This window comes from Micromys minutus, assembly GCF_963924665.1.
Source record: "Micromys minutus genome assembly, chromosome: 1".
NCBI lineage: Eukaryota > Metazoa > Chordata > Mammalia > Rodentia > Muridae > Micromys > Micromys minutus.
In genome coordinates this window covers 64,386,011-64,903,891 of record NC_137969.1, presented here as the reverse complement: position 1 = coordinate 64,903,891, position 517,881 = coordinate 64,386,011, and the positions used below count along the sequence as shown (strand labels likewise).

General features: G+C 45.0%; 2 protein-coding genes across 2 annotated transcripts in view; one reads left to right on the top strand and one right to left on the bottom strand.

Annotated features, from left to right (window-relative positions):
• Positions 1–43,558: 43,558 nt before the first annotated feature.
• KIF26B (kinesin family member 26B) lies at positions 43,559–432,774 on the top strand (the record flags this gene model as incomplete). The annotated part of the gene is made up of 15 exons (XM_080922693.1): positions 43,559–43,645; positions 44,424–44,825; positions 195,462–195,995; positions 231,395–231,561; positions 331,685–331,868; positions 372,650–372,856; positions 377,019–377,112; positions 378,209–378,471; positions 381,972–382,155; positions 391,403–391,562; positions 415,770–415,932; positions 416,837–420,248; positions 429,046–429,248; positions 429,651–429,801; positions 432,626–432,774. The coding sequence occupies exons 1-15, from the start codon at positions 43,583–43,585 to the stop codon at positions 432,772–432,774; spliced, it is 6,336 nt and encodes a 2,111-aa protein (XP_080778819.1). The 5' UTR covers positions 43,559–43,582.
• Positions 432,775–458,110: 25,336 nt separating this feature from the next.
• The window catches only part of SMYD3 (SET and MYND domain containing 3), a 522,821-nt gene continuing 463,050 nt past the window's right edge, over positions 458,111–517,881 (bottom strand). Inside the window, exons 11-12 of the mRNA XM_080922774.1 lie at positions 473,172–473,280; positions 458,111–458,402 (exon numbers count right to left, since the gene is read on the bottom strand). Of these exons, the coding sequence (XP_080778900.1) occupies positions 458,301–458,402; positions 473,172–473,280 (211 nt within the window). The 3' untranslated portion in view covers positions 458,111–458,300. The remainder of the gene's footprint in view (positions 458,403–473,171; positions 473,281–517,881) is intronic.

The window sequence follows — 517,881 nt, the reverse complement described above, 5'->3', positions numbered from 1 at the left end:
AGATACCTCATTCTCTTGCTGCAAGGAAAGGCTCATGTAGTGAAGAAGATGCCTTAACATTGGATTCCTGATCTGACCCAGAATTTTTAAAAATATTTATTTATTTTTATTATATATACAGTGTTCTATTTGCACGTATGTCTGCATGTCAGAAGAGGGCACCAGATCTCATCATAGATGGTTATGAGCCACCATGTGGTTGATGGGTTTTGAACTCAGGACCTTCGGAAGAGCAGCCAGTGCTCTTAATTTCTGAGCCATCTTTCTACCCCTGCCCCCCATGCCTAGAAATTTTTAAAATAATTTTTGTGAATATTCTTTGTATTTACATTTCAAATTTTATCCCCTTTCCCACCACTCCTATCCCCCCTCTACCTCCCCTTGCTTCCATGAAGATGCTCCCACTCCCAACCTCAGTGCCTTGGCATTCCTCTATACTGGAAAGACACACCTTCACTGGACCAAAGGTCTCTTCTCCCATTGATGCCAGGCAGTGCTATTCACTGCTACATATGTAACGGGAGCCATGGGTCTCTCCATGTGTGCCCATCTAGAATTTTAAGAGTTCAGGTTGGTGTTTCACTCTACACCTTGTCTCCAGGGCATTTGGTTGGCTTTTGAAGCTGTAATTTTTGTTTTCAGCATCATTTTTTTTAAAGGTCACCAAGGAATGCAACACAAGACACCAAAGGAAGTATGTTGTAGAATAAACAAAGACCCATGTTTGCCAGGGGAGTGCTGTTGTCACTGTGCCAGGGGTTGGATGTAGGGACTGGGCCAGGCTAGTTCTACCTATAAGTTACACCTACGCTCAACAATTCCCTTTATTCTTTGGATGGGCATTTTACTTCTTAACCTACCCCCTTGCCCCACCTATAAATAGAACCACAATGCTATTTTTCTGAATAGAAGAGCACTGGGCTCTGTGCGGAAAGTTTAATTTTCTTAGGACATCCTAGTCCGCTGGCTTCTTCAGAATAGGGCTAGCTATGTTCTCACACTTCTAGGCTAGAGAGGCTGCATGACTCAGAGCCTGTGTGTTTGGGGGTCACACTCCAATCCCACTTTACCCATGATTCTTTTGGGACCAGGCACCTGACTTGCTCTGCATGGCACCCTAGAAATGAGAGAGCCCAGGCTGAGACTTCTCCTTTTCAGGGATTAATGTGTCTGGTGCTTGAGAGAGCCAAAAGAACTGTCTGAGATGGCAGCTAATTGGCAGTGTGACTGGTTATCAAGAATGGGTCTGTTTCTACGGACCAGAATGTCTGGATTATTCTCTTTTCTGTCTGCCGCCTTTCCTTTCCTTTTCTAACCCTTCCACATAAGAAAGCACCCTTTAAAGAGGCGTTTCCTCAGAGACCATCACCATGTGCTACAGTGTAAATAAACAGCCTCTTGGTCATGTACACTCAGACCTGTTTCAGACTCAGGTTGTCTCTAGTATTTCTGAAAGTACTGCTGCCAAGCTCTTGCTTCAGGAGCTCCTGGGTGGAGGGTGTTAGTAAGGAACTATGCAGTGGAGAATGATCAGATAGATCCTCAGAACAATTTCTGGAGGTGTAGCCCTCATCTTCATTTGTAATGGACACTGAGGGAGAGGCTTAGGCACACTTAAATGCAAGAACCTCTATCCTGGGAAGTATTACACACATAGATGGGATATGGAATTGCCCTCTGCCCTTCTAGAGTATGTAACTGGCACTCACACTAATATTGCTGAGCTTCTGCATCTTCGTGTGGGAAGGGGAAAAATTACTATGTAGGGCTGGTGTGATGATGGATATCGTAAAACGAATTCTTTAAAAGCTATAATGGATGGAGACAGTTATTTATAGAAAACCAGCTAGGCAGGCAGAGAGGGGGTGGAGTGGAGATGGAGACCTGCTCCCTGGGTACAAATATCCAGAGTGTGGGAAAGTAGGGAGCTGAAGGAAAATTCATCTGTGGGATGAGGGTGGTGCTGATGGAGAGATACCAAGAGGTTTGCTGTCATTGCACTATGAAGGATCAGCTGTTATGTTTGTGTTAAGGACTTGAAAGTAGGAGGATTTAGGAGGCTCACCCTCCCTCCCTCTCTCCCTCCTTCCCTCCATTTCTGCATTGCTATCAACCACAGTACATTTATAGAAGTCTGAGTCATTCACCTAATCTAATGAAAAAAGATATCCATTTGGGGCTGGGACTGGGATGCAGCTCAGCTGGTGGAGTGCTTACCTAGCATTCTAAGTCCTGGATTCCATCCCTAGCCCTGTGTAAACTAGGCATGGTGAAACATGCTTCCAATCCCAGTTCTTGGGGTTGCAGGGAGCTTTAAGATCAGAAGTTTATGGACATCTTTGGCTATGTAGTGATTTTTAGGCCAGCCTGGGATACAAAAGACCCTTTTAAAAAAAACAAACAAACAAACTTTTTTCCCTATGGGATATTGTTTGTATTTACATTTCAGGTATTATCCCCTTTACCCTAATCCCATCCCTCCTCCCCCTCCCATTGCCTCTATGAAGGTGCTCCCTCTCCCAACCACTCTCTCCCTTCTCAGCTCATTGGCATTCCCCCACACTGGGAGAATGAGCCTTCACTGGACTAAAGGTCTCTCTTCCCATTGATGCCAGACAATGCTATCCTTTGCTGCATATGCACCTGGAGCCATGGGTCTCTCCATGTGAACTCATTGGTTGGTGTTTTAGTCCCTGGGATTAGTGGTGGGTTTGGTTAGTTGAAAATTTTGTTCTCCCATGGGGTTGCAGACCCTTTCCGCTCCTTCAGTCCTTTCTCTAGCTCCTTCATTGGGGTCCCCATGTTCAGTCCAATGGTTAGCTGTAAGCATCCTCCTCTGTATCAGTATGGCTCTGGCAGAGCCTCTGAGGAGGTATTCATATCAGGTTCTCGCCAGTAAGCACTACTTGGCATCAGCAATAGTGCTTGGGTTTAGTGGCTGCATATGGGGTGGATCCCCAGGTGAGGCAGTCTCTAGATGATCTTTTCTCCAATTCCTGCTCCTCTATTTGTCCCTGTATATCCTCCCATAAGTGTTTTGTTTTCCTTTCTAAGAAGGACTGAGGCATTCACCTTCTGGCCTTCCTTCTCTCCGAGCTTCATAAGTTCTGTGAATTGTTTCTTGGGTATTCAGAGCTTTTTGGGCTAGTATCCACTTATCAGTGAGTGCATACCATGAGTGTTCTTTTGTGACTAGGTTACTTCACTCAGGTGATATTTTCTAGTTCCATCCATTTGCCTAGGAATTTCATGAAGTCATTGTTTTTAATAGCTGAGTAGCACCCCATTGTGTAAATGTACCACATTTTCTGTATCCATTCCTCTGTTGAAGGACGTCTGGGTTCTTTCTAGCTTCTGGCTATTATAAATAAGGCTGCTATGAACATGGTTGAACATGTGTCCTCCTTAGATGTTGGAGCTTTTTTGGGGTATATGCCCTGGAGTGGTATAGGTGGGTCCTCAGGTAGTACTATGTCCAAATTTCTGAGGAACCGCCAGACTGATTTCCAGAGTGGCTATACCAGTTTACAATCCCACCAACAGTGGAGAAGTGTTCCTCTTTCTCTGCATCCTCGCCAGCATCTGCTGTCACCTGAGTTTTTGATCTTAGCCATTCTGACTGGTGTGAGGTGGAATTTTAGGGTTGTTTTGATTTGCATTTCCCTGATGAATAGCGATGTTGAACATTTCTTTAGGTGCTTCTCAGCCATTTGATATTCTTCAGTTGAGAATTGTTTAGCTCTGCCCCCCATTTTTAATAGGATTATTTGATATAAGTGACCTTCCTAACTCAAGAGAATATAAGGACATAAAATCAGGATATTATATGATTGTCTGGTCCAAATGGTAAATCTGTCATGTTGTTTCTTAGGTTTTCAACTAGTCAGTAAGAAATTGTGAAAAGATTTATTTCTGTTTGTGAAATTTAAGTATGAGTTAAGTATTGCATCCCTACCATGCAGCTTTAAAGCATGCCACAGTTTGTGTTTTCGTTCTCAGTGCTTGGGGTCTAAATGTCTTGCTAGCTATCATAGCTGCAGTGCTGGACTGGGCCTGCTCGGGGCCGATGCTCCCGTGAGCAAAGTCAATGATTGTGGAGGCAAATCTGTTTCTGATAGTCTTCTTGATCCAAGATTTTTCAGTTCCTTTTATCACTTATTAAATATGATCACACTGTTTAGTATTAATCTTGTGTCACAGCTGGCAAAGAGCTCACAGGAGTGAGCTGTCCCCCTGGGCTGTCCTACCGGTTCACCATACCACTTTCTTGAAGCTTACTTGTGCTGACAGTATCACTTTTACCTTCCGTTCAAAGTTACTTTGTGAGAGTCTTAATTACAAATTTATTTAATTACCAATTTATGCAGGTTCTTTTTATCAAAACTAGATAAGCTCTGTAAATTCTCCACTTATCTAGACACCACAGGTTTAGCAGTTATATATCGGTAAGCAAGGTAACGAATGAACGGCTATGGACCCCATGGAGCCCCCATAGACCACCGCACGCCTTCCCTGAATGTGCATCTCTGACCCATCAGCCCTGTGTAACTGTCAGCGAGACCTGATTCTGACATATGAAGTATATAAATGGGGACAGTCTGGTGTTCCCCTGCAGGTTGGCACGTGCCACCTTTTAGACTTTCTTGAGGAATAGCTCTTTGGGAGAAACAGTGTGAAGTTTAAAATGCTCTATAGATGGCTGCAGTATTAACACTTGGCTCTGTAACTTCTTCAGAATATTATTGTGGACCTTGAACCCGAGGAAAGACAGATGAGGAGAGGAAGGGCTGTGCACAGAGCTTCAAGCTTTCACATGCAATGGACTAGGTGGGGGCAGACTGGAGTCACAGGGCTCTGTAGGGCAGAGCAATAGGAAACAAGGAGTGTCACAGCCACCATTTACATGGAGCTGCCTGTCCTGTGCAGGGTGAGGCCACCCCTGTTTCTCAGTATCTGTCAGATGGTGGGCCTCACCTGAGGATATCATCACCGACTACATTCAACTGAAGGAAGAAATGCTTTGGTTAAAAAAAAATCAGAGTCTTTGTGGGGAAGAGAAATAATAAACACAGCTATTTGCTACAGACCCAAACTACAGTGTATTATTTAATCTGTTAGAAATTAATACACTGTGGTCTTTCCATGTTCATGTATACTCACCTAAAACATACGTTTTCTTTTTGAGACAGTCCCTGTGTAACCCAAGCTAGCCTGGAACTTGCGATTCTCCTGCCTCAGCCTCCCAAGATCTCAGATTATAGGTATGCACACTATACCTACCCTCACCTCAACCCCTTTAAAGTTAAATCCTGCCATTACTGGAGCTTTGTAAAGACTCATGACATTGTACTAAAGCATCCAATTGGATTGCTCCAAGAGGCATCACATTTCAACCTCACTGCTTCCTCAAACAAGGACTCCTCTGATCACTGGGAAATAGGATCTCACAAGGCATGTTTTCAGCAGAATCTAAATTCACAAGAGCATCTTCTTTCAGAACAGTTACTACCAGGAGGCAGTTAGTGGAAAGAAAGCCCTGTGGCACATAAATTTTACAAAAACTCATGAAAGGAAATGGGAAGTGTAGAATGCATATGAAAATATTGAAGCCAAGAAGGGTCCTGAAAGGCTGAGCAGAGCGAGGGGCCAGATGGCCATCTGCTCAATCAACAGCTCGCAGGGTGGCAAGTCTCCTCATGGAACCCATTTGCTCACTCACTGAACATTCACTGAATTCCCACAGCATGGCAGATGCTGTGCTAGGCTCCACGGACACACAGGCCCTGTCCTTGAGCGACTGCAGACGTGGGGAGAGGCCGTAGGACAGACACACCAGGCAATAGTTATTTGTTTACAACATTAACAAAGGCTTTGGGGTTGGAGCAGTCAGCAGTCAACTTTGCCTGTGGCATGAAGGGCTTCCTGAGGGAAGTGACATATGAGCCACAAGTGTTCCCTCCCTGTGCTCATGTTGGCAATACTACCAATTCCGGACGGGATGGGAATATTCTATAACGAGATAGCTGGAGGTTAGGGCTAAAAGAGTTATTGTATGATTTAGGGTAAAGAATGGATCTTCCTTTGAATTCCAGCTGTTCCAGATACAGGTTATGTGACCTGATGAAAATCCCATGATTCACCGGTGTCTATCCCCAGCAATAAAATGTTAGAATCACATTTGCCTTGGAGCATTAAATGTCTTCATGCGGGACTTAGGAAGAGATACCAGTCATCACAGTTGCTCAGTACAAATCTGCTAAATAAATAAATGGAAACATTTTTATATTTGGTAGTTATTTTTTAATTATATGATATCAGGTACAGGTATAGTATTTCTTAGAAGTAAGGTTTTCTTAAACTTCATGAACTTGGAACTCTATGAAAAAGGCATTTGTGTCATTCAATGCATATTTAATAATACTCTGTGCTAAGAACTGTTCCCATACACAAAGTGCCTGACCTTATGGAACTTAAATTCAGTTCAGGAGTCAGGTTACATGTAAATCAATATATATCACATGAGGGCAAACAATATGGAAAAAATAAAATGAGTGGCTAGAGAGAAAAGGTATTGTTTTAGCTAGAACAAGACCAGGAACCCTATTATTTCCTGTGAAGAAGACATTAAGAGCCTGAAGAAACATCACAGAGGTCACCCTGGCTGTGGTACCCAAGTAGAGAGAGAAATAAGAGGGTAAGATGGAGAGGCAAGCAGAATCCCGAGGACAAAATGGTCAGGTATCCAGGGAAAGACCTTCGTATGTGCTCTGGATAGTACTGAGTCAGCACAAGCAAGATGGTATCTCAGGTATTGGAGAAGTAGGATTTGGAAGGTGGGATAAAAAGGATTTCCTGATGTGTTGGACTCAGTGGGGAAAGAGTAGATGAAGGATGGCTCTAGCATTTGACAGAGCAGCTAAGGCTTTTGGGGAAATCAAGAGTATGCTTTGGGTGAGTGAATGTGGAGAGGCTAACTGATCACACAGGCTGGTGAAGGATCAGCGTGCAGATAACACTCTACAGCAAAGAAGGTCTGAGCCGTTATAGACAGAGGAGAGCTTGGTACAAGAAATACAGTGAGCACATGACCTGGGTCCCACTGGACCACACCCCCAGGCCCACTCAGTCCTCCATTACCTACTCTTCCTTCTCAGCAGTTCTGATGTCCTCGTCTGAGTGAGCTCACCTGGATGAGAAGGCACTGCACTTACGGCTCTTAGACTACGGTGAGAGCACAGTGGAGTCAGGGTGGATACCACTCCACTCTCCCAACCCCTGTAGCCAATCTGGTTTTCATTTATCTGTCTGTCTGGTTATATATGCACACTGTAGCAGTCATCAGACACACCAGAAGAGGGCATCAGATCCCATTACTCATGGTTGTCAGCTACCATGTGGTTGCTGGGAATTGAACTCAGGACCACTGAGCCATCTCTTCAGCCCCGCTTCTGGTTTTCTTATGGGCTCTGGGTTAGAGTGGCAGTCCCTCTGAGATGAAAGCACAAGTCTTTTTCCAAGGTCTTTCTGCCTCCAGCCCAGGGACCCCACCTCCTCTCCTCAGACACACAGCTTCTGTCAGGAACAAAGGCTGTTGAAAACTGCTTATTCTTCTATGGTTTCCTGATAAGTTTTGGTTCTTCAAGATCCAAAACACAGTTTACCTTCATGAATGGGCAGTGAGGAGAGGCAAAGGAGAGAACTGCTTCCCCTCCCTAACAGAAGTAAGAATAGAACACTAAAATAACTGAATTATCCTGCCAGAGAAGATCTCCCCTTTATAGAGGATTTTATGAAATGTTTTATTATGCTGAGTTGGTAGACAACAGTGCAGTGGGCCCCACATATCTTCACCTTTCCAGTGACTTAACTCAACGCCAGCTCTGACTCCATTTCAATAATGTCACCCCTTCATTATATTAAAACAAAGACATTGTTTGATTCTGCCCATAACTTTTCAGTAGGTATATTAAAAACCCAGCACATTTAAAATATAGTAAATCTTTAAAATAATCACTGTACTCAGTCCCCTTTCTCACTGATAACATACTTGACAAGAAGTAACTTAAGGGAGGTAAGACTCATTGTGGCCGTTGTTTAAGATGACACTGCATCGTGGCTGCAAAGGCATGAGAATGTGACATAGGAAGCAATGCATCTCAGCACATCAGGAAGCAGACAGACTGAGGTAGAAATGGGCTGGTCTCAAACCCATAAGGCCCAGTGTCCAGCAAGATACCTTCCCTGAAGGTACTTCCCAAGCAAAGCCACCAGCAGGGAACCGAGTGTTCTCATACATGAGCCTACGGAGAACATTTTACAATTAAGCCATGGTGACCACAACACTGTGGTCACTCTTAATAAATGTTATCAGCTATCCAGCTAGTGTTGAAGTGATCGTTTTCCCCATTAATGTTGAGCACACACACACACACACACACACACACACACAAACACACACACACACACACTTGAAGTAAGAGACACTATTACATTTGATTGTTTTTAAGTCACCTTTAACACATAGTTCTCATTTCCAACTCCTTTGTTTTTTTATTTTATTTTATTTTATTTTTTTTTAAGATTTCATGACATGTCCATGTTCAAACAGCCTGGGGTTTGCTGGTGGCATCTGCATGGCATATGCAGTTGAACATATCATATTCCCCTGATCTGTCTTCAGTAAGTTGGCAGTTGCCGAAGGGCTTGATCTAACGTGAGGTTGACTTTCTCTGGGTGCAGGATTACCTTATAATCTTGTACTAAGCAGTGGAATCAATGACTCAATCCCAGTGTCAGGAGGATTTATAATTTTGTTTTAAATCCCATTTGTTGGGCAAGCATCAACAACACAAACACAAAACTAAGGAAGTAAACCCAATAGGGTTTTAAAAACAAAACCATTAGGGTGGTGTGGCTTCTTCTGGGGAGACCTGAGCAAATTCAGATTGGAAGCTGATGGCAGATCAAAGTGGTGTTTCTGCCCACATCTAACTTGGTGAGTTTATCAGGGTTACTCAGAGGAGTAGGGACTGCGTCACCGAACAGCCTACCACACAAGCCTGGGTGAGGACTCTTGACAGCCTCATCCCTGGAGCTCCTTGCAGGAGTCACAGGAAGTTTCTGCTAGGCAGGCAGGGGAGACTCTACTCCAGCATCTGTTTACAGTTTGTATAGCATTGGGGAGGGAGCCTTATGGACCTTAGAAGTTTCCGGCTTTATTGTTGGTTGTTTGTTTCCAGTTGTGAATTTTTGACTTCCAGGTCTTACGAACCTCCCTTTTCCCTCCAGGAGGGAAGGTTGCAGTTCTGGAAACGGCTAAACAGGAAGCAGGAAAGAGAAAGTTTACATGACTCATGACTGACCAGCCAGATTACTCTCCACATAAGGGAAGCAGCAGGCCAGTTGTCAGAGGGCAAGGCTTGTTGACTTCAAGTCAGTGTGCTAGAGAGAGGACCGGAAGTGCACTGTGCTAGAGAGAGGACCGGAAGTGCGTTGCAGTTAGGAGCGCAGGAAGATTGAGGAGTCTGGATCTGCTGGGCTTCCATAGAATTGCTTGGTACCAGAATGGACCCTTTGAGAAGAGGAGAGGAGAGGAGGGCGAAGAGTGGATACTAAGAAGTTTCTTAGAAAGTATGTTAGCTTTCATCTCAGTGGTAGTAACAATTGGAGACAAATCAGCCTAAAAAAACTGCTATGGAGGGTGTAGACCTGATTGGCTGGTGCCATTGCCCTGGAACCTATGGCACATTAGCAGGCCACAGCAGGAACATGTTGGGAAGCGTGACTGAAAGCAGACGCAGAGGCTGGGTCAGTACCCCAATGCCATTCAAAGGCAAGACTCCAGTGCCCTAAAGACCTCGCAATTGGCTTCTGCTTCTCCAAGGCTCTGTCACCCCTCGGCAGTGCTGCGCTAGGCATCAAGCTTTTTAACAGCCTACAGCTCGTAGGGGATACTAATGCTTTAAATTAAAAATGACAATTGTAGGAGCTGGAGAGACAGCTCCGATGTTAAGAGCACTGACTGTCCTTCCAGAGGTCCTGAGTTCAATTCCCAGCAACCACATGGTGGTTCACAACCATGTGTAATGGGATCTGATACCCTCTTCTATTGCATCTGAAGACAGTGACAGTGTACTCATATACATTAAATAAATAATACGTTAAAAAAGATAATTGTAGAAGAAGGCAAATTCTTGCTCTAAATGGTGGAAGCATGGGCCTGTGGAGTGAGGGTGGACTCAGAGAGCCGAGTAAAATGAGGCAGAGAATCTAGACCGAACACACAACTGGACAGCTCCCAGCCGGCACCAAGTTTCTTTTCTGGACAGTGGATGCTTTCCTGACAGTAAGGTGGGGTTGAAGGTGGAAGGCCTATGGGTGAAGTACAAACATGCTTATGTTACTATGGAAATACCTCTGCAGGGCAGTGATCATTAGTTTAGGTGATGAAAACAAGGCTTTTTGCTAAGCTTCAATCCAAAAAAAAAAAAGGTAAGACGACATGAATGCCTCCATCAGCGCGTTGATCTATGGCTGAGTGCCCTTGATCTCGGCTCTCTTCGCCTCCAGCCTCACGTTGCAGATTATTTTGAAAACCAATTCTAGACATTACTTCATTTTTGTCTGTGAGAGCTGAGAGATGCCTTGGCTATATGGGGAGCTCCTTCCCTTTCTCTAACTGACTTGAAGCTGTCAGAGCTAGAATTCTTCAGCGTCCCCTGAAATACACTGTTCCAGGGCCCACCACTGTCTTCGAAGTGTGCTCTTTCAGTTGCTTTATTCCAGTCAGGATCCAAATGGGGTCAGCCATTGCGCTATGTGCCTTCACTCCGGGACTCTTCCCTCACCGTTGCTGCTCTGTTTCCTACTCTGAAGTGGAAACTTAAGGGTTCTTTGGGAAATCAGTTGGATGGTGTTTTTTGCTGGTGTAAACACGTGAAGGAGCCTTTTGTTAAGCACACAGGTGTGAAAGGTTATGGCTGACTCATGAAGGAACGTTTCGATGAAGCAGACACTGGAGAGAGGATGTTCTGCTAAAGCAAGCACGTGAAAGGACGTGTGGTGAAGGGTTCCTTGCTAACAACACACATGTATTGGTGTGCCTTACATTGCATAGCTGAGCTGCATTTGTCAAGTCTCTGCAAATTCTGGGCTGATTGGATGCACATGCTGAGGCAAGGCATGAGGAGGACACATGACATTTGGAGGGTATAAATAAGACTCCATGAAGTGACAGGGACAGAGCTTGACTTGCTGGTACAGCTCGCTGTGCAATGCTTGTGGGTCTCCAGTCTTCTCTGATCTTTGTTCTCATGAGAGAGGCACGGCCGAGAACTTCTCCTGGTGCTCTTATTGGTCCCTTCTGCTGACTTGAACCAAGTCTGAGGCCTGGCAGACACCACTAGGTTGTGTCACCACTGTTGCTAACCCAACTCTACCAAACTGGACTGCTGGTGTATCGAGTGGATGGAGCTGCCGCTGCCTGCTGACTTATGACAACACAGACAGGAGTTGCTCTAAAGAACCTTTCTAAACAGGTCCACTTTCTCTCTATCCGTTCTTTCCACTACCTCTGGTGGGTGCTGGGATACCAGGAAGGTTAAAGTGTTTAAGAACTATTATTAAAAATAGGGTTTGAAAAAAAATTAAAGTTTCATTAGTCTTTGATGTAGAAGAATCTTCTGCAGTTTTGGAATTATCTGGTTACCCTTTTGTGGTATTAAGATGCCCAGCTGTTCCCTGTGTTTCTGTAAACCAACTCATACCTTGGGATTTGATCAACCCAAAGTCAGTTTATTTTTGTTCTCATTTTTTAAAAATACATTAACTTTATGGATTTTATTAAATTATTTTCCTCCAGGAGGATGGGCCAGTGTATGTGGACTGTCTCTTTGTGACTACTCAGCCCCAGGTGTGGCCAGCTTGATCTAGCCAATGCAGTGTCTCCATCCACGTGCCACCTTATGCTGCCATAACAGAGGTGGCCGACCTTTTGACATCAAGACATAGTGTTATGATCTACCAATATATTTATAGCTAGTGAGCCACAGGTTGGGCGTGCCAGCTGGCATAGACATTTTATGAGGAGCTTCATTGATAGTTTTTTCTTGGATATTCTCTGTATTTACATTTCAGATGTTATCCACTTTCCCCCTTTCATTGCCTCCATGAAGATGCTCCGTCTCCCAAGCACCCTTTCCTCCCTCAACATGTTGGCATTTCCCTACACCAGGAGAATGAGCCTTCACTGGACCAAAGGCCTCTCCTCCCATTGATGCCAGACAATGCTGTCCTCTGCTGCATATGCAACTGGGGCTATGGGTCTCTCCATGTGTGCTTATTGGTTGGTGTTTTAGTCCCTGGGAGCTGTGGTGGGTTTGGTTAGTTGACAATTTTGTTCTTCCCATAGGGTTTCAGACCCTCACTGATAGTTTTAAGAAGGGCTTATGACACCCAGTGGAATTCCTTTTTCATTCAAATAATTGTTTTTATTATTATTATTTTACTTATTTACTCTACATTCCATTCACTGCTCCCTCCCAGTCACTCCCTCCCACAATTCTCCCATCCCTCCTCCCCTTCTCCTTTGAGTGGGTAGGGTCCCCTGAGTATCTCCCTACCCACAGTGGAATTCTTTAGTAAAAATAATTTTCCAGTCTCAACTACTTGATTATTTTTGTTTCTCTTCTTTTCTTTTTCTTTCTTTTTTTTTTTGAGACAAGGCTTTGCTATGTAGTTCTGGATGGTCTGATGGAACTCTCTATAGACTACGCTGGCCTATGAGCCACTGTACCCAATTTAATTTAGAATATTTCTTTTTAAAAATCATGCATTTTAGTTTGACAGTTGTATGTTGATATTGTCTACGTGTCTTGATACTGACATCATCAGTGCCCCTTATAAATTCCCATTTGGTCATATGCTACCAAAGTCACTCTTAGTGACCTTCTTACCTCACTGTGTTGTGAATCACAGTGTTTGAATTAACGGTTACATGGCTATTTCTGGCACAGCACCTCTGTATTCTTAATGTGTGGAAGCCAAGTGTTTGCACTCAATTTAATGAAATGCTTGAAAATTGATAACAAGTTTCAAACCTCATGGGGATATAAGAAAACAAAAACTTAGTATAACCTCACAAGACACAGTATAGCAAGAGTTTATAATTTGGAATAATTTTTTTCCTAAACAGGTTAAATAATCAAATTAATACATATATATTCTGATATTACATGTTTAATGATATGTAGCATACATATAACATAGTATTTTGAGTTTACAAATTTTGCTTACATGTTAAAATATATATTTAAAAATAAAATTGCCCAGCTGGGAGTGATGGCACATACCTTTAATCCCAGCACTCGTGAAGATGAAGCAGGTGAATTTGAGTTCCAGGCCAGTTTGGTCTACAGAATGATTACCAGGACAGCCAGGGCCCCACAGAGAAACCCTGTCTAGAAAAACCAACCAACCAACCAACCAACCAACTAACCAATCAACCAACCAACCAAAATAAATGAATAAATGAAAATAACAAGGAAAACAACTGCTTGCACAAATTATATGTGCTAAAATTACAATTTCTGTATCCTTCTAAATGGTTTAAAAAGCTTGCCATTGAATTCAGATTTGTAACCCAGACAGAAGTCTGAGTTTGATTCCTGCACTACCAGAGTGAATCAGGTAGTTTCTTCTTGGTCTTTGTCTTAGTCACTTTTCTGTCACAGTGATACAACACCCTGACGAAGGCAGCTTATAAAAGCAAGCATTTAATCTGGTGTATGGATTCAGAGGGCTAGAATCTGTGAAGGCAGAACAAAGGAACATCTGAGAGCACACAGCTTGATCCACAACCACGAAGCAGAAAGAAAGTGCTGGGAATGGCAAGAGTCCTTTAAACCTCGAAGCTGTCTCCTGGTCACACACCTCCTCCAACAAAGCCACAGCCCCTAATCCTACCCAAACAATTCCACTAACTGGAGGCCAAGTATTCAAATATGCGAGCCTACGGGGGTCATTCTCATTCAAACAACTGCAGTCTTTATATTTTGATTTCATATTTTGAGACAGCTTCAAGAGATCAGCCTCCCTGAGGGCTGGGATTGCAATTGTGTGCCACTGACTGAAGATTTTCTTAATCGGCAATGTAATTCATCTGATATATGGAACAGAAGCATTTCTAAACATCTCCTCTCTATTGCCCCCAAAAGGCTAGCATCTCCCTACATGGCCAGCATCTAGGGCTTCTGGTCATGCATGTACCCCACCAGGCAGTGGCAGGTCAGGGGTGGGCACCATTGCAGACATGGGTGGAGACCATGTATCCCAAAAGTACAACTTAGTACAGTTGATGACCGTAGCCTCCATGTTGGAGAAGTTGATGGGGGTAGGTAACATTCTGGTCTCTTTCATTCTTCTCCTTTAGCAAGCCCTGAGCCCACCCAAACTTCCCAGTCACAGCTGAAGATACACAAGGGGACTCTTGTCTGCAAATTGGGTACCTGCTGACTCCACACTGCCCTCTGATGGCTCTCTTCTGAAAGTGTCCTGTGGTCTGCCCACCACCATTGACCCATGATCTCTGTCCTGTACCCTTCCCAGAATTCCAAAGCAGCTCTCCTCCAGTGCTTTATCTCCTACTGGCTCTCTTTGGCCTTCTGTCAGACAGTCCTAGGTGTACTGTATATTTGCCTTTATCCATGTGTGCATAGAGCATAGTCTTCGTGGATCCTACCCTATCTTTTAAAACCGCCTTCCCTTCTTGTACTGATTTTCCCTTTTGTGTCTATTCTTTTGCTACTTTATGGAATTCCTCTCTGCTTCAGAGCTTCCTACAGCCTAACTTTTTCTACTGACATTGCTGCAAGGTCACCAGTGAAGGACCTATCACCCTTCCATGCTGAAAGCTGTCCTTAGGTCCAGAAACCTGTTTTCTGTTTTTTTTTTTATCTCTTGCCTTGTAACTCACTCTCCTCTTATAGCACTGTCCTTAGGATTCCAGCCTCAACTCTATTTCCTACCCCAGTAGCCCCATGAATCCCAATAACTCATCAATGTGTGTGCGCTAAGGACCCAACGATCTAAACCCAGGAGCCAGCATTCTTCAGCTAAAGCAGCGTTCTGCTGACTCACAGACAATGCACTCCTCTCTCTCAGCTTTTTTTTGAATGGCCCCAGTCAGGCACAGCAGATACCCAGGAGCTGCCTCTGTGGTTTCTGGGTCCATCTTTCCCCTTATTCCCTTGAGTCAAATGACTGCAGGTCTCATCATCTTGTCTCCTTCCTTGAAGATCGCCATGCCCGTTCCATCTTTCTCGACGCACTGCCATGTTCAACCCACCATCTGCATGCTTTTTGAATGATCTCAAGCAGATGCTTGTGACATGCGTCTTAGTATGGATTCTTTTTCTCAAAGCAGGTCATGTTGGTTAGCCTTTTATCCTTGGGACAAAAATACATGGAATAAGCCATTTAAGAGGAAGGAAGATTGATTGATTCATTTGGGCCTATGGTTTCTGCGGTGCAGTCCATGTTCACTAGGCTCCATTGCGTTTGAGCCCATATATGGTGCAGTAGAACATCATGGCAGGGGGCAAGCACACCACGGAGCAGGGAAGTAAGAGGAAAGGGAAGCTCTTCAGGAAGGGAGGAAATCTTGATGGGAACCTCTTTTAGTTCCTGTGGGATGTTCTTTGCTTCAGGTTTGCACCAATGAGGCAGTGATGTCATTTCTGTTCTAACTCTCATCAGGCTCTGGGATGGAAGGGGTTAATTCTACAGCGATCCATTCCCCTTTGGACAAATGTGGATGCTTTTTAACATCTTTAAGCAGTGGAGGTCAAGCCAAACTCAACAGGTGAGGCCCCAGAAATGATGAAGTGGACGGAGGGTGATATTCTCCTTGCCCTCACACCCATTAAACTTCAGAGACCCCATTCCGCCCACAGCTTACCTACCTTACTCGCCTCCCTTGTTTTGCAGTATGTATTCCTGAAGACATGTACCCTCATACGTTTACACTTGTGTGTTCCTTGCACCGATCTTCTCTCTTAGGCCAGCTGATAACACCGACTATGCTGGCTAGTTTTATGTCAAATTGACAAAAGCTAGAGTAATCTGAGAGGAGGAAGCCTAAACTGAGAAAATGCCCCCATAAGACCCAGCTGTAGGCAAGCCTTTGGGGCGTTTCCTTAATTAGTGATTGATGTGGGAGACCCAGTCCATTTGGGGTGGGACCACCCCTGGTAGCAGACTGAGCAAGTCTTGTTTGGCAAGCCATTGCGCAGCACCTCTCCATAGCCTCTACATCAGCTTCTGCCTCCAGGTGCCAGCCCTATTTGAGTTTCTGTCCTGACTTTCTTCAGTGATGATTTGGAATTGTGAGCCAAATATACCCTTTCCTCCCCAAGTCACTTTGGTCATAGTGTTTTATCACAGCAATGATGACCCTGAGTAGGACATTAGCTATGTGTATTAAGTGCTTGTTACAGACAATGACATTCAATGTGATGGAATCTTTATAATAGCATATGAGTTGACTAAAATGATCATCTCTACGCCACAAGAAAGGACACCGAGGCTCTTTCAGGTGAAGTAAAAACTTAGTGAGAGAGGGCACAAATCTAACTAGTGGGAAGGCCATGTCTTGACACTCAGGTCTGGCTACATGGCTGATGATGCCTATTAGGAGTCAGTACCTCAGATAACTAATACTTCTCCCACCACAGCAGCAGCCTGTCCCCTTGCCTTTCAACGGAGGAAGCATTGCCCCCTCTGTCCTACATAGGTGGCCTTACTTCTTATACTTATGCCTTCTATAGCTGGTGTATCTGGCAACCTATCTACTGTTTCATATGGCTTCTCCTTCAACTGTGAGCCCCCCTTTCTCTCACCCCAACCATCTGGACCATTGCTTAATTTGGAGTAAAGCCTCCCTTAACATCTGAAATTAGGCTTAGTTGAGTGAATATAAAAATTGGACTTTGTTTCTATACAATACACATAAACAGTGAAGGATCACTTCTTAAATAAGGAAGGTTTCAATTTTGATATTTTTAGGGATATTGGACCAGGTGGGAAAGAAACAGGAAACTGTGCTAAGCACCTTGGGAAATGAGAACATTGAAGAAATCCTTGTTTCCTGGAAAACAAACAGGAGGAGGAGTAGGAGGACCATGTCAATGCATTCAGATAGGAAAATGACTTTCCAGGAACCACTGAAAAGAGGGGTAGCAATAATACCTAGGAGTCATCAAGCATGCGTTATGTGCCAAACAGCATACTAGGCTTTTCTCCTTTGTTATCTGATTTAATCCCCACAAAACGCTTGTAATTAGTCACCGTTACGTTTCCCAGCCTACAGTTGAAAATGCTGACACTACAGGACTAAGGGCATGGGACTAAGAGGTGATGAACTGTAGATCCCAAGTCAGAGAGTTCGTCCTGACTCCAGGGTCCAAGTGTGCTGTTTGTCACTGTTGGCAGAACACCCATAGGTATACCAAGATATTATCTGTGGTGTTTCACTAGCATTTCAGAAGTGAGTTGAGTTTTGTTCTGTTGAGTTTTACTTTTCATTGACCATGAAGTTGGTGGTGCTTGAACTCTTCTGCCTGCTTGTCCCATGAAAAGAGCTGTTTTTATGTCTTCAAATTGATGAAAGAGAGATGTGATCTATTAACCCATTGATTTCAATGCTTCACATAAGCATTGGGGTAGGAAAAGTGTTCCTGAAACTTCCAGAGTCTCTGTCCACAAAGGGTGTGCATGAGCTGTGAAGTGCAGTTGGAAACCTACACAGATGGGCTCAGCTTTCTCTACCTCAGTCCTTTGCTAACTGTGTTCCATACACCTCCTTCCATCTTGCAGTAATCTCACACATTTATTTGTCCCTTGGCAGGCTCCCTCCCTGAGCGTGGTGCACCAAACTGTGGAGTGGGATCAGGGACCAATCCATCCTCAGGCTAGTGAGGAGGAGAGAAGTACTGATGTGCCAGCACCATACCTATGGCCAGCATCAGGGTGAGTGATGGCAAAGTGCTGTGGACCAGCATACTATTCCTGGCCTCACTGCTGGGACAGAATACCTGACAGAAACACAGGAGGAAGGCTCATTTGGGCCCGCAGTTTTAGAACACATCATGGTGAGAGGTCAGAGCAGAGCAGGTCAGGTCAGGTGAAAGGCATGCCAATGCCTCTGTGTAGCAGTCGAATCTTGCAGCAATGGGCAAGACACTCCTCTAATGACCCACATCTACCAGGGATGCCACTTAAGGGTTCTATGGTCCCCTAAATCAGCACCATTAGCTTTTTGCATGCATTCAGATTAGAACAGGCACATAAGCCAAAGGAACTGGAATGTGACCTGGGCTGTAGAGCAACAGTGAGATTTTCCCAAACAGCTGCCCTGCGTAATATTTTATGGCACGATTGTATCATATTTTATTCTCTGAGTCCCTCTTAAGGAACACTGAGGTTTCAGTCTTTCACAAGTTCTGAATTAAATAGCAGTGGTTGAGCTGTTTTAGGTAGAGCATCTGTGTGTGTGTGGGGGGGGGGCACATCACTGTAGGAATCTGGCCGAGGCTTCTTCAAACAGACGCAGAGTTCAAAGTCATAAATTCTCCCTGGCAAGGAGAAAGTGTCTGTGTTTCTTCTATATATTTTGTACCATAAATTTAAAAACTTTTTATTTATATTTTCCTAAGGCTTTCAGTCACCTTGAATATCTGGTTAAAACCTTTCTTTTGTCTTGAACTATATATATGGAGATTAATTCTGTCGAAGTGGCAGAAAAGCTGGTCTTGTAGAAGTGTTTGTCAACTAGATGCCTGGGAAGAGCTGTGTAATAAAACCTTGGCTCTGCAGCTCCCAGCGGGGAGCTGATAGTGCCAGGGTATTTTCCCCCTACTTCTCTTCTTGAGGCTAATACTTACAAAGCCTGCAAAGATTTTTATATGACATTCAGAAATATCAATATAAAAGCTGTTAAGCCCTGGAAAAAAATTTCTTCTTTATTTTTTTCCACTGATATCGAGACACTCCTAAAGGTAGTCAGGGCTGGGCAGTTTTTGCAGATTGTCACTGTGCCTGGCATATATAAGTAGGTGACAGAGAAATTAAAGTACAGCCACCTGGTTGGTTTTTTTTTCCCCTCCATGTTGGTGATGGAACCCATTGTCCTGTGCATGCAACTTGAGCAACATGCCAACCCCTCACTTAGTTTAAAATATACTCAAGTGGGGGAGGGTGACCACCAGGCTGGGCACAGCTACTCAGACCAGCAAGTCTAACTGTGAGAGGGCCCTGCCCTGTCTGCTCCACACCACCATCACACCGGCTTCTGAGAGACCCCGCAGTCAGACATAACGAGATAAGAGAAAAAGATGAAGGGATCTAGGTCTGGCCATGGCACTTAGAAACCATGGCCGAGGCTGAAGCTGCAGGGCAACCTCTTCTAGGAAGAGGTTGGCAGTGCTGATTGTTTGTTATTGTTTTGGCATTTTTGAGACAGGGCTTCTCTGTGTAGCCCTGGGCTGTCCTGGAACTCACTCTGTAGATCAGGCTAGCCTTGAACTCAGAAGTCCACCTGCCTCTGTGTCCCAAGTGCTGGGACTAAAGGGATGTTCTCCCATACTTGACCCTTATTAATGCTTGTTTTGAGAGCCATTTGGGATTGAATCTGGAGCCTCATGCATGGTAGCATCTGCTCTACCCATAAGCTGTACCCCTTTATGAATGGTAAATGTAGGAGAGAGAAGGCCAAGAAGTGTCTGTGAGCAGGTGGTGAGGATGCCCGAAGGTCTTTAAAGTTCACCCCTGCAGCATCCTCTGAAGAGCAGTGAGAACCCCAGATACAACCTTCTAAGCCTTTAGCAACCAATGAGAACCCTGGAATATGCCTCAGGCACCTACAGCCCAGTGGCAAAGACTTGTAGGCAGAGACCAACTCGTGCCTCTGGCTATTACTGGCAGTTTGAGAATTCCAGATGGCAAGATCAATAATGAAAAAAAGAACCATGGGTAGCTTTAAAATTTATTATAATAAGTATTTATGATTAACAAGCAAAAAAAAAAAAAAGCCAAACCTTTTGCTGAGGTGTAGAGATATTTCAGTAAAATAGCATATTGCTTCTGCTGATTGTGACAGTGATAAACCAACACAAATCTGAGTGGAACTTTTAAGGTGAGCTGGCCCCAGATTCCTTTTCCAGAAGGTAATAATGAAAAATTGGGGAGCTTATTTCTTTGTCACAGTCTGGTCAGCAGATCCCATATGTTCAGCCCATCTATGTCTAAGTGTCTGCCATGATCTGGGCCAGTATCTGCCTAGCCTTGTGTTTGTGTGGGCTTTTGCCATGCTGTGGGTGGCATTTGGGGCTTCCTACTCGTGATCTGCCACTGAGCTACCCCAGCCTTACATAATATCCCCTTGTGCCATATTGTATTCTACCATTCACATTTAAAGAAATACTGGCATTACTTTCAACATTTCAGAAATTGTGAATTAAATTACATGGGACACTCAGTCCAGATCTAACCAGAACTTGGCCTCTTCTGTACATTCTTTTGTACTGGTGTTTTTTTCCCCCCCTGATTCCTGTTTCATTGTATCTGAAGTGTCTGGTTTTGGTGTGTCTCTGGTTGTACCTAAGACTGAATGTGCTTGTCTAGCAATCTCAGTCACCTCCATGACACGTGTGACAACACCTGCCTGAGTGAGGTAAGCCACTGATAAGTGGATATTAGCTAAAAAAAAATACAGAACAGCTAGGATACAACCCACAGACCATAAGATGTGTAAGAAGCAGGAAGGTCCAAGTGAGGATGCTTCAGTCTCACTTAGAAGGGGAAAGGAAATAATTACGGGAGGCAGAGGGAGGAAAGAACCCAGGTGGGAGAGGGGAAGGGGAGAAGAAAAGGGGAACAGAATCAGGTATGGGGGGGGGCAGGAGAGAAGCCCAGAAGGCCAGAAGAATGAATAAAAATATAGAGCCTTGGGGGTGGGGTGGGAAGTGGGGAAACCCTATAGAAAGTACCAGAGACTTGGGAGGTGAGAGACTCTCAGGACTCACCTTAGCCTAAATGCCCAACAATGGGGAGAGGAACTCAAAGAGTTTATCTCCAGTAGATGGTCAGGGCCTCAAGTGGAGGGACGGGATTACCAACCACAGTTAAAATTTCTGACCCAGAATTGTTTCTGTCTAAAAGAACTGCAGGGACAAAAATGCAGATGAGACTGAAGGAAAGGTGGTCCAGTGACCTGCCCAAGTCCAGATCTCATGATGTGCTTCCAGACAGGAGCCTGGAATGGCTGTTCTCTGAGAGGTCCTACCAGCAGCTGACTGAGACAGGCACAGATGCTTACACTCAACCATTGGACTGAAGTCAGGGACCCCTATGGTTGAATCAGGGGAAGGATTGAAGAAGCTGAAGGGGAGGGTGACCCCATAGGAAGACCAGCAGTTTCAATTAACCTGGACTCCTGGGAGCTCCCAGAGACCACCAACCAGGAGCATACACAGGCTGGTCTGAGGCCCCGGGCACAAGTATAGCAGAGCACTGGCCTCAGTGAGAGAAGACACTCCTAATCCTTGAGAGACTTGAGGCCTCAGGGAAGGGGGGTGCCTGGTGGTGGTGGGGAGCACCATCTCAGAGGCAAGGGGGAGGAGCAATGGAACATGGGACGGGGACTAGGAGTGGGGGCAATGGCTGGAATGTAAATAAAATAATCACACACACACACACACACACACACACACACACACACACACACACACACACACACGGGAGTGTTGGTAGGAATGATGTCAAACCACATCAAATGTAAGTTTGTCAAGCGTAGACTTCTGCTCCCAAAATATTTAAAGCAACTATAATTTAGAATTAATCTTGTCAATTGAATTTTCTTACTTATTTATTATGTGGAGTTGTATGCCCGAGTGTTCGTGCACCACCTGCATTCATTGCCAAAAAAAGTGTGTTGGATCTCACGGAGCTGTGAGCCACCAGTCCTAGATTCTGGGAACCAACCCTGGGTCCCCTGGGAGATCAGCAAGTGCTCTCAACCACAGAGCTATCTCTGCAGCCTCCAACATTTTTCTTTAGTACTGGAAAACTGCATGTTTTATTAGTTAAGGGACAACTATTTTTAGCATATTTTCAGGAAGTTTTGATGGAATAGAGAAACAGCTGTATTTTGTGCAGCGTTTGTACTTCTAGACTTTATGAGCCACACATGTAATCTTTGTTACTGCAAGTAAGAGGAAGCTTCTCTTGCTAAGGAGGAATTCATGGGTTTCCATGTGACTGAACAGAGGACAGCGTTTTGGACACAGTTTGATCTAGGGTAATAGGTCATCAGTATCCAACCCTTGCTTCTGTTAGTTTGGGCCGGCTCCATTTTTAGATAGTTTCTTCCCTCATGTTATCAGCATGGCTGTGGGTGAAGCTTAGTGGAAGAGCACTTACCTTGCATGCATGAGAATTGGGCTTCATTCCAAGGAAGTAATACCCTCCTTCCAAACATACACACACACATACACACACACATGCACGCATGCCCATACATACACCAAACACAAACACACACTTGTGCACACACACAAACACATAGGCATGTATGCATGTATATACACACAAAACAAAAAAACACACAAATACACATATATGCACACACACAAATAACTCATATATGCACAAACACACACAAACTCTCTATTTCTCTCCCTCTCTCTCTCTCTCTCTCTCTCTCTCTCTCTCTCTCTCTCTCTCACACACACACACACACACACACACACACACACACACTGTTTAGCTGGGCTTGATGACACATACCTGTAATCCTAGCACTTGGGAGAAAGAGATTGGAGAGTGTTCTAAGTCTGAAGCCAGCCAGCCTCAGAGTACTTAGTAAGACCCTGTCTCAGAAACCCAAACAAAACAAAACGAAACAAAGCTAAGTAGACTCAGATGTGGGAAATCAGTTCCTTAACTCTCCCTTGCAGAGATCCACCTTGATTTCATCTCTAGTCCTGAATCAGTGTTCTTGGACTGTATTGTTATTTGAAGGGCTAAGTACATCTTGGATCAACACCAAGGCACTTAGGCCTGATGCAGATTCCCACCCCATAACTAAAGGCAGTTGGTCTTCCACAGGAATGCCCCAGAGTGAGGGAGAGATGCAAGTCTCAACATGCTGTGCAGAAATGAACAGAGATTTTCCATAGCTCCCATGCCTGTAAGAGGGGGGCACCCACTCCAGCCTTCTTACCTCCAACTCTAATGAGCTTCACAGAAGTATCCTTCTTCATCTAATCTGTACTTCCTTAGTTTCTTTTTGTCTTGTTTGTTTCTCTGAGACAGGGTATCACTATACAGCTCTGGATGTCCTGTAACTCACTTTGGAAATCATGCTTGGCTCAGACGCTCACATAGATCAGAAATCTGCCTGCCTTTGTTTCCCTAGTTCTGGGATTAAAGGCCTGCACCACTCTGACTGATGGCCTCCTTAATTCTTGTTCTTCGCTGCACCTTGCCAAATCCGACTGTTCTCTCCACATTTCCTCACACAAGCAAAGACACTTTTTGTACTTAATTTGCTTTGAAGTGCTCAACCCTGGACACCCACATGTCTGTTGTCTCTGTGCAGGTTTGCCTGCACTGGGTATTTCCAATATAACAGAAATCTCAGAGTGTGTGGCCTTTGTGTCTGGCTTCTTATGTTTAGGATGAAGTTTTCAACTTCATCAACGTTGTGATATGCTCAAAAGGACTCCAGTTTTGAGCAGTCAAAATCCACCTATTTGTGGTGACATCATCTTAAATACGTAGGTTTTGCAGGACTTTGATCAAAAGTTGTTCACATTTGTTCTTTCTGTATGTCTGCAGGTAGCAAACACATAGGCCGGAAGAGAGAACCTGGAGCCGGAGTTACAGGAGGCTGTAAGCTACAAGACATGGGTACTGGGACCTTGAAGGAAAGCAGTAGGTGTTCATAACTATTGGGCTGTCTCTCCAGTGCTGGGATCTAAGTGTACATGCGCTACTACATCTGGCTTTTTTTAAACATGGGTTTTGGGGATCAAACTTGTTCCCCTCATGTTTTACTAGGAGGTACTTTAGACTGAGCCACTTCTTCAGCCACATTGTGGCATATTTTTAAATGAATGTATGTTATTTGTATAAACCTATGGGGTTTATTATAACATTTACACATATACATAATATACGTTGATCATATTCAACCTCTATGACCAACTCTCTTTTTCCCTCTTCTGTTGGTATCTTACGCTGTTCAAGTAGCCCCCCTCTACTTTCATGTCTTTTTAAATGTAGATTATGAAACTGGGAGAAAACATACACTATCTTTTTTTAAGTATGGTTTATTTCCACCAACACAGTGATCTCTTGGTCCATCTCTTTTCCTGCAATGACATAATTTTTCTTCTTTACAGCTGACTATAACTCCAGTGTGTGTGTGTTTGTGTGTGTGTGTGATATTATATTTTCTTTATTCATTCATCTGTTGTTGGGTCTGATTTCATATCTTAGCTATTGTGAATAATACATGTCTTAGTCAGGGTTTCTATTCCTGCACAAATCATCATGACCAAGAAGCAAATTGGGGAGAAAAGGGTTTATTCAGCTTACACTTCCACATTGCTGTTCATCACCAAAAGAAGTCAGGACTGGATCCCAAGTAGGTCAGGAAGCAGGAGCTGTTGCAGAGCCCATAGAGGAATGTTGCTTACTGGCTTGCTTCCCATGGCTTGTTCAGCCTGCTTTCTTATAGAACCCAGGACCACCAGCCCAGGGATGGCACCACCCACAATGGGCTGGGCCCTCCCCCCTTGATTTCTAGTTGAGAAAATGCCTTACAGCTGGATCTCATGGAGGCATTTCCTAAACTGAGGCTCCTTTCTCTGTAATAACTCCAGCTTGTGTCAAGTTGACACAAAACCAGCCAGCACAGTACATCATCAATCAACATCAATATGTTCAATATTGATTGAACATCAATGTTCAATAGAACATCAATAAAACCTGATGGTCCATGTCTTTGTGGTGTGCTGACTTAGATTCCTTTCAGTATGTATCCAGGAGTGCTCTGTCTGAGTTGTGTAGGGTTGTTAAAGGCTTGGTCTTAGGCTTATCGGGCTGAAGGGACTTAAGAAGTGGGCTGTTCGGAGGAAGTTCAGTTGTTCTGGGGAAGTACCCTTGGAGGGGATATGGAGATGCTGGCCCCTTTCATTTTCCCTCCTTGGCTTCCTAGATGACAGTGAAGGTACAGATGGGCTCCATCACGTGCTCCCTGGCAACTGTGATGCACTCACACTGGAAACCTAAGAGGCCTAAAGACAAACCTTTAAAACGGAGCCAGCTAAACCTTTCTTTATAAGCTGAGTATATGTTTTCAAGGGAACACTGACACAGCAACACACTTAAACTTAGGGCTTTATACAGATAACAGAGCGATTCTTTTATCGTCTCAGCCTCATACCATTGGTGTCTGTATAAGAAGGGAGACTGGACAACAACACACATAGGAGGAAGATGATATGAAGTGATACAAAGGAAAACAGCTATCTACAAGGCAGGAAGTGGGGCCTCAAACAGCTCCTTCCCTCCCAGACCTCAGAAGAACCATCCCCGCTGGATCTGGACCTTGGATGATCTTGACCTTCCAACTTCCAGAAACATTACAGTAAGTAGCTGTTCCATAAGCCACCTCTTCTGCGGTACTTTATAGCAGCAGCCCAGGCAAATGGAGGCAGAGTCATTCAGAGAGTTACTGGGGTCACACATGCTGCAGCACACCTGGAGTCCTAGCTGCCTGGAAGGCTGTGGCGGGATGTTCATTTGAACATAGGAGCTGGACTAACCTGAACAATGGGCAGGTTAAGAAAGAGAGATCTGACATACATTTCAGAAGGCGTTTGTTAGCTACGGAATGGGACCTGGACTGAATTCGAAGAGCCAGCTGTGCACACACAGACACCATGGTAGCTGGGTACTGGGAAATGCTCAGATGTGGGGAACAGTTTGAGTAGAACCCCTGGGATTTCTTGATGTGGTAGAGGAAAGAAAAGGAAGGCAAAGATGACTCCTGATGCTGGAACCGTAAGTGGAAGGACAGAAGCACCATGGGAGGGGACGCACGCAACAGCTTGCAGGGGTGGCTTTCAAGGTTTAGCATCAGGAGTTGGGAAATAAGTTAATGATGTGGTAAGTTCAAGATGCCCATTTAGCAGAAAGGTGGACACAGGGTGGGGCAGTACTCAGGGCTAGAGCTAGGAATCTGGGATCACCAGCAGATGCTCCAACCATGAGATAGGTAAAGCCACTAAGGGGTGGAGAATAGATGGGAAAGTAGCCGACAGACCAACCTGCAGTTTTCTTTCTGACATGGACAGGAAGACGGGGAACAATAAAGGCTAAAGATAAGGTGATGGGGGAAGGAGAAGCTAGAAGAGGGGTCCAGGGGTCCAGGGAGGGACAAGCAGGAGGGATGGAAGGTGACTAGCCATGTCAAAGAGAACCAACATCTAGCCCCCCAGTGCTGGCCCCATGTACAACAGCCCAGCAAGCGAGAGAGCATTCTTATTTTTATAAATGTCATCACTGTGAGGAGGGAGTAAGGTGTGTGACAAACGCTAAGCCTTCATGCTCCGTCACACAGAGTAAAGAGCTGATTCTCAAACGGTAAATCATGAAACTGCTGGTTAAGCACATACGGCTCAGAAGAGCAGATCCTAAAGGGCCAAGCAGCTGCCTGGATGAGAGGCCTGGCGGAGGGCGCGCAGTCAGGACAGGGGATTTCAGAAGCGAGTCTTTGCTTTTTAAACTGTCATATATGTGGTTCTTTTGTGAAGAACATTTAAGGGACACTGAGAGGACTTCTGTGCATGGGCTCACACCTCAGGGGAGGCGGTTTGCAGTGTTGGGGAGGCCAGCGTGTCTGCTGGTCCTCTGTTCAAGGACCCCTGCTTTAGTGCAGGTTGACTCAGTCTTTTATTCCTGCCGCGGTTTGTCATGCTGGGGAGTGAATTACAGGTCTTCCATGTGGTAGAGAAGCATTTTGTTACTGAGCTACAGTCCTCTAGCCCACCCCAACCCACCTTTTTTTTAACTTTTAACTTTTGAGACAGGGTACCACTAGGATGTCCAGGCTGTCCTTGAACTTGTAAGAATCCTGCCTGAGCCTAAGGCATTTTATTCTTACCCACTAGGCTCTTTGCCGGCTCAGTGACAGGAGCCCAGCCCTGAGCGGGCTAGGAATGACCCAGCCTCTGGGGGAAGGAAGTAATTAGATTCCTTTCTCCTGGGCTGTCTCTTCTGCTTACTCTCTGTGGCTGGAGTAGGGTAGCAAATGAGCTGCCACAGCCCTACTGGCTCCTACCTCCTCACCGTCTCCCAGTGGGAGGTCCTCCGTAACACCCAGACTCCGAGAAGACCAAGCAACCTTCCTGCATCAGTAAATGAGAGCTCTCGGGAGATGAACAGAAATGCAGGTAGGAAATGACTGAAATGACTGGGTAGCCGGAGAGATGATGACCTGCGTGAGAAAAAAGATTCTGGGGAGGGCGGGGTGAAGGGGTCTGAGACTTGGTAATGACATGATGCGGAGCTGTTTGCTTTTTCCTTTTTCCTGGCTTTTACTCCAAATGAGCGGTTCTGGCTGTCACACAGGGCAGGGCAAAGTATAAATCCAGCATTCTTAATGGAGGCTCCCAGGGTGGAGGGGGTAAGGGAGTCCAGAGATTCCCTGGTGTGATGAAGAGAGGCTGGATAGGGAAGGGGAAAAGCAGAAGATATGGATGGGAGGAGAGACAAGCAGTAGTCAGTAACTGAGGTTCTGCTGTGCCAGAGAAATGTTAGTCAGGAGCAGATCTGATGCAACTCACAGCAGGGTCTTTATTCTATTCAAGCTAGCTCAGCCACTCCCCCCAATGCATCACCGTCACACAGGATGGTTATAGAGGTAGGGGAGCCCAGAATGTCTATCAGAGCAACGGAATGTCTACTAAGCGGCAAGCAGGGCGTATGTGTGCAAGCATTTAATTGGAAAGCTACTGTGGCCTTTAATATAATTGGCTGGTGCTGGGAGTCAGATCATGAACTTAACTTCTGTTCCCCTCTGCTTTGGTGGTCATTAGGCAGGAGGTGGGTTTGTAACCTGGGGGTACAGGTTTGTTGGGGGAATAACGTGGAGACACTGGTCTTGTTGAGGGTGTAACCTGGAAATGCTGGTCTTGTTGGGGACTAGCCTAAAGACTGGAGCTAGGCTCGGGTTTTTATTTGGGGGGGGGGCAACTTAGAAACTAATGCTGGGTACCAGCCTATAAGTTTACCTGAGTTCAAACTTAGGTCAGGTTCTCTAAAATGGAGTGTGAATTTAAAAGATTTGGCATCTCAGTGCCAAAAATAGGGACAGGACAGGTGTGGGGAGGGGAGTTGGACAGGTCACAGGTTTGGCCATATTTTGTGAGGTGTTGTAACAGGTCAACATGTCAGCATTCCACAGCTTCCAGAGGAGATGCCCATGAGCTTGATATCTTAAGAGTAAACAAACTTTCTATCTCACAATCTAGATCCAGAAATTCAAGCCTCGGGTATCAGCAGGGCCACGATGCTTCTGGAGTCTGGGGAGGATCCCTCCTACCTCTTCTGGTTCCTATGGCTCCAGGCATTCCTTGGCGCGTGCCAGGGTGCACTGGACTATTTGTGTGTTTTCCCATCTGGTTGTTTTCTGTTTTCCTTCCTTTGGAGGAAGGAGGAGGCGTATCCAGAGCTCCTTTCCATTGGGCAGTAGAGGTATCAATCTTTCTCTGGTTCCAATGACGCCTGAGCCTCACTGAGAGCCAAAAGCTCCAAGCCCACTAAGAGCCGGGAAGTGGTGGGGCTCAGAAGGCATGGACAAACATACTGAAAGTGGGACATCACAGGGGCTGACGTGCTAACTCAGCTTTCCACAGGACAGTCGACTCTCCAGCTCAGACTCTGGATCCTGAGAAAATACTCACTTCTTCACTTCTCTCTCTCTCTCTCTCTCTCTTTCTCTCTCTCTCTCTCTCTCCTCATCTGGTTTGCCACATTCTACCTGCAAGTGACCAGCCAACACAGCTGAACCCAGAAGAGAGTATGCTATATAGAGTAAGCCAGTCACAGAATAACAAATACTTTATGATTCCACTTCTCTGGGGTGACTATGATAAAGCTGCCTGGGGTCTTGGTTCCAAAAGAAAGGCAGGCAGAGAGAAGTGGTGTGTGTGTGAGAGTGTGAGAGAGGGGGACGTGGAGAGGGAGGGAGGGAGAGAGAGAGAGAGAGAGAGAGAGAGAGAGAGAGAGAGAGAGAGAGAGAGAGAGAGAGAGAGAGAGATCTGGACTGTGATAAATACCCTGACTCATAGGGTTTATTCTGGATCACAGTACAAGTTACAGCCCATCAAGGCAGAGTGATGAATCCAATGGTAGCTTGAAGCAGCTGTCCAACTTACATCCACAGTCAGGAAGAAGAGCAAGAAACATGCTTAGCTGGGTTTCTCTAGTTATACAGTCCTGGATTCTGGCTAGGGACTGCCATCGCCCATGGTGGGTAGGTCTTCTTACCTCAACTAATGCAATCAAGACAACTTCCCACAGAACTCCTTCCCCAGATTCTTCTCTCAGGTGATTCCAATCTCTGTCAACTTGACAGTGAATTAGAACACCTTGCTTTTTTTTTTTTTTTTTTTTTTTTAATGAGGTTGGGCACATTATTTAACCTTTTTGGGGTTGGAGCTCTCTCATAGCTGGAAGTAAAGCAACTATGCGAACTTTACCCAAGAGAGAGTAGAGGTGGGGACATTGCAGTCAATTAGCATACATCAGTAGGAAAGCCCATCTGCTGAACACTGATGTTGGGCCCTGGCAGAGAGCTGAATGCTGTGCTAGAAAAGCCCCTAGGTAGCAACTGCCAAAGCTGACTCTGAAATCATCTTCCTCACTGTCTGAGGCAAGCCCAGCACTGTCTTATAAACAGTCACTATTTCCATCTTGAACACTTGCCTACATGGTCTTTAATTAAGTCTATTGCTCCTAACTTTACCCCCTCCCACTAAATGCATCTCTGTTTTTGCTCTCACCTCAAGAAACGAACTCAGTGATGCCCTTTTAGTCAGAGTTGTAAGACTTACTACAGATTCTAGAGTCTACATGCTTTATTCTTTATTTTGTGTGAGCACACATGCATCTGTGGAGACCAGATGATCACTCTCAAGAGCAATCCACTTTGTTTTATCAAAACAGGGTCTCTGTTTAGCTTGAGGCTTGCCTACTAGACTAGGCTAGCTCACTGGGGCACACTGGAGATCCATTTTCCCCTGCTTCCCCCAGCTCTGGGATTGCAAGCACATGCCACCATGCCTGGGTTTTTATATGGACTCTGGGGATTAAATACAAGTCCCCAAGCTTGCGTGGCAAGCATTTCACCAACTGAAACGATGAATGTCACCAGCCCCAATTCGTCACCTATAAGCCAACTCTTTCAAGTGTTTAAATTTCTGTGATCGCAGACCGAGCTTACCAGTGGGCTGTATATGATGTTCACATCAGAACGTACTATTATTGTAGGTTAAGTCTCAGCTAAATGATTTTACACAGAAATATGAACAAAATATGTCATTGGCTGAGAGTGACTCAGTGGCAGAATTTTTGCCGAGCACACGCGAGGCTTTGGGTTCTGCCTCCCACTACTACCCCCTTTCAGATGTCTGTATTAAGATACGGAAACTTTCTCCACCTCACAAGAGACACACAATGAGCACTAGGGACTTAGAAGGTCATTGAGGCGGCCTCTGATAGGGGAATACATGGTCTCACCCATGAGGTGTGGTAGCCACTAAATGGTCACATCAACTCTAAAACTGGAGTGTTCTAATTCACAGTCACTGTGTGTTCTAGCATTGCATGGTGGCTGTTGACTTCTTCTTAAAAGAATCACTACAGTTAAAAGAGGAAGAAGGCCATCAGGCAGATGTGTGGACAGCCATACTGGCTACATGTTAAGGATGTTAAGGGTGACCTTGAACTCAGTTCCAAAGCAATGGACAAGAGGTGAGGAAAGTCTTCTAGGAAGTGACCTGCTTTAAAGGAGCAACAATTTATGGTAATTCTGAGCCTACTATTTAATTTCAAAAATCACTTGAAGTGCCAGGGTAGGGGGATACCTAGAGGGGACGCCACCTGCTCAGAGGAGAAGGGGAGGGGGAATGGCTGTGGGAGGGGAGACTGGGAGGGGGGCAGTGAGCAGGATGTAAAGTGAATAAGCAAAAAATAAAATTTAAATAAAAATCACACTATGTATTCAGTTATTTATTTGTGTATGTGTAAACATAGGCATGCATGATCCTGCGCTTGTGTGGAGGTCAGAGGATAACTTGTAAAAGCCCGTTCTCTCCTGCCTTGTGGGCAACAGGATCAAACTCGGGACGTCGGGCTTGCTAACAAAGAGCCTTTGCCCACGGAGCCATGCTGGTGCTCTTTAGGGAGAACCATTTTCTAAATGTTCGCTAAAAGACAGGGAGTTCGAAAGCAGCTTTTAGGCATGTGCTTTGGCCCACTTCCTTGCTTTTGGCTTTCTTATCCTTTGGGCTTAGTTTTCACACTTAAATTCCTAGTGAGGGGATGGTGTGAAAGCTTCTAGAGCTGCTCCAAAGCTGGGGTCCAATGGATGGACAAGGAGAGGGAGAGGGAGAGGGAGAGGGAGAGGGAGAGGGAGAGGGAGAGGGAGAGGGAGAGGGAGAGAGAGAGGGAGAGGGAGAGGGAGAGGGAGAGAGAGAGGGAGAGGGAGAGGGAGAGGGAGAGGGAGAGGGAGAGAGCGCTAAGCCCAGAGCCAATGTTGGCTGCAGGCTTCATTCTGCCCCAGGCCTTGTGTTAGAACCGTGGATCTGGGTCCAGGTACCTGCGTTCATTTCGGCTGAGATCCCCTAAAATTCACCATGGGAAACTTTTACCAAAGTAAGTCTTGTTGGCTTATAATGAAGTCTTGTAGCTGCCTGAAAGTGAGCTCATGCTGAACACCTGGGGCTGTCACCCTCTTCCCCCTTCTCCTCCACCCTCACCCTCTTCTTCCCACCTTCTCTCCTCTTCTCTCTTCCCTCTCTGCCTCCTTCTCCTGTTTCTTCTCTTCTCAGTATATGTCCGCTGTTCTGTGGAGGCTGTGTGGGAGAACACAACTGAGTGAAGGCCGTGGGGGCTTCTTCCCACACCCCCTTCAGCTGTTCCTGACCTCGGTTTCGGGACCTAGGGGGCAGTTAGCGATGATTCCATGATTCCACATCTCACCCTGCTGCCTGCGGTTCCCTGGAGACTCGGTTGCCTGGCTAACACGCAGCAGGACCGCGGTTCTCCTGGGACCAGGTTTCTTCATCCTCAGTGTGGGAATGGGATGTTTCCTCCCTCACAGGTGGCTGCAAGGAATTATAAACCAATAAAGTGATTGCTTAGCATATGGCTGAATGGCAAGGGTAATATAAATGCTTAATTTCATTTATTTAATAGTAGTTCAGTTGCTGGAAAACTCTAACTTCAGTTTCTTGACACTTATCTGTGCTATTGTTTTAAAACGAAATTTTAAATTTAAATCCTGTGGACCCCCCCCCCCCCCCAGATACAGGGTTTAATTACATAGTCTTGGATGTCCTGTAACTGGCTATGTACACCAGGCTGGCCTTGGGTTTGAAGAGATCTGTATGCCTCTGCTTCTGCCTCTGCCTCCCAAGTGCTAGGATTACAGGCAGTCCCCACCATGCCTGGCTTACTGCGAACTTTTCAATATTGCAAAAGTAATAAGAAGGACTAGAACGCGATTCACTTCTGCCTTTTCAAAGAAACCGTGTAATGGGCCAGCATGCACACACATATTCACACTTGCACACACATGAATATGCTCACATTCACACTCACATGTGTGTTCTCACACACAGTCTACATAAATAAGTGTGAAAATAAAGAAACTCATAAGAATTGCTATTGTTGCCCTACCCAGGGACACCAAGTAAGTTATTCCACCTTTTTTCTTTCCCGACTGGATGGATGTCTTTCATTGATGCATGCATACAACAATCACTTACTTTTTCTACTCACCTGTTTCCTTCCTCTATCCCTTGCTCCACCCATCCCTCCACCCACCTACCATTCATTCCTCCACCCACCTCTCAACTCATCCATCCATCCATTCATCCATCCATCCACCCACCTAACCATCCACCCATCCATCCATCATCCACCCAACACCCACCCACCTATCCGTCCACCCATCCATCCACCCATCCACCCATCCATCCACCCATCCATTCATCCACCCATCCACCCACCCACATATCCATCCATCCATCCATCCGTCCGTCCGTCCGTCCGTCCGTCCGTCCATCCATCCATCCATCCATCCACCCATCCACCCATCCACATATCGATCCATCCATCCATCCATCCATGCACTCATCCACCCATTCATTCCTACACATCCAGTTTTAATTCATAGGTAGAAGGTGTCACATGAGAGTTGCTCAGAACTGCTGACTTTCTAGTGCAGTTTGAACAGAGAAGATTTGCGGGGTGGTGGAGATATCATGGCAGACTGAGGTGTGACAGCAGATGTCTGTGACCCTGAGATAAGTGAGAAGTGACAATAGGTGCATTAGCACATATCTGCAATGATGGGTACCACAGGCCCTGCTTCTGCTGTTTCTTGGTTCAGGGAACACACATTGAAGGGTATGAGCAACATCAGCCCTGTTTACAAACACTGGCCTTGATCCTAAGCCCTGCTTGGAACAATTCCTAGGCTCCTACCTTTTCTTCAAGTCCCTCTAGGTCCCTAGCAGCCCTAGGTGGTTTCCTCCTCTTCCTTGTCCATCCATTGGACCCCAGCTTTGGAGCAGCTCTAGAAGCTGTCTGCAGCCTCCTGCCTGTGTCTCTCTGCCCACCACCCTATGGCTGCCTCTCCTGGTTCTCATTTCCACAGCCCCAGCTGCCACTCCTGCACCCGAGACTCATGTGGCTGATTTGGAGGCTGCTGCCCCTCCTCCTGGCCACAACAAGCTTACCCTGCAATTCGTTATAGAAATCACAACTTTTAAATTAACCACAAATTCTCAGGTTTATTTTTTAAAGAGACTCTTCTATTCTTACCAGAAACCAGCCAGTGTCTTCACACCCTTCCCAGAACTGGGGCTCTGGGGAAGATCCCCGTGAAGACAGCATTCATGGGACTGGGACTGGACACTGGAGTTCCCGAAATGACCACGCAGCTCAGTTCTGACACGGTTGCTTCAGAGGAACAAACAGCTGTCTCATTATCTTCCCTCAGTGAAGCACACCACGCCTCCCCTCTGCCATTTTCATCTCTCTTACTCATTTTAAGAATCTGGGAATCATTTGGACTCCTCCAAGTCCCTCCACTCATCTCTTTCATCTGATGGAGTGCTGATGACTCTTAAATTGTCCTGTATTCTTTATTCTTTTCCCTCTCCCATCTCATCAGAATCAACAAGAGTAGCAACATCAGCACCAACCCCCACCCCTGGAGTTCTTCAGCTCTGTGTACGTGTAAAAGCCACTCTCATTCATGTATACATGGTAACATTTTCCTCGGTCAATCTCTGCTCCTATCCCAGTCCCAGGAAACTCCTACATGACTTCGGCCTTTGTAATTTTGCCCTCTCAGAACATTTCATGCCAACGGAATCACACAATACATGACATCCTCCTTCTGGTTTCATTCACTTAGCTTGACAATGGTTATGGTTTGCCAGTGTTGTAGGATATATTCACTTTAATTGCCATATAATACTCCATCGTACTCTATGTCTGTCTGTCTGTTTACCAGGTGAGGGCACTGCTTCTGTTTCTGTGTTTTGCTATTTATGAATGACGATACTTAGAACTTTTTGTGGGCAAATCCCTGTAGAGACAAACAACTTTAATCTGCGATGAAGCAGATACTCAGGGGGAACTGACGAACATAGAGTAATTTTACATCTAACTTCTTGCAAACCGCCAAACTGTTTTCCAAGATGGCTGTGATGTCGATTTCTCTTCTGTACTGGCTGGTTTGTGTCAACTTCACACAAGCTGGAGTTATCACAGAGAAAGGAGACTCAGTTGAGGAAATGCCTCTGTGAGATCCAGCTGTAAGGCATTTTCTCAATTAGTGATCAATTGGGGGAGGGCCCAGCCCATTGTGGGTGGTGCCATCCCTGGGCTGGTGGTCCTGGCTTCTGTAAGAAAGCAAGCTGAGCAAACCATAGGAAGCAAGTCAGTAAGCAGCACCCTCCATGGCCTCTGCATCAGCTCCTGCCTCCAGGTTCCTGCCCTGTGTGAGTTCCTGTCCTGACTCCCTTTGGCAATGAACATCGATGTGGAAGTGTGAGCCGAATAAACCCTTTCCTCCCCAAGGTGTTTCACCGAACCAATAGAAACCGTAATTAAGACATCACCAAACTGTACAAACGTTCTCATCTGTTCACATTCTTACCAACAGTGCTGATGACTGTCTCTTGGATTATGGTTGCTCCAGTGTGAAACCTACCTCACTGTGATGCTGGCTTCTCATGATCCAAGTGGTAACTATGCTGACTGTCATTCCACACGTTTAGGGGCTCATCTTTAGGTTAGGTTGTTTTCTAATCACTGAATAGTAACCTCTCTCCTCTCAACATTTCATTTCTGACTGATTCTCACTTCAAATTGCCTTTTAAAACACTACCAGCTCAAAGGGACAAGTGTCCTCAGCAGAGACTCACTTATTCAAAACCCCTCAAAGTTTTCCACTGCCTCCAGTTAAAAATTATAGACTTAAATACAGGGTGCATCTTATCCTTATATACTCCCATTGGCTTATAGCTCATCTTATATACTTCCATTGGGCTGTGTCTCAGCTTATATACTCCCATTGGCCTGTGGCTCAGCTTATATACTCCCATTGGCCTGTGGCTCAGCTTATATACTCCTATTGGCCTGTGGCTCAGCTGGGTCTCTCTTTCATTTTCTTCTGGGTGTTGGTTTTTTGTCTGAAGTCTTCCCTTTGCATTTCTTAATCCTCGAGTTTGCAAGCCCCAGCTCAAAGCCACCATACCCATCAGTTTTTGGTGACCCCTCCACGAGGAATGTCACTTCCTCTGATGTCCTACATCTTATATGAGAATGTTTCCAGACTTGTCCTAGATGAGGGTGTTCTGGTCTGTCAGCTGCACAGTGTGCTGCTTTTATTTGTATCTTGAGCTTCTACAGCTTTTCTGTTTCCTTTGCCCTCTCCCTCCCTCCAACCCTCCCTCTCCCTCCTGCTTTCTTCCTTCCAACATGGCCTCAAGCTCACCATGTAGCCAAGGATAACCGCAACTTCTGATCCTCCCAACTTCACCTTGCAAGTGCAGACATCACAAGCGTGTCCGGCCATATCCTACCCACGCTGACTTAAGGTGACTTTTCCTCCTTGGTCACTGTAAATGATGACACATGGGATGCTGTGATATGTTTTCAAAGCAGATAAGTTCTGTGATCCTCGGTGGCACAGCCCAGGGCTGTCAGATCCTGAGGTTGGCAGGCTGACTTTCAACCTCACTGCCTGTTACTCTTTAAGTGACAGCTCTTCATCTGACAACAAGAAGAACTACTGTATTTACATGGCATTTGCTCATACACCTTCTTCCCCTCCATCTTTGTCTTCTGAGTTGGCAATTTCAGACTAAGGTCAAGCCTGGGGATCAGGCTGAGAGCAGAGCTCACAGGTAGGATAATTGCTTAGCTTGAACAAACCTATGTTCCATCCCCAGTGCTGGGGGGGGGGGAGATTTGGAACTTAGCACACAAGGAATTTCTAAGGATAAAGTAATTAACCGTTGAAACAGTATTCTAAGAGTAGAAAGCCTTCTTAGGCTCTTCCACTACAGTAGTGACCAAACTCACAAATTAAAATCATCAGCTTGGCAGCCCACACGCATGATCATATGGTCCCAGAACACCAGTAGATCATATGCAAATATTGTCTGCATATTCATCAAGATGCCACATGGACAGCGTAAGCTGCTTTAATTATCTTTCAAGGAGAAACCCAGCCGCCTCTGGCACACGCACTCTGCTGGCTCCGTCGGCATGTTGCTGCCCGGACTGACATGGAAATTAGTTCAAAGGAAAGATATTAAAAAGGAGTGGAATCTGTTATTTTGTGTTCTGTGTAGCAATTAGGAATTGCCAGGCTGATTTGAGGGAACTTTTATTTTTGACTTGTACTTTTAGGCTTTCCAACACACAATGGCATGATATATGTTGGCTATGAATTTTATGAATCATTCATATTTGAGATCTAAACAAAGAGAAGGCTAAATTGAATGCTGTGAAATATGGATGTGCCATGAAGCATTCCTGAGGAAGTTTATGCGCCTTTAATAATTAAGTAACAAGCAAGGCGGATCCCAGACCCTCTCCTCACTTCTTTGCATTTTTGTGATCACAGAGGGACCAGAGACCCTGCTTCTCACCCAATGGTGTCAATGGGCTCAATGAACCACTGTTCATAGAAGACATGTGCTGTCACAAGCCTATATGTGATTACCTTTAATTCCTAACATAAATGCAAGCTAAACCTTGAAGAAATACTACCAACATCCTCGAATGTGAGGAAGTGAGAAACGCCCCATCAATATAGCCTGCCCCTCTTTGCAAAGATTTAGCTGTGTCACTGGGAATCTTTAGTTTAAGAGAAAATGAAACTATAGCCACTCTCTCCTAGTCTCCCCTTTAAACTGTGTAACGGCCTCAGCCGGGGTGTGGCTCATCGATGGGGCCTTGGGTGTCACCGGAGATGAGGGTGGGGAAAGAATCCCAGAGGCTGGGTATGCTGAAGAAGCCCTTGACAATAGAATTAGGGAGAAAGCACCTTAGATTTAAAAAAAAAATCAAAATTTCTAACAAAAATGACTACAAAATTGACCAAGAGCTCCAAGCACAAACCAGTTCAAAGCTTGGGAATGACAAACAGCAGGCAGACAAACAGCTGGCAGACAAACAGCTGGTAGACAAACAGCAGGCAGACAAACAGCAGGCAGACAAACAGCTGGCAGACAAACAGCTGGCAGACAAACAGCTGGCAGACAAACAGCTGGTAGACAAACAGCAGGCAGACAAACAGCAGGCAGACAAACAGCTGGCAGACAAACAGCTGGCAGACAAACAGCAGGCAGACAAACAGCAGGCAGACAAACAGCTGGCAGACAAACAGCTGGTAGACAAACAGCTGGTAGACAAACAGCTGGCAGACAAACAGCTGGTAGACAAACAGCTGGTAGACAAACAGCTGGCAGACAAACAGCAGGCAGACAAACAGCAGGCAGACAAACAGCAGGCAGACAAACAGCAGGCAGACAAACAGCTGGCAGACAAACAGCAGGCAGACACTGGGGCACTCGGTCCCTGAGTCCAGTGACTTTACTGTAGAGAAAACCACTCTTCATGGTTTGAGATTGTACCTGCTGGTGTTGGTGGACGGAAAAGGAGCAGGGCCGGCCACAGGCTACCTGAAGACTGCAGTAAGTTTTGTCCTAATCTTTAACGGGCATCCTGGAACTTTGAGACAGAGAAGATCTCCAAGAAGTCCAGGAAGGAGACACGAAGACGGTGAGAGCGTGAACAGCTCTTCAGCCTGCATAGGGAAGCTCCTCAGTCTCAAGTGCAACATACGTGGAAAACTTGTAGTACTTTCTGTTGAAACCCCAGAAGAGCCACATCTTAGGTATGAAAAACAAGTATCAGGACAATTTTATTAGTTGTAAGGGAAACAACTCAATAGAACTGCCCTTACAAAGGAAGTGGTAAAATGAAATTAGTCTAGGTTAAAGAGTTTAAAATGGAATATATGAACACAGACACAGACCCGCACACACACACACAGGAAATGTTCACCGGAGTGGTTGTAGAAGTTAGGTCTGGTTCTACCTCCCAGCACCATGCTCCCAGAAATAAGACTCAGACTCAAAATACGTTCATAAATACCTTGGTCATACAGTTAGGCTTTTCTCTGAGTAGAATCATAACTTAAGATAACTCATTTCTTCTAACGTACATTCTGCTATGTGGCTGGTGTGCTCAGGTACCAAGCGTCAGGTTTCTCACCTCTTCCAGAGTGAATCTCCCACCTGGCTCTATCCCAGAATCCTTCCTGCCTCCCAGATGCCCCACCTTCTATCTCCTGCGTAACCTACAGGAGATCAGATTTATTATTGACAGGCACTACATTCATACAGACACGAGATATTCTCTCTACAAGTGGTTAAACACCCGAAGCAAGAGCCAGTGAACATATAAGGGACCACTGGGAATGATTCCGTCTGTAGGACACGGGTAAAATGCCTAAAGTGAGCCACAGTAACCCAAGAGCATGATGGCAACATACACGGTATCGGAGCCCCAGCAGGGCAGAAAGACACAGAAAGTGGCGGTGAAACAATTTGAATAAGTAATGGGTGAAAATGTCCCAAACTTGGTGAAAATTTGTATGGATCAACTTTGTGGCCAGTTGAATGAGAACTGTCCTCCATACACTCACGTATTTAAAACACCTGATCCGCGGTTCATGCAGCCGTTTGGGAAGGTTATAAACGTCTTAGAGGGTGGAGCCTTGCTGGAGGAAGGGCATCACTGGGGAGGGAGGGTTCGAGGCTTTGTAGGCTGACCTCACTTCCTTTCACTCTCTCTGCTTCCTGAGTGGAAATGGAACCTGGTCTATCGGCTGTTCACGCTGCCATGCCCTCCCCACGATGGTGGACTCTATTTCTCAGAAACTAAAGGCCAAAACCACCGCTCTCTTCTTTCTAAAGTTGCTTTGGTCAGGCTATTTTGTCATAGCAACAGAAAAGTAATGAATAAAAAATTTTAGGTTCTAGAAATTCGCCAACTCTAAGCAGCCTGAACACAGACCCGCCCCCAGAAGTGTCGTAGTCAAACTCCTGAGATAGAAAAATGGGAAGAGAAGGTCCCCCCGGGGGGGGGGGGGCAACACATGACAGACGAAGGAACACCCATGACAATGACAGGCCACCTCTACCCAGGAAGAAGGCAGAGAAGACATTCTTAAAGCAGCCGCCACCAAGAATTCTACATCCAGTTAGGTGAATCCTTAAACAGATTCTGCAGATAAGCAGGATCCGAGAGTCTGTTGGCAGGAGGAGAGGCTGGAGAGATGGTCAGACGTTACAAGCAGTTGTCACTCTTGCAGAGGACCTGGGTTCAGTTCCCAGCATCCACACGACAGCTCCAGACCTGGTAGCCATCTTCTGGCTTCTGCAGACACTAGGTGTGCATATAATGCCTTTGCGCATGTGCACATTCACACACACACACACACACACACACACACACACACACAAAACACTTACACCTAAAATGAAAACAAGTAAATCTTTGAAAAGGAAATAAAGATTGGAGGAAGGAAAAAAGGGAGGGAGGGAGGGAGGCAGGCAGGCTAAAGAGAGTTCTGTAGGCTAAAAAAAATTCAGTTGGAATCTTGGTTCTACAGGGGAAAAATCCAGACGTGCAAAAAAAAAAAAAAAAAAAAATGGATCAATACATGAACAAAACCACATTTTTCATAATCCCACAGAGAGACAGATTGTTTAAAACATAATTTAAAAGATCATATTGAGATTTTTTTTTTACCACATGGATTTAAATCATTAGCTCAAAGGATAGAAGTAATGTATACTTTGGCCTGCTCAAAGTATACATTTTAGTGAAGTCTGCCACGCTACCTCTGAACAGCCCAGGCCAAGTCAAAGATGCATATGAGAGACATTAGAGCTAGGAACTCAGTCAAAGGACCAGAGACTATGAAGGCATTATTCAATTAACAAGAAAGGCAAGCAGGAGGGGAGGAATGTAAGACAGCAAAATAGAAAACAGATCCATGCAAACAGCAACAGGAAACCTCAAACCATGTCGAACCAAATACAAAAGACGGGCAGATTCTCCAGACCAAAAAGGAAAAAAAAAAAAAAATCAAGATCAGTCAAAACTGATTTGTGGTGATGAAAGTCAGCAGTGATTACTAATTGTTAATGGGAAGGGGGGCTTTTTTCAGTGAGTAAAATTTACATCTAAATTTGGTAGTGGACTATACAAGATTGCAATAAATATACATACATATTTGATTATGTATGTATGCGTTTATTTATAGAAACTCATGGAATTTTACACTTAAAATTTATGCATGTCACTGTATGTAGATTTTACATCAGTTCTCTTGAGGAGCCACCAGCTATAAAATTTCACCAACAGAGGGCGCTCCAAGCCCATCAAACGCGGGGACCGCAGATACTTTGAGATGCACATCAGATCCCTGGGCTCATCATTCTTCCGGACGAATCTCGCAGGTCCGCGATGGCTCTCCCCCTTCGACACCCCACCTTCCCCACTTTGGGCTTCACGGGCCCGTCCATTTCACCTGGCCACATGCTGCTTTGAGGCTGATAAGCCGCGCGTAGCTAATGGCGACGATATTTTCTGCGGCACCTAGGCAGAATACAGATGCGGCTGCAGCCGGCGTGGGGTGCCTGGAGGCTACCCGTCACCCTAAGGTCTTCGGCAGATATAATCGCGTTGAAATTGGAAGTCGGAACGTAATGGAAACTTCCACAGTGTTCTCAACATCTTCATTTTGACCTTCTCGCCTCGCTTAGGAGGCTATGAAATATCCCGGGTGGACGGGCTGCAGAGGGCGCTGGGCGGGGATGGCGGTGCCCGGGAGGCGCCGTAGGTTCCCACAGAAAGACAGGATGGGGGGCGTTGCCCCGGGTTCCAGCACCCCAATTGTAGACTTCTGCCCCCTCCTTCCTCATGCATATGTCGAAGGAAGACAGCGACTAGGGAAGCTCGAAATGTCTTCCTGCCCCCCGCCTAGCCCCGGGCCAGGTCTTTCCGGGGTACCCAGATGCCATTACACCACACGTGATCTTTGCGCCCGGCTGGTCCTGCAGGAGGCGTCTCGCAGGGTGTTAATTAAAGGTCACAACAAAATAGACCTGCCGGCTCACCAGAAGAAATGTCCTCCCGGGAAATGAAAAATGACACCCCGGAGCAGCCACGTGTGGAGCCCGGCGTACGCCGGCTTCCTGCGCTCCGGGGCGCTGCGCGGGGTGGGGGACCGGAATCAGACAGCGGGCGACAGCTGGGTGCTCTGGAGGTCCCATAGGTCCGTGCTGCCAGGCAATCGTGCAAGGGAGCGAGGGGACAGATCCCGGTCCCCGAGCAGCTCGCGCCACACCCCCCTCTCCAGGCCCGCGCAGTCCTCCCGCGCGTGTGCGGCGCGGCCAATCCCTCAGTTTCCCCAGTCTGGTAGCTGTAGGATGGGTCCCGGGCTCACCTGTGTGGGTCTCGGGAGGTTTCCCCATCACTAACAGGGGCTTGGGCCGGTGGGCGGGCGGGGGCTCAAGGCTCCGGGTGCTCAAATCGGGGTCCGGGGGAGGAGGGTCCCCTGGCCCGCTGGGGCTAGGAGGGCGAATCAAGGCAAGGTTTGCCAGGCAGGTCTGGGAGAACAAAGGGCGGGGGGTTGGCCCCGGCCTGTTTGCGGACTTGTTTGTGACTCAATCCGTTTGCTCGGCTTTTCAAAGGCAGACCTGCACGCCTTGCCAGGAAGAGACCAGCTCCCGGGGAGGGGGGCGGGGAGGCCGGGGCGCTGCGTTCCGGCACAGCTCGGCCGGCTCGGAGCTACAGGCTCGCGTGGTGGGTAGCACCGGAGCCCCCGGCCGCGGGCCCCTCGCCAGCAACTTCCCCGCCCGGAGTCAGATTTACGACCCCACCCCCGCCCCGGCTGCGCCTGGCGATGCCAGGCCCGAGCGCCGCGCCGTAAATGGATCGCGGCGGGCGAGGCGGCGGCGGCCGGGCGGGCTCCGAGGCGGCGGGGCCGAGGTTCCCTAGGCTCCGCGCTGCGCCCGGACGCACACAGGCGTCCTGACCGCGGGCTGCTCTCCGGCCCAGCACAGCCGCCCTCTCCCTGCCCTGCGCGCAACTGTCAGGAGAAAACGGGACGGCGCATATTGGCTCGGCGACACACCGAGGCTCCTCCCCGAGTCTGGATCCTTATATTTTGGGAGAATTTCTTTGAACTCAGTTAGCGAGCTCGGGGAAGGAGGCAAGTTCCCACCGCCGGCTCGGCTCGGCGAGGGCTCGCCCACCTTCCCTGCAGCCGCCCTGCGTCCTCGCCGCCTTCCTCCTCCTTCTCGGCCCCGCTAGAGGAGAACGCGCTGGCCGGGTGGAGGAAAATGCTAGCGATCTGGATGTGACCGCGAAGAGAGGACGCGTGGCTGGAGGAGGCAGCGAGATGAGAAGACCCATTATTTGAGAACCACCAGCCCCTCCAACCTTCCTGCAAATTGGGGCTATCACTTTTGGGGTCCATTTGCTTCTATTCTTCCCAACCCTCCCCCCATTAAGAAATCTTGACTTGAGGACCAACCCCTACCACGAGGGGGGACGCCTTCTGGGTTGGCAGACCTTTTGGATGTAGCCTTGTGGAAACATTTAGACCCTTTCCTCTGGAAGAGACACCATGAATTCGGTAGCTGGAAATAAAGAGAGGCTTGCGGTCTCCACCAGGGGCAAGAAATACGGGGTAAGTTGTGGCGGTGTCCACGCGGAGACACGTTCCCTGGGACTCATCTGGGCCGGTGTCCTCTGCTTCCCGGGAGCCGGCGGCAGATGCAGGTTCTCCTGCTCCCGGGTGCACCGGCGTCTCCACGGCCGGAGGGGCCGTGCGCGCGTGGAGGCGGGTCTGCAGCTCGCCTGGCTACGGGAATGTCTTCGGCCCCCTGGTTCCTCCCTTTTCTTCACACCCTTAACTTTTGCAGTATTTTGGGACTTGCAGGCAGAGTTTAGCCGAGGGAAAGCGTTTCCCAGGAATTCCTCTGTGGTCCCCTCGGATCACTGCCCCGGAGCGGGGAACCCCTTTGATTTACCTGCGGGACCTGAGTGTGTGTGTGTGTGTGTGTGTGCCCCCAATGAGTAAACATCCAGAACTCAGTGACCCATACCTGGGATAGGGTGTTCTAGTACCGTGTACCTAGGCCCTTGCTGGGGTGGATACCGGGTTTGAAAGAGTGGGGCACTGGATTTCTCGGTGTTTTCGCAGAAGCTGCAGGATCTCCACACCCCGCAAGCTCTTCTGCTGACCCCAGGAGGGATGGAGGGGGACCTGAGCGCGGTTGCTCTGGCGAGGGTGCGTGAGACAGGACTCCCTTAAGAATTGATCACTAGAAGGATGGAGATAGATGGAGGGCAGGTTCGCATCAGTGCGAGCAGGACCGCGGCCATTCCCTCTCCCCGCCTTAGCCCTCCGTAGTGTAGGGGACCGGTGGCCCTGCAGGGCCTGACGCCGCGTGTCTTTTCCGCAGGTGAATGAAATGTGCTCGCCCACCAAACCCTCAGCGCCCTTCTCTCCGGAGAGCTGGTACCGCAAGGCTTATGAGGAGTCGCGTGCCGGGAGCCGGCCCACCCCGGAGGGAGCAGGATCTGCGCTGGGCTCGTCCGGTACTCCGTCCCCGGGCTCGGGCACTTCGTCCCCGAGCTCCTTCACTGGCTCTCCAGGACCCGCGTCTCCGGGCATCGGTACTAGCTCGCCCGGTTCCCTGGGCGGCTCGCCAGGCTTCGGCACCGGCTCCCCTGGCTCGGGCAGCGGCGGCGGCTCCTCCCCCGGCTCCGACCGCGGCGTCTGGTGCGAGAACTGTAACGCTCGCTTGGTGGAGCTGAAGAGGCAGGCTCTCAAGCTGCTGCTGCCGGGACCCCTCCCGGGCAAGGTGAGCAACTGCGGGGTGATCTGCGGAAACTGCGCCCCACCTTAGGATGCTGCCTTGGGGCGTCCGGGTGTAAGGCCCCTAGCTGAGCACCCGACCTCACTGCGCACCGGGATGCTCCCAGAGGGGTTAGCCTTACGGTTCTCCTTACCCTGTCTGCGATTCTGCAGCAGCAAGCCAAAGGGGGCAGTAACAGCCAGCTGCTGGGAGTTGCAGGTTCCAATGGCTTATTTGTAGCTCTACCTTTCCTGCATCACAGAAACACATTTTCCAAAGCCAGCATTTCTCTCTTAACACTCCATGTGTCTATGTGAGGAAGATTAAGAGGTGGCTCGCTGTAAGAGCTGGCCTGCTCCTGGGCTTATTTAATAAGCACATTGGTTCCTCCATAGCAACGTGGTTTGACCGGCCTGGAGCCCCCAGAGCGGAACACAATGCAGTTGTGTTTGCGCAGTTGGGTCCAAGTACTATCACACGATAATATTTACTCTTCTGCTTCAAAGAGTTTTTTTTTTTTTTTTTTTTTTTTTTTAATCAGTGGTTCGAGGGAAACATCAAGAAAACTGCATTGCTGTGGAGGTTGCCGACACTGCTCAGTGGCATTTTTCTGGTTTATTTCTATGTGACTTTTGAAATGAAATATTGTGATTTCGTATAGCGGGGCTTAGGAGTAACCACATCTGCCTGCGTCTTATACTTATCCACATACACAGACACGGGTGTCTTGTATACCAGGGTTCAGTGACACAGACAGACTGCTGTAAAATTTAAAACGTGAAAAGTCTCCACCGGGAGAATTGGTTTTATAAATCTAGAACTTATCTCGAGAATAATTAACTCTGGGTTATTGTCAATTTGGCATTTCTGTCGTTCCTTCATTAATCTTCCAGGACGTCCCAAGAGTAAATCTCAGGGCGAGGAGCCTTTCTCAGTTTTGCATGCTATGCGGTTCTGATTTAACACCTTTCCCCAAACAAAGACTTATTTTATTTTATTTTTCCATTAATATTCCTTGATTTCCCAAAGCACATCCCCTGAGACAGCAGATGCTCGTATACACTGTCCTTGTCTGCTGAGAGTTTGTCTTTGGATGGATCCACAGTCCGTTGTGAATTCCCATCCAGGTTGAGTGTTGCAAAGAAGGGGCTGTAGACTGGCTCGAGGGAGGACAGACTTGTGAGATCCTGGTGCTTGAGATATGACAGTGGCTGATGTCTGTAATCCTAGTAAGTCACAGGCCACCAAAATTCTTTCAGAACATTGAGGTCACATGCTCATGGGGGTGGGGGGTGGTTCACGTTGTTTGAACGGTCCTCTTGTGCAAGAGTAAAGGAGCACCAACTCTTATCCTTAAAAGGGAAGGGGTGAAGGAACACAGACAGGAAGAAACAAAGGTTGAAGTTTAACTGCACGCTTGGTGATTTATGGGGTCGTGCGAGAGACGGGAGCCTTTGTTTTTGTTGAAGCCACCTGGAAAATTCATTTCACACTGCTTGGAAGGCAGTGCAATATATGTTCAGATTTTATTTATTGGCTGAAATGACGTGAAACTGATCGTATTGTAGAGGGAGGTGTGGCTCCAGATGCAGCCAAGTCTTGGCTGTGCCAAGTCTCAGTTGCTCTACCATCCAGGGGCATCTAGAGGAGAGATGGGAGTCATGGGATGGTCACTGACTGAGTGCACATTAGAACAGCATACACAGCAGCCAGAGTTGTGTCAAGACATTAGCATTAGGTACAAGGGAGCTTGCAGGGTTAAGCCAGGAATAGGAATGCTAATGTAAGTGAGGTATGGAGCCTTAGTGAACCAACCACTGATTGTCTTTGGGAACCATAACTTTAGGGATTGTGTAAATGTTAAGTATTGTCACCCTCTAATTAGATACAATTTCTATAACATCTTCAATATTTGCAGCATTTTAGTCAAACAAATGCCATTTTCTCTGGTGCCTTGTTCATGCTGGGTTCTGTCCACTGGAGACAAGACATTTCTTATCAGCGGTAGCTTTATGAGCAAACTATGTAAGTGCTGATTTAGAGGCAGAACCTCTGTAGCCTGCAGGCCCTGAAAGAGTTAAATTTCAGCAGAACAAGGGATGTCATTGTGACCCCAACATGTAATTCACCCCAGAGAACAAGAGTCTGGGAAGATAAAGAATGTTTTTGAGGGGTAATTAGCAAAAACCATTTTCATAATTCACTTAAGAATTATGAAATATGCTTAACCATATTTGGGGAATATTTTCACAGATAGAGAATTAAATCGCATTAGGTAGCAATGAAAAGCCTTCTGCACAGCCACTTAGAAGTCAGAGGCAAAAAGAGCATGTCCTGAAATCCATCACTTGAGAATGTGTTTGGCTTTGGTTCTTTTTGCAGCACTGATTTATTTTGCAATCTTAGTGAGTCAGTTTCACATTTTAATATAAGAAATGTTTATATTAATTCTTAAGAAATTTGTCCTATTTTTTAACTTTCTCATCAACACAACTACGAAGACACAGTCGTTCAGATGGCTGGAGTGTCTGTCACAAGGCAAGGTTCGAAAAGTGCCTCCATTCTTGTGAGATATAAAACCGACATTTATCTGGTGGACAATATCTCAGATGCTTATGGTTTACAGTCAGGGTGTTGGAAGGTACTTCTCACAGCCACATTCTAATCTGATGGTTTACAGAGTCAGGGTGTTGGAGGGTACTTCTCACAGCCACATTCTAATCTGATGGTTTATAGAGTCAGGGTGTTGGAAGGTACTTCTCACAGCCACATTCTAATCTGATGGTTTACAGAGTCAGGGTGTTGGAGGGTACTTCTCACAGCCACATTCTAATCTGATGGTTTACAGAGTCAGGGTGTTGGAAGGTACTTCTCACAGCCACATTCTAATCTGATGAGCTCACTTCTTCATCCTCTTGACGTGCTCATCGCTGGTAGCAAGCTCTGTAGAGTTCCCCTCCATTTATTTTGGGGACATCTGGGTGAGGTGATGTGAAGTATTAGTCTCTGCAGGGGCATCTGATTGACCTCTCAAAATGAAGACTGCCTCTGGTACCCCAAAAGTTGCCACCTGAGTCCGCGTGCCCTTGAGAGGGTATGGCATCTGTAAGACTGGGCTCTGGGCTTCTGGGTAGACCAGTCGTGTGACCGTTGCAGGATAGGGCTTCATGTTAGACCATTGTGAGACTTGGATGTGGCTGTAACCCGGTAAATGATGATAAAACATGGACACAGCAAGAAGTGTAGAGAGAAAGAGGGTAATGATAATAACTCAGTTATCTAGAGAGGGAATCAAGAGGAGAGGCAGACTCAGCAGCCGTAAACCAGATTGTTGCAGGTTATATCAACCCCAAGAGTGAAAACTCTTCTCTGAATTCATCCTCCCAGGAGCAACTTACTTGGGCAAAGAGATGCGCCATCCTGGTGTCAGGCCATAAACCCTTCTGATTGACTTTTACTGCCTCAGTAAGAAAGGGATTGCCAGTTTATGTTCTTCCTTCTCTTCAGTGTTGGTGAAATGGGAGTGCTTGATAAAACAGAAGAGTGGGGTTGTGGGAAAGTGTTGGGACTTTCGGTGAGGATTGTCCTTTTTCCCCACTGTCATGTTTCACTGTGTAAATATAAAACATTTCGTGGTGAGCATGCCTTTCCCGTTTTTATAGACAGTCCAGGCACTGAGCCAGAAAGAGCGGCCAAGAAATGAACCTCTCCTGTTTTGAGCTAACCTAGATCATTCCGATAGCTGTGACAGGACTTTTGAATTGACTGTGGAAAGCCTACGACACATCGGCCCAAAGAAATTCCCTGGAGAAATCAGGAATGCTCCAGGTTGGGCAAAGGTTATCTGAACCAGCTCTTTTCCGTATCAACAAAGGAAAATCTCTTATGCAAAAGAAAGGTCCAGAACTATGGTCCCATCTGATTTTCTTCCCTCAGTCACATATTCTGAGTCCATCTATGCCCCAGAAATATCAGCAAGATTAGCTAGACATCCTGAGAAGGGTGACCCAGGAATGACAGGGATAAAAGAGAAGAATGTGTGCCGGGTTAAAAACACCAAACGTGGGCTCTAAATAGCCAGAGCCCAAGGAAGTCTAGACTTGGGGAGATATAAATAAATATTTCTGTATTTTGCCATTTCCAAAAGAGGAAGGAATATGAAAAACAACTCCATTAAAAAGTAACCCCCTAAAACCTTTATAGTATTCTGTATAGATAAACTAGACTTTACATTTGAAATATTTACTAATTATGAAGGAATTCCTGTCAGCTTTCCCTAACACATCTTTAAAAAGCACCTTCAGAATCCTTTTTATTTTGCAAGTATTTACAAAACATTTCCTTACTGGGAGAATTGCAGGGGGGCTGGAGCCATGACTCCATGTTTAAGAGTACCGGGTGCTCTTCCAGAGGACAGGGGTTCCATTTCCAGCTCCCTCATGGTGGCTCACAGCTGTCTTTAACTCCAATTCCAGGGGCTTCAACCCCCTTCTGGCCTCTGGAGGTACAAAGCATGCAAGTGGTACACAGATATACATGCAAACCTTTTGTTTTTTATTTTCAAACGTGTACAGTGAAATGTGATCACATTTACCTTCCATTACCTGAAGCGCCTTTCTTCTCCCCAACACAGTCCCATCCCAAATTCATGCACTCTTTTACTTTTTAACAACTACTCAGTCCAGTCACTGCTGTCCATATGTGCATGGGTGTGGGGTCATCCACAGGAGCATGGAGAACCTACCAGAGGCCACATTCTTGAAGGAGAGTAAGGAATGATTTCCGCTTCTCCAGCAATATCCACTGACAATGGCTCCACACTGGGCAGAGCTTTGAGATCATCTACCCCAATTGACGCCTGAATTTTGCCAGCCTTGGTTTTTTGTAGGTCCCGTGCAGGTCACGGCTGCTCTGAGTTCCAGGTTGTGACAGCCATGGTATTTCCAGAAGACAGGATTTTTCAGCGCCCCTCCTTGTCCTCCGGAGTAGCAATGGGGAAGTGCAGCATTTATCCCTTTAAGACCCTCTGAGCCATCTCCAGAGTTTATTAAACATTCCCAGTGGAGCCAGGTGGAGCACAGTTGCTTCCTCAACAAAATTTCATTTTGCCAGACTTTTAAGAGTAGAACCAACATGTTCAGTTTTGGGAGTGACTTAATTCATTTGAAAGACTTCCCGAATAGTAATCGTTCCCCTCACCCCCCCCCCACTCATTCTAAACAAGATTATTGCATTACAGGTGTGATTTTTAAATGGCTGAGGCTGGTAGTTTGTCAGGGTTTGGAATGATTAAGTCAATTAAAATTTAGGTGAGTTGCTCTTTGGCATTAAGTCACAGGCCATATCAATCGTCAGCTAATAACACGATGGTGACAGCAATGATGGATGACTGATACAGACCATACCAATCGTCAGCTAATAACATGATGGTGAGAGCAATGATGAATGATGGATCTCTGTGTGCCAAGCAGTGTGCCAAGATTGACAGACAGTCTCATAGCAAAATGAAGATACTCGTGATTTCTTTGTCTTGGAGTTATAGGTACTTATTGTGGTTATTATAGTCAGCCACACATACGTCTATACACACATACACACATAACACAGAGAGAATGGGGACTCTAAGCTCACTTTCCCCCTACAGCCCTTGGGAATCACTGTTAGAATAGCCAGTGTGGGAAATCCCTTGAAGATGTTATCTGCCTTGCAGATGGCAGCTTCATCCTTGGGGACCAGTAGAGGTCCTGAGGAGCCATTTCAGTTGGAGTATAATGAGTTTGGAGAAGCAATGTCTCCTCTTCCTTTTGCTGATCTGCTGAGGCTCTATCCTGACCCAAGGAAAGGAGCCTGTAGCTGGGTACTCAGGGTCACGTGGATATGTGGCCCATTAGCCTTCTCAGCCACTCTGTGCCCAGAGATTACAAGCTGAGTGGTGTAGTTCTCCCTTCCCTTCAGTATTGTTATACTGTTGTCTGCTCACAGGCACCCTTCCTTTCCTTAGAACCTGTTGAGTGGTCCCGTTGGGTTTGAGGAACTCCTCCTCGAATGGGGCGCTCTTTTGGATGTTCTCACTTCCGAGCACCAGTTTGATGGAACCCATCATGACGTCTGCTGGCAGAGGTGCCGACGGATGGGGCACATCTGTGTTCCACAGTTACATTTGGAATGTTTATCAAAATACCATCATGCCAGTGTATATACATCATGCTTCTCAAGAAACCTCTCTGGAGAAAAGTGGCCATTGAATTCTGAGTAGAAAGGCATCTATCAGAGGGACTTTCTTTACTTCCTTAATTAACGCTTATTCTTCTTGTTTTTGAAAAAGTGTTTCATTTAGCCCAGGCTAGCCTTGAACTCACTGTGTAGCTAGGGTCTATCCCTACCAAACACATTGCAAAACTTCTTTAAAAATAATTTTTTAAAAAATAATTAAAATGGTGTAGTACCGGCACACAGAAAACAAAAATATTCAATAGAAAATGAAATACAGGAATGGACCGAATACAACTGAAAACTTGGTCTGTGAGCATCTTACACCAGTGGTCGGGAAATGGATGTTTTATTAAAAGGTTTGGGGAAAAACCGAATAGCTCAATACTTTAGAAAACAAGAAATTGATCTACACAGTTCATTAAATACCCAGAAGTTCTCCCATGGGCCAGAGAGCTAATACTAAATATTGCACAACAGTGAGCTTATGCGGCACTCTAGCCTTTGCAAGCAAACATCCCTCAGATGCCTCCATTAGGCTCAGTGCTTGGTGCTATGTCCGTGTGTGGGAGAGGGTGAGGGTCAGAGGTAAAGGTCAATGTGGGGTATCTTCCTTAGCATCTTTCTGACCTAACTTTTGAGCCTGGGTCTCTCATTCCAAAACTCACCAGTTCTGCTGGACTGACAATGGCCAGCAAACCCCAAGGATCTGCCTCTGCCTGCCCAGGCCTGAGATTCTAGGCCCTCGCCTGCTACTGTGCCTGGATGCTTTACATGGGTGCTAGGATCAAACTCAGCTCCTGATCCTTGCAGGTCAGCATTTCACTGACTGAACCATGACCCTTGTTTCTCTTTATATTTTTCTTTTAAACTGGGGAACAGGTATCATACTCTACCAAGACATTATTATTATTATTATTATTATTATTATTATTGAAGATGCCAGTCTTTATTTTTAAGGTTTATTTATTTTATGTATGATTGTATGAGTACAGTGTCGCTGTCTTTAGACACACCAGAAGAGGGCATCATATCCCATTACAGATGGTTGTGAGCCACCATGTGGTTGCTGGGATCTGAACTCAGGACCTTTGGGAGAGCAGTCAGAGCTCTTAACTGCTGAGCCATCTCTCCAGCCCCATTATTATTATTATTTAATGTCTGAGTACTCTATCTTCATGTACACATGCATGCCTGAAGAGGTCATTAGATCACAATGTAGATAGTTTTGAGCCACCATGTGGTTGCTGGCAATTGAACTCCGGACCTTTGAAAGAGCAGCCAGTGGCCTTAACCCCCGAGCCATCTCTGCATTTCTACCAAGTACTTTTAATGCAAATTATTATCATTAATTTCCTGGTGGTGAGCGCTCCTTGAATTCCTGCTATAAAGCCTAGTCAGTCATACTGCATTAAAAAAATGCCACTGGATTCAATTTGATAATACATTATTTATTGTTTTTTTCCTTTGATAGTCATGTACCAATGATAACTTCTGATTCTCATTCATGTACTAGTGTAGTATTATATCATATTATAAATAAAATATGAAAAGTATTAAAATTCCTGCCTGGAGCAATACATAGTTTGCTCTTAGAGACAGACGCTGTGAGAGTCACACTGCGGCATATTAAGAGCAGCAATTGAAGTGCACAGGAAGCTTAGGGGATGGGTAGGAAATGACGTTAGGAAGATGGGTTCCAGGTAGAGGGAAGGGAGTGGGGTGGTTATGTGTGCCAAGTATACTGAAGGACATAAGTAATGTATTGTTATCCCCTCCTCTTTGTGTGTGTGTGTGTGTGTGTGTGTGTGTGTGTGTGTGTGTGTGTGTGTACGTACTAGACTAAAATGGCATTAGGGAGGGAATAGGGAGCCTTGTGAGAAAAGAGTCAGGACTTTCTCTGTAGCAATGGGCGGATACTGGAAGGTATCCAGGAAGGGACTGAAATATCAGTCGTGCATTGTGAGAGAGGGTGTCTTGCGACAGTGTTCTGAAGTCCCATTAGGGGGTCCCTCACAGTGGGGCGAGTGACATTATGCAGACTGAATTGAAGTAATAGTAATGTGAATGAGACGTTAAGGAAGATGTGACAGATTCTATGAGAAATCTGTCATATATGGGTGCTGATCTAAGAACAGGAAGTATTCATTCTCCATGCATCAGATAAAGAACAAAATAAAGATTTTCCTATTGGGGGTAGGAGTAGCTATGTGTAACAGAACTAGCTGGAGTTGTTTAGAGCTTGAGGTTAAAACCTCCAGTGGGTCCAGCTGGGGCCTTTAGAGACCAGCTGGGATCTCCAGGGTGGGTTTGAATGTAGAGACATAGATCTTAGAGTTGTCACAAAGAAAATGGCAGTAGAATACAGCATGCGCTCTGTGTAAGTAAGGTGGGCACATTAGCAATCTGAGCATGAACAATAAGCAATGGACCTGAAGGGACAGAAAGCCCAAGGCATTAGGAAGACAGTCCAGGTCAGAAAAGAGGGAGACATAAAAGTCGGGGAGAGCATATGGTGTCATGGAAATCAAACAGTAAGAGTTTTGGGGACCAGAATGATGGTAAGCCCTGAACTTGGAAGAAATCAAGGTGGTAAGGACTCAGGTGTCCATAGAGTTGGCTACTAGGGGGTTATGGGTAATCTTGGCTTGAACAGTTTCTGACATCTTAGAGAAAATTAGTGAATGTCAGTGTGTCCAATGGTGGATGGAGAACTGAGATACTTGAGGCACCTCCACTGTGAGGTTATGAGGGGCGCCATTTCTGATGCTCTTACACATTAAAACGAAGACCCACAACCAGCAGACTTGGACACAAAACCAGTCTTATATAGTTGTAACCAAGGGCAAGCTAGATGGGTTTTTTGAACTTGGTAATTTTGTTCAATAGTGTATTGATAGGACCCCACCTCAGCTTGTAGCTGTGTGGCTTGTGTGTGTGTAGCTTGTGTGGCTGTGACATAAATTTGAGCCATCACTTTGTGTTCTTGTACGCCAGTGACTTTCCAGGAAGAGTTGAATACAAAGAAAACCAATCTCCTTGCTCCACCCCCCCATCCTCTCCTTCTGTCGTTAATGGCCCTGACACCAACATGGAAAACAGAGAAACAGCTCTGGAGCCATTCAACCCTTCTCCCATCCCTTCATCTCCAAGTCAAGGTTACCTCCTATTCTTCAGCCTGTAGGCATCCACCTCCCTCAGAACAGTTCAGGTGCTCAGTTGGCTGAAGGTGGTTACTCCTTTCAGCCCAGTTGCCAGGAGTCTTTGTCAGAGATGGAAATTCCTCCAGAGAGCCCCCCTCCCCAGGAGGGATAGAGGAGTGGTTTTTGGCGTTTGGGGCCTGGTGAATGAGGGGAAAGTGATTTCCTTCGGTGACTGTGTCTGTCGATCTGCCCAGCACCAGGATTCCCACTTATCTGCTTTCCAGCCCAGTTTTATCTTTGCTCAGACAGTTTTCGTGGCAATTTCGCTGATTCTGTCTCATTGATTCCAGCCAGACCCAGTGAAGACGGCTGGAAATAGAGACGGCACCCTCCCCTGCTCGGCTGTGTTTCCACACTGGTAGCAGCTGTGAGTCGGAGCAGACAGGGGAGGCAGGGCGCGTGTAAACTGTAATATAAAGGGGCGCGCTCTGAATGTTGCACACAGCGAGGCCCTGGTGAGCAAGCGTCTGCCAGGACTGTCTCCGAGGCTGTCGGGGGCATCACGAACTAAGTCCTGGCTCTTGTTATTTCCATTCTTCATTCCTGATTGGTGGTCGGTACTGCTGCCAACCACCAAGATTTAGGAAGCCGCTTTATCTCCCTCACATAGCACGCTTCTCAGATCTTTGACGGTCCTTATGCACAAATTTCTGCTCTTCAAACTATAGATTTTTCTTTCTAAAGCTTAATGATTCTTTTATTTTAGTTGAGTGATGTCTGAGATTTGTCATTGCTTAATGGAAGACTTTCCTTTTGCTAGGCGAACGCAGTAGCTGAGGGTGTTGAGGGGTGCACGCGGTGTAGCCCTGTTCTTTAATCAGCTGTGATGAGCAGCTTTGCACTCTTAAGAAAGGCTGTCCATTGATGTCCAATGGCTGCCTTTGAGGTATATTAATGCTCTCCTCCCCTGACTCCATGGATGGGGTGACTTTACGGAGCAATGAGAAACTTCTTTGGTGACTGACAAGAGGCCAAACTGAAAAGGGCAGCAGCCAAGAGCTGTTGGCCGGTTGAACTGAAAGGTTATTCAGAGAATAAGCCATGGAATTCGGGGCCCCACTGCCAATCACTGATGTTCAAGAAAAATAACCTGCTGGCTCAGTTGGGTGTTTGGAGCAAGTGTTGTAAGTCCCGGAGGTCGGTACAGTCCCAGATAGTTAGGTGACTCGGATGGTCTGGTCATGAAGGGTGGCTTCCAGCAGAGTTAGCATGAGAATTTTAGGAATAGTTCGATGTCTCTCTGCTTCTCTGCCTCCCAGTCTCTATAGCCTCTCTCTGCCTCTCTTTTCTTTGCTTTCTTCCTCTTCTTCCTCCTCCTCTTTTTTCTTTTCTTCCTCCCTTTGCTGTTGGGCATCCAATCCATGACCTCTGAATGCTGGACAAATTTCTCCCACAGACTGAGAATGAGAGTCCGCAGAATTCTCTCTTGAGACCAGGAGTGTCTGCAAATTCCTCTCTCACATCCCAGAAGGATAGCCCGGCACGTGTTAGATGGAGTTTTGGTTAAGCCAAGAGCCTGAAGCTGCTTAGCAGGCTGCCATGCTGTGGGACTCCGGTGATGGAGCCATAGACTGATATGGTCCGTCTGTCTCTTTCTCTACCGGGCATGAGGCCTGGGCCTCGTGTATGCTGAGTGCACACTCTGTCACGGAGCTTGTCCCCAGACCCGTTGTGCATGTTTTTGTTGTTTGTCTTTATTGTTTGTATTTTATGTAGCCCTGAGTGGCTCGGAGCTTGCTATATAGACCAGGGCTGATGATCTTCCTGCTACTGCGTCTGGTTACAGAATGTGCCGCCATACTCAACCCCATGTTTTAGTAAATCGATTTCCTGTATCCTCTGAGCTTGTAAGCAAAATAAATGTAGACAATCAAAAGAACAGTTGATTTTAAGAGACCAGTTTGGTAAGGATTATTTTAGGGCAAGTACAGCCTTCTGGATTGAGAAAAGGCTGCTTATCACTTATATTGAGAATATCTGTTCTATTGATTAGGGTATAGTAATAATGTGGGGGAGAGCTTTTTCTCTCTTGGTAATTCGGGAATCAACATGAGGACTCTAAACACTGGAATCATCATTAAATTAAAAGCTCTTTAGCCCAGGACTCCCCACTGCCTTGATTCCCCTTCTTCCATGAGCATCTTCAAGTGTCTAGACACATCACCACGGTTAGGCCAATATTCACGTATTTACAACCTGCACATCCAGGTCTTGCCATTAAGGCTCCTGTCACATTTAATGCTGCACCCTGGGGAAAGGACAGTGAAGCCAGTTGCCTGCTGGTCATTAACATCGATTCAGTTACCAACAATTCAGCTTTTCTCATTTCTTTAAACAACCTACTTCTGGGGGACTCTCTTGCTAACTCTTATTTCAAATACAACATTCTGGGGTTTTCATCCAGGTACAACGAAGGGGGCCTAATATTAAAAAGAAAGCTGCATTTGGCTTTTGTGAGCCCAAGGCATGCTGGGAGCTTGAAGTAGAGTTGAGAATGTCCCAGGGGAGCAGGAGCTGGGCAGATACCCCTTGTCACTCCTTATCTTTCCATGGTGTTCTCTGCGTGCCTATAAGTACAGCATTGGCAGAACATCCAGGGACAGACCCTTGCTCAGTGTTCTGACCTATGTATAAGTGACCCTCCTTATTCCTTTGGCTGATTCTGCCCATAGCTGCGGGATGCTCAGTTATTCTTCTTTGCCTCTAAATTTATTGATGCAATTAGGTCTGCAGTTCCCAGGGTGCTCTGTGACAGGTATATATGTGGCACATCCTTGTGTGTAGTGTGTGCCTATGTATACGTATTTGGTATGTGCATATGTGTTTGCTGTATATGTGTACATGGTTGTGTATGTAAGATATGTGTGTCCTATGTGACATATGTGTATGATGTGTGTGGTGTATATGTGAGATGTGTGTGTCTGTGATGTATGTGGCATGGATCTGAGCTAAATATACATGTGTGTGTGTGTGGGAAGTGTATGTGAGTTGTGTGTGATTGGGTGGCTGCAGTGTATGTAGTATGGATGTGAGATGTGTGTGTGTGTGTGTGTGTGTGTGTATGTGGTATATATGATGTGGATATAAGTTATGTGTGCAGTATGTATGGATGGATGTGAGAGTGTGTATGTGTGTGTGTATGTGGTATGTGTGTGCCTGTGTGTGCCTGTGTGCTTTCAGAGCCCTGAACGGAGCATGGAGGTCGATGACTCAGTAGACATCCTGTCTCAGGTTTCAGATATCATTAGGCTGAAGGTTTTATTGGAGGTCAAGGCAGCTAATAAAGTGAGCTGTGCAGTTAGGAGAGCATTCATCCGAGGACGGCCATCCCACAGGCGGAGGGAGGAAGCTAGTGGCAGCTGCAGGTTGGCCTGTGATGGCTTTATGAGCATTTTTATTTATTTATTTATTTATTTGTAGCCAGGGTGGTAAACTCAATACAAAGGCCTGGTTTTAATATGTCTGATTGGGCCTTCTGCTTCCTGCATGGGGCATCCATTGGGGAACAGAAACCAAGGTTGCGGACTTTGTGTGGGAGTTAATTTATCTTTTTATAGGGTGCTTGTACTTTCCAGTGATTCCAATTATACCCTTTATGGTGGCTGAGAAGGGAGATGGCGGAAGCTTGGTGGAGGCTTAGGAAACTCACATGGCCATGTGGAGGCCCACAGGCTTCTGAGTTCCAAGGTAGCTTACCCAGAATTTATTTCTGCTGATATTTTACCCACCCATGTCTGTCTCCTGACCTGCACCCATGCATGTCACTAGCAATTCATCAGCGTCTTGCTCCCTTCTCCGAGGCAGAGCAGGGTGTCTGTGTGCTGGCTCTCTGGGGTCTCTGAGGAGTCATTTGCCGACATGTTCTTGGTTTTGCTGAATCGTCTGCTTGCGAAGGGATGCAGGGATCCCACCGGAGGCTTGAAGAAATGACTCCTGGATATCCCAAAGAACAAACCTGTCATCACTGGTTAGAAAGGTGGGGGCAAGGACAGTTTCCTCAGGCTGCATAGTGGAGTGTGTGAGCTGGGTGGCTGGACAGACACGTTTTCTTCAGTTCTCAGAACGCCTAAGGTCCAGCCCCTCATGGAGCCTTACTTGCTCATGGCTGCTCTCTGCTTCATACTCTTTTCCCTTCTTCTGTGTCCTTTCCCATGGCAGAAAAGACTGGCTTGCTGTTTAGAGTCTCCTTTATGAGGGCCTGTATTCCCTCTGTGAGAAAGTGGTGGTTTGAATAAGAATGGCCCCCATTGGCTCATATACATGAATGCTTAGTCATCAGGGAGTGGCACCGATTGAGAAGGATTAGGAGGTGTGGCCATGTTGGAGGAAGTGTGCCACTGGGGGTGGGTGGGGTGGGCTTTGAGTTTTCAAAAAGCCAAGCCAGGTCTAGGGTCACTTTCTCTTTTTGTTGCCTTCAGATCAAGAAATAGCTCTCACCTACTTCTCCAGCATCATATTTTTCTGTGTGCTGCCATTTTCCCTATGTGATGACAATGGACTATGCCCCCGAAACTGCAATCAAGCCTCCAGTGAAATGTATTCTTTCATAACAGTTGCCTTGGTCATGGTGTCTCTTCACAGCACTAGAACAATGACTAAGAGGGAGAGCTTCACCACCTTCTTGACATAATCTTTATGCTTCTGCCGTCATTTGAGGGATGGGGATGGTTTCATTTCTGTGCATGACTTTTGGGGAAACAGGAAAACTCAGCCTGCTGCATCCAGCAGAAGTTACCCGTTGAGGCACAGACCCCTCAGGGTGACTGTAACCATTTTCTTTGCATTGTCTCTGTCCCATGTGATATGATAACCATGGTTCCCACAGATTCCCAAGGCATTTCTGATCCTAGGTCATGCTTTTTAAACTCAGTTCCACAATGGGAAGCTGTCCCTCTCTACTGCACAGGCAGACCAGACCTCCCTTACACTCATACTTAAAGAAAGAAGGGAATGAGCTCTGGGGAATGAGGCGAGTTTTAGAGGGGTTGCCTCCTGTGTGTGAGGCCTAGGTTCAATCCCCAACATCATACAGAGAGGGGCCACAGTTCAGTTACAGCAGATGTCCCCCTGTACCCCAAACTCCATTTACCATAGTGTCTGTACTCAGCCCCTGCCAGGCTGTGAAGAATTACGCAACACTGCGTCTTTCTCACCAGCACCAGGTCCGACACACAACATTTAAACTGTGGAGGTCCAAAAAAAAAAAAAAAAAAAAACACAAGCCTGGTGGCTCCCTGGACAGAAAGACAATTGCCCCACAGGCCCTGAAGGGAAGAGAATGGGGTCCATGTGTTGGTATGATCATGGACTTCTCAAACCTTTTTTAAATCTTTCTTACACAGCGTCACTATGTTATGTCACTTTGAACCAACCCGTTACATTTCTGGTGTTGGATACTCTTGGACTCTTGTTATTTTAGCCACTGATGTTTCATAACCACAGGGCAATGGGCTCAGAGCTGCCTTCGAGGTTGTGATAGAGTGACTTGCCTGGTGACTGTGTAGAGAAGCTCCTGGATTAGAGAGCCACCACCTACAGAAAATGAACTTTATGTTTCTAAGACATGGCAATTTGGGGCAGGAGTTTGGATGCTAAGATTTAACGAGTGCCTACTATGTGCCAGACAAAATATACTCAGAAGCAACCACTAATGCCTCTGACAAGTAAGGGAACAGAAGTGAGAGCAGTGGAGGCCTTCTCTGAGTGTATAAAGCTGGAAAGACTCAGCCTGGACATCAGCTTCAGAAAGCATGTCCTCGACCAGAGGAGAGGTGTTCCTGGGCAGTGCTTGACCATGCAACCGCAGGTCATGGAAGTGAGCATTCTGGCACATCTGCGTACATTAGGACAAAGCTCTTACTGGTGCCCTGTAAGGCAGGCATGTCGCTGTTCCTGCTTGACAGATGAGGAAACTCAGCAAAGTCAGATGCCAAGATCAATATGTGGCAGGAGACAGGACGTGCGCTGGGTGGTCCTGCATATACCCTTCACCCACTGCTTGATACCTTTTTTGACCCCCATCACAGTCCTTGGAGAGGAGGAGGGGCATTTCAGATAGGAACCAGGGAAGCACCTGGAGAGGGATATAAGATCACTCTGTCTTTAAAAAAAAATCTGTTTACCTTCTGGGTAGAGTTTGACAGCTCTGCATCTGTCCTGGGACCCTAGGACACCAGTTACAGTGGTCCTACAGTACCACGCAAGCGTTTCATGTTTGCCTGTAACAGTGTGAAGCGCTTCATGCAGGCAGCCCCTATCACTGAGTAAACACAAGGGCTGGCAAACAGGTCTGTGTGAGCCTAGCACGTTAAATGGCTCCCTGAGTAACAGTCACTAATACATTGCTATAATTACATTGCACATTTTACTGTAAACTCCAAAAAATGATTTATTAAACTCTTGGGTCCTTGACAGCAATATGTTCAATGGCAGAGTAACTTTTAAAAATTTGCCAGCACATTCTGTGCATATGACTTTTTTGGAGTCCAACCAAATGGGCCTTTTAAAAGCTCTAGTTAGTTAATACACCTTATATTTACGCAGCTGGTTTCCAGGTTACCCCACTGGGAGGTGGCTACTCCCCTTCTTTGTTTTACCCAACACCCCTTAAAGAATTATCAAGGCTGGTCATAGAGAGTGGTTTGTTTTAATTTTTTTTTGTACTAGACCCAAGAAAGAAAAAGAAGTGTGTGTGTGTGTGTGTGTGTGTGTGTGTGTGTGTGTGTAGAAACGTTTCCTTCACCTGGATCCAGTCACTATTGAGGGCTCTAGATCCTAGAACAGTATACCCCATGAGTCAGGTTAGAGCTTAAGACCCCTGCCTGCTCTCTGGATTGATGCCCGCCCATCTTTCTCTATAGAAGAGCCCTTCTAAACTTGTGGGGTTTTGTGGGTTGTCGACACGCCCACCTTTCTGGTGTCTGACTCTTCCCAGGTATAACATTAACTGTGTTCACGTGGCTGTGTGCTTCACACCGGACAGAAACAGCTCAAAGGAGGAAAGGCAGGGTTTGGCTCCCAGTTTCAGTCTTTCACATGAGAAAGACATGGAAGCCTTCATGGAGGTGGAGCACAGGGTAAGAGACTGGGATGGGAGAGTGAGCCAGACCAGCAGCAAGAAGCTAACCTTTAAGTCCACTCTCAGTGACTGATTTCCATCATCTGGGCTCTGCCTCCTAAACCTTCATACCCTTCATCACGGCCCAAGCTGGGGCCTGAGTGTTCACAACATGAGCCCTCTTAAGGGGGCATTCTCAGTTCAAACCACAGAGACAAGAGCCCTGCTGTTATGTGACATATCCCAGGCTCTGCCCACAGAAGCAAAACTGTCATCCGACTGCCCAGATCCCTTGCTTTCCTTACAAAATCTCTTCAAACTGTTCTGCTCTGTGGCTCTTCCCAACTCCTGGCTGAGACCTCCCACCAGGGTGTAAAGCTGGAACAGGGACTTTTGTTCGAAGCTGGAGATCAGTTGGCACAGTGGCTGCTTTCCTGTGTTGCCAAGGTCGCCTGGATGCAAAGTTGTGACCCTGAGGTGAAAGCCTTCATATTCCTTTACACCTGTAGCCTGCAGCACCCTCCTCCCCAGTGTATCCCACAGAGAAAAAAAGTTAAGCATGGTGGCACACAGGGAGGCAGCAGCCAGAAGTAGCCATGAGAAAATCTTCCCAGAGATGCTCTCATGAAGTGCATATCTGTGTAGACTCTGATGTCGGCATCAGTGTTGTAGTCATGTGGTCCTAGGATAGGGCTAAACTCAGTTTTATACAGAGACACACTGCAGGTTTCCCTTTGTGTAGCACAGAGCTAAGGGAAGACCCGTTTTACCCTCTTTGTGAAAAGATGAAAAAAATCTTTCTTGCATGTGTTAGCTCCTTCAAATGAGAGTGAAAGTTAGAAATGAGGCTCTTAGTTAAAGCTTACCTCTTTTCTAGATCTTGAGGTTCAGTGTTCAGCCTTGCCCATTCTGGGGGTCCGCTGGAACCGTACTATGAGCATGATTATGGCGGATTGCTCAGGTGAGCCAGTATACTGAGCATAGAGGCCTGAACAGGGACTGTGGAAGAGGGGAGGGGAGGGAGCCAGGGTTGAAATACATACATACATACATACATACATACATACATATGTGTGTGTGTGTGTGTGTGTGTGTGTGTGTGTGTGTGTGTGTGTGATATAGAAGGCGACTTTCACTACAGATCCTACAGTCAAGTTTAGATTACAATATAAAGCAATTATTTGCTGTGACTTAGTAGGAAGCACTTTGCTGGGAACATGGATGAAAACCATGGGTTCCACCCCAGCACAAGAAGGGAAGGGAAGGAAGGAGTACAAACAAGGACAACAAATTAGACATAATTTTGAGGTGAGATGTAGAGTCACCCAAATGCAGCCATGATTAAAACAACTGAGAGGCCATAGCCTGTGTTCTGAGATCTCCTTTATTTTATTAACGTTTATTAAAAAGGCTCTTTACGACAGCTCCCCCTGTGCTGGGTCAGAAGGGGAGAGCCGTAGCTCCGTAGAATGGCTTTGTTCACCATTTCGCTCTGAGACATTGGAACTCAAGGTTCTTCCCTCTTCCCTGAGAGATATTGGCGTTCTTCGTCAGTGTAGAAATGGTGTCAGGACCCTGGAGCACACACTTGAACTTGGAAGCAGAATATCACAGTTGTGGAAGGGAACCAAAGATGTTCTGGAAAGATGTGGCCTTGTGGCCTAACATGGGATTTTTTTTCCCTCTCTCTGCATCCTGGAGTTTAGTGGACATTTTGCCCTTGGCAGTGAGTCTGAGACCCGAAAGGTTAGGGGGCTCGGACTGTTCCAAGAGCCGAGGCACTGTGCTCTTGTGTTAGTCCCCTCTAAACCATCAGACAGGTTTGGGAGCCCTTCCCCAACTGCCCCCCCTGAGAATAAAGGCTTTCAGGACATGGGGGGTGCCTCCTGCAGTTTGGGGCTTCAGTTTCAGCAGAAGGGGTGTGGTTGATAGGGTGGGCTGGCAGGAGAGAGGTCTCTGACCTTCAAGTAATTCCTTCTGTGATTTTTACAGTTGGTTTACTTCTGAAGATAATCTGCCATGCAACATTTAACATCTGGTACTTTACTGAGTGGGACTTGCCATCAAATTCTTTACAGGAAGACACTCAGAGGGTGGCCAGTCTCTCTCTCTCCAAGACAACTAGTGTTATTGATCCTTAATTCATTTTAGGATAACACTTATCTATCTCTTGGTGAATGTTGCCAAGGGGTCTTAGAAGTCCCTTTAGGGAATGGCTTGCACAACTCTAGACTTCAGAAGGACACAGGCTTGGCGGGACAGTTTCATCTGACAGTTGCACAGGGTGCACACTGGTGAATGTCCCAACCAAAGATGCTCACGGAGCAGAGGTGACTTGAGCAGTGAGTCTGTGTGAGCAAAGTATCAACGTGGCCTTTAATTACCCCACTTTACATGAAATGAAGCAGGTGGGGGGCAGTGCCTTTTGGTTTTGAATTTCCTGGTTCTTGGGATGTATGTTTTCCCTCCCCCCAGTGATGGATAATGGAGCTGGCAGTCTAGGCCTGTTTCTGATTAGCAAAATGACCCTTAAATGAGAGTAGGGGAAAAATGCCCCCCTGAGCCTCTGGGGCCCTGGTTTTTCCCATACAAGTTTAATGGCCCCGGGTCCTTGTGATTTAAGCTGAGAAAATGAAAGACTCAGTGTGTGTGTGTGTGTGTGTGTGTGTGTGTGTGTGTGTGTACTGGTTTTGTTTGGAGGGAGGTAAAGGGGTTGCAGGAACCCTGGCCAGATCAGAAGGGCTGGCTTCCTTAAGGGAGGAATGGTATAAAGGTTGTGTGGACCTGCTGGCAGGGACCACTAGGAGAATATTACATCAGTCAGTTCTCACCTGCTTTTTTCCAAAAAGAAGGTATAGGCTGGGGGGTGGCATAACACATGTATTTCTCAGTGTTCCCAGAGGCTGAGGCAGGAGGACTATTAAGTTCAAGACTTGCCTGGGCTACAGCAAGATCCTGTCTCAAAAGAGAATTAGAGAGAGGGAAAGAAGACCTGAATCCTCCATTGACAATCAAGTCGGGAGACTTACTCCAGCAATTCTAGATTCATTCTGGAAATGTCCAGGCACTGGGCTGGAAGGACAGAGTTTCAAACAAAGAAGTACGGAGTTCTGAGGGCCTAGGGCTTATGGTTTTGGGACTGTGTCATCAAACTCGGTGTCCTAAGACCGAGTTGTTCAGAGCCTTGTCCATGAGCAGGTTCTTGGTTTACACTTTTAGGCATTTGCCTGGGGGGTATTTATGCTAACTCTGCATGTTGTTTATGTATGTTTACATGTATGTAGACCGAAGGTCAACCATGAATGTTCCTCAGGTGACATTTCTCTTATTTTGAGGTACTACAACCTGCTGACCTGTAGGCTGGAGAGCCAGTAAGTCCCTGGGATCCCCCTGCCTCTGCATAGAACCCCTTTCTCTTCAGAGCTGGGATCACAGACAGATATCACCACCGTCAACTTTTTTAAAAACAATTTTTGAACTCAGGTTGCTATACATGCAAGGCCAGCCCTTTCTTTACTCATCGAGCCATCGCACCAGCTTAGCTTTCATCTTTTTAATTGTCATAGCATACAGCTCTTGTGACCTGACCCTTTGTAAGCCTCCCGTCATGTGACATTAAACACCGTCATAGTCCGTGACTGTATCCACTATCCGTCTCTAGGGGTTTGTCATCTTCCCCCACCGAAGACTCCACTCCCATTAAACAATGACTTCCTCAGCTCCCCCTATTCCCAGATAATTTAAAACGAAACATCATTGGGACAGTTAGTGGATTACACTGGAGAGAAGGACCTGAGTGAGCTCACGGAGCCATCTGACTGCACCCTAGTGGGTGAGCTCCTAAAACGTTGTGTTACACGCTGTAGGTATGGAACCAAACGAAACACAGACTTTGGTTTCAAGGGTGGCATTAGAAAGTCCCCATCTGTGTGACGGTGGGCTACAGCATCAGTGTGGGCAGGAAAACGGGTGCCTAAAGTAGCCTCAGAAAGACCAAGGTGATGCTTCACGGGAGTGGCTGGGGATGAACAGCCTGTCTGACATCAGAGGGGTGGGGCACGGAGTCCTGCAACTGCAAAAGACAGAGAGCAGGTGACATGGGGGCTTTGGGCCTGGCCCAAGACCTGGGCTGCATGTATGAGGAATATATAGTGGAGCTCAGAGCTGTCCTCGGTCACCACTGGCAGCCGCAGAAATTGGAGGAGGGGGCTTTCTCAGTCACAGACTGCTTGGCTCCATCGGGACTTTTGTCTTCCCATGAGCTATTTTGAGGTCAGAACCATGAAGACCTGTGTTCTAAAGTCAACACTTCATCACTGTGATAAAATGCCTGAGAATATCAGCTTCATGGTGAAAGCTGATTTCAGCCTTGGGTCTCAGGAATTGCAGGTAATGGTTGGCTGGCCCTGTTGCTCTAGCTTTGGGAGACTGGGATGAGATGTCACTTTGTGGTGGGAGTATATGGTGGAGTGGCAGTGCTCTCTTCTTGGTGCCTATGGGGGAGGGAGAGAGAGACACACACACACAGAGAGAGAATATGAAGGAATATCTGGGTCTTCAATGAGAGAAAATATGAAGGAATATCTGGGTTTTCAATATTCTCTCCTAGGGAAGGCTCTGCCACTTCCAAATAGCAACGGGCTGAGGACCAGTTTTTCAACACACTGGCCTTCAGCTATAGCTCCAGTGTGGGAAAAACATTCTCTCTTCCTGGACGAACATTCAGTGAGAGACTGGATGCTGCTGACAGGAACAGCTGGGAGATGGGCACTGCGGGCCAGAGCGGCCATTTTCTTACCCTGGCTCCCTGACAGCTACCTGTTAGCACTCTTTCCTCAGAGCTGCCCGTGCTCCAGCCCCCACCTCTTTAAGATGGGGGAGGGAACGTCCTTCAGGGGCTAAGAGAGGCAGTCTCTGCTGCGAGACTTGAGCTGGTGTCCGTGTTCTGTGTGCGGTGGCTGTCACTGAGGTCTTTAGTTCCTAAACTGTGACCCTTGCTGAACGTGACCCAGGACTTGAAGAGAGGATTTGTGACCGCTTTTTAAACTGCTCCCATCTGCTCACACAGTTCGCAAAGCTAGCTTAATTTTTCTGCCTGCAGCAGGTATGTGTTCGTGGGCCCATGGTCACCATGGAAATGACAAGAGAAAATTCTGGACGACGTCGAACCTCAGGAAGAGTCACACACACATACTGGCCTCTGGCCAGAGTGGGACCACACTGGGGGTCAGTGGGGTATGGAGGGCAGCCGACTGGATCTTTCCCCACTCCAGCCTTTGAATGACCCTGTTGGTTTCAGAGAGGCCTGGGAGCTTCCATGAGAAATCTCTCGGAGCCCTCAGCCATTTTTCTGCATTAAAATTTCTTCCCTTTATCTTTTTCACATATGAATTTAAGCCTCCTTTCTCCCCTTTAAATCACCTTTGTGCTGTTTAACCTCTTTATTCTGATTCCCCTTCTGCCTCCTTTTGTAGTAGTTTTTAACTAATGGGTCACTGGGATAAGATCGCCCCGCCTTCCTGTGTCTCCCCCTCCCCACGCCCCTCCCTTCCCCCCTCATCTCAAGAGCACCAATTAGCTTTCACCCCAGAAGGCGGCTGCTCCGTTGCTTGGTAGCCCCCCGGGGGGGGGGAGGGGGAAGGGGGCGCAGAGAAGGAATTGGGCTAGACTCTTTTCATTTGAAAATAGGTTATCGATTAGTACGGCTGCCAGTTTATTACAGGGGCTCTAGATCACATTATGGTGCAAATTTTTAAAGATTGTATTACATTCACTCAGGAGAATAAAGGAGTGAAAGATGTAGTCAAGTATGGGTGGTTGCAGCATAAGAAAATGGATTGTTTCTTCTAACCCATTATTTCCCAGGTAAAAAGAAATGTGTCTGCCCTGAAGCATGTTCTGAAGTAATGCCTGTCTGTTCTTCTCTCTGAACTGGGTTGGTTGTATATGAAGCTAGTAATACTTGACTGTGGGTATGTTTGCAACAACAGAGTCCTTCTAGTCTGTTTTTGTGGGACACCAGAGAAAGGAGGGACCCTGAGGGGACTGAGGAGGAGATGTTGGCCATCCTGGGCTGACCAAGGTTCATTTGTGGGGACAGATGTGTGTGCGGGTTTGACACTGGGAAGGTAGGGATTGGAGGTCACCCTTCTTTCTTTTCCTGGTGGCTTTATTGAGATTTGATCGAGATGTTATAGAATGCACCTCCTTAAGTGAGTAGTTCAGTACATTTCCATAGATTTGTGGTCGCCGACAATCTCATCGGTAAGCTACTTTCTGCCGCTTCAGATCTCACTGTTGGTCTCTTGGGTCTGGTTTCCTTCACTTGCTATGCTGTTTGCTGTTTTCGAGGCTCAGTGTGTTGTCATTCTTATCTATCAGGATCTCATTTCCTTTACCAGCCAGTCATTGTGCTTGGTTTCCTATCCATCTGTCCATGTTAGAACGACGCTGCCATCAGCATTCTGCATTAAGTCTTGGCGAGTCCATGGGTCTTTTTACCTCTGATGGGTGCCCACGAGTGGGATTGCAGGCTGGCGCAGCAGTTCATGTTCAACGCTTCCAGAGACTTCGCAACTGTTTGCTGGAGTGTCCACCCCGTTTCACATCCTCCTGGTCCTTACACTCAGCTCTTTGACACTAGTGGGTGGGAAGGGCCTCAGAATGTGGTATTTTGGTTTTGATTTCTCAGGTGACAGTGAGGTTTAGCATCTTTCTGTATGCTAAGATCATTCATGCTTTCTCTGGAAATAAAATGAAAGTAAGGCTTCAAAGCCCTCATCCTATTTAAAACTGGGTTGTTTTATTGTTGTTGCTGTTGTAACATTCGTCGAATAAAGGCTCCTTGTCAGATGTCATTGACGGTGTCTTCTCATGGTCCATGGTTCATCTTACTGCTTTCTGGATGATGTCTTTGAACTTCAGAGGTTTTATTTTTGATAAAGTCCAATTTATTAATTTTTTTGATCACCGTGATTTTGGTGTCACATCTAAATACATCATTATTTGAACTGAATAAAGCATTAGAGGCCATGTAAGCTGCCAGTTTTACCCTCATGAGTCCCAACATTGTCTCATGATAAGTAAATCCAGAATTAAATTAAAAATATCATCATCTAACCCAAGGTCAGGAGAATTTATTTGTCTAAGAGTTTTGTAGTCTTGGCTTCAGCTTGTGTGTGTGTGTGCACTCGAATGTGCAGGTGAGCAAGTGGGGGGGGGGGGAGGAGAGAGAATGTGTGTTGTGAGTGTATGTGGAGGCCAGAAACAACTTTCGGCGTCATCCCTTATGTGCCCAGCTTCTCTCTTTCTCCCCCGTCTCTGCTCTCCATTCTCTTGGCACATCCTGAGGCTAATTGGCCATTGAGCCTTGGGGGTCACTCTATTTCCCCAAATCAGAGCTATGATTATAAGTGCAAGCAGCCATGGTCAGCTTTATTTCATGTGGGTTCTGGGGACTGAGCTTGGGTCCTCCTGTTTGCAAGGCATACACTTTACTGACCAAGCCATTCAGCTTCAACTTTTTTCAAGATTCATTCTGAATTAAGATAATCTTTTCCCCTTCTTAAAAAACAAAAGCAAAAAATGAAACCGACCAACCAATCAGCCAACCAAACCAAACCAAACCAAACCAAACCAAACCAAACCAAACCAAACCAAACCAAACACAAACAGGAACCTAAAACAACCCAGGCTGATTCAGAATTCAAGAAATGAGAGTTAGAGTGAGCAGTGGACGTTTTCTGTTCTGTTCTGTGGTTTTTGAAACAACACGCAGAGTGGCCACCACACACCAAATTAGGGTCAAGATCCAAACAACGAATGGAATGGCCCATGAGCTGTCAAGGACCTGCGTCTCCTGCGGTGGGAGGAACATCACAGAGGTGGCTCCAGGACAGGATGCTGACACACATCAAGAGAGAGCTTGGCCTTTTACCAGCATCAGAGACAACCGAGCAAATGAGCCATCAGGGAGGCCCGGCGGCCTGGCAAAATTAAGTCATGATGGCCAAGGCAGGCTGCCAAGCCAGCCGTCAGAGGGGCAGACAGAGTGATCACAGTTTTGGTGGTGGCTGTCATGTAGTTGTTTGATAAAGCTCTGGCTTTGTCTTAAAATCCAGTCTTTCTTTCAGCAGACTTTATTTTATACCCTATATCCGATCTTCTGACGTGGGTATAGAACTCTCTCAGGTCCATCTTTTAAGACCCTCAAGAAACAGGCACAAGTCATTAGACAAGATGAGGCAGGAGGCTCAGTTTAACTGAAACCTAATTTGTGTCAGATACAGTCATTGGGAGGGATGACCTCATAGAATATCCCCGCCCCCCTCTCTTGGGTGGAATGACCTCATGGAATATCCCCACTCCCCACTCTTGAGGCATTGATCACCAAAGCAAATCAAGTGGCAACCTGGCAAAGAGGAACCTAAATACTTTGTAAGTTGAGTTTCCAGCTTGGTCCCAGGACATGTTGAGCACGTTGCCAGGGACAGCTCAGCTCTATGGCAAACTGATTGACAGAAGATAGTGAGTCTTGGGTTGACTTCGGGTTGTTGTTGATGTTTGTACCCTGACATACACAGCAATAGCTCTACACACAGGCACACACTGTGCCTGCTGATCTCTCTGGGGAAGTGGCTTCCTGTTAACTACCGTCAGCTGTTTGACTCTAAAACCTTGAGATAAAAATATTTTTGATCTCTTCTGCATAAAAAAAGAGTCAATGTGTTAGAAATCTTAGTTCATGCAGTAACTTAAATGTGGAGTGTCTGTTCTCATTACAAAATTCAGGTTGAGTAGTTAGCTGAATATCCCTTTACTAAACTGCTGTGACCAAGATTGTCTTAGATTTTAGATTTTGTTTTTAGACTTTGAATTGTTTTGTATGCACATGCACACGGACATGAATGATATGAATGGAAATGGGGCCCATGTTAGCTTTCTGTTACTGTCATACAATAACTGACACAACCAACTTTAAGAGAAGAAAGGTTTGGTTTAGTTTGCAGCTTCCAAGGTCACAGCTCATGATTGAGAAGTCCTGTCAATTTGGGCCCATGCTGGGGTGGTGTGCTGTGGTGGGTACTCATGGGAAGACTGTTCATGGTTGGGATACCAAAGAGAGATAGCAAGAGAGTACACAGCCCCTTTCGGAGGAATACTTTCAGTGGCTTGAGCTCTCTTTCTGGGTCCTACTTCTTACATTCTATTACTCCTCAGTAGCTCTGTAGGTTAGGACCCCAACCTTTACCACACATGACTTTGGGTGATGGTCCAGGTCCAGAGTCAAGAAGACTCATGTTCATTCCCTAATGTAAAATGTAATCAGTCTACACCCAAGAGTTCCTAAGGCCTCACCCATTTCAGCTCAAAGGCCCACATTCGAAATACTCTCTGAGACTCAAGATACAGTCAGCCGAGTTCCTGTGAAAGCACACAATCACAAACAATCCTCAGTTCTAACACACAATGACATGTTTCCCATTCAAAAAGACAGGAACAAGAAAATGGCAAAGTGGGGCAGGGTGAGACCGAAGGAAGACTGAAAGCCCTGGTGACCATTAAGTTCCATGGCTCTGTGCTCAGCACCCAGGGCACGATGATGTTATGATATAAAGTTCCAAGTGCTTGGGCCCCTTCTCTGTGACCCTGCTAACTGCAGCCCATGTGACCTTGCCCTTGGGATTGCACTGCACCCTAACAAATCTTTCCTGGGTATCTCTCATTCCCTAGGGTCTCTACTGTGGTTTCTGCTCCATTCTCATACTTTGATATCACCTCCCAGGGGCTACCTGCCAAGATCCTAACCCTTACTTTGAAATCCCAGAGGAAGCCTCCATGACTTCCATCTTCATCCCTGCAAAGCCTGCATCACAAGGAGGATGCCAGGATTTGCTTCTGTATAGGATTCAGCTTGGAGCAGGGCTGTGATAACCATGGAGGCTTGGGCAGAGGAACGTAGCAAAGGATTCTCACCAGGTTGCCCCAGGGACACTCCTCCCAATGCAAAACCTTTGAAATGAAGTTTGTAATAGGTGGACTGTTCCTGTTGTCTTAATACAAAGGACTGACCTTTTGTTTTTGTTTGGAAACAGGTTCTCATGTAGCTCAGGCTGGCCCCAAACTCCCTATGTAACCCAGGTTGACCTTGAACTTTTGATTCCAAGAGCTGAAACCCCATAGCATGCATGTCCCATCACGTGCTATGTGTGGACGTTACCGAGTGTGGCAACATGTCTCAGTGTTCAAAAGGTTTCAGGTTTTGGAGTATTTTGACTTTCAGATTTCTAGGTTACAGAGTCTCATCCTATGATTTGCTTACCCTTTGCAGTACACTGAATCTTTGGTCCTGGGTTAGGAAGGATCAAGGGTGTGGACTTTGTTAGAGGTTTATCACTGGACAGGGGCTTTGAGATGTCAAAAGCCTACATCATTCTCAGTTAGCTTTGCCTCTCTCTTCCATGTGCTTGTGGCTCAGATGTAAGCTCTCAGGTACTTCTCCAACACCATGCCTGCCTTCCTACCCATGTTCCCTGTCAGGATGCTTATGGGCTTACTGAGACAGTGAGCAAGCTCCCAAAAGAAATGCCTTCATTTATAAGATGTCCTAGTCATGTTTTTTGTTTGTTTTTTATTTTTTAACAGCAATAGAACAGTAAGCAAGATACACTTTGAGATGAATCAGGAATTCTTTATCACATATGAGATGCAGGAAACCTTCTCTCTCTGGGGCACAGACTGTAATCAGGACTGTTCCTAGCTACAGTGGCTGCTGGTGGCTTCCTTCTAAGATGGTTGGTGGAAGTTTGCTGTCTTTGCAGCTCATAGACCATTCATTTCAATACCTCTCTAGGTTTTCAGTCTGCCAAGAGATTTCAGTTTGCAATCCAAGATGTTCAAACCTATAGTTTTTCAGAGCTGAACTTTTTATTGCTTCTCTGAGATTATGTTAATTGTTCAGCTCAAAATGTGTTCACCCCACGCTATTAAGGCTCCATTGCATGTGTGTGGGTGGTAGAGATACTGAGTCAGATGTGATTCCAGATCCTGAGACTATCAAATAAGGAACGAAGGTGGACAGAATCCAATGATGCACATAGTGCTACTAAGGGAAGCTAGCACCAGATAGGAGGCTGTTTAATCACTCTGAAGGGTTGTCTTGGTCTCAGGCAACAGGTGTCATTCTCTCTCCTGTCTCTTCCCCGAAGTGGGGTTGGGAAGGACAAGTGCTGAAGAATCCAGGGGAGGGTTTAGAACAGTAGAAGACAGATGTGGCTGGAGAAGCAAGGTGAGGTGACCGGAAGGGGAGCCAGTATAGGGAGAAGGAAAATATCCCCTCCCCCTCTCTGTCTCCTTTCTTTCTTCTTTCCTCCTTCTCCCTCCTTTCCCCCCTACTTCTAAGTCCCAAACTGTTTTCTACTTCCACGATTGCATTTTGTTTAATTGCTTGGTTTAGGGAATCCTTAGGAAAAGTATATTTTTTTAATCTTTTGGACACAAGCGTCTGCATTTATGTCTGTATCCCATGCATGCAGTCCTCCAAGAGGTCAGAAGAGGAAGCCAGATGCCCTGGTGCCAGGGTTACAGAAGGTTTTATGCTACCATGTAGGGACTGGGAACTGAGCTCAGGTCCTGCGTATGAACCCCTGAGCTGCGTCTCCAGCCTAGGAAAGACATTTCGAACCTTCCCTTTGTGTTTTCCAAATCAGGGGCGCACTGGTGCAAACTGTAAAGCTGAGAGACCTGCACATTGCTGACATCACACCAAGGTTGCAGCTCTGGGGAAATGGTGTGGCGACTGCTCCAATGGCAGTCTATGGAGTCATCATTTGACGTGAATTCCATGAAAGGGAAGACTGGAACAGACACATGAGTAACCATGGCTACAGGCTTAGTCACAGGGCCAAAGGCCTTTCCACAGGTGGATGAACAAACAGTGTGTTGCATGCTCACAGTTGAGATAATCCCTTAGAAAAGAGAGGAAATTCAAATACATTCTAATATAGATGACATTTGAAGACATTATTTTTTTCTAATTTTTATTTTATGTGTGAGGTGTTTTGTCTACATGTATGTCTGTGCCACATGTGTGCAGTACCCACAGAAACCAGAAGAGGGCATCAGATTCCCTGGATCTGTAACAAATTGATCTGTGATCTAAGTGCTGGGAATTGAACCCAGGTCTTCTAAAGAGTGGCTAGAGCTCTTAACCACTGAGCCATCTCTCAGCCTCCTGAAGATTTTGTTCTAAGTGAAGAATCCAGTCACAAAAGGACACACTTTGCATGATTCTACTTTAGTGAGATACAGTAAGCCACAAAACTCAGAACTAGGGGGTGGAGATTGCTGAGTGTGGGGAGAGGGGCATGAGTTCTTGTTAACAGTGTCTTCTGGAGAAAGAAGTGTTAGAGATGGTGGTAGCGTTGGTTGTGTAGTAATGTGAATGTTCTCAATCATGCTGAACCGTACACTTAAAAAGTCAAGATAGCCAATGCTGTACAGATTTTGCCATAATAAAAATTACAACATTTACCTTGAACTAAATTTTTTTCCTTTTTAAATCCTATTGCATAGGATATTTGAGTCTCTCCATATCAATAGAGAGCTAACACTGTTTTTCTTTAGGAGAACATTAGAAACATCATATTTTCTTAGCCAAACCATCCTGCTAACATTTCCACAATGAAACACTAGACTGTGATCCAGTTGCTGTGTTGTTAGGCACAGAGGAGCTGTGTCTACAAAAGGTTTCACACTGACAGACTCCTTCTGGTTGAACCTAGACACACCCAGGGCTACAGTCCTCCTGTGAGGGTGGTAGGGATGGCCACCAAAGTTGTCTTTCTTAGGTAGCCCCTGACTGAGAAGTAAATCTCTCCCTGCCTGATTCATAGCTGAGGAATGAAAACTGTCCCCCTTCTGTCTGTGGCAAGAAGAGGACTGTCCTCTGTGGAGGACATGCTCTCGAGGGTGTTAATGGAATGCTGAGGTGGCCTGGGAGAATGTCCCATTGAGGGGACAGCCTGCTGGGTGCTTCAATTGCACAGTCTCAGCTACCAAAGCCCTTCTCCTTTGGAATCAGGTGTTATCAAAGATAGGCCTTTTGGTTTGTAATCCTAAGACTTGAGGCTCACCAGGGTGCTCTGTGATCTGGATTGGAGGTTGCAGGGCTGTAGCCTCTTGGGTGTTCATGAACACAACCTGTAATTGTTACACACTTTACAGGAGACAGTTTGAGATTTCTGGGGAGTGGCTGGGGGAGAATAACAACTCCTGACTCCCATAAACCCAGTTTTCTCCCATAAAGATGATGTCTTTCCCCCAAGCTGTCTGTAAGTGCTGTTCTGATGATTGTTCAGACATCTGCTAAAGTCTCGCATCTTTATAAGGCTTTTTTGATTTGGGGAAAAAATATTTTTGCCTTATGCTCACAATGCCTCAGTTTCCTAATAAAGAAAAATGTGTGTGTGTATCATTCTCTCATTTATTATTGTTATTTGGTGTGTGTGTGTGTGTGTGTGTATGTGTATGTATGTCTGTGTCTGTGTGTGTGTATAAATGTGAATGAAGATGGACTTGCTTGTACATATGTCTGTGTGGGCTGTAGGTGGAGGCTGGCTGTTTTTGCTGCTGCCAATCTTACTTTTTGACGCAGGTCTCTCCCTCCCCTCCTACCCCCTGCACCTAGTGATTATCAATTTGACTGGACTAGCTGGTCAGGAAGGCCCTGGCATCTGCAGTGGCTGCCCCTCAGCACTAATGTAAGTTGTTTGCTGCTGCGCCAGACACGGTGCTGGAGAGCTGAACTCAGGGCTTCCTCCTTGCTCACCTTGCATGTCTCCCTGACCTGTCTCCTCAGCCCTCATTGGTTGAGTTGCAATTTGACTTTTTTTTTTCTCTGAGATAGGGTTTCTCTGTGTAGCCCTGGCTGTCCTGGAACTCTCTCTATAAACCAGGCTGGCCTCAAACTCAGAGATCCACCTGCCTTTGCCTTCCAAGTGCTGGGTTTAAAGGTGTGTATCACCACCACTTGGCTGCAATTTGACTTTTTATGTGATCAGGTGACACCAAGATTTGGAAGTTGAGAAAACCATGTCATCTTCCAATATGAATAGGAAGGAAAAAAAAATCCTGTAACCAAATCGTCATAAGAAGCGACTGAGTCAGGTAACACTGGAAGACAACACTCACTGGAAGACAACACTCACTGGAAGACAACACAACACTCACTGGAAGACAATACTCACTGGAAGACAACACTCACTGGAAGACAACACTCACTGGAAGACTACACTCACTGGAAGACAACACTCACTGGAAGACAACACAACACTCACTGGAAGACAATACTCACTGGAAGACAACACTCACTGGAAGACAACACTCACTGGAAGACAACACTCACTGGAAGACTACACTCACTGGAAGACAACACAACACTCACTGGAAGACAACACTCACTGGAAGACTACACTCACTGGAAGACAACACTCACTGGAAGACAACACAACACTCACTGGAAGACAATACTCACTGGAAGACAACACTCACTGGAAGACAACACTCACTGGAAGACTACACTCACTGGAAGACAACACTCACTGGAAGACAACACTCACTGGAAGACTACACTCACTGGAAGACAACACTCACTGGAAGACAACACTCACTGGAAGACAACACTCACTGGAAGACTACACTCACTGGAAGACTACGACTGTTGCCAGGGGAAGAAGTTAGGTCAACTCAGTTGTGTTAGAATATGGGTCACAAACTGATTGGCCATGGTGGGGCTGGCTGCAGGAGATGTGAACTCAAGAATTTATCAAGACCTTAAAATTCCAAGGAAAAACTAGCCTCGTGACTGTAGGTGTCTGTAGATGTAGTGCAGACATTCATTTTGAGTGGTTCATATGGCTTCCCCGGCAGTTGATGGCCATTGTCTTTCTTGATCCATGCCGCCGTCTCTGGCTCAGGACCCAGGCAGCACTGGGTGATAAATATTTTGACTGTTGTTCATGTTACAGGTGCTCCTTAGCTGTTTTACATGTTCCCAACTCTGATACTAAGAGTGAAGGAACAATTGTTAGGTTTTCACTGCAGTGTTATTCAGAGTTAGGAGAAGGAAGGGGGTATCACACATTTAGTTTGAGAAAAATGCTTATATAAGCTGTTATCATTCTGCACAGCCAAATGAAGACATAGTGTCTTCAAATTACAGCTATACAACTTGTTTCTGGTGATTCAGGAAATGCCCATTGTATAATTAATGCCAGGTATGCGGGGTGGACGGCAGGATCCAACACTGAGAGCTGAGTGTTTCCTGGTGCAGACTATCTGAAACTTTATAGGAAAGAAAAGCCTCGAATATTTCTAAAAAATTTTAGAAGTACCCGACAGGTAGTCCATTCTAGCAAAGTCACTTCTAAAGTTGTCATGAAGGGCATGCCTTGTTTAAAAATCGTTGGGAATTATTCCATTTCACAAAGGTTCAGATCTTATATATCCTTTCTAGAATTTTTCTCTTGCTGGCTTTTGTCTTGTTCTTTTGAGATTGTGTCTCAAGTAGCCTAGAATGGACTTAAACTCAGAACATAGCCAAGGATAACCTTAAACCTTCATCATCCTATCTCTGACTCTTAAGTACTGGGATTAGACACGAGCTACCATACCCAGTCCTTTCAGAAATAAGTCTACTTGTAAGCCATCCACTGAGAAGTTCAGTGTTTAAGCCCCGTGTGCCCTTATGTGCTCATCTTAACTGATGCATTTACAAAGTACGTATATTGTCTTCTGGAAGTGAGGGGAGGCCTGAAGACATTGCTAGTGCACATTAGCTGTCAGCTGCTGTAATGAAAGACTCCAGACAATGAGCTTGTGGGGTCAACTTACTTTGTCTCACATTTCTTCATCAGTTGAACTGGTTGCTTTCGGCCTGGGCTAAAGCACCACATCATGTCAGGAACAGTAGCAGAGCTACCATGAACCAGGAAGCAAAGAGGGAAAGGAAGGGGCTGGGGACCTATGTGTTTCTTTTGAGACATGCCCCCAATGACCTAAGGATCTGCCAGTAGGTCCCATTCCCTAAATGTTCTACCTGCACCAAAAGACCACCCTGGGGCTAAGGCTTTAATACACAGGCCTTTGGGTGACATTCAATATCCATACTGTATAGCAAGGGACCTGCATCTCCCCTATGCCTCAGGAAGAGATAAATAAATGGCTTCTGAAGAGATGTCCTCAGACCCAAAGTTTTGAAGCATAGTTAACTTACTTTGGGAAAGGGTCTTATACTATGACTCAAGGCTGACTTTGAACTTGCAAACTTCCTGCTTCAGCTTCCTGAGTGGTGGAACAGTAAGCATGGGCCACCATTCCCAGCTCTACTTTAGTTGACAGCAACAACAACAACAACTACTACTACTATTACTACTACCACTACTTCCTCCTCCTTTTCTTCCTTCTCTTCTTTCTCGATTTATTTTTGAAACAGTATCTTTTTTTTTTTTTTGTAGTCCTGGCTCTCTTGGAAGTTTTTAAGTAGATCAGGCTGGTCTCAAACCTCCCAGAGATGTGCCTTCCTCTCTAGTTGACTTCTTAATGGCCCTCTGTTCCCAGAGCTTCCAGTAGGATACAGCGTCTGTTTCAATTGCTGTTTTAATAAGACAACTTAAAGTTTAGTTTTCAAATCATCTTTCTAAATCCTACAGCTCTTGGGATATATTTGCAGATTACATATATTAATAGCATATATTAAAACCTCATAATGAGCCCTGCCGTATGCTGAGCACGTTGTATGTAGGATGTTATTCAATATGGCAAGCCAGGAATGGAGGTGCTGTTGTTACATCCATTTTAGGGATAAAGTAGAGCATGGAGAAGACCAGGAAGGGGTGGGGGGCAAGGATGCTCCTTTCCAGCATCTTGTATTAGTCACTTCTCTGTTGTAATCAGACACCTGATGGGAAGCAGCTTGAGGAAGGAAGCTGGCTGTGTGTCCATCTTGCTGGCAGGAGCATGAGGCAGCTGGTCACCAGGCATCTATAGTCAGGAGAAGCAGAGAGAGATGACTGTTGGTGCCCGGCTTACTTTCTTCTTATTTAGTCCAGGACTTATTGCTACCTCATGTAGGCAGGACTAACTATCTCAGTTAAGGTACTCAAGTATCCCTCACAGCCACGCCCAGAGGCTCACCTCCGTGGAGGTCTTAGGGCCTGTCAATATTAACCACAGCGCTGAGTATCCCAGCTCCAGTTCCTCTCCTAGTGAACCTACCTTGCCACGGTGTGCTTGGAAACAATCCACAGAAACACAGACTAAGGAAACATCGATAGGGAACAGAGGTTCAGAACCGAGACCCTGCTGAGTCCACTGATTCTTCAAGGAGCTCGAAATGACATTTGTCCTTGAAATTTTCTTTTTACTTTCAGTTCAAGATCCATAATTTATTATTCTGGCTATTTTTTTTGAGACAGAACCTTGCTCTGTAGCCCTGGCCCTGAACTTGCTGCTGTGTAGTTAGCCCCCAATTAGAGGAATTCCATCTCTGCCTCCCGAGCGCATGCTCCTGGGATCCAGCTAAAGCCTTGACCTCCCCTTCTAGCTGAGTCTGTGTTGAGAGGCCAGTTCCTCTTCACATTGACAAACACGTTTTCAGATTTGCCCTTGTTTGGAAGTGTCTTGGAGTTTCCTTTCACCTGGTTTGATGTAGGCGAGTGATGAGTAGCCAGGCAGGGAGTGAGAGAGCTGCAAGGGGTTCAGATTGTGTAGACTCTCGGACCACAGCGAGGCTGCAGACTCAGTGCCAGGACACAGAGGGCTGCTCTCCTTCACATTTTAGAATCTGATATTTAGTGTGAGAATCTGATAATAGTGTTAACAAGATCTGACAGATTCAAATGGCAACTTTGGCTCTGGCTTCCAGAAAGATGGCAAAAAAAAAAAAAAAAAAAAAAGAAGAAGAAGAAGAAGTATGCTTGGGATCAAGTATTGGTGTTTTCTGAAGGGTTTCAAAGGGTGTTTATAGTAGTCTCCTCATTTTGTGGGGGTTGCCCCCTTCTTTCTCCCTCCCTTCCTCTCTCTAAATGACCCCCTCTGTGTGTGTGTGTGTGTGTGTGTGTCTGTAGAGGCTTGTATATTTTAACAGTTGTTTGACCAAAGTAATTATATATTACAAATATAATATATAAGGCTCCTGAGGTGTTTAGTATATGGAGAAAGGTTGTAAAGAGCTTTATTTTGTAAAGGCAACTAACTACATAGGAGACCTTAGTAATTTTTTTATGGGCTCTGCTAGGATTTTATGTAGGAACCAGTGGTCCTGTGGTGACCGAAGGGGTTTTCTTTAGAAAGCAACCATGGTGTCCTTAAATGGTTTTTCTTGAGATATGGTACACTACCCTCCTCCCATTCCAGGCGGATCATCTCTTGTATGTGGAAACTATAACATGCTTTGTAACACTGTGGCCTACTCTGTACCACTGTAGCCCACTCTGTAACACCGTAGCCCATTTTGTAACACTGTAGTCTGCTCTATAACACTGTGGCCTGCTCTATAGCACTGTAGCCCACTCTGTAACACTGTAGTCTGCTCTGTAACACTGTGGCCTGCTCTGTAGCACTGTAGCCCACTTTGTAACACTGTAGTCTGCGCTGTAACACTGTAGCCCACTCTGTAACACCGTAGTCTGTTCTGTAACACTGTAGCCCACTCTGTAACACTGTAGTCTGCTCTGTAGCACTGTAGCCCACTTTGTAACACTGTAGTCTGCTCTGTAACACTGTAGCCCACTTTGTAGCACTGTAGTCTGCTCTGTAACACTGTGGCCTATTCTGTAGCACTGTAGACCACTTTGTAACACTGCAGCCCACTCTATAACACTGTAGTCTGCTCTGTAACACTGTAGCCCACTTTGTAACATTGTAGTCTGCTCTGTAGCACTGTAGCCCACTTTGTAACACTGTAGCCCGCTCTATAACACTGTAGTCTGCTCTGTAACACTTTAACCCACTTTGTAACACTGTAGTCTGCTCTGGAGCACTGTAACTTTTGCTGTACCACTAGCCTTCACTGTACCACTGTAGTCTTCTCTGTAACACTGCAGAATGCTTCCCCACTATGTCGATGGGGAATGTCCATGGTGGCAGGCCATCTTGGTCCCAGCTGGCTTCATAGGTTATGCCATGTGCATTAGTCTTTGAACTGCTTGTTGCTTTAATTTCTTTCTGAAAATGGGTCAATGCCTTTCTAATTCTAGGAATGCAGGATTCTTTTAGGTGTCTGGCAAGGGACATCTATGTTCGTACTTCCTGAATCTAGCTTTGGTCCTCCATAAATCTGAGCAAGTCTTCTTGTCCCATTGGGCTTCTTTTCAGTGTGGGAGAAGGAGAAAAGGCTATGTAGAATCTGGGGCAAAAACCTTGCCATGCTGGTTTGTGGGAAATGGGAGGATGTGAGTTCTTGACTGGGACCCGATTTGTTTTCTAGATCTTTCATGATGTCTCCCCATGAGCAGAGAATTGCAGAACTTGTTTCTGACATTTTCCATCTGGTTTATGGCTTTATGTGCTTTGATTAGGTATGATGATACAATGATGAGATACTGTCTCCTTAGGAAGCTCTTGTCTAATGAAATGGTCACTTTATGCTCAGCAAGATTCCACATGTAGTGGTCCTCCTGTTTCCTTAGCTACTCTGAGGCTGGTCCTGAAGATTCCCATATTACAATGGCTCAGATGTGAACCTGTCTCTCAGTCTGTAGCTGGCCTAACAGGTCTAAGTCTATTTTCTTCCCATTAGTGGTGGTTCTCATCCTCCTTTCCCAAACACACCTTCCATGTGTGGGACGGGCTTTGGCAATTTTTAGAGTCTCTTTCTGGAATCTCTTGGAAGACTTAGGGAAACAGATTGCTGGCCCTACCCTCAGAAGCTGATGTCTACTGGGGCACGGTGTCTAATCTGGCCATGGTGGTGCTACTCTAAGGTTCCAGGAAACTTGCCAAGAATGCAGCTTCTGCCTTCTGCTTTCCTATTTATTTTTCACTCCTCCTGTCTTCTGCATGCTAGGTTATTTTTCTCCGTCATTTAAGGTCTTTCTTCCTTCCCTGGCCATCCCCCCCTTTAGGTGTTATTCCTGTAATGGTGGCTCTGTATACCCCCTACCTTGGCTGACCACAGCCCTGCTATTTTTTTCTTTCATCAAAGTCTGTCTTATTATTCCTTCTATTTAGGAAAAACAACCTAAAGGAGCAGGGATAAATCTCAGTTGGTAGAATGCTTGCTGTGCACGCACTTGGATCCAGCCCTGTGTAATTCGGGTAGTGCATGCCTATGACCCCAGGATTTCAGAGGTAAAGGCTGAACAGTTTGACATTCTATCTAGTTCATATTCAGCTACATAGAGAGCTCGAGGCCAGCCTGTCTACATGAGATCTTGTCTCCAAAAATAGGGCTGGCCAGAAGGTAGCCCTGTGTGATTTTCCTTAGGATCTGTCCCCTTGTATTTTCCTGGCCTGAAACTCACCAGGGAGCCTACGCTCCATGTTTAGTGATCCGCCTCACCTCACTTCCCCCATGTCCCGCTATGATTTTTCTCCTTTTCTTTTTCATATCCAGACGTGTTTAATGTGTGTGCATGTGTGTATATGTGCATGTGTGCATGCATATGAATGGTGTGTTTGTGTGTGTTTAGGCCCGAGGTTGATACTAGAAATTTTCCTTAGACACTCTTGCACTTTATACTTTGAGGCAGAGCCATCCAGTCAAACCAGAGCTCGCTAATTCATCTAGCCTCCTGAGATAGCTTACTTTGGAGAGCCCTTGCCTCTTCCACTTTCCGAGGCTAGAATTATAGGCAGTCCACCGTGCACCCCCATGCTCCACATGGGCTCTTGTGGATCTGAACCGTGGTTCTCTTGCTTGTGTGGCAAGTGTTTTATCCACGGAGTCATCTCCCAGCCACCCCCCCCACCTTTGAAAATGTGTGTTCTGGAGATTAAGCACATGTTCTTGTGCTTACATGGTAACTACTTGACCAACATGGCTCTTTTTCTATCTCCAAGGAATCTTTTAATTTAGAGACGTATAAGGATGGAAATGGAGCTCGGTGGAAGAGGACTGATCTGCTTAGCAGGCACAGCTCTCCTTGCCTGAGTCAAGAGTCAAGAAGGGAGAGAGAGAGAGAGAGAGAGAGAGGGAGAGAGAGAGAGAGAGAGAGAGAGAGAGAGAGAGAGAGAGAGAGAAGTGTATTTATGTGACTGAGTAACATATGCTCAGAGTAAACAGGTAAGGTCAAGGCCACAGGGAAAGTACCGCTGGGGAAGTATGTTTATATAAGTTAAAGGGATATGTAGGAATATTTTGACATTTTAATCCCCCCAAAGTAAATGCACAGTGTGGGAGATGACAAATATGCAGGACACCAATGAGGGCGTTTCTGTGACCTCGGAGCTCTTAGCACACTCACACAGACCTGCATTTCACACACGACTCCATGTGTGCAGTGCCCAGTGGTTTCCAGCCCACCCCTGCACCTTCCTAACTGGATGGCTTTAGCCAATCCAAGGGCAGAAAAGACCATGGAATGAGGTTGCGGGGGCAGGGAGAGCACAGCTTAGGGGTTGAGTATTTTCCCAGCAGGCACAAGACCCTGGGGTACCATCCCCAGTACAGAGAGAACAGAACAGAACAAAGAAAACAAGTTGAAGCAACAACAACGGCAAATGACCAACAGAGTCCCAGCCTCCGATCCTTCTTTCTTCCCTCCATTCAAAGTTCAAAGCGGAGGCTTCTTCCGGGCTCCTTCACTGTGTGCTGAGGCAGCTATACGATGGCGAGCAGATGGCAAGCCGGGCAGATCTGGTTTCTGAGTGGGTTGACTCACTGAGACTTTAGCCAGTCCGATCTATGCAGCGAGTTCAGATCCGAGTCCAGCCACTCACTACGCTGTGAGTCCTTGAAAAAGGTTCCCGTGTCTCAGAGCCTCAGTTTTCTCCCCACAGAACAGGAATGATCAAAGTCTTTACCTCAGTGGCTATTGTTGGATTTAAAGTAAGTAATTCGTGCAGGGTAATTAAAGCAAGCCTGACACTTAGCTAAGTCTCCAGTGATGTTAGTCACTTAGAACCAGGGTGGGGACAGGAATTAAATAAATTACAAATAAACATGGGAACGAGCATTAAATAAATCACAGACCAGCATGAAGTCACACAGTGCAGTGAGCTGTCTTAGGGATAAAGGATCCTGTGAGTGGATAAAATGGGGGCTTCTGAAGTAGACAGAGAGACCATGTGGGCAGCTGGTGGTGCGAAGAGACCTCGCAGCAGCCCAGGGTTGAGATGGGGAAATGCCTGAGTCCACTTGAGGCTTCAGGACAAGCAGAACCCAAGGGCGTTTAAGCATGTTGCACTCATTGTAGGGATGGGGCCTCCAGCACAGAAAGGTTTCGAGGGATGACAAGGCTGCCAGTGAGGCTAGTGACCAGGCGATGGCAAGAGTGTATCTCTGCCGTTCCTGCACCAGGAGGACATCTTTTGTGTGCAAACTTCTCTTCCCCACACTCATCTCCCCCTCTCTCTGCTGTCCTCTCCTTCCTTCCTTCTCTCCCTTTCATTTCCTGGTAGGTTCTCACTGTGTAGCCCAGGCTGGCCTGGCTTCTCTAGTGCTGACATCACAGGCCTGGGATTGGATTCCAAACTTCATCAGTTCAAGTTTCCCTCGGGTGGCATTCACATGTCACTTATGCTCGAAGGCAGAGTGGCAAGCAAGTCTTCATGCCAAGAGGGCAAAGTGCTAGTGCACATGCTGTGTCCCCGGCACACGTGTGCATATGGTGCCTCCCTCCTGTAAGGTAGTGAGGTCTCAGGTATATGTTAGGTGGTAGGAAGTACAGAATAGGGGAAAATTCATGCTCCATTTTGTTATAGATTAAGATAATTGGAACCATGTGTTTCTTTATTTATTGTCCATTCATGCATCATACATCCACACAGCCATCTCTTTACCTAGCCATCAACCCATTTTTTAATTCATCCAATATCTATCCATCTGTCTGTCCGTCTGTCCATCCATCTGCCTGTCTGTCCATCCACCATCTTCTTTCCCCACTCTCACACATCCATTTATCTACCCATTCTTCCACCCACCCATCCATACAATCACTTAAGCACTCATTCATTTGTTATTTATGCAACCCAAAAGTGTTTTTCAGGGAGCACAGTGAGCCAAGCATTTTCACCATGGGCAGCCAGTCCAATAAACCCAGCCCCGTGCCCTCGTGCAGGTTGTGGTCTGTTGGCCTGTCAGTGATAAATCAATAGGAATTTATGTGTCTGCACTTGATATATGATGTTAATGTGCTATGGGATTCGAAAAAAGCCCACAGGGAATGCGAGGTGATGTTGATCTCAGAAGACTGCTTCTTCACTAGCTTGTTTATTTTTAATTTCCAAGACGGGGCCTAGGATATTCCCACATCTCATTTCTCCCCTGAACCTCATTCTCACAGATGCTCACTGAAGGACAGGGAGACTATACATGCAATGAGGAGCTGGGGTTCAGAAACCGGTTTTTATTTCCTCCTTGGTCTCTTGAGTCCGGTTGATCTTGTCTAGAGCCCTGATAATCTCCTAGACAAAATATTTAAATCTCCTGCAGCTCGAGCGGCTTTGAGGCAGGAATATTGTGGCTGAAATCCTAAATATTTTGGAATATCATTAATGGGAGGGTTACACAGCAGATGCGGTTCGCAGCCTCTGTCCCCAGAGAGTGTTAGAATCTTTGTGTTTGGAAGTGTACGTGAATAGTCATCAGTTTCTCCAGCCTCCTAATTCTGTATTTCCTTGTCCTTTGAGGCTGACTCCTACTTTCCTCCATCTGCCTTTGGTTATCCTCATTTTTTTTGTCTTTGTCTTCAGAAAAGGATAAAAAATGTGTTAGTGTTAAGGAGGGACAGAGGAAGGGATTGTTACCAGGACTTTTACTGTTACTGTTATGTTTTCTGGGCAGGGGGGCACTGACAGCCTTTTCCCAGAGACTGAGCCTTCATGCCTAAGAAACAACCCTTGTAACTGTTGAATTTCAGATGCAGGCTAATTAGTGGGTAACGGGTTTTCCCAAACATTCTGCATCACAATAGAAACATGGAAACAGGAGTAACTGTAGCTCTGTGGTGAGCTTCAACTCTGGTTGTTTTCTAGAAGCGATGAAAGCCCTTGTTTGACCTGCTGGAGTTTCCTCTTTTTCTTGTTTTGTGTAAAACACAGCAAGATTTTTTTCCCTTCAAAACTCTGTGAGCTTTGGCTCATGGGTCTAACTCTCCCGTGTGGATGAGGAAACCTTCAGTGTCTATGTTGTCTCTCCCCTCCTGCTTCTGAACTACTGCAAGATAAACAAGCTGATGGCCAAGTTGGCTCTATTTTGAATTTAGTTAACAATTATTATTGTGTGTATCTATGTGTGCATGAAAGGTACATGTGAACCCACATATGTGTGTCACACATGTAGGTCAGGGAACAATTTTGTGCAGTCAGCAGTTTTGAAGGGATCTCTCCTTTTACCTTTATCCAGGTTGCGGGGTTCTTTAATTATTACTGTTGTCCTCTTCATTGTCTTCTCAGGTAGACAGCCTCCTTTAGCAAGCACCTTTGCCTGCTGAGCTGTCTTCCATTTTGCAATAACACAATTACAGTTGTGTGGGAATAAGCAGGCTCTGTGTGCGTGTGTGTGTGTGTGTGTGTGTGTGTATGCGCATGTGTGCTCTCCCAGGAGTGGTGTGACCAACTTCTGCCTGCCTAGGTTCTTGGGGACCCTCTCAGGTCCAGGAAGGTGTTGCTGGGGAATCTAAAGTCTCTGTGTTTCCAGATTCACCACATTTGCTTCCCAACCTTCAGTCCTGCACAACTTCTGCGACCTCTGTCATTCTGCATTCAGAGAGGCTATCAGCCATCTGGATAATTGCTCCTTTATAACTGGACAACCAGGCAGTGGATAAAACGACAACGAATGACTTGTAATTCTAGGGTTTAGATCTTCGCTGTAACATAGAATCTGCTTTCCACTTCCTCGTGTTCACAACCTGGAGAAATCAAAGCTAACCGTCAGCCAAGTCACTGCCCACCACCCACTCCCCACCCTCAGAGGGAAACAAGCTTCCCTTTTAAGGGCCTGTGGGGGCACGGGAGACATTTCTAATTTTACCATGCTTCTCTAAGAATTTTTTTTAATGGGGGAAGGGTAAGTTTTCACCCCCAGCTATTCCTCACCACAGGAGTCTGATTGTATCTGAGGAGACAGCCCTGGCTTCAAGCTTCAGGGTCCTCTATTTCCTGTTGGGGTTTTAAAGTTGCCCTTGTTCAGGTTGACTCCATTTTATAAGTCAGCCTGCATGTTGGAAGGCAGGAGGCCTGTTAGTCTGTGTTATGACTTTGGGGCATACGAATCACAGGGCAGCTTTCTTTGCCATAGCCAAGCAGACATGTGTCCTCAATTATCCCACTTGGAAGGACTGGGCCCTTTGTACCACCCCTCCCCCGAGCCCTTCCGTCCAGGCCTCCCGCTGCCATGACCACGTTCAGACAGACCTTGGGGATACGGCTGTAGGAAAGTTGGAATCTATGTGCCAGACCCTTTACAACACTAGCCTCTGTCCTTACTCCTGCTTGGGTATCCTCAGAATCAACTAAGCTGTTTGGGGAAAAGATCACAACATGTATGAACCCTGGAGGACACAGGCCAAGGGTTAGAAAAAAACGGTGGACATTAGAGATGGACAGACATAAGATCTTTTCCTGGTCTAGTTGTCACATCTCGGGAAAGGTCACTGAATTATCCTGCCTACAATCTGTCCTCTCTAGCTGTCATTTTGGGGATGGTACCTAGAATTTAATGTATACTTGGCAAGGGCTCTAATATTCCTATTTATTAGTTTTTTTTCTTTTTTTTCACTTATTTAATTTTGAGACAGGGTCTTATGTAGCCCAGGCTGGCTCCAACCATTATGTAGCTGAAGATGACCTTAAATTATTAATCCTCTTGCCTCCACCTCTCAAGCACTGGGCTTACAGGCCTGGCTTTCTACTTTATTTTAAGACGAAATTTCATTAAGTTGCTCAGGCTGCCCTTGAATTTGTGATCCTTCTGCCTCTGCCTCCGGGAAACAGCCAGCTAAATGATTAACATTTCTGAATCCCAATCTCTCCACGTGGGAGTGAGTTGCAGCTGTAAGGAGATGATTTGGGCTCCATAAGAAACTAGATGTATGGACAGTTTCTGTGTCGGGGCTTCTCTGAGTGACTTCAGAGTCTTGGGTGTTTATTACGGTACTCATTTCTCCTCCTTGCCTCTCTCTGTAAGGATGCTCACCCAGCCACCTTGCCAATCCTCCCAAATGTTTCAAGATGAGCAAGCAGAGTGGCCCTTCTTTCCAAAAAGGCCCCAACCCTGTGGATTTCACCTTAGCAGATAGATTGCTGGGTATATGCTAGAGGTACACATATTACATTATACAATCTCTGAAGTTACCACCAAGTCAGCATTTGTCCCTGATTAACTTTTATGTTGAGCCGAGAAGTGAGTTTCCTTCTTTCATCATGGGGTTTTATGATACTGCTTGGGCTGCCAGGGTCCCTGGCTTACGTTTCCTTTCCCTCAGCTTTCACGAGGTTTGTTTTGCTTTATAGTTTTATCCAAACCTGCCTGGCCTCCTTGTTTTGGGTGTTTTGTGAGGGAGAGTATGGGAAGAGGGAGCTGATCACCTTATGGAGTTCAGGAACAAAGAAAGACAAGAGAGAGAGGGTGGGTATGCCTCGCTCAAGCCAATTTCCTCCTGAAGATTTCTCCGTTTCTCCATAGGCGGGGGACAAAGCTCTGGAGCGTTGGGGCAGTCTGGGTCCACACTGTGATTATTCCTCTCAGCTCAGAGAGGCACATCTCCATAGTATGGAACAAATTGTATCTCAGCTGACAGGTTTTCCCTAAGTTTAAATTGGTTTAGAATTTCTTGAAAGCCCCTGTCCAAATTCTCCTCTGAAGCTGTATGGCAGACTCAGATGAGCCCTGGGTGGGAGGGGGGGGAGTCAAAGAGCAAATCTACGCTTCTAAAACACAGAGGCTACCTGGACTTTCCTCTCCAACGGAATCTGAAACTGTAACGAAATACACCTATGTTTTAAGGTTCTGGAAATATCCCTTTATAGCTCATGTCAGCTTCAGAACCTATTCAAAGAAACAGGTCTCTTAAAGGACTCAGGGTTTAGCTCTCCCATCCCCCACCCCCAAGCTGCATTCTTTGTGCCCTTCCTTAACTGCTCATTTATGAGTCCTGATTGGAGCCATAAAAGAGCATCTGTGTGTTCTCAGCATCCGTGTGCTACCTCCCAGCAAAGCCTCCTTCACGCACTACAGTCTGTGCACACCAGGGTACCAGATTCCATTAAAGGCACCATTAGTATACTTTATTGTTGTTTTTAGGTGCAGTTTCTTCCCAGTGCTCGCTGGAATAACTTCTGGAATTCAGAGTAGCATCATCGAGGTGTGCAGAAGGTAAATAGATCCTTAATCCACAGGGAAAAAAAATTGACCAGGGTGGAGAAATGATGCCTCCATATTGGCTCTTCTCATAAGGATCCAGGGACACTGCAGGAAGTGTACACTGACAATCAAAACGTGTAGCACCCATGACCATAGGAATGCTGTGAGGGTGACATTTCCACGGTAATGACGGAGCTGCCACATTCCCCTGAGAAAGCAAAACAGTCAAACCATTGCTGGGGTGCCACCGTGTCTCTTCAAGACTCCCCTCTGAGTTCAGTTCAGAGCAAACAACAAATTCTTCCTAGGGAAGCTGTTCTGCTTGGGAAATTTCCTGTGCTCAGAGACCAGGCAAGGCACCCTGACTTTTCCTCTGTGGCTTCACGCTGTAGGGTCCCTCATATAAGCTCATATGTGGTGCTTTAAAATACTCCCCAAGATCCAGTAAAGGCTGAAAGTGTAACTCAGACAAAAATCTTTCACTCCCGTGGGAAACAGTGTGGCAGCTGGTTACAGAGATCAGAAATGGGACTTGGTGCTTGGAGTCCCGGGACCTGCCCCCAGAACGGTGCCCCCGGAACGGTGCTCAGTTCCTCCAGTGTTTCCGGCTTCCCCAGTCCGTCATTTTTCTTCAAAGGATGAGGTGTTTGAGTGAGGTGTCCTGAGCTGATTTTCCCAGGAGTCGGCAAAGGGACGGAGCGGGACTCCACAATTGATGAAGTCCAGTGTGTTTGCTCTACACTGTAATTTGTTCTCAACTTTGAAGGAACAACCTCAGGCTTCTGAGTAGCCCGAGGCACATCTGCACAAAGCTACGTGGGCAGTTTTTGATCTGGGGCACCAGCCTCAATGGCTGCTTTGAGGAATACAGTGCAACACTGTTGAGGGAGACCAGGGGAGCCCTACTACACACAGTAGCCGGACATGGCCATCATGCCACTGTGAGCTGCAGATGTGTGCCTCAGGTCAGGCTGCAGATTCCCACAAACCTACCCCAGGCTACTCCTGCTTTGTTTTGCTTTCCCTTTAAGAAAATCAAATATGTATTTAAATAAAGACTTTTAAAGACTAGAAAACTCAGAGTCTATGTCAACTCCTTTGCAGGTTCTTTTCTTTTCTTTTTTCCCCCTCTTTTCTTCCTGTTAAATTCCTCACAGCCACTTTGCTGTGGCTAACTCTTGCCACTGAACAGATTCTAAGAGACTGGTTTTCAATGCACCAAGGCGAACTGATAGATTAGGTCGCTGATACCACAACAGACCATAGTTGGCTGAGTTAAGGTTAGCCGTGGTCCGAGTCACATTTGGACTGTCCGTATAGAACGTTTTCTTGTTTTCTATCATACATGCCTTCTGTCTTCCTTCACTTATCAAGACATTGGTGTGTAACAGGTGACATTTCAGTAAGCAAAGATTTCCCTCTTTGTAAAAGTAATTTATGCCCATGGAGAGACAGGAAAATATAAGAAACTGAGAATGTGAGAATTTCCCTTCACACCTTGTATACATGAAATGGGATTCAGAGTCTAGATGACTTCCACAGGTCGAGATATGGAAAGCCTGACTGAGCACGGTGGAGTGCAGTGTGCATTGTCAGTACCATCCCAAGCTCTCAGAGGACGGCTGTGACCCCCAAGCTGAGGATGGTCCTCAGTGTAGACAGTATAGTGTTGATAAATATGACTGGCTGAATGACTGAATGAATGACTGACTGACTGAATGAATGGATGATTGATTGACTGACTGAGCGATTGACTGACTGAATGATTGAATGACTGACTTATTGAGTGAATGATTGAATGAGTGACTGAATGACTGACTGAATGATTGACTGAGTGAATGAATGATTGACTAAATGACTGATTGACTGACTGAATGAATGAATGACTGAATGATTGACTACTGACTGAATGCATGAATGACTGGATGAACAAATGATGCAAATAGGAAAGGTCGTGTGGACTTGAGGCAGGACTTCCCTGAGAAAACTTGATAGAATACATTCTTCAGTTTCTTACTAGAATATTGAGCTATTGGTAGGTAGGTTTACCGAGGGATGTGAAGCGTGGCCGCTACAGCAGGATGGAGTATCAGAGGAGAGAGCAGCCCTTCTGTTTGCTTTGTGACTGCAAAACTGACGAGCAGCCCACGTGGAAGTGATTTGTGCGGCCATGCTCTCCCCTGGACAGTCACTCACTGGTTTTTGGCAGGCTCTTTTTCCCAGCGGATTATTCTCTATTAGCTAATCAAGGGCTTCTGGTCTCGAAATCTCAGCCTCTTCCCGTTCTCTCCCTCATGTGCCAGGGAATTTTTCTTGGCATTTGAAACCAAAACTATAGATTGGCTGTGGGAATTCAACTTGGCTGGGGGTAAAATAACCAATGATTGTACATAATTGCAGAAAACAATTTCGAATCTTATTAATGAGGTGTTCTAAACAACATCTTTAGCCCGTTGTCTCATTCAGCAGCCGATTCACCAAGGTTCAGTGTGCTGGGATTTACAGTCCTCTTCCCCCATGACAGCTCTGGGCTCTTGGGCTTTATAATCAACAAAGCTGGTCATTTTCAGAGGTGTTTTCCAAGGCTATAAAATAAGCAGGCTTGTTGGCGAGCCACACGCCTTCAGCTCCAGCCGGCCATGGGTTGCCTTTAGGTCAGGTTTACTTTCCATCCAGAGGCGTGGGAAGTCCTAGGGTTAGAGATGCCAAGGGCAGGTCCCTATTGGCTGGGAATATCTCCTTTGCCTTTGATTTCCTTCCTGCCACCCAGGCCCCAACATCTCTCTAGCAGGCTAAGTTGTGGAGTACAGAGCAGGGAGGGCTTCTGGGGAGAAGCAGATGCAAGCCTGGCAGTAGAAACCGATGAAGTGGCTGTAAGATGCTGTCTTTCAGTGCAACCTGAGAACAGGGCACGTGGAGGTCAGCATGTGGACCACGGAGGCTGCGGCTAGCCTACTTTCTATTTCCTAGAATGCCTGTTGCTACTCAGTGTGGCTTCCTGCCTAGTACTGATTTGCTGTCTGTCCCACTGTCTGTTCTGTCAGGCACTAACTTCTCTATGGGTATTGACTGGGTGCTGCTGTTATTTGACCATCAGAGTATAAGCCCCCTGGGGTCAAGGACCTTACTGTCTTGGCTCAGTCCTTGTATCTCCTGTGAAGCCTAGAATATACTAGACACTTAGAAAATGCTAACAAGGGCTGGAAAGATGCCTCAGTGGTTAGGAGCACTGTCTGCTCTTCCAGAGGTTCTGAGTTCAAATCTCAGAAACCATATGGTGACTCATAAGCATCTGTAATGAGATTTGATGCCTCTTCTGGTGTGTCTGAAGACAGCTACAGTGAACTTATAATAAAAAAAATACATCTTAAAAAATGTAAACAAATGGATTAATAGAGGAAGGTGCCTAACAGGTTTCAGGTCTTGTGATAAAATACTTGAGACTCCCAACTTTAAAAGAGGGACGGTTTACATTGGCCTCTAGGTTTGGAAGCTTCAGTCTCTGCATCTTGATCTGCTGCTTGGGATCCATAGGAAGTAATTGCTCACCCCATAATGCTGAAGAAATAAAGCAAAAAGAAGAAGTTGCATTAATTAACACTGGTCCTGAAGGGGCTTGTATTCAATGAACTAACTTCTTTCACTAGGCTCCCACCTCTTCTTTTTTTGTCTTTTCAACAACCCGTCTTTTTGGCAACAGTATCTCTTACATGCCAGTTTTGCCTCATGCTTGCTGCATGGGCTTCATGTTGGGAACTCAGGCTGAGGGATGCACTCGGGACACAGGGGCCTTTGCAGGATACATACATCAGAGAGGACAGTGCAGAGACACATAGAGCTGAGGGGGAATAGAAAGTAACCAGAGCACTGGTGGGTCACAGAGAGAATTGGGAGGCTTAGGCAGAGCAGGTGACCACTTTGCCCAGCCAGAGCCAGGAGGCCCTCATGGAGAAACTGGCTGGAAAGAAGCCAAGATTCTGGCAGGTAGAGAGGAGAGAGGTTGATGTTCCAGGGGTGAGCTTTGACTATATTCTTATGAGGAACATTGCAAGGAAACTGTGGCGTGAGAAAAAATTGTGGCACAGGCAAGGGGGTTGTGTGTATAAAAGTAACTTTTATTTGCCAGGTGTCATTGTTGTCTCTGAGACTTACTTTTGAATAAGGTCACCCCTTCTAGTTCTTTCTGAATTCTGGGTGGCTGGTTTAACTTAGCTGTTCTGGTTCAAACTCCTTCTTGAGCTGACTGATTCAAACTGGCTTCTCTTGGCTTCTCATTGAATTGCTGTGCTTGGTCTTAAACTAACTCTTTCTGTCTTCACCTGCAACCTTATCTGTAAAACTTTCCTGGTAAAACTGCTTTTCTCTCTTCCTACTCTATTAAGTTGCCTCTCTTTCCTGTACTGTTCTCGTGAGAGTTGGGCATATCTTATCTCTGACTCATTCTGTCAAATCTTTCTCTGATTCATCACTTTGTCTACCCCTCAATTAGATGCTACTTTCAAACATGACTGCTTCCTCTACAAACTAACTGTACAATTCATTGGGACTAAAGGCATGTACTAAACGTGCATTTGTGCATTCTAGTCAGAAGGATTAAAGCTGTGGTGTTCTAGCAGGATCACACAGACCTAGAAGGTCTTTGGATGTGATCCCTTTTCAGAGCACCCATGTTGCTGGATTAAAATTCCTCTGCAGGCTTGGCTAGAGGAGGAGGGAACACAGGTTGGAAGCAGACATGAGGTCCAAAAAGTGCTTTGTTGCCTGGCAGTGAGAAGCCATTAAAGACAGGTGGATGCCAGGCAATGTGGAGATTCCCATGGTGATGTTGGCTAGGTATCAGTGAAGATGAGCAGCTGGGTGATTCTAGCCCAAGTGTGGGGTCATAGGGCACAGACAAGATGAAAGGAGATAGAAATACTTCTGTTTCATGTGGTCCTTAAGCAGTATTTGGGATAGCCTGGATGCCTCAGGAAGGAGGACAGTCCCTTCAAATGGTTGGAGGGTCCTTTGGTCACTTCTGAAGAAAAATCTAGTTTTCTCTGGGGTTTCACCTTCTCTCTCAGTAGAGTTCAGTGTGATTTCATTGTAGCTGACATGGTAGTGCTAAGGGTCCTCTTGAAGCAAAAACTGGTGGAAAAGTATGTTTTCAGAGCCAGGCATTGTGGCCATACATAATCACAGCGTTTGGGAAGCAGAAGAAACAGGAGTTCAAGGTCATTCTGACCTATAGGCAGCCTGAGCTTCATGAGGCACCATCTCAAATAACTAAGGGGGGGTATGGGTTATTCCAAGACGAGAGACTGGCTTTCTGTGCCTGGAGTTCCAGCATTCCTTGATGGAAGAGCTTACCCAGTTGCTGGCACAGGGGCAGCCAATGTTCTGAGCCCCTTCCTTCACCACCTGGCTCTCTGTGTGGAGCATCTGGGGGTCTGTAGCTTGAGTGTGTCCCTGCAAAACTTACATGTTGGAAATGGAACCCCTAAATTCCTATTTTGAAGGTGTTTGGAGCTTCAAAACTGAGGTCAGATGAGTTCATTAGGGTGGGGTCCCTTATGATGCTGGTGACTCTAGAAGAGATCTGATCTAATGTGTTGGCTCTGTTTCACTGTGTGATACCCTCCCTAGGTTATGATGCCCCCACCAGAATGCCAGCTTCCATAGCTGTGACTCAGAAACCTTTTGTTCTTTATAAATCACAGAGTTTCAGGTATTTGGTTATAGCCACAGAAAATGGACTATAGCCTAGGTCTCTACATGCTTTTTGTTTTCTTCCCCAAAGGAAGCTCCTAGTCATAGGAAATTATTTGCTGATACATTTACCCTTCCCTTTTTTCCACAAAAGAATGTTCTTTTCTTCTTGGGACACCACAGTTATGCTACTTTTTCCAGTCCAGAAATACATCCCAAAGAAGCATGGCAGCTTTTATGCTCACACTAAGGGAATGTCTGAGCAGCCTTTGTGTCTGCAAGTGTGTGTCCCAGTGGTGAGTTTGAAGAGAAAGCCTCATCAACTGTTGCTAAATGGAGTATTCCCCCGTGAATAAAGCTCAGTTTACAGCCAAGCCAGACTCTGCCTTGTCTGGGCGTGGACTTGAGGCTTTTCCAAAGGATCCCCAAGATATCTTTCTAAGCTCTTGTGTGGCCCAAGGTGCTCCCAGTAAGTCATAGCAGAAAGCTGCTCTCCGATACACCCCAGTTATCTGCCACCCAAAGAGTGGGGTCGTCCTTGTTACCACCACAGCTGTCTAATTTCCTAGACAATTTTTGTGTGTTTATACAAATGTCTGCATGTGGATGTACATACATGTGTGTATACGTGTGTATGTGGAGCCAGGTCAATGCCGAGAGCCTTCCTTCATCACACTCCACAGCACTGTTTGAGATAAGATTTTTCACTGGACCTGGAGCTCATTGATTTGAAGGGGCTGGCTGTCAAAGATTCCCAAATGGTCCTGCTTTGAAAACTCAAGGCAGCTGAAGATGCTTGTTCATGGTCGGTTGGTCAGCCAAGGTGCCTGCCTTCAGATCCAGGGTCACCTCAAGTTAGGCTCCTGGCTAGGACTCTTCCTGGTGTACCCATTCATATATGTTATTCTGGGCCTTGTTTCCTGACAGAGCCTCTGGGTGTGGTGCCATTGTGTATGCAGTTCCTCCACACATTTCTCATGTCCCCCTTCCCCCTGTTTCCCAAAGACTCTGCAATTCCATACTTTTATAAAGAAAATTGAATCTTCTCTGGCCCTTGTCTTCTACTATCGTCACACAAAGAAAGACTTCTTATCAGGGCCATTTGGTTCCTTCTTGGGAACATTCCTGTCCCCTCTCAGTTATTGAGAAAACCAAGTGAATTCGTTGACACCACATTGAGTTGAGCATGTAGGCGTCCACTTGGCATGCACCCACAAAGTGGGCTGAGGTGAGGGGGCTGGAGAACTGGACCAATAAGAAGCTATTACCTTCAGCACAGTGCTTTGGTCCTGCAACAGGGCTACTTATCCACGCCTAATGGGAAACTTAATATTGACTGTCAGCTTGACAGGTTCTAGAATCACTTAGCAGGTGATCTTCTGTGAGGATTGCTTCTAGATTATGCTATTTGAGATGAAAAGACCGACCCTAAATATGGGTGTACGGTTCCCCTGTGTTAAAACGGATTTAAAAGTAAAGTGAACTAAATACAAGCATTCACTTCTGCTTTGTGATGGTGGACGCGTGTGCCTGGCTGCCTCACACTCTGTCGTGGCTTGCCTGCTGTGAGGGGCATATGTACCCTTTGTCTGTGAACCAGCATAAACCTTTCCCTCCTTAAGCGTTCTTTTATAATTGTGTGTATGTAAGTAGGTCTGTTTGCATATATGTGCACTTGAGTGCTGATGCCCTTGGAAGTCAGAAGAGGGCGTCTGATCCCCTAGATTTGTACTTGTAAGTAGTTGTGCACTGCTCCATGGGGATGCTGGGAACTGAACTCCGGTCCTCTGTAAGAGCAGTGTATACGGTTAACCACTGAGCTGTCTCTCCAGCCCATGTTTTAAGCTATTTATTTATTTATTGTCAAGTGATTTATCGGTGAGAAAATAACCCAGCATTCCCGGGACAGCTTGCCTGTGGTGTTCTAAGCAGTTGGGGGACAGGGCTGGCCTCTACTTCTACCTGTCTAGCAATTAATTCCTCGGTTCTCACAGAAACATAGCTCCACAGTCTCACACAGAGACGTATTTTCTTTAGCTTAATTTTTGTAGTTCTAGGGGTTAGATTCAGCCTTTGTAGATGCTTTGCTCCTGAGCTGCAGTGCTGACCCTGTTCATCTCCACTGTTAACTTTAGGGCCTGGGGATCCAGAGATTCGCTGGTGTCCAATGAAAGCCATGGAAACTGGAGTCAGATGTTCCTCCCCTAGCAGGATACTTACTACCTCCCAACTTAGCTGCTAACTGGGATGTGCGGAAGACCTTCAACCCCTCCCCCCACGCATCATTTGCTCTTTTCCAACATCCTCATATAGACAGATATTGTGCTGCTTGAATTCTGAGTGAGATGCAAATGTGAACTTCCCTGCCTGCTCCCCCTCAGACACAGCCTTGTCGCGAACCTTGTAGAGAGTCAGGCTGATGTTTCTGTCCGCACTGGTGCAGGGTGGAAGTCTCACTCAGCTCGTGCAAATCCTACCACTTTCTCCTTAGACTCAGAGCCGACAGCATGCACTCTGACGCGGCTCTCTGTGGCATCGGCATGAGAGGGTGTGCTGTGGTGGCAGGTGAGTCTGTCATGTGCCCATCCTCCTCCGTCCTGCTCTTGTCTGTCACAGGCCACGCTTTAGAGCAGCACTATCCAGTTAATGGGTATTTAATACCCACGGATCGAATAAGGTTGTCTTGCAGCTGGAATTTTCCATGACTGTAATTACCAAAAGATTCTAGTTGTTGCTCGTGGGTGTCTTCCTGGAGCTGCCACAGAATAAGAAGCTGACCTAGTTCCTCTGTAGCTCAACTTAATAAACAGCCTTAACCCATTTTTAGGTCTATTGACGGATGCCCTTCGGGTTAGTGCGGCTTTCCATGGTGGGGGTAGAGATCAGATGTGGTAGGGTGCTCTTTTCTCCCCAGTTAAGCTCAGTCATGTTTTGGTTCACAGTAATTTAGGTCAATTCCAGCTTTTAAAAAATGAACCTCGGTAGGAAGAGGAAATTAACCAGACCTAAGGGGGCCTGGTTACCATAATTAGCCTCCAGAGAACGATTCTCGGGCTATAAAGTTGGGACAGGGCCCCATGGCCACTTCAAGCCATCACCTCAGGTGGAGACCACTGTGGCTTTTCCTGCTTCCTGACAGGTATGGTGACCATCAATGATTGGGGATGTGCTCTTGGGTGTGTGAGCACTTGGCTGGTATGTGGGAAACCCTGAGGAAAAAAAATAAAAAAGATGTGTGCTACAACCCTGAAGTCCTCCTGTTTCTCCTACCCTTCTGGTGTCTCCCCTGCCAGAATAGGCCATGTCCTCTTTTTTCTTGGGAAGAGGGCCAACGACTTTAACCCTCCACAGGACACAGGTGTCAGGCATAACTCAAGCAGGGACGCAGGGCTTTAGATGGGAAGACACATGGCAAAGACAGGGCACCGGGATGAAGGTGTGGGCAGCCCAGCATGTGATCTAAGGAGCACAAGTGGTCCTTGAGTCACACACATTTCTATTGTCATTAAGAAGCCTTTCTGAAGTATGGATATGAACGCGGGCCTTGTTTCCTGTTCTACTACCACACAAGCAAGCAGCCTTGTGTTCTGTCAGCACAGTCATCAGCCTTCATGAACAGCACTGTGCATTCCCTGTCCTGAAAAACTGGACCCTCTCAGACTGTGAGCCAGCCAACCCCCCCCCCCCCGCCGCATTGTTTTTGTCACATGTTCTGTGACAGCAAAATCAACAGCAACAAATCCACCACCCTTTTTATGATGTTTCATTTCTGAAGGGACCAGTAGCCGAGCTGATCAGGGAAACCTGTTCCTTGCAGAAGATGGACAGACATATAGCATGGACAGACATATCCATCCAACATGCAAGATTCAACACCCAAGGTTGTGATGGTGGGAAGTTGACACATGGAGGCTCGCTGAACTCAGAGGTCATCCCAAACTTCTTTCATCTTTGAGGCCATATGTAGTCTAGATTTTTTGATATTGATGTAGAGGACAATTTATTCTAATACGTTTTTACATGAAAACAATTTAGGAAAATGAACATTTTAATTTGCTTTATTTTGCCACGCCCCTTTTTTGGGTCTGACTTACCTCACTGTTCTGTTTGTCACTCTGCCTTCCTTTTATTCTTTTCTTAAATTTACGACATAGAGCGTTAACCCAGTTTTCCAGAACTATCCAGACTCCTTCAGCACTTGCAATGGACTGTAATGTTATTTGCATGCTGAAGTTTGATTTAAGTCAACAACTACTTTCTAAATTGCCAATCATGTCCTTTCACTGGACCAGGTCCTCAGAATTGAGTGATAGGTGGTAATACGGATGCTTTCCTTGGAAGCCCAGATCTTTGGGGGGATGGGGAGTAGAGCCAGGTATAAAACTCCACAAAAAGGAAGGATGTGGTGGAGGAAGCTAGAGCAAGAGCTGCACAGTGAAATGAGGACACGTGGAGTTTAAAGAGTGGGGACACATCTACAGAGTACAGTGGGCACATGTGAGTAACCCCAACACCAGGAAGCAGATGTGGTGGGAGCCAGAATCCCCGCCAGCCTGGGCTACGGAGTGAAACTTGATCAAAACCCAAACCATTAGCAAGACAGGAAGGATCATGATGGGTGGGTGAGATAAGAAAGGCCTCGAGAATGAGGGGACTTGGAGTCGGACCACTGAGATTTTCCCGGGCTTCCTACTCCTTTTGGTTTAATCTCCGTGTGCACATGAATATGCAGGAACATGTGGGGGCCAGAGCTCAGTGGTAGGTGTTCTCCATCTTACTGTTTTCAAATAAGGTCTCACGGAATCAGGAGCTCACCAATATGACTAGATTGGCTGGCCAGTAAGATCCAGGAATCTTCCTGTCTCTGCCTCCCCAGCACTCAGATTACAGATGCTCACCACCATGCCCAACTTTCTATGTGTTGCTGGGGATCTAAACTCAGGTCCTCATGCTTAAGCGGCAAGAACTTTACTGATAGGCCCATCCCCCTTGTCTCTTGAATCTTTTCTGATGGCCACCCAGTAGGCTTCCCTTTTACCTTTATCACAAGGTAAAAATGAGAATGCCCATGAGAAAACAAAGTACGTAACAGTGGCTTGAGATTGCTTATGTATGACGATTAGTTTTCTCTCACTGTAACCAGTGCCTGAGGAAATCTATAAGAAGACAAGCTAAATAGTCTCACTGTTTTGGAGGTTTCAGACCATGGTTGACTGGCTTTGTTGACACACATCAAGGTTGTTTATCATTAGCTGTGTGTAACAGGGGAGACCTGGCCATCTCATGGGAAGTAAAGGGAAGAAGCAGGGTCCCAGCATCTCCTACAAGGTCACACTTGAGTGACTGGCTTCCTCCCTCTGGGTCCCAACTCCTAGAGCTTCTACCACACTCCCAAGAACATGGTGGGGTAGCTGAGTACAATAAAGACCCTCAGAGGAACTTGAGGGTTGTGACCTCAGAGATCCTGTGGCATCTTGCTTGTTTTTTTCCCAAGGAGATAGAGCAAGCAGCGTGCTTGGAGTTCTTTCTGTGATTTGAAAATGTGCCCTGTACATTTTCTTTAGAAAGATAGGATTTTGGCTTGAACGAATCTCCCAATATTTCCCATGAAAGGAGTCCAGCCCCAACCTCATAATGATGTCACCCTTTTCTCCTTCCTTGTTCCCCCTCTTTGCAGTGCTGAGGATGGAACTCAGCCTCTGAACTATGATTTCATTGGAATGACTGACCCAAAAAGAAAAGAAAAATGAACTACAAACCACCCCATACTGTGTCAACATTTCCTGAAGACAAACAGGCCAGTCTTTAAATGGTGCTCAGCAGTAGATGGACATGTGCTGGTTAGGCACCTCCCTCCTATGTTCCTGAACAAGGTCCCACACTACCCCCACTATCTCCTCAGTGGTACCCAGAAACAAAAGGCAATTCAAACCATAGAATATTACTTTTCTCACCACAGCACCAAACTATTAAAAAATAAAACTGTCCCTCAAGGCAAAACATTTCATTTATTTTCTTTTGAATGACTAACTTGTTTATTAAGATGAACGGAGTGGCTACATCTAGATGGAGCACAGGCAAGAGAAATTGATTTATCGTATGCTTTTGGAAAGCAGGCTTTGTGTTCTCTGGAATTATCTTTGGATTTTAAATGAAGAAAAGCCATTTTGTTTTGTTTTTCCGAGAAATTGGTGTGGCTGGGCTCTGCCTCGGATGACTCTGCCTCAGGTAGGTCTGTCTTGAGTAGTTTCCCGTGTGACCTTGAGTCTTAGGGCAGATCATCCTCCTGAGCAGTGACAAGGTATCCCTTTGAGGCAGACTACCTTCCTTCTTATGCTTCACTTTTTATTGTTTAATAAAAAAAAATTCCCCTGTTGTCTCATTTCATTTTTGAGACCTACCTTGTCAGACTGTAGCTGTGTTCCCCCCAGGTTCCCAGAACCACCTTTGTGTTTTCCTGGTCCAGCCTGGAAGGAGCTCACGGGAAGGGTACTTGTGTCACCAGGAAATTTCTATTGCTGCCCTTTCCTCAGAAGACACAGGATGTGTCCACAAGTGCCTCTGATCAAAGCCCTAACATGGTAGAGCTTGAAAGAAGAAAAATGTATAAACATCTGAAACACCAAGAGACCCTGCCCATTCTGATAAACCCCACCTACTCCAATAAAACCCCACCCACTCTGATAAACTCCTCCCACTGTCATAAACCACACCCACTCTAGAGTGGCATAGGTCTATCCACTCTAGAATACATGGAAACCTTGTGATTTCCTTATAGACTCCAGATGCCAAATGACACCTGCCTTCCTTTAGGTGGTCAGTTCTATTTAGCGTTCCACACACACATTATTTCTGTCTTTGGGTGGTTGTCTGTTAAAGATCATTAGCCGCATTTTTTTTAGATGAGGAAATTAAAGCTTGCTCAAGGACATGGATTGAGCAGTAAATGCTATCAGCCAGCTGTGCACTCTCTTGTTTGGTCATTACCACCCTGTCAGTTGGCTTTAACATTTCCTCTAATTTTATAATGTGAGCTAGGAGAAAAGGGGAATGCATGAGCCACCAGATACTGGTCCATAGGCAGAACATCATCTTTTCTTTTATACAGAGTCTCACATTGCACAGGATGGATAGTGTTAGGACCATAGGCATGCACCAACATGCCTGGTGTGTGGTGCTGGGCATTGAACCCAGGACTCCGTGCATGCTGGGAAAGCACTCTCTTAGCTGAGTGCAGCCCAAGACCTAATGCACCATCATTCTTAACAAGTCCCAATATAGTGATGATATGTGGTTCGCTTTTCTTTATCCCTTCTACGTGATGCCTTCTGATTATGAAGACCCTTTGTAGCAGGCAGAAGGTAGAGGTCCTGGTAGAAAACACAGATATCAAAGTCTGGGACTCCCAGGGGTGGTCTATTGGCTCCTATCTTATGAGCAATGAGATCCAGATCCCTGGTGGGATGGATCAGGTCTGTGGCTTTTTACTGGATCAAGTTAGAATTGCCACACCAGTGCAGTTCCATCCCCTGGGTCTGGTTTGCACAGGATGAGCAAGCATAGCATCAGAAGCTATCCTCCCGAAGGAACAGGATGGAACTCAGGTGAAGAACCAAGGAGCTCCATCTGTTCTTCCTCCTTGGTTCCCTCTCCCCATGTAAGGCATGGAAGAACAGGTAAGAGGAAGGAGTTCATTGGAAGCGTTGGAAATGGGGCCTGATGGTGTTTTGCTCCATCCTTTATCCACCTCTGGCAGAAAAGAATCAAGTGTTCCCTTTACCCTGACCCACCCCCAGCCAGCATAGTGACTCTGGAGCTCTGTAGGGAATCGACGTGCACAGCACAGCATTAAATCTCCAAGTGGACTGATTAGGACCAGAGAGGCTTCTCTCCGAATTTCACATGTGCATTCTGGCTCAGAACTTTTGCTCATTTGTTTAGTTGCTGATCTGAGAATGGAACTCAGTGTGGTGTATGTGTTAAGCAAGAGTTCCGGTACTGGACCACGTCTCTAGCCCTCTAGGCAAGAATGCTGATGGACAAGTATGTACATTGTTCCTTGCCATGGGCATGCATTGTAATTCCAAACCTGTGAATTAATAAACTAGGTGAGTCTCTAAAAAGGGAATTTGGGACAGAACGAACCATTGAGAATGCTTGGCTCTTAAGTCCTGCTCTTTTTTTATACATGATGTCTGAAATCCTGCAGAGCACCCATCAGTGACTCTGCTAGGCTGTCCTGCTGGCATGGCTGTGCCTATGACACCCAGGCACCCATCAGCGACTCTGCTAGGCTGTCCTGCTGGCATGGCTGTGCCTATGACACCCAGCCAGAGGGGAACATCTGCTCATGCTGCCCCCTGGAAGCAGATCTCTCTGCCCTTGAGATCTTCATCCATCTGAGAGGAACCCACAGAAGCTAGAGTCCTGTGTGTATCCCCCGGGGTAGGGGACGCTTTTGGGGCAATGTACCCTTTCTGAGTTCTAGGACTGGCTGATGTCTGGTGCTGTTTCCTGTGGAAGGATTGCTGAGAGGGCGTGCCCTGAGGCAAAGGCCACTGCCCATTTCTTCCAGGAGAGTTTGTGGTGTCTCCTAGCAACATGCTGATAATTTCACACTGAAGACTGATGGGCAGGGCTAGGGATGTGTCTTAATTAGTAGCATGCTAGGACAAAGGAGGACCTGGTTTCAGTGCCTGGTTACAATCCCAAGACTTGGGAGGTACCAGTAGGAGGATCCGAAGTTCAAGGTAATTTTTAGCTACAGAGTGAGTCCAAGGTTAGCCTGGACTATAGAAGACTCTGTTTCAATTAACTAACCAGCCAACCAATCAAAGAATCAATAAAAATACTGGAGGCAGTGAGCGAGAAGGGGGATGGGAATAGAAAAGAAAAGAGACGAGTAGGCTATTGCCCTCCTGCTTGAGAATTAGTCATCTGTTCCTTATTCAGAGGAACAACTGTGAGAACCAGAAGCATTGAATGGCTTTTGAGATCATCTGAGAACACTCACAATTATTCTCACAGAGACCCTGTAGGGTGTGCGTGTGTGCGTGTGTATGTGCATGCTGTGGTGTGTGTTTATATATGTGTGTGTGTATGTGTGTATGTTGTGGGGTGTGTGTGTATGTGTGTGTATGTATGTGTACGCTGTAGTATGTGTGTATGTTGTGGTGTGTGTATGCTGTAGTGTGTGTGTAGGTTGTGGGGTGGGTGTGTGTGTATGCATATGTGTGTGTGCATGTGTGTGTATGCTGTGGTGTGTATGTGTGTATATGTATGTGTATGCTGTAGTGTGTGTGTGTTTGTGTATGTTGTGTGTGTTTGTGTATGTTGTGGTGTGTGTGTATGTTGTGAGGTGTGTGTATGTGTGTATGTGTATGCTGTAGTGTGTGTGTTTGTGTATGTTGTGTGTGTTTGTGTATGTTGTGGTGTTTGTGTATGTTGTGGGGGGTGTGTATGTATGTGTATGCTGTGGTGTGTGTGTCAGAGAGAGAGAGAGAGAGAGAGAGAGAGAGAGAGAGAGAGAGAATTTAAGTTCTATTGCTGTGAAGAGACACCATTACCACAGGAACTCTTTTAAAGGAAAACAGTTAATTGGGTTTGGCTTACTGTTTCAGGGATTTAGTCCATTATCATTATGGTGGGAAACGTGACTGCACAGACAGACACGGTGCTGGAGAGGTAGTTGAGAGTTCTATATCTGGATCATAGGTAACAGGAACACGAAGTGGCACTAGACCTGACTTGACCATTTGAAACCCTAAAGTCCACCCCTATTGGCACTCTTCCTCCAACAAGACCACACCCACTTCAACCAGGCCACACCTCCTAATCCTTGTCAAGTAGTGCCACTCTCCAAACATTCACAAACATTCACATATATTATCCTATGGGGATCAAACTCCAACAGTGTGTGTAAGTGTATCTGGATAGGGTGCTCAGAGCCTCACGGTTGGTTTCTGATGGTTCTCTCTTTCTACTTCCCTCCCTCCCTCCCTTCTCCTCTCTCTTTCTCTCTCTGTCTCTGTCTCTCTTCCCCTCTCTCTTCTTACTTTTTTGAGACAGAGCCCTCCATGTTCGCCAGTTAGACATACTGACCAGTGAGCTCTAGGAATCCTCCTGTCAGCTTCTGCCCTGGCACAGAGTAACAGATTTACGCTCCTCTGCACAGCTTGTATGAGTGCGGGGCACCTGAGCTCAGGCCCTCAGGCTTCTGCAGGAAGCACTTTGCCGTGCCTACTGTGGGAATCTTAAGGAGCCAGTTAGTTCTGACTCCATTTTTTTCTGAGGCTCAGAGAGGTGAACTGATATAGCTGTTAGAGGCAGGTCTATAGCCCTCCTACCCATGTGCCTTCAGACTGGCAAACCTCACTTTCCAGAAGCACAGGACTGGAGTGGTGGTCGGTGAAAAATGAGGTGTGAGGTGGTTTCAGAACATTGGTCATTTGTAGTGATGGCAGGACGCCAAGAAGAGAATCCTACTGAGGGGTGGCCTAGATGGTCTGCAGCATCTTCCCTCCCTCCCTCCGTTCCTCCGTTCCTCCCTTTCTTTCCCTCTCTTCTTTCCCTCCCCTCCCTCCTCCCTTCTCCTTCCTTCCTCCCCTCCCTCCCTCCCCCTCCCTCTTTCTCCCTCCCTCCTCCTCCTCCTCCTCCTCTCTCTCTCTCTCTCTCTCTCTTCTCTCTCTCTCTCTCTCTCTCTCTCTCTCTCTCTCTCTCTCTCTCTCTCTCTCTCTCTCTCTCTCTCTGTGTGTGTGTGTGTGTAGGGGGTGGTGGCCGAGGCTGAGATGTGTTCTCTGATCCATGAAATTCTACCTCTTTCCAACAGAGGCTAAATTCATTTGCAGCTGGTTTCCCTTAACTCCTCCTAACGCCAGCATTGTTCCAGAAAACCACAGAATTTCAAAACAGAATAGAAATCATGACAGTATGGGTGTGCACTCAGGGGCCTAGGTGGGTGTGGGGGACCTCCAGCCTTAGCAGTTTTGTCCACCGCGGGTGAGAATTTTCACACTGCTTCACCATCCTCCTCTGTCTGCCGATGCTCAGCTTTAAGCCTGGGAAAATGGAGATCTGGATGAAACAGTCCTCAGGGGACCACAGTGTCCATAAAAGCCAAACATCAGCCCAAGGCAGCCCCATTTGGTGTGACCTCTGATGACTGGCCGGCTCTCAGTTGGTGTCAGAGAAAGCACATGGTGGTAATTAAGTCCCAAAGAGACACTGGGAGAATTATGCTAGTGAGAAATTGATTTTTTTTCCTCTTTAAAAAAAATGCAGTTTGTCTCTATCCAAATATTTCTGAAACAGCAGGCACAGCGACACAAGGAGGGGTCGGCATCACTGAAGGAGTGGGGTCAAGCCAAAGAGGGAGAAGGGACCATGGAGGCAAGGGACAACATCCCTGGAGACTTTCTCACGAGCACTGACAGTGTGATTGGAGGAGGCCAGTGAGTGGGGTCGGCTCTCCTCTGAGGCTGAGGAGAAGGAGTCTTTCCCCTCATTCCCCTCATTCCCCTCATTCTTCCCACTGTCCTGCTTTGTGCTCTGTGTTTGCATTTGGCTTTTCACACGTGATGAGCCCAGGCAACCAACCCAGTTTTGCAATGCTCATTAGATTCAACTCTGGGTTTTCAAGGGAATGCTAAATAATGATTTTCAGATCGCTTGAAATGTAAGGGAACAAGAATCTCTGGGTTCTTAGTCTGCAAACGGATCAAAATTGATTAATTCAGACGCATACTTAAAGAGCTTTTTATTTTTATTTTTGAGGTAGCCTAGGCTGTCCTCACACTCACTGCATAGCTGAAAATGGCTTGAACCTTTTTTATTTAACTCCTATGTGTGTGTGCGTGTGTGATTGCGCACGTACGTGTTCACAGGCTGCATGTGTACAGGTGCCTGTGGAGGCCAGAGGAGGCATCAGATCCCCCAGAGCTAGAGTTACAGGCAGTTGTCAGTCTCCCAATGTAGGTGCTGGGTTCTGAACTCAGGTCTTCCGGGAAAGGAGCAAGTGTCCTTAACCGCTGATCATGCAGCGGTCTAGCTCTGGCCAGGAATGTGGTGAATGCTGCAAATGCTTAAAATAAGTAGCAGTTCCTCCAAGTGCCAAGAGTCCAGGGTGGTCAATATGCTTGTCTACACTGGAAGTGAGTGGTAAAGGCTTAGACCCATTTGGTGCCAGTTAGTGAGGGGAGAGAGATCAATGATTACAACCAATATTGCAGGGACAGTGCTGCAGGGTCATATCCAGAAAGGACACAGCTCCTGGAAGAAAGGGAAACTACTAGAAACTATTAGAACTAACAGTTCTGGAAGAAATAGAGGGAAATGAAGGTTAACTTTTCTCTGCTCTATAGGAATCCTTATCCAAACCCAATGGCAAGGGAAGAGGGAAGAGTAATCTGTGAGCGTGACTGATAAATAATAAAATTCCAGAATGTTTGCACCAACCCAACTATAAGACTTTGAAAGGGTACAGACCAGGGCTGGAGAGATTGCTCAAAGACCACTGCACAACAAACAGTAGCAGTCACGTGATTAGGAAACGCTGCATTTGTTCATCGTATGTAATTTCAAAGACAGACATTGATGATGGCGCCTTTGATTATTGAGGTATTCATATCATTTGGAAGGTTTTAATGCTTGTTTGTAGTGCTTTTCTTTCCCTGTGAAAGTTAATCATGGTGTCAGATTGTAAGCATCTTAAGCGTGTGTTCACAGAGTTTTGGCCCAGGCATACACCTGTGCTGCCTAGGCCCTGTCAGGTACAGAACATTACCACACATACCCTCACCAGACACAAGGATTGGTCTAACTTTTTCCCACCACAGATATCTGTTCTAGGACTGCACATAAATAGAATCCTAATATAAATTGTTCCATAGTATCCCTAGAGATTGGGTCTAGTAGGCTATGCTTCTCAGGGATCCATTCCCTTATATAAAATGTATATATATATATATATATATATATATATATATATATATATATATACACACACACACACACACACCACACATATATGTGTGTATATACATATTCACAGTATGACTTACAATACCAAATACATGTGTGATAGATAGATGGATGGATAGATAGATAGATAGATAGGTAGATAGGTAGATAGGTAGCTAGGTAGTTAGGTTATGTACCTGTGAGAGGGTGCCCAGGAAGGCTAGAGGAATTAGATCCCCAGGCACGGGACACTCAGGTCTTCAGGAGAGCAATATGGGCTCTAAGCTGCTGAGCCATCTTCCCAACCTCATGATAAGAGATCTCCAAGTAATCCTTACACTGTTTTGTCCAGGGAATGACAGCAAAGAAATCTCTCCATGTTCAATGCTCTCATTTTGCTTTTATTTCAAATATTCCCAAAGGTTGCAGCAGGGTTTGATGAATCTGTGGCTAGCGAACCCACAGGGACCAGAACTGAATGTCTTCCCTTTTGTTGAGCTTGCTAATGAACACAGCAAGACAGGCCTCACAGGGTGCTCTGTGTGTCTCTGGGTGTCATCAAAGCCTGCTAAAGGAGTAACAGTTGTTTTCATAATAATATGGATTGCCTTGTCCCCTAGCTCCCCCCCCCCCCCGTGCTGACATCAGAGTTGATGGCCTGAATGCAATTGTTGCTCCAACTGTTGCTGCTGCGGGAAGGAAGGGACAGTGACACCCCGTCTGTTTTATTCTGTGCTAATGGTCACTTGTAGGAAAATGAGCCAGGGTCAGTAAGTGTCCATTTTAAATCTCAGCCCCTCAGAACAGTGCTCTGGCACTAACAGATGTGATTTTAAAGGTATTACGTAAGGCATGCTTGCACAAACATTTGCACGATCTGCTTAGCTTGGAACCACTGGTGACATATGCAAGGTCATATTCTTACATGGGTGAAGGTTCCACTCCAACCATAACATGGCTACAATGAGTTTTTATGTAACAAAGCACAAACGTTTATTGATACGGTTTCTAGTTTTACATTGCAACCCACTTTTAGGGAACCACCAATTGTGGACTTTTGGTTTGTACCAAAAGCCAACAGCCATCATTATCTAGATGCTATTAACATAGCCCATCGTTTTCCAATTACATATCTGTATGGTGCTGTTTACACTTGTCGCCCACAAGAATTTAGCGCAGCAGTGTGTGCAGGGGGAATGTGAGATCACTTAAAAGATTTGCAAAAGTCTTTACAAAGAGACATCATTATGCTTCTTCATTGTCTTTTTTTAAAACTTGGTGAAATAGTTAATTTTCTAAAAAAAATGTTAATTTGTAGTGAATAAATTAATGCATACTTTCACAATTTCCATTTAACCCTCTATTATAAAATATAATACATGCTAGAAAATCTTGTGGGTTCTCAATACTTTAGAATATAGAGAGGTCCCAAGACCATTGAATTTGAGCATTGCTGATTTGCATATCCCATTGAAGGCATGTCCATGTTAGTTTGAATATCACAACTTCACTGTTGTTAATTGTGGGTTGTGTTCTGTCCTGCACATTTATCATAGTTGTTCATTTTTCTCTTAATGGACATCTGGGCTGCTTCAAGATCTGGAGTACTATGAATAAAATCATGTCCAGTCTTATACAAATGTTTGTTGAATAGGCTTTTCTTTCTGAAAGGTAAATAATGAGGGGATAAATTGGATTAGTCAGGTTGTAAGTGTTCAGCGTTACCATGTAAGAAATTCCTGGGGGGTTTACCATCTAACCAAGTTGTTTGCCGCTTTACATTTCTGCACAGGGTGTGGGGGCGAGAGCGTTTTTTAATGACATTAAACCAGAAGCATACACACGCATGTGCACACATGCACCCCTGTTCTCATCTGCGTGACTCTAGAATTTGTAGGGTTACAATAACACTGTAAAACTGGAGGCTGAGGGTGTAGCCTAGCAGTGCAAGACTTTGGGTTCCAACCCCAGAGCCACAAACAGAGCAAAGCAAAAGAAATCACAAGGGGAGCAAGAGTGTGATCCACACAAGTTGGGGATGGTGGTGTCAGTGGACAGGAAGCGTTGCAGCACTCTGTGTTCTGCCTTCCGAAGGCCAACTAATGCTCCGTGGGAGGGACAAAGGCAATTTCTCTTTCCAATAGAAAATACTCAGAGTATCCCACCCCCATGGCTGCCTGTGTGGCCACAGGTGCCCATTCTCCTGACCCTGCAGACTGCAGGAGGGCTGATGGGAGCCTGCTTTGAATGTTCATGCTGGTTGCATCTGAGCCCAGGAACGAGCCCATTGCTCCTACAGTGTAATAGTTCCCATTGGGAATAAGCAGATGCTTTTTTGTCTGGTTACCCTTACCCAACTGATTTATGGATCTCTTGCTAGGGGTTCAGTCCCCCAGAGCCCAGGACTATGCAGGTGGCCGAGGTGAGAATAACTCACTGAGCTGGCGTCTGAGGCAATGTTCCCTTCCCAGTTCTCAGGATGGAATTCAAGCCCCAGTTTATTTACCCTTAGCAAACACAACTATTCTTATTATTTTAGGACATTGGATAAGAAGGCCCATAAAAAGGAGGACATAAAACAGCTTTTACCGACAAACATTATGCTGATTTATCTGTGAGCGGGAGCTGAGCCATATGGTCTAGATTCTCTTAAAACATACATGGGATTCAGGATTAAGGGAACAGGCACTAGGCAAATTCATTTTGCATTTCAGGAAACGGAACAAGGGTGTTCGGTAGTCCATGGTGGCTGAGTCCTTGCTGTGTGCAAGAAACCAAGTTTAGTGACTCATTCACGACTTCACCTAGGTCTCCCAGCCCTGAAGCAGACTGCCAGCACTATGTGCTGAGCCATGAGTCACACGAGGAACTTGGGAAGAGCTAGAATCCAGGCTTCGTCCCACAGTGACAGGTTTCCCCTCCTAAAACTCCAGATCATGAAAGATAGGAGCATAAAATGGGATGAATGTGCATCTTGCAGATCAGCTGATCAGCTTAGGTTGCTGAGTCCCACATCACATTTTTTGTTGGCTGGAGCCCAGGCCACTGAACACTGTAGGGTCAGGGTTTCGCCATGGTTGCTTGCGACTTTCAACTGGGCATCGCTGCAGAACCACGTGCTGCCAGTTTCTCTGCTATGACGTCATTTCATTCATGGGTTGAAGCTTCTGAAACATCCTGAAGATGCTCTTCGGGCTGCTCAGTGACCGTGAAGGTGGCTCAAGGAAACCCTGCGTGCTTCTGCTTTCCTTCGGCTCCTCCCAGACCTCTGAGTCTCTGTCACTACGTTACCAAATGACTCTTGCTTTGAATGGGTTTCGGGGAATAACAGCAGGCTGGGTGCTCAAACCCAAACATGGCACGGGTTTCTGATTGAACTGAACCATGGACCAGTCACAGACAGGAGAGGCATCTTATTGACGGTTCACCAATACATTAAAAAAAAATTCTCAGGGTGGGAGATGGCTGGTCACGCAAATTTGGAATTGGAGTTTGGAAGGTGTGGTGACCTGCCCATAATCCCAGCACCTGGGCAGAGTCAGAGAATTCCTGGGACAAGCCAGCTAGGCAAGCCAAACTTGTAAAATAGCCTAACTTGAATAAACCCAAGTGCAAATCTATTTTGAAAGAAGTCTTTATGTCTTTGAAATTAATTGGACACAGTTGTCCAATTGGATGTGTCCAATTAATTCTTAGCAAGTAAGAGTATTTGCAGTATTTAACAGCAGCAAAGTCGAGTCAGACGCACAAGATGTTTGTACCACTAGAAGCTGGGTTTATAAAGCAAGGAGGGACCACAGGAGCAGCAAGTGGGATATTGAAAGGCCGTGCCTCACTGGAATGTGTGTGTGCATGTGCATGTGAGTGTGCGTGTTACTATGATCAAAGCTAGATGCTTGTACGTGTTAAACAAGAGCTTTTACCACTGAGCCACGTCCCCCACAGGCTTATCATAGGGCTTTCTAAGAAGAGGAATATTATGTTTGGTAAATCTTAATGAGAGATAACTTCCAAGTACATTTGGGTTTCTAGCTCTTACAGATATAAGGTATATCTTCTGGTACTAATGACACATGCTCATAATTTAGTTGAGTTTCATTTGGGACGTTGACGGACACTTCCCTCCTTTGGCTCTTTAGACTTGGTGGCCCCTTCCCCTTCTCGAGTCCTGTGGGCTGTCTGGAATTGATCTTGGCAATTCCTCTTTCTCACTGAACTCTGCAAATAAACCTTAGGTTTGTGCTCAACCCAGCACAACTGCCAAGCCATCGCTTGTCTGTCTGTATTAGTTGGTAAGTGGAAACACGTTTGCCTTTCTTACTCTAATTGTTTGGGTCTGTGGCCTTATTACGAGTTATCTTCATCTCATTTGTGGAGTGTAAAGGCATTACAAACACAGTGTCTCAACAAGAGCAGCGTGCCCCTTAGTAATTGACAAACTGGAGTCACTGGGTATTGTGGGTTGTCCTGGAGCTGTTTGTATTTTGATGCTAATTCCACTTCCCCAAGAAGGGCTGCCTAGATATACTCAGGTGACTTCATCGGAACCTTCTTCCCATTTTAATTTGTAAAATAAAGGCAAGAGCCAGTGATTGGGCAGGTGAGGGGAAGGTGGAGCTGGAGGGTTGGAGAGGGGGGACTGAGAGAAGAGGAGAAAGGAAAATAGAGCAGAAGCAGTGGCCTGGAGAAACCACAAGTTCTAAGAGATCTCACAGCAGGGGGACAGAGTAGTGTAGTGATAGATCTGCCCAATCTAGGCACACAGCTTGTATTTTATTAACTGAGTTGTGTTTTCATTGCACAGGCTTATTTGGGACGGAGAGGTTACTACAATGGGGACATTCAAGTAGTCAATGCACAGTCCTGTCATTTGAGACTCACAGATCCCAGTGTGCTCTGCAGAAGAGTGCACCAGCTTGGCCAGGGGGCTGCTTAAGCTGTAGTGTCTCTTGGGCTGTGGTGGACGGATCTGCTTTGGGGACTGGCAGGTGATTTGGCCTCCTGGCTTGGGGAGCCTCAGTCTCCAAGGGGGTTTTCCCGGGAAGGGGTGTGGCATGAGAGTGCACCAATGTATTCAGCTGTCATTCCCTTGGATTGACTAGGAGGCTTTTGTGGTGTGAGCTCAGTGGGGGAGATCCTTCCTCAGCTCTTGCAACACAGGCCTGCCATTAATGGTTTCTCAGAGAATGAGTGTTTGCTGTGCCTCCCTCAGGAGTCCTGGGCCCTTAACCAATCTGCTGGATACTGGGTGGCCCAGAAGCCAGCTCTGTAGGAGGCCCCGGCCTCCCAAGTCTTTCTGAAGGTGGTATCTGAGTTCTTTCCCACACTCCAGTTTGGTGACACAGCCAACTGGTACTGGTGGACACTGTCCCTGGAGTCCCCCATGTCATACTCTTTTGGGCCAGGTGCCCATGGAGGGACAGCACTGGCCTTTCTTTGCAGTTGATGTATTCAGAAAAATATCTGTAGATGTTCTGTTTAAAGGAATTATGTCATGTCTCAAGATTATACTTCACAGGGCCCTAGGTAAGGGCATGTGACCTTTACCAAGTGAAATTTGTGATGGCTCAATAGGATACGGCATTTAGTGTTATAAACGAGCTCAAAGCACAGTCAAGAGTCACAGAGTACTGAATGACTCCAGGCTGTAAAGCTTATTAGAGACAACTGGGGTACAGTTTCAAAGACCTTCAGCTGTCCCATGCTAAAGGGAAGCCATTTTTATTCTTAAACATTGGACTTTTGTTTTCTTATACACTGAATTTTAAGACGGAGGAGTGAGATGGTCTGCCGTCTGGGTGGGTTCCGAGTAGATGGGATAAGAAACAGTCACCTTCTCAGTAAGCTCCCAGCACACCAGGCTGCCTTTGTCATCTACATTTTGGTGAACAAGGTCTGTATGGGAATAATGCTAAGTGCCGATTCCTCTCTTGGTCCGGACACTCGGCAGCTGGGGGGCTCCAGCAAAGCAGCCTCAGCCTCATCCAGCATGAGTGTTTTTACTGGTGAAATGAAAATGAAATGTTTCACACACTACAGACGTGTGCAAATGAAAGGATATTACATAGCAGCTGGCGTGTGTCTTCACCATAGCCGATACTCCATAGATAGTATAATCATTATATCATATATGTATATATGTATCATTCATATGTATATATGGATGATGGTCACATGTGACTGTATAGAATTTTGAGGTTTTATGCTTGGGTTCAAATCCAGGGCTTCATACAGGCAGACTGCACTCTCCTGAGCTTCACCCACAGTCCAGAACCCACAGTATTTTCATCATTGGAAAGAACCATGAGACAACAAGATCCTTTCTAAACTTGTGATGTTAGCAGTCAGCTCTCAGTCAAATTTGTCTCAGGAAGTAGAACTTCGGTGTGGTCAGGTGTCTTACAGAACATACAGTGTCTTACAAAACAATTAGACTTTCTTCTGCACTATCTCATACTCCAGTTCTCTCTACTCTCCTATGTAGGAAGTCTGCTGGCTTGTTTGCTCTCTGATGTACTCTACAGCTTTGTTAGACAGCCCAGACCCACCTGCCTAAGGGTGGTTCTGTCCACAGTGGGATAGGTCCGTAACACATCAAACAGCAATCAAGACAGTCTCCCACAAATACGGCCAGAAGTCAGCAGATCCAGGTAATTCAGATGCCCTCCCTGGTGACTCGACTGTGTTAGGTTGACAGTAAAAAAGTAGCAAGCACAACACCTAAGGAGGAATCCTGGGTTCTTACAGTGCACAGTCGGAGACCTTGATAGTGGCTGCACAGCTTCATGATGTAGTTTGGTGGCCTGAGGAGATAGTGTTCTGTCTTGTGTTCCTGAGGCAGCACTGGGGACTGATATTAAGAATGGAATGAATGGAGCAGCTTTGGGGGCAGCAGGCAGGCCACACCCTTGTGGGTAGGTATGTATCAGCAATAAACAGCATCCCCATGGCACTTGCTTTGGGGAATTGGCTTTGGTGGCTCACATTTGCTTGTGGCATGTTCTCAGACCACATCCTTCGGCTCACTTGGAGGCTCATCCCTAACCCAGCCAGCCACTCCAGATGGCAGGAGCCAGTTTCCTGTGACTCCTGGACTCTCTGTACTTTCCCCGGAGATGGACATGCCTTTCTTTGTTCAGAAAGCAAAGCAAAAGTTGCCACATTACTAGATTTTAAAAAGTATCATGCCTCTTACAGTTGTGTGGGTGGGGGGGTGGGTGGTGGTGGTGGTGGTGATTTGTGTGTGTGTCATTTGTTCATGGTCCATGCATGTGAACATGTTCTCTGTGTGTACATATATGTGTGGGTATGTAGGCACATGTGTGCACATGCAAATGAAAGTCAAAGGTCAACAGCAATGTATTACCCAATCACTCTCCACCTTACATTTTTAGCAGCAATTCTCACTGAGCTTAGAGCTTACTGATTGCTGGCCAGCAAGCTCTAGAGCTCCTCCTGTCTTCTGCCTCCCCAGTGCTGGGATTGCAAGATTGTACTGCCAGGCCTGACTTCTTATGTGGATGCTAGGGACCCATAATCAGGCCCTCAGCCTTGCATGTCACCGATTTTAGTAACTGAGCCACCTCCCCAGCCCTATTCTTATTTTTATCATTTATTTTAATTTTCTGTGTATGTTCCTAGGGTTGAAATTCAACTCTTGTGTTTACTACACCTTCTCCAGTAGCTACCCAGTGGTTGGTGTTCCTGGTAGATTTAGATTTATAGCTACGCACTGACTCTAAACACATATACTTTGCCAAGCCATTAAAGAGTTAAATGCAAACAATGAAGTGTACATGCCATTCTGGAGTTGGTATTGTTCTTCCATATGTGGTAATGAAATATATTCCAGTTGCTATATATGTTTGTGCACATTTGCACATGCAGACCACTAACACACATAAACAATAGGACAAAGCCTAAAATACCTCTATTAAAGTTTAAAGATCCTAATTCATTGTGTAAGTATGTGGCTTATATACGTCTGTTGACTGATATTAAGAATGGCTGCCTTTGTTACCTAGGATGCCTTTGTGTGCATTCCTATGTGTCTTCTTTTGTGTCTACATGGAAATTCTTTGTGGTACAGTAGCAGAGTGTGTGGTACCAAGCCATAGACTCTACATGTTTTCAACTTTCTCTTTGTTGCCAAATTGCTCTCCCAAAAGGTGGTTCTAATGGATGCTCACCCTGTTTCTGCTGTGCCAGTGCTTGTTCTTGTCAAATTTGTAGTATTTGCCAATCAAGTGGGAGTGTTCTGATAACGTACTGTGTGGATCGCCTTCTCTTGACCTCTTCTGAGATAAATATTGGTTGCAGATACATCCAGGGTTCTCCCTTTGGTGAGCTGTCTGTTTATACACTTTGCATATTCTGTCTGGTAGGTGCAGGTCTTATGATTATCTAGAGTTCCTTCACACATTCTACATAACCATTGTCTTTGTTGCACCATCTTTTTTGGCCTTGTTGAAAGAGTCTTTGTTGTACCAAAGCTTTATACTTTAATAAAGGTATTTATTTTGTCCATCATTTTAAAGATATTTTATTATTCTTAATTATGTGTAGGTGTGTGTGTGTGTGTGTGTTGTGTCTGCATGTGCAAATGTGCACATGAGTGCAGATGTTCTTGGGAGATCAGAAACACTGGATCCCCTGAAGCAGGAGCTACAGGCAGTTGTAAGACACCTGATGCCAGGAACCTAACTTTGGTTTTCTGGAGAAGCAACAACTGCTGAGCCATCTCCTCAGCCCCTTCAAGTCTATTGTTTTGTATTGATTTTTCTTGTTATACTCTTTCAGCTAGGATCTCCAGTACCATATTAATTGGAGTTATGATGGTTCTGAATATTCATAAACTTCTGTTAGTTTATTAAAAATGTTGTTTGGTTTGCAGTTGTACTGAGTAAGACTTTGTGAGAGTAAGAAACTTTCAATTTCACCTCACTAGTATTTCATAACTTTTATGAATGGAAGTCAAATGTTTTCTCTGTATTTATCAAGTTGATAATTTTTGTTCTTAATATTAATGAGGAAGCAACATAAGCAGACTTCCTAATGTTATACTGTTCATTTGCTCTTTGTACTGAAGATATTTTGAGGTGGGTCATGGTAGTACATTCCTGGGATTCAAGTTGTGAGTTTGAGGCAGATTTATGAGCTCAGGGCCAACCTGCAGAAAGTCCCAAGAAAGCAAATCCAAAACCATGTAAGTTTTATTTAGATGTGTCCTAGTTTGCTTTTTATTGATGTGATAAACCATGACCAAGAGCAACTTGGGGAGAAATGAGTTTATTTTACCTTACAGGTCACAATCCATCATTGGGCCAAGGCAGACACTCAAGGCAGGATCTCAAGGCAGGGAATTCAAGGCAGGAACTGCAGCATTTTAATATCAGTTTGACTGTCCTGAAACTTGCTCTATAGACCAGGTTGGCCTCAAACTCACAGGTTTACCTGCCTCTGTCTCCTGAGTACCAGAATTAAAGGCATGTGCTAACACACCTGGCTCAAAAAGACTGCTCTTAAAGTCACTTGCTTTATGCATTTGCTTATTTTTGAGGTTGTCAGTTAGGTTGAGGAGACTGGCAGCCTCCCAAGAACAAAGGCTTTCATTTGCATCTAAGAAGTTAACTTGTGTAACATACACAGCAAAGTTAGTACCAGGGATCAGAGCAGAGTCACCCCAATTTCTACTGACATTGTGTTCAAGTCTGATCAGATGCTGGTCACTTCCCAGAAAGCTGAGATTTCCTCATACTTGACAGGTCAAGGGTAAAGGTCGCCATGAAAATGAACAATGCAGGGGGTTTTCCTTTTTGCTAAAGGAAGAGTTGACACATTCTTTTGGAATGCTGGCTTACTCTGAAACACATCCTGACTGGACAGATGAGCTCAGAGATTTGGACCTGAGTGAGTTCTGTTAAAAGATATTTGCACATATTTCTAAAGACACACAAAGATGGCAGGATCGCAGTTCTGGGGGACAGGAACTGGAGAGGACATGCACAGGATGTAACATTCTGTGGAACTATTCTTGATGTCCATTGTCAGGCTCCTTACTGTCCACGTGTCCTCTCAGGTGCTCTGTAGGTAAAGCATGGGGAGCTGCCTCTCTCAAATTTGTCACATCAATTCCAGGTTTTGAATCTAGACCCTCCAAAAGTTTTGCTTCTGTGCCTGTTTTTAACAACAACTAAAGACTATCTCCTCCTCTTTTCATGTCCCTCCTTTCCTCTCTCCCCTCCTCTTCTACCTCCTTCTTTGCTTTCTCCACCTTTTCAGTACTGGTAATTGGATCAATCTATTCATGCATGCTAGGCACATACTCAACCACTAAGCCAGACTCTTGTTCCCATTGACATATTGTATAAATGGTCCAAACATCCCCTGCCCCCATCTCTGTTCCCACCTGCCCAAATTATTTTGTTCAGCTTTCCTGCAGTCTTTGGAGCAGTCTCTAGGATTTCTCATTGAGTTTTCTGATTGTAACAGTGTGAAACTCTTTCACACTGCATTCAAACACATGATTAGGCTTGTGAGTTCTTATTTTAAAAGGTGGTCCCCAGGCCCAAGGATGTGACTCAGTGGTAGAACATGTTTTCAGTGTGTTCAAGTCTCTGACCTCAGTCCTCAGTGATGATGATGATGATGATGATTAGTAATAATAATGGAAGAGTAGGCTCTCCATGGTCTTTATCTGCTATTTCTCAGAAACACACTGAACCCCTACACATCACACATGTACCTTCAGCTCAGTCTGACTATATACCCTGTCACCATCCACTGCCCACATCTGAGTGACCAACCTCATGATTCTGGGCCTGAAACAGCACTGCCTCTCTTAGGAACAGCAATTTGTCTTCTGTTGAGATCTCTTTATTCCAACAGTTTAAAAAGAAAAGGCCTGGAAGGCAGTTACAGATCTCATATCTAGAGCTTTATGGAGCAGATTATATCTTCAGAAGTATCGCCGTCTTTGTCTTCCTAGCAGATAGTAATTTTGAAATTGTTAGACACGTACCTGCTGGCAAAGGGAAAATTAGTTTTCTCCAATGGACTGTCAAAGGATATCTCAGCCCCATGCCAAGAAGTGGCTGGCCAATATAAAATAGTGCGTGTGTGTTTGCTCTGGCTTTTTTTTTTGTTTATTTTATTGGGTTTGTGTGTGTGTGTGTGTGTGTGTGTGTGTGTGTGTGTGTGTGTGTATGAGAGAGAGAAAGAGAGAGAGAGGGAGAGAGATTACAAAGTTAGGTTGGAAGGCATTAGAGGGGTAGTTGTGGGAAGAGTTATGGAAGGGAGAAACCCATGATCAAAATATATTGTATGAGAAACTATTTGAGTTAAGATAAAAAAGAAAATTTTAGCTACAGAGATTTCACACTGCCCCTTTGTTCATGAAACGCTGACCTGGTGAATGGTCAAGGTCCTTCCTTTAAGAGCCACTAAAAGCCACATGAAGGGGGAGATTTTGCTTCTTTCCCTTCTTGATGTCCTGCTAGGCACTCTCTCCTCCCTGTCTCATTTTTCTAGACAGCCTGCAGGACTGGAAATGCATCTTCCCAGATATACAGCCTTAGCAAACAGGCATGAAACCAACACGCACCGTCTCAGGACACTTGGAGGCAGACTGGGAATGTTAGAGTCTGAAGGGAACTTTGTCTCCCACTGGTTCAGCCAAGGAAAGAATCCGGGTTGTGTTTTAATGGGCAGTGGTCCTGACGTCAGCCTCTCCCACTTTCGGTACCTTCGGGAAGTTGTTTGGCTTATAATAGCACTTGTATGGGAATGACAGATTATCTCTCTGGAGAGCAGATTGGGGAGCCTCTGTACTACTTCAGTACACTTTTCAGAGAGTGGGGAGACTCTGGCAGAGCTCCCCTTTCAGTGTCCCTGGAATTCTCATTCTTTTTGAGTTTCTCTCTAGGGGTACATTGTCCAAGTGTGAGAGAAACGGGCTTCCTGGTGCCTGGAATTATGTCAGTGAAGGTTGGTAGACGCTGAGAGGAGAAACAGGTGTCTCTGGAAGTGAGTGAAGATACCCACTTCCCCTTGACCTGGTGGTTCCAGGGAGATTGACAGGGCGCACTGTTCTAGATGGTTCTGCGTCTACCACCTTTTTCCCTTTGCCGTCTCCCCACCATGATCATGACCCATGGTGTTTATTGAGCACCCATCCACAAAGTCCCAGCATCTACGGCTTCCACACAGAGCCGGTCTTCCACCCTTGGAAGCATGGCCACATATGAGAAATCAACAACCCATTCAGATACCCGTTCTGCTGAGGCATAGCTTCCAAGACCAACTATGTCCATGTTGGGGGAGTCTGTGCATTTTGAGAGCTGAAGCTGGGGCTCCGTCTGAACCTAAACTGCTAAACCAGCTTCCTGTGCTCCCCCATGGGCAAACCGTGGTGTTGGCTTTGGATCAGGATCAAAGCTCTTTCTCCACGAACCCAGAGAAAAGAGCCAGCGAACAGACGGGAGCCATAAAATAGAAGCTACAGTGAAAGTTTGTCTGATGCGATTAGCAGCTGGCAACCCGCCAGATTCCACCTGCTCTCTTTTGGCGCTGTGGTGTCTCGTTCCAAGCGTCTTCTCATGGCATCTGACCTGGGGCCTTAGGTAACAATACGCTGGTATGTGCCAAGGATAACAGTGGCACAGCAGCTTCAGGAGCAGGCCAGGAGGGACAGCATGAGATCAGAGCAAGCAGGGCCTGTGGGTGGGGGCGATGACAAGTGACCACACTGCACAGGCCAAGGGTGCCGGCTGCTGACTCACCCTGAGTCTGGGAGGTTACCTAACCTGTCTGTGCTCCTGTTTCCCTCTGAGTGAACCCACTTTCCCATTTGGCACTCTGCTTAGCCAACTGGCAGGAAAGCAAAGTCATGACACCTGGGAGTCACAGGTGCCCTGCGTGTTATGCAACAGGTAAGCACCCATCATGTTGCTGTGACAGTCCCTGGGTGCAGAACCTGCTCAGCCCGAGGATGAGGGCGACACATGGAGTGACTGAATCTGTAGTGGGTCGTGAGACCTCAGGCCGTGCCAACATAACTGTATGGGGTACTAACACTGTGCAATTGCCCTGAGCCACATTCTGCTTGCTACTGAAAGAAGATATGCTGGAGAGGGTAATTTTTCTTAGGATACTTTCCTGGTTTTGTTTTGCTTTTTGAAATCTGGATTTGTACATGCTGGAGAGTATTTTATTTCTGAGCCATAACCCCAACCCCTCAGCTCACTTTTGCTGTTTGCCTGTCGGGTTGTGTCACTGCCTGTCTGATTGGTGTAAAGCCGGACACGAAACTTCAAAAGTCCTCTCTCTCACACCAGTGGACTGCCACCTTCATCTCCCTCCAGACAGTGAGGGCCAGTGCCCCATCACCAGCATGTTAGTTCCGGGCACGGTTGCTGGGGTCTGCTCCTGTGAATGTAAATACCCTGGCCAGGTCAGTAGCAGTCACAAAGCTCAAGAAATTGAGCATGTTTGAATTGTAAAAATGGGGGATGGGTCTAACAGGAGCATGGGGGTAGGAAGAGGGGGCTCCCTACCTCTTATCCCTGGGAACATGTCATTAAATTTCCTTCTGTACTGAGAAATATTTGTCCTTTGAGTACTAACCAAGGACCAGAGGTTTCAGAGGGGCTTTCCTGTTGGCTGCTCTTGAAGGGTGGCCGAGCTGAGGTGGGCTGTGTCGGGGTAGAAGGCTGAAGATCCAAAGGGTGGTGAGGTGTGAAGCAGGGTACGTTCTTGCTGGGGTTCTTTATGAGACAGCAGATCCTCCCCCCGGACTCTGCCTGCTTCTCCTTCAATGCTCCCCATGCAAGGCTTTAAGAGCTCAGCCTGCAGACCCGAGAGGACTTGACCTTGCAAAAGAACAGGATAGGATCTGGTCTAGTGCATCTCAGAGGTGAGGATGCTCAGGGCAGGGGTTGGGGCTTTACCAGCTTTTGTGGTCACTTTCTGTGTGCCCCAACATAAGTCTCCTCACCTCTCTGTCATTCCTGAAACAGTCTGCTTAGTCCAAATGGGTTGGTGATACTGGGCATTCTCCGTGGCTTTGAGTGTTTCATCATGAGGCTGTGCCCCATGCTCACTCACAACCGGCAGGAATTCCCTTCCTTTGAGTGGTAGGACGAGGAAGGCTTTTCATGCACAATGGCTTTCTTTTGCTAAGTGAAAATGTCACGAGAGTGTATGGATCTTAATCTTCTCCCCCTGTATTGGGTCTGTGTGGACTGAGTGTGTAGCCCGGACTCTTACCTTTCCTTTGCACACAGCCCCACAGAACAGTGAACATGGTTCTCTGTAGATGTGCACTGATGACTGCTTGGCCAGTGGAGGTAGCTGGAGATGTCCACTCTGGACATTTTTGGGGGGTGGTTCATGACATACAAAGTCTAAGGTCTGGACTCAAGATCTGGCATTAATAACACCTCTCATGGCTGTAGCTTTTCTCATGCGCCTCTGGTCAATGAGAAGTGCTGTGAACATGTTTGAAATATCCCGTCTGCATGGGGTGGGGGTGGGGGGCACGTGGCTACTGCAGGTGGGTCCTGGTGTTAGGGCTGATTCCTGTGATGACAGGCAGATTGGGTGTGCTTGTGCACTTGTCTTTGGGGATTCTCATTTTCCTCTGTAACATGCACACCCGAGTTACTGTTGGAGGGAACAGAGGGGCAGCCACCAATCAAAGCAAGTATCCGGCTGATTGAAGAAAAGACCAGGGACGGCTGAGGTGATACCTTGAAGTCAGCTCTGTATGTGATTTGATTTCCCTGGTGATGGCTACTTGTTTAACATGGTAGTTAGTTCCTAAGAGACAATGATGTAGAAAAGGTCTTCTAGACATCTGCCTGTGGTTTACTTTTTAATTTCTTTCCCAGGTAGAGTCTCCAGTGGGAGGGGCTCACTTTCGGCGGGGGGGATCTCCCAGGAGTCTGTCTCTGGCAGTAGAACACAATGTTTAAAAGAAAGAAAGGCATTTCATGGGAGATTCAGCTCGCACGCACCAACGTTCAGTGTTTAGTTAGGAGAGCATTCTCTTTATCCTCCTTGTGTAACTGGCCATCCTCACCTATGGGTTCCACACTCATGAGTTCAAGAGACCACCAGAGGAAAATACTTGAAAAACTAATTACATATGTAGTGAACATATACAGGCCAGTAGTCCCCAGACAACTATACATGTAGAAGTTACATGATATTAGGTATTGTAAGTACTCCAGAGAGGGCTTAAAGTGTATGAGCACATGTGTGTAGGTCATGTGAAACATTTTACATGAGGAGATTGAGAATCTATGTGGAATTCGAGATCCATGGTTCCTGTGATCAGTTATGATTCTCTCTCTTTTGTTATGTTGGCATTACCTAGATTGTCTAAGCGGATCGTACAAGTCACATGCCTCTCAAAGGGAAAAGGAAGTCTTAATAGTCTGCTGGACCTCTTAACTCTGAACCCCTGAGGGCACTACTGCAAGTGACTTGGTGGGGAATAACCTGTATTTTATCATCCTCATCCTCACTGAGAGGCAGAATGTGAAGGACCACTGAGTGCGTGTGTGTTTGTGTGTGTGTTTGTGTGTGTCCTTAGAACCATATGTAGTTCATAGTAAAAATGTTTAAGTATTCATTGTTCTTGTTACTATTATTTTTGGGGTGTTCCTTAAAATTATTTTCCATTTCATTGTGTGTCAGATGTTTTGACTGTATTGTGCACCACACGCCTGCAGTGCCTGAGAAGGCCAGATAAGGATGTTGGATGTCCCGGAACTGGGGTTACAGATAGTTATACACCATCATGTATGTTCTGGAAATTGAACCCTGGTCTTCTGCAAGAGCAGCCAGCGCTCATACCTGCTGAGCCAGCTCTCCAGCCCCCCTTTGGGTGTTTTTGCTCTCATGGCCATTGTATGCTGGTAGTCAGTGGCTCATGGCAGGGAGAAATGTGACAAGTGACCTTTACTGTTCTCATTGGGGTTGGGGGATGGGATCCCTATCAGTGTGGATGCAGGGACTTCAGGTATCCTTACTCAGCACACACTGTGTTTTCCAAGCTGGTTATTATCACTAACTGTACTTTTTCACTCAGACCTGGTACCTGAAGCCATGCTGCATCACGGCTGCTGTATTTGTGTCTGGGGTTTGCACTGTAACACATCCCCTTCCCTCTACCATAGCAATGTTAGTGCCTTGGATGAGCTGATAAAGTTTAGTGAGATATACATACTTGGATATATGTCATGAACTCCGATATACATCAATAATCCAGATAAATCACTCAGAAATATATCCCAAACTCTCCAATGAGGTGTGTGGAGGCATCTCAAGCATCATTTGAAAGCTCTGAAGGCTGATCTTGGTTGTCAACTTGACACATCTGGGAAGAGGAGACCTCAGTTGATAAATTGGTTTTGTTAAATCAGCCTGTTGGCATGTCTGGAGCATTTTCTTGAGCTAATCAATGTGAGAGGGCACAGACCACTGTAGGTGGCACTATTCCTGGTCAGATGAGAAAGATAGCCGAGCAGGCATAAGAGCAAGCCAGTAAGCAACATTCTTCTGTGTTCTCTGCTTAAGTTCCAGCCTTGGCTTCCCTTGATGATAGACAAGACTCTACCATGACAACTGCTTTCCTTCTCCAAGTTGCTTTTGGTCATGGTGTTTATCACAACAGAAGCAAACGCTGACAAATTAGGTTAATTAGGTGTAGAGATAGGAAAATGAAAGATGATTGATTTCACTTTTTTCCCACTCTCAGGAACTTGGGTCAGTTGATCCAGAAGTTCAAGGATCCCTAGAATCCTTAGACCTCTTGGGAGACATGCCAGTTTTTTTTTTTTTGAGTAACAATTCTCATAGACTATTTTCTGAGAACTAAGTATCAGCCATCCAGCCTTGGTGTATTCTCTCAGAATCATTTGGGGACAAAAGAAAAGAAAATTTACTCACTCAACAGATGTCAAAACATGGAATAACTGGTAGAGCTGAATGAGTGAGCTCACCAGTTCTGTCATCTGTGACCAGTCTGCCTGCCTGTCTGTCTGTCTTGAATTCATGCTTGCTCCCCTTCTTGTCAGTGTCCCCCCCCCCCCGTATTTAGATGACTAAACTCACAGATGGTGGGTCTGTGTTTTTATGCCAACTGATTAAAGAACTGTTAAGGCAGATTTAGTCCTCTAAAGACAAACACATGCGCGATGGGGATTTGGGGCCAAACTTTGCAAGACACAATAGTGACAATAGTGTATTATTTCTTTCTTGAAAATATATTCCATGACCGACTTGGTTACAAAACAGCAGTGTCCAGCATTAATATTGTGATGTCTGTCTCCACAGAACTCGAAGCTGCTGACCACATTTTAATAATAATACTTATCCTTGTAGCTTTTTCTTTGCCTTTCTCCCATCATGACTGGTATCCTTTGAGTGACTGTGTCGTTAAATCAAGGGACTAGACACAGGGGTGGGCATAGTAGTGGCTTTTATTTATCATACCTGTGATTTGCAGCTAAACAGTTACAGTTTTTTTTCACACCTTATTATATCTTTGTTTTCTTGAGGGGAACTGGAGAGCCGAAGCTCATCCTGATTGTATGAGTGTTACTCAAAGAAAATGGAAACTTTTGGTTTGAGTCTCACGCCAGCTGGTTCCAGATTTTGTTCGTGTGTGTGTGTGTGTGTGTGTGTGTGTGTGTGTACTTTACACTATCAGCAATTTAAAAAAGGAATGAGTCCCAGATGAATCCAACCAAAGATAAGTAAAAATGCAATGGAGAAAGTTACAAAAGAATTTAAAAAGATAGGAAAACCTGTTTAAAAAAGTTGAGAAAATGATCTAAAGAGTTTGCACAATTTTGATGAAAATCAGAATTGGACTTTGGGAAGGGAATTATATACAGTCAAATTTATATGACAGTAGAGAGGGTGACATAAAGCTATTAGCACTTTTCAGTGCTGTGATATTGTCACAGACTGACTGGAGTCAGAACCCATGGAAAGAGGGTTGGCTTAGCACAGATGGCTTTGGGGACATCTAAGAGAAGGAAGGCATATTCAATAAATAGTGCAGAGACAACAGGGAAGCCATACTGAAGAGCAGCAATGAATGAGCCAGGTCACCGCCTAAAATAAACACAAGAAGTTGATTGCAGTTAGACTGAACACTTAAGAGTGAAAGGCAATTCATAAACAGTTTAGGGAAAAATGTGGGAAGATATTTTTATGGCCACGTTTAGAAGACACAAATCTCTTGAACCTGTGAGGCTAATGAGGTTAACTGCATTAGAGTATCAGTTCATCCAAAGAGCATTTCAAGTTGAAAACAAACCCCACAAACTCAAAAAAAGCAAGAGTATAGGTTTTTATCTGTGGCTTTTATGATGTTAAAATTTTCTCAGGGCTGGAGAGGTGGCTCAGTGGTTAAGAGCATTGACTGCTTTTCCAGAGGTCCTGAGTTCAATTCTCAGCAACCACAGAGTGGCTCACAACCATCTGTAATGGGATCTGGTGCCCTCTTCTGGTGTGAAGGTGTGCATGAAGACAGACCATTGCATATACACAATAAATCTTTAAAAAATAATTTTCTCTGGTTCTTACATTGTATCACTTTCATGAATGGTTATTGAATTCAGTCAAATACTTGTCTGTATATGTTGAGGCGATTGTGTGAATTTTTAATCTTTCACTCTGATAATATGTTCTATTGCATGGATTCCTTTTGTATATTAAACCATCCTTGCATCCAAAGGCTAAATTCTACTTGGTCATGTTGTGTGGTCTTTTCAATGTGCAGAAATGAATTCTATTTTCTGTTATTTGAGGAATCTTTGTATCTATATTTACTAGGGACATTGGCCTATATTTCTTTTTCTTGTGTTTTGTTTGTCTGGCTTTGTTATCAGGGTAATGCTGGACAAGAATGAGTCTGGAAGTGATCTACTTTCTTATTTATTTGGGGGAGAGTTTGAGAAAGACTGGCATCAATTCTTTTGTAAACTTTTGCTAGAAGTCTCCAAGGAAGCCATCTGGCCCCAGGCTTTTCTTTGTTAGGAGGTTCATATTTACTATAAATATCTTTAAACACATTTAAGCTAGAATTAAAATGACCCACCTGCTACTGTTGAAGCGTGGTTGACTGGGAATTGCTTATATGTTGTTGACCTTCATCTGAGCTACTGGTTGGCTTTGTTTCTTTGGGAAAATTCTCCTATTCTTGGTTGTCATTTTCTCTTTTCTAGTACTTTGATCAGAGGCTACCATCTTACTCCCTTCTGGCGTGCAAAGTGTCTGCTGAAAGTCCCCTGGCAGTCTCGCAATGGCTCTCTTGGATGTGAAATGTTGCCTTTCTCTTCCTGCTTTCAAAATTCTCTTTGTCTTTCAACAACGTGATCATATTGTGTCTTGGTGCGAACCTCTTTGAGGTTATCTTTCTTGTATCCGGGTGTTCATTTCCTTTCTCCAAGTTGAGGAGCTGGCTGACATTATTTCTTAGAAATTTCTGCCTGTTTCTCTCTGTCTACTGGTTTGTCCAACCTTTTGAAATCACAAAGCATTATCATTTACCAAGTTCATGGTCAAGGATTATGCGATTGAATTACACAAATAATCTCAAGAAAACTCGTAAAGTTTTAAGTAAGATAATTTTCTGTTGGGCTGTGTTTATAGCAGCTTGGACATCCCTGGCTCCTCGGGGACTCTCAAACATGTGTGGGAGTGTGCTGTGTCAGTTGATTGTGTTCTGCAATGCCATAGACTTTTTCTCTTTTTGTGCTTCTCAGATTGGATAATTCTCAGTGTTCTATCTTTGGGTTTGTTGATTCATGCTTCTGTTTGGTCAAGGGCAAGTCTACTGTTGAATCTACATAGCCAATGTTTTAGTTTCGTTATTATATTCTTCAACCCAGAATGTTTATTTGATTATTTTCAAAATAGTCTCTCTTTGTTAATAGTTTTACTTTGTTCATGTATGTTTTCCAAGCATGTTGGTGTCTTTGTGATGGTTGTTTTTGGATTTGTTGCTAGGTAATTAATACATCTCTATTGCTTTAGAGTTATCTTCTAGAATTGTATTTTAATCATTTGATAGGACTTTATTTCCATGCGTATACATGTTGATCTCTGTGTGTAGTGTGATATGTATGTGTGTGTGTGTTGAATTATTGTAAAATTAGCTACCATTCCTAGTTTCTATAGTCTAGATTCACACAGGAAAATCTTTACCAGCCAGCTCTTCCAGAATTCCTGGGGACCGCTGGTGCCTCTTCTGTAGGTATGTCTTCTCTGGACTTACCTTTATACATCTCCAATTTAAGCCGCTCACTAAGTTCCCTGTTCCAGTTGCTCTCTCTGGTGAGCTTAACTACAGGTTTTCTGGAGCTTCTTGACAGTGTAACTCTCTTTTGTCATCAGTGGCCTTCAGGTTTCCATAGTATCGTGGGTCTTGTCAGCAACCTGAGACAGGAGGACAGAAACCGGCTCCCCAGACACCCCCCTAAAAAGCTAGCCTGCAGGATGCATACTGAGGCTCTTCCCGATGGAGAAGTGCAACAGATGAATGCTGGGAATTCTCCTACCAGCTTTGATGAAGCTGATTCTGCACTTTCCATGGAGTGCAGAAGCTTCCTTAATTTGTTTCTGGATTCATCAGAAAAGGAAGTCATTCATACATTATTAGGTCTGTGTCTGTGTGGGAATTTGCCTTCTTGCAAGAGTACCTCACAGGAAGTCTCTACAAGTTTAAATGAGCTAACATTCTTGAAAGGACCCCAGGATGAGTGTTCTTTTGAGAGACATAAAAGCAGAAGATACAGAAAAGGCTGTGGGAAATGGAAGTGATAAGTCTTTTAGCCTAGAATTGTTGGTGACTCTCAGATGCCAGAAAGAAGGCAGGAGATGGATTCTCCCTCAGAGCCTCCGGAAGTAACCATCTTTCTTATGACCCTGATTTCACACTTCTGGCCTCTAACAGTGAGAGGGTATGCAGTTGTGCTCTGTAAGTAAGCAGGCTTTGTGGTCATTTGCTATAGTAACCCTGGAAAAGCAACACAGCAGGGAAGGATTATAGGAGGTTTCACTGGGAGGACTATGAATCTTTGCTTAGCTGCTAGCCTACCTTCTCTTTGTTCCCAGGAGCCTGCCTGTGTCTGGGGCTTTCATCTGTGCAGTTATTTTGGTTGAGATCTCTATTTGTGAGTTCTAAAACTGTTCTTTGACTTCCCTCAGATGCTGTGGCAGCCCCCACCCCCTCCATAAATAAATGTAATGAATGCTTTTAAAAACGTTCTGTCACATAATCAATCGAAAAGAAACCCTCAGAGGTCTATGTTGGCTTCGCTCTGGCCATTTCTTCTTTCTTACACTACTCCCTGTCTTGATGGTCTTTCTTGGTTGATTTTGTGTGACATGCAGCATTGCAGCTTCTATAGTCTCAGTGAGGCTCCGACACTGCTTTGGGGAATGGGGAAGAGGTTTGCCTCAGAACCACGGTGAGATAGAAACCCAAAGAACCCCCAACTTCTCAGATAAAAGCCCCCCGGGAAATTGTGACTGCCCTCTGCCATGCCCACGAATCTCCATCCTAGATTCTTGGCCCCCTCTAGTGAGCAGCATCTAACTGGTCCTAGGTTGGCATCTCATGCCTATCAAGGGCTCTTGGCAAAGCACAGAGGGAAAGAGAAGTGGGGAGGAGTGGGGTGAAATTCCTAAATATGGGGCAAGGGGAAAGTGAGCAGGCAGTACAATTATTTTGAAAGGATTAGAGGAGGAGGCAGTGCACTTAAAAAAGGAAATGTCGCACCTGCATTAGAGCGCTGTAATTTCCCCAAGTATCACCATAGAAATCACACTTTCAGACTCTCCGCCATGCATAAATTCGAGGAGAACAATTTGCCTGCATTGTTCCCTCTGTGTGGTCAGCATCCTCTGTGCTTTAGTCAGCGGGACTCGGTTCAGACTTTATTATCTGTGCTGTTGAGTGTTCGTTTCTGTGCCCTGATTTCGCTGCCAAAATGTTCTCTTTTCAAGCCACAGACATCATTAAGTCCACTTTTTATTGCACGTCACTTATCATTTCCCAAGTTCCTTTATTTCATTACTTTGCATTCAGAATTTCAGGCCCAAATCAACAGCCTTGACACAAAGGCAGGCCCTCTGTTTGGCACTGACAATTCGTTTTCTAAATCAGAGGTCTCTCTCTCTGTCTCTGTCTGTCTGTCTGTCTGTCTCTCTTTCTTAGTTCAGTGTGGGAAATAGTGTGCCTATGAGGTCTTAATTGACTTGAGGAAAAGATGAATATGAGAAGTGGGGGTGGGGCTGAGCCTGGTGGCCCTTGTCTGTCATCTTCACATGTGGCAGAGGCAGGAGGACCATGAGTTTGAGTCTGTAGTCTGGGTTACATGGGGAAACCCCGTTTTAAAACAAAGCAAGACAAACAAAAGTGTGTGTGCTCGTGAACTCCTGCCTGCGCGGACTTGGCCAGGCTGGCGCTGCCTTTCCGTCTCCAAGCACAAGCTGCCATGACTAATGTTGTTGTGTGAGTTTGGAGGCTTGAATGGAGTTCCTCGTGCTTAAGTTGCTTCCCTGGCAGGCATTTTACCGACTGATCCATTTCCCTAGTCCACTTAGGTACCTTTACCTAGGTGTGTCTGAGGCTCTTTTCTTTGCCAACGCGTGCCCCAGAGAACGTAGGTGGTGACTTGGGACTTCACTGTCACCTACTCTGTCCCCTAACCCTGTTTCCTCATTGCATTTTGGGTTATGTCAATTATTCCCATCACACTATTGCAGGTATAAAAAAAATGAATGAGCAAAAAAAAAAAAAAAAAAAAAAAACATAGCTAGAAAAATCCATTGACAGAGTCAACCTTCATGACCCAAATGGATTCCTTTTATTGTGTGTTCCTGCCATTGCTGTCTTTTTGATGGTGAATATTCCCAAAAGGGACTTTCCTGTTTTCTAGAGATTCATCTGTTCTCAGGACTTCTATTCCCACCTGAAGCCATCATATTCCATGCCGTGTGTCACAGCCATTTTCACAGCAATGTGATTTCACATGCAACAGATTGAGACTTCTGCAGAGAGTCAGCAGTGTGAGGAGTCCAAGCCCTAAGGACAGGGACTGGCTTCCTTCTAATCTGCTTAGCAGCCAACAGGACATGGGGAAATGAACAGCCTAAAGGGTTGAGGACAATCTAGTATCATTTAATGACCTGTTCTCAGTGCCTCTAGAACATAATTTTAATTGGGATTTTTTTTTTTTTTTTGTAGGTGACACTGAAGAACACAAAGCCATTTTCCTTGGAAAAGGGGATGTCCAAGTATAATGTATAGGAATATGTTTAGCAGGGAACTGGGATTGGGCTCATGGAAGATATAGTCTTTCCTTACTCTCTCTCTCTCTCTCTCTCTCTCTCTCTCTCTCTCTCTCTGTGTGTGTGTGTGTGTGTGTGTGTGTGTGAGAGAGAGAGAGAGAGAGAGAGAGAGAGAGAGAGAGAGAGAGAGAGAGAGCAGGGAGTGGGGTGGGGTGGAAGAGAAAGAAAGATGTAGAGACACAGAGATAAAGATACAGAAGACAGAGAGAGATAGATACACACACACACACACACACACACAGGGTGGGGGAGGGAGGGAGGGAGGGAGGGAGAGAGAGAAGGCCTATAGAATTATCACATTTTAGATAGCAGGGTTCTGAACACATTTATTTCAAATGTGTGATTTCTGGTTTCTGTATGTTGTAGAGGGAAAGCCATGAAAACAGAGAATTACATTCATAGTGTAATTAAAATTGGTGGCAGCAACAGAGACTAGAGAGATGGCTGCTGTTCTGAAGGACCCGGGTTCAGTTTCCAACTTCCACATTGTGGCTCACAAATGTCTGTTATTCCAGTCTCAGGGATCCAATGCCCTCTTCTGCCCTCTTCTTTGCCAGGTACACATGTGGTGCACACACATTCATGGAGACAAAGCACTCATACATAAAACAAAAATAAATAGAATCTTTAAAAAATTGGCAGCAAAAAGAACAGCCCAAAGGCCTTGGATCCTTGCCAAGAGACTCATACGGTCCACGCAAACCTAATACTTAGGTTTCGATTAAGTGTTATTAAAAAGGGGAGTTTTTATGGGAGAGAGAGAAAAAAGTTAATCCAAATAGCTCAACAGTATTTTTCATAACTCCTTCGTATATCACACAGGCAAATGACATGACAGGCTCCAACTGACTTGCTTCCTGCTGACATGTGTGCTACCTTGTTTGTGGGACTTGAGGTTTGAATTTGAGACATTCCCCACAGTCTTGTATATGGGATGCTTAAGCTTCAGCTCGTGCCTGTGGTGAATAACTATGGGGCCTCTAGGTGGTGGGGTCTAGCTGGCTGCAGCAGACTACTGGGGGTGGAGGACAACTTTGGAGGGTTTAACTCAGGACCCTGGTTTCTGTTTTGCTGTGCCCTTGCCCCCACTCTCCTCCTGGCATGAACTGAGCCCCTCCACCTGCTCTTCCTACTGTGATAGGCTGATTCTCTGAAATATGAGCGCAAATAAAGCTTCCCTTCTGAAATAGTTTTCTTTCCTCATAGAGACATGAAAGTTACAAATACCCTGACTTAGAGATAGGGGGACTAGTGTCCTTGGATACAGTAAATGTCAGAAAATAAGGGCTTTCTTTTAAGTCACTGGCTACTAATTGATCAAGTCAGCCTCACTCAGAAGGTGTGATGAGATTGGATATTTTCCCTTGAGTCTTAGATGCAGTTATTGGATGAGCTTAGAAAACATTTTCTGTCCCTGGAGTAGAAGACTATCATTGAAGAAATTACTGGCAAGTTATAGGAATTAAGAAAAAAAGGGGGGCTCTGTAGAACCTTTCTATTACCCTAGTCCATGATTATTATTATTATTATTGTGATTTTATACTTAGCAAGTGTATGGGCTTGAAAAAAATGATCCAATAAACATTTATTAGTAGCTCTTCTTTGCCTGATAGCAGAAAATTAGAAGGAGCCAGATGCACCCACTTTAATTAATTGGAGTAATCAGGAGTGCTCGGCAACATCAAGGGTGAAAATTGCTACCTTCAATTGTGGCTTGTGGCTCAAATGAGTTTCTGTAGTCTTGAAGACTTTGTTCCCCTTGAATAACCTTTCCATGATTCTGGGGTCTTCCTTCCTTCCTTCCTCTCCCTCCCTCCCCCTCCCCCTTCTTTTGTTGCTGTTGCTGTTTTAAGGAGGACAGTATTCAATTTAAGCGCTTGTATGAAGTGATAGGCTCCAAATTGGCAGTTTCTCTGAAGGAGCGTCGAGAGGTTTATTCCCTGGGTTCTTCTTGGTTTATCTGAAAGAACAGCAAAGATCAGAGGAATAGAAAGAAATATGATGGTAACAATGAGCGTTGGCCACTTGTAGACTGCAAGCATTGCAGATGTGTCATTTACCACCCCGAGTGTCACATCCTTTCTCTGAGAACCCTTCCCAAACTGTACCAAAGACCCTTAGGCTGTCTTACCCAGTATGTTAGAATCGCCTATATATTCTCTACATCCTTCTTTACTTGGAAACAGGGACTGTGTCTTGTTATTTTTATATCTTCAGCATATAGTATGGAGCCCAGCATTCAGTTAGGCTTAGGGAGAGCCTGAGTGAGTGAGTGAATGACTGGGAGTAGTGAGTCTTGCTTGATGGTGGGCTTCTGCACACTTCTTCAGTTCACCTGGTGTATCAGCTAGCTATTGCTGCATGACAAATACTCCAGTCTGTGTTAACAGATCAGTTATTTAGTCGTGTTTCTGCAAACTGGACTAGCAGTTGTAGCTCGCTCAGCTTCATAGTTCTGATTTCAGCATCAGCAGCTTCTAGAGCAGTAGAGGGATACAGTGAGGTAACCTGGCCTCAGCTGGGTGGTCTCCTTTACTTTTCATGTGCTATATTTGCATCTTCCAGAAGGCTAGCCTGGACTCGTAGATGTGTCAGGAGCAGGGTTTCCAAAAGCCAAGCAGAAGTCTGCACGCATGGTCTGCGGCCCACGTTCACAACTGCCCTAGTGTCACACTACAAAGGGGCTTGCACAGTTCTGCAGTCTATCATTTTGGTGGCTTGCAAGTGGACTAGAGCATGTGAGCTCTTTGAAAACAGCAAGTATCACAGTTAACCAGAAACCCCAAATCCCCTTCAAAGAAGGGAAACACGGTGCCGTTCAGCTCAGGCTGAGCCAGAGGCTCCCCAGAGATGAAGGAAGACCATGAAAGGGGTTTGAGACTAAGAGGAGAAGTGAGCCGATTTCCTTTAAGAACCTGAATTGTGGAGAGAATAGATTCTGAGGTCCTGTGAGGCCAGATGGGAAACTTCCTTCAGTTTCTGCCATTAAAACCCAACCCTTAGTAGGAGTGAGAGAGAAACTTTACCATTCAGCAGATGTCACACCAAAGTGTTAGCAGTGACTTGGTGTGACATTTGTTCAGAGAGACCATCAATGTGCTGCTTTACTTGGCTTCAGGGCCTGAGAGCACTTTGGGCATGGTGATTCCTGAGTGCCTGGGACAAAAGGGAGAAGAGAGGCCATCACTGCCAGCTGCCTGGGGGACATCTCACCTTTTGACCTGGGAGGTCCTATTGGGTAGGGGTCTCTTATGTTGTTGCTTAATTCCCAGACAGGACTTGGATGTGGTCCTCTCATGTGGAGAGGCTTTGGTTCCTCTGGGTTCACTTGCTACAGCTTCTGCCTCACCCACCCAGTCCCCTGCAATGTTGCTTTCAAAATGGGGTGCCTGGTGTTCAGGGTACAGGAGAGAGAGTCACTGGAACCATCTTTAAGGATCATTGTTTCAAGCTTTGCTTGGAAATGACTTGAGGAATCATTTATGGAGCCAACCAACTGGTGTCTACAAAGCTGCTTTCCTTCCTGCTTCTACCCTTCATTCTCAGAGTCACAGAGGCAGTGTGGTCCCTGGCCAGCTTCTTCCTAATGTAAAATTCACATCTCTTTCTGGCCAACAGTTCATTAACGTATCGGGCCAAGCATACCCAGACACTGGCTGGCTCCAGAAATTTCAACATCCGGGGTTCCTTGAAAGCCTGGATCTGTTTATCAGTTGTGTTCAATATTAGGTTACTTGCAGAATGGAGTCATTATCTTCAATGTTTAATAACTGTGCCACCAACATAACATAATCAAATCTTAGAAATGTAATTTAGAGAAGCTTTAGACTCAAGCCTTTTATGAGAGTGTTTTTAATCTTTTATGATCTTGTCCCCAAGGCTGAGAAAAATCTTGTTTTTTCTCTCTATCTTCTACTTGATTTGTCTCCTTTATTTTGCTGCCAATTTTCTTGGCCAGGTCCAGATTGGCCTGTTTCACTGGTACCAACATGTGACGAGCTGACTTGCTTGGGCTACTGAGCTGGGGCTGTATTGTAGGAGCAAGAGGTCAGAGCAACAGCCGGGTGCTGTAGGGCTGGAGTCTTGCACGGTGAAGACTTGCTTTAGTAAAGAGAACAGGGGTTTGTGTGAGTGTTTGCTCTTGACTTAAATGAACAAAAAAGACTCCAGGACTGCCAGCATTCAACCCTGACAGCCTACATTTTGTCCAGGTGGAAGTCAGCTTACAGCAGGTAACTCATTTGTAAGGGAGAGGAAATCCAGGGGAAAGATTGGCAATACAGAGAAGCCCCCACCTACATTTTCCTGCTTAGGAAATTTTGTGTAGTGCAGTTCAGTCCCCTTGATTTGTATTCTTAGAAGTGGCCGGATGAATAAGTCTTTGACTTTTTTATTTTTTTATTTTTTTTTTTGCGATCAAACTCCGATTTCCCTTGGGCAGAATCCCTTTGAGAAATAAGGCAGTCAGAATGTTTTGAGTTCTTCCTTTCAGGAACATAGACCATAATGGTGGCCCTGTTTTATATCCTGAGGGGCTGTGGACAGGAAGTCTATGGCAAGGTTCATAAAACACTTGGAGTTTTCTTGGAGAAAGGAGCCATAGAAATGGAAAGGTTTTGTCTGTGTTAGAGACCTCCCACAGTCTCTGGGCTCTCATTTCAACCCAGGTCATAAAGGAAAGGATCTGCTACAAGTCCCCTTCCCTCCCCTCTCCCCCTCGGTCTGTTACTCGGGGGAGAACCAAAGCATTGGGGCCTATCCCCAAGACTCCTTTCAGGGTACGAACCATTCTGCTTGTTCTCTTTGAAGGCACAAGGTAGCTTCCCTCTCTGAAATCTGCGGTGACCCCTTCTTGTGTTTTATGGCTTTATCTGATGACTTGCTCACCCACATCAGGAGAAGAGATTTGGAGGGCTGAAGTCATAAAGAGTTGAAGTTTAGAAAGAAATGTTGATAACGAGGCCGAGTGTAGGTTTCTTAGCGGCATGAGTTTTTGAATGTCGTGATATTTTTGTAAGCTTTGTCTTATTTCCTTCAGCTCATGGAGGAAGGTGGAAGAGAGAAGGATCCCAAAGTAGAATGTAAATTTTGAAGTCTTGGTGTGTTTAAACCTTTGGTTTAGAGTGGAAACTACCCCTTTCCAAATATCAACTACAACATTATACGTTCTAGGGAGATGTGTATACACACCATTGGTTTAACACTTTTAACTCTGACTTAATTGGACACTTAAAACAAATGGTTGATTTGGCCAGCTTCTTAATTGAGTTTTAACAAAACCAAACCAACTACTGCTTGAATCAACTGGCTGTTTGTGTGCTAAAGGCCCAGGCAGGGCCAATGAAGTCAAATGGCTCAGTGATAAACGCTGATGATCAGGCTGAAGGAAGACCTGAGACCTCTACATCGCTCCATAGCTTGCCGAGGAGAAAATGAAGTCACTGGCTCCCCCTTCTAAGTCTCATCCCCCACTTTCAACAATATTTTCCATCCATGTTGAAAAGCACATGGAAGATGTCGCCTTTGGACTCCGTAATGACCCCGTAGCAGGGGATGATGGAGTGAGCTCCAGAGTGACCTGGATGTTTGACATGACCCTATTTAGTGGCTTTAAAAACTTGTTTGTGGAAACACTGTTTTTCTGTGACTTTAAGTTTTCAAAGGATATATTCCTTAAGTATATTTATTTATTACACTTTTGTATTTATGTGTGTGTGTGTGTGTGTGTGTGTGTGTGTGTGTGTGTGTGTGTGTGGTGTTTTCTCTTTCCACCATGTGGGTCCCAGGGCTCAATCTCAAGTCATAAGGCTTACAAAAGATAGCTTTTCCTGCAGAGAACTGTCTGGCCAGCCCTCTCTGAGTGTAGTCAGGAAGACAGTTTCATCTAGTTTTGTCTGAGAAACTGGTTTTTATTTCACTGTGAGAGGACATTGACTGGCCGATGGCCTTAGCAAACATAGAACATGTTTTGAAAGTTTGGACTCTTCTGGGATAGCTCTGTCCAAGACTAAACATCTGGGAAGACTTCCCTGTCCCTCTATGACTCATCTATGTAGCCATGTCCAGCATGATGTCCCCCCCTCCAGTGGTATCCAAGTATTCAGGGTCTGACTTTTTACTGGCCCAAGACACATGCATTGATTTCTTAGATTGGGTTCTGTTTGCTGGTCTGACCTTTCTATAGTTTAGGAAAAGAAGCTTCTGGGTCTTGACTGTCAGCTATGTCATCATGCTCCCTACCACTCCTGCCTTGGGCTGGGAAACTGAGCTAAAGTCCAGAGAACCAGGGATCCCTGGCCGTTTATCTATTATATATGATGTTCCAGGAGCCAGGGCCTCCTCTCCTCATCCACAAACATTCTTTCTGCAGAAATCCTTTGTTGAAGGATTACTTCTACAGTGAATCTATTTCATGTGTTTAACAGGGGTGATGTGTGTGTGTGTGTGTGTGTGTGTGTGTGTGTGTGCACACGTAGGTCAGAAAGCCATATCAGGTGTCCTCCTCAGTCACTCTGTAGACAAACAGGACCAGAGCTCAGAGATTAAACTAGGCTGACTGGCCAGTGCGTGTGAGCATCTGCCCGTGCCAGGAGTACAGTAGAGTATCACCCCTATGCTTGGCCTTGTCTATGGTGCTAGGGTTCTAAACTAAGGTTCTGTGCTTACTCAGCATGCATGTCACCGTGTGAGACTTTCCCAGGCCTCTGATGTTGACACCCTTCACTAACAACTTCCAAACTCAGCTGGCAGGCCCACTCAGTGAGATAGTGAGGAGCCTGAGCTGCCAGCACAAGGTCTCATGGCTAGAGGTGGGTCTGTACTGTGTGGGTCACAGAGACTTTTACCTGGAGGTCCTTCCCTGGAGCATTTCAACAGGGGAACCTGCGCTTTCAGTCTTGAATGCTATCATGACAGGGACCAACACTTTTTTAGCACAGACAGCCTTGTTTTCCTGGCCTAGCTTCTGGCTTCCATGTTGCCTTCTTTAGGAATATGCCTAAGAAGAGGCTTGTGTAGGATCCCATCCCGAGGAGCTCAATAAAGACTCAGCGAATATTTCTATGGCCTGTGTGTGTGTTACTTCCCAGTCACTGCTCAGAGCACGCATGCGTTGTATTGTGATTTCATGCATGGTTTGTCTTCTTAGAAATGTTAGCCATGCATAGCTGGGTGGTGGTGGTGCACACCTTTAATCCCAGCACTCAGGAGGAAGAGGCAGGCAGATTTCTGTGAATTTGAGTCCAACCTGGGCTACACAGTGAGTTCAAGGGCAGCCAAGGCTACCCAAAGAAATCATGTAACAAAAAAAAAAAAAAAAAAACAAAAACAAAAACAAAACAAAAAAAAAAACTGAAAAAGAAAGGCAAGAAAGAAATTTTAGAATAGCAGGTATTCCTTTTATGTGTGTACAAGGAAGCATACAGTTGGCTTACATTAATATTTTCATTAGAAAGAAAATGAAATAAGTTCAGAGATACTGAATGACATCATTCAAGTCACAAACACAGCAATGAAGCCGAGACAGGATTTGCGGGTTCTTGTCTTCTGACTTCATGGTCATTATTCCTTTGTTTTATTTTATTTTATTTCATTCCTTTCATTTTAGATAGGCCCTGGTGTTGCACTGGGATGACGAGCACGGGCCTTGCCAGCAGCACGCATTACCAGTCTTCCCACCACCATGCACTGTCATTTTCGCTGGCTGATAAAATAGGTGTTGCTTTCAAATATTAGACTCGCCACAGCAATAGCAGCAGCAGCAGCAGCAGCAGCAGCAGCAGCAGTAACAAATCTTCAAAATGGGAGCTTTTGAACAGCTGTGGGATAATTTGCATTAGAAGAACACTACTCCCAAGTTACTCCTTTTTCAAACATGAATCTCTGCCTTATGGCATCGTTCCTCTTAGTGAGAACGGTTAAGTGAGAAGGGTCAAGTGAGTCTCTGGTTCCTGCTCTGATGAACATCGCTCCATAGCTGGGAGGTGGGACAGTCACCACTGAGGTGGTGACTTCTGGTGACCTGGGGACATTAGTGCCGAAATGTTCACCTCACCTTCATTTACTATGTAAAAACTAGTCTCCGTAGACCATTGACAGGTGAGTGGTTAAACAGCATGCACCAGGTACATAGAAAAGAAAGTCACTCAGTGTTTTTAAAAGAAGGTAATTCTGATGCCTGTGGTGTGGGTGAACCTCTAAGGCCTTGGTCAAACAAGCCAGACACAAAAGAATAAACAGCACGATTCCACTTAGAGGAGTGAGACTCCTTTGTAAAGGTAGTCTGGCATAGAGGTCATGGGTCTGGGAGGTGCAGGGTGAGTGGTTAGCGTTTGAAGTTGGGAAGACAAAAATGTCTGCTGTGGTTCTTGGTGGTGGTTAAAGGACATTAACCACATGAATATTACTGAGCTGTGTGCTCTAAAATGAAGATATTGGCAAATTTTATGGCATGTGACTTTTTGTCTCACATATCCGCGTTAGTTTATAGAATCGAGCACTGTCAGCTGTGCCTATAAAAACTGAGCAGAGATGGAAATGCTCACAAGCACAGGGCCCTTGGAAAGCAGAGGCCTTCCCTGTGGTACCCACTGGGGTCAGAGCCAGAAGCAGTTGGGACTGCACAGATGTCCTGTGTCCTTCTAGTTGCCTCCTTCCCTGGTGCTCGGTGCTGGGGCAGTCCTGGTGAGGGTGAACACTGTCCAGGACGGGGTGACTCTTTCACAGTTGATCGGTAGGGAGAAGCACTTTTCTCTCAGAGCAATGAGAACATGGATACTGAAAGGCTGCCTCTGATTGACGCCCCACTCCATCCAGCAGGCCAGATGGCATTTTATGTGGTTTTTCACAACTGTGATTTTGTATGGCTTATGAAACCTGTTTGTGCTCCTCCCAGCTCCCTGCCTCGCCTGCCTTTGAGCTTAGCTTTCATGGCTGTGGCATCGTGTGAATGGCCACAGTGTCCCTTTCCTTTCCTTTTTATTTCTGCAGCAGAGCCAACCCCACCTTCGGTCCTTAATGCCTGCCCAGACACTAGCATAGGAAAGTCTGGGTTTTCATTTTTTTAACTTTTTTTTTTTTTTTTTTTTTTTTTTTACTTTTATGCAGCAGGGCTGGTCCTGTAAATGGTGATCCTTTTGTGCATATGTTCAGTTCTGATTTTTTGACCCTTTGAGTTAGGATCATCCATTCGATGCCTTTCAATATGAGGTTCTGATGCTAGACTGGTTTTCCTTCTCCGTCTGGCATCCTCTCATCCCATGAAATTTTCAAAAGGAATCAAATTAATTTTATGTATAATTCAAGAAAAGTTTCACCAGCAAGACTGTAATGAAAAGAAATATAGATAGACTTATAAAAGGATTTCCAAACTGCACTTTCTATAAAAAGAAAAACTTCCAGGGGTTGGAAGATACTTAGACAGTAAAGAATTTGCAGTGTGAGCATGAAGAGCCCGGCTCAATTCCCATGGACCCATGGGGTGGAGGGAAGCTGGGTTGTTCCATGTGTGTTTGTAAAGCCATTGCTGGAGAGAAAGGCTGATCTCTGGATGTCCGAACTAGCCATATTCATGAGCTCCAGGTTCAGTGAGACCTTATCTCAAAGTATAGGCAGACAGAGATTGAGAAAGATTCCCAGTATTGCATGCTTACATACATGGATCTATCTGAACACACACACACACACACACACACACACACACACACACACACACACGCACGCACGCACGCACGCACGCACGCGCACACACACACTCATTCTCCTTTAAGGAAAAAAAATGTTTTAAGAGGATCTTGTTTATTCCAGGTTGACCTTGAACTTGCTAGGTGGCTGAGGCTGACTTTGAACTTTGGATCCTTCTGCTCAGCTGCCTGAGTGCTGGGATATCAGGTTTTATGTAGTGCTGGGGACCAAACGCAGGCTTCCCACATGCTAGAAATGAGCTACATTAACTGAGCCACATCCCTACCCTCTCACAGTCTTTGCACCAGATCTGTGGACAAGCTGAGCAGCTGTGTCATGGGGGAAACGGAGGCACAGAGAAGTTGAGTGATGAGAGCAAGGCTGCCCAGCAGACTTTGGGTAATGCCAGATCTGAGACTATATCTTCTGGATCCACCTCCAGAACAGTTGTTATCACCCCAATATGCCTTCTGGAAAGAGACAGTTCAGTCTAGTGTGAACAGTTCCGGCATCACCCATTGCTTTGAGTGGCACATGGGGCCATTGTCCTTCCCTAGGTATGTCATAGCGACCATTTAGACTTTATAAAAATCTCTTTTATGTTTTTAGTAACAAGGGTCTTTATGTAGTCCTGTGTGTGTGTATGCACACATATGTGGGTGTGTGTGTATAAATGGGGATGCATGTGTATATGGAGATCAATATCAGGTATTATTCTTTAGATACCATCCACCTCTTTTTTTTTCAATTTATTAATTTAGTTGCTTTTGATGTGTATGAGTGTTTTATCTACAAGTATGTATGTATGTATGTATGTATGTATGTATGTATGTATAAATGTATATCACATGCAAGTCTGGTACAGACAGGTAAGAAGAGGGTGTCAGATTTCCAATTCACTGGAGTTACAGATGTTTGTGAGCTTTCATGTGGGTGCTGGGTACTGAGCCTGGGTCCTCTGCAAGAGCAGCTGGTGCTCTTTTCTGCCGTCTCTCTGGTCCCCCACTTTGTTTTGTTTTGTTTGAGGAAGAGGCTCTCAGTCTGGGATTGCTGATTGTCTGCCTCCCCAGCACTGGTGATACCACGAGAACCACTATGCAGGCCCCTGGGTGGGTGCTGGGGATTGACCTCTGGCCCCATGCTTGTGTAGAACTACTCTACTGGCCGTGCTGACTGTGTGGTGCACGTGGTACATTTTAATGATCGGGCAAAGCGAGGCAGAGACCTTGAGGAGAGACTGAGTAGACTTGGTTGTGTAGTGCTTGCATACCTGCGGTGACCCTCAGGACTGCAGTCCTCAAGGGACTGGGATCACCGCAGATGTTGTGAAGGATATTTCTGTGATGGCCCCCAGAGACTCCCAGAAGATTAGGTGACAATGTATTGTCCTGCAGTGCTAGACTTCTGGCGTGGCTCTTGAATGGCTGTGTCTACTTACCTTCCTATTTCTGCAGCGTTGCCCACTGTTCATCATCACAGGAACTCAGTAGCTGCTGCTTGGACTTGGGAAGACTTTCATATTGGTGCGGTGCAGGTCTATTTAAGATTTCAGACCTAATCCTAGTTTTATATATATATATATATATATATATATATATATATATATATATATATATATATATATATGTATGTATATATATATATATTTGTATATATTTGGGGATGTATGTGTGCAAGAGTGATGCATTTGTGTGCTGTGTGAGCATGTGAGTGTGAGCTTCTCTGTGCTAGACAGAGAAGACACCGAGGACCCTTCTCCTTTCCCTTAGTTGGGGTCTCTCTCACTGAGCTCACTGAATTGCTAGGCTGGTGGCCAGCATGCCCCTGTGAGCCTCCTGTCTGCCTGCCCCCCAGGGCTGGGGTCACAGAGCACCAGGTCATATTCAGTGTTTTATATGTGTGCTGGCATCCAAACTCAGATTGTCACATTTGCTCAGCAAGAACCCTTACCCGTGAGGCATCTCTCTCTAGCCCATACCCCTACCTTTCCAGGAGGTTTTCCTGTCTTTCAATCAGGGTCATTGGCCAGGCACCTACCCGCCTTCCATTGGCAGAGCTGCACCGGAACTTAACTCGTATGGGCATATCCACAGGGAGGGCTGAGCTGTGGCCTCTCTCCATGTTCCTCCAGGCTGCTCCTTGCTGCCCATCCTGCAGTGCATGCAGAATGGAGGCTGGCTCCCAGCTGCTGTGGGTTTTTGCAATGATCCGTCCTGGAGCTGAGCTTCAGCGTGGATCATTCTGTTTCCTGTCGGAATCAATTTTCCGTCCAACTCTCATTTCCTATTGTGTGTTCTTCTGGGGTCAGCATAGCTTTGTTGGACAAAAGCGGGGCTTTCTCTCTTGGACATGGTCCCGGCTTCTCTTCAGCTGTGTATTTGTCTAAGCAACAGCAGGGCACACAGAGTATGACCACCCAGCCACTTTGGCTGTCCCTCCTGGTTGTGCTTCAGGGTTTGGATGCAGGCTGGATGGAATCCCTTACCCTGCATCTTTTAGCTCGGAGGCTCTCTTCTGCCCTGAGAGCATCTGAGCGCTCTTCAGCAGAGGTGAAATATTACATCACTGTTACTGCCTCCATTGTTTGCTGCTCAAATGAATTTGGCTGAGGACTCAACAGTCTGTGTGTGAACCACAGAACTGGATCAGGTCGCAGAGAAATTCCTATCTGTTCTCCGCCTTCCAGTGTCGCATTACAATGGCAACCCTGACCCCCTTCCACAGCACTGAGCTGCTCTGAACACAGACACCAAGGAGAATCACCGCTGTCACTGCAACCCAAGTGTCCTTGGGGTCCACCTATGTAAACATGTGAGGGTTTCCCAAGATCCCAGGGAATTTTGTTATTTCTTTCAGAACATGGAGAACTAATGTGACAATAGAGATGGGACACGTTCATTACAGGATGAAAAGGATGATGGGATAAACCAGGACATGGTGTGACCTAGACTCATTTCTTCTAACATGACAATGACCTTGAGCAGGCTTTCTTTGATGTTCCTGAATTCCCTTATCTGTAGGAGCCGTCCTGACATTGAACTCAGCATATCAACTTATATTTATTTATAGAATCTTAGCAGAATTTATCTAGATTTTTCTTTAATTGTTTGCATCTGGATAATTCTTGCTTGCCTACCCAAAGAATGACCATTGGGTAGTCACAGTTTCTTATTTTAAGTTAAGGTACTGTGAAGAGCATGTGACATTCACTAAGATCAAGGCTAGAAGAAACTTCTCTTGTAGAGAAAGCATTAATAAAATGGAGTTACTGGAATTTGAGCCACATTGGACCCTCTGCCCTCTTTACCAAGTGGCCAGGCAATTAGAATTGTCACATGATCCTTATTATGACACCATTGGGAGGGCTGCATGGTGGAGGTCCTCAGACAGATATAGTCACTTCCCCTAACAAATATGACACTTTTCCAGTTAATGGATGCTAGAAAGTTCTCCAACTCTGCTGCTTCCAACTTCAAAGAAGGACCCTGGAGGGGTGGGGAAGCTAGCAGAGCTAGCAGAGCCACAGGGTCACCTTTCATGGGGCTCAAACAACGAGTCTTTCCATCCAGGGATAAAGGAACTACACACAGGAGCTGCATGTTTTCCAGTTGCTGTAATTTCATCTCTGGTGCTGTGCTAACATATTCTAATTAAAAGCACTTTAGGGGGGAAAGGGTTCTGATTCCAAGTTACAGCTCATCACTGAGGGGACGTTGAGGCAGGAACCCTAAGCAGTTGATCACATCACCTCCACAGTCAAGAGCAAAGAGAAACAATGTGTAGAAGTTAGGTCCAGGTTCTTCTTCCCAGCCCCAGGCTCCCAGAAGTAAGACTCAGACTCAAAATGTATTTACAAATACCTTGGCTATGTAGCCAGGCTCTTCTCTGTCTAGACCATAATTAGTGTAATGCATTTATTCTTATTCTACCATGCGGCTGACTGCCTGTGCTCAGGAACCAAGTGTCTGTCTCATCACATCTCCCGGGAGAATTTCCTGTGTCTGGCTCTATCCTAGAATGTTTTCTTCCTCCCTGATGTCCCACCTTCTCTTCTACCCTTTCCTATAGGCCAAGGGTTCTTAAATTGATAGGAGATGACGCATCCGTACAATACACAAGATACCCTTTCTACAACACACATCCATGCTCCCAACTTGTTCATTAGACTCACTAGCATCCTCATGCGGTTCAGCCCCTGAATTCTTACCTGTATTCAGGAAAGTGGGGTGGTTTCTCACCTCAATTAACAATAGAGACATTTCCCCCAAAGGTATCCCCACAGGCGTGTGTGTGTGTGTGTGTGTGTGTGTGTGCACATACAGGTGTACATGCATGTGAGTGTGTGTATAGGTCTGAGTCTGGAGTTCTGCTTTACACCTTATTTATTGAGGCAGGGTCTCTCCATGGAACCCATGGTTTTCTGACATGGCTAGTCTTGCCAGCTAGCTTGCTCTAGGAATCCCCTGTCTCAGCATGCTGTTAGGATTAAAGGTAGGCTGCCACACCCATTCAGCATTTATGTGAGTTCTGGGGAATCCAAACTCATCCTCAAGCTTATTGTGAGCTCAGAAAATGTTTGCACCTTCTCCCCACCTCCCCACTTAGTGTCTAACATTTTGAAAGTCAAATCACATTTGCCACATCCAGTTCCCGCTCTTATCATGAGCAGTTGCTCGAGACTGCCTTGCCCAGTATGGCTGACAACTTACTGGTTACCAAGCCAACCACAAGTCAATAAGCTCTTTTGTAAAACTTCATGAGTTCTCAAAAAAAAAAAAAAAAAAAATCATCTTGGCACTGTGGGTTTTCTTTCTACTCTGTGAAGACTTCCCTTTGGCACTCCTTAACAGGGTCATGGTGAGCTTCTGGTGCAATGGTACAGTCATGTGTGTACTTAGAACCGCTCTTGTGGATACCCTATGAATTATAAATGCTAACTGCTGCTGTTTCCTGGGGCATGGTGCTTTCTCATGTTTATGCCCCTGTCTTCTTTCCTGTTGGTTTTATTCTTTCCTTAAACATAGGCATCTCTCACACTTTCCTTTCTCTTAAACTGTGCTCGCTGTGGCTTAGCTATTCAGCCAATCTTTAGATGCAGTTTTCAACCCTCTCACCAGCACAGGGGCACGACCACTGCCAGGGTGTGTGGGACATTTGCTTTGGGTTCACAAGGCCATGCACTTTCTCCAAGTTACAAAGAAGAGTTGTATAATTGCCCTTGGTTTTACACCCCGCCTCTCTTCCCTCCCCATCCCCGTCCTGTCGGGTGGCTTTGGAGTAATTATGAGCACTTTTGATTTCCTATTGAGTGGAAGTTTTGGGTTGGGGAACATTAAGTTTCCTTTCATGGAGTGTGACATGTAGATCTCAGCTGTTCCTGTGGCTTAAATGCTCCCTCAGGCCCTGTGCAGAATGGCCTCCTCCTGATCACCAAGCGAGCCCCTCTAGAAGGGTGGCAGGCATTACACTACACTACAAACACATCCTGTGATGTCCCCAGTGGAAATCTAACCCAGAAACAGATCCATGGATGAGTAGCTGAACAAAATGTAGCACACATTGGAATATTATTGACAATAAAATGAAATTAAGTATGTGTTCATTCATAAAGCACCAGGCACAAAAGAGTGAACTTATGATTCCAGTGGTGTAGAATCTAGAAACGACCCATCTAGAGCCATGAAGTAGATTGGTGGTTGGTGGGCATATTTGGGAAGAGCCAACACATGGATCTGGAGTTTCTTGTAGGGAAAATGTAAATGCTTTGAAATTGACAATGGTTGTGCAGCCCTATAAATATACTCACAAGAACACTGTGTCTGAACTCTAAAAATCTGCTCATTGCCTCTGACATACAAGACTAAGAACCCAGCTTTCTCTTCCTGTGGCCGGGGCCTTCGTTTCTTCATCCGTAGATTCATAAACCTGGTACATCAGTCAGAAGTCAAATCCTGATGCCATTGGTTCATCTTCTCCCAAAGGCACGAGTCCCCTTTACGTGGACTGCTGTGTGTTGTCTTGATCACTTTATTTTTTCATCTGTGTGGGATTGAGGCCATGTCAAGAAGGAAGCATGTATGGATGTGTGAGCATCCCACAGAAGCACCTGGCCTAGCCTACTTGATGAGGACACAATAAGTTTCTGTCACCTGACAGGACGGCTGGATTGGATTTGATTAGGGATGATCCCAGGTACCCCACCACCTTTACCTGCCTCCTTCACAGGGGTCATCAGAAAGCAATTAGAGAGCAATGTATAAAGACATTTTTTAAAAACTCTCAAAACCGCACAGGGCATTATCATTTGTAACCGTGGTAACTATTCAAATTAGTGTCAATTAATTCCTGGCAGCACCCTTCAGATTTCTTATCTTTGACATTAGTTTGTCAGGATGAGGTAATGTGCTTTTTCTAGGCACCTCTGCCTTTGAAGAGATTGGCAGTGTTTCCTGGTTGTAAACAAAACTGTCATACATGGGCCCGTGACAGAGAGGGATGAGGAGGCCAGAAGTCTGTGCAAACACTTGAATCCCTTTCAGCCATGAGGAGCTGTGATCTGGCGAGTAAATTAAGCTTCCTACTTTGCCCCTTTGCAGCTCTGCCAATGAATAGGGCTGAAGAAGCCTAGTCAGAGGTGCTGGGCCCCTGAGATCCAGTTTGCTTCAGGCCAAATCTTCTCTAGAAATATTTGATTCAAGCTGATTTTTTCTTTAATTAAAAAAAACTTAAGTGAGATTTTTACATATGAATACTATGTTTATATAATTCTCCTGCCCTCCCTCCAATTACTCCTGCATCCCCATCCCTATTCAATTTCATGCTTCTTATTCTTTGATTATTATTGTTTTATGTGTATATGTACACATTTATACATACAACCTGCTGAGATCATTTAGTACAGCTCATATGTGTTCAGATATGACCTCTTAGGATCTATTAGGATAGATAGGATGGTTATCTATCAAGGGTGCTCATCTCTAGAGCAGCTTGGTCTTCCCTCTCTCGGCATTCATGACTTGCTTGTAGCTCTCTTCTAGGAGTAAAATCTTGTGAGAATTCTCCCATCCACTTTGGCGGGCCAATTGGTATGTTATTTTTAAAGTTTTGTTTCGACAAACATTGCTGAGATTTCCTAGGTGAAGCTTCCATGTTGTACACAAAGACCTCGTCTTGCAGCTGATGTCCATCATTGCTCTCTTGCTCTCAGAATCTTTCTGCTTGATTTCTGGGTGCATGAGTCCTGGGTGTAGGGTTTATATTATAGATGTATCAGGACTGGGCATCCCATGGTCAGGTGTTCTCTGTATTTTGACTGGTCATGACTCTTGGCTGCTGCTGCTGCTGCTAATGGAGAAAAAGAGAAGCTACACTTACCTTTGGGAATGAGGATAAATCTTTAGAATGCAATTAGAAATTATAATGGTTTCTGGAGGTGGCAGTAGTAGGTTTTTTTGAATTCTTCAGGTAAGCATATTAATAATATTAAAAATATTTAGCTATCTTGAAATGTAGGATGATGCTTACTTCCCACATCAAACAAATGCTGCCTCCTCCATCTGTTTGGATCTTCCTTCCTTCCTTCCTTCCTCCCTTCCTCCCTCCCTCCCTCCTTCCCTCCCTCCCTCCCTCCCTCCCTCCCTCCCTCCTTCCCTTCCTTCCTTCCTTCCTTCCTTCCTTCCTTCCATTCCATTCCAAAAGCAGTGTAGTGAATTACCTTCCTCCTATCCTATGTGTCACCCCTGCTCCTGAAAGTGGCAATTAACTTCTTCCAGAAATCTCTAGCTGGTTAGTCTGTGAGCTGAGCTCTGAGGCTGACATGCTTCTGGGCTACTCTTCAGAGCCTTTCATCTGACTTGCCTATGTTGCATCCCATTGCACAGAAATCTTCACCTAGTCTACTTAGATCAGCCCCTGGGCTGGGGAAGTAATATAGACTTGGTGGGTTGTTTGTCTCCAAATTCCTGGCATTTTGGAAGGAAGGTGGAAGGCTCTGTGGTCTCCTTGAGCTATATGGAATATATTTTCATATGAAAACTTGGAATTTCCATATGGAAAGTTTCAATATAGAAACTTGACCAACACAGTGTTCAAATAATTCATTTTCAAATAAACTTGCCTCATCACAATATCAACCTGTGTATATATATGCAAACCCTTGTGTTTGCATGTGCACATATCTATGCAAATGTCCAAAAAGGCCAGGAAAGGGTGTTGTATTCCTTGAAGTGGTTGTGAGCCACTATATTTGGGTGTTAGGAACTGAACTCCAGTGCTCTGCAAGGCAATGTGTACTTTGATGGCTGAGCCATCTCTCTGGTTCTAAATCTCCTTCTCCTTCCCTATGTAATCCATGCTATTAGTTTTAGTTCTTAGGAGAACTGGAACTCAAATACACTATTTGGGTTCAAAGGCTTTCTAATCATTGTCTTTGAGTGGTGGGAGGCTTTGGTAGGACTCTTAACCTATTAGCCTTAAGTAATCATATGGTATATTCACTTTACACATAGTAGTTCACTTAAGCCTCATAACAATATTCTACAGGAAGTTAGTGGTCAGCTTTGTTTAAGGCCGAATAGTTAGAAAATGATGCAATGTTTTCAAGGCCCAGATCTGAATAAAGCAGATCATCCACTGAGTCTTATTATGAAGAAATAAGGTAGATATACACTTTGGGAGATAATCCAGACATAGCTTTCTTTTGTACCAAAGAATTCTCTCTCTCTCTGATGCTTGTGGGGGGAGGTGTGGGTGTGCGTGGAGGTTGACAAGCATGTGTGAGGTGGAGGCTGTTTACATGTCACATGCAGGCTGTGGCTGACCCAAAGGGATGGGGAGCAAGCTCACAGGAAGAAGAATATCTGCAGGAGCCTCTGAGATGTGTGGGAATCCATGAGGAGAGGAGGGGGACTGCCTGCAAGGCGGCTGCAAATGAACTGCTCATTTTCCCACAGCCTCTTGCAATTTACACATTACTCTCTGGGAATCACTCAAAGCTTGTGTATCAGAGTGGGGTGGATGGAAGCTCCATTGTTTGACACTCCTCCGGTTTTTCCTCACTGCGCCTGTTTCCATACACACCTCAGGAATTTCTACTGAGCGGTTGTCTAAAGACCAACGTGCAGCCAGAAAGGGAGTGGAGAACTGGGGTCCTGAGACATACAGGCGTTCTTAGAGAGCACACTGGAAGCCAAGAGCTAGACTGACTTTACAGCAGCTTGGAGTTATCCTTCCCACCCCCCACCCCACTTCCCTCCGTCCAGCCTCAGCTCAGCAGATGCTGATGTAACATGGAGTGGCCCTCAGAGGGTCTGGAGGTTCTCATGATGACAGTGCAAAGGCATGTGCTTAATAAAGCCATCGGTGCTGTTTAGACTGGTGACCCTTGTGGCATTCTTTCCTCCCCCTTAACCATGTCCCAAACAACTCTTTGTGGGTGCCCCTCTTGCCTGCTATATTGGAGAATCACTGTAATGCAGAATCAACCAAGCTGGACTGACTTTGAGTTACAGATATATAACATTTGGATTAAAGGTCTCCTTGGGAGGCTATAATTTGGTCCACCTTCATAGAACCTAGTTTCTGAATAGCAGGCTGGCCTGAGGGCAGGACGGGGCTATGGGGGAAGTGTAGGAGCTGGAACCTGAGTTCCCATCCACCCACTCCCTGGGCTGTTGCTTCCCGCCAGGTAAATATTGTTTAGGTATTCAGATTAGGATTAAAGCGACAAGACAGAACTTGTACCAAGGATGCAACTGTTGGCCCATGTGAGCTGGTTGGAGTTAAAGAATATATTTTAATTTGTTTAGCTCTCTGGGGAAATTATCTGAACCTGCATGTGCTAATCAACTTTCACAGGCGCTTTCAAGGAACCCAAAACGAGTCAAGCAACAAAATGAGATTTTTAATCTACATAAATACAGAAATCTTCCCCCCCCCCCCTTAAGAAGGAGATTAAAAAATTCTAATTCATTCCTCCCTCCTGTCCCCAGGACTCTGCCATTAGCAGCTACTGGAAAAATGATCGTAGCTTTTAAATCTTCCACAGGTTCTCCCCTTTTGTGTAATTTCATATTGGGGCTGTGGCAAGTATCTCTCTTCCCCCCCCCCCCCCAACACACAAACACACACACAAACACACACACACAGGGCAGGGAGAGATAGATAGATAGATAGATAGATAGATAGATAGATACATAGATAGATAGATAGATAGATAGAGAGAGAGAGAGAGAGAGAGAGAGAGAGAGAGAGAGAGAGAGAGCCTTTAGAGGAGAAAGCAGTTCTTGCAGGATTGATAGATTTGTTCAAGTTCCTGTGCCTAAGGGGTTAACAGTCACCACTAGGACCCACTTGTTGCAGGAACTGGTTCAACCCTGTCTGCTCTCTCATTGCCTCTGTGGTAGGAGGGTGGTCAGGATCTGCAGGAGAGTGGAGTTCTAGGCCAGGTGGATTTACGTTGCCACCTCTCCTATCAGACAGGATAAACCAGGTTCAATTATGGCCACTCATTAATGCCAGATCTACAGGGGTCCCCATGTATGCAAGGCAAATGCTCTATCTTTGGTGCATGTGTGTATGTGTGCATTACATGTGTTCATGTGTACATGCACATGTGAATGGAGTCCAGAGGTCACTATGGCCAGGTGGTTTCCTTGATCATTGCCCCCCCTCTTTTTCTTTAGACAGGGTTTTTTACTAAACCAGAAACTCATATTATTTTGGCCAGATGGTCGGCTAGCAAGCTCCAGGATCTTTCTGTCCTTTGTCCCCTTCCTCATCCCCATTGTTGGGTTACAGACATGCCTTGGCTTTTCTCTGTGCTAGGAATCCATGTTCAGGTCCACGTACTGGTTCAGCAGACATGTGACTGACTAAACCATCTTCCCAGAATTCCCTCCCCTTTTAGGTTAGCAAGTGATGAAATTGTAGTTGTAACATACATAGATGGATGTAGGACTGAACATGTATCCTGAAGGGCTTTTGCTTTCTTAGCGATCAAAATCAGACATACGAGGAGCAGGACCGAATAGTTAAATTTTCTTATCAATGAATAGTGTAGCAAGTATTCTAACTGCTAGGATAGAAGCACAGAAGATCGTTTAACTGGTTTTAATAACACGACATTCGATATGAAGTCACTATATAAGTGTATAGATGGATAACACTGCCTTTAAAAAGTACATCAAGATAAGCAAGACATGAAGATAGCAGGTTCCCAATAAATACATGAAAATTTTAAAAGGAAATGTTTCTTTCCTAAGTCATTTGAAGAAGGAAAGCTACAATCTTAGACACTGTTCATGCTTATAAGGTGGATGTTTGTCACAGAAGCCACCCTAACTATCTGGCTTCCTCTTTTGGGGAAGGAGGAGAGACAGAGGGAAGCTCTTCCCTGTAAGATCTTTCCTTTTCAAAATATATTTTATTAAATTTATTTATTTATTTCCTTTACAACCCAATATCAGCCCTTCCTCTTCCCCCAGTAGCTCTTCACACAGGTCCTCCCCCATTCCCCTTTCTTCTTCTCTTTTGAGATGGGGAACTTCTCTCTGGTGTCAAACCCCTTCCCCCACCCCACTAGTAAGGTCTTGCACAGGACCTGAGAACTCCTGGCTAAGGTTTGTTTAGTTGATGACTGAACTGACAAATGGGCCAATGGGGCTGAGAAAAATTTAGTGCTGGGCCAGTATGAGGTGACAGTCTCTCTTCTGTCCCAGCTGGGCTGTGTGCTTTGGATAAGATACTTATTTCTGAGCTTGAGCCACAGGTCTGCTCTCAATATCGATGCCCTCATCAATTGTCTTATATCCCGATAGACTTTTAGAAGCAGGAGAAATGTCTTTTATTTTCGCATTAAGTGGTTTTCCATCTCCTTCTCTCAAGGTTTCAGTTTATTTGCCAGTACGTAGTCAATGATAATGTGCCAGGAGGCTCCTGGGTCTGTCATCTTTATTGGCTGTTCCAGTTCGAGATGAGTGTCCCATTGTCCGATGGTGACAATGGTTACACAATATGGAACTGTATGAGGTGCCAGTGAAATGCATACTTAAAATAGCCCAAATGGACAGTTCTGTATATGTTACAGAAAATAGATTTTTCACTAAAAAGTATACCATTAACTCCAAAAATGTAAACAGAATACTATCTGAATTAAGCTCTCAAAATCAATAAACTGCATAGTTCAGTGTCACCTTACCACCTGCTCCAGGCCACCAGACCAGAACAGCTTCTAGGTTGTTGTTTCTGATATAGTACTTAAGTATGGGCCAAAGTATGATTTGAAAGGGTATTGACAAACCAAACACAATTTGACTACCCCTACCACAAAGTCTGTGCTCCCGGTCTCTTATGTTTCCTTTAAGAGCCCTGGCTGGGGCTCCAGCGGCCAGTGATGGATGCCCTAGTCAGGAGCACATATTGGAGCTGTTGTGGTGATCTACGATTCCTGCATTTCAGGGCTGATTCGAATTTTCTGTTCTCCCCAACCAAGATTTTGCTGCTCTGTTGCTTTGAGCCTTGCTGTTCAACGAGAGAAAAATGAAACTAGAAATGAGCTCGAAAGCACACGCATTGTGCTCAATTCTGCATTGTTAAAAGGCCTGAAGAGCCAGGCCTTAATTTTCTCGTCTGTAATACGGAGAGTTGAGCTGAGGACCCTGCCTGCTATAGATTCTGAGATTCTATCTAACAAATGGCAGCCTTAACAGGATCTAAGATCCCTTACATTTTTCCCACCTGACAAGCCCAGAGGGCTCATTGTCTGTGGCTTTTCTCTGGGCTGTTGGTATCCTCCAGGGCTGATTGATCTGTTTATTCTTAGCTTGAGGCCGGAGCTGGAAGGAAGGCAGTTTGTTTTGGGCACTGCTGAGAAAAACAGACTAATCACCTAAATAGCACCTGGGGGAGTGATAGCTCTAGACCAAATGAAATGAAAAGAGTCAGGTGCTTTTTGGGGGTGTGTGGAGGAAGGAGGAACTGGAAATGGTACGGAGAAACCTTTAAGGTACAGCCAGTAACCAGCTGTCAGTTGGGTCAGCAAAGGAATTTGGTTTCTTCACTTGTCTAAAGGAAGACCTCAGCATACTGGGGCTGACTCTCCCCCACACAGCCCCTGGTTCCTGGTGCTGACTTGGGTTCTGTTTGGGGCAAGTGTGCTGGGCAGGGGCCCATAAAAAGCCTCAGATCTCAGCTTTCTCGCCAACAAGTTGAAGATTTACAGATGAACTCAGACTTAAAACTAGAATACTTTGGTGAAGTACATGACTATTCAGTTTCCTCTGAAACTTCTAAGCAAGTGTCCCCCATTCAGGGTCACACTGCTTGGTCTCCAGGCTGGGCCTGCATCAAACCTGTCTCCAGAGGTATCTTTACTTACAAGTACAGTGGAACCAATTTCTTGATTTCTGCCAGCTCAGATGGTCTCTGTCTCCAGGATTAAGAACTTGGAACAGGTCTGAGAGATCCCTGGGTATTAAGATTTAACTCTGGGCCAGATCAGCAAATATTTATTGAGTACACACAAAAGACAGGGCCTGAATCATTAATCAATCTTGTCATTGGCTGGGGAAAAGGTACTATAATGAATGGCCAGCAAATACAGGTGTGAATTCCACTTAGCCTCTCCAAGGCAGGGAACAGGAATGGTAGAGTTCAGCCAGTACTAATGGGAAAATCCTTCAGGGAGCTTGACCCACCAACTCAAGGTATTTCCAGGGGTTCTGCACCACCTGGTGAGTTTTGAGCTTTTTTTGCTCCATAATCTCTGCAGGGGTAGACCAGGACTATAATTATCTCAGAGCTGAGGGATGAGATTTTCCAGCTCTGGTCCTGTGTGGAGGCAGCAGGGAGGTTTCTGTGACTCCTCAGGGTCATAAGGCCAAGCCAGAAAAGCGGCGAGGATGAGCTCAGGAGAGTCTGGCATATGCATTAGAGCCCCGGGTGAAAACTCTGTAAACGTTACATGACTTAGTTCCCCTGCCTGTTGGGTGTCTGTCATCCTTGAGATTTCCTGGGGCCAGAAGAGGTCACCACGAGGTAGTGTGACAACACCTAGCCAAGCAAGGTAAAGAATTTCTCAGTAATGAGGATCAGCCTGAACCAAGGCTGACCAGAAAATTAATGGATTCAGTTTTACCCCAAGGAGGAGGGAGAAGCTTTGTAAGCGGAAAGGAGAGACTGTCTTGGTCATGGCTCTCTTGGGATTATGTAGGAACTGTCGCTCTTCTTCCCTGTTAGCACCTTTGGCTTAATGGGAAAATCTAAGATTCCAAAAGCATCATGCATTTGGGGAAGGGGTTTGGGATTTAACAGGCTGGGGAGAAACTTGGTCTAAAATGTAACTCACAGGCTCTTTAAGATGGAGAACACATTCTGAGGTGCCAGGAGGTTTGGGGAGAGAATGAAGCTTTGCCTTTGCAGTCAGAAGACAACAGAGTCCCACTCATCTCCTCAGAGAGAAGTCATGTGCTAAGGTCCCGGAAAAGAGGTCAGTTGACAGGAAGTTGAAGGCTGTGGTGTTGATACTCTAGGTCAAGTGTCCTCTCCCAGGACAGAACACACAGGTGATGGTTCACACTCTTAACACCTTTGTGATGGAAAAACCACTCTCCTACTAAGGAGGTGGACTCAGGGAGACAAAGCACAGCACAGCCATGAATGGTCCTCTTCTTTTTGTTTCCCTCCCAGGAATCTAATCCAGCCAGATCACCATGACCACTTTGCTTCCCTTAACTCATGACCCCTGAATAGTCAGCAAAAGTGGAACACTGGCCAAACACCACCAAAGCTTTAGAATAACATCCACTTACGTATAGGCCTCCCGAGACCCGAGTCCTCATTCATCCATCTACTGGACTCTCCAGCTTCCAGACTTTCCCCAGCTGTCACTGTTTAGCATAAGGAACAGCCTGCAGAAGAGTGGGTGACGGTATGGCAAGCTGCCGGGCTGTGTCTTGCTCAGCATTGCTCATGCAATCTCTCGCCACTGGCCACACGCCAGGCCTGCCAAACAGCCATGAAGGTGACATGTCACCAAGTGAGTTTTAAAATAAAATCGTGGTTGAGGTCACTCAATATTTGACTACATATTCTGTGCTTGGCAGAGTAATTATTATAGAAAATGATTCTTCTTCTTTGTCTTCTTCTTCCTCCTCCTCTTCCTGCTCCCTCTTCTCCTCCTCTTCCTCCTTCTCCTCTTCTTTGTCGTCAGAAGAAAAGATCGGTGGAATGTTTTCCCGTCCCTGGATTATTCTAAGTATCCAGCACTGTCTGAGCTCCTGTTCGTGCATCCTCGTCTTTTTGTCTCCATCCTTCCCGGAAAAATGTACCTACAAATCACCAGGAATGAACCTTTCAGAAAATGGCAGACCATTTTCTGGGGTTTTGTTTGTGTGAGTGCTGGGTCTCATTATGTACAGATACGGTCCTGGACTTTTTCTACAGAGGGGCAGGAGAAGAACAGCTTGTAACTGAGCGAGCAGCCCCGTGGCCTCCAGCATCTGTACTTTCAAGTGTCTTGAGGGTCAGGCTCATGAGCCTGTGAAGCTTTCTTGTGGTAGCTTAGGTGTGGCTCCCGCAAGAGGCAGCACTTTCAGAGCCTGGAAAGGCTACCTGATATTGTCACTCTGTCTTCTGTTCACATTCCTTAGAGCATGTGTTTGTTCCTAACACTAAGAAGACACTGTTTGTAGATGTAAGCAGGAGCTGAGCGTGTTTAGGAATTAATGTTTATAGAGTACGGATGCAGATGGTTGTATTTGGTGGGCAACCCTCTGAGGTCCAGGAAGCTCAGAGCAGCCGTGATGTGATGCTCACTGTACCACAGACTGTGCCCAGTGTCCTGGGGAGGTTGGCTAAAGCCCAGGACCCCAGAGTCCTGGTCCAGGGCTCTTTCTACAACACTTCTCTATAACTTTTGTTGCACAGAAGTTTAGGTTTATACAAAAAAATCTGAGCAAAACCCAAAATGAATCTCAAAATTTCTCCCTTTCTCCTCACCTCCCCCATTATCAACAGCCTGTATTTGTGTGGTACGTCTGTTATGACCAGTAACAACCACCATCAATACATTAATATTAACTGCAGCTCATAGCTGACATTAGTGCTTATGCCTTGCGTTGTGAAGTCTGTGGGGTGGACATATGTATAGTGTCATGTATCATGCATGCAGTGAGGTACCGTGTGCTGAACCCCTCTGCCATTTGGTATATGTATGTGTCATACAAAGGAATTTCATCATTCTAAAAATCCTATTCAGTTGTTTCAACACAAGTCCAGCTCCTTGGTATCTGATATTCTACTATGCCCTCTGAGGGAACCTGTATGCATATGTGCATGCATTCACATGCATGTGCACACATGCTCATAAATAATAAAATACATATTTAAAGGATACTTTCAGTGCTAGTATAGTAGCACACGTTGTCTGTCTTGTAATGTGTGGCTATCAGAAGAGAACCTCACCTATAGTGACTGAGGAAAGAGCTTGCCAAGCTACGAACAGAAAATAACAGTGGGGTCTTTCTTGTCCCCATCAGAGTCTACCAACTCTAGCCACGATGGCCAATCTTCTGAAAAGAAAATGGGAAAATCCTTAGCAACCATCTAACCCATTCAAGGCTAAACTTCTGACCACCGAAGCAATCCTTCCTCGTGCGCTTCAGCATTATTTTAAAATTCACTGTAACCACTAGGAGTGTATAATGTAGCTATATACATGTAGATATAATATGATGTAAATATAATCCCCTAGTTATAAGAGGATTCAAGAAAGTAGGCTAACACCTCATCTTTTCGCTCCAAATCCAGGACAAGAACAACTCAACCACAAAGATCCTATGGGAGGCAGATCAGCACACCATCGTTGTGTGTTTGAAGGACTAGATCGGTGGGTGGAAGAAACTGCATTCTGCAGGTCAGGAGACAAAGAATACATGTAGTAACTGACATTTACTAATGCACACTTCCTCGGCGTATTTAGTGATAGTGTTTTCTGTTGTTCGGCAGGTAGATGCTTATAATGACTAGAAACTCCCAAGGTAACCAATGTGAACATAAGCATTTAAAACATTTGTAATTTTCAACTTGAGCCAAGGACTATGTTCAGGAAATGACCCAGGATCAGAGAGCCAAGAACCCACTGATAATTGATGCTCTCTCTTGCTATGTATCAGGTATGGCTTAAGGATCATTTCATCGGCGCCTCTGATTACAGCATCATGAACTTCGGATCAGTGCAGGGAATCTTTGCACAGCTTCCTGTGTGTTGGACCAGCAGGGTGGATGTGTGGTACAAGTTATGAGACACATTGCTGTCACAGGCTTGAGCAGTCGCTCCCAGTCTTAGAACTGTCTGGAGGCTGGGGCATCTGTTGCTCATCCCTTTCTTTTTCATAGTTAACCAGAGACAAAAACAAAGTTTTAAAATAATGTAAGTGCATTGCAAGCAAGATTCCATGCTTAGCTGAGCTGGAGCAAAGACTACCTCTTCCCTCTTAGAAAACAAACTGTTGCAAAAAAAAAAAAAAAAAAAAAAAAAAAAAAAAAATGAAGAGGGCCAGATGAGATCTTGTGAGTTTGATTTCCCAGGGAAGGAGGCATGCACGTTTAGCTGGCTTGCAATAAATCTAGCTGATGTTTTCCAAAGGTAAACAGAACGCCATCAAGTGGTAGAGTTTATCTCCTGACTTCATTTTTATTGCCCCAACTATGTTCTGTTTAGAAAGCAAACAAACCGTTAGAATAACCCAGCACAAATGCCAAGACATGATTTAGTAGGTTGGTTATTTAATGATCATTAGCAGAGACCTAGCATTGGTGGACAGTGGTGAATTTGTTTTGCCTCTTTCAAATTCAGTGAAATAGCCTTTATTTCTTCCCACCCAGGTAGTTACCCCTGGCACAGCCCACAGATTCAAATTCCAACGGCTGTCAGGTTTATCCCAGAGCCATCAAACATAGGTTCTGGGACATTTTCTTTTTCAGTTCCTGGGGCCCTGCAGTGCTTGGCAACGTTGACTTTTAGGGAGAGGCCAAAAAAAGCCTCAATGTGTGCCAAGACGTTGGCTGTGGGCTTGGCACCAAGAAGGTCAGCTCGTGGGGATGGGGGTCAATTGGCTTCTAGGGCACACTTCCCACAGAGGCGATTCAGGAGAGTTGTTTGGTATGCATGGATTTAGTGGGTTTTCCTATATTTCCAGAATTATATTCAGGATTGAAAAAAATATATCCTGTAGTCTCAAAAAGTATTCAAGAACTAGAAGGTGACTTTGAAATTATCTTTGGCCAATTTCAGTCTGATTTCTCTCTTTGCAGATCCAGAACAGGCCTCAGGAGGTCCCATAATTTTCAGAAACCTCACCTTGCTTTCCTGGTCACCCTCAGTCTTCATTTTTTCTCTAACCCTTTCCCCTGTCTTTCTCCTTTCTTTATACATTGGTTACACTCTGAAGGAAAAACACATTGAGACCAGCAATAGAAGCAAATTTGTGAGCTCTATAGCCTTAGATAGTAGGAGCTGGGAGGGTGAGTGCTTCTCCAAGAAGCAGGCTGCAGGATACTGTCCCACATTGCTGGATTCCCCTCTCCAGCCTTGGGCCAACCCAGGTGAACCTTTATCCTTTTGCAGCTTCCTTTACCCTTTCAGTGATTCTGCCTCTGGTTAGGACTTGTCATATTTCTACCTTCATTCCTGCCTTTCCCCGTTTGTGCCCTACATTATATTAAACACACTTGAGGGTTTGAATGGGAGACCTTGGAAGCAAGCCTTCGTTATTCTGTTTGGTTATCAAGTTGGCTGTCTTACTTTTGTTTCCTGTCTCACCTGGTTTCCGCCCTTGGGTTTTGTTTGTTTGTTTGTTTGCTGGTATTGTTTGTTTGTTTGTTTGGTCTGTCCTCTCCTCCCAACTCCTTGCTATGAGCCATCTCTAGAAATCATCACTTGACAGAGGGCACGGAAAGAGATTCTGACTCCCAACTGTTGGTATCAGGAAAAGTCCTTCACCTCCGAACCCAGCGATGACCTCACCCATAGGCAACAGAAAGCCGTGCATCTGTTCCCATGGTAATCGTCATACATTCCCAGCGGCCACAGGGTTTACCTCCCACCTTTACCTGTGAGACTTTACGTCACAGTCTAAATAAAAAGTAGAATCTCCCTGACCTTTGCCCCTTCTCTCTCTTTCTCCCTCTTTGTTTCCGCCACCCCCTTCTCCCACAATAAACCTCTCACATGGAACTGCATTAGCCTGGTGTGGTCTGTTCGGATATGAGCTGCGATTCTATCACAACACCAATACCATGTGCTGAGAAAGGACCATCTTCCCATTATTGGGACAATTCCCTTGCATTACACATCTCTTAGACTTCTGTGTGGTTCTGCCTCACCAGGACCTCAGGGGGCTCTGGGGCCTGGGAGAGTCAAGAGCCACTGTCTTGTAACACTGATCATGAGGGAGTCTAGCCACTGATTTCTTCCACATCAACATAAACATGCTTTAAGCCTTTTTTAAAAATCAAATCCTTCCTTGCACTTTAGGACTTTAAAACTATGTAGAAAAATGAGCACGTATGCTTTTCTCAAGGACAATACTTTCTTCAGAAACATGGGTCTTATCAGACATCAAGAGCATGCGACTCCTAGGAAGCAGTCATGGTCTTTCCTGGGAATGGAGGGATATCTTTATCTTAGACATGCCAAAGAGCACTTAGGGGAGAGTGGCAGGGAGGAGACTATCTGGACCCTGTCAGGGCCTGTCAGGAGTGTGACAGGTGAGAGCTGCAGGGGTCCTCCTGTGAGAAACCCTGATGACAGAGCTATGTTTAGCTAAAGAGACTGAAGGGGAGGGGCCTTGCTTGGGGCTGGGGACCTTAGTTGGTCACTCTTTTGTCATCTGGTACATGACATAATGGAAGAGTCAGTTACACATTTGGGATGCTCTTCAGGCCCAGCGACTGTAAACACTCAGGGATTCTGCCAGGATGCCTTTGCAGAGGATTCCTGCAAACCCTGGTGTCCTTTGCATAGCTCAGTCTGTTTCTCTGGTGATCTTCATTGCTTCTTTTCAGTGCTACAGGTCAAGCTTGGGGGCCCAGAGTGCTCTGCCCCGAGTCCCTCATTTCTTATGTTTATGTTGTATACCTGTGTGGCAGGGTGGATATATGTGAGTGTGTATGCCTGGATGTAGAACCTGGGGGAGAATGTGGAATGTGTATCTCTTGTTGCTCCCTTCTTTGTTCTTGAGATGGGGTCTCTCACTGAAACCGGAAGCTTCAGTTTTCTATCTAAGCTGAGTGGCCAATGAGCCTAGGCAATCCTCCTGTCTCTGCTCCTTGCTCTCTTTGAGATGGGTTTATAGGTTCCAGCAGCCATGTTCAGTTTTTGCGGGTTCTGGGAATCTGAACCCAGGTCCTCATGATTACAGTAAACACCGTTACCACCCACTAACTATCCCCTTGAGTCCTTTCTATTTATTTTTGTTTCTGAGCACACACCTCTAGCAGAGGTCAAGGTCTAGAGTTAGCAATTGCATTTATAATGGGTTAGACTTTCTTTGTTGTTAGTTACCTGGACACCTGTGTGAGAGATGACTTGAATGCCAACATCTGCTATCAGGCACATCTGCCCAAATGCATGCTCTTGTCTGTGGTGTGACTTGCACATTGACTTGCATGGCCAGGTGATTGGTGACTGGGGCCTGACAGGAGGCTCCTAGCAGAGACTGTGGCTGTGGTGCCTGACATCACTGCTTTATAAAGCTCTAGCCCCCGTGAGCATGAAAGGGCACATCACTCATTGACTGCAACATCTGGTCTCCAACTGGGCATCTATGACAGGGATGGGCACCGGGTTTAGACAAGTACTGTTGTCTCTCACTGGAAGCTGTAAAGACATAACAGGATACACATGATCATGGTGGGCCCTGTGTCTTCACTGTAGCTCTGGGTGCAGATGTACACCCTGAGCTGAAGTGTGCGTACTTAATATAGTCCACTAGCATGCAATTTCCACTGATTTCTTGTCGTTTTGTAGTTCCGTGCAAAAGGCACTGAGTTGTGGATGAAAATGGGGGCCACATGGCTATCACTGAACACACCAGCTGAATTCACCGGCTCTGGGAATTTTAGTAGTTCTACCATTTCTGTGTTTTCTCTTTTTCTGGAGGCCAGAGAGGGATGAGAGATGTCCTGAGAGAATGCTCCCGATGATGTGGCAATCAGGGTTCCCCCCACTCCCAACTGGCTTCATCTCAGGATGGGCTTCATTTTTATTTTCAGGCTTCAAGGAAGCCGCTGCTTTTCGGGCTGTCAACATGTCACCTGTCAGTAACACCGTCAGAGTGATAAGGCAGCATTAGTGCATGGAAGAGAGGGACAGGTGATATGCATACTGTCTCCCCCGCCTGCAGTCCCTCGTCTCCCCACTCCTTCCTCTCTCTCCTGTGGAATCTGAAACACGGACAAAGCACCGGAATGACATGAACTGGGAGAGAGGCTAGAGCCCCAGTGAGATCACCTCTGTGGTAGGAAACAGTCCAGCTCTTTCTCTTCTTCCTTTCCAGGGGCTAAGGTGGGAGGCCAGATAACAGCGTCCCTGTGGGGTGCATCTGTTCACCACTCCTTCCCTACCCTGCTCTGAGTCCAGTCCAACTCCCAACTCCTTCCCATTCATACATGTTCATCAGACAATATCATAGCAGGCACAAATTGGCTGGATATGCACATGATCGGTAAGATTGAAGAGGAGGTTACCATAACTGTTTCCGTCAGTTTTCAGAGTGAATGGCGCTCTAAAGGACCTGAGGCTCCCTGTAGAATTGTCCCCTTTTAGAGCGCAGCCCCAGGGCTGGGCATAGAAGAGAAAGGAGACATGGAGGGGGTCCATCTTTTTATGGGCAGGACCCCTTCTGTGGAGTGGTTGCTGGGCAACAGAATGTTTTCACATGAAACTCCTCCCAGTGATTCTGGGCAGACTTCACTGGGCCAGCAAGCTGGCCCGAGGCCCATGTCAGGTGGCCACATGTCACCTCAAGGATAGGCAGCATCGATGTCTTTGGGGTGGGGATGGGGAGAATGTTCACGTTGGATGAGGATTGGATTTGTTCACTGGTTCCCTTAATAATTTCAAACTGAGTCATCATGAAAGACATGGTCACCAAGGAGTCTGGAGGAACCCCAGAGAAGCAGAGTGGACAGAGAAAAGAGGGTGAAGGGATTCCAGGTACAAGGGTAACCCTGGTGTTGATATGCTGGTACTCAGCAGGACTCCTCAGAGCTGCACTGAAGAGACTCCATGCTGAAGCAACAGAAGGGCCAAGGCATGAAGGGTGGCAGAGTAGCTATGAAACTCACACCTTTCTTCTTTGTGCTGACGAGAAAGGGGAGCCTGGGGTTGTTTTCATGGTAAAGTGCGGAGCAAAGATATGTCTCATATCCAGTTTCAGCAAGATGCAAAGACACTCAAGGGACACCCACTGTGTTCAGTCATTGAAGGCCCCCAAAGATGAGTGACAAGAAGGCATTGCAAACCAGCTTTTAGGATGAGCAGAAACAAGCTGAGAATTACAGCACTCCTCATACCCTTTCTCGATGTGGAAACTGAAAGACCAAAACTCTGAAGACTGCCCAAGAAAACTGCCCATAAGTCAAGACTATGAGAGAAAGCACAGGCATGTTAGCATTGTGTAGAAGTGATGACAGCTTAGGCAAAAAAACAAACAAAAAATGGTGGAAAGGTTTGTTATTGCTCAAGGTCTCAGGTTTCAGTCCATGGCCACCTGGTTCCATTGCTTTGAGCTCGTGGTGGAATAGTACATCATGGTGAGAACCCTTAACAGAAGACGCCTGCTCATCTCAGGGTTCCGAGTAGCAAAGAGAGAGAAGGGAACAGAGTCTCAATGTCCTTTGTGGAGGCATACTCCCAGTGACCTTTCTTCCATGAATCCCTATCTAATGAAGGTTCTGCCATCTCTCAGTAATACCAAGCTGAGGACCAAGCCATTATCATGAGGGCCTTTGGGAGATATTCAGACATAAACCATAACAACAATTATGAGATTTGGTTAAGAAAAACTAGGGATTCACAGTGACCCACACAATGAATCCATCAAGGCGCTAACTGAACCCACCAACTGTGACATCTGTAAGAGAGACAGGGTTTCCAGAGAGCCCCAGGCTGTCCCCTTAACTGACGGCCACAAAGGAAGGGTGTTTTCCCCCTCATGGAACACCAAGTGATTAGTTGTAAGGCTTTATGTCAACAAAACCGTAGCTATAATAAAGAGGTAGACACCCACTGTGTAGTAATCACTGCATATTATTGTTACGAAATGGGAAGTGATAAAATAATGCAGAAAATGTGATAAAGTTTACACTTTGAGTGTGTGATGCCAGGATAAGGCAGGAACGTAACAAACAAACAAACAAACAAACATAAATGCTGAAGCTGGAGAGATGATTCATGGGTAATGCACTTGCTTAGCAAGATTGATGACCTTAGTCAGGAGTCCCAGCACACATCAAAGCCAGATGCTGTGACGTGTACACACCTCAGTACCAGAGAGGCAGACATGGGAAGCTCTGATAACTTGCTGGTTAGCTTGTCTACCTCCCTACGAAGCCTAATGACCTGAGTTCAATGTCCACAACACATGAGAGCCAGTTCCTGCAAGCCGTTCCCTCTAAGCTCCACACTTGTGCTGTGGGGCGACCCTGCACAAGTAAATAAATATGTACCAAAAATATGACCTGAAGTAAATAAATGTAGTACCAAGCTTTTGAAAAGTCAGGCAAGAGTGATGCAGGAAGGTGCACCTTCTGTTGACTTCTGGTCTCTCCACGTGCACTCAGGCTGGCACATGAGGAAGAGTGTATCTACACACACATTCACAGGGACCCACTTACCACACACATGCACATACACTGGAGAAGAGATTCGAGGGGTTTGGAGGTAAGATTTTTGTTCTTGGACTATAGTACACTTACAGTGTTAGATCAATCTATTGGACAATCTGAAATTAGCCAGGGATTGGTTCTTGTATGAAAAATATGTCTAAATGCTCTTTGAGCTATTATCAGTCCCCTCTGAAAGATGACTAAAGGTGAGACAGTGAGAGGGCTCACTGGATGCAAGCCTGACCACATGAATGTGACCCCTAAGATTTCACATGGTAAAGGAGAGAACCAACTTAGGAAAGTTGTCCTCTGACCTCTACACTGGTGCCAAAGCATATACCACATCAATCAAGCAACCAATCAAAATGTAATTGAAACTTTTAAAGTGACATAACACACTCCCATCTCTCAAGGTTCAGATGAGCAATGGGTTGGAGTGGGCTTTCTGTCTGTTCATGAATGCTCGCTCCTCAAATCAAGACTGTAGTTGAAATGCTGTTGTAAATTTTGTTTAGCCTCAAAGGTCATAGGTGAATACTTCCCTTTTATTTTGTCCAAACAAATTCTATACTGAAGAAGCCTCTGCCTATTCTAATTGTCCTTCACCTGGTCAGCTTCCAGCCCTATCCCTGTCTTTTTCTCATCTTCCTCTCAACGAACCTGTTCAAGACCCCACTGCTAACATGCATTGTCCTGGCATCGGCCCATCCAGCAGTTGTACTGGTGACAAGGTGCTCCCTGGTGAGTGCTTCTGATCATACACAGTTGGCTAGTTTTGCTGGCTCTGAGCAGGAACTTGCTATTGTTCATGGTTCATCATTTTCTTATTCTTTCTTTATCACACTAAGGCTCCTCTACACAGGTTCTGACTTTGTTGGTCCAGGACTAGAGTCTGTAGGGCAGTGGGCCTCTCCGTAGGCTCTCCTGGAGACTCCGAATGCACCGGGTATGGATCTAGCCAAGCCAAACTGGGTGGGATCAGAGAAAAGCTAGGGTAGTGTGCCAACATACAAACAACTTCCTGGGAACCAAGAGGTGTACTTGGAAGCAATGATCAGACCTCAGTGAGAACTAAGAAGGAAGCAATATAGGTGAAAAGCAAGAAGCAACACAATGTCCGAATCAATGTAGCACAGGCTCTCCCAACAGACAAGGCGTGCCCTCGTTCAAATCAACATTTGTCACAGGCAAAGTGGAAACAACCAAGTGTCCCCCAGAGGATTCAACTAAGGAAGGCATGGAACCTAACATGCAGTTCAAAGACATTGAACTTAGTTTAATAACTTGAACCCATAAAGTATGAACACGGTGGTCCTTCTTGTAGGAGATACCTGGAGTAGGGAGATCTTGGCAGATCCAAAGTAGCATGGTGGTTATCATGAGTCAGGGAAGAGAAGAAGGAAGAGCCATTGTTAAATAAATCCAGGGATGGAGTTTGGTAGAATGGGAGAATTTGGAAGGTGGGTGGTGTTGCAGGATGTACAACATAAACATGCTTAACACCACTGAACGACAGTCAGAATGTAAAACTTTGTGTTATTTATGTTTTAACAACCCAGATGGTTGGGACTCCTTATAGTTTGCTATAGATTCTTAACATCTAACTTCTCCAGATCTTTTATTACCCCTATAAATATATAGGGAGTGGGGGACTTATTTGGGGGCTTAATAGGGAGTAGAAGAGTGCAGAGGCCTTCGGTTACCCAAATAGTACATATGTGCATGCATATGTGTGTGCACATGCTTATGCATGTGTGTTGTGTGCATGTGTCTGTGGTGGCTAGTTGTTTTTCCTTTGCAGAGGAAATGGTAGACACTCCTCTGAGCATCTTGTATTGTGTCAAAGCAGTTCTCACATCCACAGATGTGTTCCCCAGCCATCCTCACTTCTACTGACTCAACTTGGGCTTTGCTCACCCCTCACACCGGGAAGGCTGTTAAACTGTTCTTTCCTGGCTGTAACTCAGGTTGTTCAGTCCTTGTAGCCTTGCTGATAAGTGTCAGGGTAATTGCCCTTCATTTCTTTGTCTTCAAAACATTGCCACCTGGGTCTTTACTGCCCTCAAAGCAGATGTCTTGTGCAAAGAGTCAAATTCCTCCAGTTAGTCCCTTTTTGGGCAACAACAGGTAGGTGAGAAACCCTAGGGTGACAGGCGGGTGCAGCCTTGCAGCCAACTGCCCAATAGTGACTTCCATCTGGGCTTCAGCCAGGCCCATTAGGAGGTGTGGGCAATGAGCTTTCGTACAGGAAAAGGGTTCCCCTCTTTTGTAAACTCACACTCTTCTTTCTATTTTCTGGCCCTGTAATTGCCTGTCGTCCACAGTCCTTTCTGGAAAATGGTCCTCCTAATGGGCCTGGCAGACAATAGAGAAATAGACTGACTCAGTGAACTTTAGATCTACTTGAACTGGAGTTCAGGCTGAAGACCCTGTGCCCCAGGCCAAACTCCCCCTTCTCTGTTTGGAATAATCTACAGCATATCGGGAGTTTTGAGGAAGAATGATAAAAGAAATGAGCTAATAGTACAGACCAAGGGGGCAAACACAGAGGCTTGACCAGAATCTTCGGGGTCTTTCTGCTGAAGGGTTGTTTTTTCATATGGGGCAGGAGCCCCCTGGAATGAGGGAATTAGATAAAATAGGGTAGGCCAGAGAGGCTTCTCTGTGTACACAGAGGCAAGACAGGGGTGTGTGAGAGGAATTATAGTAATATTTTTAGGGCTATAGCTGGCTTACTGGGAAGGGGCTTGGCTCTCTAAGACTCAGATCGTCTACTCTGGGAGAGACTGAGGCAGAGACAGGAGGAAATTCAGTGAGAAGCAACTTCAAAGGCCTTATGTTTCCTGAGCCTCAGTGCCAGTTTTAGTCACACTGAAGGTAATGTTTTCTGAGCATCTGCTGTGAGTCTGCCTCTGCCAAGTAACACTGCCAAGATGATGTTGCCACCATCCCATTTGTGTGGATGAGGAAGGTGCAAAGATGCTAACTGAGCCGCTAGACTGCATTCCTGCCTGATGAAGCCGGGCTGTAGGACAAAAGAGCTGGAACTAATCTGAGCTTCCAGAGTATTCCTAGGATTTCAATTACCTTTAAAAATAAGTAGAGACACAAATGGGCCTGGAAACAGTGAGGGGTCCCTGCCTTCCTTTTGCCCAGCTGGCTTACTGTCCATTTTACATTGGAACTTGGCTACCCACTTAGTCTTCCGTGCTAGCAACCATTGGCTCTGTGACCTTGCATAAGATGTAGTGGGCTTCCTTGGCATTCCTCTGTGGTCAGTTCCTATTTTAGACTTTTACTTCACACACACACACACACACACACACACACACACACACACACACACACACACACACGCCTCCCAGCCCCCTTACCCAACAGGTGAAACCAACAATCTGATTAGTCTGAGGAATTGGCATCTGTAGAGTCCTGGGATGAAGCACAAGAGTCTCAGGGGCTGGATCATGAGGAAGGAGTCTTGAGAAGGGAGCCAGAGTGCAACTCTCCATCCAACCTTCCCTGGAGGGGAAGAGCTCTCTCCACAGGGAGAGCTGCCCATCAGCCTCTTGGGCTTTGTTCTGTACAGATATTCTCTGGAGACCATGCATCTACCATTCCCAAAACTAGGAGAGAGGAGACAGGACTCCCTAGGGACCAAAGACATTTGTATGTTGTATCTAGGGACACACAGCAAGCACTGATCATGGCTATTTGTGTGCCTTTCTGTTTCATGGCAGATCTGGCTTCATTGTGAATGCTACCATATTATTGGTTTGCTCTGGGAGGACCGTAGTATTGCCTGCTCACAAATGGGTGCTCATGACCAGAGGCACTGGAGGGAAAATGTTGTAGCCCTCTCTATACAGTGGCAGTTTTGTGGGCGCTACTTCTTGAGGTCTATGAGGCTCCACTGAGTTGAGTCATTTCTTCTTCTGCCCTAAGCACCTTCTAGAGTTCAGTACTCTGGTTCTTTTCTCTCTGGAACACTGCTGATAGCTTGTGAGTGCTTATATTTTCTTTTTCCCAAAAGCTCGGGGACTGCGAGCCCAACTTCATTCACCAGGAAAGAGGGTGCTTTGTTAATTAGTCTACTTAAAATGAATCTGAAACCAGGGCTAGGATTCTTGTTCAGTCACCTCTCAGATCACAAAGATTTATAGCATTATTAACAGTTGAAAACACAGTTTTAAAGCATCCAAGTCCAAGGTGACCACTTTGAACATGCTCACCCCCCCACCCTACCCCCAGCAGTCTGCTAGCCCCCTTGCCTTCTGGGGCTTAGGGAGGAAAGAGGCAGGAAATGAGAAACAAAGAAAATTGGAGTGAGTGATTGGGACTTCGACTTATTAAGTAGAACCGTTTGGGGGGGGGCAGTGCAGTGAGAAGGGCAGCCTTAGAAGTTTTGTAACCTGTCATTTAACCTGGTGACCTGAAAGTACTTAGAAAGAGGGGTTTGTGTGTGTGTGTGTGTGTGTGTGTGTGTGTGTGTGTTTGCACGCGTGTTTGCCTTCCTAACAACTGTGATTACTAATTTGCTGTGTTTACCAATTTAGATCCATTTCTCCTTCAGGGCAAAAATGATTAGACGGATCTAAATGTGCATTTGTGATGATGTCAGCACTGTGTTGGCTGCTTTGTTTGTTTGCAGCTTACTTTCTAATCTTTGTGTTCATTGATGTGTTTCAAGTACTTAGATCAGTGACTGATATTTAAGAATTCAATATTTACCAAAGGAGAAAATGACTATGTCTGTATAGGTGCATACATGCCCACAAAGTGGTCTCTTGCACATATATAAATTTTAGTGTGTGTGCATGTGCATGCACTAGTGTGTGCTCATGTGGAAGCCAGAAGAGGATGTTGGGTATCCTTTATTGCTCACCTTATTTTTGAGATAGGGTCCTTACTGAAGCTAAAGCTCTCTCTCTCTCTCTCTTTTGGCCAGGCTAGCTGGCCAGTGAGCTTCTCATATCTGCCTGCATTCTTCCAGAAATGGTAGGGTTCAGGCACGCATGGGCCATGCCCCACCTTTTCATACAGGCTGAGGAACTGAACTCAGGTCCTCTTGCTTTTGTAGCAAGTTGTCTTACCCACTGAGCGATCTCTTCATTGATGGATTAACAGTAGGTGTGCATAGTAAACAAGGAATTAGACCACAGTACAGAAATCCATGAGGTAGTTCTGTAGAAATGACAAGTCCCACACTTGTGTTTCTTAATCTGTCACCATTCACAGATTAAGAAAATTGGTCACTTTAGGGGTTTTTTTTGTCTCAAAGCAGGTCAGATATGACATATTAAAGATGGAAACAATCAATCAGACAAACCAACAAGGCAGATGTTAACAGCTTCATGGGAAGAGCAAAGACAAAAGGCAGACATGAACCCTCAAAGGATGGCCAACTGGATCTGCTTGTTTCAGGGAAAACAGCCATTGGCGCTTTCCTGTGTCTTTGGAAACTCTCATGTGGCACAGTGAACACCAAATCACCTAAAGTTTAAATTCTAGTCTATGACTTACCAGATGAGGCCGCATCAGGAAGGTTCCTCAGGTTCTTAAGTGACTTCATTACTTCTTGAAGAGTGTAGACTTCCATTACACATAGCAGGAGGCAGAGAGCAATGGCTGTGGTCCTAGAGACCAAACCCAGCTCACTTCCTGTTTTTATAAATTAGTTTTAATAGAAGAGACTGCACTCCCTGATTCACATATTCACTGTGGCAACTTTCTCTTTCCTGCTAGCAGAGTCCTGTAACTAAAACAGAAACTACAGTCAGTCAAGCAGAGTGTTTGCTGACTGGTCCTATAGGACTAAAGATGGCTAGTTCTTCAGATAGAACATTCATGTAGCTGGGTGCCACTTGAATGTCAGCTTCTACCTCCATGTGCATTTCATTCATCTGCATGTATGGCCAAGTATCCCGTGTGCACATGTGTACACACAGTTCCGTCGGGTAGCAAGCACAGATAAATGCTGGGCATCACATTCCTCACTTCTGAAACAGCTCTGAAGGAGTCTGGGCAAAATTAGTTATCATTCTTCCTGTGTTGCTCTGCTGATGACAGGGGTGGCATGTCGTGACCTCCAAAAAAGACATTCTGGAGGAACTCTGGTTCCCTTGGAGACATCAGTGCACAGGTACCATCCTGCAGTCACTTCTTAAGGGTGACCGTATCAATTGTAGCCAAAGCTTACATTTACACAAGATGGATGGCCTTGCGTCTTGATTCAGTGTGAGGGATTTGGTGAGCATGTAGCTCAGACGACACAGGGTCCTGTGGGATTTTTTTAAATGGTCCCAGAAGTTGACTGAGAAGGTGAAGAATATTGTTTGCTTTATCAGATAGAATGTTCCCCCCCCCCCAGGTTATTTTTGTGGTCTTCTTCATAGAAAGCTTCATCAGCCAGGGCCTCTGTGCTGACTTGACCTATGCTAATATGGTCAGTGCCATTCCATGTCAGGTTTTAACCGCTCTGGCTTCAATATACTCTGTAATGCCAGATTCACTCTTCGCTGTATTCTTTGAATTTCAAGGAACGGAAGCTATCCCTCATCATGGAAAGCAGGCTTTGGAGACTATTAATTAATGGAGCGAAGCATCTATTAACATCAAAGTAAGCATTAAGACATAACTTGGACTTAGGGTGGAGAAGGAAATGCCTTTAAAGCTTAAGTGTTAGAATATTTTTTGTCTGTATGAGTGTCCATGTGTTGTGTCTGTACGGTGTCTGTGGAAGCCAGGAGAGGGCATGGGTCCCTTAGAACTGAAGTTACAGGTGGTTGTGAGCCTCCATGTTGGTGTTTGGAATCAAATCCAGGTCATTTGGAAGAATGCCTGTGCTCTTAGCCACTGAGCCACCTCTCTAGTCTCAACTCCTTGTTTTTTGAGATGCAGTTCATATGCCACAAAAATTGGCATTTTGCCATTTACAGTTGCAGAGTCTTTTTTTTTTTTAAACGAAAGAAGATTGGTCCATTTTGAGGAATTTTATGTTGACATTTGCCAGTTGCTATTTGTGCCACAGACTTGCTGAGCACGGATTACGACAGTCCAAGTCCCTTGAGTTTTTCTGATATGTGCACTTGTTCCAGCCAGTGGGCAAGGTCAGGATATCAAGACCCAATGCCTAGGCCTCTATTAGGAGCGCAGCCTCTGGGGGTGGCCAACCTCTCTCCTTCTGGGATTCTTTTCCCTCCAGTCTGGCTGAGGGTTGGAGGAGTCTTCCCTTCTTTCATATTGCTCTTGTCAGTGAACTGGGGGGATGACAAAACGTCTCAGCACAGTGTGTTCTAGAATGTCCACACCATGCAGCCTCTCCATCAGTCTATATACCTCCTTGTCCAGAATAAGTCTATGCAAATGAGCCTTCCTTGGGTCACTTGTTGGCTCCCAAGAGCCATTACAATCCCACCACCTATAAGGTGAGTTATAATAGTGTATAGAAAAGAAACAGGTAAGGTCCTGCCCCCATAGAGTTTATAGTCAATGAATAGAAGACATTTAGCATCTGACTGTGCAATCAGTCTGTAGACACCATTGTGGTGTGTAAACCAGAAGATATATTTTGAGCTATTGACATGTGGCTGCCTTGGTCTAAAGGTGAGAAATTTCTCTGATGGTGTAATGTACCAATCAAGAAGTGAAAGATCCATGGAAAAGGCAGGTGCATATAAAGGCAGAAGTCTGTTTAGTGAGAGGAGACGCGTGCCAGGGGAGGAGAGAGGGATGGCAATGGCTATGCCACAGAGAAGCAGCGGAAATCTCAGAGTTCTAAAACACCGCTCCCGTCACACACACTGGATAGAAGAACGCTATTGTAGAGCAGGGAGATTTGTGCAGTTATGGAGGAGACAGGAGGTGGTGTTGTCAGCCTAGAATGAGGACACCAGTGGATGCACACTGTGGATTTTAGATATACTCAGGAGGTGGGATGGGCAAGACTCACTATTCTTCACTGACTTACTTATTTCATTCCGAGTCTTGTTTGTCAGTTTTCCAGTGTTGTAACAAATACCCGAGATAATAAACTAATAAAGATGGAAGGTCTGTAGGAGCTCACAAATTTGGAGGTGGCGGTTTGTGGTCTGATGGTCCCATTGCTTTGGGGTCTGCTGTGAAACATCGCATCATTGTGGGGTTGTGTAGCTGAGGAGGCAGCTTAGTACCGCATGGCTGTGCATCAAAGAGGGCTCCCGTGTTCCTCTCAGGTCACAGCCCATGATCTAAGTGACTCTACAAGGCCTTGCTCCCTAAAAGATGCACCATCTTCTAGTAGTACTAGTCCTTTAACACATGGGCCCTTGGAGGGCGCTCCAGACTAACTGTATCGGTGTCTCTCTTTCCTCTCCAGTGTCTTAGGTGTTCTTGTTTTACTCTTTGGCCAGATATATGCTAAAACCCATTGATGCTCCCAGAGTTGAGTGGGGATTTTGTTTGGGGTCCTTCAGAGTTAGAGACTCCTGTAAGGCAGATTTCTCTAGTACACTTATGCTGACTAGTTAACTTGACAAAGTTAGTTCTCTGGGAAGAGGGACCATCAATAGAGGAATACTTCTATCAGATTGCTCCATGGGCAAATCTATATGTAGAGCATTTTCTTGTTTGATGATTGATGGGGGAGGGCCCAACCTATTTCGGGTGGTACCACTCCTGGTCAGGGAGTCCTGAGTAAGCAAGCCATGAGGAGCAAGCAAGCAAAGAGCATTTCTCCACAGCCTCTGCTTCAGTTCCTGCTTCGGCTGCCTTGGAAGGTAGACTGTAACCTGTAAGTCAAATAAATCATTTCATTCCTGCCTGAGTAGGTTTTTGTATTGTTTTATCACAGCAACAAAAAGCAAATTAGGATAAACATTCATATGTGTATATATATATATATATATATGTATATATATTCTATAAACTGTATACATACATATATTCTATAATATATGATTGCATATTGATATATATTCTGTAAACTTTAGATGAAAAGCTGAGGGGTTAAAAGAAGCAACTTTTAGAGAAGGTGAAATTTTGGGATTGCAGAAAAACAAAACCACAGGACAGGGACAAAAACACTTACCAACATACTGGTTGAGAGGGTGCTCTTTTTTTGCATTTTGTTTTAATTTTATCTCAATCTTTTTTACATATTTTATTATTTGTATTAGTGGACTTTAGTATATTTCCATACGTCCATATTTATATTTTTCTTTTTTATTTATTCTTTAATCTCTTTTTTTACAGTCCAGGCTTTATTGTGCGCCCCCCAGTTTCCATATCCCATAACTCCCCCCTGCTCCCATCTACAAGGTGTCCCCACCCCCTCACCCCACCAGACCTTCCCATTTCCTGGGGCCCCAAGTCTCTTGAGGGTTAGGTGCATCTTTTCTCACTGAGGTCAGACCCACAGTCCTCTGCTGTCTATGTGTTGGGGCCTCGTATCAGCTGGTGTAGGCAGCCTGGTCGGTGATCCAGTGTCTGAGAAAACCTGGGGGTCCAGGTTAGTGAGACTGCTGGTCCTCCTACAGGATCACCCTCCTCCTCAGCTTCTTCTAGTTTTTTCCCTAATTCAACCAGAGGGGTCAGCAGCTTCTGTCCATTGGTTGGGTGCAAATATCTGCATCTGACTCTTTCAGCTGCTCGTTGGTCCTTCTAGAGGGCAGTCATGATAGAACCTAGTAAAGAATTTGGGGACATCTTACACTAGCAACTTAACAGTGCACCTGAGAGCTCTAGAACAAAAAGAAGCAAACACACCCAAGAGGGAATAGATGGCAGAAAATTGTCAAATTTCTAGCCAAAATCACCCAAATAGAAATAAAAGAATCAACAAAACCAAAAGCTGGTGCTTTGAGAGAACCAACAAGACAGATAATCCCCTAGCCAACGGAAGGGCCCAGAGACAGGATCCAAATTAACCACATATAATATATCCTGGCCAAATCTAGTGTCTTTTGGAGCATTGGATAGCATGAGAATCACTTACTAACCTGATGGGTGTGTTGAGTGGACCAGGCGGTAGAAGGGGGAACACAGTCTCTGGTACTTAAGCCGTGAAGCCTTTTATTACTTTGCACTTTGAGCTCCTTCTCTCCAGAGTGTTTCAAGCTACAGATGTTTTACCATGCGGATGTTGATTTTTTTTTGATATATATATATATATATATATATATTTATTTTTGACTTTGGTTCTAGATTTCCAAATCCTCTGATGACAAACCGAGTTGAAAATGAGCCTTTGTTTTCAGTTGAATGATGAACAGGAAATTTGTACTTGGGAGACCACACTAGGTGACCACACTAGGTGGCCAGTGAGGAAAATGGCCCCTTGATGTTTGACTGTCAGCATTTTCTTCAGAGCCCTGGGTGGACAGAGAGGCTAAATATGATCTCTCTTTGTGTGAGCAATAGAACACACCTCTGACTGTGTAAGGTTTTCACACATTTAACCAAATAAGTGGCTTCCTGCCTCTTGTGGGCTTTTCTTTTAAAGCCAGCAACCATCACACTAAGATGGCAAAATTCAAGAGTCCTCAGCAACACAGTCAGTGTGCTGGCTTCCTAAGTCTAAGGACCCTGAGAAAAACAGAGCTAGCCCTCTGGATGTTTGTTCTTGCAAAAATTATGTTGTCGCCTAAGGGCTGTTGGTACAGCTCTGTGCAGAGCCCCAGCACTCCATGTCCAGGGCCCAAACAAGTGAGCATGCTGTTTAATTAAAAGTACTTGTGCTGTACTTTAAAACTAGAGGAGTAATATGGATGGAGAAGGAATGAGGTCTCTTGTCTCCTCCCAAAGACAAGCACTTAGTCTATGGTTTTCCTAGGTCCTTTGTGCTTCTGATATATATAATTTTCCTGAAACAACTCAAACCAACTCCTCTCTGCTTCCCCCCACTCTATCCCCTCAAGGACTCTAGGCAGGGTGAAGTAAGCAATCTAGTTTCTCTGCTGCTCATTCCAAGTTGTCAGGATTAGAACTCAGTACTGCAAGCAGCTAACTGAACTTGGGGCTAGCCAAGGCCTTTTTAAGAAGCTGGAGTCATGAGCAGAGGGGACATTGAGGGAGGAGCCAACTTAAAGGACTTGGAGAACAGCAATCAGAGATGAAACATTTAGATTAATGTGTCTCTGAGAAAGAAACAACCAAAAATACATGTCCCAGGTGTCTGACTGAAACCCAGCTTTCTTGGGGATCTTGAGTGTCTTAGGGACTTGGTGTGATGCCCTGCAGAAGATGTGACTATATTTGTGTGGAGATCACCTTGAAGCTTAAGACAGGAGCAAGTTAATATCTGTAAATCACAAGAACTGTTTATAATACTTAACAGTTTGCCTCTGACCCATCTCCTCTATGGGAAGTGACCTCCATCTTACCTTTGAGTGGAGCATGGAAGATGGTCCCATAAGATTCAGTGAATGATTCAAGTCTGTGCCCAAATCAGTGCAGTGGAAACTAATGTGAAATAAGCAAAGAGTGTTTTGTGTGTGTGTGTGTGTGTGTGTGTGTGTGTGTGTAGTATAGATACATGTTTGTGTGCATATATGTAGTACACACATGGACCACACTAGAAGTTGGTAGTGGGCAACTTTCTCTGTCTCTTTCCACCTGTATTTCTGAGACATGGTCTCCCTGAACCCGGAGCTCATCAACCTACCTAGAGTGGCTGACTGATAAGCTCCAGGCACCTGTCTGTCTGTCTGTCTGTCTGTCTGTCTGTCTGTCTGTACCTCCCCAGGGCTGGGGTCACAGAGGTATGCTGCTTCTCATGCCTTTTAACTGGGGCCTGGGAGATCTGAACTTAAGGTCTCATGTTTGAATGTTGAGCACTTTATCAATGGAGCCATCTTTATCAACAGGCCCCTCCTCCAACCTTAATCTTTATATTTCCCCTCTCCACAGTAGGCTATCTGTAGAGTGGATGTTGTCCTTACTACTGACAAACACAAATTCTTTCCTTAGAATGAATACCCCATTCATCAACACCAGGGACCCAGCTGACAACTCCTGTCTGCATGTGACAGTTTTGATGGGTCAGAACAACAACAACAAAAAATCTGAGTCAAATAAGATTTGGGCATGAGACACTGACTTACAACTCAGGGCACTAGCCTTCCAGCAGTGAAGGAGAACGGGTGGACGTGTGGTTTGGACACAGGTAGTGAATCCCAAACACAAGGAAACAAACAGGAAGCTTTGTTCTGCTAACACAGCTGTCACAGAGGGTACCAGAGCTACAACAAGACCCAGAAGGCAGTGTATGGCCATTGGGTGCTGAGGGGTTCCTTGGTAGAGTTTCTGCATATTCTTGGGATCCAGCTATGGCCCTGGTTCTGGCCGGCTCACCTTTCTGTCCCTCCCATTTTTATCTGTCTCTGCTGCCTCCTGTGTAGAGTTATTTGAAAACAAACATCCCCATCACCTGTTAATGTCAGTCCAGTAAGTATCAAGTGTAGGCCTGAGGATAGCGAACTGATTCCCAGTGAATAAAAATCTTTCAGGATCCAGACAACTTGAGGTTTGCTGGGATGACAATGTTCCGTTCGTGGCTTTTTATAAAGTTCATGTCTGTGTTGCTTCACACAAGACTAAAAAGGGGGTTCTGCCTCTTTCATACACATTCCCAACTCCACTGAAAGCATTGGTGACTAGAGATGCTTCATCATGCCTCTTAAAACATGGAGATGGTTTTGTGTGTGTGTGTGTGTGTGTTTGTGTGTGTGCACATGCACGCACACACACATGTATTTATCTAATAGTTACAGTAAGCTTTGTGCTCTCTTGGGCTTTCAGCTCAGTGTGCTGGTTAGTTCTCATTGTTAACCTGATACAATTTAAAGTCATCTGGGAAGGGGGAGCCTCAACTGCAGAATTCTCTAGATCAGATTGATCCCTGGGCACATCTGTGGGGGAATTGTTTGGACTGTTAGTTGATGGAGGAGTACCCTACCCACTGTGGGTGGTCCTGCTCCTATGCAGTGGTCCTGGGCTACATAAGAAAGCCAGCTGAACTAACCAGAGAGTGAGCCATTTCTCCATGGCTTCTGTTTGGGTTCTTGCCCTTATTTCCCCCAGTGATGGATTGTGTGACCGGGAAGTGTAAGTCAAACAAACCCTTCCCCCTCTAAGGTGTTCTTGGTGGACATGTTTTATCACCGGAAGAGGGAACATAAACTAGAATATTCAGCCTCTAACCATGGACATATATCTGAATGTCGTGTGTTGGCTGTTGACTGGAGGGAAAAGAGGCTCAAAGAAATTGCCTTAGTTTTGCTTTTTTTACAGTAAAGATGGAGCGAGGAGTCCATGGGCCTCACCCTGTGTGCACCCTGTCTTCAGCTTGTGTGGAGATGGAACCCAGATCCCCTTCCTGCTGGGGACCCCTCTGCTCCCTCCTGCCACCTCTTAGCCTCCACTGACAGTTGTCTGGGAAATGTCAGGACTCAGCACGGCAAGCCTTTCATCCCTGCCTGTGCCTCTTGTCACAGGAAGCTGGAGGTTGGGTCGGTTGTCATCTGCTCTCTACAGCCCAACTGCTCATGGTGACAGTGTGGAATTCACATTCCATTACCAGAGAAAGTCTCAGTGCCTTTGGCCTTTCTTCTGCGAGAGCCTTTCATCTTCACGTTGTAACTTCTCAGATCGCATCTGTTTTCTCTGTGCCCTTGACCACTGAGTCTGGTGTCTGTTCTTCCTTGCTGTTTCCCACTGTTCTTTTTTTTCCCCCTCAGCTAAAGGAACAGAGAGAATGGCTCTTGATAAGAACTGGATTTATTTGGAAGCAAGCAGATCAGCACCTGTCTTTTGATTGGAGTGAAACAAATGTTAAATTAACTTTCAAGTTAAAGAAAAATTAATAAAAGCTCTCTTTTAAAAAGTGTATATATCATCATCATCATCATCATCATCATCATCATCATCATTTTGTGTGTGTGTGTGTGTGTGTGTTCTAAGCCAGTTGGAGGAGTCATGATCTTCAGCCTTTTCCTCTACCCTCACTCCATGTTGCTCCGCCCTATTGCAGTAAATATTAAATATAGTGCCTTATGTCTTTATTGGCACCCGTGGTCTCGGTCCGTGGATGCCGCTCTAGTGTGGAGCTGTGCGGACATGGACTCTGTCACTTGGTCCACGACGCCCCCTTCACACAATTCCCTTCCCATTTCATGCCTTTATTATTGACTTCCTCAATCATGCCTCCGTCCCAGATTTTGTCCCTGATTCTGCCTTAATAGCTTATCGGTCCATCTTGCTGCTATAATGTAACATTACAATCCTGCTGACTGATAGACAACAAGTGTACTTTTTCTGAGGTCTGAAGACTGGGAAGTTGAAGATCAAGGTACTGGCAGATTTTTATCCTGCTGGTATATGTCATCTCCTTCCTGTGTCTGCCCATGCTGGAAGGGTGCAGGAGCTCTCTGGGGCCTGTGCTAGAAAGGTTAGTCCTAGTGCCCTTCGGTCCTGACCATTTTGCAAAGGTCCAAGACCATAGTGCCACCATCAGAATGTCAACTGAATGGTGGGGACATTCCTTGTACTGCAGCAGTCCCGTGGAGCTTCTTCCCGTTGGCATTAGGATAGCCCCTTCCTCCAGCGATGGCTTCACCCACAGGTGACAGGAACCTGGCGGCACATCCACCTCCATGGAAACAGCCAAAGCATTCCCAGAAGACATCAGTTCAAAATCCCACCTCCACCTGGGAGCAAGTGACATCACTACCCCTACAAAAGACCGAAATCCCTCCTCCTCTCCTCTCTCTCTCTTTTTCTCTTCTCGTCCCTTGACCCTGACCCCTGTCCTGTCCCTGTTCTATTAAACCTCTCCACATGGACCCGTGTTCATTTGCTGTGGTTTGTCCAGGCATGGGCTGAGAAATCTTTTAACAACATTTCCCACCCTTTTCTTCTTTATTTGCTCCACCGTAGCCAAGCTGGCTTCTTGCTGTTCCTAAACACAAGGACTGCCTTGGGTCAGGTCCTTAGAATGTACTCACTGCTGGCATGCTGTGCTTCCTCAACATGATGGTTGTAGCTCACAGTGACTCCTTTCAGGTCTCTGCTCAAGCATCCCGTTGCAGAGAGGCCGCCTGTTCTCCCTTCTGAGACAGTCCCCTCACCCTGGTTCCAAATGCCCCCTTCCTCTGGGCTGCTTTATTATTTCCCATGTGTCACGTGGGCTGGACCATCTTTGCTTGTTATTTCCATGGTAGCATGGCTCGGCCTTGTTTGTTGACCCATTACCATTTCTAGGGGCTCGATACATTCATTTTCATAGGGTTGCATGCGTTTATCAACACAGGAATGCACAGCCATATGCTTCCAAAACTCCATGAGCTGAGTTAGGTTTAATTTTTTTTCTTTGATCATAAATTTATTCCCGTTTAAAGACTGAATAAAATAATGAATATGTAAGTGGATAATATTTTCTCCCTATTATGTTTTCAGACAGACACACACACACAAATGTACCTAAACCTGTAATAAAAGATTCCAGAAGATTTTATAACATGTTTTTTAGTTGATGGTGGTTGTAAATAGGAATGGTTTAAATAAAATTAACAAGCTATGGTCTGGCTAAAGGGCCACCATATTTTGAAGAGGAAAACATCAATAATCTTACTTTACTACTTCCCCAAACCCTTGAAATACATAGAACTCATTAATGTTGAAGCATTTAATAGAAATAAAAGAAAAACAACAAAAATTCACTGTGATCATAAATGCCAAGAGTTTAAAGGTTTTTTTAAAAAATAATGCCTCAATAATATTGGATTAATGAATTAGCTTCTCAGAAAAATGGCCAGACTCAGTTAACAATAAATTGGGTTCTACTATTTGCAGGAGCAGTAACTAAAATTCTGCTTGTAAATAGTACTGGGGAAAGATCTGGAATGAATCAAGTCACTGTCCCAGCTGGGCTGTGTGTTTAGCTCTCAAATGCAGGAGAATTAATATTGAATATAACTGTATTTGAAGCTTAAGAACACAAAAATTGAAGTCCTTTGAGAATAAGCTTTTGTGAAAATTCAGCAGGGAACTACATGAGAAAGCACTTTTTAGAGACAGACTCCCAAAGGCTTTGTCTAGGAACAGTTTTAAAGTCTTGTGGGCCACCTCTTGGCCCTGCCATTGTGAGTAGACAGTCTCAAGTACAGTTTGTATATAATTGTCACAATCTTTTCCCTACAGATAGGGGATGCAGGCAGTGCTTGTGAAGTCAGCTGGCCTGGTGCTGCTGGGTCAGTGGGTACACTAAGTTCAGGTCAGGTACAACTCAGCAGGTCCAGAGGTATGTATTGTCTGCCTGAAAACATTCCCCGGACTGCAGAGTCACTGAGTGTAAGATCTTGCCAAATTGAAGCTTTTCTTTGTGGAGGAGATTCCTGGAGAGTCCCAAGCATCTCTGGATAGACAAGAGGTCAAGAAGACAAGGCCACTGAGGGTTGAGGATCCTTTTGTGGCTGCACAGCTAAGAGACACTTTAGCCCACTCAGACCGTCGAAACTGTGAGTAGTCTATAAGAAGGTGGTAATTACACTGCCAGGCCTACCACCTTCCTGTTCATGGTTACACCAATGTGCACTTCCTAGAATCATCAAAGCCCAGACAAGGGTTCCCCAAACTTTCTTCCAGATGTAAATGTCCTGGTGCTCTGTGGATGTTCTATTGTTCTGCATGCCACAGGACACTCAGGCTTGCTTCTCAGAACCACTCAGGTCTGGGGAAAACTTCTGGTTGTGCAGGCATCTGTTTAATGGGAACATCTCATCTAGTCCGCAGCTTTGGGCTGGACCAAGATTCCAGGACAACCATTCAGTTCTACCTAGATGCAAAGACTCTGGGCAACCATCTCTAAGCCGTCTATTCTCTTGGCTTGCCTCTTAAGAGGGCTCTTAGCAGACATTTGGATGGCAGAAGACTGTTGGTTAGTCTTTCTGAAAAGTTCCATTTGTCTGCCTGGCCACCTCATCAGGAAAGGAAGAGGCCAAGGAAGTGACTTGTCACAGTGTTTTGTGAGTATGGGCATAGTATTCTAATGTGGGCACTAATAAAGACCAGGCAGAGCATAAGCAGTGGTGGTTCTTGTCTGTTTAGACCCATCTGTTGTGATACTTAGCTTAAAGCACAGCTCTGGCCAGAGGAAGGGTCAGCAAATGGAGAGGGACATTGTGCCAGGCTTGGCACGTCATACTTGAATCCTTACCTGGGTGGCCCTCTTTGTGCTTCTATGTCACCTGGTCTGATACTTCGGCCTTGAACCATTAGCTACAAACTGAGCCATGCACTGATAGGGCCTGGCTTACATCCCTGCTATGCTTTCTTACATATTAAACACAGGAAAACCGTGGCATCTATAAGAATGACATGCTGTGTTTGCAGGGCTCATCATATAGTCCTTTTGTGTCTGTGATTCTATTACATCTTCATGTAACTACCCAGGGAGGAGAAGTCTACTTGCCTGTTTGATAAGGGGAGTCAGACATTAAAAAAACCTGAGTGATGTGGATGCTGGGGAGGTAGTTCAGTAGTTACAGTGCTTGCTGCAGGAGTCTGAGGGCTAGGCTTCAGATCCTTAGAAATCCATGTAAATGCTGGGTGCTATGATGCCTTACATGTAATTCCAGCCTCAAAAGACAAAGACAGAGGATCCCTGGATAAACTGGCCAATGAGAATGAGATTGTTTCATTGAATAAGATTTAAGAGCAGTTGAGGATGATTCTTGACAGCAACCTCAGCCTTCCACATGCATGCCCACACATGTATACATGTAAGCTCACATACATGTAGACATGTATGTCCACAAATATGTCATAACATGGACATACACTGGTGCACACTATATACACACACGCGTGCACACACACACACACACACACAAACTTGAAAAAAATGGGAAAAAGAGATTAATGATTTGTCATAGTGATCAAACTAGAAATAGCAAAGCTTAAACCTTAAGCTAAAACCTGGGTGTTCAGGATGAAGTCCAGAGCTATTTACTGAGTCCTCCACATGTAAAGGGCAGACTGCTTTCTCTCTTGAATCTTTAATGGTATTGTGCTTTGCAATATCCATGAATTTCAGGACCACATTAGCTTTCTAACATGTACCAAAGGAATTCGCAAGTGGATTTAAATAAGAAAGGAATGAATGATGCTCTTGAATGAGAGGTGTGAGTGAATATTCGGAATGAATGAGTGACTGACTAGACAACTCTGATGGAGCACCACCAGTGCTCAGGTCAAAAAGTTCTGCACTATAAAATGCTCTTGTACATGTTAGGACTGCGACCATGCCCAGATGTCACGCCTAAGCGTTTCCTTTCTTCTGATAGATGCTGAAGGCAGACGTGCTGAGTCAACTTCACACCAAGATTCTCAAATGGTATTGATAAATCCATAACCAAAAGTCAAAATCAAGACCTATTCAAGAAGGTCCTGTCTGGTATAATCCTCCCTCCTCTCTTTTCTGCCTTTACAGTTCCCTAGAAAATACTCAGGGAAGAGTTTTGCGCTAGATTTTCATTCTAGATTTTTCACTAGACTACACGTATCACTTTATAAATATTTTACAGCTCCCCCTTTCAAGATCAAGCTGAACATGTGACAGAGGCAGGCAAGGAAGAAGCATGACTTTTCTCCCTGTGTTTGAGAACCTTAACTTTCTGTCAGACCTTTCCCCAAAAGCTTATTGTAGAAGGCAGGAAGGTCACTGAGTCCTGGGAATTTGACTGGTGGAATGCAGGAATGAAGAAATGACAGGTATCAGACATTAGAAATCTGGCATTGAGTGGGCTCTGCTTGCTTTGATGGGAGGCACCTACCATACAACCCAGATACTCTCTGTGTTAGTTACAGCACACAAGGAGGGGGGGCTAAGCTAGTCTCAGCGGGAGGTCTCTGTAGAGCAGTCTCAGGCTGCAGTCATCTGTCCAGGAGGAGGAAGCTGTGGCTGCTAGCTTTTGCACATTGCTCAATTGTTCATTAGTACAGACTTTGCCATTTCCATGGATCTGAGAAATTCGGGTCGTTGCCCATGTCCCTGTCAGCAATACACTTGGGACTTCATCTTCTCCCCACAGAGGGTAAGGAAAGTGTTTCTCAGGATTTATATATTCCTTCCTCCTCAAATAAGTAATCATGAGTTTGGTGATGAAGGATCTCATAAATAGGTCTAGAAGTTGTTGGAGTACAGGTGTCTTGCGCCAGACTTTGATGGAATGTTCTAAGCTCTGTTCCAGGGTGTGCTGAGCCATTTCTAGTGTATCAAGAATGGAGATGTAAACAGTCAGTGAGGGCTAGGGATGGATGAATGGGTAAGGTGATTTCTAGTAACCATGTAAAAGCTGTGTGCTGTTTATAATCACTGCCTCTGGGGAGGTGGAGCTCATTGGCCAGCCAGTCTAGCCAAATCGATGAGCATCAGGTTTAGTGAGAGCAGAAAGACACTGAGGAGGGTACCACTGGTCCCTATATCCTACATGCATGGGGCACTTGCTCATATAAACATAGTGTGACATGCACACGCACACGTGTGGCTCAGCTCTGACCTCTAAGGGTCTCCTCTAACCTTGGGCATTTAGGTCAGAGTCTTTGTGCATTCCCTCAAAAAAATCCAAACCAGCACAGGCCTGGTAAATGGTCTGGGCTACGTAAATGTGGCTGTTTTGTTTTGTTTCTTTCGAAAGAACAAAGTAATTCTCAGTCTTTTCTGTAATTGCACCAAATTACATCTTCAGATGACTTTGTCTTCTTGTGGCACTGTTTTTTTTTTTTTTTTTTTTCCTCCAGAAGGGAAACTGCACAGTTACCATGATGTGAAGTCTGACCAGAGGTTTGAAATTATTTTATACACAAACCCACCTCAGTTGTCCCTACTGTTACCCTGGCCAAGCGACATATGTAAATAATAGGCTCCAGAAGCAGTCCCTCATTTTTAAGTGACCAAGAACTGGGACCACAAGTCCTTTCCACTGCAAGCTTGCCTAGAAGCAGCTGGTGGCTCTCTGAGCCATGACACTGTCGCCAGGAAGGGAATTGTCTTTAATGCCAGTGAAGGAAGGATGGAGGCTGGGACAAGTGGTTCAGGATGTGACTTCTACCAGCATATGGGGTTTTAATAGTCAGAGGGATGTCGCACACCCTCCAGAACCAGCTCCACTGTTGCTTCAGCTGGAGCAGGGCATCAAGGCAAATGAGCCATTTAGAGTGTTTTATGTCCAAGGGAAACCAAGGATGAAGAAGCCAGGCTGTGTGTCTGGGTATAAAATACTGGGCCTCCTTAACCTTGCAAGAGACTTTCCTCCACTGAGAGTCATGAGGAGGGATCCTGTGAAGGTCAGAGGTCAGGGCTTTTGACTTGACATAATGTTATTTGGGAATAGGTAATTAGTTGTTAAGGTGGGAGAGGAATGCATTCTGAGCTCTGTAAGATACTTAACAACATGCTTGCCTCTACCCACTAGATGTCACTACCTTCTCCTGGACAGAAAACAAAACCCAGCAACTGAATAGTTTTTAAATGTCCTGTTGTCAGAATGGTAGTGTCTGCCACCATTGGCAGCCAGAGGGGACCGAGGGAGGGAGCCTTGTGGTGTCATTCTGCCTTTAGCCTTTGGACTGTGCTCCAAGAACCCCTTGTCATATCTGGATTAGTCTTTGTAAAGAGTGATCACCTAGCACTAAGCTTTTCGCAGGACACAGAGTCTCAGAACAGGGGTTTCTCATCTACTTCTGTCAGGGCTTAGCTAAGATCATACATGAACCAATGAGGCACCGAGCCTCCTTATGTCTGCCTCCCTTTCCTCCTCTTCCTCTGTGACCTCCTGGAGGGATCATTAGCTCTTGGGTTCCAGAGCCTCTCTCCCAAGATTCCACCATGTGCCTAGTGTGCATCTAAGGGAGGGCAAAGGCTGACTGCTGAGGGGTTTCTCAGGCAGGGGCTGTGGTGAAGCAGCGTGTTGGCAAAGGTGACTAAACCCTCCTGTACTGTCAGGACACTGACATGTCCCAGCCTGGATACCATTTTGAGAACAGACTCCAGGGGGCAAGAATAGAGGTTACCACTGAGACGAAACATCATGGCATGCTTTCTGCCTCCTGGGAATTGGCTGTGATTGTGGAGATAGAACACGCACCACTCTCATAAGGAAGTGTTTGCTAAGTCCCATGACTCAGAACAGACTGATGCTGTGTCCTGGCACAAATGAGCAAGTGTGTGTGTGTGTGTGTGTGTGTGTGTGTGTGTGTGCGCGCGCTCACGCGCGCGCGCGAGCGCACGTGCTCTCGCACGAGCATGCATTTAGAATGTATACTTCAGCACATTTGGACATACCCACATAGCCACAAAGGCATCCCCAATGACAATGAACAAGCTGTTTAACCTCCAAAAGTATACTATGATTTCAAGTGCAGGGAAGAATATGTTACCAGGCCAGGGACCTCAGTAGAGACATAGAGGTGGTGTATTAAGGAAGAGAGATATAAGGACTTCTGGGGCACAGAGGGGTCATGCTGGCCCTACAGGAAGATCCCCTGAGCTTCCAGGTCAGGTTCCAACAGTCAGCTTAAGCAGGTAGGTGAGGCCTGGAGTGCCCAGCCACAAGCATTCAGTTCTGCCCTGGAATATGGTTGGAGCAGAACTTTTTAGCATTTTATTCTTTAAATTTCCATTACTACATTTTAGGAATTTTACATTTTTGTAGTAAATCCAGGAAAATGTCGCTGAGTACATTGGCTCAGTGTTTCATACATGTAAAATCAGAGGAAGGGAGTTTCATAGACAGATTTTCAACAGCCCCACACAGCTAGAACTTCTCACAGAGTGGGTGCACTTCCATTGCACCTGGTGGTGCTGCCCTGCACAGAATCATGCTTGTAACGTTGATGGATTTCAGTAACTGGAAATCAAAAATCTAAGTAAAGTTCAGCATTCAGGTGCTTTTTCAATATTACTCATAAGTGTGTGTGTGTGTGTGTGTGTGTGTACGAGCATGCTTGAGCACATATGTGTGGGCATGTACACATACACACACAGATGAAATTGACTCTGCATGTGTATATAGGGCCAGAGGTCAATGTTGGGTATCCTCTGTAACTCTGCCTCATTTTTGAGACAATGTCTTTACTTTATGAGTTTACCATTTTGTTTAGACTGGCTAGCCAGAGAGTCCCCTGGCATCCACACGTCTAGGTGCCTCAAGAACCAGGGTTACAGATGAGAGCCGCTGCTCCTGGTTCTCCCGTGGGTGCTGGGCATCTATCTGAACGTGGGTCCTCATTCTTGTACAAGGAAGCACTATGCTACTGAGTCATCTACCTGTTCCACCTTTTGAAGAGAGTGGTAAGAACCACTTTTTGGTTGACCAATTTCAGTGAAAAGCATAGGTTCAGCTTCCACGGAAGCTAACAACTCTCAGATTAGTTGAACCTTTAAAACAGAGAAGAAACTAGGAGCCATTCAGGGAGCAGCCCAAGAAATCCAACTTAAGTTGTCAATTTCTCTAGCTATAGAGGTGGGTACCTGAGGTTTTATATGTGTGTGTGCATGTGTATATACATTACATATATGCATACACATATGTAATTTTCCCTCTTTGTAGTTATAAGAACAGTGCTTCCTTCTACTGGATAAAGTAAGATGTAAAGTAAGCAACACCCTTATCACCACCACTACCACCTCCGCCATGATCTGAAGCCTACACTAGGTTCAGTGTTGGCTATGGAGAGTGACCACAATGAACGTGCTACAGGGGCTTATCCGACACTAGTAAGAACTGTTGTCACCTAGTTAGCAAGTCAAGGACTGTGCTAAAATGTTTCATGTTTCATATACATCACATTTTATCCTTTCCAAAATAAAATAGGTGTGATCATAAGTTCATGATCTTATACTGAGAGAATTAAAGTGTTCATAGTTTTTTTTTTTTTTTTTAACATTGGCTCCTGGTCATGGGTACTGAGCCAGGGCCCGAGCCTCCCACACGCCAGCCAAAGTTTTGGAAAGAATCTATGGGACGAAAACTAGTTGGGAATCCTGTCAGCTAGACAGAATATCCCCCAGTGATTATGATGAGAAATACCTTGCCTAGCTTTTGAGTAATTCATGAACTTCTAAAATCATTCTTTGAGGGTGTGGGAGATGGTTCAGTGGCTTGCTATACAAGTTTGAGGACTGGAGTTTGGATCCACAACATATCCATGAGTGACAACAGGTATGGTATCCTGCCTGTATCCAGTGCTTGGGAGGTGGAGATCAGTAGAGCAAACTGGCTAATAGGTGAGCTCCAGGTTCAGACAGGCTCCAGAAGATGCTGAGATCAACCTCTACCTACACACATGCACACGTATGTGCATGGCTACTATTCACCTGTGCCCATGCACATGTGACCACACACCCACATAGACCACAGACACACACATGCAGTAACGGTAACAATAATAGACTTCTCTCTTTTCTTTTAAAGAAGGAAGGCCTTTTTGTTATTATTCTTCAGTAACTTTAAATATGATTTCCTCAATGTCTCTTACGTGACATGGTGGTGAATTATCTGTAATCCTTACAACTCTATAATCTGGGTGATATTTTTCACTTAGCATTTGACAGAGTCAAGGATCAGATGAGATGGGAGTTGCAGGTTCAGGCAGCTCCTGATATATAATGTGTAGGATGGTCAAGGAAGATGAACAAGGTCATCATCAGCTTTGCGCCTGTCACCTGGCTCCTAGGAGCCAGGGCAGAGCATCTTTCTATGCATGCACCTTTCTTCTGCCCTTTTGTGGTCACTTCATATTTCTGATAGAACGGCTCCATTTGTTTCTTTGACTTTCTCAGTGTGTGTTTCTCGACCCTTGGTAGCATCGTCTCAGTTCTAGTGACAAGGGAGGGAACATGATGTCCTTTGGTGAAAGAAGCAGCACATGTCTGTCTGTCTGTCTGTCTGTCTGTCTGTCTGAGCAGAGAGCTCTTGTTTACATTTTCCTTGTCCTGTTAATTGCTTTGCTACCTGCCCTTGGAACAGTCATTCCCACTGAAGCCACACACTGGTGCTTGGGAGGCTCACATCTCTGCAGTGGTCCAGAGCAGAGTGGCACAATCATGACATCTCAGCCTAATTTAGTTTCTTATGTAAAACAACTTTGGTCTGACATTTAACATTTCTCCCTTCAGTGGTATTTCTCCCCCTTTTGTCTCTCTCAGCTCATTACCTAGCATGTCTTTATACCTTTACATTTTTTCCCTCTGTCTCTCACACATGCCAGGATTCACATCCATGGGCACAGAAATATGTGATCTTCATTACTGAGGAAGTGCCACTGGCTCACAAAACAGACTAACAATGGTGACAAATCCTGGGTCCAGGAAAGGCAGCCAGAAGTTTCTATTGAAGTTGTACATTAATGAAGTACAGCTGTGAGCAGCCTCTCTCAAGCAGGCTTCTTGCTGTGGAGAATGTGTCCCCTGCCAATCAGAGGGTCCCTCCCAGGGACTTCATTCAGTTCATACGTTGCATCAGAAAGAATAACAGAGCCCTGGAGGCTGGGTACCCTTCCTGCAAAGAACAGCATTACATCATGACTTTGTCCAACACTCTAATTCGTTCCTGGCTCATCTCCAAAGGTAGGCACAGACATCATCTGTGGCCTGGGATTTCCAGGAATAAAGAATACAGACTTGACTTTTCTCTGTTAGTTCTTGCTGAGTAGATCCGACAACACAAATAGGGGAAAGGACATTCTGGCCAGTGTCTTCTTTAGATCCTAATCCTCACCTCCATCAAGCCTCTGCTTTAAACATGTCCCCCATCAATGACATGGAAACTCAGGGAAGCTCAAAAGCCATAAAAGGCAGATGCTTCTCAGAAGAATAAATGTTTGAAGAGGCAGAGCACTTGGACATCCATTGTTTAAACTGCCCTTGCTCACAAAGCTGAGCAAGTCATGGCAGCCTTCTCTTGAAGTAGAAACTCCACTTCTCTGAGAGACACCGTGTGCACGTATTTGGAATCTGATGGGGATGGGCTCTTATCCTTGGGTCTACTTGACCTAAAGCTGGCCATCTATTGATTCACAAACTTTCAATTTTGCAATTTGCCTTCAGAAGACTCATTAAAGAGCACTGGTATGGGGTGGGAGGAGGACAATCAGCAGGAAAGGTGACAGAGTGGGAATGCAGACCCTGGGGGGGGGGGAGTGGAGGGATGGGAGTGGTCTCTCCAGAGTGTGAAGGCAAATCCCCTTGATCTGAGAAGCTGCCCCCTGTGCAAAATGAAACATTTTATGCTCAGGACTCCAGCTTCTTTTCCAAGCCTCAAGGGACAGTTGTTTATGGAGTTGTTTATTTAGGAAACAAAGTGGCAAGAAACTGCCTTTGAAGAACAGCTTAAATCTCTTGCAGCCTGTCGCTAGAGGCCCCTAGAGTAAGAAACCAGGAGCGAACATCACCAGGAATTTGTACAACACATGCTGGATGCTGACTCCAGCTGTTGCCTTCATCACAGACCTAGAGGCTTCAGAGGAACACACGCAAAGCACTCTTTTGGCTAAAATAATACACAGAATCACCTTGCCCTCAACAGTGGCATCAGCATTTATTGCTAAGCAACCTATCCCGAGGAGGCTGAAACACAGAACAAAAAGCAACCAGGAGCATCCATAAATACCACCATTTGCCTAGCCAGGCTTTTCTTGCCTGAGCCCTGCAGATTCCGCAGCCCTCATTACCAGTCCCTCCTCATCCATTGGAAACCGCTACCACCTGCTTGCAGAGGGCCCCCACCTCGGTGAACCACAAACCAAAAGACTGGTCCAGAATTTCTCAGCTGTTATGATGATTAGAGAGTAATGGTTTAAGTCCATGTTATGAAAATGACACTCTCTTAGAAATTTAGGAAAGAGATGAAAAGATTAGCAGAGGCCTGAGAATCTATTCTGATAGCAAGGCAGAAACAGTACAAAGAGGTTGGCCACATGAGGCTCTTTAGTCAGGCACAATGGTTATGACTGGGAACTGCTCTGAGCCTGAGATTCAGATGCTTCAGCATCCCTTCAGCCAGCTGGCTGTCAGGATAGCACACACTGGAGATGACCAAGTTAAAATTAGAAAAGTACCAGGATCTCATGGTTCATCGACTTCACGGTCAGTGGGCTACTGCTTTTAGCTCTTTGGCTCTCTAGTGAGGCAGTGGTGGGGAACCCATGTCAGAGTAAAACTGTTCATTTCCCCACCAGGAAATGATAGGGGTGGGAAGGGGCCACAGTCCCTTTCAAAGGCCTCCTCAGATATCCTAAGGACCTCTCATTAGGTCATTAAAGGCCATAGCAACGTTCTTACTTAGCTCATGAGACTTTGGGGGGAACATTTGAGATGCATATTAGTAGAGACCCATTTATAAAAAGCAAATGAGTGATGGTCATTGAATGAATTTACTACTCAACTGCTTTGGCCTAGAGTGCATCCCTGTCATTCATTCGTCCATTCATTCACTCATTCATTCATCTCACAAGTAGTTCTTGTGAGATTACTGTGTAATAGGTAGTGTGCTAAACATTGGAGTTCTTAAAGTCAAAGGAGTGGTTTCTCTTATGTAGCCGAGAGTCCAGTGGAGGAGTAACTGTATAATTAAACATGACCACAGACCAATAGTCACTTAGGCCTTGGGACTGAAGTTTGAAAAGGGAGGGATGATACCATCAGATGTGCATTTTATTACAACCATGGTAGAGGTAGAGGGAAGTCAAAGCTAAGTGTGAGGAGACTGTGTGACCATGTGAAGTTGGGATGCTGAATGCATTAACGTGGCTGGGGGCATCAGAGGGAACACTAGCCTGGTCCTCAGCATGGAGGCAGCATCACAAAGGGGAGGGGTAGGGCGAGGCTTTCTAGAATTTTCTGTTTAGCAAGTTTGGTGATTGGAAAAGCAGACAAAGACGATTCTAGATTTCTACCCTGAGCAGGGTAGCTAATTATGTTATTTGCTTAGATAGTGATTACGGGGGTGAAGGAAGATTTAGGGACAAAGGGATTTAGTGTGAAGTTGTCAGTTTGAAGGATGGTTTTGAAGGGGTATGATTGTGGAGGACAACCAGAGAGGGACAGAAAAATGGAATTCCTAGACACCATGGTAATAACGAGGATGGTCACTGAGGCCAGAGGCGTGGGTGTAATTACCTGTGGGAATGATGCCTCCCAGATGTATGACCCAGTCTAAGGGAGTCATCAGACTAAGAGGGAACCCAGTGGGTGATAGCGGGAGAAGCATTTTCCTGAAATTGCCCTAGAACAAGAAGCAAAGCAATAATGGCTCCTGACAGCCACACTATGGAGTTCTCTTTGTTCCTTTGAAGTCATTACTAACTGTGACAGTTTAGATGCGTAAACGTTAACTTCACTACCCCCATCTTTCTGAGGACCATCACCAGGTACTCAAACATCTTTTCAAATGCCTCTTTATGTGAGAGATGAGACAAAAATAATTTTTGCCTGTTTTCTTTGATAGATGAGAGTACTTTGAGAGTGAAAATTTAGGCTGAAATCTTGCATAGGTGCCAATGGCTCGTTTTCATATGTGCTGAAGTAAAAATGAATGTGTTAATATAAAGGTTCTGCTTCTGTGTGGTTTATGCTGCCTCAACTTAACTACTTCCTGAGGTCACTGGGTGGGTCAGAGTGGAACAGCACAAGTATCTCAATGCCCACAAGCACGGCAGATGTCAGGTTAGATGGCTGGCTCTCTGTCTCCGGCTTTGCCAATGTAGTGGTTCCTCTTAAGTTCCTCTTCTGGGACCTTCAGTCCTCTCTGTGTGCACATCAGGAAAGGCCAGCAAGTGTGTGCTGTCCATGGCTAGGAATGCCTCCTGCCCCATTTGCTTCCATCTTCAATTGACACTGTCAATTGACCTCTCTGTCTTAGCACGTGCAGAACACAATGTCCACTTGTCTCTTTGACATCTTCGGTCATACTAAAACATTTATAGTATTCAGAAAAGCCCTAGGAAGACATGTTGGTTCCCATATATGTTTCTTTACTTGTTGAAACCTAAGGATGATATGAACTATTTAGGACTTTTGAGTCAAGGACTTTTTAAGTAAAGGGACATCTTTTGGCTATCAGCCAGGAACCGGTGACTCATTATTAGCCTTCCTCCTTTGGAGATAGCGCTGGGTTGCCATCAACGTCTTGGCTGCCTTAGCCAACATGTTGGAGGTAGGCCCAGCTGTGGCATTAGTAGGTTTGTTGGCTCTCTTAGGCCTGGTGTAGGTTGTGTGTAGAAAGAAGTGTTGAGGAGCTAGAGCTCTCAAAGATGGCTTGTAACTCAAAGGACTACAGAGTCCCATAGTGTGCCTGTGTTGATGGATCCTGGCGTCACCCCAGATTAGATGAGAGGGGCAGGAGAAAGATGTGGCATTTGATAATCTAGGAGCATGAAGGCTTACTGGATGTGACCTCCGAAGCTCCCCAGCTTGGTGTGCTGTTGGGCACTTTAGAAGCATATCAATTTGTTAAATATTGGAAATTGAGTTATAAATAGCAACAGGCTGAATAAAGAAGGGATCAATTCAGGGGAGGGCAGTAAAAATCAAAGACGGGGTGAAAGAGTTCTCAGAACCAGGGCTGCTGCTCATGAACTATGAAGGGTAGATGTGTCTCTGTGTTGGCCAAATTCAGAATCAAAACCTAGCACTCCAAATCCAAAATACCATGAAGTGTGCACATGACTTTTCGTTGTAGCCACAGCCTTACTATATTTCTTCCTTACAATTGAGTTAACAACAGTAATATTTTAGACAGCTCTTATGCAGCCAGGATGGTCTGGAACTCTCTATCTGAGAGTGATCTTGGCCATCTGATCCTCCCACTTCCACTTCCCAAGTCCTGAAACAGAAGGCTTCCATTACCACATCAGTTTTATATGGTGCCCAGGATCAAACCCATGGATTTGAGCATTCTGGCCAAGCACCCTACCAATTGAACTACAGTCCCAACCCAGCAAAGCATTTAAAATAAGCAATTAAACCGAGGCTTCTTGAAGCCCAGTAGATTATTGGTGACTGGAAAGCATATGTTGTTGGCTGTTGATTCTGTTAAATTGCCCTTCTCAAGAACATGTGGCCATATATACTTTCTCAGATTATATTAAATTATACAGTGGAATGTGGGAATGACCAAGACAATGGTGGAATGACCTAAGGGGAAAAAATACCTTATTTAAAATAAGATTCTCAAGTGGCATTTATTGATGGGACATTTTTTTTTTTTTTTTGGTACATATGGGAGGGTGCATAAATGCTTTTTGAATGAAATGAACTTTTCCTATAAAACTGAGAAAAACACTCAGATGTGCTCTTTGACTCTTGAGGTGAATGATCATAGAGAAGTAAGTGGTCAAGATGTCCACAGTACAGCACAGTTTGCGTCCTTTTGGATCTGCTTTTGTGGTAAACTGAGGGGACAGTCTGCTCTAGAATGGCCCCCTCAGGGGTTCTCTCAGGTCCTACATACTCTTAAGGACTGTTTGGGCAAAGCAGCTGCCACCGAGGATGACCCCACAGTGAGCCTTGTCTGGTTTGCGTGGCTTTTCCAGGCAGAACCCACCCATCACTGACCTCCTATTGCTCCAGACACTTTATAGGTTGCCTTGAATTTCTGCCTCCTGAGCCTTCCTCGCCGCTGCTCTGTGAAGAGGCCTCTTGATTTATTAATCAATTAATCAGAAGCCAGGAGCTTCTCTGGGTAGTTAAACAGGGAAAACAAAATGCTGGGACCCGTCATCCAGACAGATTGTGATTAGGAACGAACCTCCCACTGACCGATCCTCCTGCCCACCATGGCTGCCCCAAGCTAACTTCCAGACATGCCACTCTGTCCAGATGGGCCTCAGAGCCATAAAACTGACGCTGCTTCTTTCTGAAGGGTGATTCTTTTTTTTTTTTTTTTTTTTTTTTTTTGGCATCCTAAAGGAAAATGATTCCAAAGATGAGCCTCATTCATTAATCACAATAATTATTAAACCTTGCAAACTCTGCCAGGCCCAAAACATGCTGTGGTGGGTCTGTTCATCTGTGCATGAACAGCATTGTCCTATCCTTCATCCCCCCAAAATGAAGTCCTGGGACTGGAAAGATATTGCAGCAAGGGCAGGACACAGTGGCTGCCGACTGAGGACAGGTTCAGTGTGCTCCAAGGGCACACAGAACTCCTGAGGTCACAAGGGACAGAACTGGGAACTATTTTAACACTCATTCACATCACCGGGGCTGTTTCTTCATGTAATCTCATTTTGTGGAAATTAAAGCAAATGAACGAGAGACAGAGTCCCCATTACCCTCACTTCTCTTTCGGATATGACCTCAGAGCATGAGACACAGGAGTGGGGGTTGAGACAGAGGCCTCAGGTGATAGCCCAGGCTAACCCGAAACTTCATAGCAATCCTCTCAGCTCCTCTAGTGCTGCCATTTTCAGGATGAGCCACTACACCTGGCTGACGATTTCTCAGTAGTAGTTTCAGGGAAAACTTGTGGGGGAAGCTTCTTAGACCGGTCAGAAAATAAGAAAGGCAATCCAGAACATGGGTCCTCAGAAGGCCAGGGACAGGTCTGAATTTGCTGGCAGAGATGTGCTGGCTGCTGAAGTAGGCTGGATCCTGGACCTAGAATTTATTGTTTCGTTAGTACTAACATTAGTACACATGCTGCTGAGGCCAAAGTTTGGCAGAATAGGATCTCTGTTCCCAGTCACAAGTGACACTTCTGTCCCTTGGCAGTTCTCTGCTGTTGAGAACGAGGTGCTCACCCCACCATGCTGGCCTAGGGAGGAAGCAGATTGTCTGTAATTATTGAGTGGTTGTAGGAGAGTCTAAAATGTTCCCCACCGACTGAGCAGAACACCCAGAGAGTGTGTTCTGTTTAGTATCTTTAAGGTTTTCAGCACCTAACATTTGCCATCTAATGCTTCTCCTGTTCTGGCATCTTCCCGGTGATGTCAATCAAACAGTCAGACATCTGAACTACATTCACCAGGATTGAGTTACAAATCGCTCTTTTTTTTTTTTTTTTTCCTGCTTGTGTGTTCTGTAGGACCCTGCTTTCTCTGCCGTGATTCACGACAAACTCCAGGTCCCTAACACCATCAGGAAGTCGTGGAATGACCGAGACAACCGATGTGACATTTGTGCCACACACCTGAACCAGCTGAAGCAGGAAGCTATCCAAATGGTGCTGACCTTGGAGCAGGCCGCTGTCAGCGAACACTATGATGCCTCTCCGGGATCACCCCCTCCAATCTCTAGCATCCCCACACTGGTGGGGTCCCGCCACATGGGTGGGCTCCAGCAGTCCAGGGAGTGGGCCTTTGTGCCTGCCCCCTATGCCACCTCTACCTACACAGGCCTCGTCAACAAACACAGTGGCAAACCCAACACCCTTGGCGTCAGCAACGGAGCAGAAAAGAAGAGTGGATCTCCAACCCACCAGGCCAAGGTCAGCCTCCAGATGGCCACCAGTCCCAGCAATGGAAACACCCTCAGCTCGGTGGCCATTCAGGCTCACCAGTATCTGGACGGCACCTGGTCCCTTTCGAGAACCAATGGGGTTACCCTGTACCCCTACCAGGTAAGCATCCCTATGAGCAGGGAAGTGAAGTGTTTTCTTCCCCGATACTGAAATGAGCACATATTCCAGATCTCCCTCTAGAAGTAAGAGTCAAGGCAGAGGTAGTCTGGATCTTCTTTCTCCTTCTGGAATCTCCCAGCTCAGCACCTCACGCTTCCATGTAACCCCACAGGGCTCTTACCAAGGAGCTCCAACCAAACCTGCTTGCTTGGAGAGAGCCTCTGTCAAGTCCCAACCCTAACCTCTTCTTGCTTAGCTAATATGTCCCTAATAGGTCTTGTTAGTTCGGACAATATGAAGAGCTTCCTAGCCACTGGATTTACTGTGTAGTGTAGTGGCTAAGAGCAAAGACCTAAAAATGCTTGAACTGGGACAATCCCCTGACCTGTACACTTGCTAGCAAAATGACTTCGCATAGAGGGGTTACTCGGTCTCAGGCTCAGATCTCTCACTTTGGAACCAATCCAATAGTAGAAGGATTAAACAAAGGTATGTTTATAAGGCACATAGTATATTGTCTGATATATCATCTGGTATTGTGCCTGATAAAAGGAGATTTAGAAATTAAGACAAATAGGTAAGACCATTTTGACACTGAGACTACAGTAGCTCCCTAAAATTAGTTTTTTTTTTAAAAAATCAATTGATGAGTTAGTCAGGGCATCACTAATAATTTAGACAAAGTTTATTGTTGATGTATTGTTTATAGATGAAGTTCTGTGTTAGTATCCCGTTGTCACTATCTGTGCCTTCTGAAAGGGTTGGAGAAGAACCTCTTGTACCAAGGGGGACATTTATTGTTTTGTACTTGGGTTTTGTTCAATATGTTAAAACTGGTCACAGGAAGCTTTCCCACTTGGCTTTCTCCTTCTTCCTGCCCCCCCCCCCCTTTAGGTACTGAAATGAGCACAGGTCTCTGTATGCAAAAGTAAGAGGAGGTCTCAAGTATGAAGGAAAATAATAGTTCTGATCTAAACATGGTAGTGCATAACTCTCAACATGAGAAAGACCAGCTTAGTTTCAGGCCAGCTTAGATGACAGAGAGAGCTCAAAGCCAGCCTGAAGTACACAGTGAAGCCTTGGTCTCAGAAACAGCAAAAACCCCCAAACACAAACTAAACCAACCAAGCCAACAGATGAGAAAAATCATTAGTCCTGATTTTTCCCAGGGAGCTTTCTATTGGATAAGGCTCACAGTCAACTTGTGTTCTCTGTCCTCTGTGTCTTGACTGTCATTGATATGGAAAGGTGGCCGTAGTCATGGGGTGTTAGGAGTGTCACTGGTATATGAGATAATCCTGAATACCTCAGGTCATTTTTCAGACAATGCTGTGTCTTATGGAAGAGAAGCCTTCCCTTATCATATGGGGACCCAGGCTTCCTTCATCAATGGTGTCCCTGTCCTTCAGGGGTCTCAAGGTCCTCTGCTATGCCTTCTGTAACCAGCCAAGAAGTGTTGTGTGTGTGTGTGTTTGACTGTGTGTAAGTGTGTATGTGTGTGTATGTTTGACTGTGTGTGTATGTTTGAGTATATGTGAGTGTGTGTGTGTCTGTGTGTCTGTGTGTGTGTGTGTATATGTGTGTGTGTGTGTGTGTTGTGTGTGTGTGTGTGTGTGTGTGTGTGTGTGTTGGCTCCCATCCTGGGTTTGAGGCCTAGCCTGGGTATACAGTGCATCTATTCATACTCCACTGTCAGGAATCCAGTGCCTTATCTTCACTTTCCTGCAGGAAAAACTGGGAAAGCCAACCTGCCTGTGTGCCCAAAAGAAAAACAAACCAGTTGTTTTGTGACCTGAGACGAAAATACAGGGACACATAAAATAAACTCAACAAGTCTGATCAAATGTGAATGCAGTATAGTTCCCCCAAATACTTTTATTTAACTGTGCAGTGGTCCTGCAAGGCAAGGAAGATATAGATCTTATTTTTGTAATCAAGAAACATGATGCTCAGAGAAAGTGAGAAACCTGTGACTGCACAGCCACACACAGACCAACGCTAGCTTTCTCCTCACCTGGGAACCCATTTCTCAAGTGTGTTGCATTCAGTCTTTCTAGTTTGACCTTGTCTCAAAATAGGAAGGGGGAAGAGGGAAGAGGATGCTGCTATTGTAGGCTCATGTCAGAGGGACCCTGGTTTCAATCTCCACCACTACACATTGGAGTGGGTGATGAAGGGGAGAGGGAGAGAGGATCACATCTCAGGGATGGAGATGTGTGAGAGGAAATCTACTGCAGAAGAACCATTTTTAAAGCCCATTGTTATAGAGTAAGCACTGTGCTATTTGCTGGAGAGGGCTGCCTCCTTAGGCTAAAAACCCAGGTTCTCGTCCTGTGATCTTCACAGTGAGGGAGAAGCCAGGCACATTACACATGATGAGGTTGGAAGGTAAGTTCAAAAGTGGGGTGGAGCTTGGCCATTCTGAGACTGAGGAGCAATGGGAATTCAGCTCTTGTTTTGTCCTAAAATCAGACTCAAAGATGATGTGGACAAATTCCCATCTTGAAATTGTCCTAGATGTTTTACTGGCAATGTCAGAGATGACCAACTCATGCATTTTCCCCTGAGTAATGATTTAAAGGGACCGGAGGAAATCTCTCTGGGATAAAGAGATTTGGGGTCTGGCTGTGAATCAGCGTCCCACGTGTTCTATCACCCTGATGCCCTGAGGCCTGGGCTCCGGGTCTGGCAGACTGAGTGTCTCCTGTTGTGAACATCTCCCTGCAGTAAATACTCTGTAGTCCCTGGTCTAGCAGTTTGTCAGAGATGGCTGACCGCTCTGAAAGCCAGCTGCGGTTTCCCTGCTCCCCCATACTCCCACGTCCCTCTGTGGGGCACATTTCCTCTGGCTTGGAGCCAGAGTGCTCCTTGCTCAGGGAAGCATCTAGAGTTTAATGAGTTGTGAGGTAAGGCTCCACTCCCGGGAACCTGAGCCGGTGGGGATATTAGATAAAGAAGGGGAGGCTGTCCTTCTGAACCTCAGATGCAGTAAGGATGACAAAGATGAGGCCAGCCTTCCAGCCGGGAGCCTATAACCTTTGTGAAGTTACTGCCTCACAAGAGGAAAGAAAAAAGAAAGAATGACTTAGGAGGCAATGAGATTACTTTAGAAATGATAAATCACAAATGCAACTTCTCGTGAAATATCTTTGAGAGTTGATTTCAGAGAGCACAGAGAGAGATGTTGTTTCAAAGCCTGACCTTCTATTGGCTGGCTGACACTCTGTAATGTAAATATGCACAAAGTGGAACGTGTCTGTGGACGGTCATTTGGCCATGTGAATTTTGACACTAAAAGGACACGAGTATATCAGCCCTCCTGATTTTTCTATAGATTAATTATCTCCCTTTGAAGGGCAGCTGTTTAGGCCTGATTAACTCTCACAGGGGTAAATGGCAACAGGAAAACTGGTGGTCTCAGGTAGCTGGCATTAAAATCCATTTCTGTGGGTTGGCATCTGGCTCCTGCACCAAAGGAGTGGGGGTCTGATCAAGACACATCCTTGGTTCAGAGTATCACCTACTATGGCGTTACACAGGTCACAGTTTCTAGATGGATGAAAGGCAGTTCTTTATCTTTATAAGTGTTCCTCCCCATAAACTCTGAACACAGGAAAAAGAATGTATTTGTGTATTGGGACACTTATAGTTTATCTCTTAAGGATGTGAAATCTAGGCTGAAGGTCCAAAGGAATGGTCATATTCTATGAATGGTAGGTGGGTCTTGGTCAGAAAGGAGCTCCCAGACTGTATCAGGAGGCTTAAACAATGCTTTAAGTCTGGTCATGAGTTTTGTGTAGTTGGCTAATGAAGGGCCCTGAGAGGTGTTCACGTCTGGGTCAGTCTGTGGTTGTGGAACCCTGATTAGGATTTTGTGGGCTCCATGAAGGATCTTGAAATTGTCTGGGATTATCCAAGTGGTCTCAATGGAACCCCCAGTGTCTTGGTAAGAGTGAGGAATAGAACCAGAGAGCGAGAGCTAGGAAGACGCCATGCTCCTGGCCTTGGCCTTGGAGAAGGGGCCATAGGGCAAGGAGGACAGACTTCGGTAGAAGCTGGAAGGTGAGGAGGCAGGCTTTCTCTCAGAGTCTCCAAAGGAACCAGTTCTTCAGGCCTCCCCTGACTTCTCTAGCCCATTAAGATAATGGATCAGCGCTGGTTGTTCCAGTGGCTTTAAGGAAACATTTGGTAACTGACAGCCTGAGAAGGTTAGTGAGAGGAGGTTTGCAGCCCTGGGAGCTGATGAAGCACATGGACTTCTCATCCCACACAGGCAACTACCTCACCCTCTGGGTGGCCAGCACACCAGCAAGTGGGGTTATTTCCTTTGGCTGCCTCCACAGAATGAGAGGCTGTTCATGCTGCCCTGCTGCTTTCCAGCTGTCTCCAATTCCCCTATTGTTACAGTCATAATAACAGGCGAGACACAGCCGCTCTCCACTGGCATCCAGGGATGACCATTGTGTAAGTCTGTCAGAGTGTTGAAATGGCAGAAACCATCCCGGGTTGGGGGCAGAGACTTAGCTGATACACGGGGATGTTTCTCTTTTCTATCAGGTCTTTGGAACCAAAAGGACAGGGTCTTGTAGGACTGCTTCAGAAAGGAGTGCTCACCTTTTCTGGTAACTTGGGGATTAAATGTATCTGAAAGACCTTTGGGAATTGTGGACCTAAAACATAAAAAGTGTTGGCTCACATCAGTTTTTTATGAGTAAATTGAAGACAGCCCCTGGAGATCTGAAACAGAGGACTGGACTGTTTGCTTTTTTGAAAGTGGAGTTTTCAACTTTTGACTACACACTAGAATCTCCTGGGAGATTAAAAAGAAATTCTCAAAGTCTAGATCACACCCAGGTTCCAACAAAATGAGAATGTCTGAGGGTGAGACCCAGGTCCTGCTTTGAATTGATGAGGTCAAGAACCCTAGCCTTGAGGAATGATTCGTCTGCTGCTGGCCTCATAGCTTCCTGAAGGCACCAGTGAATTCATGTAGGGTAGCACACTGTGACAACATGCCTGAGACAAGTGACTTAGAAGGGAGAAAGGGGGTAGGGGATTTCTCATCGTACAAACACGAGGACTTGGGTCTCCTGAATGCATGCGCAGTTGGGCACGCAGTGTTTGCCTATAATCCTGCTACAGTGAGGTGGGAGCTAGAGACAAAAGATCCCTGGAAGTGTGCAGGCCAGCTAGCCTGCTGCATAGAGCGGCACACAGAGACCCTGTCTCAAATAAGATGGAAAATGGAGTCTGACATCTAGGCTGTCTCATGACTTCCACATGTGTGGTATGGCTTGCACATGTTCATACTCAGATGTACATTTGCACAGAAACACACATACACACACACACACACACACACACACACACACATGCACAGAGAGAGAGAGAGAGAGAGAGAGAGAGAGAGAGAGAGAGAGAGAGAGAGAGAGAGAGAGAGTTCGGCCCCTGGTTGCTCAACCTTGTGGCCTTACTGTACTCAGGCAATGACTGCTCAGCTCATGATGTTCAGAGGGAGCAAAGAACAGAAGAGGAACATGTATGTGTGTATGGGGTTGGGGATGTGTCCCAAGGTCATCCTCGAGGGCATGGTCTCAGTGACTTAACCTCTCTCTGGGCTCTACCTCTTAAAGTCTTTGCCACCTCCCCAGCAGTGCTACAATGAAGACCAAATGACTTCTGGGGGAAGAGCAGTGTATTAACTTCTTAGAGTTGCTTGGAAGCATAATGTTTATCTCTCAGTTCCAGGGGCTTAGAGCCTGAAGCTAGGGGGAGCAGAAAGCTTTCGTTACCTCTTCTAGACCCTGTTGCTTCCAGGCCTTTGCCAGTTTGTGCTATAGTGCCCGATCTCTGCCTGATTCCACACGGTCTTGTGCCCCGCGTTCTCTCTGCTGTAGAGAAAGACTGAATTTGGAGTCCTCCTCAATCTAGTGTGCTCTCTTCTCAACCCTTAACTAACTGTATCTGCTAACTCTATTCCCAAATATGGTCATATTCTGAGGTGTCACATGGACATAGATTTGGGACAAATTCTATGTAATGGTTGACAGAGACAGGTGAAAAGGGAAGCTAGGGTGAGGAAGTGAAGTCGCCACAGGCTCTTTCCCAGGTACACACAGCTGGGTTCCCACTCTGTGGGTAGGAGAGAAACAAAGAGAGCAAAGATTAAAAAAGACAAAGCCATGAGAGGGAGGAAGGTGACTTAGCCACACACACCCTTATGAGCCAAGAGGACTCCAGAGCAGACAAACACAAAGTGGGCAGCCAACGTGTGTGTGGGGGGGGGTCAGTAGGAACACACTGCCCCTTCCCACCCAGTGCAAGCCCCTTGCAGTCATATCTGCTCCCACAGAACTTCTACAGCCTTGGGGAGATGAGATAGCGGTTCTACACTGACAATCACAGAAGGGGTCCTGCTCTATTTCCATCGTCCTGGTAGACACATGGAATTAACTTGGTTAGAACAACTTGTGGTTTTTTTTCTTCTTTAAAAATATTTCCATATTCTAGAAAGAGGCTGGAAAAAATAATAAGGAAGATGCCTTGTCTGCCTCACCACCCATGTGAGTGGGTAGGATGGGGGTGGGCCAATGGACAGAAGGTGTTTTGGATTCTGAGCATTGCCACACTTTGAGGACTGTGGTCAGAGTGGAGACTGGGAACAAGCACACAGACTCTGCATCTCTTCTTCCAGCCATCACTCCAGGATGTCTCCAGTGACAAAGCTTTCGCTTCTTTATGGAGTCAAGGTGTCTGTTGTCCACAGTGGGCTGGCTAAGTGAGACGACCACAGCTGTGGTTTCTTTTAAGGTCTCCACGGGTGCTAAAGCATCACAGATTTCCTCCAAGAGTCCCACGGTGAAGGATGAGAAGCTGGGGTCATGCTAGACTCATTATATCCACACAGAAGCCTACCCCCTTCCCCTCAGCCCTACCTGCTATGGGGCCTCCATGGGGGACTTCTAACTGTCAAGAGTTTGTACCTTCTCCTTGGTAAAGTTGCAGTTGTCGTAGGGATAATATGAGATGAGGTCCCTTGATTTGGCCCAGGGTGTAGCACCCAGGAGCCTCTATGATGCTTATTGAAACTGGAAGGCCACCTTCCTTCAGGTAGGTCACAGGCTGAACTGAATAGACCCAGTGTGGCCCTTTCAGTAAGGAACTCACTATAGCTGAAGAAACAACACCCAGACCATCAAGTTGGTATGGAAGCCACAGCCCTCTGCACAGAAACCAGCTGTCCTCAGAGCATGTCACATCTCAAACAAGAATCTCATATTTTAAGTAGAAATGATCGTCTTCTGCCATTGGTGGACAACCCGATAAAATACTGGAAGACTCCTTGGCCAACTTTCTCCCATGTTTGGAGGCTTTTTAAGGAGGAGGGAAAACATATATAGACTAGAATCATTTAAACTCCTTGTGGTGTTATAGAGGAGGCAGATTTAAAATAATCCAAAAGAGTAAATGCCCTATCATTTGGAGGCCAGTGTTGAAAGAACCAGGCTTCAGATATGCTTTACGAATATCATATTGAAAATACACTCAGAGACAGAATGTTTGAGCCCTTCCTTCCTGTTTTCCTAATTAGTCACTGATTTTAATATCTTTGCTTTCTCACTTATTTACAATTTAATAAACTATAAATTTTCTTTTTAACAGAACTCACAATGTAGAATTTTCAATAAACTGGAGAACTTACAGTTTCCTCCCCAGAGAACCAGCCCTGGACATATCCAATCATGATGCTACTGTACTAACAGTCTTTGGTGTGACAAATTAGCCTGGCTCTGTCTTAGAAAGTTATTTGTGAGGATTACTAATGAGTGTATTTCATATGCTTAAGTCACTCCCAGGGAGTAATTTGGGTGTATATTAGGCACCATTTTGGGGATTGTGAAGACTATTTAGTGTTTTAACTCTAGGACCCATGGCCTTAGAGAATTAACCCATCCTGTACATAGCTCCCTGGAGGCCTTGGGAATAATGGAGAGACTAGGGGAGGAACCTTATTAATAGCAGCCAGGTCTGCACTGATGCCACATCTAGAACTTGCCTAGTGACAAGACCAATCTGAGCCAGCTTGGTAGCTTCCATCATTGTGGCAGGCCTAGCTCCCATGGTAGATGCAGCAGAAAGGAATAGATGGAAGGGAGAAACAGAATAAGTCCATTTGCCTGTTCCCATACTCTTGGTTACAGCCAATCTCAGGAACTAAGCATGGCCTCTGAGTTAGAGGTAGCATGACCCAGATACAGATGTGTCAACTTACCTGCCCGAGGTTGCCTAGCTAGGACTCAGACTTGGCAGAGATGGACAGATGTGGGTCTCCTATATTCTTGTTTATGCTTGCCTCTACCTCTGCTATGAAAGAAGGAGGTCGCTTCTGTGAGTTGACCAGACAGATGACCCAAGCCACCTGAAGCACACGCTGTTGTAAGAGTTCTTTCGGATGATTCTCTATGCAACTAGAAGGTTTTACTTGTGTCGCTTTGTACACAAGGATGGACATAAATGCTTTGTATTGACATGGATTCCTCATTGCAAGGTGGGGAGGCTTGTGGGGACAAAGGGTGAGGCAGACTTGGGCCCAAAAAACTGAGGAAGGCCTTGTAAGCAATGCTGCCATCTAGTGAGGTGAACGTTAGTTAACCTAAGAGCTGGACTTAGTGGGATCATGTCAAAAAAAAAAAAAAAAAAAAAAAAAAAAAAAGTTTTCCTAGGGAAGGTGTGAGGAAGCAGAACTCTTTCATTATTAACTGGGAGACCAGGATTTGACAGAGTGGCGTATATTTAAATTGACTTTTCCAACTTAAGTCTTTAGGGGAAAGACTTGTTGCTAGAATCTTCTGAAGGAGACAGATCTGTTTGATACAGTATTCTGGCTTGCTTATCTATGAACCAAACAATATTTGTGATACACAGGAGGATCATATACTCAAGACTCCTCAAACCATTGTCAGCAAATATTTAACTGAGACCCCATTTCAAAATGCAAATGGGGTGGGCAGGGAAGAGGATGCTGGTATTGTAGGCTTATGCCAGAGGGACCCTGGCTTCAATTCCCATCACCACATGTTGGAGTGGGTGGTAAGGATAACAGGAAGAGGGGATACATTTCTTTACAAACTTTGATATGTTTCATGTTAGGATTCAGCTGGGTCCAGAGACACTGGTTTTGTCTGGCTGAAAGCATGAGGAAGCCCCATGCAAAATTGTTCCTATTTAGATGGTTAGCCTTTGGCTTTGGTTTTCCTCTTCTCTCTTGCTTTGCCTTGAAGTCTGCAGCCATAATAGCTACAAGAGGTACTGGCCTAGGATGATAATGGTCTTATATTCCCTCCCCTCACTGTCACTAGTATCTCTGAAGGTGAGCCAGCAATATGTAAAAGAGCCTTTAATGAAAACCAGTAAATTTTCTTATTTATTAGAAAATTATATGAAAGATTTGGCCCAAAAGAAAATAGGAAGCCAAGCAGGCTCCTGACTCAAACACTGCTACTCCCTTTGGTTCTACAAAGCAGCTGTAAAGTACATGGGAAATGAGCCATCATGACATGGAGGGCTAACTGGTATAGAGTCAATAAATATTTCCCAAGGAATGTAAGTTGCTCGTATAATCCCCTTGTAAACAGTATAGACAGATTGTGCTTGACCCCAGACCATGAAGCAAATCTGGAGCAAGGGTTCAAGGAGACAGATAAGAGCAGATGTAAACATGGGCTGTCAGCATGAGATTTGGGTGTTGGGAACAGGAGAAGATGCAGAGGAGAAAGCAAAACACTTAAAAAGAGCAAGCCACGGACTTTATCTTTGGTACTGTGTGTGAGGCTCCTAGTAGCTAGGTAACATGAAGTGCAGGTAGCTGTGACTCAGTGGGTTCAGGGGAGAGTGTCACTTGTGCAAATGCCAAGAGAGAAGAACCAATTGTGGATTTGGGAGGGTAATAGTCACAGAGGCTTATGGGTATTGCAGATGTTTAAGAAGAAGCCAGAGACCTTGAGGATTAATCATGTGAGGGACAAGGAGGAGCGAGATGAAGACAGGGCCCCAGCCCCATTTCTGCTGGGTGTGGAAAAGGTGTGGAAAAGACACTGAGCCATTCACAAGTGCAGAGAGGACAGAAACTCAGACCGGTGGGCAAGAGCTCTTGTTTATTCTGGGACCCTTTGGTCTCTAGAAAGATATGCCTGAGGGTCTAGTTAGGAGTGAGGATTTATTGTGTGCTGAAGGCACAGAGGAGCCTAGGCATACAAGGTTACATTGTAAAGATGGTTCTGGAATTCACGTCTTTCTAGGTGGGTAAGAAGGGTCACAAAGAGCTCCGGAAAGCAAGCATTCTAAATCTGTTATCTGCACTGTACTGCAAGTCACCCCACACAGGTACCTACCCCTAAGAAGTGCTGTCAGTATTCTCCCACCGTACCATATAGGCTTGCACATCCATCCATCCATCCATCCATCCATCCATCCATCCATCCATCCATCCATCCATCCATTCATCCATCTGGCAAGCATTCGTTGGCTCAGTTACAGTGGGGTCACAAAAGGTTGCCTTCAGACAGTGGAGAAAGGCAAACACTGCTTCACGTGTGTCTTGGTGTGGGAAATCAGTGAGAGAAAAGGGGAGTTCTGAGTTTTGTGTGTGCGTGTTTGCTTGCATTCATACCTGTGGTCTTTCAGGGACAGCAGAGTTATTTCTTGCTCCTTACAGTGAGCAGAGACCATAACCTAGACCCTGCCTGATTGCAGCTTGTAGGACCAGTCTTCCAGAATCCTTGCTGCCCAGCTCAGTTGCTCCTGTGGCAAACTTTGACCCCTGATGAGATGGATTATGCTGGCCTTCCCCCCCCCACCCCACACTTGCTGTGTCATCAGTAAACACAGCAAAGGCCTGACTCCAGGATCCCACCTGCATTGTCTTCCTGGAAATGATCTCTGTCTTAAAGCCATCTATTGATAAGATAGGCACTGAACTGGGCCAGCTACCTGTGGTAAGCTCATTACTTATTTGTGAGTCTCTTATGCTGGGAGAAGAAAACTGTTTTTTTTTTTTTTTTTTTTTTGATAATCTAACTCAGCATGTTTTCTCCTTTAGTGTTTCAGACCCACAGCATCCCAAGTGTTGGGGTCTGAGCACACAAAGATGAGTCAAGACTGAGACCCTGCCTTCAGGAGTCTTGGCTCACTAGGCTCTGTGATGGGGTTCAGTGTCAATGGACAGAGTACACTATGATATTATAGAGCCCGGTGTGAATTCCACAGGACAATCTGGAAAATGGGCTTTTAGTACTGGTTATCTACCTGCCATGTTTTAAGTGACTTTGTGGATAAAAGCAGTAATCCTGAAAGAAGTCATCACTGTGGTCTTGAGACTGAAGTTTCCAGTCAGGACTCTAGTCTACCTTTAAAGCTATGTTCTGCCTCCCTTACCTGTATGCAATTGGATGACTGAGGAAGCTGGGGGATTTGGCGGGATGGGAGAGCATCCTGGGGAAGTCTTACACTTTCTCTATTGCCCCTTTACCATCTTTGGCATCAAACAAGCCCCAAGTGCTTGGCTTCCCCACCAACACTTATCTAATACGATTTTGGTTTGGAGAGCTAGGCTGTAATTCAAAGGTCCTGGGATTCCATTTGCTCTCCTTAAATTATCAAAATGTTTTCCAACCAGAAAATTTGCATAATCATTTTTTAAAATCTTGTATAGATAATTTTTTGATTGGGTAGAAGTTGGATAAAGAGCTCACATTGAAAATACGTTTCTCTGGTGAAGACCAAAGGGGAGGAAGGTACTTTTAATTGTTGAAGAAGCAACGAGCTCCTCCTCCAACTGCTCACTCACATTGATGTCACAGGCCTGATTTGCCCAGAATTGCTCTTTTTCTCCCTTCATCTTGCACATATGATGCTGTTTGCATTCATCACGCTGTTTGAAAACTGCCAAGATAATGACTATGGTAATTAATCTGGCCCCATAGCTTTTTCCCACAAACAGGAGCCTGGCGGGTGTAGCTGGTTCCTTCCACCTCTGCTTCTAGCTGTCCCAGAGGGAAGGGAAGCTGAGTCACTGTGGGAAGATGATGCCTGTGGGGTAGGGGTGCTGCTGCCCTCTGTCCTGGGATGGAGCTGACCTTGCAACTCTCTTCTCTCAAGAAGGAATTTCAAATAAGACAGAATTCCAACTAGGAATAATGCCTCTTCTAGTCTACATGTTCGGATGCGCAAAGATAGCCAATCAGCAAGTTGTTTTGAGCCTCGGACATGCCCGAAATATATTTGAGGTAGTCACTGTGATGCATTTACCCATGGGCCTATCCCACATGACTGACTCTGGGACCATGAGCACTGGTTTAACAAAAAAAAAGGCAGTGTTCTGGGGCCAGGGTGCCCCCTTTAAAGTCAGTGCCACAGAAAAATCACTTTCTCTTCATGTATTTTCTCCCACCCTTTCCCTCCCCCCTCCCTCTTCCTCCCCTCCCCCTCCCTCTTCCTCCCCTCCCCCTCCCTTTTCCTCCCCTCCCCCTCCCTCTTCCTCCCCTCCCCCTCCCTTTTCCTCCCCTCCCCCTCCCTTCCTCTCTCCCCCTCCCTCTCTCCCTTCCCCCCCCTCTCCTGCTTAGTAACTTGTGGGTGTGCACTGTGTCCACTCATAGAAAAGTCCATTTGTCACACATATTCACATGTGCACATGTGTGTATTGTGCACATTCAAAGGCCTCCAGCAGAACAGGAGTGAGTTTCTAGTCATTCACCATCATCACCAGACTTAGCTGGTAGAGGACCAGGGCTTACAGGACATCAACCTTCAACTGACCTTGGGTGTCAAGCTCATGTTGACTCTTGCCCAGCTGTTCTAGCCCTTGGGACAGCCGAGGAAGTGAATTTTGTCTTGGGAATGTTTGTCACTTAGGAAATTTACATTTAAAAACATTTTTCTATTAGTGTTTAAAACTAAAGCTGTACATGTACATAATTCATAGTGACATTATTTGAGAAACCTTGAGGTGCAAGACAGCCTCCCCCCACTGGGAGTACAGCAGTCATTTCCTGCTTTCTCGAGATTTCTTAAATATTTATCTCCTTGGCATGATGCTCTTCTGCGACTCTTCTTGACTTGCTTAGATTTTGGTTTCTTAAGACTTCTGTCACTAGGTTTATGATGTCAAAGCTACTGCCATGGACTTGGAGCTGTGGCTCCGAGGTAGAGTGCTTGCCTAGCATATACAAGGAGTTGAGTTACAGCCCCAGCAATGCAAAAATAAACAGCAGTAACAACCAAACCCCAACCCAGCCCCTCTGTTTTCCCAGCATTCTTAGACACTGCCTGCCCTTTTTGCTGTGTTGACATTTGTTCTGCTGCTGCAGAGGAAACAGAGGGTAAAGTTCCTGAATTTTATTTTTTAACGCATGAATCATAGCAGTAATTATGCCAGTCAGGATATTATTCAGCACACATGTGGAATATGTTCTTTAACATTTACTTACTCATTCTCTATGTGTGTGTGTGTCTGTGTATCCGTGCTCCTACATGCATGCATGCATACATGTAACTCATGATGTGCATGTGGAAGTCAGAGGACAAGTTGCAGAAATGGGTCTTCTCATTCCATTCCATTCCATTCGTCCTGGGGATTGAACTCATGTCTTCAAGCTTGGCTTCAAGTTCCTTTTCTCACTGAGCCCTCTCAGTAGCCCTGAGATTATCTCTTTTTTAAAAAAGATTAATTAGTTTATTTTATTTATGTGCATACACTAGAGCTGACTTCAGACACAGAAGAGGCATTGAATATTGTTACAGATGGCTGTGAGCCACCATGTGGTGGCTGGGATTTGAATTCAGGACCTCTGGAACAGCAGTCAGTGCTCTTAACCACTGAGCCATCTCTCTAGCCCCAGGGTTTATCTTTTGAAAGCATAATTCTAATGAGTCATGTCCTCAATGAAAGAATTAAGAGAATTAATTTTGTCCAATCTGTAAAGGCCTGTTGACTTGCAGCAGCTGGGTGGCATGGGACAGTTGTCTAAAGGAAAGGCACACACACTTGCCATCTTGGCTATATTCTTTTTCTTTTTGTCCTAGAATTAATTTTTTCCTACAAGAATACCAGACAGATAAATTTTAATTACTCAAAACTAGGGATTTTAAAGAGGGTTTCTCAAATGTCCTTTGGAACATTTAAAGGAAAGCAGTGAACAGGATTGTTTTGTTAATCATAAAATGTGAACTTTCCGTTGAAAGATTAAAGTTTAGAAACTTGATTCCATCACCACGAGAGCCTAGATACTTCTTAAAAGCTTTCTTTGTGAAGCTTCGTGGCGATAGCAACAGATGTGACTTATTGATGCTACATATTGTAATGTGCCAATCTCTGGAAGCTGTTTATAACTCAGTAAGCCAATATTGTGCAAGCAATCCATGTGTTAGGTTACAGACCTTGTAACATAAGATCCAATTGAAGTGAACATATGAACCTTTGAAATCTAATGGATTTTAGTACACTAGAGTACTTAGTTCCTTTTTATGGGTTTTAGTACACTAGAGTACTTAGTTCCTTTTTATGGGTTTTAGTACACTAGAGTACTTAGTTCCTTTTTATGGGTTTTAGTACACTAGAGTACTTAGTTCCTTTTTAAATCTATTTATTTTTATTTATGTATTAAATAAAAACAACATAAGTTTATTTATGAATTTATTTTATTTATCATGTGTGGATGCCTGCTTGTCTGTGTGTGTATCACACTTGTGCAGTGCTCTCAGAAGCTAGAAGAGGCTAGAAGATTCTCTGCAATTCGAGTTGCAGGCAATTCTAAGATGCCCAATATGTGTGCTAGGAACTGAAGCTGGGTCCTTTACCAGAGTGGCGAGTTCTTTTCATGGTTGAGCCATTTCTCCCAACCCCAAGCGCACAGTTTCTTGACACAGATCCGGAATGCTCATTTCAGTAAACCTTTAAGAAACTGCCACTTGATGAACTTCAGTGTGTAACATCAAAGAAGGCTGTCAGAGGTGACATTACAGGCTGGCAAGATATTTCCTCACTTTCTAAGCAGTGGGATGGATTTTCTTTATGTATTTAAAATGAAACAACACATCTGAAGCTAGGCCACTCAATCAGAGCACCACAAGCAACACATCAAAGAAACTCATGCAGTTGAAGAGCTATGCAGTTGGTATGATGCTTCCCATGGGAACATGAGAACCTGGTTTTGATCCTTAGAAGGTTGTACGTGGTGTTGTGTATTTGTAACCTTGGTGCAAGAAGCAGAGACAGGCTGATCCCTGGGGCTTGCTGGCCAGCTAGTCTAGCCTACTTTGTATGTTCCTTGCCAATGAGAGACCCTGTCTCGAAAACAAGGTGGAACTAGGACACCAGAGAGTGACCTTTGGTCTCCATATGCATGTATGCACATATGTACATCAGCATGAAAATTGCATCCGTGTGTATACACACAAAGCCAAACTTATATAATTGTAATAATAAGAAACAATTCTTCAAACTTTACTTGTTCATCAATACCACCCTGTCTTTACCTATAGCTCCAGTCGTATAGACTGCAAAAGTTAGCAGTTTGATTCTTAGCACCAACCTCAAGTGCCAATAATGTAACATTATGTTCAGAGGTAACCAGATCTAGGGATGTATTTATGTCAGAAATAAAGTCACTATCAGAGAGTTTTAAAAAGGCTCAGATTTCCCAGAATGATTTGGGGGGCAGGTTGGTTCAGGGTTCTATTCTGGGATCTTGATTCATTTGAGTTGGTTCATGTATGTTCTTTTCTTCCCAGGAATGGCTCTGTAATAAAATTAATATAAATGGCAAATTCAGTTGTGCTAGAGAAGATAGAATATAAGGCCAATGAGGGCACTTCTCCATCTTGAGGAGTAAACCAGGTACCAGGCAGACTTCCTGTGGTCCTTCCTATGTGAACCAGCTTTACCTTTCTGTAACCAAATACCTGGCATGGCCAAGGTAAAATGGGAAGGTTTTAATGAATGGTCATGCAAACCCATGGTTAACTTTACAATGAGTTAGCTCCTCGTAGCCAGGAGCACACTGTGAGGTAAGCTGCTTACCTCATGATGGCAAGGAAGCCACGCAGAAAGACAAGAGGGGCAAGGGTTTCCAACTGGCCAGCAACTGAACTTCTCATCCTCTCTACTGGGACTCAGAAAAGTAAAGAACCAAAAATAAATAAATAAAGTGGAGTGTTAAACTGAAGGATTAAGTTGCTTGAAAACGCATGGGATTTCTGGGCACATGATGAAGGAAGGCAATAAAAATGCTTTCCCAAACTAGTCCCTTTACTGTGTGACCCAGTTATGTGACCCTCTGTAAAGTGAAAATGGCTGTGGGTGGTCTGATGGTTTGGATTTGGGTGGCCCAGGGAATGGCACTATTAGGAGGTATGGCCTTGTTGTAGTAGGTAGGTCATTGTGTGAGCTTGACACCCTTATCTTAATTGCCTGGAAGTCAGTCTTCCACTAGCAGCCTTCAGATGAAGGTTTAGACCTCTCCACTCCTCCTGTACCATGCCTGCTTTGACACTGCCATGCTCTCACCTTGATGATAATGGACTGAACCTCTGAACCTGTAAGCCAGCCCCAATTAAATATTGCCCTTTTAAGAGTTGCCTTGGTCATGGTGTCTGTTCACAGCAGTAAAGCAGTAACAAATACAAAGGGCCAAAGGGTAGGCAACAGGACTTGACAGGGTCCGAGGTCATCTCCTCAGGGAGGGTCCCGTCAACACCCAGAGCAACTATATGGTTGGTTTAACCATTAGCAGAAACTCTGGGGTCTTCTTATGGCTCTGGGCTGCTCCTGGGCCTTGTAATGTGAGCTCTTGATAAAGCAGTGAGTCAGTGAGTTGTGAGCCCTTGCCAGAACTGAACCAAACCAAAAGCAACAGTTTACCTTTTATATTAGAGCCCAGGTCTTGATTTCAAAATTAGGCAGAGAGAACAGCGTATTATCCTGTACTACTTTGAGATAAAATGGGACTGGGAAGAATTTTTCCATCTTTGTATCCTCTTTTAAGGGAAGTCAAGGTGTATACATGGGTACATACATAGGAAATTTGTACATGCAACCGTTTTATTTCCTGGAGATAACTTGTAAGTGACCTAAAAGTTACAAGGATGCAAGAGGCACAAAGGTTGCTCTCATTCCCTCTACTTCCCTAATTATCAGCTACTTTTTTTTCTCAGTTTTTCTGAGTAGGAGGTAGACATCATGACTCTTCATACCTAAGTAATGCCTATTTCTGAGGAAATGACCTTTGGCTTATATAGGGAGAATATACTTATTGCCTTTGGTAAAATTAACATAGATGCCTACCTTTATGTAATGGTTACTTCTAGCCTTTCAGCTAAGATCAGGTACAGCTACTGCCTGCTCTTACCAATTTAATGTGATAGATCATCCACATTCCAGTTGTCCCCCCATGTTCTTTGTGGCTCTGCTTTTCTTCTCCATTTAGAATAGTGATTTCTAACCTTCTGAATACTATGGCCCTAGGATAAAGTTCTGCATACTGAGGAGACCTCCGGCCATAATTATTTTCGCTGCTACTTCCTAACTGTAAGACTGCTTCTGTTATGAGTTATAATGCACATATCTGTGCTTTCTGACGACCTTAGGTGACCCTTGTGAAAGAGTTGTTTGATCCCCTAAGGGGATTGTGCAACCAAGAGGTTGAGAACCATTGCTATAGACCATGCATTAGGATGAGATGCACTAATTGTTGTGTTTTGTTTTTGTTTAGATCTTTAAGCAGTAACGTTGTCATAGTCATTGGTCAATTGAGCACTGTACTAAATTGTTAGCCAGGCACACTTTTTCTCACAGGGCACATCTTGTTCACAGCCAGCTTTTTAGTCACTTCAAAGCTAAGGTGCTGTTCTCTTGAGTCTGAGACCTCTCCTAAAGCCAGGTGTGGTGACGCATGCCTTTAATCCCAGCACTTAGATGTCTGTGAGTTCGAGGCCAGCCTGGTCTATAAAGTGCATTTCAGGACAGCCAGGGATATACAGAGAAACCCTGTTTTGAAACAAAACAAAACACTACTCCTATTCTTCTGTAAGTATTCTGTTACCGTTTTGTCTGCAGTGCTTGGATTAGAACCCACAACCTTGCTTTTTCCCTAGGCAAGCACCATGCCACCAAACCATGCTTCAGGGATTAGATAGAATTTTGGAGACAGGTTATTCAGTACCTAGGTTGTCCTAGAACTTGTGAGCCTCCTGCTTCCTGAGTGCTGGGATTGACAGGTGTGCACCATAAACTCAGATTCGTTTGTGCAGAGTGCTTTCTCTTGTGTGTGAGGAGCTCGGGGTATGCATTTTCCCATGCTTATGGCTAAAACACAAAAGCACCAGCCTCTATGAGATCCTTCATGTTTGTCTATTACAAAACTGACCCACTGTCAGGGTTTCCTTACTCCAAAAGGAGGGAAAAAAAACCCATTTTATATCTTTGTTTTATATCCAGACTTATGAATTCAGCAACAGATTTTATTTATTTGAGGCTCCTCTAGGCATTTTTATGCTTCTGATGAGTCCAGGGCAGTAACTCGGATGATAATTGAGCATTTCTATGCAGGCAGTGCTTTATCTGCCTCAATCAAAAGGGACATTCAGCAGTTCTGGTCCCTGCCGGTCCAAACAACCTGCTTAACATGCATCAACATGCATTATTAATTACAATAGCACATCAATAAAGCACCCACCAAACACAATACACACTAGAATTATTGAGGTGATTTTTAGATAGATGGTGATGCTCAACACAAGAAACCGATTAAACTGCTGACGGTTAACAAAAGCCAGAGCTGTGGTGCCGACTGTCCCTAACTTTCACACTGGATCTCCTCGTTTTCAAAACTCCCCTTATAAATGGCTTCCTCAGTGACTAAGTGGCAGGAGACTGACACAAACTGACTTCTTTCTTTCTTTCTTTCCTTTTTTCTTTCTTTCTTTCTTTCTTTCTTTCTTTCTTTCTTTCTTTCTTTCTTTCTGGAAAAGGTTGCAGACATTCATTGCAAAAGTTCTTTGAAGAGAAAGTGAAATGTAAGAAGAAATGGGTTGTCATTTTACAAGAGCACTATTTTCTGTGGAAGGGACTTCAGTGTTGTCTGAATTTGCAAGGCTACCGGGGTCTGGAAGGCTGGTGGAGGGACTGGGTGGCTAGGCTTTTTAATCTACTTCTGGTCTTTCAGGCTTCCTCTCATCTTTGCATCCCTGGTTAGAGAAGCCAGTAAACAAAATGAGACTTTTAAAAAGACTTGGAATTTTAGTGATTTCTGGTCTTGAAGTGTTCTAAGCTCACAGTTTTAACCTAAGTGAGTTCTGCTCACAGTGTTATAAAGTCATCAGATGGGGTGTGCAGTGAGGAAGAGCTCAGTGGTGGAGCACTTCTCTTCAGTGGTGGAGCACTTCTCTTCAGTGGTGGAGCACTTCTCTTCAGTGGTGGAGCACTTCTCTTCAGGGGTGGAGCACTTCTCTTCAGGGGTGGAGCACTTCTCTTCAGGGGTGGAGCACTTCTCTTCAGTGGTGGAGCACTTCGCTTCAGGGGTGGAGCACTTCTCTTCAGGGGTGGAGCACTTCTCTTCAGGGGTGGAACACTTCTCTTCAGGGGTGGAGCACTTCTCTGGCACTTGCTTATATTCTTATTAACTATAAACAGTGATGTCTTTAAAAATATTCTTCTTTTAGATTCCATTATTTTATTTTTATGTGTATGAGTGTTTTGCTTGAATGTTTGTACATGCACCACTTGTGTGGAGGTTAGAAGTGGGTGTCGGATCATTTGGAACTGAAGTTATGAATGGCTGTGAACCGTGTGAGTGTTGAGAAACAAGCCCAGGTCCTCCGGAAGAATGAGCACTCTCAGCTACCGAGTCATCGCTCCTGTTCCTTAGACATGTGATGCTCAATATGGTGGCCAATAGCCATATGTAGGTACTGACATCTGAAGTGGGGCTGGCTAGTCAAAAGTGCTCTGTGCTTTACGTGATAACCACTTGTCAGGTTTCAGAGACTTAGTCCCTGGAAAAGTTTTGTTTGTTTTGCTTTTAAATATGATTATATATTGAATGCATATTGGATATCACGGGTGAGAGATAAGGTCACTGAAATTGATTTCATCTCTTTCTTTTGTGCGTTTAAGTCTGGTTACTGCTGTTCAACACTGCAGCAGATGCATTTGTGGTACCTCTGTCTTTCTGTCAGAAAGCTCCACTCTGGGATGGAAGAACATTTAATGCAGAAGAAGGAGTTTGTACCACACACAAACTGAACAGGATAGCAGGCGACCCATTTTGATGGTTGTTGGATTCTGGTCCCATTAAGACTCCTTTGATCAAACTTATTGTCAATTTGCCCTCAGTCTTTGATTGAAAGGATCACTGAATATTTTTTATTTGCCTAAAAAAGCACATTTGTAGCAGGTCTTCATGTTGGTCCCCAACAACTGGAGTGGGGGCTGTCTCTGACTCTGTTACCTGCCATTGGATCCTCCTTTCTTAAACGAACTGTCTAGTGGGGCCTCAGTAGGAGAGGATGTGCTTAGTCCTGCTGGGACTTGATATCTTTTGGCAGGATGGTACCCAAGGGGGCATACCCTCCTCGGAGAAAGGGAAGGGGAAATGGGGGAGGGATTTGTAAGGGTGGGACTTAGGCTTCGATCAGAGGTAAAGTGAATGAATAGATTAATTAATGAAAAAAAAAACAATTACAGGACAACTCCATCCTCATTTCAAAACTGACTTATTTTAATAGCTTTTGTGGAAAAAAAAAAACCACACACATTCTATTCATAAGGATGGGAGGCCTGATTCTCTGAATTCTTAGGAGGGTAACGAATTGGGAAAATTATCCAGAAACTTGTGAAAGAATCTGTCTGGTCCCACAGAGAGGCATGCAGGGGGACTTAAGGGCCCTTAGAAGTCTCAGACCAGCCGTCTGCCTCTGTGTTCACACCTTCCTTCCAATAAATGAAGCCATTGGGGAAGATAAAATATTTATTCCTAAGTGTCTATAACTGAATTTATGGCTATAACTTGCTGGATATTATTGCCTGTGTAAACCCATGTAACTGTGCACGTAAAACATGTTTTTATTAGTTCCTACATAAAATTTTTATGATAATGGTGAACAAAGGAGCAATTTAGTTTAGCAGAGTTTGTTCTTATTACTCTAGCTTCCAATAGACAAGCAACAGTGCAAACAGCAGCAGTCTGTAGGGGAGAGGGATGGGCTCACACTCCTGGCAGTGGGCTGTGAAGGTGGAGAGGCCCCCCCAGACACCCCTTGGGCCTCAGAGGGGTGAGGCTGGGGAGGGCAGCCATTAAATTTCTGCAGGTTGTTGTGGGACATCCCCACTCCTCATTGGTAGCTGTGCAGCATTCAGATTCAGCTTCTGAAAAGGCTTCATAATTGCTACTGAAAGAACTCCCACATACTGTATTTCAACCAGAGAATTACAGAGAGAAAAGGGTTCAAGTGGCTTATTGTGGGTCATCTCCCACTCTGGGATTTAAACAAAGCACGCACAGAACAAAGTTCCTTTAGCCCTGGTGCCTTCATCTGAGTCTCCCCTGTCTGCAGGGTTTGGCAGGCTTTCTGGACTGAGAGCCCACGCCTTTCATTCCCACTACCGTCTTTTCATGCTTGACCCCAAGAATGCGGCAAAGGATCCCTGTGGTGACCTGGATTGGAGGGAAGTTCGTCTAGAATTTGAAAAGAAAGCATCTTCCATAAATACAGTCAGTTCCTTCCTAATGACTAGTTGAAAATTGCTAGGCCATAATCTCAAGCAAACACAGTTCCATGTGGAAATGGACTGGGTAATGGTGAGATGTATTTTAAATTGCATGAATTTAGGAACAGAAGACAAAGGATTATTGTGGGCATGTAATGCCGGAGGCTATCCTAGAAATCAACTGAGAAACTGGGCCAGCACGGTACATGCTGAGTTCATTCTAGGATATGAGATCTCTCTGAAACATGAACAGTTGAAGGAGAGCTATAGACCTGTTATGGTCTAGATTCTAGACACTGTAAGTTCTTAAATGTTGGAAGACTCATAGTCAAAGTCAGGACAGTGCTTGCCTATAATGTGGAGAACCTTGTGTCCAGTACCCAGCATCTAATAGTACAGTGGTGGCACACACCTCCCATCCAAACACTTGGGAAGTAGAGATTATCCTTGGTCACACAGAGTGAGGCTGGAGGCTGACCTGGGATGAAGGAAAGAGAGAGAAAGAGGGAGGGAGGGAGAGAGACAGAAAGACAGAGAGATAGAGAGACAGAGAGAGACAGAGGGATCTGGGAGCTAGCTCAGCCAATAAAGTACATGCCTTGCTCAAAAACATGAGAACCCGAGTGTGACCCCCTAGAATTCACATTAAAAACAAAGCCAGCCAAGCAGGGTAGACGTGTGAAATCCCAGTGCTGGGTAGGCAGAGATGGGCAGAAGCCCAGGCTTGCTTGTCTGTCAGTCTAACTTACTTGGCAAACTCCAGGCCAGTGAGAGACCCTGTCTCAAACAGACCGGCAAAAGCAAAGTGGGTGGCTCCTGAGGAATGACATCCAAGGTTGCCCTCTGTTTCTATGTCTAGACTTGCATGTGTACACAAGCACACACATACACACAAGACAACAGCACTGCCAACTCACAGCTCTGAGAAGCACCTGGTTCCTCTCCCTGTTTTGGTAGGTGTAAGTAACATCATGGTAGACAGATGGCCATGTGTCTCATTCTTAGAAGTCTATAGGGCAGTGGTTCTCAACCATCCTAATTCTGTGACCCTTTAATACAGTCCCTCATATCATGGTGACCCCCCCAACCATAACATTATTTTCATTGCTACTTCATAACTGCCATTTTGCTTCTGTTATGAACCATAGTGTAAATGCCTGTGTTTTCCAAAGGTCTTAGGTGACCCTGGTGAAAGGGGGTTGAACATCACTGTTGGGGGGGTGGCATCTGCCTCATCAGCACAGTAACTGAGAGATTGGGCTCATTGAGGGACTACTCTATTAGGTCCTTTATTCTCTATGTTCCCATAGTAGACCTGTTTACTGACTCTCAGATATATCTTTGTGTGTTTTGGAGCTATTTCAGAGTGTTCTTGCCCCTCTCCCGCCATGGACTTACATCCTGCACAAAGAATATCTTAGGTGTGCTCATGTGTGTGCATGTATAGATGTGTACATGTGTGTGCGCCATGTGTGTGTGTGCACCTTTTTGCTTTGGTCCCATCCTTTGCTTTGGCCAAAATGTGCAAAATATTTAACTATAAAATGGACACATCTGTTGCTTTATTCTTGCACAACTTCTGTGATTCTGTTAGTGATAAACACTCTAGAAATTTAAACAGCTCAGTTTTCAACACTTTTGTCAAGAAGACTGAGTAGGGTAATAAAGCTTACTCCACAGGGTTCATTGACGTGACCTTCCAAAGCGAAGATGTTGCTGTCCTCTGGGGAAAGGTGACTACAAGCAGGGGTATCTTTGTCTGCACGGAAAATCGCAGCCTTTGGCACAGGTTTCTTTCTGAGATGGCCTGGTTGATTCTAGAACTTGGATGTGAGAACTGAGACCTGTTTGTATGGTTATCCCACATACATGAAAACAGCACAGCCTCTGCCATTGCTTTCTGTTAAGGATGGGGTCATGGTTTCCAGGTTGGCATGGGAGTGAGATGATCGCTTTAGTTGAGATGTTGTTGCTTTCTCAGAAAAGATTGTTAAAAAAAAATAACTCTGTTTGGGGCTGACTGCAGCAAGACTGAGTTTCAAATGCAGTGTAGTCTTTTAACTCCGGAGCGGCTGAATAGCTTTTCAAGTGTGCATGAAAGGCAAGAATCCCCAAAGATCAGCTGTTTTAAATAGCACACTCCAGGGACCCAAGGCTTATTAACAAAAGGGTAGATATGGCAGAGATGAACCCCCAGGTCCAACTCTGAGAATCAAATGTGCTGGCTGGGCTCCCTGAGGTGTTGGGGAATGCCAATCTTGTTGGCTCTGGTTGGTTAGCTGTGGGAGTCTACTTAGATATGGTCACAATGTCAGTTGGTCTTGACTCTGACCCATATACAAGTGGAAAACACAGCTGAGCTTGGGAAAAACCATAGCATACACAATAGCACAGAAAAAGCCACGTCTTCAATGAGCAGGGAAGAAATCTGAGCAGAACCCTCTATTGAAAAAACCAGGACACTAGATGGAATATTGCAGCCTCAACGGAGAAAAGCAGAATATTTAAAAATACAATGAGATTATACTCATTTCCAGTCCTGGCTCACACAGAAAACCTCCTTGACAATTTTATGTGGACAGGAGAATTTGAGATATTGGATAGATTTCAAAAAAAATCTGAAAAAGAAAAAAATAACTTTGCCATTTTGTTTTACAAGTCATGAGGTTTAGGATTTAAAAAAATGCTTAAAAACTATATTTTAGTGTTTGATATGCGAATTCAGAATTAAGGAAGGAGAGAGAGTGAGCATTGCTGAACTTCCAAAGTGTTCTCAAGGTTACCTTTCTCAGAGAACAATAAAGCGATGGCATTTATAAATATATTTAGATAATAATCTAGGCCTGCTGGATGGACCAGTTTAGAAGGCATCGAAGGCCAAAGGTTGTAAGTCCAGCAACAAGGATCTATTTGATTAGGATCAGCAACCTAGAGCTTCACAGCCGACAGCTCTGACTTGTAGCAATGGTGTGACAGACACAGCAAGTGACCCTAAACTTAGAGGGAAAGAGATTGAGTGACCATCCTTCAGCTGGCCTTTTTGTATGCAGGGTTGTGGGGGACAGGTTTAATGGATTGGTTTTGAGTTTTAAGCCATTTTTGAGAATGAAAGTGTCTGAGGGTTTCTCTAGTTAATATTCCTTTTAGCATGTCTCTGATTTGGACAGTTAGGATGTGTCAAAGTTAATTGGTTGTCCTGAGGTCCTACAACTGCTATTTTGTGTAGAACCGAACCCTGGCTTTAAAGCTCACCCACAGACACCATTCGCCTCTCTCTCCGTGTTTCAGAGATTTTCAATTATGTTTTTAGCTTTGCTCTCTTATGGCAGATTTCTTGACAGGTGTCAATAGATACATAAAACTTGGTCTAGTGTATATCTAGAGCTTTTTTCGGCTTTCTTGCCTTTTTTTCTTTTTCTTTCTTTTTTTTCTTTTTTTCTTTTTTTTCTTTTTTTTTTTTTTTTGGATTATGCAGAATTTGCCATTTCTGCAGTTGGTAAACAGAAACTATGAGATGAAGTCAGAACCGGAACCACGTAAGGCAGTGAGTGCATCATGGGACGGCAGTTGACTGCAAGTCAGCCTTTGTTCACCCCTCACCCCTCATGGTTTCAATGCTAGTGGGTGATGTTATTGCTGGTGTCTTCATAGACGTATTCGTAAGGTTTCACATAAAGGCCACTGAAAGGCTGAGTAAGAACAAACGTAAGGATGTCATTATATTTTTAAGTGTTCTCTCTTTGTGTTTCATTATGGCTTAGGTCACGAGGCACATTCAGCCACATTATGTCACTCCATCCCAGATGGACCAGCTCTCCTTACTGTGGAAACTGGGGCTAGATAAAGAAACTGACATATTCAAATCTTCCTATTTTATTCCAACTGAACCAGCGCCACAATAGTTCTTAGTCAATACAGAATTTACTGAGGGTCCGGTGCCTGCCACACCCTTTCCCAGACACTAGGATGACATTCTATTTGGTCCAGCCTGCCTCTGGCTTTTTTCTGGCTATGTTGTGGGCTAATCTGAGCAGAACAGTACTAATCATGCAATCTAGAGTGAGCTCTAGTGCCGTTGCCTTGAAGAACCTCCAACAAAGAGAACACTTTCCCAGGCTGACCTGAGTCCTAGAGATTTATGCTGTTATGGTGTCTGTATCTAGTCTCCAGTAACTGCATGTCTTATCTCCACATCTTCTACAGGCTCTTCTGTCTACCATCCCCAGTATTCATAGGAGTGTTCGTACACTCGAGGGCTGCATGCATGCATGCCTGACATTGTTTTCTTATATGCAGGCTGCAAAGTTGTTTTTGAATTGAACTTGCTAATCATTCTTCAGACGTTGGTGCATTACTTACAGATGAGTATTGTCTACCCTAAAAAAAGTTTTTAGCTTGCTCTTCCCCCTTCTTTGTGTGGTGACATGTGTGTGTATATATGTGAACATGTGTGTGTATGACATCGTATGTGCATGTGTGCTAAGTATAAGAAAGTAGGCTGTTTTTCTGTTCCAGCTTATGATGCACCATTGGTCTCTTGCACCAAGCATTAGCTCAGATTTAGACAAAGAGCAGTGACAGACTCTGGATGTCTTCTTAGAGATACATCGTGATGACCTCTATAGACAAGGAAACATGGCCGATTAAACATAAATGGAAAAGGCCATGATCTGTATTAGAATTAAACGCTACAGCAGTTCCAGCTAATCTAATGTACAGTCTCTTAATGTTGTTATATTTACCCTCGGCAGCCTAACTAACAAACACAGCCATTTTGCAAGACTTACACAGGGCCAGTATTCAGACATCTAGATCTGCCCAGCCTTTGTTTCCAAGGCCAGGGTTATTTATTTATTTATTTATTTATTTATTTATTTATTTATTTATTATTTAGGTGGGAGGACAATGACTCAGTTCCTAAAATGGGCCTCTGGCTTGCTGTGCTTATATGTCTTCTAGCACTTCAGGTCTCTGAGTTAAGGTGAAGAGCATGTCTTGTAGAAGGGAAACTGAGGGAGGGTGGGGAGAACTGCCTCTGGCCTGATTTCCTCTTTCCTGGCTTTTGAGTTCTCACGGTCCTTGATCCCATTTTCTGATACCTCCTGCTCTAGCTGTGGCTGCAGCATGCCAGCCAACATCAAGCTGAAGGAGAGAGACACTCCCTGTCTTCCCTCTTCATTTTTCATCCCTTATGCTCAGAAAATATCATCTCAAAGATAGAGTGTGACCAAGGCCAATGGCATTCCTTGCTTCAGGGTTTTCCCATGTGGCAGAGTTGGTACCCTTATTGATACCAGTGATGTTTACAGGATTAAACATGGTGCTCTTAGGCTGGAGCGAGAGCTTAGCAGTTAGGAGCACTGGCTGCTTCCTCAGAGGATCCAAGTTTAACTCCCAGCATCCACATGGAGTCATTGTCTGTAACTCACATTCCAGAGATCTCCGGGCTCTCTTTTGGACTCTGTTGTAGGCACTGGGCACACACAAGGTGCACAGACATAAATGCAGGCATGTGAGAATTAGCACATACATAAAATAATTAAAAAACAAAGCTAAACTCTTTACTGCTGATGCTCAGCAGTGGTCATGGTAGTGACGGTGCTATCTGAGGATGCCTGATGCCCCCTTTTTATGTCTGCTAGACTCCTCACTTTGTATGACATTAATATATCACTGAGGGTACCCTGAGACACATGACTGCAGGTTAGACATTAAAGCATTATGATTTAGCATGCCTGCAAGATGAACAAACATATGTATGAGATCCTGTCTTCATGGGAAGGTCTTATCCTTTGCCTTAAGAATCCTTTGAAAAGGCACCAAACTGCATATGTTGAAAATATGAAACTTAAGATTCCAAACTATCAACAGAGCAGGCCCTGTGCTTTATCATGCTTCCAGGGGTCCTTCATGAAGCAGGCAGGTGGCCCTGCCCTTTTGCCTTCTGGCAACACGAAGAAGAAAAGCAAACAGTTCCCAGGTGCTGAGGGGCCAGATGGAAGCCCTGATAACGGCTATCTTGACTGAGCCTCCTCCTCCGTTTGCAGTCTCCTCACACAGGAAGACTGTGAAGGAGGTAAAGCTATAAATTAAGGGGAAGAAAAAGCTGCCCTCGCAGGCTTCGTGTGTCTCCAGTTGTGGAATTCTCTGTTACAAGAGGTCACTGAGTCATATGCTGTGGATGGATAATTTTATGGCCGCTAATAAAATTTATAGCCAAAGCAAGCTAAGATAATAAGGGTAATCAAAATGTCCAGCCCTGAGATGGGAGATTCCCATCTTGGCCTGCTGGGGTGGCTGGGCACTGGACAACACAGGGAAGAACTTATCTGTGGGACTCAAGGCCACTGGAACCCAGAGGTAATTTGTGTGCATTGGAGCTCGGGGACAGGGCCAGGCCTGGGGCATGCTTCAAATGAAGTATCGAGTGATTAAGTTCTGTGGACAGCATCCTATAAACATTGAGAAACGAATTGCTATATTTGAATGTCCTGAAGTGAACTCTAAGCCTAAGAAATGATCTGACCCAGCTGAGTTTAGAACCCCGCCTTCTGAGAAGAAGTTAGCACTCAGGAGTGAAATCTGCGGGATGGGGAACGGGGAGGACGGTGGTATTTTTCTTATATAAGGGGAGATGGTCTGACCGTTTTAATCAGACAGCTAAGTCAAAAGTTTTTTTCTGCCCTGTGCTCTCAGCCTGTAGCCTTGATTTTCTTCCCATTTCCCTCCACTAAGGGCTCAGTCTGGACATATCTCTATAGGCTTCAGGAATGGGCTAGAAGGGGGAGGCATCTTGTTATTTTTTTTTAATCTGATCATCTTATAAAACATGATTGTACAGAGGCACATCAAATTCACCAGAGGTCAGAACCTCCTGTATTCTTGGCAGTCTTCTTTGACTCTGGTCCACAAGTGATAGCCCAGATGACCATTTTTGAATGAGAGAGCAAGGCGTGGTCCTTGGGGGGAGGTTGAAAGAAGTGGACTCTTTGGCATTATGGGATGCATTTTACTGTGATAAAATAGACATATGCCAAAATCAAGAGTAACATCTGAACTACTTTTTGGTCCATATCAAGTGTGCACCATGTGGTGATCACTGTGCAGTGTTTCTCATCCAAGACAGAAATTATGAACCCAGAAGACACTAATCTGGGTCCTCTTGCCTTAGTTCCTGGCACCCCCACTCTACCTCTTATCTCTGCAGCTGACTACCTCGGATAATTAGGGTACAGAAAAGAGTACAAAGTGTTTTTTACAGACTGTGGAAGGGTCACGTGACCATGCTACTGTATTGCCTAACTCCTAGAGGTAGATGCCTTTCTGACCCCCATGGTCAGCTGTCTGCTGTCCAGATCCTACCCTGAAGTCTCTACACATCTGTTCCATGTTGCTCATCTTTCAGTTGAGGCTGCTGTTTGATCTTCTCGATGGCAAGTTCATTCCCCTACTTTATCCTTCATTACAGCTAGTTTAACCCTGGCTGGTTCTGGTGGTCCAAAACCTGAGCGGTAACCATTGCACAGACGTGTCCAGATGTACAAATGTCCAATGTTACAAATGAGCTGTAATCCACCTTCATTCAGACGGATGTGAACAGATCAGGGATTGTGCTAACTCTGATCAAGAGTATGTATTCAGCACCTACTGTTGACAAAAAACAACAAAAGACACTGTCCCAAAATAGCCAGGTACTGATTAAGAAAAAGTGTTATTAGAGGCCATTTTTCTGGGACATGGGGGGCAGTTATCATGTCAGCAAATATAGTTAACTGAAGATTGAATAGGAAGAAATTGATGTCTGAACCTCCACACACAGAATAGATGGTGTTTGGAGCTCCCTGATGAGTTGTTGTAGTCAAAGGGAGGTGGCTTTCTGCGTCAAGAATGCCATCTAAGATAAACTCCATGCTGATACCCACTGATACTTCTGAATAGCTCTGAGCAATTCTTTCAGGGGGAAAGTTAAGGCCAGTGGCTTACAGAGCCTTTGTTCTGAGTCTGCACTCAAGAGCATAAGCCAATTTAAGAGTCTTGGTGTCTTTGGGATCATGTACTGGGTGCCTTGTGCTGAGAGATATCTGTATCAAAATTCCAGTGTGATCTAAAGACATGTGCCTATGCTCAGGTCAACAAAGAGGGGAGCAGTGTGTAGCCTGTGCAAATCAGCCGCACAGCAGTCAGGGCACATGGCTTCTTACCTTCAGGAAGGACTTGACACACGCATGAGCATGTGTGTCACTTTCACACACACACACACACATGTGCACACATGCACCTTCTCACACTCCTCAGTCATGTTTCTCTCACTGTAACCCTGTGTCTGACTTTCACACACACACACACACACACACACACACACACACATACACACACACACACACGTGTTCACACATGCACCTTCTCACACTCCTCAGTCATGTTTCTCTCACTGTAACCCTGTGTCTGACTTTCACACACACACACACACACACACACGTGTGCATACATGCACATTCTCCTCACACTCCTCAGTCATGTTTCTCTGTAACCCTGTGTCTCAGTTTCACCACCCTCTCCTTGTCCCCGTGGAAAATGGCCGGGTTTGAGAAGTGGACACTCTATTAAGCAGCGCCGTGGCCCTGTGTAACTGAGCTGGAGACCTAGATGTGGGCTTTAATCAGAACCAACCCGGACCTGACCCCTGGTGAACAACCAGTTCTCCTGAGCTTGTGATTCCAAGTGGCCTCCAGCTCTGAGTTTGCTATAGGAACCATGGTGTAGACAGTGAAGGTTTTCTACTAGATTGTAGGTTTCGATGAGAAACAGCCATTTTGTGGTTTTGGATCTGAGTTTTCTCAGGAACAATTGCGTATTTTCCACAGTGTGGTGGGAGAAGAAGTGAATGTGAGACTGTTCGCAAAATCAAGGTACATGGAACCTTTCAAACCAGGCATCTGGTTCAGCTCTGGGCGGTGATGCTAAGGCATCAGGAGGTTCTTTATGGATGGAGCAGTGGGGGAGGTCAGAGCTGGAGGCAGAGTTGGGAGCAAACCAGGGATCCCAGAGCTGCAGGGGCAGAGCTGGAGTAAGTTAGTCCAAGGGCAGAATGTATTAAGAAACTGCAATGGAGTTCCCCACGGTGTTGTCCCAGGCTGGGTTTATTTACTTCCTACCTGCTTTCTCCTGGAGAGTACTAACCTCTCTGACCTTTCATTTCCTTCTAGGTGATGTGGGTACATTTTCTTAGGATTCCGTTTCTGGACTACCCTCAGGACTGTGGGCATCCACTACTACCCATTCATGTCCTTCTCCCATCTGACCTGGAAGCCACAGGCAGGAGTGCTGGATAGTGGAGGGGGAGGGACAGGTCTCCAGGTCTCAGGGCCACAGTAGTTAAGGCCATATTGAGGACCATCACACAAAAACATCCTTGATTATAGTTAGCAGGAGAGGGGCCCTTCCTACAAGTGGCAGGTCCTGTTAGGGCCACCTCTCTGACACAAACTAAGAAGCCTGGGGCAGAATGCTGCTTACAAAACACAGATTCCTCAGGGACACCATGGGGTGTCACTGTGGAGAGAGAGAAGGAAAGGGGGATCCTCACTAATGGCCAATGGGTAAGAGGATGGAAACCAGGGATCCCAGTGGCTCCTTCCTTCAGAATCCTGTTGGAAATGTCCTAACCTCTGGAGGCCTCCATAGCCCAGCCTGGTGCTGCGCCGCTCACCCTACAACATGAGAACAGTGGCTCCTTCCAACCCCTAAGCCTTTATTTCATCTGGAGATTTCTCACAAATCTGGAAGCCTCTCTATTAGCCCATTAGAGATAGTGTGCATACACACACACACATATGCACACTCACAACACACACATGTATAAGCATACACACTCATAACTCACACACTCTTACACACATACATACACACACTCTCACACACAGACTCACACATACACACACTCTCATAACACACATAAACACTCACACACATTACATTATGTGGTTGGCTTTATTCTGAGACAGGATATGTTCTGGGCCCATTGCACATTTCTAATCTATGTCGAGTTTTCTGGCTTGATTCCTTCCCATGAAGGGGTGCATTTAGCACAGCTCACTTTCTGTAAGTCCCCAGATCTACTAGATCCTCAGTTTGTTCAACACATGTTGGTAACAGGAGCCAGATGGACCGAGGAAGGAAGACAGAATGGCTTCAGAGCCTGCATTTTCACTGTGCTGTGTGACCTTGGTCGAATCATGTGTCTCCCTCACAGCTCTTTCCTGATCTGGGAGCTCAGAGCAAGCGTCAAGCCATCTAGACAGTATCAGGTTGTCAGTCTCCTGTGGGCCTGGGGGATGGATAGGGCTCATCAGTCTTAGAGGGCTAGCAGATAATGGTGTTGCATTCAGTATTTTCAGCCTTTCTGTTAAAAGTGTACAGCTCTGGGAAGGGCTATCTCCAGTTTAGAGCCAAAGGAGAAATGTGTGTTGGACAGATCTTTCCTAACTTAGTCTTAGCCAATGGGCATGTCTTTGCCCTTTTGACTCCTGAGGTAATTCACTCATGACTGGTGGTATTGTCTCGGTGGTAATTGTTAAGGCTGAAGGGAGTAGTTCTTAATAGTTAGTGACTTGGTGACATTCAAGATAGCCCCTCGGTGGAGAAGTTACAGGCTGAGCCCCAGCACTCGGAGCCCGACTTCTAGCACAGGGTGGATGAGGGCTGGCTCATCTCATAAGCAGGCTCCCTTCTCATAATCACCTGGAGACAATATGATTTCGATTGTTGAGTTAAAATAACCACGGCTTCTGAGAGGATGCTTGGCTCCTCTGACTTTCAGAATGACAAAGATGTAGCTGGACAGAGCCCAGAAGTTGAACACAGTTGGCTCTCCTGTTTACTGTCAGCCAGGGACACCTGTACAAATGGCAAAGAAAGTAAGTAGTGAAGACAGCTGAGACACAAAGATGTGTTAGTATGTGTGTCTGCTGAGGTACCCGGCACAGTTATGCACTAAGAGCAATGGAAGGGACTCAGTGGTAGAGCACTTGCCTGGTGCATAGGCAGATGCACCCAGCAAAATAATGAAATCTGGAAAAGAACCATATTTGCTTGTTTAAAGAACTGTAGACAAGATTTAATCGGGTAGATGTGAGCAGCAAAAAATAAAACAGTCGGGATCCATGCCACAAATGTGCTTTTGTTATCTCTGTTTGGTTGGGTATATCCACCTTGATATTCATGGTTGATAAGCCAGCCCTGGTCCATTATCCGGTAATGTGTAACTTGCTGAGCATAACCCAACATATAGACATGGAAGTGCTGTTTAAAGACTAAAAAGAAACAAAATACATTTTAAAAGAAATAAAACAAAGAGAAAGAAAATCTCCACAGAGGATTGGGTAAAGACTACTCAGTGATGTCACCGTGGTGGGGGTGGTGTCACTGATACCACACTCATTTGCTGACTTCTCTCAGATGTCCCTGTGAGTGAAAACCAGGTGTGTGCCCTCACTGTGGCTTTTGATGGAGTCGAGGTGCCATGGATTTTTGAGTTTGGTTTTGTTCTTGGGTGTTGGCCAGAACAAAAGAGCATCATAAACTACCTGTGACTTTAGCATTACTTGCCAGTGGGGACAACAGTGCGTGTGAGCGTCTCCTCATTGTCCCCTCTGGGACAGTGGCAGCCGTTGGTGGTATAGGCAGTCCATAGAAGTGACCTGTACCTGGGAAGAGTTAGTGGCCCCCATGGAATACAGGCCTTCTTTGTGCTGCCACCGCCCCTGCTGCTGTGACAGGGTCACATTTGTTTCTTGGGTGTGGAATGAGAGGAAGAAGGTGTAGGTTGGCATAATCTCCACTGAACAATGCTGAACTTCCCAAGTTGCAGCAGGAGGTTTCAGCAAAGTCTCAAGTCGATGGTATGCAGAGCACACGGCTGCTCTGCTAAAACAGAGGTGCAAATGCTGTACATCCTTGGTGTTAGCCTAGGCTCCCTCATTTCCCTATGGCCAGCTACCCTGCTCAGCAGCCAATGGGAAAGGCTCCTTCCCTGGCTTTTATTACACATGTCTTTTACAAACCATAGGAACATGTTCCACTTATCCCATAAGAGAAGCAAGCCAAAGATCTTTCTGTTTAACTAAAGTCATTCTTCTTTTTGTTTATGTCAGCGCATGGTTTCCCTTTTAGACTTAGAGTTTTAAAGTAACCATGCAGCACACTTGGGTTTTTATGCCATTAAACACCATATTATGTCAGAGGAACACAAGTGTGTCTCCATACCACACCCTCATTTTCCCCAGAGGTGTGGGTCCTTAGCAGATTATGGGACGCAAACACAGTAGACTATCTACGGGGACTCCCACTATAAAAATAATCACTGGAAATAAAAAAGAGACAGTCTCGGCTACATAGTGAGTCCAAGGGCAGTCTACGCTACAAGAGACCTGTTCTCAAACAAACAAAAATGCAAAAACCGTGTGCTCTAGATTTTCTTTTTCTCTTGCTGTAATAAAATGTCAATTAAGGAGCGAAGGAAAGGTTTTTATTTTGCCACAACATCCCAGGTTATAGTCTGTCATAGCAGGGAAGTTAAGGTAGCCAGGACCGGAAACAGCTAGTCACAGCACAGCCCAGTAACAGATGCTTGCGTGCCTGTCTACTTGCTCAGTTCACAGTTCTCGATTTTATACAGTTGGGCCCAGCCTATGAAATGTCACCTACATTCAGGGTGGGCCTCCCCATATCAATTAGCCCAAGTAAGCAAAGTCCCTGACAGTCATGGTGCCCACAGGACAACCTGATCTAAGCAACAGGTTATACCAAGTCGGCCGTTAAAACCAACCATCATCCCAGACTAATACTTTAGCTGGACGTGAAGGCACATTCCACTTGGGAGGTAGAAACAGGAGGACTGAGAATTCAAGGCTAATCTTGCTACATTCCTAGTTCTAGGCTGGCCTAAACCCTGCCTCAAAAACAAACAAGCAATAATTCAACAAAAAACCAAACCAAACAACCAACCAAACAAACCAAAAAACCTCTACAAAACAACAACAGCAAAACCAAAACAAATGAAAAGAAACAAAGCAGAAATTGTCCTGTTAATGGGTCAGAAGGAAAATGAAGTCTAACATGTTCTGAACCCTTCATGAAAAACCAGTAGTATCACATGCTAACTGTACCTGCTTTCATCTGCATCTGCAATCTGCCTGTCTTTCTCCAGCCAACCCCAACCACTGCCCCCGTGTTCTTCATTAGCAAGCTTGCTTGTGCCTTCAGAATGCACCTCTGCCTGTCCCCCGCTTTGTGAGCACTTTCCCCGTGAGAAGCCAGCATTAGTTCATGTCACAGTACTGATCCTGGGTTATGAAGTGCATGTGGCTAATAGGTGGTCCTTTCTCCTCTCCAAGAATGGAAAATGTAGGTGTAATGCAACCTATAATGTCAGGAGTTATTTTACTACATTATTTTAAATGGAAACAGGAAGTGACCTAGCTAACATGGGGGGAAATGGTCATAGAAATCCTCTGTGCCCCCAGGTAATCGAGTGTGGGTGGGATTAAACCGACCCCCATCTTCAGACAGCAACCTGCTGGCAATGGGCAGACATTCTGTGAGCCACAGGTAATGAGCTCCATGTCATTTTCTTTGTCAGATCTCCCAGCTGATGACAGAGACCGGCCGTGAGGGACTGACAGAGTCAGCGCTCAACCGCTACAATGCTGACAAGCCTGCAGCCAGCAGTGTCCCAGCCCCACAGGGTTCCTGTGTGGCCAGTGAGACCTCCACGGGGACCTCGGTGGCCGCTTCCTTCTTCGCACGGTAAGAGATGCTTGGATCTTTGGTTCTTTGGGGGCACAGTAGCTGGTGTGCATCCTATGTGGGCAAGATCAGCTGAAACCATAAGAAGGCATTCAATACCATTCTTAGATAAGTTGGTTTTCTGAAAGCAAGATTTTCAAACTAGGCACTGTTGACAGTGTGAGCCAGGGACCACTGTGTGGAGGGGACTGTCCTGTGTGTTATATTGTGTTTAGCAGGGTCTTTGACCTCTGTCTACATGTCCATGCACCCTTCTTCCTACTGGAATAGTCAGATGTACCCTGGGTTGAGAACCACTGTTGTAAGAATATATGGCTCTAAAGATGGCCCTCCTCATCTTTAGATGTAGGATGTAAGGGGTACAGACCTGCTCTCACACTTATCTACTCATGAACCTGCCAAAAAATAAAAATAAAAAGACTATTAAAGAGATGCTAGGTGTATTCCTTCTTGACACACTAGAGGACACATAGCTAGTCAAACACTAAATGTAAGGCTAATCTTAGAGAGCTTAAAGCCATGAGAACCAAAAATGAAAGGTATTTGAACTATGTTGTCAGAGCAATTTTAGCAGCAAGGCAGAGACAGGGGAGGAGACAAAGGACAGCTGAGTGGCACGGCAGGGTTGTCTAATTCAACCTTAGGATTTTATGAGCAAGGAAACTGGGGACCAGGACGGGTCGTCGGAGTTAACTCATAACAGAGACAGAAATAGCAGGGAGTTGATGTGTCTATTCTTCTGCTCAGAATTTATGCTTTACTCGATACTTGTCGCTAAACCTTAGAAAATTTTTCTCTACAATTCTCAGACTCCAGAGTCAACAGGATCCTGAATAAATAGCACAGGGAATGAAGTCAGAGGGCTTGCATGCCTCAGTTTCCACATCTACAAAATGAGGATATGGTCTGGTTTGGAGATTAAAATTAGGTGATGTTAAATTATCAAGAACCTTACAGATGTTTAATTTCATGTGGGCCTGGCCAGTATTTCATGTAACTTTGCTTTTTCCTGCCAACAGTGGCTGGCAGGACACGAATGTAAGAAGGGCTCTGACTGAGGAAGGGAACAAGCCAGAGGAGGAAGAGAGGGTCCTGGGAGAAAGCACCATCCATCATAGGTGTCAGAAAGGGTTATTGTGTTTATTCTCCTCTGAACATTTGCGCTGGTTTAGATATGGGAAAAGAAGCAACTTATATGAATGCTGGTCACCTAGCAGGGACCATCATAGCCCCACCTGCATGTGACTCTCTCTGAAACTTGGACCACTGAGCAAGAAACCCAAGCTCACTGGGATGTTATATCTCTGCTTCTAAAGCAGGAATGAAGAGGTTTTTAACATTTAGGAGGAACACTAATAGCACCTGTAGCTAAAAGGTATGAGCTTGCCTTTAAAGCCTTATAGTGTACAAAGGGATAGAGTACCATGAACAAAAAAAAAAAAAAAAAAAGCACATAAGCATACTCTCTGCTCATCCCTTACCCATCACCCTGGCTTATCATTGGGTATTGTTTCCTACCAGCAAGTAAAGTAGCACATGAAAACCCCGCCTGTGATGGACAGGTACCTACAGCAGAGAGAGAGAGAGAGAGAGAGAGAGAGAGAGAGAGAGAGAGAGGCATAATCAGGGATGCATCACTTCTTTGGGTCCCAGAGGTCCATGAAGTATTTATACATTTCTGAGATTGTTCAGAAACTCGAGGCCCATTGTCTTAGCCTTCTCATGTTCATGTAACTCCATGTTTAAGACTGAGTGATTAATAAGGAACAAGAGATTATTTCTTTTGTTCTAGAGATTGAGAAACCCAAGACCAGGGTACCAGCTCCTGTGTATGCTGCTGTTTTCTTCCAGCATGGCATCTTGTTGGTTTGTCCTTATGAGGTGGAAGACATTAGGGCAAGAGAGACCAAGTTTTTCTGAGCTTCAGGTCTAGTGGCCTTCTGAAGGTCCAGCCTCATAAGACCAAAGCAGTTAGGACTGAGCTTCAACTTGAGTTTTGGAGAGGACACATTCAGACGATTGCAATTGCTGAATCTAAGAATAATAAAAGGAATTGTCTCTTTCTTTAGATAACAAGACTTGCAGTTGTTGCCTATACTTCAAAATTCTAGTCTACTGTTCTTGTGGGGAAAGAAACTTTAAAAAATAATAACAGTTCAGGTTACAAGTGTAGCTTGTTTTATGGCTGGCTGTTCACTTAGCTTGTGTGAAGCCCGGGAGTGGTCTTCAGCACTGCATAAATAGAGCATGATGGCATTCCACCTGTAATGTCAGTACTTAGGTGACAGAGACTTAAAGGTTTAAGGTTACATAGTGAGCTAGAGGTCAGCTTCTCTGTCTCAAAGAGAGCTAAAAGTGATGACAGTATATTTAAAGAAGAAACTGTCACATCTATCCTCAGATCGATTAGTAATGCGTTGCTACTGAGCATGAAGGCCATTTCAAATGTGTGAATCGTTTAGCATAAGTTTCACATCGCTGAGAAGAGATGATGCGGTAGGTAGGCTACGGTTAGATTTCCCCTTGTGCTGACTGTTCACTAATTATGTACTTTGCTTTCTATCATTAAAAAGTACACAAAACCCAGTGGAGGGGACCCTGTCATTGAAGGTTGAGGCAATGGAAATTTCACTGTTATTTGAAAAGCAATGAGTAGATCTTGTATTATGTGTGGAATTGTCTCAAACCTTGGAAAAAGAAAATAAATCCTTTACACTGCCTCATAGCTTCACAGTGAGTTTTCAATTCCCAAATAATCCGAAGAAGCATCAACAGCTGTGGGGGTTTCCCCTTCAGTCTCTGTCCCTCCTGTCCCCTTCCTTATGTTTGAAGATCCAGTTGCATTATTTTTTTTTCTGTTGATTAAAAATATGTCTGCCCTGGGTTTGAATTTTCTGGATAAATGCTAGTGTTTAATATAGTGTTGCCCACTGGTTACTAATTTTGGTTGTCAACTTGACTGGATTGTGAAGTACCTAGAAGATTTGTAGAACCCACTTGTCTGAGAGGGCCATTTCCAGAGACAAGAAGACCATGAAAATACTTATATCATAGGTGGATCAGTCAATACTTCAATAAATTCACAGACAGTATGATGTTATAATATGGGGAAAGGTAGGAGGGGGAGACTGAGTTGGAAGAAGCTGACACTGTGGCCATGTCTTTGCAGTCTGTATGCATCTGGGTTCCTTCCTGTTCTTCCTCTCCTCCCCCCCTGCTTCCTGTCCACCAGTAACTGAAAGATCGTTCACATGCTGCTGCTGTCATGTTCTGTCAAGAGTACAGGGAGAAGTCTCCATGGACTGAGCCCTCTGAAATATGAGCCGAGATAAATCCCACCTCCCTTGAGTGGCAGAGGATTTTGGTCACAATGATAAGTGATTGACACATCTTATGTTTATTTCGTGGGATCCATATGCTCTGCCTTCTCACTTGCCATCCATCCTGTCCTGTTCTTTCATGAGGTTGCTGTCATACTTATGATGTCCTCTCATCATCCTCCCATGGGGCCAGGTCTTAGTGTCACCTGTGAACACACACGTCCAAACTTGTTCTTTTCCTAGGGACATTACTAATACTGGCTCTGTCTAATCCTCCCCTGCTAGCTCTTCCATCTTTGTCTTAGGTGGCTTCTCTATTAACTGGCAGTTTTCTCAGTCTCTTGAACGTGTCCCTGGCTGTTGTATGACTGATTTGACCAGTAGCACCTGAAGCTGGAGATTGCCATTGCAATAAAACCAGGTCCCAGGGGTCAAGGGTCAACTGATTTTAGGAGGCTGAATCTTGATACTTAGCACTCTGTTGGAACCAAGCTCCCCTCTGTTCAGCCCCAGTGGCTACATGCAGCGGTAGCTACAATTTCCCCATCCTTGTTGCTATTAAATCTACCATCTTGCTGTTAGCCAAATAAAAATAGCTCCTGGTTGCACTGGCCCAAGAAAAGGCTTTGCACATCTGATCTCGGATAAAGGAGGCTTTCTCCCATCCCTGGGTATTTTACACATTATAGTGGTAGTTGGCTGTGTGCTCTGAGTTTATTAAGCCCAAGAAGGATGAGGAAGATCACGGGACTGCCCCTAGTTGGTCCCCTTGTTCTCCATCAGACACAGTTTCCTGCAGGGACACTTGTGAAACACATCAACAACCATTACTGAGAAAAGCCACCTGAATACCACAATTGGTCTCAAGAGATGCAGGAGGAGAAAAATGGAGCCAAGTATACACAAGATTCATCTCTCCATTGCTGACTTATACTGTAGAGATAAGGGCTTCATTTCTGCCTCTGGCTTAGCTGACTGGAGCAGCTAATTTCCAGGATAGTGTTTATTATTAGATTTATACCTCAAAAGATATTTTTAAAGGCACCCTAAAACCTAAAAACATACAAGTGAGAGCTTTGTAAGAACCTTTATGAGTTCATATTGTAGAAATTCTCTGCTGGTAAAATTTTGTTACTATTTCCCTAGTTCCTTGCGTTTCTTTAGCAGCGTGATACTTACTTTGCCTGCTCACTCTGGCAGGTCTCCTGTGGATGGACAGTCCTCGCCACCCTCCCATCTCACCACTCCACTGTTCTCCATGCCTGACTATTCCACAGCTTCACATGGAAGCAGGGCCACTGTGGAGCTTCCTGTGCGATACTGGTTAAAGCCAATATGCACAGTTGTGTCGTGGGACAGGGACAGGGTACCCAATTGTGAGTGGGCTTTAAGGGCCAAAACACTGTAGGCTCATGAGGACACTCCTCAAAGCCTCCAGTGGGGGTGTCTTTTTCCTAACTACTGCAGGTGGAGCCTTGACTCCAGATGCTCCAACCATCTTATCCCCTTCTTTGACAGCTAAGCAGAGCCAGGCAAAGATCACTGTAGGCCAAACCATTGCCTTGTGGATCTGGCTTATGTGTTCCTGACAGGCTTAGGTTTACTCTTCTTAGAAAAGGTTCTGAGCACTTCTTGGAAAAGAAAGAAGTGTTGCTCATACATATGGATGAGGTGAACGCTTAGGAGTCCTAGTTGTATGAATATAGTTCCACTTAAACTCACCTCAGTGGCAGTGTGAAAGGAAGACTTTAAGAAGGAGCCAAGTGAGTTTCTAGTGCCTTTGGATTTCAGAGGCCCCAGGAAACAGTATCAGGTGTAGATTGCCCCAAGAAATACCCCCTGATTGCCCCGAGAGATGGCAAAAGCATTGCAAACAAGTGGCTGCATTTAGTGCCTACACTGTGGAGCCCTGTGTTAAATGGACTTTGAAGGAGAGTTGGATCAGCAATTAAGAGCACTTTTTGCTCTACCTGGGTTTGAGTCTCAGCATCTATATAATGGCTCACAACTGTCTAAAGCTCTAGTCTTAGGGGATCCAATGCTCTCTTCTGACCTTGGGAGCAGCAGACACAAATGTACACAGACATATGAGCAGTTAGAACATTCATGTATGCAAAGCAAATTATATAAGCCTAAAACTAATAAAAAAATTCAAAGACATTCTCTACATACCAGACAGCTGCTGTACCATCCCAAGCATCCATATAGACTTTTGTACGGGCTTAGGTAGAGCAGAACAGAATCAGTGCCAGTGGTTTGGGCACAGACTAGTGTGAGTGGGCAACCCTGCACCTATAAGTGCATCCACAACTACTCCCACTATGACAGCATGTGCAGTATGCATTTCTCCTAAACAGGGGCTGTGTCCAACTGCCATCTTGCTGAGGTGTGTGTGAGCTATTAGCTCACAATGTCTGGGACCATTTGGAACAAACTCCTGGCCATGCCTTGGTGAGAACGTTTGAAGGTGAAGCCATCACCCACAGTATCCCAGGGATCCTTGTTAACTGCTCTCTGCATCTGTGGTTCTAGTTATTGGCGTCTTTTTACTGGTGTTGGTGATAGGCTAGGAAGGACACTGAACAAAGCAAATAAGAGGATGGACTAGCTCAAGGCTTAACCCCCAGCCCCAAGCTAGACAGTTGACTTGACCTCTCCGGCTTTTGATTTTCTATTGTTCCTGGATATCATCCTGTCTGATTCACAGGGTCATGCTGAAGGTTAAGATAAGATGTGATCATCTGAGTCTTGGAGATGATATTAACACAGGACTTCTCTCAGAAGGATTGAGTCCTGTCCTGGGTGGAAAACTCAGTGACTCTCTCATCCTGCCCCTTGCCCCATGGTACCTGCCTTTATAAGGTCTTTGTAATCCTGCCTGATGGCTACCCTCTGTAGCCATTGTAAATAAAGATCTGCCTTCATGCCTCAGAAGGGAAGCCATCAGGGAGAGCAGATCAGCAGTCTTTAAAATCCAAAGAGAGTCAGACCCTTTGGCATGGCAATGAGCTCACCAAAGACTGTCCAGGAGAAGAGAACCCATGGCTTCAGTTAGTCTAATAAGTAACTCTACATTTTCGAAGGTCTTTTCCCATCTGTTGATTGAGACGGGGTCTTACTTTGAGGCTCAGATTGATTTTGAACTTAGTACACAGTTCAGGCTGGCCTTGAACTTAGCATCCTTCTACCTCTACTTTCCAAGTGTATCCATTGTGTTTCATTCCTTAGGTTTTATATGCCTGTCTCCCCTGCCTAGCACTGGGAGGACAACCAAGTACCACCATGTGGGCTTCAAGGAACAGAGCTCAAGTCCCCATATTTACATGGAAGAGGAGCTGTGTCCTCAGCACCAACCCCCAATCCCTGTCCTGGATCTTGATTTTATAATTCAGAAAAGTTGGTTGATAATAAAAGATAGTAGGTAGGAAGGAGGAACATTTAAGAATTCTGTCACTATTGGGCTCTTGGGAGGTTGAAGTAGGAGGATCAAAAGATCAAGGCCAACCTTAGCTACATTTCAAGCTCAAGGCTACATGACTGAGGAAAAAAACAAAACTTCTGTTACCCTAGAGCCCATTGGTGAGTCACTCTGCAGATGCCACAAGTCAGAATTGTCATGACATTGATATTGAAAACCAAATAAGCATTAAGTTAAGTCAAAGTGAAAGGTAGATGGAAGGTACTCCTTTGCTTATGGATTGACTTTGGGGGTGACATACGGCAGGCTGAAAAGGAATTAATTTGGGGGTGGCATATGGTGGTCTGAAAAAGGAGTGGAAGCATATAGAAGAGGAAGAGGGATGAGGGGGAGGTCCACCTCTGCTACCAGCCTGCTGCAGTATGCTTGCAACTAGTTTTTGATCATCCATATTTACTTATTTGGAAATCATGGCAGCTTCCATGATCTGAGGCATTCCCAAGTTCCACACACCATCTTCACCATCACATCTTTAGCTTCAAAAGTCCCCCATCTACTGGCTATAATACCATACCATCATAGACATGGAAACCATTGCAGGGAATAATGAGGTAAATTGGCCAAGGTCACACAGCTAGTGTGTAGGGAGTGAGCCCAGAGCCTCTGAACCAGAATGTTGGCCCCCAAATGCAGAGACAATATTTGTCTCTGTTCTTAGCTGAAGACCCCAGGAGTAAAATGAACACCTGAGAAATGTTTGTTGAATAAATCAGTGACTGTTCTCTGCCACCATGATGTTTTTTGAGATAGTGGGAGATCTATGTAAAATGTCAACATAAAGAATGGATACCAGAGCTGGGGAGGTAGCTCAGTTTATAAAGTGCTTGCTTTGACCTAAGTTCAAATCCCTAGTGCCTGAAACACTGGGCATGGAAGTGTGTACTTGTAACCCTAGTGCTGGGTTAATGTCAGGCAGATTCCAGGGGCTTACTGGCCAGCAAGTCTAGCTGTGATTGTGAGCTCCAGGTCCGCTGACAGGCCTTGTCTCTAAGAATAAGGTGGGGACGAGATTGGGGAAAAAACATTTTGGCTTCTAAGCAAGTTCACACAAGCAAGTGTTTCTGTACAACAGACACACATGCACACACATATACATAAACAAAAACACACAAATGCATACATAAACATGTGTATACTCATACACACTCATATATATGTGCACACAGATACACACACGGAAAGACAGACACATACAGCAGACACACAGACAGACACTCACACATACATACACACACACACACAAATATATATACAGACACATACATGCACACACAGACACATAGACACACAGACAGACATATATACACAGAGACATACACAGATGTATATACACTCATACATGCAAACATACAACTACACAGAGAGATAATACACATATATACATATAAACACAACAATAATAGTAGTAAACACATGCCAAGCCTACCTAAACTCTGTGTGTGTCTGGGGAATGGTGGGCTTGTGATCAGCAGATCTTTATTCTAACTTTCATTAGTTACTAAAGTAATGCTTTCAATACCACAGAGAAAAAGCCAGAGATCTTTAGGGGCCTTGTAGTCTTTGTATTCCCAGTCCACCCACCTTCCCAAGCTCCCTCTAGCTTGTGCTGGTTTGGTCACTAACCTGGCTCCCTTGGGGAAGTCCCCACAGGGTCCTCCTCCTAAGCTTTGTCCTATCACTTCCTGCTGTGCCTTCCTTTATGACTGGGGGTGCAGCTTCCCCAGCCTAAGGTCACTATGCAAATGCTCTTTCCCTGTGAAGCTGATGAAGGTACAGCCTTACTGGCCTTTCTGTTTCCGGGGGGTCTCACCCTGCACCACTATTCCTATAAAGGGATTTGTGTATTAAAATCATTTGAATCTTGGGAGTCTCCACGTTGTCCTCTGCTGAGGTGCTTAGGCGTTTGCTACCTAGGCCAAACTTTCTAAGAGGTGTATGGTTCCTTTTGTTGAAGGAAATCTTGTTGAGGGAATTTGCATCTTCTCCTGGTATGAAAGAGGCAGGCCAGGAACCTGAGTGTCTTATAAAGCTCAGTTACCTGACTGTCCCCATGAGGGTTGTGTAAAGGGCCAGGGAGGGATGCATCCTGGGACAGTACGGGAGACTTACCATGGTGGAGGTCTTCTGAGTCACCTGAGGAGTGCAGCCGATTGGGGCTCTCTGTCTTCCTCCTTCAGTAAGCCTCCTAGCTTTCTGATCCTTCCTCTGATTGATTATTTTAATTCTAAAGCTGTCTTAGTGAAGTATGTAAAGCATTTGGGGATAGAATCATGGGGAAGGCATTAGAGAAACTAAAGATGTATTATTCTTCCTGGCGCTGGGTAGAGGCCGAGTGTGCTGATGAATGGTGTTGTGGAGGGAAACAGATCCATCCAGGGCGCCGTGTGTTTGCGCCTCACCGAGGAAGTGGGGAAGCACAGATGATGGACCATCAGGTATGATGTTCTGCTTTGAAATAAATCACACGAAGGCACAGAGAGACCTGTTTGGTATCTTTGCTTCCTCTTCTGCAATGGCAGTTGCATTGTCTTGCTTGTCTTTCTTCCAGCTCAGGACTCTGGCAAACACTCCTACAACTTCTACCTTGGGGCAGCCTCATTTCCACCCTGCAGGATTATGCTCTGCGACAGCTGGAGAATCAATGTGATTCTCAAACTAACAACACAAACTAAAACAACAACAAAACCCCCCAAAACTATGGGGTTGTGCTTAGGAGATAATTTATTGTGAGCCTGATCCCTCAATTGTGGGGAAGATTGGCGATATTGATAGAGATAATCCAGATGGATGGCAGGTGGGAGATTTTCCATTGTAGGTTTCCACATGGTTCAGCCCAGCAGTGGCTACTTCTGATACATGTTCATCATTTCTTTTAAGCCACAGGACTGGGTGGGATGTCCACTGGACCTCGATGCTCATGAAGCACACTGAAATTTGGAAAAGAGGAGTTCAGGAGCCTAGAAATAATGGCCTGTGTCATTTTCTTGGCATGCTCCAGAAACAAAGCCTACCTAGGCTATGGTCTGTCCTTCTAAAGCCGAGCAAGGGAAAGAGAAGGCCTTGGCAGGGACAATGAATGGACTTGTCCCCAGGCCTGTGTCGAAAAGAGAGATAATCAACAGGAGGCAAGCCCCTGTGGGTAAAAGAAAATGATGAAATATAAGCCATTACTCAGAACCCATTTCTGCTCTTTTAGATACTTCAGAGAAATAAATGTGGTTCATCTTTCTCAAGAAAATTTTCATACATTATAGTTGTCTTTCCCGGTCTCAACCTGAGGTGGCAAGGTAGCATTTGTGGGGAAAAGAAGACTGTTTTGAAACCTGGTTATTCAGAATTTTACAGTTATTGTCTAGGGTTGAAAGAAAACTTCAGCTGCCATATCTATACGGTGAACACCTGGGTGTTTAAAGTTCTCATTTCTACCACTAAAAAGCTCTAAGAATCAGGGTGGATTCTGGAAAGAACTTGGCGACAGGGACTCAAAGATTTCCTGTGTCTAAGAGTCTAAGCTGACCATACCCAGCCTGCTGTGGAGTTCTCTTCTCTGCTGTGACCCTGCCACATCCTTTCTCTCAGAGGCCTTTCAGGAGCTCATGAGAAGACCTAACACACACACACACACACACACACACACACACACACACACACACACACACACTTTTCTACTCAATTCTTTTATATAAAATTTTATATTTCTCATGAGTTAATTAATGTCTGTGGCAATGTCTGAGAGTTTCCATTGACTACTGAGCCGTAGTAGTTGCTCACAGTGTGGTCTAGTTTTTCAAGTCAGGGAGGAATGGGGTGGGGTTAAAGGGATGGGTAATGACTTGGAAGTAGCTCCCAGACAAGACTAGCAGGGGCCAGTTTACATAAACCCATTCCTTTGTTTCAGCTCTAGAATAACTCTGATGAAAGGTCCTTCGCTACTTAGGTTTTCTAACTAGACTGAAACATCCAAGGGATGTTTCTAAGGGAACCCTATAAAATCCTGTGAGTATATATATATAATCCATCTACCCATCTGTTCATCTGTCTGTCTGTCTGTCCAGCCAGCAAGCCATCCATCCATCCATCCACCCATCCATCCATCCATCCATCCATCCATCCATTCATCCATCCATCCATCCACCCACCCACCCACTCCACTCATCCACTCACCCACCCACCCATCCATCCAGTTATCCTTTACCTATCTATCCAGCATCTACTATTGGTAGCACACACAATACTATACTAGATAGTATACTAAGATAGAAATAGGACAGCCAATTCCATTAAGGAGATCTCAGCCCAAATGAGGACAGCTAGAAACAATATACACATTCAGGACAGCATTCACAAACACATCTGCTGTTACCTTATCCAATCCTTCAGGGTGCTTAGAAGCTAAAGGTGTTTTTCCAAAACTCAATATTGTCAAAAATTATCTTCTTCTGTTATTTGCTTACTGGCCTGATACCCAGATCTCCTTCCTGAATGTACTCTCCATAGAGACAGGTTGAATGTCTAGCTCACTCTATCTTTACTTGGTCCATTTCCAGCGAAAAGCCTGAGCTCCTGGCAGCCACAAACAGAGCATCTGGGGAGCGCATCTCAGGATGGCTGTGGTGCTTGCCATGGAGGCTGCCAGCTTCCTCCCATCCACTGGAGAAGTCAGTCTTTCACTTCAGAAGCAGAGTCTCCTGAGCACTGTGGAGCACATCTGCATGGTTATTGTACCCCGAGGCTGCAGGCCTGCCTTCTAGACCCTGCTTCCTTAAAACTAGTTTTTTGCTCCAACTGTGTCCTTTTGGTGGTTTCTGGTTCCTTTGTTCTCTGTGTCCACTAAAGACTACCCTGTGGACAGAGGTCATCTGCCTTCTTTTCAAGCCTGCAAGGCAGCTAGGGCTGATCCCTTCAAATAGTGTCGCAGTCCCCTCAATTGACAGTAGTGACACTAAGAAGGACCATGTCACCTGGAAACACAGACATCTGCCAGTGGTCTCAGAGAAGTGTCTACCCACAGCAGCCTTTCCTCTGGAGGAATGGCAGACGTCTGTAATAGTAGGAGCTGGCACTCTAGGCTGCAGGGCTGGAGTTAGGTGTATGTAGCTTAGTGGTAGAGGGCTTTCCTAGTTTGTGCAAAGCCCTGGGTTCCATCCCTAGTCCAGCAAAAATACCACTACTTATTAGTAAAGTTGGCTCTGGCTTTGTGCTAAAGTACTGGCCTACTGTGTGCAAAGCCTCGAATGTCCAGCCCTGCAAGTGATATGTTCTTGCTGTTATTATTTTGTGTTGGTCAATTTCCTAGAGTCAGTTCCAAGTCCCCAAGTTTCAGAAAGAAGCAGACAGCATTTGATATGGCCCATCACTCCCCTACCGAAGCCTGAGGAGGTCACTCCTGACTTTGCTTCTTAGAGGTCACTCTCAATGTTGAGGTGACACCTGCTGGCCCTCAGGTAAAATTTGTCTCAAACCTTCTGTGCTTAACCTGACTTCTATACCTCGTTCCTGACATCCTTGCTTTGACAGTGTAGTCCAACGCTCAAGTCTTTTGAGCACATTGTTCATCTCCTGTTACACACTCCTTGAGAGGGTGAGCACTTGGTTTTAGCTTTTATAGTAAAGACAGAGAACTAGATACCATGACTCTTTCTGCCTCTCTGTATTCTGATTGCCAACCGCAGCCCCGGATACCTGTTGTTGGATTTACTACTTTGCATGTTCGCTGTTTCCGCTCAACATAGGCACGTGAGGAGGCCTGATTTATGGAGCTATGTGGTTGGGGGGTGGAAGCAGGGGAGCAAAGGGCTGTTCCAGCTGCAGTAAATTTAAGCGTCACTGGTATTTTTTTACACATCTGGAGGGGTTCCTGACGAGTGTATTGCTATAGGAGCTCGTAAATTAAAAACAACAAGAGTATTTCCTTTACACCCGGAGCTTCAAAATTACCACCCGCCACATTCTGTGACGGCCCTTTCACAAAAGAGGCATTGGGTGAAAGCCTAAGTATGGTCTCTGGCCATAGCTCTAAATACAAGTAACCATTCACTCCAGGGTTTTTGACCTTTGCTTTAAAAAAAAAAATACTGCAGGATAAGGAAAGTCGTTACATGAAGCACAGACTAGCAATTCAATCTGCTTTTATTCTCCATCTCTCTCTCCCTCCTTCCTCTTTTATGATACTTTGTCCTTCTCTATTTCTGCTTGGGAGTTTTACATAAAATTTAAAACAGGTCTAAGAGCAGCAGAAACAAAGCCCAGGGACTGTCTTCTTCATTCTCCAGTATCAGCAATAAATTCCACTGTGTTTGCAGACAATAAGACCTCAGTGGGCTGCTGCTGGCACTTTGATTGGCTCCTTGGATGTCTTAGCACCTGTGCACCAGAGCTGACCTTGGAGAAGTGTTTCCTCCCCTTCCTAAGGAATTCTCTGTCTCCTGGGCCCACTGTGCTGTGCTCTGCCCTCAGGTGCAAAACTGAGCCGGTCCACAGGACACAGACACAACTTAATTTTTACTTTTTTCTCTTGTCCTTTCAGAACTATGTTGACATTTCTGGGAAAATGCATAATGCTTTAGATTCTCAGCAAGCCCTGTTATACCCAACGTGATCAGACTAGAATTTACCACCATGCCACCAGCCGGCATTACTGGAGAGACACAACTGTGTATGCTAAGACTTGTGAATGGATGTTGATAAAGAATAAGTCATAAAAGTCAAAAACCTGGAAGCCTTGCAAACATTCTCCAATAGATAAGTAAATAAGCAAACCGTGAGATGTTTTATACAGAAGGATGCTCTTCAAATACTCAGACTGTTGCTACTTGTGGTAATTTGTATGGATCTCAGAATAATTATATGACTGAGAAAAGCCAGGCTCCCTACTAAAACCAGAGGACTCCTTATTATGTGATTTTTATCTGTTATAGAATTATAAACAACATAAACTAAGTTAGTGACACAAAGTGCTTCCGGGTATGGTAGCCACTTCTTTCAGTGCTGAGGAGCAGCTCTATTTAAGTCCCATGGCCAGGCGATCTAGCCAAAATAGCGGGCTCCAAGTTCAGTGAGAAATCCTGTCTCAAGAAACAAAGTGAAGAGCCAGAGAGGCAGTGCTGCTGGCATCAATGTCTGACCTTCACATGGACCATTATGGGCAAATACAAACATGTGCAGATATGCACACACACATACACACACACACACACACACACACTGAAAAAGTATTGGAGAAAATTGTCTTTGAGTGAACAAAAGTTTGGAACAAACTGTCATTTCCTTAGGAAGGAAAGTACAAATACCAAGAATCCCAAGGAAGGCATGGAATTGACTCAATTACACATTCCCCAAACAATTCAGGGGAAAATGTACAAATTCGGAGTTATATTCTTTTAGAAATAAAAAATCATCAATGTTGAATAGCCTGGAAGTAATGAATAGAGGAGATTACATAAGAAAGGAGAAACAGCTAAGGTAAATTAAGTGTGTGTGAGAGTGTGCATGTGCACGTGTACGAGGGCACATTCACATGTGTATGCATTTTCATCTACACAGGGGCCATGCATGCACTTGTCGGGTAACTTTATGTATGTGGATGCATGTAGAGTCAGGGGTGACCTCAGATATTATTTCTCATGAGCCTTCTACCTTTTGTTTGAGACAAGGCTGCTCATAGGCCTGGAACTTTGCCAAGTAGACTAGCTAGTTGGCCAGCATACTATTACAAGGATGTACCATATTGTCTATCTTTATAACTGGGTTCTGGGGATCCTTGGGCAAGTACTTTACTGTCTGAGCATTTCCCCAGCCTCTAATCACTTTTTGGGGGTAGTTGCCCTTGAGATATTTCTCAGCTGAGGAGATGAACTAAAGAATGAGTCACTAGAATTTCATTCAAACATTATGACCAGCAAGCTTTGTTGGACATTAGCATGAAGAGTATTGAAAGAAAAAGTAAAGAAGAAAAGCATCATCTTACTCTGGGCAAAATAAAAATTGAACCTAGAAGACTGTGGTGGTTTGAATGCAAATGGCGCTATAGGCTCATATGTTTGAACACTTGGTTGATGGAACTGTTTGAGAGGGATTAGGAGGTGTGACCTTATTGGAAAAAATGTGTCAATGGCTGGGACTTGAGGTTTCAAGAGCCCATGTTATTCCCAATTATCTCTCTCTGTTTTTTGTCTGCGGTTGTGTATAAGATTACAGCTCATCTGCTACTCCTGTTCCAGTGCCATGACTGCTTGCTTGTCTGATGACATGTTCCCCACTATGATAATCATGGACTCATCCTCTGAAACGATAAGCCCCAAAGAAACTCTTCATTCAATAAGTTGTCTTGGTCATGGTGTTCTGTCACAGCACTTGAAAGGCAACTAAGGCAAAGATCTTAAGTATTATCAAAAAGATTGCCTTGAAACATACATTACAGTGGTGGGTGCAGCAAGCATATGCCTAGCATGCCCCAGGCCCTGGGTTCAGTCACCAAGACTGAAAAAATAACTAAAGTTACAAAGGAAGTAAAAGAAAAAAAAACCATCAAGGAGTGTGAATTGGAAAACTAAAAACTCATGCTAAAAATTCTACAAGAGATATGACTGATTAGAACTTCGTGATTGTAGAGAGTAAGATGTTGCGGATAGAGAGTCACATTATCTTATTCTATCTTTAACCTTCTTCATGGTCGCTTATTCTCTATGCCTGTATCGGACATCCTGATGGAGTTTAACATGAAAAAAAAAGAAAGAAAGAAAAGAAAAGAGGCAGCAACAATAAAAAACCTTGTGAACCACTCACCAGCTTCCACGTCCACCAACCCAGCTGCTGAGAACAGCGTCTAAGATCTATGCCAGACACATCCCTGCTCTGCTGTTCACTGCTGACCTGAGATCCCCAACAAAGTATTTGGAAAACACCTTGATTTATGACTCTTTGTTCTTTAAAAACCATGAAACCATCTCCACGTTGGAGTGTGTTATTTGGGCTGTGTTCTTGGGCTATGATTCAGCAAGTGACTCTCCCATTCCCTTTGAGATGAGAGCTACACCAGGTACAGGAGTCAGAGAACAGGCAGTTAAACTAGCACCTCAGCCTGGATGACAATCTAGGGAGAGCTGAGTAGCTCATTTGACAGTTGGATAGATTATTCAGTAAATCTTGGGTTTATCTCTTAAGCCCAGAAGAAGCTTCACTTGGAAAAAACAAAAAGCGAGCAGTTTTTCACACCTTAAGACACAGCAGCAACTGTGAATATAAATGTGTAGGTTCAGTTGAATTTATAAAGAGCAGGCTGATAGGCTGCTACTAGACAAAGAGAGGGCAATTTGGGAGCAAGTCCCCGGTTGAGTCCATGAGTGGTCACAGTATGACATGGTGTCTTAGGAAGAGAGTGACTTCTCAGCCAAGTGCACTAGGACTCCAGTCTATTATGATGGCAATCCTTGTTTTGTCCTGGTATCTTTTATAGCATTTACAAAATGGCCACATTATATCCTGGACATTTTTCTCAAGCAACAAATCATTTGAGGTAAATGCTTGAAGCTGGTTTAAAACAGATGAGAATTGAGAAACACCTTGGGCTTGTCATACTTACCCTGAGTCCTCTCAGGAGACAGGGCAGTGGGTACGTTGGTGAACTGTAAACTCTAACTTCTCAGGATTCAGCAATGAATGTCAGTATGGCATATGTCCGGAAGCTCCTGCAGAACCTGGATTGTTTCATGGCCCGGAGGAGTTGAGACTAGTCGGTGACAATAAAAATCAATGTAGTCATCCCCTAAAGACAGATAACAGCCTGACATTGCTTGACGGCTTCCTGTATAGTCCCAAAGTGCTACTCTGGTCTGCAAACCCCAGCCACCTGCATGGCCAGAGCCCAGAGAACAAGATAGTAACTCCCACTGCATGTGAGAGGACCAAGGGCCAGGGAGACGATTGCGGCCTGTGTACATCACCAGGAAGTAGTACCAGCTTCATGGTGGGAAGTGAAGAGACAAGGAAGCCTGGAGGCCTCTCAGCACAGGAACAGAAGGTCTGTGTTGGAAAAGAATAGTTGAGAGAAAAAGGAAAACATTTTTTCCCCAGATGTCTGCACCTCGGCCACAAATAAGCCTCTTTGTCTGTGGCTGGCATCTTGTTTGATGTGATCCGGTAGTTTTCTGGTGCTCTGTGACCATCAAAGGAGTGGTGGCGGGGATTTTCCTTCTTTCTTGCCCTGCCCCATGTCATCTACTAGCTCCCTGGGCACAAAGGTTCTAGTCCAGTCAGCTAACCCGTGTGTGACTCCAACAGTAACGAGCAACAGAGAGCCTCTGGAGAGGGACAGGAGTAGGACATTCCTACATTTTTATGTTGAGATTGATAACCAAAGCTAACCATGGCAGCAGAAGGTGAGCAACACATTAAACAGAGAGGAAAGGATAATAAAATGTCGCCTGCTGTTTAACAATCGCTGGGTGGGAACGTTCCTGGAACCATGCAGCTGCTGCACTTGATGGCTCATAAAGACCCAGTAACGTCCGTCAAGGGCCTTTTTTCTTGGTGAGGCACCATTTTTTTCCCATGCAGTTATGATAGCATCTGGTTCCTGTCCTTAGAAGTACAGGGAGTCCGCAGGCTCGGGTAGTGGCTGCCAGGGGAAGAGCCAGACTGCACAGGCATCTGGCTCCTTGGATGGGTTTGGGGGTCGCTTCTGACCGGAAGGGGCATTATCATAAAAATGCAAATTAGGATTCAGTGGGAAGCCACTGTCACCTGCTGTGTGCCAGGAAGACACTGGGTAGTTTAGCTCATGCATCCCCTCAACTGTGAGATTGCCTTGCTCACCCCTGAAAAGCTGTGCTCTGGAGAACTGTCACAGGCTGGTGAAGGGACATTGCTAGGCCACTCTACACTGTTGACAAATGGCAGGTTGAGTCCTGTAGATTTATGCTAAGGCAATATATGATTGGACATGAGAGAGGTAGGCGGAAAAAGGTTGGGGAGCAGAAGTGGAGGCAGGAGGCGGAGAGGAAAAGGGGGGGGAATCTAGATGGGGCGGGAGAAAAAAGATCTAGACCCAGGTGGTCTTAATTGGCAATAGGTAGATATGAATATTTTAATAGATTCTATAGGTCTTTTTTATCTCATATAGAAGGACAGTTTGTATTTTTGTCCATTGGACATAATCTTATTGTGTAGAGGGTTTGTGGATTGAGAATTTAATATATATACCTGCTTGAAAAGCTTCTGGGCTTTGAAGTCATATTTGTGCCAGGCAATGGAGAAATAGAACATGCCAGGGTGGCTGTATCCACCCAGGACAGAAGCAACAGGGGTGGTGGGGTGAACTGTGCCCGAGTTCTTAAAGGTGGCCTGGAGTGCCAAGTGGTGTGGGGACCAAATGTGTGTGCTCAGCTTCGCACTAGAGTGCGTCCGTGGAGTGAGACCGCAGGGGCCTGTAAAAGGTTAAACCATCCATTTAATAATACCTCAACAGAGTCCCAAGCCTGGTGACCTTCTGTGTCATCTGGCTTTGAAGATGGAGGATACATGTGATATCGAAAAAATCAGTCTGTGTTTGCTTCGCCTACCTGGATCTCCGTGCCTAGATGCGTTGGAAGGAGGATGTTTTTCCTGAATACTGGACATCACTGATGGGAGTGCTTAGCACGTGCTGGTTTTCACTGGGTTCCCCAGACATGCATCCAAAAGTAAGGATGTCTGTGGAATAGGAATGTGGTCCCCAGGGAGTGAGAGAGAACATGAAGCAGGAAATAGAAGAAGGAGGAGGAGGAAGAGGAGGAGGAGGAGGAGGAGGAGGAGGAAGAGGAGGAGGAGGAGGAGGAAGAGAAGGAGGAGGAAGAGGAGGAGGAGGAAGAGGAGGAGGAGGAGGAGGAGGAGGAGGAGGAGGAGGAGGAGGAAGCCAAAGACTAAGACAGTTCCAGCCAACTCTTGTAGTGGGTGGCCTCTGCTCCAGCCTGACCCAACTTGGGAACCTTCAGGGGTATCTAGAGTTGTCCTGACCTGGGGCCAGACATTGGGTGCTTGCTGCCTCCTCCTGCTTGTTAAGCTCTATGGCTGCCATGGAAAGGAGGAGGAGGAAGTCATAAATCCATCTCTCAGGGCAGACTAGCCTTCTGCAGCCCAGGGCAGGCTTTGAAAAAAAGGTATAGAAAGAAAAAGTATGTCTGAGAGGGAAATACAGGGGTCTGGTCTGGGCAAGGGCACCATTACCTACCTCTGCCTGTCCTTGTCACCTGGCCAACAGAAGAGCAGGCTAAGAAACAGCCTGCAGTGTAGTTGAACCAATTTACACTTATCCCTGCCTAGCTTACCAATGGACTAGAGTCAGACTGTAGCTATTTTATTTAGTTTTGACAATTGTTGGGGGGGGGGGGTAACTGGCCAATCTGCTGGCCTGGTTACTTCCCTCAGATTGGGAAGTTCATATACCAATCTCAGCTGTATACCCCAAATACTGGCCGTGTGTACATGGTCCGTCTCCTCTCATAGTGGCTTCCTCCTCCCTCTGTAATCCCCAGTTACAGACAAGGTCACTCAAAACTCCCTCTAATCCCTCAGTAACTGGCTGTGCCATTTTAATTTAACCAAGGGTTTAAAATTAAGGAACAAGCTCTGCAGAATAAAAGCTGGTAAAAGTGAGAATTTATTCTTAGGGGTACAGAATTTAGCATTACAGTACATATTTAACAAACCAAAGGTCAACCCTGAGATTTCCACCAACCCATGTCTATCCACAAAAAGAGTGTTGGTTTTCCTGGATTCCAAGAATTTAGGTATCTCAGCTTCAAACCAAGTCAGGATGCAGTAGTTCATTTTATGTCATATGTTATGATAATATACCGACTTCCACTTCTTGAGAATGGAAGGAAATTATCTCTAGACAGACTTCCATGTTTTGTTAGTAAGTGGAAAACCAAAAAAGGAAAAAGGAAAAGCAAGGGCTTGCCCAGGACAGGGCCTTTCTCTCTGAACTCACGCTGTGAGTTGAAGCGCTGCAGACGGCAGACTTCAAACACACTTTTCTTCAGAGCCAATAGCATCAGGCAGCAGAATTCTAGAGCATGTGACTCCATAGAAACATTTTCAGTGAAAGCAGATCTGTCCTGTTTAAAAAAAACCAATGTTGACTTTATTATGGTGCATGGGCCTGGGCAAGATATAAACACCACACCCCTCTGTAATTTGCAGCAGAGTATGGCCTGTCCTTGGCTTATTACATATTGTCTTGTCTATCACCAGGCAGGGCAGCATGTGATGTGGTTTTAATGCCATGGCTTAGCAGAGGCAAGAACAGATAGTTGTTTCCTGGAACTGGTGGGTGGAGTGTGGGGTGTCTTCCAGTGTCCTCAGCCTGGACAGTACAATGGAAGAAGTCTTCATAACAAATTAAAACAGTATAAAATATTAAGATATTTCTTAATAACAATGGAATTGCATCTTTTTAAGTGTTTTTGTCCTGTAGAGTATGGTCCTAAGGTCCTGACAGATCTAAAGCTATGACAGCAGAATTGTTTCCCAATAATAGCAATAGAAGTGGGAAGAACACAGACACAGAGCTGTCATGGACCTGTGACCCTGACACTGGGATACACCCAGATGGACGCTTCATTTTCTTATGCATATTTGGAGTTTTCCATACCAACATGTAAAACAGATCATAAGCCTAGTTTGCACTCAGAGGTCCCTTCAGAAGACCGTCTTTCCTGTTTTCTCTGGGCCTATAATGTTTCTGCCATAGAGCTTGGATCCTGGTGTTACTATACAAATACCTGGGGTTAATTGATAAACGACACACTTATTTCTTATAGATCTGGATTCTGGGAAGTCTAGGTCCAGCGGTCCATATCTGGTGAAGACCTTATGCGTTTCTGTATCACAGCATCCCTTGAGCTAGGGCTGGGAGCAGGCAGAGGGCATGGGATGCTCCTGTTATCAGGAAACCATGCTCAGAATAGCTAACACAGCTTAGTCCCGCAATAACAGTGTTAGTGTATTTACTAGGGCAGAGCTCTGGTGACATGATTACCCCTTAATGGCCCCAAGTACTATTGCTTTGAATTGATTCTCCAATATGGTAGAGGGACTTGGGGAGCACATTCAGATCCTCCCAGATAACTCCCAGACTGTTGCCCCCAATTCTGCTACCTTCCTAGAACCCCACTCTTCCAGTCTTAAAACTCCCCAACTTACAACCATAGAGCATCACAATCCCACGAGGCTTCCCCACTGACTTCTTGCAACATTACGTGTGATATGAGAGACAGAGCTCACTTAGCAGGACAGCATTTGTTTCCACTGCTCTGACTCATCACACTGTCTTGCATACTGTCTTTGGGTACACATGCTTCTCAGAAGGTGACTGAGTTTTCTAGTGCTACTTAAGAGAAGAAAACGGAAGGGAGCAAAAGGTAAGAAGTGAAGATTGAGTGTCAGTGCATCCTTGGATGTAGACTATCCTTATGAGGGGACTAGACAGGAAATGGATTCAGAAAGGCACCATGACTGTAGCCATAGAGTCCTAATTCCCAAGGGGGATTTTATCCATGAAGCTCACCTCCTTTTGGTAATTATGAAGGTTCTGGGGGTTAAATAGGAAGAATCTATTGTAACTGCTTTACTTGATGAGCTAAAAAAAAAAAAAAAAAAACTAAGAGCAAGCAAAAAAAAAAAAAAAAAAAAAAAAACAAAACAAAAAACCAATCCCCCAAAACTATCATCTAGAAACACACACATATATATATATATATATATATATATATATATATATATATATATATATATATATATATATAATTTCATGGAAAATTCTCCCTGGAGAAGTGTCTGATAGAACTGAAGGCTTTGCTCTCTTCCAGTTTGCAGAGAATTAACTCCAGCCCCTCTCATTTCTTACTCGCAAATTGCTACTGTTGTTCCTGTAGAGTGCCCACAGATGGTGCACCGGGTCCTGGAAGAGAAAAGAAAGTATGTTATTCAGGGAAGAAAATGAAGTCTTCTCTCACATTTGGAGACTGAATTTTTTATTTTTATCCCGTGGTCTCTTTGATAAGGCCATCTTCCACAAACTCTATAGACCCCTAGGATATAGTTAGATTGACTGACTATTGTCAGTCTATTGATTATTGTCAATACTATAGATCGATTGACAATGGCAGAGTGGTACTCTACTTTTCAGATGTCACTCCAGCTTCATTCAGCCTTAGCTTTGCCTGTTTGCTCGTCACTGTGAGGAGGGCGAGGCTTAATGGTTTCCTTGCTGACCGACTGCTGTGCTGCGAACTGTTAGGCAGTTCCCGCGTTCTATGTTCACTGCAGAAAAAAATCACTCAAGACGTTAATGCTGAGGAGATCACGGGTGATATTCTAGTTTTAACCTTTCAGATTAAGTCAGCACCACTGCCTTTTTGCTTTGCTTTGTTTGTTTAGAGCATCTATGGAGTGAATAAGAATGGAGTACCAGGGGGAGGAATCAGAGTTCTTACTAAAGGTCTGAATGCTTACACCTGTCCCCAAATTCCTGTGTTGGAGGCTTAACCCCCAATGCTGTAGCACCCAGACACAATGCCTGTAGGAAGTCATTAGACCAGGAGGCTTCTACTCACAGCAGCAGGACTGGTACCCTTCTAAAAGAGCCCTGAGGGAGTCTGTATGGTCTATCGTGAGGATGTGTAGAAGGTCCAAACATCCATGGGCTTTGAGCTTGCTGGTGTGTTGATCTCTTGTCTTTCCAGTCTCTAGAACAGTGAGAAAAGGTTTCTGTTCCTTGTAAGTGACTTGGTTTAAAGCATTCTGCTATAGCATCTTATAGACTAAGACAGAGACTTATCATGTTAGGAAGGCATTAAGATAGGTCTTGAGAGGTATGGTTGATGCTCAAAGGACTGGTGGAGACTTTAGAGTTTTCTTTAGTATAAATGTCATAAGAACATCTCGTGACTCTTAGTTTGGCCTGGAATTTAATAGCTGTAATTTAGTTGTAGGCTTGGAGTCACAACCTAAAGTTAAAGTAGAGTTTTATATTAAATGGAGTTATGTTGAATTTTAATATATTATGCTAAATAGTTATATATATATATATATATATATATATATATACCTGTAGAGCCCAGATTTGTGGTTAGGCCTTTAGCTAGACTTGAAAGCTTGTGATATTTTGTTTTGGTTCTGTTTTCTTGTAGGCCAGACTGACTTTTCACAGTACAGCTAAGATTATTTTAAAATCTCAATTTCCTACCTTGAACCCACTAGCCACAAGCACTGACAGTAAGCATGCATAAGACAACACGCGAACTCTAGATGCATCTTATAGTAGGTAAACTTCCTCAGTGTGAACAAATCCCTCCTGCCAACAAATCCCAAATATTGGGGTTATAGGCATGTGCCAACACATTTGGCTAGCCTTGTGATGCTTAAAGCCTCTAGCAATGAGTAGCCATCACACCGTTGGAGCAGTACAGAACATAGCCAGGGCTCTCCTGGGACAAAGAACATGCCAGGCCCCCAAACAAGAGTCTGTTGAGAACATCTGAACCACAGGACTGATCCTGCATTGCTGCGTCCGGACTGTGAGGCCAGAGCAGCAGTGTGTGGTTCTGAAGCAGAAGGAACACAGCAGCAGATACTCTGCATTGCTGCCAGAAAGGGGCTAGCATCTGCGGCTGCCATCAGCCATGAGGGATCATGCTCGGGAGGAGTTCTACATCCCTGCAGGCTGATGTCATACTGAGGTGATTTACACAGGTTGAGCGCAGTGGAGTGGAACAAAAAAGGGAACCCCCCAGAAATTTCTAAAAATCAAGGAGAGCTATTTACCAGGCCAGAGACTAGCTGGGCACACCCCAACAGAAAATGCATTTCCCCAATAATTTTGTTGCACAGGGTCTTTGAATTGCTCAGCGATGCCTTTCACTGCCAGGAGACCTTTCTCTTTTCAGACCCAGTTCTCATGACTAGGTCTGGAGGCTCTAAGGCCCCAGATGAATCCCCTCCTCTCTGGCTGACATCCATTTCCATCTTGTGCTGTCCACCAGAATTGCTGGGGACAGGGACGCGGATGCACTCAGCGCTAGCTAGTCCAAAGCTCTTTACACTGAACATAAAGGGAGGCAGAAATGATGACTTTCCCATCTCAGGCTGGATTGTGGGGTTTTGCAGTGAAGATCCTGTTAAAACCTTGAGTTGATAAGGAGATAAAATAGCCTTGATATGTGTCTGTTGAAGGAAACACACATTTTCAGTGACAATTCGCACTGAGGAAGTTTACCCACTGTAAGATGCATCTAGAGTTCACGTGTTATCTTATGTGCGCTGTCAGTGCTCTCGGCTAATGGGTTCATTGCAAAGTGGGGTTACCATACCTGGAATCCATTTTTATTCTCTTATGTAGAAAAGATGTCTAGCTGCAGTGGTTGTATTGTTACTGATGAGATAGAGAAATATATCAGGATGGTCTAATGGGTGTGTGTTTTGCCTTGCCCAATACCAACAGTGCAGTATGAGACACAGCTGGTGTGTGTCAGGAAAGACAGGGACAGACTTCTCTTTCTCTGTTGGACCACTCTGGGCCACCAGTTGCTCCCATAGTTGGTATTTCGGATGGATATTTTCTCTCACTATTTTTATGGTTCCATCTGTAAGTTGCTTTCCCTAGCTAGCTTCAGAGGCACTTGTGTGGCTCCTTCCACATCCTTGGCTTTGCGAGGCTGAAGGAGCATGCTTGCCCCCACCCTGGTGTCTGACTTAGGAGGGTTTCATGCTTGCTTTGGGTATTCTGAAGAGCAGAATTCACTATTCTCACTGAAACGGTTCCTGTAAAACAGCACAGTGTCCAGAGGATGCAGCGATGGGGTAGAGGCAGGGGCACTGAGACACCCTACTGCTGCCACTGTTCCAGCTTGGTGTCTGTGCTTGAGTTGATTTACTCACTGGGAAAATAAGGAGATCTGAGCTAATCCTGACACTGGCTCTGAGAAACTTGGAAGGATAGCACACCTTCCTGAGTGATGTGGAGGAGAACAAGTATTACAAAATAATAAAACCCGAAGCAACATTATGTGGGATATTAAGTTTGAATGGAACTTTAAGGTAAAGCATGGGGCTCCTAAGCAATTGTTCTGCTAGATTTGGACTGCTTGGGTAGGATTCCCTGTCACGTTGTCTGGATTGTCATGTGTTCTGGTGAAAAAGAATGCTTTTTGTGTGTTTACAGAGAAAAGCATTTTGATTTGTTTAAAACTATTCTTTCCAGTTTTTCTACTTACTACCTTACTAATTTTTGCTTTTATACTGTTTTTTTTCTTTACTATATTTTCTTTTGGTTTATATTGTTCTTTTCTATAACATTTAGAACCTGAGATTGAATACATCTTTTAAATTGCCATAAATATTTAGGCTATGAATTTTTTTTTATTATTGACTATATTGATTGTAGTTTATAGGTTCTCATATATGGTGCTTCAATAGCATTTTGGTAATATTCTCCTTTTCACTTAATATCATTTATATTTTAAAAATTAAAAAAGAACATTTCCAAGGGAAAAGGCTCCTGTCTCCCAGTGCTAGGGCCTCATTCATGTGGAGCACATTTTCTTTCACTGAGTTGTTATAGATTCAGCCAAGAAGAGCCTTTCTGTTATTTTACCTTAAATTATTTTTAGTTAAATTGCATTGTGATCAGATAATAATGTGTCAATTTATTTAATTATTTATGTGTATGTACACAATGCATGTATTTCTGTGTGTGCATAATTGTGCAATGCATGATGTGTGTATGAGGGGTGTATGTGTGTGTGTGTGTGTGTGTGTGTGTGTGTGTGTGTGTGTGCACACGTAGGCACCATAAAGCCTATGTGGAGATCAGAGAACAACCTCAGAAATCAGTCTTTATGACATCCCAAGCTTGTGACGGGGTCTCTTGGTGGTTTCCTCTGGGTTTGCTAGGCTCTCTGGCTTGTGAGCTTCCAGGAGTTCTTGTCTCTGCCCACCACCTCTCTCTAGGAACACTGGGATCACAGTCGCACCTCCATGTCCACCTTTTGCATGGGTTCTGAGGCAGATCAAAACCCTCACACATATGCAGTGAACGCTTTCACTCCAGGAGCAATCTCCTTGGCTTCATGTTTTTATTATTATTATTATTATTATTATTAATTATTATTATTTTACGTAATTAGCATGTGCAGGCTTTCTCTGTGATCTAATGAGTGGTAAAATAGTATGAATTACAGTACAGAACACTCATGCTCTGTCATCTGGTTGCAAAGTTTGATGTAGATTTAGACCTCTTTATTTTAAAAGACCGTATTTATCATGGTCGGCTACATAAAATAAATTTTATGACATTGAGAGTTTTAAGTGTACAGCTCAGTGTCATTAGTTACATTCACAGTGCCTTACAGCTGCCATTGCTGTCTGCTTCCAAAACGTTCATCACTGCCAATGAACACTTTGTAACCAATGAGCGACAAGTCTCCATCCCCCTATTGACCTCTGGCTTATCTTCTGTCTCTAGGATTTGCCTATTCTGGACTTGTCATGTAAGCAGAGTCAAATAGTATTTGTCCCTTTCATGTCTGGCTTCTTTGGCTATGTTGACACAATGTTCTTAAGGTTTGCCAATGCGATGGTATGTTAGAATTCAATCTCTCTTCATGCCTAAAGAATGCTCCCATGTGTGGGCACGCCACACTTTGTTTATCCATCCTTCTGCTCCTGGACCTTTGGGTTAATTTCTCCTCTGGTACCATTGCTGAAGAAAGTGTGATGGACATTAGCTGGTAAAGCATCTCTTTGGGTCTCCGTGTCAACTTCTTTTTGCATAGGCACCTCTGGATGGAATTGCTGAGCTTCATGGCAGGCAGCTGCACACTTAGCTTTTTAAGGAACTGCACCGAGTACTACTGATTTCCATGGCAACCACACAACTTTGCGTTTCCCCCAGCAATTCATGAGGGCTCCTGGTTGTTTGTTTTTGCTTTTCCAGCCTCACTATTTGTTTTTCTTTTAAAAATTACAATAATTCTAGTGGGTGTGAGATTGTATACCATGTGTGTTTCATTGTCTCTCTCTCTAATAGTTAATGATGTTGATCAGCCCTTCAGGTATGTGTTGAATACTTGATTATCTTCATTGGAAAATAGTGTCAATTCAAATCCCTGTTCTATTTTCTAAACTGTCTTTTGCTGTTGAGTTTAGGGTCTCTGTAGAAACTCTGACTATTAAGCCTGATTTGCAGATGCTTTGACTGTTCTTTAGGTTGTCTTTTATTTTTCTTTTGGTAATCTTTTGGGAGCACAAAAGCTTTTACTTTTGATGAAGTTCAATGATCTGCCTTTTTTAAAAGAAAGATTTATTAATTTATATGTGTGAGTACACTGTCGCTGTCTTCAGACACACCAGAAGAGGGCATCAGATCCCATTACAGATGGTTGTGAACCACCATGTGGTTGCTGGGAATTGAACTCAGGACCTCTGGAAGAGGGGTCAGTGCTCTAACCACTGAGCCACCTCTCCAGCCTCGATCTACTCTTTTCTGGTTGTTATTGCTCATGCCTAGAACGTCCTACCTAAGAATCCATGCCAAGTCCTATATCACATGATTCGATCTATATTTTTTTCAAAAGTTTCATAGTCTCAGCTTTATATTTGGTTATCATTCTGAGTGAATTTTTGTACATGGTATGAGGTAGGGAATTAGCTGCATTCTTTTGCATATACAAAGCCAGCACACCAGAAAATCGTTTATTGATCTTGATATACTCGTGTCTCTTGCAGCCATACTAGAATATATGATAAAAGGAAAAATCAGTAATGGTGATTGTATCTTCAGATGAGATTTCATACTAAATATCACATGGAATGACATGTTTACTGAGTTTTTTTTTTTTTTACACTTCTTTGAGTTGTAAGTGTAAGACAGATGCCTGGCCCTTCCATTCTAGCCCTAGCCCTGGGGCAAAGGCTCTGGCTATAATTTTTTTTTCTCTATTTATCTTCCCAGCTTCTTTGGTTTTTCTTTTTCTTTCACTCCAACCCTTTTGAAGCAGCTACTATATATCCCATTTAAAATGTAAGAGCTACAATTTTGCTATGAAATGTGGCTCTCAGGGTTGCAATATCTTTTATCTTGTTGAAGTTTTTGGGGATGGATTTTACTTTGCTAAAAGGATCATAGACTACAGGTGAAAACCGGAGGCCCTGCTCACTCTCTAGTTTACATTTGATGAGTATGAAGCTCATCAACTTTGGCAACAGTCAAAACTGTTATGGTCACAAAGTTAAAAACACATCGCTACACTTCTTAGTTCTGACTCAGTCACAGCCTCTGTGTACTCCAGTGTAGGGAGCAGTAACATTTTCAAATTGTGCAAATATCCTCAACATATTCAAGCAGGGATGGCCACAAAGCCAGCCAAGAGCTCACATGGTCACTGGGAAAAAGATGCTACCTGCTAGGATTTGGGGTAACCTTTGGCTGAATGCATCTCATAGATTTGAATGATGTAAGTTGGAGGAAAGCCATTTGGCTGAAGGAGGAGGATTCAACTTTTTCCCCATAATTTGAGATGTTTTTAATAAGATCCTGGACTCCTTTTTACTACTGTAAATTCTAGGAGTGAAGGTGGTATTTCATTACTCTATAAAATATAGTCTCTTTACTGTTTGCTCCTGTAACTCTTGCTACAATTCCGTACCCTAGTTCCCTAATTCAACATTCACTGAGGATGCTTGAAACCCTCGACATTATTTCCTATACACACATAATAATTTAATTTATAAATTAAGCATAGCGAGAACATACTAATAATTGATAATTGCATATGTGTATTTATATAAATATTACAGTATACTACAATAAAAGTTCCATGAATGTGATCTCTTTCTCAAAGTATCTTGCTAAATGGTACTCACCCTTCTCTTGTGTGATAATAATCTAATGCCCACACGATGAGAAAAGGAAGTCAGTGCTGCAGGCCTTATGGGAATCGTGCAGAGAAGGGTTATGTGGGACAGAAAGACAGTTCATAGCCCAGAAAGAATGATGGGAAATGACATGAGATTTTATCATGCTGCTCAGAGCAGGATGCAATTTAAAACTTATATACAGTGTACTTCTGGAGTTTTCTATTTACTATTCAAGAGCTGCAGGTGATCATGGGGTGCGACCCTGGATTAAGGGACTACATTAACCAGGCTGTGTGCAGTGCTTGGGCTACTGTCTTAGTTTTCCTCTTTCCTGTTCCTGTGTCTGTGTTTGAGCATTTAGGGGCATGTAGTGGAAGAATGGTGGGAATCAAATCCCGGCTGGGCTTTGGCCTTACCTGCCCCTTCCCAGTGCAACCCTGCTTCTCGCTGCACGCCGACTTCCATGAATGGAGAAGAGAAAAGCACATGTTGGCCCAGAAGGTCTCCTTCCTTTGTCTCCCTCTGAGGTGCTCAAAGGCATCAATAATAGTGTGGGAAAGCCCTGGCTGAACAGAACCTTGCAGTTCCCTTGATACCGTCCACTGGGAACTTCCCACAATGCATTTGAAAGCGTCCTGTCAGCCAACTGCTGCTTCAGGTAAACTTGGAGGAAAACCTCTGAGGAGTCCTCAGTGGAAAAGCCCTGCCCTGCCTCAGAAACTGCTCCAGTTCTCAGCCACTCCTCTGCAGGAGAGAAGCACTCCTCTGGTTTTGATTTATGTTTCCCTCACCTTTCTGTCCTTAGGACCTTGGAAATTCTCAGCGGGGCTTGGCTTTTAACAAGCATCAATGCCAGGTAGTTCACATTCCCTTGGTAAAGACAAAGTCCCTGCATTATGAATCACTTAACTATGACTTCCATTTGAGTTTAAGAAAACAATAGATGCTGGATATTTAGGTTCCTCTACTTGTTTCTGATGCTCTGAGCCAAGGCTGGCCTCCAAATCATGTAGCCCAGGTTGGCCATAGGTGGTTTTCTTTTTTTTTTTTTTTAATGTTTTTATTTTTAAGAGCTGGCATTGCAGTTCTTGTCCATCAGCCTGCTACCATGGAGCCCTTTGTCCCCCTTCTGCTTACGTTGCCTGCCCTAGGTTTGCTCCGGATCATATTTACACTAATTCCTATCTCTCAACAGTGCCTGTTGGTTGATTAATTGAGAGGAATTAGTCTTGAGCCACTGGTTGATTTTAATTGATTAAAATTAGTCCCGAGCCATCAGAGAAGAAGACCACGGGGCCTCAGCATGTATGGCCGCAGTACAGGCAAATGCTTGAAGTGAGGTGCCCAGAAGAGACTTTGCTTTAGATGGAGAGGATCCGGACACAGGGGAAGTGAAGAGGACAGATATTGTTGACAAGATAGTGTTCTGCATGAAGCGGAGACTGAATATTGGCCAGAATACTGTGGTTAGGCAGATCTATCCCAACAGTACCTCAGTGGCTACAAGCCTTGGTGTGTTTAGCTCACAGCAGCCCACTGGGGGTAACAGCCACCCAGTGCTGGTATGACCTTCACGTCACTTCTCCATAAGAGACTTGAGCACCTGTAGATTAGGAGTATCCACGGGGTTCTGGAAACCCATGGTGTGTGGAGGGGCGACAGCATACATCTTTTACAGCATTCAATTTCTCTGCCCAAGCAGACTATTCTCAGCTATTTTTTTCCCCTTGAACGCTTGCCCATGTCATTTTATATGAACTAAAAAACAAATCCATATGAGCCTGCTGGTTATTCCATTACATGATAACATCTTATTTAATGAATACCCTGTTGTATATTTAAGTCATTTGCTATGATAAATGCTCTTTCTCTGAATATCCTTGCATGAGACTCCCTGTGCACATCTGTTCACTGTCTTCACCTTCATTTTTCTAGCAGGAAAATCTTTGGGGCTGCTGATATCGTTAGGCCAAATTCTGCCCATGTGCTGAGTACCCCATCCCCTGGACTTGTACCAAGACTGACTGTTACCTTTGCTTTTAGATAGCTTAAAATTGTATAACATTTGAAAATTTCCCCAAGCTTCCTTTGGTTAGTAGTTTCTGCTAAAGTTTTTTTTTCTTTCATTCTCCTCCCCTTGGAGTATTTGGGATTTTCCTAGTTTTGAAAGAACTCCAATATTATGTTATTTTTAAAGTATGAACTGAGTTAGCCAAAATATATTAATTTTTGATGAAGCTGCAATGGCCAGACTCCTTTTATAATGTAACCCCATCATCATTTCCCAACCCTGGCTTGGGGTTGTGCATACTCAAATAAATGCTACATAAATGCTTTTTAATGAGAGAATGATCCATTATCTAAATATGCCATTGATGTACAATTAGTGAAGTAACACGAGAATCTTTTTTTTTTTTTTTTGACCATTAGGAGTTATAATAAGGAAAACTTTTATAATGAATTGTCCTAGGAAAGGAAGCTACAAAATAAACATCACATCTGTGACCGTAGATTGGTAGGTCAACACAGAGAATGAATGTTCTCAACCAAAGCAAAAGCACACACTGAGGGTACTGTACACTCCTGCAACCTCAGAACACAGGAGGCCAAAACAGAGATCATGAATCTGAGGCTGAGGCTGCAGATTGAGACTCTACCTCAAAAATAGACCAACAAACAAACAAACAACAAAAACAATAATACAGCTCAGATTTTTTTCAAGTCAATCAGTATTTTATACATACAAACTGTGACCTGGAGAAGAAATGTTGTAATGTGTCCACTTCTTGCTTTGTTTAAGGAAATAAAGCAGCAGTATGATCAAAGCCTCTGCAGACCTTTATTTATCGCTCTCGTCTTCCCCTCCAGAAGTGCATGGTTTAAACACCTGGTATACATGCTTCTCTGAGCAACCTGAAGCATCATGTCACACTTTTGGAGCTTTTACAAATGTTACCATCGGTGTTTCTGTTGCAACATTACTAATTCTGCGTCACGCTTCTGGGATTGAAGCATTTTAATAATGTGGGGTCTGATCTCTTCTATGGAAATATCACAACTTATTTATCCGCTCTGTTCCTCGCCATCGTAATAGTTTGTGTTTGCGCGCACTGTGGATGTGGTCATCACCTCCCTTTGTGCGCATGTGCAAACCTTCAAAGGTAGTGATGAGATTCTCCCGACTTTGGGATATGTGCCTTCTCCTTTTTTAGAAGCTGCCAAATTGCTTTTTTTTTTTTTTTTTTTTTTTTTTTGTGGCTTAAGGTCATATAGAAATACTTGAATTTTCCCTGAGAAAGTTTTGCAAAAATTATGCCAGTTATTATTTTTGAGAGCTGGCGGGCCAGAATCGCTCCAAGGGCGAACATTCCTGCCGGCATCTCTTCTGCTTTGGGAAATGGATGAAAGCCCTGAGGATCTTGCCCAGGCTTAATAAGCAAGCGGCAGAGACCTAATCAACCGTCCAACTTATCTCTTAGCAGCCGTCCAAATTCCAGGTGGTAGCAAAAGATGTGAAGACGGCAGCCAAAGACTCTGAAGTGGGGACGAGCCTTACTTAGGTGGGTGCTGCTGTTCCACACTCCGAAACCATAGTCCGTTCCAGGTTCCATAGGCTAGGTGTTTGGTTCCATCCTTTTCTAAATTGTTTCTCTGTGGAGGTTCCTTGTTCATATCTTCGCTCAATTTCAACATTTCTTTTAGCCTCGGACAGGCGACTTGCCACAGAAAGGTCAAATAAATTTTTTAGGAGCAATAATGGTTGCAACTTGTACACGTGGATTTTAATTGCAACGCTTTAATCCCCATTCTAGGTGCCAAACTTTTAGGATTAATTTGTTGCATGTGTCGCTAACTCGGCACTCCATCTTCGGGGCGGATTCATTGCCCGGGGGCTCTCATTTGCTAATGAGTAATTGTTGCAATTTTCAGAGAAAATGCTACTGGTACAATCATGTTTGAGCATTCATCAAATATGACGTGAGCCCAGCTAGGAGAAACGTTAACGTCCTTAGCCTGCAAATAAAAGCCAAGCATTCGTCTCCCGAACGGTAATTTCCCTAGGCCTGTCACCTCCATTATCATTTGGAGCAATGGCAAACTGTTGGTAGCTGCATAGGTGTGTAGGCGGTGCCTGTTGGAAGGAGCGGGTTTTAACACTGGTCTTAGCCTTGTTCCTATAGCCTCTTGTCACTCAGGCCCATTTGGAAGTAGGCAGGGGTGGAAGAGGAAGCCACTTCGGCAGGCACAAACCTCTGTGTGCTCACATCACAGACGGCACTGACACGCTAATTACAGCCTTAGTTGGAACATTTCCTCTTTCTGCATTTTTGTTTGCAAACACCCAATTATTTCCATCTTGTGGTTTGGAGCCAAAAAAATAAAAAATATAAAAAGGAAAGCCAAGGGAGTTGATCAATAGTTTCTGTAAGTCCTGCTGTCTACCTGTCTCCGCTGTTGTGGTTTTTCTTCCCAGCAGGTTGACTTTGGAACTCTGCTTGCTTTTGTAATTAGTTATTGTTTTAGATTCATTTATTATTAATGTGTGTGTGAAAGTGTGTGGGTGTTTTACCTGTATACAGTGTGCATGCAGTAGCCACAGAAGCCAGATGAGGGCGCCAACCCTCCTGGAACTTGTATTAGAGTTGTGAGCTGCCATGTGGTTGCTGGGACCCAATGTTGGGCCTTCTGTAAAAGCATCTAGTGCTTTTAACCACTAAGCCATCTTTCATCCCCTAGTTATCATTTTAATCTAATTTGTCTGTGGACCAGTGGTTGAGATGCCATAGCGACATCAAGGAGTTCAGTCTTGCCTATTGTGGAATATAGAAATAGCACCTTGTGCCTGTCTAGACTGTGCTGAAATGATGCTCCATGCACTTGTGGCATGTTTCTGCACATGGGATTGCTGCTTCCTCTGGGACCACGTAGCCTACTGAGCAGTGTGAGGCCTGGACATAGAGGATCTTGGGATTGATGAGTCAATGAAGGAACGAATGGGAACTTTGTGGTTACCTGAACTAGAAGAACTAATTCTTAAGTCAAAACCAAGCTACATTCTGGAGCAGAAATTTAAAAAAAAAAATGTTTGAAGAGTGAAATAAAAATCTCATGCTGGTGAGGATAAGTCTCTTCATTTGCCTGTTTTGCCTTTGTTTCCGGTGATTGTAGGGTCATGTGAATTAGTTAGATTGATAGCCTAGACAGACCTGCCATCTCAAGAGACAGACCTGCCGTTCCAAGTACTTGGTAGGCAGAGGAACAATTTCTGTGAGTTCAAGGTCAATCTGGTTTAGAGTGAGTTTGAAGCCAGCCAGGGCTACAGAGCAAGGTTCTGTTTTACACAAAATAAGACAACAACGCCTCCCTCAACAAAAGACCCAAACAGAAAAGATAAAAGCAATAGCCAACAAACCAATAAAACAGAATATTTAAAATTGTCACCTACTCTGGAGTCTTTGAGAGCTTCCTATTCATTTCTTTTATGAGTTTCTGAGTGTGGGGTTTTGTTTGTTCAGTTTTGATTCCTTTCCCTCCCCTGGTTCTGGGGATTCAACCTAGAGACTCACACAGGGGCTCAGCTCCTGAGCTCTGTCATAGTCTGTTAGCTTTTAAATTTAGGCAGGTTGGTTTTTGCACAGCAAGCTGGATCTGCTTGCAGCCCCTCGATAAAGGTCCAGATTTCCCATCACCGCTTCTGGAACAGGCTGTTCCTTCTCTGTTGCTGTATGTTTTGGCACCTTTGTTAAGAATCAGTTGGCTGTAGATGCTAGGTGCCTGTCAGCGGATGGATGGACAAAGAATGTGGGGCTCTCTGTGTACAATGCAGTGCCATCCAACCATAAAGAAAAATACAATTCTGTCATTTTTGGCAAAACAGGTGGAGCTGGAGGACACTGTGCTAAGCAAAGTGGGACAAAGAAAATGACAAGCACCCCTACATCCCATCTCATACCCAGAGCAACATGCTTCAACCTGACTGTCAAGCGGTGGGGTGGGGTGGGGTGGTCAAAGGAGCTTTGCCCCTTTCAGCGCATGTGGTATTGATGAAACGAAATAGACTAGACTCCCATTATGTGTGCACTTAACAAATTTTAATCAAAAAGGATGTGAATTCATAAGTTCATGACAGGACGAGAGATGGGAGAATGCTTGTACAGTCTGGGGATCTGGTTGCAAGGCTGCTCCTGATTCTATGGTGGCACAAAAGGACAGCGCAAAGCTCGGGCACGTGGAGTATGAAGTCTGTGGCTAACGTCTCTTCCTCTTTCCCTACTATTTTTTTTTTTCACCCACTTGTAGTCTATGGAAGAATAAGAAAATCCAGAAAGGCCTTAGGGTATCTCAAGGACAACCCAGCCCCACTTTCGGAAGTAGAATCTCATTATAGCACTGAGGGGTGACACAGCATACATTCTAAATTGACCTTTTGGTTCTGCCTTCTCCGAGGTCTTCTGAATCTCACAACCAGCCAGAGCAGCTTCTCTAAGCTTAGCTTCACTAAGTACAGAGGGGCCCAGTGGTAGTGGATGGATGCCATGTGAAATGAATTGGGTCAAATGACTGCTTAGATGCCTAATGCCTTCTGCCCATGCTCTGCTAGTCGGACCCTGTAGGAAGAAAGCCTACCCCTTCCAATGCCCTAGAAGGTGGCTCTTGGTATGTGCAGAAACATGTTCTTGCTCTTGGTGCAGCTATTGCTAGCCTAACTCTAGGGTTACCTCAGCTTGTGTGGATTGAGTCAAGGTATGAATGGAAGTGGCAGGTTGAGCGACTGATCTGTGGCCTGTTCATTAGCCTGACTCAGTTTCAGGAAACTAGCAGCAGATGAACGTGAGATTTCATTGTGCATTAGCACCCCAGAGACAAATCCATGCCTTCTCTTTTCGAGTCAAGGATATTATGTCACAAGCTTCACTGTTTAAGATTTTCCATGAATGATTCTTTTATGAGTCACTGTGAAATACATTTTGCCATTGCAGAGACTGAAAAAGTAAAGTGTACTGTCCTCTCTCTTTGGAAAATGTGGACCTTACTGATAAGTAGTCATGCCATCCTTACCTTCCTAGTCTTCCCTCAAACCTCCCTGTTCCTTTATGTATCAGTCAGCTTTCTGTTGCTGTAACAAAAGTCCCTGTTATAAAAAAGGAGAGGGTGGGGGGAAGGGTATAACATTTAAAATGTAAATACAGAGAATAGCCAATAAAATTAAAAGAAAAAAAAGGAGAGGAAAGGCAACCTTCTTGCTCCCACAATATAGAACTGCTATATTCTGTTACATCTTCACAGCTTGATGAATGATAGTTTTTAAAACATGAGTCAAAATGGACCACTCTTCCTCCTGATTTGTTTGTGTCAGAGAAAGCTAGCACATTGGCCCCTAGTCTCAAATTTTACTTTTTACATACCTTCTATTAGAATGTCTGAGTTTTCCTTTCATCTCTCTTAGTCAGTATCTTATTTATGTGAAGAAACAGACACCATGACCAAGACAACTCTTCAAAACCAAAGCATTTAATTGGAGACTTGCTTACAATTTTAGAGGTTAGTCCATTATCATCATGATGGGGGACACGGCAGCAAACAGGCAGACACGGTGCTGGAGAGGTAACTGAAGTTCTACATCCTGATACAAACACAGGCAGAGAGAGGAGGAGCAGGAGTCCGAGACTAGAGTGGGCTTGCCAAACCTCAGAGCCCACCTCCAGTGACACACTTCCTTCGGCAGGACCACACCTATTCCAATACAGCCCCAATTCTCAATCCTTCCAAAGCGGTGCCACTTTCTGATGACTAAGCATCTAAATATATGGGCATATGAGGTTCATTGCTTTTTAGACCATCACAATCTACAAAGACAAGAACTCCATGAAAGAAGGATTTTGCTGACTCTGGTTCTTGCTCTACACCTACACTTCGACTTCGACATGTACACAAGATAGAATTCTTTGGCACCCCTTCCCCAAACCTGCGCATTTATGCTATGTCTCCTCCCAAGTTAACTCCAAGCCTCAGCTCTTTAAAAGCCATCCTATCACCACTAAGGCAGTGTTAACACTGTGCAATATGTTTTGCATAGAGGATTACAGATAACAAACATAATTGACACAGCCTAGTGCTAGAGGATTCCCAGAAAAAGGAACTGGGGTTGACAGCAAGATCCCAAACCACAGTCTAGACCTTCCAGCTCCGCGGAGATGTCACCTGCCCAGAGTGCTTCCTGGATGCTGCCATTTCCAACATTAGCAGGCACCTGAAAAGTTTTGAAGGCTACCTGTAAATCCCTGAGCCACGGGTACTGCCATCTATTCTCCAGACCCACCTCCCTTCTCACTCCTGGCCTCCCTTCTCTCCTCCAACCCACTCAGAATGAACACCAGTAGCCCAAGATACCTATACTGATCTAGCTGCCATCGTCTGGAGAATCTGTTTGACCCCAAACCCAGCACAGAGGTTGAGGGTAGATGGCAGAGACTGGAGGCAACTGGGAGCAACTTAGATCACTGAGCAGGCAGAGGAGGGAGGGGTGGAGAGGTAGGGTGCTGACACCCTCTAGTGTGGAGTATGAGAGAGGCAGAACTCTGGTTCCCGGGACACATGAGCTCCTCTGGAAAAGACACAGGTTGCTTGGAACAAGAAATATTGGGCTCCCTGTCAGACCCAGAGAACGCAGAGGTTACATGGCATCTTTGGACAGCCAGCTGCACTGGCAGGAAAAATACAGAGTGCAACTTTCCTGTTGCACTCTGAGCATAGCATGATTGTTCCCGACGGAGGGTGCTTACCCCCAGGGCTTGCTCCTCTGCAGTCACCCTTCCTTTCTGTGGAGTTGTCTTCAGGGACTCTTGGATCTGAAGCATGTTTGCCCAGAGCCTCAGAAGTGCCCCCTCCCTCTGCTCACACCATACCTTACTGTTCGAAATACGTTTCTCAAGCTGAAGTTGCTAACGAGGTTGGAGAGAAACAGGTAAAAAGGAAGACAGTGGTGGCGTTGAAGGAGCTGAGCCAGCAAACCCAAGAAACTAAATGCCGGCGGGAAAGGCTGCTGAAGGACAGCAGGCAGTTACTGGAGGAAAAATATCGCGTGCAGGCTGAAAACCAGCGTCTCATGGACTACCTGCGTAAAAATAAGGAACGGTGTGAAAAGCAGCAGGAGGAGCTGTGGGAGCAGTACGTCCAAGAATGTGGCGAGATAGAACGGAAGAGACAAGAATTGGCGTCCAGATACAACCAGAAAAACACAGCTCTTCAAGCCCAGCTCCTGCGGGGCAGAAAGACCCAGAAGGATTTGAAGCAGCAGTTGCAGGCACTGAAGCCAGTTTACAAGGTAAAGGAGAGGCAGGACCTGAAGATGCAGACCTTGAAGAAGGAGCAAGAGAAAGTCGGAGGTGAGACTGCGGCCAAGGACCCGGAGGCACACTTCCGGTTCCTGTGGAAAAAGGAGGAGGAGCTGCAAGAATGGCACCGGATAGAGCTGGGGCAGATTCTGAAATTTTGAGCTTCCAAAACCTCAAAATCCATCGCCAATGACACATCCCCTCCAAATGGACCACACCCACTCCAACAAGGCCACACCTCCTCATAGTGCCACTCCCTATGGTATAGACTATGGTCTACGGGTGAAGGCATAAATTTTTGTCAACCTAATAAGGATTCCACCTCTTTCTTCTCTAGCCCACCATCCACCAGGGGTAATGGAAAAGAAAGGTTATTAGGATATGGGGTTAGGGAAGTAGATAGTTCTAAGTAGTTCTTGGGGGTGGAGGAGTCCAGCTTTCATTGTCAGGACATGGGCAGTTGAGTTCCCTAGCAAAACACCAACGTGAATCAGCAGCCGCAGACCAGTCCATTCAGCAGATACCACACAGGGCACAGCAAGGGCAGTTCAATCGAGAAAAACAAAAAACAAAACAAAACAAAAAAACTCGAGGCTCACCAACTGATCCTAGTCCACCCCAGGAAGCAGCAAGAAACCCCAGGAACCTTACAAGACTTTCTTTGGTGAGTTTCTCTTTAGGATGTCACCACAAGCAAAGCTCAATAAGGTGATGCCTGCCATCAGCCAAGGTGGAGCAGAGCAAACCAATGCTCCAGCTCCTACTGTCTATGGGGTCATGTTTACATTCCTTTTAAATGCCAATGGTTTCTTTCCTGAGTCTGCTATAGTAAAACATCCTTTCACCAGTGCGCCCCAGCAAGCCACCATTTGACACAGCTGACTTCCCTAAGGGGGGAGGGGCACATTTTTACACAAACCACCCCAGGAACCAACTTCAAACCTAGTTCATACCAATTAAAAGAAAGCTGGAAACTGAGGCATCGAGCAAAAGGACAGAGATTAAACGGGTCTGTGCCATACATTCACTGCTATAGGGCTCCCCAGACCTCCTGCTGACTTCCTGCCTGCATTAGTTTCTTCCTCTGAGTACCCCCACTGGTGGCTGTGTAGGAACATTATCATGGTCATAACTGGTGCCTCTGAGGTGGGTACGTGAGTGAGAGATGAATAAACAGTGATTACCCTGTAGCTGAAGGTAGTGGGCAGAGAGCACTGACTCCCAGGCAAGAGCCTTGGTTCTCAGGGTTCCTTTAAAACCATACAGAGGGTGTCAATGAAAGGATGGGAGAAACCACAGAGAAAATGCTGTCTCCAGTCTCTGCTCACTCACCCTGAGAGTTTCGGGTTATTTGGTTTTGATATTTAATCCCGCTCCTATTTATACAGCTTCTTTAAACGTCAAAATATTTGTAACTCTCTAGAGCTGCTTATCCCTGGAAAGGCTGGTGTGTGTGTGTGGGGGGGGGTCTTGGTAGAAGTGGATGGCAAACTCTGAAGAATGAATGAGTTTTAAAAAGAATTCTTACAGAAGCTAGGGCAGGGGTAGGAAAGCCACAGGATGGTCCTTGAGCCTGGAAGTAAAGTCTCTTGCTACCCACAAGGCAGGGTAGCTATGACCATACCCCACAGGAGGGACACCCCTGAAGGACTGGGGCTGGTAACTTCAGTTACTTATTGTCTCTTTACAGAGAGAAAGACCTGAGTCTTCCCAAGCTCCTTTGTAGCCAATCAGGCAGAAATTTCAAAGGAAATCTGAAATGTTAGCTAGCTCTTCGTTACTATTACAAATACCCAGGGCACTCAGTTGCAAAGAGAAAGGGCTCATTTTTTTTGTTTCTAGAGATGCCCCAAGTACATGATCGGTTTGGCCTCATTGTTTTAGGGCCTATGATGAGATAACATGTCATAAGCAAGGAATGTGTGGAGGACCAAACTCACAGCAAGGAAGTGGAAATAGGAAGAAGGGACTGAATCTGCGATCCCCTCCAAAGGCGCAGTGACTTAGATCTCCCACCAGGCCCCAACTCCTCAGTGATCCACCATTTTCCAGCAGTACCACACCGGGAGACCAAGCCTTTAACAATGGGCCTTTGGCGGTGGGGGCAGAGGGGACTTAATTCATAGCATCTGCTGAGGCAGCTTCCTCGGTCTGCTTCCTGACGTAGATTAATGTAGAGAAGATGAGGAGTGAATTTAGAGGAAATGATGACATCCCTTAGTCCTCCTAATGGGAACAGAGTAGATGGGCCCATTAAAAAAATATCCAAACATAGGAAATAAGACCTATGTTTGGGGCCACTTGTTCATCCATCCCTTCATCCAATCTCTAGACTTCCTTTACACTGATGGGATATTTCTTAGCCTGTGGGCTCCTTTAAGCCTGGAAGAGCCTAGTGAACGGATGGCTGCATGCAGCCTGTCTGGGTCAGCTGTATGGCCAGCCAATGCGGGATTTCTTTTCCTGTTCTAACAAAGGAATAAACAAGCCAGGAGAAGAATGAATCCAGGGAAGGAGTCTACAGCCCGACAGTATTTTAAGGGAGTATTTAAAATTATGGTTATCTAGAGGAAAATTTATGCCTAGCATTTACAAGGTAAACAAAATCACCCATGGGAAGGAAAAGGAAAAGATTTTCAACCCCAGACATTCTTTTCTATTTGCTTAGCTGAAGGAGAGGTGAGCTGGTAGGCGGGCATTGTGAGGATCTTGCTGTTGATTTTACATTGCCTTTCCCCCCCGAAATGCTTTGAAGGATCCCCATCCCTCTTTAAGATGGCCGACACCCTCTCTGAGAGGAAGGAACTCATAACCTGAGGTTTCAGTATAAATGGAAGAAAATCACACAGGGTTATGGGTATGAGCATGTGCCATCCTGTTGAAGATGATGACAGTGGCTGTTTCTGTTCAGGAGCTGTAGGAAGGAAGCCAGGAAGCCTCTAGCTCTGAATGGTATGATCTAAGAATTCAGCAAGACCATTAGCATTTCTGAGCATCCCATGATTAAAGCAAGAACGGTTCCGTGTTAGATACTTGCACAGCTGTGAGTTGACATAAAAGGGGATCAGGAAAGGAGGGAGTAGGAGGAGAAGGAGGAGGAAGAGGCTGTTCATTTATCCTGGATCTCATTTGAACCTATAGCAGCATGGTGCTTTGTGGAGTCTTTTGCTAGCTTCCGATGCCTGCTAGACTTCCCCTGTCCAGATTCTGGGTCTTGTTGTCCTTGAAGTTTGTGATGCAATCTGGACTTCGAGAAAAGGATAGTCTTTATGAAGCACACCGTTTTGGGTCCAGGCCCCTTGGCTGCCATTTCTCCATCTGCTGGCTCCAAGATGGAAGCCACTGGGTCTGAATTTCATCAAGGTCTTGTAGTTTGCTTAAAACCAGGGGGAAATGGCTTCCATATTAGCAGTCCACCTGGTGTCTAAATTGTGAGTCAGCTCTGGATTCGGCAAAAGGTAGCTAAGAAAGCGATAGACCACGCCCAAAGCCACTGCCCTTTGAGCTATAGCCTTTAGGTCTGTGTAGACATGCCTCTAGAGAGTGAGGAGGTAGATACTTTCAATCTTCTTCCTGAAGATTGGAATTATTAAAAATAAAAAACTTCTAAGCAGCTTCATGTTCCCCATTGTCCCCCTCATCTGACACTGTGACAGCACCCTAGCCTTCGGCAGAGACCTTCCTTTCTCTGGAGAGTCTGGGTAGAAAATGGCCTTCCTTAGTGGCTAACAAAAAGCTACACCGAAGGGGCTGCTGATTTTGAGCAGGTTCCCTTTTCCCATCCAGACACCACCTTGTTTCTGTGAGTTCACATGGAAGGACTGATCCCCTGCCTTCGAGAACCTTCCTGTGAGTTCACAGGAGCTGAAGTCTCTCTCTTCGGGGAAAATGTGATGGGGCCAGGGACTGCCGTATGCTCCGGATGAGAATCCAAGGAGGTTAAGGAGGAATGAATGGAACAATAAGAGAACCTGCTGACAAGTCTGTCAAAGAGGGAAGTGGGCTCAGAAACGTACTATATGGAGTCCTTAGATCTAAAAGCAAAGAGGAGACTGGGGCTGTTGTAACTGAGTTGAGTGACATTTCTCTTTATTAAAAACTTATGGAGCCTGGCAGAAAAAGTGCCGAAAAAGCTCAGGTTTCCCCCCATCTTAGTTAATACTTTTAACAGTTTGTATCTAGACTGTTAAATTAAGTGTTTGTTTTTTTTTGAATTGGAAATTTTTTTTCTTATTTCTTCAACAAATGAAACTACTTGCTAACATAGTTATTTAAATATAAATGCATATGTGAATACGGACACATCCTTTCAGAGGGCTATGGTGGGCACACACACTGTATTATATGGACGTGTGCTGAGTTTGGCTTGTCAGTGGGATAGAAGGGGGTGGGTGAGAAGGTGTCTTTCTCACTGGGCTAGAGAGAAAGGGTGGCTACAGCTTAAGTGACTGTCCTTTGCCCCGCCTCAGCCCTGCAATGCCAGATCCCAGGTAGGCATGTTTCCCCGACTCTCCTGCACTCCTGTGTTGTGGCCTACAGGAAATCTTACTCAGAGAGCTTCAGGCAGGGACGATCCGCCTGGACTTGAAACTGCCTTGCCTTTCAGCTTATTAAAATTAAGCCATTTAATGTGGAGGGTTTTTGTGGCTTAATTTTCTTTGGTGGCATCCATTAAAAACAGGGGTGGGTAGTACCACTTATTGGCAGCATCTTCAGACATTTGATATGTATTATTAATATTCACATGTATTATTAATATCCCCTACCTGTACCTAGAGCTGTCATGGTTCAGTCTGAGTTATCCCTAGAGCCATAATGAAACCACTTTTTTTCCCTCCTGATTACCTGAAAAAATCCAGGTGGGGTGGAAGTATAGCTCAGAGCATCTGGTAGTGTCTTAAAGTGACTTTGTGTTTCTCAGACCTTTAAAGCTGCCACACAGACTGGGGGAAGCATGGACTGTGTTTATCCTGCTAACACGGAATCAACATCATACATGTTTATCTTAATGAGGTGAAAATCCCAGAGCCACGAGATGGTACACCTCAGACCCAATTTACTTATGCGTGGTTGGAGCTTTGACTGCACAAATATGCACAGCCCTTCTGGGCTCTGGGAGAGAGACGTAGTCCAGTCCCTGCTTTTCAACAGTTCAAGATTCTACAGAGGAGAAGAAAATGTGCAGTCAAATGGATGCCGACAAGTAGTTTCTGGATGTGAGACATGAGTGTACTATGGAGAATTCTGTGAGCATGCAAATCAGCTAGGTGGCCCAGTAGGTTGCAGTGTGTGTGTGTGTGTGTGTGTGTGTGTGTGTGTGTCTACACATTGGGGAAAAGATACTTTTAGAGAAAAAAATGAAGTAAGACTTAAGGTTTTTGAGAACCTTTTGGATGAGCTGGAGAGGTGTCCCAAGCTACTGACTTGGAGTTGCTCAGCCCAGGAGACTGGGGTGGGCCTTATGCAAGTGGCATTGTCAACCAGGCTTACACCTGTGGGTTGGAGGAATTTCTGGAGGATGTTAAGTTTGGAGGGTCTTGTAGGGTTGATGTTTGGGAAAAGGAGAGATAAACTATGCTGCTGTCATGACCAAGCTTGGTGCTGCTGAACCTCTGGGTCAGGCGGCCACAGAAAGAAAGCCCTGGATTTCAGCTGCAGAGTTGGCCAGTCAGTGCCTGGAAAAGCCACTGTTAGTGTCGGTCTGAAAGCTGTCACTGTGGCTCAATTTGACTCTTCATTTCTGGAAAGACAAGATGACCATCTTGCTATATTTTATAATTTCCTGTATATAATTTGAGATCTTCTCTATGCAATTTTCAGATTCTAATTTCCTTCTGATACTCATAGTTTCTGTCTCTATGTTTCTCTTCTCTTAAATATATGGTATAAATGTGTGTGTGTGTGTGTGTGTGTGTGTGTGTGTGTGTGTGTGTGTGTGTTTTCTAGATGTATTGTTAAATTGAAAAACTCTTATATTTTCCAAATGTATTGTAACACTGAAATATTCTTATATTGTTTTCTAAATGTATTGTTCTGTATTCAATCAGGACAGTATACAAAAAATGAGTAACTCAAGACTATTCTAATTTTCATTGTTAATTTTAAACTCATGTGTATCCATGTAGGTACACATGTGGGAGGGGTAAATAAGCATGTGTGTTCATATGTGTATGGGGACCAGAAGCAAGCTCGGTGTCATTTCTTAGGTACCATCTGGCTTTTATTTTTGAGATAGTGCCTGGCACCAGCCTGGGATTTGCCAAGTAGCCTTGACCAGTGTGTTAGGGAGCCCCAGGGTTTTCCTTGTCTTTCTTTCCTCCATACAGAAATTATAGGCACACACACACCACACTTAGCTTTTCTATTTTATTTTTATATTTATTTGTTTTTATTTTATTCCTTATTATTTGTGTGTGTGTGGGGGGTCAGGCTTGTCACAGTGTGGAAGTCAGAGGATGGCTCTGGGAGTCCATTCTCTCCTTCCATATTTATGTGGGTTCCAGGGATTGGACTCAGATATCCAGACGTGCACAGCAAGTGCCTTTATCCTCTGAGCCATTGCACTGGTCCCTCGTTGTCGTTTTAGACTTTTGATTGGCAGTTGGCTTTGCTAATAAAAGTCGAGGAATAGAAATCAAGTCAAAAGGGACAGCTATGCTGACAAACATCATCACTGTGTTTCAATGTATATTTTGTTAACACGAGTTTTATTTCCCCACATTGAAATATGTTCTCTCATGGCAGAAAGCCTGTATTTATTAGTGATTTCCTGTCTTGGCAGCCCCCCTTGTTGCCTCAGCAACATGGGGCAGGGCTTTTCTCTCTGTATATGTAATATTCACATTGATTAATTAATCGATTAGACAAGTGTTTATTGAGCGTGTGCCCCTGTGTTTGGCACGAATCCAGGTGCTGGAGTGCAGGGGAACATGAGTAGCAAGCCCCCTTCTCACATAGCTATGTATTATGAAAGTGGGAGACAGATAGTAAACACGCCAGAGAACACATGACATGCAGAAATCTGTAATGGAACCAAGCATGTAGGAAGAACACTGCGTGACATCTCTACATCTGGAAGATACACAGCAGTGACCAGCACCTGAGAGGCACACATTTAATGAACCGATGGATAGATGCTATGCTGACCTGCTGTAAGCCTTCTCTGACAGACTTTCACAATCTTACCACATGATCAGTATTGATCACACACACACACACACACACACACACACACACACACAGAGTTTTCCTTTAGAAAGTGGCTGCCTTAGGTGGCCTTGATTCTCTGGTGTCCCTTCATCCTCCTGCCTCAGATAAATCAGCTGCCACTTCATCCTCCAAGGTGATAGCTTTTTTAGGAGTCTTCCCCAATCCCCTGTGTGGCCCTTTCATACTCTGCTGATATTATTGTTTAGGTGTCTGTTTCTTTGTCTAAATGAAACCTCCTTCATGGGCTTCACACAGAAATGCATGCCTCTCTGTTGTGGCCAAACACATAGAACTGTTCGCTATGAACAGAAGTCACCATGCCTGGTCATTTGCCTCATACTTTATAAAGAAAAGCTCTGTGTGTTCCACAATCATAGACGCTAAGATGTCCGAGTAACGTGGTGTTGGCTCCTGGTTACATCACAGTGTACCGTACTGTCACCACACCAGGAATGCCACTAGGTCATCCAAGTGGCAATAACAAGCATCAGTTATAAACTGTAGTGCCTGTGTGTGTTATGGCAAGGTTCTGAAATATTTAACACACACACATACACACCACACTGAATAAATGAATAAGCAGAGGAGTAAATATATAAATAAATAAATGGAAAATTCAAAAGATGAATAATTCATCAGGTTCATGGTATATAAGAAACAAACCATAAAGCTGGCCCATTTTCAGCATTGCTTTTCAATTATCTAGGACTAAGAACTTAGAAGTTTTTTCTTCGTTTTTCTTCCTCCCTCTCTTCCTTCCATCTTCTTTTTTGTGTTTCTAAGGTTGGAACCTGGGCCCTTGCAGTGTGTGCAGCTGAGCTGTAGCTGTGCCCAGGATGAATGCTTTCTGTGTGACACCTCTCATCTAAGTCCTCCTTTTTCCCAGAAGAAAATCAAATATAGTGGTCCCGAATCCACAGGTTTTATACCCATGGATTCAATCAAGCCTGGATCGGAATCTTCAGAAAAATGATGTGGGCCCGCACTGATGGTGACAGGCTGTTAGCCATGCCTGTCATTACTCCTGAATGACAACCATTTACATAGCACTTACACTGGATTAGGGATTACAGCTAAGCTGGAGATGATTTGCAGTACGCAGGATGCACAGGTCATTTGCAAACACTGTCATTTTAAAGGAAGGGACTTTAGCATCACTGTCAGTAATGTCCAGCATCCACAGGAGTGACCCAGTCTCATGTTGACAGCAAGAGGTTACTGTGCTTTGCTCTAAATATTCACCTAGAAGGCACATAGGCACGATTTTGAAGCTAAAGACACAGGATGCATGCATTCATTCAATAAATATTTTTTAGGCATTCACTGTGCCACACACTGCTACAGAATCTGAAACAAGCAGACTACTTTGCAGAAGGTGCATGGATGCTAATGTGGGTTGGAATAGGAAGAGGTGCATTCTACGGAATGCACACCTCAGACACAACGAATGTATGGGAGATCGCATAGTAGGTTGAAGGCAATAAGTTAAATGCTATAGAAGAAAAGAAATGCGGTGAGCAAACTCAGAGACAGAGGCAGGGGTTGGGGGTTGAGATAGGGGGTTCTGCTCTGAACCTTTCTAAGGAAGCCTGGCATGTTATTTAAGGAAGGAACAACCAGGAAGCCATGGCAGCTATGGAAGGGACTCAGGGAACAGTGGAAGGAAATAGAGTCTGGCAGGCCTGGGAGACTTGAACTGTGCAAGGCCAGGAGGCTGCTCTAACAGCCTGGGGTTAGGAAGAAGCTCAGTGAGCAAAGCGCTTCCTGCACAAGAATGCTGACCCTAGTCTCTGTGTAAAAGGCAAGGCAAGGCAGTGTTCACTTCTAATAATAGCACGGGGGAGGCAGAGATGGGAGAACCTGTGGGCCTCTCTGAGCTCAGCCTAATCAGGGAGCTACACACCTTGTGAGGAACACTGGCTCAACAACAACATAAAAGTACAACAACAACAAAAACAAAAACAGAAAAACAAGGTGGAGTTCTCCTAAGGAGAACACTAGAGGTCAAATCCTGTCCTCCACATAGACGTGCACATATACACACACACTGGCACACACAAAACCATGTACACACACACACACCTGTATATGCACATACTCAGACATATATATATACACACAGTAGCACATGTAACTATGAACATGCATACATACATACACTTGTACCCACACACTTGGTCACACATATATACACACACACATACTCACACACACATATACTACACATACACAAATATCACATATCACCATATCTACCCTTTACGTTTGGATTTTAGTGGCTTTAGTATGTCGTTTTGCATAAATATCACCATTAATTTCAGAATTTTTCATCATTTCTAATAGAAGTAGTCTTCCTTACAATAAATTACTTTATCTTTTCCTCGTCCTGTCCCCCTACCAACTCTTACCTGCATACTCCATGATGGTTCTATGGACTGGTCTATTGTAGTCATGTGACGGGATTGTGTTCTGTGTGGGCTTCTGTTTATGCATTCTTTCACTTAGTGGTGTGCTCCCAAGTCCATTCATATTGTGGCCTGTATTGCTAATTTGTTCTTTTTTAAGTCTGTGTAATATTCCCTTGTATGCACACACCACACATTGTTTGTGTATTTATTCGTATTGAACATTAGGTGGTTATGCTTTCTGCCACTCACAATCCTGCCATAGCGGCGATGTACAGGCTTTTGTGTGAATGCACCCTTTAACTTATGTAGTATGTATCCTGGAGGATACTTAACTTCCTCCTCATGTGAAGTGGGAGCCATAGCAGGTTTCTGACATGTTCTGGCCTTTACATTAGGTGGTCCCTCTGGCTGTGCGGCAAGTGAGCACAGACAGAGGGTGGGTAATAATGAATGGACCAGTTAATAATTGGACCAGTTGGAAGCCGATTACAGTCATTCAGGTGAGAGCAAGCGAGGGGTCTCAGACCAGGGTAGGAGCAGTGTATGTGCAGAGGATGGTCATATTTGGGACATATTGTAAAGACAGCCAGGAGAGTTTCTGATTAGTAGAGTAAGAGAGGACAGGGAGGAGCTAAGGACTAGAAGGAAGGGGCAGCTGTGCAGTGGGGTGAGAGAGCCACACATGGGCGTCAGGAGCCCCACTTGCATAGGCCAAGGTTAAGATGGTCAGCAGACATTGGCGGGGAGATGACAGGCAGGCAGATAAATGGGTCTGGAGTTCAGGAAGTCGTCTGTGCTGCAGATATAAATTTGGGAATCTTTGGCGTGCTGATGGTATTTAGAACCATGAGGTGGAGTAGTCATTGAGTTCTCATTTGTTTTAAAGGGACAGAACATCCTGCGTGTTGAGAGAGTACTAGCCTTTTGTATGTACTGAGTTCCAACAGTGACCTCATGTTATAACTGAAAACATATATTAAAGTGAAACCTCTCTCTAGAGAATGTGATTTCAACATGGTTAGACTATCAGCCCTCAGGGCATAAATTAGAAGATTTATTCATTAATATATTAGGGCTATCAATCAATATTGAATTCAGCATCTCATGGCGTTTTTTAACTGATTTTGAGGTTTTGGAGTTTTTTTTTTAAACTGTTGTCTGCTTGCACATCAGCTTGTGATCCCTATACAAAGGAGAGAGAATCATATTTGGTTTTGATACTAATAAAAGGAACAGTGGCTTAACATACCATTAGTATACACATGATTACCTAATGCCAGAAGTAGGGTGGTATTTGAGAGCAGAGAGGAAAAGATCTCATATATATATATGGAAATATATAAATCATAAAGGAACTGAAGAAAAGTAACCATCAAAAACAAGAGAGGGCATGCTGGGGGACATAGCACACTTGGTAAGGGACATGAGGACTACATCTGGCTCCCAGCACTCACCTGGGAAGATCTGATGTGGCGGCTCACATCTGGAATGCTGCTGGTGGAGGAAGGGGAACAGAGACTGGCAGGTATCTGCTCAGCTAGCACAGCTGAATCGGTGAACTCCAGCTTCAATGGGAGACCTTATCTCAAAGCATTGAAAGGGAGTGACCACAAAGGATATCACACACTAGACAATGGCTACAACTTGTATGCAGCCACCCATATAAACATATGACAGAAAGACCAGAGCCTGGCTGGTCCAGAAACCACATCAAGGAGGAATAACCGAAGATGTAAGCAGGTGTAGCCTAAGGAAGTTGGGATGCAAGAGAAGTAGGAATGTGATCCAGCTGTATGATATTCTATCATATGTGTCCAACCTGTGACCCAGGGACCTCATGTGTCCCACGATAGCTGTGCACACAGCTCAACACAAAGTTGTAAACTTAGAACTGTATGTGGTGGGGTGGTTTTATCTATTTACTTAGTTTTGGAGTTTGTAAGACCCACCTATACAATTATTGAGCATGAGCCCACACACAACCAATTGCAGTTTTCTGAATCTATAATCCCAGCATGCCCATGGAGAGAGAAGGGCAGAAAGAGGTAGGTCACAAGACAGCCACCCTGCTGTTTACAGTAACAAGTAACTAGAGAACCTATTGAGGAGGTAGAAGGTAAAAGCCAATACTCAAGATTATCCTCTGACTCATGCATTGTGGAATGCACACATGTGCGTACACACACACACACACACACACACACACACACCACATTTTAAAAGGAGACTAGCCAAGATGACAGGCTAAAATGATTCCTGCCCTTGTGCAAGGAGATGACATTGTTGAATGACTCCTAAGGGGACCTGAATATCTCTCAGGACTACGGCAGGTTCACCTCCAGCATGCAGATACTTAAGTCCGTGTAATGCCAGTCCTCATGGTAGCATGCCAGAAGCCAACATCTCTACTCAGCAGTGGGAAACACATAATAGCCTTTCTTAAAATAAAACCACAAAACACGATCAAAGGACTTCTATCTGTGGTTATCTTTGGAACATTTCTCCCTTGGAGAAAGCGTCTGTTTAGAGCCAGCACTCAACCACATGGTTTTCCCCTTATCTTTACGCTGTTTGGATCTCTTTGTGAGCAGCGGCTGGCAGGGGCCTCTCTGCCCACGGCACCAGCCTGACTGGCACAAGCGTCATTTCAGGTTCTGTTCCCATGTTTCAGTCAATCTGTCTAGAGAACAGTGACGCTCCCGAAACACTCAGATACTCACATGTCACATAAAAGGAAAAAGTACAATCCCAGGTTTCTGTGCTTGAACTATCCCCCAGGGAAAGTAACATCACTATTTGGGGTCCATTGTAGGGAGTCCATCTGAAGTAGGAATCACGGCAGATTCTCCAGAAAGAGGCTTCTCTCTTTCCCCACATTGTAGAGACAGACATATGTGCTGACCGTCAGTTCCTGTCCCCAGACTTTTGATCTTCCCAAGAAACTAAAACCGTTGAATTCTGTCATTCCCCTGATCATCAGATGCCTGCTAGCTCCCTATAGAGATAAGAAAAAGATCCTGCCACACATGAAGACAGATGTGACCAAGTACTAATTATTATCTTAAGAGGTGAATGCAAATGTCATCATTATTGAGCACTGAGATTTATTTTTTCTCCTGAACTCCCAAGAGCCTCTGGGCTGGAATCTGGCCTTCAGACCTTGACAAATTTCCTCTGAGCAGGCTCTGGTTTGATAGGACATCACGTGGCCGTCTTCCTTCTTTCCAGTGCTGCAGCAGCATCTGACCAAATGGTGCTCACTGGGGAACCATGTGTGTTTTTGTCATTCTTGCCAATGAAGCCCATAGCTGAGGGAGAAAGAGGGAGGGAGGGAGGGAATGGGAGAGAGGGAGAAGGGGAGAGAGGAGGAGGGAGGGGGGAGAGAGGGGGAGGGAGAGGGGAGAGAGGAGGAAGGGGAGGGACAATTAGAGAGGGAGGGATGGAGAGGGACAGGGAGAGAGAAAATGGGCAAGCTCTGTTTGATCCTATGAGTAAGTAAAAGGAGTGAGAGGGTAGAGAAGGCATAGCTGGGTATAGAGGGGGTGCTGGATGCACTCCCCAGAGACCTTGGTTTACTACTTGCTCTGGAGGCCCAGTTTCCGTGTTCTCCACCTGCCTCCTGTCTTGCTGGGTCTTCTCACTCATCAGAGGTATATGTGTCAGCAGTGCCGTAATTCACGGTTTCCAAGGGAACTGTGGGCACACACATGACCCCTGTTGTTGGTGATGCCATATGGGAGTAGAATCATGAGGGAACTGTGCAGTTTCTGGGACTGTGAGCTTTCATCAGTTCAGGCAGGGTTGACTATGTCCCCTTCAAGTGCAGGAAGTCACAGGGGCAGAGGCTGGGGTCCCTGTTCTTACACTCCTCGTTATAATCACCCAGAAAGGGGAGAAAGACGTGGTGGTCAAACCTCAAGCCTGCCTGTTCTCCCTGCCTCACCCCATATCTAGGTCTTAGGGATTTGGTGGGGTGTTTTGTGTCCGATGTGTAGGATGTGGGAGGCTGGTGGATAAGAAGCTGTGTCAGAACCAAGAATGATTAAAGTACTAACCAGTATCCAACATGCACTGGTATTAGTCTCAAGCCAAAGGATAAAGCAGTCGCCTAGCTCCTCTGGGCCCCACAGGTCCTAATAGCACCCTCCAGTACAGGCACTGACCATGAAGCTTACTGGGTTATAGGTGGTGTACCAGAGTGGGAAACATTCTCCATGGACTTCTGTGTTTGAACACTTGGGTACCAGTGATGCTATTTTGGGAGACTGCAGAACCTTTAGGAGGTGGCTGGAAGAAAGAGTTCACTGGGACAGGTCTTGTAGGTTATAACACAATTTAGCTTTCAGCATATTTTCTTTGCTTCTTGATCCCCCTTGATACCAGCAAGCAGCGTCTCACTCCGGCCTCCCTGGACCTCGCTGCTTTGGTCACTATGCCTTCCCAACCATGACAAATGTGTACCCTCTCAAATCAGAAGACACAATAAAGCCTAACCCGCTAAGTTGTTTCCTGTCAGGTATTTGGTCACAGAAACAGGAAAAGTATCCAATATAGTTTTTTAGTACTATAGTACTATAAACACATAATAATGAGATAAATAAATGTATAAAGATGAGAAATTTATTTTGTTCACAGTTTTGGTTCATGGTTGGTTGATCTCATAGCATTTAGACTTGTGTTCAAAGAATTGTCCAGTGCCACCCAGCTGGAACTGCAGTTTGGGTCCTTCTCCTCCCAAGAACTTCATTTCCAGAACCTCACTTTTTTACCTGGATTACTGTATCTGTGAGCACCACAGTCTTGGGGATGCTGATTTTACCACAGCTGCCTATAACTTGGCTTGGAGGGAGAAGGTGTTGTGGGATGAAAATTTGCTTCAACAGTTATTAACAAGAAGTTACTCTAACTAACTTGGGGGAGATGTGTGTGGTGCTTTGAATGAGAAATGGTCCTCATGGGTGTGGGGAGCTGTACACTCAGTTTCCAGTTGGTGATGCTTCAGGAGGCATGGCCTTGTTGGAGGTGTGTCACTTAGGGCGGGGCTTTGAGATTGCACTACCACATCCTTCCTCCAGTTCTCTGTCTCTACGTTGTTTGTGGTTGTAGATGTGATCTTCCATGCCTGCTAACTGCAGCCATTCGGAGGGTGTCGCTCAGCATGTTTGCTTACTGCACAAGGTCCTGGCTTTGATATATTCTCCTGGTTTTATTCTGACTTCTACTGTACAGATCCCACCCCCTTTTATATCTTCTTCTCCTGTTTTATCTAATACCCTAGGCCTCCCCTTCCTTCACAACTGTTAATAAATCTTGGATATGTTTTTTACTCATTCAGGGTCTAAATCTTTTTTCACCAAACAAAGAGCTAATGAAATGTCCCAATACACATTTGTGATATTTTAGCAATGCAGATAAGGTCTAGAAACTCAAGGGAGCTACACAAAGCTTTTCATGTAAAGTTAGTGGAGGCAAACGGCCACTCAAGTCATATTAAACATCTTAACCATTGTTGGACAGACCTTGGAGTGAGTCCATGGGTATATTCTAAGGTGACCAGAGATGCTGGCACTCTCTGGAGTTCCTGCAATGAATTCCTCTCCAGAATATCAACTCATAGATTATAGTGATGGAGAGAAAATTTAACAGCAAAATGAATCCAATCTTGGAGCATTGTTAGAGACTGACATTTGGGATTTGTTCCAAATTGCAGATTTGAACATCATTCCAGCAGTTTGGAGTCTCTTACATTTTTTACGTACAGTGGGCCATTAGCTTTTGTTTTTCTGTTGCTCCTCCACCTCTTCCTCTTCTACCTTGTCTTCTCCCCTTCTCCTCTTTTTCTCCCCTTACCTTCTCCTCCTCTCTCTCTTTTTTTCCCATTTGGAAGAATCTTTAACAGAGTACATTTGTGTGAGAGTCGCTGGTGACTGGGGCCCTAAGAGCTTCTTTTCTTGTCAGCTTTAGGTATGACAATGGAAGACAAGCAGCTGCTTTGGTGTTTTGTCTGTTTGTCCAGTGGGAACTGAGAAATGAGCACAGAGCTGAGCAATTATCTGTCAATAGAGAAATGGAAGCACACAATGCTTTCTGAGTAAATAATGAAATATTATTTAGCCACGAAAAGGACGTTCTTACACATGGTCCCTCATGGCTGAACCTGGAGGATATGATGCCAAGTGATAAGGCAGGTAGAAGAGAACAAACGTAACTCTGCTTACACGGGATATCCAGGTTAGGCAAGCCATTGAGACTGAAAGAATGGTGACCCCCAGAAGTTGGCGGTAGAGAGAATGGGGAATTCGTATTTTCTGAGTACAGAGTTGGAACTTGGAATAGTGAGAATGTTTGGGACTTTACACTAGTAAATATGAAATAACATTGTGTCTACATCTAATGGCATCGAACCTTATACTTAAAACAGTCCTTGGCAAGGACCTGGTGTATATGCACCGACACATTTACATCAAGTTTTAGGAGGCTACATGTAGGTCTGGGGAGATGCCTCCGTTGGAAAGTGATTGGTAAGCAGAGGACCTGAATTCAGTTCCCAGAGTCAATGTTAAAGATGCTCAGTATGGAGGCACACTTGCAATCCCAGCACTGAGGAAGCAGAGACAAGTGGACCCTAGTCTGCTTGTCAAGTTTAAAATAAAAAAGATGGACACCCTCTGAAGATGTGCACACTCTCACACCACATATATCCTGCACACACATGACTCTGAGGAGAACACTGATGGGTTGGAGACCCTGTGTGGCCATACCCTGTCAGCACAGATCCTCAGAACAAGACATCACAGTGCCCTCTGTCCCTTCACATGAGTGGGGCTGACATTTGCTCCACAGCTTCAGTAAACAAATGAAGGCAGGATACAGATGCCATGAACAAATGAGGACAGGCGACAGATGCTGTGAACAAATGAAGGCAGGATACAGGTGCTGTGAACAGATGAAGAAAGGATACAGGTGCTGTGAACAGATGAAGAAAGGATACAGGTGCTGTGACCAGGTGAAGGCAGGATACAGGTTCTGTGAACAGATGAAGGCAGGATACAGATGCTGTGAACAGATGAAGGAAGCATACAGATGCTGTGAACAGATGAAGGCAGGATACAGATGCTGTGAACAGATGAAGGCAGGATACAGATGCTGTGAACAGATGAAGGAAGCATACAGATGCTGTGAACAGATGAAGAAAGGATACAGGTGCTGTGAACAGATGAAGGCAGGATACAGGTGCTGTGAACAGATGAAGAAAGGATAGAGATGCTGTGAACAGATGAAGAAAGGATACAGGTGCTGTGATCAGGTGAAGGCAGGATACAGGTGCTGTGAACAGATGAAGAAAGGATAGAGATGCTGTGAACAGATGAAGAAAGGATACAGGTGCTGTGATCAGGTGAAGGAAGGGTACAGGTGCTGTGAACAGATGAAGAAAGGATACAGGTGCCGTGAACAGGTAAGGGAAGGATACAGATGCTGTGAACAGATGAAGAAAGGATAGAGATGCTGTGAACAGATGAAGAAAGGATACAGGTGCTGTGATCAGGTGAAGGAAGGGTACAGGTGCTGTGAACAGATGAAGGAAGGGTACAGGTGCTGTAAACAGTGAAGGAAGGATACAGGTGCTGTGAACAGGTGAAGAAAGGATACAGGTGCTGTGAACAGATGAAGGAAGGATACAGGTACTGTGAACAGATAAAGGAAGCATATAGATGCTGTGAACAAATGAACACAGGGTATAGGTGCTGTCCAGTGATGCTTTGCATCCCGATCAACAGTCAGGCTATCTGGCTGGATCATTCTTCTGCACAGTGGCCTCTCCCTGTAGCCACCATTTTTAAGTATCCTGCCATTTATGACAACCAGACTCCTTTAAGACAAGACCTGACCTTTGCCAATGGAGCTTCAAATAATCTATAGGCACTGGTTAAAACTAGAAACTGGTATGCTTTTTCAGGGGTTAACACAGGCAAAGAGAGGGTGGCTTCAGTCAAGTCTGTTGGAAGGATTCTTCTTCAATGCCTTTCACTTGTTTCTCCCATCCATTCAGGCTCAAACCACATCGCTAAACGTTATATGAAATCAGTTAAAAACTCCACAAAAAGGCTCTTAGCTTTTTAAGATAAGAGTCATATTTGGAGAAAAAAAACCTATCAATTTAATAAAGCATTTCTAGGAAATAACTTCCAGCAAAGGGTTAGACTGAGCAAGCAAGTCAAAATGAAAGGGACTAGGGGAGAATGCCATATATGGTAATGTAGGAGTTATTTTCATATAGAATTTTTTAGTACATATTATAATAGTATACACAGCACCCCATTGAATGCTCCCAACAACCCAGCAAAGCAGCCACCCTTCCTTCAAACTAAGAAAGATGAAGGTTGGCTTCTTCAAGGTTCATGAGAAGAAGCAGTTTTGAATTCTAGCTAAGCTTACTTTTTTATACAAGCCTAAATGGTACAGAGTTCAAGGGCCCGGACCTGGGTTTATTACTTGCAGCTCTGGATAATTAACCTCCGTGACTCCATCTGCCGATGAGGTGGCTCTCTAGTTGTGAAGACGTGATAGCAAGAGCATTCTGAGCCCCTCAGAATATGCTGCTGTTTGAGTGCTTGTGGAGATAATCACACCATGTTTTCTAAGATGCTGTGGGAGGTTAAATTGACAGATATCAAAAGATTGGACGGCTCATACACACCTAAAAAGGACCAACTACATAATTTCCACAGGTTATCCCAATAAGAAATGAAAGGCAGGGCCTTTGCTTGCAAGTGATTCAGAGTCAATATGGCAACAGGGAAATATTCGGGGAGTGTGGGTCTGTACAGCAATCACACTAGCAATCAAAGAAGCAAGCTAACCCTTCAGGTTCAGGCTTTTATGACTTACCTAGGTTGGCTGGCTTTGGCCAGACCCACCCCCTTTTGATAGCCTGGATCTGTGCCTTATTAATTGATCTAACAAGAGATTATGTATCAAAGGAAGAACAGTTTCTACTCCTAAGGTTTAAACTCTCTCCTTCAACCTATTTTTATTTTTATGACTTCATGTATACTAGGCAGGCTCTATACCACTGAGCTAATTAACCTGGGTGAATAAATCAGTGATAGGTAGATAGCAAGATGGATAGATGGATGGATGGATGGATGGATGGATGGATGGATGGATGGATGGATGAATGGGTGGATAGATGGATGGATAGATAGATAGATAGATAGATGAAAGATAGATGATAGGTAAAAGAAAGATGGGTAGATAGAAAGATAAATAAATTAAAGGTGATATATAAATAGAAGAACAATGGATAGATAGATGATAGGTAGAGGAAAGATAGATGATAGATAGATAGAGACAAATAGGTGACAAATGCCAGATAATACATGATATAAATAGATACATAAAAGATAATAGATAATTGGTAGGTGGATGATAGTTATATGGTAGATAGTCCAGTGCATAGATGTGGCGGTGCCACATGCTACTGTGGTGCTTTACCACTGTTTTAGTTTCTTTTCTATTGCTGTGACCAAACACCATGATCAAGGGAACTTATAGAAGAGAGTTTAATTGGGCTTACAGTTTCAGAGTGTTGGAGTCCATGATGACAGAGTGAAGGCACCACACCAGAAACAGCTGAGAGCTCACATCTTGATCAGAAAATAGGAAGTTGGGAGTGGAGGGTCAGACAGACAGAGGGAGGGAGGGAGGGGGGAGAGAGATAGAGAGAGATCAAAGTGCTATTGCATTTGCATTTGAGGCACTAAACTCAGAGGGAGGGCTGGAAGCGGTTAGTTTTGAATGAGTAGTTAATGACCAGCTGATGCACAGTCTGTTGATGAGATAAAGCTGCTTTGTCAGGATATTCCCAAATGACTTTGACCCTCCTCTCAGGGGGTTCACTGGACTCCAGCACCCCAAATCCCTTGAAATGGATTCTGTCAATTTGTATGAATAGAAAATCAAACTGTCACCTTCTAAAAGTCACTATAGAGACATGGGACAGACAGCTCACATCTGGCAGCTGTGCAGGTCTCTGTACCTGGGGTCTAGTCCTAGGCCACTTGGTGTTCCTTGTAATGTGTCTATTGTGTTAGCTTCTGTTACCGTAACAGTTTGTAAAGAGAATATGTTGGTTTGGCTCACAGTTTTAGAAGGTTCTATTTGTGAGTACTTAGTTTTATTTGCTTTGGGCTTGTGCCAAAGTGTAAAAAGCCATTCACCTCACAAGATATGGAAATCAGAGAACAACTTGTGATGTTGGTCCTCACCTTCTATGTTGCTTGAGACAGGGTCTCTGTTTTTCTGCTGTGTATATCAGGCTGGCTAGCCATTCATTTCTGAGGAGTCTCCTGTCTCTGCCTTATATCTTTCCACAGTACTGCTGGGATGGCAGACATTTATCTGGTTCTTACAGAGGTTCTGAGGATTCAAACTTACATCTTCACACTGTACATCAAGCACGTTTTCCCAGTGAGCTGTGTATCCATCTACTTCTCCCACATCCTTTTAAGACCTGAGGTGCAGCAATGTTGTTGAAATTGCAGGCACATGTTAAATATGAAATGTGAGCTGGACTCATGAAGCAAATAAAGGAGAGACCTTAGGATCTCATGGACTTGATGTTATTGTCCTTTCAAAGTTGTAAGATTCGTGATCAAGCTCTGGGGTGAGAACCTAAGAGTGCCAAACTATGCACCAGGCAACAATGACCTTGTGATAACCTGCAAGTGTGAGCCCAGCCTTTTCTTCTTGGAGGTCAGATTTGATATAGTTCAGACACAGCACTGCTTGCCCCAGACTTTAGTCATATGTGGAGTCTGAGGAGGTCAACAGCAAAAGGCTGGGCAGAAGGGTTACGCTGTAAGAATATGGCTAAATTCAACTGCACCAGAAGTCTTGAGATGATCAGATATTCTTCTACTGCCACTCCTACTAGCTAAGGATTATTGAGTGTGCTGAATGTGCCCAGCACCTTTTCCTAAACACTTCATCATAATCATCTCATATACATTTTTTTGCAGCCACATTTTAAAGTAGATATTTAACCTGCACATTTAGAGCGAAGCACCATGCTCAGAAGAGCTTGCTAATAAATGCCTACATTGCATGACACTCTCTCTCTCTCTCTCTCTCTCTCTCTCTCTCTCTCTCTCTCTCTCTGTGTGTGTGTGTGTGTGTGTGTGTGTGTACCCCAACATACTTTTCTGGGCCGGTTTGTTTCACGGTCTGGAATGACAAACCAGTTCACTTCCTTGCCCACTACAATCAGATCTTGGCCTGTAATCTGAGGGATGAAGTTGGTAGGAAATCATGATGTGAATTAGTTATGGTACATGCAGTAGGCAGAGCCAGGATGGAAAAATGAAAACACAGGATTTACCAGTCTCATATCAGCTTATTTTTACTCTGTCCACGAGGGACTCCTTGGCGAAGCAGATCTCCATAGGACCGATTTTTATTACTAGGCCATATTTGTATTTCGAGCGTGTCAGCAGGCTACTAGTTAATAAAAAGCAGACTGTTTCATACTCGTGTCTTATCAAAAGCAGCACCTGTTGTCCATCAGTCCTATTTTCAAATGTTTTCTTCGTCAATACTGAATCCTTAGAAGATGATATATGTGATGAGAAAGGTTTGAGAATACACGAGAATTATTTCCTGCTGCATTTATTTTTGTAAGTAAACCTCTGTGTTAAGACTGAACGCTGGGGCTGTGGAGGTGGTTCGGTTGTGTAGAGCTTGAGATGCACAAGGGCTGATGCCCAGTTCTCAGAACCCACATAGAACAATCCAGGTGTGACAGCACTGGGAAGTATAGACAGGTAAATTCCTGGAACTCTATGGCTAGCCAGGCTAGGGGACCTGTAGACTACTGAAAGGTCTTCTCTCCAAAAGCGTGGTGAACAGTCACTGAGGAATGACACCTGAGATTGTTCTCTGGCCTCCACACCTACACATCTATGCACAAACATACGTGCATGTACATACATGAGTGTCCCTCCAAAATGCACAGGCCCATTCATTTACACAAGTGACTCCTGAATTTTGAGTGACTACCAAATATACTGTAGGGTTTTTGCTTGTTTGGGCTTTTCTTCTTCTTTTTTGTTGTTGTTTTGTTTTGGGTTTTTTGGGGCTTTTTGTTTGTTTTTCTGTTTGTTTGTTTGTTTTGGATCAGCCAGAACAGAGGAAGTAAACTGTGTTTGAAAATATCTATAATGTTTTCAAGTAAGTCAGAGCCCTCCACATTCTTTGTGTTCTATAGAAATCTGAACACATTTGTAACTCTGCAGGACTTAAGGTTTTGTTTTATTTTATTTATTGCTTAGATTGGACTTTGTCCCACGAGAAACCCCTGAGCAGATTTAATTTTGTGCAGTTTTTCTTTCAAGACAGTGTATTTATTGTCTGCCAAGATTATCCAAAAGAAGGAAATGAATTCCAACCAGATATGGGGGACTCCAAACTTCGAGGTCAAGACTAACATATAGGTGCCTTTGTCTTGCTGACATCAATATTTTTGTATTTCTCATCTAGAAAGAGTACAGCTAAGTACTGATATTTTAGAATTAAAACCTCTACGATTTGGTGACTGTGATTACATTCTATTGTTGTGATATAAAAATGTTGTTTGCTTGGGTCGAACTGCTCATCTGTATCAAACACCACGTTTGTCATTACTTCACTCTAACTTGGTTAGGGTATGAAAGCAAGTCTGAGGGAGTCTTACAGATGGAGAAGGGGCCACTGGCTGCTAAGCAGCTCCAAATGAAGGTGAGAAGAGAGGGAGCCCATGCTGGATGCTGTACTAAATGGTAGGCTGCATTCTGGCCTTACCTCCTTGATGTCTACAACATTTCTCGATTTTAGCTTCCTTCACTGAACATATGGACTTAAAAATCTCTTAAGTTCCAGCCAAGTCTGGGGATTTGGGGGTTCATGTGACACTACACTAGGCCCTTCCTGATGTCTCCTCCATGTGGGGCTAGCAAGCAGCAGTATGATCTTACTATTTGCACCTGACAGCCCCTGGGGGCTTTCCCCCTGAGTCCCTCAATTCAAGCTCTTTGCTTAAACATACTTTAATCCCTTTGTAGTGATCTGAAATGTCACTCTGGTGGCCTTTCTGTTTTCTCTGTTTTGTTTTAGATGAGTTTACACTCTCTGCTACTTATTGTTTTAAGATGATATCCACAGCTTTTCAATCTGCCTGCAGATGGAGGGGGGGGAGGGGAGGGGAGGGGAGGGGAGGGGAGGGGAGGGGAGGAGAGGAGAGGAGAGGAGAGGAGAGGGGAAGCTGTTATCCTGAACAGAGTGTCAGTTGTCAGCTTTGGTAGGGAGTGGTGGGTGGAGGGTGTTTTCAGTAGCCTTGGTTTCTATATGTGTGACTTAAGTATATAGGGGAGAGTGAGTCAAGAATGAGCCAAGCTATAACGCTTTGCATGTTTTTAAAAGGAAAACAAAGATTCAAAGTCAGAGTAAATAATATGACCACTGTGGCCAGGACAGGTTCACAAAGACTTGGGAAGCAAAGCAGGGTTTTCAAAGTGTCTTGTGCCCACATGGTTGCCTGCTCTGGCTTCTCATGGTTTAAGGTTGGAGGAAATATGGGTTTCTCTTTTTAAACCCTTGTTTGAAAGATATGGAAGGGAGAGAGGGCAGGAAGGAGGGAGTGAAGATTATACCACACTAAGGTATATGAAAGCACATGTGTTAGCCATCTGACAGAGAGTGATGTAGTTCCCTTCGGAAAATTGGTGAAGTACCATAGCCCTGTCCTTCTGGACATTTCCAGAGTGGTTTACATTAAAAGTTACACACCAGGGCCTTCTTGGTGGTTTAGCAGATAAAAACATTTGTTGACAAAGGACCTGAATTTGATTCTTAGGCTTGCTAAGAATCAGTCTTGGGTTGGGTTGAGTCACCCAGACCCAGGGAAGCTACCTATTGGCAGCTCGTATCTTTGTAATTTTATTTTAAATGAAATTAGCAAGTATTCCAGTTAAAAATCCCCAAACAAGCACTGGAAAAAGACCTAAGTTACCCAGTTGAATGACATAAAGTGTCTGTTATTGGTATGTTCAGTACAATAGATGGTACAGTGAAAAATTTTACCAGAAAACTGGTGTCTGGTAAAGGACCTAGAGGTGATGGGCAGGGCTTCCTGAATCTATCTTCTGATAGCTTTGACCAGTTTTAAAGCATATTCCTTCTGTGTTGTTTTGTTTTGTTTTATTTTTAAGACAAACAAACAAACTGACAATTTTGGAACCTAAAAAAAAGAGAGAGAAACATTGATTAGTGGGGACTCACTAGATAGATCCTGTCACATATTAAATTTAGTATGCTATGAACCCAGTGAAACAGAAGATAGACCAGTAGATTATATCCATGTGGACCTAGCAAAAAGGATGGAAATTTCCCAAAAAGCATGAAAGACACATGGGTCGTACTTTTCTCCACATTCAAACATGGAACCAAAGTCTGGGAAATAGAAGGTGAGAACAACATATGACAGGCATATTAACAAGGAAGGGGGATTTTTGCATAGTCCCACCCCTAGACAAAGAAGTACAGGCACTAATGACTTTTGGGAGAAGTGGGATTAGCTCTTCCCAGGGGTAAGTGCCCTTATTAGTTGTCCAGTGTGGAGCTGTCAGCCTTGAAATCATACCCAGACAAACAACAAAAATGGACTCAGCAGTTTGTATCTATGTAGGTGTGCATACATATCTATATCCATGTGATAATAACAATCAATACAAGAAGCTATCAACTTAAGAGTGAAGGGATAGCAGGGGTTTGAGGGAGGGTGGCTCTCTGGGGCTGGAGGAATGATAGTAGGAGGTGATAGAATCCCATCTAAGGTTGGAACATAATTTAAGAAATTTAAATGAGGTTTATGGGCACTCACTGTTGCTTTATTTTCACACTGTTGTTGGAAACTTATAGACTAAATATTGAAAATTTACTGGTAAGTAGATATAAATTTTTATCACGTAAAACAACAAAAATGGGATCTTTTGCCTATGTGACAATAGGTTTAGGACCAAAGCCATATAAAAAGAAGAGAATTAAATAGAATTAAAGCATTGTAAGTCATAGCAATGTTTGGGAGTGTTTAAAGTTGGAACTGTACTAGACTACAGTAATTCCAGTGCACATAATGTAAGCTGTAGAGTAATGGATAGAGTAATATATGTAGAAGGGAAACTAAAATGGAAAATACTTGGTTAATCTAACAACTGCAAAGATGAGAAAAGAGAAAAGAATATAGGTAGACTAGTAGAAAACAATTCTAAAATGGAAGGTATGTGCCCAAATCCTTTAGGAATTTAACAGAATGGAAAGCACCTAAACACTCCAATTTAAAATACAGTTTTCTGTTTATACTTTAAAATAAAATCTAATTGTCTACTCTTCATGAATGGTGCTGCTTAAAGTGTAGAACCCAGGAAAGTTGAGAATAAAAAACAGAAGAAAAGATACACTGTGTAAGTATCCAATAAGGTAAGCTGTGTAGCTCTATTAATGAAGAAAATTACTATAAGACAAGATAAAGGATATTTTAACAATAAAAGAGTTAACAAGCAATATGTAGCAAGTCTACATTTTTATACACCCTAGACCGTGGCTCAAGCCCTGTACACAGCCTTAGCTAATTTTGTACAAGTCATACCAGCCATCATAGACAGCCTGGAACTGGTCATTTATACAGAACAGAGATTTATTTCTTACAGTTCTGGAAACTGGTTAAGTCCAAGGGCAAGTGGCCCACATATGCTGACTGTTTTTAGTTGCCAAGTTGACTACATCTGGAATTAACTAAAACCCAAGTGGCTAGGAACACCTGTAGAGGATTTTTTTCTAATTAAATTATTTGAAGTGGAAAGACCCACCCTATATTCAGATCTTTTGAGGTGGGAAGATCCACCTTTAATCTGGGCTACACCTTCTGCTGGCAACCCATATAAAGGACATGAAAAAATGAACACACACACACACACACACACACACACACACACTTTGTTCCTCTAGAGAACCCTGACTACTATACTACGTAAGGACCTTCTTGTCATAACATGGCAGAAGGCAGAAAAACAAGATAATGCCCTTGAGGCAGACAGACTCATCTCTAGAAGGCAGATGCCTCTTGACCTATGACCTACTCTGCTTTTGCAGGCCCTGACTCTCTGTTGTTACTTTGGAAAGTATGTTTCTAACTTGTAAACTTCAGAAGACACGTTCAAACCATAGAAAATACTATTGTTTAAATGTGATTAGGCTGATATTTAGACCACAGTTTCTTAAACAGGGTTCAACTCCATATGGGGCTCCACAAGAAAATGTGGGGGTTGCAAAACATTGGGGGAAAACTGAATGATTTCTGAATGTGCAATGACTTTTAATAATTCAAAATCAAATTTATAATGAATTAGGGGTTTCTCATAGCTCCTGACAATATTTATTGTACAAGTTCTCCACAGCATTGGTCCTAACACAGTGTACATTTTTTGTTCTGGGCAGGCCATCTGGTTTGCAATGCCAGAGCTCACTTTCTGGAAGGCTGGGTGTGGTGCATGCACTTGTAATCTCAGCAGTGAGGCAGGATGACTTCTGGACTTGTCGGCCCAACAACCTAGACTAGTCAGCAAGCCCCAAATAAATCTTTCACAGAAGAAGGTGGAGGGTACTTGAGGAAAGACAGCCAAGGCTGACCTCTGGCTCCGATGTGTATTAACACACGATGATGATGATGATGATGACGACGACGACGATGACGATGATGATGATGATAAAACTTCTAGATGCTGACTTGAGTCCTATTAAAAAAACAATCATTAAATAAATTTTGGCCTGGAATTTGGACAGAAGTTCTAGCAATTTCTGAAATGTTACTAAATACACCTCTGTCATCAGTACTACTGATTGATGTGAAGTGGTGTCCTCAGCACTAACAATTATAAAATCAAAATATTTATGAACTCCTGAAAACTCAATACTTTATAGTGTGTTCAATACTTTATAGTATCAAATAATAGCTCCACATAAACTACCTCAGCCTGTTGGTATGGGAAGTTGTTTTTGTCTTTAATAAATAGTAAACTTAGGACAAAAAATTACTTTAAAATAAAATTTTCTCTGACCTATTGGTGAAAAATGTTTGATAGCAGATCTATCTTGCATGCCGATGTACCTAGAGTTATACAATCATCTCATTGGTGATAAGGGACTCAGAGTACGAAAGCTTAAGATGCCCAACTTCAAGCACTTGCTAAGTTATGACTTAGGGTACTTAGTCCTTTTCCAAGTACATGTGGGACGTTTACTGACATTGACCACATGTTGGCTCATCAAGCAAGTGTCAACAAATGTCAGAGGGCTAACTGTATTCTAGAGTACCTTTTCTGACCACAAAGAAGTTTGTATATCCATGTTCCCTGTTCTAATAAAACATCCCAGTGGCTCTCTGACAATATTTCCGAACTGAGGTGATCCTGATAGTTGGAACATCCAGGGCTAACTGGCCAATCACTGCTGGCTCTTGATCGAGCGACCTCGAATGTTGCCTCCTTCTCTGGTGTGAAGTAATGCCTTACCCATGGCCATACACTGTGCACGCCTAAGGAATGCGTTTTCGATTGCCAACTGTGGGACAAGAATGGAGGTAATTACAATAATGCGTTGATTCGGGTGTGATTTTCAATTACTAGATAAAAAGCAGGACGTTGGTGAAGCATTTTGAAAACAGTCATTTTCTCCTATTATCCACATCTCAAAAAAATAATGTGATGGTGTGTGTAATTTACAGAGATTTCAACATTCCCAAATCATCATTACTCATAAACCTTATCTTTTCATTTACAAGTAGATCTCTTTCCTTTATGGAAGTCTTCCTGGGCACAGAGGGAGGGGGCAGCTAACCCTCTTTATACTTTGCTATACTATATGGCTAATGTTCTTTTTTTAACTCTTTGGATAACATATGGCGTGGGTTCACTGTGACAATTTATCCATGTGTTTGTTGCTGTGCTTAGATCTTCTTCACCCCACCACTACCCTCTTTTACCTCCCCTCCCCTCTTACTAGTCTCCATTCTGTTTTATGTTATCTTTATGAATATCTATGTGTGTGTGTGTGTGTGTGTCTATATTCATCCCTCATAGAGAAAGCATACAGTAGTTTGCCTTTATTATGCCATTATTTTTTCTCATTTCCCCTTTACTCCCTCTAGACACTTTCTTCCTGTATATGTATACCATATAAATGTGATGTGAAAATAGAAGAGGAACACACACATATAAATACATACAATATATACATCATATATATTCTGCACATGAAAGAATACATGTAAGGCTTACTTTCTGATTTTGGCTTACTTTGCTTGGCATGATGACTGTATTCTAATGTGTTCAAGCAGGTTTACTTCAGTGCCATCAGAGATCCTGAGAATAGAACCAGAGACCTCTCGGTAACCTGAATAATGGAGTCTGCCCTGTTATCAAGGTTATTACCTCCCATGCTTAATTAGAAGCTAGTGGGATGTTATTACTTAGTCTACTAGCAGAGAGCTTCCTCGAAAGCCACAGAGTTAGGAAATAATGTGATGAAACTAGAGTTAATGGACCATATCAGAGTCTACTTACTTACAGCAAAGCTAGAGAAAGCAAAAGGTAGAAGACACAGACACTGCCAACCCTTTCAGGTATGTGCGTGCATGTGTGATGTACACACACACACACACACACACACACACACACACACACAACAATTGCTTTTACCCATCTGTGATGACCCTGTATATTGAGCTTTCCTTTTGCAAAGATGTTCTAAATCTCCATGAACTTTCAGTTTTTCTTCCTTTCAATAATATAGTCATTATTTTTCTTTCACTTTCTTTTAGCTTAGGACTTTTAGTAATTTAGCAGCTGCCTTTTTAAGCTGCCTTTGAGAATGGCTGGTCCCAACTCACCTCCTCATAATGCAAAGTCTGAGATGCTCTGGGGAGGAAAGCAACACTGCTTTCCCCTCCGTCCCCTCTGGTTACTTTCCAATAGTTCTTCTACTGCCTTCTGTTCTCCTTTTGCATCCCATCGTAAAGGGTGTGGGGCGCTGGTGAAGAGCAGATGTAAAGCTGTGGGTTGGAAGGGAAGCAGTTTGTTAGCAGGTATCCTTTAAGAAAATCAGACTCCCTTGCATTACAAAATGACAGGTTGCCTAAAAGAACTTTGACTACATCTTGTCCGAGTGAATGTTTTCTGTTACTCTTGCTCAAAGAGAAAGGTGTGTGGTGGCTCCAAGCCTGGGGGGTGGGTGGAGTTAAGCTTGGTATACACAGCACTGACCCATATTAAAAATCCAAGAGCACTAACATAATGGAAGTGTGTGTGCACATAGGATGGGCACTTCTTGGCATGGAGAACTTTAAACCAGCCTAGATGTACTACATGACTTGCTTAAGGCAGCAGGTGTGCTAATACAGAGAATCTTACACTTTTCCACTAATGACATTTTGCCCAACACCTTTTTTTTTACAACACCCAAAGTATAGATATATAACACAGGTAAGCAAACCAAATGTTTATTGCATAAGCAATCATCAATACATTTATTTTAAATATTTTAATATGCACTACAATTTTATTATTTATGAAAGCAAATTTTTCATACTAATAAGATGAGTACACACACACACACACACACACACACACACACACATATATATATATATATATTGCAGGAAAAGTTAAATCTTGACTGAGTGTTTGATACTGCAGAACACAGGGTCAATATTTTTTGGAGTTGCTTGATACTTTCATTTTATAATCAACAATGCCTTGAATAATGCTTTACAAAAAATACATAGTACAGAGTGGTAGAAATGCATTTAGGGCCATTTCAAAAATTGTTGGATATTCTGTCCTAATTCCAGACCAAAGCCTTATATTGTAACAATCCAGTCTGAAGATTTGCACCCTGAGGAGCACAGAACATTCATGATTTCCAGTAGCTAAACCACGATGTCCTCATAAGAGTAGAGCACTCAGCTGCTGGGAGTCACTCACTGACTGAAATTCCTAATGCCATGCCTCAGACCTGAACTGAGTTGCTTCAGGCAAGACTTACTCTCATGGGATGGCATGACACACACATGAATTATGTTATGAGCTCAGAACCAAGGCTGCAGTATAGTCACATGATGTAATGTGCTAAGAATGATTAGACACCTTGGGCTCATTACCTTGTAGTCAGAACTGTAGTCTGACTGTGCACTGACTCTGTACTGTATGTTGTTGCCACCTTGTTCACAACCTCCAGGTTCAGTTTGCAGTGCAGGGGTGACCCACAGTTTAAGGATCTCTGCATCAGATAAAATCTGTGCTACCTCATTCCATGGGTAAAAACTATTCTTTACTATCTGATTTCATTTTTCCAAGTGAAGTAAACTTGATTAAATTCCAAGTGGGTTGATCCCCGATTTATACATAAGAAGACCTGTTTACATAGCAAAGTTTGAGAAGCCTAACAGTTCCCACTTACAGATTTTCTGTTCCCACCTAGGAGTTACACAGGGTGCCAGGACACAGCTTGTCAGTACACAGGGCTTTCAGACTCACCTTGGGGTGGCAATAGGAGGATGAGCAACTGAACCTGGGCCTTGTTTCGTCTTCTTGTGGTCTCCAACTGGCAGAGCTGATGGCTCCCAGGAGCTAAAGCCTCAGCAATACAAAGTTACAAAGTAAATGAGCTGGAAGGTGCAGGGGTTCCTTTCTCATGTGGGAAGATGCTTCTTTCTGGATTTGGCTGAGGATTGGCTGAATCAGGGTCATTTCTTCCCTAGGTAGACTGTATTTTTTTTCTGCCCTGTAGACTTAAGATTACCACCTTGGAGGCTGGTAATGTGGCACAATGGGTAAATATGCCTACTGCCAGGTCTGATGAACTGTTTGATTTCCCAGAACCTACATAGTGGAAGGAGAGAACCAACTCTTGCCAATTTCCCTTCAGCCTCCACCTACATTTGTTAGTAAACACACCCACCCACTCACATACATACACACATGCCACCTGTGTGCACATAAACAAACAAACAAAGCATCCCTTGTTTGTGGGGCTGAGTAGTTTTTGCCATCAACTGAAATACAGACAGCTACAACTCTTGTTAGAATCACCTGGAGTTCCCATTGCCCTTGATGTCTGTGTCTATTTCTGAGTATGAAGAACATGCAAAGGTGTTCATTCCAGCTTGTGATTCTTGAGGATGAAAGTTGCTGGCTTTTCTTTGGAGCACTACACAAGAAGAGCTTCTTGCTAGGACATTGACCTCATTCCTGTGAGCTTGATTGGCAGGGTGGCAGGAATGATACCTGTCCCACGCTGCAGCTTTAGAAAGCTCTGTTTTGATTGGGAATGGTCATTTAGCACCTAGCCTGATACCACGGTTCCCTTGTAGGCGTGAGTTCTTTAACGCACATTCTAAGCTTCCCCAGTTAAAAAAATTATGCAGCTCTCTGTAAAGCACAAAACTCGTGACATTGTATAATCCAAATGATAGGCTGGAAACTGGGTTTGTTGTAAGTAACATATGAATAGCACCTGGTGTAATATGTGTTAACATGCTCAGCGCCTAGAGCAAACTGGCAAGCACAGCTCCAACTCTTGCCAACAACTTGTCAAACCCCGACCTAGGATTCCTTCCAAACTCTCAGAAGAAGATCCAAGACACGGCACCTCATGTAGTCCTCAGACTACCAGGGCAAGGGCTGGCTCTCAGCCAGTGTAAAACATAACCTCAGAATTAGGAAAGGAATTCTGCAGCACGGGGCAGGGGCCTTGGGTGTCAAGATGCTCAATACGAATGTGATGGATTGTGTGTCATGTCATGTTTAGGAGTCAGAGTGAGGATAAAGGTGAAACTTCCTTCCTTTGGGAGGTCTGCTCCCTAGTAACTGAGCAGCATGCTAGAGATATAGAAAATGCTGCTCTCTCCATGATAAACAAAGAGGCATCGTTTCTTCAGCCCAGGATTCGGTGATCCAAATGCCAGAGACCAGAAAGGCAGAGAGACTATGCAAAGAAATTTGCAGATATTTATAGAGGGGTTGTAGATGAGTCCCATGTAGGCAGAATGCTGGTGGGGGGTTATAACACAACCAAGATGTTACTCGGCACCATGGTGCTGCGGGCACTGTCAGATGCTTTTTCTAGGCATCCTGACAACTTTATGAGATTGGTACCACCACTCTCCCGGTTTATAGATAAAGACAGATTCTGAGACAGTCTGAGATGACTCACAGTCTGGTGCAACTTTTAGGACCCTGGGATTACTAAGTCTTGGCTTTGCTACTTATGTGACCTGGAGCAACACTCTTAATATCATTTCATTCCTATTTGTTTATCTGTAGAATAAGAAAAATAATGTTATATACATCATGAAGCTGTAATGCAGATGAAGTAAATGGGTGTGTGTGTGTGTGTGTGTGTGTGTGTGTGTGTGTGTATCCCTTGGAGCTCAACCCACATAGCATAAGAGCTATTTATATCCTGAGGTACTTTTTTGTTCTTAGTTAAGTAAGAATTTTGAGCCTAGTATAGCCTAATGGTTGGTGTGAGTTCCTAGCTATATGACTCCCTCGAAGCAGTTGGGTTAAATTTGTTTCCATTCTTTGATTACATGCAAAAGGAAATCAGAAGCCTGCTTCAGCAGGGTATCATGAGAGTACAGGTATCCTGGAAATAGTTTTGATCCACAGAGTGTCTTTTAAATGGACGACAGTTGCTATTCAGGCTAGTAGGGAGAATTCACATAAAACTGAGCCGTTGAGACCTCAAGGATAAACAACTGCATTTTTGCTAAGACTAGCCACATACTTAGAGGCATTTGGCAGTCAAAAGTAACTCTAGTCTTATATCAACTCACAGACACAGCATTGTTGAGCCTTTTGCTAAATCTGGCTCCAAGACACTTCTGTCTTTAGGTCCCGGCAGTTGCTTCATGGTGTACCCATGCTATCCTGATATTTTGGTACCAAGCACACTGCTGTACATCTATGGGATGCCAGCTGCACATCAGTCTCGTCCTCTAGGAACGGGGTCATGATTCATATAAAGTTATGATGTAAAGTGAAGGACAGCATTGCTGTAGAGAAACAAACACCAGACTGGTGGATAGACAAGAGTCTGCCTTTCTGGTAAGGTAGAAGTCCACCTGCTATTCTATCACTAGATGATTGGAAGAGTCAGTTTAGCATGGTTTCATTGAATCTTCCAACTGGAGATTTAAAATTTATGATGGCAATAATTGTAGATAAGACGTCTCTAGATAAAGATAGAAAAGCAGCTTAGACTAGGACCAAAGAGCAACAGTGAGTACCAGTTCCCCCTCCCCTGAGAAATCCCCATGAAAAACTACCTGTATTAATAGAAAGAAATGCTTATGGAATCTTTTTTAAATTACACATACACTTTCCAATTTGTCTTTTGGAAATTACACCTAGCTGTTCATGTACCGGTTCTTTTCATGAACACATTTAACATACAGGCTTTGTACATGTTTGTGCATACAGAGTAGGAATGAAGCTCTCATAGTCATTTGAAGGGCCAAGGTCTTGCCACTCCCTGTGTATAGTCAAACCATCATGCATATCAAGTGAGTTTCTAAGATATTAACAGGTCCCAAATTTAGCATTTATGTTCTTGAAAGCCCTTCCTTTCCCCGAAAAGATCTAACTAAACATTAGAAGTTTTGACCTTTTAGTTTTTTTTAAAGAAGTGTTTGATGGTCTGATTGTTTTCAACAAAAGAGGTCTGTCCTCGCTCTGTAGGGAGAGATTCCTCAGTTCTTTTCAGAGAGATGAAAACCCTCTCTTAAGTCTGACAGAGTGGAGATCAAGGGCATCCTAGCCTGTCTCTGAAGGATGATTCCTGCCCATGAAAGGAAACTGGGTGGTGGTGGGCATGTTGAAAACCAATGGGCTTGGCTCTAGAACTTAACATTTTATTCATGGCTGCCTACACAGTGATTGTCATGGCTTGTGACTTTTTGAATATGTGTTCCCTGTGAGGATCCGCTCGCTGGCTTTTCCAAGGCCAGTGAGGCTCTCCTATGGGATTTGATATGATAAGACCCATTTTTCAGCCAGGACTGTTCCTTCACCCCAGCTAACTTGCTGGGCCTGTCTGGATCTTTGTTGGCAGCACTACCCAAGGCTTTCCTTAGAAGGTTGTGTTTCACACTCAGGGACCAAGTCAGGGTCTTCCCAAGGAAGAGAAGAGAGACCCACTCTGTTCCAGCCATGGTCTCAGATCCTTAGATCTCAGAACTATTGCATCTTTTTATCAAGTAGGTCAAATGAGGGCAGAGACAGGAAGTCAGGGGTTGCAGCTAGGGAAAAGGGTGGGGCCCTGTGTCATGTTTGAACAAGGGTAGTTTTCTGCCCATCCTGATCCTTCCATCTCTAGGCACAGATGGCTTTATTCTGTGCTCCTTTCCCTATTTTCTTCCTCTTTTCTCTCCTTCCCTTTCTCCTCCCTTTCAGTTAAGCATGGAGTGGTATTCAGGCCCAGTGCCATTTTGTAATGCAGTTTAAAAAAAAGGGGGGGGGCACAAAGAATGTAATAGAAACTGTCAAATTTAAAGTGAACAGACCTTTAATTTATTTCTGAAAGATAAATGCCTGAACTTTGGAAAGGTAATTATTTTACAATAACAGAAAATGTTGTAGGAAAAAAAGGAAGGAAGGAACAAAGGAAGGAAGGAAGGAAGGAAGAAAGGGCCTATAGTAAACATCCATAATGCCTACCTATTGCATATCATGGCTGGCATATAGTTTTCTCATCAACTAACCTCAGATCTGTATCAATGAACAATTGTAGTTTTGAAAAGATGAAGAATTGTATATAAGCTATTATATACAACTTTCAATATATTCTACAGCATGCTTTTCATTCATTAATTCTTTTCTGAATTACAAGGCTTAAAAATGATCACTAAGTCTAATCATTAATAAACTCATGTATTATATGCATGATGCAGCATGCTGAGAAATCAAGTATACAAACTTTTTTTTTTAACCCAGCCCTTACATCTTTACAGAACATGTTTGATTTATTTTAGATGATGCTCTTAAATGATTATGGCTTTCTATACTCCTAGTACTTCCCACAGGAAAATTGTATAGGTAATTTAGATATAGTTACTTTAGAGGCTTTCCGTAATTTATGACTATTTGGTTACCATTAGACATTCTTCCTTGTGAATGAATACATATATGCTAGATAGCATGTGCCCTAGAGTTTCAGAGCTAGTGTGTTCCTTTCACCCATTACTCAAAATAACATCTTATATGGCTTGGTGGATATACAAAATTATACACAGTGACTACTGATGCTCCAAGTCTGCCTTCCGTGTGCACACACTACTGTTGGTGACAGAGGAGAAGTGAGAGAGATCAGCAAATTTCAACCAAAGAACTTGGTTCATTGGACTGAAAGCTGTGTTTGTTTGTTTGCTTGTCTGTTTGTTTGAATACTATCCATCTCAGATCCTCCTGATAGCCCTGTGAACTAATAATCTGTGAAAACTCCTCCTAGAAATGATTCTTAATTCCACCGTCTTCTGTAGCTCCCTTTTTGTCCAGTGAATCAGAAGTTAAGCTGTAAGACATCTCTTCTTTATATGAAGATTTTGTCTTTACATGCAAGTTGATCTATTTCCCCAAATTAGTGTATGGTCCTAAGAACCATGTTATTATTCTACTTTTCTGGTGTCTTCTGTGGACAATGAAAGCACCAAAGGACATCACAAATGAGGGCATTAGAACCAGTGCCTTAGAAAACAAACAATGATGTATATTTCAAATAAAATCTTTAAGAGTTTCAACATACAAACTACATAAAGGTAAGGCTACATTTAGAAATGGATCCACATGGGAGGGAGAATGACTTCCAGATCCCTCCCACCTCCAGAAGGCTCTGGGTTTCCATGACCTCGGATGTCTACTGAATGAGAGAGGCAGTTAGAGATATAAAAAGTGGCCCAGCATTTTGAGGAGAAAGGGAGAATCCATTTTCATGACTTTGACACTCTGGACTCACCAGAAGTATGTGAAAACTGGAAGTTGCTGGTAATGAATCTCCAAAATAGAAGCACACCTGGGAGGTGGCCGGGTGAATTCTCTGGAAGCCAGTACTCAAATGGAGTTAGGGGTGTGTGTGTGTGTGTGTGTGTGTGTGTGTGTGTGTGTGTGTGTGTGTGTTGGAGATGATTACCCAGGATAAAATAGAGAGTACTGAACAGAGGGCAAGTCAAGCAGGCTCCTCGAAGGTTTCTTTAACCCCATGGGGAGTCTCTGGAGCTCACATGGCCCATTCCATTAGCTGCTGGCTTCTCTGCTCAAGACTCATTACCAGCAATTTCCAGTTCCCACACATGCTCCTGGTGAGACCAAAGTGTCAAAGCCATGGAAATGAGTTCTTCCTTCCTTCTCAAAATGCTGGGTTAGCTGCTGGCTCTTCTGTTGCCATCGGTCACAGTGTAAGGGCCACTCGAGGAGGCCAGTTCTCTATTGCTTTCTGTAGTCTTCTCCAGCTGAAGTGAATTTTAAAACGGTTGAGAGCAGAAGGCTGGCTGCCCAGCATCAGGGTAACGAGTCCTCTCTCTTGCAGAAAGGTCCGGAAGAACACCGCCATGTCCACTGTCTGTGGCTCCTGGGAGAATGCTGGCAGCATCTGGTGGGCCAGTCCTTAACTTCTAGAGATAGAAAGTGGAGATTCCTAGTTCTAAGCTACTGTGATGCTGCTTGCTCAGTGCTTTGATAAGTGGAACGATGTGCTTCCAGAGAAAGCTGCCAGCAGTGTCCATGCCCTTCCGATTCGCCAGGTTTAACAGCCATTTTTATATTTAAGGTAGACAATGTGGCACATTGCAGGGGGAATAATGGACTTCAGATCCCGTTGCTGACATTAGAACCATGAACAAACATGTTGACTCTCATGGATCACAGCCCATCAGTGACCCTGGTTCCAGTTGGTATCAAAGGAACTACTACAAATTATAAAATGGTGTTTAAATTTCTCTCCCTTCTCCACCCCATCCAGCCATTGGCTCAGTTATTGGTGTGTTTTCTAACTTTTAATATGTGAGTCCTCCCATCTCTTTAAACAGAGCAAAGGGGAGATTTTGCTTTCTGCTGATTATTTCGGCCTTCTCTAGAGACTCATTTTGAGTCTCCTTGTTAGGCTATTGCTTTGTGACCAGCACGGGTTCTTGGGCCCCAAACACCAGCCATCAAAAAGCATGACAGGGCTGGCTTCCTACCACCTTCTGCATGAATGAACTTTTTGCAACGTTTCCTGTTCCTTTTCCACTAAGCCACAACCCTCCCAAACCCCAGACATTAGGATTCACTTAAAATGTTTTCTTTCCTGTGAAAAGTATCAAACATGCCAAACAATGCATGAATGTTAGATACCAAGTTTTAAGACCCAAAATGTAGCCGACACCCATGCACCAAGTTAAGATATTATCTAAAGTTTCTTTTTTGAAGGTAATATTCAGGGCTTACTTGTATCTAAAACCTGGGACATATATTGACAACTGGCAGATCGTCTGGCCTTCATAAATAGATCTTTGTCATTAACAGGGCACAAGATCTACCAGCCAGTAACTGCAGTGCAAAAAGTCTTTTGTAGGAGAAATAGAAACAGGAAGAGGGTAACACAGTTACCTCTGGGAGAGTTGGAGCGGTTTCCAGAGGATGTGACTTAAACAGGGTGATTTTCTTGGGGAACAAGCATATTACAGACAGTGTGTTAGTTTCCCATTACTGTAACAAATGCCCAAAATCAACTAACATAAAAATAGGAAGTTGCTTGAGTTGGCCCCTGGCTGTGGAGGTGGCAGGCTGTGACCAGGTGGCTCCATGGCCTATGGCATTAGAGTATATCAGGGTGAGAGACCATGATGAAGGAGGAAAGAGTAAGAGGGGGAGACTGAGTCCCATAGTTCCTCTTGAGGGCACACCACAATGATTAAAGCCTACACTATATTCTATTTACCTGAAGCGTCAACCACCTCCCAGTAAAACCAAACTCAGAAATAAGCCCTAATGGGTGGACCTTTGAGGACACAGGATCCATACTGTAGCATGGGAGAAACAACATGCCCTCCGAGTGTCTGTGTGTCCCTTCACGTCGGTGCTTCGGCCATCCCTTCTGCACCCATGCCGTCCTTCTCCTGGCTCTCTCTCTCTCCCCCCTCTCCCTTCTCCCACACCCTCCCCCTCATGGCTCTTGATCATTCCTGCTCAGCTTTGGGGCCTGCACCATTCTAATTGTCCACATTCCTGTAGGAGTCCCAATAGATGCTTTTTGCCATGAACTATTTCATTCACCCATTCACCGAACACTGAGAAGAGCCCGCCAGCTCTAGCCTACCCGTGGGTACCTCACAGAGCTTGTCAAAGGCTCAACTCCATTTCTTGGAAGCTGTTCAGAATTTGTGGGTGAGGGTCCAGGGATTCAGAGTTCTAACACATCGCCACTAGTGAGTGACTCCTAAGGCAGTGCTGTGAAGACACATGGAAACACAGTAAGTGGGTGTCTTGTAATATGAGAGAGAGTGGTAAAGACCCCTGGAAAATCAGTCTGTGGTGATCTTTGTGCTGGATCACCAAGACATTCCCCTCCTGTTCCTGCCTGTGCCAGTCCTTCCTGTTTTTTGCCCCCTGTACTCTGTCTGAAACACACACACACACACACACACACACACACACACACATGTCTCCGAGTACTTGCTCGGAGCCAATCTTTCCTGTGGACATACTCAGTGCCTTGCTGATGGGTGGAACATCCTGAGTAGCCACAGTCGCTCAGTAAAGAGCACAGCAGGTAGAGGCAAAAATCTTAATGTAACCTTTCTTGGCCTCTGTTCTCTGTCTCTCTGTCTCTCTCTCTCTGTCTGTCTCTGTCTCTGTCTCTGTCTCTCTCTCTCTCTCTCTCTCTCTCTCTCTCTCTCTCTCTCTCATAAACTACTTTAGGGGGAGAACCTAGCTGGGGAAAGCAGAGTCCAAGACAAAGTCTGAGGCAGGAGGCTGTCTTCCCTGCATGCATTTCCATTACCAACAGCATTTGAACAATTTTAAGACAGGTAAACCATGAGCCTGGCCACCTCTACTCACTCAGCTAATGAAATCTGTGTCTGTGACTCCTTCTCCTCTGGGGACCTATATCTGTGGTGTGTGTGTGTGTGTGTGTGTGTGTGTGTGTGTGTGTGTGTGTGTGCGTACAAATGGTCTCTCTTAGAGTCTCACACATGTGAATAGGACCTTGGTCCTGTCGGCTTTGTCTGAACACACAAGACTCAACATGTGCATAGGTATGTAATTAAAGATTATAAACACTTAGTGTTGATGGTCTGTTTTCCGGTGGCCTTGTTCAGAAGATTACCGAGCTACTATGGGTTAAGGAGAGTTGTGCAGCAAGTGTTTTTCTGCTGCTCTTTCAGGAAAGCATGCTCTCCTCTCTCTCTCTCTCTCTCTCTCTCTTTCTCTCTCTCTCTCTCTCTCTCTCTCTCTCTCTCTCTCTCTCCCTCCCTCCCTCTCTTTCTCCCACCCTCCCTTTCTTTCCCATCTTTCCTCTCTCCCTCTCTCCCTCCATGCCCCTCCCTGCCTGCCTGCCTCTGCCCCTCCCTCTCTGGCTCTCTGAGATAGCAGCAGACCGAGAGGCTGGTGCATCGTGCGCTGGGAAAAGAGTGAGCTTGCTTGCAGGGACTGGCAGAATTTCAGCCAGCTCCTCTTGCATCTCATCCATGCAGTGTTCTCGGAGAGCAAGCAATGTTGGAGCAGGGATTGACCTGCACCAGGAGGGTAGCTGGGAGCTCAGAGAGGCCAGGGTCTTGGCTTAGGCAGAGGCTGGAATCACAGGAATGCTGTAGCAGGGTCTGCTGTGAAAGTTCCCAGACCCCCATGGATTTTAGAATTTCCCAGCTTCTCCCGCACTTCAGCACACTCTCACTTCCTCCCGAGATGGCCCCAGATCTGCAGGAGACACTTGAGAGAAGCTATTTATTAGCAGACTCGAAGAGACGGATCCTGCGCTTGGTTCTTTAGCCATGATTTATCAGTGATGATGGACTGGCAAGCAGTGTGAGTAATGAACTTGTGTCTATTCCTCTAGTTACATGCTCTGTCTGATGTGCTTTCTTTCCTTTTGAATTTTAACTTTCTCGGCGGATTTTCTTTGAGAAGAAAGAAACCCAAATGTGCAAAAAGTGCAGCTAAGAAGTTAGGCGGGTTCAGATTATGTGTGCCTTCTCCTTATGTAATAGACGTTCTGAATACATAAGCCCTATTGCAGACACACAAACTATTGGCACAGAATTTGCAAACATTCTCCCGGGGATGAGAATAAGATAGAAGGTAAGTGAGTCAGGATTCTGCACTGGTAGTCATTGCTGTTAGGAGACTTATTCAGAGTTGTGAAAATATTTGACATCGACACCTTTTAGAATCAAAGATGGAATTGAAATGCATTCTCTTCACAGAATCATATTCTTGAAAATGAAATTAGCCTATGGTCCTCAGAACAGATTCTTTCTAGCTACATAGATGCAGGATTGATTGTCTTTTAAACTAAGGTTCAGTGTTGACTGAATCACCATGGGCTTCAGCTTTGCCTGAGACAGACCCCTCCCTGTTGGAGCAGCTGGGGTCTGGGCTGCAGGACACTGGAGAGGAAAGTGCCAGCCATGCGAGAGGTCTTCCATCTTCCTGTATGTGCTAGAATCTGATTCAAGTACCTCAGTTACCAAGAAACCTGAAAACCCAAATCAGTTTGCTATCTCAGGAAACAAAAAAAATCTAAAATATAAAGAGATGGTTTGCATTCTTCTCACATCTGAAGTAAGGTTGATTCAGTGTAGGAAGAGTCACTTAAGCCTTCTAGATTAACAAAAAGTATCTTTTACTGGAGTTTTTTTTTTTTTACTGTCATAGAGCACTTGAGCGTGGGTACTTTCAGTAGAGGACTTTTTTTGGTTTTGCTTTTGTGTTTTACAGATAGTTGTAACTGTCCTCTTTAAAGTCCCTTGGGTAGCAGTGACTATTCCTGCCCACCTGAAACTGCTTGTGTCTGGAAGAGGCTTTCTAAGAGTGCTGTCTTGACTCCTCTGTCTTTCTGGATACAACCCCAGGCAGAGCTCCCCCTCTCACCTGCTTGCCCTTCCAGAGTGTCTCCTACCCCAACACTTCTCTCCGAATCTTGGACCATCATGAAATCCCCTTGTCTAGATGCCCTGGGAGCACACCAGCCCAGCCCTGGACAGAGAGAGAATACTGTAAAGCAACCCCCAGCTCTGCCAATCGAGGACAGAATGAGCTCAGTTGATTCCTGAATATTAAATCAGTTCTTTGAGCAGCAGAATGAGATCAGTCCTGACCCAAAGTGGTGCTAACTCTATTAATCGGCATGTAACGTTATCAAGAGTCTCCAAGCTCCTCAGGGGATCAGCCGAAAGCCAAACTGAATCCCCCGACTGGTCTGTCTGTGTGATTCTTGCCAGCCAAATCTACCTAGGACCACGCCTTTTAAAATATGTCCTTTGTTATCAAGGGGAATCGGAGACAGAAAACATGTTGGTGGCATCACGTGATCACCTCAGCACATGAAGTGGTTGGTCGAAAGGCTTTGAGCTCTTGGAGCTGTGTTGTTTGGGTTTCTGGTTTATATGAACTCCAGTAGACTTATGCATCTGGAAGAGGTTTGGAGGGGAGGGGAAGAACTGGGAGCAAGGCATGCAGGGAAAGGGAACATCATCATTATTATTTTTTTAAAGCAGAGTCAAACTTGAAAATTTTTTTTACCCACACTTCTTTTAGATCCCCATTAAGGCAGGTATCAATTACAACCTTACTAATGAGTGGGGAGGGATTATTTCTTAACACTTTTGAATTTGGGTGAGAGATGGTGCTTTCTCCAGAAATAGAAAGAGCAGTAAGAAACGACCTTCCACATGCCTGCTCTTTTTGTAAAGAGCACATATCCGTGTCTGCATTTCCTCCCCTGGTCCATGCTTCTTGGTGCCTTGGAAGTGTTCCTGGTGAGAAGAAAGCCTCAAGTCCCCCTGGACCCTCTCTGTTCTATTAAGGGAGAAAGATAAGCAGCCAAGGACAGGGTTTTAATGGAGGGTGGAGAGCTTTAGTGGTGAATAAGGAAAAAGGCCAGATATGCTGAATCCTGCAAGCTGTCTTTGAGAGGCAGGCGATTGACATCAGGAAAACTGCTGAGTAATTAGGAAAAAAAACTAAAAAAGGATCAAGGTGAGAGAGAAAGAGGCCGAGTATTCCTGAGGAGCATCAAGTAAAGTTTTGTGAAGAGCTGAGAAGGTCTACCCTGGTCATACCAGATGGTTAAAAATCTTACACTTACAAGAACCTCATGGGTGGGACAAAGCTCACATTTGGGGTCCAAAGTTCTGCTGGGAAAGCTTGCTCAAGATGGACTGACTGTTGGCTCTCTTGCTGTGTGAGTACCTTTGTCATTCCAGGCATCCTCCTAGGCAACAGCTTCCATTCTGTGAAGAAGGGTTCTCAGAAAGTGTGACCTGAACATTTTATCTCTGAAGATCACGGTCGCCATGAAGACCCCCTTATTTCTCTCCCAATACATATGATCTGGGTTCTAATTTTTGTTCTGTCTCAACTGATCCTTATTTGACAGCCCCCAGTACTCCTCACGAGATCTGTTTCTCTTCCATGCCACCTGCCCGGCAGAGAGCCCCAAGTTCCTGGTAGGTCTAGCTACAGAGCCAATCCATTCAGAGTACATCTATTTTCAACCTCACTTTCTACCTAGTTCCTCAGATAGACTTTAGGCAGGAAACTCGTCTTTGATAGACTTGGAGAATAATTTAATTTAGTTAATTTGATAGCAACATACTGTATTTCTTTAAAAGTCCTTAAAAATCCCCTAAGAGTAGATTTGAAGTGTGATCCCCATAGATATGTAAAATAATGCACGTCGGTCAGCTCAATCCAGACATTCCTCACTGGGAACACATCTTTATCATACACAACAAATAGATAGAATTGCATTTGTTATCTTAAACATTCATATTTTTAGACTTGTAAGAAGAGTAAATTTGACTCACGGGAAATGGCTGTAGAAGTTTTTCTGATGAGAAGAAAATGTTACTTTTTTTTCCTAGACATGCCCAAACTTTTGACACTGTAACACAGCATTGTCATCTAAAAGGATCTCCCTCAGGAAGTGTGCGATAAAGTTAGCAAAATAAATTGCAAACACATGATGTTTTAAGCAGGTTCATGATTTTGTGTTCACAGCTCTCCAGGGCCACATGTAGCCACAGGTCGCAGGTTGGACATTCCCACCTTAAGTCATTGGAAGAGCTACTGTTAGGCACCCGCTAAATTGTGTAACTGATCCTTACTACCTCCACTTGAGCTCCTAGTCTGTAAATTGGTTCTTAGCATCTCTAAGCTCCTAATTCCAGTTCCTGGGAATCCCATGCCCCTTCCTGACTTCTGCAAGTTCCAGGCATGCATCCCGTTCATGGCCATACATGTGGGTGTGAAACACCCTCATACACACAGAAAACTAAGGTAAAGCAAAAAAATAAAAAAAAATTTGAAGGAGAGAAAGAAAGCAAAGGGTCTGGGGTATCAGAACTGTTCCTTACCTGCTTCCCCCGAAATCCTCGTCATGGGGGAGTCATTTACATTCGACAAGTGCAGCTCTGGAGCCCAGCTTTGTCCAGTCTTTGCTGCAGCCAGGAGTTCCAAATCTGCTTCTGTTTGTTTCTGGGTGGGACCGACCACGATTAAGGAGAGTGACACCTGATTGTCCACCTTCTTTGATCCCAGCCTTGGGGACCAAAGCAGGAGCCACCCATTTCCACAGACTGTGTGAGCACAGGTTATGTTGAAATGGACTCCTTCCTCACTGTAAAACTCTATTGTCCTGCAAAAAAAAAAATTTCTTTTGGGAAAATCAGAACCAAAATCATATTTGGCAGGAATAAATAGTTCTAGTGGCCCGTCCTGATATAAAGCCCCGAGATAGTCCAGGGAGCCGTGGAGCCCTAGACAGTATATAAGCATGTACTTTGTTTGTGGACCACTCAGTAGGGATGCAGATGTTCATATCTGTCTACAGGTAGCTGTGTTTTCCAGCAGGGCGTGGGCTCTGTGGATCAGGTTCAGAGCCTCAGGCTGTAGAGGCTTCAGTTTTACATTCTTTTCACCCTGGATATCTCCACAAATGAGCCACCTGCCATTTCTGGGTGCCAGGTGGAGGTGTGGAGTGAAAGCACAAGCCTGAAAGGCCTTTCTCTGCTTATTGGTGCTCCAAAGGGACATGGAGGAATCTGCAAAGCCACAAATCCAAGATGTCAGCTCATAAATATGTAAGGTCTCTGGATAGTCCAGACTGTCATTTGCACATTCTCTTCAACTGAATACAAAAGTCCCTTGCCAGATACTGAGAAAGAAAGGTGGAGGGTGGGGGGCTGGACAGGAAGCCATGCTGATGTCTTGGGCTACTCTCCACACTACAGCCTTCACTCTACCAGGTGTTTGTGTGGGTTCTTTCTCTCTCTGTACTGGTTTAGTGCATGCCCAAATTTAACCATATGACACTTGGAAAAGGTTTTTTTTTTGGGGGGGGGGGGGGTTGTGTGAATCTTGATAGTAAGGAAAAAATTGTGGCCAGCATTTAGCTTTTAGCAGTGTTGACTAAATATATAGGAATTTCCATTTCTGTGGCATCATGATTAAAATTCTCAGGATCTTAATACTAGTCCAGTCAATCATCTGATATTAAAATGCAGGCCTATGGATCAAATGCAAGCCAGGAAGCAGATGTGCAGTGTAAGGACACAAACTGGGCACCTAATGTTCTTTAGGCATATTGTAAGGGTCCTGGGATTGGAAAGTGAACCTAGGAAAACAATGGCAGACACTGGAGCTGCCTCGGCCCTGGCAGTCAGCCACCGAGGACTTCTTACCACCGAGGTGCATCTCTATCAGAATGCTCTCAGACACACAGAAGTAGAGAATGAACTGTCTCTGAATAGAGGGTCTAGAAGGATGAGGCAGGGAGATGTCTGGGAAGGAATGTCATTTCCAAGTGGAATTACCATGAGTTTCTGTTTACTCACACTAGCCTGAGAGCAGGTGGTGTTGTCCTGCCATAGGCATATCTCGAGAGGATTAGAACTAAATATTTTGCAGACTCTCAGGCTAGGCAGTGATTAGTGACAGGTCACATTAACCAGAACGTCATAATAATGACAAATAGCAGTTGTGCCACAGCAGCTCCCTGCCACTGCGACAAAAATTCTGTTTAGAAATAAACTTAAAAGAAAGAGAGCTTCACTGTGATTCATGGTCTCAGAGTTTCAGTCCATGTTACACAGCACCATCACAGAGAACAACACGGAAAAGAGATACTTGTGTCATCATGGCCACAGAGCAAACAGAGGGAGAGGAGGCTGAGATTCTGATCTCCCCTTCAGAACACACCCCCAGTGACCCCACTTCCTCTAGGCCCCTTCTTCTAAGATTGTATTACCTGACCCAAGCCTTGTCACACGTGGCCTTTGGGAAACATGGAAGATCTGAATTCTTACATATCAGGAGCAAAACTCAAGATCACATCATATCCTTACAGCTGATTAGAGACAGTAGATTATGGGTCAATAAAGAGGGAGCATAAAAAGGGACTCAGCCCTGTGGTTATACCATATACATAATGACTGACCATATATATTATATACATATACATATATACACACACACACACATATATATATATATATGCACAGTAGTATATCTAAAGATTGTATAGCCGTTTCTAAAAATCCTTCCTTGGGGAAAAAAAGGGGGGGATGCAGGAGAAAGCTGTATGTGAGAGAGAACAGGAAGATGAGTCTAGTCAACCTGGGGTCACATGAAAAGGCCTGAAGTTGTATCCAGGAATCTGTAGTAAAGCCCAGGGTCGTATAGCAACCTGTGGGTCATTCTGTCTTCTCACGGATGCAAGCACTCACTCTGCCTGCATTCTGCTAACTGGTTACGTTATTAATCTGCACTTGAAAAACCCTTAACGGGGGGGGGGGGGATCCTAATGAGCCTTCTAAAGCATCTGAAGTGTGGGATAATAATTTGAATACTTTTCAGAGCAAGCTGAGCATCACTGTGGCTGTCTTAACCCTGGGAGAATCCCCACAGCTCACATGCTTAGATGATTTTTTTCTTTTTTCAACTCTTTAGAGCAGAATTCTAGGGAATGTAACTAAAGTAAAAGAGTACACTCCTAAACATGCTCGGATCTTCATGATTCTGTCTGTCTGTCTGTCTGCCCCCCGTCTCTCTGCTCTCTCTGTCTCTTTCTCTGTTTCCTCCCCCCCCCCGTGTGTGTGTGTGTGTGTGTGTGTGTGTGTGTGTGTAAGTCAGCTGTCCATTCCTCAGGTGCCTTCTACCATTTGTTAGAAAGGGCTTCTCTGGCCTGGAGTTTTCTAAATGAGCTAGTCTAGCTGTCCAGCAAGCTCCCAGCAATCCCCCTGTGTCTGCCTCCCATCTCACCATTGCTAAGATAGTACGTATGTGCCATGTGCCACCACACTCGGCTTTTTATGTGGGTTCTGGGATTTGAACTCAAGTATGCACACTTGTGAGGCAAGCACTTTGTAGGTGGTATCTCTCCAGGCCTCATGCAGGCATCCCTTCATTCAGAAAGAGCCATAAGGCCCTTGGCACTCATAGGATAAAGACTTGAATAAACATAGTGGCTTTACTGTTGCAGTAAATATTAAAAATGAAATAGCTTATCTCTTTATCGGCCCCACGGCCTTACTCTTCGAGCGCTGCTTCTAATATGGAGCCAGCACGTAGACCCCGTCACTCCGTTCAAGCCACCCCCATCTCACTCCGTCCTCACAACTGCCTCCAACCTGGGTAAAATTACCGCCCTGCCCAGCACAAACATGACTCTAAGGCCCGGTAGCTTTTCATACAGGTTTATATCTATTCAATTCTTAATCCACAAATCCTCTACACAACAAGATTACACCAGATGGACAAAGATACAAACTGCCCTTCTATATGAGATATGAGACTTATAAATCCTTAATGTTCATAGCTACCTAACACCAATCAAGTCCACCTGGATCCAGTTCATCCTTTTCAATCTCCATCTTGATCCTTCACTCTTAGTCCTCCTCTGTCCTCCCTCCACCTTTTCCTCTCCACCTCCCTTCCCTGACCAATCACTGGCTCTTACCTTTACTTTATGAATTAGAGTGGGCGGGTTCTGATGAAGTCACCTGAGTAGAGACTAGGCAGACCTTCTTGGGGAAGTGGAATTAACATCAAAATTTGAACAGCTGCAGGTCAATGTACACTTTACTTTCCAGGAGCTTTTAAGCTTTAGAATGTGTGTATAAATGACGTTTGTAAAGAACAAGAAAAGGAGGCTTGAAAGATAACGGAAAGTCGCTTAACAAAGTGATAAGAGAGACATTTTGACTTTCAAACTACAGAAACTTATTCCCAGGTGAAATTTGCAAGGCTGGCTTGTGCTAGAGAACTTTCTGGATTAACGTAGAACATCTATACTTGTTTTATTTTAGAAGATTTAAGCATCTAGTAAAGAAGAAAATGGTGAAAATAAGTATTTGATGTATTTCTCCTCTTCATTCTCAGGAAATGCAGAATAGGACTGGAATTGAATTGTTGTCATTATCCTATAGTCTAATGAGAACATGTTCAAGAGCAAGAATGTCATGGGTTTAACAGGCACAGTGATGCATGTCTGTGATCTTACCGAGGAGATAGAGGCCAGAGGAGGGAATGTCTGGGTGAGGTTGTACATTGCAAAACTCTTGTCTCAACAGCATGTACAGAAAAAATATATAATTTTAAGGAAAAGTTCTGTGCTTTCATAACATAAACTACAGATTAGTTAGTTAGCTACATGCAAATACGAATGATTTCTCAGGGCATCCCTCTGCTCTGAAAAGTACACCAGGAAGACTCCAAAGAGACATGGACTAGGGGCATCCCCCTGGAGAAAAGAGAGAACGCCCTCTCCTGCTAGACTGGCAGCAAGTGATTTTCTTTCTAAAGGTCAGACATGGAAAAAACAATCATCTAATCAAATTGACTTTTAGAATTAACTTTGCAAAGCACAAATTCATAGCCTCTGATTCACAGAGAGCCCAGAGGCATATTTGTGTCAACAGATAACTTAAGAAGAAAATCTCACTCCCAAAGGCCTGGCAAAACACATGTTGGACACAGATTAATAATGATGCGGGAAATTAATTATAATGAACACAATTGTTACATTCATTCTGTGAATGTGAGAGCCTAGAAAATAGCGTATCTCAAAACAGTCTATGTACAGTCATCACCTAGACGCCAGTAAACATTAAAAACAAAGAAAAGGCTGGTTCATTTATTTATAAGTATTTCTTTAATATCTACTAGGTACCAGGCATCATTCCTTTAAATATTTTCATTAAACCTTTAAGAATTCAACACGTTGTATTTTAATTCATTGTATTCTACTCAGTTACATTATCATCCCCTCATCTCCAAGTTTCTCTTCTCTCCTTTTTTGGTTTTTAATAACTCATCAACTCAAATTTAAGTTGCCCATACATACTTTTATATACACAGTACACTGTGGTTGACTCACCAGGAGCCTCACCTTAAAGAATATGGACGCCCCCTCCTCCAGAAACCATCAGTTGTCCATAGCTCTTTAGTTTTGGGTGGGGACTCTTGAGCCCTTTCCCCCTCTATTCTAAAATGTTGACTGGCTTGAACTTGTGCAGGAAACCACAGCTGCTGTGAATTCACAAGTACAGCTGTCTTATGATGTCCAGGAGACACAGCCTCATCAATCTCTGGCTCTTGTCATCTTCCCTCTCCCCCCTGTTTAGTTCCTGAGCCTTGGGGAGGGAGCATCGTATAGATGTCTAGTCTGTGGCTGAGCACTCTACTCTCTACCCTTTAATGAGTTGAGTTCTTTGATGTCTGTCATAAACTCACAAGTATCCTTCTCTGATGAGGTCTGAGAGTTGTACTAATCTATGAGTAGAGAAAAATGAATTTAGAAGGCAGGTTGATGCTGTGTCCATGCAGCAGATTAACTATATTAGGTCCACGCTTGTAGGTACCATAAAGTCCTTACCCATCAGTACTTATTGGTCCCCATTGGAACAGGCCACACTCAACATCAATGCTGGCTACCTGCTTCTTCCTTTGGAGCACCACAACATGTGGATAGCAGGACAGAAAAACAAAGATCCTGAACAATCAGAGAAGCCCCAGGTTTACAGGACCACACTAAAAACAAAGAAACAGAATCATATCCCCTGCACAATACAAATAATCATATTCCTTATGCACAGTGAGGCTCCTGTTAATGCATCCTGACAAGCTTGTTTTGAATTATGTGCAAGTGCATCCCAATGCATCCTAAAGCAACCCTGCAGGGCCTCTGCACCAGAGAAATACTTAGATGAAAATCACTCCGGCTAGACTCATTATGGATGAGGGGAATATAAGGACTCTAAGATTGATCCTGTCAAGAAGAATTGCAACCAGATTCATATGTTCTGTAATATCAATGACATAAACTAACTCTGTCTTTCCTCCAACTGCTCATGTGCCCACCCATACACTCACTGGTTCATACACTCAGTCATACATGCATGTATCCATTCATCCATTCACATATTCATGGTTTACATTGTGTTGGGGGATGCAACTTTAGAAAGGAGATCTGGCTTGTGACCTTACAGGATTTTCAGTCCTGTGAAGATGATACAAGTACCTGCAGCCAATTGTAAGATGTGGTGTGTGTCCCCCTAAAGTCCTCTTTCTCATTGTGACTATAATATGAGGGGCATGGTGGGCAGACATTACCAGCCTTCATGACCAGTGTGGACAATGAGCTATGGAAAGGATGCTGTCTCAAATTCAGTGAGGGCCAGCTGTGTCAGTTTCGTTAGCACAAGACTTTGGTATTGTGTGTGCATTGATTTTGTACAATTCTCTCTAAGTACCCACAAGACACAGCTTACATGAGGTTGTAGTTGACAGTTTTCTTTTCCCTGGACAGTCTCGTCTGAGGATACATTGTTAGAGAAGAAACCAGAATAAGAGATCGCCCCTGCCCCCCGTCATCCAGGGTAGAGACACATCACTGATCTCTTGATCCAGTTTTCAGAGTGAAATAAGAATGTGATCAGAAACCTTCCTGGCATCTATGTGAAGTTAGAGATGGCTACAGTTTACCGGTTCAAATAAAAAAAAAAATCTCTCTTTTATGACCATCCCAGCCACTGGGGCAACCAAAATTTAAATTCAATGTCAAGAATCCAGATTGGCATACATCATTGCCATAGTCTATTTGATTGCTGGTAAACACAAGCTAGGAGCTGACAGAGAGACAACTGGATGTCAGCTAGACACAGGCTAAAGTCTGTGTTTGAGATAACCTCAAATGAAAAAATGCCCCCATAAGACTGGGCTGTAGGCAAATCTGTAGAACATTTTCTTAATCAGGGATTGATGTGGGAGGGCTCAGCCCATTGTGGGTGGGGCCATCCCTGAGCTGGTGGTCCTTCGTTCTATAAGAAAACAGGCTGAGCAAGCCACAGGGAGCAAGCCACTAAGCAGCACCCCTCCATTCCCTCTGCATCAGTGTCTGACTCCAACGCCGCTTGAGTTCCTTTCCTGACATCCTTGAGTAATAAACTATGATGTGTAAGCCAAATAAACTCTTTCCTCCCAACTTGCTTTGGTCATGGTGTTTCAGCACAGCAACTAAAAGCCTAAATAAGACAAGGGATTAAATCCAAGGCACCTGTTTCAGCTCTTTGATTACAATTCATGTGTTTAGAAGCTTCTGTGGAAAAATTCCCTAAAACACATTTAGGATGCAGCTTTCATGCTGACATTTTAAAAATAGCAATGACAAATGTTTGTTGGGTGTTTCTAAGTGCCAGGACCTGTCCAGAGATTATACACGTTTATTAACATCTACCATCCCTTCATCAGAACAGGAATGTTTTATAGTCTGTTCCTAGATGCTTTATCGGGGCATCAATATAATTTTCCTCACAGTAATATCAGGTCTGATGATTTATTCTTAGCTAAGCACTCAATGTCAGAAAATTATAGGAATAATTAACATGGTGGTAAAGTTGAAATACTCCTTTAAAATCTATATGGCCACATAAAAGAGTGTAATTATGGTTGGGGGATGATTCAGTTGGTAAAGTTCCTGCCACGCAAGCATAAGGAAATGAATTTGACCTCCAGAATCCACACACAAAGCCAGGCAGGGGTATGGCATGCTCTGCAGCCTGCTGTGGTGGACAGAGGTAGAGACAGATGGATCCCTGAAGCTTCTTGGCTGGCCAGCCTAGCCAGATGATTCTGTTCCAAGAGACGAAGGTGGAGAGGGAGAGAGAAGTCTAGAAAAGATATCCAGCGTTGACCCCAAGACTTCACAGGCATGTGCATGCACACTTGCATACATAAACATATATACACCAGCATACACAGTCTTATACACACCTGCACACACAGACATGCACACCTGCATACACAGATATATGCACACCATGCACAAACAAATGAAAACAAAACAGCATAACTATACTCCAAATTCTGCAGAATACAGGGGAAATCTTTAAATTGGGATTCTAGTAACTAATAACTGTGTAACTTAGGAGTCTCCATAGAAAAATCATTATTCACCTATCCACACATAATATATCTGCTAAGATTAAAGCCTTCAGTGTGCTGTTTACTGTGATCTGGGTTACTTTGTAGAATTCACTGAGGAATTTTAAATTCATCATCCTTTTTGTTTTGATTGATTTCTATATTTCTCACTATTGCTTCCAAATGGTTTCCTTTCCTTTTCTTGATAACCTTTTTCAAAAGTACTTTCTAAATGACTGTTTTATATGACAAAAGAGTAATAAATATTATGAAAACTTAGTTGAGACCAGTGGAGTAAATCCATGATAGGACTCCACTGTTTTGCCTGATTTTTAAATTCTTCCTTTCTTGCCCCACCCTCCCCATCATTGTCCATCCCCCACCGCACATGTGCAGACCTGTGCTGGAGCAAGGCCCCAACAGCAGGAACTGCAGCAATGGAGAGATCTAAGTAGGAGAGGAGCTTAGTGTTTAGTGCCCAGTCTACTTTCCATCAATGGAGACAGGTGTCGAGACCTCCACCCTGTCACCTCGGGCTACTTCATCACCAAACTGCCCCACCCCCATAGAGATCATGAAATAAGCAAGTAGGCATGGCTAACAGCAAAGCACTGGTCTTTGTAGCAGCTTTGACATAAGCTTCCCAAAATCATTTTTCCAGGTAGTGTGGATGGTCTGTGATGACTACAGTCTTTTCTTTCATGGCGGTTTTATTCTACAGTAATCTCACCTGTACCGCCCACTCCATGGAGACTGCGTGTGCCCTTTAGTAAACCCAGAGAGAACGGCTTCCTTGTCACTGCTCCGGAGCATTGAACATATCAGGCACATGCGCCTTATTGCACGGTGTACGTGCCGTAGTTCTTAGCCATCTGTGTGAAGTGTGATGTGAAGTATGAACTCCATCCCAACCTTCTTTTTAAACAGTAGTTAGACCTAACGAGGCAGTCTGGCAGCTTTTCTGCTTCTATGACAGAGTACACTTTGAAGAATGAAGGATTCAGTCAGACTCATGGTTTCAGAGACAAGATACCCTTAAGGACAAGCCACCAAAAACCTACTTCCTCCATCTAGGTCCCACCTCTCAGTGTGTTTAGGACCTACCAAGACAACATGACTAGCTTAAGGCCAAGCCTTAAGACATGAGTTTTTGGGGAGAGGGACATATTTTATAATCCAACCATAACAAGGGTTATGTAAATTTCAACCTCTTAGACTTCAGCAGGGTTGCCGAAGTACCAGCAATCCATAACCAAAGCCAGAAATCTAGGGCAGTCCCACCTTGCAGTGGAGACCAGATGGAGAGTGACCTACTTCTTGCTCAGTTCCATACAGTGGCTGTGCAGAGACCTCCTTCAGATGGCTTTCATTTGGAATACCTTAGTTAATGATCCTGTCAGATTTCAACTGTAGTAAATAATTTTGAAAATAAAAATATGGCAGGAAAGGGAATCACTCCTCCTAGCAAATGAAACTTATATTCAGATTTAATTAACCAAGAAACCCTCAAAGCAGATAGCATGTTGCCTAACATCGATAATTAATTAGTTTTGCTCTGAAAAAAAAAAAAAAAACTGTAGGCACTGAGCAAAGAGTTATAGATTAGGCTTTGTTTTCTCTGCCAACACTGCCCATTTCTAGTTCTCACACCTTGACAGCAGCTTGCAGCTTAAGGCAACACATTCTATCTGAAGTGTGTAATTCCATGTCAGTTTTAAATTTCACATGAGCAAAATACAGAGGAATGAACATAACAGCTATTACTTTTATAATGAAGATGTTAAAAATGAGCAGCAAGACCACTTTCCTAGATAGTCTTGTGCCAGACAGAGAAGAAGAATAAATCTTAAGAAAAACTCGGAGGAAGAAATGGCTGCCCTTGGCTTTTAGATGGATGGTCTATTTCTGGTAGGTCATGGGATGTCTTCTTTTTAACTTTATATTAGCATGTGGATAAGTGATTCATCCCAATGTAATGAAAGGATCGTTAAATTCATTAGAACCTTGAAATCAGATTATCTGGAATATGCTTATTCCTTGAAAGAATTTTAATTTCGATTGGGCAGTCCTCATGCTGTGATAGATACACATGCATCTTTTATGGCCAACCGCTTCTCAGCAGAAAAATCGGGCATTACATTCTCAAAGGAACAACTGTAATTCCCCTAGGACTACCTTTTCCTGCCTGGAATTTATAGACAATCTAAATAACAGTATTATAGAGACATGGTGTCTTAGTTAGTGTTCTATTGCTGTGAAGAGACACTATGACCATGGCAACGCTTATAAAAGAAAGCATTTAATTGGGGCTGGCTTACAGCCTGAGAGGTTTAGTCCATTATCCTCATGGCTAGGGAGCATGGCAGGACAAAAACAGATGTAGTAGCTGAGAGTTCTACATCTGGATCCTCAGGAAGCAGCAAGAGAGAGACACTGGCCCTGACTTGAGCCTTTGAAACCCTAAGGCCCACCCCCAGTGACACACTTCCTCCAAAAAGGCCACATCTATTTCAACAAAGCCATATCTCCTAATCCCTCTCAAGTAGTGCCACTCTCTAATGACCTAGCATCCAAATATATGAGCCTATAGGGGGCCATTTCTGTTTCAAACACAACACCTGATTTCATTAATTCTATTCAATATGACCAGCCAATTGTCTGTTACTCATTCTTAAAGGAGACAGCTGTTTCTATCTGGCATTAGGTAGAATGTGTAACTTGCATTTCCAGTTACTTAGGTCTGTTGTTTACGGTTCTCATCTGCCTTTTTGAGCCAGATTTGCACAGGTGTGACACAGGGATGGGTAGGAGGGTATCCCTTAGTACTAAGCATGTTTGCATCTGGTCAGATTGAAAGATCTTCAGACAGGGGATTCTGGGAAGAGTTTGTATTGGTTTCAGTGCCTGTTGCCATGATAAAATATTCTTCTGACAATAGCTATTTAAGTATCAGTCCCCGGTGTGACATCCATTACTTTTGAGACTAGGGATTGAACTGCTAATCAGTTAACTGATAAGACTTCCAGTTTTGTTTTGTTTTTTTTTTATATATATAACTATTAAATTACAATACGAATGCCTTCTCTGCTTGACTCATGGCACCAGGTCAGATGGATGTGCTGACATAAAGACATTGCTTGAGAAAAGCATAAAATCTCTCATGCTTTAAAAACTACCGAGAACTCCAGGCCACTTAACCATGAGGCTTTCCTGTGTTGTCATAACTCCTAAGGTTGTATGGATTAAGAACAGCGTAGGGGCTGGAGAGGTATCTCAGTGGTTAGGGACACTCAGTGCTATTGCCGAGAAACTGGGGTTTGTTTCCTGGGTCTCCATTACCTGTAACTTCACCTTTAGGGGTTCCAAATCCATTTTCTTCACCCTGTAGGCATCTGAACTCACAACCATGTGTGAGTGTGCTCCCCTCCCACACACACAAAGACAGAGAGACAGAGAGAGACAGACAGAAGGTGGGGAGAAAAAGAATATAAAGAAGTCCAGTGTGCCTCTATGCTGTCTGATCAGCAAGATGTGACGCTATCAGGCAGGTGGAGACCACAGAAGGAGAACAACTCTCAGTGAATCTACAGTTCAGAAGACACAGAGGCAGAAGGCTCCACTTCAAACCACAGCCAATCTTTTAAAGACCTGTTGCTTTATGATGTCACTAGAAATAAGGACCCGGAAGGCTGAAGAGGTTGGTGGGGGATGATTTGTAAGAGCAGAATAAATGGACAGCTTTTTTCACCCACGGCTAATGTCGAGTATACATGCACAAAATTCAATCCATTTTCAGGCTTTGACACATGTCCTAAAATGTTTTAATGTGATATTGTTGGAGGATAATGGTCAGCCGTGTTGTGCCTCCTAGCAGCGACTGTTTTATCTGAAGTCACGTCACGAATTATCTTTCTGCACTAATGAAATGGATCATTTGCATAAAAATCAGAACGACTCCAAGGCCCATATGTTTGTTTTGTTTTATTTTTTTCAGTCTCTGGAGATGTAGAAATGTCTTTCCTGGCGGCCAGTTAGGAAATAGGAAGGTGATGGGGTGTGGGAGGGCACTCTTCCTGATTGTGAAAATTTTAAAGTGCCAACGGTATATTTCACAGCCCAGCCAGAATGCTTGGAAACAGGTACTGTCTCAAGATGAGGCATTACTGGTGCTAGTTACATGTGGATGGCTATCTTAACTCTTTCCAGAGGGTCTGCCTTGAACCACAAGCTCCTGTCACCTCCTCTGCATATTGATAATCTATTTTATTATCTCGTCTCCCTGTATCATCGGCCCTGTGGATTTTCTGGGAACTCCTGTAATCTGTCATGTCCTCACTCATTATTAGAGTCTTAATCCTCTGAGCATTAAATATTTCCATGACAGCACGTAAGCCCGGACGGCCCCTGGCGTCTTCACGTCAAATTGTGGCTTGGGTTGTCCTTCATGAGCTGATGGAGGCAATTTGGCTGCCATGGTCCCACTCCGAGGTCAGAATCCTGTCAGAGCAGCAGGTGTGGCTGTGTGATGGCCTTGTCATTTTTCAGTTGATCCCTACCATGTGTTGTCCCATTGGGTTGAATGGACCTTGAATGACCTCTTAATGTGTGTGAACACTTCTCCCACCTTTTCTGAGCAACACTCCCCCCCAAAGCCCCTCAGACAAATTCTCAAGGCGTGCTCAGCAACATGTTCTGGGCAGAATCATACAAAGGATAAATGTTCTTAAAAAACTGGCTCTGTAAAAGGAGACTGTGGGGGAGGTTATGAGAGGGAGTTAGCAGGGTGGGGGAAACTTTCAACAGCTCTGTGTTTGAAAAAAAATACCATAATGGTATATATCTTATATGGTAAAATGAAAACTAAAGATTAATTAATTAAATAGCAAATAAAAATTTGTAAATTAAAAAAAACTGTATTGCTTGATTTTTTCAGACCAATCTTTCAGGAAAGTTCTACTCTCCTAAAGCCAGTAATTTTCCAAAAATTATAAAGTGTACTATAGTAATCATTGGACATCAAGGTAGATAGGCTCCAATTTAATCATCTTGAAATACACTGAATATTTCTATTTAATTGCACCACACTTCTCAAAGTCCAGCATTACCATCTAATAAACAGTCTATCATACATTATTATGTATATAAAATTATGTAACATACACATATTATGTATATATTTATGTACATAATATTATGTATATATTTAATTATATATTAAATACATATGTATATAGCTATATTATATATGTATTCTATGTGTATATATTACATAAATTATACATATGTATATGTAAATGTATGCATAAATATATACATAAGTATACAAATATGTACATATATATAAATATATAATTTATGCATAAATTATTATGTAACAATATAATCAGCAGAATATAAAGCTATGTATAATAATGTAAATAATATATTATTATGCATACATGAGGAAAAAATTATTTCTAATTTTCCACTTTGATTGACAGCTGGGGCTGAAACTGACTTCCCTATTTAAACCAGTTAAATCTGCCCTATGAGTATTGATACATATCAGCCTTTAGCTCTGTGTAGACCTGGCCGGTGAGAATAGGAAGCCATCGCATGAAGGTCAAATCTGTTCTAAGCTGATTTCTAAACCCACACTGAGAATAAGGGAGTGAGTAAAAAGGTGGCGAGGAAGGATGGAGAGCCCGGAGGGGAGTCATGCGAAGTGCGAATCCTGTTAGGCCTGCATCCTCTTTTCTCAGTGATGGTGCTTAGCACGGTGCCACTTTCTCGAGACAGGTTCAATAAATATTAATTTTATCCTGCTAGGGAGACAGTCTTTTTCTTGAGGAAAGCTCTGGGAGGTGCAGGAAGTTAATGGATGGTTAAAGAGGTCTGCTGGGATGAATAGCTTCGGGAAATATGTCATGCTGTCCTCATAGGATCAAGATTGGTAAATATGGCCTTTGGGTTAATTTGCTACTTGAAAATTAATATATATATAAACAACTCACCTGTTTTCCCTGATATTGGGGGGAGGAGGTCCTGTGGGGCGTGGATCTCGAAAAACACACCTCTAGCCAGAAATGCCAACCTTTTCAGTTCTTTTGTGACTGCCCCTCCCTTTATGTCCCTGAACAATACCAACATATGAGAGCAATTTCTAGACTTTAGCCTTCTCCTATCTGTGTGTCACTGAGCCACTGTATGAAAGGAACTGAAGCAGCTGGCCTCCACAAGATTGGGACATCTAAGACACTCAGAGAGCTGCTTAAAATGATGTCACGATGAGATGCTTTTCCTGGGGCTTCTACTTGTACTAACCTCCATAGAGGAGGAAATCACAAGTTAAAGAAACCATTCCACCTGAATCCATCTTGAGAAAGTGGGGAGTTTCTTAGGATCAGTCATAGGAGCATGGGGAGGGTCGCTCCCAGGAGGGGTGGGGAGGGGTGCTCGAAGGAGGGGTGGGGAGGGGTGCTCCCAGGAGGGGTGGGGAGGGGTGCTCCCAGGAGGGGTGGGGAGGGGTGCTCGCAGGAACACTGGTGAGGTGTCTCTACAGCAGTATGGCTGACTGGGGGAGATGTATCACTTCATAGCCCACTCCAGCATCCCTGGGACCCCTCATATGGTTTTCACACAGTATCATAAACTCTTTCCTGTCTGCTGTATACTGACTTGATCGCCTCAGTCTTGTGAGTTCCCTGAGCTTCATGAGCCTGTTTCTTCCTGCAAGAGAAAGGCTTCAATCTTGAGGACAGAGCCATGCAACAGAGAGTGAGCAAGTCCCTTCCTGTGGCTATAATACCCACCCCTAACTCAGTGGTTCAAAGTGACAGTGATCATTTATTAGCTTTCATTGTGCCTGGGGGTCAGAAATTCAGACGAGATGCCACTGGCTAGGCTTCGGTCCACTGCATGATATCTGAGACTCCGGAAGAAAACGTGACAGGAATCATGGAAAGGGCAATTGACTCCTGAGTCAGTCATCCGTAGACCATGTGACTCTGTCCACGTGACCTGGGCTTCATCATAGTCTTTATAAAATCCACACTGAATTTGGTAACTCAACCTTGAAAGTCACATAACAGCTCTTCCATCATGCTCTGTGGGCCAAGGCAACTTCAAATTTCCTCTCAGGGTCCAGGAGGAGAAACACAGATCCGACCTTTCAACAGTGGAGTGTCAGTGACAGGTTGTAAGAACATAGATGGAGCCATCTTTATTAAATACCATCCCCTGTGGTGAGCAGGGTAAATATGTGGCCAGAGCAAAATTTAAAGGAGGCAAAGGAATGGGCCACATGCTGGTGTCCCTAAGGCAGGGCTGGGAATGTGAGGAGAAAACGTACTGGGACCTTTTGGAGAAAAGTATGACTGGCCTAATATTAATATTCATTGCCTCATAATCAAAGGGAGCAGTGTGCAGTGGGCAAGATAGGAAATGTGAGAGTCTTAGGCAGTAAAAGGGTCTTGGGTCTAGTTTATGTCATAAGGGGTAAAATCTGAGGTGGATTGGGTGTGTTGTGTGAGATGAGGTCTGGGCGCCTGAATGGTAGGGCTGCTTTATTCTGAGATGGGGAGGGGCGAGTACATAAGCCTGCAGAATGAGATAAGCCCTTTAGTTTTAAGAAGGATGAGTTAGAGATGTTTACTGAATACACAAGTGGGATTGCTGAAGAGGCATTTAGATAAATAAACAGGGAACTCCGGGGCTAAGCTGGACAGAACTCTTGAGGATGTGACCCCTGCAGCCAACAGCAGAGACTGCAGACAGGAGCAGGGGCTGAGCTCTGAGTTCCCTGTGCCCTGCGAGGACACTGGAGGAGAGTGCGATGTCCTGGAAGCTTAGGGCAGGGAGGAAGGATGCTTTCTTAGCTCTGACAGGTCCAGGTTGTGGCTGAGACTGTGACAGCCATCATGTAGTTACCGGTAACCTAGCTGAGCAGTTTCAGGGGGTCAGAGATAGATGCCCAGTGGAGATGAGCTTCCAGAGATCAGAAGGGGAGGGTTTGGGAGGGAGGTTGACAGGTGGCACTTGCTGGGAGTTTGGATCAAATGAGTTCGGACAGCACTACAGCTAGCTGGGGAAGTGTCACGTGTGCTGGGCTTTCCTAGGAGAGAGAAAGAACAAAGTGCTGTGTGGTCTACGGATGGATCTAGAAGACTGTGGAAATGAGACACTGTAGGAAGGACATGTGAGTGTCATCCTCAAGTGTGCTTCTGTTACAAGACGCTATCTATATCTATCTATCTATACCACCTTTGTGGCCACCCCCACAACACACACACACACACACACACACACACACACACACACACACACAATCCCTGAGAAGGAGGCAGCCACCTGGTTTGGAGCAGCAAGGGCAAATGAAGTGAGGTGTACTGCTCAGTGGTTCCCGTCACTGCCTTTCCTTACACATCCCCTGAGCTGCAGGTCATTTATGGGGGAAACCTCAGGGGCCAGTAAGAGAAACACTGGACGAGTGTAGAACAGATCCTTTCTACCCTTATTTTAGATGAAACCACTGGGAAGAAAGGTCTTGGAATTGTGCAAGAAGGGATGGGTGTGGGTGGTGGAAGGGGCCTATTTTTTCCTTTCACTGACTGAGAGGGAAGCCATCTTGGAAAAGTACTTCCAGCGCTGTCTTCTGTTTCCCCACCATCCCGCAGAAGAGTGAGTTCAGCGCTCCCTACGTTTGGCACCTGGAGGCTTCCTTCCACTTGGTTCTCACCCTGGTGTACCCTCTCCCTCGGCATGTCACTGTCCTTAGAATTAAGCTTCATTTTTGTAGCAATAAGCTTTGACCCGATAAAGCCCTTTGGCTACTTTTGTGCACATGACACGCTGGAGCTCCAGGGCTCTGTCAGAAACAGTGCTTACTGGTACAAAGTCAACTCCAAGGCTTCAGATCATGAAACAAGACTGGGAGGAGGGAGCATGGAAACAATGCTATGTCCTCTTGTCCTTCTGCCACCCCTCGAGGATCCATTGTGTCATTGAGAAAGTTGGATGCATTGTGGAGTTTTGACCTGTGGCTAAAGCAGGAAGCTCTTGTTTGAAGGCAGTGGTCCTCAGCCTTCCTAGTGGTCCTTTAACCCAGTTACCCGTGTGGTGGTGATCCCCACCATAAAATCATCTCCATTGCTACTTCCTAACTGTAGTTTTGCCACTGTTATGAATCATAATGTCAATATTTTTAGAGATAGAGGTTTGCCAAAGAAGTCTACAGTCACAGGTTGAAAACCATTGTTTTAGAAGAGACTTAAGTGTTTAACAACATTTCATAAGGAAATTAAAATCATAGAGGAGCCTGGTGTGAGCTATAGTGGTGAATGCCTGTTATCCTATCACATAGGAGACTGAGGCAGGAGGATCAAGACTCTGTGGTCAGGGACTGGCGAGTTGGCCCAGTGGTTGAAATTCCTATAGGACAAGACTTTGATTCAAATCCCTGGAACCCATGTAAAAGTCAGAGGTTGTGAGCCACTTCTCATTGTAGCCACAAAAGACAGAAGTGCACCCTGTCCTGTCAACCCCACCCCCACCCCAGCTAGCCATACTGATGAATCTGGGTTTGATTGACAGCTGCCTCAGTGAAAGAGCTAGAAGCGATAAAGAGAATAATAATTCCTGACATCAATCTCAGGACTCCACACACACATGTACAAAACATACATATACATGAATGCACAACACACACACACACGAACACACACACACACAGAAAGAGAGAGAGAGAGAGAGAGAGAGAGAGAGAGAGAGAGAGAGAGAGAGAGAGAGAGAGAGAGGGAGAGAATTAAAGGCCATTCAGGGCTATAGGACTATATAGTAAGGCTGTCTCCTTCTCCTGCCTTTATCAAAAGAAATATACCTTTATATCTATATAGAAAGATGTGATACGATGCACCAAGAATTAATTTAAAAGTGAGACTAATAGGCCATGAGAAAACCCTTGTCTCACACCACTTTTTGCGTCTTCGTGACTTGTCTATGGCAGGATTATTGTGCCCCAAGTGCCACAGTGCACTTGAAAGGTGTGGCGTGAACAGCCAGTGTTATTAATGATGCTGCAGCCACACTCTTCTATTTGTCTCCATCTATATCTTCTGTGCTGTTTGGTTAGCTTGACCCTCTCCTTCCTTGCATGCCATAAACAGCATTTTGTACTTGAAGATGGCACTACACAAGAGCCCGTTATTTACCTGAGGAGACGGTAGTCTTGTGCCCTGCACCTTGCTGTAGGGGCTACTCTGGCTTGTCTGTTCCGCCAGCCAGTGTACTTTACATTTCTCCAGTGCCAATCCCCAGGCAGACACCACCAGGCTCTTCATCAGACGGGCTTGTTTTTTACAAGGTATAAAAAAACTTTAAATGAGCTCATATGGGCTCTTCACAGTTGGGCTTATGCCAGAGAAGTGTTGGTGTGGGGAGGAGGTGATTAGTGGACTAGGTACTTCAGATCCCAAAAGATGACTGGCTTCCTTCATGCCCCAGTCTGAGTGTTGTGGAGAACAAACAAGTCTTTGTAAGTTGTGATCTTAGCGCCATGTGATTTTATAGCTCCTTTCTCCTGTCCCGGTGATTACATAGCTTATTAATTAAGTTCCTTGTGTTGTAGCAAAGGGCTGCAGGGTACAGAGAATGGAGACAGAAGGAGTAATTAAAGGGGAAAGTGGCCAGCTTGGTGCATCTGATTATACCACCTCTCTTCCTTATTGTCCCTGTGCAGAGCTGCCCAGAAGTTAAATCTGTCATCTAAGAAGAAGAAACACCGGCCTTCGACTCCGTCGGTTGTGGAGGCTCCCCTCTTTTCGACCAGCTTCAGTGGGATCCTGCAGACCTCACCTCCCCCAGCCCCACCCTGTCTCCTGAGGGCTGTCAACAAGGTGAAGGACACTCCTGGCATGGGCAAGGTAGGTGTCAGCTGCTGCCACCATTCGCTCATGGGTGGGACTCTGGGAAGGTTGGGAAAGAAGAGAAAAACCTTGGGCTCTCATTTGCTAAGATGAGGAGGTACCAGGGACTAAAAGAGACACAAAGAAGTTGGCTTGAGGGTAGCAGCATACCCACTTTCTGGGACTTTATTCACACAGGGTCAACCTCTGACTGAAAACAATCATGGAAAAGCCCAGAAATAAGCCACCATGATGCTCAAAATAACTTTTACTGCAGTACATTGCTATAGTTGGAGCCTACTCACGTTCTTCTCTATGCCTGATATTTTAATGCAACTTTACACGGGGAAATGACACAGATCTATAAGGTCTATCCATTTCTGTTGTCTTGGCAACTAGAGACTGTAAAGTCTTCTTGGTCACACAAATTGAATAGTATATTAAGTTGGGGATCTGATTTGATTTGGGTGGGGAGGGAAATGGCTTTGCATTGTTGAAACAGACCATAGCCACTTCAAAAATAAAGATGCAAAAGCCAGAAGCAGAGGCTGAAGGCCCAGGGAAAGCACCATGAAGATATTCTACCCTGTGGTACTTCTGAGTCTTTCTCCCCTTCAAGGAAGTGTTGATTTCTGCATCAGTACCAGATCACTGGTATGAGTTCTATGGAACGGCTCAGTAGCTTTCTAGCCAAGAAATGCAATTCGAAGTTGTCACAAGGACTTAGAAAGACGCAAGGGAAGTCTGTTACAGGATATTGCCAGGCCACATTTTTGATAACTTTATTTCTAGATGTCAACTCTTAACTCTTTCTTTCCCAAGATAAAGGTCTGGGTGAACTAATTTACAGCTTACTCTTCTGTGGAAAAATAAGCCAGGACTTATTTAAAAAACAAAACAAAACACGTAGCTGGAGAGATATAGTGATTCTATTCATAATTTTTCTCAAAGTACAGATATACACAGAATATGGTGCTTGGCATTAGCCCTGGGTCTTGTTTCAGGCCCAGCTGGTCATGCTGAAGAAAGCAGAGCCAAGTGTACAGACTATCAGTTTTACTAGGTCTTGTTTGTCCTTTTGACATCAAAACTTGGTTGTGCCCAAGTTTATAGTCTCCAAACGAACATGGTCCTTCCAGAAAGACCCTGCATTTCATACCTGCTCTCCTTCATTCTCTTCCTGTTTCTCCTCTTTCCCTTCTGCATCTCGAGTACCACCATCTCATGGGGAAGCCCTTACTTCATAAAAGTAAACTGATTTTAAGATGACGTTAGACAGAGCAATGGTTAGTGCATTAGAAAGCCTCCAGTTTTAGAATTTTCCATGGCATCTCTCAGCAGATAAGTGTCAGCTGAGAAAACTTCCAAGTCCAGTGGTAAAGATAGACCTTAGGCAGAGGTCTTTCAGGGCTGCTCCATCTTCACACCATGTGGAAGCCAATGGAGAAAGCAGAAGGGCCAGGGATGTCCCTCCCAGAAAGGAAGTCTGAGGGGCAAAACCACCGAGAAAGGGCCATGATGTCTACACTGGAGACATGGTAGCTATGAGATGAGCTTCGTGGGGCTGTGGGTCTAAGTGACTACAGGAATCCTTTTTCAGGTGTAGTAAATGCACACAGTGTAAGGTGTCCCTTCACAGACAGGGCTAAGTGTGTGAGGATGTTTATTTTGTTAATGTGTTGGGACTCGAATGCCAAAGGTATGCCCCCGGGCAAGGTGAAAGCTGCCATTCCTCTCTTGCTCTTGCTCCTCCATCAACATCCTACCCTTAACATTGACATGGTGTCTCAGAAAAGTTACCAGATGCTTGGCCATGGCAAGGGACTCATACATTCCACTGTGACCCCATTTACAAGAAATGCTATCTTCATCTCTCACCATGGCCTGATACCATCTGTGTGGATGTTTCTTAAGGTGGGTCTAAGCCTAAGCCTTCTGTGTAAGGCCTACTATGTCCTTTATCCACATCCCTAAAGTACTTCCTGGAATTCCAAGACACAGGTGACAGGGCACTAAGGCCAGGGAGCAGACAGTGGAGAGAGGTATTGTAGCCAGCAATGATTAAGCACTTGTGGAAGAACAGTATAGATGTGTAAGAGCACAGATCTAGATTTCGCTGCATGTAGCATGTATGTGTAAGGAGCCTCCTATTACAGATCCATTCCAGATACTATAGCTAGGAGATCATAAATTTGATATTAAAGGTATTATTTATCTTGCCCATTTGCAATTCAGAAATGCAGCCAAAGACATGAGTTTGCTATGAAAATGTCATGGGAATCTGCTGGCGAGTCACAGAAGAAATGCTGTGGCTTCTATCCAATGGGTGGCCACATGGCAGCTAACCCCTTCCTTTGCTTGTGCTGACCCTTGAGAAGCAGTGATAGGGAGGAAGTGACATTTGGAGGGACTGTGTCCTCTGAGAGGTGGTGGTAGTATTTGCTGTGTTAAAGCCACAGGAAGGCCACCTTCCCACATACCCACCTCACCACAGGCTTCATCCTCCTCCTTAGATGATGCTACACTGCGTTTAGGAACTGCAGCCCCTCTACTCCTGTGGGGAGAATTTCATTCATCCATTAAAATGATTTACATTTAAACTTCTCAGGTAAATATAGCTGAGCTTAATACATAGCCTAAATAATAGATGCTATTTATATGTCTGAAGTAGACGAACTTGATTGAATTGCCTAAAACCACGTTGTGTTCCAAGCTTGACCTTGGGCCTCTGGAATGCCATCTTAGTCTCTTCAGCTCTCAGAATGGCTCCTGGTGCTTAGCAAGTATTTCCTGAGCACCTACTGTGTGTCAGGTGCTGCAGTGATGGGCAGAGGTGAACACCTGTCCTCACAACACTAGTGAAACCTAGTGTCTTCTTCCAGACAATCAAAGAAATGTCATTGAGTCAGACCAATATGAGGGACCCTGACTTAAGGAAAAGTCATAATTACTGACTTAACCATGGCTAAGAACTAACTTAACCTAAGAACTAACTACTATTAACTGGCTTTATAAAGACCTACTTAATAGACAGATTCAAGTGATTAGTGGCTCAAAGCAGCTTATCTCCATTTATTTTCCATTGATCTGGCTTATATGTAAATGATACTTGTAATCTGTTTGAAAATGGTTTCTTCTCTCCTAAGTCAGTAAGCACTCTCTATGAAATCTGTTTGCACAATTAATTAACAGGCATATTCAAGGTTCATTTCTTAGTGTGTCACGATGTAATGACAGACCTCTTCATCTGGGCTTGAAAGTTTCTAGAGAAAGTCTTCTCTCTGGGTAACACTTGGTATTTCTGGCTCTGTGGCTACATTTAAAGCAAGGACAGGAATGGCCGCTGTCATATTGGATTGGTGACAGTCCCCTTGGAGTTCAGTTGCTTCTCCCTTCCCTGGTGAATTACTGAAGGGAGGTGTATGAGTCCTGAAGGGAAGGTGAGGCTTCTTTTCTCTCACAGCCCCCAAGAAATGTCTTAAAACAGTGACAGTCTGTGGGTAATACCTGGTCCCTCCTATCCCTCAAAGTATTTTGCAAGAATTAGAAACTTTCTGTGTGGACTCAAGAAGCAAGGGGAGAACTCACATAGGGTTCTGAAAGAATCACAAGGAAACTCGATGAAGCCCGTGTGAGGGGGGTTGTGGGAAACAGCTGGGGACGGGTGGGGCAGCTTACAGTGCTTGAGTCACTAGGCAAATAGCCGTAGAGACTTCCAGTCTCTGGTTCCAGAGTAGGGCCAGTGATGGAGGCAAGACATGGGAAAGGCAAATGCCCATCTCAATATAGGTACTTACAACAAGGATTAGTGCTCAATCCCAGCCTCCATGCAAGTACCAACTCTTGTTGAGAGAGAGAGAGAGAGAGAGAGAGAGAGAGAGAGAGAGAGAGAGAGAGAGAGAGAGAGAGACTACTGTGACATCCTATGCCCACCTAGCCTAGTTTGGTAGGAGGTAGGCTGCCTGGAGTTCATTGGTTCATTAAGAATAAAGGCCTTCTGCTGCTCATGGCCAATTAACTGTGACCCTGCAGGACCTCACTGAGAGTCTTCCTCTCTGAGCAGCCATGAAAACATGGACATCTTAGCTGAGGTGTGGAACTGTGGACTTCTAGAGCAAGACAGGTCAGAGCCATTAATCTGTTCTCCACTGTCCAAACTCAGTGATGGCTTACTTTGACCTCTGATAATCCCTGGGCACACAGACACATGCAGATACACACACACAAACACACACATAGACATACACACAGCACAGACATAAACTTATGTCACCAGGTTCTGTGTTGTCTTTAGTTACAAATCTAAGGTTTTCTTTGTTTTGTTTGTAAACTAATAACCCAGAAAAGACAAACTGTCATGAGTGTGTTTGTTAGGACTTTGGTCTTTTGTGCATTTACTGACATCTTCAGGGTAGAAGTCCTTCAATTACCAGATCCATGTAATACTCTATAGAAGAAACAATCCCTGCCCAGCTGGTGTCCTTATTACAATGAGAGGTTAGCAAGAAGATTTAAATTAGGGTAAGATGTCCCCAAAGGTGCTAACGTAGCTATTGCTCATTTATTTAACAAGAAGAAATGGCAAGCTCAGCTTTGGGAACTGATTTCAGATCCATATCAAGGAGAAAAATCTCCTGCCTTCCAGCCCAAGAAGGTTTAGGTCATTTAAACACATGCAAATTATCCTGTTCCTCATTACTATGTTTGCCCTTCCCCCACTCTAATGCTTTAGTCGGGAAGAAGAGCAAAGATCTGAGCCTGTCTTTAAAATTCATTTCAAGTGTATATAAAATACAACATTCAGATGGGATGGAAAGTTCTGGATCCCAGCTGTCACTCACCGTCACTACGCCATCTTAAGTACAAAAGACAGGAAAAGTGAACCATGACATTGTTCCTATATTTGGTGTACAGTTGAGGAAAAAGAAAAAGCAGGCCTCGCAGCATAAGTAATATGCATTCATCACTATGTCTCACCTGGTAGCTCTATAAATTAAATTGTTGGCTCTTCCAGGAAATAAACCTATGTGACCTTCCACTCCCTAATTGCAGTCATCATGCCTTTCCACGCAAGGTTGATTTTGGTTGCTTCAGCTGAACTCACAGAATTGTGATTGGTTGGGTGGTGTCTTAGTTAGGGTTTTACTGCTGTGAAGAGACACCATGACCAAAGCAACTTTTATAAGAACATTTAATTGGGACTGGCATAAAGGTTCAGAGGTCCAGTCCATTATCATCAAGGTAGGAGCATGGCAGCATCAAGGGAGGCATGGTGCAGCCAGAGCTAAGAGTTCTGAAGGCCAACAGAAGGAGATTGGCTTCCAAGAAGCTTGGACAAGGGTATTAAAACCTCTTCCAACAATTCCTAATAGTGCCACTCCCTGGGCCAAGCATATACAAACCAACACAGATAGCTTGGTTTTTTTAATTTTGTTTTGTTCTTATTCTCTCTGCCTCTGTGAGTTTGACCCTTTCTTTCTGCAGCCTGTCACCAGAGGAAGGAGATGTGAAGAAGTTGTTCTTTAACCTTTAACCTTTGTGAAATTGCTTTCTCTCACATGGATTTAGGCTTCCACCTAGCTCTGAGATGCGCCAACCTCTGGGCTTGATGTCACTGAGCCCAGGTAGGAGCCTAGCTCCCAGGCACTCTCTTGCAGGGAACACAATAGACCTAAGTGGTAGAAACTCTTCTCCAAAGTAACCATGCTACCCTGACATCCCTGCATTCATCATTCTTGCAAATGGAAGGAGACCTCTTAGGAAATTGAGCTCCGTTAAAGGCCACCATCCAGAAATGGCAAAAAAAAAAAAGTCTTTTGTGAATTAAGTATGGGATGATTTTTATTCCTCCTGAATAATATGCTCCCTTTAATTTTGTGGGCGAGGTGTGTGGGTGTCATTTTCTGTTGTCTTCTTATTCAGGTGGGCTTACAGGGGTAGGCAGTACATTTCCATGAATTCTAGTGTGACCGACATACTACATATGAAGACCTTAATCCCCGATCTCAGATGTTTTCATAATGTTGCCGAGTGAGTGAGAAAACCTCAAGGCTATTGAGGAGGAATAGCCTGGTGTGCTGTCTCCTGTCCTGCCTCTTTTTCTGTAGCTCTCCTGATGCATGAGGGAAAGAGAATTTTACAGCCAGTGTCTTCATGCAGAGGGTACATTTTCAGATTCATTTAACGTTTTGTACAGCTCTTCAGGAGGAACTGGGTTTTCTGAACAGTGTCAAGGATATGAAGACCTCCGGTCACGGGGCTTTCCCAAGAAATACACATGGGCAAGCCCGAATTCAGACCCCGTGTTTCCGGTGAAGGCTTCTTCTGCAGCTTCCCTCAGTAGGCTACAAGCTTCTGGGGAGGAAAATAACTGCTTTGAAAGGCTCTACACCCGTCCCTTTAGTGCTTCCAAGTCCTGGGTGGATGTTGAACACTTTCAGGTCCATCCTGAAAGGGAGCAGAGGGGAAGATGCAGAAAGGCCAAGAACTGAGGAAACTCCACGTGCCTGACCCATCTACTTCTCTAGGCACAAGTTGTCCTGGAGGACAATGTCCAAGTTATGTCAGAAAGGTGACAGCGCCCAAGGTTTCCCTGCCCCCATCCAACAACACATACTGTTCACATTCAGAATCTTCATAAAAGCCACGTGTTTTATGTGTTAAGAAAACTAAGGCATGGGAATGGGGACCAATCTGAGTAGCTGCCTGTGGGGAAAAGACACAGGTTGATGCTTTGGAATGAAAACTGTAGATCAGAGTTAGAATTCGCATTGGGACAGTCTTTAACCACCTCCCAAATCTCTTATTTTTCACCTCAAATCTACTGGCTCTGTATTTTTAGGTGAATGAAAATGGTAGGTGTGTGTGTGTGTGTGTGTGTGTGTGTGCGCACGCACATGAGCAACACATATCCATGCATGTATGTAAAGAGCATTTTATAAGTGGACTTTTGAAAAGCTAGCCGCCTTTCTAGTGATTGGGAATAATATTGGAGCTTCTTAGAATCCCTGCAATTTCCAATTAGCACTGTGACTTGTAGAATAAGAATGTGAAGTAACATGAGGAGTTCTTGCTGGGATAAATGTCACTGTTTCAATTAACCATAGAGCACTAGAAGATGTATTCTAAGGCCAGGACAGGACTTTTTATCAGTCTTATTCCAAAACCCACCTTTGATCAATCTGAGTACAATTAGACAATCATGGATATCAAAAGAATGGCAGCTCTGCTTTATGCTCACATTTCTAATGTTTTAAATCCCATGTCTCTTCCTCACTGGTGGATGAAAATTTATCATAATTTGCTATAACTGTCACGTTGAAATGGGTTGCTACCGAGGTTTTAGTTATGAAGAAAGTAGGAAGTATAATGCTCTATTTGTTGGCGAGTTTGTCTTGGTGCCTAAACTGCTCGTGGACGCTGTGCTTGCTTGTTGCTGATTTGCATCAAATGGAAAATATTTTCAGACCTTCCTGATGCTTCAGTGAAATCATTTGGCATGCAGTTTTTTAAAAGCAAGATCTGTGGTCTTCAGATTGTTAAATCACTGCTGAAATCAAAATCCCATCTCTGCTCAGAGCCACATTAACCCATTATATCCTTCCACGTGGCTTTGAGCTGTAGCTCTGTTCTCCAGTCTGTAATGATGACTTCTAAACACAAGCCTTCCAGATGAAGCTTCCGAAAGCAGTGATATTTGGGAGCATTTTGGAAGTGTTAAGCACAGATTTTCCTCGAAGCTACTGTCTCGTTCCCTTGGTTACCTGTATCCCATGCCACAACCAACAACTCAGATAGCAATGTTGCCATGTGGAGCTCAGGGAAATAATCTTCACTAACAATGACTATTAGCTGGACTGGAGATACTGGGCCAACTAGAGCTAATCAGAAGGCAGTGTTTTTGCTTTGTGCTTGTTTCGTTGCCAAAAGCTTTGGTTAAAAAAAAAAATCAGTGTTCATTTCTTAACTGAAAGCTTCAGCTCTCTTGGTCCAGAGCATGAGATTGAGAGAGCTCCTATGTCCCACATGGGGCAGGCTCCTAGGCCACCCTGACTCATCACCAGGGCCTCACAATGAAAGGTCGCCACCCTCACCCCAGAGCAGTGCCACCTAAACTGCACTATACATTGCAAATCCACAGATACAATTGTCACAGCATAGCAGCTAAGGATGGCTGTGGGTGAGAGGGCGGATCAAGCAGAGAGTTCAGCTCAGCAGACAGAGCTGACAGCACAGCGGGTACAGGTGGAGGAGGTGCCACCAGGACCTCACACCGGAGAAGAAGAATTTGGCTCCATGGAGATTTCAGAGTTGAGAATACTGGTTCAGTGGCCAGAGGCAACTCAGAGTCTCAATTCCTGTTTAAAGAGGCATGCTTCGAGTTGGATGAGCACCATGTATTAGTTATCCTCCGGTTGCTACCGTAGGGCAAAAAGCAACTAGGAGAAAGTGCTTATGAGGACTACAGGTCCACAGGGCACAGATGTCAAGAGGATGAGGCTGGCTTCGCAGCTAGAAAGCAGGGAGGGCCGGGAGGAGAGACAGGAAGTTGAGTCAGATTACAAACCCTCAAAGCCTGCCCCTGGTGACATATTTCCTCTATAGCAAGGCTCCATCTCTTACGAGTTCTGTAGACTTCCCAAATAATCTACAAATAACTAACCAGGGACCAAGTATCCAAATATACAAGCCTATTGAGGATGCTTCTGAGTCGAACTAAAACAGTTTGTGGGAACACTTCTGGGAGAGAGGCATCTCTAGGGCTGCTGTGCCTGTCCTTGGTCTACCCTCGGCTCCCATTTCTCCCATCATGAATCACAGAACCTTCTGGGTCTCTACTCATCTTCTTCCCTGCACAGGATACATTTTCTGTGTCATCTCATGTGTCCCTGACTGCCCCCCTCTCTTCTGTTTTATTCATGAACTACCACCATGTTTGTTTGTTTATGTTTCATGGGTGTGGTTTATTTCTAGTGACTTTTTAGGCTATATTGACATAAGAAACAGTTCTCACTCCAGTGGAACAAAAGAGATGGTTATTCTGGAGCCAAATAAGAGTGACCTTGGCCAGAAAATATAATTTCAGATTCCCCCAATACCAGGTTCTAACATGGTGTCAAGTCCATGGAGTTTTCCATGACAGAACAAAGAAAGTCATGAATGGAGACCCTTTTCCAATGCATTGGTGAGTAGGCAGGGTAGGTGGGTCACAGAGAAGCTGGGGATCTCAGCTATAGGCCCCAGATACTATCTGATGGCATCCTTAGCTTTTCAACCAGTGGGAACTAGGATTCTGCTTATATATCCCAAAGGATTTACCTAATGGTCACAAATGTTAGGTCCCATACAGAGGAGGGTGACAGATGGTTATGAAGCGGGCCCGAAGATGCCCCCAAGATAACTTGGCTCTGGACTTGCAACACCCAACATCTCTGCCTCACTGAAGTTCTAACCTGTCAATCAGCCTTTGTAGTCAAAGCTTCACATGGATTTATGTTCACAGTTCCTTACAGCTTTGGATCTTGGCTGACTCATATTTCTCCCCTGTCCCCAAGAATTATTATCTGCATACAAGCTGCATGTCAGCCACATGCTTGGCAGTACTATGTTCCAGATGTAGCTTGTTCTCTGAAGTGACATGCTGGAACCTTTGTCCTCCATCTTGGCATGCTGAGAGCTGGCGGGTTGGTTAAGAGATGGGGCTTAATGAAAGTTAATATGGTCACTGAGGCTGTTACTTCAGGGACAGATTGATGGATATTGATCCCTTAAAGTGAATTATCATCATCATCATCATCATCATCATCATCATCATCATCATCATCATCATCATCATCATTATACTAAAAAGGGTCTCATAGCCCTCAGATCTCCCTGGCTTCCTATTTGGTTGTATAGTCTCTCTGTCTAGGCTCTCTTGGATACATCTGCCATGTTGTAATGTAGACTCAAGGCAATGTTGGGGCCACTATTTTGAACCTCCAAGCCTCAAATGTAATAAGATTATTGTCTCTATAGTGTGCACAGCCTCAGATATTTTTGCAGCAAGAGAAAACAAACTAAAATAGGCATACAGACCTTCCAAAATTAAAATTTAAATATAAAGCATAGCAGTCATGGGTGATAATGCTCTCTGCTTTTACCTTTATAACCCATCCTCCATCCATCTTCCTCCCATGCTCCATCACCCATCTATCCACCCATCACTCACTCACTCACTCACTCACTAACTCACTCACTCACTAACTCACTCACTCACTCACTTACTCATGGTTATATATCCCATATTTTCTAAGTGTCAAGTTACTTTTGGCAACGCTCGAGTAAATGAAAAGTTTTTCTCCTTTTGTATGATCCCAGAAACTGCTATTCTAAGGAGTTAAAAAATCATGCACTTGGCAGACAACTCAAACTAAAAATACCTGTTATTGTTATCACCGGTCTTATCGTGGCAGATGAGACCAGAATTTATGCAGGGTAATTGGCTGCCTGGCTCGCTTTCTGTCACGTCCCTTTTTACTGAGGACAGCGTAGTATCCCTGCAGCTGCTCATCACGGTGTGGTGACAGCCGGCCATGCAGACATCAGGGAAGGCGTTCACTCTGTCGTTAATACTTTAATATGTGGCTTGCATGCAGTGTCCTGCAGATATTTTGTGTGGTGGAGTCCCAGCAACATGTAAACATGTTTGTTCACGCAACTATGTTCAAGAGCACGCAAACATCACTCGCTCAAGACATAAGTCCTCTGAAATAGCAAGAGGAAGTGGTACTTGTTTGTTTGAGGTCAGATTATACCATTCTCCTATTCTTGGTCATGGCCTTTCATCTCTGAGGCACCCCCTGTATCCTCTACTCTTTGACCACCAACTGGAAAACTTCATGTATTTTGAAATTCTAGTTTTGTCTAGCCTTTCTTGAATTTGGCTTCTTAATGGGGGATGACCCCAAGGGATTGGCAAGACCTTAGATGTCTTGAATAGCACATGTCCTGTGAGGTGGCCAAGATGAGACTGGGGATAAGAGGAGGGACTGCACTTGTTAGAACTTGTCTTAGTTTTAAACAACAGAAAACCTGACTAGTCTTGTGAAACATTGGAGGCCACTGCTTCCTCTCTTTGGGCCAAGAACACCCGAATTGTGTCCATGGTGATTTTTATACATTGTAGCATCAACCTTCACCCCTGACCAGTGTTCAACAACAGCTGGAAGTTCTGAGATAGCCTCCCTACAGCCCACCAGCAGGCTGCTGTCCTTTCTTGTACAAACCTTAGAAGTGAAGTCCCGAGAGGGGGCTCAGTTTAGAGTGGATGGAAGGATAGAGGGGTGGTGTGATTGTCAGGCAGAGGGTGCCATTCTGGAAAAGCTGGGTAGTTGTGCATAGGGTAAGTTCTGGTAGGCAGACCATCAGGAATGAAAATCCAAAATACAAGTGTGAGGGAATTGTGCCTCAGGCTCAGGTGAAACCCTCCTTCAATATGAAGAAGGTCGTTTACCCAGCCAGTGTTAACTAAACATCCACTATATGCATTTCTGCATACGGAAAGGTATGCCTCTGTGTGTGTGTGTGTGTGTGTGTGTGTGTGTGTGTATGTGTGTGGGTGTGTTTGAAGGTCAGAGGTCAACCTTGTCTTTTCTCAGGAACTATCGACTCTGATTTTTGAGACAAGTGTTCTCACTGGCCCGGAGCTCACCCATTCCACTAGGCTGACTAGCTAGTGAGCCTCAGGGATCCTCTGGTCTCTACCCCTCTAGCATTAAGGTGGCAAGCTTGGGCCTCCATGGTTAGCTTTTTACACTCTCAGGGGCTTGAACTCAGATCCTTTGTGTTCTCAGGGCAGATCCTTTACCTACTAAGTCTCCTCCCTGGCCCCTACCGAGTGCCATTAGAATCCTGTAGCAATCACTGAGCCCTTGCTAATGGATAAACACAAATGATGGTGTGCGGATTTGCTTGGGGAGTAAAATGTGGAAAATCCAAGATACTCGTCAGCATTTTCATGGCAGGCCTATGAACTAGTCCCTTGAGAGGTTGAGATAGAACCCTGAAGCAGCTCCAGCATTAAGTTGGCCTGGATTTCAGTTCATTGATGTTGATGAGGCTCCAAGGAATAGTTTCCATTGCTACAAGGATACCATCGACCCCCCCACCCCCCACCCCCAAAGAGTCGCCTGGGCAACCTGGGCCTGTTTATCTCCATCTTGGTCCACTTTGCTTCATGCTGTCTTGAGTTTTGTTTTTGTTGTTGTTGTAATTTCTGGATTTTGTTTGTTTGTTTAAGACAGGGTCTCACTACATAGCCCAGGCTAGCCTCAAACTCATGGCAGTTCTCCTGCCTCAGCCTCCCGAGTGTTGAGATAACAGGTGTGAGCAGCACGTCTAGCTCTTCTTCAACTCTTAATATATCACGGTTCCTCCCCAAGCTTCTGCTTGAGTGTCACCTCCTTCCCCAACCTAAAGACATTTCCCACAAGTCCCTGGGTCTCTTGCTTCCCCATAGTACCCATGTTAAAATGTCTACAGCATTTTTGTTTTTTACTACCCTGAGTTTGTCCTCATTCCCTTTGGGGCTGAGAGCTCTGTGAAGACTGTGCTCCTCACTGGCTCTGATGTGCCCCACCACCCCGTTTCTCCCAACACATGGAAAGTGCTGAGCAAAAGTTGCCTCATTCAGGCTCGGCCCATGTGGTGGCAGTACACAGAGCCACCATGTGATCACCATCTTGCCTTTCTCTGAACATCCCCTTGCAGTCACTTCTTAGTCCCTGTTTACTTGACGAGCCACATGACGCTTGAGAAAGACATTTATTTGTGTGGCCATAGGGCAGACTCTCCATACCAAGTGTCACTCACCTGCCACTTCAGCCCAGGATGATGAGGAATGAAGGTTAGTGTGTGCTCTCCTTCTGGGCAGTTTAACATTTGAGAACAGAGACTCAGATCCTCTCTGGGAGGCAGAGTTCCCATGCTGATGGCTGAGAAACCACTCTTCCCTAGAGCAGCACTCATGGGAAATCTCCGCATGCTCCCTCTATATTCCTGCTCATTGGGCTGAACGTAGATGGGAAAGAATTCTGTCTCTCCTACCCAATTCTGGTTTGGCTCTAAGGAGTTACAAGGGTTTCGATTTGTTCTTGGGTTGGACATTTCACTTCAGCTGGTATTTTTCAACATTTTAGTTAGGACCAGAAGTTATAATGCCCATCAGATGCTACATACAGGCAGGTAGGCCCCTTTGTGTCTTTTACCCTCAAACATCCTCCTCTGTCCCTCCGGCATTCGTTGGCCTGTAAAAGACTGCTTATGTCCCAAGAACTAGCTCCCATGGCAACCCTACCTGAGTGCATGTGACCCCCAGCTCATGAATCATCCATGAAAGGGTCCCTAACCATTCACCACTTCTTTAACAAAATCATTGGAAAATACAGGTGTGAACTCAATTCAGTGCATTGAGTGCCTACTGTTTACAGGGAGATTTCTCCTTAGAAGGAGACTCATTAGATATATGTGGCTTCTGCCTTTAAAGACTGTTAAGTACGATACATACATATACATACATATACATGTATATATATATGTGTGTGTGTGTGTGTGTGTATAAATTTACCTCTCCTGTGAATAAAGCTTCAGCTGGGATATAGCCCTATTTTTAATTCTGGCACTCTATTTGGGGGTTCTCAGGGACCGTGCAAGTTTCTGAAGTGTAAGTACAAGCCTGTCAGGCCATCAGCTGCCATCCTCTGAGGCAATCTGACGTGACACTGTCAGGTTGTCATGCCTGCTAGCAGTGGCATCCTCTTTTCAGAGCACAGCTTTGTCTCCAGCCACACTGTCATCATCCCTCAGTCCCCACCCCTACGCTTCCCTTAGACTCTGGTGACCAGCTCACAGCCAGTTGCTACTGCCCTGGAGACTCCCATGAGCCTAGAGAAAAGAAGTTTGGACTCAGGTTCTCGCCTTCTAGACCGTAGCCTCTGAGGGCAGTCGTGTGGAGGCTATGTGCTATGAGCCTCATGGGTCGGCTGGTTGCCTGCAGCCAGTGTGGACTCCGTTGAAAGTGGGTGGCCTCTACCCCTCTGTGAGAAGCAATGGATGCCTTAGAGCCAAGGCAAGCACTGCCTGGAAGGTGTTTCACTGGATGCCCTGAGGAGCAGCAGCCCTCGCAGTTCAGAGGTGGCTGTTTGTCAAGAAGAGCATCAGGCAGACAGGAGGCCATGCTGAAACCCAGCAGTTCAAAGCCACTTCCAACTTGATCTTGGCTTGTTTGTGATGAGGACACAGTAATTTGGGCAGACTTTGGCTGTAAGTGGGTGTGTGGAAGAGGGGAAGTGGACATTTGGGGAACAGTCTGGGCAGCCACAGATACGGAGGGAAGCCATTTGGTGCGTGTATTCCCCCTATGCCCAGTGAAGAGCCAGCCGAAGGGCCAAAGTGTCAGCAAACAAAAACTGGGGTGTGAATGCTCTTCCTAAGGGAACGGGTTGGTTTGTTCAGTTAAGAGAATGTCAGAATATTACCTTAACTCTGATTTAGCTTTGGGATTTAAAATCCCCAGGGGCAAAGGTTTAACCTCCTGCGGCTTGTGGAGTAGAGACAATAGCTAATGCTTCTCTAATCCTGGAGCTGAGCACACCTCGAAGTGTTTCATGTTCAGCTGTCCATTTACATACATGATACATATATACCATGTATGATATATATGGCACATTTATTTATATATTAGTTCATTTGCATACATCAGCTCATTTACATACACAATAGTTACATGTATCAGCTGACTTACAAACTTTTTACACACTAACTCATCTCATTTCTATACATCAGTGAATTTATACATAGAGCACATTTACATGCACTAACATATATGTTTTACTTCCATATCAATCATTTATATATATAATACAGCTATACCAGCACCCTATTTATATATACTCATTCTACAAAGTACATTTACATACATCAGTGAATTTACACATTAAATGTGTCTGCATGCATCAAATTACTTATATATGCATATTTTCACATGAAGTCATTTACATGCACAACTCAGCTATGCAACAGCTCATTTGTATGCATAAGACATTCCTATACAATCCCTTATTTCTACATAGAGTACAGTTACATATGCTAACTCATTTACATACAAAATACTTTTACTCACCAACTCCTTTACATACATATACATTTTATAAACATCAGATCATTTTACATATGCCTTTGCATGCCTTAATGTGTTGGAATCATCTTGCTTAGAAATGAGAGAGCTAAGCCTGTTTTCTGTCAACTTGCCTCTATTGATTTGACTCAGGTCCATTGTACACCTGGGCACATCATAGCAGCCATAGTGTGAAGATATATCTGGCTAACTGGTCATTGCACCAGCTAGCCTGATGCACACAGATTCCTGCCTAGGCAGCAGGCTTGTTCCCCAGGGCTCCTCAACCCTCTGCAATTCACCCTACTACTTCAGATGCTTTGCAGAACTGCGTCTGTTTCCCTAGGCAACTGCACATCACTGTTTTTTGCCTGGATGGCACAAGTCATTCCCTGGGCTCATACTGTCTCTTAGAATTGGTAATGGTCAGGTTTAAAACATTTTTCCTCTGAACCAAGTGCCCACCTCCAACAACAAAGCCTGGGAACTTCTTACACAGTCCACAGTGTGCTAGGGACAAAGAGAAACTAAGGACAGGAGTCAGTACCTAGCTCAACAGTGGTGGTGTAATTTACTTGTATTTAGTATGAAAAGCAGACTCTTCAAAAAGCAAAACCACAGGACAGAAGAGGCAGTCTTCATGGGAGTCTCAGAAAGTCTTTAGCAAAGATCTTATGGGTGACTCTGCTGTGTTGGTTCATTTCCACCAAGGACTGGAGACTTAGGTCCTAACAATCTTTTCTGAATTTTATACACAACAGTTGTCCCGATGGTGTGTTGGCCAGTCACCTTCTGTATAACAGTTTCTCAATAGACCTGTTTGCCTGGGACCGTCACTCTGGTCCTCTTTGGACAGACTGTCGTAACGCTGTTTGCCAGGGTCTATGTTCTGGCCTTCTCCTTCTGCACTGAGCCCTTCTCCAGAGTACAGTAGTTCTAAAACATGGTTCTGGAAAAACTTCTCTTCCTCTTTCGCACAGTAGGAACACAGCAGTGTCAGCTACTGGATCACTGTGTGTTACTCTATATCAAGTATCTTCCCCAGTCACTCAACCCCTATCCCTCTTTATGAAGTCTTGGTCTCTCGTTGAAACAATTTGGCTAGACTAGGTGGCCTAAGGCCCCAGGGATAGGCCTGTCTCTGCCTCTGCACCTCTGGGATCACAGATGTGCACCCAGCTTTTTACCTGGGTCCTAGGGCTCTTAACTCAGGACCTTGAGTACTTTACTCACTAATCTGTCTCCTTACCTTACCTGTAACTGCCACACCACACACTGCTTCCATTGTGGAGTGATCTGCATAGTTGAGGGAAATTATTTGGTTCCTAGATGTCAGAGCAGAGGAGACATTTTCAGACAGACAGGGCCTCTTGTCCCAGTGCTCCTGTTTCTGTATGAACTGCCTTATAATTCCATCTAGACTGGCCTTTCTGCAGAGGTCTATCATTGGCTTTGGCCTTGATCTCCTTAGGCTTGGTGGCTGCTTCATTTAGTTGGTGACAGGTCCTTCTCTCGAGTAGGATCTGAGAGATTCGTGCAGTCTCTCAGAAAAGGACTTACCACACCAGCTCCTAGGAGCAGGGAAGTCTATTGCTTGACCTCCTGTCACTCACAGATACAGTCTGTGCTGTGCAGAGGTCACTACAGGTCTACAGTGTATAGTCACAGGTTCTTCTGTCAGCCTGTAGTTCACATGCTGTGAGGACATTTGCCCTTCTCTGCCCTCGAGAGAAACAGAAAAATGATTTCCTGGTGAGAAATCAGGCACTTGTAAGAGCCAGACTTCCAAAGAGGCACCACCGTCGGAGAGCTGATCATCCAAATGACAGACATGCACGGTTGCCTTCCATCTTTACACCACTTTGCTTGAGATGAGCTGGCGGTCGGCCTGGCAATGGAGAATTCTGTTAGAACAACATCCGCGGGGCATAGCTTTATCCGCTAAGAATGACAAGTGAGACCAGTGCACACAAAGCCGGAATTGCATGGCACTGCTTTGTAAGTGCTACAAGACCCAGCACTGGTATATCTCTCTGGGAGGTAGGGGACACTCCTCTGTCACCCTAGGGGGTCAAGCTCAGGAAAAGGAGGAGATAGATGATGTTTTCATGTTTCAGACCCTGAGGGATCCATTATTTCGCTCTTCACTCCTCATGGGGATGGAGATGCCACCATGGGGGGGGGGGGGCAGGAGGGTTCTGCATTCTTTCCAGGCTGTTCTCAGGCACACATGCCTATACGGCTGGCAGCCTAGCCAGTACCTCCCAGTGGGCTACCCAGCTCTGATTTTATGCCCTCTTGTCGCTGGTTCCAGGACATGTGAGAATGTTGCCATGGCATCTGTCTAGAAGCGCCTTAAATGTTCATGCCCAGCCTTAGCCATAGAGACAGAAGGTAGATTAGGTTCCCAAGGCTTTGGGGGAGAGGAATAAAGACTCACTCGTGGAGGCATGGAGTTTCTTTTGCCGGTGATGGGAATATTAGAGAGTGTAGTATATTTAAATGTTGTAACAACGGTTGTACAACATTTAAATATACTTAACCACACACACAATTTGTTTAAAGTGGAAAATTCTCTGATATGTAGTGTTTGTCTAAAAGAAATTTAAAAGTAAATTAAAGTAGAAAACCTAAATATTTAGTACTGTCTCCTGGGGGGAGGGGTTCTCCCCAGCAGGATTTTTCTTGCTCCTCTGGTCTATCTCATGCAAATGCCCAAGTTCAACTCAAGATATACGGCTTGAATACAGCACCTCGTTTCTTTCTATTTCCTATGACCTATGATACACCCATCTGGACCTGGACAAAAGCTAGTTGAGTCACCAGGCCCCGATGCAGCTCGACAGCCCAGGTCTCTGTCAGAAAGCACCCTGTCTAGACAAGAGCCAGAAAGTGGGTCCCACTGTTCCCTGCCACCTGCTCAGAACACTTTGATTCTGTGGCATGAATTTTTTTATATATAAATATGCACATCAATAGAGTTTTTGACATTCTGCCCAGACCTGAAGAGGAACAAAACCTTTCTAACTGAAAAGGAACACACACAGAACAAGAAACGAGCAAGGAAGAAATTGCAAGGACTTGAAGGAGAAATAAAGAAATCCACCTCACCAGAAATGGAGGAATCCACCTCCCCATAGCCCCTGGTTGATATGTTCAGGATGCTTAGGTGCAAATTTAACATAAATTAAAATACTGACTTCTATGCATTAAAACCTAAAGGTTTCCCTAAGCCACTATATATTTTAAATAGTCTCCATCTGAAGTCAGTTCCCTCTGGTCACCCCAATGTTTAGGTTAGCTTTATAGGGTTTGGTCCCATACCCTCCTGCCTTGTGTTTTTACTTATTTTCCATTGGCTGAGGAAGAAACACAGCTCTTCTATGTGTCCTTTGGGGAAAGGGAGGCCAACACATGTACCTTGTCCAGTTTTAAGCCAAACCTCATCCAATTCCAGTAGGTAACCAAACAAGCACAGGCCTTGTAAATAGTCTGAGTTGCCCCAGAAGGAGCCCAGGTAGGAGACTCAGCTTCTCACAAGATGCTCGCCCTATTTCTCCAGGGGCTGGTGTCTGCTCTGGGAGGTTCTGGATTTCAGTGGAGGGTTGAGTTATTTGCCCCTCTTGTTTGCAAAGGGGACATTGGTACTCTCTCTTCCCTCCTTATTCCTGTTGGCAAAAGACCGAAGAGGTACCACCTTCTGTGGTCAGTGCAGGATGACAGGGAACCGAGGTGGCTTCTCCCATGTCCTTGCATGCTACCACCCACACTTTTTTTTTTCTTCAAAGAAGGATAAGACTGGGAATTTTGATTCTGAGGAAGATTATTCTTCTATTATAACATTGTCACCATGTTAAAAAGAAGTTTAATAAATGTTCATAGAGAGAAACTAGTCATGAATAGAGGTCATCTTTTTTTCTGTCTCATTTTCTTTTACTTTGTTTCTGTCTCTTTTTGTGCGATTGTTTCTATATGGCATTCTCATCCAGTGAGCTCTGTTGACTTAGCACAGCATGTTGACCATGGAGAATGTGGGCCTAACTTTCTCCTGGGCCTGGTATTATCTGTGCTTGCCTGGAGACACTGACGCTGAGTCTATGTCCTTAAGCCCCACCCTGTCTCACCATGGGACAAAACTATAGGTGAGACCTTGAGGAGTATGGCCTATACTGCCTGTCACCTCCATGGCTTGCAGAGTCAGTATCAAGATCATCAATGTTGTCTAAGGAGCCAAGACTTCCACACCCTGAGATCCTCCAAATCTTAAAACACTTCAGACTCTGAAACCCTCCAGACCCTTTGATCCTCCAAAAGCTGAGACCCTGAAAACCCTGAGACCCTTTTAAATCCTGGCATTTGAAAAGTAAGATCATCTCCCGGGTGCCCTGTCACCCCTCCCCCCAATGTAAAAACTGGATCTCAGGGAAATATGAAAATGAAACTCTAGAGATTCTCAAGCTTGGGGTTTTGTGTTTTTTGTTTGCTTGTTTGCTTTGTTTTGTTTGCTGAGACTGAGTCTCATATAGCCCAGGATGGCCTTGAGCACCTCATGTTGTTACATTTAACCCTGAATTCTCGATCTTCCTGCCTCTACCTCCAGCCCCAGTGCCGGGATTACAGGTGTGTCCCTCCATAGCCAGCCTAGGTCTGGACAATTGGCTGTAAGGTTGGGCCAGCAGCTGAAAGTCACCCAGCACTTCTGTAAAGCTGGACCCCAGGATTGCGGCTTTGCATTTCACAATGCATCCGCCAGCATTGCTGCGCTGTTCTCTCCCTCTCTGTAACGGATGCTTTTCCATAGCTCCCGGGTTTCACGGCAGCATCTTTGCCATCATTTATTATCATGGGGATTTGTGGCTTTCCAGGGTGGACGCCAATGCTGGAGTCCTCCAGGAATGTCATGTTATTAGTCCTTGTCAGAGGTCAACTCAGTGAGGAGTCTCTGCCTATATAGCAGCCCCTGGTTGTCATGTATCCTGTTGAGAACTGGTCACCTGCTGGCCACCTCAAAGCCTGTACTCTGTGTTTGACCAGCCAAGAGGGTTTCCTGGGGCTTCTCAGGTCTTTCTTCTGGAATCTTCTGTAAGGGTGGGGAGAGGCTCCTTTATCCTGCTCTTCCAGTAACACATTTTCTCACAAGTCACCACTGGCCAGTTTTCTGTTTGGCACATGGTTTAGACAAAGGACTTTGTACGTATCACTTCCCACCAGACCCTCCTAAGTGGAAGCCTGGGATTTGGAAACTAGGGTTGTTTTTCTGCTCTTTAAATGAGTGCCTTTCTGGACACCTCGTTAACACAGTAAGTTCCTCCCGTCTTTATTACAAGAGGGACCACCTGAGCCCGTCAGGACATTCTCTTACTGTTGACGTGAGTGCCTGTGATTCCATTTATATACTTCGAAAAATTAATTTTTGCTTCTCAGAATCACGTGTGAAATGGGAACCATGTCTAAGCTTCGTGTAAAATTATATACTTTCCTAAATATTTCATCTACATTTCAAAATCTAGTCTCTGAAAAAAAATTTTTTAATGACAAAATTTCCTGCTTTCATTTTAGCACATGAGAAAGCAGAGATCTAGAGCAGGACCCTTCAGTGATGGTACTGTTAATATTTGAGCCAAGTAACTGGGTAACCGGGAGTGGAGGGGGTGTCTAGTGTCTTGGGGATACTCAGCAGTGTGAGTATACTCTGGAGTGTCTGCTCTCCAGGTGTCAGTAGGATGCTCCAAGTTTCGATCAAGGCATCCCCGGACATTGTCACAATGTCCCCTAATGAAGTACTGCAGCAGAGGTAAAGTTCATAGGGACAGGCCACAGCAAAGTCATGCTGTGGGTCAAGTCATGACCTCAGCTTCTGTGGTGATTTATATAATGATGTGAACATTGCAACACATATGTCCAGAGCGAACAGATTTAGAAAAGAAAATACAAGAGTCAAAGGAAAGTGACCATCTTGGTATCAGACTCAGAGCAAACTCTCCACCTGCCCATGGGTTGACATCCTATGGATATGAACTTCCTGAATTCCACCCTCATTGTGGGAAGTCTTGACTCAAAGCTGAAGGATGACAAATGCCTAGTTGAAAGCTCTTCTGCCTCTCCTCGATCAGTCACCCATTTAGAGGTTATATAAGAACACTGAGTTTAAAGAGCTGGGTGGGACCTGGCCCACTGTACCTTCTGAAGGACCAGGACAAGCACACTTAGCAGGGACTTCTGAAACCCCACTGTTGGGGCTCTGGGTGGAGGCTGCCTAACATTTGTCTGCAGAACTGTCTATCCTGTTATACCACTGACATGGTCATATTTCATTCTCTGAGTCTTTGGTCCTGGAGGCCTTAGAAAGAGCAAAACAAACAACTTTTCTACCAAATTACTTTGGGTAGGAAATGGAAGGTCTGAGCCAAGAAACTGCACTGAGGGAAAGAGGGGTTCTGGTTGTGTTCCTAGCAAATGGTTTCCCTCTAATAAGTCACTGATTTCGAGAGAGTTCCTTCTAAAGCTTTCCTGCCCCGCTTCCTTTTTGAAAATCCTTTGAATGGACAGTATTGTCTGTGTTTCTGACTCATTTCTTTTCCAGCCAACCTGGTCATAATTCGGGGGGAAAAACAAACTAAATTAATTCACTGCCATTGGCCCATGGATTATAATTGGAGAAAAACATTCTAGAACCTTTGTACAAAATAAATAAGTGAATAACTAATGAATTAAATAAATAATTTGTATTTACCTCTACAGTTGGAAGGTTGGAGGGGAATGGGAGAAAGCCTCAGGTGGGGGCAAAGAGGAATCTTGATGTTGGCTAACAACAGTCTGAGGTGATTCCTGCTTTGTGCTGTTCCTGTCTGAACAGCCACGACTGAAGGGAGAAGCTGGGACAGAAGATAAAAGTAGGGTTTCCACACTGTCAGCCCCCATAGTAACCAAAGCTTCACACATGGCCCCTCACTTTCCTCCACCATGTTTTTCTACCTAGGTGTGAGTCTGGGAATAATAACGGTGTCAGCCGTAAGCCATCCACCCCCACAGCAATAGTCTGAGCATAGCTGCTAACGGTGGGAAAGGGCTCTGACTGACAGGCTGAACAGAGGTGTCACCCTCACCACCCCTACTCTATAAGCCACCTTCTGCCACTTGCTGGTGGGCTAAACCAGACACTCTTCCATTGCTTTCCTCTGCTCAGAGGGCAGCCACTGCCTGCAAACGGAGTCTCAGAAGTGACAGCAATAACTACCCGTTAACCCATGCAAGCAGACAGTAGAGCATCCAGGCTCAGTCAGTACAGGAAAGGAGTATCACACCAACATTCGTACAGGCACCGTGTATAAAGTTATGGATAGGGTAGAAGCATAAATGGGCTAAGCTGGGAGCCCAGGGCTGCCGGTAGCAAACCCAGAGCTTCCCCTCCCCCGTGTCGGTGGAGAAGAGTAGAATGTGAATCTGGAGGGCATGGAAGACGTTAGCCACCGCAGGCCAGTCTCTCGGCACAACCCTCTTCGCTCCCTGGGACTCACAAATCTCCTTGTCAGAGCCCTGCCACACTCTGACGTTGGAGAGAAGCCTCGGCGAGGATTTTCCACGCCGCCCTCCTTCCTCATTCTGCGGTGCTGTAATAATGGGCAGAGCTGCTCAAGGCTACTTCAAATAATCTCTTTTGCCACTGACAACATGAGGTTTGTTCTGCCATTAAAGTGACACAGGCCCTGGAGGAGGAAAATCCTAGGTTCATTTTCTTTCATCCATTTTCTTCAGTGTACAATCATCTTTTTCAGCAACCAGCGCCTGACAGTTCTGGCTGCGTGGGACACAGTGACACAGTAATTTCTTTGGTTTACTTGTCTGCTGGGTTATTAAATATGGAGTCCACATGAGAGGAGAAACTGAACTATATACTCCCGAGTGTTAAGATTTTGGGTTTGGGTCTCACTACCATGGAATTTATTATGTAGACCAGGCTGGCCTTGAACTCTCAGAGGTGATAGTATTAAAGGCATAGGTCTCTTGAGTGACATTCAGAACATCATTTCTTCAGACACACCATCAATGCCCAGGAGACCTACAAGAGTCCGATCTGCCTGAAGAATATTCACCAGGTTCTCTACCCAACAAAAGGTTGTTGTTGAAGATTCACTATAATCATCATAATGATGAAGGGAGACAGAAGGCTCTGTGCTCTCAATTACTAGAGTCTCTTGTGTGTTGCTTGTTGCTTTCCCAAAGAAAACCAGAGGTCGAGAATCAGCAGAGGCCAGGACCCTTGCTTGGAACTTGGGTAGGAACTGGGGAGAGGAGATGATGGCCCAGCCTCTCTCTGCCCTCCCTTCAGTGACAACCGTTAGAAAAGACGAAACGAAAGCAGAGATGAAGGTGTGCACATTTACTGTGAGATGAGTTAGCAGACCTGTGAGATGAGAGGTCACTTCTCAGAAGATGGCTGCCCTTCCTGTTTCAGGACTCACACCTGATTTCTAAGGCACTGTCATTCTTTAAAGTGCTGTTTTGGGACTAGGACATGGTTCAGAGGTTAAGAGCACTAGCTATTCTTTGAAAGGATCCTGGTTCAATTCCCAGCACCCACATGGCAGCTCACAACTATCTGTTACTCCAGGTCCAGTGGATAAAATGCCCTCACACAAACATAGTGTGGGTAGAACACCAATGCACATCAAAACCAAGTGCTGTTTTAAGGGTCCCTGTTACACTTCGATATCAGCACCAAGTAGACTAAGGCAGGAGGATTTCGAATTTGAAGCCACCCTGGGCTGTGTAGCTAGACCCTGTCTGAAGGTGGAGAAGAAAGTCAAAGAGGAGGAAAAGGAGGAGGGGGAGAGAGGGAGGAGGAAGAGGAGAGGAAGAGAAGGAAGAGAAGGAGGAGGAATTTCCTATTAGAGAATAGGCAGATTGACAAATGCATAATAAAGGTTTTTGAAAGAACATGGTTGGTCACTCTGTTTGAAGATGTCATGCTCTAGGCATTGGGGGACTGCGGAGGGGGCTGCACCTGTTTGTAAGATGGCTAACAGGGTCTCAGTCTTGTGGAAAGTTCACTTCCTACTAGAGAGTCCACAGTCTCGTGGGCCCCTAGCGTGGACAGCGTAAAGGTGACGGTATCTTTCCTCAGCATATCTGACTGTTAAATTGAAGATGTCACTTTGCTTCTTTGGACCTTGGTTCGTTGTCTGAAAACAGCATGCAGTGCCAGCTGCTTTCAGTTGGCAGAGTGACTTAGCTGTCTCCTTAGCACTGTGGCACTGGCAGGCAGTTATATGCAGGTACTACCAAGACTCGAAGAGGAATCATAGCCTTTGGAAGTCAAGTCTATCAGACACACAGGAAGAAGGGTGGTAAATTTGATGTGACCTGGTGCCAACCTGCCTCAGACTGCTGAGTGATTAGCGGGTCTGTTTACAGGGAGCTACACAGGTTGTGAATTTATGGTATACCCACCAAGAGGGTCAGTGTATCTGTCAACCTGTCAATAAACTACACTGTAAAGATTCGAGTAACACAGCAGAACAGTTTCAGAGGACTCGTTACAACCCATCAAGATGAATAATTTACAATTTTAGGGGAATCCCCCAAATACAAATGTACACAATTCCGAGTTGTCTCATACTCTCTCTATCAGACCATTAATCTAAAATTAAAAGTCCTTTATACTTAATTGCAGCCTAGGCTTCTTCTTTTTAAATGATAAAGTATGTTTCAGCAAGCTAAGTCACAGGAACATGAGGGTAAAAAAAAAAAAAAAAATGCAGACTCTAGAGAGTTCCATAAAACTTGCCAAGGCAGCCGTAAATATATTCATGGTGAGGTCTGTTTTGTGTACAATTTATATGCAGTTGGCTGGCTTGATCAAGAGGATGTATGCTGCTGCCTAACTTCCTCTTTGCAAGTAGGCAGGGTGGCAGACAGACTAACGCACAGATCAGAGAGCCACAGCTACACTTCAATTCTGTTTCTCGAATCATGGTCCTTAAAATTTTAGAAGAGCAGTTTTTGTCTTCTTTGTCACCTCTCTTTGCTCACAGGGCAGGTGTGAGTGAAGCAGAGACATAACTGGTGGTTATGTGTTGAGGCTGAACCATGTGTATGAGCCGAGACCTAGTGTAGAGTCCCCAGTAGCTTCAAAGCATCCCTGGCAGACTCAAGACTCTCAGGACAGGCTCACCTTCACCTCTTCTGTAATTTCAGGCTCCCCACCAACCCGTGTTTACCCAGTGAGGCTATCCTCCCCTTCCCATGCCACTCACCTCTAGAGATACACAAAGGCAGGAGTTAACATCTGAGCGCTGCATTCACAACACTTGGACCTAAGGTGCCGTTCTTCATAGAACACTCACCCTTCAAATATTCTTTATCTCCAGAATCTTTCCCAGTAAGGATCCATTTCTCACTATGTCCAACCATGCTTTCTAACTCCCAAGCTAAAAATATTCTGGACCTATAGAACTGAGTGCCAACTGTGCGAAATGTCCCATCGGTGACATTAGGCTGTAAAGATGGCAGGCTCCCACACACTCCCAAGCCGACCTTATTAATTCGGAAATGTGTGTATCACATACAGTCTGACTGCCCCGTAATCTTCAAATATGAATGCCAGCCACAGGGCTCATCCCAGTGAGAGGCTTCCCAGCACAAGCCACCTGCCACTGTCTGGTCCCAGCCATACACCTCCATTCCAAATTCGACCTTCTCAGGGAAAGTCATTATAGCCTACGTGACTCCATGTTGATAGCTGAGTGTTTCTTATCATCAATGAGAGTTTATTCAATCAGTTTGCTCTGAGTGGAGGTCACTAGCAGCCCTTTCAGGGCTGCCTGAGGGCTCTTTGTTGTCTGGATTATGTCATAGGTGGGTCGTATCCTAATAAGATTCTCGGTACCTGATTGAGCCTCAAGATGAATCTGGGTTATATCCTCTTTGTTTTCAGTGTTGACATTCTAGCAGGTTGCCAGGGTTTATGTACTCAACAAAGAATAATGTTGTGTCTGCTCTGCTCCATTCAGGCAGGCATATGTTTCCAGTGACAGGTTCCATCAAATTCAAGTGTCAATCTGGAGGAATTATGACTGAGCAAAATTATCCTAAGTCCCCTGCTTTCAAAATCTATTTTCCACATGAAATAAATATTGAACATCAATATTAGTCAGGGTTCTCTAAAGGAAATGATTTGGCAGAATAAATAGCTATATCTATACTTATATCTGCATCTAGATAGATAGATTAGATAGATTAGATAGATAGATAGATAGATAGATAGATAGATAGATAGATAGATAGATGATAGATAGATAGATAGACAGACAGAAAGGTAGGCAGACAGGTGACAGACAGATATTAAAAAGGGATTTATTAGGTTGCCTTACAGGATTCAGTCATGTATTCTAAATATGGATGTCTTGCAGGGGAGAGCTAAGCATCTAGTAATTTGATCTCTGCAATCCCAGTTTGGCACTGGAGGCCTAGAACCCTTGTAGGCTGCTGGTCTTCAGTCTAGTGCTGGAAGTCCAAAGAAGAAGGCTCTAATATTAATGAAGGAATGACTCGGCAATAGGATAGCTGACTTTGTGGGCAAAAGTGAGAGCAGGCAGGCAAAAATCAGCGTTTCCTTCTCCCATGTCCTTTGATCTAGGCTACTGCTCAAGTTTAGGGTGGGTTTCCCTGTCTCAAAGGATTGGATTATGAAACTACCTTACAGCAGTGGTCCATAGCTTGCACTTTAGTTAACTCCAGATGTAGTCAAGTTGACAACCAAGATTAGTCATCACAATGTCCTCCTCAACCATCTATACATATTCATTCTAAAATCTGTCAAATAAAATCATTTTACATTATCTAAAACATACTAACTCTTACACACATTCATTCACTATTAGCTGTGTACATGCTATTATACACACAAAAACACACCCCCATGCCCTCACATTTCTGTGCACATATACACACGTGCACACAAATCTGTGTTCTCATGTACATACACTTACACACACACACACACACACACATACACACACACACACACACACACACACACACACCATTTTAATGCCAAGAGGAAGAGTGGTGCCAAATAGTTCTTAGTTTCTTTTAATATTGATTTCCCATATGCATTATTTTTGTCAAGACTGTAGAAGAGTTGGTTTTGATTCCATTGTGGGAAGTTTCTGCATCAATAATACGAACAACAACAAAGGTGAAAGGGTAAGTGTGATGTAGGACTTGTACCACTTTCTACTGAAAAGCTCCTGAGCCTGTTCATCCTTTCAGATGCTGACACTTAACCCAGTTACAGTTTCCCTCAAGAAAGCTGGGAGTGGGAAGAAGTCACTACAGCTTGGTGGTTCTTCAGTGTTGGGAGCCCAGGGCCATCTGCATGCCAGGCAAGCTACTCACTACTAAACAACCTAGATCCTGCATAGGAAAGTTCTTTCCCTAGGTGCCTGGATCATAAACATTGGTAAGGTTGTCAGCTCCTAAGATGTAACACTCACAGTCCTTGTGGTTTTGACTGACAGTGGAGCTGTCTCTTTTGAGACACAGAGTCCTTCATGATGAGACTGGCCTGCCTCATGGGCAGTCATTCTCCTCTGGGGCCACACAATCCACATGTGAGTGGGAACAGGTTAGAAACACCCATTGTCAGATCCCACCCAAGATCACCTGAATCAAAACCTGTAAGGGAGGACCCAGAAATCTGTCTTTAAACTTGGGTAAAATCTTAAAGAGTAAGAAACTTTGAATCTCCCTTGTGTGCATCTATGAAACCAGTTCCCTAAAACCTGTGCTTACTTAAGCAGAATATGTCTCTCCGGGGAGTCCAGGTCCTGGGGCAGTTGCCTTCCAAAAGTTGACAGAGTAAAGAATATGTCTACTACCCTTCTGTGATGCGAGTTCAGTGCATCAGAGTCCAAATGGAGAAGCCTTCTATTGGCCAGTACCACTGCCCTCTCCACTGGAGGTGTCTCCATAGGTCTGCTTGCTAGCTATCATCAACAGACTGTTGCTGTGTCTAGGACATCAACATGTTTTCCTCCGTGACAAGCTTTCTCTTCTTGTCTTCTGAAACAGATCTGCCTTAGGTTCCTTCCTTGAATCTAAACATTTATGTCATGCTCGGTTCTCCTAGGTAATGGAGAATGGGTTACTAACAGCACTGACAAACATGTATCTGCCTGATGACTGCTTTATCATCCCCCATAGCATGTCACATGATTTCTGCTAGCACCCACACATGCATTTCCATAGGACTCCACTCTTCAACTGTGTGTCAGCTCCCAGCCTTGCATGCACTCCGTCTGCACCCTCAAGTCCTGTGCTTTAAAAGTACAGCTTGCACACTTTCACCCGTACCTACAAAGCTGCCCAGACCAGAAGGAGGTCTGTGGCCTTGATGGCCTTGCTTTACAGAGGGAAAAATCATGACCCCTGGGGGTGTCTGCTGTCACACTGAGAAAGAACCTTCCCTCTCTACCAGGTTACACAGTGCCAATGTCTCCCTGCCAGCAGTGACTATTTGTGCAGAGCCAGGGTAAAGCTCCACCTTCCCTCATCAGCATCCTGGTCTTTGAGGAAGCTGATTCTGTGCTGTGCAAAAGGACCTGCCAAGGAAGTGGAGTTAGGCACTCATAAGCAAGGTTCGAAAGCATCTATCTTCTCAGGGGCAGTTGCCTCTGACATTTCCTTCAGACCCTGTGTGCTAGGAAGGCTCTGAAATCCTCAAATTTAGGAGACAGCCTTGCTGATCAGCTACCTTTCCTTTAAGGTTTCCATCCCTTCTCAGTCGCAGAGGGAAAGGGCCATCTTTTCAGCCGTTTAGGTGAGGAGTATTGTCGCTGCTTGAAGTGAGTTGTAATTTAATTCTGCATTGTTTCTGTTAGCTATGGCTCTGAGCAAACACAAGGGAGCAGGCCATGATTAAGCAAATTGCATGTTTACTAGGTACTCCCTAGCCTCTAGCTAATATCACACACACACACACACACACACACACACACACACACACACAATTAAAGACAGAAAAAACATAGCTTTCTAATCATTTTCTATATTAGAACCTGCCCATGAGTTTCAAACTTGTCTCCTATTACCAGCAAGAGCCTGTCTGCCTAGGCAGAGGATGCTGAGGAAATTGCAGGCACCAGAGGCTGGCCTTTGGGGGAAGTGACAGAGGGTCATGTTTTCCCTCCCCCTTACATTATGTCTTCCGACAAGATGGCAGCAGGGAAGCATCAGGCTTGCCTGAGCTAAACCGAGGATTGGAGTTGTTTTAGTTCCAAGATGAAACCTAGAAAGTAGTGAAACCCTCAAACAAAAATGGCCTTTCTCTTTTTACCATGTCCCTGTTCCTTGCAGCCCTGGCATTGGTGCTGTGCAGAGCAGTCACACTTTGGTAGATGGAACATGAGGCTCTCCCTCGAGGCCCTGGTGGAAGAAGAACTGGGTAGCCACGGCTATTTGCTGGACTTTCCTACTCCTCCTTATTGTTGAAACTTCAAGACCTGTCGAAGAATAGGAATCTGGAACCAAGACACGGTCTTATACCTGTCCTGTACTCTTTACCTCCTCTCTTTCTATGTGGGATGACGTGAAAACACAATTTGTTCAGTGATCTATTGAGTGTATGTCAGGCTTCAGTGGAAATTAAAGTTATTTAGAATCCAAAGCTGTAGATGAGATGATTCCAGGTCCCACTCTCTTGACCTCAGGGCTCCCTCTGATGTCCTTTCTCCTGGGATGGTCCTTGGGTTCTTCTTCCCCAGACTATGACTGAGAGCTTCAGGCCTTTCTAGGAAGGGCTCCCTACTCCTCCTGGATCCTCCCTCCCCACCAGGCTCTGAGATAGGTGCGTGGTCTCTGCCGCCAGGCTAGAGAGGCCTACATGATGAACTGAGTGGGGTTTATGCTAAGTTACCTGCCCTTTGTCCGGGCAGCCTGAAGAAGCCAAACTAATTCCCCCTCCCTCCGATCTCCTGCCACCAGGTTCTGTGCAGCTACCTTCATTCATGCTGCTAGCAGGAATGGGATTGTCTCCTGAAGTGTAATAAATCCCGGGATCAAGTCTAGATACTGTTCTCCTAAGATGGCCTAAGAAAGCAAATGGACTACTATACCTGCAAGGAAGATTCATACCTAATAATTATGATAGTTGGTGCTGACATTTTTATTTCAGATATATAGGTTATTTATAATAGAATTTCTGTGTCTAGGTCAAAGGCCAGAAGCAACGAGATACTGAGATTCTCTGGGCCAGCAGTGGGGGTGCTAGAGACAGCCAAGAGAGTGTTTCACATCAAGCTGAAGTTTTTTGTTTGTTATAGAAGACTCCAGAAGAAAACACAGCTTTCTCATTGCCCTGACTGTTGTTCTCCAAACAGCAGCTCCCTGGTGACAGCCAGGGCTGCAACACTAGACACAGCACTTTTTAAGTCTTGTTTGTGCAACAGCAGAGCTGCTGCTTAACTTGGGTGTTAGTATTAGCATTGGTGGGAAACAGGCTCTCAATTGGTAGCAAATGCCCCAAACCCAAGCTGAGCACATCTGAAAGAAGTCTTTCTCTCTCTCTCTCTCAAAAAAAAAAAAAAAGAACAAATAAACAAACAAACAAAAAACTCCTTCAGTGATATTTTGAGTGCGTGTAGTAAGAGAGCTCTGTGTGTGTGTGTGTGTGTGTGTGTGTGTGTGTGGTGCATTGCTAGAGCTTAAACCCAGGGTATTTCTTTTTTTTAAGATTTATTTATTTTATTTTATTTTATGAACCTATATTCAGACACACCAGAAGAGGGCATCAGATCTCATCAGATGGTTGTGAGCCACCATGTGGTTACTGGGATTTGAACTCAGGACCTCTGGAAGAGCAGTCTGTGCTCATATCCACTGAGCCATCTCTCCAGCCCCCAGGTCTTTCACATCTAAGTAAGCATTGTACATCTGGCCCACGTCCCAAGCTCCACTTTTCCCTGTTCATTTTGATACAGGTTTTTACTGTATCCAGTGTTGGATTATGGCCTTAAACTCGCTCTGTAGCCTAATTAGACCTTGAATTTTTAATCCTCCAGCCTCAGACTCCCAAGTAGCTGAGATTACAACCTTGGACCGCTACATAGGTCTTATTCTGGCAATGGTCTCATTTCTACTTATTACTTAGAAAATCTCCAACCATTATCAGTTAGTAATTATTAAAAATCAGGTAAGAGACAGAGGGGGTAGAAACTGGAAGGCTCAGTTCCTCTAAAAATCTGGAGAGCTCATGGAATCCTAAAAATAATGTGTCATAACCAAGACATGTTAAGGTTCACAGCAGTGTGGTTGGGGAAATCTCATAAGGCTCTGTATAAAGGACATGTGTGTGTGTTGTGCAGGTTTAACACAATAATATTAAAGAAGAGACTGGGAAATAAAGAGAACATTAGGGAGGGGGAGCAAAAAAGGGAACAAAAATGATGTAGATACAGTATTCACATGTGAGCGTCTCAAAAGTAATCAAAATCAATGTGTTTTTTTTTTTAAACATAAATATTGACAGTACTATGAAGAAAAGCTGAGCCACTTTTGAGAACAATGACGCACTTTGGGACACTGAGCTAAGCACTATGTTGTACAGCCCATCAGTTTCCACTAAAAGTCTGTATGCAAAAAAAAAAAAAAAAGTAATCAAGGAAGACAATTTAGAATATAGAGACTTGGGCCTCCTGAAGTCCTAGATAAGCTAAATGAAGAAAGAGTCGATGAGAGCCCACAGAGTTCCTAAGGCTCTTCTGCCCCATGACGGATGTAGCTCCACACGACTGTACCTACCTGTTCAGATCTTTGTATCCAGGGCTTTGTATGATTATTTGATTAGTAATCATGTAAATCCTTATCACGGTGCTATGGAGCAAAGGCTAGCAGCCCAGAGTGCTGTGGGACCTGGTGTTTGCAAAGAGAGATTTCTGTGTGTGTTCATTGCACAAGGAACCCAAGAACTACCAGCTCAACTCTGCCTCCCTATCCATTCGTAACAGACCACAGAGGGAAGGCCCCACTTGCTGATTGGCTGCTGTTTATACTCTGAACTCCAAAGAGCTTAAATCGCTTGTCCACAGACACACATTAGCAAATGATCTAGATCTCAACCCTGGGAACCCTTCTCCACAGTCCATGCCCCAGGGACTCAGCTACGCATTCCATAAACCACAGGGAGGAAACTGACAGTGAACGTCCATGATATTGGAGCAATTCTTCCAGGGAAGGCTCAGCATCCCACAACCCACCTCCGTCAGGCCCAAAGATGCCTGTCTTAGGGTGTCTTAGAGCGTCTTGATGCTAGCTCATCTATTTAAAATAAGTTTCCTGAACAGAATGAGCTAAGGGTTGGGGTGATTTCTAAATAGGCTACTGTCAGAGTTCCAGTCCTTTCTGACAGACTGGCCCCTGAGATGTGTCTGTCTCATCCTCAGTAGACTGCTCTCTCAAAAGTCTACTAATTGGTGTGAGGGGCTCTGCTCCCAAAGCTGCCAGCCATTAGCAGTGTTGCACCAGGGAGGGCTTTTTCTCCCCACAGTGTTTTGCAGTCCCTGGCTAGGCTTGTCTAGTGACAGATGCTTACTGATGACAAGCTTTATGGAATCTTCTAGGCCCCCTCCACTCCCTGAAGCACTTCTTTATTGAGTACATCTCATTAGCAGGCTCCATTTTCTGGTCTCTCACATGCTCCCTCACACTTAGCTTTATTGTTGCCTCCACTTGTCACCTTCGCCAGCCTGGCTTTTAATAATGTAAATCTCCCCTCTGATGGTATGGCCGCTCATTACTGGCTGTCTGGCGCCATGCGAGCTTACCTAATGGCTCCTCTGAAAAGCTGAGTCTTTCTTGAAGGAACTGGCCCACTCCTTCCCAAGTCCTCAAGGGTACTTCACCTTTCTATGCATCCTGGAAGAGAAAAGCAGGTCAAGGCCACAGCCGGGCAGTTGATGGAGTACCAGGACCAGAAATCCCAGTGTGGAGCCAAAGAGCATGGTAGTCACAAGGGCAGCAGTAATTCGGTAGCAGAGCTGCTGTGGGGAAAGCACATAGAAAGGAGGTAAGAGACTTGGCCGAAAGGCAAGTTCTGTAAAACTTGCAGAGAAGTCATAGCAAGCGTGCTGCAATTCTGTAACGGCAATGGTGCTTTGATGGAGCAATGTCATTGTGAGATAATTATTTAATAGGTCTAACAGTAGGGAGTACAAATCTCTCACTTTCCCCCTGCATTTTCTAGCATTGGAGTTATTAGAAACCTACAAGCTTTACTCTGACCAACAGACGCCTCCTGGCCCTCTACCATTTGCCTTGAACCCTTCCGTCTCATGAAACCATGGGGATTTGCCTCCAGGAAAAGCCACTTCAGGGCTGGGAAGAGTTCTGGCTGCGAAAACACAGGGACCTGAGTTCAGATCCACAACACCTGTAAAAAGCTGGGCACGACCATGTGTGCCTGTAACCTAGGTGCTGTGGTAGAGGGTAGAGAGAGAGGAGAATCCCTAGAACTTTGTGGCTGCCAGTCTAGCTGGAAAATGAAGCTCTGGGTTCACTGAGACACCTTGTCTCCAGAGAATAAGGTAGGGAGTTACTGAGAATATGTCTTCCTGTGTTCTCTGTGGCCACAGCTATGCACACACACACAAACACACAGATGCACAGACACATGCATGCATGCACACACACAGAGAAAGAGAGAGACAGACAGACGGGCAAACTCAGAGATGGAGGAAAGACAGACACAGAACACACCAGGCAGACACAGAGACAGAAGACAGACAGACACAGAGAGAGGTAGAGGTGAAACAGAGATTGAGGATGAAAAAAAGGACAAATTTCATATTACGTTTAGAAATTTTATCAGGAAAATGTATAAACTATCATCTTGTGTGAAACCTGGTTTTAATTTACTTTAATGTTATTGTCCGTCATCTATAAAGCTAAGGAGACATCTTGAAAAAATAAAAGGGGAGAAAACTCATATTTGTGAAGTGCAATACCCCATGATAGGCTAGTAATATAATCTTACATTATGATATTTAAAGAGAAGGGAGCTCTTCAAATAATGGCTGGGAAATTGCACCCCTAATCCCTTGCAGTGAGGTTATAGAATTGGGTACTTCATCAAAGTCTTACACCACGTATTTGTCAGAATGTCCTAGCAGGGACAGCTGAGGAGTGTTGCTGTCTCCCTAGCACAGCAGATGCTGAGTGTGCCAAGAAGAATAGGCTGGGAAGTGTACACTCTTTAGGTCTCCCATCTCTCCGCTATCATCTAGAGTGTGGCAAAGGCACTGGGAACAGAGAGGGTGAGCACACCCAAGACAGCGAAGAAAGGGACAAAGTATAAGAAATACCTCATTAGGTGCTGAGCTTAAACCTCATATGGATTACTCTCCTTTATTAAAAAATGTAAGTATATCATATATAGTTTAACAGGAGGTAGGAAAATCATCTTTATCACATCTCTTTGCAAGTGCTTAACTTTGCTTTCTAATATTTTTGTGTGGTGGTGGTGGGAGGGGTTTGCACAACCACAGAGTCCAGAAGTTGACTCAGGCTAGGCTGGCTGGCCAGTGAACTCTGGAGTTCTCTAGATCTGCCATTCCCTCTTCCCCACCCCCCATGCTAACACTGGAGTTACAGGAGCACACCACTGTGCCTGACTTTTTAACATGGGCTGGGATATGAACTCAGATTCTCGTACTTGCACACCAAATGCTTTTATTCGTCGAGACATTGCCTCATCTCCATCTGGTGTGAATTTGGTATGTACCATCTGTTTTCTAGCAGTAGATCCGAGGGAAAGGACCCTACTGTTCTCCCTGAATTTGTACCTTTCTTCCTGAAGATAATACGCCCATCCCTCAGTATCTCTGGGCAACTGAGCCTGGGAATCCCTGCATAGTCTAAAGTGCAGGGATGCTCAAGTCCCATACATAAAATGGCACGGTATTTGCATATAACCTGCACAATGGGTCTGAACATTTTAAATTATCAGTAATAATATATGGTAGCATGTACCTGTGCACCTACTGTGTAGGTAGGAGCTGTGTAAATGTGATACTGTAGCATTTGGGAGTTAATGAGAAGGAAAGAAGTCTAGATGTTCAGGACACCAGTGTTTGCGTCCTGGGTCTTCCCAGTCTGTGGTTAGTTGGATGCAGGTGGACACCACAGGAGTGCCGAGCTGACTACAATGTTGTGTTCTGTGCACTGCTTAATAAGCAGTCTTCCTGGCTTTGTTCTCCACGTCTGTCTGTCAAGGGAGGTAGCACAGAGGTCTACCTTAAGCAGATGATGCCAAGGCCCACACACGATTATCAACCACACACAGTGCACTGGCGGTGATACGTGGGTGAGAGCCCCATCCCACTCCAGGTTTGCTCCATGCCCATCAAAGCCTGTGAGGAAGGAAAGGTGGCCCTCTGAGTCTTTTCTCTTTATGACTGCATCATACCTAAATTAGGAGGAGACAGAAAAGGCTTCTGGATCTATCTCCAGGAAAGCATGGCCCTGCTTTTCACCATCTACCTCCTAGGCAGGAGCTAGCCCCCTTGGCTTAGCCTTCAATCCACATGTGAGGCCGAGGACAGAGTGATCAGTATTCCTGTCACCTGCCTCCACAAAGAATCCTGGCATCTCGTCTTTGCCATTTGCCCCAGTGTGGAGAAAACTGGATCCTTGGTTGGAATTACCTACTGCCAAGCATTGCTGTTTGGTTGTGTTGTCTAAATTGATGACCTGTGTGTGTGTGTGTGTGTGTGTGTGTGTGAATGTGTATTGTGGGCCTTGCCTATCTTACACAAGTGTTTGACTACTGAGATATCCAGCAACCACCTGCATTTGCTTTTAGACCCTTGTCTGGTCATTCTTTCCTCCTTCTCCACCATTCTTTCTGCAGTGGCTTTTGAACAACCTATCTCCTATCTCACTACACAGCCTTAGTGACACAGGCCATGCTGGCCTCAGATCTTCAGCATCCTCCTGCCTCTGCCCCCAAGCACTAGAATTGCTGGTGTGTACCACCATGTCTCCTTCATGAGCCTATTCAATCTGCCTCTGGTTTTCTTTTGGGGGAAATCTCTGTACATGGGCTATAAACATCATGGTTCAGGAGCCCACAAACATGAAGTCTTAGAGAAAAAAAAATGCTGAATGTGACCAAAAGGGATACTGAATGGCAGTTGGGGCAGTTGCTACTGAGTTTCTACTGAGCTGATTCTTAAAAGTTCATTTTAAGGGAATTAGAATACAGCAGAGGTATAAAAGACTGGAAAGGTGCAATGGTTGGTTGATTTAATGCTATTCTCAGTTCCCTGCATAGGAAAACCATCTTTTTACCCAGCATCAATTAGAGCCAAGTGGCCAAGCGGTTCCTTGTCTTGCTCTTGCCCATGGATGGCTTCCACTGGAGTGTAAGAAACTTCAGTGAGAACAAATGCACAGTTCTTTGCCCCTCATTGCCTCGTGCAGTCTTTCTGGTTGGTGAGGCGCCCTTTGAACTGGGAGCTTGCCCAAGCCCTTCCCACTCCCGAGTGTCATAGCTGAACCCAGGCCTGTAGGCCAACAGCTACTGGCAAGAGAAAGACAACAGAGTCTAGGTCTGCACCATGATGACTAGCACCAACAACTGTGTCTGCTGACATGGCCGTGTGTAACAGAGATGGCGAGGAGCCGCAGAGTCCGCCCCTCATTAGCCTTTAATAAGCTGGGTGGCAGCCGGCTCTCACCTCCTCATTGGTGGAGGGTGTGTGCTGCCCGAGAGAGTCATGTTAGGCCCCTCTCAATGAGTGTCTCACAATCCCTTTCTTTCTGGTCTCAGAATGCCATCCACCTGGAAGTGCTGAAAAGATTAATGAGCAAGACATAAAGACAACAGCTGCCCCGAGCAACAGCTGTCTCGCACCAACCATGAGTAATTAGACAAATGAGGCAAAGTAGCTCCCAACCAGAGGGGACTTTGGTCCATGCTGACAGTCTCCCCCTATTGGTGTCTTCCCCTCCTTTCCTACACTCAGATTGTCCCTTTAGTTATCTGGATACCATTGTCCTGGGTCTATTCGTGGAAGTGACTGTGGTCTTGACCCTGAGAGCTGAGTGAAGCTGTGCCTATGTATGGCAGCCCCCTCCTCTCCAGGAGGAACAGAACAGAGGGCAGGGTCAAAGATGTTGCCAAGAATCCAACAGTGTTTGTAACAAAAGCAAGGGCTCCTGGCAAGAAGTCCAAGGAACTTTCTTGATCATAAGTGGTGTCTCTTCAGCTCTTTAATTAGAGAGGATTAAGCAGGAAGTGGAGTGTGGGACTAGAGGAATAATGGCAAAAAGGAGGCAAAGCAGAAAAACCCAATTTCCTTTCTAGAAGGGGGGAATTCTTCATTCATTTAAACGACTTGCAGAGAAAGGAATGAAGTGTGGCATTTTCCCCTAGCTCTGAGTTTTGTTTTTGGTTTTTTTTTTTTTTTTTTTTTTTTTTTTTTAGAACTGTGTATCTCCTTAGCAGGACATAAGGCAGGGTCTTCAGCTCATCTGCAGACAAGGGACCGAGTGCTTCATTAAGATGCAGGCATATGCTTCCCCTTCAAATGGCTGGCTGATCCCGTGCCTGCCTGCCTTCTTCTCCACGTGGGCTTCTGCCTAGCCTAGCTTACATTTTCATTCAGAGCCTCTAGTTACCTAGAAATGGCATGCAAAATTGCAAGACAGAAAGTCAGCGGTCCTGTGACTCCATCAGTTCTGCCTGGAGTAGCAGCATCCTTGACTTGTGTGGTTTGTAGATCTATGGGGAAAGACACAGAAAGCTTGGAAGCCCAGTTACCCCTCAGAAGTAGCTGGGTGGATGAATACCTGCTTGTAGCATACCGTTGTATAACTGGGATAAACCTAGACATGAGTAGAGTTAAAATCAGTCTGTAGAGAGTAATGAGAAACAAGGACATGCCATAGTGGCAGATATCTAATCATAGCGGTTCTTGTTCTATATACAGTGGCTGTGGGACTCTACAGTGTCGTCCTGGTAGGATCCTAGTCATATCTTGTATGTACTAACTAGCCCTACCTGTAGCATTTGTCCTGGGGTCCTCTTTGTATGACATGGTACCCAGAATCCAGGTCAAGGCATTCTGTAGTTTTATCCATCAGCATCATCATTGGAAAAGAATAGTCTATCAAGGTTCAGAAGAAGACAGGCGAAGGAAGTGGGAATTTTCATCTGTGTGCTGTGTTCCACATTCAGCAACTCTCACAAGGGTTTAGTAGGCAGGCATTGTTATCATACAGCTGGGGAAAATGAGGCTCCAAGAAACTTGACCATGGGAGGTAGAAGCTGGAAGGAGAAAACATGGGGCAGTAAAGATAAATATGGCCCAGCCCTATTACCAACAGGTTTAGCATCAAGGTCCAAGGTATATGTTCTAGTTAGCATTAACTGTCAACTTGACTTGGGCTAGAATCCCCCAAATAGATTCTCAATTGAACATCTTTGTCAGGTTTGTCTGTGAAGGATTGTCTTATGAGTTGATGCAGAAGGACCCAGCCCATCATGGGTGGCACCATCCTCCAGCAAGTTGTCCTTGGTTATATAAGAAAGCTATTTAAGTACGAGCCAATAAGTGATTCAGAAAGTGAGCCAGAAAACAGTGGTCCTCCAAGGTTCTTGCTTCAATTTTTTTTGTCTTGACTTCCGTCAGTGATGAACTGTTACCAGGAACTGTAAGCCAAATAAATCCTTTCCTCCCCTAAGTTGCTTTTAGTTGGAATGTTTAGCAACAGAGTGGGGCTATACCACAACAGTGTGGGGTATCCATTTCCTCCTATAAAATCTTGACAAGAGTGCCCATGTCCCAGGTCATCAGAGGAATAAAATAAGATTATCCAGTTGATGCCATAAGCCTGGCATAACACAGCCCTTCACTTCCAAATGGCAGGAAGTCTTCTATGGTCTCACATAGGAGAATCACATTTTGAACCCTGGAAAGTCAACCACACCCTATCATCAGGACAACTGCCCCCCAGTCCACACTGTAATATGAATTATAAGGAGATGCATGGGCAGGGTGTGGCATTAGACATCTGATGAGCCTGGTACCCTTAGAATTATTCATGATTAAGCTTTGTAAATGAAGTTTAGTCCCCAGGCCTCAGCAAGGAGGGGTGAGATGAACAAGAGAATGACCTCAATCTACTGTACATGATATGCATTATTCTGTGAATATTTCTATGTGTTTGAAATGTTTTGTTAAAACATGTATAACTAGGGACTTGGGGGGATGGTTGGAATAGCAAGGAACTTGTCATGGAAGCTTGAGGAACAGAATTTCAGTGTCTAACACCTACATAAATTCCAAGTGGGCATGAAAGCCCACCTATTATCCTACCATATGGGAGGCAGAGACAGGAGATCCCTAGAGCAGGTATACTAGTTATACTAGCCTAATGGTTAAGCTATGGGTGCAAATGATAGACCCTTCATCAATATGTAAGGTGGAGAGTGAACAGGGAACAGACTCAACATCAACCTTTGACCATGTGCACACACATATGTAACTACACTTACCTGTACTCACACACATGGACAGGAGTTGAAAAATCATACTCAGGCATCCACAATCTGCTACATTATATCACTAAAATTATCTGCCTCTGGAGATGTGTGGCCTGCCCTATATGTTATGTGTTCTGTATGCCTAGCATAGTGCTGAGCCCATAGTAGGTACTCAAAGAAATTGACCATCACATGCCGGACTGAATAAACAATGTAGTAAAAAAAAAAAAAAAAAAGCTGACTCTAAAGACAAAACAAAAGCCAAACACAAACAAACAAAAGCAAAACAACGCAAACCAGAGCTAAGCCTACTTCCCAGGACTGCAGCCTCCAGTTCTGTGCTGGCCCTCAGCTTGATTTCTGCATACCTTAAGACTAAGAAGCAGATGGTCCACTTCTGTGATGGCTGCTCTCCTTGGTCATGGGGCGGAGCAGGGCTGGTGTCAAGCACTAGAGCTGTTTATGTTCCATGACTCTGAAGGTGGATTGGAGCATACTCCCCCCTGATTCCAGCCGAGACACGCTTTCATCCCCACAAATGAGGCTTCTCCATGCTCATGTAATGGGGTCCCAAATAACACGCTACAAACCAATCCTTTCTCACACTCACCCCTTGGAACGCATTTCAAATACTGGCCATTAAAAACAGGCCATTTCACAGGGCTTTAATGATGACACTAATAACTGTGGATTTTTGTCTCCCAGAGCCCCAATGAGCTGAGCTGGGGAGTAAATTATGAAGCTAACTTTTATGTGCATGGTTTATTGATCTTTGAGCTTCAAGGGAACTGTACCAGCCCCTATAGCCTGACAGTCCAGATTAGCTTTTCATCTATGTAATTGGGCCACCAGGGCACAGTTAATTTTTAATTTATATTAATAGGAAGACAAAGAACACAGTGCGCCTTCTCTGCATTAAAGTAATGGACATATCAAAACATTCTACCTGGTAATTATACACAAACCTTCCTTCTTGTGACCCGGTGAGGGTTAGTTTGCAGATTCATCGTGTGTTTCACTGTAATGTAACCTGAGAATGTTCACTGCTGCCACTCCCATCATTAAGCAGTCAGCTCTTTAATCTACATTTGGTTTTAACAGGTGAAAGTCATGCTACGAATCTGTTCCACATCAGCTCGAGATACCTCAGAATCCAGCTCTTTCCTGAAGGTGGATCCACGGAAGAAGCAGATCACCTTGTATGACCCCCTGACCTGTGGAGGTCAAAATGCCTTCCAGAAAAGAAGCAGCCAGGTCCCTCCAAAGATGTTTGCCTTTGATGCGGTTTTCCCACAAGACGCTTCTCAGGTGGGTTAAAGTCTCCCCAGGGCTCACCTAGTATTGATTAAGGGGGTGTGAGCTGGTAGGGTATTTTCTGGGACACTCTAATGAAACAAGCTCCTCCACCCATATCATTATGTTTGGAAGTCATTTTGAGCTCCACAGAATATCCCAGTTCTTCGGAGTTACTGGTATGGAAGGACCTGGTGTATTGGGATTTCAACAATTTATATACTTGGAAGGCTGAAGACATGGCTTAGTTGGTGAAGTGCTTACCACACAAACCTGAGGATCTGAGTTCAGATCCTCAGCCCTCATACAGGTTATGCATGGTGGTGCATGCTTGTAATAGGTGATTAGGGTCCTTGTAGCTCACTGGGTGGCTAGTCTTGCCAAATAGATGAGCTCCAGGAGAGAGAGAGAGAGAGACAGAGGCAAAGAGAGAGGGGGGAGCAGAGAAATAGACACAGACACAGAGAGAGAACCCAACATCAATCTTTAGCCTCTACACATATTTAGTCATGTGTGAATACCCCTGTACAAACACATACACACACACACACACACACACACACCACTCTTAAAACACATGCCTGGGGAGAAGTAAAAACAAGGCAGTTATTGATAAGAAACTAACTGTAAAAGTCAGAGGTTATGGGGTAACTGTAAAAAACAAAACAAAAAACAAAGTGCTGATGACTGCATGGTTAGGACCCTCTTCGTGCCTGGGCTTTGGGAGTGGAAGGCAGGATTATAGTCCCAGTGAGGAAATGGAGTGTTCAGTAGGGAAACTGGTTGAGGCATATCCTGTGGCCAGAATCAGTGGAGAAATGTGGGAATGAAGAGTGTGGTATCGGTCAGCAATTGCTGCGTGACAAGTAAGGCCTTGGGTCACTTCTCAATACCAAAAATAAATGAGTATATTCACCTGTGAATTTAGCACATAACAGACAGCCGATGGCCTGTTTGGCCTGCAGTTTGGCATCAGGGACCCTGTGCCTTTCTGATAAACTTTTAAAACTTCCCACGCTATATGTAAAGCTCTTCCTAGTATGACAGTTAAGGCTACAGCTGACCAGAGGATCAGGGCACCAGCAGTTAGCATCTGCAGCCTGTTCACTGTCTCTATGTCCTATATGGTAGGGGATACTGGTGTTGACATGGCTTGTGTCTTCCACCAATGGGCACATGTAGACACCATGCCTTGGGAAGCTCAATGCTGGTGTCCTGAGTTTCATCCTAAGAAGATAAGGTCCTTTGTGGTTACAGTTTTGCAGTTTCTCTATTTGTTTCAATTTTTATGTTGTACCACCCAACGGGTTCGGTAATTTAAACCTGACACCAGGGTTAATAAATGGCCTACAGATAATTTAATTAACGAGTTAAAACTTTTCCAAAGCTGTCTGGGGAAGTTGTAAGGATTCTAAAGCACACCCTAAATTAAGCCTGGACTATTAATGAGTTTTAGATTTATTTCAGAAGAAAAAAGAGCCATTTTTATTGGTAGTCTTTTTTACATTTCTCACTTGGCTTCCAGGCTGAAGATGCTCAATGCTGCACGGCTCACAGATTTCAGAACATTCTGGTTTGTCTGGATGTCTGACAGTATAAATCTCTACGTGTATCTGTGGTTTTCAAACACTTTCCTCTACATCAAGCCATGGACTCTCCCTTGACATCTTTTGGGTAGAAACATTTTGAAATCTTTTCACACCACAGACAAGGAAACCGGCTCTCCACAGCTAATCTTTGTCACCTTAGTTCCTGTCCTAAGCAGAGATCTTCCCCAGAGCCTACCACCTCCTCCTTAGCTGTAGTGTATCCTGCTCCTTACACCATGTCTTTGACCCACCAGTATTTTATCCACCATTTTCTTAAGCGGTGTGCCACTGGGTGAGTCATGCAGCTCTCTTGGTCTCGATGTACTTCTATGACAAATACATATCCCTCATCAGACTGTTATGACAGTGGGTGCTCAATAGACCTTGCCTGTCTTAAATGGCATCATGATTCTTAATGTGATACCACAAGTCATAGCCAGCTCAACCCCACAGGGTCAGCACCCTTTAAACCTCAAGGCACAAAACGGGCAAATGTGCAGTGTGGCTTTGTCTGGGTCACCTGTTCTTGTGTCTGTATTCTCCCACACTGTCAGGTAGGCCAGCCTGGGTCTGTGGATATGGCAGTGTCCAGGGCATAGATATGCGGCTCAGAATTGAGCTGGCACTATGATTTCCACCATATCCTACTGACCCAGATTCAAAGGCCAGTGCTTATAATGCAGCAGCTGTCATTATGGTGGTCCCAGGCATCTGTGGTTTCTTTCTTCCTGTTTCTAAGAACATCTCTCTGGCACTGAGTAACAATAAGAATTGTTCCTTCTTGCCCTTAAGAGCTGTCCATTCTTGTTACCCCAAAGTAACCTTGGCAGCTTTGACGACCCATTGTTGGGAAACTTTTGCTAGATCTGGCTGAGGGGTAGATGGAGAGGACTGAGACCTGTGGGAGAGCAAAACCTTGGGCAGAGCTGTTCCTGCCATGGCTGTGTGGTCAAGGAGGCTTCCTGCTACTCTGGACCCATGGAGAAGGACAACAGTGAGTTTCCAGGGGTCACTGTCAGCCCTTAGCAATCCAACCTAGGCAAATCTCTGGTCATTCTCTTCTCTCTGAAGAACTAAACAGACACACTACATGGGGGTAGCTTACCCTGTGAGGCCACTCTTCTGTCTTTACTGCTCCCTTGGTCTCTTTACTGGTGACTCCAATGGCAGTTTGTTCTGCACATAACCAAAATTCTCCTTGGTGTCTTAAGATTCTCATCGTTAACATTATGTGTGGCCAGGGTATCTGGCAGTCTCCAGACCCCACCCCCTTTCAAGTCAAAGACGGGCTCATGGGCGGTACCTTCTCCCTGCACTGGAAGAGACAACTCTGGCTATGTCCAGATAATCTCTACTGTTCTAGTCTTGGCTGCAGAGTGACATAGACTCTTGTGACCTCAGTCCTGGAAGTTGTATAAGATCTCATGGTCCTCAAATAGCCCTATCCCTCCATCCCTTGGCTAAGGGGGACCTCTGAAGAGCTGCTGAGGTGACCACCCCTGAACAACTGACTATTGTTGGGAGTGTGATTTTTAATTTTAGTTTGAGAGAGAAAGTTGATTTCCAGATACTTAGATCAATCGCACAGCTGTACCATGGAGCTGAATGACTACATTCATGGCCCAGGCTGCTTCCTTTCAGATTCCCACTGGGAGGCCCATTGATCCAATGGCTGCAGAGCCCTAGTTATTTGACTGCTCTCAGGGCCTCTGTGGGGTCTGACTCCAGCCCTGAGACAGAAGTGAAGGACACGGAAAGTACTTCTGTTCTGCCACTGCTGCAATAGTCTGAGATGCCAGCAAGAGATTTCCGAAGTCTCTAAGGCGGTCCACACACTGCATAGCGTCTGTTTGCAACATGCACTATCACTGGGCATCAATGGAGAGATACAAAGAAGTCATCAAGAACCTGCTCTCGGTGTAAAGATTGTAATGATCACACCGAAGACAAGGCACACTCAGCTTAAGAATACCCCAAATACCATACTGGCGTGTAGCAATCGAGGCTGCCTACCTTGAGCGTGTGTATAGAGAAAGAGGGTTTTAAAAGTCAGATGTGGGCAAAGAAAAAAGAGATGGGAAGAAAGCAGACACACATCCGGATGTTCTCAGTTCTGTAGGAACTAAGATATTCCTCAGGGTTTCTGTTCTGAGTTGGAAGTCATGCTTTCCCCTGTAGTATGACTAGCTCTTATTTGAGAGATGGTGTGTGTGTGTGTGTGTGTGTGTGTGTGTGTGTGTGTGTGTGCGCGCACATGTGTGTGTGTGCACATGTGTGTGTGTGTGTGTAAGGGTCTAGTGAACAGAGGACCAATATAGAACCCACTCCACTCTCTCGCTACAGCCTGCACCTACTTTAAGACTAGAGCTTGCTATCACTTGGTGGAAGGGAGGTTTGTAGTCAGGGTGCCTCACTGAGTACAAGGGTAGAGAGGGTAGAAGGTCCCCAGTGCTTCTAAGTGGCAGAGTTTGCACCATCTGGAATAATAGTGACGCTAGGACTCAAAGCCCCAGGAAGGCAGAGTTGCTTCTACGTCATCAAGGCGCTACATGGTGCCTTTACTGAGTGCCTCATCTTGTGTCTTCCAGGCTGAAGTTTGTGCAGGAACTGTGGCCGAAGTCATCCAGTCTGTGGTGAACGGGGCAGATGGCTGTGTGTTCTGTTTTGGCCATGCCAAGCTGGGTGAGTGGAAACTTGACCTCTGGTGCTGCTTGCTTGGTCACCTCATTCATGTTTCCATGTTGGCTCTAGAGTCCTTGATGCAAAGGCAGTGGACTAAGTCCCCTTTTGGTGCTAAATTGGATGATAAAGAACAAGCATATCAGACTTTGAAGCAAGTGTCGGTCCTAAGTAGACACCTATTCCCGTAGGACAGCTTCAAGTCCAAGAGGGGAACAATGGATTAATCATAGATCAAGGTCATAGTCAAGTCCAGGGAGTAGGGAAGCAGGGAAGATGTATATGTCTGTCCTGAACAGGGGATGTCTGGGAAACAGATTCGGGTGGGTGGAGCCAATGGAGGAATCTCCAAGCTGAACCCCACATGGGGGAAGCAAACCAAAGCTGTCCATGAACCAGCATCCAGCCCTGTGAGGAGTCCTCCCTGTTTCATTAGGTAAGAAAGGAGCCACCAGCTAGCCCTGCAAAGGACTGGCTTAAATCCCCTCGACGATCTCTTCCCAGTCCTGGCCTCTTTGTCCCCAGGCCTTCTCTAACATACAGAAAGAATTAGCAATTTAGGAAACTCAAAGAAAGTGCTTCTTGGTAGAAGAGATCATCTCACAGGCCTTGCAGAGACACCTCCCCCCCACCCCCGTGACAGAGAGCCCGTTCTACCCCACCCCCACTCTTTTCTTCACTTCCTGATCACAGATCAAAGCAGGGGTCCTGATTTTATTGGAATTTGCTCATGCTATTTAAAAACAAAAACAAACCAGCATTTAACTTGAGAAAGGACATAAACCACGAGTGTGTGGATTTAGTCTATGGGGTGGCTATAAAAAGGACTGTTATTGTGATGAAAAGCCCACTTGTCCTACTCCATGTAGAACAATACAGAAGGCAGATAGTCTGTGATGTCTGAGGTCCTCTGCAAGGTCCCTTGTGACTTCACCTTGTCCTTTGTTTGGGTTCTCACATTCTTTTATAGCTGTTTCATCCCTGGTATAGGGAAATGTTAGCTAAATTTTTAGTCTTTTTATTCTCTAGTTTGCCTTCTTCCCACTCCCCCACACCTTCCTTCTGCGTTTTCAGCATCTCTCTGCCCCTGCTCCCACAGGGAAATCCTACACCATGATTGGAAGGGATGACTCCATGCAGAACCTGGGCATTATCCCGTGTGCTATCTCTTGGCTGTTCAAGCTTATCAATGAGCGCAAAGAAAAGACGGGGGCCCGATTCTCAGTCCGGATCTCAGCTGTGGAGGTGTGGGGGAAAGAGGAGAACCTTCGAGACCTGCTATCTGAGGTGGCCACGGGCAGCCTACAGGATGGGCAGTCCCCTGGCGTGTACCTCTGTGAGGATCCCATCTGCGGCACACAGGTAACTCTTGGCTCTCTACATCAGAGGGTGGGGTAGCTCAGCCCTGGAATCACTTACCATGTAAACTGGGAAAGGCTTATAAGTATTGACCTTAAAGTAGACAGGAATTTTATGACCTGCAGCTGTAGGGCCATCTGCTCACCCAACCTAAATATTTGTACCTTGAATCTAATTGACAGTGAACAGGAACGGCAGTTGTCATAGCATTTGGGGAGAGACTGAATCCACTTTCTTGACGCCTCTTTCAAGAATGGGAAAAAAAAAAAAGTACAATCTTTCTTTTGTTTAACAACAAACTGAAATATTTACAGCTCCACACAAATATCTGCAGCCATTATGGGGGCTTGTTTATGACTCTATAAACTGTGTTGCTGGCATTGCTTCACGGGCCGGATTAGCAGTGCTGTGGGGAAAACTAGTAACCGATTTCTAATTAGAACCATGATGTCATCGCTAGAGCTATGGAAACTGAGAGAAGTTCTTGTTTGCCTTTTCAGGAAGTCTGGCTGTTATGAAGGTCTTCCCTTTGCAGGGATGTCGCTAGGGTTCCCCTGGTTCATACCCAGAAAGTCAATTCTGCCAGTCTCCTGCAGTAGGCTTTCCAAAATGCCTCCTGTCTTAGATAGATGTCTCTGATAAATACCTGGCTTCCACCAGCCAGGTCATTTCTGTGGGTGAGGATGCCCCAGAAACAGTATTATCCTCTGCTGCTCAGCCTCTGTTTAGGGTACCCAGACCCTCCCAGTTTCCTTTAGAAATCTCTGTAGTATACATCAGAGTTGTCTGGAGGATTTGAAATGGAACACTGGGCTCCCCCAGCCCCAAGAATTTCTGATTCCACTTGGGGTAAAGCTCATTGCCCTGCAGTGTGCATTTCTAACAAGTCCCCGTGTGATCCAGGGAGCTGCCACTCCGACACATAGCATTTGCTCAGGCGTAGATACACAGACTCCATGGCAGGAGTCGGAGTACCAGGCTACCACTCCTGCTGCAAGTTTGGCAGGGCTTAGTGGGAACTTAGGTTCATTTTTTAGTCTACTAACAAAGGTTCTCTTAAGTGAAGATCTGTTTACCAAAGGTAAATAAGATGGAAACAGTATGGCCTTGAAACCCTTCTTTAAAATGTCTATAATTCTGTAGTTTAAGTCTGACAACAAGTTCAAAAGTATGCATTAGATAAAATCCTTTCAAAGTTCCAGGACTTTTTTTGCATTATTTATTTATTTATGGATTTTATTGGATATATTTTATTTACATTTCAAATGTTATCCTTTTTTCGGGATTCCCCTCCATAACCCCATTCCATCACCCCTCCCCCAGCTTCTATGAGGATGTTCCACCTACCTACCCACCCACCCCCTCCCACCTCCTTGCCCTGACATTCCCCTACACTGGGGCATTGAGCCTTGGCAGGACCAAGGACTTCTCTTTCCATTGCTGCCCAACAAGGCCATCCTCTGCTACATGTGCAGCTGGAGCCATGGGTCCGTCCATGTGTACTCTTTGAACAGTGGTTTAGTCACTGGAAGCTCTGGTTGGTTGACATTGTTGTCCTTATGAAGGTGCAAACCCCTTCAACTCCTTCAATCCTTTCTCTAACTCCTTCATTGGGGACCCCATTCTCAGTCCAGTGGTTGGCTGTGAGCATCAGCCTCTCTATTTGTCATGCTCTGGCAGAGCCTCTCAGGAGACAGGATTTTAAAGCTCGTGTTAGCTTGCAAATCCTGCCTGCACCAAATATTGCTTCTCACGGTTTGAAATTATAGGTATGGTTAAAGTCGGAGTAGAAAATTGTCATAATTTGTACCAACCCAAAGACATGTTGCAAATCAGTTCTTTGAAAAATCAAAGCTAAATCAGGCACACACCTGCTGCGCCAGCATCCAGATCGCTGAGGAGAGGAGATTCGGAGTGTGAGGAAAATCAAGGACTTGTCTCAACAAAACCAAAAGTAGATTTTCTTTCCACCACAAAGGGACTGCTGGGATTCAGACCCTGTTCTCATCAGATTTGGACACAATGCCCACTGTGTCTTTTCTGACCACGTGTGAGTTTGCTATGAGCATAAATTCAGGAGCTAAAGCAAAAACCACATCTCTCTTAAATACAGATGAGACCTGTAAGTACTTAGTTGTTTCTACATGGCTTTTGTACATGGTTCTGTTGCTATGATAAAATACCCCAACACAAGCAACTGGACAGTCTTTATTATGACTTGAAGTTGAAGGGAACAGGCCATCACCAAGGCAGCAGGAGCCTGTAGCCGCTGATCACGTGACATTCACAACCAGGAAGCAAGAGTGAGTGAATACCTGCCGCTGTTGAGTGCCAACTCTCCACAGCCCAGGATCCCAACCAGGGGACTGTGCCACCCTCAAGGGGTGGGTTTTCCAACCTTAACCTTGCAGTCACAATAATCCTACAGTTAGATCCAGAGGCCCGTCTCCCAAGTGAATTGAGAGTCTGTCAATTTGACAATTATCCCCAGACACCATACACATCCTTCTTGTTTATAATTATGCTGCTGAATGTGGCCCCAAATCAGCTTTTACTAAATATGTGAGAAACTGGATCTGAACACTAGGCAAGTTCCTTCCTCCTCAGATGTAAAGCCACATTTCACCTGTCTCCAATACACTATCTAAGGTCAAAGTCCGATCACATCTCTCATGTTGGAGGATGAACGGTCCAGAATGTTGGTTTTCGAGAGCAGCCCCTTACTAGCTGTAAAATATGTAAAACCAAGATACATCCAGTGAATGTGGACAATCTTACTTTTCAGAAACAAATTAACTAAGCTGGGTTGCCTAAGCCTTTTCAAGTTCTATCCACAAAAGCATCAGGATTAGAGTTCAGATTCTTAGAACCCACATATGTGCTGGGTGGGTGTGACAGTCTGACTACAATCTTAGCCTTAAGCAGTGGGTCTCAGCCTTCCTAATGCTGTGACCTTTCAGTAGAGTTCCTTGTGTTGTGAACCCAACCATAAAATTATTTCATTGCTACTTCATAACTGTAATTCCAATACTGTTATGAATCGTAAGGTAAATGTCTTTGGTTTTTGATGGTTTTGGTTTTGATTTTCGGCAAATCCTCTGAAAGGGTCATTTGACACCCTCCCCAAGGGGTCATGACCCAGAAGTTGAGAACTATTTCCCTAAAGAGAGACCAGGATCTACAGAGCAGACTTGCCAAAAACTCTTACATCTGGAATTCTGGGATCAATTCAGAGACCCTGCCACAGTGAACAATCAAGGACAATTCCCAGTGTTGCCACCAGGCCTCTACAGGCACACAAGGGTGCCCACACATATGCACACATGCCTATACACACATGCATCTCATGCATCCATGAAAAATGTATAAAAAGATTACTAAGCTGAGAAAGGCCTATGTGTATAGGGCCTGGTTTCAGAAGGACTTCTGGTCTTGCAGAGTGGGCTGAACCTTAAAGGTGGGAGGGAGGCCTGCAGCCTCAGCTCTGACTTTCTGTCCCCCAGTTGCAGAACCAGAGTGAACTGCGAGCGCCTACTGCAGAGAAAGCCGCCTTCTTCCTGGATGCCGCCATTGCCTCAAGGCGAAGCAGCCAACAGGATTGTGACGAGGATGACCACCGCAACTCCCACATGCTCTTTACCCTGCATATCTACCAGTACCGGATGGAGAAGAGCGGGAAGGGCGGAAGTAAGTCCATCCTAGCCAGCTCCACCTAGCTCTGGTCAGCCTGCAGTAGCACCCTCCCTTAGCAGAGGGTGGGGCACCCACTTGCAGCTCAGTGGTTTCGATTAAAGATCATTTAGATTCTAGGCCCAAGCTCACATTCTGAGCTGTACAGGAACAAAAGGTGAACTTTGGCCATGATAATTTACAAATGGCACTGCCTTAAGTGAGTGAAAGAATGAATTAAAAAAGAAAAACAACTGTTGGACACTTTATTTCTGTTCATAAGTCCTGCAGGGATCACTACCTGCATCTCTCAGGGTTCTCCAGAGTAACAGAGCTTACAGAATGATTCTCTTTCTCACTTTCTGTGTGTATGTGTGTGTGTGTGTGTGTGTGTGTGTGTGTGTGTGTGTGTGTGTGTCTTCCTACTTCAAAGATCCAGATTAGAAGTAAATCTTTCTACTTCAAATTGAGCAGAAATCCCTCTCAGATGTAACCCCTGTGTCCAGATGTTATCAAGTTGACAACCAAGAATAGCCACCACCCCATCCCACTGAAACCAATAATAAACTAATAGTAAACCACTAGAGGACTTCCCAACATGACATTCATCCCTATGTTGAGTCTGCCCTACAGGTTAAAAAGTAAGAACTATGTTTCTGAAGAGTTTATAAATCATACTTTGTTACCAGTATAAATGCTAGCACAATACTTGCTCTGTGGCAGAGCCATACAGCCAGACCCTAGTTCTGTTCACAGACCCAGCCTGGCTCTTTTCTCAAAGCTAGGACTGGACTCTAAGCAATTACTCATCTTTGCCTAGAGTTGGGTACCAGTACTTAACTGAGTACCTATATATGGACAGCTTGATCCAGGGGCCAAGTGCTATGTTGACTCACTAGGCTTTCTGACAAGACCTAAGCCACAGGACTGGGCTAGTGAGGCAGATGTTCTCTCAAGAACATCTTGGTAGAGCTTTCAAATCCCAAGCAACTAGCCCCCTATTTTTTTAGAATGATTGTAGATGTCAGAAAAAGAAAACAAAACCTGAGTGAGGAGGGAAAATCTTGTCTTGATAATTATAAGAAGCCCTATTCCAAGGAAAATCTGAAATTTCCTGAAAATCTGAACATCTTCCTATGATCCATGAATAAGGAGACACACCTAGTTTCTCCTCACACATCCTTGTTGCCAAGAAGACTTGGAAAATGGTCCTGAAAATAGTCCTCTGGGGTTCCTGATATCATCCTCAACTGGAAAATCCTCCTTCCCACCTGATTGCTCAGTTGACCTGACCCTTCCCACACTTCCTACTCCCTAGAGTTTGTAGACTTGTCTGCTTGCTTTCAAAGTTGTTGGGTTTTCTGAAACGACGTCTCACTGTTTAGCTTAGGTGTCCTTGAACTCGAAATCCTTCTGCCTCAGGCTCCATAATGCCAGGATTGCAGCCATGTACCCACCACACCTAACTTAGCTACAGTGTCTTAAATGGTTTATTGAGGAATAATTTGTATCCAGTGGCCAGGGAAAGTACTCTTTGCTTTTTATAGTCAGCCCTTAGCTCACTTCTAGTCCCTGTCAAGCACTGATTTGTTTCTGTCTGTGTTTAACCTTTACCCAAGTAGTGTGTGAATCAATCCTGTGGCCCAAATGGGTCCCTTTGTGCCTAACTTCTTTCATTTAAAGCTTCTCTGGCTAATGTATCACTTGTTCAAGTCTCTGCCTAGTTCTTTGCTCATCTTAGTTTGACTGGCCCCCAAGACCTGCCTCCCATCCCCACCAAGTTAATGAATAAAAAACAGCCATCTAGTGGCTGGGGTTCCACTAGCCAAGGACACCTGCACAGATCTGAAAAGCAGATGGAGCAGTTCCCCAGGAATCTAGAAACCCTGGTGTCACTTGTCCCTCTGGGAGAGCATTCCTCCCCCACAAGATGCCTTTATTGAGTAGGACCAGATCTCCCTTGACAGCCTGAGATTGTGAGGGTTTGATTCAGGAACAGGAAGACACGTTGGGTAGAAACCTTTTAAAGGACACTAGTTCTCAAAGGGGAGTTTGTGCCTTGTCAAGCATCTTTGTTTAGCATCACAATCTTGAGGCCAGAATAGGATTTAGGACTAGACCAGGAGCTCAGTAATCTGCAGACAAACCATGAGTCCTCTCCCCACCCTTGCTGCTTTCTCTGGGTAATGTCTTAGCAAGTCAATGTGAGAATTGGAACAATATTATTTTAGTCATTTAAACAGCTGTCAACAGTAACAATCAGCCTGTAGTGGTTAGCAAAGGGAAGTCCCAATACCTCTGCCTCAGATGAGGGCTCCCAAAGGCACTGAGCAGAGAGATCCAAAGAGCCCAAAGAATTGCACACCTAGTGGCAACTCTCTTTTGGTCTTTCTTTTTATTTATTTATTTTTATCATTTCTTTATCTTATTTGCATCTTAGAATCTTAAACAGTGAACATGCAGAAAGATTTCACCAAAGTGCTTCAAATGTAAAAATGTTGAATTTCCGATTCTACAGTTCTCAAAAACTGACGACTTGCTCCCAAGTTTGTCCCCCCAGATCCTGAACACTTATCAAATATTTAACAGCTAACTCATATTTTTGTTTCTAAGTTGTGCATGAAAATTGCTTTTAAATAATAAATTCAGGTGAAAGGAAAAGGCAGATGCCACCAACGTCTTCCAAACCTCTCAGGTGATGTCCGGTGTTGCAGTAAACTAGATGAGAGGAGGAGGGTCCAGGCTGCTGTGGGCAAAAGGCAAACCACTCCCACCTGCTAGGGCCCCAGCATCTCAAAGGCAAAGATTCAGACCCAGCCTGGAGCCCAGCAGAATTTCAATGGATTTATGTGGCTAACCCATAATGAGAAGATTTGGTCTGTTGTTTAAAATGGAAATTTTGTTTACTTATATATAAGTTATAATCCCTGTGGACTTGGCAGCCAGAACTCAATTAAGGGAAGGTTTATTAATTAGTCACCCTGTGGGGGAAGCAGGAAGCAGAGTTGTTAACCAACTGGGAGAGGCTTAGCCTGATGATGGATTCAGGGCAATCTCTGCTGCAAGTACTAAATACATAGTGTGTGCATGTATGTGCCCAAGTCTTAGTCCTATCTATGTATCGTATGTGATGCGTGCTCTAGATGTGATGCATCTAGACAGCTAGATGACTAAAACCTTCCAGTCAAGATAGAAAAGAACATTCTTTGTTGATATATCACTGTTCTGTAGATAGTATCAGCCTGGCTTTAAATAGCTCCACAATTCCCAACACTTTTGGAATATTAGCAGAGCTATAAGGCCTCACTGTTAAATCTACAAGGGCTTGCAGGCTTTGTGCAAATTCAGCACAGAGAAGAGGCCCCAATGAGCAATGGGGGCCTCTGCTCCTCATAATGGATAGCTGTGTCACTCTAGAGTAGCGAAACAGTAAAGCCAGTTTTCCTTTTCATGAGCATGGCTCACCAGGAAAAGGGCTCACTACACAAACCAGACGCCCTGAGTTTCATCCCCAGAAATCATGGTGGAACGAAGAAATGATCCCATGCATGCTGTAGCATGCACATACCTGTACGCATAGCACACATCATACATATACATAATAACAATTGATAATTTCAGTGCATCCCTTTGATGAACATTGTTATGGCCATCTAGTATCCACCAACAACTAATGCTGGGCGTCTGATAAGGTCTCACCTGGCTTCCTTCCCGGAACACACCGTAGTCTAGGCTGTCCACAGATACAGGATTGTGTGACCATGCACTTGGGTAGGCATCTGTGTCTGCACTCATCTGGTTACAAGTCTAATCAGACAGTTTGCTTCATCTTGGCTTTCTGGTGGCGGTCAAATGCAGTTTACAAAGGCTGCAGTATGACCTCAACCAGTCAAGTACTACCCAGGGATGCACAGTCTCAAAGGGCCCCTTCCATCGGCTCAGCAGATGTGCTTCTAAAGTGGGTGAGCCTTCCTACTGTCCCCAGAAGCACCTTCGTGCAGGCTGGTACTGAGAGAAGTTGGTCAGTTCACAGAGAACTAACCCGAGCAGGTAAATGGCTGTATACTGCATGACTCCCGGCTTCCTAGCCAGAGTCAATTATGAAATGATGCTACCAACGCTTGCATCTTCAATCTCTCCCACTGTCAATGTCAGAGCTGCCTCACCTCAGGGAGGAGGGAAGGGAAACGGAAAGTGTGAAGGGTCTCAAGCCTTCTTCCTCCATAAGAGCCTTCCTGTTCCTTACAACTTCCTAGAATCTCCCTGCTACATAAGGTTCTTCTCCTTAGAACCCCATAGCAGCTTCGGTCCCATTCTGCCTTACAGTTTTATCTCCCATGCTTGTTGGGCTCCACTAGGTTATGTACTGAGAACAGATGACTCTGATCCTCATCTTGGGTCTCCATGGTGCTGGTCCTGTGCCTGCATGCCAGTACTTAGTACCTGTGTATTGTATCCAGTGGAATGTGTGCTGAGTTTTAACCCCAGCTTTCTCTGCCATACAAAACAGCTAGTTTTGGAAGGGCAAGACCAACTTGTTTGGATTTTGAATTACCTGGGGGATTAGTAAGGCATACCTCCAAGTGTGCATGTAATGGCTATTCCTGAAATTATAGACCCTGAGGACTCTGACCTAATGAATGGTTTAATGCCTTCAAACTTTGAGTTGACTATCGAGAGGTGGGAGAGACAGGAGTGGGGCCTCACTGGGAGAAGCAGATTGCAAGGGAACATATGTTTCAAGGAGAGATCCTGGCCCTTGCCTCTGTCTCTTTCTTTGTGCTTCCCAGTTTCTATGACATGAGCAGTCTCTTCCACCACACATTCTTGCCACAGTGGTTCAGCCTTGCCTCACGGAGGAGCCAGGCAACTGTGGATTGACACCTAGGAAGCTGAGGCAAAATTCTTTCTTCTTCCTTTCAACCACCTGTCTCAAATATCTAACCCAGCATGCAAACCACCCTTGGGCAGCTGGGGCTGTGGGTACACTAAATACACTGCCAGAAGTTGGGCAGCTCACAGAGAAAGTCCACTAATCAGGGGGACCATATCAAAAGAGACGTGTGTAACAAATATACATTTATTCATTGATCTTAGGGGCACACAGCAGGGATTTCCCTTTGAGATGACTTTTCAACGTAAAGTTCTAATTCAAATAAGTTAGCTAGACACTGATTTTAATCGCTTTTACTTACATTTCCTCGGAGTGATTCAAGAACTTAAACGACCTATTTGCTACCAACTTTCCCCGGCTTCTTTTTCTTTTTTCTTTTTTTCCCCCAACTCTAATTTCATAAGCATACCTGATTTAACTTGACTCTTTTCTTTAAGACACCTTCCCCCAAAAATTAAGTTTAATTTATATATATTCATCTTCATATAAAATAGTGTCTTATTTGGTTTCTGTATTATTTGTATTTTAGTTTACATAATAAACGCAAGTGTCTTAAACTGCTGATCTCCTGGTAGATAGACAGTGCCTGGTTTTGGAACCAAAGTGCTTAAACAAAGCAGCCATAAGCACTTGGCATGCTTGGTGCAAGTCAGTGTCTTACAGAGGTGACAGAGAATGTCACTAACTCAACCGGGTGGGAAGACACTGGTTTCTAGACTACAGCATGTGGCAGTTGTCTGAGAACTTGTAAATGAATCCAGGTGCCTGTTCTGCATTCCAAACAGTCGGAGAGAAGACTTGGAAGTGGGGGGGGGGGCAGACAGAAGTAGTTCTTTGCGGGTCCCAGGGAATTCCAGAATGATGCCAAATTGGGAGCCATGTTTAAAGAGTTCACTTTGGGTTCCCATCTGACTCAGCATTAATTTTCAATGACATCATGGGTGATTCTTTCCTCAGTATGGACCTCAGTCTTACCATCTACAATTCCAGCCCAATTAATGCATAAAGTAGGCACTAAGTGGTTTTAGGAGAGTTTAGTATCCCCGGGACCTAGCTGGTACTCAATGCAGTGTGGTTCAGAAATAGGTGAGTTTCGGACGTTGTTCCTTGTGGGGAAAATGAAATATGTGGGTAATTTGGTTTGGTCTATCTCTGGACTCAAAACATTGAAAATGTGGGGGCTGAGGGTGTGGCTGAGTTGGAGCCTCAAATGCATGAAGCCTAAAGTTTGATGCCCAGTACCATATACACTGAGTGTGGTAACACAGGCCTGTTCTCCCAGCACACGATAGACAGAAACATCAAAGTTTCAGAGTTGTTATCCTCAGTAATATAGCAAGTTCAAGGCCAGCCTGGAATAGGTGAGATGCTCTCTTTAAAAAATTGCTCAAGACAGATTGGAGAATGTTTCTTTAACTCTTATATCCTTGATCTCAGAAATCTGGAAGGCAGACAAGGAGCCTGCTTCTCACCCATAGCCATTCCCACCTCTTTTGCTCAGTCGTGGCAGGATGACTTTCTCCATAGGCACTTGTAGTGATATAAGTTCTTGACGCCATCAAACAGCCTGTGTGCACTGCCTTGGCACACTTCTAGATTAAGTACCATTTGGGAGAGCCAGATTCTCTGACCGCCCCAACGCCAGTGGGTAGAGAGCAGAGAGCAGCTTTTTCCATTGTGTAAGGGTGCCTCTCACTCTGAGTCATTCTGGTAATTACAGGTACTCCATAAAACTCTTCAACACAATCTAAACCACCTTTTGTTCTCTGTATTCTGTTTTGCCAGATATACATTATACTTTTTATTCTGTTGCATCAAATGGACTATTACGTCTGGAAGTCTAAATTGGTCTCTGTCTTTGCCCTTTCATCTGAGATGGGTGAGGAATCTCTGAGCCTCTCCTGTCTGCCTGATTGGGCTGCAAAACAGATGATGTTTGGTTTAAAAATAACTGTGTCCCCAGCACATTGCCATGAACCAGCCAATCTCGCATGATTTGAAATAGGGTAGATGAGAATTAATGTGGCCTCCCTTAGAAGGGGTCACCCCCAGGACAGCTGAATGAGCGAAATGAACTTCATTCATGTCTACAGTGTGGAGACCAAGCTGGGAAAACTAGAGGGCTCAGCTGCAATGCTATGCTTTCTGGAATGTTCATGGTCACCAGCAGGTAGGGGTATTGAGGGATCCAAGATGGTCTCCCTCAAGCTCTTTCCCAACAGCAAATCCATACCCTGCCCTCAAAAATAATCTTTGAGTTCAGTTACCCAGAAGCGCTACCTGAAAGTCCCTTACATGAAGCCAACTGACGATGTTGGGACAGGTATGAAGAAGCCAAGGGAACATGTCTCTTGTCTTCCTCTATTGCTCTCTGCCAGGATCTCTCTTCCTCTTAGCCCAAAGGTCACTGTTCAGTCATTCTAGCTGATCAGAGAGCTTCTGGATGTATGTATACCCCCAAACCGCCCCACAGTGCTGGGCTTACGGGCTCTCCTGGTTCTCTGCTGATTGCTGCAGATTCAAACTCAGGTTCTCAAGTTTGCATAGCAAGTGTTCTTACACACTGGGCCCACCCTCCCAGCCCCACATCAAAAAAAAATGTATTTATTTCCCCTTTATTTTGCAGTGATGCTTTTTATGAATGTTGACTACTCATTTGACAATTTTTAACCTTTTAAAAATGTTTCTGAGCTATCTCATTGAGTAGTTCTAAGGAGAACTTGGCAACCACGCTTACCTCCGTTCCTTTGTGTGAGCCATGTCTTTGCTCCTTGGGCTGCTTTTCTCTTCTGCTCTGAGCAGTGTGATCAGCATCCACTTCACTGGTTCTGGTCATTATTCTTGTTCCTGGGTCTGACTGAGCTGTGTTAGATTTGTGGGTTGGTGGTTTCCATCGTGTAGGGAAAGTTATTTATCCAAATGCTACATGTGTGTCTGCTCCTGAAACCCAAGCACGTGGAGTTCAGACACCTGAGGTTGTACTGCAGCCTTTTCAATTCCCTCCCTCCCCTCTCCCTCCCCGCTCACTCTCTACTTCTGTTGTTTACTTTTGTATTTTTCTCCATATTTTATTTTGAAGGCTTATACTGATATGTTATCAGATTTTTCTGACGTTTTCTTTTGCTAACCGGTAACCTGCCATGAACTCTCAGATGTAATCCCAACTTCATTCTTAATCTCTTCAAGGTTATTGTGTATACTTTGTTCTAATCGAGACAGATCTTGTCTATGGCTCCGCTGGCCATGTCTCTGTAAGCATTTGGACTTTGACACAGAATGGCGGTAACAGCGTTTCATCACCTTCTCTGTGGGTTCGGAGAGCGCTGCTTCTCTGTGTTTATTTCAAAGACCTTTTCACTGTGGGATTGTAGGCCTCCTCCACTTTGTACCCATTTATCTTTTAGATGTTCCAACCTGACTGTTGGGAATGTTCCTGGCTTTGCCTCAGCAATTCCCTCTGCATCTACTGATGGGCACAGAGCTAAAGCTTCCAGAGACAAATCCAAGAGTCCTTTTCTTTCCAGTGCCCTGTCCTGCTCACGGCTGCTGCCTTGGTTTCCTTAGTCTGGGCTCTTTGCCCAAAGCCTGGGAACTTTCTGCACAGTTGGATGAGGCACCACAAGTGGCCACCTTATTTGTCTCATGTGCCTCAAGAAACACTCTTCTCTATCTAATGTCTAGTGTCTTAGAAAAATTAGCGACTTCACACATATTCTGCTTACTTTTGGTTGCTTTGGATACAAGATGCAGTCTGCTCCCTGTTGCTTTATTGTAGCCCTAATTCATGAGTGAAACTTTTAGCTTTTTTGAACTTTCATGTTCTCATCTACAAGAAGAGGAGGATGGCGTTTGGAGGATGTTGTGTGAGAACTGAATTAGATAGATGTCTGTGCACCTGGCAATTGGCAGACACTCAGCAAACACTTGAATCTCCCCTGCCTCTGCACCTGGATCTCACATCTTCCAGATTTTTCCTGGAGTTACCAACCTGTCTCCTGGCAGAGCTTTAGGTCAGCAGCCTTGACGCTAACTAGACTAGTTAATCAGTCCGGAACTGTCGGGGTTCCGACTTGGCAAGTTTCAGAACTTGGTAATCCACGGAACAGTTAGCTAAAACCTTTACTTTTCTTCAGTAAACCATTTGATCTACAAGGATTATGCTTTCACTTGTGAAATAAATGACAGTAGGTTAGAGAAGGCTTGTGGTATGTGGAATTTAAGAGCACTGATGGTATTTAAAACCTCAGCTTTGCTTGTTTGTGTTACCAAATGTTTATCTTTCCCTTTCCCCATGCTCCTGGGAGAGATACATGAAGAGAAAACTTATCCATTCTCCCTTTTTTTTTGTTCTTGTGTCTTCCCCGGTACCAGTGTCTGGAGGCCGCAGCCGCCTACATCTCATTGACCTGGGCAGCTGTGTGAAAGCGCTCAGCAAAAACCGGGAAGGAGGCTCGGGGCTGTGCCTCTCACTGTCTGCTCTGGGCAACGTCATCCTGGCTTTGGTCAACGGGAGCAAACACATCCCATACAAGTAAGTGACTCTCCTACTGGACAGCAAGATTGTGAGAGCGTGGTGTAAGAGTTACTACTGAGTCTTTGACCTGGAGGGATGCCCTGGGAGAAGTACAGCTAAGGCTCAGTCTGGTCTGGGCTATGGGTTCAGTGAGAGAGATTGGCTTTATCTGGTAATCATATAAAGCATCATCTTCCAAACTGGAAAGTGTTGCAGATACTTGACTCTGACACAGTCCTTACTCGAAGCCTCGAAGACAGAAACAGAAGGCTATCTCACGGTGGCCTTGAGTCATAATTACCATTGGTGGAGTAATGTCAGCATCATGTCAGTGGGTCTGCTCCACGGTGTGGCATGCAGTGACCAAAGAGCAGTGGGGCAGCCAGATAAAGCCACCAGAGTACCACTCATTAGATATGGATGTCGGATAAACAGCAGATAATTTTTAGTTCAAGTCAGACCCTTTATTACTGCACGGTCATCACAGGTGTCCGGTGTCACGTCTGACATCTCTACTTTGGCGAGCTGAAAAAGCCTGGGTAAGGGCTGGGAGAGCCGTGTCTCATTCCATGGAAATGTTTGCCCTATATACAGGTTGCTTACTGCTCCAGGAAAATAGAGTCAGAGCGTCTTCCATTTCTGGGGCATCCCTAAGCATGCCATGTTGTCAATGCTCATGAACGACACAGCCTTTAGTCACCCCTCACCCCCACCCCCATTGCCCAGTTCAGCTGTATCTCCTATTAGCTACAGGAAATGCCACCTCACCTTAAAATGAGGGTTGTGACTCTGTGGTATATATGCATCACAGAGAAATAAGATGCATAATAGGTGTGAAAACCTGTTTTTGTTTTTGTTTTTGTTTTTGTTTTCTGGAATATAGAAGGCTGTCACCAATGACCAATGATGACCAGCCAGAGATCTGGTTTGACTCCATTTTACCAGATTTAAGTGGAAGCACCGTTTGCTTCACAGAGCTGCCATGAGCAACTCCACTGGGGACATTTTGTTTTAACCCATAAAAATTCTTTAAATGCAAATTACAGCTGAGAGAGAAATAGAGGCGTTGGGGATGTCTTTCCAAGTGCCTGAGACTCATGGCGAACCCCTGTTTTCTCCTTTCTTCTGGTCCAAGTTGATAACAGACACACAGACACCATTTCCCACCAGGAGGGTCATCTTGAAATTTTGTATCCCAGCCCCAGAAACCCCAAAGTGACATTCCCTATCCTTGTAAGAACCGTTTCAAGGCGAGGAATTATCATGTTCTATGATTTCTGCTGTGAAATAACCCAGAATATTGGGGTCCTGGCAAAGAAAAAGGTTGTTGTAGGGTAGAAGTGTAGAGGCTGAGGATCTTTCAGAGGCAAAAAGTGCTACAGGACTTTGACTTCCAGGAAATGAGGACCATGTCTTTGAACGTACAACTTCCTGTACGTTCCAGTCCAAAATGCCACCTTGCTATAAGGTCACTGGCTAGGTAGTAAGTAGATCAGGCCTGTTTTATTCAAATTATTGAATGATGGTGGGCAGGCTGGGAGATGTAAGCATAAGACCTTTTTTTTGATTAGGTAAAGGTAACTTCCTTCTGGTTGTAGTTTGTCTCCACTATAAACAAATAGGGAAACCCTGTGAGTTGTTTTCATTACTAGCTCCAAGGTCTCTTGTTAGGCTAAACATATTTTTAACATCAGTTAGTCCTAATGGCCAGCTATCTGCCCTCTTGGGAAAGCTGACAGACTGTAACAGAATGTCACCAGCCCCTCCTGACATCCTGCTTGATTCCACAAGTCCCTTCCTAACATTTCGGCCACACAGGTGATAAGCGAAGTGTTTATACTGTATGTAAATATAAACCTAACATAAATGTTGTGTCTGCATAAAACCATGTCAAGGAGTGGTCTTCTGACCCTAACAGCCATGAGCTGTAGATACAGTCTTCTGTCAGTGACCTTGGTCCTGCCTAACAAATCACCAAGCGTTTGCTGGGAAGCACACTGCTCAGTATCAGCAAGCAGGGTGGCCTGGCTAGCCACCTAATGACCAGAAAATCTGTCCTGGCATTCTTTGGCAGAAACTTTGAAAGACTTTTGTTGTGACATTTTCTTGTATTCTTAGCCTCAGCATAGACTTAGTATTGGTGTCTGTAAATCCCATTTGCAAATCGATTGATCAGTCAACTAAAAACCATTGTCTTTGAGAATACAGGAAGGTAAGAAGACCAAGATATACTCAGACCTGCCAGGCAGTTTGTGACAAGATCAAACTGTGTGGCTTTTCCCAGTTTGGGAGACAGTTAGTTGATGAGGTCAAGTGGCTGGCTGGTCCCTGCTCTCCTTAAGCTCTGCCTGGTATTGGCTGCCTCTACACAGCAGGGTGTTCATCCCAGCAGGATGGTCCCATTCCCTTCATCAGACTATGGCCCTCTAGAGCCATGCTATGCTGCATTGTATTTGAAGACTAAACCTTTCTGGCTTTCTGGGCAAGGGTATGTTTTTTAGCCACTGGCTTCCTAGTGTTCTTTTTTTGGGGGGGGAGGGAACAATGCCAGAAAAATCAAACTCCCCCATCTCTCCAAAACACAAGACACCCCCCCTCCCTGCCCTTCATCTGTCACCCTAGACAACTGCTTAGGAGCAGCATTGCTTGTGCTCGCTTCTGGGAAATTAACTGGAATGTGCACAGGGGGATATAGCCTATCTTCATTTCTCTTCATCATTGTACCAGACCATTTGTCAGATGAGCAAGCCAGAAAGTGAGTTGGGATTCATTACCCATCCTGGGTGCTCCCACAGACACCCTCGATGTGCTCTGAATGGTTCTGACTCTGCAGATGATATTGCCCCTGCAGATGACAGGCGCAGGCGCGGGGTCAGTTTCCCTCCTTCAGCCATTATGCAGCACAAGCTGCCTTGGCCAAACCCAGTGACATTCATTTGTCAATCCTAACTCGTGACACCATTCCGAAAAGCATAGGGGTGGAGAGGCAGGGGGATCGGCAAGGGCACCGAGCCCCCTAGTCATCTTGGCAATGACAGAAAGCACAAATTGCTCTCTTCTACTTCAGGGAGTCTCACACCCAGGGAAATCTGTCCTTGTTCAGAGATTTCTGACAGCACATTTGCAAATTTTCTCCCAGGTTCATTCGTTATCTTTGTCTGCTGTTTCTCGCCACTCCTTGCACAGCGAGGTGCTAGGAATCTCCAGGACTGACAAAGCTGGCGGGCAAAATAAAAACAAAAAACTGAGCAGAACATCAGCAGGAATTCTGGTGCCGCAAACCGGTGTTCTAGGTGTTCACTTTGGAAGCTGGTCCCAGAGGGGCCACTACAAGGATCTGTCAGGGAGAATTTGGTTTCAGCTGAAGTGCTCTGATATCCCAGCCCTTCTAAGAATCACAGACTTCCTAGAGCCCTCAAAATTCTAACTGCAACTAAGTTCCCTGCAAGGGAGCCCTGTCCCTTTTAGATGTGGTCTTGTGATGGGTACACACCCTGAGAAAGCATGCTCTTTGCACACGGGTCCCTCAAGCCCCGAAGCTCATAACTTCATTTATAACTGTCACTGCATTTGGAGAAACAATTTCTTTAATAAGCCACACAATCCAATACTAGAAGGGGTTTATTGCAGACCTCATAGGAACCAAACCAGCAGACTTGTGCTTTTGCAAAATGATGAAGCTTTTGTTTTTTTTTAACTTGAGAACTGACCATGAAAGAGATAAGAGGCTTTAATTTTTTTTGTACAAATCTATGGTTTTCCTTGATAGCTTGGCAGCCAGGAATGGATGTGAAAGGAAGGAGAACAGGCTGCTTGTTGATTGGATGATAAGAGGCTGAGTGTTGGAACGACCGCTTGTGTGGGCCTAGAGAATCCCTGTGGCTTCTCACTGGTCTTGTCTCTGTTCCGAGGGAGTTATGTTTTGCAAGAGATGGTTTAGGAGCTTGTGGCACACTAAGGCCGTGGTCCTGCTGAGCTGACCACTGCTGCACAGGTCAGTTCTTGAAATGCTGCTTCCAAACTGCCCTGCAGTGAGTTCTAGGGGCTTCCCAGGAAAGCCCTTTTAATCCCTTCGATCTTTAAGAAATTTAGTCCCAGGGCCTCACTACTATGCGCTCATTTTGCTAGGGGAGGTTTGCATTCTGCTTCTAAACCACAGATATTTGCTAATGTCTGGGCATCCATTTCATAAGGTCATGGGATATCATCCTGCAACGCTCTAATGTTGTGTTTGTTTATGGCACTTGGGAAACGGTGCCACATAACCACCTGTGATGGAAGCCGTGAGTTTGTTCTGTGCTGCAGCCCGGACCTCCCATTTACTCATGGTAGTCACTAGCAACTGCTGGTCACAGACCACTATGCCTGTCCCACTTCCCTCTATGGTGGGATGGCTCCACCAAGCTCGAAATGTACTGGGGCCAGTCTCTTGTCGAGCATCAGACTAGAAGCCAGCACTCCAGGCAGCATCTACTTCCAGAAGTCTGTGTCTCACCAAAGAGCCAGAGCATCCCTGCACAGCCTGTAGTGGGAACACTTGCTTCCTCAGGCTCAAGTAGGGTAAGGAATCAACGTTATTTTAAGGACTTTGTAGCACCTGAGCACAGCAATCCCCTCAAACCAGCAGGCAATACTAAAACCAAATGCCAGTCAGAGACTCAGGGGGGGCAGAGGGTGAGTGTTTCACACACAGAGACAGCTTTTCCTAAAATGTTAACACTTCTGTTCATTTGAGAGGCAGTGGGGTGCAGATGCCTGCAGATACCAGGTGCAGCAGCAGGCCATACAGGGCCACCACCGCAGGCACAGACATTCTCCCAGCTGGCCTTAAAAATCTCATCCCCCCTCTTCCCATGCTCTAGCCAGATTTGGGGGTTCTCTACTTTCTCAGAACTGGGAACTCACTCAAGAGTTCTGGGAGACTGGAAGGGTTTTGGGAAACTGAGCACAAACTGCTGTTAGCCGTGACATTCTGCGTCCCTGGCACCACACAGCCCTACTCCTCTGGACTGAGTGTAGATTACTTACAGGTACCATAAAATTAAATAGATATTTGTCAGGGAAAAAATGCAAAATAATATCAACTCTAAGATTGACTCAAGATAGCATGAAATTGGGAAGAAGCTTGGCGTAAGGATCTCTGTGTGTGAGAGAAGTGCACATGTGCGTATTTAACCTCCTCTAAATGCACATTAATGCTGGATTATCTCCCCTGATTTACGGGGAGAACATCAATTTAGAACTATTTGCACAAACTCTGGATACCAGTTTAGAGCATTCCCTGTTTAGAAATAAAATAACCAAAGTCTCAGGTTGCCAGGCAACTGCAGCAGTGATAATTCTTGGTATTGCTGCTTTAAAAACATTCATTGTATACATTTTAATGACTGTAAGGGAGCAAAGAGAGGGAGCTCAGAGCATCTCTGGGACACAAGAAGAAGTTCTTTTTTATGAGATTGTTCAGCATCCCGCTCTCTCTCTTATTCCTCCCTCCTTGCCTCTTCCCTGGCCGGTGGTATTTTCATAGTTCATTATAGAATTTACAGAGACAGTTATTTTTTTTTTTAACAACCCAGGCAGCAATTGTCTGTTGATTAACTCCTCTGGCGTGATATGTGTAAGTCATTAGGGGGAAAATGATGTGGTGTGGATTCTGCTGGGCTACAGCCTGGGTTCGCTCACCATTTCTTAGGCTCCAAGTTTGATCTGTCCTCTCTGGTCTGGAGAACATCTCCTCCCCCAGTTCGACCCCCAGTGTGGCCAGAGCATCATAGCTGGAATTTTTCTCTGACCACTATCGCTAGCCACTGTTAGATAGTGTAGCATAGCCATGTGCGGACCGGATAGAAGCCAGGAAACTTCTCAGTCTCCCTTTAGGTTCTGACTTTATTTTCCCTTGTCTTAACTTCTGAGCTTGCCAATGGATGGTGGATGTCTCTTCCTTCCAGATTGAAGTCAACTGGCAATAGATTCAAGGGTGGACTAGGAACTGAAACCCCATACCCTCTCAATTCCAGCAGAGCAGAGAAGGTGCTCCTTGCCTCTAGACAGCCACAGTACCCCAGAGAGGAAGGCAGGGCACAGTCTAGGGAGGAATGGACACATTTGAGCTGCTCATTCCTGACTTCACATTTACCATGCTCCCCTCCCATGAATAGAGAGGAAGAAGCAAGTCAGATGCTCCTCTCTTGGCCTTTCAAAGGGAATAGAAGCTAATTTATGAACTGCTAGATCAGAGGAAGAAGGGGAAAATTGTTTCCAATACTTATTTTCTGGCTTTTCAGCTACATGGCAGGCAGTTAGCGTGGTGTATAAATTAGCTCTTCGTGAGGGGTGTTTCTCAGTGAGAGCATTGTGGTAATACTCCTTACTACACCACCAAGGCTTTGTGGATTTCTACTTATGATGGTGACTCGTAACCATTGCTCTTCTGGCAAAGATTGGGAAACTGAGGCACAGAGAGGTTGAGTTCCCAGTTCAAGTTCACACAGCTGTTACAAAGCAGAGCTATGTCACTGTCTCCCAGTGTGTCACCGCTGCCTAATATGGTGCCTGGAAGGTTATCAATGTTCAGTGAACACTTGTCAATGAATATAAAATCTCTGTGAACCATATGGGTCCATAAAGCCTGAATATAGAGGCTTGTAAGTGAGAGTTCAGACTGGGGAGGAGCCAGAGAATCCAGAGTGTACATCCAGGTGGCTTCCTTGACCTCACGTGTTTCTGCAGTGGCTGAGAAATAACTAAGTGGAATGTGAAACAAAGAAGAAACTGGAAAGGAAATCACTCATTCCGGACCCAAGCCACAAGCCAGAGGTCAATCAAATGTCACATGACAATGTTAAGAGCTGAGAGCCTAGTAGTGCAAGCCTGTGATCCTAATTACCTCTGGTGGTAGAGTCAGGGAGGTTGCAAGTTCAAGGCCGGTCTGGGCAACTTAGTGTGCAACTCTGTCTCAAAAGAAAAACTAAAAATGGTGGAGGCGGAGGGGTGCAATACAGCTGAGCAGCTCAGTGCTAGACAGTTTGAGAGCATGTGCAGGCCAAGTTCAGCCCTCAGTAACAATGACAACTCACACGCGCACACACACACACAAAGGCAGAGGAACCGGATAACCTGCAGTGGAGCCCACTGGTCTGAGTGCTCCCCTCAGCGTTGGCCATGGAGGAATGTAGCCAATCACAGCATGTCTTGAGATTCTGCAAAGCCATCTCACATTCCCCATCAGCAATAAAGCTGTATAACCCCATGGTACCGCACTGCCCTCCTACTCTGCCTGGGAGCTCCAGCAAGAAAAGTGGGACTATTTCCCAAACCAGAGAGCTGGGTGCTGCACGCACTTGACAGATAGGACCATGGTTGTGGGTTTCCTTCCCTGGGATGGCACTGTCTCTGAGGCATTCCTGAGAGAACAGGCTCCCAGACCCCTAGAAGTAGGAGAGGTTATCGTCTGCAGGGTCTTGAGGTCTGGCTGCATATTAGCTTGGTGATGAAGGGACACACAGGAGGTGCAGATGATGGCAGGTTGCGCTGTCCCTGTGATGATGAGCATCCTCAAGCATCTGGCTGAGTAATCTCACAACTGCAATTTGTCAACCTCCTTCACCCTGAGCTCCCAGAGAAGTTTGATGGAGCAGGACAGCTGTGATCTCCAAATGAGACACTGCTGCCACCTGGGCTGGTAGAGGCACACTCAGGTGAGGCCAGGGAATATGGCGGGTACTCAGGGACCATTTCAGTTCCCATCTTCAACCTTGCAATCAGGATTCATTCTTATCCTCCACTTCTGAAACAAAATTAGATCCCATGGATTAAATGTCTGGGAGGACCTTTGAGAGCAGACGTTTCAAAGGTGAAAAGGTCAGTGTGTAAGCATATCCTAAACTTTATGATCCGAGTTCAGCTGGTAGCATTGTTTCCAGACTGGCTTGTAAAGCAGGTGTTTCTCTTGGCCAAATGGATTAAAAGTTTCTTTCATTACATTGGAGGGGGGCTGCCTGACACAGATCTAAGAGAAACCAGCTCTAAAGTCTGCACAAGATTGAGGTGAGATTAAGGGAACTAGAGACTCATTGAGGTTGAGGGGGCTCAGAGTGAGCTGCTGCAGAAACCCCAGTTGCATCTGTTAATCCTATAGACCAGGGTGTGATGCATTTGATAGAGACATAGCTTTCACAGAATACCAGTAATGGCAGCCACACTAGGAGAAGTTTTGAGGCAGGGCCTGTGTGTAACATCTTCTACAGAGGTCGAAGAAAACCTTCTGAAAGAGCTTTCCACACTTATGTTTTGTTGACTTTTAGATCTTGCTTGGTTCAAAATATATAACTGCTATTCATGGAGGTCAGTGCTATTCAGATCAGCCTATAGGAACCAGAGGAGTTTAAGGGACTCTTTCCCAAGGTCTGATGGAACCTACCAAACACATACAAGAGCTAGCTAGCAGGAGAAATGTGGATCCTACATTCAAGTTTTATCCTAGCCCATTTATTCATTTCAATCACTTCTTCATTCAGGAGTATTCGGTGGGTCTTGGTAACAGTTGGGGCACTGGGAACAATATAGCCAGTGACAGCTCAGGGTCATGTGTGGGGACTGGAGGCAGCAGACATGAAACACCCAAGTGTGATACACGGTAATTATATGCACATCAGCCCTTAGCCTTCACAAAGGGAAGGGGTGGGTGGGAGGAAGGAACCATGGCATCTGGTGCCCTTACCTGATGCGGATAAGCTGCCATCTCTCTCCCCGTCTATCTACTCCTACTGATGCTTACCCGGGTTTTCCTGTCTCCCCACCAATCATTCTTCAGAGCCCCAACCCTTCCCAGCTGCTCTGCCCTGTGCTGTACTGATGGAGAGCTTGGCTGGCACCTGCCGCGATAATCTGCTGAGCTAAATGTGAGACTCCAAACCCACAGCGTACTCCTATCTTTTATGATAACTAATCATCCTATTACAGGCCATTCTGTTTGTTACAGAAAGCAAACAGCTGAAGGAGGACGGCTCTTGGTTAGTCCAGGCCAGTGCACAGAGGAGCCCAAGATGCCCTTAGGCACCCTGAGGGCTCTGTGGTTACTCAAGAATAGCTTGATTTAGGTGCAATTAGACACTAGAAAGGATGGAGCATACAAATGAGTCAGGGCTTAATTCATTTAAAAACTGCCTTGAACATTAATTGAGCTTCAATCAGAGTATCCAACCATAAATTCTCACCTGTTTCACAACTGATTCAGGCTCAATTGAGCATTAATAGATTTTTTTGGTCCATGCAAATGAGGTGATAATTCATTCTGTTGTGTAATTGAATAATTTTCAAATAGATTTATTCACAGGAACAGTTAAATTGTACCATGTTGCCTAATGGAGATTATGATGCTTTAGCCAAAGCAAAGCCAAATTTCATTCTGGGACAATAGAGACCTCACCGGACAGAGATGTTCTGGAGAAGTCATTGCTGGTGTGAAGAGGGGCGGACCTTGGGACACCTGACGATGTTCACTCAGCATTTTAGGACCACGACCCCAGATGGTTTTTCTGTTTTTATTTCTCTGCTCCTTCTCACTGCCACATACACGTAGGGTCAATACAAACTGGCAGGAAGTGATTTCTCAGTTTGGCAGCCCCCCGTTTGTAAGCACACACTCCCTAGTTTTGTGCCCCAACAGGCCAGCTTTCCTGAGAGTTCAATGTGTCAGCCTGCTTGTTGAGTTCCAGGCTGGTGAGAGGCTGTGTCACCAAAAACAAGGTTGACAGCTTCTGGGATTGTTCTCTATCCTCTACACACATGTACTCAAACACATACATACGTACACAGGCATGATTTTTAAAAAAAATGTGTATTCCTTCCCATGTCTGCTTGATTGACATGATCATTGGCAATCACAGGTCCTCTGTTTCAGGCTTAGTTATTGATATTAACTCTGGGATCACACACTCCTTTTCATACAATAGTGTGTGTAAGTGTGCATGTGTGAGTGTATAGTATGTGAGTGAGTGTGTGTGTGTATGTGAGTGTGTGTATCAGCAAGTGTGTCTATTGAGTGTGTGTTGAGTGTGTATGTGTATGTGTGTAGTAGTATGTGTGTGCAGTGAGTGTGTATGTGAGTATGTGTGTATGAGTGAGTGTGTGTGCATGTGTGTTGGTGAGTGTGTGTGTATGAGTATATATGAATGAATGTGTGTGTGTCTGTGCATGTGTGTGTATGTGAATGAGAGTGTGTGTGAGTGTGTATATGTGTGAGTGTGTGTATGAATGTGTGAATGTGTGTGTATGTGTGTGAATGTGTGTGTGAGTGTGTATGTGTGTGAGTGTGTGTATGAGTGTGTGTGTGTGTGTGTGTGTGTGTGATTACAGACTGATGGTGAAAGAATTACAGAACTGGTAGTGCTGGAGGAGGCCTTACTGAAGGTAAGAGCTGGAAGCTGAGACAAGTGTGAAGAGGGTCATCAGAATTAAGCAGTTAAGGCAGCAAGGACCCTGTTGTAGACTTGGGTCCAGAAAAAGAGAAATTCCAGGGGCTGCATCTAGAGAGGAGATACACCCAGGAGATTGTTGCTATGGCTTCATGGCATGTGAACTGAATGCTCTGATGCCAGGTGGAGGGCTCTGCATCTCAGTGAGCGGTCTCTACATTTATATGTAGACACAAGACCCAGGACTCTCAGCTCAGAGGAGGACAGGAAGCCAGAGAGGATGACCATGGCCTAGGAACATAGGTGCAGGGCATCCCAAATTCTTGCCTTTCAGTTTGGGAGCAGTTTCATATGTAAGTTTTCATAGTAACAGCAAAGTCATAAAACACTCCCTAAACACATTGGTGGAAACATTTAATAGGCAGTTCAGGAAAAGTTGAGAAATCTCAGCTGGAGGCCTGAGAAGCTGTCTGACGTTGTTGTTATATAATAAGCCTTATTGTTGGTGGAATCTAAGGTTTTCTTAAGCTAATACATTCCAAAAGTTTTTATCTGTTAGCCACTGGCTGTTAGAGGACTAAAGAGGGCCAGGGATAAATTATAGTTAGGCTCTAGACCTGCAACATTCCAACCTCTCTACAGTCACTGAAGATCCACTCCGTTAGTGAGCCTTCCAGGTTTCAGAGTGACAGGGCAAGCTTCTCTGAGAACTCTCACTCATGCCGATCCAAGTGAGGGAATCACAACCATTCATTGGTCTGGTGAGCTCTGAGAGTCTGCGGGCCTGGTTTCACCATCAGGCTTTGACAGGCCCCTATGTCAACACCTTTCCTGATTCAATTTGGTAAGCCCAGAGGCAGTGGCCTCTCGATGCCTGATTAGTGGAGCCGTAGGTCTGTGCACGACACAGGGTGATGCTGTTCCCACGTAGACAAGATGTAGCCACCCTGCATCAGCATTAGCTCTCAAAACGGACACGCGCTGTTTTGTAAATGAGTCACCCAGGGCCTGAAAGCCACTGCTCTAGGTAATATGGAACAACTTAGAGCACCTATGGCTCTCTGCTTTCTCTGCTATTTAAAAAAAAACAAAAAACAAAAAAACTCAGTTGTCCTGTTCCCCCCCCCCCCCGCAACCCCAAATTCTGACCTTTGTTCCTCATCTCTCCGTGTGGACCCCAGTCATTCCTGCTCCTCCCTTTTCTCAAAGGCGAGCTCCCTCTGCACCTCGGTCACCAGTTACTCAATCCCAACCCCACCCTACATTTTTTCCCCTTATATTTTGTCTGGCTGTCTAGTTATTTAAATTTGAAGGCTAAATTCAGATCTGTGTTTTAAACAGAGCCCAGGGCAGGAATTGGTCCTTCCTGGTCATTTTGTTGTTGTTTGTTTCTTTGAACATCTTAATTTCCTTAAAGATGTTAATCAACTTTCTGTTGTTTACTCGAAGTCCACGTGTTCAGTCTTGGTCTCAGTCGGCCTTCTGCGGTTCCTGCTTGGATCTATCTCCTGGTGCCTCCCATCCTCCTGTGTTTATTGTTGTCTGGGGACTGCTCCTTTGCATTGGTATTTTATTCGTGAGACCTGGACAAGAAGGGTTTACTTTACAGAGTGTTTGTATTTAGTTCTACGAGGTGCCAGCTAAGGATAGTCTAAATTGTATTCTCAGCTTGAAATATTTTGGACCACCCAGATCCTGAGACTCCAGGCGATCGGCCTGCATGTGATTCAGACTGAGGGTCCAAATTCTTAGGGCGAATTCCTTTCCACTGTTTTGGTGCTTTTGAGGACAAGAAAATCATGTCCTCAATATGGGAGAGGAACATTTCTTGGAGAAAGAGACTTTCCTAATAAAATGTCCATATTGGACCAGTCTGAGGCTCTGTCTTCTATTTCACAAGTCAATTTCACCCCTGGCCCAGGCCACATAAAACCTAAAGCCTGTGAGAGTACCTGGTTGGCAAACAGCTTCAGAGAGAAATTAAGCGTGGTTACTCTGCTTCTCCGGAGTCCCCAGCTTTGACTAAAGATTGTCTTGCTCTTTTGCAAGCTCAACAATGCATTTAATATGATTTTTACAGCTATCCACATTGTAGAATTGTGCTTGGGAGGGTCTTTTGGGGACCTGACCGGCAGATTGTTCTTTTTCCTTGTCATTTCCACATTGTCTCTCTCCTGAGAAGTGGGTATCTGAACATAGTCTGTTTACACTGATGGTCCATCCCCCTCAGAATTTAATCTGACTGCCTCTCAGCGAAGTGTAAGTGTAAACTTTACTCTCTAATTTTCTTACAAAATGTAAAAGATCTCTGTACAACAAAGAAAAACAATTAAAACTTCTTGATTGCTTCTCTGAATGTTAAGGAAAATAAGGAAAATTGTTTCAGCTACAGCGTAATGTACTTTGCTCTGCCTCTGTCTTATCTGGTTAAGATTTTGCAGTGCTTGGGTCTACCCATGGTCCTGAAAGACCCATGTGTGGAAGGCTTGGTCCCAGGACATAGTGCTAATGGTAGTGGGACCATCAACAGGTCGGGGCTAGTAGGAGGAAGTTAGGTCATTGAAGAGAGCATTTAAGAGGATATTGGGGCTTTGTCTTCCATCACTACCCCTTGCTTCCTGGCTCCCAAGGGGTAATCAACCTTGCTCCCTCACATATAATATTTGATCTTACCACAGGCCAATGGGCTATGGCCTGAAATCTCTGAAACTGTGAGTCCAAATAAACCTTACAACTCCTTAAGTTGACCACCCCCAGTATTTGTGTTATAGTCTCTGAAATGTAATCATGGCAGTGCTATTTTCCTTAATGCTGTATTTTTTTTAACTATTATCTTAAAACCACCATGATTTTTGTACGATAACATATAAAATTATGTGTATTTTGATAATGGCAACTTTTCTTTCTCTTGGTACACTACAACACTAGAAATCTATGAACCCCACAATCTACAGTATGTTTGTTTCTGTTGGATACATTTTTTTTCAACTAGAAAACAATCATACATCAGTTTTCAGAAAAAAAAAGACAGAGCTGCAGAATTTCTCGTTTTTAATCCTTTATATAGCTTGAACCCTTGTCCTTTGTATCCCAGGGTCCTCTGTTTGCGGGCTTTGTTTTTAATAATTGCAGTTCATTACCAGCCTCAAAGCCCGAGGTTTTCCTTGTTCAATTATTGAGCACTTCACTATGGATTACAATTTAGTTTGGAAAAAAATCCAATTCTAATTTAGATGACTTGTTTCCAAAACTTTAACACTCAGATTTGAGTCATGAAACTGCTTTGTTTTGTCGCCATTAAAGCTGCCTGGCAGAAGCAATTTTGTGCTATCCCATTTTACTCTTTAAAGTCTCAAATATTTTTCAAATCTAACTAGTGACAGGAAGCAAAGAGAGAACTGTATGCTCCTCTAAACTTAAGATCCAGCCAATTTTCCTTGCAGAGACTTGGTTGCATTCTGATGGACTCTAATGAATGTTTATAACTAAAGCTCACATTTCTGTGTAGAACTGACCTCAGCACAGTTATTAGCTGTGTGGATGTATCCCAACACACCTCGCACATTACCACCTATCCTATTTTGGTAAAAGTCTTGTAATGGTAATTGAGAAATCCAGGCTCTCATAAACAAATGACATACAAGATAACACAAAACCAAGACATCCCAGGTCACATAGGGTCTATACTTTGATCTTGTCCATCTCACACGTATTTGTATTTCCAGGGCAGAGAGAGAGAGCCAAAAGTATCTCATGTTATAAATGCATGCTTGCTGTACAAATGACTCCAAAACTACCTGTGTGTCTAAACATGATGTTCTGTATGCCAGTGCAAGGGACTAAGCAAAGGGACCTTTGGACCTTTCTAACAGTCTTCCAGAATCCCACCATGGGCTGGAGAGATGGCTCAGCAGTTAAGTGTGCTTGCTTGCCACTCTTCCAAAAGACCTGAGTTCACTTCCCAGCACCCACATCGGTGGCTTACAACCTTTAAGTCCAACTCCAGGGGATTTGCCACGCTCATCTGGCCTGTGTGGCACACACTCTTGACATAGCACACATAGCAACATAAATAAGAAAAAGTTTTAAGTCCCAAATCTCACTAAAATGGCTGCTCTCCAAGCCGGGATGGTACTTGCCACTCTTTCTGGGACACATATTTATATTGTCTATGTCAAAGGTGTTAGATTGTGCCAACAGTTTGACCAGCCCCGTTTAGCCAAAACAAACTGCTAGGCCTAAGTGGGTTTGTCCTTGTGAACTTTATACCTGGGTATCTACATAAGAGTAGACAAAGGGTCATAACATGGACACTTCACATTGTATTGATGAGCTGACCAGAAATTTGCCATCAGATTAAGGCCACAATAGTGGGTCTGTTGTTTACTCTTTGAGGACATCGTCCTGCATACTCCTTAAGATTATACATAGTTATACATGTTCTTCCTGTAATGTGTCATTGAGGGCTGTGATGTGTGTAGAGCAAGCTGGAGACTGAGAGAGCCACTCTGCTCTTCCACAGACAGAAGGGACTGAGCTTTGTGGGAGGGGAGCTTACTGGAGCCCCAGTTTAATAGCACCCATGCTGGTTTTCTTATGACACTGGCCTCCTTCAGACAACAACAGAAAGAGATATCTTAGATTCTAAGACTTAGAAGTTGTGGATTTAGAAAGTTTCATGTGGGTGAAGTCTTCTTTTGATGGTTAAGCTTAGTCATTAGATACTTGCTTGAATGTTTATAGAAAGACAAATCTATGTAAACCCCATGTTAGGTCTGGATATGGAAAGAACAGACCTTTCCCCTTGTTCTGTAAGAAGCCAGCGTCCTCTATGGTATCTGGGACATCAGCCAGCCCACAGAGTGTGCCTGCCCTTCATGGTGCTACAGAAAAGGATTGAGTTTGAACTGGGAAACCAACCCCCTCCAAAAACAAAACAAAATCAAAACAAACCCAACCAAACAAAAGGGCCTGGGGAAGGAAGGTGTGTTTAATTCATCAGGACTTTGAGTAACTTGTCCATTAAGGCTTTTTTCAGGGAACCTGGAATTAGGGAGCAGGACTGAGCCCTTAGCACTTTCACAGCTCTGAATTCTATGCTGGACTCTGGAAAGAACAGAAAGGAAAGTCGAGTAGATTAGACCCCAAACTCAAATCACTAAATGAATTTATATTTTTATTTAAAATTCTGTATTTTAAATTCAAGTAACTGACTTTGGCACTGTGGGTGTAACAGGACCACTATGTCCCTGATGTAGAAACCCAGTCCAGAAACAAATAGCTACTTGTAACCTAATTTTAACAAAATGTAAAACCCACCCAATAGCAGCCTATCTTATGACCAAACAAAACTAGAATCACAGGGAAATGTACTCTTATAACATAATACAATTTAAAAATGTTTCATTCTTTCCTGTATCCCTCATTAAAGTTTCCCAGGCTCTTTCTGAAGTGATTAAACTGTGTGAATGGTCACCTCTGTGTTCCATCTTTCCTTGAGCTCATACCTGTGGTTCAAAACAGTCTTCAACCCAGTTGCCTTTCAATTCCCTCCAATTACTGAGGCCTGTTCTTCATGCCAGCACAGTTGGCCCATCTTATGAGAATGCTTAGTTGTATTTCTCTAAACCACACAAGATAGCCAGAAGCCATTGCAGCAAGCACCTGCCCTCATCATCTCCTGAAATTTAAGTTCTACCCCATTTCTAAAGGAACGTGGCTAGGAAAGCCCACCGCCTGCATATATGGGAAAATAGCCTTTCACAGTTCTTGGGCTGGTGACTGGGCATGGCCTCTAAGTGATAAAGACCATATTGGACAACTATCATTTGCACATAACAAGCCAGACAACCCCAGTCGCTCTAATTGGCAAGCTTGTTGCAGCAAAACCACATACTGAAGTGGTTTTGAGCCACAGACACCAAAAAGAGTTAAGATCTGAGTCTATAAAGTGTTATATACAAATGAAGAGTCTCTTATACATCAAAAGATACTGCCAAGAGACTGAAGACAGGGGACCATTCTGTCTGTTTTCAGAGAAGACCAGGCATGTTGGCACACACTTTTAATCCTAGCACTCAGGAGGCAGATGCAGGTGGAGTTCCATGATTTCAGTGCCATCCTGATCTACAGAATGAGTTTCAAGCCATCTCTGACTTCATAGTGAGATCATATTTGATATTGAGAGCCTTTAAAGCTATCCCAAAACACAACAACAGAAGCAGTTAGATGCTAGATGAGAACTTTAACAGAAGTGTCTCTGTAGGAAACATGAAAATGGCTAATGAACCCACGAAAGCACCACAAAAGCATAAATAATTGCACTGGTCACCAGAGCTGTGCAAATGAAACCTCAATAAGACACCGTGTTACACTGAGTCGGGGAAATGTGAAAGGTTTTATGTAAGAATGTGAGAAAGGAATGGGCTTTAAGGTAGCAGGATGTCAGAGCTGTCCTATAAACATATCCCCAAACCAAATGCTACAAAGAGCAACAAGTGGAGCCGGGCCAGGGAGACCCTGAATGTCATACAGACTCCTGAAAGCCTTCCAAGACTGAAGAGAGAGAGGCCATTTGTGGGCCTTTGGGGTTTAGTTCAGTGGATGAGAGCTTTGCTAAACCTGTGAAAGCCTGTATATTGTCATGCACACCTACATATGCATATACATGCACAGGTGCACACATGTACACACACTCACAGATGCACATGCACATAGACACATGTATACATGCATACACCACAATACACACTGTGCACACACATATGCACACATATACATACACATACATGCACACATATGCACACAAACATGCACACATATGTACAGACACAGAGACTGGGCTGAGTCCTTCCTGATAGGATGTGTCACTGACCACTGACCTCTCTCACTGTAAATATGTGTCATGTCTCTTAGATAATATAGGGAAAGCCCAGGGCTGTGGGGCCTGATGGGGCATAGAGTGATCTCCTTGGTTAGTGTTGGGAAGGTCAGAATAGAACCAAGCATTTACAAATTATAAGTAGAAAACAGAGTGAGATAAGTTGACTCTGAAAATTATAAAGAGATGATTCTAATCTAATGTAGCCACCATGCCTAGATGCCATGACTATCCTATTCGACCTCTTTCCCAAGGAATGTGCCAGGAAAGGGACTCACATGAGTTTCTAGATCTTCAAAGAAAACCAGCTGCCATTTGTACAGTGCCTGGGATACCTCTGTGGGGACAGGGGTGCTGGAGGAACCAGAGCACAGAGGTCAACATTAGCTGTGTTCCTCAATTGCTGACTCTTATAGTTTGAAACAGGGTCTCTCATTGAACCAAGAGCTCATTGATTAGCTAGACTGTCTGACCAATGATCTCAGGGATCCACCCACCTGTTTCTGTTTCACCAGTACTAAAATTGCAGGTGCCTACCACCGTGTCTGGTATTTTTATTGTCAGGGAAGGGAGAATGTGTGTGGAGAGGAGACTGTGATCCAAACTCAGGTTCTTGTGTTTGCCTAGCAAGCTACTCTATCAACTGTCTCATTTCCCCAGCCCTCTACCAACCCCACCTAATTGTGCTGTCAGCTCTGAAAAGGGAGATCACAGAGTGAGGTAAGAAAGAGACCCTATCAAAACACTACATACCAGTTTGCTACCTGAAACCAATACTGAAGCCCAAAGGAAAGCAAAAGAATAGAAATATTCCAGACACAAGCTGTTATGTAACTAAGGATACCCAGGTGATCATGGGACAAGGCAGCAATCAAAATGGTGGAGAGACCTGAGAAAAGATACTAAGTAAAATCAGATTACATTGCATCAAAGATTCCATTTTGTAGCCTTATTTTTTTTCTTTCTTCTTAAGAATTCTGTGAAAGTCCAAGGGCATGGACAGAGGTGAATAGAATCAGAGAAGTGCTTCTAGGTTACCATGACAACAGGATGCCTCATCATTTCCTAAGTCCAGTTTGAATACCATGAGAGGTCTCTGACATCAAGATGAACATGTACTCCTGACCCACTGATGATGGAGAGTTGAAAGGAATCAAAGTTTCCAAAGAGTACAGTGATCTCATCTTTACTCTGAAGATGTGTGGTAGCCCCTCAGCGTAATGGGGATGTCCCACCCCCCTGGTTAAGCATCACAGACCATTGCAGAGTCTAACTCACAAGTATCAGGACTGTAAAAATGGCTGTAGCAAAGCTTTGATGATTAATAATAATAAAACTTCTGAGACTCAGTAAGATTTTTAAAGGAAGCAAAAACTAATGGGGAAAATGTCAGACTGTAGTTAATAGTTCTATCTACTGTGGTGAGAGTATTGACATTGTTGCTTTTGATCTGGACTGATTAACATTCTTTCCTCTATTTCAGACCGGTTTACATGTGTGATGCATGCTGAAGGTCTTACTGTTGAATCACTAAGCAGGACCTTCATAGCATCCCTTACTTTGTTAAAATAAGCAATTTTTGGCAGTCCATTGACTCGAGGGACAGCTGTATGCCTCTTATTCTATTGGTCTATTAATTTGTTCTCTTGGCTGTCTTTTTTATTCTTTGGGGCCATTTTTCTTTAATGTGATGACATTCCTAGTTCCTGGTTATGCTGAAGTGAATATTAATGAATGTAGTCTTTCCTGTTCTGCCCTAAAGCCTTTAGTCCTATGAATTGGCCAAATAAATACAGGCCAAACACAGTTCCCATGATGAAGGTGCTTACAGTCTTGTTAGAAGAGCTGATAGAAGTCAGAGAGAGTTTCAGGGTTTGAGGGCACAATCCCCAGGATGTAGTTCTACCCAAGATTTCTGGTTATTTAGGTTCAAAGATATAGGAGACTGAGAAGAGTCTGTACCTCACTTCTGGCACCAACTGTGTGGTTGGCAGGTACCCCAAACCATTCAGTAGAAGGACTTCCAGAACCCAGTGAAAGTACTCATGGTGGAGTGTGTAAAGGTGTCATTCCCACAGGATAACCCTCTGTCCACACAACTCACTTGCAAAACAATTGAGGTTTCTGGCTTTAGTGACACTGTCCCTGGGACTCTTCCTGATTATCCTGTTGTTGCCCTGCATTATGGAGATCCTTCAGCATTAGATCAGCAGCCCTTTCATGTGCTCCAAAGTTAAAAGATGACATAAATGTTGGAGTGGGCCAGCTAAAGCCCCGGATCTGGGCCTAGGTGGTAGCTGAGTAGGTCACCTCACTGTCTTTCTCTTTGTGTCTCCAAGGCGAGCTTTCCAGCACTATCAACCAGTGCTTATTAGCAGGATGCAGGGTCAGCTCTTCTCTCATGCCCTTGGGATCAGCTCACCCACACCCATTCCTCCAGAGCCAGCTCCACTGTGCTGCCTAGTCGAGGTGTAAGGCCCACTTTCCTAAGTGCTTCAGAGAGAGAGGGGCAGAGCCGGCTTTCCTGCTCTCATGACTTCGGGGCCAGCTCTCCAGATTACCATGGGTATTAGGGAGCATGACTCCTGCATCTTCTCCATCTCATGGCAGATGAGGGCCAGCTCCTCTGTACCCTCTCCACCCAGGGCCAGCTCTCCTATGATGCTCAGATAAGGTGCAAGACCTACTCTCCAAAGTACTACAGCTGGAAAGGGCAGGGATAACCATTCTGCTCTCATGACCCTGGGGCAGCTCTCCCAACTGCAAAAAGTGGGAAGGGGCGAGGTTGTCACCTCTGTGCACATAGAGCAGGTAAGGCGGGGTTGTCTCTCCCACACTGTCCTCGGGACCGGCTCACCAGTATTCCAGCCATGAGGACCAGCTCCACTGCTTTGCCTGGGCTGCTCTCCCCAGTGTTGCCAGCAGTGAAGGGTATGACCAGTCCCTGAGAGTTTTTATAACTAAAAAAGATATTGGATTTTATAGGATGCTTGTTCTTGTTTAATTAGGAGGATGGTGATCATTTCCTACTTTGCTCTATTCACGGAATATCTCACTGATTGATTTGCATAGGTTAAAGCAGCTTTGCATGCCAGAGACAAATCTCTCTTGATCATAGTGTACGAAGTTTACATTGAATTCAGTTCACTAATGTCTCGTTGAAGGCGTTTACATTGCCTTTTACACGACATGATAGCTATAGTTTTCTTTAGGGTCTTTGTCTGGCTTAAAGTAACAAATGTTATAAAACATGCATGAGGTGTTCCTTGTAACTTAAAGTTTGGAAGAGTCGAAGAGGTACCAGCATTGTTTTTCTTTGAAATCTTATAATTTATCCATGAAGCCACTCAGTCCTGGGTCTTCTTTTGTTAAGAGATTTTTAATTACTACTTTAATCTCTTCTTCTCTTTTGTTTTCTTCTCCTCTCCCCATACTATATAATTGAGGGTTTTCTGCATTTGCTTATAGTTGTTAAAGCAATATGTATTCTTTATCCTGTAGCTTTCCTAGTCTTTGTTTAATTTATTTCTGCCCTAAGTTCCCCCTTTCCTTCTCTCCTCACTCTAACTATGGAGTTCCTTCCTCTTCTTCTTCCTTGAGATGCCCTGTCAGGCTGGTGCTGGGAGCAGGGGTCTGGGGGCGGGGCGTCCATTGCTCTGACATAGGCTACTGAGGCAATTTTACAGGAATCCCGTGTGTGAAGTTTGTTCGCTGTTACCACTTCCAAGATAGTTTTCTATTCCCCACTTCATTTTACTTAGCCCACTGGTTGTTTGGACACATATTAATTTCCATAAACTTGCTTTTGTGTTGTTTTCCCTAAAATGAGGAGTCACAGTATCAGGTCTGATATGAGCTGCAAGTGGCTGCAATGGCTTGAGGTTCGGGGGGGGGGGTGTTCAGAGGTCTGTTGAGACATAGTTCTGAACTCAGGTTCCCACAAACCTACAATAATAACTGGGACTTAGGGCATGGTTCACTCTCTGAGGCAAAGTTTGATACACACTGTCTACAGAGCTGGTTGTGATATCAAAGCACACCCAGCAGCACACACTGGGCTGCCTGCCCTTGTGATGCTGATTGGGCAGAAAATCTTAGGACCACTGTGGCTTTTTCAGCCTCATGGTGAGGCTTTGACTCTAAACAAAGACAACTGAGAAGGCAAGGTACCAGAGCTACAGGCTGAGCCGAGCATTCTAGAAAGGAACCAAGAAGGTTCTGCTTCGATTCCCTATGATTAGAGACCTGTGCCTGCCTGGCTAGTGATTCTGCTGACTTTCTTTCCATGATACTGCAAAAAAAAAAAAAAAAAAAAAGTCAGTTGCCAAGCAACACACATGTTGTGGCTTCTTCCAACCATATGGACTCCCTTACCAAAAGCCACAAATATTTGTCTACAACTGTGTCACACATGTGGATGGTGTGGAGCATACCAGACAACAGACTGGTGGGATGCTCTATCATGTGATTTGGTTTGGGATCTTTTTCTTCAGACTTACACAGAGTCACTTGGAGAGCCAGAAGTGTGTGCCTTTGACCATGTGCATTGATTAGCAAGACTTCCCACAAGGAACTTTATAGTTGAGTCAGCTGTAAGGGGCTGATTTGCATATCCCATAGTTGTACATTTCCTACTAGATACAATTTTTTTGTAATCTCCGAGCCAATATTCCTGGTGCTTTTATGGTGATTTAAGAACAGTGCACAGAGTGAAGGAGAGTTTTTGGGTCCCTGACACACACATCCCCCGCTCAAGTATGACAGGGTGATCGCTGCCTTGTGTGTTTTTGGCTTCTGTGCTTTTGAATTTTTTTTAATGCTTTCTGCCCATGATTTCTCTGCTTCAAACAATTCCCCAGCATGGTACGGAAGTGCTTTCTCGTCGGAAGAGGCAGGAAGGGAATGCTCTGTGGCTCATGGAGAAAGCATGAGTGTTAGCTAAGCTTCATTCAGGCATGAGACCATGTGCTCCTGGCTGCAGGTTCAATGCCAGTGTAGCCATAGCAGGGTACATCTAGAGGGGAGAAGGAATTTGCCTACAGTAAGCAAGGCCACTCCTGCAATGGGCAAGGTCACACCTAGGGTTCACAGCTATGAAAAGAGGAAGAAGCTGAACGTGTAGACTCACCAGCAGCTGCACAATTAAAGAAGAGAGCAATGAACGATGCTACTCCGAGGCTGAAGATCAGAGGTGTCTACAGTCATATCTCCCAGGGCCAGGAAATCACTGAACACTCTCGACGGCATTTTACAAATATTAATATAATATATAATATATTAAAGAAATATTTTATGTACATTACTTTTTAAAAATCCCAGATATTAAATAAGATGCCTTTCAATAGAAAAGTCACCTAAAACAAGGTAACCTATTGATATCTGTCATTTTCCCAGAGGGGTTCACAGGAACTCTGACTGTATTTCCCTCTGCCAACCATGGCTCAGGATCCCATGAACCTGTTTATGGGTAATTTATAGTATGGAACTATCATGAATTAGAAGACTTGACTGCATATGGCCACAGCCTAATCCAAACAGAATCCATCTTCCACTTCCTGTGGTTCAATCAGATATAGCATCTTTGCTAAATTAAGACCGGGCTCCAACCTCCTTCCTGAGACATCCCTGCAGAGTATACTTTGAGGGGAGTTAAATGTGATCGGATACCCCCCACACTTCCTCCCCCCCCCTTTACCACTTCTATCCCCTGATTATTTTGCCCTGGTATATTTATAATTTGTTCTGAAACTGGAACACACTAGCCCATCATTCCCAAATGAACACCTTAATTGGTCCCAGATAGGAAAAGAAACCCTTACGCCACCATCTCTCTTCCCTGAAGCCAGACATAAGTCACATGCAAAGAAAATTCTCTGCTGACAGTGGCCAGCATCCCACATGAAGTCTTTTGAGCTAATGGTCCCTCTCCAGGGGATTTTTCAGGGACATGGATTTGAGAAGGCCGATGTGAGATTGAAGCACGGCATCTGAGCATGAAATACAGTTAGAGGCTGCCTCAGCCTCGGGTGGAGTGATCCAGGAAGGAGATGGCATTTCACCCAGCAGGTGCCTGCATGGGGAGGGGGCAAAGAAGCAGAATCCATTAAAAAACATGGCAGGATCTCACTGGAGCAAGTACAGAGATAGAAAAGTGCGGGCCATTCCTTCAGGTCAATTCTTAAAGTGCCTAGAAACCATCTGAAGTGCCCTGGGCCTTGTTATCACTAACCAAGATAGTGGTTCCACACGGCAACTGTAAAGTTCCCAGAGGAAGCCTTTCTGGAAAGTTCTGCTTCTTGTTGTTAAGTGACTATTTGGGTTGTGTCTGTCTTTCTCTGCTTAGCAAGAATACCAACATCTTTTTCCTTCGGTGTTACTGGCTTCAAATAGTGGAGTTGAGAGACCATGGCAGAAGCCTGCCTCTGTACTATAAAGGGCATTTCCCATGAGTTGGAAACACGTGGGACTTGAGTGCAGGTTCATAACATGCTTTTTTCTATTACAGGGATCTCCCTGTGTGCAGAAACTTGCTGAGAAGGGCTATGTGTGCAGATAGCATGCCAGATTACTGGTCACAAAGCCATTTTCTCCTGATCCCCTCTCCTTGTTCCTATTCCCAGGCCTCATTATGTGCGATGTCATATGCACACAAACAGATACACTAGAATAGCCCATCGCGGCCAGAACAGAAGTGCCAAGGGAGGTGTTTGCATGAATCCCATCCTTGGAGTTAGAAGCACTTGCTCAGCTGCCAACTGCAAATAGCCCCCTGCTGCAAAGCAGTACTAATTAGTATGCCATTAAAAAAAAAAAAAGAGTAAGAAAACACCACCCACAACCAAATAGCCACACACAAACCTGAAGTCCTGCCCTGACAGCCAGCATGAGGCATGGCCCACTAATGCAGCCTTAATCCACTTTGTTTGGCAGGGAGAGCAAGCTCACCATGCTTCTGAGGGAGTCTCTGGGGAATGTGAACTGTCGCACCACCATGATCGCACACATCTCGGCCGCAGCCGGCAGCTATGCGGAGACCCTGTCCACCATCCAGATCGCATCGAGAGTCTTAAGGATGAAGAAGAAGAAGACTAAGGTAAGGGCTCTTGATGGGAGGGAGAATACCCTGGGGACAAGAACCGAATCACAAACAGCCAATCGGTCTCACCATTCTCTGAATGCCAAGGACTGTGCAACCGTAGCTGCTGCAGCCTGTGTCTCAGAACAGAAAAGCCTTCCAATAACACAGGAGAAGTTGAGTGTCCTTTTCACGGTTGATGTGGTCATGGGTCATCCACCCTGACCGCTGGCAGAGACTACTTTAGTAGATTGCCGCTGTAGGATGAAAAATGTTCCGGGGTGGGCAGGACTCAGTCTCCTCCATGACCCTGCATAGGTGAGGAGTGTATCCAACAATCTGGCTCCAGAAAGAATGGCTAATGCCTTATTTGTGTGGCTCTGCCACCCCTGCATGTCCAGGAGCCTTCAGCCTGTGGGTTCCTGTTTCAATGAGTTGCTGTCTGTATTGTGTTGACAGATGTCAGCTTCCTGGGGCAGAAACAAAGCCAGGGTAACAGTCAAATAGCAACCGTGTTTGAGAAAACATGGGTTTTGGTCCAACTAGTGATACGTGAGACTTCCCTGTCTTTCTTCTTTGTATGCTCCTTCTCTGTATATAAAAAAGCAAGGATTCATGGTCAACGTTTTGAGGCAGGAGGATAGCCTTGAGGAAGTCATGTGGGGTCTAGATAGGTCACTATCTTTCCCAAGCAGACTGGTACGCCAGTGTGAAAGTGGGGATTATCTATGCACACATACCCGTGGAATAGAACAGCGAGGTATTCTGGCATAGTCCGGTGAGTACCGGCCCCTCCACAGGTTAGTCTTTGAGACCCTGGGTCCGGTCAGCAATTTGTGCCTGCTGTATGACATGGGCTTCCTAGGACGGAGGGCTATCTCAGAACAACCCCCCATCAACAATTCTCTTGTCCATGTTGCAGTACACATCGAGCTCCTCTGGGGGAGAAAGCTCCTGCGAGGAGGGCAGGATGCGCAGGCCCACCCAGCTGAGACCCTTCCATGCCCGGGCTTCAGTGGATCCAGAATTCCCCCTCGCCCCACTGTCCAGTGATCCCGACTACTCCTCCAGCAGTGAGCAGTCCTGCGATACCGTCATCTACATTGGGCCCAATGGCACAGCCCTCTCTGACAAGGAACTTACTGACAACGAGGGCCCCCCAGACTTCGTGCCCATTGTGCCAGCCCTACAGAAGACCAGAGGTGACAGTCGGCCCGGGGAGACAGCAGAGGCTGCAGCCAGCAAGTCAGAAAGGGACTGTCTGAAGTGTAATACATTTGCCGAGTTACAGGAAAGACTAGACTGCATAGACGGCAGTGAGGAACCCAACAAATTTCCCTTCGAAGAGCTGCCCATCCAATTCGGGCCAGAGCAGGCTGGCAGGTGTGCTTCTTTAAGCCAAGCAGCAGGGCCAGATACACTCTCTGAGTCTGATAAAGAAGATAATGGGTCAGATAATGGCCAGTTGACCGAGAGGGAAGGCACAGAACTTCCAGCCTCCAAGGTGCAGCAGAATCAGTCCCCAGCGACTACTGCGGCACACAGCAGCAGCCCCAGTCCAGCCTCACCACGGAGCATCCCGGGCAGCAGTAGCCAGCACAGTACATCTCAGCTTGCACAGAGCCCCAGTCTCCAGAGCAGCCGGGAGAGTCTGAACTCTTGTGGCTTTGTGGAGGGCAAGCCCAGACCCATGGGCTCCCCGAGGCTAGGCATTGCCAGTCTGTCCAAGACCTCCGAGTACAAACCTCCCAGCTCTCCCTCTCAGAGGTGCAAAGTCTACACCCAGAAGGGGGTCCTGCCCTCATCTGCCCCACCCCCTTCCCTGAGCAAGGACTCTGGCATGGTCTCCAGTGAGTCCTTGCTTCAGCCTGATGTGCGTACTCCCCCAGTTGGAATGAGTCCCCAGGTTTTGAAGAAATCCATGTCTGCTGGGAGTGAAGGGTTTCCAGAAACCCTAGTGGAAGGTGAGCACCAGGAAGGCCCTCCTGCAGACTCCAAGAAGGAGATTCTGAGCACCACAATGGTGACTGTGCAGCAGCCTCTAGAGCTGAACGGGGAGGATGAGCTGGTCTTCACGCTGGTGGAGGAGCTGACCATCAGCGGGGTGCTCGACAGCGGGCGTCCTACCAGCATCATCAGCTTCAACAGCGACTGCTCTGTGCAGGCCCTGGCCTCAGGCTCCCGACCCGTCAGCATCATTAGCAGCATCAGCGAGGATCTAGAATGCTACTCCAGCATGGCCCCCGTCTCCGAGGTGAGCATCACACAGTTCCTTCCCCTCCCGAAGCTGGGCCTGGATGAGAAGGCTCGAGAGACAGGCAGTCGGCGTTCCTCCATCAGCTCCTGGCTGAGCGAGATGAGTACGGGCAGTGATGGAGAACAGTCATGCCACAGCTTCATAGCCCAGACATGCTTTGGGCACGGGGAAGCCATGGCAGAACCGCCAGCCTCAGAGTTTGTCAACAGCATCCAGAACACGGCAGTGGTGTGCAGGGAGAAGCCCGAGGTGGGCCCTGACAACGTGCTCATCTTATCCGAGATGGGGGAAGAGTCTGCCAACAAAGCCACTCCCATCAAAGGCTGCAAAATTTCTACGGTGGGCAAGGCCATGGTCACCATCTCCAACACTGCCAGTCTGAGCAGCTGTGAAGGGTATATCCCCATGAAGACCAACATCACGGTTTACCCCTGCATTGCCATGAGTCCCCGAAACGTGCAAGAGCCTGAGTCCTCCACTGCCACCCCGAAGGCGAGCCCCAAAACATCCCAGTCCCAGGAAAGCAAGGAATCCAGTACAAGGAAGGAAATGAAATTTGAGGATCCCTGGCTTAAACGGGAAGAGGAGGTGAGAAAGGAGAACGCTCACTCCAGCGAGGAAGGGGTTAAGTATGAGACTGTCACAAGCTCCCTGAAGAATGAAGGTAAGTCAGAGCAAGAACCAGATAGCAGGCCCAGCTTGGGCAACAGGCTGAGCAGCAGCAGCTTGGAGACAGCCACCTTTCAAGTGACCGACAGGAGGGTTGTGGATGGCTGCGAGATGGCCCTGCCTGGCTTGGTGGCCCAAAGTCCCCACCATGCCAACAGAAACCTAAAGTCAAGCAGTCTCCCAAGGGCATTTCAGAAAGGCGACAGGCATGAGGAGCTAGACAGCTTCTACCATTGCCTGGCCGACAGCAATGGCTTCGGTGCTGTTCCAGGCATCCAATCCTCGAAGACAACCCTGGAGAGGAAGGTAGCTTCACCCAAGCATTGTGTCCTGGCAAGACCCAAAGGGACCCCACCTCTGCCTCCTGTCCGCAAGTCTAGCTTGGACCAAAAGAACAGAGCTAGCCCTCAACACAGTGGCGGCGGCGGCAGCAGCACCAGCAGCCCCCTGAACCAGCCAGCTACCTTCTTGGCTTGCTTCCCTGATGAGTCTATCAGCAAGACGAAGGAGGCCAGTAGCAGCAGTAAGCTCTTCAGTGCCAAGCTGGAGCAGCTGGCCAGCAGAACCAACTCTCTCGGCAGGACAACAGTCAGCCACTATGAATGCTTGTCCTTGGAGAGGGCGGAAAGCCTGTCGTCCGTAAGCTCCCGCATGCATGCCAGCAAAGACAGTACCATGCCCCGCACGGGCAGGAGCCTGGGTCGCAGCACAGGAGCCTCACCACCCAGCTGTGGCATCACCCAGTCCGCAGGGGCCTCTCCCAAGGCCAGCCAGTCTAAGATCTCAGCCGTGAGCAAGCTCCTACTGGCCAGCCCTAAATCCCGCAGCAGCCTGTCCACCCCGACCACCAAAACCCTCAGCTTCTCCACTAAGTCCCTGCCACAGTCTGTGGGCCAGAGCTCCAACCTACCGCCCAGCGGGAAACACATGTCCTGGTCCACCCAGTCGCTCAGCAGGAACCGGGGCGCTGGGCTGGCTTCCAAACTGCCTCTAAGAGCTGTCAATGGGCGCATTTCGGAGCTGCTCCAGAGCAGTGCAGGCCTGAGGGGTGCACAGCTGAGGGCAGAGGCGGAGGAGCGCGGCGGGGCTCCAGCGGAGGACAAGCCCGCAGCCGCCCACCTGCTGCCCTCACCCTATAGCAAGATCACTCCTCCGAGGAAGCCGCACCGCTGCAGCAGTGGGCACGGTAGTGACAACAGCAGTGTCCTGAGCGGGGAGCTGCCACCTGCCATGGGGAAGACCGCCCTGTTCTACCACAGCGGTGGCAGCAGTGGCTATGAGAGTATGATGAGGGACAGCGAAGCCACCGGCAGCGCATCCTCGGCCCAGGACTCCATGAGCGAGAACAGCAGCTCCGTGGGAGGGAGGTGCAGGAGCCTCAAGACCCCAAAGAAGCGGTCCAATTCAGGTGGGTACCTGGCATGGCATGGGAGGAAAGAGGCACCAGGCTTCTGAGACCTCACCTCCCTTGTTCTCGACCAGCCATGGGGGTTAGTCAGGATTCTAGAGCTAGGGGTCTTGTGCTCCCTTTCGTCAGTGTCCTGATACCTGAGACCTTGGCCGAGGATGTAACCCCGAGACTTTTCTACTTGGTGCCACTAGCTGCGGGTGCGCCAGGCAGAGAGCTGGTTCTTGCTTCCTCCGTTTTCCCTCATCTCTGCCTTCACTTGTGCATGTTGCTATTCGAAGGCTGAGAGTACTACTGCCCAGAGCTCCTGAGGGATCAGTCAGACCCCCTACCCTTCTGACCTAGTACCTGCAGAAGCCTGTATGTGGGGCTGGTGGCCTCCAAGTCCCTGGAAACCACACTCAGGGACATGGGGCATTTCATCTCATTAAAAGTGGGATGGGCCTTTCTCCATTCCTACCCCAAGCACACTGGTGACAGTCATAGGTCTACACCAGCCATGGGGCCCACAGTGCCTCTCCCCAAGAGTTAGGCAATATGTGTCCATGTTCCATGCTGCCTACCTGTGTGTAGCGGGACTCTGCCATCTCCAGAAATATGGGGCCAGAAGGCACAAACACCCAAGACCTCACGCCTGAGCTTCTGGTGTATTCTTTCAATGTGGGGTAGGCATGTGATAGTAAGTTACGTTGGGCAAAAAGAAGACCAAGGTGGCCCAGGTACCATGGAGTAATTGAGTTTAAAGGACAGAGAGGGGAAGTGGGCACCAAGAATAATTTAGACACCATGAGAATTTTATCTGAAATGTAATTCCTTACTAGATACTAAAGAAAGTGTCCTTGTCAGTTCCCTTTGTCCTGTGCACACATCTGCACCCCTCTGAGTGGGCGCAGCAGAAGAGAATGCTCTTCTGGCCTAGCCGGGCATCTGCCGCCCTCCATATCCTGCCGGACTCTGCAATCAAGGGCTTTCCAAATCTTTTGCCCTGAATGTCAGTGCCACCCATCTTGTTAGCATCAAGAGATGAGGTGACATGCAGAAACGGGTCCTTCTCCTTCTAGCAGCTTCTGTGGGACCTGTCTGTAGGCCTTTATAATCTGCCATGGGGTTGCTTTCGCCTGTTTCCTGACAGCTGTACCCCCCACGCCGAGCTCTGCAACGGAGCAGCCCACATAAGGGGCTGAGATCGATGCTCATCATAAACCATTTGTCTTCCTTGGATCAAAGAATCCAATCTCCGGGGACTACCTAGGCTTGTGGTTTCCCATCCCCATATGTCATGATAAAAGAAGTCCACCCATCTGTGCAGCACACTGTAGATCATAACATAGGGAGGACACTCCATTCCAGGCTAGCTCAGGCACCGGCGTGGCTGCTGCCACACTGGCTTTGGCATGACACACACCTACTCCCCCATCTCCTAAGAGGAGGTAAAAGTGACAAGCTCCTCAGTGCAACAACACAGGCGCTTTGACCTATCACCACGGCCTGGGGCCCTGAAATATGAGGACATTAATTACTGAAAATCACGAAATACTTTATGTACACCAGTCTTCCTGGAAAATAAGTATGCTGGCCTTCCTCATACTTGATTGACAGGCAATGTTACTTCCACTCACTGTTGGTCTTCAGAGAAGAGTGTATAGCGTTTGCTTCAAGGCTCGCCCACCCTTTCCTGATGGAGTGTGATTCTGCTTTCTAATTTAATGTGTTGCTTCCCAGCTACTGTATTCTCCTACTATCTTAAACTTTCTAGTCAAGGCTCCTAAATATGTTGGTTTGGCTATGATACCGGAGTGAGGCGGGCAAGCAGTGGAATGGATAGGGAAAGGGAACACTGTGGAGAATGACAGACAGCTCAGAGGTAGCAGGCTCCACCCACACATGTCCTTGCTCAGGGCCAACTCCCGCCATGACTGCTGCCCTCTGAGGACTCCTCTTAGAAGGCTATTGAAGGAAAATGGTGTGTCATAAAAATGCCAGGGAAGGTGCTGGAGATGGGATTTAATATGGAGTGTCCTGAGCATCAGACCTCTCTGCTCAGCCACCGTAGATCTAGGGCTCTGTGATGGATACCACAGGGGAAGACTTGCTCATTTCAGGTTAGGTGACCTTGTCTGCCTTATTTATGATTATTATTAAGAGAAACGCTGGCCGTCAGATGTGATCAACATAAATCACAAACAACTTCTTTAAAAGAAGCCATAAGACCCCCCTCAAAGGAATTTCCTACCTAGACTGCCAGTCCTCAGTCAGAGAAGATGTCTGGGATGTAAAATGGCAGAGTGGGCAGTTACATTTCATCTGTGACTGTTTGGTGTTTGGAGAATTGTAATGATTTGGTTGCTTTCTTACTGAAAAAGAATTATAATTGTGTTGCTGGAATATAACCGTGAGCTCTCTGGTTCCTGTGTGGTGAATGTGTAACAGCAGAAATTATCAAACATTTCTGTGTGTCACCACCGTTCTAGACACTTCCTATAGATCCATGCTGTTGAACTGGACATGATTTCAGGCTTACCATACGGTGTAGTGGAAAGATTAAGCTTGGGGTCATAAGCTATTTGACTTTTAATTAGCCTTTCTGAACCTCAATTTTCTTATGTATGGGAGGTTGACAGATGAGGACTGTGACCCTTCTACTGGGCACATTATTATTATGAAACCAAAAGTAGTAGCATGACCTTCTTTCCATAGGAAAACCCTGTCTGGATGAACTTTATTGTTGGTTGTTATATTAGTCAGTTTTTAATTACTATAAAATGATGCCTGAGATGATCAATTTAAAAAGGAGAAAGGTACTGGGTGGTGGCAGCACAGGTCTTTAATACCAGCACTCAGAAGGCAGAGGCAGAAGGAGCTCTGAGTTCAATGCTAGCCTGGTCTACAAAGTTAATTTCAGGATAGCCAGGGCTACACAGAGAAACCCTGTATCAATAACAAACAAGAAGGAGGAGGGGGAGAAGAGGAAGAAAGAAGAAGAAGGAGGAAGATGCTACTGGGGTCAGTCATAGTGACCTTGTTGCTTTGGGACCGGTAGTGAGGCAGCACACCCACAAAGCCATGCACAGTAGAGCAATGATGGTTGGGAGGGAAAGAGGGAAAAGCTAGGTCCTCACAGTTCCATTCAAAGTCATGTTCCCAATGACCAACCCCTCTCACTTTGTCCACCTGTCCAAAGGTTCCACAACTTCCCAACGGTGTCAGGCCATGCCTTTAAAACATTGATAAAACACTGATGATTTAAATTGCAGCAGTTGTTGGCCATTGATCAGGCATCTCCATACATATGGTAGGAGGAGCAGCATCATAGAGTTTAAGACAACCATGAGAAGTGTGAAATATCCAGAGAGAGGACAATGTACAGAGACATACTGCCACGTGGCTAAGCCCATAGTGCAGACCAGCAGAAGGACACTTTTAGCTATAGGCAAGTATCTTGCCAAAGATAAGGTCCTGTAAGTCGAAGCAACTGTAGGTGGCTGTGGAAGACAGGCCTGGTCTTTAAGGATGCTGCTGTTCACACAGGCAGCTAGAGTAAAAAGCTTTGGAGGCTGAGAAAATAAATCATGGGAGTCCAGGTTTGGAGCAGCAAGAGCATGGCCCATCTGCAATGTAGTGGGTTCATTCAAAATGGGGTTCATTCACAGGGAATGTTCTTAATGAGCCCAGTGAGAGACTAGAAAATGTAAGTCCAGGTAATGTTATCCCTTGAGCATGTGGGGAATGTAATATGAACACAGAGATACATTCTATATAGCTCTGTAGGAACATACCAAGAACACATGAGCATAGTCGGCAATGGAGAGTCATTACAGACTCTCAAGAGAAACTTTTGTGAGTAGATTTTCATTGATTCTTCACAGTTCCTAAGCCAGTCTGCATCTAAGTTGCTAACAGAATGTAAACTGTCACTGCACCAGCCAAGCCCTACCTTTATTTAACCCTGCCACATCCCTCTGAATTGCACTTCATTCTCTCAGGTCCTTTGTATCTCATTATCTGATCCCTTGCATTGCACCATGGCTTACCTTCTTGCCCTTGCTTGCCTTCTCTTGGCTTGAAGGGGAAGTCTGAGAATTGACAGAGACCTTGCTCTGAAGGTAGTTCATTACCACTGCAGGGACTTGGCCATCTACTACCAGCATCTGGAAAACTTATGCCAGAAGGAAAGGGTACCCAAAGAGAAGTCACTCAGAGGAAGCACATTGGTTCTAAGCACATTGGCCCATGACGGGGCCAGCCTAACCATGCACTTCTGCAAGACCTGCTTTGTATCCAGCACTGAGAAGGTGCAGGGTACTGTTAGGTACCACTGATTGATTCCTTGATTGTTGGTGGCTGGCAGTATATCCCTAAAATGTGCCTCCTGTTTCTTTTCTAAAGCTTTAGCATATATTTTACTACTGGTGGTAAATGTTGTAAATATTAACTGTAGTCTAGTGTGCTGGTTTTTGGTTGTCTGTCAGTTGGTTGGTTGGTTGGTTGGTTTTGTTTTGTGCCAAACATATATCTTTCCCTCTCTTAATGTTGAGAAAACATTGGCATTTGATAGGCCAGCCCAACAGGCTACCATTTGCTGCCTGCTGTGAACTGCACCCCATTTCCCAGCATGTCGCAGGTGTCTGTAACTAAAGACCCTTGATGAGCTGGGAGTGTCCCAGGCTTGCTCTGATGATTATCTGGTTCTCAGGGGTGTAGGTGGTCTGATTTTTGTTGTAATCACAAGAATCACAGTGGCTGTTTCTTGGAAACGGAGCTGAAGGTTTCCAGAGTGCTTCTAGGAGACTCATCCCAGACATAGAAGAGAAAGGGACAAGGTGAGAGGACCTGGTCACAGAAGAGAAAAACCATAGTGAATAGACCTACCATTGGTGAGCGAATCTTCTTAAACATATGGTCAAGAGAAGACAGAAAAGTGACTGGCCCTAAGACACAGAAAGCTTCTTAGAATAGGTCCCTAGAGGTGTCAGAGCAGACAATGCCAGGGTCTTAAGGACAGAGTGAAAGTCACAGAGAATATGAAGTGAGCCAGGCTGTGCCAGGAGGGAACTGGGTGAGCCCTAGCAAGACTCTCCATCTAGAGAAGTGGCTTTCAATCTTCCTAATGCTAGGACCCTTTAATACAAGACTTCATGTTGTGGTGATCTCCATCCAAAAAAATTATTTTTGTTGCTATTTCATAACTGTAATTTTGTTGGTGTTATGAATCATAATATAAATGTCTGTGTTTTCAGATAGTCTTAGATAACCCCCGTGAAAACATCCTTTGACCCTCAAAGGGGTCCCAGCCCACAGGTTGAGAACCACCAATCTAGAGGATTGAAAAGTTTGGTCAGACCATTATAACAGACTAGACAGTAGCAAGCCTCAGTCATCTAGGAGGCCTTGGTTCAGGCTTCATGGAGATGAGCAAGATCTTAACGCTGACTTGTGTCATCATTTCCTACATGTATGTGGCTCTTTCCTGCGTCTACACTTCCTACTCTCCACTCATTGTAATCCTAGGGTCTGTACCCCAAGCCAGGGCTGTTCTAGTTTGCTTCCTGTTGCTGTGATAAACACCATGACCAAAAGCAAGCTGGGGGGGGGGGGGCTTATTTCAGTGTCAGCTTTTACTTCCATTTCATGGTCCATCTTTCGGGAAAGTCAGGTAGAAATTCCAAGCAGTAGACTGGAGTCAGGAACCACAGAGGAAAGCTGCTTAATGGCTCCAGCCTGCATAAGGAATGGTGCGGCCCACAGTGGGCGGGGCCCTCCCAAATCAATCAACAATAAAGACAATGCCCCCAGAGACATGGCTAGGGCCAATCAGACTTCTTCAACCAAACCTACCCAATTCATGACACAAACTAAGATGGACAGTTATCATCCCAAGCATTGTTTTTACACACCAAATGTCTTGACCATGTGCTGGTCAAGCTGATCACAAGCTTATGTAGAAGCAGCTTGCAGTGGGGCACTGCAAGGCTTCTACTTAGCTGGGATTTTCTACTTCCTGTTGCTTTCTTTTGCTAACACTGCCCTAGATCTCACCGGCAGCCTGGAAGGAAGTCGTCAGCTGGAAATGCTACTTCTGAGGTAGAGATGGTAAACCAAGAGGAAAATTCCAGAACTCTTATGTGTGTGTGAACCAGCCCAGACCCTGGGCCGAGGCTTCTCCCACAATGGCATGGGCAGCAAGGCCTTGTTTCTAGAGCCCTTTGATGCAAAGCCTCTGAATTGTTCTGAAGTCACTGATGCTCTAGGTGCAGGATTCACAGGAATATGTGAGTTAAGTGGTGGAGGTTTCAGCTGCTGAGATTCGAGTCATTTGTTACACAGCAGTAGGTAACTAATACATCATCCCACTCAATTCTGCCCCTGTTCCTCTGTAAACAGAATTGTATTGACTATGCCCAAGTCTGTCTGAGGGCACCTAGTTCTGCCCAGGCACCGAGAAACACCCTCACCCACACATTCTACCACTTCCCCTTTAAAGGGGTATTCCCTGCCCCTCCCCTGCAGGTGAGAAGAGCTTCACTCGATTTGTGATATGACTGTGCAAGTTACCATTTAAATGTGCAGTGTTTACTGACTGGCTTGTTCATCTAAAGACTTGGTTCCCAGCTGATAGCAATGTTTTGGGAGAATCTTTAGGAGTCAATGGATGACCAGGGTGTGGCCTGATTTCTACTAGAGCACCCTCTGCTTCATAGTCTTTGGGATGAAGCAGATGCCTCGTGTTTCTGATACCACAGACCGAAGCCAGCCCACCACTGTGCCTCTCTATCTATACTCAACTATATACCCTGAAACCAGAAGCCAAAGCAAATTCCTCCTTCTTAAGTGGCTTCTGTCAAGGAAAGTAATGAATGCAGCAGCTTTATCAATGCTGAATAAACTTGAGAGTGTTGACTTCAGGGTATCTACCGCCTGCAAGAAGGACTGCCTTAGGTCCACTTGGACACCCCTGCTTCACTCCATCCTGGACCAGTCAGAGCTGTGCCTCCTACTTTCCTGATGTCAGTTTCAGGGTTCCCAGTTCACTGAGGCTGGAGCTGAGGCACAGGGTAATATAGGACAGCTTGCTGGGAGTCAGCTGGCTTGAGCCAGCTTAAAAATAACAAGCCATTATCTGATTTGCTCTCATCTAAAGGTGGAGTAATCCCTAAGAGACAGACATTTGCTTTACCTCTGGGGTTGATGTTTCTTGGTCTCATAGATCACTGGGTATGTGTGTGTGTGTGTGTGTGTGTGTAGCCTGGAGTGGAGAATAGAAAGGACTCCTCATTTAAAGCATACATAAGTGCATGTGTGTATCACACCAGTGCTGTGCAAAATAGAGGCCTCAGTGTGCAAAGGGTGTTTTGTAGAAAGTGCTCATTGCTTTTACTGTGTACCGTATGGGTTTTCTGTTTTTTCTTAGCCTTAAAACATAGGAAAAAACATACATATATGTATATGTGTATATACATATATTTATATATGTATGTGTGTATATACATATATTTATATATGTATGTGTGTATATACATATATTTATATATGTATGTGTGTATATACATATATTTATATATGTATATATGTATATATGCACACATATGTGTGTATATGTATGCATATTTATATGTTTATATATGTATACATACATATGTATATATACACATATGCACACATACCTATATACATATACATACATACATGAAATAAATACTGGGACTAGAGAGGTAGCTTATTTAGTAAAGTGCTTGTCATATAAATACCTGAGTTTAATCCCTAGAGGATATATTAAGGGAAAAATGAAAGGAAGAAAGGAAGAAAGAAAAGAAGCAAAGGAGGAAGATAGAGGGAGGGAAAGAGGGAGGGAGGAGTTAAAAAAAAGGCTGAGTGCTTGTAATCTCAGTGCTGGGGTCACAGAGACAAGTGGGTGATGGGACTTGTTGGCTGGATAGCCTAATCTATTTAGTAAGCTCCATGCCAATGAGAGAGCCTGTCTCAGAAACCAAGGTGGATGATGGGCAAAGAATGACTTTTGGCCACCACACACCTATCCACATGTGCATGAACACCAGACAGACAGACACATATACACACAAACACATATAGACACACACACAGAGGCACATACAGACATAGATACACACACAGACACACATAGGAAGAAAATGCTGAAACCTCAGGAAAACTGCCTGCCATCTTTGTGCCTGACTCATATCATTCAGGGATTAAATGAGATGCTTTGCATACATAGGCAGGGTTAGGGTTTTCTATACAGAGAAGCTCCATTATTGATAGCAGAGCACTCTCCTGCTGTGTGTGAGGCCATAGGTTCTGTTCATACCCCTGCCCCATGCACAGAGGAGAATGACAATGGTAGGTGTGGCTTGCTGTCTTCCTCAGTGTAGAAGGCTTCTTGAACCTTCATCGTTTACAGTGGTCCTCCAGGTACAGTACCAAACACTGGGACCTTGTTCCCTAGCAAGGACACCTCTAACTTCACTGGAATACCTAGCCTCCCTGGGTTGTGCCATCCTGACCCATGCCCTTTCCTATACACTCTTCACTTAGGGGTACTTGAAGGATAGTGGTTCTAAAGGTCAAGCAAGGCTGGTGCTCATTGTCTGTAGATGAAGCAAATGATGGGTCAAGACAACAAAGGGGTGTTGGGAAACTGGAGGGTCTTATACACAGCTCCGTGGCTGATAGGGGATGCTGTCTGTTATGACCGCAGCTAATGAGGGATGTTCATTATGACCCTTTGCTATCCCTTTCGTTCAAGTTCACCAGCATCACCTGGGGCGTCTCTCTGTCTTAGGTTCCCAGAGACGGAGGCTCATTCCAGCATTGTCTCTTGATACCCCCTCACCTGTGAGAAAAACTGCCAGCAGCACAGGGGTCCGCTGGGTGGACGGCCCCTTGAGGAGCACCCAGAGGAGCCTTGGGGAACCGTTTGAGATTAAAGTCTATGAGATTGATGATGTGGAGCGCCTACAGCGACGTCGAGGAGCTACCAGCAAGGTGAGGCCACTTCCTCCCCAAGGGTCATAGTTCCCCCAGGACCTGCCCTAAGGATAGAACTTCCATAGGGCCTTCCCAGGTTTCTGGAATGGGCAGTGGGTGGTGGCAGGGCTCTGGTCCCAGCCACAGACTTTGGTAGATCCTGCGTGTTCATTTTCTGGAACACCTTAAAAGCTAGTGAGATGGAGTCTGATGAGCTGGGGGACTTTTCTGGCTCCTTGTTCGGAATTTTCCAGATTAGGGGAGCCTGCAGTAGTTTCCCTGGAGTTGGGCATCTTGTCTGTTGAGGTCACCAAGATGCCTAGCAAGCTTCTGGGAAGCTGGGCTCCTGTCACCCACCCCTCTCGCAGAAGGCCCTCTGCTTTTCTTCTCTCTACTTCCCACCTCTTCCTCTGTGCGCAGGAGGTCATATGCTTCAACGCCAAGCTGAAAATCCTAGAACATCGGCAGCAGAGAATTGCTGAGGTCCGAGCCAAGTACGATTGGCTGATGAAGGAGCTGGAAGCGACCAAACAGTACCTGATGCTGGACCCCAACAAGTGGCTTCGCGAATGTAAGGCCCATTAGCACATGCCCATCTTGGCTATCACTGTGGTTTCCAGTAACACAATCTAGGAGCCTAACCCAGGATGGCAGCCACAGAGCCTGCCTGTACCTGAAGCATGGGGCCTGTGGTGGGTAGATATCCTTCAGAGCAGTGATCCTTTTATCAGGCCAGGGGAACAGAAGGGTAGTAAGAATTCCTCTACAAGATGCTTTCTCTTGAAGGTCTCAGTTCAGAGCACCTGAAAGCAAAATGTATTATCTTCCCTACACCTGACAGAAGATGGCTCACTGGAAGACTCCTATAGAGTCATGAGGTTTATCTAGCCTAAAATGGACCAAAACTGTAGATCTTTTGATAGTCTAGAATGTGCCACCCACAAACGGCTCCTGGGAACCCTGAAAATCCAATGACCAGCTCTTGGGTTATGTCCATGCAGCCAAGAGCCCAGGTGATAGTAATAGCCAGGTAACTTATTTATAATGGTGCTGTTCTTTTTGAGAAGTAGATTTGATTGTCTCCAATTTATTTGTTCCTAGTCATTTCATTTATTTTCAAACTATGGCTGTACTCTGTCCCAGCTATTACACTGGTAGAGACCAATCCTGGAAGACTTTGTCCGTGTGGTAAAACATAGCAACAGCATTACAAACACTCTCTCCCCAACTTTCCTGCCCAGCTCTTCCCTCTAAACCCCTCTTCTACTGCAAGTCACCCCCTCCTGGTGCTCCCTGCTGGTGAGGAATCTCACAGGTGGAGCCTAGAGGCTTAGATTTGTGTTCTAAAGAGCTGATTTTAAAAGCATCCTGGAAATGATACAGGTGAAGAAGGGCCAGGATCTACCTGGTCCTGACTGGATTTACCAGGAGAAATCAACCCACCTTCACACTTCCTCTTTCTTGGTAGCTCAGAGAACAGAGAATCCTACTATTTGGGGCTGCTTCAAGATCCCACAGACATGATATCAATACTGGCTTTTGCTACATGCTGCCTGTGTGACTTTGGGCAAGGTGTTAGAATTGCCGGGTCTTGGCTTCCTTGCTATAAAAGAGACTGGTGGTCATGCCTGTCCCATAGGGTGGTTCTAGGCTGTGGTGAATGCTTATGCTGCATGGCCCAGGGGAGGAGTTTGGCATCTTGAAATATATGCAGTTATCCCAGAGTTCAGTCAGCTAGATAGCCTGGCATAGATACTTCCTCAGTGCATGAAAAATGGTTAGTTCCTTGGCTGGAGATTTGGGCAAAGATACAAACTCCCCCACCTACAGTATTTTCATCTCAGGTAGAATGAGCCCAAATGTGACTGAGACATAAGCAGCCCAGTGCCTCTTCTCCCCTGCTCGCTCCTGCTTCTTTCATGGACTCCTGGCTATATCCTGGTACCTTAGGCAGCACCCTCATTTTCACCATTGTCTTAGACATTTACTTTTCAAGAACAGCTTCAGCCCAAGATAGGCTTGAATACAACCATCACTTTTGTGAAGACTGTGTGGTAACTCTTCTGAGTGATGGATCCGAGGCAATGCTACAATGGCAATGTGCTGAGATCCACCTCTAGCTGTCCTTTCTCCACCCTTTTCCCCTACAGTGGGGCCTGGGATAGTATCTGATGTGCTTATGGTAGGGTGAGGCTCAGGTTTCAATATACTGAGCTGCGATGTGGAGGGGCTGGGTCTGTTTCTAGCTACAATCCTTATTAGCAAGATAACCTTGAACAAGGACCCTCTCTGACTAGATGCATAGCTGCCCCAGTTAAAAGAACTCTACTCCATGACAGATCCTTGTGTTGCTGTAATGGGTGTGGTTTTGCACATCTGTCTCATTCATTTTATGTTCTTCTTGTTGGCAACTCACAATGGATAGAAGAAGGGGGAGGTACCCCTCCACTTTCTCCTCTTGTGTTGCTGTTAAGGAAATCATGCCAGCTGAGGTAATTTTGCCCTGCTGGGAATTCAATGTGAAGACACTGCTAAGCTTCCCACACCCATTAACTGCTGTCTAGTTCGTGCCACATTCTCCATTCTGACCTTTTATAACACCCTTAAAACTGAAACCAGGCTCTCCCAAGCCATTATGGGGGCCAAGGGACCCCAGATCCCTGCTCCCTCAGGAAGGGAATGCACAAGGACTTTTAATGCTATAAGCCTGAACCCAATTTGAGACACAGTGGCCATATGACTCAACTTGTGTTATAATTAAGGGCTGTCTTAATTTTTAGTACCTGTAATTTTAGCATCATATGTACCCCTACTGACCAGTGAGTGAGCCTGGTGAAATTGGGTCAGGTGATGATGGTTTTTGACGAGCATCTCAGCTCTCAGGCAGAAGGGACAGGAAGACTGGGAGATTAAGGCTAGCTTCAGGTACATTGAGAGTTAGAGGCTAGCTTGTGTTCCATGAGGCAAGGTCCAGAGTCCCAGCTTGAGGGGTAGCAGCACATTACAGGAGTGGGAAACAGTAACCTGATTCTTCTAGGAAGGTGGGATGTGCATGTCACTCATGACTCCTGAAAGGGAGACTCTTGCTGCCAAAACATCCAAGAGTTACTTGCCTTGGTTAACAAAGTAGTGAGGTGGAGGGACCTCAAAAATCTGTGTTGGAGGCTGCTAAGTTAGGCATCAGAAGGTTCTAGACCACCTTCCTGTTCCTTAGAATTGTCTCTGAACGTTAAGGAGCTAGAAACCACAATGGGTGTTTCTTTCTCAGGCAGATGATGAGGACCAGGCAGGAGGGGATGTTCATTGCACAACTCAGACGACCTTAGCCCAGAGGAGTTGGGGGAGGTAGCCCTCCTTACAGCTCTCCCATCTCCAAGAGCTTCTTTCTCTTTCAGTTGACTTGGAACAGGTCCTGCAGCTGGATTCCCTGGAATACCTGGAGGCACTGGAGGGCGTAACAGAACGCCTGGAGAGCCGTGTCAACTTCTGCAAGGCCCATCTCATGATGATCACCTGCTTTGACATCACCTCCAGGCGCCGGTAAGGACCGATGGGCTCCGAGCCATCAGTCCCTTTCTCCCCAGGACTTCAGTAGGACACCGCCCTCCCAAACCCTCTGTGCTGGCAACACTCAAGACAACAGGATGAGGATGAAGGTTGGTAGCAAGTCTGGAGTGAGCGTGGAGTGAAAGGCGATATTTCCTTTGTTTGCTGTAGGAAAGAAAGGTACAGACACCAACATGTGGAAGGAGGAAATGATGGGAAGCCCCGTGAGACTGAGAAAGCACTTTGAGGAACCTTGAAGAACTCTGTACATAGGACCGCTAGCAAACTTTACTTTGCGGCTGTGAGAAAGGGGAGGGTGACGTGGGATTACCATGGAAAGTGAAACACCAACAAGATGACCCAGAATGATGGATTAAGTGCCTTGCAAATCTTTATGATTATCCAAACATTTGTGTTTGTACTTTCTTGTGTCCAGATGGTGCTAGTCGAGAAGAAATCAACAAAACGGAAAACTCAGCCCAGTTTTTGAAATGTATTTTATGGCTTGTTTTCTCTTGGTATTTTTCTCGTTTCTGATTTGCTATTTGTTTCTGAGAAGTTGTGTTTGTAGTGATGTCTCCTAGTTGGTATTGCAGCTGAATAAATGTTAATTGTCTTTGATGGCTATTCTGTTAAAGCCACTCAGAAGGGAAAACACATTGGCACAAGCCGGTGTGTTTTCCAGGGAGGTTTGGAAGGACAGGTGACAGGAGATGCCACCTTCCATAAACAGCAGGTCAGCTAGAAGACGCAGATCAGGCATGGAATGGGTATGCATGAGCTTTAGTGACAAGGGAAGGTGTCTTTAAGCTGAAGGGTGACCTGAGCCCCTGTTCCTGTTTGTTTCATGTGCTTGTGGCTCTCAATACAAACTCGAGTTCCTTTCTAATCCAAAGACTCTGGGAAGAAAGCTTGGACAACTCCAGCAGAGTTCCATTTTCTTAGTTTTCTGTGGTGTCACCGATACAGGGTGGGGCTGTCTACATTGGGACTCTCTGGGCTTACACAGGCTTGGGGTTGTATTACTTTCTGCCACCCAGTGTCCTGTCCAGAAGTAAGAAGCCAACTCTCCCCTGTCCTAAAGCCTCTGTAGTTTATCCCTGCCACCTTGGTATCCTGAGACAAAGAGAAGAACCCCATCCCTAAACTCCACACCCTGCATACATAGAGCAGGGTGGCGATCTAGATTTTGCTTTCCCTCCAAAACTGAGGACTTTATTCTCAAATCATACCCCTCCTTTCAGGATTGTTGGACCATGTTAGGAATATAGGGCTAAAGCATGGAATGGTCAGACATTGTCTACAGGTCCCTGGAACAACTGAGCATCCCAGCAGGACCAAGGAGTCTCTCTCCCAGAGCCTCTGCAGCCTGCCTGTGCAAACACAAGCTCGGAGGTTAAGAAAGAGGACTGAATCCTCACCCTCTCTGTGAAAGAGTGCCAGCCCCACAAACCAACTCCTCGACCCCAGATGCTCCCCAAAGAGAAAGGCTGATCTTTGTATTTCCAGATCAGCCCTTTTGCTGGACACCTGCATCCAACACAGCATGGTGTGTGGTCAGCAGAACTCATCACACAGGAGTCCTGTGAGTGCCATAGCTTTATTCAGGACAGGACACAGAAAAGACCATCAGCTTGGCTGTTTCAGGAACCAGCCTGGTGGACCAAAAGCTAACCCCATGGGTCACAAGACCTGCTTTGCACATTCCTAAGAGTCAACTCTTACACAAAAGGGTCCCAAGATGCTGGTTAAATGGAATGGCCCATTTTCCCTTCTGCGTATCTTACTGCTTTAACAAGTGTGTCTTCTAGAGAAGCAGGGCCTTCTCAGATCTTCCACAGCTCCTCCCTAGTGCTCACAGGAGTCCTGGGCTCAGAGCCCACCTCAGCTTCATAGCACATGTGTGCATGGGCCTGCTTAACAGCAATGTTCTTGGAAGCTTCTACACTCATGGGGATGTCAATACTTTGAACATCTGTTTTGATTGCTGGTTTGTAATATACTTCTGTGTTTTTTTTTTTTTTTTTTTTTTTTTTAATGAAAGGCCTTGATTTTGGGGGGGGGGGTTAAAGAGAGCATGCCTGGGTTTCTTTTCCATGCTCAAAAGCAAATTTATTTGATTAGTAATCCATGAGCTTGGCTTTGGGCCCTGCTGCCTTTTCCCTTAGCTCTGAGGTCATCAGGCCCCAGTGAATACTTTAGCAGGCCACCAACAAAGCCCAGTGCCTTTACTGGAGTGAGACTGTGCTGGCACATCTGTAGAGAGCTGACCCTCAGTCAGCAGGTTCTCCTGGGAGAGCGAGCAGCCCTCAGTCACCTCCCACTCAGATCTGCTTGCACACATTCCACGCAACTTTATGCTTCAGCTTGGCCATGTTACCAGGGTTACTTTACTAAGCCAGGTTAGCTTTCCAGGAGGCCACATCCACATGGCAGGGCATCCCATAGGACCCAATGATGCAGGGAGACATTTGTGTGAAGTAATGCACATTTCTTGTCCGTTCTAATATCCTGCCCACCTTCAAAGTCAACTCTAAACATTCAACCACATAGCTCTATCTTAGCTGATAGCCCTATGAAGAACTCCTGCATCCCATGATGGACCTATTTCCTGCCCTGTCTATGAGCTGCCTATGGGAGTATAACTCTTTAGGCACCGAGACATAGTCCTAGCACCTGAGGATTGTGCCAGTGTGAGGTGGCTCCAGGTTTGGCTTGAGGAACAAGCAAACAAACACCGAGGAACAAAGGGACTGTCAAAGAGCTCACTTCTTATTCATTATCCATCCACAGATGCCTCAAAGTGTTTCCTTGAAATTAATATTTAGTTACCTATCCCTTCCTTAAATTCTGCCCATTCCCCCACAACTGTAGCTCTTGCTGGATTTTATAATCCTAGTAAGTCTGTATAAAAGACACAATCCAGATACTTTAACTATAAGCCATATGCCTAGATTGGGCAGATCTAGGGCTATACAAACTTATTCCCCAGCTATCAGGCCCCTTGTTACTTTCTGTTTCTCCTGGCCACTTGGTTCTGGTCTATGGCAGTTTCCTCCTCCACCATCTTCTTCCCCTGCCTGTCCCTGTCCCAACCTTCAACTCCCTCTTGAGCCTTCAGTCCCACCTTTCCCCTCCACTGCCTGGCCACAGGCTCTAGCCTTTTATCAACCAGTTCAATTGGGGAGAAGCTTCACATGGTATCACTTGAGTGTGTGATGGTCTGGGTACCCACTTCCTGAGGAACCAGTGTTAGAATTAGAATTACAAGCAGCATCAGGCAAACCCACTACATCTAACCCTGCTTCAAAGAATCTACTGTGAGGTAGAAGTATTTGCAGCCCAAGTGATACTACAATCTGAAACAGGAGCATCATTCTCCCAGGAGGAAATATTTAGCTCACCTCACCTGGGCCAGAGAATGGGTGTTGCTTTGAGGGAGTTGGCATTTGCTTTTAATACCCACCTAAGAGCTGGAAGCTTTGACCATATCCCTGAACCCTTCTGGACACCCAGGAAGTTCTTGCTAGCTTTCATCTCAGCAGAGTTGAAACCCTCACAGCTTTCTTGTGGTTTCATCTTTAGTCACTGTTCCGAACATGGGGAACATAGATACAGTTTCAGAGATGGATCTCCTCACGACACAGCAATGACCCAAGTAATGACCCCCAAGCAGGAACATAGCTCCTGAGCATAGAACTGAGTAAGGAAGACCACACAGCACCAGGAAACATAGCAAAGGGTGGGCAGCAGGAAAGTTCATCCAGTAGGAACCAGGTCCCATTTGCTTTAAGCTGGGGGCCTAATATCCAGGAAGGATCTTGTATCCTCTGTAGGAGGAGCTCTGAAAGGACATGACACTCAGACAAAAAGTCCCATTCAAGCTCTGGGCAAGAAAAGCATCAGCCTTGTGGGTGTGGATCTCACATCCTTGGGGAACAGCCACCTTCAGAGTCTCATGCTCCTCATTAATTAGGGCTTTTTCATATGTCTTCCTCTGGGCTTTGTACTTCAAGCCTGCTTGTCTGCCCTTAACTTCCTGGTAAAGAAGGTGAGGTTGGTAAGAGCCCACAATTTGCTCATTGCAAACATGGCTTCTGCTCATCTGTAATTGAGCCCGAAGTGAATGCTTTTTGGGTTTCCTTATTCCACCAAGAATTCTAGTCTGTAAAAGAAATTACTAAAAATGGGTTCCTTCCAAAATCAAAAACAGATTTTCTGAAGGTTGTTCTTTCCTTGGGACCTATGCAATAACATTTCCTCCCTTTTAGGGAAGTTAATCTTTAAAACCCAAAGCAGGACCCATTAGAAAATCCGGTGTCCTATGAGTTGATGCTGACTAAGTCATCCACTGTCACTGTCCTCACGCTTTCCCTGCCACGGCCCAGATTTGGCCCAGAGTTCCACATTGGAAAGGTGTGCTTAGTCCTAACACACGTGCGATGGTGGGAGAGGCCGACACAGCCCGCCGCTCTTCCCTGAGCCAAGTTAAACAGCCAAGGGCAAGTTTCACAGATAGGTTTGGTAAATGGTTCTAATTTTTCTACAAGGGATGGGAATGCAGCGTTCTTCTACTGTATAGAGATCACCACACTCCTAGACAGTACCTGTAAGCTTTTTACAAAATTACAAAGCTATTTGTAAAAATGCATAAATTGTTTCGCTTAGCCATCTTCCTGATGTGTCAGACAGAATATATTTCTAAATGACAAACTGCATTATTTCCATAAGAATAAAATAGGATTATAACCCAAGAAACTTTCTTAAATACAATATATCCTCTTAAAAGGGGGATTTTGAAAATTTCTAAGAGTTAATTTATCCATTTCTAAACAACAAACATATTCTACTTTGGGGTGGCCCTTTACAAAACTTGAGGTGACACCACAGTGCTGGACATAGTGTGGCACTGTGGGAAGGGCTAAATTTAATATTCTCCACATACAGCAATTACTGGTGTTGTGTGGAAGAGAGCACTCTAATCCCAGGGTCTGTTTTATGTACACTCAGAATAACCTTGCCCAAAGGGGTCTCCTGCCTCCTTTTCCCACACTGCCAGCCTCCCACACTACCAGCCTCCCACACTGCCAGGCTTAACTCAAGGAGACATTACTGATTTGTAACCTCAGAATGTTGTCCTGCGGCACCGTTTGCGTTCCTAGATCTATTTGTGCGTCATGGTCGGAAACGCCCTCCACGTGTTCTGAGTTGAATTGTGTGCTTGCTCGGTCTGTGTTTTGTCTTTTTCTTCTGTTTTTTTTTTTTTTTTTTTTTTTTTTTTTAACTCCAGCAAAGTCTATTAGCAGAGATGTGGGCCAGGGAATGGAGGAAGGATACAGACTGGGGTGGAATCTCATCCTCAAAGTGCAGTGCTTTGCTCTGAATCTCAGCTGCTGTCCCTCTAGCAGGCAGCCAAAGGGACTGAAACAAAGCTCTTCCTTTCAAGTTGGCAATCAGGTTCTACTGGCCTTCATAACAAAGGATCCAGACTCCCCCAACTGGGTCTCTACTCAGCTCCTGAAGAAAGTGCTGACAGTATTAAGTACTACTCATCCCCAGACTCCCAAGAGGTCCTCACCGTGGATAGATGTAGCTATTCTGTTCTTAAGAAACCAAAGCACTTTAGGGAGTCTTACAACCCATAATACTTACGGTATGTGTCCCCCGAGAGTTGAAAGGGACTTGGGTCAGGTCTCATTTGAGAAGCAATGAGAGCTAGGAGGAAAAGCCTGGAGCTAGGAAGCAGGGAGCTGGGGCCACATCTGTGCCACCACAAGCTATGAATCTTGGGTTGATGCATTTTGCTGGGCCCCCTGTAGACAGTTGTGGGGAGGTCATACAAGCTACCCTCCTGTGATAGCAAAAAAAAAGGAAGGGAATGGTGTAACCAGTGAGACGTGCTTTGAAGAAATCAGAAGCTCTCTCCAGAGGGGAGGGAGGACCATCTATAGATGAAGAAGTTGACATCCATAGTCACTGCCTGGCCAGGTTCACAGAAGAGTCTTACAGCAGAACTGGGACATGAGCCCAGTCACCTAGACTGTCCGTTAGACCACCTTTCACCCAGAGTGTGTACATAGCACAAGTTGTTCCTCTTGTGTGCACACACGTGGGTGTGTCTGTACAAGGAGTGTGCAGCACAGATGAATATAGGACAGAAACTCCAAATCCTAATTCCTTTTCAACAGTAGACCAATCTGTAGCCTGGGACACACAACCAACTCTTCTGAGCCTCGGTTTTTCTAAGTTGTAAAATGAGGACATTGGGGCACATTGTGGTTCTTCCAGCTTTGGCTATGAGAGCCCTTGATGGGTGATGTATGTATGTATATATCGATATGCTTATCTGTAGAAACGGGCCCATTGGAAAACTGGAGACAAGGCCTGCCCGAGCGCATTGATTTGTATCAGAATCGGCAACTTCACAAGTCCATAAGCCTTCATTTTAAAAGTCTGTGGGATGGTGGCACTTACTGTCATTGTTTCAAATTCACTGTTGAACTGGTGCTGTTTTAAAAACTAAGTTCTTAGCTCACAAGTGTTTACTATTACTTTTTAAAACACGAGTCATTTGTTCAATAGTCAAAATTTTAACTCTTCTGCCTTGGGCAGGTCCCCAACAGCCTGTTTTGCAGGTTGGGTTTTGTGTGTGGGCTTTTACATAACTATATAAAAGTTAGCTGTTGGCTTGATCATGGTAAATATGAACAGAGTGTCTGGAGAACAGTCCAGAAAAGAATTGAATCCTATAGTTCTCATCAACTGGTGACATGAAACCATTAAGCTGTGTGCAGTTCCCTGGTGTGAAGATGTTGTTTGCTGGCTACAGTCTCTGACTTTGTGGCATATGAGGTATAAAATGTTGTAAAAAAAAAAAAAATCTGGTGTTTAAAAGAATCAAACTATGGTGGCATTAAATGTTCACTTTTATTCTACCCAGAGTCTTGCTTCCTTCTCTACCCAGTAGGTCTTCTTATACACAGGGGAATGCTGTCAAGGGCTCAGGTGGGTCACTACACTAAAGTCATACCTTAGCTTAAGGGACTCTAGGCCCAGTGGGTCCTCTTGGGGATCAGTTGTCTAGTCTCCTCATGGGTCTGTTCTCTAACAACTCAGAGACTCAGGCAGGGATGGGTTGAGGTAAGGGCTGTCACAGAATCCCAGGACTGATCCTCTGTCACCTGTCGCAGAGAGTCAGCTAGCATGGTGTTAGAGCTCCCTCAGTTCCATCTTTCTAGTGTCACATCAAATCAGAGTGTGTGCGGAGGTTGCACATGGTTTGAGCCTGGACACCGGGTTTCTCATTACACTTGTATTTGACATCACTACTCAGGTACTTGCCTCAACTATGGGGAAGCCAGAAGAAGTAAAAGGATCCGGAATGCACGAACATCTCCTAGGGCAGCCCCAACCCCCAAGGACAACCCTTTCCCTCCAACACAGACAGCAATGGGCACCTTCAGTCATCAGGGTGCACCAGTGTCTAGGGGACAGGCTGAGTGGCCACCAAAACAAACACTGCTCTTGCTTCTGCCCAGGAATGCATCCCTGTCACTGCTCTGACAACCTTGCCACACTCGTGGGCCCCTACGACCCCTGGTTTTTCTTCTCAGATTGTAGACAAGACCTTCTTGAGCTTACTATGGGTCATTAAAGAGGAACATTAAAGAATGTTTTGTTTTTGTTTTTTAAATCAGGGTTTTTAGTGGTAACATCTTGTCTGGAAGTTCAAGGAGTGATGCTTTGAACTGGTCACTCCCTTGGGAGAACCGAGGACAAGGTCATGGAGGAGACTGCCCAGTCCTCTCGTTCCACCATTAAGATCCCCACCTCTCAGTTTTCTGGGGGTTAGGCATGGCCTCTCATCTCAGCTTGTCTTCTGTTCACATCAGCCCACTGAGGGGGGTTGATGAGGAGAACCACTTTTAATGATGGTTCTTAAACACTTTCACCTCCCTTTTAGCTCACCACCTACCAGAGGTAGTGGGAATAAAAAGGATACAGGGGAAGTGGACCTGTTCAGAAATGGTTCTTTGGAGAAAATCCTATTGTCAGGAAATCAGTCCACAGGTCAGCTCGATCCACTCACAATCACTTCACAGAAATGCCAGCAGTCCAGTTCAGTAGAGTCAGGATAGCAAAGATGGATCAGCAGCAGTGGCACTACCTAGCAAAGACAGCCAGGCCTCAGCCTTGGCTCAGCTTCAGTCGGCAGGAGGGACCAGCAGGAATGCCAGGAGAAGTTCTCAACTGTGCCTCTCAGGAAAGCAAAGTCCAGTGAAGACTGGAGACCGACAAGCATTGCACAGCTAGCTGTACCAGCCAGCCAAGCTCTCTGCCACTCCACGGAGTCCTTTTTATTCTCTCTCTAAACATCACATGTCCTCCACATGTTTTGCCTCAGCTGACATCATTCTTCCAATGAGCCTGAGTCTGCAGAAGCCGCAAAAAACTGCAGCACACCACCAGGAGTTTTTTGGTGCATTTCTCTGTATGATGTCCCAACAAATGCAGCTCAATATAAGGCAGACTAATACATACATGCATGTCGTTATCAAAGAATCCTTCATCACGTGTTCTTTCACATGTTTGCTTTAGCAGAACATCCTTTCACCTGTGTCTGCTTCAGTGAAACCTTCCTTTATGAGTCTGCCTTAGTCTTTCACCTCGGTCCACTTCAGGAAAACACTCCTTCACGTTTGCCCCAGCAAAACACCATCCAACACAACTGACTCTACAAAGAACCCTTAAGTTTCCACTTCTTATGTGTCTGTATGTCTGTGAGTCTGTGTGTGTGTCTTTGTGTGTTTGTGTGTCTCTGTGTCTGGATTTATGTGTCTGTATGTGTCTGTGTATGGACTACACATGTGTGTGACCTCAGTGTGGAAGCTAGAGGTCAACTTTTGACGGTGTTCGTTTTTTGAGCCAGGGTTTTTTCTGACTTGGCACTTGCTGATTAGAGTAGCCCATCCAGCAAGCCTTGGGAATCCCCATTGCTGCCATTACAAGCACACACGACCACATCTGGCTTCTTTAAAGCATTGTTGGTTCTGTGGGGTTAGACTCAGGTCCTCACACCCATGTGGCCAGCACTTTACTGATTGGCCATCTCTCCAGCCTCCTTTGTTTTGTATGTACGACCATGTATCTGTCAGAAGTAACCTAGGGAAGAACGGTTTATTTTAGCTCACAATCTATACAGACCAGGGTCTAAGAGGACAGTATTTTTCATTAATTTTCTGCTGTTTTGACATAATATGTATCATTTATAAACAATAGGAACACATTTGAATCAAGGTTCAGGAGGCTGGAAGTCCAAAAACACTTTTCTGAGATCAGACAGTTATCAAATGGTGAAGTGGGGAAGGCATAGAAGCGAAAGCAGGAGAAAGGACTCCTGGGATGAGCCTCTGGTCTCCACACCTGCAAAGGAAACTTCCACTAGGTCCCATCTCTTAAAGATCTCCTAAGAGTGCCAGGCTGGGGACCAAGACCTTACCACACAGAGCTGGGAGTAGCACTTAATATATAAACTCTAGCAGCAACAAAACCTGAAGGATTTTCTGTAGGGACTTCTGGAGTGCAGATAGGGCTGGGGTTAGGGTCACAACTGTGGTTAGGATTAGGTTTAGGTTTAAGGTTAAGGTTAGGTTTAAAATTATGGCTAGGGTTGGGGTAAGGACTAGGGTTAGCTTTTGATTTGTGTTTATGTTTAGGTTAGGGTTTAGGTCAGAGTTAGGATTAGGATTTGTGTTTGGTTAGGTTTAGAGTTTGGGTTAGGGTTGGATTTTCTGTTAGAGTTACCATTGAGGGTGGTTAAGGTTTGGGTTAAGGTTAGGGTTAGGGCTTTGTTTTGGGTTAGGGTTAGGATTAGGGTTCTTGTGCTGATACTTGTAGATGTAGCTCTTGCTAACAATCTGGAGTCAAGGATTCTAGGTCCCATCTTCAGAGCCATATCTAAAGAATGGCTCAAAGCTTGTGGGGGTGTTTGGTCTGTTTGTTTCATACTCTAAAGCCACTGTTTTTCCCTTTTAAGTTCCAAGCTGGAGAGAACCTTCAGGTCCTGTCAGGTTCCAACTGTTCCTTCAACCCTGCTTGTCCCAGTGGCTGAGTGACAGGGAGTGACAGAGTTACAAATCCTCACCTCCTCACCACATGAGATGAGTCCCACCTTTCTGTTTTTCACAGCAGCATAAAAAAAAATGGGGATTCTTGGCCTCATACTCTGTATGATAAATGGTGGCCTTTGCCCACTGTGCCAGTTCACATCTGTCCATCTGTCTGTCTGGGGACAGAAAGGGTAGCTCTGCACTCAAGGAACAGGGGCACCTGCTCTGTGGAGTTGGATATACCCCATGGTTCCTTAAGATCCCTTGTTGAGCTTTCCCAGGGAAGAGAGTAGAAGGAGGGGTGTTGGGGAAGCAAGGTGAGGTGAGAATGGTCTGCTCCAGCTTGGGACCTCATCTCTGGGTCCCCACCGAATAGAAATGGTGGCATTGGGTGGACAGGATTGTAGGGATCCGGGTAAATGTTGCAAATGTCTGGCTCGGCATACTTTAGAATGTTCAGCCCAATGCAAATTCAGTTTCAAATCAATATTCAGTGCAAACCTGCCGGGGAGAATCAAGAGGTGTGGGAGCCCCTTGTGTGGCAACATCCAAGGCTGGTAAGACAGTCCTAGGATTGCTGCTGCTCCTGAGAAGGGGTGTTTTGACTCTTGGGGCCATAGAACAGACCTGCCTAAGAAGTTTGGCCTGGGTTGATTCTTTAATTAATATTCTCTGAGAAACTGTGGGTTTCTTATCACCAAAGTTTTCTACCACCCCTGGGTTCCTGTGCTGCGAATTTCCCCTCCTAGAATCCTGAAATGCTGACTTCATTGAAACTCCAGTGGTCGGGAATGAAGAGTACACGCCCTTATCCTAACCTTGCCACCTATTCACCCTCAGAGTTACAGGTTTGATGTGGGGTACAGGACTGCTTTATGAAATGTTTGAAGATAAAGTGTGTACGTCAGAGTCACAAGGGCTTGAGAAGCCACACAGCTTCAGAAACCTTGGGGTCTCCCATAACACAGAAAGGTCATTCATGCCAGCCCTAACCCCAGACCACTGTTTTCCCAGCCATGGGAATGATTAGGACTCAGGAGGCTCTGGGAGGAAAGAGCAACGGTTTCTGTGGCAGCATGTTTTCAGTTGACAGTGGTATGACGACCCCCACCCCCATTGCCTTCATCAATGGCTCAGGATTGGGGACAATCTTCTGCTGTCATTTTCCTCATTTGTGTGCTCCTTGCCCATGATAAGCACCTGTTTGGTCACTGAGCCATGGCCTGTCTCCAACTCCTGTACAGGTCTACTTATTAAGTGCAGGGCCACTGTCTCCCCACTCTGTACATATGCATTCTGTTGGTTGTGCTTCTCTGGGGGCCCTTGGCTAATACAGGACTTCCCTTCCCTGACAGTGGATCTGTTCTTTCTCTAGTAAACACTCCCCGTGGGAGAGCCTGGAAAGGAAGGAGGGACAAAAGGAAAGCCCTCATTAGGACCCTCCACCTGCATGGCCACTGCGTGGACCCTAATTACTGCACCTGAATTGCTCTTCTGCTTGCAAAGGACGGTGTCTCTAAGGTCCTTATTAAAACCCCACGAAGCTACTTAAGAACAGCAAAGTGAAATTGCAGGAGCCCTGTTTGAGCATAAATAGGTCCTGAGGGCAGCCGATCCCCCGCCATATCCTGCCTGGCTTCAGCTGACCTGCGCCTTTGAGGGAAGATATGTGAGGGTGGACTGTAGGGTGGAGGCTCTGACTGCTCAGTCTTTGATCCTGAGCACTGGCAGCATCCAAGGGCTAGGGGGAGCTTAGTGCAGGGAGGAAGGGGAGTGGGAGGGAGGAAGGGGAGTGGGAGGGAGGAAGGGGAGTGGGAGGGAGGAAGGGGAGTGAGGAGAGCTGTGAGAAACAGCAGGAGGGGAATGTGCTTCAGCTACTCACTTGCTCATTGCTCAAGTGTTAGTGATCCCTGCAGTGTGTCAGACAATGTTCCGGAAGTGAAGAATCAACAGTGAATGAGGCAGACACTGTCCAAACTCTTATTGGGCAGAAATGTTCAGTTTCTGCTTCTGGCAAGGCACAGCAGAGATGACAAAGCCCCTGTGTCAAAGCCACCTTGACTTCGTGGATGAAAATCCCTTTTAAAAGCTGCCCCTCCTGAGAACTCAGTTACCCGCTCAGCCATCCCCTGTAGTCATGTAGACTGTGTGTCACCTGTCCCCTACTGGGCTGAGAGTATCTAAGAGGCACGGTCATTCTTTAAATACCCAGAGATTCATCTGGTGCCCACTGTTTAAAGAATATGTATTCACTGATGACCTGCTTGGAGCCCCTTGGAGTCGATGCCTGTGGTGACCGAGAGGGAAGACCCCAGGCTCCTTCTCCAAAAGCTTGAAGACCATGGAGGAGACCACTAAATAAGAAACAGCAATTTCATGGGCTCGGCTCCCAGGGGTGGGGCAGGTGCCCAGCAGCACAGAGGAGGGCTGGGAGAAGGCATGAGGCTTCCCGAGCATGTGGAGGAAGAGACAGGCCTGCAGGGACTGGAGGACGCTTCCAAAGGGTGAGACACAAAGCCATTTTGTAAAGGAGAGCTGGCGACCTGGAGATCCCATTGGACTGAAGAGGTTTTACCCTCAATCCTATGGTAGACAGAACAGAGCATAGAATGCTTGCCCGGCATCCACAAAGCCCATCCACAGCACCACATAAACCAGGCGTGCTATATGCCTGGAATCCCAGTGCCCCCTAGGTGTAGGCAGAAAGAAGTTCAAGGTCATCTTTGAGTACATAGTGACTCCACACCCATCTTTGGATACACAAGACAAACAAACGAACAAATAAATCCCCTCATACATAAAAATCACAAGTGGTCTGGTTGGAAGGAACCGAGACTCAACTCCTCAGTAAGTGGAGGTGATTTCTCCAAGGTTGCAAGTGTTTGGCAGAGATGGGACAAGCTATCACAGGACCTCCTTACTCTGCCTGTGTCCCCAAGCCCCCATTTCTCAGTGCCTACACTTTCATTTCCTCCCAAAAATTTGCATGAGTTCCCTGTGCTAAGCCTAGGCCATTTGGCTCATTTGGAGTCTTTGGATGGCCAATAGGAAACCCCGAAGAACTTGAAGCAACCCAGCAGCTTATTTTAAAAGTTGAGGAGGAAAGATGCCTTTTATTTGTAACTTTTCTATAATTTTGAAGATTTAAAAGGTATCCAAAAATATAGCAGTCAGTGTGAGTTTATTTGCCTGTTAATTTTTTTTTCATGGTCACCTGGGAAGTGTTACAGTAAATATTAAAAGTGAAGCTTAACCTTTTATCGGCCCCTGAGGTCTCACGCCTCGGGCACCATTTTAGTATGGAGCCTAACGCACGGACTCAGTCACTTGGTCCATGCCACCCTCTCCAGGGAAGAGGGGACTTCAATTGGGAAAACGCCTCCACTAGACTGGCTTGTAGGCTTGGGGCATTTTCTTGATTGACGATTGATGTGGGAGGGCCCAGCTCACTCTAGGTGGTGACACCCATGGGCAGGTAGGTGGTTCAGGGTTGTGTAACGAGAAAAGCTAAGCAGACCATGGAGAACAAGCCAGCATAAAGTGTTCCTCCAAGGTCTCTGCCTCCGGGTTCCTGCCTTCAGTTCCTGCCTTGGCTTCCCTTCAGTATGGACTATGAGAAGTAAGCAGAAATAAATCTTTTCCTCTCCAAGCTGGTCTTGGTCAGTGTTTTTTTCCCAGATACACAGAAGTAAACGATGCAGTCTGGTATAAATTATTGGGCTTTCATTCTTTAAAAAGACAGTACAGAAATTGGCTTCTTATGGTATGAGGGCTGTCCAGACTGGGCTCCTCTCACACTGGCTGGCAGTGGCACCTCCTTATTGTCTTGTCACTTGTCTTGTCACTCTGTCCTTCCTCACAACCTTCAGTGCTTGTGTTCGGGCCATCACTGGTTAGAAGGATGCCTACGAGACCGGTAAGGGCCCATGCTATTGGCCCGGTTTGCATTTAATTAAACACTAAAAGTCCCTTTGCACAACAAAGTTAAATCTGGAAATATCTATGGTTAGGGCTTCGGCAAATGAACTTAGAAGGGAACAGAGTTCATCCCAGGTCTTATTCGCCCCGTTCACGTATAAAGAAAGTACCCCTCCCTTTGGGGGGCCTTCAGTGAGGACTCTCCACTGAGAGAGAGTGGTGGTTTGAATGATAAATGTCCTTATAGTTTATAGCATTTGGATGCTTGGCTCCCAGTTTGGTGGCCCTGTTTGGAAGTGTGGCCTGTCACTGAAGGTTCTGGGAGCTTGAAGACTTGTGCTGTTTGTGTTTCTCTCTCTCTCCTGGTTGTGTGAGCAGGTGCCTGCTACCAGACTTCTCCATTTTGATGAAACCAAAAACCCAAAATAAACCCTTCCTTCAGTAAGTGGTTTTGGTCTTTGTACAGGCTGATTTTCTATGACAACTTAACACAATCTTGAGCTATAAGAGGAAGAAACCTTAGTTGAGGAAACAGCTCCGTGAGATTCAGCTGTAAGGCATTTTCTCAATTACTGGTCAATGGAGGAGAGCCCAGCTCACTGTGGTTGGTGCCATCCCTGGTCTAGTGTATCTGGGTCCTGTAAGGAGATGGCCTGAGTAAGCCATTTGAAGCAAGCCAGTAAGCAGCACTCCTTCTTGGCTTCTGCATCAGCTCCTGCCTCTAGGATCCTGCCCTGTTTGAGTTCCTGTCCCGACTTCCTTCAATAATGAACAGCAATATGGAAATATAAGCTAAATAAATCATTTCCTCCCTAACTTGCTTTTTGGTCATGGTGTTTGATCACAGCAATAGAAGCCCTAACTAAGACAGCTAAGATATTTAGCTCAGCAATAGAAATGCAACTAACACAGCTCCAAACTGCCCTGTCCTGGAGGAGGATGGGAAACACCCACCCATTACACATTCATCCTACAATGCTGCTTTCTCTTTCTCATGCTGGGATGTGCATCCTCAGCTACACAGGAAATGCTGAATGGTCAGAGACACTGCATGCTTCCCAGTTTCTAGTGCCTCGTCTTGTGCAGAACAGATCTTCAAGGTACTTTTCAGTGGCTGATGAATTCACCTGCCAGGGAACAGAGGGAAATCTTTGAAGCAAACCAGGGGCTGGCAAGATGGCTCAGAGGGCACTTGCTGCTAAGACTGACAACCTGAGTCTGATCCCCAGAACCTACCCCTGCAAAAAACTGACCCCTGCAGGCTGTCCTGTAACCTTTTTTTGTTTACCCGCCCACATGCATGTACACATGCACATACAGAGTAAGTGTTGTAAAGTGAATAAAAAAATAAATTTGTAGAAAAAAAAGTAACAAAAGTGACAACAAAGAACTGGATATTATTTAATTGTTAACGTTATTTAACAAAATATATGTTCTGCATGTAGAATATAAACCCACAGTGAAGTTCCATGACTGCGTGCAGGCAATATAACTTTTGTTAGCTTTCTTTTGCTTTTTTCCCCTCTTGTCTCTTTTATTTGTTTGATTTAGGGGTCTTGTTCATTTTGATTTGCTTTCTCTAATTTGCAGTGTGCAATGGGCTAAGCTCCTCAAACCAACCTAAGAATCCATGTGTCACATGGTATAGAATGTACAAGACCCCCCCCCCCCCAAACCTGGAGTCACAGTGATTGTAACACACAGTAGGACAACTTTTAAGAGTTGGTTCTCTTTGTCCCACACGATTCCCAGGGATGAAATTCGGGTCATCAGACTTAGGTGGCAAACTTTACCGACTAAGCCACCTCACAGACTCTACCTTCTAACAGTGCCTTCTAACCTGTAACACCATGTTTCCTGGCACAGATACATTCAAATCCTGAAATCTCTTAGAAAAGTGCTGGGCAGACTTGTCATGGTCACAGATTTTACCTGCTCACCACCCAGCCAGGCTCCCCTGGCACACATACAGGAAAGAGGCACCGGCTCTTGTGTTGACAAAGTAAACCACCCAGGAACACAAATAAAGCAATCAGAGTGACTGATCCTTAAGAAAAGTCATTCCAATTCACTGGTGGTGGGTCATGCGTCTTAACTCAGTCGCCGGGAAATCCCAATTCAAGCAAAAATAATTCCGTCTTCATTATTCTGCAGTCTGGTGGGTGTCTATGGTAATGCGGACATCGCTGTCTGGAAGGAGAAGACGGTGCTCACGTCTTAATAACACGCTCCCGTGTGTGTCTTCCTGAAATGCTACATTAGCAACTGCATTTCATCGCACCGGAACCCAGCTCTGGCCTCCTGCTGATGCTCTTAAGGCCCATTATTAATGCGGACCCCTTCAGGGGTTATAATTTGGGATTCAATTTGCCATAAAAAATTGTCCTGAGTGTCACCTTTATAATCGGAGATCATGTGACCCATGAAACACATTGAACTGAGAGATGAAAATGAACGTCAAATAGTCCCCCTCTGTGAAAAGGCACCGGTCATTGTATATGAAGTGAGTTTCACTGTGTCCTAGATGGGAAGCCTCCACTCACATTCCTTCAGCAGGAGCCCGCAGGGCCTCAGAGCACAGCCTCCCTGTGAACATAAAAACACCCAGTACAGTAGCTTAAAAATAATCCCCCCCCCCACTGGATTTTTAATTGTGAAACCTCAGTGTTGTCTGGGCTGGCCTTAACATAGACTCAATCTTTCCAACTCAGCCCCCCAAGTAGCTGGGACTGCAGGCTCATGTACCCGCCGGGCTCCTTTGCTGGGTTATGGTGCTTCTTACCTTTTGAACCCAAAACTCATGTATATCCTAGAAAAACATTTTATATCAATTCTCAGCTTTAAAAAGCAGGCTGCATGTCAAGTCTAGTTCATTATTATGGAAGTCAAATTCATAATAAATTTTATTTTACATCTGCAAGAGCGGCTACAATTAAATAAATAAAATAAGACTCCAGAAAACAAGAAACCCTATGTGGTAGGGCACACACATCTATAATGACAGCTACTTAGGGAGTTGGGGCTATAGAGTTTGACTCCTGTTTCAAACAAAACAAAGATAACCAACAATGGTTGCAATGATGTGGAGAAATGAGAACCCCGGTACACTGCTGGAATAAATCCAAAATAGTTCAACCGCTGTGCAAAGCAAAATGAAGACTCATCTAAAAAGTAAACATGGCTTAACTGCAAGACCCAGTTATCCTAGTTTTGAGTATTCAGTCGAAAGACCTGGAAGCAGAAACTCACCTGGGACAGTATTTGGCGCTCACACAGTGCTTGGCGCTCACATAGTGCTTGTCATAACTGTCCAATGTCCACTGACAGGTGAATGGATCTGGGAAACATGATGTGTACATACAAGTGCTATTATTTGGCCTGGAAATGAAACCCTGACATAAGATGCAGCGTGGCTGAACCCCACCGACACTGTGCTAAGTGAAAACAGACAAACACGGGAAGACAAGTAGCGTCTGGATTCGATTCAGATGAAGTATAGCATCTGCAGCGCACAGGAAATCCAAAGTGCAGCCATGGTTACTTTGGTCCAGGTTGGAGGACATTTACTGTGTAGTGGGGTGGGATTTCACTTTGGAAAGATGAAAGCATTTTTGGGACAGGTAGTGGTATGGTTGGGAACAATGTAAACGATCTATTTAGGAATACTTTCTATTTATGCTTTAAATGTTTCATACACATAAACAATTTATTTTAATTATAACCCCAACTCTCTCTTCCAAATACCCTTAGTAGTCTCCAACATATCTCCCTTCCAACTTTATACCATTTATTATTACTATTGTTTTACTTATTGATTGATTGATTGATTGATTGATTGATTGATTATTATTTTATCATCATCATTATCATCAACACACTGAGTCCAATTAGAGCTGCTCATATGCACATGGGCATGAGATCTACCATGAATCACCTGCCAGTTGGCACAACCAAAGAAAAGAGGCTCTTCCTCCTCTAGCAATTATCAACTGCCAGTAGCTCCTCAGCTGGGGTTCAGGCCCCCATAACTCCTTCCCCATTCATACAGACATTTTTAACTCCCTATGTTAAAGTCCATTTTAGAAAACTTAGGGAGTACAGAACACAGAAAGACCAAGACATTAACCCTGAAGGGCTGGAGAGAAGGCTCAATGGTTAAGTAAGTGTGTTGTTCTTGCAGAGGACCACAACAGGCAGCTCACGATCTCCTATAACTCCAGCTCAAAGAATTCTAGCGCTTCCTTTTTGGCCTTTATGGCACTTGCATGCATGTGGAGCACATACAAACAAGCATGCACATATGCATAAGTAAAAATAACCTTTTAAGTAAGAAAGTAACCCCCCCAATTTTGTAACAACAAAAAGTAGCTACCACCCCTAACTGTGAAAGAACCATATGTAGAAAGTAGTGCCACCAGGGTCAGGACCCACCACATAGCTCAGAGTGCCAGCTGCTTGTCTGTTCTCCTGTCCAGTTACTCTTACAATACTGGCCTTTCATCACAGTAACTTTCCCATCATGTGATGGTGTATACGTTAGAGTAGATATGAACTGCAGCTGTGATGATGGAAGTCAGGGTCCTTGCATGCTAGGTGAGTACTCTACTACTGAGCTACACTCACTCCTAGCCCTGGCACATCCTCTTCCTCCAGGCTAGGGTTTGTTAATAATAATTCTTGCTCTTGTCTTCTTGATCCCACTCTGTCCTCTCACCTCTACTTCTCTACACATTCTCTCTCACTCTCTCTCTCTGTGTGTCTTTCTCTGTCTCTACTACCCTCTCAAGTCCCCTCCCCATGTTCTGAATAAACTCTATTTTATACTATAAACAAACAAACAAACACCTCTAGAGTTAATGCTTTTAAATGCTTTCATTATACTATAATAGTCAAAAGATAGTTTTGCAGGGTATCATAGTCCATGAACCAGTTCTTTATCATTGGAAAAACCACTGTTCTTTCTGACTTGTAGTAATACATATCAAAGTTAATCTATGAATCATCTGGCAACTGTCTAAAAGCAAAGTTCCTTTTCTCCTCTTAAAAACTCTAAGATTTTTTCCCTCATTTTTCCTAAATCATGATGTTTCTATAGTAATTTTTTCTTATTTTGCCCATCATGCTTGGGGCTCACTAGACCTCTGAATTTGTGGGATAATGCTTTTTCTGGATTGGAGGAGTTTACAACTTTGTATGTTCAATGTGGTCTCTGTATTTGCACCCTTCTTTCTTTGTGTTCTTAGAACTTGTTTATATATTTCCCACATCTTGTGTTTACTATACTTTTCACACGGTCCTTTCTCTTAAATAGGAATGACTTTTAGACTGTCTTCTGGTCCACACTTATTTCTTTTTTCTTTCTGTTTCTTTTCTAACTAGAATATTCATTGCCACTTTTGATATTACCAGTTTTCATCTCTAGACTCTGTATAGTTCTTACTTAAATATAGCATATCATTTAAAAAAATCTATAACATTTTATGAATTCTTTGAGAATTTCATGCATGCATGTGATGTATTTGACCATGACACATACCCCACTTCCCTGCTTAACTCCCCATAGATCCACCTCTGCCATGTCTCCTACTTGTTCCTACTTCAAGCCTCCCCCTCCTTCCCACTGAGTTTGACTTATGCTGCCCATGTTCTTGGATGTGCACCATCTGGAGCATGATAGATCTACCAGGAACCATTCTCAAAGAAAACTAGCTCTCTCCCTGTCCCATGCACATTCGTTGTCAATAGTTCTTCAGCTAGGGGCGGGTGCTCATGAGGCCCTCTCCTCCCACTTTTATGATATGAAGTTATTCTCCAGTTTCCAGAATACTATAATTTACTTATTTCCAGTATGTAAAACCTAAGTCTGTTTCTCCTGTCTGTTCTCTTGTCTCTTGTTCAAGTTGCTTTTGTTCTTGAAATCCTGATTTCTATGGCAAGGCCATTTGGTAACCTTGAATAATGACTTCTGGGCTTCCTAAGGCCTGGGTGGTAGCAAGCGTGTGTGACATGTCTATCCATTTCTCCCAGAGCCCTGGGAAGCCTGCTGCTTTAGGGCAACTTTGAATCACTTTGAAGCATCTCTTATTCAACCCAGCTTTGCCCATCTAGACTGAAAGCACGTACAGCCTAGCTGTCATCTGCCACCCCAGACTTTCATTTATCACTCAGTACATTTGTCACAGGACAGTCATTTCTCCTTACAGTAAATGTTCAGGTATGTGGGGTCTGAGTGCAATGTGGACAGGATCTCCCCTAGTCTGACCATCTCAGGAGTTCAGGAACCGGAGACGCTGAACCTTTCCCAGGAAAACTTCTGACGTCCAAGTCTGTGGCTCTGACAAACGCCTTTGTGGACAGTTTGGCATTCCGCCATCTATCTAGTCTCTTATCTTCATATCAGCCTAGATTTTCCTCCACTGCTCTTAAACTCCTCTAATGTTTCAAAAAACCACGTGTCTACCCTGTCACTGTTCTGATGGATAGCCCTACTGCGGGGCCACAAGTTCTCCAACAGGAAGCCAGGTTTAAATCATATAGAGCAGGTTTAAATCATAAACAGAGAGACTCAGGGAAAGATAGATGTGTAAGCTAGAGCTTAGTACAAGTAAAATAAGTACATTCAATAGAAAAATATATAGCAAGGAAAAAGAAGTCAAGGTTCTCTTACATCTTTAATATCCTCAGGGAGATAATATACTGAGCTAAGAGGAATAGGGCAAATATTTTTTAAACCACTAGGCTTCGGTATTTTCCTTTTCCTTTTTCTCCTTTACTGACTAAAGAACAAACAAGACTTCTGATAAATTCACAGCAAGAGCAGTGGAGTTAAAAAGAGGCCCATAAAGCATGACAGTGAGACAGAGACAATTTACCAGCAAGTGAAGCAACAACACAGACGTGAAAAACCACAGAGAACCAGAGCCACGTCATCGTTTTCTCAGAGTATCACAGGCAGGAACTTTCCGAGACCTGACTGGCAGTTTTTATTCTACATTTACTTGAAAAGAAAACAGTTACTTTTTAAAAAGAATTATTTTATTTGTGTAAGCATTTGCCTGTGTGGATGTCTACGCAGCACATAGCCTCACAAGTACCACACACCAGGTACCCTCGATGGTCAGAAGCAGGTATCATATTTCCTAGAACCAGAGTTGCATATGGTTGTGAGCTGCCACTGTAAGTGCTGGGGACCGAACATGGGTCCTCTGAAGGATCATCCAGTGCTCTTAACTGCTGAACCGTCTCTCCCACCCCTACATTTACTATTAACACTCGTTTTCAATTGGCACAGAAAGTAGCAGGCTTCACTGTGGTATTTTGGTATGTACTTAGTTTATACATATGTGGCTGGAGCCCCCCCCCTTTCATTTTCATGTCACATATATGCTAGTGACTTTTCCCTACAGTCCCTCAAACCTCTATTTCTCCCCTCTCATGGTCTCCTTTCTAGTTATATCCCACAGCTGCATTCTTGCATGCATGCACACAGGGCCCTGACAAAGACTAAAGTCTGGAACTGGGAAGCTGGTCTCCCTGGAGTAGCAGGTTAGGCTCATTCTGGGGCACACTTTGTAGGCCAATTGAAAATGAATTTTAATAGTAAACGCTGGGGCAGGAGAGATGATGCTTCAGCAGTTAAGAGCACTGGCTGCTCTTTCAGTTCAGTTCAGCCAAGTTCGAGCCCCAGCACTTAAAACTCAGACAGGGGTTTGTAGCTCAGGGCCAGAAGGACTACATCCAGGGTAATGATGGAGAGCCATTCTGATTCTGAGCAGAGGAGTTTCAAGAGGGCATGGTGGAGGGAGGCACCTCTGCAGCTCTCGGGGAGGAGGAGGAGAGGACAGCAGAAGAGAGGAATCAGGCATTCCCAGCAGCTGTGGGATGATTCTGGGGCCCCTGAAGCTTTTGGGAATGGATGAGAGATTTCAGGGGATGAATAGATGTGTGCCTTAGGTAGCAGAGAAGGGAGATTTAGCAACTGAGCGTCAGGGCAATGGAGGTCTGGATGGAGGTCTGGAGGATTCTGAGATGATCACCGAGGAAGAGAAGTGACTGCTTTGGGTTGGTGGTGAACATGCTGTGAGCATTTTCACCCTGACGTTGACAAAGCCCTGATGTTAAGGAGGCTTCTGGATTGGATTCGGGGTGTTGCTCTGTCTTCCATCAGCTTGATCTCTTATAGACCTCAGAGGAAAGGAAGGTCCAACAGCATCCGGATGTCTCCTTTGGTGATGGCTTGCCATGAGGATTCCACAGTGTTTCACAGACAATGCCCAGAACCCTCTCTCTGATGAGCCCCAGTGGGCTCCACTATGGGAGCCTCGAATCTACTCCTGACTGGCTGGACTAAGAGGAAATTTTCAGGACATCTGGCCCCTGTATGGAATTTCCCTCCCTCCCTGCAGCCAGTCTAACTGGGGGACTGAGGTTTGTAGCTGTCTGGCTCTTGCTTAGAGGAAGTCAGGTCTGGGTAGCCACCACGAATGAATTCCCAAGCAGCTTCCTTCCCACACTCTTGGCACGCATGTGGCACAGCTATAAATTATGCCCGCCGTGTTCATTTTCAGTTTGACTGTGTTCTCTTCCCAGAGGAGCGGCTAATGGCATCAAGTTACTGACGTGAGAAAAGCCTGCCGCTACAATGACTGTGGATTAACGAGAAGGCCTCATGGAGGCTGGGGCTGCAATCAATCCTCAGCCTCTGGCGACACAGATTTTCAACTGTGTTCTCTGACCATTTCCGTTTTTACCAAAATTATTTTTGCAGTAATTTTATTGGGTAAATGTTTACTTTTGCTTAAATGTTTGCTTTGTATTAAAACTGGGTCCACGCAGGGCGCCTTCATCCTCGCACACTGCAAGCTGGAGAGAGGGATTTCAAAGCCCATCGGATTTTCTCTAGGAGGCGTGAAGACAAATCTCTTAATCCAGGATCATCAGTGAATGATAAATTTCATTCAAAAAGCTGGCGAGCAAGGCATCCTATCCATGGGCTCTGCCCATGGTCCATGGAAGTTACTCCCCAACTTTCTCTCGGGCCCTTTCATTTCCCCAGTGAATTAAATGGGAACAAACAATGAAGTTCTCTCTCGGTCCCTCTCTTCTTGGTTCCCCCTTGTTCCTTCCCAACCCCACCTTTCCAAAATGTAGGAAGTTTGTTTTTCATCTGATGAGAATGCCAGAGAGTTCACCGACGGGCCCTTTTCATCTGCAGCAGCCTACCGACCTGATTTACTACCAGAATCCCACCGGAACATGAAGGAACATACTGCTTCCAGGACCAGTGAGCCATACAAGGCTCAACACTTTTTGGACAAAGAGAAATATTTTTGTTATTTTTTCTAACGTGGAATGATAGAGAAGCAGGCCAAGGGCTTGGGAAATAGAGAAGACAACAAAAGCAGAGAAGACCAGACTAACGTGAATAAGGATGCAAACACAGTTTACTATAGCACAATAGAGCTTTCTGCTCTGCCCAGCAGTACATTAAAGCACAGATATGAGCAATTACAGAAGAAAAGGGTTAAGAAAATAATACACATACAAGATTTATACAAAGAGCGGACTTCAGTATCTTTTTCTCTTGTGAGAGACTAACATGTCTGAAATGACCCAGTCCTAGGGTTTGAGCTGACGACTCCTGTGTTGGAGAGGTATTCAGAAAGAAATAACACATGTAGTTATTCATTGCGGAGGAGTAAAGACAACGTTTCAAAATTCTGCTTCCTCACTAGAGATTCAGAACGCACAAACACAATGAGGCCAACCTCATTTCAAGACATACTACAGAGCCATGTTAGCAGAAACAGTATGGTCATAGATTAAGGGACCCATGAGACTGAACAGAGAACCCAAACGTAAGCTCACGCACTTAGAACTGGCTCCTTCTAAACAAAGGTGCGCAAACCAGGCAGGCTGTGTGGCTGGCCTCTTCAACAAAGTGTGCAGGGAAAACAGACACTCACATGCAAGGGATGGAAACTGAACCTTTTCACGACAGACCAAAGACCAAATGAAAAATCTGAACTGGAAACTTGCATGGAAGTATGTCAGTAAGGGCAACGGAGTATCATAAATACCGGAATAAGCAAGGACTGAGTGTGGTTATAAAGCAAAGGGATGAGAATCGAAGACAAACAATCACACTGATGTTCTGTACAGCACAAAATAACAGCCGAGGAAAAGACAACCTACAGAACTAGAGAGTTGTTTACTAACTATCCCCCCAATGAAAAATTCATATCCACAATACATAGTATATTTATAATATGTAAGGAATTCGAAAAGCAAGAATCTGACCACAAAATGAGCAACTGTTCCCAACAGTCACAAATACATGAGGCACAATCAGTAGCACTGGTCGTCAGGGAAACCAAAACTGTGATGAAATATCATGTATGCCGGTTAATATTCGATTAAAGCCAACAGCAGAGCAAGAAACTGTAACAAATGCTGGTGTGAACACGGACAACAGGAACTCTCAGACACTGTGGGTGGGAACCTAAAGCCAAAGGAGATTATGGAAGTTCATCTAAGAAGTGGAAAGGGTGCCGCATGGGACCCCTGCCCCATTTGTCAAAGGGAAGCTGTAAACCCCAAACATACTTGCCTGTCATGTATACTACGGAGCCACTCATAACAGCCAGGGCTGCAATTACTTTAGGTGCTCACCAACAAGTACAAAGTGCACATAAATAATGGGTTATTACTCACTCATGAAGAGTCTGTCGGCTGTGGTAGGATGGACAGACTGAGGGAGATCATACAAAGAAAGGGAAATCAGCCAGTGGCAGGGACAAGTCCTGTGCTTTCCCCTTGTGTGTAAAAATCAGACTGTGGGAAATGCTGAGCCGTGGAGGCATAAAAATAAACGGAGGCCAGATTTGCTCAGTGATGGGTGTGCACCACATGCGTATATTCAGATATGGAAACATCACAGTGAACCACATTAATAAGTACAATTAAGACATGTCAATAAAGATAAAAGTACAACAATAAAAGAATCTCCGTGGCATACACTTGTGTTTAGAAGTATATGTGAAAATGATCCCTTTCACCCATTTACCTCTGTATACATACACAGAGGAGACTTGAACTTGGGTCTCTCTACATGGCCATGGCTGGAATTCACTGTGAAGACCAAACTGGCCTTGAACTCGCGGAGATCTACCTGTCTCCACCTCTCAAGCGCTGCCTGGTATTCCATTCTTCTTTTGGTAAGTTCCTGTTTCCGACACTGACATCTTAACCACCAAAACCACCCGTGAGTGGACAAAGCCAAGTCGCCAGTGGCATTTTGGACTCAGTTTTTAGGTTTATTAGAATGGTTCTGCTCTACCACAAATAAGACTTCTCACAACATGCCACAGAAACACATTTGCCCACATAAACACATTGGAGACTTCTACAGGAGGTTCACACAACAAACATCAAAGAGTGTGTGACCTCAGTAAGGCGTTCGATGAAAGGCGCCACCTTCCCCTCCTTCTGGGTGTCCTTAGGAGGCTCTTATATTGGCGTCACATTCTTCCAGCAGAAGAATCAAATCTTCAATCAGGCTGTGTTCCCGGCCGTGGGTCACTTTCATTATGTCAAAGGCCTAAGGAGAAAGGACAGGTGACAGATTAATACCTCAAAACAGACAAGCCCCTGTCTGGCTTTTCACCACTTCCCAATGGCTCTGGAATCCTGTGGTCCACAGGTAAGCAATCAGTCTTTAAGGAAGACTGTGGTTAATGAATCCAGAATACAGATGGTGTGGGTGCTGCCTGGGTGTTTGGAAGGTGGGCTCCACCCAGGGCATTCTGGGGTGGACATGATTTCAGTGTCTATACTGATGCATAGGGTTAGGTGGCTAGTGTAGGAGTTTAGCCATTCTCGATAAGGACATTACATTGCACAAAAAAAAAAAAAAAAAAAAAAAAAAAAAGGTGTACTGCTTCCTCCAACAGCAGGTTTTAAAACTTTTAATTTTAATTTTGTGTTGGGGGCTAGGGGTTATGCCTGTGTCGTGGTAGACTTATGGGGGTCAGAGTACAAAATGAGGGAGCCGGTTTTCTCCTACCCTGTGGGTTCAAGATCGACCTCAGGCTGCCATTTTGATGGCAAGCTCTCTCAAATGCGGTGCTGTTTTGCTGGCCCATAGCAACTTTTTTTCTTGCATCTTGACATTCAATCTCTAGAACTTTCTTAAAAACATTGGGCAGACAGATAAATGTGAATTGACTGACAGATAATTGTGAATTATACAGCAGAAATAAGGTTAACAACCTGAAAAAGTCTCTGGCTTCCAAGCCCCAAGGAAGCCCAAGACACGTGCAGAGAGGCCACATACGGGCATCTTTGGGTGACTAACTCCATATATGTGCCCAGCGAGGGTTCAGATGACCCCAGAATCCAGGCAGAAGCCAGGCAGGTACTGTGGAAAAGCCGGAGACCATTCCTGCTGTCTTAGTCTGTGAAGAAACACCATGACCAAGGCATTTCTCATAAGGACAGCATTTAATTGGGGCTGGCTTACAGGTTCAGAGGTTCAGTCCGTTATTATCAAGGTGGGAGCATGGCAGCATCCAGGCAGACCTGGCGCAGGAGGAACACCTACTCCAACAAGGCTACACCTGATAGTGCCACTCCCTGGCCCAAGCATATTCAAATCACCACACCTGCTGTGTTCAATTCTAGTTCCTGACTGGGAACTGGGAACATAATCTGACAGTTCCTCCCTCTCCTGGATGGTTTGCAATGGAGAAATAAAAGATGGCCGGAGGAGCAGGTGCACTGTACACTGTTCAGTGGGAGGCAGGGTGCAGATGGGGAGGGAATCCAAAGCTACCATATCTGGTGTGACCGTGCTCTAAAGACCCTTTATGGTGTGGTGCTGGTGGTGGTGAAGCACCAGGCAATGGGCTCCAGAACAACCTGATACCCCCACACCCCACTGAGGACAGGCACAGTAACTCCCAGCAGTCCCAGCCATTGTTCACTTACTCAGTGCTAGTCTAACGTCAGCGTGATTTACTCTTTACAGGTGTGGGCAGCTCTACCACGTTTGTGGACATTATTTCATAAACTACTCTTGAAAAGTTAGGTCACTTCCAGCTGACTTTGATTAAGGTACGACACAGATCTTGCAGTCTATGGGTTTGGTCCTGGTGCTGTTATTGGGGTGTGTGTGTGTGTGTGTGTTGGAGAGGCAGAAGATAGGGTTACAGTTCGATGCTGGGAGAAAAAAAAAAAGTAAGGACATTTGAAAACAAGCCCTGAAGGGGCTCTTGACTGATACTGGCAGTCAGGCTCACAGGAGGGGCTGGGACAGATGCAGGAAACTTGTTTCTTGTTAATCTGCACAGGTCGGCCCTGCAGTCACTGCACATATATCCCAAGGCTGGGCGGGTTGGGGTAGAGGGTAGAGTAGGAGCTGCCCCACCTTGCAGGCAGCCACGCTCTGGGAGAAGATTAGAAAGCAACATCTGGTGCCTCATGTTTTATTCCCTTTTCCCTGCACCGCCCTGGGCCCTCTGCTGAGCTGGACCTGCTGGGGTCTGAGACAGAGACCTGTATGATGGTGTCACAACAGAGGATTCTGGATCAGAGAGCTCCTTCGTGGCAAATTCTCCTTACTTGAAAGCCATTGTGGCTGTCTGGTCCCCTTCCACTTACCTAGGGCTGGCTGCGCTTGTGATTTGCTGAGGATGAATATTCTCTGCTAGAGCAAACAGGACCTGGCCCTGCATCCCATCCTGAGAAAGGGCTCAGCTGCCATGGCGCCCTCTGCTGGCCTGTTTTCACAGCTCCTAAGCCGACCAGAGGCTTTGCCTGAGGACTGTGTTTCTCCAGGATCTCCACCTGGAGAGGGACTTGGGCCTCTCTGTGACTTGACAGACAGCCTAAGGACAATGTCGTCTTCTTGTCACCCTGGCAGCAGAAGGCTGATCTGTGTCTCTTCCTGTCTCTGGAACCTCCTGCAGTTCTGGTCCTAACCAGAATTTTCCCGTGCACTGAAGGGGGCAGAGCTACCGTTTGATATCAAGACAGGCGGTCAAGCTTTACTGGTGACTTGGGACCTATGACCATACAGGGACTGCAGGACCCAGCAGGCAGGGAAGCTGCCACCATCGCGGCTCACAGCCACACTCCCCGGACTGCTTCTGCAGGGTACAAACGTCCAGCCAGACACCCTGATCTAAAGAAACTGTTCCAACCCACTTGGCCTGAGAGGAGGGAGCGTGATCCCAGCTCTCAGGCCTCATGCCAGTGTCCACTCTACCCGCTCAGCCTCCAGCTATGGACAGTACCGTGGAGAAGAAGCAGTCTCCTGGACAGGGTCACATTGGGATGGGATACTAGTGTTCTAGAATCCTATGCACCAGAAAGGCTAGAGGAGGAAGACAGGGTATGGAGGTGGGGTGGAGAGCAGAATATTAACAGGAAGAGAGTGAGTGGGCGGGGGATAAAGATCAAAAGTGTATCACGTGTGTAGAAATTAGAACTTAGATATAATGAATAAGTAAGACTGTCTGTGTGGTAGTCACATGCAGAAGAGAAACTGAGAGAAGGAAGAGAAGAATGGTAAGTCTGTCAGGAATGTTTATGTCTTTGCAAGCATCAGCAATGGGACATGAACGGGCAGACCTGGTGACGGAGGACAAGATCTGGGTCTTGTCCCGGACACTTGTGTCTACCATGGTCCTGAGGCAAATACGTGCCTGGGTTGGAAAAAAGCCCTGATTGGGCTCTGGTCACCTCTTCAGCTCAGCTGAAGGAGATTGTTTCCGCACCTCACCCACAAAACGAGGCTGCAGGAAATCTTGGCCAAGCCAGAGCAATGGCAGCCGGGAGCTCGGAGGCTACCTGCTCTCAGTGCCTCCCAAATGGTACACATGTGCATGTCAGAGGGGACAGTTTCAGTTTAATTTCCTGTAGTGGCATATAAAACAGATTAAGGAAATTTAAATTGGAGGAGGCTTGGTTTGGGGGGGGAATGCTTTTCTATTGCCATTAAATTTCATTTTTTAAATGGTAGCATTCAGAAGGAGCCTGCATGCAATCTCGCATGGAGGACTCATTAGAAGCCTCCAGCGGGATGTGCTGCACCGGTATACAGAGTCTAAATGTTACACCGGAAATGGCAATGTAGACAGTCTGCCACACGAGAGGCAAAGGGCTCTCTGAGAAATAAAGAAAAGGCTCCCACGACAGATTTCCATCTCATCATATCTTTTTTTAAAAATGTAATTTTAAGACTTGTGACCATGTATTAAATAAAATGAATGAGATCAAATTATGATTTAAAACTGGAAACAATATGGCTTTCTTATTAATTTTTAATATAAATATATTAAGTCTATCAAGGATCTCATATGCTTTCTACTGTGAGCCTGGGGAAGGCAATAAATGACTTCCCTGAGCATGATTTGAATATGGACATAAAAATCAGAAGGAAAAGAAACACATGACAAGAGCCTGCATATTAGGTCACCACAGCAGGACATGGATGAGAGTTTTCCTCTGTAGTCCATCCCAGGATGAAAGCCCTGTATGGCCTAATGTCCTCAGTAGGGGACATTGAGCAAAGCTGTGCCTACAGGCAGCTCCAGACAGTGGTAGGCAGTAGGGAACTCCAAAGTCTCTGAGGACCCATGTGAGCTCAGCATCATCCCTGCACAGCATTCTACACCATCCAAGATTCACTCTAAGTGTCAAATACCCTTGAGGGGTATGTATGCTCCAGGGAGGTAAAATATCCTAGGAGAGATCAGGACCCTTGCTGTGGGAGGGGCTTGTCAGACAACTGGTGCCTAGGAAATCATCGACAGAGAAAGCAGAGTGCTGAGATGCCCACAGGATGGGGTTCCAGATGTGGTGAGCTCAGGGATGCCTGTCAGTGGCAGGAACCACTGAGGTTGTTGGGGATGGAGTGACAGTCAGTCTTGTGGTTAAGAGCACTGAACTATTATTCTTGCAGAAGATGCCGGTGCAGTTCCCAGCACCCATAAATCAGCCCACAACTGCCTGGAACTTCAGTTTTAGCAGATTTAGTGCCCTTTTCTTACCTCCATGGGCACTGCACACATATGGTTCACTTTCAAGCAAAATGTGCATGCTCGAGTGTGCACACGCACACGCACTGACAGAGATGTTATTGTGTTTAATCTGCCAATATTTTAAAATATCTATGTATGTTATATGTTGAGTGTTTTACCTGCATACATGCATGTGCACTGCATGCTTATCTAGTCCCCTTAGAACCCAGGAGAGGGCAATGGGTCTCCTGGAGCTGGAGTTACAGATGGTGTATGGGACCATGTGAGTGTTGGGAACTAGCCTGCTAGAGCAGTAAGTGTTCTTAACTGTGAGCAATCTCTCCACAACCAACCCAATCAATATCAACAAGGTTCCCGAGAGGCTGTGGTGGAGTCAGGTGTTTTGCCAAAACTTTGGTGTCGAAAGCACACCTCAGGTTTCACTGTGTTGGGTGATGTACCACACCAGACAGAGGTGGGGGAAATGGAGTCTTGATTTTCTTCCCAAGTACTGTTATTGATTTCTAATTTGATTCCACTGAGGCAAGAGCATTAATCTATCACTTACACTTATGGACCACTTACATTAATTGATTATTTGTTTAATGGCCCAGAATGTGTCATGGGTTCTCCTGTGACCACGTGTCTTTCCGTGCTTGTGAAGGATGTCTATTCTGCCTTTCTCAGTAGGGTATTTTATAAACATCTCTAGTGGCAGAAAGAATGGTAGATAAGGCTTCTCACTGACCTATACTTGTGGTTTTCTGTCTTCTCTCAGGTCTACAGGTTTGGCTTGGTTGGGTTTTGAGACAGTCTTGCAATGCTACCCAGACTGGCCTTCAATTTGCTAGTGTGCCCAGCCTGGTCTCCAACGAGTAATCCTTTTGCCTCAGGCTCCATAAAAAGCTCTGCCAGGTTTTGTTTGTACTGTTTGAAACCATGTTCTTTGACATACCTATGTCTAGTGTTGTGGCATCTTGTGGGTAGACTGACAACATTTCCATTATATGACATCCTTCATCTCTTAGTTAAGTTTTCTTTACACTGAAGTCTACTCAGATGATGTTAACACAGCCGCTGTGTTTTGATTATATTTTCATGATGTATCTTCTGCCTCTTTTACTTTCAGCCTGTCCATAGCATTGTGCTTAATGGGTCTCTTATAGACAGTACATACTTGGACTGCTTCCAAATATATCCGTTCTTCTCATTTTTGCCTTCCAGGATATTTAGACCAGGAGTTCTCAACATTCCTGATGCTGAGACCCTTTAATACTGTTCCTTGCTCAGTCTGATGATTAGCTACAAGCATCCTCATTTATTATCAGTAAGGCTCTGGCAGAGCCTCTCAGGAGACATCCACATGAGGCTCCTGTCAGCAAGTACTTCTTGGCATCAGCAATAGTGACTGGGTTTGGTGTCAGCAGACGAGATGGATCCCCGTGGGACAGTCTCTGGATGACCTTTCCTTTAGTGTCTGCTCCACTCTTTGTCCCTGTATTTCCTCCCATGAGTATATTGTTCCCCCTTCTAAGAAAGACTGAAGCATCCACATTTTGGTCTTCCTTCTTCTTATGTGGTCTGTATCTTGGGTGTTCTGAGCTTTTGAGTTAATATCCAGAAAGAACTGAAAGAACTGAAGGAGTTTTTAACCCCAAAGGAAGAACAACAATATTAACCAACCAGATCCCCCAGAGTTTCCAGGGACTAAAGCACCAACCAAAAAGTACACATGGAGGGACCCACGGCTCCAGCCACATGTGTTGTAGAGGATGGCATTATCTCGCATTAATAGGAGAAGTCCTTGTTCCTGTGAAGGCTCATTTCCCCAGTATAGGGGAATGCCAGGGCAGTGAAGTGAGAGTGGGTTGGTGGAAGGGGGAGCATCATCATAGAAGCAGAAGGAAGGGGGAACCAGGAAAGGGGATAACATTTGAAATGTAAATACATAAAATATCCAATAAAAAACACAAAAAGTACTGTTCCTTATGTTGTGGTGCCCCCCCCCAACCATAAAATTATTTTTGTTGATACTTCAGAACTGTAATTTTTCTACTTTTATGAATTACAATGCAAATATCTGTATTTTCTGATGGTCTTAGGCGACCCCTGTGAAAGAGTTGTTTGACTCCCAGAGGGGTCATGACCCACAGGTTGAGAACCACTGATTTTGATAGTTTATATAGACTATAGCACTTACAATGTAATTATTACTACATTAATTTTACTTTTTTGTTTTGTTTGTTCTTTCTACCTGTTTTGATGTATCTTTTTGGGGGGCATGAGGGAAATCCTCCTGTGTTACCATATTTTTTTAACATATCATTTAAAGATCTATTTATTTTTACACGTCCTCATGTAGAATAGACTGGCCTTGAACTTGCTGTGTAGGTAAGAATGGCCTTCCTGGAACTTGTCATCCTGCTGCCTCTACTGAGATTACAGGAGCACACCACCATATCCATGTAGTGAGATTCTGGAGATCAAAGCCCCTGCCTTGTACAAGCTAGGCAAGCGCTCTACCAACTGAACATCATAGCCTATCCATTCTGTACTGCCTTTGAGTGCATTCCTTTACACGGCTTTTAAAGAAGTGGTTGTTTTAGACCAACCCCCCTCTTTCTCATTATAGACTCCTGGGATCTTCATGTTTACCAGTTGTCATCACATAGAGAGATGTTCCTTCTCTCTAGCTTTACCCCCATCCCCGAATGTAAGTATCTAGCTATCTTACCAAAGACTTCTAGAGCCACTTCAGCCAGTGTTCTGACTTTTCCTTCAGCTGTCAACATGGAAAACTAAAGAAATTCTACTCATTCATACTTTTGCTTATTATTATTATTATTATTATTATTATACATTTGCCTTTCTTCCTTATGTTTCAGGATTTCTTCCGTCCATTTTTCTTTTGTTTTAGAGGATTTGGGGTGGCAATTCTTTTAGGTGAGGCCTGATGGAGTTCTTTTAATTTTCCTACAGCTGTGAACAGCTTAGTTTCCTTTTCAGTGTTTGAATGATGTTTTGGCCGAATCTGGGTTCGGGGATTAACAATCCCTTCTTCCTGATACACTTGGAAACAATGTGCTATTCTGTAGGGTTTCTGGTGAAAGGTCTAGTTCAGGCTGTTCTCCCCTCTCAGCATGGGATCATTTTATTCTCTTGTACAGTGAGGATTTTTTTTTGGGTTTCATTTTTATTTGAGTCTGGGTGAGAATCTGGGTGAGAATGTCTCCGAGTTTTAATTTGGCGAAGGAGGACATTTACTTAGCTTTCTATCTCTTGTCAGATTCAGGTAGTTTTCCATCACATAGGAAACTGTTGTAGTAAAATGTATATATAAGCAGTACATATTTTAATATAGACTTTAAAAAATCTTTACCATGTTAGTTGGCTAGTTTTTGGTTGTTGTTGTTTTTTGTGTTTTCGGGTTTTTTTTTTTTTTTTGTTTGTTTTTTAATGTCAACCTGATACAATTAGAGTTATTTGTGAACGGGAGACCTCAATTTGGAAAATGGTCTCACCAGAGTGGCCTGTGGGGCATTTTCCCGTGGATGACTGATGTGGGAGGCACTGTGGGCTGTGTAGATGGTCCTGAGTTGTGTAAGAAAGCCAAGTGAGTAATCCAGAAGAGCAGGTCAGGAAGCAGTTGGCTTCTGCTCCGGTTTCTGCCTCCAGTTTCCTGCTCTAATTCTCGCCTGAGTCTCTCAGTGTTGAACTTACAAACTGTAAGGTGAAATAAACCTTCCTTTCTCCAAGTTGCTTTGGCTTTTGTCACAGCAAGACACTGTGCTGGCTCTCCTTAGAACTGGTGAATGCCAGCCGGGCCTGCCATCCTCGTCGGAGCATCTGTGTCATGCCACGCTGGGAAGGCAGGCCAGCTACACAATGATCACCTGTCCTGTGCATTCCCCGAAGACCCTGGTAACCACCACCCTGTCTTCTGCTGTGAGCAGCTGTGTTAGGTGCCTCACACGTACAGAGCATGCCTGTTGTGTTTAATTAGGGTAATTCCTTCAGAGTTCATCAGGGCGTTGCCCGAGTGGGAGTGTCACTCTTTTTAGGGATGAGTAATATGCTTTTGTGTGTCTACAGTTACCTTTTGCTCCATGGACTTTTGATGCCTTGGGCTTAGAGTTTAGATGAAGCCCATTTGTCGACCATGACGTCTTCAACTCACAGGCTTTTGCTGTCATAATCAAGAAATCGTTGCGAATCTCAGTATCTTGAAGTCTTCCTGGTTTTTGGTTTAATCTGTTTATAGTTTTAGCTGTTATGTTTAGGATATTTCAATCCATTTGAGTTACTTTGTGTATATAGTTAGGGGACTCTTACATTAGTCTTTGCATGTAATCATCAGTTTTTCTTCTCTAACACCGTTTGCTGAGGTGACTGTTCCTTTCCTTATTAAATGGTGTTGTTGAAAATCGCTCTTGCATGTGTGTGAGGCCCTACTGCCTTTTGTGTTGTGTATGCACTGGTCTATGTATCCATTTTTATACCAGTAGCATATGGTTTTGAACTAGGTTTTGGAATTTGGAATTGGAGCTCTCCAACTTAGTTCTTTTTAAAGATTCAATTTGGGGATTTTGTTGGGACAGAGGGTGTCTATTTTGAAAAAGAAAAAAGGCTTTGGATAGTAATGCATATTCTCTGAGAGATGTTTATGTCCTCAGTTTTTCAACCCATAGCACAAGATGTCACTTTATAGTTTAATGTCTTTCTTTCCTCACTTTGTTTAATTTCAAGCATGCAAGAATTCAATTTCTTATTTTGGTTGGTATGTAGAACCACAAATGACTTCTGAATGCTGATCTTAGATTATACTAACTTGCTAATTAATTTGTTAGTTATAATAGTCTATGTATTTCAAACATTTTAAGATTATTTTCTAGCTTGGAGGCCTCTTTTATTGTTTCAAGTATTCTTTATATTTACCCTACTTCTCTTCTTTTTCTGGGTGTCTCATGTCAGAAAGCTAACATCACTAGTCATTGGTCCCGAGGTCCCCAAGGCCATGTTCAATTTTACTTTTATTATGGTTTTTCCCTGTGTGATTGGCACTGAGGTCCTCTCTACTCACTTGCTTCCTGAATTTATTGGCTCTTGTATTTCTGCATGTCCCTTCCCTCTCTTCTCCAGACTGACTTACGGCGCTTCTTGTTTGTTAGACAGTGTTTATATTTACACAGTAAAGCAGCATCTGACTGAAATCACTGTCAAATGAGTCTAATGCATCTGCTGGTATCTGCTGATTGTTTTAAAGATTAAGACTGGCTTTTTGTATGGTAAGTGACTTTCAACTGAAATACGGACATTTTGAGATCTGGATTTTATGCAGGCCTTGTTCCAACTGGTTGTCCCTGACATCACTCTAGAATGGAATAAGGATAACACCTTGCTGTTGACGGCCAGAGGCACCAGGTTTCCCACTCAGCTCCTTGCTACTGTTAGGCCTAGACTCTCTGATAGGGAAAGTTATGACTGTTTTCCTTAAGACACTGTGCTTGCATCTTATCCAACATATTTCCTTCACCCCCGTGTGTGTGTGAATGCATGCACAGGTATGCTAATACCCACGGAAGTCAGAAGAGGGTGTTGGATTCGATGAAACTACAAGTTACAAGAGGTTGGATGCCTTCTAAAGGGGGTGTTGGGAACTGAACTCGGGTCCTCTGGAAGAACATCAGGTACTTTTAAATGCTGCACCATCTCTCTAGCCCTAGTTTCTTTCTTTCTTGTTTAAAAACATACACTTGATGTTACTATTTCCTACTGGAAGTCAGTCAGCAACATTCATAAGTACCAGTGACCCTTACAGTATATCATGTCTTCAAGTCTCTTGTCTCTTTTCCTCCCTCCGACCCACATGCCAAGTTGTGATACCACATGTGCAGAGGGGCCAATTGTACTCAAAGAGTCTTAGACAGGCACTGAGGGGGTCTGCACAAGTCTGAGGGTCTGATTGCTTTCCTCTGGCGAGGCAGGGGTCCTGATCAGATTCCTGAGTGTAAACATGAGCACTGAGATTAAAAATGACTGCAGAGAAGAATGAAAATAGACCCTTTCTTATCTCCTTGTATAAAGCTCAAGTGTAAGTGGATCAAAGATCTCCACATTAAACCAGGTACACTGAAATTATTAGAAGAGAAAGTAGGGAAAACCTTAGAACACATAGGCACAGGAGAAAATTTCCTGAACAAAACACCAATGGCTCAAGCTCTAAGGTCAAAGATCGACAAATGGGACTTAATGAGATTGCAAAGTTTCTGTAAGAAAAAGGGCACTGTCAAGAAAACAAAACGGCAGCCAACAGATTGGGAAAAGATCTTACCAACCCAACATCTGATAGAGGCCTAATATCCAAAGTATACAAAGAACTCAAGAAGTTAGACACCAGAGAATCAAACAATCCTATTAAAAAATGGGGTACGGAGCTAAACAAAAAATTCTCAGTTGAGGGATATCGAATGGGTGAGAAGCATCTAAGGAAGTGCTCGACATCATTAGCCATCAAAGAAATAAATGCAAATCAAAATAATCCTGAGATTCCACCTCACACCAGTCAGAATGGCTAAGATCAAAAATTCAGATGATAGCGGATGCTGGTGAGGATGTGGAGAAAGAGGAACACTTCTCCACTGTTGGTGGGGTTGTAAACTGGTACAACCACTCTGGAAATCAGTCTGGCAGTTCCTCAGAAAATTGGACATAGTACTACCTGAAGACCCAGCTATTCCACTTCTGGGCATATACCCCAGAGACGTTCCAACATAAAACAAAGACACATGCACCACAATGTTCACAGCAGCCCTATTTATAATAGCCAGAAGCTGGAAAGAACCCAGATGTCCTTCAGTAGATGAATAGATACAAAAATTGTGGTATATTTACACAATGGCGTACTACTCAGCTATCAGAAACAATGACTTTATGAAATTCCTAAGAAAATGGATGTATCTAGAAAATAACATCCTGAGTGAGATAACCCAGTCACAAAAGAACTGACATAATATGCAGTCACTGATAATTGGATACTAACCCCAGAAAGCTCTGAACACCCCAGAAACAACTCACAGATCATATGAAGCTCAAGAAAAGAAGGCCAAAAAAAAAAAAAAAAAAAAAAAAAAGAAAGAAAGAAAGAAAGAAAGAAAGAAAAAGAAAAAAAAAAGAAAAAAGAAAGCCTCAGTCCTTCCTGGGGGGGGGGGGGGAATGTATAGCACCCTCTCAGAGTGTGGTACACCTGGACCTCAAATCATTAGTAATCCAAGAGCTAAGATAATAGCCTTGTGGCAATTTTTGGTATTCACAGATCATTATGCTTAATCTATACCCAACAAGAAATCTGTTACGTTCTGTCCTACATGTACTTCATGCTTATGGTAACTAGTGGGATTTCTATGCATGCTATCAAACCTCTAAAAGAATTAAGTACTGACAGAATTATTCATATAATGTTATGCTAAAATGCCTTTAAAAATCTGTATATGTATCTCTCTTTTTACAAAAATAAATAAATAGTAAGGATTAAAAAAAATACCAGTTTAAAAAAAAAAAAAAAAAAAAAAAAAACGACTGCAGAGGGCTAGGGAATGGGAAGAGTAAAACTGCATGTTGTGACTGTTGTGAGGGTCTGGGACACAGGGTACAGACTGGAGCAGAGACTGACATGGCTGTGCTGTGGGATCTGCCTGGACGAGTGGGTGTAACCGGTAAGTGCTCATGGGTGAAGGCAGCCACTTCCAGGACCTGATGCCTGTAATTCCTGTTTGAGACCAGGAAAAGCCAACCAGATAGGAGAAGAAACATAGTGAACCTGGATCTGGGTTGTAAAACAGTTAGTTATCCAGGTAAAGGAAGGCTTTGCAGCTGAGGGTGTTTGATGCCCCGGCTGAAGCTCTAGAATGAAGGCAAGGATTCAGCTCCCCAATGAAGAGTGAAAGAGAGCCAAACTTGCTCTCATGGTTCCCCTACTATTAGATAGGTGTGGCATTATAAAAGGTGTGGCCTTGTTGGAGAAGGTGTGTTACCGTGGGCATAGGCTTTAACACCCTCATTATAGCTGCCTGGAAGCCAGTATTCTGCTATCAGCCTTCAGATGAAGATGAAATCTCAATTACTTCTGCAACATGGCTGCCTGAATGCTGCCAGGCTCCCACCTTGATGATAATGGACTGGACCTCTGAACTTGTAAGCCAGCCTCAATTAAATATTGTCCTTATAAGAGTTGTCTTGGTCATGGTGTCTGTTCACAGCAGTAAAGCCCTAACTAAGATATTCATCTTTCTTCTAAAATCAAATTCAGGAATTTATCTACGCTTGAAGGCAATTCCAGATGCTGTTTCCAGAAAGCATTTTCTTCTTGAATGGAACAGTTGAGAGAAGGGAGGAGCCTTGCATCCCAACGTAGATCATAAAACCGTTTCACCTGTCTGTCTCCTCCAGTAAACTGTAAGGACAGTCTTATTGGGTCTTACTCAAGTAGCAGCAGCATTTATTGGTGAATTAAGCAGAATATACCAGAACTGGCTGTGTCTTCGAAAGAGAGGGTTTTGTGTGCGTGTGTGTGTGTGTGTGTGTGTGTGTGGATATCCACCTTAGTGTTTCATTTTCCAAACAGAAATGGAAACACCTTTATTGCCTTTGATATATTATTGTTTTCTACTGAAACCTTCACACAGCAGATCACAGTAAGTGTCTTCTGTCTAGATGGATGAACTGGTTGACATGTTCTTGACTAGATAAGAGAAAGGATGTTCTTTCTGAGACTGCAAGAGGTTGTCCTAACATTCATCTGGGAAAGGTGCCAAAGAAAGAAAAAGAGGAAGAGATGGACACTTCCAGGAAGCCCCAGTATTTTTCCCATTGGCTAATGGCTTCTTTCAACTATTGTGGCTATTGTCCAATACAAGTTGACATTGATAATCCTTTAGACATTTATCACCTTTCTTGTCCCTTTGGATACTCCCAGGAAAACCTCGCTGCAGTTCTTCGACTACAACTCTCTGACATACGAGTATTGGGGCCCAGAAGACCCCCCTAGGTATCAAAGGCTCCCCGAGAAAGCCTATAGTCCAAGTCTCCTATGACCCACCAGTACAGACAGGCAATGGCTGGTGACATGACATTCTGAAGTGTGGAAAGGCCAAGAGAGAACTGGGCTGCTCTAGGCAGGGACAATGTTTAAGAGGGTGAAACTGAGTGTCCCTTTAGCAAAGTATCCAGCACTAACTCAGGCCCTCCATTTCATTTCCCAATACTGACTACTAAGATTGCATTGACCTTTCTCACTCCTTCCCTTTCCATTTCTCCAACAACAAATACATTTTTGAGATTTTGTTGGATGCTGAGCTCAGTTAGCTGAGCTAGTTCCAGGCTGTGGGGGTTGGGAAGGGGCTCCCCCTGCTCCAAATGTTGAAAGTGACAGAGCTGGCAAAGAGTTGCAAGAACCTAGATCACAAAAAACATTGGAGCTGAGCCCCGAAGGACCAGTAGAATCCTGCCAAGCCCAGTAGGTGTGGAGTACATTTAAGGTAGAGGAAACGGCTTTGCTTACTAACCTCAAAGTTAGTAAGTCAGTACTGACAAGAGCCTGCCCTCGCAGTGGGGAGGAAAAGATGGGGGAGGGGTGATACAGAGACTACAGTCTGATGAGCAGGTCTCACCTACTGCAAGAAGAGACATATTGTGCTCAGAGGATGTGAAGAAAGGTGATTTGTGGGACTGGGCACATGTGTACTGGTGTTCTGAGACTCACACCAGAGTGCCTGTTAAAATTATAATGATTAGGTGCCTGGGGAGATACTTTGGCAGGTTAAGTGATTGTTATGTGAGAATAAGGACCTGAGTTTGGGCTCTAGATTCCATGTTGGAAGCTGGGGCTGGAGGTGCAGACCTGTAATTCTCAGTGTTGGGGGTGTGAAGACAGTCAAATCTCTGATGCTCACTGGTGAGTTAGCCTCATCAGTGAGCTTCAAGCCAGCAAGACCTCATGTCTCCCCCAAATAAGGAGAATGGCTCTTGATGAATGACACCTGGTTGACCTCTGGCCTCTTCATGCATGTTCACACACCTGCACACACATGTGCATGCACAGGCACACATAAGACACAAGCAGGTTGATTCTATCCTGACAGTGTAAAATGAATTACATTTGGGTACATTTATCCCATAGAAATTGGCAACTGTTACCAGTGTTTTTAGAGACAGTTGTTAAACATTTACCAGCATACTTGGGCATGTGTGTGCTCACATGCTAAAAGCAGAGCTTAGCAATCACCGAGTAGAGGCCTGGCAACAGCTAGAGAAAGGTACACTGGGCCGAACCCACGTCTTGGCACACTCACCAGCCTCAGGTTCTTCATGGCCTGGGGAAACATGCCTTGATGGAGCTGCAGCTTGCCAACCTTCATCACTTGCACGCCTCTGACAGGATGGCTTCCAGGGAAAAAGATCCTGGAAGAGACCAGAAGGCAAACAGTGGTGATAGCTCTCAACCTTCAGTATTTCATCGGAAGACTGGGACACGGGGAAAGAGCTGGCTGTGACTGTTAATGAGCTCCTGAAGGGAAATTAACTTGCGATCTAGAAGCCAATGCCAAGACAAGATGATATATAACCTTCCTTCAGATCCACAGAATACCTCCTGCATTTGGGGTGGGGTGAACAGACATCCATCTGGCCCTGTGCATTTACATCAAGAGAATGCTGCATTGCATTTTGGAGTATTAATCTGCCCCTGGTCCTTGTCCATGAAGCTCCAACATTAGCTCAGCTTCATCAATATATATTTGTGGAATAAATGAAAGAGATCTGCTACATGGGAACATTTAATCACAAACTGTGCAGGCTCACAGACAAAGGACAGCTTAAGCAGAGAGGGCACAGGGCTGGAATTATCTAAGAGATGGCTCCAGAGATGGCCTCTGGAGGAGAGGCATTGGGGGTGTGCCCAGATATCTTCAATATAGATTTTCTGCCTACATGGATGAGCATGTCTCTTGATTCCAAATAGATGCTGCTGCCCCTGCAAAGCTTGAATCTTGGCTGTAGGGCCCATCGTGGCCCACCTTTTCCTACAGCACCTGTGTGATTACTTTCTCTCGCCAATGGTTAAGGTACTGAGTTTGTAGTGTGTTCCCATGGAAGCCAACACTTAGAGGGAATGCAACTCATCCTTGAGACTTTTCACACTGTCTTAGTTTCTTTTTCCATCTCTGTAATAAAATACCGTGACAGAAGTAACTTAAAAGAAGAAGGATTTATTTGACTGATGGTTCCCGGCTACATCCCATCATGGCAAGGGGTTTGCAGTGGCAGTTTGGGACAATTTGCAATGTTACGTCTATCCACAGTCGAAGAGGACAGCAATAAATTCACCCAAGCTAATGTTCAGCTTGCCCTTCCCACTCTAGTCCAGGGAAATGATCCTACCCATTATTAAGAGGGTCTTCTTCCCATATCAACAGTCAGGACAATCCCCCTCAGACCTTCTCAGAAGCTAACCTTTAGATAACCCACAGAGGTGTGCCCAGAAACATAGCTCTTGTCAAGTTGGCAATGAATATTATCACAGGTATGTAGCATAGCCAGGCATAGGATGGGTGTTGTGATTGGAGAAGGAGGACTCAAGTGAAGACTCAAAACTGTATCGTTTCCCTTTGGATCCCACAGTCTTGTCTCTTCTGCCTCTGGCAGGCTCTAAGACAGCAGTTCTCAACCTTCCTAATGCTGCAACCCTCTGATACAGTTCCTCCTGTGGTAGCACCGCCTCCAAACATAAAACTATTTTCATTGCTACTTCATAACGGTGATTTTGCTACTGTTATGAATTGTGATGTAAATGTTTTAGGGAAATAGAGGTTTGCCAAGGGGGTCATGACCCACAGGTTGAGAATTGCTGCTCAAAGCAAACACTGAACTTCTGGTGCCTAAGCAGGTTTATGCTCGGGCCCGAGGGGAAATACCACACTGGACAGACATGACCATTTCTGTCAGGACCCAATGATCCAACGGGACATAGATAAACACTCATACAAGCATAAAAATAACATCATGGGGGGTGATTATGTGACTGAAGCCTGCGAGCCATACATATGCAGTTCATATTTGTTGACCAGAGTGGAGGGAGAAAGGGACACAGTGGTAGATGAACTGACTGGTGGCCGGGTGGCTTGGGGGACACATGGGGTAAGTTGGCTTCCGAGAACTTGGACTGACTCTGGGAGTGGGAGAATGGGCATGTAGTTAGACAACCAGGACATACTCCCGATGTGAAGACAGGAGGATCTACCTGTCTTTACGTTCCATGGCCACACAGACAGGCTAGGTGCTTACCTAGACAGTGTTATCCCTTTAACCAAGAACTCACTGAATCCATACTTGGGCTCTCGTGTGTAAACGGATTTTCTGCACCCCACTCCCCCGATTCGGCTCCTCTCTGTGAAATGCAATATAGAAACCTATCCATCCATGCTCTTAAAAAGGTGGATTGCTGACCCAGGGGCAAGTACTGTACCACAGAAGGCGGACCATGGCTCTTTAAAGACCCAGAAAGGGGGGAGGTGGAGAACAAAGTGACACCTGGGTCCCCAATCTCCTTCATCTCTGGTGTACGCCGCGAGGTCAGTCACTTCACCTCTAGTCCCTCACAGAATGAACATCATTATGGGGTTGTATGGAAATGATTTCAAGATCCTCAGACAAAAGGCTTAAGTGCAGGATGCCATTATCAGACAGTAATTGCCCCGGACACGTTCCCTGAAAGGCACACCTGGATTTGGGGTTTTATTTTATTGCTGTGAATATGGTATAGTTAAATTTAAAGGCCAAAAAGTAATTTTATACTAATAATCTCTCTGCTAAGTGGGTGTCTGTCATGTCAGTGAGCAGAAGGGAAGAAAATCTTTGGTTCTGTGATAGCAGAAAAGTGGTGCATAATTACGCCATGACGGGTACCTGCCTCGGTCACGGGAAGATCAAACACTGAGTGGAGTTTCTTGAGAGGGTGAGCAGGAGGCTCCTGTGGGGAGTGGGGGGGGACGCCCACACAAAAATTCAGTGAGCTGATTCTTACTGAGAGGCTGCTGGAGAACTTTTGTTCCTGGAGGCCTCCCAGATGACATGTGGAATCAGACTCATGCTTGCTGGTTGGAGCAGCACCCCAGGGAGCTCGGAGGGGAGGCTCACTCCTGCTGGGTGGCCCACTTGGGGTGTGGCCTTCCCATCACCCTCCTGAAAAGGGGGGTGATGAAAGAGTGTGGGGGTCCTCTGGTCCTCACCTACTGGGTTATCAGATGTCAATCACGGAGGCATAGGGAACCTGAAGGTGTTCTGGGTGTGGGACAGGAATTAGGGTGTCAAAGCGAGTGGGGAATGCAGCTGTGAGATACTGGGTTCTAAGTGCAGTGCTTTCAGGCCTCTGCAAAAGTCCAAGGTGTATTCTTACCCTTGGCGAACACAGAGCTAAGCTGAAGAAGTGAGGGTTAAGTCACAACACAGAAGCACTGGTATCCCTCCCCACTCCCAACACAGCAGGTAGGGACCACAGTGACTTGGGGAACAGCAAGATGGTTTAGACTGAGGAGAGGATGGGATGCTGGCCTCAGCCTGTGGGGCATGGGAATGGACAGGTCATTCTGCCAATAGTAAGGGAGGCTGGATGCAGATGTGGAGGGGAGGTGCCCTCCGGCCAGCTACCCACTGCAGACTTATCTAGTTCCCAAGTCTTCTATCAGGTGACACTCTATTGAGGAGAAGGAAAATACATCATCAGGTAGGAAACACGGAGAACTAGGGGGAGAAAGGGGGTCTTGGTATCAAAGACAGTGGCTGCCATCTCAAATTCTTAAAAAAGAAGGATTTGAGACAAATAAGATCATAGAGTTAACTCAACAGGACCCAGGGACCTGCTAGGAAACAGCTGTCATGGGTGAGCCACCCCCTGACCCCCGATTCAGAAACACCTCCACGGAAACACATATGAGAATTATAGACCACCATTATCAGCTGACAGGGCATCCTACTCATCTGGGCATTACACATCTTCTCTTCATAGGGACAAAGCAAGCCACCTCATACCCCAGAAGGCTGGGCCTAGGATGCAAAAGCTGCCCTGGTGCTATGCTGAGTTGTACAAGGGGAAATGCATCTGCACAGGTGGAGAGGGGAGGAGGAGCAGATATACTAGCTTTAGTTCTGACTATAGGCCCAGGCGGTCTTGCTGCTCTCAGGTTTCAGCAGAGGCTGAAGGTCAGGGAATTGGAATTCTTGAGAATTCGAAGGGCACAAAGAAGAGAAGCCTTCACTGGCAGGACCTTTGCTTGGTGCCCAGTGCTCACCATGTGATGAAGCCACACTGATTCTACCTCAACGGTGGCAGAGCTTTGACATTTTACAGGGCAGGAAGAAACAGCTATTGTTCAGGCCCCTTTGAAAACCTGAAGGCAAAGCACTTGCTGGTCCTAAAATGAGAGCTTAGCCTGCCTGTTGGAATCACACCTCCAAGCAAATATACAGACCTAGTTGTATGGATTGTAGCTGAGAAACTTGGAATAGTGATGGGGCCTGGTGAAAAAAAAGTTTGCAACTCCTGAAAATCTGGTCCAGGGTGGAAACATTATCACGAGGTAAAGCTGCTAGAGGAAAGGATGGCGGAGAACCTTCCAGTGGCGGGTTAGGCTGTCGTAAGATGAACACACTGTAAGATCAAGTCACTGACATGGGAAAACATTGAGTACTGTCTGAGGGGACATGGTTGAAATTGTTTTGCATTTACCTATACAGTGTCCTTGCCAAACCAAACAGAAACCAACAAACCAAAACAGAGCTAATGGAGCCCATAAAATTAAATTCCATTTTATGGGAAACAAGAGTGATAAAGGAATGTGTAGAAGCAGTGGGCGGAGTTCAGGCTGTGGGAATCCATAGGACCTTGGCACAGGGTCCTTCACAGGTCATGGCAGGAAAAGAAAGAGATGGAGGGGGCTGCAGGGGGCAGGAAGCCCAGTTGAGACTTAAAGAGATTTAAGAGATGTAACAAGCATGTGTTACATAGGCCTGGTGCATCCTGGTTCAAGCAGGGCAATGGTAAAAAGGCCCTTCTCAGATAATGAAGGAAATCTTAACATGAGATACACTCGAGCTGTAAGGAACTGTCCACCTGTTTTGTATTAAGTGATGTAATGTCTGAGATGTGATTTAAATTTCTTCAGCAGAATCCACTTTCCCAGCAATGGTGGATTAGCATGCTTTAGACTGACTCGTGCTACAAGACAAAATGATCAAAATATTTTTAAGACCCTGGGTGAAGTTAAGCCAGACCATGGAAGCTGTAGACTCCTAAAGACTCATGACTGTGGAAAAGACTGGAGGCTTGTGGATGTGAATGTTGTGTGAGGTGCCTGCCACTTTACCCTGTGATGCTTTGAAAAGAGAGTCAGGACCAGGAAGTCACTGAGAAACAGCTCGGGTGGCCTTAAGGACAGGGATGTGCAGCAACCTACACTGAGGACCCAAAAAGGAAGGGGATACATGAGTGAACAACAGCCTTTCATCAGTGGCTCCCAGGGGGGCTACAACCTCGGAATGGAGTGGTGGAACAGGAACAGAGCAGCCCCTACCCAGAACGAATCATCACTAATGTACATCTTGCCTGAATTAAGGTGATGTGTTTTTGCCTTGATTGGAAGTGGCAAAAATAGATGTCTGCAAGTAACGCAGCATCATCCAAAACCCGGGTATCTCTTTGGTGTCTCTGTACAATACTCTGCACCCATCAAAACCATAACCAGGTGCAGGAGAAGGGAACTGTCAGAGAAAGGAAACACAGACCTGAAACAGAACTTCGGTACTAAAATATTTAGGTTCGGAGAAACTTTTGAAAGAACTGTAATATGCCAGGTGTGGTGGTGTACACCTTTAATCTCAATACTCAAGAGGCAGGGGGATCTCTGTGAGTATGAGGCCATACTGGTCTACAGAGCTAGTTTCAGGACAGCCAGGGCTATGCAGAGAGACAACACCCCCCCACCCCCCGCCGCCCCATCTCAAAAACAAAAGTATGTTTGAAAACGTAAATAACAAGAAGGAATATTTGCGAAGATAGGATTTCATAAAAATTGGCAATGGAAACTCTGGAGGTGATAACACAGTCACTTAAGCTGAGATCAGTCCTGGCTCTGGGTCTTGGAACAGAGGAGAGTATTTATATCAGCATTTCAAAGGAGGGAAAGACACGCTAGCTGGAGAAGAAGGGAGAAGTGGGCAGAGCAAGGTCTGACATATCAACCCTAAGAGACCTCACAGGTAATACGTGACAGCAAGACACAGACTCAAGCCCACGGCTTCGTGAGGACCATTCACCAGTGGGAGAGCTGGGAAAGAAGATGGTGGCCATCACAGGAGTCAGGCAAGGGATATGAAGGCGCGACATGAATATTTGACAATTTTCTTAATTGAAACAAGACAAAACAGACAGGAAAGGCTTTTATTTTTCCACCTTTAGATAAGGCGAGCCCTTCTCTTTCCAGAGCCTTCACAGAATCCACCTAGGTTCACTGCCCACAGGCTGAAGGCCACCAGGGGTTGGGTGTGTCAATTTTGGGGGTCACTTGGCTTTGGAGTAGGAGTCATGTGCTCTAATGAAGCGCTGCACACACTACATTAAAAATGAGCACTTCGACAACACTACCCCATAAGGTGTTTCTAAATTATTTTGTGAGTATGATAACCTGGCAGTTATTAAAACTCTACCTTTTACAAAGAAGAGAGGAGGAAAGGAAGGAAGGGAGGATGGGAAGGAAGGGGCTAAGCCGTGTTACCACATCAAGTCTCCAAGGGTGCTGGAATTTTTCCTCATTCCGTGCCTCAAATGGAAATGACAGTGCTCCTCCACTGTTCCAGACGCTGACCCAGCAGCTGACAGCAGAAGCCACAGTTTGCACTCAACCCCGGAGACTTGACTTCAGGACTCAGCAGCAAGCACCATGGGGAATTGGGACAAGGCTCTCTGAGAAGTCGCAGAGTCCTCCTCAGCTCCCCAGGCTCTGGATAAATTAAAGCAGCTGCCTTATGGAACTTATTTATGTCTTTGTGACAGGGAAGCTTTGATTTGTAGCAAATGAATTTTTCATTGTCCCCTACCCCCAACAGGAAAGAGCAGGAGAGGAAAGTCAGACCACACTGCCCAGTGACCTCAGTTAACCCACACTGTTAGCCCAGAAAGCTACTAATCTCCAAGTGGGTTGACCCTTCCCAGTGTCCCCTCCACCCACATCTCCAACAGTGGCCAGGAGTTCAGCTGTGATCCCTGCTCATGCCTCGAACCCCCAATTCCCTCTGAGTCTGTGATGTGTCCCATGAAGCTCAGAAGGTCCCGTGTGTCTCTGCTACCTCGGTGCACTTGCCTTAGTATGAGAACACTCACAGAGCCCACACTGTAATCGGACCTGACAACATTACAATGAAGTCTTTCTTGGGTTTCTTTCACTCCATAAAATTAGTAAGTGGGGCCATTTCTGTGCACAAGAAATAATGTGTCTCACATTTCATGTTTCTCACGCATTTCCAAGCAGGGGCTTTCTTTTACCTCATGGTTCTGATGACTAGGAATCATATGTGTGTGATCTGTTGTTGAGAGGACTCTCTAATTAGATATCGAGAACCCAAAAAATCTAAATGTCCATGTAACCCAGGCTCAGGAGCAGAGACTCATCTGGGGTAGCGGTAAATTAGAATGGAGGAGACAGAAATCTGGGCTGAAGCAGCTTGGTGACTCCGTCCCATCACCCCTGCCCAGGTGTAAAAAAGTGACAGGCCAGCCCTGGGAATGCATGCAACAATGTTCAAACACAGCATTCTTGGAGCTGATAAGTGTGTGGTAATTAGTTGGCAAGACGTGGAAAATCTCTTGAGTGTGTGTGAGTGTGAGGGAGAGAGAGAGAGAGAGAAAGAGAGGGGGGGAGATAGATAGAGAGAGTTATCATTGTGGAAGAGGGAGCAGAAAGACTGTAGGAGCCAGAGGTGACATCTGAATCAAAACAGCCTTTGCCAGGTACCACAGGGCAGCCACTGCACACGTGGGCTCAGTGGCTGTGGAATCTAAGGCTCCAGACCTGCACAGAAGCAAACCAGCTGAATCTTACTGTGGAAAGGGGAGGGACTCACACAGTCCCATCACCTGCCCAGGAGCTATTGTCAAGTGATGGCCGCTGGGGTAGCAATAGTCAGTTTTCTTCAGTGCTGTAATCCTGGAGAGCTTACCCATGCTCCAGCAGACAGTCCCACACCCCTGCCCACAGAGGCTCACAGAGTTGAGTGGCCTTGGTGGGTTTAAAAACAGAGTTCGTGAAGTGGGGGAGGGCACAGGAGTAGGGTGAATCAGAGAGAAATTGGAAAGGGGGGAATAGAGGGATAGATTTGATCAAAGCACATTATATGCATGCATAAGATTCTCAAATTAAAAAAGTAATTTTAAAAAATAAAAAGACAAATAAAAATAGAAGTTCTTCAAAAGGTCTGTGGTTTGATATTTCTTTTTTTAAATTAATATTTTTTATTTACATGTCAAATGGTATCCCCCTTCATTGGTTTCCCCTCCAGAAACCTCCTATCCCATCCTCCATTCCCCTACTTCTATGAGCGTGCTCCCCCTCCCAGCCACTTCCTCCCACCTCCCTACACTGGGGCATCGAACCTTGACAGGACCAAGGGTTTCTCCTCCTATTGATGCTAGCCAAGGCCATTCTCTGCTATATATTCGGTTGGAGCCATAGGTCCCTCCCTGTGTGCTCTTTGGATGGTGATTTAGTCCCTGGGAGCTCTGGGGGGTCTGGTTGGTTGATAGTGTTGTTCTTCTTGATATTCTTTATAGAACATGAACTGAGCACTGAGAGCCCACCACTTTTGTCTGTATTTGTGCAGGATTAGACCACCTTGAATGCATTCCCTGTTTCACCAAACGTACTGGTTTCCTCTCCCCTCTGCCAAGCCTGCGCCTCCTGCCCCTGACCCCTCACCCACTAACCCCATGACAAAAAGCAGGAGAACTGCCCACAAGCTGGACAGACTCCCCGGCAGACAGCATGACATTCTACTCCACCTTAGTAGCTTTCCAGTTAATACTCCTAATGGTGACAGGACCATCCTTTGCAGGTTTCAGATCTTGCGGTGCCATTTTAAGATGTGAAATGGCAGAGGATATTTGTAAACGTTTTCAAAGTGCTAACCAGGATAACAAACTACACAGTGATTGTATGTAAGTTATTAAATCCTGGAGAAAACATGGGAATATGGTCTTACCAACACCTCTCCCTAGTTCTTTATTCTTCCTTAACACAGGCACCAAAGGCTGCTCTAGGGTGAATGTAACCACCGAAGCCTCAGGATCTGAGTACCCACAGGACTGTACCGCTCTGACATGGAATAGCTTGTGCACGAGGTGTGAACGTTTATTTTCTAGGGCTTTAAAAAATGTGTATTTGAATCTGTTCAAATCTGTGAAACTTTCTTTGCATTCTGTTTTGGGTCTAAGAGGAGATTAGGTACCACGCTTATTCTTTCTTGGAAAATGATGTAAAATGTTGAAGTCTGTTGAAAATTCAGTAAGTGCTGGGAGACAGTACTAGTTAGAAGGATCCCTAAGAAGCAAGCAAGATGGTAAGATGGTAAAGCTGACAGGACAGAAGAGCAAGCCTGGTGTCTACCAAATCCAGTGGGATCCAACAGGAAAGCCTCTCCGATCATCACTGGACAGGAGTCAATGGCTGGAATATAGTGTGGACAATGCTCTGTGCTATTGTGCTGAGTAGAAGAAAGCAGGCAAATGAGAAACTACATTGTGTGCTGGCTTGTCTTATGTTAACTTGTCACAAGCTAGAGTCATCTGAGTGAAGGGAATCTCAGTTAAGAAAACTCAAGATAGGGATCAGGCAAGCCTATAGGGCATTTTCATAATTAGCGATTGATGGACCAGGACCCAGCCCACTGTGGCTGGTGCCATCCCTGGGCTGGAGGTACTGGGTCCTATAAGAAAGAGGTTCACCAAGCCATGGGAAGCAAGCCAGTAAGCAGCATCGCTCCATGGCCTCTGCATGAGCTCCTGCCTCCGGGTTCCAGCCCTGCTTGTGTTCCTGTCTTCACATCCTTGGATGGTGATCCTCCCATGTTGTTTTGATCATGGTGTCGTATCACAGCAAGAGTAACCCTAAGTTACACACTGTATGATTATATTACACGAAGTTTCTAGAAAAAGTTAAACCACAGAGATGCTATGCACCTATTCAGTTGCCTAGAGCTAGATCAGGCAGCGGGTACTGACTGCAAACAAATAGTACAGATTTAGGGTACACAATGCAACAATCTGCTACCTGTACACAATGTGGTGATAAAATTCAAAAGAACACTTCTACACTGTACAACATTTAGCATCTATATATCAGGAACCATCGAGGTCTTCTGGCTGTCTTGGAGAAGCTCTCCCGTGTTATGGACCATACGTAGTCCAGCTAAGTCTAGAACTTCAGGAACCAAGAACTAGTTACTCCTTTTTATTGTGATACTCATTTTCCTAACCTATCTGTCCTCCCTACCTTTCTACTCTTCGATGAGCACCAGTCTGCTGTCTTCTGTGGGACAAACTTACTACAGTTTGATCCGAGGCAGCACGAATTGTTCTAACAGTAAGGAAAGCCGGTGGAACTTGCTCCCTGCTGCAGCACCGGACTATACAGTTCTCCCTCCTGCCCGGACACTTCATATTCTATCAGAGAGAATATCACACAGTGCCTGAGCCTCCAGCAGGGAAGTCTTGTTCCCTCTTCTCTCTCTCTTTTGTTTAATAGACTCCATGTATTTCTTGAGTACTTTTTGTCTTACTAGATTTTTGTCTCCTTGTTTATTTGTTTTTTTGTTTTGTTTTCTGAGAGAGAAAACATGAAGCTGGGTGGGGAGGACTGAGGAGGAGCTGGGGGAGGGGAACTACATGAGCAGAATATATTGTATAAAACGCAATAAAGATAAATTAACTTTTAAAAATATATAATAAGATTATTTCCCATTTTTCTTTCCTCTCTCCAACTCATCCCATGTTCCCCAATTCCCTCTCAAATCAACCATCTCTTTTCTTGGATTTTATTATTACATATATATGTACATACACACACATTGCTGAGCTCATGTTTACTGTTTATATATCTATATATGATGACATCACCTAGTTTAAGAAACGGGCTGGGATCTAAAACGAACTTTTAGTTAAATTTTTTTAAATGGCTGAGAAATATCTCAGAAAGGATTAATCAGCCTTGGCAACTAGGGAAACATATATTAAAATCTTTAAGGTTTCATCTCACCCCAGTCAGGATGGCTAAGGTCAAGGAAACAACTGACAACCAGTGCTGGTGAGGATGTGGAGAAGGAACCCCGCTGTTGGTGGGATTGCAAACTCGCTCTGACAGTCTGGAAATCAGGTCTGGGAACTCCTTAAAAAGATTACAATAAACCTACCATATGACCAGCTGTACCACACATTGGCATATGCCCAAAGGATACGACATGGTGCGGATACTCACTCCATGGTCATGACTGCACTAATCATGATAGCCAGGAAACGGAAACAACTCACGTGTCCTTCAATGGATGAACAGAGACCTGAATATACAAGTCAGCTGAAAAGACAACTGAAATTGAGAATGTTCCTGTGAATGCTTAGACCTAGAAAAGACTATGCTGAGAAGTGAGACAGTCTAGACCAGAAAGGACAAAGACACTATGTCCTCTCTCCTCTGGGGTTTCCATTTCCAGTTCTTCAGATATGAGTACATAACCTGGGCTAACTACAGGAGCCAGGTGTAAAGGAACTGATGGGAGGACTGATGGGGGAATAGCAGGATAAGGAGATATGAAATGAGAACTGAGAGCCAGGAAAGGGGCTCCAACTGTGGAGAAGGGAGGGAGGGGGTTAAATCACAGCAAAGTTGACAGATGACACCTCCAGGAGCCTTATCATTTTATATTCGCCATCCTCTGGTATCAATAAACATAATCATTTCAAAGGTAGCCTGCTTTTATCTGTATTTTAAAATTTAAGTACCTGTGGTATACAATTTTTTTGGAGCAATTAGCCAGGATGAAACTCAAACTACCAGTCCTGACTTCAAAATATACATATAATATCCCAGTTTTACATGAATAAAAGTAGATTCTTTTAAAAAATGTAACATTTCTCTATGTGATAAAACCTAACCTTTTGCATAAGTAACCTAAAAATAGTTAGAAGGAACGTGCTTATTAATGATCTCCTCGGAGTTTCATAGTATCTATGAAAGAAAACACATCTTTCCAATAAGTCCTCAGAGCCTTTTTGCTAATGAACTCTTCTCTGACAGAGCAGAGGGTCAGGGAGATGCAGCTAATTTCTGCTCTTCCCTAGAACCCAGTATGCACGTCTCCCTTTGGACCACTGTGTACACAGTTCATATGCTTCATCACATAACCAAATCCCTACACAGAGGTAAAAATCACTCGAGATCCTTCTGTGGTTCTGGAGAAGTCTTTAGAGTCATGAGTGATTTTCCTTCCTACTTTTAACTTGCAAGGTTTTAACAGTTTTCTACAATGCAGACTGTGTGTGTGTGTGTGTGTGTGTGTGTGTTTGTACATGTGTGCATGTATGAACATGTGCATGCATATGTGTGCACATGAAGATTAATGTGGAGGCATGAAGCTGAGGTGTAGGGTGTCTTCCTCGACTGCTTTCTACTTTTATTTTACTCAGCAAATGGAGAACTCGCTGTTTTGGTTACTCTTAGTTAGCTAGCTTGCCTGGTGACTATGTTCTCGGTCTTCAGGGTGCTGGGATTAGAAGGAGTTGCCATGACTGCCCAGATATGTGGGTTCTGGGGATCCAAATTCCAGCCCTCACACTCACTTCTCTACTGGGCCCATCTCCCTTGTCCAACAAAGACTGAGTGAAACCTGATGGTTTTGAGAAACCTCAATGTTTTCCTTCTTCCCCTTATAACGAATGGACAGCCTGCTAGTTGGTACTTACTTACTTTGTTACTTATTTGGTGGTGCTGGGGACTGAACTCCGACCCTCGTGAGCACCAGACAAGTGCTCTTCACTGACTTGCCCTTCCAGCCCCATCTTAAGGATTGAAAGCAGGGAGAATAACTGGCTACGTATGACAAGATTAATGACCATCCAGGATACTCATAGTTAAAATGGGACTTGACGAGTTAGCTCCACTGCAGAATTCCCAGTTAGCTAGTAAAATATCCATCAAGACAGAAAATCAGATTTTGAATACTTAAAGAAAAATTCATAAGTGAAAATTAGAACTCGGACCTATACCAGACAAACATCTAATGCCTGAGTTCAAGATGCCTCTTCAGGTACAGATTTGCTGAGTGCAGTGGGGATATGAATGAGGCCGCCTGCCTGAGTGCTGGAAAAGATCCCTGCCCCCTCTGAATCCTGGAGCAGAAATGCAGGAATCTATACAACTGAGTGCTGTGTATGAGTGGCTTCTGCAGCAGCCCTTCTGTCCCAGCCCCATTCTCTCCTCAACCAACTCAGACTTTTACTCTAGGCGCAGACAGTAATTCTTGGGAAATGACAAGGCAGAGAGGGGTGGGAAGTGGGAAGACTGGGAGGTTGATTGTATCAGCCTGAGAACTGATACGAGCCCTGAGACAAATAATATGACAAGGCAAGGAAGGCTAAGACCTTAAAGTACCTTGGCAGAAGTACGTTCTGGGTGTTTGCTTTTCAATATACTCATGTATCAGAGAGGAATGACAACAGAAGACTCCATTTCAGTCAATGAGTCCCTACTAGACAAGAATATGCTATCCACCAAGCATACCCATCCTCTGCCTACTTACAGATCTGATGCAGAAATTCAAAGAGCACTGGGAAACGGCAGTTGGCTTATGATGTCACCAGCAATCCTGAGGTCTAAAACAGATGCTAACACAAGGATGCCCACTGTCACCGTTCTGCTTGATGTAACTCAGTGCAGAACTGCAGCCAGCACAGGAAGAGAGACAAGGGGACACAAAGTCTTTGATTATAGATCACATGACTGAAAGTAGAAAACACACAGAAAATACCAAGCAATTTTAAAAATCATCCCAAGAAGCCAGGCTTGATGGCATAGACCAGCAACCCCAGCCACAAGAAAGGTTGTGCTTAAAGACTGTATGTTCAAGGCCTGCCCGGGATACAGACTAACTCAAGGTCAGACTGTACAACCCCATAAGCCTCAAAGTAAAAAGTGCAAAGAGGGCTAGGGATGTAGTTTACAGGGGTAGGGCACTTGTTTAGCATGTAAGAGTCCTTGGATTTGATCTTTGGTTCAAGAAAACAAAACAAAAGAGAATGTTCCTGAAGTCAACAACTGAATTTAATAAAGCCAGAGGATACAAATTCAATAAACATAACTTAATTACATCTAAATTATCTACCACAAATACAAAATCCAAATCAAAGGGCAGTTAAAATTACTTAAGTATATATAAAATAAAATATGTTTTAAAAATTCCAGGTATGGCATATGTATGTTGAAAATGACAGAATACAGGTTAAATAAATCAATGCTCTAGATACAAAGGGAAGCCACACTGAACCCATGTGCTGATATAGAAAGGCACCAACTCCTCACAATGATCCACCAGGACAAACAATTCTTACCAAAACCCCAACAAGAGTTTCTGTAGATCCAGAGAATTCTAGAACTTGTGCAGAAGGGCAAAAGGTCCAGAGTGCACAACACAACCTTCAAGATGACAATCAGGGAGCCCAACTATCTGACTGTAGATTTCAGAAGAATAGTAACCAAGGCAGAGGGAGCATGCTTCTCTTACAAGTCCTGGGTATGCCTATCCATGGCCCTTTGTTCCCAGGTTTCCACTGAACCTTGAGAAACCCAGTGTGTCCCAGCATTTACTGCTAACAATACGGGCTCCGATTACTCATGCCTGTTCAAGGAACCACTCCCAAATGCACAGACATAAAGCTCTCTACACTGACATACTTTCTATATCTGCATGTCAGAGTGAGTACAGCGTGGCTAACTTGTCCCCATTCTGTGACATCTGGAGACTCAGCTGGATGACCCGACTGCCCGGGAGTGTTTCAGAACAGATGAAGGGAGTTCAGTCACTAGCACAAATGATTCTACTCACACATTCGATTTTTCTAATGTGCCCTAGTGTGCCTCCTCCTGAGGGGCCAAAAGGATAATATACAGACATAGATGGTATAGATAGATATTGATATATAAATATATTTCACAGGCATCCCTTATTCCTACCCGTGGTTGGGTGGTTCCTTGTCATTGGATCCTTTGCCCTATTCCCTGTGCATCTATTTCTTATAGAGCCTTCTGGGATGCTCCTATTCGACGACTGCATTTATTTCGATTTATAGAAAGTTTCCCTTTTCATTACTATTACTTATTAACGATGCATTTACTAATGTGGGAGAGTGGTGGGTGCCAAGGCACATGTGTGGAAGCCAGAGGACGACTTGTAGGGTCAGTTTTCTCCTTCTACCATGTGAGTTCTGGGGACTGAACTCAGGTCACTTAGGCTTGGCAGCAAGTGCCTTTACTCACGAAGCCAATTTGCCAGCCCAAGTTTCTTTCTTAAAAATTCTTGGAGGCAATACTTAAGCTTGAGATTGACAGGTGAGAGCAAAGCTCTGTAAACCTCAGCACTGCACTGAACCTGGTGGCAATGCTGGGCCAGTGAAGGTAATGGAGCCTTAAGAAGTAAAGGGGGTTACACAAACTGGGTTTGGGACAGGGCCAAAAGACTAAGTTATCGCAGAGGGCTTAAGTGTGTGCTTTTTGTCCAGGAGTAATTTCATAGCCACTAATTTCACCGACCACTAGTAAAACCTGGGCGTTTTATTATCATAGTTATACAGGTGTGGAACAGGAGGTCTCAGGAGGCTACGTGATCTGCCCAAAGCCTGCAAGTCAGAGAATGAGACCAGAACCCAGCGGTTTCTCTCCCTGTTCCATCTCGAGTCCCTCATCAACCCCTCCCCTGGCCACCCGTTTTCTCTCAGGCGACTCTGTATACTGGGTTAACATCTAACATTTCAGATCAGTCTCAATATCCCCTAGTAAGCCCCGAATCCACTAAGCACAGAAGTCCCCACAGCCCAGCATTACCTGACCACCAGGAGCCCACAAGCAGAACAGAATTCATCACTCAACCAAGAGAAAAAGAATGGAGTCGGAGAAACGTGAAGCCAATGAGCCTGCCAGCGTGGCTGTTTCCCACGGAAAACCCGGAACCTAGCATCCGAGCAAACAGCGGAACACTGTTATTACCATGTATCCTTCCTTTTGTAACACTATTTGCAGAAAATATTTACGACACTCTTCTATTTTCTCTGCACAAAATCAGAGAAAATTGAGAAATGCCAGATTATATTGTCTTCAAAAACTCTGTCATGGAGTAACTCAGCTTTCACAAGCTATTCCCTAAAGAGCCAACTGATCGCTAGCAGGCTGGTGGAGTAATAGAATTTGCTGGAAGCGGCGGGGAGGGGCAAAGGAAAGTGTGTTCATTAGGGTAGAGTCTTCACAATCCTGACTGCCTTCTCATTACTTTTCAAGATCACACTCCATCTCCTGGGCAGAGCTATGGCCTTGCTAGGGATATTTCAGGAATTTTACAGTTAGAAGTTGGTTCTTTTAACACTTGTGCAAATGACTGCTATTTTTGCTCTAAATGGCTCACTTCTGCTGGCAGGAAAAGGCCATTCTGTTTCCTTCTCTCTAGAGTACTCTGTGGCTGCTGTTTGCATATAGTTCCCATTTCTTTGTACTCCCATAATTCCACAGTAGCGATGTTGTTTCCAGCCACTTTGTCAAGTCCAGCCCTGATGCCTGGCCAGCTCACATCAACCTTTTGCAACGAGCATCATTTATCTTCACGCCTCCGCATCCCTTGCTTCCTGACAACCTTTCTTTTTCTGCCTGGGCTGGAGCCTTTCACAGTGCCTTTCTTACTGCTGTTTCCTGCCTTCCCCGGGGCACTTTCCCTTCGTGAACATCTCCCTGACTCCTTTGGAGATGGCTGAGCTCATCAAGACATTGGAGAAGGTTCACTTGGTAGGTGAACATCATTTCTCCACAGTTGGGTTTGAAGATCCCGTGGGACGCTAGAAAGGTTCTAACAAATACTGGGAAAGGCTTCCAGCAGGCAGACCCAGTCTATCTCACAGGGACCATCCAAGAAGAGAGATTTTTGTTGGGGGACAGGTTGATAGATAAGTCAGACTGACTGAAATACAATGTTCTGGGCAGTGGGAACAGCAGGCACAAAATCCTGCTCCTCAAGTGTTCTAGCAAGTACTCAAGGAGTAGATTAAATAGGCAAATTAAGGATTCTCTGAGTATGGAACATGGTTGTAGAAATACCACCCTTGCTCCTGCCGTGTGAATCACTGTACTGGGTGCTAGACTACTGAGTCAATGAGTCGTACTCACTGTGATATGCCTGCTTTGGCATTATAGGTCCAGAGAGAGATTTGGAATCAGGTCCCAAAGGTGACTGTACTACCTCGGCCTTGCTCCAAGTCACGCCTCGCTGAGCATCCAGAGATGCGAACATTTCCAGAAAACCCAGAGCCAACTACACAAACACAGAGAGAGTTCTTAGTGGAGGCCAGCCTAAGTTCAGAGGCAGGCAGAGCAGGGGTTTCAGGCTTCCCTTGAGTCATGTGCATGGATGGTTTTTTGTTAAGATGGCTGAACAGCTTCATGAATCAGAAATTTGCTGAGATGAAGCTCGGGGTCCGATCTGGAGCTAGACCTGGACTGCAGCCTGCTTCTTCTAATCTGCACGCCTATTGGTTTCCATCTGAAGTAAATACTTCTCCTGCTCAACTCTATATTTCTGGACACATTATTTTGTAGGGAAAGCAAAGGTAGTGATACTAATGTGGACTTTGTTGTTGTTAGCAGAGCTAGCAGAGGGGCCACACTGGGAGTCCTCATCCTAACTGCACATTTAACATGCTGCACCATGAGGAAGCTGAGACCATACCAGGAGGAAGCCAAGTCTACACCAGATGTGGCTCCTCCCAGATACTTCAGATACACAGACATCTCCTCAGTCTGGCCACTTTCCTCCCTACCCACAGTGGATGCCAAAATTGCTCCAGGCATTTGCTAGGGAGTGGAGTCGGTTGGGAAAAAGAAAACTGGTATTTCACCTAGGAAGAGAGATGTCTGGCCAGCACAGGAAGGGTCCTTCCAAATTCCCCATTGGGCCTCAAAGTGCTGCTTGGAATGCTTGCTAATGCAACGGGCTGGTTTATTTTGTGAACGCCAGGACACTGCAAAATAGCATATGGAAACAGCAGGAGTCCCAAAGTCAGGGCAGAGTGGCACTGTGACTCTGTCGGTAACTGAGGCTTATATGTTCGCCGTCTGTGTTTTTCTTGAGTGGGGCCGTGGAGCAGGGCTCTGCCGAGCGGATTATCATTTTCTGAAGGTAATGAGTTTACCTATCTCTTAGAAAAGAAAAGGAGAGAGAGGTTGAGAGAAAGGAGAGGAGGGGGAGACTTGTGCAAACACCTATGAGCATCAGGAGGTACCGGCTCTGCAGAAATTCAATTTATTCCTCTGCTCCTTTCTAGTCTCCCAGCTAGACTGTTGGCTAGAGCCACTGATCCTGTGTTTTGAAAATCACTGGAAAATCTTCAGCAGAGACCCCGCGTGGCACTGCCAGCCTCATCCTGTGGCCTGTCTTCCTCCCTCTATGCATGGTTATGTTTATGTCTGTCCAGAATGCTGGCCACGTCCTTTTCCTCTGAGCCACTCCCTTTCAGTCAGCTCTCCCTTCCTCCTTAGGAGTTCCCACTGCCAGGCTCTGTCCCAGGACCACCTGAATAGACTGCTTCATAAAAAGTCTAATTTTAGATGGGTGGAAGGGGAGGGGGAGAAAAAGGGAGGGAGGAAAAGGGGGGAGAGAGGAAGGGGGAGAGGGAAGGACAGAGAAAGGTAGAGAGAGAAGTGGGGAGGCAGGCAGGGAACCCCACCCACAGGCTGGATTATTGATACAGCTAAGACCATATCCTAGGACCCTCCAAGTGGATTAGACATCCATCCATTTCATTAAGAAGTAGTTATTTGTGGCTTACAATTATCCCAGTGCTGTGACAGGACCTACATAAGGACTCCCAGCAGCAAGGAGGTGAATATTACTGTGGACATTCTCTAAGTGAGAAAATTGAAGATTCACAAAAGTTGACGAATTGGCTTAAGTCACATAACATACCGCAAATATAAGTCTGTATGTTGTTTTTAGGGAGGGGTACTTAGAGCTGTTAGCAGCCAAGGATTCTCTTTGCTATCAGATTTCTAGGTTTTTAAGCTTAATCTTTATGGCACAACAGACCCCAAAGGAGGTCTGTTGTGATAATAGGCAATGGGCAAGCTCCTTATTCAAGCTAGGAGAACATATCTCCATCCTATTAACCCCTGTGGAACACGAACATGGAGTTTTGACATTCTACTAGTTTATCCATTTCTGGAGGTACCAGGCCAATAGTGAGTCTGTCAAGATTCTTCTAAGCAATGATTCATAAATAGGTCAAATAGTCTGTAGCTAGCATATAGCTTGAGGTTTTTTGCTTTTGTTGTTGCTGTTTGTTTGTTAAAAAAGGGGGGGCCCTCCTAGTAGCAAGGGAACAAAGAGGGAGTCATAAAGCAGGGGTTGGCATGGGGAGGTAGCTATTCAAAGGCACAGGACACCCCACAGGGTTCCATTGGCTTTGTTCCCTCATCTCAGTGGCTGCTGCCACCCAGGATCCTGATGAAGATGAAATATATCCCCTTATAGCTCAGAAACACGAGTGACACTCCCTGGCAAAGGCTGTGTGCCGGAGATGCAGGCAACATGCTCTCCAAATTTCTGCTCAGGAGACTTCCACCTGCAGCCTTACTTCTGGCAGGGATGGAGCAGGGCCAAAGCTCTCTGGGCAATGACCAGCATCCTTCTTACTGCAGGGTGTCCCAGTGTATTCAGACTCTCAAAGGTCACGCTGTTAAGTGACCGTGAATGTATCCAGGGCACATCTCGCTTTAGACCTCAGTTTGCCCACGCTTTTCCAACAAAACAACCAACTTGCTGAGGACCCTCCCTCCGGTCCAGTGTTGCAATCACTGTCCTGCTAAGTGTCCCTGCTCTCCCCCTCCAGCCCTACTCTCTGTCCTTCATCTCTCCCTTCCCAGGAGCTCCATCCCTGCTCATTCTGCCCTGTTCCATCCTCTGCCCCACCCTCTAACCTCCCAGTTCAGTAGCTTCTCCCCTGCTTTGCCTGTGCCCTCTACCCACCTCCTGTCTGAAGTCCGACCCCCACCCCTCACCTTTTCCCACCATCTCTAATTTCCTGGACCCTCCAACTTCCTACCCCTCACTCAGTACAGTTACCTTAGGGTGACAGAAAACCCCAAAGGGTGGCTCACGGTGACATGTGATCTTGTTTGTGGCTTCCTCAAACTTTTATAAATATAGAAAATTCTATACTCACTGATGTATTTGTCCAAGTCTAGCATTTAGTAATGGTGCTGTTGGGCAGCTTTCTTCTAGCTTAACCTCTTGATATGTCTCTTTGATTTTCCTTTCATTGTATTTAACTATTTGCTGGATTTCTTTTAAAAAGGGGGAAAACTTGCCTTATTTATGTGTGTGTGTGTGTGTGTGTGTGTGTGTGTGTGTTTAATGCACACATATGCCATCATATTCTCATAGCTATCCAAGGCCAACTTGTGGAGGTAGGTTCTTTCCATCTACCACATAGGTCCCAGAGATAGAAATCAGGTTGTCCTGAATGGCGGCAGCTTCCTTTAGCGTAACTCTTAGTCATCACACGGACCACGGTAATTCTTAAATGGCATACGCCTGTGTCTTTCTTTTCTCTCTCTTTTTAGTCTAATAATAAATGTGTGTGTGTGTGTGTGTGTGTGTGTGTGTGTGTGTGTGCAGATCCCTGCAGAGCCCCAAAGAGGACATCAGATTCCTTGGAGCTGAAGCTATAGGCAGTATTGAGCTGCCCAGTGTGGGTGCTGGGAACTGAACGTAGTTCCTCAGGAGCAGCAGGAAAAGCTTAACCACTCAGCCATCTCTCTGGTCCCTCAGCTACTTTTAAAAAATAACTTTTACTGAGATTTTTTTCTGTCTGAGAGGATTCCTCAGTGCTATCGTATAACTCCATATATAAACTCATTTATTCTGTTGACTATGGCTTTCAGATTAATCGGTTCTACTCAGTTCTCCCGTTCTCATTTCATTTGCTTGGCCACTCACTCCAGAGTGTTGTTTCTCTTTAAGTGTTTGCACTGTATTTAAGACTTTTGTTTGACTGTTTTGTTTCCATGCGGAATGAGTGTGCTGCTGTGCATCATTCTGTCTTTCTTGATGCTCTCTGAAGTGAAAACTTAAGGGTTCTTTGGAAAGTAGTTGTGTTGAATGATGGGGAAAACATATGAAGAAACATTTAGTGAAGTGGACGGAGGAGAAAGACTAAGGCAGACTCGTGAAGGAACATTTCACTGAAGCAGACACAGGTGAAAGGATGTTCTGCTAAAGCAAACATGTGAAAGGACACATGATGGAGTCTTCGCTAACCACATGCATGCATTAGTCTGCCTTACATGCATCGTTGAGTTCCATTTGTCAGCACTCCATAGAGAGAAACGCACCAAAAAATTTCTGGTGGTGTGCTGAGGCTTCTTGCGCTTCCACAGACTCAAGCTGACTGGCAGAGTGATGTCAGATGAGATAGACTCCCGTGCTGAGTCAAGACATATGGTGAGGCGAGACGGGTGCAGAGCATGCGTTGTTCCGAGGGTGACTGACAGTGAAGGGGGCGGAGCTTGATTTGCTTGCATAGCTTCCTGGTCTGAATCTTCCCTGGTCTTCCTCTGCTGAGAGAGACACAGCAGCAAATTCTCCCTCTTGGTCCCTCCTGCTGTCTGGTGTTGATTCAGCTGAAGCCTGGCTGTCTCTGTTAGGTAATGCCACTGTTGCTGCCACCCTGCCTGAACTGGCCTGCTGGCATATCCACGAAGGGTCTGCACATGAATCAAGATCCCGCAGTTTACCCTCAACTGAACTGATTTCCAGACAACACACATGGGAGTTGCTCCAAAGAACCATTTGTAAACAGGCCCACCTCCCTTGTATCTTTTCTTTTCCACTACCTCTGGTGGGTGGTGGGCTAAAGAGGCAGATTAAAGCGTTTAAGAACCATCATTAAAAGTAGGCTTTCAGGGGCTGGAGAGATGGCTCAGTGGTTAAAAGCACTGATTGTTCTTCCTGGTGTCCTGAGTTCAATTCCCAGCAACCACATGGTGGCTCACAACCATCAGTAATGGGATCTGATGCCCTCTTCTGGTGTGTCTGAAGACAGCTACAGTGTACTCATATATATAATAGATAAATCTTTTTTCTTTTTAAGTAGGCTTGGAAAAATTCAAGTTACAGCTCTATGGTGGTGGGTTTGGGTACCCTACTCTCAATGACACAGATCTGTCATTGAGGTGGAAGGTAAATTGTCTCTGGCCTGAATCAGCCCATATCTAGATCAGCTCCCATCTGGATCCTGTACCCCAAGACACACAGGCTTCACAGAAGCCATCATTTCGGAGTCCAGGATCCTCCTGATAGCAGCACCTCCTGACTTGGGGGAGGGTGGCTCACTTACATCCCACCTCACAGAGTGCTCCTGTTGGGAGCCAGGGGGCCAGCGATCTCTTTGTTGCACAGGGCCAAGCAGCTCAGGCCCTATCCCTGCTTCACGATTCTCACTCCTTTCCCACTGACTGTTCGTCCTGCTATTGGCTCCAGCTGCATCTTCCTGCTTGTCACTGATCTGTGGCTTCGGCTCTGGTGGCTGAAAGCAGCTTCTAATTGTGCCTCGGACTGAGAAGCCCTCTGCCTGCTCTGGCTGAATCTCGTCCTTTGGTCCATGTGTGCCAAGCACTGGCATTAGCATTTCTCAGTTCTGTGGCCCACGTGGAACTCTTTGCTTCGGGACCAGACCATACCCAGGGAGAAGAGACTCCCCACACACTCTTCTCAGCCATTCCCTTCCAGGCAAAATACCAGGCTCATTTCCTGATCACTCCATCTTAGTTGCTTCCACCTTCAAACAGCTGATCAATTTTCTTCAGGCCACATTACAAACAATCACAAGATCCCCCCACCCCCCACATGCCAGAGACAGGATGTGCTTCCCTCTTTCTGGAAAAAAAAAACCAAAAAACAAAAACAAAAAAACCCTACACCCTGCACTTCAAGGACATTAAAATAATACACAAACACAAAGGCCAAGAGTATCCACAGCATGCCATAGGGGGAGACTGGCAAGGGGGGTGCGGGGGAAGGGGCGGGGGATACTTCTTGGGAGATGGAATGTCTGATCTCTTTCGGGACTCAGATGAAGAGTTTATCTGGAACTTAAATAATTATGTACAATAATCAAAGCTCCTCTCATTCCAACACTTTGTTGAAAATAAAATGCCACAGATGATTTCCTACAGAGGACCAAGTGGGAGGAGGAGACGTCTAAATGGAGTGGGATGGAGATGTGAAGGTCCAGATTCTCTTAGCAAAGTGGAGACTGGTCCTTGTGAATCTGCGCAAGAGCACCGAGCAGTGACTGGCAGCCCTGCCAGCCAGAAGCTCTGTGGGACTGCACTAACTCACGGTAAGGGGCTCTCTGGGATGAACTTTGCTTGTTTGGGGTTGCACGCAGGGAAAGCAGCAGGAAACACCTACATTTCCTGCATTTATCACTTTCTTAGGAAATACAGGTTTTGTGTCTTTGTTTTGTTTTGTTTATCTACAGACACTGGGACTGTGGATGTCAGTCAGTCACAGATCCAAACTTGGAGAGTCTATATTGACAAAATGTGAAGACTCGAGGATGCTTAAAGCATTTTGCTGGGTTGACCGGGAGGGTCCCCAAACCCCACTCACTTCTTCACGTTCCCTGCCAGTGAGAAACCCTGCCTCATCTCAAGCTGGGATTCCTAAGGAAATGACCGTTGAGGTTATCTTTTGGGTTCTAAAAGAGCTGGATCCAGAGAATGCAGATGTTTCTTACTTAAGAACGGCTTCCTCTACCTTCTAGAGAATTCTACCATCTTCAGAAACAATATGACTTTTTGTGACATGGGTTCCAGGATGTTAAGTGGCTTGGATTTACAGTCTAGAGCACAGAAACCTGATAAGCTTTGTTGACTACTCACAAATGCCAAATGTTTCTCGGGGTGGGGGGGAGTGAATTAGTCTTAAAAAGTGGAAGAATTCCTATTTAAAAAAATATGCAGCTCTCAGCTATTATGGGCTGTTTCAAAACCTAGGAGACTCCAGAGGATTCTCAGATCCAGCTGTTAGAAGGCGAATGCATCAGCCCCTTGTTCCCTTCTTTCTGGGACCTGCAGCTTGGGGTCAGTGGCTTTAGCAAACATAGCCTGAAGCTTAGCTATACTGTGCAGCTTCCTCTGTGTTGGCCATAGAGGTGAAAGCTTCGGTCTAGAAATCCCTCTGCTCCCCCGTCCAGTAAGATGGGACTTTGCTAGGTTTGAGTGCAGAGAGTCTACGGAGCAACTAAGTGAAGAGCAAGGTTATGCAGGCGAGCAAACTCTGCACTGGAACGCCAAGCTCACATTGCCCTTCATGCACTTGGGCCTCAGACAGTGACAGAGGAGGCTCTGTCTGTCCTGCCCTAGATGAGTTTCTCCCTGACATTTAATAATAGGCCAGTGAACCACCAGAGGACTGCATGTAGGACACCTCACCTAGAGCTGTGTGCTTGAACTCACAGAAACTGTGAGCAATCGGCATACCAAGGAGTAATCATAAATCCCGAAAGAGGCTGCCACGCGGCTTCCATCTACGACGAGACCTGCCTGTCCAGCCACGCGCTGAACCACTTGTCTTGACCATTTCCTTCATGTCTTGTTCTCAAGCTCCCTCAGGCCACAGGCAGGCACATGAATGTCTGCCAGCCAAGACCGATTCACTTCACTCTCAGCACAGTGCTCTATGAAGCTGATGGCCAGAGATGAGTCCAAAGAATAAACAGGAACAGGGTAGGTTCCTGAGGACTAGCTCATGGGCAAGGACAGAAGCACAAAAGAGATCCTCGGTAGCCTTGGGAAATGATTAGCCAGTGTCCTGGTAACAAGGTCCTGTCATGGCAACTGAGCGGGTGGGTCAGGGCAGCATGTGGCACATGCACTGCTCAGCTGTCTTTCTATGCTTTTGTCACATGGTTTCCAGGGCCCTCTGTTTGCAGGTAACAGTAGAACCCCTGTCATGCTGAGCTTTTCCAGAATAAGACACTGGGCTTTTTCATATCCTTCTGGAGGATGAACTGAGGCTGGCTTTGGTAAGTCGTGGCCTTGGCAGCCCCTCCTTCGGGCCTACTGTCTGAAGGTCCCATGATGATCCCAAGGTCTTCCCTTCCTTGATGTAACTTGTAACTGTATGCTGTAGTCTGCAATCAGAGCCCTCTAGCTATAGTCTGTGGCCCACCTGGCATGATTAGCTAAGTGGTGACAAGGTTCATGTATGACTTTTAAAAGATACGATGCTACATACATCAAGCAGTGTGTGGCACAAGGGCCCGCCGTGCAGATGTGCCTCAGTGAGCAAGCAAATCACGTCTGTAGATCGAGCTGGCTGAGAAGGGCGACATCTGGAATAAGGACTCATGACAACTTTGCTCTTAAAGATGGATCTGCGCACACACATAAGGAAGAAGCCACACTTCCACTCCCATAGTAATGGGGGCCAGACAGCAAGTCATGGATGCTCCTGCACCACCACAAGGGAATGAGAGGTACAGGGTGGGCCCTGACTGCCTGAAGTCAGAGTGGCTTTCCTTAACCATTATGGCTAAAGATTAATGGTATTCTTCTAATGGGAGGAGAAAGACCGCAATAGGGTGTGCTTTTGGCTCTGGGGAGATTGAATTTCATTAGCATATGGGGTGGAGTCATTCCCAGCAAGTTCTTTGCTCTGCATGGATGATCCTGAGTTGGAGAAACCCTTTAGGCATTACTGTGCAGAGATAGAACTGACTGGGTCTTATTTGACTTTTATAGGCATCTTTCTGGAAGAGAAACCCAATAAACAGTTCTGTTTAGAGAACACAGTCATAAAGGGGTTTACTTTCCCTGGCTAGGTTACATTAAACCAGAACCAGCTACAAATATTTAAAATAGCTAGACTTTTAAAATGTGCCTGATGCATTTACATGTAGAAGAATTTTCAAGAAAACAGCAATGAGACCAATAAAGAGAGTATCAGGTTTGACAAGGTGAACTGTATACACCACAGTGGTGGATAAACCTCCCAGAAAAGGGTCTGGAGGAGCACTTGAAGCAGCCAGTGTGGCCGAGTTCTATTCAGCATCTTTAGCCATGGTTTGGATGAAGAAGAAACGGAGGATATGTTTGTCAAACCTGCACAGCCACAGGCTCAGAAGGACTTACACCTGCTCCTGGACTCAATAACTAACCTACTAGGAACTCCAATTCCTCACCTAGGAAGTGGATATATTGCGGCCCATTCTCAGACTCACCCCAAATAAACACCAAAGGGTTATAAAAAGAATGTAACAGCATCATTTGCAGACCTCAGGAAAGACATCTATGCCTGCCAGTCAATCCCATTGGCTAAAGGAAGACTTCAGCAACCTAGCTCAGAGTGATCCGGTTTTATAACCACTTGGGTTGCTTTCAGTGAACACATCCATTAATAGAAACTGATCACTGAGAACCTGAGGAACAAGAGAGATGTGATTTATTAGTGCTTGCAAGGAGGAACTCTAGAAGTTTATAATGGTCACAAGGTCCTTAAAAGCCAACTATGAGTCTCCTAATGTTCTAGCATGAATCCTCACATCAGGGTGCTAGTCACTGACCTCCCTAAGTAGTAAGATGATTCTTTTTATTAAACATTTATAAAAACAGGGGCTGGAGAGATGGTTCAGTAATCCGGGGACACTGGCTGTTCTTTCAGAGAGCCTGGGTTTGATTCAAAGAACCTACGTGATGGCTCCCACCTATCTTTATTTCAGTTCCAGCGGCTCTGAAACCCTCTTCTGGCACAGCCATTTATGCATACAAATGAATCATACACATAAAAAATTATTAATTTTAAAACAGCATTAAAATACACAAAAAAGCAGCTACTTGATATGAGGCCCTTGACCATTTTATTGTGTATATTTATTCTTAGAAAGTTAGCTGTTTTCAAAATATTGATTTAAAAAATTGTACAACTTCCAAAGCAGAAGTATTGTTGCAGTAGAGACAGAATGATCGTGCTTTAGACGCGGCAGGTCAGGAGCTCTGGGCTGTGGTCCGCAGCCTGGCCCTCGACTCTGCAGAGCGCTGGCTACTAAGGGAGTTTCCGATGCTCTCTCACGCACCTCCACGGGAGCAGCCATGAAGAGGGTGAGTGCATCTGACTGTCCCCTCTGGAAAGCAGCACTGCTCTGAGAGATGATGGACTGAGGGGGAAGATGGTCTGGGAGCAAGAGCCTCAGGCTTCAGTTCTGGCTATGGGCAAATTCCTCAGTGTACTGCATCACTGTGGTCTCACCTTACAAACAGGGGTCTGACTCCAGACTGTCCTTTCCAGCTATGAAATCCTATCCTCTGGTAACTGCCCTAGCATACACCGCCCAGCTTCTTGGTAATGCCTAAACACTTCTATTCTTCTTCATCACTGCAGTCGCAGAAACTAATTTAATGTGAAATTCCAGACTGGCGTGCAGAACCTCCACCAGCAACATGAAAGATCGCCATCCTGGGCACAGGATCCGGTTATGAATGGCTTACCATATGTTCCAACATTCTGCCATTTGCCTTCAGCTGTGTACACATCCCACTGAGGTTCAGGAGAAGGGCCAGGGACAAGTCACCAACAACAAAACGAGAGAAACCATCTATGCAAGAACGAATGCAAGGTTTCCTACACACAGTTACTGCTGCTGAGAGACACCGCCACTCCAGTACAGGATACACAGAGACTCGGAGTGAGAGGCTAGAGAAAGTAGAGTTCTTCGGGTTTCCATGTGGGCAGAATGAAAGCAGAAAAAACAAACATGATTGTCAGCCCAAATGCAGAACCTGGCCGCATGGAAGCCAAGGGGGTTTGATACAGCAAAGGACGATGAAGGAAGGGGTTCCTTCTGGGAAGTTCCAGAAATGAAAGTTCTTAAGGAAATGAGAAAATTATGTTTAGAGACAGCAAGAGTTAGAAGAGAAACAACAAACTTGCACATCATCAGTTTTTTTTGTTTTGTTTTGTTTTTAAGTTTAGTATAGAGCCAACTCAAGAAGAATCAGAGGTGTTGGGAGAGAGCATACTGGTTTGTTTCTACGACTCTTTCCTGAAACCTCAACACTCATAGACTCCTACTGTGTGAGCTGACAGATTTCTTCTCAGCAGTACATTCTTGTGCACACAAACATACAGAACAGCCACAACCTATACCAAAAACGTCTGATGCTGCAAACTCAGATGTCCAACCACACAGCAAGCAGGACACATCTCATATCCAAAATGTGAGTTTAGGCTTCTAGTCTGACTCGAAAATTCGCAGTGTCATGGCAGAGGTCATTAAAAACACACTGAGGTGATTTCCCAAGATTCAAGGACCAAGGGAAAAAAAGGAATATGTATCCTGTCCAAAGAGGAGGGATAAACTGGGACATCTCTTTCACTGGTAGATTTGAGAGCTGTGCCATCATCTACCACAGAGAAGGCAGAACCAGGCTGCTCAGTCTTCAGGATGTAAAACTGATGAGCTCAATATGTCCTCGCCATTGGGGAGAAGCTGGAGGACCGAAAAGCTGTGCCAATCAGTACAAGGCAGGAAGTAAACTTGGGCCCGAATGACCAAACTGTTATTTATCATAGGATTACATTTATTGGGGTGCCCTTACATGTTTCTAATAAAGTATTAAGAAAGGACTAAATGCCCCCCCCAACTCTTTATGTCTTTTTCTGAATTACATTAAGTATTTGCCATCTATGAAAAAACAGCCACCTGCTCAGTTGGGTTCCATATCTTCCTGCCTAAATTTTCTAATTTGTCTATTTTGGGCAACTGATAAAGGTAGATTTTGTTTACTGCCAAAGACTGTGATAGCCACAAGAGAAAAGTTGGAGTGAACAAGTACTCGGCTTTTTTACCATCTTTATTAGTCACTGTCTCAAAAACCAATGCTTAGGGGTCACTCGTGCCATGGCCCCAGGCAATCAAAAGAACTGGACGCCATTCCCATATGAACTGGTACTGTGTTGCTATACTGTTCTCCTTTGAGCTAGTGTGGGCGGCATCGGCTGCCTTCCTGACAAATGCACCCGGGCCTGGGTTCAGCGTTTCAGGAATCCGCAGCTTTAGAATGACAGATATCCCCAAGTTCTTATTACCACTCCAGGGCATGAACACGTGCGTTGAGACGGAAGGTAAACTGTACCATCATCTGATGTACCCAGGACTCCTTTCAACCTGCATCCATCTATATACCAAGTGCCTACCATGTGCCAGGAAACCCACTGTTAACTCCTGGGAGACTAGAATTAGAAGTCTTTTCAGCTGTTTAACTTATCTGCTACTCACAGAAAATAAAGAAGGAATAAAGGGAGAAAGGAAGGAAGGAAAGGAGGGAGGGAGGGAGGGAGGGGAAAAACATTTTAGGCTAGAGTTCCACAATGGAGACGAAAGCATTAAAATCTGGTAGATTGACAATAAGCATAACAATACCATAAATCACAGTATGCTGTTCCCACACACTAAAGCCATACCTTGCCAACTTGCAACATGGCTGCTGTCTGTCTGTCTGTCTGTCTGTCTGTCTGTCTCTCTCTCTCTCTCTCTCTGCGTGTGTGTGTGTGTGTGTGTGTGTGTGTGTGTGTGTGTGTGTGTGCGCGTGCGCAGAGGTCAGAGGTTGAGACCAGAGCATCTCTTTCAGGCACTTTTCACCTTAATTTTGAGACAGGGTCTTTCAGTGACTGTCCAGGCCAGTGAGCTCCAGAGATACCCCCACCCTATCCCTGCCTACCCATCACTGGGATTACAAGTACACACCACTACTCTTGGTAGGTACTGGGGATCTGAACTCGGGTCCTCAAGCTTGTGTAGTAAGATTGAGCACACACACACCCCACAGCCGTGACATGTCAGATTTCTCCAAGATGGATTTTTACAATGGATTCAGAAAATGGAGTCATTTCTTCCCTAGAGTTACAGATGAACTGGGACCGAGGAGAGCGCCTGAAGGTCACCACCAATCAGGACCGAGACGAGTACCCGAGGATGGCAACCACCACCACCAGGAGTAGGACACACCGCTAAGATGTGGTGACCTCTGCTCTCCTAGAACCTGATGGCACAGGTGCTGCTGGTGGGCTGCAGAAAGCAGCCCTTTCTGCTCGTACCAGCCACACCGACCCTGCTACTTTCCTCTGCACAAAGACCTGCTGAGGGTCTGGCTTCGGGTCAGCAAAATGTCTTTCAAAAGTTGAAACATGATTAAAGCCTCAACCCAGCTCTGAAAATAATTTCTAACCAACAAGGAAAATAATGCAGGCGAGTGAGGGGAAGAGAGGGGCCATGAACACTTGGACAAGGCCACAAAGGTTCCGAGTAATCCTGTCTCCAAACTCCAGCCAAATGCTGATGCCTTGCTCACTGGTGGCAACTCAGGAATGTTCCAAATTGCACAGAACTACTTGGGGGAAGCTGTCCTGGCAGGAGAGAGATAATTATTGGCTTAGCGAAAGTATGTATTAGGGACAGTGACCACTGCCAAGTTAAAACTACACTCACAATGGTCTTTCCCTTATAGCATGCCATTTATTTTCTGGTTTCTAACAAACCAAATAAAATTTAAATTCACCATTAGTAACCAAACAACACTGCACACACGTGCGCACGCATACACACACACACACACACACACACACACCACCCACCCTCATTCCCTATTAGAGACCCATCAGTGGCGGCATCCGATCAAAGCTGAATTATTAAATGTCTATAGCTTAATCCCATAATTCTCAAGGGCTCAGGGTTTGTAATTCCCCTGGGGGGAAAAAAAACAGACACAATCTACACCATGAAAAATTTAATTGCACTTTAATTACCAGTTAAGCTGAATAGCATGAGATATGGGTGCCTTCCATTTTTAATAGTCATTATGAGTCCAAGAGAATTTTGAGGGGAAATAATTGAATCTCATTGGAATACTCTCTTTTTCTGCTACCACCAAAATCAAATGAGAGCAGAAAAAAAAATGCACAGGGCGATTCAAATTCTTCCAGATCATAACCCAGGACAGCCCGCAGCAATAATAAACTGGCCGTTCCCAGGCAGCTGCACTGCCCCATTTCATGATATGCTAATACGGAGTTGGGTTTTCTGCAGCTGAGTTCTGCTACATTAAACAGATAAAGGCTCTTGGATGGGCTTTACCACCCCAGACACACACACTCCCCAGACACACGCCCGTCCCAGACACAGGCACTCCTCAGGATAAACCCAGACATGCTATACTTCCATACTAGCTTCTTTGGTTCCTCAGAACTCAACACTAACACGGGCACGCAGCCCCTCCACATGCCAGCACGCCTTCCATGTGCACACACAAGCCCGCCCCCATCTACATAGTGAAGGGAAGAGGCTTACATGGCCGCTGAAAACTCTACCAAGTCAGAAACGAGCAGGGCTTGAAGAGGCTTTCAAAGAACATAATGTTACCCTTCAAACACTGTCACTTTGTCAGAGAGCCAACTGCCTTGGGAAGCAGCCCCTTTTAGTGGGGGGGGGGGGGTTGGGGGTGAAGAGTGGTAAGCTAACCATGCTCTCTCTCTCCGTAGTTATACAGTAGCCTTCTAACTTCATTAAGATTCTTGACCTTTGATGTGTGTGTGTGTGTGTGTGTGTGTGTGTGTGTAGTAAGACTACAGTATGTCCAATCTCTTCTTGGTGATACTATCCTATCACAGCTCATAACTTGTTTACAGAAACTAATTGGGTTATAATTTTAAAAGTCTGCCTGGAAACAAATTAGGGCCTTTTCTGTGGTCTTTAAGTAACTTGCCTGCTGTTTGCTACCCTCAAACAAGTGTGGACCTTGTTACGAGTGGTCATTTGGTAAATGGATTTCAAGGTCATCTGCCTGGAAAATGAGAGGAGAAGAAAAAAACATATGCATTTTTCCCCAACTGAGCACTCCTTTCCTTTCTCCCTACCTCCACACTGACACACATGCTATGTCTTAGTTTGGTTTCTATTGCTGTGATAAAGACAGACACAGGGCCAAAAGCAACTTGGGGAGGAAAGTAGTTATGGAGCTTACATGTCCTATCATAGTCCATCACGGAAGTGAGGGCAGAAACCCAAGGCAGGAACCCAAAGCAGAAACTAAAGCAGAGACCATGGAGGAATGCTGCTTACTGGCATGCTCCTCCTGGCTTGCTCAGTCTGCTCCTTCTTATATAATCCAAAACCACTTGCCAGGGGATGATACTGCCCACTGTGGGCTTGGCCTTCCCCTACTGATTATTAATGAAGAGAATGTCCCCCATAGAATTGTCTATAGACAAATCTGATGGAGGCATTTTCTCAACTTATGTTGCCTCTTCCCAGATGACTCTAGCTGTGTTAAGCTTTTGGAGATCTACATGTATCTGCCTCAGGGAACAACAATTTCTACCCTGAGCATGGAGGCCCAACCTATAAACACAGCATAGGCCCTTTTTTCACCATAGGGTCACAGGGTAGAAGGGTCTACTTTTATATTCAAGTGCCCTTCTTAGGGTACCTGCTTCTGACTTACAGGGATGGTTGACTAGTTCCACAGACCCCCCAAAAGTGCTCAGATAAAAGAAAAAGGGAACAGTATTGGGAGATATGTTTTTTTCTCAAATTACCAGGGAAAGGACCCAAGCTTGCGTAACAGTGAGGCAGGCAAGCACAGGGATGTATGTCTTAGCCACTAGGAACTCTTTGGGTGTGTGTCATTCATAGTCCCCTCTCTATATGAACCTAGTAATATGTTAGCAACCTGGGACCACACCAGCAGGCTGTGGACTACCTACTTTCAACAATGGCAATCGAGTCAATCCTCTTAGCAATCCATTAATAATGTTCCCTCTCCATTCACACACATCCTGGCACACCAACTGGGAACTTTGGGTAAGGATCAGAGCCCGTCTAGATTGACGTTAGATGCTTACTCAGTGGACCATGTTCTCTGAGTGAACCTTTAGAGACTCCTCTATTTACTCTCTTACGGCTCTGCATAGTTGGACATACCTATGATTAAAATCAGACACACCAAGGGAAGGAACATGCTCAGTAAGCAAAGATTCCATAATCTGCTTTTGTCAATCATCATCATCATCATCATCATCATCATCATCATCATCATCATCATCATAACTACCTTCACTAAATCCCTCAGCAAACAAATTTCTCCTGTTGAACCCCATAAAAGAAAGACCCCAACAATAACCTGGGCTCTTAGTGTCTTCATGCCCATGGCCCATTGTCATTCTTGATGGTGCATATCTTTGCAATCTGTGCCACTGCTTAGCTTTCAATACAGTATCTGTTTTTTGTTTTGTTTTGTTTTGTTTTGTTTTTTGTTTTTTTTGATCAATCAATAGAATCAACAGCAAATGGCTGGGCAGGTAGACTGAGGCAGGACCTTTAGATTTGTGCAGGCTAAGGACTAGGAGAGAGGAAGGAGCAGAGATCTCCATGACAGGGAAGAAGACCAGACCCAAAGGCCCGCCAACAGATGAGAATCAGGGAAAGTGGCCACATGGGACGCCTCCCCAATTGTGTTTGGGGCAGAGATGATACAGATTTTAAAAGATCTATATCTTCTAAATAAATAACTCAGGGGTACAGGAGCGGAGTGTTTGTTAGCAGTAGGTAGGATTAGAAATACCCTGCTATTAAGCTAGTCAAGGCTTATTAAAATTAACCGGTACATGCATGTGTGTGTGCAAGTGTGTGTGTATGTGTCTGTCTGTCTGTCTGTCTTTTCATTCATGAATCCAGATAGTTCCTGGGCGGGTGCTGTGAGTACGCATGACCCTTGGGGAGCAAAGCGGTTAGCTAATTTGCCCCTACATGTCTCCATGGACTCAGCATGTTCTTACTTATGAATATGTAGGACCTGCACAGAAGCTTCATCCTCATGAATCACTCTTTCTATCACATAGCTCAGGGGCAGAATGCCCCCTTGGAACTCAAAAAAAAAAAAAAAAAGCCCTTTAAAATAATACTTATTGTGTGGGTCCATGCACACAGGTGTCACTGCACTCGTGTGGAGGTCAGAGGACATGTGGGAGTCAAGTCTCCCCTTTGTTCATATCAGTCTAGGGTCAAAGGTTGTCAGCCATCTTACTGGCTGGGAGGGGAGTGTCCTTCTCAATCCTGCCTCAGCACAGATGCTGATTTCTCTAATGTATCTCTGCAGCTCAGCCTCTCCTGACAGGATACTGAGATTTTATTCCAAGACAGCACAGCCCCTGCACCGGGCCAGCCTGGAGAGTTTGCCTCCCTGCTGGGTTCTACCCTGAGGCCTCTCACCCAATACCTGAGTGGAGCTATCACAGGAGACAGACCTGGGGATACTGACAGTCTGTGGCTCTGAGCCTGCTGCCACAATCTATGCTGACAGCTTCTCCTCCGGGAATGGTCTCCTCTGTCAGGTGTCTTTTTCAGTTCCCTCTATTCTCTCGAGATGAGGAAGGGTCTCTAGAGAGACGGGACAGGTACCAACCGACTGTAATCTGCATTGTCTAACAGTCACCAAAGGCTCCATCTCCACCATGCCTCTGCCTCAGAGCTGGAGGTGGGAATGATTCTGGAAGCTGCCGACCTTCAGAAGTGAGCTGTTGTGGCTCTCTGCTTTTAGGCGATGGATCTGAGATGTAGGTTTAAGTGTGAGAACTTTGAAATGCTCTGACAGTGTGCATGTCCAGGCTATACAAGGTCAGGATCAGCATTAAAGCATTAAAGCAGGGCACTTGGAACATTAGAAGTGATCTAGGACGTGTGGGAAAAGAGCCAGTTTTGACAACGTTTCCTGAAGGGAAAAACTGAACCTGCTAGAAGAAATGATGTTGCCAAGGGCAGGAATTGAACACTGAGGTGAAGAAAAAAGTGGAAGAGGAGGACGAGGAAGAAAGAAGAAAAAGGAGGAAGAAGAAGAGAAGGAAGAGAAAACAAAAACAAAATTATGGAAGGGGTATGTGGGTGCATGTGTGTATATGTGCTTGTGTGTACCTGTGCGTGCGTGTGCGTGTGAGTGTGTGTGTATGTGGGGAAGCATGTATGCACACCCATGCTGGTGAAAGTTGGAGGCTGGCATTAGTTGTCTTCCTCAACTTTGTATTTAGACAGGGTCTCTCAGTGAACCTGGAGCTAGTCAATTTGGCTATATCAGATGATGATCAAGAAATTCCAGGAATCCTCCTGCCTCTGTCTCCCTAGGGCTGCATTATATAGGCATGTGCCACTGTATCCAGTTTTTATGTGTATTCTATGGACTAAACTCAACATTTCCTGCTTGTGTAGCAAAGAACTTTGTCTACTGAGCTATGTCGCCAGCCCACAGGGAAGATCTTTTCAGTGGCTACTTTGGCTATTAGATGTTTGCGCCAACTCCTACTGCTCAGCGCCCTTCCATATGATCTTCTCACCTCTCCTCAGGCTTACTTTCTAATCCAACAGAGCGTCTCTTGAACAAAGGAACGGGTTCTCCCAAAATTCAGGTGTAGAAGCATCATCTCGGCTGCCAGGTTCTGGGTACCACTGAATGCTTGTGCCTCTGGCCTTCCCAGTTCCCGGTGTGTTGTAAATGAACATGGCAGCGGGTAAACAGAGCCCCGCAGTGCAAAGCACAACTCTTATTTATAGATCAAACACCTGCCATCAATTTAAACAGTAGTTATCTGACTTGAAAGTTTGGCGAGGTACTGAATGCCCCCTTGAAGCAAGCAATTTCCAAGTAGCAGTTTGCGTATACAGATGTGTTTAAAGCCCTACTTCAGAATGTTGCAATTATCATCAAAAAGACAGATTCCATTAAATACCTGTTATGCTTTTAGTATCTGCACTCCCAGACAGATTTGAAATGCCGGAAGTCCTGGGCTTCTTAACACTATACTTTTAATGTTATTTATTTAAAGGAGCCGAGGGTTGCAGACTGGGGAAGGCATTATGGGAAGTTTCCTGAGCAGTTAGTGATACAATGTGGCTGTTACCTTTTCAAACCCAGTTGACATTTCCTCCCTCCCTCCCTCCCTCCCTCCCTCCCTCTCTCCCTCTCTCTGCTCCCCCCACCTCTCTCTCTTCTTTCTCTGACACATTCAACAAACCTCACATTTGGAGAAAGCTCTTTCCAAACACAAATCAGTGAAGACTGTGTACATCTCTCAGCACTAGAAACTTGTAAGTACTGTCCTCTCAACGGTGGCTGTTCAGTGATGTGCTAATCTAGGGCCTCCAAGGTGGCGTCCCATCAATTTGGCAGATGAATTTCTAAGGCCCACATCACTGTCTTCTTCATTTTACAAATGGAGGAAATTGCCCTACTGAGAGGTTTTGTACACTGCCTGAGACCGTTCACTGTCTGGGTTCATTCAGCTGGAAAGCAGCCAGCATGGGTTGAACCTGGGTCTGTTTCCCTACAAAGCCCCTTGGAAATATGCTGCTTGGCTTGTTCCAAAATGGACCCTGCGTTAATAGGATATCAAATGTCATTATGGAAGTTGATGATAATCATTCTCAGTGGCTTGAGGCTGGTTTGACCTCTGCCATAAATCAGTCCAGTGGTACAATCTGGCGGCAGGACCACACAGGTCGGCTCCATGGCAACCTTAGCTCCATAGGTCTTTCTTTCCAGCCAGAGAATCCTAAGAACAGATTAGAAAGCCTTGTGTGGTGTTTTCACTCCACAGTTCTGTAGCCCTGAGTCTGTGTACTGCTTCTGCCTGTGGAAGTGAAGGCAGGCTTGTGATCACAGGGGCCCCTCCTTACCAGGCACCAACCCTCCACATAGTCCACCTACCCCAACCCAGAGCCCCTTAGTGGGAGGAACAGTATTTCAGAAACCAGGGGCTTGGGGCTCGTCTTTCATTTCTAGGTCTGCTTAGCCTGATTCTAGCATGTTTTAGGATGTGGAGACTGGTATATGCTGACACTTGGTGGCACCTGGTTGGGCCATAGTAAGAGCCATGTAAGCCAATCCAAGTTACTACTGATGTATTCCTCTGCTGTGTAGAAAAAGTCCACTTGGCCTGGGACCCAGAAACTCAGCTCTTGCCACTGCTGCCACTGTGGCAGTGTGGCACTCTTTGTATTATGGGGCCGCTCTGCAACTGAGAACAAGGACTCTCTAACCATCCAATCACTGTGGTGATTCCACTGGCCACAGTCCACTAAGGGTCCAGCCCTGCTCCCCATTTGGTTCACTCTGCTTGGCACGCCATCTTCTCTTAACTCTACAACCAAAGACAGCGCTACACATGCAGTATAAAGCCCTCTGTGAAACCACTCTTCAAATCTACCAGTGTGAGGCTGAGTGTGAGCATTAACAGCGTGAGGCTGAGTGTGAGCATTAACAGTGTGAGGCTGAGTGTGAGCATTAACAGTGTGAGGCTGAGTGTGAGCATTAACAGAAATAGGAAGGAGGGGGCACCCTTTCTCGCTCCTTTCCCAACAGCACAGGAAGGCAAGGCAGAGGATGTAGATACTGTCATCGAAGGACTCCTCGCCTCTGCCTCCCTAATTACTGCCCTTTGTGTCTCACACAGGCCCATGAGCTGACCAGATAGCTTAGCTCACAATGTGAAATGCTCACCGACAGGGGCCTCTGGCTTCCGAGGAATAGTGCTGGACAGAGATGCCTGAAAGGGAACACAGTCAGAAGAAGCACAGTAGAGGGCCCGGCTCACATTCTCTTGCTCTCTGCTGAGGTTTGAGTATTTAACCTCACCCCAGAGATCCATGTGTTACACTCTGCAGCAAGATGGGGAGGGAGAATGGAGCTCCCCCCCCTCCCCTGCCCGGGGTTCTTGTCTCTCTTGCAGGATTAGTGACCTCCAAATGAGTGGTTACAAGGTGAGGCTGCATGTAATGTTTTTTCTCCTCCTCCTTAGGCTCCTGATAAAGCAGCAGGTGGTTCTTGATGGGCTATGCCTGTGGGCTTTCCAGCCTGGAACCATGAAGCCAAAAGAAACTTTTTTCCCTTTATACATGATCAAGTCTCGAGTATTTTGTTGTAGCAACAGAAAACAGATTACAATATACTTCTACTGTTTTTTAGGACTACTTCAAAATTGATTTCTCTTTCTTTCCTGCTCTTGTTCTAAGTTTTTTTTACCTTCTCTCTAACACACACACACACACACACACACACACACACACACACAGGCATATGCACATGCAAACACAGACATACACATACATGCACAAATACATGCAAACAAAGATACAAAAACACAAAATACATACATACATGTGTGTATACTTACACATATACACAAAATCATGCATATGTATATATACACAAACACATACTTCCCACACTTATACATACAAAAAACCCACACATATACATGTATGCACACACATACTCATGCACAAACACATACATACACGCAAAAAGTACACTTAATTATGCATACAAACACAAATACACACACATCTAAACATATACACATAAATGCACACATATACATATACACATGCTCACAGACATACACACAGACATACACACACACACCAAAGGCTCTAGGCATCTAAGCCCATAGAAACCCATGGTAAAAAGATGACAGAAGAGAAGGGAAAAAAAAAAAAACCATTGTCTAAAAACCCCACAATGTCATGGACCAACTGCTCTGTCCAGGTGAAGCTCCCATCCTGTGAACCGTCCGAGCTGGACTCCTCAAATCATCCCAATGGACGGTGTCCAAAGAAGTTCACTCTGGAAGCCCTCACTGATCAACTCCCACCTGTGGGTTCACCTCCAAGCCTACCCCATCAGGACATTCACTTTAGTTGCTGGGTGACCTTCCAGGACAGTCCGTGAGACACAGGTTTCTGCTCTCTCCTCTTCCGATGGGAGGAAGGCAGCATGGCAAGGCTGCCAGGTAGAGAAAGGAAACTGGGAAGAATCCTCTGGGCTGGCACCGAATTTGCTCCAGGATGAAACTGTGCTGGCAGGCCACCAGGTACTGGAGAGTGGCAAGGTTCCCAGACTGCACTTCCTCAAACTGACTGCACAGGGGAGGGCAGGGCAGTGCCAGAAAAACTCACAACATGAGGACGCAGTGTGGACAAGGTGGCAGAGGCCTCGCCTTGGCTCATAGGGATCCAAAAGGCTGGGGCCACTTTGCGATTTTCATCTACATGTCAGCCTCCTCTTCCACTCAGAAGTCAGGGACTTTCAGATTCTGTCCCCTTCAACCTCTGCCGTCTGGTGAGCAGTAGCCAGGAGCTCCAGGGCACAAGCCTTCTAGCAATACATACAGTAGAAAGCAAAGGCAGATGTGGTGCTTTGCCTAAGCCTAAGGTAGAGACATACTCTCGAAGTTGCCTGGCATCCCACAGTTGGCGGCTGAGCAAAGTAAGCTACCATTTATGTGCCCAGGTTGGGCATATTGATGGATAGAAGGAAAGAAAAACGGAAGGAAGGCATTGCCATCCTCAGAAAGCCCAGCATAATGGAATTGTCTGTGAACATGAAGACGGCTCAAAGGCTAAGCAGAATCTACGTAGCAGTCCAGAGAAGGCCCCATGAAAGCCTTCAGAGGGAGGTGCTTTCAAAAGGAGAGCCTCTCTTGTTCTGGTGGCCTCTGCTGGCACGTTAGCTGGCCCTCCTGGGGTGTGCTCCTTCCCCATTTCTCCCATACTTGGAATCTGACAGGAGCTGCCCAGTGTCTCCACAGCTAGAAAGCTGCATCTCAGGCCCTCCTTCTTCCCTTCCTGACTCTCAGAAGGAGACTCTGACAATTGAGAAGTCACTGCAGAGACCTCTGGGTGACTCCTCTGTTTGGCCTGCTTCTCTGTCTTCAGTCTGGAAAGGGCCACCCCGTAGGTCCTTCCTGCACGCCCCACTCAGGCTATGCCCCACTTTCCTTATGCCCTGTAATGTTTGTTGTGGCTGTATCTTTTCCTCACCTTTTCTGTGAGATTACAAACCCCTTTGAGAGGGGACTTGAGGGGAAAGGCAAACAAACACACAAACACACAAACACAACCCTATTACCAAGTGTAACATTACCGGAGTGTGATGGGTTGCCTTCACTTCCAACCTAACTGGATTTGGAGGCACCCCTAGGGCATGTCTGAGAATGGTTCATGGGAGGTTTAACAGAAAAGGGGAATCACACTGAGTGCTGGCAGTCATAGACTGGAGTCTTTCCCTGAACTAAAGGGTTAACAAGGGAGCCAGCTGAGAGCTAGCATTCTTCTGGTTGGCACCCTACTATAGATACAATGTGACCAGTTACCTTATGTTCCTGCTGCCATGCCCTCCCCTCCACAAATACTGTATCCATGAGCCTCTTCCCTTTCATTCCTGTAACAAATGCAGGGTTCCTGTCTTACATCTATAGACACCACACTTTCAAAGTGCCCAGAAGCTTGGCCCCAGCCACTGCCCCAGCAATGGTGACATCTCTCTAGAAGAACTCTGCTACCTTCCCAACTCCCTAGAAGCAGGAACCTCCCCTGCCCCTCTCATCTCTCTCTCTCTCTCTCTCTCTCTCTCTCTCTCTCTCTCTCTCTCTTTCTCTCTCTCTCTCTCTCTCTCTCTCCCTCTCCCTCTCTGGTTCCATTATAACGCCTTGCACATACACATATTTTTATGTATTTTGTGTTTCTTATATAAACACGAAAGAGCATCAGGCTCACACTACCAGTTTTAATGCTCAGTCTACCAACCTCCAGTAGGTCAGTGCTATGAGGCAGGTGCCCAGAATGTCTCCATCTTGCAAAATTAACACTGCAGGGACCAGGTCTCTACTCCCTTTCCAGCTCCCAATAACCCCCTGCCTTTTCTATCACGGCAGCTTGACTGCTCACAACAGAAACCACAGCATTCATTCTTCCGTGACTGGCTGATTCAACCCCATGCAATGTCTTCAAGGTCTACTGGATGTGGGAGAAAGTAACAGGGTTCTCTTGCTTTCAAGGTGAGATAGTACCCCACTGGGATTTCTCGATCTCCACAGGGTGCTGGTGCTTCCCCAGAGTTACCCCTTCAATGCAGCTCCATTCCAGAACAGCATTCGCACCTGTGCTGCCTATTGGCTACAGTTCTGGGTAGAGCCCTGAGTTAGCAACTTGTAGCCCATGGCTCTTTGCCTTGTTCTTGTAAGTAACATGTGCAGACTCAGCTCCATATTGACTTCTTCCAAGTGTGTCTGAACCTCTCACAGACATCCCTAAACTCCGCCTCTCCTTCCTTCTGCATGGCCAAGTGCAGCTGGACACATAAACTCACCTATGTATACATAAGGTGGTACCATGCACTGTGCCTATACTTCTCCAGGGAGGGGCTTGTGCTACCCAGATGTGTCTTTTTAGCATCTGGAGCTATGGTAGTTACTTGTAGACTCTGACTGGCTATGCCACAGGAATAACAGCTGGACAGACCCTGAGGGTTCAATTCACACATTGCCCAGTGTAGACTGGATCTAGAGATATGAGGGGACTTGTCTGGTTTCAGAACTAATCAATGAAGAATACAGTCAAAGAACCCCAGCTTTTGTCACTGGTTGGTCCTCTCTTGCTGCTGAACCTACCCAGGATTCCTGCGGATTTGTCAGCATCGGAGTTGTGATCTAAGGCCCTGAGTGGGCAGATACATGAGGAGGGGTTAAAGTCTGTATTCATTCATTTTAAGGTGATATGAAAGTACTGACATTTTACTTCTATGGGGTGGTGGTGGGGACAGAAAGATGTGAATAGAGGGCAGGGCAGGTTCCCAGTCCTTACCCAGATAGTAACATCTTAGACGGCCCATCTCTGTGTGTCCTCCCTCCCCACTTCTGGCCTCAATACATCTGCTCCTAAGAAGGGTCGGGAAGAAGGCTGTTCTCTCTCCAGGAAAGTGTGAAAGCCTGGGGGGGGGGGGGGCATTAGCTTTTTATGACCGTAAAACTCTTTAATAAACTAACTTTATTAAAGGATCACTGGTTCTTTTAGGATCTTGAAAATGAAATCACACCTTCCAGAGAATATACAGTCACCTCATTTGCAGGTTTGCTGTCTTGTTACCTCAATTCACATCTCCCCTAAAAACACAGACAGTTATTTCTGCACTGACTCATACTTTCCAAAAATGCTTGAATTTACATATATATGGTAGAGCCCAGGCTAGCCTGAAACTCCTGATCCTCTTGACTTCAACTCACCAGTATTTCTCACTGTGGGCCACCATGGGTGTCTGAATACATCGATTTAAAAAAAAATGCTTATCGTTAGACTTAAAGAGTAGAAGAAGTATTATATATTTAACCCACCAACAAATGTTTCTTGAGAGCTTCCTGTATATTAAGCATTGCTCTGGGCCCAATGGGTGTAGGGTTAAACAAGCCAGGGACATTCTTGCTCTGTTTGAAGTTTGTGTTCTAAGGATGAGGCAAGTGTCTCAGAGGCAAGACAAAGTTAGGCAGTGTCAAGAGAATAATGGCAGCTGTCATTTTAGGGAAAACCTGCTAGGCTTCAGGCTGCAACACTATTTGTACCATTTATGATACCTCATTTACTCCTCAATGACCTCGCAAAGCATTTATCATTAAGATGAGAAAAGAACAGCCAGAGAAGCTAAGCACTTCCCGGTGGTTACTGTGCTGGTAAACAGGAAAGGGCGCTGCCAGAACCCCCACATTCTTATAGCAGATGAGCTTGTATCTGCTCAGTTGTGCTGAGGAATGCATAGAATCCAGAGCTCAAAGGGAGTTGGGAGAAATGGAGGGTACGGTTCCTGACTTCAGAGACAGCAACCACAGGGCTTTCATGGAAGCTAGTCCCAGCTCCAGAAAGGTGAGCTCCTTGACCAGACTGACTGCGGAGTAGAGACACAGGTGTTTTCCTCTTTTAAAGAAAGTGTTGTCAGCAATTTCTGCACAGAATGGGGCTGACCCACCCACATTTTATACACACAGATTAACATAAAATAAGTCAAATACCTAAATATCACAGCAAAAGCATGAGTGGATCTTGATGTCTTTCTTTGAGTTGATGGTTTCTTAGATATGTTGCACAAGCAACAACAACAACAAATACCCCATAAATTTGATATTATTAACATTTTCAAAAAGGAAAATATAATACCTTACAGAATGGAAGAAGGTACTTGCATGTTATATATGTGGTAAAAGACTTGTCTTCAAAATCTGTAACAAATTGTTAAGCCAGGCATGTGCATTCAGGGAACTGAGGCAGGGAGATTGCCAATCTGGGCTACAAACTGAGACCTTGTCTCAAAAATCAACAGGTCAATAAAAATAAAGTAAGAACCATTACAACTCAATAATATAGACACAAATAATGCAATTAAAATATAGGCCAAGGATCAGAATAGATGATTCTCTAAAGAAAAAATACAAGTGGCCACTAAGTACATGAACAAAATCAGCATCACTATACAGAAAATGCAGATGAAAAACCCAATGAGACCCTGCTGCATTCTCAGAGGGATGGAAAGAATAAGGACAGGTAAGGGCAGGCTCTGGTTAACAGGAAGACCTACGTTCAGATGTCCTGCACTCAGGCATGGTGGTGTTCATGTAAATTATCAGCATGTGTGTGTGTAGGGCCCTGGCAATCTGAGCTTGCTTGCCAGCTAGCCTAACCAACAAGTGAGCCCCAGGCTCCGTAAACCGTGTCTCACAACATAAGGTGAACAGTGATGGAGAAGGACTCACAATGTCAACCTCAGACATCCATAAACACAGGCACAGGGAGTATCACTGCCTACATATGTGCACACACATGCACACCGTAAACACCCCGACAAAAATGGTAAGTGGGAGTGAGGGTGTACAGCAAGTATAAGCCCCACCTTATGTGCATCTTCAAAAACAGCTCAGTAGTTCTTTAAACTGTTAAACAGTACTTACAATATGATCAAGGAGTTTGCTCCTAAATACACATCCCAGAACAATCAAGCATATTCTCTTCAAGAACTTATGCATGGATTTCATAGCAATAATATTCTTTGCCAGAAAGGGAAAAGAATCCAAATGATCAGCATTTGCTATATGGATAAATAAAATGTGGTATACTTATAAAGTGGAATGTAATTTGGCAATACAGAGTGCTGACATATGTCACAACATGGATGATCTTTTAAAATATGCTGCGTGAAAGAGTTTAGTCCAATTTTATATTAGTGCTTTTATATAAAATGTCTGTAAAAGAAAACTCTAGAGAAACAGCAAATGTGGTTATCCAGTGACTAGGGAAGTAATAGCTAATTAGTACGTAGCTAATGAGTAGGGGTTTACTTAGAAATGATGAAAACCTTCTAAAATTGGAGAGATGCTTTCAAAGCTCTAGAAACATATCATCACCCATTGAGCTGTGTACTGAAGGTGGGCAAATTATATGGCATGTGAATTACCTATCAATAAAACTGTCAAAATGCATAGTCTACTGCAAAACGATGTCGAGAGCTGGAGGAAGATGTCCTCCATGGCTGAGTGTGAGAATGTGCCACAGCTTGTTAATTTTCCACCAATCTATTCAGAAGGCTTCTCTGGGGAACTTTCTGGACCAAATGAGTTGTCACAGAGACTCATCCACAAACACTGTATAGACTATAATACAAAGTAGGAATCTTACAAGGAACAGATCTGGCCTCCCCCAGTAACACTTAGCCATGGATAGGACAACAGAGTTACAGACTTACATACAGATCCAATAACATTACATTTGACAACCAGAACACGTTGCTCTAAACC